This window comes from Bos indicus x Bos taurus, chromosome 4, assembly GCF_003369695.1.
Source record: "Bos indicus x Bos taurus breed Angus x Brahman F1 hybrid chromosome 4, Bos_hybrid_MaternalHap_v2.0, whole genome shotgun sequence".
NCBI lineage: Eukaryota > Metazoa > Chordata > Mammalia > Artiodactyla > Bovidae > Bos > Bos indicus x Bos taurus.
This window is the reverse complement of record NC_040079.1, coordinates 114,842,310-115,419,025: the sequence shown is the minus strand read 5'-3', so window position 1 is coordinate 115,419,025 and position 576,716 is coordinate 114,842,310. Positions and strand designations below refer to the sequence as shown.

At 45.1% G+C, this 576,716-nt stretch overlaps 1 protein-coding gene and 1 long non-coding RNA gene across 4 annotated transcripts; one reads left to right on the top strand and one right to left on the bottom strand.

The window, feature by feature from the left end:
* Window positions 1-266,631: 266,631 nt before the first annotated feature.
* COBL (cordon-bleu WH2 repeat protein) lies at window positions 266,632-565,707 on the top strand. 3 transcript variants are annotated; one of them, XM_027540262.1, is made up of 15 exons: window positions 266,782-266,922; window positions 372,649-372,852; window positions 382,327-382,537; window positions 385,163-385,391; window positions 386,948-386,992; window positions 392,196-392,293; window positions 430,594-430,776; window positions 483,644-483,782; window positions 486,783-486,962; window positions 527,653-527,962; window positions 541,826-541,923; window positions 543,128-544,962; window positions 545,974-546,093; window positions 546,755-547,015; window positions 559,295-560,566. In XM_027540262.1, the coding sequence occupies exons 1-15, from the start codon at window positions 266,882-266,884 to the stop codon at window positions 559,310-559,312; spliced, it is 3,972 nt and encodes a 1,323-aa protein (XP_027396063.1). In that variant the 5' UTR covers window positions 266,782-266,881; the 3' UTR covers window positions 559,313-560,566. The 3 variants fall into 3 exon arrangements, with proteins under 3 accessions (XP_027396064.1, XP_027396063.1, XP_027396065.1); XM_027540263.1 differs by lacking the exons at window positions 386,948-386,992; window positions 559,295-560,566 and adding an exon at window positions 564,863-565,707 and having other exon boundaries at window positions 266,632-266,922; XM_027540264.1 differs by lacking the exons at window positions 266,782-266,922; window positions 386,948-386,992; window positions 559,295-560,566 and adding exons at window positions 279,426-279,712; window positions 564,863-565,707.
* LOC113891771 lies at window positions 475,253-478,921 on the bottom strand. The gene is made up of 3 exons (XR_003510881.1): window positions 478,021-478,921; window positions 476,584-476,763; window positions 475,253-476,484 (listed from the first exon to the last, which is right to left on the bottom strand). It is a non-coding gene; the product is annotated as an uncharacterized LOC113891771 (long non-coding RNA).
* Window positions 565,708-576,716: the final 11,009 nt, after the last annotated feature.

Sequence of the window (576,716 nt, the reverse complement as noted above, 5' to 3'; positions counted from 1 at the left end):
GTGGAGAAACAAAATAGTAAAAGAAGCAAGGGGATGCCCCAAGAACTAGTCCCCACCTTTAGAAGTTTCTCTTCTTCAAGTGAGTAGATATCAGATAGCAGAGAACATACATACTGAGAAAAGAAAGACAGACAGACTGACCTGCACACATCTTATGTCGAGCACCATGCAGGCTCACCTCTTCATTTTCCCAGCCTGATTCTTAGGGATGAAGCAGAACAGACCTGACAATTAGGAGACAAAGGTTTTTAGATTTAAGTCTGCTTGAGATAGTATATCATTAGTATTCATTTATGTAGCAGATAATCAATCCTTCCATTTCTATTTTGATGCAAAGTATCTATTGAATTCATTAAGCTATCATCAACTAATGAGCAATCATTGTCATTAAACAGCTGCATCACAGAAATAATAGAGAGAAAAAATCCAAGATTTGTCGTATTTTCATTTTCACTGTAATTAACGCAGAGGCTCTTCTGAAGATGCCAGATCCCTGGCATTTCCAGTAACATTTCACGGAGGCTGACTCCTTCCTGCTTTCTTGCTCCCACAATTTCTCACACTCCCTCTTCTTTCACCTTTACCCTCTGGGGTGAAAAAGGGTCAACATCTCTTGACTCTCTTCACTTAGCAAAGGGTAAGCCTGCAAAGAGAATCAAATATAACAGACATTCGGCATAGGACTTAAGGCGCTAGGAAGGAAAGTGTTTTTGCAAAGTCAAAAGGAGGTGGAAAATCATCACGCCAGAAAGGTCAGCGCATCCTTAACCATGGCAGCCAAATGTTGGCTCACTAATTGGACCATTTACCTCTCAGAACCATGCCAAAAGTTGCTCATCCACTGTTCTCAGACCTTTAAACGGCTCAACTGGCAGGTGGCTTAAAATGGAAAGATGATGTTAATTAGTGCTAATTGATTTCACATCCTTTACATTTGCTCACCTACAGGATGCCCTCTGTCCTGACAGGGCAGGAGGGCTTTGTATATTTGGTTGGTAACAAGAAAGCCCTAAATTAATTAGGGAAAAAAGCCCATGATTTTAGAAGGAAAAGCAGTGTCCAAGGATTCCTTTTCTGCCATTCTGACTTCCTGAATTTCACAGTCTTCTGTTGGGACAGTTTCTTGATATGCCTTTGAGAGTTCACCACGGGAAGCCAAGGTCTGTTCCTGACAGAAGCGGGAAACCACAGAGCTCAGCTCCAGCCACCACAGTCTCTGATTATTACACAAAGCTGTCTGTTTCTTAGGAAATTAACGTGTATGCTATGCATGTCTTCCTGTTTATATACATTTCTCCCAGAACATAATATTTTAAAATCAATGGCTTAATATGTTACAAAACTCACACTCATCACAATCCTGATTTCTCCCTCTTATGTGATTGAAGACATAAGTACCCAATTTTTTTATCCTTCTAATTCTCACATTCATTAACAGCAGTTTTTCCCCTAGCAAGATTCTGCACAAGAGCAAATGAATTTTGTGTATTTGACAAATGTTTCTCTCTGGCATGACTAAACTCAAAGACAGCATCACAAGTGAACAGCACGGGGAAAGATATTCCAGAGAAAAGTAATGCAGTGATAGTTTCCATATCTAAAACATTTGAAGAAGCTAAAAACTCATTAGGGATCCAGCAACCTGTCCCCCAAAACCATCCAGGCCTAATTCCTTTCTCAGTGTCCCATTATGTTGCTTATGAGGTCTCAGACATGGGAGCTGGCTAAAGGTTCGTGAGGTTTGAAGCCTTCATCTTAACAACTTGGGGCTCAGATGCTGTGCAGAAGCATGTTAAGATAGCTTTGGGAGAACATTTTTTGGTAAATATCTGAAAAGAACTTTAGAAAATGTCTATCTCTGGATAAAGATTGTTTTACCTTTCTTCTACTATTTAATTTTTTTAAATATTATTTATAACCATAAGTAAAATCTATTTTCATTGTAAGGAGGAAAACCTGTAAGAAATATACAGAGCTCACAACAGCACAATAATGGAGAATAAGGAAATGAATGACTTGAAATGTTGACCACGTAGGACTCTGCCAGTCTAACAGCCCGCAGTGAGCAAAGGCCCTTCAGTCCTGGGCAAACAGCAATGACCACCATCCTTTGTTTCATCCTCTGTACTGAAAAGGGGAGCTCGTTCCCAGCATGGAACGAGCTCCCCTTTTTTTTTTCCTTTTTTTTTTTTGAGATTTGCAGCTTGGCAACCAATCTGCTCAATGAATTGTTCCTTTGCCTTTTTTTTTTTTTAAATTAATGTATAGTTGATTACATCATTACAATATTTACAATATTGTTAGTTTCAGGTATACAGGAAAGTGATTCAGATATATATATATATAAGTATAGATAACACACACATGTACATATATATATAAGCTTAAAATTCTTTTCCATTATAGGTTATTAAAAATATTTAGTATAGTTACCTGTGCTCTACAGTAGGTCCTTGTTGTTTATCTATTTTGTATATAGTAGTGTGTATGTGTTAATTTCAAAGTCTTAATTAATATCTCCTCCCTCCCTTTTCCTCTGGTAACCATGAATTTGTTTTCTGTGTCTGTGAGTCTCTTTCTATTTTGTGAATAAGATCCTTCGTGTCATTTTTCTTTTTTAGAGTCCACATATAAGCAATATCATTTCAACTGTGCTAAATGACACATTCAACTACCTGGACAGAGTTCCACTTGTTCAGTTGCTAAATCCTGTCTGACTCTGTGACCTCTTGTACTGTAGCACACCAGGCTTCCCTGTCCTTCACCATCTCCTGGAGCTTGCTCAAACTCATGTCCATTGAGTCAGTGATGCCATCCAACTATCTCATCCTCTGTCGTCCCCTTCTCCTCCTGTCTTCAATCTTTCCCAGCATCAGGGTCTTTTCCAATGACTCAGCTCTTTGCATCAGTTGGCCAAAGTACTGAAGCTTTAGCTCAGCATCAGTCCTTCCAATGAACATTCAAGGTTGATTTCCTTTAGGAGTCACTTGTTTGATCTCCTTGTTGTCCAAGGGACTCTCAAGAGTCTTTTCCAACACCACAATTCAAAAGCATCAATTCTTCAGCTGTCAGTGGTCCAACTCTCACATCCATACATGCATGTATGTGACTACTGGAGAAATCATAGCTTTCACTATATGGACATTTGTTGGCAAAGTGACGTCTCTGCTTTTTAGTACAACATTTACATTTGTCATAGCTTTTCTTCCAAGGAGCAAGGGTCTTTTAATTTGTGACTGAAGTCACACTCTTCAGTGATTTTAGAGCCCAAGAAAATGAAATCTGTCACAGTTTACACTTTTTCCCTATCTACTTGCCATGAAGTCATGGAACCAGATGCCATGATCTTAGTTTTTTACATGGAGTTTAAAGCCATCTTTTTCACTCCCCTCTTTCACCCTCATCAAGAGGCTCTTTAGTTCCTCTTTTCTTTCTGCCATTAGAGTGGTATCATCTACATATCTGAGGTTGTTCATATTTCTCCTGGCAATCTTGATTCCAGTTGTAATTCATCCAGTCCAATATTTCACATGATGTATTATGCACAGAACTTAAATAAGCAGGGTGACAATATACATACTCTTTTGACATACTTTTTTCCCAATTTTGAATCAGTCCAATGTTCTATGTCCAGTTCTAACTGTTACTTCTTGATCCACAAACAAGTTTCTCAGGAGACAGGTAAGGTGGTCTGGTATTCCCATCTCTTTCAGAATTTTCCAGTTGGTTGTGATCCACACAGTTAGAGGCTTTCTTATAGCCAATGAATAATAAGTAGATGTTTTTCTGGAATTGCCTTGCTTGCTTGTTCTATGATACAACAGATGTTAGCAATTTGATCTCTGGTTTCTCTGCCTTTTCTACAACCAACTTGTACCTCTGGAAGTTCACATACTGTTGAAGTCTTGCTTGAAGGATTTGAAGCATCATCCCCTTGCGAGCATGTGAAGTGAGCACAATTGTACAGTAGTTTGAATATTCTTTGTCATTGCCCTTCTTTGGGATTGGAATGAAAACTGACCATTTCCAGTCCTGTGGCCACTGCCGAGTTTTCCAGATTTGCTGGCATATTGAGTGCAGCACTTTAAGAGCATCATGTTTCAGGATTTGAAAGAGCTCAGCTGGAATTCCATCACCCCCACTAGCTACATGCCTGTGCTTCCTAAGGCCCACGTGACTTCATACTGCAGGCTATGTGGCTTCACCGCTTCTGTAAAATGTTCTGCCCACTGAAATGAACAGATGGGTAACGATCAAGACACTTCTAGGTAAAGAAGCAGAGTAAGCACAAGTCTAATTCTCACCGTTTCAGATAACCATTGAAATAATAGCATAAAAAAGAGAGAAAACACTTCTAGATGCTAGAAGTCAGGAAGGTGAGACAGGAGCCCATGGCAGCACTACTCACGATAGCCAAGACATGTGAACAGCCTAAATGTCATTGACAGAGGAGTGGACAAAGAAGATGTGGTGCACACACACAGTGGAATAGTATTAACACTCAGTCATGAAAAGAACAAAATAATGCCATTTGCAACAGCATGGATGAACCTAGATGTTATGATACCAAGTGAAGTAAGTCAGACTGACAAAGACAAATATATGATCACTCATATGTAAAATCTAATATTTTAAATGATATAAATGAACTTATTTATAAAACAGAAACAGTCTCACAGATTTTAGAAACAAACTTATGGTTACCAAAGGGGAAACCTTGGAGGGAGTGATAAATTAGGAGCTTGAGATTTACATACCTACACTGCTGCTGCTAAGGCACTTCAGCCGTGTCCAACTCTGTGTGACCCCGTAGACAGCAGCCTACCAGGCTCCCCCATTCCTGGGATTCTCCAGGCAAGAACCCTGGAGTTGGTTGCCATTTCCTTTTCCAATGCATGAAAGTGAAACGTGAAAATGAAGTCGCTCAGTCGTGTCCGACTCTTCGTGACCCCATGGACTGCAGCCTACCAGGCTCCTCCATCCATGGGATTTTCCAGGCAAGAGTACTGGAGTGGGGTGCCATTGCCTTCTCCACATACATACACTACTATATAAAAAACAGATAAACAAGGACTTACTGTATTTCATAAGGAACTCTCTATTCAGTATTTTGTAATAACCTTTATGAGAAAAGAACCTGAAAAAGAATGAATAAATGTATGTGTATGAATCATATGCTGTATACCTGGAACTAACACAATATTATAAATCAGCTATATTCCAATAAAAATTTTTAAAAATAAGTGTATAAATAAATTTTGATGCATAGTGCAGATGGGGCAGAGTCAAAGAAAGGAGAAAACAGCTCTCCAGGAAGAAAGAAAGAGAGGCCAGAGCTGGAAGGGAGGGTCTGGACAGCATACCTGGACCCAAGAACCAGGGCTGCAGGGGAATTGCCCACAAGACATTCTGACAGATGTATCTAGAAACAGCTATGTCCCTACCATACTGCTATGCCACACCAGAGCCACAAAGATGCCACACAGAAATGAAGATTCCAAACTGAAAATTATATATACCATAAATTTAAACTTTTTTCTATCAATAAAGAAGCTGGAAAAAACCTGAGTCCTTGTTTGAAGGGCATAGACTTTTTTCTTTAAAAGTATAATCTAGACTTATCCTTAAAAACAGCTATGAGAGACTTCCCTGGTGATCCAGTGGTTAAGACTCTGTGCTTCCAATGCAGGGGGCACAAGCTTGATCCCTGGTTGGATAAGTAAGATCCCACATGCCTTGTGGCATGGCTAAATAAAAAAATTAAAATTAGAACAAAAATAAAGAAAGAAATATTTTTAAAAATCTTTGAAATAAGGGCCAAAATGGAGAAATTGATACAGGGATCTCTGTAAAGTTTCTTTAAGAGAAACACAAGGAAATGTCACAAATTCTGAATCCTATAATCCACATCCTTCAAGGCCCTGTGCTGTATAGGAAACCATACAGAGAGTCATGGAGATAAAGCTATCTCAGGTCAGAAAAGGCCAGCAGAAACGAGACGACATGGTTGCTGAATTTCAAAACGAAACAAGGGCAAGGACTGTTCAATTCAATATTCAGAAGCTGAATAAGCAAGTATAACATGAGTGTACAAAATTATCCTAAACCTTGGGATAAGGATCTAAAAGTATTAATGCATACATAAACAGGAAAAACGAGGCAGAAAATCCATCCCCAATATAATAGGAACCTGTGGAGGATTCATGTTGATATTTGGCAAAACTAATACAATTTTGTAAAGTTTAAAAATAAAATAAAATTTAAAATAAAATCTAAAAAAAAAAAAAGAAATAAGAAAAGGTAAAAAAAGAAACAATAAAACAGTAATCAAGGAACTAAGTGCCACTCTCCTGACCCAAAGCCTTTAGGGACTTCCTTTCTTTTCTAAAGGAAATCCACAGCCCTGGCCCAGCCCACAGGCCACCCTTAGGAGATTTCTGGTTCCTCGGGGACCACCTCCCTCCCTCCCCCCATCTGTGGTGGCACTTCCCTCTTGGGGCTCACCCGGCCCTACCTCCCAGGGCTCAGCACAGCTGTGCCCTGACCCATGACCTCACTTCCTCCTGGCTCCCTCAGAGCCTTAGCCCTTGCTCACAGACATCTTGCTGCCAGGCTCGGCTCTGAGTCTCCGCATGGCACTGCTCTCAGAGAACTTACAGTGGATTAGTGTTATTGCTTATCTCCTGTCTCTTCTCAATCACCCAGGAGGGCAGGCAGGTCTTCTGTTTTATTCACCTGTGCACTTTTCCTAATCAGACACAGTTTTGCACCCAAATGGACCTCAGGCAACTTCTGGACATATTTTTGGTGAACACCACTTGGGGAGAGAAGGGATGTTACTGGCATCCACTTGGTGGGGGACAGAAAAGCTGCCAAACAGCCTAAAATCCACAGGACAGCTCCCACCCACAAAGAATTGTCCAGTCCTAAGTGTTCACAGTACTGAGTTTGACAAACCCTGGCCTAGGGTATCTCCAGCCCCTAGAATGTAACAGGTGCACAGTAAATATGGTTGAACTAATGGATGGATGGAATGTTGAATGGATGGGTAGGTGGATGGATGGACGGATGGACTGATATGTGGAAGAGTGAATTGAAGCTAATTTTGCTGAGCTGTATATGGTCTATCAAGATCAAAAAAGAGATCAGAAAAGGATAACAGATTATTAATTTAATGGAGGGAAAACAAGTATGTATCCATAGACATCCTGAAACTTTTAAATTATAAATTTTTTTTTTGCATTTATCTTTTTTTTTCTAATTTTATTTTATTTTTAAACTTTACATAATTGTATTAGTTTTGCCAAATATCAAAATGAATCCGCCACAGGTATACATGTGTTCCCCATCCTGAACCCTCCTCCCTCCTCCCTCCCCATACCATCCCTCTGGGTCATTAATTACAGGCATTGAGGTAGGGAAAAAGTTGCCAGTGGATAAACAGACAAATTTTAAAAATCAAAATGAGTCTCAGATTCCTTTATAACACAGTTGCCAAAAAACAATCCATAGATGTCTACAGATTTTGTGGGAAATGACCAGGAGTGATGTGCTTCACTCCTGGTGAAGTGGTGCCATGTGCGGCCATGTTGGTAGGGATAAAATGCACTAACATTCCAAAAGGGTAATTTTTCAAAGATGTGTTCTGGTTAAATGGTTAAGTTGAATAATTCAAGATTGGGAGGTGCTGACCCAGGAGACTGTCCCAGAGAAATGATAAAGTTAAGTGTAGGGCTGTGTGTCTGAGCATTGTGAACAGGTAATGAAACTTAAATGCAAATGTAAAAAGTAACCCTTGAATGATAAAAGTAGAGAAAATTGGGGGGGGGCGGGAATCTATATATGAGATAAAAACGAAAGTGAGATTGAAATCATTTAAATATTAAAAGCAACACACACATCAGAAGAAAATACAGTTAATATCAACAGATCTCAGGAAACAAAACAGCCTTCTAAATATCAACACAAACAGAAAAAGGAAAAAGGAAAAAAAATGACAGACCCAATTAGACAAAATTTTAGGACTGATGTGAAAGTATATTTTACAGGAACATTGGCAAATCATAAACTAGAAAATACAGTAGAAGCATATGTTTGTGTGTCTGTGTGTTTGGGAGTATATCATAGTATCCCTTAAACACTGGAAACAAAACCTCTTAAAAATGAATAAGAAAAATATGTGTATCTCTGAATAAAGCTGAACAGAGGAAATAAATGCACACATAAACTCAAACGGCCAATAAATATTCTTAAAATGTTCAACATCTACTAGTAATATACTAGGTCCCCATACTATTTTTCCTCCATGAGTAAAAACTTTTATAACAATTGCAATAATCATCATTCTCAGTAATGGGGAGTACAGTGCAATGGGCACTACCATATTCTTCCTATAAAAGTATAATTTAGGACAAACTGCCTGGAGGGCAATTAGGCAGCATGAGGAGAAAGCTTCAAAAAAGCAGCACACACTTTGATGAAGGAGTTTTATTTCAAGCAATTTGTCCTAAGAAATCAATCACAGATGTTTAAAAAGATGCATGAGCAATGCTGTTCTCCACAGCATAACTTATAACAGTGAAAAATTGGAAACAATCTAAATGGCTGCCAATAAGAAATTGGATTTTAAAATATGGAACATATAAACTATGATGAAATTCAAGAGAATGATTAGCAGCCATGTACAAGAATACCAAATGAAATGGGGAAATGACAGTAAGAGGACTAGACTCAAAATAATGTACAGTGTGACCTAAATTTGGTTAAAATGTGTGCAAATTTAATGCTAATTTTACATATAAAATATGTTCAAGGAAAAGGGCTGAAATCAAATATGACATTATGTTATTGGAGACTAAGTCAACTTTGCAAAAGAAGAGCAAAGTGGAAGGACTTGCCCTGCCAAATGTTAAGATACACTTGAAGTCTTGGTAAAATACATGTATGTACTAGCCCTCAAGAACAGTCTGCAGGACAATGAATCAGGTAGAGACATCAAAGATGGATTGATTTGAATATGAAAGTTTAACACTTGATAAAGATGCCACGAGAATTAAACAGAGTATGGGTGGTTTAAGAAAATTGATTCATTAAATGAAGAGAAATAAAGATGTTTACCTAACTAAAGTCATATATACAAGGGTATTCTGGCTATATTAAAGACTTCAAGGTAAAACTAAATTTTCAAAGTTAATAGGAAATATTGTAGGAGAATATTTTTCTGAATGAGAAGGGAGGAAGACATTAAGGAAAACCACAAACCATATTATCAAAAACCATGATGAATTTCATTATAAAGTTTAATTAATTCTCTTAGATTTCAGCAGCTTTATTGAGGAGCAATTGGTGGACAAATTACTATCCTTTTTAGGGCCACAGGACTGGAAAAGGTCAGCTTTCATTTCAATCTCAAAGAAAGGCAATGCCAAAGAGTGTTCAAACTGCCTCACAATTGCACTCATCTCACATGCTAGCAAAGTAGTATTCAAAATTCTCAAAGCTAGACTTCAGCAGTATGTAAACTGAGAAATTCCAGATTTTCAGGCTGGATTTAGAAAAGGCAGAGGAATCAGAGATCAAATTGCCAACATCCACTGGATCATAGAAAAAGCAAGATAATTCCAGAAAAACATCTGTTTCTGCTTCATTGACTACACTAAAGCCTTTGACTGTGTGGATCACACCAAACTGGAAAATTCTGAAAGAGATGGGAATACCAGAACACCTTATCTCCTGCTGAGAAGTTTGTGTGCAGGTCAAGAAGCAACAGTTAAAACCAGACAGAGAACAACAGACTGGTGCCAAATAGGAAAAGGAGTACATCAAGGCTGTATATTGTCACCCTGCTCATTTAACTTATATGCAGAGTACATCATGAGAAATGCTGGCCTGGATGAAGCACAAGTTGGAATCAAGATCACCAGAAGAAATATCAATAACCTCAGATACGCAGATGGCACCACCCTTATGGCAGAAAGTGAAGAAGAACTAAAGAACCTCTTGATGAAAGTGAAAGTGGAGAGTGAAAAAGTTGGCTTAAAGCTAAACATTTAAAAAACTAAGATCATGGCATCTGGTCCCATCATTTCATGGCAAATAGATGGGGAAACAGTGGCTGACTTTAATTGAGGGGGCTTCAAAATCACTGCAGATGGTGACTGCAGCTGTGAAATTAAAAGAGGCTTCCTCCTTGGAAGAAAAGTTATGACCAACCTAGATAGCATATTAAAAAGCAGAGATATTACTTTGCCAACAAAGGTTTGTCTAGCCAAAGCTATGGTTTTTCCAGTAGTCAAGTATGGATGTGAGAGTTGTCTCATAAAGAAAGCTGAGTGCCAAAGAATTGATGCTTTTGAACTGTGGTGTTGGAGAAGACTCTTGAGAGTCACTTGGACTGCAAGGAGATCTAACCAGTCCATCCTAAAGGAAATCAGTCCTGAATATTCATTGGAAGGACTGATGCTGAAGCTGAAACTCCAATACTTTGGCCACCTGATGCAAAGAGATGGTTGGATGGCATCACCGACTCAATGGACATGCGTTTGAGTGAACTCTGGGAGTTGGTGATGGACATGGAGGCGTGGCGTGCTGCAGTCCTTGGGATCACGAAGGGTAGGACATGACTGAGCGACTGAGCAACAAAGGTAGTGCTAGTGATAAAGAACCTGTCTGCCAGTCCAGGTAGACCTAAGAGACACGGGTTTGATCCAGGTCTGGAAGATCCCCTGGAGGAGGGCGTGGGTAACCCATTCTAGAATTCTTGCTTGGAGAGTCCAAGGCAGGCTGCATTCCATAGGGTCACACAGAGTCCGACACAACTGAAGCAACTTAGCATACATGCACCCTTTTTTAATGTGTGCAATCTATGAGTTTGAACACATGCAGTTGCTCATGATGTCATCACTACCATCAAGGGGAGAGACACACAACACCTCCCAGATTTCCCTGGTGTCCCTGTGTATTTGTTTTGTGATAATAACACTTGACATGAAATCCGCCTTCTAAACACATTTTGAAGTGCACAACAATGTATCGTTAACCACCAACACTGTAGTTAACACAGCAGATTTACTTGTCTAGATTACTTGAAACTTTGTTCCCATTCAACAAATTTCCTTAAAATGTCAAATTGGGAGAAGATATGCCCAAATGAAAGAAATTAATCTCTTGAATAAGCAATAAAATGTTGCAAATAATAAAACAATTACAAATAATAAAACAATTACTCTAATTTTTTAGCAAAAATTATGAAGATAATCACAATTGGCTTTGTAATCTTAAAAGTCTACAAAATGTGAAAAGACATTCAAAATTGAATATGTGGGTGTGAGTATGTGTGTGTGCACTCAATCCCATCCAACTGTTTGTGACCTCATGAATTATAGCCCCCCAGGCTCCTCTGTCCATGGCATTTCCAAGGCAAGAATACTGGAGTGGGTTGCCATTCCCTCCTCCAGGGGACCTTCCTGACCCAGGGATGGATCTCACATCTCTTGCATTAGCACCTTTGCATGACCTGGGAAACCCTCAAAACTGAATAGTAATGACATAAATACAAATTGCAGCAAAAAATAATGTATTGCTGCACACAAAGTAGATCTGGAAAACCTAGAAAAGGCCAACATGAATGGAGTTACATATATAGAAGAAAACCAATGTGCACTACTGGGAAAAGTTAGATTGCTAAAGACCTTCTAGAAAACAGTTCAGCAGCACTGAGTCAGGTCAAAAATGCTTATAATCTACAGAATGTTCACTGCTGCGCATAATTCCTAAAGATATGCTCACACATTGATGAGAAAATATGCAAAGAAAGTGGGAGGGGCTTTACAAAGCTGCCAGGTATAGTTTTATAATAATACAAATAGTGAGACTAATGGAGAAATACTGAGTTGCAATCCAAAGTATACAACTTTAGCAATAACAGACAAAAGAATTTAAGACAAAATGCATTTACAGACATAAAGTATCAATACACAATAAAAGCTTAATAGAATAGTTGGATTAATTGGCCATTTGATTTTAGGTGTGTGTTTATTTTCTCTGTTTAGCTTTCTTCTGAAATACTCATATTTTTCTTACTCATTTTTAAGAGATTTTGTTTCCACTGTTTATGGGATACTAAGATATACTCCCAAATACACACACACAAACATGTGCTGAGAAAGGACATGCTGAGGAGGTGAGAGGAGTAGCGTTCAGACAGTCACGTGTGTACAAGCTGTGGCAGGAAGTAGGGGAGAAGAAGGCTAGCCACACACAGGAGCAGCAGAAGAGCATCAGGAGGTGAGGTCAGGTGGGCACAGGGGTCAGGCTGCGACTGGCCCTGCTTTGGAGGAGTGACGATGAGGAGGCAAGAGTGACTTCAGGGATGCAAACTATTACATTCAGAATGGATAAACAGCAAGGTCCACAGGGAACCCTATTCAATACCTTGTGATAGGTTGTAATGGAAAAGAATATTTTAAAAATAATGTCTATAGAGGTATAAAGTAATCACTTTGCTGTACAGCAGAGGTTGGCACAACATTGTAAGTCAACTATACTTCAATAATTTTTTTTTTAAACAATAACCTCAAGATGCTTGACCTGAGAAAACAGAGTTATTTCTAAGTGGTGAAGAGGGGAACACTTTAGGGAAAAGGGTCTTAAGCTTGGTTGTGAACAGTTTGAGATCTGTATCCCTCATCCAAGTGGAGATGTGAGTTTGCTGTTGAATCTAGATTCTGATATAAACTTGAAATGCCATGTGTACATAGTACTTGGAGATGGTTCCTAACGCCACGAGGTTCTGTGAGATCTCTGGGGAGGTAAATAGAGAATTATCAGGAGAAGAGTCCAAGCAGCGAGCCCCAGGTACCCCAACATTCAGAGGTAAGGACACAGACAGAAACCAGCAAACCTGATCCTGTGAGAACAGACCACACGATCTTGGTTAAGAAGAAAACCAAGTGAACACAAGTACAAAGATATAATTAGGGTAATAAATTGAAAGACAGAAATATTATCTAATTCACTGTTCTGTGAATTTCATGGCATATAAAGTGCCACGTGAGTTTTTCTTCCTCTAATTCATTTACCTGCTCACGAAGAAATTGACTTTGTATTCTTTGTGTATGCTTTATTTGTCTCTACATGAGAAGCCACCTGTGTTAGCAAAAAGATAGAAAGTAAGTTTTTTTTAATTGCTTTATTATTCTTTATTTACTAATTTATTTATTATGATTTATTGATATATCTAGAAAAATAAAACTATTCACACCTTTGAATAATTGACTTCATCTCTCAAAACCAACTCATACTAGGGAGAATAGAGGTACAGTATCCATAAGGAAAACTGAGCACCAAAGAACTGATGCTTTCAAATTGTGGTGCTGGCGAAGACGCTCAAGAATCCATTGGACTGGCAAGATCAAACCAGTCAATTCTAAAGGAAATTAATGCTGAATATTCATTGGAAGGATTGATGCTGAAGCTTCAGTACTTTGGCCACCTGATGTGAAGAGTCGACCCACCAGAAAAGACCCTGATATTGGGAAAGATTGAAAGCAAAAGAAGAAGAGGGTGGCAGAGAATGAGATGGTTAGATAGCATCACTGACACAATGGATATGAATTTGCACAAGCTCCGGGAGATAGTAAAGGACAGGGAAGCTTGGTGTGTTGCAGGCCACAGGATCTCAAACAGTCAGACAGGACTGAGCGACTGAACAACAACAACCATTCTCACTTCAGCATTATATCTCCTAGTGTAAAATTGAAAAGAAAACATAAGTGAAAAAAATCAAAGGAATGGTACAATAAATTTTGAAATCCACTCATAAGAAATTAAAGAAAATTGATTGTAAAATCTATGCTGTACAGGAAAAGCCACATTAATAGAAAATGTAAAAAGCCTGAAAATGCAGAAAGAATGATCATGATGATTGTGTATGCATGGTCATTCATTCACGCTGGCTGACCCCTCTGTCCATGGGCTTTTCCAGGCAAGAATATTGGCGTGGGTTGCCATTTCTTCCTTCAGGGGATCTTCCCAACTCAGGGATCCAATGAATCTTTGTCTCCTGAGGCTCCTGCATTGTAAAAACCCTCCTTTACATAAAAAATAGGGACAAGAGGCACAGAAAGAAGTTTAATGTGTTTAGCTCACATGCTGAGAGTTTCTGTTACAGTGTTAGAGATGTCTGTAATTTATCAAGTTGTATCTCTACAGCTGAGATGCAATTCCATGACTTTCAAATTCAAAGTACATTATTAGTTTAAAAAATTCTGTTCTTAAGAGCTGTGTTCAGTGACGATGTAGCATAACAATTGAGCCTGGGCCATATCTCACAAGAAAGGCTGCATAATTAAGTCATTGAATACAACATGAAAATACTCTGTTCATAAATCAGTATAATGGTTGGACTGTGATGTTTCTATTCTACAGTCAGGAATACGCCCCAAAGAACATAATAGCTTATACATGGACAACACCTCCCAAGCAGTCATGTTCAGGCATAGCAATTAGGTACAGGAGAGGCTCTGTCTCCAAGGAGACAACTTCCACTGCTGTTGCGTCCAAGCCCAGTGGAACGTTTGAGCAAAACCTCTGATATTTATATTTCCAATAAAAATGGACTTAAATGCTAACATCTTTTTAGGTACATAAAATGTGGAATTCCTGATTTACTTAGATCTAAGTAATTTGAAATATCAAAGTTCCAAGAATGAGAGAAGAGAGTGAAACATAAAAATAAAGGGAGAAAAAGAACCAATTTCATACTTGGTATTCTCAAAAGCCTTGACAGCCTCTAAGGTCTTAATTGACAGCCTTTCTCCTTCTATAACTGAAAATGGCAATGCTAAGAAGTCTAAGTCAATTCAAGCGAAAATACAATGGAGTGCATGTAGAACTTGAAATCTATCTGAGGGAGACAACGCAATCATTCTTACTAAACCCACAGCTTATTTTCAAGTAAGCTCTGGCTTAGTGGATGGAGAGTTATTTTATGAAATAGGAGCTTGAATAAGAAACAGGAAAAAGTAGATAATGAACGCATGTCCTAGAATCCCCGCAGCAAATTCCCCTAGAATGTGTAATGACTCTGCCTTCTTCCCTTTCCATGTGAGTGTCTAGGAATGGAAGACTAAAGTATTAACAAGTGGAAAAAATAATCACAAAGTGATTCCAGGAAGACTTACATTAGATTCTTAAAATAAAGTAGATTTAAAGATTTCCCTCCAATGAGTACAAAAGTATTAGTCAAGTGTAGTGCATAGCATTTGAGGCTTAGTACAAAAGTATTTTAATATTAGGATTTGCTCCCTTGATCAAACTCTTACATCTGGTTAGAGTAACTGGGAGAAAAATGACTCTGGGAAACGTCATTAGAAAAGAAATCTTTGGAAGAATAACTAGTACAAACAAAACCACGAAGGGTAGAAAACCAGGATCACCAAACAACAGAAATCCAGGTATTTTCAGGAGTCTTGAGAGTAGGAATTTAATCATAATCATGATAATAAACAATAACAATAGTAACTGTAGCTCTGATCCATTGGGAGAATGCTATGTAACAGGCATCACCCTAAACAGCCTGCTTGAATTAAGTCACTAAATTCTCACAATGACCCTGTGAAATGGTTAGTATTATCTCATTTTGAGGTGACAAAATTGAGACATAATTAGAATCTTCTTACCAAAAATCCAACAGCCTCTAAGTGGCAGGAAACCTCACTCAAGCATGACTGCTGCCACCCACAATGACTCATTCAATGGCACGAACCGGGAGATTTGGTGGGCTGCCACCACGTTTTCCATTCCACCCCTACATTCAAGGCCCAAAGTTTGGGGTGCAGGGGGGACACTGAGACATGGAGTGTTGGGAGCAGGCCTCCATAAAGGTCATAAGGTTCAAGACCACTTTTATGCCTACCTTATGAGGTTGTACGAAACCTGATAGACAGAGGGTATTTCACCCAATTCATTCTGTTGGTTACCAAATGTGTTGTGAGTTGAAGGTAAAGAGTTGTTATGTTCTTTCCAGGCAAGGCTTTATTGGGGGCCCTGCTGTAGCAAGGAGGCAGTGTAAACAAACATCGGTTCCCTTGCTTGCTCACTCCCTGCGGGGGACTAGCTTGTTCCTTAAATGGGATGAGGGTGGGGGTGTGCCCAGGGGCAGGGTCAGAGAGGTGGCTTAGGTGGTTTGCCCATCCCCATGATGGCCTTGTGTGCAGGGGTCACACATACCCTTCTTTTGCTCCCAACACCCTATTTTTGCTCCTGGCTCTTCAGAAGTGGTAATAGAGGTTCTTTGCTCTTTGTGTGTCTTTTGTCCAGAATTTGCCCCACCGTCCATCCACACAGTTAATTTTAGCACCGTATAGTTTCTTTGTATTTTGCTGCAGGAGAGCTACAAGCATTGCAGGACTGCAGCAAAGGGTCACAGGGTCCACCCTGTCTCATTTCCCCCTGAGAGACTCAGCTGCTGCTGCTAAGTCGCTTCAGTCGCGTCCGACTCTGTGTGACCCCATAGACGGCAGCCCACCAGGCTCCCCCGTCCCTGGGATTCTCCAGGCAAGAACACTGGAATGGGTTGCCATTTCCTTCACCAATGCATAAAAGTGAAAAGTGAAAGTGAAGTCACTCAGTCGTTTCTGACTCTTAGTGACCCCATGGACTGCAGCCTGCCAGCTCCTCTGTCCATGGGATTTTCCGGGCAAGAGTACTGGAGTGGGGTGCCATTGCCTTCTCCCCTGAGAGACTCTACACCCTTTTTAAATTGCAGTATAGTTGATTTTCAATGTTGTGTGAGTTTCAGGTGTGCCTCAAAGTGATGTCTGTGTGTGTGTGTGTGTGTGTGTACGCTCATGTGCTCAGTCACTCAGGCGTGTTCATCTCTTTGCGATCCCATAGACTGTAGCCCACCGAGTTCCTCATCCATGGAATTTCCAGGCAAGAATACTGGAGTGGGTCACCATTTCCTCCTCCAGGGAATCTTCCCCACCCAGAGGTAGAACCCAAGTCTCTTGCATCCCCTACATTGGCAGGTAGATTCTTTACCACTAGTGCCACCTGGGAAGCCCTCTGGCAGATTTTCAGATTCTTTTCCATTAAAAATTATTACAAGATACTGACTATAGTTCCCTGTGCTATACAGTAGGTCCTTGTTTGTTATCTATTTTATATATAGTACTGCGTATCTGTTAATTCCAAACTTCTAATTTATCCCCCCTTTCCCCTTTGGTAACCATAAGTTTGTTTCCTATGTCTGTAAGTCTATTTCTGTTTGTAAATAAGTTCCCTTGTACCATTCTGAAAGGTTCCACATATAAGTGATGACACATGCTATTCGCCTTTCTGTGACCTACTTCACACTTCGTATGATTTTCTGTAGGTCCGTCCATGTTGCTGCAAATGGCGTTCTTTCGTTCCTTTTATGGTTGAGTAGTCCACTGAGTATATGTACCACATCTTCTTTATCCATTTATCTACCATAGACATTTAGGTTGCTTCTACGTTTTAGCTGTTGTAAACAGTGCTGTTATAAATATTTGGATGCATGTATCTTTTTCAAATTAGATTTTTCTTCTTTTCCAGATAAACACCCAGGACTGGGATTGTTGGATCATATTATTTTAAAAATGTTAAGAAACCTCCATCCTGTTCTACATAGTGGCTTCACCAACACAGATTCATTCTTCACTGCAGAAAGTTGATTTTATACTTTCTCTGTCTCTCTGTCACACACACAGACAGCCGATAAGTGGAGCACACCAGCCCCTAACTGCATCTGGCTAAATCTGGAGTGTGAGCGATGGCAGATAAATCAAAGGGTTGGGGGGAGCACACAGAGCTTTGTCTTTCAAGTGGGGGGCACTGTGCTACACAAAACATTCTCATTCCCTGTTCACAAAATCCAGGAAGAGGGGCATGATGAGCTCCCTTTTAGAGCTGAGGGCATCCCGTTTAGAGAGACTGAGAAGCTGCCCAGGATGACACAGCCAGTCAGTGCACCCAGCATGGTTTCCACCTGGTGTCCTTTTCTGCTAAAGCTCACGCCTTCACTGCCCCGATCAGGCAGTGTGTGTACCTGATCAGGGTTGTGGACGATTGCTGTTCCATGCTGTCGGTGTGGTGGCTGGACCATCTCCTACACAAGGGCTCCAATCCTAATTTATCATTTTAGTTTCCTTTCCACAAGGAGAAGCTGGCAATGCCATCCCTGAATGCCCACGCATAACCCAGATGGTCCTCCAAGAGCCCGCGGAAAAGCAGAGAGAAAGAAAACTGGAGCTAACTAGTTCCAGTGGACAAATGCATTTCCATTCTCCCAGAAAGAGCTAGTGCATCTCCATCCCTCCTGCTTCCTATCTGCTGTCTTGGCGCCCAACACCTACTCTCTCATTGTGCTCTTTGATTACTTCTGAGACTTTGGAGTCTTTGGAGGAATAAATTTACATTTATTCCTCAATTCTATCTGTGGTGCTGCTTTTAGACTACAGGGTGTTAACACAGACACAAGCTTGAAACCAAAACTGAAGCCAACCATTGTCATATATAAAGGTTTCTGCATCAAAGATCCCGGGGAGGTAAAGATGGATGTGCAATTAAGGATTTGAACTATGGGGCAAATCCAGCTGAGAGCCGAGAAGGTAGGGGTGGTGGAGGACTCCAGAGGAATTATCTTGGTGGATTTCACCATGGCCAACAATGAAAGCAAAGTAACCCCAGCCAGCCGTCTGCGCTTGAGAGTGATGCTGACCTCAAGCCATGAGAGGGAAGAAAAACTGGCAATAAAATGTTGAAAATTGTTAGAGGTAAATTTGAATGGAGCTTATAAGCCAAACTGCATTAGGTCTGAAGGGCATCTTTTTCTCTCTTCTCAATTTCACTCTCCTTCTGGCCTTCCAGTTGGGCTTTTTAAATTTAGCCATAATTATATCTTTACACTACATTTTCCTGTAATCTAATTTCTCCACTGCTGTTTAGAGCTCCTAACAAAAAGTCTCACTATGCAGTTTAAAGAGAAAATGGCATACCACCCCTCCCACATGCTGACAGAGATTCTAGATCAATGCACCCACTGGTAGGCTTAGCGTTGGGGAGCAGAGACCTTCCATGGAAACATAATGCTATGATTTTGGATGTGGAACCCAGGCAGTGTCCAGGTGAGGGGAGCTGTGCCCTGCGTTGCCTCCACTCCCTGTACCTCTTCAGTGGGTCTATTGCTGACTCGCCCATTTTCAAGGAACACTAGATCCAGCCAACTCAGAGTGTCCCATATGCCCTTCTGATTCCACCAGACACGACTGATGCTGTCGCTCAGTCTGATTCAGTGAGAGAGAAAAACCAACTGCTCCCACAGCGGGAGTCCTCGAAGTTGTTTCTCAGCATCTACCCCATCATTGCAACAAACATCTAGCCGCTCTCCTCTGCCCAGCCCCTTCATGCATTTGCTTGCTCCAGAGCATTTTCTCAGCCTGTTGCATACTTCATTGGAAGCTCTGACCATCATTCTCATCCTCACAGTTGGCCAGGTTATCAGCCCCTTTCAAAAAAGAGACTACCTAGAACAGCTCTGTTTAATAAACATACACTGAGAGTCACACATGTAATTTTCAATTCCTATTAGCCACATTAAAGAAAAAGAAAAAGGAGGAACTGGTGTTAATCCTATATTCTGTTTAATTCAGCATATTCAAAGCACCATTTCAATATGTGACATGAGCCACTTTTCACAGGCTTAGCATCAGGCGTGGTGGTGGCTTCTGCCGGGGCAGGGCAGCCTAGGAAGTGCCGTGCTCCCGGGTGGGAGGGGCTTTACATCTATCACCCGGTAAGTGTCACCGTCTCACCCACCACGGGGAAGCTGCAAGCCACGGAAGCCGTGCGACCTGACCACATCACCCAGCTTGTAAACCACAGAGCTGGATTTTGAATTCAGATTTGATCCCAAAGGGCATACATTTTCAATTTCAACATGTATCCCCCGAAATCCAAAAAAAACAGACTCACCAACCTGGTCCAGCAGCCAGTCATTTCAAAGACACGGCAGTCCTCTGGATCTTCTCTCCAAACCACAAAGTAGGCATCAGTTACTCCCTCCAATGTCTCCTTTCCACACACACACACATGCACAGAACTTAATCTCTGTAAGCCTACTTGAGCCACTTGAAGAAGCATCTCAGCTACAAGTTTGCCACTGCACTTTGACTCCCTCACCTGTCCTGCTGTTTCTCAGTATCCTTAATGCCTGTCACGTGGCTTGTTTTTCTACCACTCTTGTGAAATATTTTGGAGGTCTCTGGTCATCCTTTTATACCATATCAAATGTTTTTTGTTTTGTTTTGTTGTTTCCTCAGGACCATGCACTTTGGCACATCAAAAAAGCAGGGTAGGGGACTCCAGGCCAGCAGGACTCTAACAAGTAAGCTATCAGGACCAGGACACAGGGCTGCAGGCTCTTACACAGAGTAAGGCTGAACCAGGGTGAGTTTCACATACTGAATTCACAGGGAGCCCTGCTGTAAGAACCCGGGGAAAAAGCAGGCCACTTCCCTCCTCAGAAATTGTCTTTGTGTCCCTAGAGCTGCAAGACAAGTTTCAAACCACCTGCAGGCCTCTGCTGTCTGATCTGGCCCAGATGGGGAGACAGACACAGGGAATCTCTGCTCCATGTGCAAAAGCTCTGATGTTCCCTGATCTGCCTCAGGTTCCACAGCCAACTCAGGGCCCAGAGGCCAAACCCAAGGATAAGGTGTCTGCCTACTTGGAGGGTCTGAGTATGAAGGAGCTAACTTTTTTCAGTCATGGAGATAAACAGTATACATGTGTAGTATTAATATATATATATATATATATATATATATATATATCAAATAGTATGTTATATAATGTATATAGTATATGTGTGCATATAAACATGCATGGTACATTTCTTTTAAAAATTCTCAAAATTTCATAACTATTTCCATTTCCAAGATAAGCCAACCTTTTTGACATTAGCAAGAGCTTTAATAGATGATATTTCTAAAAAAGGTAAAAATGGGAAAATCTGATTTTGCTGCACTGCAATTTAATTCTTTCACAGACAACGGGTCTATTGATTTTCCTCTATGCAATGAACTGAACAATTCTAATATTCAGTTGATAGCGAAAGCACTGAAGAAATCTACTACAAAAGTGCCAGAAATTTGATCAATTTCAAACAAAAAGCAATATAAGAAAACTAGAAAAATCAGATAGGCTGTGAATTCCTTTCTCTCTGAACGACTGGCTAGGCAGAGGAGAGTCTTCTGGGAGAAGATTCAATTTATAAATTAAAATATAAATATTTTTATTGCTTTCTGCTATAATCTCTGATTATGACCAAAGATGGCAATATGTCCCATATCAAGAGATAAAGAATAAAAGAATTGGGGGAGGCAGTCTGAGAAAAAAACCTAGGAAAGCACAGAAGGGTGGGAGAGGGAAGAAAAGAGAGAGAGAGAGATGCTTTCAGTAAAAAAAGGCTGCATTCTTTCAGTCCTAATAAAATACTAGATGGTAACTTAGGAGATAAAGAATATGGTGATGCAATTAATAGAAAAATTTTAAACAATGAGTTGCAACTTTGTAGTTGAATGCAGCCCAATAGGATGCTAGCTTAAAAGAAAAGAAGAGAGAAAGTAAATTTATTTGTATCTTTAAGATGTTTTTTCAATTCTTTAATTCTTTCAATTAGTTGATTTGAATGACAGTTATGGATAACTATTGAGTTATAGATATCCAGCAAGAAAAACCTGATTTATTGGTTCTTTCAGAGAAAAGATAGTAATAATCTCCCCCTCCTTTCTTATAAGCTCTGCTGTCTTTGTGAAATATCTCTGGCTCCATCTTCAGAGAAGCAATGTGTATGCAACTTTGAAAGAGAGACTGACATGGGAAAGCCCAGACTAGTTTAACAAAGCAATTCCACATATGGCCTCCCTTTGCAACTTAGCCGAAATTCCTGGACTGCTGAGATGGCAGAGACAGACTTATTGCCTAAAGATGGTTTTTTGTGCTGAAATTATTCTTGCAAATTGATCATATATTTATTTCCAGGAGTAATGCCCAAGATATTTGGAAAGGAATTCTCCATCAGGAGATATTGATTGACCATGGGCATGCCTCTGGAGTTTACTTCAGTGTCTTATGAGGAAAAAACCAGCAAGGCAGATGTACTTGGTGGATGGGCAGTATAAAGTGCCAAAATGCCTTTGGATGGTTATTCATCAGCTTTGAAAGATAAGAGCTGAAATCTCAGGAGCCCACTCCAATTTGGAATTAGAAAGCTTCCTTCTAACATTCTAACCAGACATTTGGTACAAAGGATGTGCTGGTGGCCAGCTGAAGGGCCCGCTGGAGCACAGATTAATAAGGAGAACAGTGGGAGGGCCAGGAATCCGGAATGCCCCTCACAGGACCGATGTAGCTGACACCTTGACAGATCTCCGCCTTCAGCCAGCCTTCAAAATAGCCACAGGAATCCATAGGAATCAGAGATTTTGAGACAAGAGACACGGTGTTGTTCAAGGTCAAAGAGTAAGAGAGAATAGAAATCTCGATTTTCTTTTCCCCCCTGAGGCCTATGTCAAAGCAGATTAAAACTGTTAAGCTCACAATGACCAGGCTAGCAGGGTTTGAGCGGCACCTGGTCTAACAGCCCAGGGAACTTTTATAGGATATCTTTAAAAAGCCATCCCACGGCGCTTCACCAGACTCTCACAGGCAGTAATGAAAGTGCCTGAATGCCGTACTGTTTTCAATAACTGAAATTTAAATCCAAGAGAGTCAATATTATGTTATCTATGTTTATAAGTAAAAACTAATTAAAGCTGCTTAAGTTTTTAGCAATGGGCCTGGGAATGTAATCAAGTGGTTTCAGATTTAGCAGGCCATTCATTGAGTTCTTAATAAGGATCCAAATGAAGAATGAATCGAAGGCTTCTGGGTTTGAGCCCATTTGGCCCCACTGTTTACCCTCAGGCAGGAAGGAAGCCTCAGGTTCTGTCTTTTCTCTGCCTTCTCTCTCAGCCCCGGAAAAACATGAAGACATCATTCTTTTGAATCCATTGTTAGGGGCTCTCAGAGATAGTGCTTAGATTCAGCTTGTTTCTAATTCTCCAACTGGGTCATTATTTTGGGGGAATATGAATGGTGGCAAATGCCAATCATGGGACATGATGAATGGGAAGAATTAGTCACTTGATGTTCAGGTCACTTTTAGCTTCATTTTTTTTCTTCTTTAATGCTGCCTAGAAAATACTCCAGTTCTATTTTAAAGATACTTTGCATTCACAAAAGGCCATGGCACATGCTTGCTGCTGGCTGCTGTGAAGGAAAATTCAAATTCTGGCAAACTGCTGCTTTCATCTGGTCCTTGAACAAAGACACTCTTTTGAAATTCTGATTGCATCTTGGGCAAAATAAGACATGCCCCCAAATTTAGAAAATAAATTTAGCTTATCGCCTAACCTCTGTATGAACAGCTAGTATTCCCAGGGAAAGGCAGAGTCCCTGTGCCCTCACACATCCTGGAATTATGATAATACACAGATCAAGAGCAGCTTTTCCCCAGAGATGTTGTGCTCTCCACTGCAGGAAGCCAAGCTCACCAGATCTGGCCAACTGAGCACCAGCGGCCCCAGGCAAGTTGATACCATGCTGGGGAAAGGTGGGCGTGAATCTCAGACTGACACATCTCATCTTTGCTTACTGGATTCCCACCAACTAATCTAGCTTCTCCTGTAGGAAATTTGCACATAGATTCAGAACAAAATAATCATTCCTCCCTGCTTGTTCATTTTTACATCTGCTGTACAAACAAGTGCCATCAAGGACACATATTTCCTTGATCATGTCCTGTTGCCCTTGGCCCAGGAGAATGCCTGGCTGTCTCCACTCACTGGACTCCCTCTGCCTCTTGTTTGGAAGGACTCAGTGATGACTACTGATACTGCCCACAGGCCTTATGACTCTTGAGAGTTCCTTGGACTGCAAGGAGATCAAACCAGTCAATCCTAAAGGAAGTCAACCCTGAATATTCATGAGAAGGACTGACACTGAAAGGCCAATCCTTTGGCCACGTGATGCAAAGAGCCAACTCATTGGAAAAGACCCTGATCCTGGAAAAGATTGAAGTCAAAAGGAGAAGAGGGTGGCAGAGGATGAGAAGGTTAAATAGCATCACTGGCTCAATGGACGTGAGACAACTCCGGAGTTTGAGAAAACTCCAGGAGATAGTGAAGGACAGGGAAGCCTGGTGTGCTGCAGTCTACAGGGTTGCAAAGAGTTGGACAGGACTGGGTGACTGACCAACAGCACTCACACAATCTAATTCCATGTACAACATCCATCTGCCCCACAGAGTGGAAATATGTTAAGAAAAGGACAGTGAATATCCAGGCTGCTGTGTGATCCACAGAATGCAGCAGGGAGGAGGCGAGAAAGTAAAAAAAAAAAAAAAATGCTGATTAGATGTATAAAGAAGTAAGTCAAGTTGATTTTTATCCTATGATTACATTGCAACTTCCTTGAGGTTACAATGCTATGCTATCCTTATATAATTTTATTTTATTTTTTCCAAACAGTGCAGTATATTATAATATTGGGTAATCAGAAAGTGATTTTGACTGGCTATTTAATGAGAAGAATATTTCCCATTAGATTCTGCATTATTTTTGCTAAAAGGATTGTTCCAATACAGTAGTTTCTGGTGTTATAAATTCTATTTGGATGTAACCCTAATCACCCATGGTATTTGCAATGAGAAAATAATGTTAAGGCGTAGATTTAATCTCAGCGTCTGGGAAACAATGAGCAAACCTAGTGGCTAGCCCAACATTCCTGTCTCACGGTGGTTTTGTTTGTAATTGATATAGGTCCCCATCCAATCATCACAGCAGATGAGGAGAATACAGGCTAAGTGTTATTTGCAAGTTTGCTCCTGAAGGTCTGAAAATGTCAAGGTTCTAGTTCTGTTTGCCTCCAACATAAACAGATGCAAAAACCACATTCTTCAGTGTGATTGTCTGCAGCCCTATTCAACCTACAATAGAGGCATTTTTGGTTATTTTCTTACTTTTGAAGGGCATGAGACATAATACACATGCAGCTGTCATTTTGCATGTAGCTCAAATTAACACAGAGTGGCAATTTTTACTGCTGTACACTTAAAAATTGATAAGGCTTATAGGAAAAACTCCATATGACTTATTAATATATACCCTACAAATTAAAGATAATTAGGATAATTTTGAATGAATCTGGCTGATTTACTTTAATGAAGAATTTCTCAGCCATGGCACCATTCACAGTTCAAACCCAATAATTCTTAGTTATGGGGTCTGTCATCTCCATTGTGGGACAGGTAGCAGCATCTGGTCCATACCTACCTGATGCCAGGAGCACTACCCCTGACTTCACAATTGTCCTCAGACATTGTTAAGTGTCTCCTGGTGGGAGGGAGCAAAATTAACCTGGTTGAGAACCACCACTTTATTGCTGTATTGTAAAAGAATGCTAAACAAATAATGGTGGGGGTTTAGTCACTAAGTCATGTCTTGCCACCCCATGGACTGTAGGCTGCCAAGCTCTCCTGTCTGTGGGATTTCCAGGCAAGAATACTGGAGAGGGTTGTCATTTCCTCCTCCATGGGATCTTCCCTACCCAGGAATCGAGCCCGGGTTTCCTGCACTGCAGGTGAACTCCTGCATTGCAGGAGGTTTCTTTACCGGCTGAGCTACAAGGCAAGCCTCAAACCAATGATAACAGGGCTGAAATACACAGAACACTGGACTCAGCATCTTTGTAAGTGTGGGTGCCACTGGCCCACTCATGTCAGCCCGTTCTGATTAGTCAGTAAAGAAAGCCTCAGTGCCCTTGAGGCAGACACCGTCTAGAACAGCAACTGCACCTAAAAGTAGCCAGAGTTTTGCTGCTGCTGCTGCTAAGTAGCTTCAGTCGTGTCCGACTCTGTGCGACCCCAGAGACGGAAACCCACCAGGCTCCCCTGTCCCTGGGATTCTTCAGGCAAGAACACTGGAGTGGGCTGCCATTTCCTCCTCCAGTGCATGAAAGTGAAAAGTGAAAGTGAAGTTGCTCAGTCGTGTCCAACCCCCAGCGACCCCATGGACTGTAGCCCACCAGGCTCCTCTGTCCATGGGATTTTCCAGCCAGAGTTTTAAGAGCCCATAATTAAGACTTTTGCTAAATTGCCCTGGAATGCTCAATGGTCATCACACAGCAACTGAACATACTTCTGTATGCTGTTTACTTAATTTATTGTCTTTCATTCTCTCACAAAGCCTGCACAGGAAATAATGGCAGTCCTTGTTTTCAAATGGGCAAAAAGCCTTGGAGAAGTAAGGGATTTGTCCCCGGATGCACAGGGAGAGCGCGATGCTAGATGTTTAGGGTTCTGTACCATCTGGTTCCAAGTTTTGTGTTCCATCATTTTCATCGTGTGATACCTGCTAACTTGTAGTTGCCAAACTGGGATTACAGTCACTGACACATGTCTTGAACTTAAGTGGAGAAGATGCTGATGGAAGTTGAGGAGTGAGTGTCAGAGGCGGGACCTCATCCCCTAAGCAACTCCACCCACCACTCTGGGTACCTCCAAATGAAGAACCCACCACCCCCCTGGAGTCTGTGCCCTATGACTTCCCCCATATTTTATCTCAGGAAAGACAGCATCGGAAAAACACCGCCATTGAAGTCTAAACCCTGACTGCACCACTGGGAGGTGAAGAGACCTTGACCTTTATTTGGCCTCTTCTCCTAGGCGAATGCACCCGTTCCTCTCCTGGAAGACAGGGTACATTCTTGGCTCAGCTGTGCAGCCAGGTATTTTCCTGATGGAGAGAAGGATTTTCTCATCCTTTATGCCAAGTAGTTAATAACTGCTGTGTTTGGTCCCCACCCTAACTTTCTGCTCTTCCTTGTATCGTGATGTTTCCACTTTAATGTAAGGGCCCTTCCCCATGTGACCGGCAGGTACTATCAACAAGAGAAGACCAAGGAGAAATGGAGGACAGAGCCCCCTGTGGAGTCCAGAACCCCAGCCGCTCTGTCCCCTCAACGCTGCTCACCAGCCGGGAGTCCCCTTATTAACCTTCAGTCTCCTTTTCCATGAGCTCAAGATCAAAGTGAGAGTTGTCCCATTAGGACAGGCTGAGGCCTTGCACCTCAGTCCCCTGGGCAGCACCAGTTACTGAGCATCAGAGCCTTAGGAGGCCTCAGAGAATGTTCCCCGGAACAGTTACTTGCCAGGAAGTGAGGAGGTTGGGTTCCATCAAGTCAAACTGCTCTCGAGCTCCACAATTCTATCTACAGCTCATCAGGCTGTGCTAATTAGAGGAAGCAAGCCCAACGCAATCTGTCTGACTAATGGTGCTGTGAGAGACGGACAGAGAGATCAGGTCAGGAAACCGGCTTCCTGATGATCATTAGCATATGCAGCTGCAGCTGTATACCTGTTTTGGCTGCACACAGACCAGCTTGTGTTTCTCTCTGTTAGCTGAGCATTAAGGGTTGCATGCGTCCACGCTGGCATTTAAATTGTGTCGTGGATTCAGTTATGATATTTCCCTTTGATCTGAGCATCTTTTGCAAATCTTTCTCCTCATCCTATTGGTGTTCTTCAGAGACTATAGGTCCTTGCTACTCACAGTGAGTCCCTGGACCAGCAACACGGGCATTGCCCTAGAGCTGGTTAAGAAAGCAGACTCTCATACAAAGAGAAAAGACAACCCACGGAATGGGGGAAAATATTTGCAAATGATGCAGTCAATAAGGGCTACATTTCCAAAATATACTAACAGTTCATACAGCTTAATAACAAAAAATAAGCAATCCAATTCAAAAAATGGACAGAAGACCCAAATAGACATTTCTCCAAAGACAGCAAAAGAGACACTGATGTATAGAACAGTCTTTTGGACTCTGTGGGAAAGGGAGAGGGTGGGATGATTTGGGAGAATGGCGTTGAAACGTGTATAATATCATGTATGAAACGAGTCACCAGTCCAGGTTCGATGCACGATACTGGATGCTTGGGGCTGGTGCACTGGGACGACCCAGAGGGATGGTACGGGGAGGGAGGAGGGAGGAGGGTTCAGGATGGGGAACACATGTATACCTGTGGCGGATTCATGTTGATATATGGCAAAACCAATACAATATTGTAAAGTTAAAAAATAAATTAATTAATTAATTAAATTAAAAAAAAAAAAAACTACAGTGATGTACCACCTCACACAAAGAACAAATACTGGAGAGGGTGTGGAGGAAAGAGTTCTCCCCTACACTGCTGGCAGGAATGCAAGCTAGTACAGACATTATTGAGGACAGGATGAAGGTTCTCTAAAAGCTAAAAATAGAGCTACCATTTGGTCCAGCAATCCCACTTCAAAAAGACACATGTACCCCAACTTTCATAGCAGCATTATTTACAATAGCCAGGACATGGAAACAACTTAAATGTTCATTGACAGATGAGTAGGTAAGGAAGATGTGGAAGATATACAATGAAATATTACTCAGCAATAAAAGAGAATGAAATAATGCCATTTTCAGCAACATGGATAGACGAAGAGATTATCATACTAAGTGAAGAAAGTGAGAAAGAGAAGTATCATATGATATCACTTACGTGTGGAATCTAAAATATAAACTAAGACATAGAAAACAAACATGGTTGTAACGGGGAAGAGGGTGGAGGAGGGAAGGAGAGGGAGTTTCAAATTAGCAGATGCAAGCTAGTATATTTAGAATGGATATACAACAAGGTCCTACTGTATAACACAAAGAACTATATTCCATATCTTATAATAAATCATAATGAAAAGAATATAGAATTATGTGTGTGTGTGTGTGTGTGTGTGTGTGTGTGTTAGTCACTCAGTGGTGTCTGACCCTTTGTGACTCCATGGACTGTAGTCCACCAGGCTCCTCTGTCCAAGGAATTCTCCAGGCAGGAATGTTGGAGTTGTAGCCATTCCCTTCTCTGGGGGATCTTCCCTACCCAGGATTAAACCTGGGTCTCCTGCATTGCAGGCAGATTCTTTACCATCTGAGCCACCAGGGAAGCCCATATATATATATGTAAGTATATATTTATCCAAATCACTTCGTGGTAGAACAGAAATTAGCACACTGTAAACCAACAATATTTCAATAAAATAAAAAATTTTTAAAGAAATACAGACTCTCAGTCCCACCCCAGAATCACTGTGTCAGGATCTACATTTTAAGAACACCCCAGTCAATTCTTGGGCATCTCAGAGTTTGGTTTAGATCAGCACATTGTGGGAGCAGTTGCCATCCCTCTGTGAGACTCTGGTGGAAATCTTGATATAATTAAATCTTAATGCAATGTAACCCCAGTAGAAACAGTTGTTATGGGTGAATTGTGATCCTCAAAACTTCATATGATAAGGTCCTAACCCGTAGTACCTAAGAATGTCAACTTATTTAGATATACCTGGGGTAGGGTGGGCCCCTGAACTAATATGACCAGTGTCCTTAGAAGAGGGAAAAAATTGGACACAGTTACAAACACAGGGAGCTCCCCATGGGGTGATGAAGACAGAGATCAGGATGAAGCTTCTACAAGCCAAAGGATGCCACAGACTGCCAGCAGACCACCAGAAGCTGGGAGAGAGGCCCAGGGCAGCTTCTCAGAGGCCTCAGAAAGAACAAACCCTGATGACACCTTGATCTCGGGCTTCCAGCCTCTGAAACTGTGAGAGCATAGACCTCTGGCCTGAAGTCACCCACCTGGTCGTATTTTGTTACAGCAGCTCTAGGAAACTAATCCAACAGTAGAGAGCATTGAGTCAGAACACTGAGCAAGACACGGCTGCTCTGTGCCATGACTTCCACTCTTAAAAATGGGGACCTAGAAAGGGGTACACGCACCCTAATGTTCTCTGCAGAAGTGTTTACAAGAGCCAAAACATGGAAGCAACCTAAATGTCCATCAACAAAGGAATGGATAAAGAAGACGTGGTGCATATATGCAATGGAATATTATTCACCCATCAAAAAGAATGAAATTATGCCACTTGCAGCAACATGGATGGACATAGAGATCATCATACTGAGTGAAGTAGGACAGAGGAGCAGAAACGTCACATGACATTCCTTATATGCAAAATCCAAAGATTTTTATTTTATCACAAAGTAACGTATTTGCAAAATAGAAACAGACTCACAGACTTAGAGGACAAACTTATGGTTGCCGGCAGGGAGGATGTGGGGAAGGGATATTGGGATGGACATGCACACACTGCCACATTTAAAACGCATAACCAACAAGTTCCTACTGTATAGCATAGGGAATTCTGTTCATTGTTATTGGCAGCCTGGATGGAAGGGCAGTTTGGGGGAGAATGGATACATGTATATATATGACTGAGTCCCCGTGCTGTCCACTTGAAACTGTCACAACATTGTTAACAGGCTGTACTCCAATACAAAATAAAAAGTTAATAAAAATAGGGACGATGGGTTTCCTTGTCCTGGATTGCTGTGGGCTTGGAGGAAGCATGTATTTAAAGCTGGTCAGATGAACCTTGCACACAGAATGAGTGTGTATGATTCCTCTGCAAGCTGAATTTCTCTGGGGCAAAATCAGAAGAGATGACCACGGCTGCGTAAGAAGTCAGCTCTCTACCAAGATATTTCTAGGCTAGAATCAACAAGCATGAGTGTTAGTATGTGTCCACAACACAGAGTCTGAATGTTACCACACAGGAACAGTCCAGGCACCTGAGGATACCCTTATACTCCCAACCCCAGGTCACCTCAGGGGCGTTAGAGACATCATCAGACAACATTGCCCAATAGATTGTTCAAGTGCACACACAGCTTCTTTTTCCCCCGATTCCTTGAGGAATCGCTCTGGGACATGAGGACTCTCTGCCTTCAGCGCACACAACCATGTGATCCTTCCTGCACCCTGAGGAGCTGCCCAGGAGGCAAGACTTGCAGTACAAATCCAGGAGAGTCTTGGGCGAAACGGGTTACATGGGTCACAGTAATGGGTGAGTTGTGTCCCTGTAAATTCACGTGAACGAAGCCTCATCTCCCAGTCCCCAGGACTGTGAACTCATCTGAGGAAGGTTTGTGCAGATATAAGTAGTTAAGATGAGGTCATCATGGCCCCTAACTCATGTAACAGGTATCCTTATGGCAAGGGCAACTTGGGAGACAGTCATGCACAGGGAGACCTCCAGGTGATGATTGCGATGAAATTGCCCTGAGCCGAGGGATTACTAGAAGCAAGAAGAGGGGCCTGGACCAGATCCTTCTCTCATAGCCAGAGACGAAACCCACGCTGCTCCTGCCGTGATCTTGAACTTCTGGTCTCCAAACTGTGAGAGGATATATTTCATTGCTTAAGCCACCCAGTGGGTAGTACTTTCTTACAGCAGCTCTTGCAACCCAACCCAGTCACCCTAACTGAGATCCAGTCCAGAAGCCTGAGATGGGTAAAACTGACAAAAATCTCCTTAGGGGTGCTGCGCTCCATGAGAATCAGAGGGAAAATAAGAGCAGAGCTTTCCTGGTCTGTGTACTCTGAGACGTCTTTGCCCAGATGGGCTCCTTCTGTCATTTCTCTTCGCTCTTTCCTTCTCAGAGGTGTGCAAGCCACACTTGTCTTTTCTATGTGATCATCATTCTCACAAAGCCCACTGCTACTTCGTCAAGATTGGAGCCGGGGGCAGAATGATACCGGCAATAACAGTGGAGTATAAAGATGTAATCCCACAGCCCAGGACAAGCTGGCAGGACCAGATTGCATTCAAAGAGCAAGTTCTGTGTAGGGAAGAAACTCTGACTTTGTGTCTCCAGTATTTCTTGCTGGTTACTCTGTCACAGCGATTTCAACCCTCATTTATTATTTCTGAGGTTCAAAAAGTGCCAGCTGTTTGTCACTTTAGAAAATTGTTACACACTAGTATCATGCCAGAGACTTTACTTTCTTTCTTTTTATTGAAATATAGTTGATTTATAATGTTGTGTTAAAGTTGTACAGCAAAGTGATTCAATTATGTATATATAAAATGTTTTCCAGATTCTTTTCCATACAAGGTATTGAATATAGTTCCCCATGCTGTACAGTAGGTCCTTGTTGGTTATCTATTTTATATACAACTCCAGTACTCTTGCCTGGAAAATCCCATGGACAGAGGAGCCTGGTAGGCTGCACTCCACGGGATCACGAAGAGTTGGACATGACTGAGCGACTTCACTTTCACTTTTCACTTTTCACTTTCATGCATTGGAGAAGGAAATGGCAACCCACTCCAGTGTTCTTGCCTGGAGAATCCCAGGGATGGCGTAGCCTGGTGGGCTGCCGTCTATGGGGTCGCACAGAGTCGGACACGCCTGAAGTGACTTAGCAGCAGTGTGTATGTTAATCCCAAACTCCTAAGTTATCCCTCCCTGAGAGACTTCAATTATATGAAAAAAACTAGTTCTTAAGATAAATCTACAAGTCTACATTCACACTCATTTGATACTTGAGGAATTGAAGATCAGTAAGATAAGTGAGTCCAGAGACCCAGGGGAGGTCTTTGGAACCACTGGCCCACTGCTCTTTTTCCCTTCCCCGTGTGAGTTAAACCATCTCACTGATATCCCTATGCTCACCCCTAGCATCACTCTCTGATAACACAAGGCACCCAAGAAAATAGATCAAGTGCATGGAAATAAATGGAGAACAGGGAAATAATTAAGGGCCATCTCCCCCATCCCCATGGGACCCTGGGAATAAAGACTCTTCTGCAAGGCATGGAATGGAATGGGGACCCGGGGCTGCTCATCGTGTGAACTGTAAGCAGTTTTGGGTCAACAGTAGCAGTTACAGCCCCAAGGGCTTCAGGTGTGTAGTTTGAGCAAGTGACACTAAAAGCCTGGAGAGGGGAAGAACAGGTGTGCAGAGTCGCAGAGTCAGGGTAGTAAGGCCCCTGCTCAGGGGCTGCCCCTCCACCCAAGTGCTCCCCTGGGACACTGGGGACTTCTTTTCACTCTCCTGGGATGCTGGGGAGCCATGGGGTGGGGGGAAGGGGAAGTGCAGGGTTTAGGGGCACAGACTGGCATCCAGGCCCGGCTCCGTACCAGCTCCACTGATATGTCAACTCCTCTGTGCGTCAGTTTCCTTGTGTGTAAAATGAGGTAAGGCTGGTGCCCACATCATACCCTTCTTCTGAGAATTAAACTGTGTGCTTTGCCTGGAGCCAGGGCCTGCAGGACTGCTCAGGCAGTTAGCAGCCCCCGTATCTCTGGAGCCCCTGCCGAGAGACTGTGCCCTCCCGGGAGGGACTCTGTGGTGTCCTAACCCTGAGAAAGACCCTACTCAATGCTTCTCTGTGTGCCCTGAACTCAGCACCCGCCCCACAGCCTGAGATGTCTTTGATTCCATTCAAACTAAGCCTTTCTTTAACTAGAAACCCGACCTTTGCTTCACTTGACTGTACTGGTGATTGTTTTCCCAGAGATCGTGGAACCCAGACCCTGTAAATACCCTGGCCTCTGGCCTCCACTGCCTCCCCAGCCTGGCCTCCATCAGGCCTGATGCCTGGGCTGCTCTTGGATGACTGTTTTCCACCTGTTTCTTCAATGACCTTAAGATGTGTTCCATTACTGAAATGTATAGAGAAGAAATGACCATGCTTCTTTCATAAATTGCCAGCGGCTAGAGTTCAATTTCCTGCCAGCATTCTCTGTTGTATTTCTTTGCCGTTAGGAAATCCATTTCTGTCTTTCCCTAAGAGTTCACGGGTCAGGGCAGATGAGAGCACCATGCCGCAGGTCCTTGCAGGAGTCTTGTGTGGGGTCCAGCCATGTAATCTGATTCTAAAATCTGATTTTCAAGCAGTAATGAGCATTCAGTTCCTGAGAAAACCAGTGTAAGCTGTGGCCTTGTTCTGGAGTACACATTTAAATCCAAACAGAAATACGGATGCACGTTTGAATAACTGTGGGAAGAAAATGGGGCTTTGGTCCCATTCCTAAGTCTTTGGGTCCTGGAGGTGGATCAGGAATTCCTTTCTCACGATATAACTCAAGCAATTTTTTTTTTTTTTTTTTTCGCAAATCCCCTTCTGTGAAAGAATTTCAATGTCAGGGTAAAATTTTCCTACTGATACTCTTCAGATACATTTTTTTTGTGAACCATGTTTCCCTCAAACAGGAACATAAACTGTGAAGGCATAAAGTCTCCTCTTAAGTGAAATGGTAAAAGAGGTCATGAATCAAAATCGCTTCGAATGTCTGTAGTCTTTCATCACGGCACATTCAGAAAACATTTTTCTTCATAGAATATATTAGAGCTTGTCATCAGAGGGATTCTACTAATACCAGGTATTATTGGGTCTTCCAAGTCGACAATAACTTCAGCAGCGGTAAAATTTACACCGCTTGCTCAGCTCTCTCTGACCTCCAAAGAGGAAGGAGGTCTTTTTGTAAAAGAACAGTGGTGCATAAAAGTAGACGGCTTTTTTCTGGCCAGATCAGTTGGAACAGGCAGCCTGTGTCTGCATTAGTGGAAGCCTGTTCTCTATGCTGTTATTTCAGGCCTCCTGTCCCCACGGCAGGAGCTGCCTGCCCCTGTTCTGGGTCCCCCGCTCTGCACCATAATATTCCATTCTTGCTAGGAAAGCATTCTCTGTAAGTAAATACACTGCACTCATTTATGTAGTTTCAGTCCCTTACTATGACAAAAACAGGATTTCTCTCTTTTTTAACACCTTCTCTAGTCCTTGTATGCGTGCATGCTAAGCCACTTCAGTCCTGTCCAATTCTTTGTGACCCCATGGACTGTAGTCCACCAGGCTCCTCTGTCCATGGGATTCTCCAGGCAAGGATACTGAAGTGGGTTGCCATGCCCTCCTCCAGAGGATCTTCCTGACCTAGGGATCGAACCCGTATCCCTTACATCTCCTGCACTGTAGGTGGGTTCTTTAGGGACGAGCTACCAGGGAAACCCCTCTTTAGTCCATAAGCAAGCGTAAAGCCTTTCCCTTGACCCCTGGGCATTGTCACAGAGCCTTTTTTTCTTTTCTCTCCCGTCTTAATCCTCAGACTGGCAATTGCTTATATTTGTTCAAAGTTTTTGACCTATTTTTATTCTAATATTCAATATCTTATAACATCAATAGCACATAAGAGATACATTCTCTTCGACTAAGCTTGCCAATTTTTTTTTCAGCAAAGCATTTTTATTTTTTAAATTAATTAATTTTTATTGAAGTATAATTGATTTACAATGTTATTTAATTTCAGGTATACAGCAAAGTGATTCAGATACATCAGATCAGATCAGATCAGTTGCTCAGTTGTGTCCAACTCTTTGCGACCCCATGAATCGCAGCACGCCAGGCCTCCCTGTCCATCACCAACTCCCGGAGTTCACTGAGACTCACATCCATTGAGTCAGGGATGCCATCCAGCCATCTCATCCTCTGGCGTCCCCTTCTCTTCCTGCCCCCAATCCCTCCCAGCATCAGAGTCTTTTCCAATGAATCAACTCTTCACATGAGGTGGCCAAAGTACTGCAGTTTCAGCCTTAGCATCATTCCTTCCAAAGAAATCCCAGGGCTGATCTCCTTCAGAATGGACTGGCTGGATCTCCTTGCAGTCCAAGGGACTCTCAAGAGTCTTCTCCAACACCACAGTTCAAAAGCATCAATTCTTTGGCTCTCAGCCTTCTTCACAGTCCAACTCTCACATCCATACATGACCACAGGAAAAACCATATATATATATATATATATATATATATATATATATATGTACTTTTCCAGATTCTTTTCCCTTATAGGTTATTACAAAATACTGAGTCTAGTTCCCTGTGCTGTATAGTAGGTACTTGTTGGTTATCTATTTTACATATGGTAGTATGTGTGTGTTACTCCCAAACTCCCCATCTGTCTTTCTCCCGACCTTTCCCTTTTGGTAATCCTTACTTTGTTTCTGATGCCTGTGAGTAAGCTTACCAGCTTACAGGAAGGCAGCAATGCCTCTCAATAGGCCCAGAGCATAAAGACTCGGGGCTGAACTAGTGTGGGAAGGAGCAGAGGGGAGCATGTCCATGGGCGTTATTATTCCTACTTCAGGCTCAAACCCAAAGTCATTCATCACCAGGTGGAGGTGCTTGAACAGATATATATATTTTCCCTCTTTCTCAACTAAGCTTTGGCATCTATGAGATAATGTATGTGAAATGTGTAAAAGTATCTTTAACATATCACACAAATACAAAATATATTTCTATGCATCATGCAGATGGAAAGTTACACACAGTCTACACACCCAAGGGACATTTGTGTGTGTGTGTGGGTGGAGTGGGGGACGTCCATCTGTGTACACCAGACAGACCATCTTACATTCTGGATATCATCATCTCATGACTTAAGAGGAATGGCTGCAAATGAATGGAAATCTATACAACATCTAAGAGAAATGCTACATTTAGTCATGGTTCTGAATTTAACTTTTAAATAGTATTGATGTGGAATGTCCTGCTACCTTTGAAACTCATTGGTAGTCACTGCTTAGCATTCATAAGCTGAAATCTTATCATTTTATATGTTTTAGCTTCCTGGGAGGGAAAATTCTTGCCAAAATAAAAAAATGTGCATTTTCCGACCTAAATTTCAAACCTCATGTTATCAGGATGTGGACTCTGGGAGATACTGAAGCCTGGCATGCGGCAATCCATTGGATCACAGAGTCGGACACAACTTAGCAACTGAACATTAGGATATGAACTTAAATTTCTACACAGTTGTTTGCAACTCTAGAGATTGATACCGATCATTAAAGTTTTGAAAGTCAGGAACATCTGTCAAGTTGTAAATCAGCTTTCTAAGGAAGCACATTACCTGGACACAATAACTGGTAAATGTCTTACTACGCTTCTGTGCCTTTCTTCACCCAGATCTAGATAGCTGCCTCTGGGAAACATTTGAAATTCTCTATTCCTTCCTTTAAAAAAATCCAATGAAGGAGATACAAGTTCAATCAGAAACTCAATATTTAAAAATTATTCTTTTAACTTTTCTGCTTGCAAAATTTCACATGCAAAGTCCATGAAACTGTAAACATAGGTAAAACTTTGAACAGTATGGCATAAAATATCTATAAATATGACACTTCAGATCAGATCAGATCAGATCAGTCGCTCAGTCGTGTCCGACTCTTTGAGACCCCATGAATCGCAGCACGCCAGCGCTCCCTGTCCATCACCAACTCCCGGAGTTCACCCAGACTCACGTCCATCGAGTCAGTGATGCCATCCAGCCATCTCATCCTCTGTCATCCCCTTCTCCTCTTGCCCCCAATCCCTCCCAGCATCAGAGTCTTTTCCAATGAGTCAACTCTTCGCATGAGGTGGCCAAAGTACTGGAGTTTCAGCTTGAGCATCATTCCTTCCAAAGAAATCCCAGGGCTGATCTCCTTCAGAATGGACTGGTTGGATCTCCTTGCAGTCCAAGGGACTCTCAAGAGTCTTCTCCAACACCAACAGTTCAAAAGCATCAATTCTTCGGCTCTCAGCCTTCTTCACAGTCCAACTCTCACATCCATACATGACCACAGGAAAAACCATAGCCTTGACTAGACAAACCTTTGTTGGCAAAGTAATGTCTCTGCTTTTGAATATGCTATCTAGGTTGGTCATAACTTTCCTTCCAAGGAGTAAGCGTCTTTTAATTTCATGGCTGCAGTCACCATCTGTAGTGATTTTGGAGCCCAGAAAAATAAAGTTTGACACTGTTTCCACTGTTTCCCCATCTATTTCCCATGAAGTGATGAGACCGGATGCCATGATCTTCATTTTCTGAATGTTGAGCTTTAAGCCAACTTTTTCACTCTCCTCTTTCACTTTCATCAAGAGGCTTTTGAGTTCCTCTTCAGTTTCTGCCATAAGGGTCGTGTCACCTGTATATCTGAGGTTATTGATATTTCTCCTGGCAATCTTGATTCCAGCTTGTGTTTCTTCCAGCCCAGCGTTTCTCATGATGTACTCTGCATATAAGTTAAATAAACAGGGTGACAATATACAGCCTTGACGAACTCCTTTTCCTATTTCATTTAGGAGCTCGCAATGTCTGACTTTATTTAAAACAATTTTTTTTTTTTTAGTTCTCTTTATTTTTTTGTTTATCTGGCTCGATCACACAGCATGTGAGATTTTACTTCCCAGCCTGGGGATCAAACTCACACACCATGCATCGGAAGGCAGAGTCTTATTTACTGGACTGCCGGGGAGTCCCTCCAATGTCCAGTATTCAAGGGAAGGGACAGACCATCCTGGTAAAATTCTTCCTTCACCTGCAGGCAAATATTCACAAGTGTCGATGACACCGTCAGGTCAATGCTTAACTGCTCTTTAGAACTGAAATCTGGTAAAAGTAAGTCTCCCCCTGGAAGACAGGTCTAGGTTCCAATGTCTTCTCTATCACTTATTCCCGTATGAACTCGGGCAAGTATCTTAATTTCTGAGTCACAGTCTCCTCATCAATAAAAGAGCTAATAGGAAGAACAAATACTTGGTCACAAGGTGGCTGCAAGGATTAAACAAGATATTGCATGCAAAATACCTGAAAGTTAAGAAAAATCTCAATATGCAGTAGCTATGCCTAGCTGATTTTAGAAAAGGCAGAGGAACCAGAGATCAAACTGCCAACATCTGCTGGATCATGGAAAAAGCAAGAGTGTTCCAGAAGAGCATCTATTTCTGCTTTGTTGACTATGCCAAAGCCTTTGACTGTGTGGATCACAATAAACTGTGGAAAATTCTGAAAGAGATGGGATTACCAGACCACCTGATCTGCCTCTTGAGAAATTTGTATGCAGGTCAGGAAGCAACAGTTAGAACTGGACATGGAACAACAGACTGGTTCCAAATAGGGAAAGGAGTTCGTCAAGGCTGTATATTGTCACCCTGCTTATTTAACTTATATGCAGAGTACATCATGAGAAACACTGGGCTGGAAGAAACACAAGCTGGAATCAAGATTGCTGGGGGAAATATCAATAACCTCAGATATGCAGGTGACACCACCATTATGGCTGAATGTGAAAAGGAGCTAAAAAGCCTCTTGATGAAAGTGAAAGTGGAGAGTGAAAAAGTTGGCTTAAAGCTCAACATTCAGAAAATGAAGATCATGGCATCCGGTCTCATCACTTCATGAGAAATAGATGGGGAAACAGTGGAAACAGTGTCAGACTTTATTTTTCTGGGCTCCAAAATCACTACAGATGGTGACTGCAGCCATGAAATTAAAAGACGTTTACTCCTTGGAAGGAAAGTTATGACCAACCTAGATAGCATATTCAAAAGCAGAGACATTACTTTGCCAAAAAAGTTTTGTCTAGTCAAGGCTATGGTTTTTCCTGTGGTCATGTATGGATGTGAGAGTTGGACTGTGAAGAAGGCTGAGCGCCAAAGAATTGATGCTTTTGAATTGTGGTGTTGGAGAAGACTCTTGGCAGTCCCTTAGACTGCAAGGAGATCCAACCAGTCCATTCTGAAGGAGATCAGCCCTGGGATTTCTTTGGAAGGAATGATGCTCAAGCTGAAACTCCAGTACTTTGGCCACCTCATGCGAAGAGTTGACTCATTGGAAAAGACTCTGATGCTGGAAGGGGTCGGGGGCAAGAGGAGAAGGGGATGTCAGAGGATGAGATGGTTGGATGGCATTACTGACTCAATGGACGTGAGTCTGGGTGAACTCCGGGAGTTGGTGATGGACAGGGAGGCCTGGCGTGCTGCGATTCATGGAGTCGCAAAGAGTCGGACATGACTGAGCAACTGACCTGATCTGATCTGATCTGATGCCTAGACTCATCTTTGTCCCATGAGTCCCCTAGCAATGGACCTACCAAGTCCCAGGACTGTGGTCTGTAATGACATAAGTTTCACTTTTCCCAGCCACTTCCCCTTGGTCTCAGAAGTTTACACATCCATTCCAGCAGTAGCTACTCAGATCCTTTCCAAAAAGCCTCTTAGCCGCTGTGATCATCCCAGCTGTTCCAGATCAGAAACAGGTTTCTACTCTTGAGAAAGTCTGCTTCCCTGAGAAGCATGGGCACAAGCCCAAGAATAAAAGTTTACTTTTTAATACAGTATTTACTGCAAAACAAAGGCTTCTGCCAGATGCCCGATCAGAGCAAAGTAGCTGCCTACTCTGAGGCTTCAACTACTGGAGGAGAATGGAAGTGTGGACAAGGCCGTCATAAGCTCCTTGGAAGCATTCTGACTCCAGTCCCTTCATCTAACATATAGAAAGCGTATTAAACCCTAAGTGATAATAGAGTGAGATGAGTTGAGTTCCAGTTAACAAGCTGAGCTATTGTTGCATTTTATAGGCAGGTAAGCATTTGTTCATTTTTACTGTGTCTGTTGGGGCCATTTGCATTGCCATTAAGAACTTACACCTTGACCTCGATCTTAGCAACATCTTTCTGGATCTGTCTCCTCCAGCCAGAGAAACAAAAGCAAAAATAAACAAATGAGACTACATCAAACTGAAAGTCTTCTGCACAGCAAAGAAAACCATCAACAAAAAAGAAATACAATCTACCAAACGGGAGAAGACATTTTCAGATATTTATATATCTGATAAGGGGGTAATACCCAAAATATATTAAAGGCTTAGACAACTCACCAAGGAAAAACAAGCGTCTTGATTGAAAATCGGGAGAGGAGCTGAATAGGCACTTTTCCAAACAATACATGCAGGTGGCCAACAGCAAGATGAAAAAATCAACATCGCTAATCATCTGGGAAATGCAAGGAAAAACCACAATGAAATATCGCCTCATATCTTTTTAAATGGCTGTTATTGAAAAGGCAAAAAATGGCAAATGTTGGCAGGACTGTGGAGAAAAGGGAACACTTGCACACTGTTGGTAGGAACGTAAATCAGGCAGGAATTTTGAAAAACAGTATGGAATTTCCTCAAAAAATTAAAACTAGAACTTCCATATGATCCAGCAATTTAACTTCTGGGTATATGTCTGAAGAAAATGAAAACACTAATTCAGAAAGATGTATGCACCCCGATGTTCACTGCAGCATTGTTTACCTTAGTCAAGTCATGGAAACAACCAGTGTGCCCAACAATGGGTGAATGGAGAAAGATGTGATATATAGATAAGGACATATATCTGCATATATATATATATATATATGATGGAATACTGCTCAGCCTCAGAAAGAATGAAATCTTGCTATTTGAAAAAAAATGGATAGACTTTGAGTATGTTATGCTAAGTGAAATATGTCAGGTGGACAAAAAAAAACTGTATAATTTCACTTATGTGGGAATTTTTTTAAAAACTTCAAAATAAGTGAACAAACCAAACAAAACCAAGTGGCCAACTGAAGGGAAGGGGCAAGGGGTAAGGGTGAAATGAGTTAAGGTGATCAATTGAATGGTAATAGAGGGAAATTAAACTTTTGGTACTGAGAACACTAGAGTATATTCAGAAGTCAGAACATAATATTATAAACATAGTATGTTATATAATATATAATGTATATATATAATATAATGTATATATATATAATGCAATATAAGATAATGTATATATAATTTATTAAATATTATATATAATAATAATATATAACTTATCTAATGTTATAAGCCCATGTTCAGTTCAGTTCAGTTCAGTCGCTCAGTCGTGTCCGACTCTTTGCGACCCCATGAATCGCAGCACGCCAGGCCTCCCTGTCCATCACCAACTCCCGGACTTCACCCAGACTCATGTCCATAGAGTCAGTGATGCCATCCAGCCATCTCATCCTCTGTCATCCCCTTCTCCTCCTGCCCCCAATCCCTCCCAGCAGCAGAGTCCTTTCCAATGAGTCAACTCTTCGCATGAGGTGGCCAAAGTACTGGAGTTTCAGCTTCAGCATCATTCCTTCCAAAGAAATCCCAGGGCTGATCTCCTTCAGAATGGACTGGTTGGATCTCCTTGCAGTCCAATGTTATTTCAGTTAAAAACAAAAAGCATATTGCTTCCTTCATTGACAAAGTTTTGCCATAATTTTTTTAAAAGCCAGTTGCATTAAGCAGGTTTTTGGTGAAATAACTGATTTATATTTTGGTCCACATTTCTTTCACATTGCACACTTGTAACGAGCAGATCCTGGCAGGCAGCCCATTCTCAGAACATGTGTTGAGTGTTAATGTCTCAGACAGGACTGCGTCTCATTACATCACTTCTGAAATGCTCCTTGGTCACCCCCAAGGACCTACGACAGAACATTTTATACTCATCCTGTAAATATATAGGCACCTGTACACTAAAAGCCCACCCAATATTTCCCCAAACTGTGTGGACCTAAGAAGTATTAGGGGAGCTTTTGAACATATGGATTCCAGAGTTTTGTTACCTTTAATTTAGTAGGGTTTTCACAGGGTATGGGTGTTATCATTTTTAACAAGTATACCAGGTAATTCTCCAGTGGAGACCCATTGGATTCACTGTCCTTCAGGCTGTGCTGTCAAAAGTGCCCCATGGCTGATTCATGCTGAGGTTTGACAGAAAACAACAAAATTCTGTAAAGCAACTATCCTTCAATTAAAAAACAAATTAATTTTTTAAAAAGAAAGGAGAAAAGTGCACCTGCTGCTTCCTAAATGCAGCTGTCCTCCCACTCGTGAGCAAAGATCTAAGCAAATGGTGAGGAATAACAAGGTCATAGATCACCCCAGAGCCGGAACCAGCGTCAGCACGAACTCCTTTCTCTCCAGAATTCACTTTGAATGGGGAAATGAAACCACATTCTGTGGTGTTTTCCTGTCATTTGCAGCCAAGCATAATCCACGAGACTGCCCCCTGATTACAAGGGGCCACTCTGTTTCACTCTCTCTACACAGGCTTCTTCTTATGTTTAAATGTTTATTATTTGTTTATTTATTTATTTTGGGCTGCCTCAGCAGAGCGGGCTTTTTGTTGTGACATGCATGCTTCTCTCTAGTTGTGGTGCGTGGGCTAAGTTGCCCCACGGCATGTGGGATCTTAGTTCTAAGATCAGGGATTGAACCCACGCCCCCTGCATCGGAAAGCAGATTCTCAACCACTGGACCACGAGGGAAGTTCCTGCTGACTTATTAGACTTTATTTTGTTCCTGGTAAAAAATTTCCTTCATTTTATATCATTTTCCTGACGCTGGTCTGTTTTATGGGTAGCAATCGTGCCTTTCTGGTAAGAGTTTGAGTGACTTTGGAAGTGTTCACAGAGCACCAGCCATGTGGTGAGCACTGTGCTTAGTCGCTCAGTTGAGTCCAACTCTTTGCGACCCCATGGGCTGTAGCCCACCAGGTTCCTCTGTCTACGGGGATTCTCCAGGCAAGAATACTGAAGTGGGTTGCCATGCCCTCCTCCAGGAGATCTTCCCAACCCAGGAATCAAATCCAGGTCTCTCTGCATTGCAGGAAGATTCTTTACCATCTGAGCCACCAGCAAAGCCTGTGGTGAGCACTAGTTTATATCTTAAGAGGCCAGGATGGTGATCCATATCAACCCTCAACCTACCATGTGTCACATTCCTTCAGCTCTGCACACCAGGGTCTTGGGATTCCCTGAATTTGCCTTGCTGTCTCAGGGCCATTTCAGAGTCCCTGCTCCTGAGCTTTCTGCTCCCCAGCTTTCCCTTCCTAGTCACCATTCATACTTCAGATTTTAGTGTCACTGCATTCTACTCTCGCTACGTATCCCAGTACCTAATATCTAATACTCCCACTGCACCCTGAATTTCCCACTGATCCTATTTATCACATCATTGATTACTAGCTAGTTGACTCTTATACCCACCAGCCTGCACAGCTCTGCTTATGCTCAACATGGAAAAAAAAAAATAGGTTGTGTTTCTCTCGTTGACTGACTAGGTGAGTGCGGGCTAAGTCACTTCAGTCTTGTCTGACTCTGTGTGACCCTATAGACTGCAGCCTGCCTGGTCCTCTGTCCATGAAATTCTCCAGGCACGAATATTGGAATGGGTTGCCATGCCCTCCTCAGGGAATCTTCCTGACCCAGGGATCAAATCCATGTCTCTCACAAATCTGCATTGGCAGGCAGGTTCTTTACCAATAGTGCCACCAGTTGGTAGCTGACATGTGGTTAGTAATCAGTCAAGCACTACTGAATGAAAAGGAGGCTAAATAAGCAAAGGATTCAAGTGTCACAACCTCTGGCTGTGACTGAATAATGGCACTGTTTCCTGCCATTCTCCAGAGTTCTTCGTTCTTCAGAGATGGTACCCCCACCCCCCAGTGCTCTAACAGGAGCTTGGAACAGGTTCATCGCTCTGAAAAAATATCTCCTGAACCATGTAGGACAGCAACAGCATCAGTGGCAGGAGACCGTCTCTGAGGCAACAGGATCCATAAGGCATGAGTGGCTGTGAGCACCTAGAAAGCATCCAGAACACCTTCATTTTTATTTTCCTATCGTGTCTGGGAAATTACTTTTTTGACATACAGATTATCTGCGAACCCTGTGACCCTCACACTGATCCTCTGTTACAAATAGCAGCAGCAAAGTATACTCAAGTTTAAATGAAAACCCTATGAAATGAATGGGGGACAACTCCCCCATTCACAACTCAGGTGGAGCACTAGAGACGTGTACCAGCAGCAATGACACATTTGGGTCAGCAGTGGGGTAGGTTGAGGGTTAGATGACTTTGGAAGGTGTCTGTATCCCTCAGGCCCATATCCGTAAATATGGTGTGTGTGTTTATTTAGGATGAAGACTGCAGAGATGATTCTAAACCATATCTAAGAGTCTTTATGCTGTGTGGTTGTGCTGTGCTCAGTCACTCAGTCGTGTCCGACTCCTTGAGACCCCATGGGCTGCAGCCCAGCAGGCTTCTCTGCCCCATGGGATCCTTCTGAAAAGAGTACTAGAGCGGGTTGCCATTTCCTTCTCCAGGAGATCTTCCTAACCCAGAGGTCGAACCCGTGTTTCCTGCATTGCAGGCCAATTCTTTACCACTGAGCCACTGGGGAAGCTCTTAAGAGTCTTTACTTGTCCTCTATTCAACAACTTGTTACTCTTTCCGTGAAGTTTTAATATCTATCACCTTACATAATCAGAAGACAATTTTTTCTTGTGATGAGTCCTTTTAAGATCTATCATCTTAACCATTGTTAAATATGCATTGTAGTGCTATAAACTATAGTCACCATGCTGTACATTACTTCCCTAGGATTTGTTTATTTTATAACTGGAAGTTTGTGCATTTGTACCCCAATTCACCCATTACTCCCACTCACTACCCACTGCTTCTGGCAACCATCAATTTGTTTTCCCTACTTATGAGTCTGTCTCTGTTCTGTTTTGTCCACTCGTTTATTTACATTTCACATAGAAGCAAAATCATACAGTATTTGTTTTTCTGTATCTGATATTTCCCTTGGTATAATGTCCTCCAAGTCCATTCATTTCATCACAAATAGTAAGATTTAATTCTTTTTGATGACTGAGGAGCAGTCATCCTCTTTATTCATTCATCTACTGAAGGGCATTTAGGTTGTTTCCATACCTTTGTTGTTGTCAATACTGTTGCTAATGAACAGTGGGGTATATATATCTTATTAAATTAATGTTTTAATTTTCTTTGGGTAAACACCCAGAAGTAGGATTGCTGGATCCTATGATGCTTCTATTAAAAAGCAGAGACATTACTTCTCCGATAAAGTTCTGTCTAGTCAAAGCTATGGTTTTTCCAGTAGTCATGTATGGATGTGAGACTTGGACCATAAGGAAAGCTGAGCGCCAAAGAATTGATGCTTCTGAACTGTGTTGGAGAAGACTCTTGAGAGTCCCTTGGACTGCAAGGAGATCAAACCAGTCAATCCTAAAGGAAATCAGTCCTGACTATTCATTGGAAGGACTAATGCCAAAGCTGATGTTCCAATACTCTGGCCAACTGATACGAAGAGCTGACTCATTTGAAAAGACCCTGATGCTGGGAAAGATTGAGTGCAGGAGGAGAAGGGGATGACAGAGGACAAGATGGTTGGATGGCATCAATGACTCAGTGGACGTGAGTTTGAGCAAGCTCCGGCAGTTAGTGATGCACGGGGAAGCCTGGCATGCTGTAGTTCTTGGGGTCACAAAATGTCAGACATGACTGAGCAACTGAACTGAACTGATGATACATCTATTTTTAATTTTTTGAGGAACCACCATAGTGTTTTCCTTATTGACTGCACCAGTTTACATTCGCTGATAGTGCAGGACAGTTCCTTTTTCTCCGAATCATCGCCAACACTTATCTCTTGTCTTTTTGCTGATGGCCATTCTAACAAGTCTTCTTGTGGTTTCGATTTATATTATATACTTTTATCCTTATTTTATCCTGCACACCAGAAAAAATAAAATAATACCAGAGGCAAAGGAAACAATAATTAAGGACACGACAAAAATTTCCCCAGTTGTACAAGTACAGATACCTTGATCCAGTATTTGTCACATGATTTCCTCAGGGAATACATGCAGTCTATGATCGCTGCAGGCAATTTTTTCATTCTTTTTTCACTCAATTTTGCATATGCCTTCCAGAAGAGATCTGAAAACACTTTGGTTGAATAAACTTTAAAAATGCTGCTGCTACCAAAGAAAAGGTATTAAAATTAAAAATAAATGCTGCATATAATCCACATATCACAACTCATATCGAAAATGTTCGAAGACCTTATTACTGTGATTAAAGAGAAGCAAGCAGGAAAGCACATTGTATAAAATCCAGCCTCATTTCATAAAGAAGATATTTTCTCGTAATGATTTTCTGACAAAATTAACTAATGCCCAGGCCAATGCATTAAGAAATAATGACATTCTTACCATAATACTTTCTGACCAGGATATGACTTTCCATGGGGTTTTACCCATGGGGGAGATAATTCACTGGCTGGATGCTGTAGGCAGTTGTATTTTTCATTTTATAATAATTAAAATTATTTTTCTGACTTCCACACAAGAAAATCAATGACATTTCTTCTTAAATTTAATCTTTAAATGAAAAAAGGAAAAACCCTTTTATTTCCAGACCCAAGTGCATTATGCTTCAAAATTTCCTTGCGTGTTCTCAGCATCCCACTTGTGAGGAATAATAACTGGCTGTTTATCCATCTCCCCCTTATAAGGCTGCATAGGCTGGTGGAGGCAGAAGCCAGAACACAGGATGCAAGTGTGTGTCTCCAATAACACCCAGAGCAGAGCAATATATCAAAGTTAGTCCAAAGCAGGAGCAACTGGCAGTTCAATTTTGTATCAAAGTCCTTGAGGGAAGCTTGATGGAGTGATAATAAGTACCATCTGCTTTTTACCATGTGTGTAACCAATGCAGTGTACTGTCTTCATAATAACCATAAAATTATCTTAATATGTGGACATTGAGTCTCTGAGTGGTTGGAACCCACTAGTTGTACGATAATTGAGCCACGGCCGAACAATCTCAGCCTCTCGGCCACTCTGGGGATCTTTCTAGTTTGCAAATGTCACTTCTCTCATCCAGAGGTGAAGAGGCCAAACACAAACTCCAAACAGGAAGGGGAAGAGCAGGTTTGCAAAGAGAGACAGGACTAAGCAGAGGATGCTCACAGGACATAGCTGTTCAGAGGAAATAGCTAAGAAAGGCTCAGGCTGTCTGTCGCCAAGGATCCTGTGTTACCTGCTTCAGGCCATTCTAAACTTCAGGCCCCAGCCCAGGAAATCTTTTGGCCTCACTCAGAATCCACATTGGATGGCCAAAAATGTGCGATTTGTGCATCAGATCTTAAAACCAAAAACTTTTGAGTCCTCAGAGTCGTGTGCTACTGAGCATGCTTCCAGGGGACTCGAATCCTCCCAGGAGTGGGTTGAAGCGAAGCAGGAAAGAACCAGCAGTTACAAACACTAATGGGTAATTGAATTGGGTTCTACAGTCGCACAGCCCTTTATCTTCCTGGACGGGAAAGTCTTGTCTTTCCTGGAGTCTGGAGCAATTACTAGCCGAACGAGCACGATTCATTCTAGGAGGATGTAAGGCTTCACATAGAAAAGCTCGTTTTTCAAATTCTTTTATCAGACCCCCTGCTAGATTACTCTCCTCAAGCCTTAAAAGAAAAAAGATTGAAACACGAAATGCTTTGAGGTCAGAAGAGGCAGCGATGAATAGCGAGGTAAGAAAGATTCTTCCCAGCTCACGTGCCTCGGAACAAGAACTCTTTTACATGACTTCTTTTTACACTAAAAGTAATGCTTCCCTTTTCTCTTTTTTATGCAATGAAAGCAATAAATATTCATTACAGAAGAATTATAAAGCACTGAGATGCTCAAAGAATGACAGAAATCCACATTTGTACTACTCTGATAGGTAACAGTGGTACTTTATTATTTTTTTCCTTATGGTTTTTTATTTCTGAAGTGTGTGTGTGTGTGTGTTTGTATGTGTGTGTCTGTGTGTATATGTTCAAAAAATGATGAGGAAAAACAGGCTCCATCTCTGGTGATTGGGCTTGAGACAAAATACAGCAAGGGAGACGTTCTTGGCAACAGGAATATCTACTGACCTCTAGAAGTGATGGAGCCAATGCTAAGTTGTGTGGTGTTGGCTCTTACGTTGCAACATCCCCAAAGCAGCTCCATTTTCACCCTAACTTCAGCAAAATCTCTCTACACAATGCCTTCTCTTAGTCGCATTTTGCTGGAAGGGAAGAGAAAGAGACACTGTAATCACCTCTTTAGTTGAGTTCAAGTGGGTAGAATTCAATACTCACAGAAGCAAAGCTGCAGAGCAGAGGAGGAAAATTCCATTGTTGTTCATTCGCTAAGTTGTATCCGACTCTTTGTGACTCCATGTACTGCAGCTTGCCAGGCTGCCCTGTCCTTCACCATCTCCCAGAGTTTGCTCAAACTTAACAAACACGTCCACTGAATCAGTGATGCCATCCAACCATCTCATCCTCTGTCACCGCCTTCTCCTCCTGTCCTCAATCTTTCCCAGCATCAGGGTTTTTTTCAGTGAGTTGACTGTTCCCATCAGGTGGCCAAAGTATTCCTTCCAATGAATATTCAAGGTTTATTTCTTTTAGGATTCCAGGTTCGATCTCCTTGGAAAATTCCATAGAAAATTCAAACTGACTGGGAAAAATTCGAGCCTCCCAATGATCCTTAATGATTTGGGGAAAGAGCCTGGGCTCCTTACTTTAGGAGAGACACATCTCATTCTAGAAAACATTCACAAGAAGGTGGCTCCAGAAATGTTTAGGACACAAAGTCACAGGAATTTCTGAGGTCTCCAGAAGGCCAATATTAAGGATGGCACCCCATTCTATAAACATGATGAGCCAGGGACCAAAAATAACTCAAAGTACTTAGATGTTCATGCAGGCTTTCAGAGCAACACTCAGTGCGGTTTGAATCTGGGCTGTGACTTTGAGACAGTTAGTGTCCTCTCTGAACTTCATTTCCTTCTTTGTAAAATGGAGATAAATGCACACTCACACAAACCCACTCGGGTCATCAAGCACCAGCCTCGTGCTGGCACGTGTCTGGAGACTCACAGACATGGATGTCCATCCCTCCCTTGGTGCCCTGTGTTGGGCTCACTTTCAGGAGTGTCTCCTAATGACCATGCCCCACGTTGGAGTTCCCCAGTGTGAAGTCTCTAGCTTTATATCTCAGCTTCAGAGGCTCAGGACCTTGCAAGGTGACAGTATCACAGTTTAATATGTCTCTTAGCCACAATATCCCAGTGAAAGAAGACTTGAGCATCACCTCCAGACTCAGCAGCCTCCAGGTGGACTATCATTCTGTTCACGTTCAATTCCATACATTGGAGATATCTAGAAGCGCTAGGCCAAGCTTAGGGGAAAGAAACAGGAAGAGGAAGATCCAAGGTGTGCTTCAACGGAGAGATTTACAGGGATTGTGCTGAGGGGCCAAGAGGGATGACCATTGCCTTCAAAGACCATGACCTGGGATGAATTTTCCAATATTCGATATTCAGAGATGGCCCATTAGGACATGGTGTCTATGTTCTGTAAGAGTGTATCACTGATTCACACAGTGGCTTCAGAAGCCACTGGCTTAGGTGCAGGCCCATGAGAAGCACAGTTGAAATCCAGGGGCTCCCAAAACCAGATCCAGAGCTGAAGGAAGGCAGCTGACCTCAGCCATTCCCCGGCAATCCATGGACTTGACATTATTATAACCTATGATTTAAAGGAAGCTACACCATTACCTGACTGTAAAGATCAGTCATCACTGATCTTCAAATTCTATCTTACTTTTTTTTGCCTCCACATGACTCAGGACTGAGGGGGGAAATCTCTTATGTAGAAGAAAGAACAATCTTAGTTTGATTTCTATTATCTCAAGGGCTGGAACTAGGAATCCTGAGTACAAGACACAGAACATTGTTATGCTTATTGTGAAAAAGGAGCCAAGGACACAGAAGGACCCACAGGCTGAGTGATCTGAGAGGGATGTAAGCCCACCACGGGATGCCTGCAAGCAGAGCAATGTACCGCTGCAGCAGACACCTGGTCCAGGGCAGTGAGTGGCCTCAGGTGGCCCTGCTGGGCAAACAAGGTTTGCCTATTAGTCTCAGAATTCACATAATTCTGAGGAAGGGACCTCAAAGGGGAATACTTCAAAGAAACTAGCAAAGAAGGGTACCTCAGAATGCCCTGTGGCAGACAGCTGTGTGGGTCAGATCCAATGACGTTCCCCGCACCACACCCCTCAGGCTACAGTGTGTGTGGAGTCCTACCTACAGTGGGCATCCCTGGGAACCACATACAGAAAGGCGTCAGTGCTGGGCCAGGAGGACACTGACTGCCCAGATTACTCGGTCTAGGAAATGTGGGCTGGAAGGAGATTGAAATGTGTCAGTTCAGCCTTCCAGAATTTGTGTCCCACTGAGAAGAATTCATTGCAGTTTCCAATGTTATTCTCATATTTATTACCAGTTTACAACTCCTGGATAGCATGGAGCAACAGGGTGTCAGAATAAAGGGTTATGGAGGCCATTGAACAGAGCAGGTTTTCAGTTGTCAATGGAAAACATGAAAGAACAATGATAGATCTCTCTATAAAGAACGAGGTAGGATTACCTTGATTTGCTCTCTGCCTGGAGGGGCTATGCATTTGGATAACTCTTCAGCCTGTGTCCCCAACATTTTCTAAAACGCTCTCCAGGCTCATTCAAGAAATATAAGGCAAGTTTTCCCTTTTGTGCCCAGTTGAAATGCTGCTCTAATTTTTCTTAAGCATCAGAATACCAACAGATCTTAAGTTCAGCCCATGCCTCCCACACCATGGAGGTGGCAGCAGGACAGGTGATGTCCTTGAGCTGGGGTGATGCTCATTGGAATGCCACCCCCACTGGAAGAATTCAGATATGGCTGACACATCGGTGCTGGCTCTAGTTTGCCCACTTCCAAATGAATTTCCTCAGCTTCCCCTGAGCATTCTGACAGCCTCCAAATGCCAGACGCAGGTGTGGGAAGCTGCCAGAAGGAGGAACCCAGGCCAGTTGTCCCACAACCCTGCATCCGCGGGTCCCAGCTCTGAGAAGAGCAACAGCACCACCCGAGCCATTCGCCACCAAAGCAGACAGCTTCTAAAAACAAAAAGCCATTTGGAGCCTTGCATCATTTCTGCATAACTCCACTGGCTTATGAAATGTGGCACAGGCTCCATTGTTTTTCCTTTGTTCTCATCCAGCACAATGAGTGTATCATTCCATTAGCCTGCAGCTTAGGGCTGGTTTCACTCATTGTCCATTTAGGGCTAACAGTGTTTACCCAGGCTTTCACAGGGTCTCTGTGTGTGTGTGTGTGTGTGTGTGACAGGCAGCAGAAGCCAGCCTAGCAACTGTAGCTAACGGGCTCAGAGCAGAGCCGTTCCAGTGCAAACACTGCTCACAGCATCTCCAGGCATTTGGCTCAGAAAAATCAAAAGGTTCTCACAAAGGAAAATAAACTGCCAGCAATCAAGGATGCTGAGGAAAATAACCAGAAACATAAAGAAAAGGACTTGGGCTCTCAGCAGCCCTGAATGAGGAGGAGGAGGGAGGGGGACGGAGGTGACGGGACGCGTTTATCAGACCAGGACAGTGGGAGCTGACGTCTGGACAGAGGGACCTGGGGAGGCCGCCTCCAGACACTCGCAGTGATTCAGATGTTGGAGCCAGACCTGATGGCTGCAACCTCACGTGCCCCGCCACCCACACAGCCCACTGGACCCACCCTGTGCCCCTGTGTGCAGGGAACCTCACGTGCCCCGCCACCCACACAGCCCACTGGACCCACCCTGTGCCCCTGTGTGCAGGGCAGCCATCTGTTTTTTGTGCTCTGACCACTAGAGCCTTCAGCGGCACAGAGCTGGTAAGCTAACTCCTGGTTCTCCACAGCAAAACCCACTGGCAGTTGGGTTCCCAGAACATTCCCTCTTCCCTTACGTGATTTCAAGGAGTGAATGCATTTTGTTTCTGTTCCCATCCCTGATAGTCGAATGAAAGGACACCTTCCTGATTGATCGCTAGCAATTTCAGACACAGTCAAGCCTGGGCTTTGGGGCAGCAGCAGGGTTCTGTGTGTTGACAGCAGTCACCTGATGCCCCAGTCCCACGCTAACTAAACAGGAGTTCTCTAGGAAAACCTATCGTTACCTTTGTACAGAATTTCAGATACGTTGGATTCTCTGTTATCCTTAGCCTTTGGTCCTCTCCTACCCAATCCTGAGGAGACCATCCTCATCATAGAAGTCAAGGTCAGCCTACTTCCCCACTGCCGTGTCTAATGTGATGACAGTTTGGTTTGCAAACCCCTCATGGGAATATCGTTTCCTGATTGAGGGTGGCTGAAGGCATGTTGATGGCAGGGCATGTTCTCAAACTCCTTGAAAGCTGTGTGGGGTGGGAGGGTGCATCCCAGGGAAGAAAGAAACTCCTGTGGGCAGGGGGTCTGGGTCTCCAGAGAGCTGGTCCTCAGGGGTCCAGAGCCTCTCAGGCTTTACCCAAGCTTGGTCATCACAGCCTTGCAAAGGATGGTGTTTGTTGCTCTTTGTACTTACCGTCTTCCTGTTTCCTCAGTCGAACATCTCTGGGATTCAGTATCCTCATCATTAGGACTGGAGTAGTGACAGGCCTACATCATGGAGCCGTGATGATGATAGAATGATGTAATGCCTGAGCCCGAGACAGCCTTTTCCGGCAGACCCCTGGTGGCCCTGCTCTGCCTGCAGGGCTGATGCAGTTCCCTCCACTTGCCCCCAAGAGCAAGCGAGCCAGGAGCCCCGGCCCTACAGCAGCCCCGGGGCTGGGCAGGAGACGCCGGTCACCGGGCCCCTTTCTCCCTTCCCTCCCGACATCCGCCTCTTCCACATCAGGATAAGACAAGTTCTCATGATCCCTCTTCCCACTGCAGAGTTTCAAGCTGTGCTCGGCGCCCAACCTGAAGACAAATTTCTGCTGCAAGCTGACAGACATCAGCTCCTGGGAGCTCAGAGTTGGTCCTGTCTCCGTGCCAGTGGAAAAGCCTTCAGGATGTGAGGGAAGGAGATTTGCTTCTGCTCTGTGGTCCAGGCAGGAGGCAGGGCACTGTGGCAACACCATGGATGGGCAGCCTGACCCAGGAGCAGAGCAGACCCCTGCCCGGTGAGCAGTGCCCTGGGTGTACCACCCACCTGCCACTCAGGCTAAACAGGGCCACCAGAGGGGAGGTGCTATCAGCAGGTGTGAGGGGAGCAGGGCTGAAGCATTTGGAGAGTCTCATCAGGGCTTCTTTGCTGGAAGCAAGACCCAGACAGATCCTCGTGCTGAGGGAGGGCCAAAGTGCACCAGAGCGGGGACCAGCCAATTCTAGCTCCATGCTCACCGGAGCTGAGCCTGACTCCATGATCCTCTCTTCTGACTTCCCTCCTAGGGGAATGCTCCAACACTTTGGCCACCTGATGCGAAGAACTGACTCATCGGAAAAGACCCTGATGCTGGGAAAGACTGAAGGCAGGAGGAGAAGGGGACGACAGAGGATGAAATGGTTGGATGGCATCACCGACTCGATGGACATGAGTTTGAGTAAGTTCTGGAAGTTGGTGACTGATAGGGAAGCCTGGCATGCTGCAGTCCATGGGGTCGCAAAGAGTCAGACATGACTGAGCGACTGAACTGAACTGACCTGAGGGGGAATGCAGACAACCGCAGTGCCCCCTGGAGGTTGGGTTCAGGCAGGAAGGACACCCAGCACTTGGTAAACAATGTGCTGTGCTAAGTCGCATTAGTCATGCCAGACTGCTCTGTCCATGGGATTCTCCAACCAAGAATACTGGAGTGGGTTGCAATGCCATGCCCTCCTCCAGGGGTCTTCCAACCCAAATTACCCATGGCTTCATGCTCTTCAAGTGGCTGGAAGGCCTGCAGTTGAGGGGTGGTGAGGGGGGGGGCGGGTTATGCATGAGGGGAGGCTTATGTCCCAAACAGATGCAAAAGGTTTCAGAGCAACAAAATGAACACAGCCACCACAGCCACCTAGCTTCCTTCAACTCTGAGATGCTGAAATCTATCATCCAGTGTAGAATCTACAGAGCTTCGGCTGCTTTAGGCCCAGCCAGGGGCAGACCGAGCTGGGCAGGATTCGTCCTGGCTTTGCCAGTCTGGATGGCCTGAGACTGGGGTCCCCGTGCAGACAGCCGAGAGCAGTGCTTGGCCTTCACTAGTAGTCCAGAATCAGGGAGCGGGGAGCTCGACAGTGGGTGCAGCTCAGAGGCCATGATGGGCAGGGAAAACTGCAGGAAGAGTTGAGGAGAAATCTTGAGCAGATTTCAGACCCAGGCAGGTGCACTCAGCTTTTGGGGAATCTGGAAAATACAGAGGGAAGGGGGATGGAGCAGAGGTGTAGAGACCAAGACACCCGGCCAAGATGCTAGGATTAGGCACTTCCACATTTGTACAGAGAAGTCGGGTGGGGGGGGCACATGGGGGATGGGTTTCCAGAGCTGGGGGCCACAGGTCCTAACAGGAAAGGGGGGAACTCCTGTTATGAGCTGAATTTTGTCCACCCACATTCACATATTAGAGCCTTAACCCCCTGGCTGTATTTGGAGACAGGACTATGCCGGTGTAAAGATGAGCCATACAAAGCCAGGCAGGTCCTAATCCAATAGGACAGGTGTCCTTATTCAAAAGTGGACGTTTAGACACACACACACAGGGAGATGGTCATGTGAAGCCTGGTTGGATGCTATCATAAGCCAGGGAACTGTCAGAAGCTAAGAGAGTGCCTTGCAGCTGATCCTTCCCCATTGCCTGCCCACACTGTGGTCTCAGACTTCTGGCCTCCAGGACTGAGGCAGTGACTCTCTGCTCTGTAGCTGCCCAGCCTGTGGTTTTGTTACAGCAGCCGGACGGAACTCATGCACTTCTGAGCTTGCTCTATGACTGGGCCTGGATCAGGACAGGGGCATGCAAGGCCTGTGTGGACCCTGCAGGGGGCGCCTGACTCAAGAACAGAACAGCCTTCCCCGATGTCCCCAAGGGGGAGGGGAAGACTCTAAAAGAGCACGTGGGACCAGAAATATTGCCATGGCCACTTCTGGAAACCAGCTCTGCTGCAGTCTGCCTGCTGGGTTTGGTAGAGATGTATTTTAATGTGTTAACACATTAAGAAAAATTTTAAGTGGTGGGTGGATACTGGAATAGCCAGAGCAAAGGTTATAGAAAAAGTAATGTGCTCTGTTCAGCACAGAGCAAGTAAAAAATTTATTTATTAACTTTATTTAGCAAAGGAAAAAGTGCTGCCATTCCGTTTTCAGTCACTTTTACTCTGAACAATCAGCTCTCACTAGACTTAGCTCATTCTGCATCTCAGTCTTTTCTCTATAAGCCCATATTTAAATAAATTCCACCCAAGAATGATCCAGCACTCTAGGAGAATAAGTGCAGCGGGCTGTCCAATGATCTGACTGAACAAAAAAATTCTCTTCCACATGATACAGAGAATCAGGGATCCTATAAACTTGGGAATACAGAGCTTGCTGCTTTAATGGTGGCATTTTAACCGTTCTCAAATGTGGCCAACCAAGTCTGCTTATTATGACACTAAATTCTGTCCTTTGGTTCGCCAGGAGAGTAAAGATGTGTGTCTCCTCCTTGTAACGCAAGCTACGTGCTGAGCACCCAATAGCAATGCACACCTACCTGATCCCTGCAGCCCCAACTTTCCCAGGAAGCAACATCCTCAGGCAGAAAGCTTGAGGAAAGCCAGGGCAGAGCAGTTAGACCAGCCTTTCCATCAGCGTTACCTGCACATGGTGTAAAAGGCAGTGCAGCCCTGAAATGTGGAGTGAAGTGTGGCTCTCCCTTGCTGCCCTAAGCCCCATGGCCAGCCCCTCCCCAGGGGCAGCTGGAGTCATTAGGAGCCCATGGAGAAGCGTGTATGTATTTGCACTTTTACGTGATTGACATCAGTGAGCACAGGCTGCACTCACCCACCTGCTCACATTCAGTTCATTACTTGACGATGTTCCTTAGATACTTTTGGTTTTAGTCGCTGAAAAGCAGCCTGGTGCACCCGGTGTGAATGCCACAAGGACCAGGCAGCTAGTCCCTCTGCAGACGCTGTTTCCATTCTTTACAGGCTGCTCTTCCGTGTTGGGCGCAGCGGTTCTGGGGCATCATTATGGCTCTGGAAAGCCTACCCTGCCCCCCTCACCGGAGGGGTCCTCTGGGGCAGCCTGACTGCCTCAGTGGAGTCTGGGAGGCCCCGTTCTTCCTCTAAAGCTACAGCAGAGGATGGAGGAGGGGCGGGCTGGGGGAAACTCGACCATCACTGTTTGGTAGGCCCCTTTGATGCTCAGAACGATCAGAGACCCCAGGCTCCAGGGAAGGCCACTCACTCCCAAGTGAGTGGATGTCTCTGTCCACCTCTGCATCTCGCTCAGGCATGGGCAGCCACATCTGGCCCCTTGGGGCCTGTCCTCAAGGCTTCTGCAGGGTCTGGGGACCCCTGTGAACAAGCGCCTGATGGGGACCCCTGCATATCCTCTTCCTTCATGCGGTGCAAAGTCGGGACACAGACAGAAGCACAGGTTCCCTGAGGCGGTGTCTCCATTTCTCCTCCTGGGAAGGCTGTGTGGGGGACGAACGATCACAGCCTCCTGTGAGGGTTCCTGTACCCCTGGAGTCCGCACCGTGTCTGTGGGTCAGAGCAGGGCTCAGCGTTAGAATTAGGGTGAGGCTCAGGTCAGGGTCAGGGCTAGGATTAGGGTTAGGGTCAGTTCAGGGGCTCCCCTGGTGGCTCAGATGGTAAAGAATCTGCCTGCAATGTAGGAGACCCGGGTTCGATCTCTGGATCAGGAAAATCCCCTGTAAGAGGGAATGGCTACCCACTCCAGTATTTTTGCTCGGAGAATCCCATGGACAAGAGGAGCCTGTTGGGCTCCAGTCCACGGGGTCACAAAGAGCTGGACATGACTGAGTGACTTCCACCACACAGTTCAGGGGAAGGTCAGGGTGAGGGTCAGGACCAGGGCCGTGTTGGACTGAGGCCTGGGAATGTAGTGACTGCATGGTCGTTGTCCTCTGATACGAGCGCCCTGCCTTCCTTCTCTGACCCTGAAAGACTGCTGGGAGAACTGAGCAGGGAAAGCAGCCTGAAATGGGCCAGTGTGGCATCTTTCTAAAGCAGGCATTGTCAATGTTATCCTAGTCAGCCTCACTGACAGCTGGCCCAGAATAACAGGAAGTACCTGCAGAATTCTAATTCATTTTGTGGAACAGATCATGCTTTTAGATCCCAAGTTAAATGTGCAGTTACTTCTCAGCTGCTTCTCAGTTGGAGCTCTGAGGGCCATGCTGGGCGTCAAGAGTGTTGGTTTGTGGAGTAGGGGATCTAAAATATGCATTTTCTCTGTGCCCTGTCCTGCCCTATGTGGTTCATGTTGGTCCTACAGTCCCATAGCATCTGCTACTGGTGCCTCCCATAGGTGGGCCACCTGCTGGGCATGTGGGTTGGCATTTGGGATGGGACTCACCTTCTCCTCCTGTTTCCCAGGGCCCAGCACACATCCTGCGAAGACCATCTCCAGGCTCAGCAGACTTCCCTGCAAACGTGTGGCCCTAAAGAGTCTGGAGAAGGGCACGGCAACCCACTCCAGTATTCTTGCCTGGAGAATCCCATGGGCAGAGGAGCCTGGTGGGCTATCGTCCATGGGGTCACAGAGTCGGACATGACTTAGTGACTAAACCACCACCAAAGAGTCACGTAAGGATGGGAACTGTGGTTTCCTGTTTGGAGGACAGAGTTGATAGCCTTCACCCTCCATGGATCTCTGAGATTCTCGATGATGCTCAGCATACAAAGCCCTGTCCCAAGGCTGGCATGGCATGGTGAACAGTCTACCACCCTGGTTCCCTTCCCTCACCAGCATCCCAAGCAACTGTCCAGATGTTTCAAACTGGACCTTCTGCATCTTGGGGTCTCTGCTCAGACCCCCCCAACACTTCCCTGCCTAAAGAGAACTGTTAGGCAACTTGATGCAAGCCTGTATTCTCAACATTTAAAAAAAAAATGAGTTTGAAGTAACAAAATACACAAAAGTCAAAAGTTCAGCCCAGAGTGCTTCCCATCTCCAGCTCTGAGGCAGAAAGGCTCTGACATATTGTTGCATAGACACTGGGAAGCATGGGGTGGGCTGATGACATGTTGAAGGGCTGGTAAACATTTTTCTAAGCTGCCTGGCCATGCGGAAATTTTTTTTTTTTATATTTATGTGATAGAAAGCTTCAAGGTTCCTTGGGTTTTATGAAAACTCAGAGTTGTCTGGGAAGTTTCTATAAACTCCAGCTCATAAGGGCATCAGCTAACACCAACCTCCCAGAACTACAGCTGCCTGTGGGGTGGGCAAGATTGTTATCCCAGGAGAGCTGGCTAAGTTGGATTCATGTGCAGTTCCAATTTTCTCACACTGCCAGGGAGCTTGCTTTCTAAATCAGGACCTCACCACTTTCAGCAGGATAAGCTGGAACCACAGCAATGTAACATGGTGCCTTGGGGACTTGCACAGCTGTGAGCTGGGAGATGGAGGGTTGGAAGCAAGCCCCTGAGTGCCCATGACCTGACAGGAACTCCACATCCATCTCCATGAGAGGCGCATGTGCAGAGTGTCTCCATGGCACCATCACTGCCCACCACTTTGCCTGGCTCCCTGAGACTCGCCGGGTCACTGATCAGGGTCACCGATCAGGGTCTGAGCTGCACCGCCCTTCCTACACCCCTGTCACTCACACTGTCTCCTTGCTCCCCTTCCTCCCTCTCACCCGACTGATGCTCCCCTCAGCTGCAGCCATCTGCAGTCTCATAACTCAGAACTCTCAAGGACTCACCTTGTACAAGTGGCCTGTCATATTCCAGCAGCTATCCAATCATCCTATTTTGAGCAGGTCTTGTTTAGAAAAGTGCCACCCAATGGAAAGTGAATCACATATCTAACATTCCAAGAATCACATTAAAAGTGTGAAGAGAAACAGGTCATAAAATATTTTAATTTTATAATATTCCATAAAATTAAATATTATTTTAAACTATTTACTTTAAAATTAATAACATTTTTAGCCAAACATGTCCAAAGTGTTATCATTTCATATCATTTCATATCATATACATTTGTGTGTATATATGATCTTTGATAATCCCCAGGTGGTACTAGTGGTACCCCTGCAAATGCAGGAGACTTAACAGATGCATGTTTGATCCATGGATCCAGAAAATCCCCTGGAGGAGAAAATGGCAACCCACTCCAGTATTCTTGCCTGAAGAATCCCATGGACGGAGGAGCCTGGTGGGCTCCAGTCCATGGGGTCGCAAAGAGTCAGACACGACTAAAGCAACTTAGCAGCAGCAGCAACATATGCTCTTTATTTCATATTAAGTCTAAATCCAGACTTTAGACTTTACCCTATGACTCATTTCAACTTGTCCTGCTCACATCCCCAATGCTTGGGACCCCCCCAGGACCCAGTGGCCATCCTCCTGGACAGGGAAGTTCTAGAAGCCAGGGTGACAGGGAGAAGACAGGGACCCCTCTCCCAGGAGCTGCAGTCTTATGGGGTGGCGCACAGCAGAAATACAGCAGAAGTTAAGGACATGATTTAAATCACAGCTCCGAGACTGGCCAGTTGCCTCACTTTGGACCAGTTATTTAACCCCACTAGGTCTCACGTGACCTCACATGTTGACAGTGTGGAGCTTTTGTCTCTACTGACAATAAGAGTTGGGCAGAGACACTATTTGAGGCAAGTGGGAGAGGTTAGTGTCAGAGTATCATTGTTTCTGCTCAAAGGCTCTATTTTTCCTGTTCCAGTGCCTCCTTGGGCAGCATGACGCTCTCTCTCATGAAGCCTTGCATCATCCACGTCAGCACCATGGTCTTCAGCTGTGCCCACTCTCCATCTGGATCACCTGGGGAGCTTGAAACCACCGCTGACCGGCTGCTGCCCCCAGAGTTCTTGGCTCGGCATACCTAGTGTGAGGACCAGAATTGCATTTCTACCAACTTCTCATGTGACGCTGATGCTGCTGGCCCAGCGACCAGGCTTCTAGGACCAGCTATAGTTCCCCACTGCACACTGGAGTAGTTTGTTTTTTCTTTTCTTCTTCTTTTTTTTTTTTTTATTAAATGTCCATGTTCCCCCCACCCAGATAAACTAAATGCAAGTCTGTAGCACTGGAAAGCAAGGTATTGCCCTCACACGTATGCTCAAAGCATCTCAGGATATTCTAATGTGCGGCCAGCATTGAGAATACCCCAAAGCCAATCAGTGGCAGGAGACTCAGCTCCAGGGCCGCCAACTGCCCATAGGGGTTCTCGCACCTTCACAGGTCCATGGCTTTCATTGCTGCTCCTGGTGAGGTGGGAAAGTTTCCTGGAACCAGACATCTGTGTTCCTCATGCCTCTGCTTTTGGGCAGCTGAGAGATGATCCCTCCACTTCCTTCCTGCAGACACCCCTCCTCTTCATGGGCCTTTTCCCTCCATTGAGAGGTTCTGGGTCCACAGGGAAAGGAGAAGACAGATGAAGACCTGGGAGGGGCTCTCAGACACAGATTCCAGACCTTGAACCCTACAAAGGGAAGGGAAATAGGCTGGGAGGTCCCTGCAGCCACCAGGAAGGGATCAGGTTTAACCAGGGCTGCTGACTGCCTCCAAAGGGCGGGTTGAAATATCCAGGGTCATTCTGCATGCTCTGCTCTGACCTGTGGTCAGAGGAACAAGGTCACTGTGGTGGCAGGGCTCATCTACAAACTAGATTGGGCAAGTCAGGAAGACTTGAACTATGACCTTTGTGAACTTTTATCATCTTGCATGTCTTCTTTTTGTATCTCAAGTCCAATTACTTTTTTATTAGGTGTTCAAGTGAATTTGTATTTGTGAGTTAACACTGCTATGCCTTTTTCTTGTATATCTTTCAGGTCTGAAGTTCAGTAGGACACAGAAATAGTAATCATGATTAAAATAATAAGGTTGCCATTTACTGACAATACCCAGTACATTTTAGTAGCAAATTTCTGAGTAAACAGTCTCATGGAATGTTGTCAGAATTCTTCCAGAACTACTGGTAGTATGTCCAAGCAAAATAGTACTTTTACATTAGACCTATTGCAAGAATCACAATGAACATATAATGATGAAATTGATACAGCAGAATGTTCTCAAGTGAGACCAACACACCACAATGACCCAACACCTGGTTAAAAACATAAATGCAGGAGCCTTACCACAAGTCTACCAAGTCAGGTACCCTGGGATGAGAACCACCATCAAGCATTACATTTCTGTACTACAGAGGACTGAATACAGTCCCTGACACCTGACCCTACTCTCAACACTTCCAGAAACCCCTCAATGTGCTGATTCCCATCTCCTCCACGTGCTTCCCTGAGGCAATTTTACTGCAAATTATCATCCCTCACCCCACAGCTGCCACAACACATCAGAGGAGCCGTGCTGTCCATTTCCAACCACTTCCTTCCTCTGTTCTTTACTTTCTAGACTCTTCTCAGAGGTGACCTCAAAGAGGACTAGTCAAAGCACTAATCCAACTTCCCTCTCCTGAAAGACGAAATCAATTTATCTCAATTACACTAAGATTTTACATAATGCTGGACTAGGTTTGTAAAAGCATATAGGTGGAAAATATTTATAGACTGGGAGATTATTTTTAAATTCATAAAAGTTGATTTTTTATTAATAAAAAGTTGTCCTTCAGTCAACAAACAGGACAACACATGACTGTCCAAAACGTCCCGCCCTAGGCACCAGGCACCAGGCGTCGTGACCACAATCATTTCAGGGAAGAGCAGAGCAGCAAGAATCCTAATTGAGCTCTATCTTTTGGTTTCCAGAAACTTTATGTCCTTCGAAAAGTGTTCTTCCCAATCCAAGTGCCCATCACCATCTTCATCCCTAACACTGAAGCAGCCAGAGGCTCACTTTCCCTGACCCAGACTATTAAAACAGTGCCAAGAGAGTCATCCGCCCCCAGGCAGGAGTACCCCTTAGAGATACAGCCCAGATCGAGTCATCCATCCCCCAGGCAGGAGTACCCCTTAGAGATACAGCCCAGATCATGTCACTCATCCGTCATATCCCCCTTTGGCTTTCCATCTAACTTAAAGAGAAAAAAGTCCCTTCTTGGCTTTGAGATTGTATAGAATCTGCCTTTCGCAAGAACCCACAGGGTGATTCTGTCTCCAGAGAGCCCCTTGCTTCCTGTGTTCCAGCCACACTGGCCTGTAATTGTTTACCCCAACCAGCATCCACCTTGCTGGAAGGTCTGGACACGGGCCGTCCCTCTCCAGGACATCCTCGCATGGCTGCTCCCTGGCTGCTTTCTGGTCTCTGTTCAAACCCTATCAGAGAGCCTTTCATGACTCCCCACACCCTATAGCTGTCCCCACTCTGACTGCAGTGGAGATGGTTCTCCATCTTAACCCTTGCTAGCACCTGGCATATGTCCTCCCTGAAAGGAGGACATTTTATTGTTCTTTGTCTGGCCCTGAGCACCAGCAGTGGATCCTGGAACAAGAAATGTACTCTAGAACCACCTGGAGAAGGCAGGAGAGGAGAGAGAGCAGAATGTAGTTGGAGATAATTTGTGGTTGCCTTCTTCGACTGCCAAGAATTTGTCCTTCCTATGGTCAAGTTACTAAGCAATTTACTCAGCTTTGTGGGATATTCAATATCCTTCCAGTGATTTTTTTTAGTTTTTTTTTTTTTTTTAATTTTATTTTATTTTTAAACTTTACATAATTGTATTAGTTTTGCCAAATATCAAAATGAATCCACCACAGGTATACATGTGTTCCCCATCCTGAACCCTCCTCCCTCCTCGCTCCCCATACCATCCCTCTGGGACCCAAGCCCATGTACAGGACTTTGAGCCCATCTCAAAGCCAGCACTTGCCCCTGTGCCTACCAGAACCTGCCTTCTTGTTACCTGGGTCTTCTCGGCCTCTCTCTTCAGGTGATGGTTCAGACCTTTCCACAAATTGCCCATTTCACCTTGCCAATCTCCTTGACACTTCTGGATCTCAGCTCAATCCACAGCCTCATAATAATAAGCCCTCTCCTGACATCGTTCTGTTAGCACTTATGAATACATCCAGTGAAATAAAATAAAAATAGGGAGACAATTTCATAAGGATGACGTACCATAAAGTGCAGGCACTCATCACCTTCACTTAAAGAAAGAGGAAAAGAAAAAAAGAGGACGATCACCGAGACAGTTAGAATGGGATCAGTCAACTGGAATTTTCCACCTTGCAGCTTTGTTTATATTAGCATGATAAAAACACTTCCTTTTGTCATTTTTTTCTAAAATTTTGCAATTTATACAAATTCTTAGGTCTACAGTTTAAAGCATTTGTATAAAGTTCAGGACTATCTTGAAGAAAACTGGAATCTTTTATCATATTTCCTTTTAGGCCTTTCTAGATAGACACAGATAAGGGAAAATGCTCATGCTTTGATTTATTAGCACTTTACTGATTGGAATAATTAATGGAGGATCATCATTTTAATTTTTTACAACAATTTCTAAATGATCATACCAGACCCACAAAGGGCAGTATTTCCTTCTCAGAAAATAGTGTGTTTTGAGGAGCACACCTTCAGAGGTGTGCCTGTCATAGACTGCTGGCTTTAGGGATGAACACATTAACATCCTATTCCATCTCTCCACAGCCCACTGGCTTGATTCCATGCATTATGTGTCATGCCTGAAACTATGAAGAGATGGGGAGGGTCCCCAGTTCTTGGGATTCTTCAGGCAAGAATACTGGAATGGGTTGCCATGCCCTCCTCCAGGGCACCTTCTGAGCCCAGGGATCGAACCCAGGCCTCCTGAATCGCAAGCAGATTCTTTACCATCTGAGCCACCAGGGAAGCCCAAGAATACTAGAGTGGGTACCCTATCCCTTCTCCAGGGGAACTTCCCAACCCAGGAATCAAACCAGGGTCTCCTACATTGCAGGCGAATTCTTTACCACCTGAGCTACCAGAGAAGCTTCCCCCCCAACCCCAATTATCTTCCCCCAATCCTACCTTGCTAATGCTAAGTCGCTTCAGTCGTTCCCGACTCTGTGCGACCCCATAGATGGCAGCCCATGAGGCTCCACTGTCCCTGGGATTCTCCAGGCAAGAATAATGGAGTGGGTTGCCATTTCCTTCTCCAATGCATGAAAGAGAGAAGTGAAAGTGAAGTCGCTCAGTCTTGTCCGACTCTTAGCAACCCCATGGACTGCAGCCTACCAGGCTCCTCTGTCCGTGGATTTTCCAGGCAAGAGTACTGGAGCGGGGTACCATTGCCTTCTCCGACCTAGTCTTTAAGGGTAAAATAATTTACTCTTATTTATTAAGAGTGAATTTGACTGGAGATCCTATGATACTGATCCTTTTGACTGAGTTGGTTCTTTGCTCCACTGGTCATTATCAACCTCAAGGTATCACCTGAACAAGTGAAATTTCTGTCACCTGGATGGCCTGTCAGCTATGCAGCACTGCACCCACCTCCCAGCCAGGAGGCAGGTTCTCCCTCAGCCTCTGTCTCCCAAAGTGACTACTTAAAAAGTGGGGATGATTCAGGGAGGGTATGTGTCTGTCCTTGGTCCTAATGTCTTAACTCACTTAGGGCTGGCCATTTAAAAATCAGGGGAGGGAGGTGGGAGCGGGGTTCAGGATGGGGAACATGTGTATACCCGTGGCGGATTCATGTTGATGTGTGGCAAAACCAATACAATATTGTAAAGTAATCAACCTCCAGCATCTGGGACGACCCAGAGGGATGGTATGGGGAGGGAGGAGGGAGAAGGGTTCAGGATGGGGAACCTGTGGCGGATTCATGTTGATATATGGCAAAACCAATACAATACATTTGAATCAGTTCTAATGAGGTAGATGAAACTGGAGCCTATTATACAGAGTGAAGTAAGCCAGAAGGAAAAACATAAATACAGTATACTAACGCATATATATGGAATTTAGAAAGATGGTAACAATAACCCTGTATACGAGACAGCAAAAGAGACACTGATGTATAGAACAGTCTTATGGACTCTGTGGGAGAGGGAGAGGGTGGGAAGATTTGGGAGAATGGCATTGAAATATGTAAAATATCATGTAAGAAACAAGTTGCCGGTCCAGGTTCGATGCACGATACTGGATGCTTGGGGCTGGTGCACTGGGACGACCCAGAGGGATGGTATGGGGAGGGAGGAGGGAGGAGCGTTCAGGATGGGGAACACATGTATACCTGTGGCGGATTCATTTTGATATTTGGCAAAACTAATACAATTATGTAAAGTTTAAAAATAAAATAAAATTAGAAAAAAAAATACTAAAAAAAAAAAAAATCCTTTTATGGTCAGACTGTGGGACTTTTACCACCAACTTCTATACCTGGAGTGGGTTACGCTGGTGGCTCAGATGGCAAAGAATCCACCTGCAATGCAGAGACCCGAGTTCCATCCCTGAGTTGAGAAGACCCCCTGGAGAAGTGAATGGCTACACCAGTATTCTTGCCTGGAGAACCGCATGGACAGAGAAACCTGGTGGACTACAGTCCATGGGGTCACAAAGAGTTGGACATGACTGAGCCACTTTCATTTACTCTTTACCTGGAGCTGAGTAGGGCCCAAGATATCTTACGCCATAAATCCCCTAACACAAGTTAAATATGTTTTATCTTTCTCAAAGCAAAAGCAACATGTTCTACAATAATAAGAACTTTAGAAATATCTTCTACATAAATCTCCAAGGCAGAGGAGACTGTCTTCCCAAGCAGGGTTTTTGGTTCCCAGGAGAGAAACAGGAGGGAGCAGAGTTTCTAGTCCAGGGAAACCAATGCTGAAGCAAAACAGCATCCATTAGGGGTTGTTCAGGGAAAGAAACAATTCTCCTTTCAGATGCTCTCCTAGTTCCCTGGTTCTTGCTAACCTGGGATGCAGTCAGCTTGTGGAATGTAGCTGCTGCCTGGAGGCGTGTTTGGCAGCCAAAGGCAGCTCAGTCAAATTAAACAGGTCATTTAACAATCCGACGAACAGAATGGTGCTCGCAGCCAGCAAGGGAATTACTGCAAAGCAGGTCAGTCTAAACAGGCACCAGCCTCGCCTGTGTGGGTGGAGGGATCTGAAAATGGCCAACCTTTCCTAGGAAGGATGGGTGACAGTCCTCAACCCTGACACCTGGAATGCCACCCACCCACCACTCCCCCATCAGCTGGGCCAGGCCAGCACACACCCACAGCGGGTCACAAATGACTCACAAAAGTGGGTCATTGGGAAAAATCAAAGTCCTGATTTGGTTTCAGGACTAGCATCAAGAAATATGTTATGACATGTTTACAGCAGATATATGGCCTTCCTTCCCTGTAAGAATCAGAGCCCTCAGCCTTGTGGAGGCACAGATTGTGAGCATTTGAAGGATCAGGAGGCATCTCATCCTTGTCTCAGGACTGTCACTCCAGCTCCCGAGCTCAGACACTCCACATCCCACCTCCTCTCCATTGCCTCCCCTGCAGTCACTTTCTAACCATGTGCTTCCTCCTACTGACCTGAGAAAGCTCTCAGAATAAACTCTTTTCTCATGATGCGAATCTCTTCTGTTTTTCCTCATGAATTTTTTTATAATTAGTTTTTTAAAAGCTTGCCCAGGTGTTTAGCACTCACTAAGCTAGACCATTCAAAGACTCCTCTTTCGACATTATACTGTGGCTTCCCTCCAGTCTCTCAGAGGACTTCTTGGCTCTGTCATCTTCATTCTCTGTTTCCTTTTTAAATCAGAGGTTAATAGATAGTTTCTGTATCAGTCTGGGTCTCAACAGGAAATAGGATTATTTGAGGACAGCTTCTTTATCCTTGGAGAAGGCAACGGCAACCCACTCTAGTACTCTTGCCTGGAAAATCCCATGGACGGAGGAGCCTGGTAGGCTGCAATCCATGGGGTCGCTAAGAGTGGGACACGACTAAGTGACTTCTCTTTCACTTCACTTTCACTTTCTTTATTCAGGCAGGACCAGTTGTGAGAGTGTGGGTATGGAATAGGGGTCTACAGGGCAGATGTAGATTCCCATTGCCCCCAGCAGGGGGAGGAAGATGGAGAGAGGAGTTATCAGAACCCAGGAATCAAGAGAGAGGCTCTGAGAGGTGAGTGACCTTCCCTCCTGCAGAGCAGGGGTGTGGGATGCCCCCACAAGGCGGCAGGTCTGGGCCACTTCTTTCTGCCGATCCTGGATTGGAAGGGCTGTTCTCTGTCCTCCGTGGAGGTTGTCAGGAGAAAGTCCATCTGAGCCGCTCTTCCGCCTGAGCATCTTTCTCTCCCGTGTCCAGTGTCCCCTTAGAGTCTGGCCTTCGGTTCTATGAACTTTTTTAAAAAGGTCTTCCTAAACTCTAATTTGAAAAGACACATGCACCCCAATGATCACAGAAGCACAAATCACAGAAACCCAGCCACGGAAACAACCAGCGACAGAGGAATGGATAAAGACGATGTGCTACATAAATGCAATGGAATACTAGCCACCCATGAAGAGGAACGAAATAAAGCCAGTTACAGCAACACAGATGGGCCTAGAGATAATTACACTAAGTGAAGTGACTCAGAAAGAGGAAGACAAGTACCATGTTATATCACTCACATGTGAGATGTAAATTATGACACAAATGTCTCTATCCACAAAAAAAAAACTCACAGACATAGAAAACAGACTTGTGGCTGCCAAGAAGGAGGGGGTTGGGGAGGAAATGGACTGGGAGTTTGGGGTTGGTAGATGCAAACAATTATAGACAGGATGGATAAAGAGCAAGTTCCTACTGTACAGCACAGAAAACTATATCCAATCTCCTGGGATAAGCCATAATGGAAGAATATGAAAATGAATATATATGTATATATATGAGTATATTACACAATCACTTTGCTGTACAGTGGAAATTAGCACAGCATTGTAAATTAGCTATGTTTTTTAACAGTGTCTTCCTACAATGCTGGTGGCCTTGCTCCCCTGCGTTATGATCCCCAGTCCTACTTTGCGTCATCCCTTCCCACTTTCCTGCCGCTAGTGAAAAGTGAAAGTGTTAGTTGCTCAGTCGTGTCCGACTCTGTGTGACCCCATGGACAGTAGCACCAGGCTCCTCTGTCCATGGGCTTCTCCAGGCAAGAATCCTGGAGTGGGATCGCCACTGCCTTCTCCAGGGGATCTTCCCAACCCAGAAATCAAACCCAGGTCTCCTGCATTGCAGGCAGATTCTTTACCATCTGAGACCCCAGGGAAGCCGAAATACCCAATTTCTTTCATCATGGAACATTCTTACTGTTCTCCACTTCTCCTGAGGGGAAGGACCCCAGGAATTCAAGTCAAGCTCTGGGTGCCTCTCTTCCACAATTTTTTTTTTTTTTTGGACAAAAAATGTGCAAACCTGACCTAGCGATTGTCTACAGATACCTGAAATCAGCATCTATCTACAGCACACACTATAAGGAGGTAACTGGCGACCCAAAGTTACACTGTGACGAACCATTCCAAGGCTATGGGTGTTAGGTTTTCTCTTTAAATTAAAGCATCAATAAGAAGCCAGCCACCTCTGACCCCCCACCCCACCCCACCCACTATTGCTACAAGATCTCGGCTGTGCCCACTGGACTGCGGATGCACTGTAAGAGATGCAGAGGGTAGGAGAGACACATTTCCGTGTTTGGGGACTTCTGCCATCCCCAGGGCCACAGAGGCCCCCTTCACACCAGCAGGCATCTTCAAGCCCCAGAAAATAAGGTATAAATGAGTGGCCTCACCGAGGAGGCTTAAATACTGCCCTGCGCTGCATGAGGCCCCCGTCTATTCACAGATCTGCCTGTCAGGAGCCCATTAGCTCTAAAGAAAGCCAACCTTCTCCACACGCGTAACACCTCAGCCTTTTGTTGGGGGGGCGGGAGGCATGGCTCACCAGGCACCCTTCCCAGCATTTGGCCTTGGCTTCCCTCTCTCTTTATTTATACATTTCCCTTTGCTCTGCTTTCTGTACAAAGCACAACTTTTTCCCCTCTGGTTACAGACCCCCCCAATATTAAATAGATGGGCACCTGCCTCTTCTTTTTTCTTTATTACTGGTGTTTCATTCAAGGCTCATGTGAAGCCATTTGGCATTCTCCCCCAGGTTTTCCATGCACCTTACAAGGTGCCTTTTAAAAGCTTTGCAGAGTGCTGAGCACAGTAAATGAATCATTTCTCTGCTGTTTATGTTTGGGTAAATGAAAGCTTTTGACAAGAAGCAAGCCTTTCCAAGCCTGGCATTTATGGTCAATTTCTGTAGCTATTAAACAAGGTCAGAAACTTTTTGGAAAAGTCTACGCACCTGTGACTTTCTTTTTTGTTTTTTCCAACTGAAACAGTTCGTGATTGCCGAGGTTCTTTTCTGGTGTCATGAATAATACACCAAGGATAATGGATGCTCTCTGTTTTTTATTTATGAACCCTAGATTTTTGGCAGGAAAAGGAGAGGTCAGTTTTTCTATAGAAGGAATATCACCATCAGGCTCGCCTCCATCATATCCAGGAACACATGCAGCTCATCAGGAACATCAGATGCAGGGTCATAACCTCTGTGCCACATCTATGAAAGACCAAGTAGCACTGCAGTCAGGGAAAATCCCCAGAGACACACCAGAAAGAAGCTTTCTGAAAATTTTGGAGAAAAAGTAAAATAGTTATTTCCAGATTTCATCACCTTAACTTTCTAGAGCCAACTAGCCTTGTATCTTAATCCACTAGCGTGGCCATCACAACTGAAATCAGGCTTTAGAGATAAAAATGAAGCAAAACACAAGCTGTAATGCTGCTCAGCGCGTGAAAAGTTCTGATCCGCGCTTCAGTCCTTCTTTTCTGCTGTCCAACAATGACACAGAAATGCCCGGACAACCCACGAAGAACCAAAAACCCAGCCCAAGCTCATTGGTTCGGATGATCGTGATTCAGATTTCGAGCCAACGTAGACAAGCTACATGCATCTCTGGGCCTTAATTGTGGAGATGAGTGGACAATCCCTGGTTTCCCTTCAGTTGACCCAAGGATAATGAGCTGGTGAGACTGATTCCTCTCTTCTGGAAGTGTATATACAAACTGAGACGGGCAAGCTTCCTGGGCTTCAGCGCTGCTCTGCAAGTGGTGCCCTGGGATCAAAACGCCAGGCGCTACACCAGGCTCTGACCCGTGGCCACGTGCTGCTCGTCTCACCAGCACCAGCAAATGTTTACTCCAATACTCAAAATTCACTGTGATGGAAGTGGCCTTAAGCTGCTGGAATGATGGTGCTCATAAAAACCCACAGATAGCCTCACCCAGCTTCCCACTACAGATGGCCACTAGGTTAGTCAGAAGAATGCGAACTACAGGGAAGAACTCATCTTAATTCTTCCTATTTCACTCACAATAATAGCCAATAAAATTTAACATGCACAGCATCAAGCTCTTAGAGCAGACATGCTTGGTGGTGAAGCGGACAGACTTATACCATAGCACAAATACAGTACTTGCCAGGCTCCAGTTGCCTGCCCTCCTCAGGGGTCTTGGTGGCTCTTCTGATTAGGATTCCCCTGGAGTGATGATAACTGAGGCCAGGCCACCAAGATGGGCTACTTTGCAAGGTGAAAAGTCAAGAAAGTTATCCAAGAATCAAAGCAAGATAGCTGCATGTCCAATGTTGTCATGACACCTCAAAAAGCCTTAGGAAGAAATAATAGGAAAGCAAATCTGTGAGAGACGTTTAAAAAAAAAGAAAAAAAATCATGTTTTCTTTAACAGTCTGTCTCACATGCTCACTCCCGCATTCACTGATAAAACCACACCCTGTCCATCCCTCTACCCTTGACCCCAACCTGCTCTCGGAGTCCGTCTGCGTATTCAAAGCTGAAGCTTCCTTCTGGTGGATTTTTTCTCACCAAGCACTGACTCAGTAGAATCAGGCTCCCATTTCTTATTGCTTTGTTTCTTTTATCTTATTTAGAGAAGCAATGTTTAGTAACTCTGAAACCAAAGAAGGAAGCATTTCTGTACTGTACTTAGATGAGACGGCATCTCCCCATGGTCACAGATTTTCCCCTTCTCTTTTTCTCTTTGTTAGGTTTTGCAGTTGAGGTTCTATAAGCCTCCTAGGAAATTCTTCCAAGATCTAGTTAATGCAGTCCTCAGCAGAAAGAAGCATTGTTAAAATTCTGAAGAAAAAAATTGATTTTCTCTTAGATACAACATATCAAAGGCTACATAGCTACAAAATGCCAGAGCCTGGGCTTCAACTCACGGCTCCTGCCTCCAAGTTTAATGTTATTCCACCCTGGATCATATTGTCTCCTCAACATTGATATTTCAGCAAAAGATTATTGAGTGCCTACTATGTGCCAACTCTGAGATACATGCTGGAATTCAAAGACAAATAAGAGTTTCATCCCTGTCCCACAACCTCACAGACCCTAACACAAGGTGGTGAGGGAGCCAGAGCACCCTGGGAGTTAGGGACAAACGTACATGAGATAATATGCAAAGTACCCAAAATGGGAAGCAGCCCATAGATTTATCTTCCCTAAAACAGATACATAAATTGTTATAACCCTACAGTGAAATAACACAGAACAATAAAAGTAAATAAACAACACAAAATTCCATGTATTAATATAGTAGAAGTAACATCAAGAAGAAAAGAATCTATAGGACGATTCCACTTCTGCAGTGCAAAGTTAGGGAGAACAGGGCATGGTTGGGAGTCTGCACGGGTAGGTGATGAGCAGTAAGTAAAGTCAGGAACGGATGTACACAGATATTAGGATGGTGATCCCCTCCAACAAGGAGAAGGCTGCTGTGATGCAGAAGGGTAGGCCAGGGCATCTGCACTGCAGCCCCAGAGCAGCCGTTGCAGTTAGAAGGGCTCAGTAGACAGACAGAGCCGTGCAGGCCTGGCTCCGGCGGGCTCAGCACTCGCTCTGGGGCTCCTTCTAGCAGACCAGCATGGCCGTATGCCTCCATCTCCAGCCCAGCGTCTTATGTCTCCCACTGCAGTTTGCACTTGGTCTTCACAGTACCATTTCCTAATCTCATTTTTTAATTCCTCTTCTTTGTGAAAACTGTCTTAAGTCCATCCTGGAACAAAGTGGGGAGGAAGAACAAATAGATAGTTGACCAAATGGAAGTCATGAGGTCCCCCAGAAAAAGAGAGATTGGAACCTTGCAGGCTACTCTACTTATCATTAGCTAAGTCAGCCGCTGTACCTTGGAAGGTTCAGGAAGGATGGGTCAGAGAAAGTGAGTCACTGAGCAGGTAGCTCTCATGAAGGGTCCAAGGCGAGGAGGGGTGGTGGGGGCACTCCAGGCGATGGCGGGACAGCCATAGGCCTTCTGCAATGGGCTGCCCTGGGGGGTCCTGAAGGCAGCAGCAGAACCCAGCCCCTCAGGCCACTGCCCACAAAACATAGAGGCGAGAACCAGCCCGTGCACCCCATCAGAACTGGACTTCTAAACCCACTACCAACCTTCCTAGTCCCATTAGTAACTAAGAACTCATCACCTTCAGTTTCAAGGTTGGTCTCAGCTTGAACTTACACTCCTGGAATTCGCACGTGGTGAAGTCTCATGGCAGAGTGCTGGTGCAGGCACCCTACACCCGCTGGGTGGGCCGCACGGACTGGGGAAGGACTCCCTGGCATCCCCTTTACACCTTCCCCCTGTCAGTTGTCCAGGAACATTCACCTTCCACTTGATTCATTTGAGAATTCTCTCCATGATCTTCCAGGAGGCTGGCTCTCCACATCTTTAAGTAGAAAATTGCCAGGAAATTGTACATGCAGAACTCTGCCTCTTAAAAACTCCCCTTTGCTAAGCTAGGAACTCTTAGAGAGTTGCATTTCGTTTTACCCCCAAACCTCTAGATCAGTCCTGGGACATGGCAGTCCCCGACAAAGATGCACAGAGGAGACAGAGGGTGGACTAGAGCACTGTTAGGGAAATTAAATGAATAGTCTTGCTTAGGCTTCAGAGGCAAAGCAGAGCAGGCCTCAGACCTTGCGTCTAACCTGCCTGAATACTGCACTGACTGGAAGTGACTGTGAGTGATGGCCTGCTGTGAGTGTGAGACTTGTAGCACCATAGGTAAGATGGGGGAGCAATCTTGAGATTGTTGAGAGCATGGAGGGGGTCTGGCCAACCAAGCCTCAGGCTTAGCAGCATTCCAAGTTTTACACAACAGAACAAACAGCATTAACATGAAACCAGAGCTGCAATTTGCTCACAGACTGATAACCATATCAGTTTGCATCCTGGGATTACAAGCAGGAACCCCAAACTGCAGTCTTTGAAGTCTCACCCATGGAGGGGACACGCTGCCTGGGACCCTTTCCCAACTGCGACTCCAGATGTGCTGTGACACGGGACTTCCCAGCGCTGATTGAGTCTGGATGTTGGTCAAAGCCCAATTTGGTGATGTATCCTCTGCTCTTTCTATTTATCTTTCTTTTAATGTTAGTATATTGAAATTAAGCTAGATAATTCTCTCAAAAATATTGGTATTATTTATTTGTATAGAATGAGTGGCTTATTTTGTTAACAAATGCTTTGAACCTGAGAGGAAAGTGAAAACTCAGTAAAACAAGCACGGGCCCATGTACTGCAGCCGTGGCCGCACAAGGCACGCCCCCTGCAGCCACCCTCCTGGTGTTACGAATCAACCCGCTACCCCGGGTCCCTCTGTGCTGGAGCTTGAGATGAAATGTTTTCCAGATCTACTTTTCAACAACCGCCAGTGACTACTTGAAGAGGACAGTGGTTCACGCCTACGTGTGTTTAAAGAAGCAGAAAACATTGTGTGCATGTGTGTCTGGTGTGCAAGCGAAAAGCCTGCCCAGATGGAAGGGGCTGGAACTCATGCTTGAAGCTGCAATCCTTTCAAGTCAGCACACGTGGAGGTGGGGTCAAGTAAGGAGTGGAGCAGTGGGAGTTCTGAGTAGGAGGAAAGCAAAGTGAAACAGGGAACTCTGCTAGTTTGGCAGCTTATGGAAGGTCTGTCTTTAAAATCCTGAAACCAACTTCTGAGGAATGAGGCTGCAGAAGGTAGGGAGGCGTTTAGTGAGCTGAGGGCTCCCCACCCCTGCAGTTGGGCCTCCAAGGTTCTGAGGACAGCCTGGATTAAAAGGAGCAATTGTTTTAAATTGGACTATATAATTGATTTGCAAGCATTCTGTTAGTTTCAGCTGTACAGCCAAGTGATTCACTTATACATATATATTATATATTTTTATGTATAATATGTATGTATATATTATTATACATGTACCTATATTATGTATTTGGAGAAGGCAATGGCACCCCACTCCAGTACTCTTGCCTGGAAAATCCCATGGGTGGAGGAGCCTGGTGGGCTACAGTCCATGGGGTCTCGAAGAGTCACTCTTTCATGCTTTGGAGAAGGAAATGGCAACCCACTCCAGTGTCCTTGCCTGGAGAATCCCAGGGATGGGGGAGCCTGGTGGGCTGCCGTCTATGGGGTCGCACAGAGTTGGACACAGAAGGGACTTAGCAGGAGCAGCAGTGTATTATGTATTATTTTTCAGATTCTTTTTCCATATAGGTCATTACAGTGTATTGAGTAGAGTTCCCTGTGCTTTACAGTAAGCCCGCGTGTATAGGTTAATCTCAAACCTAAAAGGAGAAATCTTGATTGTAAATATCACCAAACATCAAATAAGATTCACCAAGTATTAAATATGGCACCAGTTACATTCAGGATAACCAGCCTGCGAGGGCTCATGCCTGGAGCCTGCTGCTGGCATCCGACCAGGTGGGTGCAGAGAGCTGGCTGGGTGCACACCTGGCTGCCCATTGATCTCTGACTTGGGTGAGTTGCCTGACTGTGTTGCTTGAGTTTTGTCAACAGTGAGATGGAGATACTGGTTCATTCTTCACGGGGTTTTACAAGGCGTGAGTCAATACTCACAAAATGCTTAAAGTTTGGGCATACCCAAAACGTGTGCAGCAGAGTTAGTCCTTTGCCAGCCACTCTCTGCACCTGGTTTCTCAGTCGCATCCAACTCTTTGCAACCTCAGGGACTGTAGCCCACAAGGCCTCTCTGCCCTTGGAAAGATTTTCCAGGCAAGAATACTGGAGTGGGTTGCCATTTCCTTCTCCAGGAGATCTTAGACTAAAGTCCTCAAACTCTGATCCCAACGTCCCACGTTGTAAAATGAAGTCAGTTCCAGCTCAGGGTCCTGCCCACGGTCCATTCCCACCTTCCAGCCCCACATACCTCCATCCACCCCACAGCCAGCTGGACACAACTGCTCCCTCATCCAAGCCAAACGCACCCACACAGGCAGCAGTCCCCACGCCGACAACTCCAAAGCTACCTTAGCTTATTTCCTTCCCATTTCTGTGGAATCTGAAAAGGAAATTCAGAAATGCAAATCACAACACAATAAAGTACCACCTCACACAAGCCAGAATGGCCATTATTAAAATGTCTACAAATAACAAATGCTAGAGAGGGTGTGGAGAAAAGGGAGCCCTCCTGCACTGTTAATGGGAATGTAAATCAGTGCAGCCGCTCTGGAGAACTGTATGAAGGTTCCTTTAAACACTAAAAACATAGTTGCCATCAGTTCAGTTCAGTTCTGTTGTTCAGTTGTGTCCGACTCTTTGTGACCCCATGGACTGCAGCACGCCAGGCCTCCCTGTCCATCACCAACTCCCAGAATTTAGTCAAACTCATGTCCATCAAGTCAGTGATACCATCCAACCATCTCATCCTCTGTTGTCCCCTTCTCTTCCTGCCCTCAATCTTTCCCAGCATCAGGGTCTTTTCCAATGAATCAGCTCTTCGCATCAGGTGGCCAAAGTATTGGAGTTTCAGCTTCAACTTAGTCCTTCCAATAAATATTCAGGACTGATTTCCTTTAGGATTGACTGGTTGGATCTCCTTGCAGTCCAAGGGACTCTTAAGAGTCTCCTCCAACACCATAGTTCAAAAGCATCAATTATTCAGCACTCAACTTTCTTTATAGTCCAGCTCTCACATCCATACATGACTACTGGAAAAACTTTGACTAGACAGACCTTTGTTGGCAAAGTAATGTCTCTGCTTTTTAATATGCTGTCTAGGTTGCTCATAACTTTTCTTCCAAGGAGCAAGCATCTTTTAATTTCATGGCTGCAGTCACCATCTGCAGTGATTTTGGAGCCCAGAAAAATAAAGTCTCTCACTGTTTCCATTGTTTCCCCATCTATTTGCCATGAAGTGATGCGACTGGGTGTCATGATCTTAGTTTTCTGAATGTTGAGCTTTAAGTCAACTTTTTCACTCTCCTCTTTCACTTTTAACAAGCAACCCTTTTGTTCTTTGCTTTCTGCTATAAGGGTGGTGTCATCTGCATATCTGGGGTTATTGATATTTCGGTAGAGTGGCCATATGATCCAGCAATCCTGCCCCTGGGCATGTATTCAGAAAAAAAAAAAAAAACATAATTCAAATAGATGCATGAACTCCAGTGTTCACAGCAGCGCTATTTACAGTAGCCAGAACATGGAAACAACCTAAACGTCCATCAACAGAGGAATGGAGAAAGAAGGTGGTGTTCCCAGATACAATGGAATATTACTCAGCCATCAAAAGGAATGAAATAATGCCATTTGCAGTAACATGGGTGGGCCCAGAGATCTACCATACTAAGTGACATAAGTCAGAAAGAGAAAGACAAATATCATATCATATTGCTTACATGTGGAATCTAAAATAACGCAAATGAATTTATCTACAAAGCAGAAGCAGTCTTACCGACACAGAGAACAGACTTGTGGCTGCCCAGGGGAAGGAGAGAGGTGGGAGGGACAGACTGGGAGTCTGGGTTCAGCAGATGCAAACTATTATATATAGGATGGATATACAAGGTCCCACTGTATAGCATAGGGAACTGCATTTAATATCCTGTGATAAAGCATAATGGAAAACAATATGGTAAAGAATTTATATATATATATACATATAATGAGGCACTTCACTGTACAGCAGAAATTAATGCAACAATGGAAATAAACTGTAGTTCAATAAAATAATTTTTAATTAAAAAATTTTAAAGAAGGAAACTCAGAAGCTTATCCCACCCAGAATTAAAAGGACAGATGTTACAAAGACTTTTCAATTCCACTGACTCATCCTCAACTCCCTTGCGTTGTAATGGGACAGTCATCATCATGCCTTGCTCAGGGATGGTCGTAGAGATCAGGTGAGGCAGGCGTGTCAGGGCTTGGTGGCTGGTGCACAGCCCACATTTGATAGAATGTGGTTCTGTCATCATCATGGTGCAGTGTGGTCATTGAACAGCTCTGCTATCTCTTGCAAACGCACCGTTTCCCAAGGACAAGGACTGTGTGTGTTCCTCATTCTGATATCTAACATCCTACCTAGTTTAATGTAGTAATTGGTGAAACGATGCAATCATGCAATTAAATTGAATAGTATATTTATATAATCTGCCCTGTCTGTCTTCAACTCCAACTGTACAGCTGAATCTCTTGAGTAGCTTCTATAAGTTCCTATGACAGCTCTTCTTCCCAAGCCAATTAAACCAGAACCTCTAGGGAAAGCTTGCAGGCGTCTGTATGATAGCTCCCAGAGAAGTCTGGAGTACCGCCAGAGCAGAGAAGCTCTGTTCTCTCCTTCACAGTTACCTACTATGTGCCAGGCTCCCCTGTGAACTACAGTGACTCGGGTATTGGCAAGGGGAGTCTTGCCTCACCATCTACAGAGAATGATGCATAAATAAATCATTAATAAATCAGGGGACCACTCACGCGAAAGGAGATAGGAAGTTCATTCAGAGGAGGAGATGTTTTTAAATGAGGGAGGGAATTAGGGAGAATGACCTTCAATGAACTGATTTACATTGCTTGCCTTCAGTGTTTACTCAGGACCTTCCCTATGAGACAGGATTCTGTGTATGAAATAAACATCTTCCTCCGTATGACTCAATGACCCCGCTAAAAGAGTCTCTTAGCAAACTTCTTTCAGAGTGTCATCTTTGCTTGGCAGAACAAAAGTCACATTTTTCTCCTTCTTCTAAAGGTGACTTCTTAAGACATTTCTTAGGCATTTCCCTACTTGCTTTAAACTCCAGAAGTTTTAGACAGGCTCCTGTGCATCGGTGAGTTTTGTGTCTACAATTATGGCAGAACTACTTTTTCCTCTTTTACTTCGAATTCTCATTTTAGAAAAGATGTAGACGAATTATTAAATGTAAGTGTCATCGGTCTATATTCCTTGCAGAACAAAGTGTCTATGATTTGCAATCCTCAGTTCAGCTGCATTAGAATGGGGGTGGGAAAGCATATTTATTCAGCACATGGCATGTGTCAAATTTGTTACATGCTTTACCAACCTTATCTAAACCATGTCTCACAGTAATTCTGCAACTTTGGCACTAACCACCATTTTACAAATGCAGGGGAAATGGGATTCAGTGTGGGTGGGGTCAGAGGACTGATAAGCAGCCCTTTAAGGACTTGAAAGTTTCTCTTAGTGTCAGGTTCATTATATTTTAATCCGTTCCTCTTCCTCTTCCAAACTTTACTGTTTGATTGTCACAGAACTCAGGTCTCCACTCCAGAGACTTTTCAAATGCAAATCCCAAGTCTCGGCATTTCCGCATCACGTACCTGCTCTTGTTAATTCAATAAATCAAATCTATTCGCCAAGGACCATCCAGGAGGATGAATCAGAAAGAGATGAATCAGAAATGCACTCTGCACTTAAGGGAATTTATAAACTATTAGAGGGAGTAAAACACATCATAATTAAAATAAATACATCAGTGCATCCCTATCCAAGACGAGGAGAAGCTGAGATGTTCTCTGTCCACCAATGACAGTGAAGGGTGGAGGGAAGATAACCAGGATCTGGAGCCAAGGAGAGAGGAAGAGAGCAGGGGCCCAGACAGACAGACAGAACTGTGAGGTGCACAGACTCCCTGGGGATCTCCTTAAAGACTGGCTATGGGCCCGGGGGCCTGCATTCTCATAAGCACAGAGGTGAGCCTCCACCACATTTTAAGCAGCAAGGGTCCAGTGAGGATCAACGTGTAAAGTGCACAGTGGCAAGGGTTGCCTAGAACAGGAGGACAGTCTAAAGGTCAGGGAGAAGGACTAGCAAACGAAGCAAGACAAGGGCGAAGTGGGGAGGGCAGGAGGGTGCCCTGTTCATGGCGAGTGAACTGTCATGCTACAGATTCACTGCTGTTCCTCTCTGCAGGCTGAGAAGTGGGCAAGTCAGCCAACTTAAAGTATTGTAAGGATGGAGTGGACAATCACTCAATGCTCTCAGTTAAAACAATCAACCAACGAAAACTGGAGAGGGAGCCATTCCTGGAAAGACGATTCAGGCCTCATCAGGAAACCCAAACGAGCACTACCTGTCAGTCAGGTGGTACTACCTGTCAGTCTGTCTGCCCTGCAGCCTGTCGGTCACCTGTCTCCATGGCTGTCGCCGTGCAGGTTTGTTCATGGTCCTCCACAGGGGTCTTTGGACGCGTCACTGCACTGAGGTTGATGTTATATAATGGCTAATAGAAATCTGTCTCGAGTGAAATAGTCAATACAAAAGTGTGTGTAAACACAAGTCGTTTGGAGTTTTCAGAATATAGAGCATTACACGGTTACTCACGTGGAAGAGAAAAATCAACCTTCCACCAGCACTCAAGTGCCATTATTTATTTAGCATTAGTGCAAATATGACTGATTTCTGGTGTTCTTCTATTGATGATTTGGGATTTTGAATTCCAATTTGGAATTTTTTTCCTCTTATTGTTTGGTTGTATGTGAGCATGTAGATTGGCTAATTTTCTAAAGGAATCTGACTTTTCAGTTTTGAATCATAATAGGAAAAATGACATCTTGGATAATTTAACAAAATAGACCCTTGCCTACACTTCACACACTTGTCTTCCCAAGTAGACGTTCAAAAGTTTTCCTCCAGGAGCTCTAATAGGAGAAGCCAAGGGCACTTATATCAGAAAAGAGAAACCCCAGCTGTCCCAGACCAGCAGTTCCTACCCAGTGAGTAACTGGGCTTGTGAAAGAAAGCAGCTACCAACACATTAGTAACTCTGGGGAAGCAAACTTGCTTATCAAGTCTTAGTCCTTCACGCTGTGTGTGTTCAGTCACTCAGCTTTGACTGATTCTCTGGGGACCCATGGACTGTAGCCCACAATGCTCCTCTGTCCATGCGATTTTCCAGGCAAGAATACTGGAGTAGGTTGCCTTTTCCTACTCCAAGTGATCTTCCTGGCGCAGAAATCGAACCTGTGTCTCCTGCATTGGCAGGCAAGTTCTTTACCACTGGTGCCACCCAGGGAAGCTCTAAGTAACAAAAGAACAAAGAAAACTTGCCTTGTTCCAGAGTCACAAGCTATCTGAACCCATGATAATAGAAGTTGCCTACAGAAAAGGTCCAAGAATTCATTGCAAAATCTATGTGGGGGACACTCTGCTGATGGATACTTTGGGGTCCTGGCAATTTGGTTAATGAGAATAACCTTCTTGCAGTCTCAAACCATTCACTCCTCTCAAGTATACAGTGTAACAGGGTGTGTGTATTGGAGGAGGACCCAAGTCGAGAGAACCTCAAGGACACCACTTGGATTTGAAAATCCACGTGGGCGTGGATGATCAGTGTGTGACCCTGAGCCTGGATGGCCAGGCGAGCAGCCTGAAATCCCACGTAATGGCTTCTGCCTCAGGCACAAAGGCAAGAACAGGGTGAAGAACAGGAGAGTGTGATATTTTTAGTCCCATTTCTCAGTTCGACCAGGGACTATCACTCTCCAGACTCAGCAGATGGCAGACCAGACAGTTCTGTCTGATGAGCTAATTAGTTTTCAGCACCTCATTATCACCTCACAATGGAATCTAGAATAAAAGCTTAAAGTGCAGAATGTTTAAGGGGCTTATTTGAATGCAGTAAAGTACCTTCTTTAAGTTAAATTCTTTCCTCAGAAAAGGGCTTTATCTGTGCAGGAGACATTTGAAGAGAATGACTATTGAGGGGAAAAATATTCATAAAGTAGCCTGTCTCTAACATTGAAATGTTGTCAGAAGTGTGATGTGCATTCCAGACAAAATACAGATGAGTTACATTTTGTAGTGAATAGAAACTAGGAACCAGAAGACCTAAATTCCAGTTTAATCTCTGCTGCTAATTAACAGAGTGGCTACAGGCAAGTCAATGTCTCTGAGCTCCAGTCTCTCATTGACCAAGTGAAATCTTTGGGGGAGGTGGATGAACTCTGTAGTCCCTTCCAGTCTGAAAATTGTCCTGTTTTACAAACAGTTACTTAAAGTCAGCTCTGCAGCCTTCTAAGGCACATTTATGAGATGTAATGTTTTGGATAAAATAATTTTTAAAATTGCTAAACATGAAGAAGCTTTTTCTATTTCTTAGAGCATCATTGCTTTGGCAGCTCCACCTGTCTCCAACAACAGCAGCTAACATACCATGATCGTGCTTGCATGCTAAGGTGCTACAGTCGTGTCTGACTCTGTGCGACCCCTATGGACTATAGCCCACCAGGCTCCTCTGTCCATGACATTCTCTAGGCAAAAATACTGGAGTGGGTTGCCGTGTCCTCCTCCAGTGGATCTTCCTGACGCAGAGATTGAACCAGTGTCTCTTCTGTCTCCTGAATCAGCAGATGGGCTCTTCACCAGCAGTGCCACCTGGGAAGCCCATGTGTGTGCCCAAATGCCCTGGGTGAGCTGGCAAGCCCTGAGTCTGACTGACAGAAGGCTGGGTGCTGGGGGAAGCGAGGGTTAGATAGTAGCCAAGCTTAAACCCCTTTGCTGGAAACCACATTAAAGAGAACTACTCTGCCTGGGATTCCCAGGACGCCCGGCACGCTTGCTGAGAATGAGAGAACCAAGGACAGGTGCTGAATCTTCTACCTTCACTGTCTGACTCCCTCCTGCTGCTGGATAATTGTTGAAAAGAGACATGTTGCAAAGAGACATGTTGCAGTGTTTAAAATGCACTGAGACATAGAATTTTCCCCTGCTGGAGTCAGTTCTTTTCTGATATGACACAGAAGCTATTAATGGCAAATGTCATTAATTAATCCAAATGGCAAATGTCTCACCATTCATACAGTCTGCAGTGCCCTGATTGGTAGCCTCTAGTCAAATGCACCACTTAAATGTGAATTGATTAATATTAGTTGGAATGTAAAATTCACTTCCTCAGTTGCACCAACCACATTTCAAGTATCCAATAGTCACATGTGATCAGTGGGTACCATAAAGAACAGTGCAGGTCTAGACCATCTCCATGATCATAAAAATTCTACTGGACCAAACTGGTGCAGGTCGACCATTCCTGATACCATGAAATTACTTTTCAGTTTCAGTTTAGAGAACAAAACCAACACTGAGACATTCTTTGTGGGTTACCAACACTGTCAGAATTCTATCGTATGTCATCAGGGGGTGGGAAGATGGGGCAAAACTCAGGCCTAGTTTAGCAATTTCTTATTGCTTTGGAGCAACACCAAGTATTCTCACCAAGTAAAGCTCTAAGATCAACTAAAATTGAGGAAGCATAGGTCAGAGTTAGACTTGATAAAGAAAAATATACAGTGAACAAATTGTACCCTTAAAATTTTTTCCTAACTTGAAGCATCAAGTTTATTCACGTGTTTCATATACTCACATCCTCTTAAAGCTGGTTTGTAAACTGTGGAGCAAGAACCCTCCTCACAATGAATTCTCTATTTTCCTGCAATTCACTTTTATGTCTTATTTTTAGTCTCTTAAAGTCCTTTTTTTTTCATGATTTAATTGAAAAAATTGGTCTTTGCTGAATTTTTTCAGTTTTCTCATTACAGAAATTTTCTTTTTTTTCCTTTTGACCACCCTTTCTAGAAAAGGTTAATTTACAAAGAAAAGAATGAGCTGATGTTTATATCTCTATGACCACCAATACTTTTTCTGCTTGATTTTCTCCCTTTGAAACATTCCCTTCCTGCTTTGTTAGTTGATATTCTTTTTATTTTTTATTTGAAGTATGTGGTGGTGGTTTAGTCACTATGTCATGTCCAACTCTTGCAACCCCATGGACTGTAGCCTGCCAGGCTCTTCTGTCCATGGGATTCTCCAGGCAAGAATATTGGAGTGGGTTTCCTTCTCCATACTTGAAGTATAGTTTTTGTAAATATTATATATTACAGGTGTATAATAGAGTGATTCACAATTTTAAAGGCTATACTGTATTTATAGTTGGAAAATATTGGCTGGATTCCCCACGTTGTGCAATCTTTACAGCTTATTTTATGTATCATGGTTTGTCCCTCTTAATCCCCTACCGTTATACTGCCCCCTCCCCTTCAGAGGCCTGTTTAAAGGAATACCATTCACTACAACAGCCCTCATTGTTGGCAGTCTCGCACTAACAGGAATACCCTTTCTCACAGGATTCTACTCTAAAGACCTAATCATCGAAGCCGCCAACAATCCCCACTGGTAACCACTAGTTTGGTCTCTATACATTTGTGCATCTGCTTCTTTTTTATATTCAGTAGTTTGTTTTATTTTTTTAACTCCACATATAAGTGATATTATACAGTATTTGTCTTTATCTGAGTTATTTCATTTAGAATAATAGCCTCCAAGTCCATCCAGGCTGTTGCAAATGGCGATGGTTCATTCTTTTTTATGCCTGAATAGTGTTCCATGTACATATTACCACATCTTCTTACCCATTCGTCTACTGGTGGACGCTTAGGGTATGTCCATACCTTGGCAAGTGTAAATGATGCTGCTATGAACACTGGGGTGCATGCACCGTTTGGGGTTAGTGTTTTGGGTTTTCTTCAGATATATACTCGTGGTGGGATTGCAGGGTCATATAGAGAAACCTGTGTGTTTTATGATGGCCATTCTAACAGCCATGAGAGTGTTTTAAATTACCATTTCTTTAGTGATCAACAATGTTGCATATCTTTTCATTTGCCTGTTGGCCATCTGTATGTCTTTAGAAAACTGTCTATTCACATTTTCTACCCATTTTTAATTGTGTTTTTCTTATGTTGAGTTGTTGAGGTGTTTATGTATGTTGGATAGAACACCCTTATCAGTCATATCACTTACGGATATTTTCCTCATCCAGTAGACGTCTCATCATTTGGCTGGTAATTTCCTTTGCTGTGCAAAAGCTTTTAAGTTTAATTAGGTCCCATTTATTTATTCATGCTTTTATTTCCTTTGCTTTAAGAGACAGATCCAAAAAATAGTGATACAATGTATGTAAAAGAATATTCTGCCTACATTTTCCTCTGGAGTTTTATAGCACCCGGTCTTACATTTAGGCCTTTAGTTATCTTAAGTTTATTTTTATATACAGCTTTAAAAAATGTAATTTCATTATTTTGCATGTAACTGTCCAACTTTCCCAGCACCACTTATTGAAGAGACTATCTTTTCTCCATTGTACATTCTTGCCTCCTTTGTCATAGATTAGGTGACATAGGCTTTCTGTCCTGTTCCACTGAGCTTTTTTTCTGTTTTTGTGCCAGTACCATACTGATTTGAAGGCTGTGGCTTTGTAGTATGGTCTGAAATGAGGGAGCATGATTACTCCAATGCGCTTTCTCAAGAGCATTTTGACTATTCAGTGTCTTTTGTGTCTCCATACAAACTTTAAGGTGTTTTATCTAGTTCTGTGAAAAAATGCTGTTGGTAATTTGATAGAGATTCCACTGAATTTGCAGATTGCCTTGGGTAGTATGATTATTTAAACAATATCAATTATTCCAATCCAAAAACATGGTACATCTTTCCATCTGTTTGTGTTGTCTTTAGTTTCTTTCATCAATATCTTATAGTTTTCCAAATACAGATCTTTTGCCTCCTTCAGTTCAGTTCAGTCGCTCAGTCATGTCCGACTCTCTGCAACCCCATGAACTGCAGCATGCCACGCCTCCCTGTCCATCACCAAATCCCGGACTTCACTCAAACTCATGTCCATCAAGTAGGTGATGCCATCCAGCCATCTCATCCTCTGTCGTCCCCTTCTCCTCCTGCCCCCAATCCCTCCCAGCATCAGAGTCTTTTCCAATGAGTCAGCTCTTTGCATGAGGTGGCCAAAGTACTGGAGTTTCAGCTTTAGCATCATTCCTTCCAAAGAACACCCAGGGCTGATCTCCTTTAGAATGGACTGGTTGGATCTCCTTGCAGTCCAAGCAACTCTCAAGAGTCTTCTCCAACACCACAGTTCAAAAGCATCAATTCTTCAGTGCTCAGCTTTCTTCACAAACTCTCACATCCATACATGACTACTGGAAAAACCATAGGCTTGACTAGACGGACCTTCGTTGGCAAAGTAGTGTCTCTGCTTTTGAATATGCTATGTAGGTTGGTCATAACTTTCCTTCCAAGGAGTAAGGGTCTTTTAATTTCATGGCTGCAGTCACCATCTGCAGTGATTTTGGAGCCTCCAAAAATAAAGTCTGACACTGTTTTCACTGTTTCCGCATCTATTTCCCATGAAGTGATGGGACCAGATGCCATGATCTTAGTTTTCTGAGTGTTGAGCTTTAAGCCAACTTTTTCACTCTCCTCTTTCACTTTCACTTGCCTCCTTAGGTAGGTTTATTCCTAGGTGTTTTAGTTGAGGTTTCTTATTGGAATATAATATAGTACATCTTTGTAACCTAGATTACATGTAGAAATTCTTTAAAATTTCTAGACTTTCTTTTCCAAAATAGGGAATTGAAAAATACTGGTTTATATCAGAAATTATTTCAATTCTCTGAATGGTTATCATCCTACTCAGAATAAATATTGGGTATATGTGGTTGTTGTCATCAGCTTCTAGTCCCTTCTTTCAGTAGCAACTCCCTGGTTTTCTCTGGCGATCCATGGCTCCTCTCCTCTGGGAGGCCAAGCAGAACATCCCATTCATCTGGCAAAGTGGTGCATTCAAAGATGGCCCCCCTGATGATCAAAACCCATTCGGGACACCAACAACTTCAGTCTAATCCTTCAACTTGACCTGGGGGAGACTCAGACCGAGTTCATGCTGTGTCCACAAGGATGAATAAAGCCTTATGGAGAACAGGCATATTAGAGAAAGAAAGACAGGCTATAGAAACTGAGAAAATGCAGGCTGGTGACATCTTCTGAGACCTGAATTCAGCCAGCCTAGCAACTGGTCTCTTTAGTCCAGTGTCCTTTCCAGTCCTGAGACCTAAAATATGTATACAATTTTAGTGGTGCTTACTTCCTACAGATTATACATTTCTTCATAGAGTGTAGTTCAATTGTGAAAATCTTTTGAAAAATAACTTAATTTGGTAATAATGCCAAGCATATTATTTCTGAAATCTGGCAAGGATTTTAACAGAGGAAAACTTTTCTCAAACTATCCAATTTTTAGCAGCACAAGCAAATGATTGTAAGAATTTGCTATAATTAATAGGCACATTGTTAAGTGAATTATGCAGTATTAAAATATCACCAAGGGGACAGAACTAGAGATAAATGTCCTCATCTGGACTAGATGGAGCTCTTCTGAGGAAGCACGTTATAAAGTTCTTTAATTTAAAAAATTACATTTCCAGGGTCTAATATTGTCAGAAAGACAAATAATCTGGCTCAGTAAGAAATATAGATTTAAGGATTGTACTAAGGGCCTAGCACAGAGATTGTACATCATTGTCAAGTGGAAAGTAATCAGGACAAGGAAGCCGCATACCTGGTTCTACCGGGTGAGAGTTGATAGAAAAAGGCATCCTTGAGCATCTATAAATCTGAGATGGCTGAGTCCAGCCTCCTGCTGATACACTGCAGGCCACACTCATTGTCTTAATATGCGTTTTGTAATTATTTAGAATGGGTGAAGCCAGAAAATCATGAAATGATATCTATTGGAAACTTAGTCTGTTACTCACAGTCCCCAAGAGGAAGGGGCATGCCATGCCACAAAGAGTGGGGGAGGGGGCCTGGGGAGGCACCAGGGTCGGTCAGGACACTGAGGGAGTGAGGACCCTGGAGACAACTCTGATTTCTCCAGAAAAGAATGAGGTGCGGCAGGGTGACCTGGCATAAGACTGTCTAATTCAGATCATTTAAGCAGGTTCTAAGCCATAGAGACTGTCCTTCCTTGTCTGGCACCTATTCCCCAGGTTATGGGGGTGGTGACCCAGAGTGTGAGAGCCCCAGAAGCAGGTGCTGGAGGTTGGGCTCTGGAGTGGTTGATCCAGTCCCTTCAGGGTAGGCAAAGCCCCAGAAGTCAAAGCAACAAAATACAGAAAAAAAAAAAAAAAAAGACGTGGTTAATACTTACAGGGTTACTGGCTCACCATAGGGTGACTGGCTATGTCACCAGAGGCCCTGCTACCAGGGAAGGAAGGAGGGCCAGTGCTGAGGCCAGTGACCAAACTCTTCCAAAAGCAGGGCCAGCTTGCTTATCTAAGGTGCCCTGTGAAGAAGCTTTGCTCCTCATGGCCATCACGTGTCCTGTTCCAGACATCTGTAATGCACTAAGGGTGATCTCTTTAAAAACATTCATGCTGTGTGGATTCTGAAGGTGCACCCAGGCACAGTCCCTCACTCTCTGCCAAAGCCCTCCCGAGAGGATCCTCACAGTGTCCTAAACTGTAGAGATGGCTAGAGCCCTTCCCTGCAAGAGTCTCCAGCCCTTTTGAAGCTTCAAAAGGGTTTGTGAAGATTTGCAGGGCAGGGAAGGAGGCTGCCTGCCTCACTGTCACAGGAAGACCAAGGGCTCAGCACCCAAGAGAAACCTGTGCAGGAGACCAGGTGTAGCCCCAGCCCCAGGCTTCCTGAGCATCGTAGGAACCACTCTCTCTTACCCTGCTGACCCAGGAGAAACTTAACCCAGCAACAGCTCTGTCGTGGGAGCTCTGCAGGGTGTTTCTGAAACCAATCCCACCTACATTCCTGCCTCTGGGAAAGGACTCTCTCCTGCTGTCAGTCACACTTGGAATCACGTGAGTCACACTCATGTCTCTGAATCAGAAAGCAAAAATGAACAACAACAAAAAAATGCAGCCTATTTGAAACTAGTGAAGGCCCTGTGCCTAGAGCCTGTGCCCCAGAACAAGAGAAGCCACCACAATGAGAAGTCCATGCATAGCAATGAAGCGTAGTCCCAACTCACCAGAGCAAGAGAAAGCCCGCACAAAGCAGTGAAGACCAAGTGCATCCAAAAAATAAAATAAATACATAAATTATATATATATAATTCAGTCTATGAGCTCTTAAGAACCTGTTTTTTGCCCCTTCAGCTAGGAAGAAAACATGAAAAATTAGCTTAGTTTCCCCTTGAACTCACCCCTACCCCAAAGACCCCAGTAGCCTGAGCAAAGATGCAGAAGGGAAGAGAAAGCCCAAGTCATACTGGGCTCATTAAACTGCAGGGAGCCAGACACCCAAGAGATCAGAGCAGGGCAAAAGGAGAGCCCTGCAGCAGGAGTCCCACTACCTACTCTCCTACCCCCAAGAGGCATCCTAAAAATTTCCAGGTCACTTCCTCAGGTGTTCTGACTCTGTTGGTGTGGAATGCAGTGTGGGTGTCAGAAGTTTTAAAGGCTCCCCTCAGAGTCTAATGTTTAAGCCAAGTTGAGAAGCCCATCTATAAGAAGATATTGCAAAACATTATTTCTGATTCTTTAAATGTAATAAAGGAACTGGAAAACAGAATCAACAGTGGTGAATCAAGAATCTGTAATCAGGAGGGCCAAAGGGGATACTCCTTCACAACAGAGCGAAGCATACTGAGAAGCACAATCGTTTTCACTTCTTTAGTAAATGCTTATCTAGCACTTACACATAAGGCACTGTTAGGAGCACTTTGCACACATTCACTTGATTACTCTTGAAATGAGCCTGTGAGGTTGGTCCTTTTATTATTTGCCTTTGAAAGACTAGTGAACTGCACTTGGTATTGGGCAAACATCTAAACAGTTCAACCTGATTCAAACAGCCAAACAATGTGAGGGCAAAGCTGATTCTTTTCAACCTAATTTTAATGTGGACACAGAGCCCCGGAGTCTTGGGATGAAGCAGATTCTCAAGCAGGAGGTCAGGGCTGGGGCCTGGGATTCTGCATTTCCCCCAAGCTCCCTGGTGATAATTCAGTGGCAGGAAGGAGAGACATAATTTGTAAATAATAACAGGGCTTCAGAGAAGAGAACAGAAGAGTGACAAGGAAAAGTAAAGAAATAATAATAGAAAAAAAATGTCCCTGAGCTGAAAAATGCATAAATTTTTAATTGAAAAGACTTATTTTCAATTAATTCGGGGATTGAGGAAAGTAAGACGCTTGGCAACCATGAGAAGCCCCCACCAGGGCCCAGAGTGACCGAAGGGCTTACAAGGTAAAAGGCAAGAGCCCAGCATGAATGCTGACAAGCCGCCAGCGCTGGACACACTTTCACAGGGCCGGTGGATCGCATCGGTGGGACTGAGATCCTTTGACAGATGCTGCAGCCTAGCACGGACTCAGGAAGAAGGGGGCTGCTCTTTTTCTGAGGAAGTTTCCAATTGAAGTGCCCATCCAGGGAATAATACTCTATTAAAACAATGCTCTCAAAGCAAAAGAAACCAGAAAGGCAGCGAGTTTTAAAAGATAATGTTTTGAACAGAAAGTCATAATGGCCTGGTTTAACATAGCAATCAATAAGCACTGGTTAAAAGAAGAAAGATGTGCTCCATGTTTCAGGAAGAAGGTAAAATGAAGGGATGAGTGAAGATGGGAAGGGGAATCAGGTTTTTATTTCATTTCATTTTATTCTTAGTTTATATAGTTGATTTGCAATAGTGTGTTAGTTTCTGCTAAACAGCAAAGTGATTTAGTTATATATCTACATATACACAATTTATTTTCACTATAAACTGTGGAAAATTCTGAAAGAGATGGGAATACCAGACCACCAGACCTGCCTCTTGAGAAATCTGTATGCAGGTCAGGAAGCAACAGTTAGAACTGGACATGGAACAACAGACTGGTTCCAAATCGGGAAAGGAGTATGTCAAGGCTATATATTGTCACCCTGCTCATTTAACTTCTATGCAGAGTACATCATGAGAAACGCTGGGCTGAATGAAGCACGGGCTGGATAAAGCACAAGCTGGAATCAAGATTGCTGGGAGAAATATCAAGAACCTCAGATATGCAGATGACACCACCCTTATGGTAGAAAGTGAAGAGGAACTAAAGAGCCTCTTGATGACAGTGAAAGAGAGTGAAAAAGTTGGCTTAAAGCTCAACATTCAGAAAACTAAGATCATGGCACCCAGTCCAACCACTTCATGGCAAATAGATGGAGAAACAGTGGAAATAGTGGCAGCCTTTATTTTTGGGGGCTCAAAAATCACTGCAGATGGTGACTGCAGCCATGAAATTAAAAGATTCTTACTCTTTGAAAGGAAAGTTATGACCAAGCAAGACAGCATATTAAAAACCAGAGATATTACTTTGTCAACAAAGGTCCGTCTAGTTAAGGCTATGGTTTTTCCAGTGGTCATGTATGGATGTGAGAGTTAGACTGTAAAGAAAACTGAGCACTGAAGAATTGATGCTTTTGAACTGTGGTGTTGGAGAAGACTCTTGAGAGTTGCTTGGACTGCAAGGAGATCCAACCAGTCCATCCTAAAGGAGATCAGTCCTGGGTGTTCATTGGAAGGACTAATGTTGAAGCTGAAACTCCAATACTTTGGCCACCTGATGTGAAGAGCTGACTCATTTGAAAAGACCCTGATGCTGGGAAAGATTGAGGGCAGAAGGAGAAGGGGACGACAGAGAATGAGATGGTTGATGGCATCACTGACTCGATGGACATGAGTTTGAGTGGACTCTAGGAGTTGGTGATGGACAGGAAGGCTTGGCATGCTGCGATTCATGGGGTCACAAGGAGTTGGACATGACTGAGCGACTGAACTGACTGATACATATACCCACTCTTTTTTAGATTCTTTTCCCATACAGGTCATTATAGAGTATTGAGTAGCGTTCCCTCTGCTATACAGTAGGTCCTTGTTAGTTATCTATTTTATATATAGTAGTGTGTATATGTGGAGAAGGAGATGGCAACCCACTCCAGTATTGCCTGAAGAATTCCATGGACGGAGGAGCCTGGTGGGCTACAGTCCATGGGGTCACAAAGAGTCAGACACGACTGACTTCACTTTCACTAGTGTGTATATGTCAATCCCAATCTCCCAATTTATCCCTTTCCCTACTTTTCCCCCTGGTAACTCTAAGTTTGTTTTCTACATCTGTGACTCTATTTCTGTTTTATAAGTAAGTTCAATTGCACTATTATTTTAGATTCCACATATAAACAGCAGGATTTTAATTAGCACCATGGGGAGAAAGAAGCAGTGTGGCTACTCAGTTACAGAGGGAAGTTCATGATGGGGCCCAGAAAGTGAGAGGTCCTGACTCTTTAGGAGTTTGATACTGACTCTTTCAGAGACTCGACACCTCCCCAAAATGCAGCATGACCTTCTACCCTCTGTTTCCATCATCTCAATAATGAAGACAAAGCTTTTGATAAAATTCAGCATCCATTTATTGTAAAAACTCCCCAGAAAGTGGGCCTAGAGGGAACCTATCTCAAAGTAATAAAGACCATATATGACAAACGCATAGCAAACATAATTTTCAATGGTGAAAAGCTAAAAGCATTTCCTCTATGATCAGGAGCAAGGCAAGGATGTCCACTCCACCACTTTTTATTCCACATAGTTTTAGAAGTCCTGAGCATAGCAATCAGAGAAGAAAAGGAGGTAAGAGGAATCCAAATTGGAAAAGAAGATGTAAAATTCTCACTGTTTGAAGATGCCATGATACTATATATAGAAAATCCTAAAGATGCCGCCAGAAAGCTACTGGAGCTCATCAAAATGAATTCAGTAACACTGAAGGATACAAAATTAATACACAGAAATCTGTTGCATTTCTATATACTAACAGCTCCTACTCTCTGGTTTAACTGAATATGAGAGTGGACAGAGGGAGCCAGCCAGTTGGAAAGGAGCAGCATGGAGGTATCACATCGTCACACACAGTCTAGTTCACAACACTGGGCCAGTGACACTAAACAAGAACTCCATGGCCCGCAGTAATGGTCTTTCTCACACGTTTGCTAATCAGAATATTAAAAAAGAAAATTTAGATGTTCTCCTGTAACTTCTCCACTCCAGCACAAGAAATGACTTTTACTTGCCTTTGTAAGTGTATCCATAGGTACATATAGTTTTTCCAAAATGCATATGCAATCCCTTTTGTTTTACTTTACGCTTTTTCAGATTCTGACCCAGTTATTAGAGTTTTAATGACTATATAGTATGCTATAATTTACTTATGTAAACCCAGGTTACTGAATATTTATACTATTTTCAAAATGGAGCTTTGCTAAGCTGAGAAATGCAGTGACAGAGGATAAAGTGCTCTCACTGGAGGATTTTGTTGGTCCTGAGCACAAAACCAGCAGAGAGCTGAGAAGCTGGTGTAAGAACACTGAACTGGAGGCAACAGGGGTCAGGCTGAGGCTCTGTGACAAGAGGCCGCATTCAAATGTGACCAGGTCCTGGGGCATTATCACAGAACAGCATGTGTGCGGGAAGGTGTCAGGAACTGGTGTGGGAAGGTGTCAGGAACTGGTGTGGGAAAGTTAGGGCAGGTCCCTGAGACAGTCAGGTGACCAACCTGGTTGGATGCCTCTGAAAACTGGTGGTCAGGACAGTGGGCAGCTAGGCTGCACCGGTCCTCCTGCCCTTCCAGGCTCCAGCAGCACCGCGTCTTCCTTTGCACCCTGGGTGGCAGACTGCACTCCAGAAACAGATCCGTGTGCAGACAGCCCGTGTCAGGAGAGGCACCCGTGTGCCCACCCTGCAGCAGGCACTGCACAGCGACGTGAGCATGACCAGCCCACCCCACAGCACGAAGGGCAGCCCTGGGGAGCTCTTTAACTCAGGATTTACTACAATAGAGGATAATTTGTTGAGAATTTCTATACTTAGAAGATTGGATAAGAAAACCAGACAGTTCAGGGTACATTAACTTCTCCCTAAGATAATTTTTTGACATCCACAAAGGCTAGGTCCCAAGCCTTTCAGAAATCCCCAAGTTTATGAACACATCAATGCTTGGACTGTCTTCCAGCTTTCTCTGGAAATCGGTTTCTATCATGTGTGCATGCTCAGTCACTCAGTCGTGTCTGAGTCTTTGCAACCCCATGGACTGTAGCCCACCAGGCTCCTGTTTCCATTAAGAGCCATTTATTTCCTGGGAATTTCCTCACTCTGCCTGCTAACCATCTTTCAACTCTCATTAAGTTTTATTTCTCACTTAATGAGCACAGGGCAGAGTCGGCTGGAAATCTTCTTCAACAGTTTCACTAATCAGTTGGCTGTCATTTGTGGGCTGGTGGCCAGAGTGAGGCTGGGTCCTGAGCACTCCCAGCCCCCCAAGGCTGGGGTCATAGGGAGTCCTGGCCCTTCCAGCAAATGCTTGTGTTGTAGCCTCGGTGAGATGAGGAATCCCCACCAACCATCCTGAACCCCAGAGAGCAGTCAAATGGGAAATTCTGAGTCTGTGGGTAAACAGAAGATCCCTGAGGGCTGCAGAACAGAAAAACAGAGCAGTGTCTCCAACTGGATCAAATCCAAGAGGCAGCTTCAATTCCATTCGGTACCAAACCTATTGACAAAGTTGTTCTTCTGCCCAAATAAGCACTCGTGTGTTTTAAATCTGCCAACCCAATATGAACTTTCTTTCCCTTTTTCACATTGCTTGGAGGGAGGAGGAGGATGGGTAAAATTTAGAAACATAGCCCCCTACCCATAACTGCTGAATCCTCTGCTAAAACACAGGGTTGACATCCAACCAGGCTATGTTTCCTGTGTGTATCTAACCACACTCATCAACCAGGACACTTCACCTGAAGGTGTTGGAGACATTGCAAGTGGTCTTGACACGAGACCAAAAAGTTCCAGAAGAGAGGAATGGTTGAGGGCAGGGTGCCCGCTCATCAGGACACAATGCTGTACTCGGAGTCAGCACCCATTTAGAGAGGCAGGGCTGACTCCAGGTAAGAGAACACCCAGTGTCTGCTCCCCCTAAACAGACCTCCTTCAGAAGGACTGCACATCACTATGCTTGGGATTTCCTGGGAGAGCTGAGCCCTGCAACTCCGCAACATGTCCCTCACCCCATGGCTCCTCGGGCCCTGCACTGGCCCCTAGGTTGGGTCTGTTGGTCCACTGAGTGCTTTACAGAGAAACGTTTGTCATGGACATGTTAGTAGAAGTGGCATGGGTAGTAACCCCATAACACCATTCTACCCAGTCTCTCTGCTTCTCAAGGCTTGGTGAGCCTCAGATAAGATGATAAAAGAGTGACTGTTTGTTAACTGTTGGCTTTGATATAGTTACTCTTCTTAATATTTTTCATATGTTCATTTATATCTTGAATGTTTATTATTCAATTAAAAACACAGTAGGAATATGATGAAGATTACCTAAACATAAAATCACTAAACTATATTCCTGGGAGCAATAATCTTAAAGGGCCCTAAGGAGGATTCTTAAAGAAGGAAAAGATACTGATTCCAGGCCTAGGCTACTATGGTCAATGGTCCCAATTTCAGGAGGACTAAGGGATGTTGTATCAATGTCAAAACAATGTTATCTTACTAAATATGTGTTTAATTAGCACCCATGATGCATATTCCATAGGCTTGTAAGCCATTTAACTCAGCATCTGTGAAAATCAAGAATTCAATTCCAAACACTGAAGCAGCTCTCCTGGGATTTAATGAGCTCCTGGGGGTGCTGGCTGGACAATGGTGACCAGCACAACACTGCACTGTGTGTGTCCTGTGCTGTAGAGCCAGAGGGGAAGGCAGAGAGACTTCTACTGATTGTGATTTTTCAGGGTCTTCCTTGGGTTTCTTTTCTCTGTCCTGTCTCTAACACTGTTTTTCCACCAAAGCCATCTCTCACACACTCTTTCATCTCCACATAGATGGTCCCCTATCTAATCTCTTGTACCTTGGCTTCATACTTTATATGAAAATACATCCTAAATAAATGCCCCCACTCCAGATTTATCTCTTGAGCTCCCAACTTTAACATGAAACAGTTCAGTGGACATCTCTCTTTGGATGCTGCAGAGGCTCTTCAATCTCATCAATTTCTCTTGAAAAGCTATGACCTTGTTTTTATGGGATCTACCTTATTGAATTGAACCCACTTTACTAAGGGTGTAAATCTGGATTTATTTTTCTTTCCTCCTTTTCTCTATCTCATACAATTACCAAGATCTTGTAAACTGCAGGTCTCTCAGAGCTCTGTACTGTTTTGTTTTACTTGAACCACCATAACTCAACCTTTCATCATTTCTCCTTTGTTTATTCCAACAGACTTTTAACTTTCCTGGTCTTTTACAGCCTGGATCTCTCCAAATTGCCAGAAGAATGAATTTAGTGTCTTGCAGACATGTTATTACATGTCTATTTAAAATCCTCCTCTGGAGCCCCCAAGCTTTCAGAATAAAATCTGACATCCTGTATCCAACATCTTAGTACCTCCAAGATCTTGTCCTGAGAGTCTCTGTAGCCTTACCATCATTGTAACCCTCCTCCTGTTACACTCTTTTCATCTTCAAGACTCAGTTCCTTTTGCCCAGCATCTGCACTGGCTTTTCCTCTAACAAGGTGGGGTTATATCTACTGATGAACAATTAAAAGCAATTGGTGAGCTCCACTCAGCAGAGAAGGATAGGAAACATGTATTCTTGAACCTAAATTATGCTTGCCTCTGACTGCCCGACAAGGGCTGCAGAGGGTAGCGGTCAATTCATCAGATATGGTCATTTTAAACATATCCTTAAAATACATGAAATATATCCTTACTTAGCTTTAAAATACATGAAACAAAACTGATAGAAAAGAAGGGAAAAATAAACAGTTCAACAGTAATTGGAGGCTCCAATACTCTGCTTTCAAATATACACAACAACTAGATAGAAGATCAACAAGGAAATAATAGGTTTGAACACCACCAACTAGCCCAGCAGATGGAACCGCAGCAGAATACATGTTCCTCTCAGATGTACATCATTCTCCTGGCTAGACCATATGCTAGGACATAAAACAAGCTTCAGTGAATATAAAGTGATGGAAAGCCTAAAATGTGTGTTCTCTGATGACAGTGGAATTATATTAGAAATCAATAATAAAAAATGTGGAAATCTTTAAAATATGTGAAAATCACTGGGTCAAAGAAGTCACAAGATAAAGTAGAAAATACTTAGAGGTAAGTGAAAAAAAATGCTAAAATTTATGGAGATCAACTAAAGATGTGCTTAAAGGGAAATTTTTGACTGTAAACATAATTCAAAAAAGAAGAAAGATCTCAATAATCTAACTACCCATCTTAATAAAATTGAAAAAAAAACTAAATCCAAAGCAAGCCCTATATTTAGGGTCTATTGATTTTTTTCAACAAGATGTGAATACAAATCGATGAGGAAAGAATGATCCTTTCAACAAATGATGTGAAAACTGGATTACACATGCAAAAACAATGAAGCTAGACCCTGATCTCACACTGTACACAAAAGTAATTCAAATGGATCAAAGACCTAACTATGAAAATTAAAACTACAAAAAGTCTAGAAGAAAACAAAGAAGTAAATCTTTACAAGCTTGGGTTAGAAAATTTCTTTTGTGGATATGACTTTAAAAGCATGAGCAATCTTCTTTTAAAGAATCATTGGACCTCTTCAAAATTTACAATGTTTGTGCTTCAAAGGACACTATGGAGAAAGTGAAGCACATAGAATGGAAGAAAGCATTGTGTTGGTCAAAAGGTTTGTTTGGATTTTTGTAAGATGTTATGAAAAAAACTCAAAGGAACTTTTTGACAAACTCAATATTTGAAAATCATATATTTGATAGCATCCTCTTTACAGAACATTATAGAAAGTTATAACTCAAGAACAAAAATACAAATGACCTAATTTTAAATGTTTCAATTGTTTGAATACATATATCTCTAAAGAAGATATGTATGTATGTGTGTGTTTGTATGTGTGTATGAAGACGTAAGTAGAAAAGCTCAAAGTCACTAGTGATTAAGGAAATGCAAATCACAATGACATACCACTTCACATCCACTAGAATGGCTAAAATAAAAAAGATAGATAATAACAATTGTTAGTGAGGATACAGAGGAAGTGAAATCATTATACATTGCTGATGGTGTTGTAATATGATGCACCACATTGGGGAACAGTTTGGCAGTTCCTCAAGATGTAAAACATAGAGCTTCCATATGACCCAGAAATTCCATTCCTTGGTATATGCCTGAAATAAGCATGTCAGTTCAGTTCAGTTGCTCTGCTGCTGCTGCTGCTGCTGCTAAGTCACTTCAGTCATGTCCAACTCTGTGTGACCCCATAGATGGCAGCCCACCAGGCTCTGCCATCCCTGGGATTCTCCAGGCAAGAGACTCTTTGTGACCCCATGAATTGCAGCATGCCAGGCCTCCCTGTCCATCACCAACTCCTGGAGTTCACTCAAACTCACGTCCATCGAGTCGGTGATGCCATCCAGCCATCTCATCCTCTGTTGTCCCCTTCTCCATGTATCCACACAAATATTTGTACACAAATATTTAAAGTAGCATTAGAAGGCAATGGAACCCCACTCCAGTACTCTTGCCTGGAAAATCCCACGGACTGAGTAGCCTGGTAGGCTGCAGTCCATGGGGTCATAAAGAGTCGGACATGACTGAGCGACTTCACTTTCACTTTTCACTTTCATGCATTGGAGAAGGAAATGGCAACCCACTCCAGTGTTCTTGCCTGGAGAATCCCAGGGACGGGGGAGCCTGGTGGGCTGCCGTCTATGGGGTCACACAGAGTCGGACACGACTGAAGCAACTTAGCAGCAGCAGCAGCAGCATTATTCATCAAAAAGTATAAACCATACAAATGTCTTTCAACTTATGAATGGGTAAACACATGTTATGTCTCTACAGTGGAATATTACTCAGCCATAAGGAAGAATGGAATATTAATTCATGCTACAACATGGATAAATCTAAAATCTTTGACTTAGACTAGATACAAAAGTTTACACACTGTATGATTCCAACATATGAAATGTCCAGAATAGGTAAACTTTACAGAGACATCAGTAAAGTAGTGTTTGCAAAGAGCTGAAAGAACAAATGGGTGCTGTGTTTCTTTTGAGAGGCTTCCCTGGTGGCTCAGTGGTAAAGAATCTGCCTGCCAATGAAAGAGAAGCAAGTTTGATCCCTGAGTAGGGAAGAATCCCTGGAAAACGGGGAACTTGCTCCGGTATGCTTGCCTGGGAATTCCCATGGACAGAGGAGCCTGGTGGGTTATAGTCCATGGAGTCGCAAAAGTCAGACACGACTTAGCAACTAATCAACAAGCAACAATTTCTTTTAAGTTAGATAGTAATGATGGTTTCACAGTCCTGTGGATATGCCCCAAACCACTGATCTTTGCACTTTAAAAGAACTGGCGGGTGGGGGGGTGGGGGGCAGGTAAATTTATCTCAATAAAACTGTTACCAAAAAAAAAAAAAAAGTAGAAATTGGCTGTAGAATAACAAGAACATTACCACAGGGCCACGTGAACCCGGGAGGCAGTGTATCGCCTCTCAGGAGACACATTGTTTATGATTTCAGGCTTATTTCAGGAATCTACCACATGCCATGTTTTGTTATTATTCATTTCCCCAGACTACATCTCTCTCTACCTCTTGTACTTCCAGTTAAATCTCACTGTATCCCGGTTACCTTGGAGCTCATGTCTGTGATCAGCCAGCCACCGTCTCTCTGCAGGACCATCCCAGCACACACAGGTTATACCTGCACATCAAAACTAGGGTTTGAACATGGGTCAGAGCCTTGGCCTTGGCCATCTCATTACACGAAGGCTTTGATTTAAAGTTTTAAGCGAAGCCACATCACTGTTACTGAGGTTTTAATCTTTGCAACAGTGAGGAGCTCTGTCTTTCATGTGTAGGAATGCCAGTAGGTGTAACACTCAGCCGCTTGAGTGACATGGGCATGTGTGGAGGAGAGAAACAGGAAGGCCAGGCCTATTATGTTGTGTCAGATTAGACTTGGCAGGTCTTTCTGGCCTGACAATGAGACCACTATATTATCTGAAAGGGCGTGTGTTTACTCAGCAATTCAGATGATGCAGAATGTACCTGAAGCTGACAATTAGTAAACAACACAGTCCTTTTTGCAAAGAAGCTAGTATCATGCCAGGATCTAAAAATAGAAATATAGTACGTGGCACAAATGCCCCAGATCCTAACTCAGAAGCATCTCTGCATCCCACTTTGCTTCCCTGGACCACTTGTTGCCTCAGCCTGGCCCTGCGTCTGTCCTCACCCAGACTGTGGAAATCTAATTGTTCCCCCGCCTGCATCTGAAACCCTGACACTACTCTTCTCACAATCTCTAGACACATCTGCCAAAAGGAACAATGTCATAATCCACAGTATTATGCACACACCATAGGCAAAGCCCTTGTTCTTAGCATCCCTGTTGAGCCCACTCTAGATGCTGTTTCTTACAGCTCTGCACCGGGCCGTTCATTCACTGACCACCACTAGGCACCGCAAGAAAGGCCTCTCATCTTCCCAGACAAGCTGTCCGCTTGACAGGCAGGGACGATGAATACACAGTCGGGTTCAGGCAGGTACAAGGAGTGGCCTGTCCCGCCCCGCGGTGCGCAGCCGAGCCTGGGCACTGGCAGCCCCCCGCAGCATCTCCTTTGCTCTCGGGGACTTGCACGCCCTCCGTGCTCCTTCTCTACCTGAGAAACTCCTTTCAAGGCCCAGGTCAAGCTTGAGCTCTCCTCTGACTCCTCCCTAGCCCCTCTGAGGCTGTGGCTGAACTTCCTCCTTCTTTGACCTGGCCCACAATCAGGACCATCACAGTCTTTCTGAGTTATGTGGGCTCAGAAACTCTGGGCCTAGGCCATTTCTTTTCCATCGAAGTATGAGGTATAGTGGAAATAGAGTAATATTTTTGGAGGAAATGAATGAAGAGATCATTCTAACTATTTATCACTGATAAGATTTTCCTCGAACTGTAGCATTACCTTGAAATTTATAATTTGGAGTATGACTTATTCAGATCAAGGAATTCATGGGTCTTAAAATTGGAATATACTATACAAGCCATGTGTAAATTTCTTTATAAACCTCTCACCCAGTCTGTTTGAGAATTTCCAAGGATGGGCTGTTCTTCACCCCACAGGGGATTCATTCCTTTTTTCTTTTTTAAAGTAACTGGCTTTTTTCAGTTCTTAGAATGCCCTGTGCCCCTTCCTACTTGGCAGGGAGACCTCGTCGCCTGAGACATCCTTCTCCCCATGATTCTTCTCAAAGACGACTTGCTCGGGGAAGCATTTCCTGAACTTATGAGCAGGTCAGGAGCCCCCATCACAAACTCTCAGAGCTCTGTGCTGCCCCTGCACAGATTCATCACAGCAGCAGACAAACAAGACTTCTGAACTTGGTTGGGGTTTCTATCTCACTTAGACTTTAAGCAGGTCCAGGAGATCTTCACCACCACTGTGTTCCCAGGTCTGAGCCCAGTGCTTTGCATTCTGTGTTCACTTAATATCATGTATGAAATGAATGACTAGGTAAAATCACCTTTTGAAAATGTATTCTTATATTGAGCTGGAAACCACTTCCTCTTCAATTCTTACTTTATGGACTTCATGTCTGTGTCCCCCCAGATCCATACATTAAAGCTTCAACCCCCAGTGTGATGATAGTAGGAGGAGGGGCTCTTGGGGGGTGATTAGGTTTAGATGAGGTCATGAGGAGTGCAGCCACAATGGCGTTAGTGCCCCTGGGAGATGAGAGACAGACTGGCGCGCTCTCTCTCTCAGCCATATGAAGACACAGCCAGAAGGCTATAGTCTGCAAGCCAGAAAGAAAGTCTCACCAGGAACTGAACTGACCTGCACCTTGACCTTGGACTTCCAGCTTCCAGAGGCATGAGAAATGTTTCTTAAGGCACCCAGATTACAGTATCTAGTTAACACAGCCTGAACAGACAAGAACACTTACCATTGGTGTGTGCGTGCATGCTCAGTCACTTCAGTCATGTCTGACTCTTTGTGACCCTCCATGGACTGTAGCCCACCAGGCCCCTCTGTCCATGGGATTCTCTAGGCAAGAATACTGGAGGGAGTTGCCATTTCTTTCTGCAGAGGATCTTCCCAATAAGGGATCAAAACTGTGTCTCTCGCCACTGCTATGTTGCAGGCGGATTCTTTACCTGCTGAGCCACCAGGAAAGCCATTACCATGAGTCCTGTTTGTCAAATTATCCTCTAGTGGTAAAACGCCAATACTGGGGAGCTGGCTCTGTTGGTTAAGTTTTCAGTGGGGCCAGAGCTGGGAGGGTGATGTGCCTCATTCTGATTGGAGATATGTCACATAATTGACGTGGGCTGAGTTCCCACTACATTTTACCTGCAGGAATCAATGCTACACCCAAGATCTGGTTAATTTAGGATGGCACTTCCACGCCAAGCAGCCCAGATGACCATCCCTCAAACCACAGGCTTCCCCAGGAGAACCAGAGCCTGCTCCAGTGTTCCTGGACAGGTAGGCTCATGGAGAGAGGTTTTGAGTGCTGTCTCTAATAAAATGCCCTGCATTTAAAGATTAGAGAAGTATTTCTCGCCAGGAAAAAGCAAGCTGGAGTCTCCTAGAATGTGTGCAGCCTCTTATTTTCCTCCCAGGGTGCTAAAAGCACTATGGTCAGGTCACAGGTCTTAAAAGATTCCTTATACTAGCACAGAAAAAACAGAAGCATATGCTCAATAGCACTAATTATCAGAGACATGCAAATCAAAACCACAGTGAGGTACCACCTCACACCTGTAAGAATGACCATCATCAAAGTCTAAAAAAACCAAATGCTGGGGAGGGTATGGCAAAGGAAAGAGGGAGCCCCCCTGCACTGGGGGTGGGAGCGTAGGCTGGTGCAGCCATTGTGGAGGATAGTATGGAAGTTCCTCAGGAAGCTAAAATAGGACTGCCACATGATCCAGGAACCCCACTCCTGGACACACATCGAGACAAAACCCTAATCCCAAAACATGTTCATAAGCAGCACTCTTCACAATAGGTAACACATTAAGTGTCCAGACAGAGGAATGGTTAGAGAAGAAATGGTATCTAAATACACAGAACAAACTAATGTCATTTGAAGCAACATGGATGCAACTGGGGATTATCGGACTAAGTGAAGTAAGTCAGAAAGAGGAAGACAAATGCCATATGGTACTACTTACGCACTCAGTCTACTTACGCGCTCAGTCAACTTACGCGCTCACTCAGTCTACTTACGTGCTCAGTCTACTTATGTGCTCAGCCACTCAGTCGTGTCTGACTCTCTGCATCCAGGCTCCTCTGTCCATGTAATTTTCCAGCTAAGAATGCTGAAGTGGGTTGCCATTTCCTACTCCAGGGAGTATGCTTGACCCAGGGATCAAACTTTCATCTCTTGCACCTCCTTCCTTGGCAGGCAGATTCTTTACCACTGCGCCACCTAGGAATCCCGTGGTACCCCTGACGGGTGGGATCTAAACTAGACACAAATGAACCTATCCCCAGACATGGGGTCTGCCAGTGACTTGCCCGGGGGTTTCCGGCCTCTAAAACTGTGAGAAATAAATGTTTCCTGTTTAAGCTGCCAGCCGTGGTACATTGTTACAGCAGCCGGAGGTGACTGAGACACACACAGGAGACCTTGAGGAAGTCCTGTGATCTTTCCCTACCATTTTCTCACCAAGGAGCTCCGTTCTCCTTGTCTCTCTCTGAGGAGCTCACACAGGGTGCAGCATTTTGGGGTTCCTTAACAAGAACCCCAAACCCTAGCTTTGTACACATTCTTCTGTTTTCCTCCATCTGCCAAGTGTGCATCACAGACACTTTTCTCAGACAGGCCAGCTTCTCCGTGATTATCTGTGTGACCCTGAGAGAATGTCTTGAAGTCTCTGACCTAGATGGTTCTCATCTGTAAAATGGAAATTATGATACCTGCTTTTCAGGATCCCTGTACATTGATGTTACATTGCTCAGTCTGACACACGTAGACCCCTACACCTTGGCTGGAAACAATATTTCTTGGTTCCTATTTCAAAACAGAAATTGACGGTCACCCCTGTCATGATGTCAGTTGAATACTCAGGACTCTCTCAAGATGATTTAAGTTTTTAAATTCTTAAAAGAATTAAAAGATGAAAACTTCCAGTTTTTAAGATACAAAAAATCCTAAGGACACACCTGGGAGCTCACGTCTCCAACAGTCTCCCCAGTAGGTTCCAAGGAACTGGTGGAAATCCAGGCCAGGCTGGTGGAGCCAGAGGTGAGAGCTAAGCATCTCCATGAGGATGGTTAGAAGGATCATTCACACTTGCAATTTGAGTCCTACATTCATCTTGTATGTGTTCTGAACGGACGCGGCTTTGTCATTAGGATCTTAGGCGATTTATGGTGTCTCCTCCAGGGGGACCCTGGGCAGTGGCCACCCTGAAGCTCACATCTGTCCTTGCTGAGCTGTAGGCAGGAGGATGATTCAGCCCCAGGAGCATTTGCGGGGAGGGGAGTGCTTGGTTGAACAGTGCGGCATCCTGTCGGATCTCAGAACCTGGGGTGGGCACTGCCTGACAGGCTGCAGGGTCACAGGGCGGGGCAGAAACCTGGGCTTAGGGTTCAAAGCAGCACGCCCACCAAGGGGAGTCTGGGCGTTTCTGGAGGTTATCCAAATACCCTTTCAAATGTGCATTTCTTGGAGTGTAAAAGTAATGGACTTCCCAAGTGGCGCTAGTGATGAAGAACGTGCCTGCCAATGCAGGAGACATAAAAGACTCAGGTTCGGTCCCTGGCTCGGGAAGATCTCCTGGAGGAGGGCATGACAACCCACTCCAATAATATACAACTTTTTAGTACATTTGGAGAAGACAGAAAAGTTTCTTTATGCAAAGACCATCTAAGACCCACCACTGGTAATAACCACTGTTAAATTGTGTGCTTCTTCCCAGTACATTTCTTCTCCTCCTCCCCCTTCCCCTCCCCCTCCTCCTGCTCTGCCCTCTCCATCTTCTCTGCTGCACCACTGTTTCAGCCAGGAAATCTCTGGTGGCAATTTTCCCTGCCCTGGGTACACTTGGCATGGCTGGTGATGTTTGGGGATGTCAGGGATGCTGCAGCTAAACATCCCACAGAACACACACACACGTATACATGTGCACACTCACACATGAGCACAGACACACACATATACAGACCAAGGGTTTATTTGGGCCAAACGTCAATGGTGCCAAGGCCGTTGGCACTCTCTCCTAGACTGTGCACTGACCTCGTCTGGCAGGACTGCTAAAGCAAGGCTGCCAGACCGCACCCCAGAATTTCTGGTTCCACAGGTCTGGGTGGAACATGAGGCTTGCAGCTCTCAAGGGATGCAGACGTTCTTGGCTCACACTGACGAGTGGGAAGAACTCTCCCCAGAGGGTAACTGTCCGGTCTTCCTCCCATTCCCTACTCACCCTCCCCGAAGACATGAGGGTGAACCTGCCCTGTGGAGAAGAGCAGCAAACAAGTGTCCACTTTCCTCTGCCATGTGGGGATAGAGGGTTAAAATCTGATGGCCTCTGGGTCTGGCCTCCATCTGTCCTAGGGCTTTGAGGCAATGAAAGCCCTCTGGCCAACATGGAGGTGATGGACACTCTGCAGGCATCACCTGTCCTGAGGGCACATGCCCCTCCACTTCTGCCAAACTGGGCAGGAGAAGGAGGAAGCCCGCCTGACCCAGAGCCCAACTCGGCTTCTGTCAGCCCAGGACTCCCACCGTGAGCCCCTGACTCACCTCTCCCAATGTCAGCAGACTTCCAGAGAGTTTCTGAACTCAGACAGGAACAGGGTAGAGCTCAGGTGTCCCTGTAGGCTTCAACCCAGGGATCATGGACTGTAAAGTGAAGAGTAGCCTTTCCTTACACAGAGCTGCGTGAGGGTGCAGATAAGGAGGTGCTGGCCTGCCTCTTCCGGGCCTGGAAGAACAACGTCCCATGGAGCTCCAGGAGCGTAGCCCTCCTGCAGGAGCTGCAGCAGCTGGTTGGGCCAGGTGTTCAGGTCCCTGGCTGTGCCTGTAAAAGACCTCTGGCTATTTTTTTTTTTTTACTTTTTATTTCATATTGGAGTATAGCCAATTAACAGTATTATGATAGTTTCAGATGAACAGCAAAGGGACTCAGTCATGCGTGCATGCTACGTTCCTTCAGTTGTTTCAGACTTTTACAACCCCATGGACTGTAGCCCACCAGGTTCCTCTGTCCATGGGATTCTCCAGTCAAGAACACTGCAGTGGGCTGCCAGGCCCTCCTCCAGGGGATATTCTTTACCCGGGATCAAACCCGCATCTCTTCTGTCTCTTGCATTGGCAAGTACGTTCATGCATTCATCCTCCCCCAAACTCCCTCGCACCCAGGCTGTGATATAACACAGACCATAGTCCCCAGGGCTGTACAGTATGCCCATTTTAAATATAGCAGTGTGTCCAGCAGTCATAAGTTCATTTTCCAAGTTTGTGAGTCTCTCTCTGTTTTGTAAGTAAATTCGTTTGTATCATTTCTTTTTAGATTCCACTTATACAGGATATCATATGATATTTCAGCTTCTCTGACTTACTTCACTCAGTATGACAGTCTCTAGATCCATCCATGTTGCTGTAGGAGGTCCCTGGCTATTTTTGAAAGGTGCAAACTTTTAAAACTGCAGACAAGCAATTTCTATCAAGCCTGAGCCTATGAAGGAAGAGAAAAATTAGATTAAAGCTTGATTCAAACAGACAATGGGCTTTTGAGCCCTTGGTGTGGGAACTATTTTCATTTTCTTGAATGTGTTTTTCAGTCAGGGCTGCAGGCTTGGACTTTAAATAGCTATGTTGGTTCATTGTCAGAGGTCTGCAGAGACCAAGCTCTGGCTTACAAACCACCACAGCCCAGATGCCAATTCCGCAGGTGAGCCCCAAATGTTTTCATCAGGTCTACAGAGAACACAGTATGCCTACCCACCCCCATCTTTGGGTTTGTCCACAGACATGCTGATCCACAAGGGCTCAGCAGGATGTGGTTAAACAAGCAAACAAATACATATTAATAATATGCCACAGGCCAGTCTTTTGGTTTTAAGGACTCAGTCATCAAGGAGTGATAAGTGTTGTAAAGGGGCAGATAATGACACAAAGACCAGATTATACAGAAGTGTGATCTTTTTTAATAAGATTAAATAATTACTGAAAGCTAGAGAAGCTCTGGGAAGGGAGTGTAATTTACACATTTCCAGGAATCCTGCTTCCCTGGGAAAACATGAGAGGCTAGACTGGGCTGAAACTTGATTTTGTCATTGGTTGTCAGGAAAGAAGCAGCCGTGGATGAAAAGGAAAGCTCTGATTAAATGGTAGAAAAAAAAGAAGGACCCCTCAGGAGAAGGGCTGTGAATTCAGGGCAGGCTCCAGGCCCCCGGGGAAAGAGGAGGCAAGACCCCTCAAATCCAACAGCCATGCTAAGGACCAGAGAAGGACAGAATCTGGCTGTCTGGGGGCCAGCCACAGGAATTCAGCACAGAAGAAGGATGATGTCCCAGAGTTTCCTCGAATTAACCCCACTATGGGACCCTAAGCAACGGGGTGAGTCCTAGTGGGCGTTTCTGTCTCAGGAAAAGTCAGAGCAGAGAGGACTGGATGGATTTGGATGGTGAATGGTTTTGGTAGGCCCAGAAATTAATAACTTCATATTTTTCATTTTGGGGTATCCATGATGTAAAATCTAGAAAGAAAACAAGCATATAACCCCAAAAGCCAAAGGAGAGTTTAAGGAAAGAAACCTGCTTTGGAAATCCTGCAGAAAGGATGGAACTGACATACAAATGAGCAGGAGAGAGAGAAGGTGACCCAGCCAGTGGTTTGGCTCATGTGACAGTTTTCATTCATAACAGAAAAGGACTGCCCTCCACAGAGGGGCCCGGAAGCTCAGTGGTCACTAGACCGGAAGCAGGTGTGGAGACAGGATGTCCTGGAGGAGACTCGGCTGTCAGGTGATATGACCTCATCTAGGCTATGTCCGCTCCCCACACTGAGCCCCCTAGAACTCGCCCAGTACTGGAAGGAAAGGAAGGAAATCAAGATTATGTTGGATCTGAAATTCGAGCCTTTATGTGGGTAAGATTAGAGTGAGGTGCCCGGAAAGCAGGAGGATCTGCCTGGGAGAGCATGGGGTGTATGGTGCAGGTGGTGAGGATTCGGACTGGCTGCAAAGACAAATGGTTTTCCTATGTCACCCCCGCAGGCTCTGCTCATCAAGTACCCAGGTGACTCTGAAGCCGGGACTCTGGCGTGTCCTCACCACTTTTCTCAGAATGTCTTTGACTGAATGCAGAATGAAAAGAGGCTGACAACACATTAGGAAAGTGCCAGAAGTTTGGAACTTCAGGGAGGAGGAAAAGCAGTGCTTTGCGCTCTGAGGGAATTTTTACTAACATCAGTCGGCATGGAGACCAAGATCAACCTGGATGGGAGTGGAGAGGACAGGTTTGCTGGAGGGAGCTTGGAAGATCATTCATGACCTGGCCAGGTTCTAGCTGGAAAGCAGGGCTGTTTAAGAGGGCTCCTTGAGATTTGTTCACTGAGAGCAATTCTGGACCATGACTTGGTCAAAGATAACCATGGTCCTGAGAGGCAGAAGTAAAATAGAGATGAAAATTACTGAATTTAAGTAGGTAAAGAACATGAGTTCCCGTAGACATTAATGGTGCAGGGTGAGAAGCCTGGGGTCCTTTGCAGACTCCTTAATAAATGTAGGCAAATGACTTTAGGGTGTTTGGCGGCAGGGAGGAGGAAGGGATATCAGACTCTCTGTGTGGGAAATTAGCACATAGCCAAGACGGCGTCAGTCATGCTCTCACTGCACGCCCTCTTGCCCTCGGGCCCTTGCCCCACATCCTATAAACAATGATTTTGCATGGTTATGTAACAGCTGAGATCACGTATACCAGTGTGCATGCGTGTCATGGTGTATTTACTTGGCCATGGACCACTTTTTTTCTATAAACCTGTATAAGCCCCACCTGAGAAACCCCTTTTGCTGCTGCTCCAGCCTGCAGAAAATAAACATGTCTGCAGTTCCTAAGGCTTTTGGAGTTTTCTTCTAGCTTCCCCACTTGTGCCTCGCCTACCCTGGGTTCAGAAATCAGTGTGAACAGCAAGACACTTTGAAATGGGAAAAAAGGGGTCTTTGCAGAGGCAGGAAGAACCCTGGAGTTTGTAAGGGGAAGCTAGGAGGACAACACATTTCCCACCAGGCTGTGTGTAGATGGGGTAGAGACACATGGTCAGGCATCTCCAAAGGACCCCTAGGGAAGTGGTGCTCTCAAAGCAATCCAGTTTCCATGAAGACAAGCAGCTGGGAGAAGTATATAAAAGCAGCAGGGAGAACCCTGCAGGGCCCTTCCAGGGACAGATGGCCCCACCCCCACCCCACCATCGTCCTCTGCCTGCCTCTGTTTGTAGCAAAACTTTAGCCTCCCAGACGGTCTCCAAATCCAAAGAATAAATTTGGTCAGAGAAGTGAGAAAATGTAGAAGCCAAGGGGAACAGTTAACCAAGATAATAATAATAATTTAGTCATTAAACAAATTCAAGGACTATTAGTTCTGTCTCAAGGACTATAGATAATATAATGAACCATGTCCTTTGAGCTTTTGCAGATACTGAAACTCCCACAAGGTGGGAGAAGTTAACTGTATGCTGCCCAAAAGCACATAGACCTCAAACAGATTGAAACCAGAAGGTTAATGAGCCTGACCTTACCACCAACCAGTCAGAAGAATGTCCATGAGCTGATCATGCACTGCAACCCCCCATTCATCCTGTCTTAAAAAACCTTTCCCTGAAAGCTAGCAGGGAGACTCCTTGCTTGGTACCTGCAATAAACACTGCGCTTTCCTTAACCACCACCCAGTGCCAGTAGATTGGCTTTACTGTATGCAGGTGAGTGGATCTGAGTTTGGTTCAGGAGCACGGGGACCAAGATGAAGAGAGAAAAACGTGGTTGTCATGCACAGTGGAAAGGTTAGCTGTGACGGTGTGAGTCACATGCGAGAAGCCTGGAAATGTCTGTAAAGAAAGGAGCAAAGAGGATTGAAGAGTAAAGGCAATTGCAGGTGTGGAATCCTCCACAGATCTAGGACTGCAGGGCTTCTGTATTACCCTCAGATTCTGAGCTCCACTGCAGACATAGAGGACTAGGACCCAACACAGGGTCTCGTAAACATGGTGCCCTGTCCACTGGTGTGGGAGGAAGGGCTCAGTGTCTACTTTAAGTTCACTCAAAGTTTCAATGATGGAGATCCTTTTGGCTGGTAGTCACAACATGTTACTTCTCAGACTGACAACTCATTTCTCCCAGAGCCTCTCCCTCTACAGGGAAACCAGAGTCACATCTTACGGCACAGTGGAACAGTTGACAAGTGAAGATTCATGTTAGGAAGGAGCTCAAACTTACTTTGATGGAAATCATATCAATCACAACTTTTCCCTGTCTTTTACCATATAAGATACAACCACCTTAAACACAGCTGCTGCTGCTGCTGCTGCTGCGTAGCTTCAGTCGTGTCCGACTCTGTGCGACCCCATAGACGGCAGCCCATCAGGCTCCACCATCCCTGGGATTCTCCAGGCAAGAACACTGGAGCGGGTTGCCATTTCCTTCTCCAATGCATGAAAGTGAAAAGTGAAAGTGAAGTCGCTCAGTCGTGTCCGACTCTTAGCGACCCCATGGACTGCAGCCCACCGGGCTCCTCCGTCCATGGGATTTTCCAGGCAAGAGTACTGGAGTGGGGTGCCATTGCCTTCTCCTTATACATAGCATATGAATCCAAATACGTTTACACGTTTTTCACAAGACAATCAGCCTTTCAGAATGGCTAAAAATGGCAGTACCTTTGTATCAATACTGACAGCCAGCCCATTAACTGGACCTCACAATTATGTCCCAATGCTTCATTCTTCAGATAACCCTACAAAGGCCCCATGAGGTAGGTCTGAATCTCCCCATCTCACAGGTAAAAATACTGTCTATTTTTAAATCTTAGTTTGACTGTATGACATGGCACATCTGTGCCATCTGCAGCGGAAGCTCGGAGCCCTAACCACTAGCCCACCAGGGAAGTCCCCAAAATACTATCTTATTATCCACAATCATATAGCTGATGAGTGTCTTCTGACTGGAAACTCTATTACCCCTGTGTTATTTTTCCTCTATATTTCTAAAATGCATTGCCAAAGGAATTCTTCCAAATGTAATTGGAAATAAGAAGAAAAAAGTCTTTCATTTGAAATATAGTCTAAGCCCCTGAATGTGTTATGAAAGACATTAACCCTAGGGGAAAAAAAATTGATATTTCCATCCATTGAATCACTGTCTGTCTGAAGGCTGAGTGCACCTTGCCTCCCCTGCCTTCATGCCAAGTGTGAGCACACAATTATGCTTGCAGAGAACAGGAGCCATTCTCCTCACCTCCCACCAGAAGACTTTCAAATTCACCAGGAAGCAATAACACTCTGCCAATCTGCTTATTTGCAAACAATGTCTTTTCAAACCATTGCAGATAGAAGTATCATCATTTCTTTCAAAGCCAAGCAATAAAGCCAGATGACATATCTGGGAAAGCCATTTCATTTAAAAGAGAATCAAAGACATTCAGTTAGCCCTCATGCAAGAGGCTCCTTTCTAGAATAAGGCTGTGTTTATTACCCTTCTGGGTTGATGTGGCGTGGGAATCACTGGAGCAGAATAAATGCTAAAGGAAACCCTCTTGATTTTCTTCTCTATTCGTCTGGCTGGATGACCAAGATCAGGGCCCAGCTCCAGCTCTGAAATTTGAAAAGCCCATTTCTCCCTCCTTCATTCTGATTTTTCCAAGATTCCACCCTAATTGTCCAATTTTATAATTATTTATAAGTGTGCTGGCCAGGTAAATTCACTCAGTATGTCAGTCAGTGTTACCTGAGCAGAAATCCCTCAGGGACAGAGATGCAGACCCTCAGAGACACCCCTGCACAGAGAGGGGAGCAAAGTCAAGGGAAAGAGCCAGCAGGGAAGCAGGGGTTGGGGGTGTTACTCTGAGACCTCTATTCAGCTTCCTGTTTCTGCCCTGAATGGTTTCATCTGGGGCTCCATCTCCATAGCACCTGGTGGAGCTCATATGTGCACCCACACGGTTGGCTCTTATTAATCATGAATTAAGGATGGACAATGAACAAACAAACAAAACATCAAAGGGAGAAAGTTTTGCCTCTACTGCATCCTTGTGTGGCAAGGAACAGCCTAGAAGGAGGACTGTCCTTTGCCTCTGTCCCCTGCTCTGCTGCCCTGCCTGTTCTGCTCTGCAGGGCTCAGTCCTAGCCGCCAAGCAATCATTGGGTCTAGCCAGTTGCTGGTGACCATCCTGTCCCTGTCTTTCGGCCATTGCTCTTCATTTCAGGAGAACGCATGCCTTCCTCAGTAAACGCGTTGGTCATAGCCACCTTCACCAGACTGTGGGCTGATCTGGGGATTGGACTGAACATTCACCTCTCAAGGCCATTTTTTTTGTTTTGTTTTGTTTTTTGAGGCATAGCAAGATCTTTGGACTAAATCCTGGTGGTCCCTCTTAAACCATGTAACTTATATTGGGACTTGAATCCATGTGCCAGGACTTGAACCTGGCCAAAATCCATGGTCTTCCTGAGATTACTGAGATTACACCTGGCCTCAGGACTTAATGAAACTTGGGTTCTTGATGCCTCATCACAGAAAGAATTCAATGAGAAACAAAGCAATACGCAAGAATTTATTTAGAGAGAAACATACTCCACGGACAGGGTGTGGGCCCTCTCAGAAGGAGAGAGCAGCACCAGGGTGTGGAGTTGTCAGTTTTATAGGGGCAGGTAACCTCATAGGCTAATTAGTAGGAGGGGTATTTCAACTATTTTGGGAAGGGGCTGAGATTTCCAGGAATGGGGCTACCACTCACTTTTTAGCCTTTGATGGTTGACCTCAGAACTGCCATGGCACCCACAGGTGTGTCATTTAGCTCGCTGATGTGTTACGATGAATGTATACTGAGGCTTAACATCTAGTGAATGTCAGCTTGTCCACCATCTTGGACCAATGTGGTTCTAACTGGAAGCACTGAAGCTGAAGCTCCAGGGCTTTCGCCACCTGGTGTGAAGAGCTGACTCATTGGAAAAGACCGTGATGCTGGGAAAGAATGAGTGGAGGAGGAGAAGGGGACGACAGAGGATGAGATGGTTGGATGGCTTCACCGACTCGATTGACATGAGTTTGAGCAAATTCCAGGACATGGTGAAGGATAGGGAGGCCTGGCTTGCTGTGGTTCATGAGATCACAAAGAGTCAGACATGACTGAGTGATTGAACAGCAAGTTGATTCTGTGTCCTTGGGCTGTGTCATTCTTCTCAAAGTCATGCCCTGCCCCTTTCCCTCCTGCTTCATCTCTGGCCCTTCAATAAACTAATCCTGATAAAATGGAAAGCCTTTCCCCAATACTTCTGAGAATTTGTATTTAAAATAGTACATTATAAGGTCCCAGGGGTTAGGAAGCTGCAGGTCTGTCTGTGGCTGTCTCATGGGCTGATGACAGTCACACCTGAGTCACAGGTGGAGGTGGTACTTTTCCTGTATGAGTCATTTCCTCCTCAATATGGCCAGGAGACCCCTGGGAACAGTGTCTCATCTCTTTTAAATACAAAATAGAAACTGAACTAGAACAACCAATAGGGACTTTCTGCTTGCCCACTCAGAAAGGATGCTGAGGCAGAATTGATAGGATCTTTGAAAGACTTACAGCTCAAAATGGGATTCATGGATGCCAGATCTGTCTTCCCCTCCCTTTCCCCTCCCTCTCATTCCCTCCCTACCTCTCTCTGATTTTCTCTGCAGTGCCATTCTACTTTTTAAAAAAAGCTTTTTCTACATGGTAGTCAAATAGTCCCTAGAAGCTTCTGCACCATCTTATTCCAGATTAGCCACCCCATCTCATCATTATTCAATATCAGTATCCATTTATTTAACAGTCACTGATAACCTTTGTCCCGAGTGCTTGGACGATGTCAGTTTGAAAAAAAAAAAAAAAGACAAGAAATAAGATCAAATTTCAGGGCCTGAAACACATTGGCCTTGCTTGTTTTATTTTTAATTTTTATATCCTTAGCTTTAATGAATCCTCTTAACAGTTCCAAGAATTAAAAATATTACCCCAAGAAGGACATAGAAGAAACTTAAAGCAAAGCCAATGAAGGACCTTGAGGCCAAACACGCTATGTGTTAGACTGGGATTCTGAAGACTGTTTCGTATGCTCCCTGCCCACTGGACCAGGACGCTGTAACTGGCCAGGCCCGGGTCTTACGCCCATCCTTGAGGTGTAAGAATAAAGGGAGTTGTTGCTAAGGCTCACAGCCCTACCAGGCACAAGGAATTTGGCAAAGGGAAGTAAAAAACAGAACATGCCCAGGACAGCACCTTGCTTCCAAACCCCTCTCCTTTCAGGCCCTGCACATCCTTCCTGTGGGATTGCTCTCAACTGCCCCAGGGCTTGGCCCCTGCCCTCACTGCCCCCAACACTGTGTAACTCCTGCTCCCATGCAGGTGACAAATGACACCTGTCTTCAGGACCGCTGGACCTCCCTCAGGCCTGGTCACCCTTCAGCAGCACTGCACCCCCATCACTGGACTTGGCTGTATGCCCAATTGCCCGTTTTACAAGAAGAAACTTGGGAAGCCCAGCCTCTGGCTTCCATCTCCAAAGTGTTCTATATCAAGGATGGACAGAAGACCCGGGCCTGGTCAACCACAGCGTGCTTAGCAAGGAGCTGGGCCTGTGGCCATGGAGCGTATGTGACACTCCAAAATCCAAAGTTAACACACACGGTGTTTCCCCGCAAGGTCGTTCATTGGTTTTGCTGAAGTTTTTTCTTTTTTGCTCTTGGTGTAACGTTTTTAATTCTTGGAGCTGTTAAGAAGATTCATCTTCATATGTCATTTCTATTAGTCATGTTCTGTGAACTCAGCAACACTTTGTCATAGATTACTAATCTCCTGAATATGTCTGGGTTCAGTTTTCAAGGCTATCCAGACTAAACCCAAGGCATGACTACTGTTCCACCCAAGAGTACCCACCACATGCCAGGGTCACCCACCCGTCCTCTGAGTCTCCCCTGCGCTCCTTGGCCACCAGAGATTCTGGGGCACTCCCTGACTAATTCTCTGTTCCTTCAGCCTTATGCTCCCTCCTTCCTCACCAGGCACTTTGAAAGCTGGGCATGCTGCTGCTGCTGCTGCTGCTAAGTCGCTTCAGTCGTGTCCGACTCTATGCGACCCCATAAATGGCAGCCCACCAGGCTCCTCTGTCTATGGGATTCTCCAGGCAAGAGTACTGGAGTGGGTTGCCATTTCCTTCTCCAATGCATGAAAGTGAAAAGTGAAAGTGAAGTCGCTCAGTCGTGTCCAACTCTTAGCGACCCCATGGACTGCGGCCTACCAGGCTCCTCTGTCCATGGGATTTTCCAGGCAAGAATACTGGAGTAGGCTGCCATTTCCTCCTCCAGAGGATCATCTCCGCCCAGGGATGGAACCCTTGTCTCTTAGGGCTCCTGCATTGGCGGGCGGGTTCTTTACCACTACTGCCACCTGGGAAGCCCTAGGAGAAAGCTGTATCCTGCCAATTCGCCACATCTGGTGGCTCTCAATCCCTGGAGCCTGCCCAAAGATGGGACTGGATATGAGAGGCCCCTTAGATTGCTGTCTGCCTGGTGGACTGAGTGCACAGCAGTGCCCCTCAATTTGTAATTTGTGGTTGCTGTTGCTGCTTCACAATAACTTTTATTTTATTAGGAAAGCAACATGCAGTCACAGGGACTTCAGAGACTGCAGCAAAACGTGAAGACAAATACAGCAGACCCTTGGGATGCCAGTGGCTGGCTTCGGCCTTCCTCCTGGACACTGTGACGCTTACCGAAGCTGTCTAGGTTTGCTTGGTATCAGGAAACCCAGAACCACGTGGCACCTCTGTGGCCACCTCTGACACCCCTGCCATTCCAGCGGGCATTCACCTGAGCACTCTCTCACTCTCTGTCATTTCAGCAGAAGTAGCCAAGCCCTCTACAAAGACAATTCCTTTTTGCAAAAGTTTCACTTTGTCATGAAAGCCTGATTTCAAAGGAAAGTCACGTGCCAGCCCCTGATGAGAAGACATTTACAGACACAACACCTGAGAGGGAAAAATATACCTGCCTGCAATCAAGCATGATCAAATCAAGCTTACCTGTTTTAGAAGTGGCGTCAAAGGTAAAGAGAAGCTGTTCTCATTCCTATACTAGGTCTCCATTTCCAGAAAAAGACTATCTCATGAGTCAAAGAGGGAGGCAAGTGGGAGGAGGGAAGGGCAGGCCAGGTCCAGGGACGCACCAATACCCACAGCTCCACTAAGTTCTGGCTCAAAGAAATAGCATAAGGAAGAATTTGGACTCAAATTTTCGTATTTAATTCCCTCCCTTTGCATCACAACATTAGTTCCATATCAAGTCTCGCAAGTGTGCTTGACCTCACGCAGGTTTCCATGGAGACAGTCCATCAGGAGAGAGATGAGGCAGCACAGACTTCAGCCTCTCTCAGTGCAGGATGGCCAGCCCCAGTTAGACACGGATGCAGACCAGTCCCGCCTCCCCAGCCGCCAGCTGTCCCATCCCTCGCCTCCACCTCCAGTCATCCACTTCCATGTTTGGGGGCATTTGTTTGGCAAATCTCATGTTCTCTAGACATTTTCAATCAGGCAGAGCAGTGTTGGGATTTCCACATGTGCTGGATGAATTGGACATCACTTGCCCGCTTTTAATTAATTTTACTTTCAGGGTCTACATCAGCTATTACAAGTTTGTGTGGCTGGAAATAATAGGCTTTAAGAGAAAGGGAGGGAGGAAACAGGAGACGGAGAAAGAGAGCAGTAGAGGAAGAGTTGTTAACAATTCCCAGTCTCTTAGAGACTAGAGATCTGCACTTGCAGGTAGGCAAGGCACTGAAACTCCTGTGCTGAATAAATCTGTTAACAGTCTACATCTCAAAATGCCCCTTTCCACTTGCATAACACTTACAAATGGAGGAACAATCACAGACCAAGTAAAACCAAGAGGTCACTGGCACATGAGGGTAATATGCACTCATCCTTACACAGAGGACAGCACCATCAGAATTTTGTGAAAACCGAGCTGAAAATATTACATTAAAAAAAAGAGAAAAATATCTGCTAGGTCTTTATAGCTCTATGTGGGTGCCAAAGAGGTTCTCTAATGAGTCCATGCTTCTGTAGTGCTATATCCAGGACGCCTCTGGAAAGCAGATGAATGTAAGTGGTCATCTCTTTTGTGAGTGTTGCAGCTAGGAAAATGATACAGTGAAACCTCAAAAATGGCTGCCTTGAAGTCAACACCCATGTAGTATATTATCGTCAACTGGGGTTCAGCAAACTCTTTTGTATAGACACCTCAGAGACTCACACATTACACACTTAGAATTAGCACCAGGGTCCTTGGGGAATTGGGCGAGCGTATAAAAATCATTTTCCTCCACTCAGTCTTAGAAATTCAAGGTCATCACAAGGACACAAAGGGTTTCACAATACTCCCTTCCCCTTCTCACACTCTCATTTATTCCCCTGACTTCTCCTCACTGGCAAAAGAGGGACAAGATTAGCTTACCACTGCCAATTCCAAAGCCAGTGGCACTTCCAGCATCTGGGAATGACACATCTCCACGGTAAGCCCGGCACTGCTGCCATCACCTGGGCCTCCCCACAGGGTTCCGGCTTGAACCTAGGGCTCCCCCTGGGGCCCCTCCCTGCCCACCCTGCAGAATTCTGAGACCAACACGCCGCCTGTGGCCTCAGTTCTGGTGCTTTCTGTCTTCGATGAATAGTCCTTGCTTTAGATCTTCTAGCGTCCTAGTCTCTCCTTCCACTCTGACGTCTCTTGCCCCGGGATCTCAACATTTGACTCGCCTCTCAACAACAAAGACGTGTCATCTCCACTCCTAGATGGCTCTATCATATAAGGACAAATACACAAACAAACAAAAAAAACTCACTTCGTCCCTCAATAAGTGGAACACAGTTTCCCCATTAACTGACCCCACAAGCACCCGTCAAAGTCCCCTCAGAATACATCAGTGGTAGGAAACCCATGTCAAGTGGAATTAGACCAAACCCTAGCCTGGTTAGGGAGGAAGACTTTCCCACAAGTTGGAATTTAATGTTATGTATTTTCTTTGCTTTTAGCTTTTAAGAAGCTTTCCACTGGGCTGCACTCAGAGGTCAACTTCAAAGCAGTGTTGACCCAGCCATTAATTTTGCAGTGAATGCATATTCCATGCCTACTGGCTGTAGACTCTAGGTGCCCAGCAGTGGAAAACACTTGGACCCACCTTATAGGCAAGCAGTAAGAACGTGAAATGGGTTCACACCTTAAGACCACCAAAACTAAACTCTGTGGTGGTCCATCTGGTGACAACTTATTGAACAAAGAAGTCTAGAGCCAAAGATAAAATAAAGTGTCCCTGTTATAATTAATTACAAATAACCTCTAAAGAGTGAAATCTTTAGAGATTTAGAAACCAATATCTCATCTTGGTTAAAAGTCCTAAGTTCAAAAGCTAACTTCTCCACTAATAGCTATGACTATCAACTTGTGTCCCAGAATGGACATTAACAACCCTTAATTCTCAAAGCTTCCATAAGCAGTCAGCCCTGACAACAGATCCTCAAGTTATGTAAAAGAAAACAGATCAGCATATTTTCCTTGTTGTGGTAGTAATTGATTTAGGCATACATGATGGGATGTGTGTGCTTAGTCGCTCAGTTGTGTCCAACTCTCTACAACCCCATGGACTTTAGACTGCCAGGCTTCTCTGTCCACGGAATTTTTCAGGCAAGAATACTGGAGTGGGTTGCCATGCCCTCCTACAGGGGATCTTCCTGACCCAGGGATTGAACCCATGTCTCCTGTGTCTCCTGCATTGGCAGACAGGTTCTTTACCACTACACAACCTGTGAAGCCCTTGGGCAAATACCATGAATGAAAATTAAAATAAAATTAGCGGGTGCGAGTTCAGTGAGAAATGGGGTATTTACTTGGCCTCAAAATATTTTTAACAAGTTATTTAAATAAAAAATAATAAATAGTGCTTTTTAGAGGAGAAATGGAATCAAAATTAGTATCACCAATATTGGGACAAACCAACTTTATGAACCCTGTGATATGACCCACCGAGGACACAACATCACTTACAAAATACTACCACTCAGGCATGCACTATCTAAACACCAAGTAAACACACTGAGGGGACATCCTGGAAATACCTGGCCTGTACCCAAAAGTGGCATAAAAGACAAAGGCTGAGGGTCCCTCCCAGGTGACAGGAGCCTAAAGAGACGTGGCAACTCACCGTGCATACGGGGCCAGAGGCTAAATTGCTGTAAAACACATTTGGAAACAACTGCAAAGCTGGAATATGGGCTATAGTTTTGATAAATAACATTGTGTCAATGTTAAAAATCCCTGAATTTAATAACTGTATTGTGGTCATGTTAGAAAGTGTCCTTGATCTTGAGAAACACTCTGAAGTATTAAAGGATAAACGATATGATGCATGCAACTTACACTCATGGTTTGAGAAAATTAGATAGATTAAATACTAGTTAAAATAGATAAAATAGTTAAAATTAGATAGATAAATAGAAACATAGACAAGAGATACATAGATAATACATAGATGACAGATAATAGACAGATACATAGATAGATAATAGATAGAAGATAGCTATCAGATAGCTAAATAATAGGTAGATAATAGATAAGTAGGTAAATAATAGATATATAGATAATAGATATGTAGATGATAAATAGATATATAATAGACACTTAGATGCACAGATAACAGATGATAGATAGACCATGTGAAATACAATGATGAATCTGTGTAAAAGGCACAGAGGTCTCCATTATTTTGCTACTGTCACTCACCTAGAAGTGAAATTATTCCAACATTTACAAGGGAAGGAACGACAGATTACACATCAAACATCACAGAGTTGGTTCTCATGAAACTGAATATTTTTTTTCTCTCTCTGAGTCTCAGTTTCTCTATGAGTACAAAGGGAAAATAACAACACACCTCTCCTGGACTGGTAAGGAGCTTTAGCAACAATGTGAAAACACCAATTACAGGGTTTCACACGTAATAACGTGCATTCAGAGGATGCAAGGTGACGGCAAAATGTTGAGTACTTATCCCCACAGCGTAGATAAAGGGAAACTGGAGGATTACCTGCAGCTCAACCTTTGTTACTAACAAAAGAGTACTGTGTACCCAGACATTTGCCAGTCCAGGTGAGAGAGGTGTTGTTTGCTTTCCCTTGGCAAAGATGTTTCCTATCTTGGCTCAGTTTTATTCTAGGTATAAATATGTGTTCATGACCAATGCTGACTTCAAAAAGTGTTCAATGTGTGAGCAGCCTCTAAATTAAAATAACAACACAAAACACAGATGTGCTTAGCTTGATGTTGAACCACAGCTGCGTAGAAGACCCAGCAGTGATCCAGAAGCCGATGTCCTCGCCGAGAACAGTAGCAATGTTTGGAGAAGACATTCTGTCTGGGAGGTTTTAGACAATTAAATAGAGAACAAAATATATTTCTGAAGTGTGAAGGCGATAGAGTGCAGCAAGAACCAGCATTACCCTGAGCCAATACGGGTAGGTTTTTGCTCCCAAGGAAAAGGCAGTGCTTAGGAAAAATTATGGACCATCTCCTCTGGGTTGCTATATTTGCCTCCAGCAGTGTCACCAAGAGACCCAGATTCCTGGGTAAGGAAGATCCCCTAGAGAAGAAAATGGCAACTGTTCCTGTATTCTTGCCTAGGAAATCCCTGCCTGGTGGGTTACAGTCCATAGGGTCACAAAGACTCGGACATGACTGAGTGACTAAGCATGTGTCACTAAGTTTTCCTGGAGGCAAGGACCCAATACAGAGAGAATAAAACTCCAGTGGACTTGAGAGATTTGTGTTATTGGCCCCAATTCATGCACCATTGCTGATATTGTTACCCTATAACATGGAAGAACTTGGCCATGTAGTCATTTAACTCTTCCAACCCAGAACTACTAAAGGATGACATCACCCCAAGGCCCTTCAAATACCTGGCCCTGAGAAACCAACTGAGAGCTGACGAAAAGCAAAAAGAGGATGGTTCTGGGCCATACAACCATAGGACAGACCAGAATTCTAGACCCAACACTGAGTCACTGCAGTTTTCGCAGTAATCAGAATGACACTATGAGACTGCACATTTCTCAGTAGTGGCCAGTGAGGGCTGGTGGGTAAAACAGACATAGAACAGGAAGTTATCCACTGGAAATGCGGCTTTGAATATTTTCACTTTTTATAAGCACAATATCAATTCATTTTCAGAGTCACAAAAAAATCTGCCAAAACAGGAAGGCAAAGAACATGCACAGCTGTCTTCTGGAAAGGATTAATTTGCATGGGTTTTGCAGGCTTCTAAGAGTTTGATTAAGCATCAGCTCACGTGTTACTCCCACAGGTAGAAATGATTACCTTTTATGAGAAAACTTGGGTTAGAGGATGAGGCTCAAAGGTGCTCAGCTGGCCGGTGGAAGCCAGTTTTCTGCATCCATTTCTTTCTCTGCTCCTCCATACAATTTGGTTTTCCTAAAAGGAGCTTTGACCAAGTAAAGCTGCAGCCTTGTTCCAAGATATTCTGCCCCCGTTGTTGCTTTTAGGTTAGACCAAACATACCCTGTTTGCTTTTTCCACACTCAGGGCAGGATGCTGTGCCCTGGGGCACCCCCAGTTTGTCTCTTTGGGAAGAGTTGGCTGTCTCTTTGGGAAGAGGTTGGCCACCTCTGTGTGAGGAACCTTGTCTTACCTCCCTCTCATGACAGCCTCGTAGAAACCTGATCACTCCTCTCTCTCTCTTAATTTAAATCCTCTGTGGCATCAAATATTTTTAAACTGACAATAATTGCCCTTTTCAGAACAAAGCAGCAGCCAGTTGATGGGCTGGGAGGACGGCAGTTCCCATTTGTCCATTCATCTTGACTAATTAGCCACAAGCAGGAGTAAACAGCCCCACGCAAAAGACTGACTGTAATGTGTTTCTCAAATTTGATTGAGCACAGAAGTGCGTCTTTGAAACATCCATCTTGTTGTCACAATGGTAATCATGACACAGGGATGCTTCATTACACGGAGGCAGAGCCAGGCAGTTACAGACACTGCCAATGACGGGCTCCACGGATGTTCTCTAAAAACCAAGAATCAACAGTCCACCTGCTGGAGCCACTTAGAGTCTGTTTCTAAATGTTCCTGCAGTCTTCTCAGGACAAGCAAAATGATTTCTGAAGCAGTTAGGTGACCTGGTTCCCAAACACACCTGCTAAATTCCAGATCCAATAGTAAATGAGACAGTTTCCAAGGTCTGCTAGAGGCGTTGCAGAGCAATGGACAATCAGCCCTGGGGACAAGTTGCTGACGGCTCTGTCCATGGAAACGCCCCACCAAGGATGGCGGGGGTCAGGCGTGTGGAGAAGAATCCTGAATGCATCTCAGAGACATTCCTGTGGAGCTCGGGGTCCACGCTTGGGCATGACGCCTCCTGGGTCAGCTCCGTGGGGCTGCAGGAACAAAGCTGCGCAGTGAGCAGCTCAGACCACAGACGCGTTGCCTCCTGATCTGGAGGCTAGAAGCTCAAGACGGAGGCGCGGCAGGGTTAGTCCCTCTGCAGCTGAAGGAGGGATCTGCTCCGGCCCTTCTCCTTGGCGTGTGGACTCTCTCCCATCCCCCGTCCTCAGGCCGCCTTCCCTCTGTGCCGCCTACGGCCAGGTTTGCCCTTCCTGCTGCTGCTGCTAAGTCGCTTCAGTCATGTCCGACTCTCTGCGACCCCATAGACGGCAGCCCACCAGGCTCCACCGTCCCTGGGATTCTCCAGGCAAGAACACTGGAGCGGGTTGCCATTTCCTTCTCCAATGTATGAAAGTGAAAAGTGAAAGTGAAGTCACTCAATCGTGTCCGACTCTTAGCGACCCCATGGACTGCAGCCCACCAGGCTCCTCCGTCCATGGGATTTTCCAGGCAAGAGTACTGGAGTGGGGTGCCATTGCCTTCTCCTTCCCCTTCCTAGGAGTCACCTTAGATGAAGCACCCCTATCAGTGACCTCGGTAACTTGAGTTACAAGTGTCAAGTACCTCAGTCACATCCTGAGGCCCCGGGCAGGGGGGACTTGGATCCAGGAGTTTGGGGGACACAACCCACCCCTTATCCTGTACGCCTGATGCATCTGCCTCTCTGGTGAGGCATGGGTGTCCAGTGAGTGGGCACACTTTTCAGGAGAGGAGCACCCCCCGCCACCAGTGTCCTAACGTCCAGCTGCAAATCCCCTCGGGGAAAAGGGCTGCTGTCTGCCCTTTGCCCAGTGCCAGGGAGACCCCAGAAGGCCCAGTGAGGGGGAACCCCAGGAAGCAGCGACAGGCCCCCCATCCCTGTCCCTCCACCCTGGCTTTTAAAACCAGTGCTGCCACCCCCACTGACATTCATAGCTGGAGCTGGAGCGGGGGACCCAGATGTGAACGAAGCCCTTTCCTGGTGGGCTGGACGACAATCTGCACCACTCTTTCTTCTGACAGCACAGCCCTTCTTAATGTCCACCTAGAGGCTGTGCTGTAACGGCCACCTGCAGAGTGGAGAACAGATGTGTTTCTGCGAGTACACCAACTGTTCAACCAATAAAAATAAAATAGGTGCTCTGCTGAAAGATCTAACTTGGAGAGAGCTTTTTTCTTTTTTTGTATTCACAAGTTGCCTTGTATGCCTGCAAGGATTCCAGTCTTTCCCCAACATCCACTGTGATTACATTGCCCTACAGGTCACCAGCAAACCTGGGAGTGTGTGGTTTACTGCCCGTGGCCAGGGACCATATTCACCAGCAACTGAGATTTAAGATGCACAGCTGGAGACGACATTAGGAGGGTGACTCCTCCTGGCCCCTCTGCAGCCTTCCTCTTAATGGCACTGGACATGGAGGACAGAGAAGTGGGTTCAAGCACATTCAAGCAGTATAAGAACTGTTTCTTTATAAGTGAATGTGGTCACTCACATAAAGTCAGAGAAAGTACTATAGATCCTCGAAATAGCACAGGATTTGAATAAAATTGTAGACAAACATTAATCCAAATCAAGCAAACAGGTACCCATAAGGAAGAAGGCAGGAGAAGGGGATGACAGAGGAAGAGATGGTTGAGATGGCATCACCGACTCGATGGACATACGTTTGAACAAGCTCCAGGAGATGGTGATGGACAGGGAAGCCTGGCACGCTGCAATCCATGGGGTCATGTTGGACACGACTGAGCAATAACAACAACAACCCATAAGGAAAGTGACATTTTGGAAATGCAGCTTATACTGGTTGGATTTCTTAAAACTGGGCTGAAACCTGGGGGAAGTGAGGACCATTAGTCCTATCTAGGCCTGGTACCTAATCTAAGCAGGAACCAGTCTCGGCCAGCATCGCTGGGCCCTGATGCCCTCCCCCATTGCACATACATGGCACTTATATGACAGGCAAGTGCCAGGATCGAAAACTACACTCAAGGAAATCAGAGATCAGTGAGGGAAACAGCATTCAATCAGACATATAATCAATATCACTGAGTCAGTATTGTTATAGGCCATGGAATACTGAGTCAATATTTTTATAGGCATGGGCCCCATGCTAGCTCTCTAACACTCTCTGGGTGTTAGAGAGCCAGGTCCTTCATTAACTCAACAGCTTCACACGGAGCCTAAGAATGTCCCCAGGCCGACTCAGTTCAGCACCAGGCACAAAGACGGGACCGGAGGAAAAGCCCAGCTTCTGCCTCAGAGGCCTTAGACCTTGTAGAGAAGCCAGATGATTAACCAAACAAAAGCAAGTATGAGTTGCAACTCAACTTAATTTCAGTGTCAGAAATCATGATACTTAAATGCCAAGACAAATCACCTAGCACAGAGGAAGCACTCAAATGTTGCTTGTTATTTTTAACAAACTAAACAGATTCCCCTGTGTGAGGAGGGAAGTTATAAACAACAGGAAGCTGGAACAATTTCAGGAGCAAAGCAGGTTAACTTGGGAAGACATGATGGATCACGTAGCCTTGAGTTAAGTACAAGACCCTTCATTCCCATCTCTGTGGACTACTCTTCATCCAGCCCAGACTAGTTTTTCTCTCCTAATTTCACTGTCTAGGAGAGCTCATTAAGAGATTTTCCTGATCAGACTAAATGTCTCTTTCCTTAATCCAACTCGTTATGCTTCCAACACCCCCGGTACTGGCCTAAACATTTGCATTTCATTGCTTCCATTAATGCAAATAGAATCTCATCAAAGTCTAAAGATTCCTAGGAGAGCTGAGATGGGATGTCTTTCTCTGAATACAGAAGGCAGCATCCCCTTGGATATTTCCTTTGTTTACAATGTTTCTTTCGGTCAGACGTGAGATCATCAGTTTGTGCAGAATGAGTGAATCCCTTTCCGATTCTCCAAGTGCCTGAAGAGCCCAGCTCCCTTAATTCAACTTTGGGCCCACCTGATGTGATGTTTATGATGAGATGAGGGAGGCATGGGTAGCAGCCTGCACAGAATTTCTAACTTTCAAATGTAACTGATACTCAAGTCAAAATGAAGATCTACGAAAGAGAAAAAAATTTTAAAAGAGTGAGAGATCACTGTCAAAAACATGGGATGCTCAAGAAACCACCACTACACCATAAAAGGGCTGGAAAAGTCCAGATTAGTGAGAGCAAATGTGGGTGTGAATCCTTGTCTCAGTTTTTACCAGCAGCCCAGAGACATTGATGGGGTCAGTAAGCATCTCTTTGCCTCTGTTCTCCATCTGAGAAAAAGAGATAAGACTCCTGATCTCAGATGCAGGAGAACTGAGTGATGGCAGAGCAGATGAATGTCTTGCACAGAAGTGGAGAATGGATAAAATATTAAGCAAAGAACCGGAGATGCCACAAGGATTACATTTCTTTAACACCATTTGCAGCAGCATGGATGGACCTAGAGACGATCACGGGCTTCCCTCACAGCTCAGCTGGTAAAGAATCCGCCTGCAAAGCAGGAGACCCCGTTCAATTCCTGGGTCAGGAAGATCCACTGCAGAAGGCATAGGCTACCCACTCCAGTTTCCCTTGTGGCTCAGCTGGTAAAGAATCTGCCTGCAATGCGGGAGACCTGGGTTCGATCCCTGGGTTGGGAAGATCCCCTGGAGAACGGAAAGGCTACCCACTCCAGTGTTCTGGCCTGGAGAGTTCCATGGACTGTATAGTCCATTGGATCACAAAGAATTGGACACGACTGAGCCACTTTCACTGATCACTGATCAGAGACAATCATACTATGTGCAGTAAGTCAGAAAAAGACAAATAGCATATGATATCACTTTTTTTGGAATCTAAAAATATGATATAAATGAACTTATTTACAGAACAGAAACAGACTCACAGGTTTAGAGAATGAATTTATGGTTACTGGTGGAAAGGTTGCGGGAGGGGTAGATTGGGAGTTTGGGACTGACATGCACACACTGCTATCTTTAAAATTGAAAGCCAATGGGCACCTACTGTATAGCATAGAGAAAACTCTGCTCAATATTATATAACAACCTAAATGGGAAAAGAATTTGAAGAAATAGATACATTTATGTATGAAACAAGCTCAATATTATTAATCAAATATACTCTAATATAAAATAAAATTTAAGAATAGTTTCTGTGAGAATATATGATATAATCTTCTGCTAATAAATTTAGAAACTTGAGTATAATGGACAATTTTTGTAGTAATATAAATTAATACAACTGACCCAAAAAAAAGTAAACAGACAAAATAAGTTAATTGTTAAAGAAATTGAGACGATATTCAATAGCCTATATACTTACTCAACAAAAACATACAAGGATCAGGAAAGAGTTGATTCGGTTCTTACACAAATTGAAATGAGAATTTTAAAAGGCTGAAAGACACCCAATTCATTATTCAGCTATTATGAGCTTAATACAAGAATTAAAAAAGATAGTGCAAGAGAACATAATTAGAGGTCAATCCCATTAAGAGCAAATAGGCGAAAACCATAAAATAATATTCACAAATTAGTTTCCACAATACAATTAATTATATTTAAAAACCATGATGACCAAGTAGGGTCTTTCTCAAAACCACAAAGATGCTTCAACATCCAAAATCAATTTTAATAATACTCCCTATTTTCAGATCAGAGAAGGAAAATCTATGGTTATTTCAAATGACGCAAAAACTGGTGAAGTTTAATATTTATTTAATTTAAAGTGCATTTAGCAAACTAGGTGGAAATAAAAGAGATGTCCTTAGTTTGGTGAGTGTGAAAGTCATTCAGTCATGTCTGACTCTTTGTGACCCCATGGACTATACAGTCCATGGAATTCTCCAGGCCAGAATACTAGAGCGGATAGCCTTTCCCTTTTCCAGGGGATCTTCCCAATCCAGGGAGCAAACCCAGGTCTCCCATATTGCAGGCGGATTTTTTACCAGCTGAGCCATAAGGGAAGCCCTTAAATGATAGCTAACAGAAATCCAGAGCAAGTACTAATGGGAAAATATTAGATGTGTTCTGTTTAGAGACTAAACAGAAAAACATGCAGATTCTCACCACGTCTATTCAACACTGTAATGGAGATCCTAGCCAATGCAATGACATTTCTTTTTTTAAGAGGAGTAAGAATTATAGATGAATAAATCTTGTCTTCATTTGCAAACAATATACCTTTATTTGTAAATAATATGGCATCTCCAAACACTCAACAAAGAATGTATAAAAACTGCTTAAAAATACAATAAAAATAAGAGATTAAATAAAATAAAAATAAATAAAAGATAAAATAAATATAATTAATTAATTTAAAAGATAAAAATAAAAGAGTCAGACATGACTGAGCAACTGAACTGAACTGAACTGAAAAATAAAATAGCAAAATACCTGGATATGATGGAGATTCTCTCCTTAATCAAACTCTTCACAGGGTTGTAGAACTTTCTCATCTAGGTCTATTTCCATTTTCCTCTCCTTATTGCCCAGTTTTAGCAAGAGTCCTGATAAGTCCATTTAACCAGGACCCCTCATCCTCCACATTTGATCATCCTTCATGTCATCAGAGTCCCAGTCCTCTACCAGATGTAAGACTGACATATGAGCATTAGTGGTAGCCCAGTACATCAAGCAAAAATTTAAACACAATAAGATTCTAAAATACAATTTCATTCCCAGTAGCCACAGACACAAACATAGATAGAGCTGCAGAGCAGACACAGAATAGAGGCAGTGCAGATGTGCAGAAAGACAGGTACAGATGTAGATGTGGATATAAGTGCAGATGTAGCTGCAGATGTACCTGCAGATCTAGACAGATATAACTAAGGGAAGCACCAAAAATAGAAGACGTCAATTCTTCCCCAATTTATCTATAAATTAACTACGATAGTGGCCAAAATTCAGCATGGTAATTTATAAAATTTGACTAGCTAAAATTAATTTATAGTAAGTAAAGAGACACAAGAGCTATAATGATTTAAAGAAAAAGCATTAAGGAACTAGGGCTTTCCTTATAAAACATCGTTATTTATCAAAGTAAAAAAGTGTGGTATAAATCAATATAAAAACACCACCACTACCAGAAGTACCATAGCTATAACTCAGGGTAAAGGTGACATTATAAGTAGATAGGATAAGGATAATTTAAGAAATTATCCTGGGAAACTGATTGTTCAAGTAGGAAATATATACAGTGACTCACAACATACAGAAAAAAAAATCCATAAAGTCCTACACACGACAGCAAAACCTAAGGGTCAAGAGAAAAAAAATGCCACTGTGACTTCAAGAAAAGAGCAATTTCTTTAATAAGATGCAAAAAGTACAGATCACAGAAAAAAACATTGGTAAATATAATTGTAATAAATTGTAAAACTTCTGTTCAGCAAAAGACAGAATGAACAGTTTTTAAAATGTCACAAGCAAGTTAAAACAGTATAAAAAACATATATGTATAAGAACCACTGTGAAAATGTGTAAATAAAAAATATATGTCACTATACAGGGAGGGAGGAGGGAGGGGGGTTCAGGATGGGGAACACGTGTATACCTGTGGCGAATTCATGTTGATGTATGGCAAAACCAATACAATATTGTAAAGTAATTAACCTCCAATTAAAATAAATAAATTTATGTTAAAAAAGACAAACAATTCAGTGGAAAATTAAACAAATGGTATTAGCAGTTAAACAACAAAAGAAGTCTAAATAGCCAATAAACATGAAAAGATGCAGATAATGCAAATAATTAATAATATAATGACATATCATTTTATATCTATGAATCTGGCAAAAATTCAAAAGCCTGATAGTGTGAAGAAAGGATGCTGGTGAGAAAGTAAATCAGCAAGATCATCTAGAACCAACTGGGAGTGAAGCAACAAAGCTGAATATACATGACTGTCACTTTATAAATCCAATTCCAGAATTCATTCCAAAATAACTTTACCTGTATGCTCAAAGCAATTTGAAGAATACTATTTTTTAATTGAAGTATAGTTAATTTCCAATCTCATATTAGTTTCAGGTATACAACATACTATTCATTATTTTTTATACAGTATTCTCCATTTAAAATTATTGCAAAATAACAGCTACATTTCTCTGTATTATACAATATATCTTTATTGTTTTTATTTTATTTTACATGTAATTATTTATTATTTATTTATTTATTTATTTATTATTTATTTACATGTAATTATTTTACATGTATTAGTTTGTACCTCTTACCCCCCTACTCCTCTCTTGCACCTTCCCTCTTCCCCTTCGCCACTAGTAAACACTAGATTTAGTTTCTTTCTGTATCTGTGACTGGAGAAGGGAATGGCAAACCACTGCAGGATTCTTGCCTTGAGAACCCCATGAACGGTATGAAAAGGCAAAAACACAGGACACTGAAAGAGGACCTCCCCGGGTCAGTAGGTGCCCAATGTGCTACTGGAGATCAGTGGGGAAATAACTCCAGAAAGAATGAAGGGATGGAGCCAAAGCAAAAACAACACCCAGTTGTAGAAGTGACGTGATGTAAATGAAGTCCGATGCTGGAAAGAGCAACATTGCATAGAAATCTGGACTGTTAGGGCCATGATCAAGGCAGATTGGAAATGGTCAAACAGGAGATGGCAAGAGTGAACATCAACATTTTAGGAATCAGTGAACTAAAATGGACTGGAATGGGTGAATGTAACTCAGGTGACCTTTATATCTACTAATGTGGGCAATAATCCCTTAGAAGAAATGGAGTAGCCATCAGAGTCAACAAAAGAGTCCGACTGCATGCAGTACTTGGATGCAGCCTCAAAAACGACACAATGATCTCTGTTCGTTTCCAAGGCAAACCATTCAATATCACAGTAATCCAAGTCTATGCCCTGACCAGTAATGCTGAAGAAGCTGAAGTTGAACAGTTCTATGAAGACCTACAAGACCTTCTAGAAGTAACACCAAAAAAAGATGTCCTTTTCATTATAGGGGACTGGAATGCAAAATTAGGAAGTCAAGAGATACCTGGAGTAACAGACAAATTTGGCGTGGAATACAGAACGAAGCAGGGCAAAAGCTAATAGAGTTTTGCCAAGAGAACGCACTGGTCATAGCAAACACCCTCTTCTAACAACACAAGAGAAGATTCTACACATGGACATCACCAAATGGTCAATACCAAAATCAGATTGATTATATTCTTTGTAGCCAGAGATGGAGAAGCTCTATATAGTAAGCAAAAACAAGACTGAGAGCCAACTGTGGCTCAGATCATGAACTCCTTATTGCCAAATTCAGACTTAAATTGAAGAAAATAGGGAAAATCACTAGACCATTCAGGTATGACCTAAATCCAGTTGCTTACGATTATTCAGTGGAAGTGACAAATAGATTCAAGGGATTAGATCTGATAGAAAGAGTGCCTGAAGAACTATGGATGGAGGTTTGTGATATTGTACAAGAGGCAGTGATCAAGACTATCCCCAAGAAAAAGAAATTCAGAAATGCACAATGGTTGTCTGAGGAGGCCTTTTTACAGATGACACCACACTTATGGCAGAAAACAAAGAACATCAAAAGAGCCTCTTGATGAAAGTGAAAGACTAGAGTGAAAAAGTTGGCTTAAAACTCAACATTCGGAAAACTAAGATCATGGCATCTGGTCCCATCACTTCATGGCAAATAGATGGGGAATGGAAATAGTGACAGACTTTATTTTGGGGGGCTACAAAATCACTGCAGATGGTGACTGCAGCCATGATATTAAAAGATACCTATTCCTTGGAAGAAAAGCTATGACTAACCTAGACAGCATATGAAAAAGCAGAGACATTACTTTGACAACAAAGGTCCATCTAGTCAAAGCTATGTTTTCTCCAGTAGTCATGTATGGATGTGAGAGTTGAACTATAAAGAAAGCTGAGCACCAAAGAATTGATGCTTTTGAATTGTGGTGTTGGAGAAGACTCTTGAGAGTCCCTTGGACTGCAAGGAGATCCAACCAGTCCATCCTAAAGGAAATTAGTCCTGAATACTCTTTGGAAAGACTGATGCTGAAGCTGAAGCTCCAATATTTTGGCCACCTGTTGCAAAGAACTGACTCATTTGAAAAAACCTTGATGCTGGGAAAGATTGAAGGCGGGAGGAGAATGGGATGACAGAGGATGAGATGGTTAGATGGAATCACCGACTCAATGGGCATGAGTTTGAGTAAACTCCATGAGCTGGTGAGGAACAGGGAGGCCTGGTGTGCTGAAGTCCATTGGGTCGCAAAGAGTCATACATGAATGAGCAACTGAACTGAACTATATCTGTAAGTCTGATTCTGACTTGTTTTATTCATTTATTTTCTAGATTTCACATACTAGCAATAACATAAAGTGTTTGTCTTTCTCTGTTTGACTTACTTCACTTAGCATGATACCCTCCAAATCCATCCATGATTATTGCAAATGGCAAGGTTTCATCTTTTTATGACTGAGTAATATTCCATTGTATATATACACCACAGTATCTCTATACACTCATCTGTGGATGGACACTTAGGTTGCCTTGGTATCTTGAGTATTGTAAATAATGCTACTATGAACATTGGAGTGCATATACCTTTTCAAATTAGCACTTTTATTTTCTTCAGATATATATTTATAAGTAGAATCTCTGGATCATATTTTTAATTTTTTGAGAAAGCTCCATATTATTTTCCACAGTGGCTGTACCAATTTACATTCCCACCACCAACAGGGCACAAGGGTTTCCTTTTCTCCACATCCTCACCTACATTTACTATTTGTAGATATTTTGATGATGCCCATTTTGACAGGCATAAGGTGATATCCAGCTTGTGGGTTGATTTGCATTCCTCTGATTATTAATGATGTTGAACATTTTTTCATGTGCCCATTGGCCATTTGTTTGCCTTCTTTGGAGAAATGTCTATTCATATCTGCCCATTTTTTAAATGAGTTGTTCTTTGATATTGAATTGTATGAGTTCTCCATATATTTTGGATATTAATCCCTTATTGTTCATATCACTTGAAAATATTTTCTCTCATTCAGTTGATTGTCTTTTCATTTTGCCAATGGTTTCCTTTGCTGTGCAAATGCTTTGAAGTTTAATTCAGCCCCATTTGTTTATTTTTGCTTTCATTTCTTTTACTGGAGAAGACACATCAAAGAAAATATATTTCCACAGTACATGTCAAAGAGTGTTTCTGCCTAAGTTCTCTCTTAGGAGCTTTATGTTTTCAGGTCTTACATTTAGGTCCTTTAATCTGCTTTGAGTTCATTTTTGTATATGGTATGAGAAAATGTTCCAATCTCACTGTTTTACATGGAGCTATCCAGTTTTCCCAGCACCACTTATTGAAGATACTGTGTTTTCCCCATTCTTCATTCTGGCCACCTTTGTCATAGACTAATTGACCATAGGCATATGGGTTTATTTCTGGGCCCTCTATTCTTTTCTATTGGTCGATGTCTGTTTTGGGGCCAGCACCATGCTGTTTTGATTACTGTAGCTTTATGGGGTAGTCTGAAGTCAGGGAGCGCGATACTTCTAGCTCTGTTCTCTTTCTCAAGAAAGACAAGTGTAAGGAGGCAACAATGATCAAGGGGAGAATCTCCAGTTTAAGAGGGGTGTGTGAAATACACCATGATTAATATTCATGGAAGCAAAATGAGCTATTAGTAGATTAAGTAGGGAAAATATACATATCGGCCATACCTGTGTACAGCAAGCGGAAGAAAAGCAAACAAGGTGATTGATGGATGAATAAGGAGCTGGATTATGATAAAGCCAGTGGGGTAAAATGCTAATTGAGGGAAACAGGTACCAGACATGTGAGTGTGCTGTACAATTATTTGATCTTTTTCATATGTGTGAACTTCTTTATAATAAAATTTTGAAAATAAAACAAGAAGAAAAATAAGAACTTATAGAATATCTCTACTTTCCTGGCAACAAAAATGAGGGCAGCAATAACAAAAATGCTTTCACAATGATGTTGAGGTGCTCAGAGAACTTCCTGGGTCTCGCCTGCCACAGCAGCTTGGTTCATGCATCACTGACTCAATGGACATGAGTCTGAGCAAGTCCTGGGATTTGATGATGGACAGGGAAGCCTGGCATGCTGCAGTCCATGGGGTTGCAAGGAGTTGGACACAACTGAGCAACTGAAATGAACTGAACTGATTACCTCTTTATATCCCTCACCTTTTTGTACTTTAGGTAAGTCAGAGGGCACCAACTGGAGCCCAAAATGTTCTGTCCCTGGAAGGCGCCAGGAATGAATGTAGGAGATAAATCAGTGAGACAGATGATGCCTGACTTTACCGCCTACCCCAGCAGCCAGGAGCCATGGAGTGGATCTTAGCATAGAGCTAAGCAAAATATTCAAGTCATACAGCTCTACATGAAACTAGCAGCTTGCACTAGTGGCACGTCTCAGGCATGACAGATTCTCTAATTAGGAGGGGGTGTCAAGGACAGGAGAGCTACCATCACCTTGTTTAGACCTCTCTCTCCAGGCAGGAATCATTTCTCTTCTTGTTGTTTTTTTTTTTTTTTTTTTCTTTTTTTTTTCAGTTTCCCTCCTGCTTCGCCTTGTCTCTTCGCCCTCTGCTCCCTCATTGCCCTTGAGCATCATCTCATCACTATCTCCCTCTTCCTCACCCCTCACAGTCTGCCTCTTAATCTGCTCTGCTATGCAGCATCTTCTTTTCATCTAGTTCATAAAATAATAATGAGGATGACAAACTGAGAAGAGAGAAGGTCTCTCAAGTCTTCATAATTCACCAAGAACACAAATACACCCGCAGGTCTGAAGTACGGATGGCAAGACCTTGAATGTTAGCTTGATAGAAAGATCCTATTAACCAAACCCCAGGGCAGGGAAGGAGCCTGGAAGGTAATTTTTAATTAGAGGAACTTTATCAACTCCTCTTCCAAGATGACACATCCTGAGCCAAAGGAATTAAATGATCATGATCATAATCATGGGAGGTAAAGCACAGTCCCATAAGAATCCTAGTTTCGTATCAGAAAAAGGGGTCAGGGCTGGTGTCATCATAGCCATCAGAAGCTGGCTGCCCTGGGACCCCAAATAAACAGTCACACCCCACTCCTGAAGGCAGCTCTGAGCCTGGTGGACATTGTGACATCCACTGGGAATGTTTTATGCTGTATGTGGGGATCCAGAGAAGACTCACTACAAGCCTCGGCCACAGGCTTCCCTAATGCAAACACTATGATTCCAGGTACACTTCTGTCATCTGCAAGAATTCCTGTTCCAGTTAATGTGAACGAACAGTCACTATTTGGAGAGTATAAGGATATACATTAAAGACTGAATGAGTTTGATACTCTTAATTAGTTTGATACTACTAAATATCAAATGGAGGAGGGTAACATGGAGGGCACTCTGGGAAGTGTTGAGGACGAGGACAGTGGGGCAGAGGGAAAGTGCTAGGGAGAGACAGGGCCACTCTTTTCATGTTGGTTCATTCATTTCCTTTTTTCCTGTTTTTTTCACATTTTTAAAAATTGAATTATAGTTGATTTTTCAGGTATATAGCAAAGTGATTCAGTTACACATATATATCACATCTATTTTTTTCAGATTTTTTTTCCCATACATTAATAGGTTATTGGGCTTCCCAGGTGACACTAATGGTAAAGAACCTGCCTGCCAATGCAGGAGACACAAGATGAGCAGTTTCAATTCCTGGGTTGGGAAGATCCCCTGGAGGAGAGAGCATGACAACCCACTCCAGTATTCTTGCCAGGACAATCCCAGGGACAGAGGCACCTGACTGGTTATAGTCCATAGTGTCACAAAGAGTCTGACATGACTGAAGCAACTTAGCAGGCATGCACACAATAGGTTATTATTATACACGACACTGAGTAGAGTTTCCTGTGCAATACAGTAGGTAATTTTTGTTCATCTGTTTTATAAATAGAAGTTTGTATCTGTTAATCCCAAACTCCTAATTTATCCCTCCCCTCCCCTTAGGGATACATGAACCATGGACTTCCAGATGTTCAAGCTGGTTTTAGAAAAGGTAGAGGAACCAGAGATCTAATAGCCAACATCCACTGGATCATCGAAAAAGCAAGAGAGTTCCAGTAAAACATATATTTCTGCTTTATTGACTATGCCAAAGGCTTTGACTGTGTGGATCACAATGAACTGTGGAAAATTCTGAAAGAGGTGGGAATACACACCACCTGACCTGCCTTTTGAGAAATGGACATGGAACAACAGATTGTTTCCAAATTGGAAAAGGAGTACGTCAAACCTGTATGTTGTCACCTTGCTTATTTAACTTGTATGCAGACTACATCATGAGAAACACTGGGATGGACGAAGCACAAGCTGGAATCAATATTGCTGGGAGAAATATCAATAACCTCAGATATGCAGATGACACCCCTTATGGCAGAAAGTGAAGAAGAACTGAATAGCCTCTTGATGAAAGTGAAAGAGGAGAGTGAGAAAGTTGGCTTAAAGCTCAACATTCAGAAAACTAAGATCACAGCATCTGGTCCCATCACTTCATGGGAAATAGATGGGGAAACAGTGACAGCCTTATTTTGGGGGGGCTCCAAAATCACCTCAGATGGTGACCGCAGCCATGAAATTAAAAGACACATACTCCTTGGAAGGAAAGTTATGACCAACCTAGACAGCATATTAAAAAGCAGGGACATTACTTTGCCAACAAAGGTCCATCTAGTCAAGGCTATGGTTTTTCCAGTAGTCATGTATAGATGTGAGAGCTGGATTATAAAGAAAGCTGAGCACCAAAGAATTGATGCTTTTGAATTGTGGTGTTGGAGAAGACTCTTGAGAGTCCCTTGGGCTTCAGGGAGATCCAACCAGTCCATCCTAAAGGAAATCAGTTCTGAATATTCATTGGAAGGACTGATGCTGAAGCTGAAACCAATATTTTGGCCACCTGATGCGAAGAGCTGACTCATTTGAAAAGACCCTGATGCTGGGAAAGATTGAGGGCAGGAGGAGAAGGGGACGACAGAGGATGAGATGGTTGGATGCCATCACCGACTCAATGGACATGAGTCTGAGTGAACTCCGGGAGTTGGTGATGAACAGGGAGGTCTGGCGTGCTGCAGTCCATGGGGTCGCAAAGAGTCGGACACAACTGAGCAACTGAACTGAACTGAACTGAACCCCCTTTTGGTAGCCATCTGTTTCTTGGAGACTCCGCCTCCCTCATTCCTGCTTTGTTGTTGTTCAGTCGCTCAGTCACGTCCGACTCTGCGACCCCATGGACTGCAGCGTGCCAGATTCCCTGTCCTTCACTGTCTCCTGGAGTTTGCTCAAACTCAAGTCTACTGAGTCAGTGATGCCATCCAAATGTCTCATCCTCTGTTGCCCCCTTCTCCTCCTGCCTTCAATCTTTCCCAGCATCAGGGTCTTTTCCAATGAGCCAACTCTTCATGTCAGATGGCCAAAGTATTGGAGCTTCAACATTAGCATTCCTGCTTATGCCCTCAATAATGTGGTGAGACCCATCTCTGCCAGCTTCCTGAGAAGACATGAAAAGTAACATTTTGAGCTGTATGTGCCTAGATGTATATTTAATCTACTATGGCTAGTTGAACACCTAGAACTGAAATTTCTAATTTGCAAGTCACTTCCCTTAGATTTCCTATGTTATTCCTCAGTGCTTACACTGCACATGTCAGCTAGCTTTCAAGCATTGCTGGAAAGTCTGGTTCCACGTCTATAAAGATCTCTGGTGAGCTGCCGGTGGGTTAGTAAGGGCACGGGAATGTGTGTGTCTGGGACTTGCCACAGTCACTTGTCTCCCGTGCTCTGAACTGTCATCACCCTATGACTCGGTGCAGGTCTGTCTTCACCCATTTTGCTGGGCGTTCAGCCTGAAGACCTGTGTCTTTCACTTTGGGAAGTACATTGAATTACTTCTTAAAAATGACTTCTTTCCATTTTCTCTCTGCTTTCTCTTTGGAGTGTTGGAGTTCTCATTTGGATGTTGGAGTTCCAGGACTTACCCTCCAATTGACATTACCTTTTTTGGTTTTCATTCTATTTTGCAAGATGAAAATCTACCTTCAACTATATCTTCCAGTTCTTCTATTTGTTTTCATTGCTCATACACTTTTGTATTTCCTGGAGATTTTTTGTTGTTGTTGCTCTCTAAATTGCTAGTAACTTCTTATCTCTGTGTCAGAAATATCATATTTTCTCCTAACTCTGAGTATTTTGTAGATTTTTTCATGTTTTTCTTTAATACAAATTTATTTATTTTAATTGGACGTTAATTACTTTACAATATTGTATTGGTTTTGCCATACATCAACATGAATCCGCCACAGGTATACACGTGTTCCCCATCCTGAACCCCCCTCCCACCTCCCTCCCCATACCATCCCTCTGGGTCAAGTTTCCAATGTCATACATATCTTATGTTTACTCCAAACATTTCATATGTTTTGTCTTTTGTTTGCTATTTGTCTTTTTTTTAATGTCTTTCAAGTTAGAGGTTTTATGCAACTACATAGATCTTGACTGCCTTATTAGCAAGAGCAAAAATCTCATCCAAAGCACTGTCTGTGTGGAGGGCATTTATCTCTCGAGTTCTCCAAAGAAGACCTGACTTGACCATTTGGCAGCGACTTCCCTGTGTCAGTGTCTGCAGGATTTTCTCACTGGTTGATCAGCTTTCCGGAAGAGGAAATCTTTAATCTTCTACAGAGAGACGGGAGTGGTAGTGAGCCGGCTCCTTGTAACCCAAGGCTTTGATGGTTTTCACAATCGCAGAATGTCACTTTGTTCCCCGCAGATTTTCACTTGTCTCCTTTTCCCTCAGTTTCCAGAGCAATCCCTCTGCCTTCAGTGGAGCTTTGGGATCCTGTCCAGAATCCTTCTGATTTATGCTCTTCAGAACACAAAAAAGTATTTGTCAGGATCCTTGAGGCGGCAGAAGGGTTCTGAGGGTGTAAGGGCCATTTATACAGCACTAAACATTGTCATTTTATCCTCCCATCTGCAAGCCTCTGTTTTTCCTCCAAGTCTCAACTCCTAGAATTGAAAAAATGAATTCACTCTGCTGGGCTCCCCCAACTGCCTAAGTCAGAGTCCAGAGTCTGTAGTCTTGCTAAGCTAGTTTCCTCTTTTTTCTTTACATGAATGCTTTAAACGGTTATTTCTGTCATCACCTTATCCATTCTCTTTGACCTTGTGGGCATATGCCTTTTACAAATCAATTTACCATAACAGTGGTGTAATTTTAGGAAGAAACTGGTAAAGCCATAGTTTCAGTCACTGTTCAGGAAGTACTTACTTGATCTGTGTTCTTAGTGAAGTTACTGAATTTCTCTGTGACTCAGTTTCCTTATTTTTAAAATAGAGATAGCAATGGTAACCAATTCTATACAGTGATTTTAAAGATTAGGTAGATGATACCTATAAAGTGCTTAAAAAGGGAATTACATAATACCAGTCCCTAAGGCAGAAATGTGGGTCAAACATTCTGAGCCAATCCAGGTAGTTAAAAGACTGTTCAAGGCACTTTCCTTACGATACAAAAGAGGAGGAAGTTTCCAAGATTCTTTATTTATGGAGGTTCAGAGGCATGTGCATGTAAATAGAGGAATAAATACAGAAAAAGATCTTACTTAATATGCACATTATCTGCAATCTAAAAAAATGTCACTCAGTCATGTACAACTCTGCAACACCATGGACTGTACCCCACCAGGTTCCTCTGTCCATGAAATTCTCCAAACAAAAATACTGGAGTAGGTAGCCATTCCCTTCTCTAGGGGATATTCCTGACCCAGGGACTGAACCCAGGTCTCCCACATTGCAGGCAGATTCTTTACCATCTGAGCCACCAGGGAAGCCCAACAACCTAAAGACAGACATGTACAAAGATTTCATTTTACTTTAAATGTCCATAGCAGTCCTCATGTTTCTGGTAACCAAGGGTTAGCAAGCAAAAATTCAGAGTGTCACACCCTAGACTTCTAACTGAGCACACATTTTATGTCACCACTGGTCTCTTCATTGGGAAGAGCATAACATAAAATTCCACAGCATGGCGCACAACCCAGGTTCAAATCCGCTCAGCCATTTAGTAGCTCTGTGAGTTCTGGTAAATGACTTCCCTCTCTGTGCCTCACATCACCACACATAAAACAGAGAGCTCTGCAGCCACCACCTCAGGGTCCTCGTGTGTTACATGAGACAGCCCGCAATGATGTCAGAACTGGGCACAGAGGAAGCTGTCAGTAACCATCAATCTGCAGGACCATTTCATTTTAATGACCAAAACTAGAATTCTAAAAGCACGTATAATTTTCACTCAAAACCTTGATTTTCTTAAATTTATCTGTTCTGGAAAGTTCACAGTGTGTCACGAGTAGAGGTCAGGACAATTTAGATGGCTTGGAAGGAAATGTGGCATTTTCACAGGATAGACTCATGTTCTCTTCTTCCACAGATGTGGCCAGCAGCGGTCAAGGTGATGATGGAGAAATGGGTAAACATGATAAACGTGAGTGAATTGTCCCATGGCACACACCTGGCTGAGGTAGATGTCAGTAGGACTGGGGCTTAGGAATCAGTTCTAAGTTTTTCTTTGTCATAAGACTAAGTTTAACAAGTCAGATAACTTACTTAAGTAGTGGACTCAGTCACTCAGTCACTCAGTGGACTCACCCCATGGACTGTGGCCCACCAGGCTCCTCTGTTCATGGGATTTTCTAAGCAAGAGTACTGGGGTGGGTTGCCGTTTCCTTCTCCAGGGGATCTTCCCAACCCAGGGATCAAAGCTGGGTCTCCCACATTGCAGGCAGACACATTATTGTCTGAGCCACCAGGGAAGCTAAGTACACAGACAAGCAGGTGCACAATTGCCTGAATAATAGGATTCCAAAGAGCCCTTGGACTCTGAGCCACCAAGAAGAGTCCATGATTCTAACTGTGAAAAATGAGACAGAGATTTAGGGACAATAGATGGAAGACACATGGCACAATATCTTAACTGTTCAAAACCAACCAATTACAAAAGCAGCTGTCAAGCTCTACGCCCAGAGGCATGGGGTCTATGAGCTGCTCGGAAGCATCCTGCCCCCGAAGGCAGTAGCAACATTCTTGTCAGTTCAGTCGTTCAGTTGTGTCCGACTCTTTGCAACCCCATGAATCGCAGCACGCCAGGCCTCCCTGTCCATCACCAACTCCCGGAGTTCACCCAAACCCATTCCCATTGAGTCGGTGATGCCACCCAACTATCTCATCCTCCCTTGTCCCCTTCTCCTCCTGCCCTCAATCTCTCTCAGCATCAGGGTCTTTTCTAATAAGTCAGCTCTTTGCATCAGGTGGCCAAAGTATTGGAGTTTCAGCTTCAACATCAGTCCTTCCAATGAACACCCAGGACTGATCTCCTTTAGGATGGACTGGTTGGATCTCCTTGCAGTCCAAGAATGAGGGCCATCACCCACTTGTCGAAATTGTCCTTCAGTTTTCTTCCACTAGTATACTAAAACTTTCTGTGGCTGTTCCTGCTTCTGAAATCCTGCCCTCATGGATGTACCTCCAGAGCTAAAATTAAGCCAAAACGCCTCCGAGCACCTGGCGTAGTCACGAAGTATCCCTGGTTCAAGGCGCAGCTTCCTCCTGCCGCCAGTCACCAGACTGTCGTTGCAGCCCGTCTCCACTCTCATTGAGCCTGGGTCGGGAACCCTGCCTTGCTGAATTATCTTTCACCTGATTGGCCACATTTCAAGCTAGTGCTTTTCATTTTAACATTTTTGCTTATTTATTATAAAAGTAACACACTGTCATTTTTAAAATATGCCAAGTATAGAGAAACACGAAGATTTTCAATGCCCTCCAGGATAGCTACAGTTAATATTATTTAACTTTCCAATAATTACTACCTATGTTTTTTTTTATATATAAAAAATAGTCATTCTGTGTGTGCTTTCTGTGTTTCTTCTCCTTCTACCATGCAGATTTTACGGACTATATGGATCCCATCTTCTGTAAACGCCAAAATGTATTTAACGGACCCCTCTGCATGGAAAGTTAGTATGTTTCAGATATTTCAACATACAAATAATACTGAAATATTTCAACATCCCTTTCATGGAAGCAAGATCTCCCGATATTTTACATCATGAAACACCAAAACACAGTCAACCTGCTTCACAGCAGGTGGCATGGAATTTGAGAGGAGTTAATAAAATAATTTAGAATCATTATTATTTCAAATGGTTAATGCTTTTAAAGGTGTTTGAAGGAGGATAAGCTGTACTCATTTACTTGGAAATGTCACTTAAGTGAACTGCTTCATTCATTAAAAAAGTCAACGAATATTAGGAATATTTTACTGCAGTTTTCCAATATAGATAAAATTGTTAGTAGGAACAGCTAACAAATAAGTTTTTCTCCCTTCTGTATTGGTTATTACTTTTAATCTCCAGAAAAAAAAAAAATGGAAACAAGAGAAGGTCAAAGTGAATACATATGGACAATTGGAGGCAAAAGTAGTTTATTCCAAACTCTCGCATTATTCATTATTCATATGTTGAAATTGAGATTAAAAGAGCAAATGACTTGCCCAAGGTCATAGGCAAAAGGACAGTAAGATTAGAGTTCAGATTTCATCCTCCTGAACATGATCATTCTCTATAATACTGGCTTTGTCAAAGCCATGTGCACTGCTGAGTCCCTAAAAAGTCCACCAGAATTAGTATTCATTTATCAAGCACAGACAAGTTTATTAGCTCCATTAAGGTGACGGAGGATACACCTTGCCAGAGTCTTAAAGGAAGGAAGTGATCTGAGAGGATCCTTATAGGGTTTGAGGATTGGTCTCAAATGGCTAAGATGAGTCAAAGGGAGCAACTAATAGGAAATGGACATGCTTCATGCTTTAGCATGTTTTTCACTTTGTTCCAAACTGTTATTTTTAACATTTTCAGACAAATATACAAGTTGAAAGAACAGTTCAGTTAATGCCTACACAGCCTTTATGTGAGAATACACTGATCATTATATGCTAAGATTGGTGAACACGGTGAGGGAACATCTTCATCCCACCTTGATAAATAAACTATTATACAATACATAAACTGTTGAATAGTCCTGAGAGAAGACCTTTTTGCCCAGATAAGCACGTTCTTGTCCCATAAGAATTGGTTTATCGGAAATTCTCAAAGCAATCGTTGAATTATTGACTGGCTTACAGCCTGATCTTTCCAGAATTTCCAATAATGTCATGGTACAAATAGTTAAGTCCTGTGGTCACACATGGTGGTCTTGGTGCTCAATCCTGAGAGTTAAATTATGTGAATGCACATAACTGTGCTCCCAATTCTTAGTCACTTGGCAAAGGAGCCTGTAGTAGAGACCCAGACTGGTGTCTGGTTATTTGGCCATCTTAAGGAAAGGAGTTACCTCCAACGGAGGAGTATGTCCTAGACAGACATGCAATAGACAAAGATGCAAGTGTCACAAGAAACTTGTACAGTTTCCTCCAGCCCAACAAGTCCTCCTGAATCCAAGACTTAGAAGAATACAAAGTATGAGAAGGTCCTTGCCTGGAGACAAGCTGCCCTTCAGGGATTGTTCCAATCTGAGGTCAGGATTGAGCTGGTTAAGATCAGACACAGTCAGTCATGTTCATCTAACCCCTTTCTTTCAATCCTCATTGATTGAAAAAAAAAAAAAAGTTTAAGAGTACACTGAATTCCAAACACTTAGCTAAGCATTGCGTGCATGCACACACAGTCGCTTAAGTCATGTCTGACTCTGTGACCACATGGACTGTAGCCCACCAGGCTCCTCTGTCCATGGACATTAGGACATGTCCAAGGCACATTAGGATATGCCTTAGATGCTGTGATGTAGTAAAGGAGACAGAAAGATCTGTATATCACTCCATTGTAAGGAGAGAAGCCTTTAGAAAAGACCTCACAAAGAAGTTGACATTGCTATGGGCTGCATGTTTGTGTCCCCTCAAAGTCCATGCGTGAAGCCTTAACCCTCACGGTGATGGGATCTGAAGGTGGGGCCTTTAGGAAGAGATTAGGGTGAGAGGAGGTCATAAAGGTCAGACCCTTGTAATAGGATCAGTGCCCTTAGAAGAAGAGGAAGGTCTCTCTCTCTCCGCTCCCCTTCTCCCTTCTGTCCCCCTCACCCTCCTGTCCCTCTCCTTCGTCATTAGTCTTCCCCTCTCTTTCTCTCTTTCCCCCCATGAGCACACAGTAAGGAAAGGCAATCTGAGTACACAGCAAGAAGGGTGTTCTCTACAAGCCAGGAAGCAGTCCCTCACTAGCCTCTGATTCTACTGGCACAGGATCTGGACTTGCCAGCCTTCAGACCTGTGAAAAAGAAATTTCTTCATTTAAGTCACCCAGTCTATGGTGACAGAGTGCAAGATGACTAAGATGACATTTAAACTGGGTCATAAAGGATGATGGATTTTGCCCAGTGAAGATGGAAGAGAAGGTCATTTCACAAAAAGCATATGTAAGTGATCTCCAGAAATGATGAATTCTTAGAAGACCAGGAAACATAAAATGTGATGAGGATCAGAGCAAGATGCAGTGGGAAAGGTAAGCGGGGGTCGTGTCTTTAAGGGACTTCTATGCCCTCCTAAGGAATTTACTTCTTAAGCAGATGTGAGGTAGTGCAGGTTTTTCCATCAGCAATAGATCTGGGTTTTATTTTGTTGTATTTGGCACGTTAGTGGAAGACTGATTAAAGCAGGGACAGAAAACTTGCCATTGGCCAGGGAACCCAGACACTTAACAAATGAAGGAATGGACTGAAGAGGACCTATGATGGATAAAAGGAACGAAGGGGACAGCTTCGTCCCCCAAGCCTCTGTCATTGGGTTGCATTTTGCTGGCACCACATGAACAGTATGTGAAAACGCCAGTTTCTGACTCAGAAGTCGGGGGAACTCTGGCCTTTAAAAAATGCCCTTCAGCATGGTAAGTGAGAAAATTAAGAATCAAAACAAATTTTTCTTATGCAACTTGCTTTGGTCCTCGGTGACCTAATGAATTGTTTGTCATTCCTTACACCATCACTCACTACATCACTGTTTAGGTCAACCTAACCTTGGATAATAGTGTTTCAATAGTCAGTTCTCGGCGTGACAATAAGCAATAGCCTTTTTATTCAGAGCAAGTCACCATTAGCAATCACCGAGGTTTAGATCTGGAAGTGCATTAGGCTCTTATGAACCTCAGATTTAAGACCGGCATCTTCCAGTAAGCCTGGGATCTGCTCAGACTCCTGCCAGTAGAGTGCAGAGTACTGGGAAACACTGGAAAATTTTGAAATGAGAGACTCAAAAGCAATTAAGAGAAGCTGATCCGGGCCACTGACTTAAAGGATCGTTCCTTGTTGACCTACACTCTTGCTTTGAGTCTCCTGGCTCTTGTAACTTTCCTTCTCAATATGCTGCATTCTCTTCCCATATTTTACTTGTGATTGGAGTTTAATGAGTCCTCAAAGCATGCTTAAGATTGATGTTATCTTGAAAATATGCTGGAAGTTCACAAAGACACGTTTGTGTATGTGTCTCTTCAGAGATCTCCTCGAGTGAGTTTAACATATACTGCTGATTAGAAAAGTGATAGGTGCTCAGTCGTGTCCAACACTTTGCGACCTGTGGTCTGTCCATGGAACTCTCCAGGCAAGAATACTGGAGTGGGTTGCATTCCCTTCTCCAGGGGATCTTCCTGACGTGGGGATGGAACCCAGGTCTCCTGCACTGTAGGCGAATTCTTTACCATCTGAGCTACTGATTAGAAATCTTGTCTAACCAATAGTGTTCACGGGAAATCTTACAGGAAACCCAGACACACTAGATATTCCCAGTGCTGATGGGCAGCTGCTACATATTATGTCAAGGACCCACAACATAACCCACTAAGATTCCTGAGACTGTATTTCCCAGAAAAAGCAAGCTCACATTTTAGTTGCAGAATTTCCACTTCTTATAAAAGTGACTGGCCACCCACGATGGGCTGAGTGCTATCAGAGTAACAGGGACATGCTGAACTGGAACTAGAATTAAAATAATGGGGTGAGGAGTTCAGCTCTATAAACTGTTTGCAATTTTAGCTTTTCTGGACTGGCCTTGAGATGTTCATTGCTGCACTCCACTACTTCTGGGCATTACAAGGTCAAGAGTTGTCTGGCTGGCTGTCTTCAGCACATTGCCTGAGACCTGGGACAGAGCAGGCTACTAAGCAGAGCTGCTATGTGGTTCTGGGGCTGGCATACAACTTTGAGTTGGACAGGCCTTGAAAGAGTTTGAACTCCTCTTGAAAGATTAACTAACGCTAACTCCAGCATTTGACTTAATGCATGCCAGTCTCGGCTTCCTCCCCTATAAAATGATAATGATTTTATCTTCTGAAGTCTTATTATTATAATCTTATATATAATCTTATTATTGTTACTTGCAATACATGTCAAGTACCTTGAAAATAATAAGAATGATTATTTACTCTAAATTCTGAGCCAGAGAACTTAGCTGAATGACCTGGAGAAACCAATTCATTGAAACTGAGATAGTTTCTGTTTTACAAAACGATTTGTTTTCTTTCTAACTCTCAATCAAGCACTCCAAAACAAGGCAATTAATTTCAATATATGTAAAAGGTCTCTTTGCAGAGTACACTGTGGTCATCCCCCCACCAAGATGACTCATATTTTTTTGGCATGTGCGAGGCCCAAAACAAAGTCAATGGATAAATATGTCTGGCAATGGGATGGCCAGTGCAGGTGCCACGATATAAGATGCCGTAAATACTCTGAATGACCAAGCTAGAATTGTTAGCACAGGTCCCTCTGAATACATGAGTTTATGACTTCTCCAAGTCAGAAACGGATGAAATGATATATCAAACTGCTGGGGTGATTTTATTGGACTTACTGTGCCCTCAGCTCCAGGAGAATGGTCAGCCATTGGGATAATACATGAGCCCACTTAAAACCCCGAATAGGAGGTTTCACCTCATAGGAAATAGATTCGCTCCACCCCTCTGCCTTTGCAAGTAGTATTCTGTTGGAAAAGTGCAAATAAGCTTTTAGAAATCAGGCCCTTGATGGCTGAAATTAAGTTGAGATATAGCTGTAAGATTCACATCCATTTCCTTCAATGCATCTTAAGAAACTGGTTTAGAAACTCATAGCTGCAGCCTCCTCTGGCATACAAAGCATTCCAATTTCCATCTTTTTCTCACCACTAGAGCTGTACATATCGTCTTTGTATCATCAAGGAGAAGGCAGAGCTGTGATGTAAGGGCAATTGCTTCTAACGCTAGCACCGTATGGGAGGTTAGACCTCCCCAGGGTACCATGGAGCAGAGGTTTTAAACTCCCAGGCATGCGCATGTCTCAGTGTGTGAAGCTCGTGGAACCTTTGCCCCCATTACCCAGATGGGCATGCTGTGTCTCTGGGACTTTAAATGGCTCATCCAAAGCCTCTAGAAGCAGTGAACCAAGGAACAACACCTGGAGCGAGATGAGTACTGCTGTTTGAAAGAAGAGAGCTTGAGCTCAATTTAATGATGAGATGAGAATAAAAGAGCCAAAACAGTGAGAGAGCCCTTGGCACCCACAGCTGAAGTCAGCATCCTGTCCCCACACATGGGGTTGGCTGCTTGAAGGAAACCACCCAGATGGATGTCAAGTCTAAGACTGGAGGCAGATCCCACAGCAAACCCAGCCTTTCCATATCCTGAGCCCCCAGGAGACTACATCCTCCCCCACACTCTCTCATTTCAGTGGAGAAACAGTGTGGAAAATAGTGCCCTCCTCTTAACAATACCCGTACTGAGCTGTGCAGTAGCCATTTTAGAAATGACTGTATTAATTGGGCTTAATTCATTCCTCTCTGAGTTCTCTGCAGATGGGAGTAAAGCGCTTCTCTCCGGGGTCACAGAGAGTCAGACATTTAGAGGTTTTGCCAAGGGAAAAAAGAAAAAAAAGAAAAACTAGAATATTTTCCCCTAATTACCAAAATTACTGTAATTCACAGAATAATCTGAAACAGCTGGTCATCTGTTCAGAAGACAATATCACATCATCACATAAAATCAATGTGAGCCAGGATCCCTGAATTGCCTATTCTTGCCTGCATTAACTCACAGTTGGACCAAATAATAGAAATAATAGATTATCTGCTACGTATGGGCCACAGCCTTTCTTTGTCATTTTGTGTATTTTACAGCTGGAAATTTTCACAACTTTTAGCCAGTAAAACAGAAAAGTCATTTGAAGACTTTCTATATGACAATAACCACTTCTTCTGCAATTGTGAGAAGACAGTTGATAATTTTTCTCGATTTCTTTAGATCAGGGTGATTTGAAAATCTTGAGTCAAGAGGTATTATGAAAATCCTAGATCTTGTCACTTCTGAGGCTCTGGGATATTCCTCATACCTTCATGAAGGCAAGAGAGGGATGCAACATAGGCAAGAAGTGAGAAAGAAAGTCTGTTGAACAGAGACCTTCGCTCTGGTGCCCTGCAATAGTCAGGTGGGGATTTTAAAATGGTCTCTGGACAGACATCTCTATTATAGTCAAAAGATTTGTTTGCAACACCAATAGAAAATATTAAGAAATAGACTAGAAACTTCTGCCAACATCACAGGTGCAGTAGCACAGGCTCAGAATAGGGAAGGCAGAGCAACAGGATTGCAGTCGTAAATATCCCACCAGAAAGATGAGAATCAAGCATGCTGATGTGAAGCCTCTGTCACACAAGTCTCAGGAGAGGGGGCAAGTGAGTGCAGAGCAGGGAAATGGAGGTGAAAGAAACTGAGGGTTTGAAATTCAAGGGAGATCAGAGTGAATGTATGTTCATTGTGGACACAAAGTGATGGAAGAGGATCACCCACTCCACTGAACACTGCCACCCTCAGGATGAAATCCAGAACCGCCTGAACTTGTACCTTCTTCCACGCAGTCATACCTCCTGGTCCTGGGCACGTGCACAGTAGAAAACTAAGAATCATGCCATTGTTTACCTGAAATCTTTCTCTTGTACGGGTGTCTGAAAGGCTATGATGATCACTGTGTATACTTGACCCCACTGTATAACAAGGAAATACACTTATAATGCAGACTCATTCATAGAAAAGTGTGCTCCCAACTCTTGGAAGATCAGTTCACTTGGGCCACTGCCTGGCTGCTGCAGAAGACAGACTTTACTTAGTTGCCTCGAATAGGGCAGAACCCAAATGTAATTGCAGAGAGAATTCACAAGACCCACTGCTCCTAAAAATCTAAACTTTTAGAATCATGAAAACAGCCTGAAGGGTTCCCAAAGAATCATATTTAGGATGCAGAAGATATTAAGAAGAGGTGGCAAGAATACACAGAGGAACTGTACAAAAAAGATCTTCATGACCCAGATAATCACAACGGTGTGATCACTAACCTAGAACCAGACATCCTGGAATGTGAAGTCAAGTGGGCCTTAGAAAGCATCACTATGAACAAAGTTAGTGGAGGTGATGGAATTCCAGTTGAGCTATTTCAAATCCTCAAAGATCATCAAAGATGATGCTGTGAAAGTGCTGCACTCAACATGCCAGCAAATTTGGACAACTCAGCAGTGGCCACAGGACTGGAAAATGTCAGTTTTCATTCCAATCCCAAAGAAAGGCAATGCCAAAGAATGCTCAAACTACCGCACAGTTGCACTCATCTCACACACTAGTAAAGTAATGCTCAAAATTCTCCAAGCCAGGTTTCAGCAATATATGAACCGTGAACTTCCAGATGTTCCATCTGGTTTTAGAAAAGGCAGAGGAACCAGAGATCAAATTGCCAACATCCGCTGGATCATGGGAAAAGCAAGAGAGTTCCAGAAAAACATCTATTTCTGCTTTATTGACTATGCCAAAGCCTTTGACTGTGTGGATCACAATGAACTGTGGAAAATTCTGAAAGAGATGGGAATACCAGACGACCTGACCTGTCTCTTAAGAAACCGGTATGCAGATCAGGAGGCAACAGTTAGAACTGGACATGGAACAACAGACTGGTTCCAAATAGGAAAAGGAGTACATCAAGGCCGTATATTGTCACCCTGCTTATTTAACTTATATGCAGAGTACATCATTAGAAACGCTGGGCTGAAAGAAGCACAAGCTGGAATCAAGATTGCTGGGAGAAATATCAATAACTTCAGATATCCAGATGACACCACCATTCTGGCAGAAAGTGAAGAGGAACTAAAAAGCCTCTTGATGAAGGTGAAAGTGGAGAGTGAAAATGTTGGCTTAAAGCTCAACATTCAGAAAACGAAGATCATGGCATCTGGTCCCATCACTTCATGGGAAATAGATAGGGAAACAGTTGAAACAGTGACAGACTTTATTTTTTGGGGCTCCAAAATCACTGCAGATGGTGACTGCAGCCATGAAATTAAAAAACACTTGCTCCTTGGAAGAAGAGTTATGACCAACCTAGATAGCATATTGAAAAGCAGAGACTATACTTTGCCAACAAAGGTCCGTCTAGTCAAGGCTATGGTTTTTCCAATGGTCATGTATGGATGTGAGAGTTGGACTGTGAAGAAGGCTGAGCACCAAAGAATTGATGCTTTTGAACTGTGGTGTTGGAGCAGACTCTTGAGAGTCCCTTGGACTGCAAGGAGATCCAACCGGTCCATTCTGAAGATCAGCCCTGGGATTTCGTTAGAAGGAATGATGCTAAGGCTGAAACTCCAGTACTTTGGCCACCTCATGTGAAGAGTTGACTCATTGGAAAAGACTCTGATGCTAGGAGGGATTGGGGGCAGGAGGAGAAGGGGATGACAGAGGATAAGATGGCTGGATAGCATCACTGACTCGATGGACGTGAGTCTGAGTTAACTCTTGGAGTTGGTGATGGACAGGGAGGCCTGGCGTGCTGTGATTCATGGGGTTGCAAAGAGTCGGACACGTCTGAGCAACTGAACTGAACCGACCTGAAGGCAGCCTTAGCAAGTAAAAACAAAAGATGGCTGGATAAAATATTTTTTAGTCCACAAATAAACTCTTATTTTTTCACCAATACTTTTTTATTGAAGTATTGCTGATTTACAATATTGTGTTAGCTTCAGGTATACAGCAAAGTGATTCAGCTATACATATACATATATATATCTATATTCTTTTTTCTATTCTTTTCCATTATAGACAATCATAAGCTATTAAATATAATTCCCTGTGCTATACAGTAAACCCTTATCTATTCCATATATGGTAGTGTGCATCTGTTAATCCCATATCCCCAATTTATCCCTCCCCAGCTTCCCCTCTGGTAATCATAAGTTTGTTTCTATGTCTGTATATCTGTTTCTGTTTTGTAAATAAGTTTATTTTTGTACTACATTTTAGATTTAACATATGTGTTGTGCTGTGCTTAGTCAGTCAGTCTTGTCAGACTCCTTGCAACCCATGGACTGTAGCCCGCCAGGTTCCTCTGTCCATGGGGTTCTCTAGGCAAGAATACTGGATTGGCTTGTCAAGACCCACTCCAGGGAATCTTCCCAACCCAGGGATCAAAACCAGGTCTCCTGCATTTCAGGCAGATTCTTTACCATCTGAGCCACCAGGGAAGCCCAAGAATACTGAAGTGGGTAGCCTATACCCTCTCCAGGGGAACTTCCTGACTCAGGAATCCACCCTGGGTCTCCTGCATCACAGACAGATTCTTTGCCAGCTGAGTTACCCAGGGAGTCCTCCCACAAATAAGTAATATTATAGAATATTTGTCATTTTCTATCGACTTCACTTAATACAGTAATCTGTAGGCTCATCCATGTTACTGCAAATGGCATTATTTTATCTTTTTATGGATCAGTAATGTTCTGCTGTATATACACACTGCATCGTTATCCATTCATCTCACTGCATCGTTATCCATTCATCTGTCGATGGACTTGAAGTTTACTTCCATGTCTTGGCTGTTGTGACTAGTGCCACTGTGAACATCAGGATGCATGCATCTTTTTTAATGTGTTCATCTTTTTTAGATTCATGCCCAGGAGTGGGCTTGCTGAATCTATTTTCAGTAGTTGAGGAGCCTCCATACTATTTTCCTGATAAATTTTTAATTTTGGTTGTTGTTGTTCAGTCACTCTTTGTGACCCCATGGACTGCAGCATGCCAGGTTTCCCTGTCCTTCACTATCTCCCTGAATTTGCTCAAACTCATGTCCAGTGAGTCAGTGATGCCATCCAACCATCTCATCCTCTGTCGTCCCTTTTTCCTCTTGCCTTCAATCTTTCCCAGCATCAGGGTCTTTTCTAATGAGTTGGCTCTTCGCTTCAGGTGGCCAAAGTATTGGAGCTCCAGCTTAAGCATCAGTCCTTCCAATGAATATTCGGAATTGATTTCCTTTAGGATTGACTGGTTTGATCTCCTTGCAGTTCAAGGGACTCTCAAGAGTCTTCTCCAACACCACCGTTCAAAAGTATCCATTTTTCAGTGCTCAGCCTTCTTTATGGTCCGACTCTCATATTCATACATGACTACTGAACCCACACACAAATAATTTGCCAGCATAAGTCTATACTAAATATTCATGGCTCTTAGTGTAAATACATTAATGGGCAGCATTACAGATGGTGACTGCAGCCATGAAATTAAAAGACGCTTACTCCTTGGAAGGAAAATTATGACCAACCTAGATAGCATATTCAAAAGCAGAGACATTACTTTGCCAACAAAGGTTCATCTAGTCAAGGCTATGGTTTTTCCTGTGGTCATGTATGGATGTGAGAGTTGGACTGTGAAGAAGGCTGAGCGCCGAAGAATTGATGCTTTTGGATTGTGGTGTTGGAGAAGACTCTTGAGAGTCCCTTGGACTGCAAGAAGATCCAACCAGTCCATTCTGAAGGATATCAGCCCTGGGATTTCTTTAGAAGGAATGATGCTAAAGCTGAAACTCCAGTACTTTGGCCACCTCATGCGAAGAGTTGACTCATTGGAAAAGACTCTGATGCTGGGAGGGATAGGGGGCAAGAGGAGAAGGGGACGACAGAGGATGAGATGGCTGGATGGCATCACTGACTCAGTGGACGTGAGTCTGAGTGAACTCCGGGAGTTTGGTGATGGACAGGGAGGCCTGGCGTGCTGCGATTCATGGGGTTGCAAAGAGTCGGACACGACTGAGCAACTGATCTGATCTGATCTGATCTGATTACACACTACACTTCATATTATAAACCTATTTCCTGGTGATGAGTTTGTACATGAAAAATATGCACGCCCCTCTCCCCAAGACCTGGCTCCCTTGGCGCTAACCTGGCCATGGCAGCTCTGCCATCTGTCTGTCAGCAACTACAACAGTGTATCTGCAAACACGAGCAGGCCCTAGAGAGCAGTCATGGTGATGCATCTTCAGATGTGACCTCCACCAACCTTTTCAAATTTCATATGCAATTGGAGGGCCCCAAATTTTCATGTTGATGGCTTCCAGCCTCAGCGGCCTGGTGCACTGGGATGAAGCTTGCTGAACCTGCAAATCACAAGCACATACCTATCTTTTGTCTCCGTCAGATGCAAGCCAAGGAACTCCATTTCAAACATCAAATTTCAAATTCTCTCTTAAGAAAAGAGAAAGCCTAGCAGAGAGAACAGATTCTGAAAGAGAGAGGATAGGCTAACCAATCACTGCAGCCTGAAAATCCTCTGTGGTTTGTTCTTGAACCACTGAGTACAACAGAAAGTTGAAAATTCTGTGTGAATGGGCTCCTTCTCAAGTGAAAATACACACATAGACAGACACACACAGTATTATCCTGGTAGTACCACAACATAGCAGCATTTGGTCCTCAACTCCATTTTTTTTTTAATTAATAAATTTTATTTTTTAGAAGAGTTTCAGGTTCACAGCAAAATTACACATTAAGTGCAGAAAGTTCTTACATTGGCCCAGTCTCTGCTCAGCCTCCCACACGACCAACATTCCCCACCAAAATAATGGTACATTTGTTACGAAGGGTGAACCTGTAACCAAAAGTGGGGTCCCAGCTAGCTGCTCAAAAGCCAATAAAGAGGCCAGGTTGGTGGAAAGGAAAGCTTGCTTTATCCTGGATGCCAGCAACCGGTGAGGTGGCGGAGAGGCAGATTCCTGCTCAAAGGCCAACTGCCTCCCCACTGACCATCAGGGAGCAAGGGCTCTTGTAGACAGAGGGAAGGGGGTACCTGCAGAAATAGCACCATCAGCTCTGACAGTCATCTTGAAATTGGTGGTCTGAGCAGCATCATCTTGAATGTTTCAAATGGTTAACCTTCAATTCGAGGATCAGTTTGCTCCCATTTCCTAAAGACCAGTTCTTGGAGTTGTGGCAGCTTATGTTAGGGCTACAGTTTTGTCATTATGTAGTTAACTTCTCCACATGGTGGGAGTTTCAGTATCTATAAGGCAGCTCACAGAAAATGGCCCCAAATATAGCCCTTGAGGAAGAACTAAAGGTCCCTTAATGACTAAACTATTATTATTTAGCCTTGTTGGACTGTTTTCCTTTGTTTCTGCATTTTCTCACTTCTGCGATTAAATTTATTCTTTAGCTAGTTTTTCCACAGACAAAAGGCAGGTTGAGGGCATAGAGAGGCGGGACTGTAGGACCCTGCTCCATTCCAAGCCTGCATTGATAAGTCTTTGCCACCCAGAGTTTATGGTCTGCCCCATCCCTTCACCTCTAACTCCTGGCAATCACTGATCTTTTTATTTCCTTTTTCAGCATGTCATATAGTTGGAAATAGAGAGTCTGTGCCTTTTCACATTGGCTTCTTTTGCTTCATGACTTGACAGCTTGTTTCTTTTGGATGCTCAATAATATTGCCTGGATGTACTACTGTTTATTTATCCATTCACTTACTAAAGGGCATCTTGGTGGCTTCCAAGTTTTGGCAGCTATGAATAAAGAGTATTATAAAAATCAACACACAGGCTCTTGGGTGGAGATAGTTTTCAATTCATTTGGGCAAATATAAAGGTGTATGATTGCTAGATTGTATAGTAAGAATGTATTTAGTATTGTAAGAATCTGTCAAATTTTATTGCAAAGTGGCTGTGCTATTTGGAATTCCTATCAGCAGTGAAGGAGGGTTCCTGCTCCCCTGTATTCTTGCCAGTATTTGGTGTTGTCAGTGTTTTAGATTTGGGCCATTCTAATTCTCAGTGATATTTCATCTTTTGCTAAAGTATAGTTGCTGTACCATATATATGTATACAGGTGTACAATATGGTGATTCAAAATTTTTAAAAGTTGTACTCAACTCACAATTATTATAAAATGATGGCTTTTTCCCCTGTGCCGTATAGTACACCCCTGTGACTTTTGTTATGCCTAGTGGCTTGTACCTCTTACTCCGCTACCTTACATTGCCCCTCCCCGCTTTCCTCTCCCCACTGGTAACCACGAATTTGTTCTATACATCTGTGTTTGCTTCTCTTTTTTTGTTATATTCATTAGTTTGTTGCATTTTTTTATATTCCTTTTTGCGCTCTGCCATTCAACACCCATTCATGATAAAAATTCTCAGTGAACCAGAAACTTGAGGACCTTCCTCAATTTGCTAAAAAACGTCTGCAAAAAATATACATCTAGCATCATACCGAATGGGGATAAACTCCTCCTGCAAAGATTAGGAACAAGTCAAAAATGAGTCCTCTTGCCACTGCTTTTGTACAAAATACTAAAAGTCCTAATTCATGGACTAAGACAAGAAAAGTAAATAAAGGGTACAGTATGTCCCCTATATACAAATGAGTTCCATTTCAAAACCACATTTGTAAGTCTAATTTGTTTGTAAATCTTACAAAGCTACTAGGTACCCAACTAACATAATCAGCTATATAGTACTGTACTGCAATAGGTTTATAACACTTTTCACACAAATAATACGTAAAAAACAAACACAAAAATTAAAATGTTTAAATCTTACAGTACCTTGAAAAGTCCAGTAGTACAGTACAGCAGCTGGCATACAGGGGCTGGCACTGAGTGAACAGGGGAGAGGAGTCACTGACTGGCGGAGGGAGAGGAGGTGGAAGATAGTAGAGCCGAAGCATCATCAGAAATAGGGGATGGAGGGCAAGCTGCAATGTCGCTCATGCCTGATGTTAATGGCGCAGGTTCTGGCTCCTTACTGGAACCAGATGCACATTTGCATCTTTGAACATTTTGCAGTTTGAAGGTTTGTATTAGAGGACTTACTATCTATATATTGGGAGGAAGAAATGAAACTGTCTTTGTTCACAGTATAAAATCTAAAACAATGGACAGAACTCTTGGAAATAGTGATTATACAAGGTTGTAGGATACAAGGTCAATATACAAAACTCAACTGTCATTTTTACATTCCAGCCATGAACACATGGGATTTGTAATTTTAAAAAAAAATTACCATTTACATTAGTAATAAAAAAGGGAAATATCTCTGTATAAGCTTAGTGAAATATGTACAAACTCTATACAATAAAAATTATAAAACTCTGAGTAAAGATATAAACAAGAACAAAATCAATAGAAAGTTATTCCATGTTCATTGATAGGAAGACTAGATATTTTAAAATGTCAGTTTTCCCAACTTGATCTATAGATTCCACATGATCCTTATTAAAATCCCAGAAAATTATTTTGTTGATATTAACAAACTGACTCTAACATTTACAGGGAGAGGCAAAAGACCCAAAAGTGAACTCAATATTGAAGGAAAAGAACAAAATTAGAGAACTGACAGTACCTGACTTTAAGATTTACCATAAAGTTACAGTAATTAAGATAATGTGGTGTTGGGGAAAGCAGAGCCAATCAGATCAACAGAACAGAAGAGAGACCACAGGAATAGAGCCCATAGATACAGTCAACTGATTTTCGGCAAAGGAACAAGAATAATCTCTTCAGCAAATGGTGCTGGAACAACTGGACATGCACACACAAAAGAATGAATCTAGACACAGAACTTACGCTCATCACAAAAATTAACTAAAAATGATTTAAAGACCTAAACGTATAACTAAAAATGGTGCAACTCCTAGAAGCTAGCACAGGAGAAAGCCTAGATGAACTTGGTTACATATGGCAATGACTTTTCAGATACAACACTGAAGTCATTAATGAAAGGAAATTTTGGTAAGCTGGACTTCATTGCAGTTAAAAACTTCTGCCCTGAGAAAGATGATGTGAAGATAATGAAAATGCAAGTCACAAACTGGGAGAAAAAATTTCCAAAAGTCAAATCTGATAAAGGACTGTTATCTAAGATATATAAAGATCTTTAAAATTCAGGGATTTACTGGTGGCTCAGTTGGTAAAGAATCCACCTGCACAGTGGGAGACCTGGCTTCAATCCCTGGGTTGGGAAGATTCCCTGGAGAAGGGAAAGGCTACCCACTCTGGTATTCTGGACTGGAGAATTCCAGGGACTATACAGTCCATGGGGTTGCAAAGAGTCAGACACTACTGAGTGTCTTTCATTTTCATTTTAAAATTCAACAATAAGAAAATGAAGAACTCTGTTTTTAAATGGGCAGAAGGAAGCTCATCAAAGAATATATAGGAATGGCAATTGAGCACATGAAAAAAATGTGCAACATCAGATGTCAATAGCAAATTGCAAGTAAATTTTAAAATGACCTATTTATATACATCGCATACTAATCCCTTAACAGTCATATGAGTTGCAGATGTTTTCTCCCACTCGGTAGGTTGCTTTTTGTTTGGCTGATGGTTTCCTTTGCTGTGCAAGGTTTTAAAGTTTAATTTGGTCCCATTTGCTTACTTTTGCTATTCTTTCCTTTAGGAGACGGATCCAGAAAAATATTGCTGTGATTTATGTCAAAGAGTGTCCTGCCTCTGTTTCTTCCAAGACTTTTATAGTATCTGATCTTACATTTAGATCTTAAATCCATTGTGAGCTTATTTTTGTGTGTGGTGTTAGAGAATGTCCTAATTTCATTCTCTTCCATGTAGCGGTCCAGTTTATAGAAGAGACTTATATTCTTATAGAAGAGACTATATATTCTTGCTCCCTTTGTCGTATAGTAATTGACTACAAGTGTGTAGGTTTATTTCTGAGCTGTCTATTCTGTTTCATCAATCTACATTTCTATTTTTATGCCATTATCATATTGTTTTGACTACTATAGCTTTGTAGTACAGTTTGAAGTCAGGAAGCATGATTCTTCCAGCTTTGTTCTTTCTCAAGGCTATTTTGCAATTCATGGTCTTTTATGTTTCCCCACAAATTTTACGATTATTTGTTCTAATTCTGTGAAAAACGCTCTTGGTATTTTGATAGGGATTGCATTGAATCTGTGGATTGTCTTGGATGGAATGGTCATTTAAACAATATTGAGTTTTACAATCCAGTCCAAGAACACTGTATATCTTTCCATCTGTTTGTGTTTTCTTCAATTTATTTAATCGATATCTTATAGTTTTCTGAGTACAAGTCATTTACCTCCTTAGGTAGGTTTATTCCTAGGTATTTTATTCTTTTTGATATGATGGCAAATGAGATTATTTCCTTAATTTCTCCTTTTGCTAGTTTGTTATTAGTGTATAGAAATGCAACAGATTTACAACTCAACATCAAAAAAACAAATGACTGGGTTTAAAAATGGGCAGAAGAACTGAATGGACATTTTTTCAAAGAGGAGATGCAGCTGGCCAAGAGACACATGAAAAGATAACCAGCATCACTAATCATCAGGGAAATGCAAATCAAACCCAAAATGAGACCACCTCACATCTATCAGACTGGTTGTCATCTAAAATAATACAAATAATACGTGTTGGAGTAAGGCAACATTTGTGCAGTGTTGATAGGAATGTAAGTTAATGCAGCCACTATGCAAGTCAATACGGAGGTTTCTTAAAGAACTAAAAATAGAACTACCACATGATCCATTTTGTTTCTTAAGGAACTAAAAATAGAACTTAAAGAACTAAAAATAGAACTACCACACGCAGGTCAAGAAGCAACAGTTAGAACTGGACATGGAACAACAGACTGGCTCCAAACTGGGAAAGGAGTACAACAGGCTGTATATAGTCACCCTGCTTATTTAACTTATATTCAGAGTACCTCATGCAAAATGCTGGGCTGGATGAAGCACAAGCTGGAATCAAGATTGCCAAGAGAAATATCAATATAACCTCAGATATGCAGATGATACCAGCCTGATGGCAGAAAGGGAAGAGGATCTAAAGAACTCTTGGTGAAAGTGAAAGTGGAGAGTTAAAAAGATGGCTTAAAGCTCAACATTCAAAAAACTAAGATCATGGCTACTCGTCCTGTCGCTTCATGGCAAATAGATGGGGAAAATAGAAATAGTGACAGATTATTTTCTTGGACTCCAAAATCACTGCAGATGGTGAATGCAGCTATAAAATTAAAATACATTTGTCCCTTGGAAGAAAAGCTATGACAAATCTAGAGAGCTATTAAAAAGCAGAGTATATTACCATATGTAAAATAGATAGCCAACAGGAATTTGCTGTATGGGTCAGGCAACTCAAACAGGGGCTCTAGAGGGATGTGATGGGGAGGGAAATGAGAGGGAGTTTCAAAAGGGAGGGGATATATGTATACCTATGGCTGATTCAGTCTGTCTGCCTTGTGATCACCTCTCTCAGTGCCTACCATCTTACTTGGGTTTTACTTACCTTGGACGTGGGGTCTCTCTTCAGGGCTGCTCCAGCAAAGTGCAGTTGCCACCTCTGACCTCTGGTGCAGGGTAGCTAATCTTGGCCGTGCTGTAGCTGCCGCACTCATGCGCCATCACAGCCACAAGGAAAAGGAGTACGTCAAGGCTGTATATTGTCACCCCGCTTATTTAACTTATATGCAGAGTACATCATGAGAAACGCTGGACTGGATGAAGCACAAGCTGGAATCAAGATTGCTGGGAGAAATATCAATAACCTCAGATATGCAGATGACACCACCCTTATGGCAGAAAGTGAAGAAGAACTAAAGAGCCTCTTGATGAAAGTGAAAGAGGAGAGTGAAAAAGTTGGCTTAAAGCTCAACATGCAGAAAACGAAGATCATGGCATCCGGTCCCATCACCTCATGGCAAATAGATGGGGAAACAGTGGAAACAGTGGCTGACTTTATTTTTCTGGGCTCCAAAATCACTGCAGATGGTGATTGCAGCAATGAAATTAAAAGACGCTTACTCCTTGGAAGGAAAGTTATGACCAACCTAGACAGAATATTAAAAAGCAGAGACATTACTTTGCCAACAAAGGTCTGTCTAGTTAAGGCTATGGTTTTTCCAGTGGTCATGTATGGATGTGAGAGTTGAACTATAAAGAAAGCTGAGCGCCGAAGAATTGATGCTTTTGAACTGTGGTGTTGGAGAAGACTCTTGAGAGTCCCTTGGACTGCAAGGACATCCAACCAGTCCATCCTAAAGGAGGCCAGTCCTGGGTGTTCATTGGAAGGACTGATGTTGAAGCTGAAACTCCAATACTTTGGCCACCTGATGCAAAGAGCTGACTCATTTGAAAAGACCCTGATACTGGGAAAGATTGAGGGCAGGAGGAGAAGGGGACGATGGAGGATGAGATGGTTGGATGGCATCACCGACTCAATGGACATGGGTTTGGGTAAGCTCCAGGAGTTGATGATGAACAGGGAGGCCTAGCATGCTGCGGTTCATGGTGTCACAAAGAGTCGGACATGACTGAGCAACTGAACTGAACTGAACTGATGGCTGATTCATGCTGAGGTTTGACAGAAAACAGCAAAATTCTGTAAAGCTATTATTGTTTGATAAAAAATAAATTAATTAAAAAAAAAAAAAAAAGCAGAGACATCACTTTGCCGTCAAAGGTCCGGACAGTCAAAGACATGGTTTTTCCAGTACTCATGTATGGATGTGAGAAAAATATATGACCAAGAAAAATATATGACCAACCTTGACAGCATATTAGAAAGCAGAGACATTTCTTAGCCGACAAAGGTCTGTCTGGTCAAAGCTATGGTTTTTTCAGTGGTCATGTATGTATGTGAGAGTTGGACTAAAAAGAAAGCTGAGCACCGAAGAATTGATGCTTTTGAACTGTGGTATTGGAGAAGACTCTTGAGAGGCCCTCGGACAGCAAGGAGATCAAATCAGCCAATCCTAAAGAAAATCAATCCTGAATATTCATTGGAAAGACTGATGCTAAAGTTGCAGCTCCAAAACTTTGGCTACCTGATATGAAGAGCCAGCTCGTTGGAAAAGACCCTGATGCTGGAAATAACTGAGGGCAGGAGAAGAACTGGGGGACAGAGGATGAGATGGTTGGATGATATCACTGACTCTGTGGACATGAGTCTGAACAAATTCCAGGAGATAGTGAAAGACAGGGAAGCCTGGCATGCTGCAATCCACAGGGTCGCAAAGAGTCAGACACGACTGAGCAACTTCACTTTCACTTTTCACTTTTATGCATTGGAGAAGGAAATGGCAACCCACTCCAGTGTTCTTGCCTGGGGAATCCCAGGGACAGAGGAGCCTGGTGGGCTGCCATCTATGGGGTCGCACAGAGTCAGACACGACTGAAGTGACTTAGCAGCAGCAGCAGTAGCAGTTTTCTTATAATGTCTTCTGTCTGATTTTAGTACTACGGTAATACTAGCATCAGAATGTGTTAGAAGTAGTCTTTCTGTTTGTTTTCTGGAAGATATCATATAAAATTGATATTATTTTCCCCTTAAATCTTTGGTGGAATTCACTAGTTAACTCATCTCTCTGGTGCTTTCTGTTTGGAAGGTTATTAGCCTGCCTTGCTGCAATGTCCATTCAAGTTTGCTTTCTTCATGCGTGACTTTTGGCAGCTTGTGTCTTTCAAGGAATTGGTTCATTTCATGTAGGTTATCAAATTTGTGAGCATACAATTGTTTACTATAATTTTATTATAATCTCATGATCTAATTTATTTTCCTTTTTCATTTTTGATATTAGTAATTTGTAGCATCTCTCTTTTAATTAATTTTTAGTATGGCTAGAGAGTTATTTATTTCATTGACTTTTTCAAAGAATCGGCTTGTGGTTTCATTGATTTTCTCTATGTGCTCTTACTTTCAAATTCACTGTTTTCTGTTCTGATTTTTATTATTTATTTTGTTCTCCTTATTTTTGCTTAATTTTCTCTTCTTTTACTAGTTTCTTACGGTGCAAGCTTAGATTATTGATTTTAGACTATTCTTCCCTTCTAATATATGCAGCCAAAACTGTAAATTTTCTTCTAAGCAGTGTTTTCACTGCATCCCACAAATGATATGCTCTATTTTCATTTTGTTTCAAACATTTTAAAATTTCCCTTGAGGTTTCTTTTTTGACACATTTAGAAATATGCTGTTTAATCTCTAAGCATTTGGGGAATTTTCAGGTATTTTTCTGTTATTGATTTTCTAGCTTAATTCCACTGTGGTCTGAGCACAGACATTGTATGATTTCTATCTTGCTAATTTGTTAAGGTATATTTTTGGCCCAGAGGACAATCTGTCTTGGTGATTGTTCCATGTAAGCTTGACAAAAATGTGTAATCTTCTTTTGTTGGTTGAAGTAGTCAATAGGTGTAAATTACAACCAATTGATTGATGGTGCTGTTGAGATCAATTATGCTTTTACTGATTTTCTGTCAGCTAGATCCGTCCGTTTCTTACAAAAAAGTGTGAAACATTCCAACTATAATAGTGGAGTCATCTCTTTCTCCTTGCAATTCTATTAGTTTTTGCCTCATATGTTTTGACAGTGCTATTAAATGTACACACATTAAGGATTATTATGTCTTCCTGGAGTAATGATCTCTTTATTATTATGTAATGTCCCTCTTTATCCCTGACAATTTTCCTTGCTCTGAAATCTGCTCTGATATTAATATTGCTTCACTCACTTTCTTTTGGTTAGGAGTGCTAGCGTGGTATATCTTTCTGCATACATTTACTTTCAAACTATATGTGTCTTAGTAATATATTGAATTTCTTATAGACAGCATATAGTTGGGAACTATACAAGAGACCTTTTCTCTGATAATTTACTATGAGGATGTGGTAGAGTCCTGGCGGGAACAGCCATACAGTTGTGGGAGCTCATGACTGGCCTCGCCCCTGGAGTTGTGAACCCTTGGGTCGCCTCCACTGGTCCTCCAGCAATTTATAACTTACAGCTCAGTTGCTCCTGTCCTGCTCCTGGTGTCTGCAGAGACGTTTAGCTTTGATAAGTTGTGATCCTTTGTCCCCCCGATAGGACAGAATTAAAGAACAAAGTGGGTAATTAAATAGTTAATCACTGAAGGGTTGTATGTAGAAAGTAAAGTATGCGAGACCCTGTAAGTTAACGGTCACTCAAGAGAGCAGGCTTGCTTGGCAGCAAAACCAAGCAACAGAAGCATGCGACGTGCCCCAAACAATAAGACCACGAAGGAATGAGACCCACATCCTGCCCAGCGAGCTCGGTAAGTTAATTAGTCCTCTGACATGCTCCTCTGCACACACCAAAAACAAACATATAGGGGGAAGGTGATATTATACTGAAACCTGAGGTGGTTGGCCATAGTCTGTATATGTTTCTGCCTTTAGCTTCCACAGTGCCATAACAGTCCTGGTCGGGCCACATAAGGGCAAAAACCCTCCTGCCCAACAGTAGGAGTGAATGCTGGAAGGCTTGAAGAATGAGGAAGAAGGTGGTCTTCTCCCCCTCCCTACTTTCCTTTACTTATGAAAACATAGTAGCCTCCCGAGTCCTTGGGGCAGCACCTCCTTGCCTACCCACTTGAATCTCTCACAAGCATCCTAGGCTAAACGACTTCCTTACCTGTCACTATGCCTCTCGCTGAATTCTTTCTGCACTGAGACAGAAGATCCCAAGCTCTTTGGAGTCCTGAAATACGTTCTGCGGTGTCACCTGCCTATCAGTTCCTCCAGTTGGGGGGCAGAGGTTTTCCCTGCAATTTCACTTCTCCAACAGATCTAAGAAGAGTTGCTAGTTTTTTTTCAATTTGCTCAGCTTTCTATTTGTGATTGAAATGGAGGGGTGTTGTTTAAGCTCCTTACATGCCAGACCACAAAGCAGAAGTCCTCTCCTCAATTCTTTTTAAGGTTAAAGACTATGTGAAAAATACTTCATATTAAAAAAAATTCTCTTAAAATATTGATTACTCTGTGACTCAGTGTGGCCTATCTAAAGTCTTTAAGAGAGAAAAATTGCTCTGTGCTTGAGCAGGGAAAACTGACTATTCCAACATCCTTTATAGCTTCGTTTAATAAAACATGAGCACTGCCTCATCTTTTCTGTCTCCATCTTTACATAAACTGCAGAAAATGCAGAGTTAGAGCCGTTGCATCACGTAGCTCTCTCTTGGCTTGGATTTCAGGCAGAGGCCTCTCTCCCAGGCTCTTCTTTCAAATGCACTCATTTCTTTTCCCCCCATAGTAATGATTTATTTCCTATAATTTGCCTCAAGTCTTTTGTGCAAATAGGTCTGGTATAAATAGCCATCATCTTTGAAAAAGCAAGTTCTCATTTTAAAATATTCTCTGGATAAGAAGAGTTCTTCAAGAAGATACTTAAATAAACCAGTGGTGATTCTGGAGCCATAAACAGAGAGTTTTCTCTGCCTGTAGGAACCATCAGAAGGTGAAGGTCTCATCCCAGAAATTAGAGTGAGTCTAGCTGAGGCTGGGCCACAGATGAGAATATACAGACAGGAGGGAAAACTTTGTAGAAGGACTAAGCAGAAAAGTTTTATTAACTGACCTTTAAAGAAGAACAAGTTCACTAAGAACACTTTTTACTAAAAGCCCCGGCGCTGGCACTACTGAATTCCATGATCTGATGCACTCCTCAGCAGGCACGCTGGAGCCTGAGTGCTAATGGACACGGAGAGCAGTGTGGATGTCAATTCTAATTCCTGGGAAAGCACTTTAGGAAGGGCCCCTTCATGAGTCAGGGCTTAAAATAAACACAGGGAGAGTCAGAGGAGCCCCATTCTTCTCGGGGCTCCAGAAGGACACAGGCAGATTCTAGGCACCTATGGGGATATCAGTCTGGCTCCAGCTCCTGAGGAGCCAGCAGACACGTGTCCACTGGCTGCCACCCCTGCCTGCCACTAGCCTCCTTACCCAACCTCAAGTCAGGACTCTACCCTAGACACGGCCTCTGGCTTGGCCAAGAGACACACTGTCTTTGGAGTTTTAAAGTATAACAGAGGAGGATAAAAGTCAAAACACACACAGTTACAGTCACCTTTACAGGCACATCCCTGGATTTTTTTTTTAATATTTTATTTTATTTTTTAACTTTACAATATTGTATTGGATTCATGTTGATATATGGCAAAACCAATACATCCCTGGGTTTTAATGAATCACAAAGTTAAAACATCATCTATCTAACTTTTTGTCTTCTTGAGCAGAAATGTTATTCTTGCTTCACTGTTCTGGGTGTTGAGACATTTTGTCTTCAAATATTTTTCTCCTCTGATGGGATGGTTCTAGAAGGGCAGCCCCCAGACCACAGCCTGCTAGAAAAGCAAATTCTCTGGCCCACTCCCAGACCCCACTGAACCAGGAACTCAGGGGCTGACATGAGATCAGAGTTGTAGCTGTCCTCCAGGAGGCTCAGAACATCTCCCCCTGGAAGTCCTGCTCCAGGTAAACCTGCTCTCACCCCTCCATCCCAGAGTGCTCCCCTTCTAGAATTTGGCTGCTCCCCAAAGGGGCAGTTCACCATGAAGACAGCCTCTGAGACTTCCCCGACATGGCAGCTCCTCCTCTTCCAGCTCAGGTACTTTGGGGTGAGCGTCTCCCCTCTCTGATGGTCAGGTCCTCTGCTGCATGGTGGTGAAATCAGGACTCCCATAGTGGGATTGAATGGAGAGTCATCAAATTAATAAAGTAAGTCCCAGGCATATGAACCAATTCTGTTCTAAGAGCATGTTCAAAAGTCTCATTTATTCATAAGTCCAACCAAGTTAGCCTAGGTACCCAACTAACACAGATGGTTATATAGTACTGTACTATGAAAGTGAAGGTCGCTCAGTCATGTCTGACTCTTTGGATCCCATGGACTATACAGCCCATGGGATTCTCCAGGCCAGAATACTGAAGTTGGTAGCCATTCCCTTCTCCAAGGAATCTTCCCAACCCTTTGGTCAAACCCAGGTATCCCACATTGCAGGTGGATTCTTTACCAACTGAGTCACCACAGAAACCCACTGCACTGCAATAGGTTTGTAATACCTTTCACACAAATAATACATAAAAAAAAACAAGCAAAAAATGAAAACATTTTTCATCTTACAGTATAGTGCCTTGAAAAGTACAGTAGGATAGTACAACAACCGGCATATACATCGAGTGAAAAGGAAAGAAGAATCACTGACTGGGGGAGGGGAAGCAGGTGAGAGATGGTAGCGGTGAAGGATTGTCAGCGATAGGAGATGGAGGGCAAGGTGCAGTTTCGCTCAGTCCTGACTTTGATGGCACAGGTTCTGTGCTTGGAATGAAGATACTGAATCACTGCACTCTATGCAGTAGTGTACAGTGAAGTGCACAGACGCACAACCACTTGTGGAGGAGGCACACACACGACAATGCACACCAGACACATGTGCTAACTTACGCGACTGGGCATGAGAACGCATGTTTGCATCTCTGAAAGTCCACACCTTGAAAGTCCGTGTGCACTGGACTTACTGTGTATGCAAAGCTCACTGAACACAGCAGAGGCTCAATAAATGGCCATTGTTTCCTTGCACCTAAAAGAACTATGCAGCTCCTGTTCTGTCCTATGGATGGTTCAACACCCATCACTAATTCGATTTACTTCCCTATGAAGATGTCATAATGTTCCAATGGGAATTTGTCTCTCCTTTTTGGAGCTGCAGAAAGATTTTTTTCCCTTCTACTAAATCTTGCTTTGATCTGTTGTCCCACCTGTGACTTTCCTCTTTCACTCCCCAGTGAAAGCACTGCAGAATCAGGAGCCCACCATCTCCAGCCCTGGAGGACCCCGGGGCCTTCCCCAGAGCACTCAGACCACAGCACAGAGGTGTTTCCTAACACCTGCTCATTTGCGATGTTTGCAGTACAATGCAAAGCTGAAGCAGACACCAGGTTTCTGCTTCAACCACCTTGTTTCTGATTGGTGATAGGAAGTCAGTGGGTTTCCACAGGACTCTTCAGGCACATATATTTTCCACTCTGTCCTAAGGAATGGGGACCGATGTCTGGAAGCATGAATCACTCAACTGAGTACACAGCACTGCTATGGGTCTGACGTGTTCCCAAAACATAGGTTAAAGTCCTACCACCAGGATTTCAAAACACAGCTGTGGATTCAGAGCCTTTGAAGAGGTGACTATGTTAAGTTAGACTGAGCTCTGTACAGTGGGTCCTAGTCCAATCTGACTGGTGATTCCATAAAAAGAGGAGCTGAGGACACAGACACATACGGAGGGAGGACCACGTGAGGACACGGGAAGAAGATGGCCATCTACAATCCCGAGAGAGAGTCCTCAGCGGGAACCAGCCCTGCCGACACCTTGATCTCAGACTTCCAGCCTCAGGACTTGGAGGAACATGCCTCTGCTGTTCAAGCCACCCACTCTGCGGTATTTTGTGATGGCAGCCCCAGGACACCAGTGAAGCTCTCTCCAGGGGCCCAGTGATATTGACCACACACAGCAGGACCCAGAGACCACAAGACAGGCCCAAGTCTCCCTGGGAGGAGGGAGGGTGGCTGTGAAAGGTGGGTCCTCCCAGTCTGATAGAAGGGAGGAAGCTCAGGGAAAAGACACCTCTGGGAGGGGCTGGCAGCTGCCAGAGGGATACCGCTGGAACCACAGAGGAGTTGGAGCAAGAAATGGCTCTGGAGGCTGCTCCCCATTGCCCCTATCTGGCTTCCCAACTGTTCTGCTCGTGGGGCCATTTGTCTTCTGGTTCCACTGCCCACCCCATCTCCAGATGTGCATGCATCTTCAACAGAAGCCCCACAGACTCCCAACACCAAGTCGTGCCCCAAGTGCTGCTGGAGGCCCAGTAGAGACCAGGTGTGTCAGCAAGGCTTTTATCCAAACTTCACATTCTTTTATTCTAGAGGAAAAAAGAATGCTTTCCCTAGCTCCATGAAAAACCCCATCCCCTCAGCCTCCCCCAGCTCATTCTGGGGGTCCCAGGCCATGCCCCCCACATGCTGAGCCCCACTGCAACCCGGCTGCCTGTGGGTAACCTGCAGAAACCCACTGTTCCCTGATTTACCTTCCAATAGAGCCCACTCAGCCCACACTCACCTGTGATGAGCTGCATGTTTATGTCCCCACAAATGCTTATGGTGAAGCCCTAACCCCAACTGGATGACACGTGCAGGGGAGGCCTTTGGGAGGTGATAAGGTTCAGACAAGGCCAAGATCATGAGGCAGGGCCATAATGGGATCTGAGCCCTTAGATGGAGACAAAGAGAACAGAGCTCTTTCTCATTGCCCCATGTGGACCCAGAGAAGCAGGAAGTCGGGGCCTCACCCGACCAGACTTTTCATCTTGGACATCCAGCCCCAGAACCACAAGGAGTGTCTGGTGTTTAAGCCCCTGTCTTTGGGGTTGTCCTCGAAGCCAGAGATGACAGGCACACTTCTCACCTAGGTCATCATGCCCCTCTGCCTGTCCTCTCCTATAGGTTTACTACCCACCCCTTTAAGGGCTTCCAGCATCTTCATCAGCCTGGTCTGGGTTCAGATCTGTGCACTGGCCCTGGAGAGGAGGATGGTCTATGCTCAGCGTCCCCAGTCCCCTGGGTCCTCAAAGCAAAGACTCCACCCCATGACCCTCAAGCTCTGATCAGGGAGGATCTTCGTTCCTTCTTGGCAGCCACCCTCATTGCCTGCTTTTGGACCAATCTTGACCCACCTGAAGTGGGGGGTGAAAAGTGCTGAGTGCCAACTGAGAACCCCCACTACATGCCTTTAAGAGTCTGTACATTTTTCTGCAGACTGGTGATAGAGTTACTTTGACTGTGAATGGGGAAATACATCAAACCAATGCTAAAGGGAGAAAATAAGATCTTCAATAATGCCACCAGTGAGACCCAGCATGGTCACTCTGGCTACCCTAAAGGAGGGAAGCTTATAAAAGGCTGAAAGGAACAATGAGGTCTTATCTCAGATCAAAGACTGCCTCGACCTTAGCAATATCTCAATCCGTAGTATTTCTGTTTTCAGAAAGGGAAGAAATTTCCCAGCAAGACCAGGCCATCTCCAGGCTCCCGGTCCACTTTCTTGTCCCTGGTCTTACAAAGATCACTACCCAGCAAGGCCTGTGGTCGTCTCCAGTGCAGTGGCCTTCCTTTCTAGATTAAGGACTGTTTTCATGTCAGACCTGTCCGCCACTTTCCTGACCATCTCCATTCTTGACAAGTGTCACCCAGCCTTAGACTGAGCCTCCATTAGCCTCACCAGGATTTAGGCACATCCGGCACATCCTTCTTGCCATGCCTCAATGTTTGCAGTCCCTGGTTTATGCCCTGTCTGATGAATCAGCCCTGATGCCCTGATTAAGGGACCACCTCCCCCTCCCTGCTCAGGAGACAATGTGCCTTTCTCAGCGGGCTCTCAGTGACGGTGAGATCACTCTGGGTGGATGAAGAGCTACTGGTATCTTGGACAAGATGTGTGGCCAAAACTGCCCAAAGCAGGTCTTTATCGCCCTGTCCCGTGGAATCCACAGGCATTCGTCTCTCGCTGGAATAAAAGAACGGTTTTGAAGAGCTCCGAGTCTGGGGAGGTAGAGACAGAAACTTCTCAGTGTAACATCTTTGGTTGTGAAATAGTAGTTCTCTGGCCAGAGGCTGTGCCAGAGGGACAGACCTACTGCCCAGGGCAGGCTGAAGTCAAGGCACAGCAAGATGACTGTCATGCTGCCCCTGAGAAATGCACCATTGTGGACTCTCCTTGGTGCCCAGGAGAGCCCATTCTGGGCAGGAGGGGCATCTAAGGTGGCGACTGAAGGCTGCACAGAGAGGCCCCAGTCCCAGACATCCTCCCTAGTTCAGGGCCCGAGGGCCATCCTGGCAGCTCTGAACTCCCGTGTGCCTGGGCGGGAGAGCCTTGGGGAGCTGGAGGGACAGGGGCACCCTTCACCAGCCTCAGCTCCAGGTCTGGCCTGTGTCATCAGGGGAACCCTGAGCCACTCTCCACGCATCAGAGAAAGGGTGTTTTTACAAAGTCACTCCAATGTTCACTGCTGTTTACAATAGACAGTATATGGAAACAACCTAAATTTCCACTGATAGAGAAATAGATAAAGATAAGGTACATACATACAGTGGAATATTATTCCCCATTAAAAAGAGCAAAACAATGCCATTAGAACCTACACAGAGGGACCTAGAGACGGTCATACCTAGTGAAGTAATTGAGACAGAGAGAGACAAGTAACATATGATATTACTTATATGTGGATTTGAAGTATGACACAAACGAACTTATACATGAAACAGAAACAGACTTACAGACACAGTGAACAGACTTGTGGTGGCCAAGGCAGAGGGGTTGTGGGGGAGGGATGGGGTGGCTCTAGGGGACTGTGTTTAGAGTGGACAAGCAACAAGTTCCCACTGTGCAGCACAGGAAGCTATTCAGTATCTTGTAATAACCTATACTAGAAAAGAATATGAAAAAGAATATATATATATAACTTTGCTGTACACCTGCAAAAAAGCACAACATTCTAAATGATCTTCCCAACCAAAGGATCGAACCCAGGTCACCCACGTTGCAGGCAGATTCTTTACCAGCCAAGTCACAAGGGAAGTCCTAAAAGAGCTATTCAGTTCAGTTCAGTTCAGTTCAGATGTTCAGTCGTGTCCAACTCTTTGCAACCCCATGAATCGCTGCACACCAGGCCTCCCTGTCCATCACCAACTCCCAGAGTTCACTCAAACTCACATCCATTGAGTCAGTGATGCCATCCAGCCATCTCATCTTCTGTCATCCCCTTTTCCTCCTGCCCTGCTGGGAGCCAGCATATTGCATATTGAGTGCATATTGCATATTGCATATTGAGTGCAGCACTTTCACAGCATCATCTTTCAGGATCTGGAATAGCTCAACTGGAAGTCTATCACTGCCAGGAGCCAGCATGAGGAACTCCACCCTTGGCAAAGGTCATGAGGAAGGAGGCTCGGCATACGCAAAGGCGTGATCGAGCCTCAGGAGTCCCCCTGGGAATTCTCGAGCATCTACCCCCAAAACCAGAGTCTGCCTACTTTCTGCTTTGTGCTCTCACCTACACCTCTGACTTTACGGGGGGCTGTCCCCCACTACCTCTCTCTGAAAAAAGAGTTAACTTACAGCTCCAGTTAATAAAGTTCCTGGGTATGATAGTGTTTCAACCTACAAACTCCTTTGGAAGTCCTCTAGCCTGCCTGAATAGGTTTTTCCAGCCACATGTGATTGCTCAGAGCCTCCCAACTGTGAGAGGCATGAGATGTTCTAAACTGTCTAAATACAGAGTCCTTTGAGCAGTTAAAAGATTAATTAGAAATTGTATTGGTGAAGGGTTTTTCACTTGTTGGGCCAATGTTTGCTGCCAAGTCTCCATATCCCTTGCCTGCTGTGTCCCTGGCAGTGTATTGATTAATATAATTGGTGTAAGTAGTAGCTTTAATGTTTGTAACCTTGGACCTTTGAGTTAATTCGTTTTTGTTGTAGCCCACCACACCTTTGCTCTGTAGGAATGCAACTTTAATGCTTTTGGAGGGTGGCGCCTGCCTAATCACTTTTAGAGAAAAATAAGTTTTCTGAAGAAAGGGTCTTAAAATGTTAACAGGCCTCCGGGCCAGAAGATGATGCAAATCATCTAAACTTTTGCATATGATAAGTTTGCAGGAAGAAAGCCTGGCTTACTGCATGACTCTACCCCTTCCCCCATTATCCTCTATGCATAACTTAAGGTATAAAAACTACTTTGAAAAATAAAGTGCAGGCCTTGTTCACCGAAACTTGGTCTCCCCATGTCGTTCTTTCTCTCACCTTCTGGCTGAATTATTCAGCCTCTGTTCTCCACTAAATTTTCTCATTGAGCTATCCTCATTCTATTACTCTTTATATCTTTGATGAACATTTAAATAAATAGGTCGCCGATGCCGTCTCTCCTTCGAATACCCTGGATCAGCCGGGACTGGACCCCGGCACTGCCCCCAATCCCTCCCAGCATCAGAGTCTTTTCCAATGAGTCAGCTCTTTGCATGAGGTGGCCAAAGTACTGGAGTTTCAGCTTTAGCATCATTCCTTCCAGAGAACACCCAGGACTGATCTCCTTCAGAATGGACTGGTTGGATTTCCTTGCAGTCCAAGGGATTCTCAAGAGTCTTCTCCAACACCACAGTTCAAAAGCATCAATTCTTCAGCCCTCAGCTTTCTTCACAGTCCAACTCTCACATCCATACATGACCACTGGAAAAACCATAGCCTTGACTAGACGGACCTTTGTTGGCAAAGTAATGTCTCTGCTTTTCAATATGCTATCTATGTTGGTCATAACTTTCCTTCCAAGGAGTAAGTGTCTTTTAATTTCATGGCTGTAGTCACCATCTGCAGTGATTTGGGAGCCCAAAAAAATAAAATCTGACACTGTTTCCACTGTTTCCCCATCTATTTGCCATGAAGTGATGGGACCGGATGCTATGAATGCCATTTCTGAATGCTGAGCTTTAAGCCAACTTTTTCACTCTCCTCTTTCACTTTCATCAAGAGGCTTTTGAGTTCCTCTTCATTTTCTGCCATAAGGGTGGTGTCATCTGCATATCTGAGGTTATTGATATTTCTCCCGGCAATCTTGATTTCAGTTTGTGCTTCTTCCAGCCCAGCGTTTCCATGATGTACTCTGCATATAAGTTAAATAAGCAGCATGACAGTATACAGCCTTGATGTACTCCCTTTCCTATTTGGAACCAGTCTGTTGTTCCATGTCCAGTTCTAACTGTTGCTTCGTGATCTGCATACAAATTTCTCAAGAGGCAGGTCAAGTGGTCTGGTATTCCCATCTCTTTAGGAATTTTCCAGTTTATTGTGATCCACACAGTCAAAGGCTTTAGCATAGTTAACAAAGCAGAAATAGATGTTTTTCTGGAACTCTCTTGCTTTTTCCATGATCCAGCGGATGTTGGCAATTTGATCTCTGGTTCCTCTGCCTTTTCTAAAACCAGCTTGAACATCTGGAAGTTCACGGTCACATATTGCTGAAGCCTGGCTTGGAGAATTTTGAGCATTACTTTAATTTCCATTTAAAAAAAAGATTTGATTGTCACATTCTTGAGCTTTCTCATTAAGAAAACAAGCATCACTAGTGTTCAAACTGAGCCCAAGTGAATGTCTAATTAGAGCACAATCACCAGGCCATGTACAGGGAGATTATATATTTATATTTATATTTATATTTATATACACAAACAAGCACATATAATGGGGAGATATATAGGTATATGCGTGTGTATACTTAAATATGAAGTGAAGTGAAGTGAAGTCGCTTAGTCGTGTCTGACTCTTTGCAACCCCATGGACTATAGCCTACCAGGCTCGTCCGTTCATGGGATTCTCCAGGCAAGAATACTGGAGTGAGTCGCCATTTCCTTCTCCAGGAGATCTTCCCAACCCAGGGATTGAACCCGGGTCTCCCGCATTGTAGGCAGACGCTTTACCCTCTGAGCCACCAGGGAAGTCTATACTTACACATAGACGCATAAATAACTTACATGTTACATATACTGTGTGTATACACACATACATAAAAATGGAATATACGCTTGCTTAAAAACAATGGGAAGAGAAACTCACAGTCTAAGAAGCCTCCTGGGAAGAGCCTCTACAACAGAAGGAAGGAGAGCTCAGGGCTGAACTCAGAGGCAACAGGCCCCAAGCCGAACACCTCCATAGGCATCCGTCCACCATGGAACCAATCGGCCTCTGCTGGGAGGTGCCCCAGACACTTTCAAGCAGAGGGTGATGGGTGGGTGCACACAGCTTGGATGGCCACAGCCACAGAGGGAGCTGTGCCCTGAGCCCAGCAGTGAGGCCTGGAGGGAGGCCTGGGAGCACAGCCTGGATCCAGCCCGTGAGTGTGGAGCACGCCCCAAAGGAAGAGGCTTTCTGGATGCAGAGTGTCTGCCCAGGATGGCCAAGTCAATGGGTCATGTGTCAATGTGCACACAACACCCTGCTGTGTGAAAGAGGGCCGTGAACACCCATACACACAGGTGTGCACACACTAGGCACTATGTGTTACAGAGACACACTCATGGGCACTCTGTGTGTGTCTATGTTAGTTGCTCAGCTGTATCCAAATCTTTTCAACCCATGGACTGTAGCCCGCCAGGCTCTTCTATCCATGGGATTCTCCAGGCAAGAATACTGGGGTGGGTTGTCATCCCTCCTCCAGGGGATCTTCCTAACCCAGGGATTGAACCCAGGTCTCCTGTACTGCAGGCAGATTCTTTACCATCTGAGCCACCAGAGAAGCCCCCAGGCATACACTGCATCTGCACGAAGGCAACAGAAGAGAGCCCAGGTCGCGTGCAGAGCATCCTTAAGGAGAGGGAACACACAGGCAAGTTCTGAGTGAGGCTCCTCTCAGTTTTGACTTCGGAATCATGCAATATTTTACAAACCCGGGAAACAAAACTAAATATAAAGGAAGCAATCTCTGAAAATTGGAAAACAAACCCAAACCAATGGACCCTAACTGTAACTCTGATTGGTGGCATAACTATATTGAAAAGAATTATTTCAAATGACTAGAAAACACATTATTTTTGCAGCCTTAGGTTAGAGCCTGGGATAAAAAAACTACAAAAATCACCTTAAACTACATTCACCAGCTCTAGTGTTAGTAAGAATGTTGGTATTTTATATGTTATACTCATAATTATTCATTAAGAGAAAACGATTGAGAAATTATATCAATATCATTAAAAACTGACATCCAATTGAAACAGATTCATGTATAAAATCAAAGAAGTCAAACAAAATCCTTGTGATGCTGGGTTTGAAATATCAGGAAGAATTCCTGAGTTATTTTTTTCCTTCTTTGCATATTTGCTGGCTCTGTCTATGAAAAACCTGGAAGCAATGGCAACCCAGAACCCATGAGCACCCCAGATGTCCAGATGGTCATCTAGAAATACATTTCCCACCCACAGGAAACCCACAAGCCTGAGAGAGAAGTGGGCAGTGCAGGAACTGTATGAAAAAAGCCTGAGGGATCTCATTGTACCAGGAAACAAAGATGTCATCAGATACGTCTTATTCTTATCAAAGAATGTGGCCTGGAGAGGCTCCACTAAAATAGAATTAAAATAAACAGTGGGAAGCTGCTGTATAGCACAGGGAGCTGAACTTGGTGCTCTGTGGTGACCTAGAGGGATGGGAGGGAGGTTCAAGAAGGAGGGGCTATGTGTATACATATAGCGAAGTCACTTTGCTGTGCAGCAGAAACTTATAGCTCTTTGTAAAGCAACTATAGCCTAAGTAAAAAAAAATAATAATAATTTTGAAAAAGGCAATTGGAACTATCAAACTATCAAAATGTGTGTGTGTGTGTGTGTGTGTGTGTGTATGTATGTTAGTCATTCAGTCGTGTCCCAATCTATGTGACCCCATGGACTATAGCCTGCCAGGCTCCTCTGTCCATGGAATTCTCCAAGCAAGAATACTGGGGTGGGTTGCCATTTCCTTCTCCAGGGGCTCTTCCCAACCCAGGAATCGAACTCGGGTTTCCTGCATTGCAGGCGGACTCGTTACCATTTAAGCCACCAGGGAGCTGCCAAAGGGGATAATAACTGCAATGAATTAGAACAATCAGTTAGGTAATTTTACACTCAAAACACACACACATGCACACATGCACACACCACGCTTGTTCCTGACCAGCATGACACCAATTCATTATTTAAAAACTAGTAAAGAGAGTCAAGTAAGTATCATCTCTATCCCAGACAAACTGTATTTCAGGGGAACCAGATAATTGTGGAGGAAAAGTCATTCTGTACAGAAGGATGGTACATGATCATCCAGGATGAAATTTAGTTTGAAAAGTCACCCTTGTGAAGCCCTTTAGTGACCTAAGGCCCTGGACCAGCGTCATCCAGGACTGCTCAACTCTGCTGAAGAGGACGGTGGGGCCCTTCTGCTGCCAGAGCGATGACCCTGAACCCACTGACCTTCCCAACATCACCAAAGGGGCAAGCAGAGCCTGCGCCTCCAGTGGGATGAGGACACCCCCCCACCAGAGTCAGCATCTACACAGCTATAACTCTGGGCCTTCACAGGAAACAAGGATCCAAGGGACATATTACCTGAGATGGGGCAACCTGGTCCGATCCTGACCCAAGCAAACCAGATGTGCAGAGACTGTTGTGAGACAACAAGAGCAAAGTGAATATGTTGTGAATATAAAATGACATTAAGAAATTGCTGAGAAGAAGTTTAGGAGGTATTGAGACTACACTGAAAGGAAGTTTCTGTTTTCTACAGTTTCCTAGTAAGGTATTGACTGGGGAAGCTGATGAGATGATATGTCTGGGATTTTCAACCCAGAGGGGTGTGATGGGGAGGAAGATGGGAGGGAGGTTCAAGAGGGAGAGCATACATGTATACCTATGGCTGATTCATGATGAGGTTTGGCAGAAAACAACAAAATTCTGTAAGGCAATTATCCTTCAATTAAAAAATAAATAAAAATTTAAAAATTTATAGAAAAAAGAATGAGGGTATCTGAAACAGAAATGGTAAGTGCTGATGCTGGGTATGATTAGCACGTGCCCACCAAAAATTTAATTAAAAAAAAAAATAGAAAGAACAACTTCAGAGGGAAATGTGTCTCTCACTAACATCGCCTTCTAGCTTAGAGCCTGGACTCCTGGCCGAGGCCTTCAGGGCAGAGGCTTAAGATAAAGGGCAAAATCACACAAGGGCACTTTTCTTACTCAAACCCTGGGAGGTGCCCATGCTAGTAAGAGGGGGCAGATCACGCTAACAATAGGACCTTCCTTCTCTTAGGACTTCCCTGGTAGCTCATGCAGTAAAGCGTCAGCCTACAATGCAGGAGACCAGGGTTCAATCCCTGGATCGGGAAGATCCCTTGGAGAAGGCAATGGCAACCCACTCCAGTATTCTTGCCTGGAAAATCCCATGGACTGAGGATCCTGGTAGGCTACAGTCCATGGGGTCACAAAGAGTCGGACAACACTGAGCGAATTCACTTTCACTTTCTCTTAGGACACTGAATAAAAACAACATCCTCAGCAGTAGGCTGGATAGAAGGATATCCTAAAATGTGCCAAAGGAGACCACAGAAAACTTGGGCAATAAGAAGTCCTTGGCAGATGGCAGAGGTGTGTGCGATGGCACAGAAATAGTGGGGACCACATGCTGTGGCCTAGAGCCTGTCTATGTCCCTGGTTTCTGAAGGAAGGTTTCTGAAGGGGTGATGTGGCATCTAGTATCTGACGGTGAACAAGAACTCATCACGACAGGAGTGAGGGGGGAGGATCTGAGAGCTGTTCCCCATAGACAGCAACTCGGGGTGCCTGGCTCATCTCTTTTGAGGCAGAAAGTGATAAAAGTCATGGTTGCATATAAACTAAAGAAGATTTTCCATGTCATTCCCCCAAAATGTGAATTTTACAAAGACAGTGCACAGTTGTAGAAGGTTTGTCAGGAGGGGAAGAGCAAAGAATTGCGCCTAAGAAAGATCATTCTGGCTGACGTGTGGGCGACCGGCAGCCTGGGGTGACGGCTGAGGACACGGGAGACCACGGAGGCCAAGCCGGGACCTAGGCGGCAGTGATGGTGGCCGGGTCACAGGAGGAAGATGCAGCTAAGCGGGCACATGAATGTTGGAGAGCTCTCGGCATCCCTCCCTTGAATCAGCTCTAAGATGACGGAAGGATTAAAGAGGAGGATGAACGTTGGGTGGGTAGCTGCTGCTTACAGTGTCGACAAATAAGAGGAGGCAATTTCATAAGAAACAAAAGGTGCCCCTCTAAGAATAAACTCTGCAACAGCCCTGCACTGCTTTCTCTGAGTGGCCTTGGTCTTCCTTCACCCTGATGTGCATGAACCTGTGCTGAAGATGATACTGGTGGTGTCAGGAAAACAGAGGTGGTCATCTTGCTCAAAACTATCAATGATGCAACTAAAGGCTGTTTATTCAAGGACATTTCATTTCACATTGATAAGTATCCTTATTAAAGAAATCTCTCCAGGAGGAATTTTGACATTGTATTCTTCAAAGCTCCAGCCCCGAATCATCTTTTCCCATCAAATCAGTTGTTTTTAAAATAAGAGTTCTGATAAATGCCACAGTTTTGATCTTTACCTAGAGCAGTGGTTCTCAATCAAGGGCTAATTTGCTTCCCCAGGGGCCAGCTGACAACGTTTAGAGACAGATCGAGTTGTCACAACTGGGGAGCAGGTTCCCCTGGAGCCTAGGAACCAGGGATAATGCTAAACATCCTACAATGTACACATTATCCTGCACAATACAGACTAGGTCAACCCATGGTGTCCGTGATGCTGAGGTCAAGAAACTGCTGTGGACTCCTTCAGAGCTTCAGACTTGTGTAAACTGAGGCAATGCCAGCTCTGCCTGAATGCACCATCCCCATCTCACACATAAAGAAACTAAGACTCAAAGAAACTGTTTCTTTCACCCAGGGCTTCATTGCTGGTGAGTTCTGGTGTTGAAGTCAGTTTTCTGCCTGCAATACAGGAGACCCAGGTTCAGTCCCTGGGTCAGGAATGTCCCCTGGAGGAGGAAATGGCTACCCACGCCAGTATTCTTGCCTGAAGAATCCCATGGACAGAGGATCCTGGCAGGCCACAGTCCATGGGATCCCAAAGAGTCGGACAGGACTGAGCAACTAACACTTCCATTTTTTAAGAAATGACCAATTCCACCCCATTCAGCCTCACAAGGTCCTCGAAAGGGGAGGAAGCTCTCTTACTGCCCCTCTATCACATCACCTATAACAAAATACCTTAATACAACTATTATTCTTTCATAACTGTTGTTGTTTTTATTCAGTCACCTTGTCGTATCTGACTCTTTCTGACCCCATGAACTGAAGCACACCAGGCTTCCTTGTCCCTCATCCTCTCCTGGAGTTTGCCCAAGTTCAAGTCCATAGAGCAGGTAATGCCATCCAAACAACCATCTCATCCTCTGTCATCCCCTTCTCCTCCCACCTTCAATCTTTCCCAGCATCACGGTCTCTTCAAGTGAGTTGGTTGTTTGCATCAGGTGGCCAAAGTATTGGAGTTTCAACTTCATCATCAGTCCTTCTAAAGAGTATTCAGGGTTGATTTCCTTTAGGATTGACTGGTTGGATCTCCTTGTAGTCCAAGGGACTCTCAAGAGTCTTCTCCAACACCACAGTTCAAAAGCTTCAATTCTTTGGTGCTCTGTCTTCTTTATTGTCCAGCTCTCACATCCATACACGACTACTGGAAAAACCATACCATTGACTATATGGACCTTTGTTGTCAAAGTGATATCTTAGTTTTTTAACACACTGTCTAGGCTTGTCATAGCTTTCCTGCCACGAAGCAATTGTCTTCTAATTTCATGGCTGTAGTCATGATCCACAGTGATTTTAGAACCCAAGAAGAGGAAATCAGTCACTGATTCCACCCTTTCCCCTTCCATTTACCATGAAGTGATGGGACTGGATGCAGGGATCTTAGCTTTTTTAATATTGAGCTTTATGCCAGCTTTTTCACTCTCCTCTTTCACCCTCATCAAGAGGATATTTAGTTCCTCTTGTATTCTGCCGTTAGAGTGTTGTGTGTGTTTAGTCGCTCAGTCATGTCTGATTCTATGCAACTCCATGGACTGTAGCTTGCCAGGCTCCTTTGTCCATGGGGATTATCCAGGTATGAATATTGGAGTGGGTTTCCATGCCCTCCTCCAGGGAATCTTCCCAATCCAGGGATCAAACCCAGGTCTCCTGCATTGAAGGTGGATTTTTACCATCTGAGCCACCAGTAAAGTCCATTAGAGTGGTATTATCTGCATATCTCCTTATTGCAAAATTCAGTCTTAAATTGAAGAAAGTAGGGAAAACCACTAGACCATTCAGGTAGGACCTAAATAAAATCCCTTGTGATTATACAGTGGAAGTGACCAAGAGATTGAAGGGATTAGATCTGATAGACAGAGCGCCTAAAGAACTGTGGACAGAGGTTTGTGACATTGTATAGGAGGCAGTGATCAAGACCATCCACAAGAAAAAGAAATGCAAAATGGCTATCTGAGGAGGTCTTACAAATATCTGAGAAAAGAAGAGAAGCTGAAGGCAAAGGAGAAAAGAAAAGATATACCCATTTGGATGCAGAGTTCCAAAGAATAGCAAGGAGAGATAAGAAAGCCTTCCTCAGTGATCAATGCAAAGAAATAGAGGAAAACAACAGAATGGGAAAGACTAGAGATCTCTTCAAGAAAATTAGAGATACCAAGGTAATATTTCATGCAAAGATGGGCTCAATAAAGGACAGAAATGGTATGGACCTAACAGAAGCAGAAGATATTAAGAAAAGGTGGCAAGACTACACAGAAGAACTATGCAAAAAAGATCTTCACAACCCAGATAACCATGATGGTGTGATCACTCACCTAGAGCGAGACATCCTGGAATGCAAAGTCAAGCGGGCATTAGGGAGCATCACTACAAACAAAGCTAGTGGAGGTGATGGAATTCCAGTTTAGCTATTTCAAATCCTGAAAGATGATGCTGTGAAAGTGCTGCACTCAATACACCAGCAAATTTGGAAAACTCAGCAGTGGCCACAGGACTGGAAAAGGTTAGTTTTCATTCCAATCCCAAAGAATTTCAATGCCAAAGAATGCTCAAACCACTGAAAAATTACACTCATCTCACAGACTAGCAAAGTAATGCTCAAAATTCTCCAAGCCAGGCTTCAGCAGTAGGTGAACCATGGAATTCCAGATGTTCAAATTGGATTTAGAAAAGGCAGAGGAACCAGGGATAAAATTGCCAACATCCGCTAGATCATCAAAAAAACAAGAGAGTTTCAGAAAAACATCTACTGCTTTATTGATTATGCCAAAGCCTTTGACTGTGTAGATCACAACAAACTGTGGAAAATTCTGAAAGAGATGGGAATACCAGACCACCTCACCTGCCTCCTGAGAAATCTATATGCAGGTCAAGAAGCAACAAGTAGAACCAGACATGAAACAGCAGACTGGTTCCAAATCAGGGAAGGTGTACATCAAGGCTATATATTGTCACCCTGCTTATTTAATTTACAGGAAGGGTACATCATGAGAAATGCTGAGCTGGATGAAGCACAAGCTAGAATCAAGATTGCTGGGAGAAATATTAATAACCTCAGATATGCAGATGACACCACCCTTATGGCAGAAAGCGAAGAAGAACTAAAGAGCCTCTTGATGAAAGTGAAAGAGGAGAGTGAAAAAGTTGGCTTAAAACTCAACATTCAGAAAACTAAGATCATGGCATCTGTTCCCATCACTTCATGGGAAATAGATGGGGAAACAGTGTAAACAGTGACAGACTTTATTTTTTGGGGTTCCAAAATCACTGCAGATGGTGACTGTAGCCATTAAATTAAAAGACACTTGTTCCTTGGAATAACAGCTATGACACACCTAGACAGCATATTAAAAAGCAGGGACATTACTTTGTTGACAAAAGTCCATCTATGGAAAACTATCGTTTTTCCATTAGTCATGTATGGATGTGAAAGTTGGGTTATAAAGAAAGCTGAACACTGAAGAATTGATGTTTTTCAACTGTAGTGTTGGAGAAGACCCTTGAGAGTCCCTTGGACAGCAAGGAGATCAAACCAGTCCATCCTAAAGGAGATCAATCCTGAGTGTTCATTGGAAGGACTGATGCTGAAGTTGAAATTCAAAATCTTTAGCCACCTGATGTGAAGAACTGACTCCTTAGAAAAGACCCTGATGCTGGGAAAGATTGGAGGCAGGAGGAGAAGGGGACAACAGAGGATGAGATAGTTGGATGGCATCACCAACTGAATGGGCTTGAGTTGAACAAGCTCCAGGAATTGGTGACAGACAAGGAAGCCTTGAATGTTGCAGTCCATGGGGTTGCAAAGAGTCAGACATGACTGAGCGACTGAACTGACTGATCCACATGTCTGAGGTTGTTGATATTTCTCCCAGCAATCGTGATTCTAGCTTGTAAATCATCCAACCCGGCATTTCACATGATGTGCTCTGTGTATAAATTAAATAAACAAGATGACAATAAATAGCCTTGTTGTAGTCCTTTCTCAATCCTAAACCAGTCAGTTGTTCCATACAGGGTTCTAACTGTTGCTTCTTGACCTGCATACAGGTTTCTCAGGAGACGGGTAAGATGCTCTGGTATTCCCATCACTTAAAAAAGAGTTTTCCACAGTTCGTTACGATCCCCACAGTCAAAAGCTTTAACATAGTCAATGGAACAGAGATAGATGTCTTTCTGGAATTCCCTTTCTTTCTCTATGACCCAGCCAATGTTGGCAATTTGATCTCTGCTTCCTCTGCCTTTTCTAAACCCAGTTTGAACATCTGGAAATTCTCAGTTCACGTAATGCTGAGGCCTCACTCAAAGGATTTTGAGCACAACTTTACTGGCATGGAAGATGAGTGCAGTTGTCCAATGGCCAGCACATTCTTTAGTACTGCCCTTGTTGGGAACTGGAATGAGGATTGACCTTTTCCAGTCCTGTGGCCACTGCTGGGTTTTCCAAATTTGCTGACATAATGAGTGTGGCACTTTGATAGCACAATCTTTTAGGATTTTAAATAGCTCTGCTGGAATTCCAACACCTCCACTAGCTTTATTGGCGGCAGTACTTCCTAAGGCCCACTTGACTTCACACTCCAGAACGTCTGGCTGAGTGAAAGACTACACCATCATGGTTATCTGGGTCACATAGCTATTTCGTTTTGGTTTTAAGTTCTTTCCCCCAGCTTTTCGAAGTAGAAAAACACCTTCATATCCAACATGTAGTGTCTCCCAGGAAAGCTGAGCTCAGGCAGCCATGAGGCCCCCCTCCTCCCTGGCCTGTCCGCATTGCTCAGCGGCTCTGTGAGAAGTGAAATGCTTCAGCTGTCAGCTCTCGATGTGATGTGCTAGGTCTCCAAGCCAGGATGGTACACTTTTCTGCAAACATCTTTCTATGATGAATTTATCTTCTTATTTTACCTAAGCACCCCCTACCACCTTGCTCCCAATCTTCTTTAGAATCCGGCATACCTTTTCAAAGTTAATATCATAAAGAAGGAAGCGGAGGCACACACGTGATTAGTGACAAATTCACTCCTCTGTATCAGCATTTCCCAAACTGTCCTTTCTGGGAAAATGCTTTTCTTGGAAAGGTTAGTAAGTATAGCAGGAAAAAGAGATTTTTCAGTCAAAAAGTTTGAGAAATGCCAGACATGAAACTCCCATGATGAAAATTCAAAAAGCACGTTAGCCAATGACAGTCTCTGAGAAGCCAAAGTAGAGAAGGATTTATGTAGCCTTTTGAACTTTGACACAGACCTTTGAGGTTCCTTTGATTCCAAAATCTTCTATTAGCAACCAGCAGTCCTTTTTGCATGGAATAGCAAAAGGGCTATTCAGATGGAGAAGATTAAGGCGTCCTTATGTCCACTGTACAGAAGAGAAAATTAAGGCTCAGAGAAGCCACTTGACCAACTCAATATTACCTAAGAAATGCTGCTTGAACCCAAGATTTCTGCATTGACCAACTCAATATTACCTAAGAAATGCTGCTTGAACCCAAGATTTCTGCATCCAAATTCTCCCTTTTCTCTACCACAGTACTGTCATGGTCCATGACTCACTTTTGATAATTTTTCACATGCGAGGATTTCCCACCGAACCACAGAGTACCACATCATGCCTGGTTCCTGGGCCCTCATCACTTCTACTCACAAAACTGGGGTCCCTGGGTTGCATTTCGGCCACCCCAGAAATAACAGGCTCAATTCTGGCTCATTCTCTTGGAGTCCTCCTAAGACACACGGGAGAACCAGGAAACACTAGTGTCACACCCAGACTCGTCACCAAACCGGTGCTGTTGGCCTGGACTTGGACTTGCTTCCCTGGTTGTGACAACTGAGCTTCTGTGCTCAGGTCTCAGAGACAGGCTCTAGTCTCGGGGCCTGGAGTGGACCCCATGCTGACGGCTGGTCCAAAACCCCAAGTGCTTACGCAGAAGGTGCTGTCTCGACCTTTCTAGGAATCCTACTGACACATCAGAGCTGAAACCCAGCCCAAGGACTTCACACCAGTCAGCAGCCTGCAGTTGCTCAGCGTAGATTTCTTCAGCCCTGCTCTCCGGTCACCTGGACCAGCCAACACTGACTCAAGGACTTCAAAGACCAACACTTGTCCGTGCAGTTCACTGCTACACCCCCCAGTTACTGCGGTCTCCTGTCCAACTGAAGATTCTTTCCACTTTTTCTGGGATAAGTTGTTCTCCAATTTCCTGCACAAACAAAAACTGCTGTTTCACCTGCAAAAACAAACCCAGTGCCTGCCAACAAAAAATCTGCTCATCTGTTCAGTGAACAAGGCACCCAGAACCAGTCTTTTGTTAAACAAGTGTTGAGTGCCTCCTCTGTCTCAGCACTGGGCGCTGGGCAGTGGGGTGGACAGACAGGATGAAGTGCCCACTCGTGAATTAATACAACACAAGCTGGAAAGGAAAACCACCCAGGGCAAGGGCAAGACAGTGGACAGGATAGATGGACTGTTTTAGGGAGCCAGTGTCTTGAATAGTGAAAAGACGTATCTGATGTGATGTTTTTGAAAGATCACTTTGTCTCATGAGGACTGAAGGGCTGAGTGAGGAAAGGAGGCAGGAGGACGGGGTTTAGAGGAAGGCAGGCAAAGAGAGATCATCAGATCCAAGAACCACACAGGTCCTAGCGCCAGGACTCCCTATAGGAAGGATGAATCGGCAGGTGATGTTTCCTGTCTGGACCCAGGAGAGTGCAGCCAGGAGGGGTGGGGGTCCAGGGTTCAGAGAGGACCTGCTAAGGGCAAGGGGCCACCAGACATCCAGGGGAAGGTGGTGCAGGGTGCACACAAACCCTTAAAAGATGACCTGAGGCAGATTCAAAATTTCCGTAGTTTACTTGAGCAAAAATTGATGCAAATTAGGCAGCATTCAATCTAGCAGATAGGAGGGAGATCTGAGTTGCCCTTGATATATTACAGGCAGAGGGCAGCAGGAACAAGGATGTATACTTGGCAAAAAAAAGGTTTGGTTATGGCGAGGCCACCTGTGAAGCTGGTGACCTCACCTGTGCTGAGGGGGTGGTTCCTGATCGGCTGGTTTAAGGCTTTGGGAGAACCAAGCTGCGAGTAAGTCTCAGATTAGTGACTCAGGGTTTAGCACGCAGGAACAAGGATGTATACTTGGCAAAAACAAGGTTTGGTTATGGCAAGGCCACCTGTGAAGCTGGTGACCTCACCTGTGCTGAGGGGGTGGTTCCTGATCGGCTGGTTTAAGGCTTTGGGAGAACCAAGCTGCGAGTAAGTCTCAGATTAGTGACTCAGGGTTTAGCACAAGAGACTCCACTGGGGGCCCATTGTCTCGTTTTTGACCTTCCCAGTTCAGGAATGAAGTCGAGGCTAGAGACAGACTGGAGGTTCATGGAGAAGGAATCCTGGAGACTGGCTGCCGCAACGCCGGGAGAGCCTGGGCGTGAAGAAGAGAGCTGACAGGCGATGTGTGAGTTTCTCAGCAATTGAAGGGCGATCGCTATGTAAGGAGCCAATCCAAGAGTCTGAGTCGGAGTGGCAGAGATGCAGGAGACGGCTCACCAGCCTCCACAGGAGGGAAATGAATGACGGTGAGCAAGATTATCAGGTTCTGAGGACAGTGACGGGGGAGAAGTAGCTTCAAGAGGAAGTGGCCTCCAGGACCACAACACTGAAAGAGTCTTCCCGGGAACTGCAGAAGCTGCAGGGAGGCAGAAGCGAATTCACGGCCCTCTGCATGGTGAGGGACAGAGAAGCCCGGCGTGCTGCAGCCCATGGGGTCGCAAAGAGTCAGACACGACTGAGCGACTGACTTGACTGACTGACTGCATGCCTTTGTGAAAGAGGGGTGTGTGTCGCTGCAGGGGCCAGAGTGGGGTTGTTAGCAGATTCAGATGCTCTCTTAGGCCAGGAATTTGGTACCCAGAGCACCAGGGCAGTTGTGATCATCCCACACAAGAGGGACCCATGTGGTCACTGTTAAGATACGCGGGGACTTGGGACCTGAGACTGTTTGTTGCTGTGCTTGCACATGGACAGATGTCTCCTTGGGTGACAAAATACAAAGAAACTGTAAGGGACTGAAAATAAATGTGTACATGCGTAGTTGGGGCAAATTATGGACAAGATATACGGAGACCAGAAACCCAAGTGCCACTTCTGAAGAGCCAGGAGCAAAAGCAGGGTACTGTGCCTGCCCCCTGCATTCAACATCATCAAGGGGGTGGGCAGACCACCTAAGCCACCCCTCCTCCCAGCCCTTATCCTGTCTCAGGAACCAGCTCATTCCCTGCCCCGCCCCTTAGTGAGTTAAACAAGCAAGAGAGCCTGTTTGTTCTTGCTCCCCCTGCTGCAGCAGGAGCCCAAATAAAGCCTTGCTTGAATTATTTCTATTGGTTAAGGAGGCCTAGACCCCTGATCAACATCACTGTGACCGGGAGGAAGGGGCCAGAGGCAGAGGGACAGACTCCTTGGTCTGTAGGTGAAAAGCCATCTTCCAGCTGATTTTATTTTCTTGTTGAGTGAGGATGGGGAGGGTGGCCTGGAGATGTGATACAGAAAAGCCTGAAGCCCTCCCCTCAGGGCTGCGTAACCCTGAGGAGTTCCTACCCCTCAGGAATGGGTAACCCGCCGAGGGAGACGGAGCAGGTGGCCAGGCCCACCAACCCGTTTGGAAGAGACAGAACAAGGCATGGGTCTCTCTGTGATCTCACAAGCATCTTTACCCTAAATGCAAGAAAATACACAAAAGCAACAGGGAAAGATCTTAAGGCCAAAGCATTGGAATCTGTGATAGTGAGAGTAAATGATCTCAAGGTCCATTTCTAATAGATGCCAGCAGAGCAAATAGAAAGGAAACAAGAACAGCAAATGTTTGACAAATCGAAAGAGAACCTAGACCCCTTTCTGTGTTAATAGCCACCATGCCTTCTGTGTTCCTTTCGCTTTTCCAAAGGCTTTGCAATAGAAGACCCTGCTCGGGCATTCTGTTACATTATGACAACAGCTATTCAAGGTGATCAGCGAGATAGCCTGGCATTTCAAATATTTAAAAATACGCATCTGTATCAGATGAAAGCGAGTCATTTCATTCTTTCCCAGCCTTGCAAGAAAAGAGGCTCCTACTTGAAAGAGTCATTCAATCAACAAGGAAACAATAACCTCAGATCTTCCAGCCTGTACCTGCCTCTCTTCCCGGAGCTGGGAGCTTGGAGAGCTTGGCCACATGGTCTAATCTATCAGTGAAAAAAGCAGGAGGGGAAGTTTCACGGCCTTTCTGCAGGCAGAAAATGCATAACACAACAGGGCTGGGATGATTCAACAGCCTGTAACTCGGCAACAAGGGGCAGAAACATCTGCGGAAGCAGGATTTTGAAACAAAAACAAATCAAGTGAAACAATCTTTAGTTGAAAACCAATCTTTCACTTGTCCCTTAAAACACATACTTCTGTTTTCTTCCTATCTAGGTGAAGTGTTCATATTTGTATTTATCAGATTGTTTTACTTCCTTATCAATCACAGTTGTCATCCACCTTCTAGAATTTCCTTGAAGTGATGAACCAACACCGTAAAGAAACAGTGATTGTGAGATGCTGGAAAGAACTAGATCCCCAATTTAAAAAGCAATTATTCTCATTGACAGCTTATCTGGCAGGAGGCCGGGAGACAGGCTCCTGGCTGCTTTTAGAGTCCCTGGTAATGACAAGGCTGAGGGGGAGAGGACGGTTCCCCGCCTGAGGCGGCAGCAGCCTGAGCTCTGGTCTGGCCAAGACCGCCGGTGAGACTTCAGACTGGCCGTGACTCACCAGCCCCTGGCACCTCACTGTGAAATGGACCTGCACCTTCAGAACCAGTGCAGTCAGAACTGAGAGAGAGGAATTTAGGATTGCTACATGACATCTCTAAATTTTAAGTACTACCAACTATTTCAATTCCTTTCCAGCTCACTAAAGGTTCAGTTCCAGCCAAATGGGACCCGTCTGCTGGCGGGGTCTCGTGGGGCATCCAGCTTGCAGACTCTGTGCTAGATCAGTCTAGCTTAAATACTGACACTTGTCGAGGGAGTGGTTTCATTCCATTAACAGAATCAGATGCTGCTGAAGGCGGTTATGGCTCCCTCATGTAGTGTGAGTTGGGACCAGACAAGTGGCTCCCCAGCAAAGCCATGTCACCTGCCACATGTCACCTGGATTTCACTCAGCATCGCCTTCCTAGGGGGGCTCTGCTCTGAGTGTTGGGTAGGAGAACCACACCGTCAATGAGCCTTGATGGTTCAGATGAATACGCTTCCTTTTCCTGCCCTTGACTTTAGCCCCATGGCTCATGTCATGCTGGTCCAGCTTAGTGATTGATTACAAGCTTCTGATCACATTGACTGCACCATAGCAATGGAAAGGGCACAGGACACCCGGGAGGCAAAGGTGCCCAAAGACAGATGGGACGCCTGCAGCCCCAGCCTACAAGAACAGTCCACCTCATGTTGCCAAGTGGGTGACAGGAGCCATGAGGCTCGCGTTTCAGTGCAGACTCAGAGCAGACCCACTCTCTCAGGTTCGGTTTTCTAAAACTTTTCCATTTTGTATTGTTTTTATTTTGATTGTATTTTGTATATCCAGGTAACACTGTTGTGATAGTTTCAGGCAGACAGCAAAGGGACTCAGCCATACATATATATGTATCCGTTCTCCCCTCAAACTCACCTCCCATCCAGGCTGCCACATACCATTGACCAGAGTTCCCTGTGCTATACGGTAGGAACCTGTTGGTTATCCATTTTAAATATAGCAGTGTGTACATGTCCACCCAAAATTCTCTATCTCTTCCCCACTCTTTCCCCCCAGGCAACGAAATGTTCATTCTCTAAGTCTGTGAGTCTGTTTCTGTTTTATAAATAAGTTCTTTTGTATCACGTCTTCTCAGATTCTTTTATAAGAGCCATCATAGATATTTCTCCTTCTCTGTCTGACTTACAGACAGTCTGAACTCAGCATGACAATTTCTGCTGCTGCTGCTGCTAAGTCGCTTCAGTCGTGTCCGACTCTGTGCAACCCCATAGACAGCAGCCCGCCAGGCTCCCCATCCCTGGGATTCTCCAGGCAAGAACACCAGAGTGGGCTGCCATTTCCTTCTCCACTGCATGAAAGTGAAAAGTGAAAGTGAAGTCATTCACATCCGACTCTTCGTGACCCCATGGACTGCAGCCTACCAGGCTCCTCCGTCCATGGGATTTTCCAGGCAAGAGTACTGGAGTGGGGTGCCATCGCCTTCTCCGACGACAATTTCTAGGTCCATCCATTTTGCTGAAATGGCATTATTTCATTCTTTTTTACGGCAGAGTAGTATTCCGTTGTGCACATGTGCCATCTCTTCCTTACCCGTCTCTCTGCTGATGGGCCTTTAGGTGCTGCCGCATCTTGGCTATTGTGAATACGGCTGCAGTGCACATGGCGTGCACATGTCCTTTCAGACCACGTCTTTCTCTGGGTGCGTGCCCAGGAGTACCCATGGTAGTTCTGATTTTCGTTTTTTAAGGAACCTCCTTACTCTTCTCCTTAGTTGCTGCACCAGTTTACATTCCCACCAACAATGCAGGAGGGTATTGTGTTCGGTTTTGCCAGTCGCCCCCTGGGCCTGGTCCACCCACATCTGAGAATCATTAATTCCCTCCTTCAGTCACTCATGGGCCCAGGCCAGCCCCACTCCCAGTTCTCAGAAATGCCTCATACTCCGTTTAGTGCTCTGCTGACACCATCTTGAAGTTTCGTAAGTTTACCTCTGAACTTGTTTTTCGTAGGTGAAATTCGCTGGGGGAATGGAATCAGCTCATGAGCAGAGACATGAGAAAGGAAAGGGCTTCTAGGTGCACTCTTCTCACTGCACCTTGCCCTTCCTTTTGAGCAGGACTCACATTTAGGTTCTGCACAGACTTGAAAATTAAGGACCAGGTCCTTCCTGCAGAAACTGCCTGAAACACAGACAGCCTTTGGGCAGTGCCTGCCATCAGCTATAAATTTATGTCCTCCTCCATGAAAGCATGCATCTTTCATTTTAAAGCCTGTTAAACCCAGGCTTCCTTATGGCTTTGCTCCACTCAGCTCAGGTCGGTGGGCAGTGGGTCTCCTCCTCCTCCTCTTCCAGAACCTTGTCCTCTTCCTGTCCCTGCCCTGGTCAGCAAGATGCAGAAGGACTGAAATAGGCGGTGGATGCACAGGGAGAGCTGTGTGCGGAGGAAGGGGCTTGGCCACTGGGCAGGATTCAGCCATACCTGAAGGTCTTTCTCTTTCAGAGCCCGGTTTCCGAGGCGGCTGACTCGGGACACCTGAAAACAGGCTTCTCACAGCGTGCTTCCCGGGCCAGATGCTTTCAGGTTGTGCCTGTGTTCAGTTTTAACACCAAATGCATTGGGTTTTCGATGAGAAGGTTTTCAGGATGTTTCAGGTTTTTGGAGGTAAGATGCTCTCTTCTTTTGAATACATGTGGGCATTTTTCTTATATACTATTTCAGTAAAATACACTAGAAAAAAGGGAAATAGTGGAACCCAAAAAATAAAACATGCCCTCTATGAACCTGCTTATTAAATGTGGATCTGTGTACATTTGGGTCTTTATTTAAATGGATTCTTTCTGGACTTTGCATCTCCAAAGCTGCCGTGTTATTTGCTTCTCTCTAATTCCCTCTTTGCTTTCTTTGGGTAATTCAACCCCAGCTTTGCAATACATATGCACAAACCATACCTGGAATGGGCTACAAAGCCTACGGCAGGTTTCCAGAAACCAGATAATAGATAATTGAAGGAATTAATGAATTAAACATTATTAGTAGGTATCACTTAGAATCATTTTTTTTTATTTTTTGCTTCTTATGTACATTAACTATTTTCACCCCCAGAGTTAAGTAGGTCCATCAGGGTGTCCATTAAGAGAATAAGTCTGAAAAAATAAAGCAGAAATCATTTTAATTCTCAATGTGTTTACCCACTCCAGAGAAGGAAAGAAAGGAAAATACTAATCCTTTTTGAGGTCATGTCCAAGTAACGGCCTCTGTGTGAAGATCCAGCCCCGTGAAGCCTCAGCCAGGGATACATACAAGTTGTGCCAGCATCCTTCCTGCAATCAGACTCTCAATCCGTGTGGTTTAGGAAAATATACTTTTACTGAACAAGCAATTAAGTATTTTCAAATGCAACAGTTCTTGAAAACATAACTGTCTGTGTCCAAATTTGGGGATGCCTCTCCTGGATTCCTGTGATCCAGCAGTGACACCCAGTGGCGAGAAGCAACTGAGTTTGAGGGAAGCCCCAGAAGCACTTGCGGGCTGCAGCAGTCTCTAATTACCCAGGATGAGAACCTAAGACTCCACAGGAGAAAAGGTGGCAAATGCAGGTGGGCAGCAGTTGGGAGGGGCATAGGGACACTCTGGCCTGAGGACACCAGCGAGGCTCAGTCCATCCCTCTGCCAACTTCCCCAGCGAGGTCCAGAGGATGCAGGCCCTGGCAATGATGCTTGTGAACTTGGTGTGGATGGGACCATAGCAGATTGCCGGTGCTGGACCAAGCCTCAGCGGTCACTGAAGCAAAGCGGTCACGTGACACACACACTGTATCAGTCAGTGACCCCGGAGCTGGCAGAGAAATGCAGGGCCAATCTTTTTCCTCTGTAACATCAAACACATAGCAATAAACTTGGAGGAAGATGAAGGGTTGGGAAAGAAGAGCACATCTTGATCTTTATAGGATTTTAAACTAATATTGAAATACTTAACACTTAGCACTGTGCTGCTTGTAAATACAAAAAACTTGGAGATAAAATCAAGTGCCCAGAATGGTTTGTTCCTACAGCTGAAGTGAGGGTGGAGGCACTTTGGGCAAACTCTAGGGGCGCTCTGGAAATTCCAAACATCTGCAGCTGTTTGAGAATAAGCAGCTTCCTCAGAAAGATGGAGCCCTGACTCAGAGTCAGGAGGATTGAGTCTCTGTTCTAACCCCGGACGTGTTTGCCCCTCCAACTCCCCACTCATAACTCCCCAAAGATGCCCTGCTTTTTAATCTGTAAAAGGCAAGGCATTGAAATGGAAAACCGTGAGACCTTCATAACATGATGACAATGTGATGCCTATTAATTATGTATGCATGCATGCCAAGTCGCTTCAGTTGTGTCCAACTCTTTGTGACCCCATGGACTGTAGCCGGCCAGGCTCCTCTGTCCATGGGATTCTCCAGGCAAGAACACTGGTGTAATTCTCATGCCCTTCCACGGGATCTCCCCAACCCATAAACTGAACCTGCGTCTCTTGTCTCCTGCGTTTGGCAGGCTTGTTTTTTACCACCAGCACCACCTGGGAAGTCCTATTAATTGTGTGAGTTTAGTCAAACCTGAAACCCAGTTTCCTAATATATATTGGGGTGGCCAAAGAGTTCATTTGCTTTTTTCTGTAAGATGGCCTCAGTCACTCTCAGTTGTCTTTAATTTCTTTTGAAAATAATGCTATTAGATTGCACTGTGACAGCTGTCGTATCAGCATGCATTTATTTATTTTTTGAGGGTTCTTTTTGAATATATACCATCTTTTAAAGTCTTTGTTGAATTTGTTACAATATTGCTTCTTTTTTATGTTTTGGCTTTTAGGCCAACATAAGGGAGGGGTCTTTGCTTTCCAACCAGGGATGGGACCAACACCCTCTGCCTTGGAAGGTGAAGTCTTATCCATTGGACAACCAGGGAAGTCCCTCAGCAGTTTTTTTTAATTATCAAAATTGGTGAATTTTTGTGTAGCTAAAATTTTTGTGAAGATGGAAGATAAAAGAAACATTTTTGGCATATTATGCTTTATTATTTCAAGAAAGGTAAAAATGCAACTGAAACGCAAAAAAAGCTTTGTGTATGGAGAAGGTGCTGTGACTGATCAAACATGTCAAAAATGGTTTGCAAAAAACCACTGGAGATTTGTGCTGGAGATTTCTCACTGGACAATACTCCATGGTGGGGTAGATCAGTTGAAGTTGATAAAGATCAAATCAAGACAATAATTGAGAGCAATCAACGTTATACCACATGGGAGATAGCCAACACACTCAAAATATCCAGATCAAGTGCTGAAAGTCATTTGCAAAGCTTGGTTATGTTCATTACTTTGATGTTTGATGTTTGATGTTTAGTTTCCACATACATCAAGTGGGAGAAACACTCCTGTGCCTGTTTCCGACTGTCATTTCTGATTAAATGTTCCATTTTTAAAACAAATTGTGACAGGCGATAAAGAGTGGATACTGTAAATAATGTGGAACACAAGAGGTCACAGGAAAAGTGAAATGAACCATCACCAACCACACCAAAGCCCAGTCTTCATCCAAAGAAGGTGATGTTGTATATATGGTGGAATTGGGAGGGAGTCCTCTGTTATGAGCACCTTCTGAAAAACCAAACAATAATTCCAACAAGCATTGCTCCCAATTAGACCAACTGAAAAGATCACTCCTTGAAAAGCATCTGAAATTAGCAGGAAACACATAATCTTTCCTCAGGACAATGCAAGACCACAGGTTTCTTTGATGACCAGGAAAAACTGCTACAGTTTGGCTAGGAAGTTCTGATTCATCCACCACATTCACCAGACATTGCATCTTTGGCTTTCCATTTATTACAGTCTTTGCGAAATTCTGTTAATGGAAAATATTTTGGTTCCCTGGAAGACTGTAAAAGGCACCTGAAACAGTTCTTTGCTCAAAATGACAAAAAGTTTTGGGAAGAGGGAATTATGAAGTTGCCTAAAAGGTGGCAGAAGGTAATGGAACAAGATGGTGAACTCATTGTTCAATAAAGTGCTTGGTGAAAATGAAAACTGTGTCTCATTTTTATTTAAAAACTGAAGGAAATGTTTGGCCAATTCACTATTTTAAATAATAGTAATAGGGTGATTCCACAACTGCAAGAACATTTAAAATGTCCAGAACTTGATACAGAATTATTTTTATTCTGACGTTTTACTACAAAACTTTTCAAACATACAAAAAAGTTGAAAGCATTTCCCAGTGAAGACCCCATAGATCACCATCTAGTTCTTTTTTTTAATTTTTATTTATGTACTTATTTTTGGCTGTTGCTGGGTCTTTGTTGCTGCTGAGGACTTGGTCTAGTTGCAGTGAGCAGGGGCAGTCTCTAGTATCGGTGAGAGGCTTCACATCGTGGTGGCTTCTCTTGCTGCAGAGCCTGGGCTCTAGGCTTGTGGGCTCAGTAGTTGTGGCACATGGGCCTTGTTGTCCCCCCGCCTGTGAAATCTTCCCAAACCAGGGATTAAACCCATGTCCCCTGCATTACCAGGCAGATTCTTAACCACTGGACCACCAGGGATGTCCCACCATCTAGAGTCTACAATTAACATTTCACTGTTTGCTTCCTTACTTCCCTTTCCATCCATCTCTCCCCTGAAAGAAAGTTAGTTGCTCAGTCATGTTTGACTCTTTGCGACCCCATGGACTGTAGCTGCTAGGATCCTCTGTCCATGGAGTTCTCCAGGCAAGAATACTGGAGTGGATAGCCATTTCCTTCTCCAGGGGACCTTTCTGACCCAAGAATCTAACCCAGGTCTCCTGCATTGCAGGCAGATTCTTTACTGTCTAAGCTACCAGGAAGCCTTCAATCCATCATATTGATTATTTTTGATGCATTTAAAAGACAGACTTCAGTTCCTTTCAAAATGTCAATAATTTGACATTAATGAAAGTGCAATATTCATCTGTGGTCCCATTTTATTCTTTGGAAGAAAAGTTCACACACAGTGAAGTGCACAAATCCTAAGTATGTCATTCAATGGCTTGTAGTAAATGCTCACCCCATGGCCCAAGCCCCAGTCATGATATAAAATGTTACCATCACCCTAGAAGATTCCCTCATGATGCAGTAAATCCTGAACCCATCTCCAAGATGCAACTGCTATTCTCATTTTCTTGTCCTGCTCCCATTCAAAACTGACCCAAAGGGACCCAGAAGCTGTGTCACACGACCAGAGATCTCATTTCCAGGTGATGTTCATATTCTGACCAACAGTTCTATCCCTCAGTCTGTGCATTCATCATTACTGCTTGCCTCTTGATTTCTAAGAAGCATTGCATCGATAAAATGACAAACATTTGGAACCATCCACCCAAGAATCATTTTGCACTGGCAGTGAGAATCCCAACCACCAGATGGCAGCAGCAGCCCGTGGTGTTGCTTTTCGCCCTTGGCTGTCATCCACCAGCTTTAGGATTATCATACAAAGCATATTTGTGTTAGGAACAGGAGGCCAACAATGATAACTAGAAGCTATATTGGGGGATGGCGTTTCTAAATGGGCAAATTAAGTGGAAGGCTTCCTCCGTGGTTCCATGGTAAGGAATTTGCCTCCCAGTGCAGGAGATGCAGGTTTGATTCCTGGGTCTGGAAGATCCCCTGGAGAAGGAAATGGCAACCCACTCCAGTGTTCTTGCCTGGGAAATCCCAGGGACAGAGGAGCCTGGCGGGCTACAGTCCATAGGGTTGCAAAGGGTTGGACATCACTTAGCAACTAAACAACCACAGCAACAAATTAAGTGGAACCAAGATATCCACAAAGAGGCTGATTAACACATGAGATGCTGCTGAGGCCAGGTCTCTGGTTACCCTTAGAATCTCCTTGGTCAGCTGCACATGCGATGTAGAGGGGCTGAACAAAGTTGCCAGGACACACATCCAAGCACTGATTATCCATCTCCACTAACAGAATCAGTTCCCAAAAGCTGGTGATACGTAACTGAGATGAAAGAAAAGATCTTCACCAAAGGTTCAAAACTAACTGCCAGCCCTGGGACAAGAGCTGGCCTGCAAAATATCTGTTCCTCCAGGATCCCGAATTCTAATTTGAAGTCACAAAGGGATGTGGAGAGTCAGGAATGGCAGGCTGCTGCTGCTAAGTCACGTCAGTCATGTCTGACTCTGTGCAACTCCACAGACGGCAGCCCACCAGGCTCCCATTCCTGGGATTCTCCAGGCAAGAATATGGAGTGGGTTGCCATTTCAAATGGCAGGACGCACCTCCAAAAAATACTGAAGAATAATTGAGAGCAGGGAGGTCCTAGGCACCAATGCAATACTCATTAATTTTTAATAAAGTTTTCAGTGTTTTGAAAATTAAGGAAAGGTCATGGCAATAGCCAACTGCATGACCACAGAGGGAAGAACTAGAGCAAAGAGAGTCTACAGAGTGGCCAAGGGTGTAAGACCTGACAATGCTTAGAGACAAATGACGCTGTGAGGCGCATCTTTTCCCCTTTGATCTGTTGCATCCTGTTTCCCTGAGGTGTTCATGGCAGAGTAACCCACACTCGGGAGGGTGTTAAGGAGGAGAATGTGTGTGACAGACAAGTGATGGGCAAAGATCTGAGCTCAGCGCCCTCCTCACAGAAGAGGAAACAGAGCTCCAGAGGCTGGAGGTTGGTGATCACCCCCCACACACAGAACATCCCTCCAGCCAGGTGTCTTGAGACCTCCTGTGGCTGAGGCCACATCTCCAGACTCCCCTCTTCTCTCACAGATAAGGCCAGGCTGAGCAGGAACAGGTCTCTAAACCACACAGGCCGTGGATGGAGCCCTGGACACTTCTTGTTTATTACTGTTGAAGTAGATTTTTTAACTTAACTTTCATTGGAGTATCATTGCTTTACAATGTGGTATTAGTTTCTGCCATATAGCAGACTAAATCAATAATATATATATATGAAAATATTAGTCACTCAGTCATGTCTGACTCTTTGCAACCCCGTGGACTGTAGCCCATCAGGCTCCTCTGTCCATGGGATTCTCCAGGCAAGAATATTGGAATGGGTGGCCATTCCCTTCCTCAGGGGATCTCAACTCAGGAATTGAACCTGAATCTCCTGCTTTGCAGTCAGATTCTTTCCCATCTGAGCCACCAGGGAAGCCATGCATGTACACCCCCTTGCTTTTGGACATCCTTCCCATCCAGGCCATCCACAGCATTAAATAAGGTTCCCCGGCGCTACGCAGTATGTTCTCCTTAATTGTCTATTTCGTGCACAGTGATAAAGAAGATGTACATATGTACAAAGGAATATTACTCAGCCATAAGGAAGAATGAAATGGAGTCATTTGTAGAGACGTGGATGGCCCCAGGCACTTTTTGACTTCAGCTCCCAACCTTGTCTGCTATTTTCCCACTAGATATCAGCACCTTAAACAAACCTTGCTCCACTTCCTCCTTTGCATCTCATATGTCTCGTGGGTAAACTATTTTGTAACTTTTATAATAAAACAACCTCCTTTGTTCTAGAGCCATTTGTTATAAATGTCCAAACTCCCTTCTTTCTTCCTTAAAATTTCTTGATGATTCTATCTACTCTCTGCTTTCTTCAGCCCTAGAAGGAGCTCCTTGTGAGCCTGGGCCCTTCAGCCCTGCCACAAGCCCGATTCACCACACCTTCCCGCCAGGCTCACCTCAGCTCCCCGCACCACCACTGACAGTCCACCATCTCCTTGCCCTTTGGCTCGCCCACCCTGCCCGAGCCTCTGCCCATCACTGCCTCAGCAGGCTGGCCCTGCAAACCTGCTTCCTCCTCCTGGGCCTTCAGCTAGATTACATTTGTCTCGCCCTTTGCATCTGGTGAGACAGCCTCATTTTTCCCTCCTTCCTCCAAAAATCAAAACTTTGAATTCAGACAGGTAAGATTCAAGTCCTAGATCCTTCAATTGTTTGACCTTCACAAGTTACTTAAATTCTCTATTTCTTCACCCAAAAATTGGGGAAGATAAGGGAACAAGTATAAAGTCTTCAATGAGAAAACAGGCAAAATATGTCATAAGAAGTTAATTCCTTGCCCATCCATTCTACCTCGACCTCTGTATCCTGAAGAAATCCTGGGATGGAGACACTTAGTATACAGACACGCGCGCGTGTGTGTGTGTGTGTGTGTGTGTGTGTGTGTATGACTCCATATAGAATCTGCAAGAAGCACAATAACCAGCTGCTGGCTGATGAGCAGGTTGGCCTAAAATGAAGAGAAGAAACAGTAAGTTGGCCTAAAGTGAACAGAAGAGAGTGGCGGGAACTGAGGAACTGGGGGAACAAGTTTCTCACCAGCAAATTCCTTTCAGATTTCTCATCGCTAACCCTTCCTCCTTTGCATCACCCCGCCACCCCCCCAGACAGTCTGCAATCCCATGTGCTGGTAGGCAATGGAATCCATAAGCATGGGAAGTGAAACAAGCTTTTTAGAAATAGAAGGCAGCTCAGATATTCATGCCAGGGCTAAAGAGGAAATATTTGTTGGTCTTGCTTGCAAAAATTAAGCAATGTTAAAAAAAATTTTTAATGAACATTTTTAATGAACACTATATTTTTGTATAAAAGGGATAAAGTTGACAATGTTATATTTAGAATTTCTAAGTTGTTTTCCTTCAACACACAGTTTTCACCTTGGTGTTTAAACTACTGAATTGCCTTGGTATCATGTTCTTGCTTGTAGTACATTCTTAGAATTAAGACAGCATTTTCAGTTCTTAGAAATTGGGAGCACAAGATTGTTCTTAAAAGCTAATTCTGGAGGAAGAAATGACTCATTCCAAGATTCATCTTCAAAGATCAAGACTTGCTCAATAGCACTTTTAATACAAGCAAAGCTGTGTTCATTTCCAGTAAACATCCATACTCTCCATTGAAAAAGAACTTGGCCATCTTTAAAATCCTTTCTGAGTTTTATTACACAACATAAGTAAAAGCACCCTTGGGCACTAATAAAAATAATTGTTAACAGTTTTATTGATGTATAATCCACGTCTTATAAACTTGCTCATTTAAAGTGTGTAGTTCAATGATCCTTCGTATACCCACAGAGTTGTGCGACCACCCCACAGTCCGATTTTAGAATGTTTCATTCACCCCAAAATGAGAGCCATTAGTAGTTACTCCCTGTTTCAGGTGAAATTGTGTTCCCCTCCAGGATCATACATGGAATCCCTAATTCCCAGAACTTCAGAATGTGATCTTATTGGAAATAGGTGATTGTGGCTGTGATTAAAGATAATGTCGTATATCTGAGCCCTGACCAGTGTTCTTACACAAGGGGAAACTGGACACACGAACACACACAGAACCACGTGAAGATGAAGGCAGGGATGGAGGTGACACCTCACGAGGCAAGGAACACCAAAGATCGCCAGCAAGGTGTCAGCACCTGGGTGAAGGGGATGAAACAGGGTCTCCCTCACAGCACCCAGAAGGAAGAAATTCTGCCAAAAACCGGGACTTAGACATTAGCCTCCAGAACTGTAAGACAATAAATTTCTGTTTTTTAAGCTGCTCAGTTTCTGGTACTGTGTTGTAGCAGCCCTAACAAACTAATACAGTCCTTATTCTGCCTGTATGGGCTTCTCGGATGGTTTGGTGGTAAAGAATCCACCTGCCGATGAAAGAGACATGGGTCCCATCCCTGGGTCTGGAACATCCCCTGCAGAAGGAAACGGCAACCCACTCCAGTATTCTTGTCTGGAGAACCCCTCGGACAGAGGAGCCTGGTGGGCTACAGTCCATGGGGTCACAAAGAGTCGGACACGACCGAGTGCACATGCATTCTGCCTGTACCCCAACCCCACAGCAACCCCTTATCTACTTCCTTCTGTAGATTTTCCTGTTCTGGACATTTTGTATAAATGGAACCACACAGGGTTGTCGTTTGGGACTGGCCTCTTTAGTTTTAAGTTTCATATTATTTAGTGAATTGTTTTCAATCATCATGAATGCTGTAGCAGTTCTGTATTTTTTATTGGCAAATTATATTCCATTGTACAGATACATCCAATTTTTTATCTACTTATCAGTTGACAGGCATTTAAGTTGTCTTCACATTTCTACTATTATGAATAAAACTGCTATACCATTCATGTACAAGTTTTTTTTGTGTAGACCTTTGTTTTCATTTTTCTCGAGTATGTATCTAAGAGTAGAATTTCTGGGTTGTATGCTAATGTTACCAATATTTTGAGGATCTACCTAACTACTTTCCAAGGCAGCTGTACCATTTTTCCTTCACAAAAGCAATGCCCAGCAAGGCTTCTGATTTTTTCACATCCTCGTCAGTACTCATTATTATCTGTCTTTTACTTTTGATTTGCATTTTCCAAATGACTAATGTTCATCTTTTCACGTGCTTACTGGCAACCTGAATGTCTATCTTCTTTGAAAAAATTTCTGTTCATATTCTCCCAGTTTTAATCTGGGTAATTGTAAGGGTTGTTTCTGGACACAGATACTTTATCATACATGTTTTTCAAATATTTTCTCCTAGTCTTTGTTGTTTTTTCACTTTCTTGATAATGTTTTCTGAAACACCAAAGTTTCTAATTTTGTTAAACTGTAATTTGTCAACTTGTCTGTATTTTCTTTTGTTGCTTGTGTCTTTCATGTTGTATCTAAGAAAACACTATCTAACCCGAAGTCATGAGGATTTGCTCCTCTGTTTCTTTTAGAAGTTTTATATTTCAAGGGGCTTTCCGTGTAAGACAAGAGTTCTTATATTTTACTCCACAAAACACCAAGAGTCCATTTTTGTATATGGTATAAGGAAAGAGTTGAAATTCATTCTTTTGCATATGGATACCCAGTTGTTGCAACATCATTTTTGAAACAATTGTTCTTTCTGCCATGAATTTCTCCGGTATCCTGCTAGAATTCAATTGACCGTAATGGCTGTAAACGGGTTATTTCTAGACTCTCAGTTCTATTCTGTGCCAGCACTACACAGTATCGATTACTATAGCTTGGTAGTAAGTTTTAAAATTGAGAAGTACAAGTCCTCTAACATTAGTATTCCTTTCAAGATTGTTTTGGGTGCTATGGGTCCCTTGCATTTTCATATGATTTTTAGAATTAGTCTGTTGCTTTCTGCAAAAAAGTCAGCTGGAATTTTGATACCAATCACTTTGAATCTATATATCAGTTTAAGGACCATTGTCATCTTAAAAATATGATGTCTTCTGATTCATGTTCTGTATTAAAGGTTTTGGTGTATACATTTTACATTTGTTTTACTAGATTTATATATAAGTATTTTTGATGCTGTGGGGCTTTCAATGCAAGACAAAAGTTCTTAATATTTGCTCCACAAATCACCTAAAGTTAATTTTTGTGTATGGTGTAGAGAAAGAGTTGAAATTCATTCTTTTGCATACAGATACCCAGTTTTCTCAACAACATATTCTGAAACAATTGGTCTTTCTCCCATGAATTTCTCATCATCCTGCTAGAATTCAATTGCCCATATTGTAACTGGGTTATTTCTAGACTCTCAGAGGCTATTGTAAATGGAATTGTTTTCTTAATTTCATTTTCAGATTGTTCATTGCTAGTAAGTGAGAATATAACAGATTTTCATATTGATTTGTATCCTGCTATCATGCTAACCTTGTTTATTAGTTCAAATTGTTTTGCATTGGATTCCCTAGGATTTTCTGTACACACCATCATGACATTTGATATGTGAAAATAAGGATAGTTTTATTTTTTTCCTTTCCCATGTGAATACTTTTTCTTTCTTTTTCCTGCCTTTGGCTGGTCTGGAACCTCCAGGATGAGGTTTTATAGAAGTAGTGAGAGCGGGCATTCTTGTCTTGTTTATGATCTCAGATGAAAAGCCTGTCGTCTTTCACCATTAAACATAATGTTAGCTGCAGAATGTTCATAGGCGCCTTTCACTGAGTTGAAGAAATTCCTTTCTCTTTCTAGTTTATTGAATGTTTTTTCATGGAAAGCTGATAGATTTTGTCAGATGCCTTTTCTTCATCTGTTGAGGTGATCTTGTGGGTTTCTTGTCCTCTATTCTGTTAGTATGGTGCAGAACATTGATTAAAAGTTCCATGCTAAATTCACATTGCATTGTGGGATAAATGCCATTTGGTCGTGGTGTATCTTCTTTTTATACTAAATTTGTGTATGAGCACTCAGTCATCTCTGACTCTTTTGTGACCCCCTGCCAGGCTCCTCTATCCATGGAGTTTTCCAGGCAAGAATACTAGAGTGGGTTGCCATTTCCTTCTCCAGGGAATTTCCCCAGGGAGGTTTTGCATATACTTTCATAAAGGATATTGATTTGTACTTTTTCAGTGAAATATTTTTCTTGTTTGGACCTCAGGGTAACATTGTCCCATATAATGAGCTCAAAATTGTTCCCTCCTCTTCTGTATTTTGAAAGAGTTTTAGAAGAATTGCTATTAATTATTCTTTAAATGTGTAATAGAATTCTGTGTCTGTGCTTTTCATTGTGAAAAGCTTTTAAATTACTAAGTCAATCTATTTATTTGTTATCCGTGTATTCAGATTTTCCGGAGAAGGCAATGGCACCCCACTCCAGTACTCTTGCCTGGAAAATCCCATGGACAGAGGCGCCTGTTAGGCTGCAATCCATGGGGTCGCTAAGAGTCGGACACGACTGAGCGACTTCACTTTCACTTTTCACTTTCATGCATTGAAGAAGGAAATGGCAACTCACTCCAGTGTTCTTGCCTGGAGAATCCCAGGGACAGGGGAGCCTGTGGGCTGCCGTCTATGGGGTCACACAGAGTCGGACACGACTGAAGTGACTTAGCATTCAGATTTTCTCTTTCTTCTTGTGTCAGTTTTGGTAGTTTGTGATATTCTAGGGATTGGCCCTTATGTCTACATTATCTAATGTGTTCAAATACTGACAAAATGATTTCAGTATTCTATGAGAAAATATTTACTGAATCTTATTATATACCAGGATGTTGCAGATCCAAGATTTTCAAAAACAGTGTGCTTGACTTTAAAAAGATCCCAAGATAAATATAAACATGTCAACCCAGGTGGATCAAGAAATCTATGTTACAGCTTGAAAAAATTAATTTTCCACCTAAGTAATTAACTCTGCCTAAATAATTGGAGAAAGAAGAGAGCATGAAATAAACTGGGTTCTGGAGAATGAGTAGGAGCCTGCCTGAAGATAAGCCAGGGCATTTCAGATGGAAGAAAATTCTCCCAGCCTGGGACCCTCCAGATGATTCCTCAATGTGTCTCAGCCCTCAAAACCGCAGCCCACATCAGTCTTACGACACTGTGATGCCTCTAATGGTGTCTAAACAACAGTGGGCAACACTTGGAACCAAGCTTCTCCTCTTCCTTTCTTTTATCTTCATAGGGAACCCCAACCTAATTTTTGTCCCCATTTCGCTTTCTGATCTGGAAAACCTAACAGTTGCACAACCTAAACAGGTGCACAAACAGAGGTCCGTGCACTGTGTGTCTCAAATGCCGACCTTAAATATTAGGTTACATAATCGTCAAATAAAATGCGTGTTCTAGCCTCTTACTTTTAGAGATTTGCCTTGGGAGAGACCTGGAAGACACTGGGGCTTGTCAGAGATTCTGTCACTCTGGGTCGGAACATGAGAGTCAGTGGGAGGGCCGGCTCCCAGGCCTGATGAAGCCCTGGGCTGGACCGTCCCCCCGCAGGCCCCACCTCTGGGGGATCCCCCACTGGGAGGGGCCTTGTGTGGACATCACTGAATACAAGTCCAAGCTCTGTCCACAGTTCCTGAAACTGACCTTTTTTTGGATAACTGAAGCCCCACGGGCACCACCCTCAGGAGGACATCAGAGCAAAGTCTTCTGCAGCCTTGGAAATGGACCCAGGGCTGTTTGGGAGGAGAAGTATTGGGTCCTAAACACCTAGAATGTGGCCTAGAAGGGGATTTGAATTCCAAACAGGCGGTCTTTCCTGGCTCAGAGCATCCTTTACCACCTAATGGTCAGGAACTGGGGCAGCAGGGACCCAGGATGGAGCCCTCTTCACCCTCAAGACTGTCTCTAATCAGAAACCAAGTCCGTGCATCCCACTCCCATGCCACCACTCAGCCATCTGACCAGCCTTCTCACCCACCGCTGACACCTCCAAACCATCCTCCAGCCTGTAGTCAGAGAGCAAGTGGACACAGCAAATGAAGCAGCATGTACATTCTACACTGTGTGCATGTTACCAAAGGTAATGTATTTAAAGAGCCAAAAAAAAAGTGTTGGAGTTTCCAGAGGGACAGGAAACAACTGAAAGATACGTGAGGAAAAGTATATTCCAAGAAGGGAGGAATTAAAGACAAAATGAAATTGTATTTTGTGTTTTTCTCTGTAACTCAAGACCACACACACTACAATGTCAGTTTCATTCCTTAATGACTTATCCATGCCTTTCGTGGCTTGTCTAGTATTCTTTGGATGGCAAATACAGATGTATGCCACAAGGTTCAAAAGAGACAGGTGAGTATAAGGAAAAAAAAAAAACAAATTTCCTACCCGCCTGCTCCCACAGCACAGTGACAAACCTTCACATCCTCCCAGAGGCCACATCCCCAGTTTAGAGTCTTATGGTCAAAGCCTTTCTGCACGTGGTGGTCATCATACTGCCCCCAGGATGCCCGTCACCATTCCTGGAAATGGGGTTGCCGGTCCACTGATCCTCCTTCTGAAAGGATCTTTGGTGATTCCGATGTCCAAAAGATGCTCTTCTGGTACCCTCATCTCCCGACCTCTAGACCTCCTCCCTTTGGGGTCCTGTCTTCCAGCCCATGTAGCACTTCTACCCCTGTGCTCTTGTTCCAGCTGCAGCCACAGCCCCTCCTTCAACCCCACTGTGTGTACCAAAGTCACCAGCCCTTCCTGCTCACTCCCCGTGTCCTCTTCTGCTGCCGTGGACGGGCCCCGTGTTCATTCTAACTCAGAAGGCACAGGGGCATATGAGGCTTGATTCTAATGCCAAGTTCCTTCTCACATAAGACTCCCTCAGAAAGGACAATCGGGGCTTTGTTTCTGGAGCCAGCTGTGTGTGTATGTGTGAGTATGAGTGTGTGCGTGTGTGTGTGAACGTCTCTGGTTGTCTTTGGTGATGCAAGCTGACAAATGAAGGCATCGATGCCACCATCCCCTTTCCCATTGCCAGTGCATCTGTATTCAACGTCCTGGTTTCTCCTTCTGGACGGTGTAGCCACTCTTTCAGAGGTAGGGCAGCCTTCCTGAACTCCAGCTGACGAATTAGCAGCAGGAGCAGCAACCAAAACAAATAAGTAGTTAAACAATAGCACACCTCCAGGTAACACACTGCCTGCATTTCAGGAGTCACAGCGATGTGCAACATCAGACCCGCTTGAAGGACATCTGAGCTACCACAAAGGACCACACAGCCACATCGCCCCTCTCACTCGGTCTAATCTGACCCCACACTATGGCAGCACAAGGACCCCGTTTCCTCACCCCCACTCCTTAGAGGGATCAAATTTCCCCAAGTCCTTATTTTGTACTGTTCACCTATATTACCTATTTCACTTTGTTCATTTGCCTAATTAACAGGCCTGTTTTTAATCTGCAGCACGGTCTGATCCCCTGCAATCCCAGAGTCACCTCACTCCATAACTCCCTTGATTCAAACCAGCCAAGCCTTCCCAGTGTACCTGGGATTGTGCTTATTGTTTCTGGGAGTTTGGATTTGATCTGAGCACCTTACCTGTTGTCTAAGGCTGGCACCACCCAAGCTCTGAGATCCCTGAGTTCATCTTTCACCTCCCTACCCTCACTCACTAAGCACCAGCCAGCTGACCCTTTTCCTGACCTCAAAAGCGCCAGCTACCTCCCATTTGGACATGGACTTCCGCAGCAGCAAACCGCAACCAGTTCCACTCTCCTCCGGCCTTCTCACCATTCGAGTTCACACTTTGGTCTCAGACTAAACTAGCAGACGCCCGCAGGCACATTCTATAGCAGCTCCTGTCTGGTTTCCTCTGAGCACCTAGCAGTGGTTACAGTTTTCTTTGCTGACTCACCTGCTAAGTTTTATTCTCCCCTCTACGAGTTCCATGAGACAAGCCATCTCAGCTATCTTGGGTCCCCAAGCATAAAATATTGTTGTTTAATTGTTATGTCATGTCTGACTCTTTGCGACCCCGTGGACTGTAGCCCACCAGGCTCCTCTGTCCATGGGATTTCCCAGGCAAGGATACTGGAGTGGGTTGCTATTTTCTTTTTTCAGGGTATCTTCCCAACCCAGGGATCAAACTCATGTCTCCTGCACTGGCAAGCAGATTCTTTACCACTGAACCACCAGGAAAGCCCAAGGATAAAATAGTTCGTGCATATAGAAATTGTTCAACAAACATTATGGAATGAATGAATGAATCCATGAATGAATATGGTAATTTGCAAAGGGAATGAATTGGGAATATCACTTTTCACATGAAGAACTACATAAAACTCTGAAGTTGCAGTTTGCTTTCCTATATCTTTCTTATCAAGGAGTCAAAGATTCCTCAAAGCTTCAAGGACTAATGTCCAGTATAAATTATGGTTCAAAGGGCCATACGATTTCCACTGTCACCGCATCCCAACAAGCAGCCTCTGGGCGTGTGGCCACCTTTGCAAGATTCATTTCTATTTTGTGCTAACACAGCTATTTTGGTAACTACAGCTATTGAAACACAGGTAGTAAAGACTGTGAACTTGAAGCCTGAACTTCACCCACTGACTAAGATAACCTGCAGGTGATACAGAAACCCTGACATAAGAAGGTGTGGTGGCCAGAGCTCTGACCCTGCCCTGATAAGCACCCTCCTCTGGAATTTCCTCCCACTGATTATGGGCAGGACTTGCCGCTGTCCTCTAATCACAGAGTTTAGTACACAGAGGTAACTCCTGGGATTATGCTGTGTGCCGAAGGTAAAGGAACTTGGCAGGCATAATTAAGGTCTGTAGTCAGACGGCAACAGAGATCATCTTGGGTGGCCTTGGAGTCAGAGACTGAGCAGCTGGACTCCCCGTTCCGGTGGACTTGAAGACTCAAACATCCAGGAATGCCACAGTGGCAAGGGAATGATTCTGTCACCCACCAGTGAGCTTGGAAGAGGGGCTCAGCCTCAGACAAGGCTGCAGCCCTGCCAGCTCACCAACCACAGCTTCTGAGATCCTGAACAGAGGACCAGCTAAGCCACCTTAGACTCCTGCCCATGGGAAACCACAGGGTGATAAACACATGTTGTTAAAGCTGCCTGCGGTCATTTGTCGCCAGCTGCAGAAAGCTAATACAATGGCAGTGAGCAACTTTATGCCATTATAGGGGGACTACTCCAATACTATGCCACCTGATGCAAAGAGCTGGCTCCTTGAAAAAGACGCTGATGCTGGGAAAGACTGAGGGCAGGAGGAGTAGGGGGGTGACAGACAATGAGATGGTTGGATGGCATCATGGATTCAATGGATATGAATTTGAACACACTCTGGGAGATAGTGAGGGACAGGGAAGCCTGACATGCTGCAGTCCATGGGGTTGCAAAGAGTCAGACACAATTGAGCGACTGAATGATAGTGAGGATGATATTTTAACACCACAAAATCCTCATGTGAAGAAAGAGCATCTTCTACAACTCAGTCTCTCCCTCAAGCAACCATCTCACCTGATGAAGGAAAATGAATACCTGGACTTTCTCCGTCACTTTCAAGTGAAAACTCAGGCACCCTAGAACTCCCGATTTTACCCCAGAGCAGTCTGTTGGTTTCAGAAATGGGCACGTGCTGCAGCCAGCACAGCAGGCAGGGATCGAAAGTGGTCAACGCACATTTTGGGGAAAAGAAACTAGAGACAGAATGAAAGTTTGAAAGACGGGACCTGGGGACTCAAGCCCTCTTGGGTCAAGCCCTGTTACCTGGACCCGCATCACTGTTACTTAGTGTCGCGGCAAGCAGGAAGTATCTGCTGTGCTACGATGAAGTCAGCCTGCTATGTCCCTGGTCACGTCTCCCATTTCATTGATTACTTTAAACACTCTTCGTTATTTTTTGGTACAAGGGCTCTCACTAGCTGGAGGTCATAGATGCGCACGTGCCTTGGGAAGACATCTCAGTGTGTGCACATCAGCGTTCTGAACTCGTGCTGACCCAAGATCCAAGGTCCACTCTGTGCTTTTCCTTAGCTTAGTGGCATGACAACCCCCACTGATCAGCCCGATGTACTTGGACTGCGGTTATGCTGTATTGCTCTATTTTGCTTTTATTCTTTCCCCATGGTGATTTTCTCATGGCTTCGCCAGACCAACAGGTGGCTGACTGTTAGCCCCTGCAGGCATGGACAGGGGAGTCTGTGCCCACGTTTCGTCCTGATGTCTGATCGCATGTGGACCTATGTGTGCCTTCTCCCCCGCTGGCATCACCGAGGCGTCCTCATCTCCGTGGGGTGTCCAGGCACCCCACCCCCCTGACAGCATCCCCGAATCTCCGCCCTGAGGCCCACCTGTGGGAAGAACGTGGCCCTGGCCTGCATCTCCAGTCCAGGCCTGCTCTGCCCTCACACCATCAGCCACCCCTGCTCCCAGCCCCGGGCCCTGCAGCGCCCCAGGTCCTCTGCCCATGCACCCTGCCCAGCCACGCACACTTCCTTTGGGAACGAGGGCCCTGTGAGTTGGAGGCAAAGCCCTCGTGACCCGCTAGTCTTCTTCAAGTCTCTTGTCTTCCTCAATCAAAAGAGTAATGTCGATCCCTTCACAAGTACAGAAGGAAATAAATAAACTAAGAAGTATTTGTAGTTTTACACTGGAACTTTCAGGACAAAGACTGTGATGTGCATATTCCCCAGCCCACCAACTCCAGGCTCATGGAGAACCTCCAGGCAGGTGCCCAGCATTGGGATGCTGCTCAGTCGACTGGGTTTTTTTCTTCAACGACACACAAAACGCAGCAGCTCAGCACAAAACACTGCCTCTCACTGATGTAATATCTGCCGTTAGATGTTAATCCAACCGTCCAGCCTGTTCACTGCGGTGACTCAGGCCCAGCACCTCAAGGAGCCAACTGCCATCAGCTCACAGACCCCAACTGTCACCATCTCCTCCAATCTCTGCACTAAGAGACAGCTCATGAGCAGCGTGAAACTGGCCTTACTGGGAGTATCGACACTATGAAATTAGCAAATGTCACCAATGATGTTGATTGTGTCCCCCAGAGTGCTGGTTGCTCAGCACTGACCAGCACTCATCTGATCATCCATCTCAACATGTGGCCTTTTGGATCACCAGGGCAGAGGATGATGAATCCAGAGGGAAACACACCAGCTCTTAAGGGACTGAACCTAGAAGAGACACATGATTCTAGTAAGAGCCCCCTGGCCAGAACTTGTCACATAGACCTTGCCTGACTGCCCAGGATCCAGGGGCCACACGGACCTTTGATGAGAAGCAGGAGTCGTCACCATCCTGTGGACAAGCAGAGCACAGAGAAAGATCACCTGCTCGTAACAGGAAATTCCATCCACAAGCCACGGGAGGAGAAGGGGACAGCAGAGGATGAGACGGTTGGATGGCATCACCGACTCAGTGGACATGAGTTTGAGCAAGTCTGGGAGACAGTGAAGGACAGGGAAGCCTGGCGTGCTGCAGTCCATGGGGTCACAAAGAGTTGGACATAACTGAATAATTGAAGAACAACAACACAACATGGGAAGGTCTGCATGAACTTCACTGGAAGCACAGAGGAGGGTGCAAATTGTCAGAAGACTGAGAAGCTACATCAGATATTTGCAATACAGAAAAAATAGGTCAAGGTTATTTGTGACAGCTGTTTTAAGCTTTTTAAAGAAATCCCATTTGTAGGAAGGATTCAACTAGTTATAGGAGACTGATTCCAGAGTGAATGAAGTGGGTGTTCAGAGCTTAATTAGCTGTTGGGAACATCTCAGTGCTGGATGAAGACAAACAGGGCACAGTAGCGGGCAGGGACGGAGCAGCTCTGATTTAGGCCACTGGCAACGGCGGCCTTACCACGCTAACCCCTCAGGCTAACCAAAAGCGGAAGTTTCATATGCATGAGTGGACGGGTATTCTATGACAAATAGTGTCTCTCCTGAGTAAATAATGTTATAATAGCTAAGACCATGGGTCAAGCTGGGGTGCCTCCTATGGTCAAGTTGCAAAGGGATTCAGTCTTGTTAACAGTAGGAACGTTCATCAACGAAGCAACAGATATAGAAGATGTGGTACGTATATACAACAGAATATTACTCAACCATAAAAATGAATGAAATAATGTCATTTGCAGCAACATGTGGAGAAGGCAATGGCACCCCACTCCAGTACCCTTGCCTGGAAAATCCCATGGATGCAGGAGCCTGGTAGGCTGCAGTCCATGGGGTTGCAGAGTCGGACACGACTGAGCGACTTCACTTTCACTTTTCACTTTGATGCACTGGAGAAGGAAATGGCAACCCACTCCGGTGTTCTTGCCTGGAGAATCCCAGGGACAGAGAACCTGGTGGGCTGTGTCTATGGGGTCGCACGGAGTCGGACACGACTGGCGCGACTTAGCAGCAGCAGCGGCTCAGATGGGCCTAAAGACTATCACACTAAGTGAAGTAAGTCACAATGAGAAAGACAAATCATCATGTGCATGTGAAACCTAAAATATGGCTCAGGCAAACTGACCTATGAAACAGAAACAGACTAGACCCAGAGAACAAATGCGCAGTTGCCAAAGCGGAGAGGGCAGGGGGAGAGCGAAGGGAGGATTAGAAGCTTGGGTTAGTAGATGCAAACTGTTACCTACAGGACAAATAAACAGCAAGGTCTTACTCTCTAGCACAGAGATCTACATTCAACATCCTGTGAGGAAACAATAATGGAAAAGAATATGAAAAAGAAAAATATATATATATGACTAAGTCACTTTGCTGTACAGCAGACATTAACACATCATTGCAAATCAACTAAACTTCAATAAAATAAAGAAAAAAGAGAGAAAGGACCCACATGTCTGGGAGGCCCCAGGATACAGTGGCTGCAGAATGGCCATTGTGGTGATAATTGGGGGAAGGGGATAAATTTTGGAGATTGGAAAACGGGAAGTCCAGAAAAGTGAAGGGTTAGCAGAGAACATAGGGTCATAGGAGAGATAAACAGGCCAAGAAAAATCAAGCGTTTCGGCTCGCAGCCCTGCCCTGCGGGGACGGGGGCAGCGCTAGAGGCGGAGCTGAATGTAGCTGAGGATGCCCCCACCCAGAGCAGCCACGGGAGGCTGCAGTGGGAAAGGCGGTGAGAAATAACTCGCTAGCGCTTAGGAATCCCACCCTCTTAATACCAAGATGGTAAAATGACTTCTACTCAGATACACAAACTACGAAAAATCCTCCTGACCAAACATGTGACTTCTGTTTGTGGAGTCAAGGAAGGACTGAGGTTAGGAGGAGCCATGTTATCAAACAGAGTTAGTTGTAATATTTACAACTTGCTTATTGCATCATGCAAAATAGACTGACAGCCTTTCATGGCTAATTGGTCCGTCGTCGACTACTTATCCATCACTTCACAGGTGATTAGCGTGGCCTCGGTGATCCCGGTGCTTCCTCTCGGGCTGCTTCTGCTCCCATCAGGGAAGCCAGCGTCCGCGCTGCCCTCCAGCGTTTCGTGCTCAGATGCTGGTGATCCCCCTCTCTGAGGGAAGACCTTTAACCCAAGGGGAGGAGCCGAGTAGGTCTGCCCTACAGGAAGCAGTCTTGGTCCCCCGTGGGACTGCCGTGGTCCCCGGGACTGCAGTTTGCCATAGTGACCACGAGGTGGCAGTGGCTTCTCGTGCTGCAGTCCGTGCGCGAAAGCAGACTCTGCCCTAACTCAGTTCCCGCGGGCTGGGCAGGCGCGCCCAGCGTCGCTCCTCTCACCCAGAGGGGTGGGCCCCGCGTTATCCGCCGACAAGGGACCAAAGCCCGGCTCTTCACCCTGTGGGACTCACATGCAATTCATCGCCCTCCTTCAGGAAAACCCTGTCTTTCCTTCCCTTTGTGTGTGTGTTTACTTTTATGGACATTTCTAAACAGACACAAAAATAGAGAAAATCCTAAATTGAACACTTGTTTGTCTCTCGTTTTTAACGCGATGGTGAACATTAAGGATCATGGCCCAAGTCCACTCGTTTTTAACCAAATAGAACACAATTGATTCTTTTTTAAGGACTTTTAAAGTCTGTATTGAATTTGTTACAGTATCATTGCTTCTGTTCTATATTTTGGTTTCCTGGCCACAAGGCATGCAGGATCATAGTTTTCTGATCAGGGATCAAACCTGCACCTCCTGCATTGGAAGGCGAAATGCCAACCATTCAACCACCAGGGAAGTCCCCTTAATTGCTTCTTAATACTTGAATACTAAAAACTAAAAGTAGAAATTTGTCTCAATGTATTTACATATGCACTCCAAGTTCCAAAAGGATCTGAGGCCAAGAAAATGTAAATGTAGTCCCCCATGTTCCACAGCCAGCTCATGACCTGGGATTACTGTCATCCTTGTAAACAGAAAGAAATGTCCACCCAGAAAACCATTTACAAACGGGTTGTAGTTGCTAAGCTCTGATCCTGAGCAGCAGGGCATCTTTATCTCTGTTGGTGTTGGGGTCTGGGGAGCAGTGGTGGAGGAGGAGTTAAGCGAGGAAGTCACTTCTGTGGACAAGAAAAGGGGGCGGGCGTAACCAGGCCCGGACAGAGGAAGAGGTGGGGACCCAGAGTCTTTGTGGAGAGGTTAGTCCAAGCGGACGAGCAGAAGAAAGAAAGTTTCCGCAGGTCAGGGAAGGGGACAGCAACACTTCTCCCAAGAATCCCGAGGAGGGAGACGTGGCCATGAGTCCGCTAAGGAGACAGACGTTGTTGTCACAGCCTGTCTCCCCTGCTCCCACACACAGTGGGAGAGGGAGGGCGGGTCCAGGCAGCCCCGGTCACGGTCCCACGCTCCCTCAGCGCTCCTCCCAAGTGGGCTGGGGATTTCCACCACCATCACCCTCGCCATCACAGCTTCTGCCCTGGGGCTGGCCCTAAGCCCTCTTGCCTGTCTTATTCCAACTCCTCATCCCTTGCTGTTGTTGAGTCACTAAGTCAAGTCCAACTCTGTGCGACCCCATGGACTGCAGCACGCCAGGCTTCCCTGTCCTTCACTCTCTCCCAGAGCTTGCTCAAACTCATGTCCATTGAGTAAGTGATGCCATCCAACCATCTCATCCTCGGTTGTCCCCTTCTCTTCTTTCCCTCAGTCTTTCCCAGCATCAGGGTCTTTTCCAATGAGTTGGCTTTTTGCATCAGGTGGCCAAAGTATTAAAGCTTCAGCATTAGTCTTCCCAATGAATATTCAGGATTGATTTCCTTTAGGATTAACTGGTTGGATCTCCTTGCAGTCCAAGGGATGCTCAAGAGTCTCCTCCAACACCACAGTTCAAAAGCATCAATTCTTGGGCGCTCAGCTTTCTTCACAGTCCAACTCTCACATCCATACATGACCACCGGCAAAACCATAGCCTTGACTGTAGGGACCTTTGTTGGCAAAGTGATATCTCTGCTTTTTAATATACTGGTGATGATGATGGAGGTGCTGGTGATAATCATGGAAGTGATGGTGGTGATGATGGAGATGATGGTGATGATGGTGGAGGTAATGATGATAATAGAGGTGATGGTGAAGATTATATTTATGGTGGTGGTGGAGATGATGGTGGTGGTAAGAGTCCTACTGAGAAGTTATCATGTATCAAGCACTGTTCTAAGTGCTTCAGATATCTAAGTCATTTAACCCTCACAATAACTAACTTTTTGACCTGGTCTCTGGCCACCAGTAAGTGTTCAGGAGGAGCTTCTGTGGACTCACTCATTGGTTAAGGCTCCCAGTCAGGATCAGAAGATGCAGAAAAGTGACTGGGTGTAGAAACTATGCAAGGTGTCTTGGGTGGAAGGTGTCACAATTCACGTTACCTTTACATCACAGCTGTTTAAACTTGACCCTGGCGGTGCCGAGTGTGGTGCCATGACTGCACCACCACAGTGGACTCTAGAGGTGGAGGTGCTCTCCAAGTGCCCAGGGGAGACGCTCCATCTGATGTTGTGTCCACGCCAGGTGTGCCGTTGGCAAGCAAGAGGCATCTCAGAAAGCCCATATCACCAACCCTGAAGACCAGGAGACTCCCTGGGGTTCGTGAGCGTGGATGAGGAGCAGTTTGGTGGGCTGAAAACTGTGCTGAACCCAGAGCTCACTCTCGTGTGAGCTCCTGTGCTGACATGGAAACAGGGCTTCCAGGGACAGAGCAGACGTGCTTGGGGTGTGGACACTCCCAACATCACATTCCTGTTGGGTCCGTTTGCTTCAATAACCGCGTTTCTTCTAGACCAGAAGAGTTGCTTATAGTTTAAATATAAGTGAAAATAACTCACATAGTCTTGAGTGAGGATTCCATAACTTGGCCCGAGCCTGGAAGAAACCTCATTCCTCCACCCCAAGCCCCCAAACGCATCGCAGCCCTCAGATGCAAGTGTAAGTAGAGTTGCAATCCCCTCTGATGTTCCAATACCACCAGGAAGGCATCCGTGTGTGAGTTGTGTGGTCCCCACACATGGAGGGCAGCATCCTTGCGCAAAGATGCAGGGAGCAGGTATGACAGTAGCTGAACAATCTGAAGGGTGCCCCCTTGCTGTAGGACCCCTCAGAGCACACAGGACCCACCTCATCCAGGGTACAAAGGCACACGTGGGGCCATCCTCCCACACAAGGCCTGTGGAAGCCCTTAGAGGAATGTTAGTGGGGGCCACGTGCAGTCTGTGATACGTGTCCTCTCAGACAGCGCACAGCGGAAGCCAGTGGGTTTCTGATGAGATCCCTGACCTTCAGAGTTTGCTGAGATCTGAGTTGCTGGTGCACTCTGTCTGCCTCTGATATGAGCAATGTCTGTTCCAAGATGTCGCTTAATTGACTGGTGCTGGACAGGACACCCAGGAAGGAAGCCAGACATAAGACCCTGCTCACTCAGCAGCGTCCACCAGTAACCACCAAGAACCAAAAGAGGGGGGTCCTCCTTCACTAGGAAGCCTCAGCTAAAGCTGGCAGCACAAAATCGGCCATCAGCCATTAGGACATTCAGGGCCTTTCCCGACCTGACAGTGACTCAGTCGTTTTTAAGAAGCTTACTTTTCAAGACAGTCATCATGGAAAAGAGGACCCTGAATCCAGACTCCAAGAGATTCTGACGTTTCCTCCTTGAAATCTGCACGTCTCCTTGGGATGTGGACCTTTGGAACGTTCACCAAATCATTTAAACACCTGCATGAGGCTGGGCACACCTGACAAGGACGCCAGGGAGTCAGCGTGGTTCTGGGTCCCTGGTCAAGGAATCATACAGCTGCTATTTTATCAAGGACTGGACATGGCTCAGCATCGTGCCCAGCAGCCAGGCACTCTGACCTGGAGCAGATTCCCTCCTCCCCAGTCTCCTCTCCCTTCTCTCTGTACCCTCCTCTTCGTATCGTTTTTAAAAGTTTTTGAAGTGTAGTTGATTTACAACATTGTGTTAGTTTCAGGTGTACAGCATAGTATTTCAGATGTGTGTGTGTGCGTACATATATGTACATTCAGATGTGTGTGTGTGCGTACATATATGTACATTCAGATGTGTGTGTGTGCGTACATATATATACCTTCAGATATGTATGTGTGTACATATACATACATTCAGATGTGTGTGTGTACATATATATACATTCAGATGTGTGTGTACATATATATATATTCAGATACATATGTGTGTGTACATATATATACATTCAGATATGCATGTGTGAGTACATATATATGCATTCAGATGTGTGTGTGTATCTGTGTGTGTGGTATACATATATATACATTCAGATATGTATGTGTGTGTGTACGTATATATACATTCAGATATGCATGTGTGTGTGTGCACATATATATACATTCAGATATGTGTGTGTGTGTGTACATATATACATTCTTTTCAAATTCTTTTCCCTGGTAGATTATTACAAGATAGTGAATGGAGTTCCCTGTGCTATACAGTAGGTCCTTGATGTTTATCTACTTTATATGTAGTACTGTATATATGTCAATCCAAACTTCCTAATTTATATCTTCCTCGTTTCCCCTTTGGTACGCATGAGTTTGTTTTCTATGCCTGAGTCTATTTCTTTTTTGTAAATACATTCATTTCTATGATGTGTTAGATTCCACATAGAAGTGATATTATATAATATTTGTCTCTGTCTGACTCATTTTACTCAGTATTATCATCTCTAGGTCCAGCCGTGTCGCTGCAAACGGCATTATTTCATTCTTTTTTATGGCTAGTAGTAGTTTATATATATGTGTGTGTGTGTGTGTATATATATATATGTAAAATGATGCTAAAGCTGAAACTCCAGTACTTTGGCCACCTCGTGCAAAGAGTTGACTCATTGGAAAAGACCCTGATGCTGGGAGGGATTGGGGGCAGGAAGAGAAGGGGACGACAGAGGATGAGATGGCTGGATGGCATCACTGACTCGATGGATGTTAGTCTGGGTGAACTCCGGGAGTTGGTGATGGACAGGGAGGCCTGGCGTGCTGCGATTCATGGGGTCGCAAAGAGTCGGACACGACTGAGCAACTGATCTGATCATACACACATACACAGATTTATGTATATCTGTGTGTGTGTGTGTTAGTCACTCAGTTGTGTCTGACTCTTTGCAACCCCATGGACTGTAGCCCACCAGGCTCCTCTGTCCATCTGATTTTTCAGGCAGAAATACGAGAGTGGGTTGCCAGAGCTTTCTCCAGAGGATCTTCCTGACTCTCTATTGTATACTTACTAGCCCGCACCTCTTGGCCCCACGCCCCTAACTTGCCCCCTCCCCTTCGGTGCTGTGACCTGTTACTCATCTGCTCCATGTGGCCTCTGAGCTGGCAGCGCTCCTGGAAGAAATGGCACCTCTGCTTTGAGGTTGCTTCCATGTCTTGGCAACTGTAAATGGTGCTACAGTGAACATTGGGTGCATGTATCTTTTCAAATTGCAGTTTTTATCTTTTCTAGGTATATGCTCAGTAGTAGGAGTGTAGGATCATACAACAACTCTATTTTTAGACTTTTAAGGAAACTGGAATATTCTCCATTGTGGTTACACCCTCCTTGTCTCCCTCTCTCTCTAAGTTCCCTGGGGAGACCAGACAGCTACAACAACTGGGATTGGACTCCTATGGGATAAATAACTTTTTAAAAGTTGAATAAACATGTATTTTTATGAGACAGAAATCCTCTCCAGCTGCCAAAGAAATGGAAGTCAAACAATCTTAAGATATTTTAACCTATCAAAAAATCCTACTGTTTAAATGGTAGCACCCAGCACTTTGTAAAATGTGGGGAAATGGATGCCTTAAATCAGCCTGAAGGATGGTAAATGCTTTCATCCTTTGAAAAACTCCAGTGATAAGAATTTTTCACTTTAAAATGTGATAATATGCTAAAATGTTACTTGTGTTGTCTGAAAAAGAAGCATTATTTTTAAAAATAAGTTAATTCTCATTATGAGAAGCTCTTTGACCTTTGTGATTTCATTTCCAGCAAAACTTTCTGAGAAAATAATTAGAAGTGGTCCTTTCCAGCTTTCTCATGGTATGATATACATTATAAAAATTATCCTTAATGTGTTAGGTTAAGATAATAACCTAATTGATAGCAATTGTTGCAAATAAGTTTAAAAGTATTTCTTAGTGATAAACAGTTGATGGCTTGCAGAACTATGGGCAAGCTTCAGCTTTTACACTGTAGCCGGATCATTTACTCAGTAAATATTGATGGAGTACTTCATCAGTCAGCTCTCAGCATGAGGGACACTGCGCTGACCTAAGCCAGCTCAGCCTCTGCCCTCGTGGAGCTTACGTTTTCTGAGGGAGAGAGAAACAGTAATCAGCATATTCGTGTGCTGGGGCTGGTGTAACAAAGTGTCACAGAGCAGCGGGCTTAAACAGCAGAATTCTGGACACCAGAAGTCAGGAATCCAGGCGCGGGCAGGGCTGGTTCTTCTGGAGCCTCTCTCCTCCAGAGGTCGCTGTCCTCTCCTGTGCCGTGTGCATGTGAAAAATTTCCCCTTCCTATAAGGACACTAGTTATATTGGATTAGACCTGATTTTAACCTCATCATCTCTAAAGAGCCTATTTTCATATACAGTCACATTCTGACCTCAACATATGAATTTGGTGGGGGGAGGGTGGACACAGCCCATAACAATGAGTAAATGCATTAATAATACATGGTGATAAATACAAAGCAAAAAGTAAAACTGGGGAAGGAGATTAAAGTGCAATTTGAACATGTTAAGCAAGGGAGGATCTCTTCAATAAGGCACTGGAAGAAAGAACAGGAGAACACCAGAGAACTGCAGAAGAGCTCTCCAGGCAGAAGGAACAGCCGATGGACCAACTGTTGCCAAGGCATGAGGTGAGGACACCCTTGCCCATTCCGGGAGGAGGAAGGACCCCAGAGCTGAGCGGAATTCCTGGAGAGACTGACAGTCTCGGGCTAGAGTCTGCCTGCTCTGGCCAGGGAGAGTTGATTAGTCAATGTTTCAGGAATTTTCTGTGCAATCTGACCTCACCTTGGTAGCTTGAAATTGTCTGCAATGGGAACATGAACAGCAGGGAAATCAGCAAGCCCTGCACATCTGGGCTCCCGTCTGCCCACCCAGAGAGCCAGCTGTGAAACATTTAAAACACAGCTGAATATAATGAGAGCCTGGTGAAAGAGGAGGTCAGAGAAAAGGCTGGAGGCAAGTGCCAAGGGCTAAAAAGCCATTTCAAGAATGCGGACTTTTTTTCTAAGTGAGATGCAGGGTCTCCGGAAGGATTTGAAGGGAAAGGGGACAGGACTGGGTCTTAGTTTTAGAAGAATGACTCTGCAACCACAGGGGAAACAAAGACTCTGGTGGGCACAGCTGGAAGCAGGCAGACCAGCAAGGAAGCTGTTGTCAAATGCGGGCTAGAGATGGGAGATGAGGAGCTCTTAGGTGAGCAGTGGAGAGAGGGGGGCCAGACTCCAGGAGGCATCTTTGGACCACCGGGGCATCAGTGGGGGATGCAGGCTACAGATAAAGAGAGGAGTCAGGGATGACTTATTTAGTCTGGAGCTACCAGCAGGAGGAAGTGGGAAGGAAGAGTCTTGCAAGAAGAGCAGGTTCCTGGAGTAACAGGAGATGTAAGATGGGCGTTTGGATAAATATACTTGCATTTCAAAAGAGTGAATATACTCTATGTCTGTCATAAGATGCTTTGCCTTTATATGCAGAATAAAACAATGGAACTTTTAATACGAACTGACATCAGGACACGCTTGTGTGGTCAAGTGTTGACAGCAATCCGTCACTAGAGGGCAGTATAAAGCAACGTGTTCCTATTTGAAGGGCATCTGAGAAAATGGTGACTGTTAGGCTAGAGTCAGCTGTCGTAATGCAGACTGGCTTCTCCCATCAGAGTCTGTGTCAGGTGGCGCAGACTCTCTCCATCACGGGGTCCTTGATGTCCAGCCACCGTAAAAAGGAGCATTTGAAAGCTGACAGGTTTAGAATGAGAGGAAGGTCATTCTTCAGTTACACGCACTGTGTGCTCACTGTATTTGCCTAAATGGTAAGCAAACTACCCCCTATTTCTACGTGACTCAGTACACACGTGTATAAAGGCTAAAGAGCTCATGGCAAGCGCAGTTCTCGTTCCCCTGACACAGGCTGGAGCTAGGTCCTGGCGTTCCCGAGGCCCTAACTCACCTCTGCAGCTCTTCCCGCCTGGTTACAGGTGTTTGCAAAGGACAGGAGAGATGCCATTTCTTCCAGGAGAGCTGTCAGCTCAGAGGCCACGTGGAGCAGATGAATAAGAGGTCACATCACCAAAGGGGAAGGGGGACAAGTTAGAGGTTAGGGGTGAGGGGCCAAGAGGTAGAAGCTAGTAAATATACAATAGATAAGCAACAGGCATTTACTGTACAGCACAGAGAACCATAGCCATTATCTTGCAGCAAATTATAAAGGAGTATAATCTACAAAAACACTGAATCGCTGTGCTGTACACCTGAAATTATCGCAATACTATAAATCAGCTATACTTCAATTTTTTAAAAAGGAAGTTAAACATGAGGGAGGAAAGGAAACAGTGAGGAGAGGAATTCTTATAGTTATAGTGTGGTTATTGAGAAACCTATATGCAGATCAGGAAGCTACAGTTAGAACTGGACATGGAACAACAGACTGGTTCCAAATAGGAAAAGGAGTATGTCAAGGCTGCATATTGTCAACCCTGCTTATTTAACTTATATGCAGAGTACATCATGAGAAACACTGGGCTGGAGGAAGCACAAGCTGGAATCAAGACTGCCAGGAGAAATATCAATAACCTCAGATATGCAGATGACACCACCCTTATGGCAGAAAGTGAAGAGGAACTAAAAAGCCTCTTGATGAAAGTTGAAGAGGAGAGTGAAAAAGTTGGCTTAAACCTCTGCATTCAGAAAACTAAGATCATAGCATCTGGTCCCATCACTTCATGGGAAATAGATGGGGAAACAGTGACAGCCTTATTTTGGGGGGGGCTTCAAAATCACCTCAGATGATGACCGCAGCCATGAAATTAAAAGACACATACTCCTTGGAAGGAAAGTTATGACCAACCTAGACAGCACATTAAAAAGCAGGGACATTACTTTGCCAACAAAGGTCCATCTAGTCAAGGCTATGGTTTTTCCAGGGGTCATGTATGGATGAGAGAGTTGGACTATAAAGAAAGCTGAGTGCTAAAGAATTGATGCTTTTGAACTGTGGTGTTGGAGAAGACTCTTGAGAGTCCCTTGGACTGCAAGGAGATTCAACCAGTCCATCCTAAAGGAGATCAGTCCTGGGTGTTCATTGCAAGGACTGATGTTGAAGCTGAAACTCCAACACTTTGGCCACCTGATGTGAATAGCTGACTCATTGGAAAAGACCCTGATGCTGGGAAGGATTGGGGTCAGGAGAAGGGGATGACTGAGGATGAGATGGCTGGATGGCATCACCAACTTGATGCACATGAGTTTGGGTAAACTCTGGGAGTTGGTGATGGACAGGGAGGCCTGGCGTGCTGTAATTCATGGGGTCGCAAAGAGTCGGACACGACTGAGCGACTGAACTGAACTGATTATATGTGAAGGGAACTGAAGTTTGAGACTGATTCAACCAAGTTCCAGGGTGAGGGCCAAAGTCCTGGGAAGAGAGAGACTCCCAAATGCAGGCTCTGCTGCTTTCCAGCTGCCAGCTGCAGCTACAGTTATCACAGCATCATCTCCCCTCCCTCCGCCGCTGCCTTGGGACCACCCTCAGGATGCAGGGCAAGGAGACCTGCTTCTCCCAGCCCTGGAGGCCAGACACTAGCACAGCGCCTTGGTGACCGGGGAGGGATGCTGTCTTGGGGAACAGGCAGAGCGACTCAGTGATGCCCTCCGTCCAACCGGGGATCTCTGCCTGGGGCCCAGCGCTTGTGCTCACAGTGGTGTTAATCATGTTCCTCATAGAAGACCCTAACAGCAAAAGATACACATTTTTATAGAGAGAAAATACACATCTTCATCTTTCCCAAATCCTTGAAAGTTCCCAGCAATACTATTAGACAAACACAATTTTTGTTTGCCTTTTTTTACAAAGAATCAAAGAGACTGTTGCTTCTGTTGTGCTCTGGAGGAAACGAAACCTTGTGTGCTTGAATAATTTTTTCTCACTGTAGAAAAAAGTACAGGTTGCTACAAGTGAAGTAAAACACTGTAAAAAGTAGAGAACGTGGTGTCTATGTGCAGGCATATACAGCAGAAAGGAAGGGACAGAAAAGCATCTTATTCATTGTTTTAGAGTTTACAGCTTGTGTATCAAATATTTTGTAGCAGAAAAATACATTCTCAAGTGAAATCTTGCCTTGAAGCCCAATGCATGAATTCGTGAAAGTTGATGCTGCTTGGACTAGGCTAGAGGGGCCTGAGCCCCTGTGTTCAGCTGACTGCTACCCATCCCCCATCCCACCTGGGTGTCACTAAAGCTCCAGCTTGCAAAGTTAGTTTTTTTTCCTTAGACACAGCTTATATATTTTGGCTAAAAAGCAAATTTGCTTAATGTTGATGTAAGTTCTTGAAAACCAACTCTAATCTTGAAAAATAAATGTATTATTTCATAGTCCAAATCATCAGAGCCTGGGAGTAAATAAGAAGTGTTTTATTTCCATAAATATGCAGGGATATCAGGAATTCTGCTTCATAGCCGTGGCTCAGCCAATATACTGCAAACTAGCACCTACAAGTCCACACTTCCACTGAGATTCCTCATTTCTGTTCTGAGTACCAATCACTAGAGTTATAAATGAACAACTCGATCTTCTTTCCCAAATCCTGCTCACTTCCCACCAGCATCACCTCTGCAACCCCTCACAACAAGCTCAGCAAACCCTCTCTGGGTGCCTCCCACCCACTTCCCCAGACTCTGTAGAGTGAAATAAAACCCTTTGTTTTATTCGTTAGATGAATGAGATGGATATTCTCTCTGGAAACAAAACAACAGTCCCTAGGAGATGAATGTGGGACTCTGCCCCACACCAGAGGCTCCCCCCTGAAGAAGCTATTTCTGATTTAGCCTGTGTTCCCAGTGCCCAGAAGGGTTTCTGGAACACAACAGGCACTCAATACACATATTGGTGATTAATGAACAGAATTAATAAACTCAAGCTGATATAAAGCAGTAAGTTGAAGGAGCAGCACTTGGAGATTAAGGCATTTATTAAAAACCGATAGCAGCAAAAAAGTACCTTGGTAGCTCTCTCTCACTCTTTCTCTCTTTTTATATTTCTCTACCCTTTTTCAATATTTTAATTTTATTGGAGTATAGTTGGTTTAGGGCTTCCCAGGTGGCTCAATGGTAAAGAATCGGCCTGCCAATGCAGGAGATAATGAATTTGATCCCTGCGTCAGGAAGATCCCCTGGAGAAGGAAATGGCAACCTGCTCCAGTAGTCCTGCCTGAGAAACCCCATGGACAGAGGAGCCTTGCGGGGTGCAATCCAGGGGGCTGCAAAGATTTGGACAGCTGAGCGACCAAACGGCCACAGCATAGCTGATTCTCAGGGATTCAGGTGTGTTATACAGCAAAGTGAGTCATCAAATACTTCTGTTTATGCTTCCTAGGTTCTCTCCTCACATAGATTATCACAGCAGAGATTGTTGGTTATCTATCTTCTATATAGTAGTGTGTATACGTTCCTCCCAAGCTCCTGATTTATCTCTTTCCCCTATGTTTTTAATGACTTTATGGTAGAACTGAGACTTATACAATTTGTTTTAATTTTTATAAATCTGGTACATTTGGAAACCTTGTAAACTAAAATTTATTTCAAATAAGAAATCCTGGATTTTTGCCAAAATTGGCAATACCAAAATGAACTCTGGTAAACTGAAACTGCTGTAGTTGAAGGATAAAGGCGGCTTTGTCAAACATCTCCACCTTAGCAAAACCTGCCTAACAGGTGAAGTGTGGAAACTTGGATGGCAACCACGTGCAACTTGCCAGTTTCAGGTTGTTACAGAAAACGGTTATTGAACCCAGTAAAGGTAGAACAAACTGTGGAAAATTCTGCAAAAGGTAGGAATACCAGACCACCTGACCTGCCTCTTGAGAAATCTGTATGCAGGTCAGGAAGCAACAGTTAGAACTGGACATGGAACAACAGACTGGCTCCAAATTGGGAAAGGAGTACGTCAAGGCTGTATATTGTCAACCTGCTTATTTAACTTATATGCAGAGTACATCATGAGAAACACTGGGCTGGATGAAGCACAAGCTGGAATCAAGATTGCCAGGAGAAATATCAATGACCTCAGATATGCAGATGACACTACCCTTATGGCAGAAAGTGAAGAGGAACTAAAAAGCCTCTTGATGAAGGTGAAAGAGGAGAGTGAAAAAGTTGGCTTAAAGCTCAACATTCAGAAAACAAAGATCATGGCATCTGGTCCCATTAGTTCATGGCAAACAGATGGGGAAACAGTGGAAACAGTGACTGAGTATTTTTTTGGCTCCAAAATCACTGCAGATGGTGACTGAAGCCATGAAATTGAAAGATGCTTTCTCCATGGAAGGAAAAGTATGACCAACCTAGACAGCATATTAAAAAAGCAAAGACATTACTTTGCCAACAAAGGTTTGTCTAGTCAATGCTATGGTTTTTCCATCAGTCATGTATGGATGTGAGAGTCAGACTATAAAGAAATCTGAGTGCCAAAGAATTGATGCTTTTGAACTGTGGTGTTGGAGAAGATTCTTGAGAGTCCCTTGGACTTCAAGGAGATCCAACCAGTCCATCCTGAAAGAAATCAATCCTGATGTTGAAGCTGAAACTCCAATACTTTGGCCACCTGATGTGAAGAACTGACTCACTGGAAAAGACCCTGATGCTGGGAAAGATTGAGGGCAGGAGGAGAAGGGGACGACAGAGGATGAGATGATTGGACGGCATCACCGACTCAATGGACATGAGTTTGAGTAAACTCTGAGAGTTGGTGATGGACAGGGAGGAATGGCATGCTGTGGTCCAAACACGACTGAGCGACTGAACTGAACTGAACTGAAAGGTAGAGCAGACTGCAAAGTAGGTTATCCCACATGCTGCTACTTGGGGGAGAAAACACATCACCCAAGGACAGTGTCATCCAGTAGGCTGTGAAATACTGTCTAATGTGAAATAGTATTGCCTCGCCATGTGCAAAAGCGACTTCTGAATTTTATCTTCATTTTTTAATCTTCTCTGGATTCAGAATCCAAGTATAAAAACTCGGGGAGCACACGTATCTGGTCCTCTCAGAAATAACAGTGACACTGTCGTATACATCAGGGAAGCAGGGTAACAAATGGGTCTCATCTCTTAGGACTGACGTGAGAGAAGCAGGAGCGCCCCTCAGTGGCTGCATGATGTGGGCACACCCAGGCTCATAGCAAGGCTTTGCACACTGGGTGCCACTGTCCACAGAAACAGTGGGGCTAAGGGCGCCACCTCTGGGCTTCCCTGGAAGTGCAAAGAGGACCGGCCTGGACTCAGGGAGCGTCCTGGTTGGGCTGAAGTTGTGTGGGCAGCTGTGTGTAACCTCACTAGATTCTTTCTTCGTCCTAAACTCATCTCAGTCTTGTTATCACTCTTCAGTTGAAAATGTGTGTGAACCCAGCACTGATGTGTTTATCAGGAAATGATTCCTTAAACGATGAGGTGTCTTTACTTCTGTAGGAAAAACGTGCAAGTATTAGTTGCTTAGTCATGTCAAACTCTTTGCGACCCCATGAACTGTAGCCCGCCAAGTTCCTCTGTCCATGGGAATCTCAGGCAAGAATACGGGAGTGTGTTGCCATGCCCTCCTCCAGGGGAATCTTCCTGACCCAGGGATCAAACCTGCGTCTCCTGCATGTCCTACATGGCAGGTGAGTTCTTTACCACTGAGCCACCAGGGAAGCCCCCTGTTGTAAAGTATCCATGGAAAACAAACCATAACCAGGAAAATGGAATCAGAGGCAGTTGCTGGTTCTGTGAGCAAAGTCCATGGAGTTGACATGGCCTGAGACCACCATTTCTTCTGCAATCTTGAGCCCTCTGGTCAGGACACTTGTCATCTCCACCTGCAGCTGGAGAAATCTGGCCATGTCTTGTCTGTGGCGTTCCTTGCTAGACCCTATGAAGCTGCTTGCATTAAGCCTTTCCACACAGGTGGGAGCAGGCCCCAGAGTCAGACACTTTCAGGTGTATCCAGTCCTGTGGGCAGTTTCTGCGGACCCTGGGCTCACCATGATGTGTCGGTTTTACTTGATGAACCATCAGGATCTAATCGTCATACTCTCAGGAGTGCCTCACAAGCAGCATCCTCTTTCCTGCCCACCATTTCTGTCTAGGCTGCCACTAACTGATGTGACCTTGAGCAAGCTGATTTACCTTTTTTGAACCAAAGCTGTGGAAGCCATAAAATTTTAGCATTTGAGGCAGGATTTGGGTGCCACATTTTCTGAGCTCACTTCCAAATTGTGGTCAGTGATCTCAAGAAGAAAGAAGCCAAAAGCAAGCGTTTGTGTACAGTGGAGCTGAGGTCTGCACAGAGACCCTTGGAACTGTGACTGATCCTCTTCTTGAGGCAATTCCCTGTGAGTGTTCTGCTCAGACTCACCTCTGCTCAGGTACATCACACATGCTTGTCCCATCCCACAGAGTTTCCTTAGAGCAGTTTGTCAATTTTCAGTTTGAAAAACTTTACTATTTCCCAGATGGCTCAGTGTTAAAGAATCTGCCTACCAATATAGGAAACACAGGAGACCAGGTTTGATCCCTGGGTTGGGGAAATCCTCTGCAGGAGGGCATGGCAACCCACTGCAGTGTTCTTGCCTGGAGAATCCCATGGACAAAGGAGCCTGGCGGGCTGCAGTCCACAGGGTCACAGAGAATCAGGCAGCACTGAGCACACACACCAGGCATGCACAGTACTCATTAGTACTGACGTCCATCTCATAGACGGGGGAGAGGAGTCTCAGAAGTCTGACGTGCCCCAGTTTTTGTCTCTGATCATCACCAGCTGCGTGTCAAATCAGAACTCAGACTTCCAAGGCAGTGCTTTTGCCTGGTAAACAGAGCATCTATCTTTAAGTCCTGTTTGCCTGACCACAGTTTACAGGTGATGCAGCCCAACGCATTCAGGCACCAGTCTGCCTTAAATCATATTAACGGTTTTTAGAGAAAACACAATTCAAACACCAAAAGATATCAAATGCAGCTTAGCCTACATTCTGCACACGTAACACAGAATGGGGGCCACCCTGTCCTCGGAAGAGATTTGCTTCTGGAACAAGGAATTACTGCCCAGGTCTCCAAGTATCGCAAGTTTCTGGAAGGGAAAGGATGCCAAGGCACTCCTGACACAGGGGCCCCACCCATTCTTCTTCATGGATTGAAACTCAACGCTTGCCTCGCCACCCACAGCCTGAGATCCTTTTCCTTGCTGAGAGGTGCTATCACAGCACGGGCTGAAACATGAGCACGCGGGCAGTGCACAGGCTGTATCGTGTGTCAGGAGAGCATCAGATCAGACTGAGACATGCAGTGCTGTGGGCTCTGGCTGAAGGCTGCCAGCCTGGAGCAGTTTCAGGGTCTGCGTTTGTGACCAGGGGGCCTCTGAGCTTGCAGTGCTGCCCAGCAGTTATAGCCAAACCATTCAAGATGTGCAACAGGACATGTTACCCTCTTTTTCTCTTTAACATCAATGTAAACCCACTGGTTAATTAATAACTACTTCCATCCAATCAAACCTATCCTTCTATTCTTTGGAAATGTGCCAAAATGCACATGTGTAAGAGGAATGGAATTTAATGACCATATCTTGGACCAGAGAAGCCGGAGATCATATGTCCTTTTATCTTCTCCAATTCCCTTCTACCAAAGGAAGAGACAACTTATAAGTGTGCCCATCACAAATACACATCTAAAGTAAAAACTGAATGTACAGATTCATAATGGAGAAGCCATTTAGTGAAATGACCACAAGAAACACATTCTCCTAAATCTATCTGTTTGAAAAGAATATGCAATCACAAGACCCCAGTGATAACAACCCCAACATACAACTTCTTATTCTGTTATGGGAAGTTATTGCCCGTGACAGGAATTAGTGGGGTTGAAGGGGGAAGTCTTCCCATGTCTGCAAGAAGTTGAGGATAGAAGCTGGGAAACAAGACAGAGGTTGATCACTGTCATCTTGCATGATTTTTTTTCTTTTTACTGTTTGTTTCCCAAATCAAAATATCTGCCTATTTCTACAGGTACTAATTTCCTGGGAAAATATCTTGTTCACATAGTAATTCACTTACAGGAATACAAAGAATACATATAGTTTAACCAAGTTTCATAATTATAACCTTATTTTTCAAATTATGCTGGCTGTCCAGAGTCTTTGTATCTGATTGACAAGCTATGTGAAGGAAGTCAAAATGTCTATCTCTGATATATTTAATGTAAAGCAAGAAACTTTGTGTCTTTTATTGCAAGTTTCTTAATTTACCAACATAATCATCAATATGAACAATACATGTAATTCCCAGACTGGGTCCATGAAAGGGACATTTTTATTAGACCATTTTACAGATGGGACCTTGTGCCACGTGAGTGCCTTGCTCCGGGGTCCAGGTGATGGGAGTCTTGGACTCACGTCCACCACCTGCATAGAGGTGCCCTCAGCTAAGTGCTGCCTTGCCCTGGAAGTTACATTCAGTTGTGCAATCATTCTAAGATTAATATCTTAAGAGGAGATTATTAATTTGTGGATTCTACAGTATTTACTGGGTATCTCCAGCTACAGACACCTTCTCTGACATGGAGCAGGCACGCCTTGTGAAAGATGGAATGAATGAACTTCTAAATAATTAAAGCAGAGATGGGGAAAGAATCATGCTTATTTCTTCAGTGTAATCACTCGAAAATGTCCATAAAAGATACTCATGTCCTTTCTTCCATGACTGAGAAATGAAGAAGTCTGAACCTTCTTTGATGCTTTCAAGTAGTTTTTAAATATAATTTTGTAAAAAAAAAAAAAAATATATATATATATATATATATATATATGTAGGCATAATATAGATATCCAGAGGCTCAATAACTTTTTAAAAACTTTTTATTTTGTATTGGGTGTAGCCAATTAACAGTGTTGTGACAGTTTCAGGTGAACAGCAAAAGAACTTGGCCATACATACACATGTATCCATTCTCCCCGCAACTCCCCTCCCATGCAGGCTGCCAAATAACACTGAACAGTCCCATGTGCTATACAGTAGGATCTTGTTGGCAGTACAGTAATTTTTAAAAGTTTAAAATCACCATAAATCTTCCTATCAGAAGAACTCTCAGCATCGCATCAACTCTGAGTCACATGTAGTAGGTAGGTAAGTGTGTATACAAAATCACACAAATAGGGTCATGCCCTTCCAAGTTATTAGAGAGGCAAGACAGATATAATACTATAATATAATATCATTAAAATAATTCAATGAAATAATTTTGCAAGCCAAAACCTTATTAAATGGCCAAGTAGTGAACATATTTCAATACTAACAGATTATTTCAAAACCTTATTAAATGGCCAAGTAGTGGTCATATTTCAATACTAACAGATTATTTCACCTTGAGTTCTAACAGCATGTGCAAATTCTCTAATGGAAATCTATTGCTACAGCCATAATAATATAATACAATCATTCCAACCTGCAGCGACTTGTCTGAAATTGGTTAAAAGTTATATGAGATACTAAAGATGTATCAAAATATAGACGTTAAAGTATAAAAGGAACAACCTAGCATTCTTTGCAAACATCCAAATAGCATGACTGACTAGTATTAATGAGTTTAAAATGCCAGCCTTTACCGTTTACAAAAGGTCTCCATCAGTCTCCAAGGATGCCTTGTTTCATAGCCAAGAAAGCTTTCTTTTAGAAGCAAAAGCAGCCTAAATCCTACACAAGCCCTCCAGCCTCCCTTTTCTAGCTTTTCCTTTGCTTTTATTGGGCATAGGAAAACCTTGTTTTTATTTTGATTAATTTCCCCTCTTTGCAGTGGGGTCGATACTTGGAGGGAATTTGGCACATTTTTTCCCTGCATTCTTTGAACTCAAGAGGTCAGGAAAGAAGAGGAGGTGGGAAGAGATTACAAAACCAGTGAGGGAGATGTAAATTGTGGGGGGCTCCTTATAAGCCTAATGACAATTAGGCACCTTTTTGTATTTCCATTCAAATAGACTGAAACTTGGGGAATGGGTTTTACTTATGAACAGATAAAAGAGAGCTGTGGGCTCTGGGCACCTCAGGCGCACAGCACAGGGACCCCTGCTTGAGCCCCGGTTGGAGCCCCACCCCTGCAGACTCTTCTCCTTTGAGGCTGCACTGATCCCCATCGCCTCCCTGGGAATGTCGCCCTGATGGTAACCAGCTTGCAGGGCTGGACCGTCAGTGCCTGTCAGGTGGCAGGTGCCTGAAAATGAGCGGCTTTTGTAGACAGGGCCCAGGGCCGGCACCGTCTGTGCCCTGCCCCACAGCTGCCGTCATCCACATTCTGCTGTTTTGTTTTCACAGAAAGCAGGAGAGAAGAGGACGCTCAGATGTAATCAGCCAAGCAGGCACAAGGTTCGCAGCATGAAGGCAGTGTTTCCATGGCCAGCAAGGGCAGGGCACGCCCCTCACTGGAGGGCAAGCCCAGGGCAGAGGCTCGGGCAGATGGCAGAGGCTTTTTTCCCTCCACCTGGTTTACTGGAGATGGATAGCACCTCCCTCTTGCCCTGCAGGTGGAGGGGTGATGTTTAGCATCACCGCATTTTATACCACCTGGTTTCAGGATGACAGCTGATAACTCCAACACCCAGCCTCGCTGTTCAGGGAAGGGCAGAAAAGACAGTCAGCTGCTAACTTGCATATTTTCTCAGACTCTGAGAAAACACTTATATTTTAAACAAATGGCCAATGATGCTTTGTTTTCCTGCTTCTGAATTGTTCCTCTCTACAGGTTTGCATATGTCAATGTAACACCTTCATTGACCTGACACCAGAACCAAATCACACAAGCTAGGAGGGCCTACAGTCTTAGGATATAATCTTAGGTCCAAGTCAGACCACATTTCTGCTTCTGCAGAAAGATCAGAACTGACCTTAATTTCAAAATTCTTTATAGGGGAAACTTCACTCCCTCCTTTTACAAACCTTACAGTTAGGAAATCAGTTGTTCACTTCAGTTCAGTCGCTCAGTCCTGTCTGACTCTTTGCAACCCCATGAATGGCAGCACACCAGGCCTCCCTGTCCATCACCAACTCCCAGAGTTTACTCAAACTCATGTCCATTGAGTCGGTGATGCCATGCAGCCATCTCATCCTCTGTCCTCCCCTTCTCCTCCTGCCTTCAATCTTTCCCAGCATGAGGGTCTTTTCCAGTGAGTCAGTTCTTTGCATCAGGTGGCCAAAGTATTGGAATTTCAGGTTCAATATCAGTCTTTCCAATGAACACCCAGGACTGATCTTTAGGATGGACTGGTTGGATCTCCTTGCAGTCCAAGGGACTCTCAAGAGTCTTCTCCAACACCACAGTTCAAAAGCATCAATTCTTTGACACTCAGCTTTCTTTATAGTCTAACTCTCACATCCAAACATGACTAATAGATAAACCATAGCTTTGACTAGATGAACCTTTGTTGGCAAGGTAATGTCTCTGCTTTTTAATATGCTATCTAGGTTAGTCATAACTTTCCTTCCAAGGAGCAAGCATCTTTTAATTTCATGACTGCAGTCACCATCTGCAGTGACTTTGGAGCCCCCCCAAAAAAAGTCAGCCACTGTTTCCACTGTTTCCCCATCTATTTGCCATGAACCGATAGGACAAGATGCCATGATCTTAGTTTTCTGAATGTTGAGTTTTAAGCCAACTTTTTCATTCTCCTCTTTCACTTTCATCAAGAGGCTCTTTAATTCTTCTTCACTTTCTGCCATAAGGGTGGTGTCATCTGCATATCTGAGGTTATTGATATTTCTCCTGGCAATCTTGATTCCAGCTTGTGCTTCATCCAGCCCAGCATTTCTCACGATGTACTCTGCATATAAGTTAAACAAGCAGGGTGACAATATACAGCCTTGACATACTTCTTTCCTGATTTGGAACCAGTCTGTTTTTCCATATCCTGTTCTAACTGTTGCTTCTTGACCTGTATACAGATTTCTCAGGAGGCAGGTCAGGTGGTCTGGTATTCCCATCTCTTGAAAAATTTTGCACATCTGTTGTGATCCACACAGTCAAAGGCTTTGGCATAGTCAATAAAGCAGAAGTATATGTTTTTCTGGAACTCTCTCGCTTTTTCAATGATCCAATCAGTTCAGTTCAGTCGCTCAGTCGTGTCCAACTCTTTGCGGCCCCATGAATCACAGCACGCCAGGCCTCCCTGTCCATCACCAACTCCCGGAGTTCACCCAGACTCACATTCGAGTCAGTGATGCCATCCAGCCATCTCATCCTCTGTCGTCCCCTTCTCTTCCTGCCCCCAATCCCTCCCAGCATCAGAGTCTTTTCCAGTGAGTCAACTCTTCGCATGAGGTGGCCAAAGTACTGGAGTTTCAGCTTTAGCATCATTCCCTCCAAAGAAATCCCAGGGCTGATCTCCTTCACAATGGACTGGTTGGATCTCCTTGCAGTCCAAGGGACTCTCAAGAGTCTTCTCCAACACCACAGTTCAAAAGCATCAATTCTTCGGTGATCAGCCTTCTTCACAGTCCAACTCTCTCATCCATACATGACCACAGGAAAAACCATAGCCTTGACTAGACAAACCTTTGTTGGCAAAGTAATGTCTCTGCTTTTGAATATGCTATCTAGGTTGGTCATAACTTTCCTTCCAAGTAGTAAGCGTCTTTTAATTTCATGGCTGCAATCACCATCTGCAGTGATTTTGGATTTTCGTTGGAGCCAGACTGAAGTGCCAGGTGGAGGCTCAACGTTTCCAGACCCAGCGTGGGAACCGCAATAGGTGAGGGCTAAGAGTCTGAGGGCAGGGGCTCTGCCCTTGTGGCACCCTGAGCAGGACACGCTCCTGAGTTTGCTTATGGAGCTTCTATAGCAAATGCACACTTGCATGCAGGGGGAGCAGGTTTCCCTGCTGTTCTTTTCCTGCATAGTCGGTTAAGTTTCCCTGAATAAATTAGAACCTTTGGAGATATTAACTATCATTTAATGTCTTATTTGGGGCATTGTAAATATCCAGGGATGTGCTGATAAATCTTTAAAATGGCACCAAAGAAAGCCCCAATTTGAAGGTGTTGTCAGTTTTTGCTGTGACTGCTCCCACCCTGGCCTTTCTCAAACTGCCATCACCCACCAAGAGGTTGCTGAAGACAGGGTTGGGGGGTGGGTTCCCGCACATCAGGCCAGCCACCCCATCTCACCTTCCTAAGTATTGCAGGAAAGCTGACCTTTGCTGCTTTGCTGCGTGGGGCATGGCTGAGTGCCTGCTCTGAGGCCTGCACACCACGCTTGGTGTTGCTGTGCCAGCTGTCCCTAGCTGCTCCCAGCTGTGGCTCTGGATGGCCACGAGGCAGCTCTGGATGCAAGGAGAGGGCGCTAGCCCTGCTGCTGTGACCCAGAGTGTGAGGCCACCTCTAGGTCTCCCTTTCCTTGCCCTGACGCCACCTCCCTGCTTTGCTGCTATGTCTGCACCCAGAGCTCCCCTCTACCCTTGGCAGGAAAAGCCCTCAGTGCCCACTCAGGCCATGCAGTCAGCCCTGGCCTCCAGGCAGGGTGCCTGGAATACCCAGAGTCCCTCCAGCTACTCCGCATCCCTTTTGAGGAAAAGAAGAATGTACATGAAACAAACTCATTAGGAAGCAGCTCAGCTTAGAGTGGGGCTTCCCAAACTAGAATACACTCAAGATGCTCCTGGGAATTGTGTTAAAATGCAACTCCTGCTCCAACGGTTCCAGAGAGTCTGCATTTACAACAACTTCGCAGAGAGTCAGGGGCTGCTACCCCAGGGAGTGAATGGGTTGCCAAGGTTCTTCAGTCATATCCAACTCTTTCAGACTTATGGACTGCAGCCTGCCAGGCTCCTCTGTCCATGGGATTCTCCAGTCAAGAACACTGGAGTGAGTTGCCATGCCTGCCTCCAGGGGATTTTCCCAACCCAGGGAAAATGTCTGGGTTGTGTCTCTTGTGCTGCATCATCAGGTGGTTCTTTACCACTAGCGCCAACTGGGAAGCTAGGATTTAGAGTCAAACATACTAACCTTCACCTCACTCATAGTAAAATCACTAAGGGTGAGTCATTTCTCGTTCTAAACTTTTGTTTCTGCCTTTGTGAAGTAAAAGTCATCAGAGGCAAATCCAGGTTTTCCAGGTCTGATAATGCAATTTTAATATAACACGGGGAGCTATGTGTTTAATACAACACAGGAACTAAAGGAAATCAACCCTGAATATTCATTGCAAGGACTGATGCTGAAGCTGAAGCTCCAATACTTTGGCCACCTGATGCAAAGAGCCAACTCATTAGAAAAAGACCCTGATGTTGGGAAAGATTGAAGGCAGGAGGAGAAGGGGATGACAGAGGATGAGATGGTTGGATGGCATCACTGACTCAATGGACATGAGCTTGAGCAGGCTCCGGGAGACGGTGAAGGACAGGGAGGCCTGGCGTGCTGCAGTCCATGAGGTCGCAGAGAGCCGGACAGAGTGACTAAACAACAACAGGGACCTATGGTCTGTATCTTGTAATAACCTACAGTGGGAAAGAATCTGAAAAAGAATGGGTTTATATATGTATAACTGAGTCACTTTGCTGTACACCCAAAGCACTGTAAATCAACTGTAAGTCAATAAAAAATTTAATTATATGAACTAACATGTAAGTAAATTACATTAAAAGTAAGGGTAATAAATACTAAAAAAGAAAAAAAATAGCATACCAGCACAGGGAACTGTAGGCAGTATCTTGGTATCTTGTCATAAATTATAATGGAAAAGAATCTGAGAAAGAATAGATACATATATAAATATATATAACACTTTGCCGTACACCTGAAACAATCATCTATACATCAAGAAAAAAAATTGTACACAAGTAAGTAAATTACATCAAAAGTAAGGGTAATAAATACTAAAAAAAAAAAAAAAAAGCATACCAACACAGGGAACTGTAGGCAGTATCTTGGTATCTTGTCATAAATTATAATGGAAAAGAATCTGAGAAAGAATAGATACATATATAAATATATATAACACTTTGCCGTACACCTGAAACAATCATCTATACATCAAGAAAAAAAATTGTACACAAGTAAGTAAATTACATCAAAAGTAAGGGTAATAAATACTAAAAAAGAAAAAACTAGCATACCGTATGATTAATACCAGTTTAGATACGGAACTGCATGTTTACTTTGAGTACAATATGGACTGAATTGTCTCCTCAAAATCCCGGTGGAAGCCTTAGTCCCCAGTGCGACTGTTTGGGAATGGGGCCTTCCCAAGGGTACCGTAGATTCAGTGAGTTCACGAGGGTGGGGCCTTGGCTCTAAGCCACTGGTGTCCTTTCAAGAAGACCAGGCTCCGGACCTCACTGTCTCCCCATGAGGGCTCACATTTGCTTCAGGCTCAGATTTAATCATTTCTTTTCGGATGGTAAGTTATTTAAACAGAATGTATTTCACCTGAGATCATTAACTGACACCAGTAACTCAAAAACACACTGATGTGGAGTCCTTGATTTTTACTGAGCTACGATCCCAATGCCAAGTACACAATCCAGTGGTCATAGAGTTGTCTAGTTATACGCAGAGGTGCCCAGCCATCCCCACTACCTAAATTCATAGCGTGGTTATCATCCCAGGGAAACCCTATGTCTGCAAGCATTTTCTCCCTGCTCCCCACCTCCTAACCCCCCTCAGAGTCACTCACCTTTATGTCTCTATGGGTCTACCTACTTAGGACATTTCGTAGAAATGCACTCATGAAATAATACAGCCTTTTGTGTCTGGCTTCTTTGACTTATTATGTTCCAGGTTCACCCATGTTGTAGCATATGACAGAATTTCATTCCTTTTTATGGTAAATTAAGATTCCTGTGCTTGGATAGACCACATTTTGTTGATAAACATGCAAGTGGTCTCACTCTTTGTCTATCATGAATAATACTTCTATGAACATTCACATAGAACCACATGTAACGTGGGTCCTAGGGTTCCCAGCCCTTCTCACAGTGGGACATATGAGTATAATTTACAGTTGGCCCTCCACACATGAGGGAGGGCACTCTGTATCCGAGCCTTTGCATCAAGCATTCAATCAACTGTGGATTGTGTGGTACTGTAGCGTTTACTATTGAAAAAAATCTCAAAGAGTTTACATCCATTGTGTGGACAAGTTTTCCTTTTTCGTGTATTTCTAAGAGTGGAATTGCTGACCATATGATGACTCTGGGTTCAACCCTAAGAGAAACTGCCAAATGTTTTTTACAAAGTGGTTGCATCATTTTCCAATCCCACCAGCAATGAATGAGGGTTCCAGTTCCTCCATATCCCCAGCAACATGTGTTAATATCTGTCTTTGATTCTAGCCATCCTAGTGGGTATGAAATGTTATCTCACTGAGGTTTTGATTTTCATTTCCCTAATGACATGATGTTGAAAAAATTTTCATGTGTTTTTTTCTTTTGCTATTTGTATATCTTCTTTAGAGAAGTGTGATTCAAGTTCTTTGCCTATTTTGAAAGTTAGGTTGTTTGCCTTTATATTTTTGAGCTGTGAGAATTATTTATATAATCTACATACAAATCTCTTATCATATATGTGATTTGAAAATGTTTTCTCCTTTGGGTTATTCTTTCACACTCTTCTTTTTAAATCTAAACATAGTTGATTTATAGAGTTGTGTTAGTCCCTGTTTACAGCAAAATGATTAGTTATACATATGTATACATATTCTTTTTCATTATGGCTTATTACAGAATATTGAATATAGTCCCATGTGCTCTACAATAGGACCTTGTTGAAAGTGAAAGTTGCTCGGTTGTGTCTGACTCTTTGCAACCCCATGGACTGTACCTTCCAGGCTCCTCTGTCCGTGGAATTCTCCAGGCAAGAATAATGGAGTGGGTAGCTATTCCCTTCTCCAGGGGATCTTCCCAACCCAGGGATTGAACCCAGGTCTCCTGCATTGCTGGTGGATTCTTTACCACCTGAGCCACCAAGGAAGCCCAAGAATACTGGAGTGGGTAGCTTATCCCTTCTCCAGGGGACCTTTCTGACCCAGGAATTGAACTGGTGTCTCCTGCCTTGCAGGGAGATTCTTTACCAACTGAGCCACCAGCGAAGCCCACGACCTTGTAGTTTATCTATTTTACATAAAGTAGTTTGCATTTGCTATTATCAAAATCCTAATTTATCTCCCTTCCCTTCCCTTCCCTCGCTGAGTTGGACACAGCTGAGCAACTTCACTTTTTTTCTTTCCTTCCCTCCCCCTTTGGTAACCATAAATTTGTTTCCTATGTTTCTTCTTTCACACCCTTGATGGTATCTTTTGAAGCACAGAATATTTTATTTTTTATGAAGTTCAATTTATTTTCCTCTTGTTGCTTGGGCCATATCTAAGAAATCAGTGACTAATAAAAGGTCTGTTTGTAGAGTGTTGTGTAGTGTTTGTGTTAAGTCACTCAGTCGTGTCCAATTCTTTGTGACTCTATGGACCATAGCAAGGCCAGGCTCCTCTGTCCATGGAATTCTCCAGGCAAAATACTGGAGTGGGTGGCCATGTCTTCCTCCAGGGGATCTTCCTGACCCAGGGATCAAACCCATGTCTCTTACATCTCCTACATTGGCAGGCGGGTTCTCTAACACTAGCACCACCTGGAAGCCCCTTGTAGAGTGTCAATCCTTCTTTTAAAAAATGACAGTCTATTTTTTCCAAAGTAATAATTTATGCGTGAGGCCAAGCACAAGAAGGATTGGGAAGTGGCTTCAACGTTTCTTCAGAGACTTGAGCCCTCTCCTTCTGTAGCCTGTTCTTTTAACAGGGAGCTCTTGAAAACAGCTCTTTGTAGCTAATCTATCAGAGAAGGCAATGGCAACCCACTGCAGTACTCTTGCCTGGAAAATCCCATGGACAGAGGAGCCTGGTAGGCTGCAGTCCATGGGGTCTCGAAGAGTCAGACATGACTGAGCGACTTGACTTCACTTTCACTTTCACGCATTGGAGAAGGAAATGGCAACCCACTCCAGTGTTCGTTCTTGCCTGGAGAATCCCAGGGGTGGGGAAGTCTGGTGGGCTGCCGTCTATGGGGTCACACAGAGTTGGACATGACTGAAGTAACTTAGCAGCAGCAGCAGCTAATCTATTGCTCCCTATTAGGCCTAATTCCACCTGAGTAGCCATCAGACCTTCACCCAAGGCACAGGATCCACAAGGAAATGTCAGGAAATAACAATTGAAGAAGACATGCAGGTCAGGGGTTCGGACTCACTGGAATTCTCAAGAGGTGGAAAGGGGCTGGGATTTATACTGCCTCCAAACTGGAGAGTTCGTTGGCAAAATAGGAGCCAGGATAGGAACCGACAGAGATGGGATGGACCCACGATTGGATTAGGCACGAAGTGGTTGTTTCTGGCCTGTTCCTCGTGAGGCCCTGGGAGAGGATCACATACACTGAGTCTCAGAATCGCAAATCTGGGAACTGCCCCATCCCAGGGTGTTCCCTTCAGACCAGCCTCCAGCACCTGCCAGAAGACACACATCTATCTTCTCTCTCTTCTAATGATAGCCAGAGAACAGGTATATACTGATTGAATTATTAACCATAGTCATTTGTTGTTGTTTAGTAACTAAGTCGTGTCAGACTCTTTGTGACCCGATGGACTCTAACACGTCAGGTTTCATCATCCTTCACCATCTTCTGGAGCTTGCTTAAACTCATGTCCATTGAGTCAGAGATGCCATCCAACCATCTCATCCTCTGTTGTCCCCTTCTCTTTCTGCCTTCAATCTTTCACAGCATCAATGTCTTTTCCAATGAGTTGGCTTTTCCATCAGTGGACAAAGTATTGGAAATTCAGCTTCGGCATCAGTCCTTGCAATGAATACTCAGGGTTGATTTTCTTTAGGATTGACTGGCTTGACCTCCTTGCTGTCCAAGGGACTTTTAAGAGTCTTCTCTAGCACCACAGTTTGAAAGCATCAATTCTTTGGCACTCAGCCTTCTCTATAGTTCAACTCGCACATTTGTACATGGCTACTGGAAAAACCATAACTTTGGCTATCTGGACCTTTGTTGGCAAAGTGATGCCTCTGCTTTTTAATACACTGTCTAGGTTTGTCATAGCTTTTCTTACAAGGAGCATGCATCTTTTAATTTCATGGCTGCAGTCACCATCCATATTTATAGATAACACTTAATGACAGTTACTAGGAGCAAAGCACTGTGTTCAATGCATCAACAGCACTAATTACACAATGTTTAAAGTGACCCAAAAGATGGGGACTATTGTTGTCCCCACTTTAGGGATGGAAAATCTAAGCATCTAGGGAGTTAACTAAATAGCCTCAGGTCACACAGACTAAGGATTTGAGCTCAGGAAACCTTATTAAAGACCCTATGTTCTCTGCCGTTATGTGAAGACAATTGCTCTAATCTATGTCCAGTGCCCAATTGCTCTGTGATCTGTTCAACACAGAGGCGGTTGCCGCCCTTCCTGTTTGTCAGCAAATGTGTGCAGAACACACTGCCAAGGGGCAAATGGAGAGAATGTGTAGGTCTGGCTTTCCTACCGCTTTGCCACAGAGCTTGTATTTTAGCCACCAGCTGTCATAATTTATCTCCTGGTGAGATCATACTAAAAGCTGTGTTCTCTCCTCACGCCTCATTAAGAGGAAGCATCTCTGAGTCTCTTGGTCAAGATGTTCAGCCCCTGAATTTAGGCAACATCACACCTATACCCAAACCCACACAAGGGTCATGCAAGTGGTTCTTCCTTGCATTGTTTTCTAGAAATGTGAGCCCCCTCAGGATATGCATCCTTGGAATTTTGATTAAAGAGGATTTTCTGACCTAGGCTGATGTCTGTTCTGACTTGATTTTTGCCTTTGAGAACTTGACAGGTTTTAACTCAACTGATAGTTCAGAACATGCTGCTGCCGCTGCTGCTGCTGCTGCTAAGTTGCTTCAGGCGTGTCCGACTCTGTGTGACCCCATAGACGGCAGCCCACCAGGCTCCCCCGTCCCTGGGATTCTCCAGGCAAGAACGCTGGAGTGGGTTGCCATTTCCTTCTCCAATGCATGAAAGTGAAAAGTGAAAGTGAAGTCGCTCAGTCGTGTCTGACTCTTCTCGACCCCATGGACTGCAGCCTACCAGGCTCCTCCATCTAGTTTACAAATAAGACTGTCAATGATACTTTGTTCAGTATCACTCATTCTGATGTCATTTCCAAAGCCAGAGCTGGAGTGAGCAGCATTTTATGTTCGTTTATACTTTCCTGTGTATTAAAAACTGTTATTTAACATAATTTGAGAGTGGAGGGATCCAGCCAAATAAATATAATAATATTTATAGATTCCTAATTTCGTTTTGAATATTATTGGTTTCTTGGGCTGACTCATAACCTCCTTCCCAAAGCGATAGTTTCATATTTTTCCTGTGTCTATGGGCTAGATTTATCAAGGGGAAGAAAGAGGAAGGAACAGGTTTTCTGTAATCTTGTATTCCCAACATTTACAATGCAGGACGGCTCCCCACCAGGATCTGCACTGGGTTTGCCTCCAGCGTAGGGCCAGTCTGGATACAAGGGTGGACAGGGGTGGCCTCGAGGGGTCACAGCTGATGAGGAGTTGAGGAAACTCCTAGGAGGGGCTCACCCTGAGAACGGAGGGGAGGAAGCACAGGATTAGCCAGAGGGGAGGTTCTGTCATCAATGGGGTTGGGGATGTCTCTGAACCTCCCCAGTGTCAGGATCCTGACTTGACTGGGTCAGACCTCAGGGTCGCTGTGACATTGGCAGGTCTAAGAGGCAGCAGCATCTGAACCACAGGGCTTTGAGGCAGGAGCTCAAGAGAGGACCTAACAGCAATGCAACCCAGGAGGGACCAGCACCCTACCAGCACCGAGGAGGGACAGAGCTGCAGAAGAGGCCCAGGGAGAGGGCACCATGTGTGCAGAAGTACCGATCCAAACAGTACAAGAGCACCCTTGGGAGAGTCCCAGAGCAACAGATGGCTTGGAGTCTTTTAGAGGTAATGGGCAGGAGCATTCTCACTTGCTACTAAGGCATTTTTTTTCCAGCTTCATTGAGATACAGTGGATATACAACATTGTGTAAGTTTAAGGTGTACAGTGCAATGACTTGATGTACACATATATAGCAAAATAATTACGGCTACGAGGTGAGTTAATATCACCTCCTATTGTCGCAATTTTTCATCTGTACAGTGAGAAATTTTAAGATCTAATCTCTCAGTAATTTTCAAATATACAATTCAGTAACGTTAACTATTAATCACCATGCTGTACTGTACATGTTCAGAGCCCATTCATCTAATAACTGGAAATTTGGACCCATTGCCCTTTGTTTATTTCTCCTATTAGTTCTGTTAGTATCTTTTACATATTTAGGTACTTCAGTGTTGGGTGCTGGTTAGACACTATTTATAAAAATTTTCACTTCTTTATCTTATTTTTGACTTTGCTGGGTCTTTGCTCTGCACAGGCTTTTCTCTAGCTGCAGCGAGGCAGGGCTCCTCTCCAGTTGTGGCACATGGGCGTCTCATGACCTGGCTTCTCTGTGGAGCGTGGCTCTAGGGCGTGCAGGCTTCAGTAGCTGCGGCACGGGGGCTCTGGAACACAGGCTCAGCGGCTGTGGCTCATGGGTCTAGTTGCTCCATGGCATGTGGGAATCTTCCTGGGCCAGGAACTGAATCCGTGTCTTCGACATTGGCAGGCAGATTCGTTACCACTGAGCCACCAGGGAAGCCCTGGACATTATTTTTGTTTTCAAGCTATTGTAGCTTAAGAAACCTGTTACCTATATACACTACTAGATGTAAAATAATTAAGCAACAAAAACCCACTGTATAGCACAGGGAACTCTGTTCAATATTCTATAATAACCTAACTATAAGGGGAAAGAATCTGAAAAGAAAACTATAAGGGGAAAGAATATATATCTGAATCGCTGTGTTGTACACCTGAAACTAACACAATATTGTAAATCAATTTAAATTAAAAAAAATAACTTTAGAAAAAGAAAGTAGAAAGAGAAAAAGATCATCTCACCCACAAATAAGTACTCAATAAAGTTTGCTATCATATTTTGTATCAAAAAAAGAAACCTTAGTTAAATACCAAATCTTCAGGTTCGTAATGATGAAGATGTTTGTAGAGGGTTCTGGCTTTATCTTGGAGAAGGCAATGGCACCCCACTCCAGTACTCTTGCCTGGAAAACCCCATGGACAGAGGAGCCTGGTAGACTGCAGTCCATGGGGTCGCTAAGAGTCGGACTGATCGACTTCACTTTCACTTTTCACTTTCATGCATTGGGGAAGGAAATGGCAACCCACTCCAGTGTTTTTGCCTGGAGAATCCCAGGAACAAGGGAGCCTGGTGGGCTGCCGTCTATGGGGTCACATAGGGTCGGACACGACTGAAGTGACTTAGCAGCAGTAGCAGCTGGCTTTGTCTAGAATGGCATTTCAGGAGAGAGCTCTCTGCTTCCTGTGCCTATTTTCACAACCAAAATTCACTATTTAATTGGCAATTTTTTCCATACACAAACAGATATGAGTAAAACTTTCATTATCCCCTAAGTAGCTGCCTATGCCTACTGAGTCAGAAACACCACAGCTGAATCAGGACACAGCCTCCTGGGGGCGTCCTCACCTGCCAGGGGATCCTCTTTCATGCCTCTCACGTGTACTCAGCAGAATCACACTTCTGGGCTTTTTTAAAATGAAAAAGCAGAATGGAGAGTAAGACCTGTGATACTCCATTGGTTACACCAATGGAACATAGGCCTATTGTGTTCCATTTCACAATCCCATTTTTTTTTTCCTTTTGCTTTAGTCCTTGAAAGAAAAGCAAAGATGGGGAGAGGATTCTCAGAGAGGCTTGGTGCCAACACAAATAGGCAGATCGAATTGTGCAAAAATAACTCCTTCCCACAATCTCAGGTAAAAAACTCACTCTACTTAAGGAGTCTCTCACATGCAGGTCACGCCTGGAGTGTTTATGCCTCTATAAACATTACTTTCATTTTTCTGATTAATCACTTGAACACCACATGCCTCTTTGGCAGTCAGTCAACTTTCTGCATCTTCAGGCCCCTACCTCTGTTGAATCATCCAAGAATCCCACGGAGTAAACAGGGGTGGGTGATGAGAGCTCTCTTAGCCTCAACTCCAGAGAAAGCTGGAGCCTACCCATGTTGTGACTGATTGCTGCCAGCTTGTTCAAGTCGGGGCTCTGCAGCCCATGGATACTGGGTGTCTGATCCAGGCTGATTCCTCTGCACTGCAAGGATTCTCTGAAGGATATGTGGTGACATGCTGGCCTTTAACCTGCAGGGCGTCTTTTCAGGCACATCCCAGACCCAGCACATGGGTGTACTGGGTGGAGTCCTAGATTCTGGAGCAAAGGGGCTCAACTCTTCCTCACCCACTCCAGCCACAGCCAGACAGTGGACTGAAGCCTCATGAAGAACAGCTGTTCAGCCGTGGTCACCTTCCTGGGGCCAAAGGCTCCAGCTTGTCCCACATTCACATAATTAGAGAAGGCGCCAGGTGATTCTGAGTGGAGTAAGAGGATCTCATTCAGAGGGGCTGACCTTGACCTTGCCTCCACCTAACCTTACTGTACTCATCCTTTCCCTAAAGAAGAGAAGACCACAAAGCCACGTGCAGTAGAGGCAGCCCAGCACACCTGGCCACAGCAAGCTGGGCAACTCACTTCCCTGTCACTTGGGTAGAGACGCACATGAGCAGCGTGGAGGCCTCCCGGTCTGACGGGCAGCACCTGGAGAGTGATGGGAGGCCCGGGGCCAGGAGGCAGAAAACCTAGACAGGCAGTGGGAGTAAGAACACGGTGACCCCCACCAGAGTATCAGACCCCTCCAGGGACCAGCAGCCTGTGGTCCAGTGGAAAATCAAAATACTGAGCCTTCTGTTCAAAATCCAGAGGAAAGGGTGGTTAAAGGTACTATCATAGAAAGCTTGGCCCTTTGCTGAGTCCTCTCTCTCCCAACTTGTCATGGTGTTATTCACTTGCTGTTTAACTGTCATTCTAAGAAAACCAAAAAATTTTAAATCATTAACTTGGATCTGACCACTCATCTCTACGTTGTGCAATGCCCGTTTTAAGCGGGAATACAAGAGAACTTAGCTCATACGAAGCCCAGTGGCACAAGCTGTATTCCGTAGCTGTACATGCTTATGTATTTTTCTCACACTAGACCAGTGGGAATGGTGAACAAAACTAACGCTGCTGCTTTTATTTTGCTTCCCGACACACACATACATTCTATTAATAAACAAGTGAGGCAAGACTGAATGGAGAAGAAATTGTGGTTGTCCTGTTTTTCTCTTTCCTTCTGTGTCAGAATTTTCAGCAGAAGTGGTTGGCTGAGACATAGCTAACCTAGCACGTGTAAATCAACAGATGCTCCAGAAAAGAGGGAAAACTTACATATTTGAAGGAGTGGTGGATCTTTTGCGCAGTCATTTCTGGAAGGGATTGAGAGTGTGTGTTCCACAGGAGTGTATGTGGTTGAGTCAAGAGAAGGATGAGAGATGAATTTGGTGTTTATTTAGTTGCTAAGTTGTGTCTGACTCTTTGGCAACTCCATGGACTGTACCTGCCAGGCTCCTCTGTCCATGAGATTTCCTAGGTAAGAACACTGGAGTGCATTGCTGTTTCCTTCTCCAGGTGATCTTCCCAACTCCAGGACTGAACCTGCGTCTCCTGCATTGCAGGAGGATTCTTTACCACTGAGCCACCAAGGAAGCCATATATATGCTGTATAGTTTTAAGAAACTGTAAGGAAAGTTCCCTAGGCAATGTCTTGAGCTCTAGAACCAGGAGGAATGCAAGCACATTTCCCAGCTGGAGAAATGGCCTCTTTATCTGTAATCTAGGCTTTAAGCAGCTAAGAACAGAGCCACCTGCTGTGGAGACTCTAAGCCACTGGTCTGGAACCATTACCAAAACACACACACACACAACAGGTATATTTAAATATTTGTCAACTCAGAGGACAGGCTTAGGGGATATATTGGTGTATGTCATGGTGTTTACTATATTTAGAAAAGAAAGCCAATACCTGGGAAAATCCTAAACTCCCGAAAGTGAGTGATCCAATGATGATGCCAGCCTCCAATAATCTCTCTGCCTCCTTTCCAATGATCTAAACAGACACAAGTCCCAAGTCAAGTTACCAACCAACATCGCTCTCCCTTGCTACTCTTCAGTGGCTCCCACTGTCTAAAACTGTCAAGAATATACATTATGTGCACTGTCCAAGGCTCATTATAAACCTGGCCTCCACTTTTCCTTTCTATTTTTTATTGGGATTGGATATGTTGGCCAGGGGATTCTGCTAACATGGTCGTTCAAGGCTGGAATCCTGGGAGCTAGAATTTGGGCAGAGAATCCATTCTGGTATTTCAATATTAAAGTTATTTAGATATTTTTAATGGACTTCCCTAGTAGCTCACTACCCGCAATATGGGAGACCTGGGTTCAATCCCTGGGTTGGGAAGATCCCCTGGAGGAGGGCATGGCAACCCACTCCAGTATTCTGGCCTGAAAAATCCCGATGGACAGAGGAACCTGGCAGTCTACAGTCCATGTGGTCGCAAAGAGTTGGACATGACTGAGCAACAAAGCACAGATATTTTAAAGCACTACGTGTTCCATATCAAACATATTGGTGGGGCATAGATGGCCTGTTTTCACCCAAAAGAGGATAAAAATGTTCTACTTTATCTTTCTCCTCATCAAAAGTCAAAGATAGCACTTTCCCCAACAACAGGAGGATCACATTCTCTCCAAGTGGATATTAGATATTTATCAGGATGAAAAATATTCTGAGTCATAAAATAAGTCTCAAAAAACATAAATATTTCAACCATACAAAGTGCGTTCTCTGAGTGAATAAAACTCCATTGGAAATCAACGACAAAATCAGTATCTGGGAAAATCCTGAATTTTGGAAATGAAATACCATAGATGGAAATGAGCCAAATCAGAAGTCAAAAGAGAAATGAGAAAATGTTTCAAATTGCATGAGAATAAAGATACACTGTGTAAATTCTGTGTATCATCAGGAGCAAGAGTGGTAACATCACTACAGACTGTACAGATACTGAGATAAACATTATGGCCAACTTCTCCCTAATAGAATTGACAACTTCAATACAAGCAGCAAATCTGATGAAAGACATGAGCTGCCAAAGCACATTCAGAAAGAAATAGCCTAAAACTCCCAATGTCTATGGAAGATATTCAATTTGTAGCTAAAAATTTGCCCAAAAAGAAAATTCCAGGCCTAGATGGTTTCACTGGTGAATTTCAGAAAACAATTAAGAAAGAAATATTATCAATTCTGTATAAACTCCTCTAGAAAACTGGAGGAGAGACTATTTCCCAAGTCATTCACTGAGGCGGCTGCTGCTGTTGCTGCTAAGTCGCTTCAGTCATGTCCGAATCTGTGCAACACCTGAGACGGCAGCCCACCAGGCTCCCCCGTCCCTGGGATTCTCCAGGCAAGAACACTGGAGTGGGTTGCCATTTCCTTCTCCAATGCACCAAAGTGAAAAGTGAAAGTGAAGTCGCTCAGTCATGTCTGACTCCTAGCGACCCCATGGACTGCAGCCCACCAGGCTCCTCCATCCATGGGATTTTCCAGGCAACAGTACTGGAGTGGGGTGCCATTGCCCTCCTGTCACTGAGGCTAGCGTATTACATTTTTTTTCACATATTATTTAATTCAATTTCCTAAAATTTTGCTATAACTTTTAAAGTCTATATTCATGAGGGATGATGGTTGTGGTTATATTTATTTTTTTAATTCTCCTGTAATATCTTTATTAAAAAAAATATAACTACAATGAATATAGACTTTAAAAGTCATAGCAAAATTGTAGCAAATTGAATTAAATAATATGTAAAAAAAATGTAATATGATAAACATAGCCACCAAAGATATTTATCTTAGGAATGAAAAGTTGGTTTAAGAAAAAAAATTAATCAGTGATTTCACTATACGAAGAAAATAAAAAACAAAAACCATATAAAAATAACCCAAATAATAATCCAGAAGTAAGTCAGAAGGAAAAACATCAATACAGTATACTAATGCATATATATGGAATTTAGAAAGATGGTAACAATAACCCGGTGTACGAGACAGCAAAAGAGACACTGATGTATAGAACAGTCTTATGGACTCTGTGGGAGAGGGAGAGGGTGGGCAGATTTGGGAGAATGGCATTGAAACATGTAAAATATCATGTAAGAAACGAGTTGCCAGTCCAGGTTCGATGCACGATACTGGATGCTTGGGGCTAGTGCAATGGGACGACCCAGAGGGATGGTATGGGGAGGGAGGAGGGAGGAGGGTTCAGGATGGGGAACACATGTATACCTGTGGTGGATTCATTTTGATATTTGGCAAAACTAATACAATTATGTAAAATTTAAAAATAAAATAAAATTTAAAAAAATAAATAAATAAAAAATAAAAAACATAAAACCTAAAATACAAAAATACAATACATATAAATATATAATTTATATATTTATATGTAGTATATATACAAATTTAAATATATATAAATATATGATATAATTATATATTAATTTATAATTAATATATATAATATATATGTTCTATAATTAATATAATTATATTTATATTAATATATATTATATTTTCTTATAACATAATACAATATAAAATATATTGCAATATACTATATTTTATGTATTACAATATATTATGTACATTACATAATATTAAATATATATTATATATACCATAATGTATATAATATATAGTATATGTAATATATAATATAATATATGTTGTATATTATATATATTATATATAATATATAATAACAATATATAATATATTATAATATTATATTATAATATATATTATAATATATTTCATATAATATATTATTATATTATATTACTATATAATATTATACATATAATATTACATAATATACAAAATATATAATAATATATAATCTATATTATATAATATATATAATATATGATATATTTTATATTATTATATATTATTATATATGTTATATCTTATATAATATTATATTATTATATATTATTATATTATATTTATATATATTATATATAATATAATAATATAGTAATATAAGATAATAATATATACTATACTATAATAATATATAAATATATATTATATATATAATATATATATAAATGATATGCTATGCTAAGTCCCTTCAGTCGTGTCCTACTCTGTGCGACCCCATTGATGGCAGCCCACCAGGCTCCCCCATCCCTGGGATTCTCCAGGCAAGAGTACTGGAGTGGGGTGCCATTGTGAAAGGTTGTTGTTGAATCACGCTAATACACCAGGATTCTTGGCCCCCAGAGGAGAAGAATTCAATCCGGGGCCAGAGATGAGGCTTGATCGCTCAGAGCTTTTGTGTAATAAAAATTTATTGAAGTATAAAGGAGATAGAGAAAGCTTCTGACATAGGCATCAGAAGGGGGCAGAAAGAGTACCCCCCTGCTAGTCTTTAGCTGGATGTTATATAGTCACTAGCAGTCTGTTAATGAAAGAAAGGAATGTCTTAAAATTCAGAATGGCACCAGGCCCCTCACCCATAAGATGCATTTTGGGATAATCTTGGCACCAAATGGTTTATCCTGGGCCATAAAATGATTAACTTGAATCTTGAAGAAGGGCAGACCACCATACAAATAGTTTCATTTACATAGATTGGGGGAACAATATCCATACTGGTTTGTCAAGTAGGTTCTGGGCCAAGAGGCGGAACCGACTTGGAGACAGAGTTTGGGGTAAAGGCATAGTACATTAGCATAGCTTAAGACAAACATTTCCATAGGAAAAAGGCATTGGTTATCTCTAGACTCGACAATAGCTAACTTCAGGCGAAGCTGGGTGTCATTATGGCAACACAATATTTTAAGAGAAACCTCCCTTTAAATTTGTATAGAGAAGGAAAAAATATTGCTAGTTTGTTTCCTCCTGCCGCTTAAGAGAGATAAAAATGTCTGACACTTGCAGGCTATTTCCTCTATTTGGAGACCCCTGGCCTTCCTGTCTGTTACCCTCTCAATTGCCTTCTCCGATACAATATGCTAATATATAATATATTATTATATTATAATATAATATATTTTATTTTATTTTATTATATACAATAATATATCGTATATATAATAATATAGAATATAATATAGAATAATATAATTATTTATAATTATATTATATAATATATATATAATTTATATTACGGAGAAGGCAATGGCACCCCACTCCAGTACTCTTGCATGGAAAATTCCATGGATGGCGGAGCCTGGTGGGATGCAGTCCATGGGGTTGCTAAGAGTCAGAAACGACTGAGTGACTTCACTTTCACTTTTCACTTTCATGCATTGGAGAAGGAAATGGCAACCCACTCCAGTATTCTTGCCTGGAGAATCCCAGGGATGGGGGAGCCTGTTGGGCTGCCATCTATGGGGTCGCATAGAGTTGGACATGACTGAAGCAACTTAGCAGCAGAAGCAGCAGCAATATATATTATATATATATATTATAGTATATAAAATATTAAAAACCATATATTAAAAAATTAAAAACAAAAAACATATAAAATAAAAAACATAAATTATATATATATAATATTTATATATTATATAAAATATAAAAACCATATAATAAAAAAATAAAAACTTAAAAAAACAAACCATATAATAATCCATATTAGAAAAACCATATAATAATCTCAATTAATTGAGATAAGCATATGGTCATATTCAAACATCCATTCATTTAAAAATAAACTAAAAAAAAAATACTCAGCAAGTCAGGAATAGAAGTAAATTTAACTTGATAAAGGGCATCTATGAAAAACCCACACGTAACATTACACTTAATGGTGAAAGAATGAATACTTTCCTATTAGAATCATAAGCAAGGCAAGAATACTTGCCCAAACCCCCTCCATCTGACATTGTACTGCAGATTATAACACTCTAATCAAGTGGTAAAAGGAAAAGAAAAACAAACCTACCCAGCTAGAAAAGGAAAAAAGAAACTGGCTTTATTTATGGACTTAATTATGTTAAAATGTCTGAAGGACTCTACAAGAAAAGTCATTAGTAAAGTGGTTTTTGCAAAGTTGTAGGATAAAAGAATTTATATAAAAATTAAATGTAATTGTATATTCTGGAAACAACCAATATAAATGTTGAAATTAGTAAAACAATATCATTTAAAATAACATAAAAGAAGAAGTATTTTGAGATAAATCTAACAAAAAAGGTACAATACTTGAACACTGAAATCCAAAAAAAAGTTAGAGAATTTAAGGAAGAACTAAATAAATGGAGATCCTTACTATGGCTAAGGGTCAGAAGACTACTTCTATGTTAAGATGTCAATTTTCCCAAATCGATATATAGATTCAATGGAATCCCAGTGAAAATTCTGATGACTTTCTTGTAGAATTTGACAAACTGATTCTAAAATCACATGTAAACATCCAAAGCCTGGTAGAGCCAAAGAAACTTTAAAAAATAAGAACGAGTTTGGAGAACTAACATTACCTGACTTCTAATTGTATCATAAAAGTATAATTATCAAGACATTTAATTGACATACGTCTAAAGCATTTGCATTAGTATAAAGCCAGACAAACAGATCAATGGAACAGAATAGAGAATGCAGAAATACACCCACATGTATATGGACAACTGATTTTCAACAACTGGGCAATTCAGTAGAGAAAGGATGGACTTTTCAACACATGTGCTGAAACAAGTGGGTACTATAGGCAAAAGGATTGGCTTTGACTCAACTGTGTAGAATGCTGCTGCTGCTAAGTTGCTTCAGTCGTGTCCGACTCTGTGTGACCCCATAGATGGCAGCCCACCAGGCTCCCCCATCCCTGGGATTCTCCAGGCAAGAACGCTGGAGTGGGTTGCCATTTCCTTTCCCAATGCATGAAAGTGAAAAGTGAAAGTGAAGTCGCTCAGTCATGTCCGACCCTCAGCGACCCCATGGACTGCAGCCTTCCAGGCTCCTCCATCCATGGGATTTTCCAGGCAAGAGTATTGGAGTGGGGTGCCATTGCCTTCTCTGACTGTATAGAATACATAAATGTTAATTCAAAAGACATCATAGGCCTGAAATCATAAACTTTTAAAAGAAAACAAAGAAAAAAATTTTTGTGACCTTGAGTTAGACAAAAATTTGGTAGATATGACACCAAATGCATAATCCACAAAAGAAAAACATCTAAATTAGACTTTTAAAAACTTCTGCTTGTTGAAAGACATTGGAGAATAAAAGCTACAGACTGGGACAGAATATTGGCAATGCACATATCTGATAAAAAGAACTTGTATGCATATACATTTATATGATCTCAAAACACATTAAAAAGCAAAATATACAACCCAACCAAAACATAAGTAAAGATTCAAATAGATATTTCATAAAAGAAATATATGGATTGATAATAAGCAATAAAAAGATGCTCAAAATCCCTCTTAGTCATTAAGACCACATTGCAAATTAAAAGGGGAAATGTGGAAAGGAGAATGATAAATTGAGAACTTGGGATTGACATATACACACATTAGATTAACAACAAGGATGTACTATATAACACAGGGAACTCTGCTCAATATTCTATAATAAGTTACATAGGAAATAAATATGAAAAAGAATGAATATATGTATACGTATAGCTGAATCAAATCACTATGCTCTACACCTGAAATTAAAACATTTTAAATCAACTATACTCCAGAAACAGACAAAAAAGCCACCATGAAATGGCATTAGACTCCTATCAGAACAGCAGAACTTAGAGAGACTGACCACACCAAGTGTTGGGGAGGATGTGAAGAAACGAGAATTCTTATCTCTTTGTGGTGACAATCTAAAATGATATTTATCAAGAAGGTAGTGTGAAAGTTACGACAAATTATCTACATACGGACCTCCCTTTGAGTTGTGAACTTGCAAAGATGCGAATGTATAAACCTATTACAGTTCAGCACCATATACCTGATTGTGCTAGTTGGGTACCTATGGGAACTTTGTGGAACTTATGAACAAGTTGTGCTCTTGCAAGAGAGCTTATTCATATGTAGGGGACTTACTGTACATATAAGTTAAACTTAGAGTTACTGTATGATCCAGCTTTTCTACTTCTAGGTATTTACCTGAGAGAAATGAAAGCATACGCCCACACAAAGGCTTACAGAACAATGTTTAAAACTGCCTTACGTGTAACAGCCCTAACCTGGAAACATCCCAGGTGTACCATACATACGTGGAAAAGCAGATTATACTACATAGTCACACATGCAATACTACTATTCAATAAGAAGGGATTTACTATTTATATATGCAACAACAGAGGGAAATCTCAAGATAATTACCCCGTGTGAAGGAAGTCAGACCAAAAAAAAAGCACATGATGAATGATTCCATTTATACAGAACTCTCCTGCTGCTGCGTCACTTCAGTCGTGTCCGACTCTGTGCAACCCCATAATGGCATACACCAGGCTTCCTGTCCCTGGGATTCTCCAGGCAAGAACACTGGAGTGGGTTGCCATTTCCTTCTCCATTGCATGAAAGTGAAAAGTGAAAGTGAAGTTGCTCAGTTGTGCCCGACTCTATTGACCCCATGGGCTGCAGCCCACCAGGCTCCTCCATCCATGGGATTTTCTAGGCAAAAGTACTGGAGTGGGGTGCCATTGCCTTCTCCGTACAGAACTCTAGAATATGCAAATTAATCTATACTAGTGGAAAGCAGAGTTGTAGCCTGTGCAGAGCAGGTGGGATGGAAGAGGTGAAGGGGGCTGGAGGGAACCTTAGGGGGTGAAGGGCTTGATCAGGATCTTCATCAGTGATGGCTTCATGAGTGTATACATGTATCAGGTATATACAAACATACACGCATATATACACATATATGTGCAATGCATGCAATTTACTGTACGTACCCGGTAACGCTGTTTAAGAAAACATTCTATGGACTGAACCAAGCACACCTACAACCCGAAAGTATCTCAAGTTGCCAATTTTTAATCTCTGAGACAACAGAATGCTGTAGACAGAAGTGTCCCCCTTCAGAGGTTTCTGTGACATACATACAATGAGTAAAATCACGTGGCTCCAGTACATGAGTACCCAGGAAGCCAGACAGCAAGCAAACACACCATCTACCCCTTTCTGTCTGGTTCTGAGACTTGCTTAAGCAATGACCCCCTAAAAAGAACTGATATCCAGCTAACTATAAAGGTAAGTTTCCGTGCATGCATGCTAAGTCACTTTAATCACGGCCAACTCTTTGTGACCCTGTGGACTATAGCCTGCCAGGCTCTTCTGTCCATGGATTCTCCAGGCGAGAATACTGGAGTGGGTTGCCAGGCCTTCCTCCAGGGGATTTTCCCTACCCAGCGATTGAACCAACACCTCTTGTATTGTCTCTTGCATTGCAGGTGGATTCTTTACCACTGAACCACCAGGGAAGCCCCATGTTTAAGCTCCTTATAAGAGAAAACCTGAAGTTACAATGGAAAGAAAAAGGAAATACTTAGCAAAGTCCAGAAAGCTCTCCTGTGCCCTTCAAGCTCCTGAGGGCTCAAAGGTTTCCCAGCTTTATCTCTGAATACTAGCACTAAAGCTAATACTCACTTTTGATGTTTCATGAATACTTTGCTTAATATGGTGGCTCAGACAGTAAAGAATCTGCCTGCAATGCAGAAGACTTGGGTTCGAGGTTTAGGAAGATCACTTGGAGGAGGGCATGGCAACCCATTCCAGTATTCTTGCCTGGAGAATCCCATAGACACAGAAGCCTGGCAGGATATAGTCCATTGGATCACAAAGAATCGGATACAACTGAGCCATAACACTTTCCCTATTTCACTTGCTTAGTATATTCGCAGGTTCTTCTTTTCTTGCCATTTTCTAGACTGAGAACATACAGGCCTGCAACTCCCTTCAAGTGATGTCTTAGTGGTCCTGAGCCTCAGCCTCTGGATTGATAAAGGAGGATGAGGTCATGGACTGCACACCAAGTGTGATGTGGGCAAGGAGGCCCAGGGAGGGTGTGAACTGCCTACTGGCATTTCCATGTCCTGACATGGTCACCATTTTCATATGAATTTAAGGAAGCATGAGAACTGAGTTCTGCACCTTTTCGCCCAGGGAAGACAGCGGCTTGGTGATCTGGCTTGGCTCACAGGCAGCCCGCCTCATCTCCTAGAGGGTCTTAGCTTGACTGCTTCAGGTTCCCGCCCCTCTGCTCCCATCTCCGTGCATGGCCAGGGCTCTTCCCCTTCTCAGGACCACGTGGGTCCATTCCCAGCATCTTTCTGGGCTGCCTGCTCCCACCTGCTGTCCCCTGATCTCCAGGGAGCATGCCCGCCTAGCTGTGTCTCTAGAAGGATGGCCACAAAGGCAGCATCAGTCCATGTGCCTCTCAAGGAAACATTGGCAGGTTTCTTTGTGGAGGTTTACCTGATGCAGCCTTTGCCTGCTCTCATGAGGATGCACTGCTGGTGATGCATGTGGCTGAGGGGCCCCTGCAGGTCTCCATTGGGTATGTCCTTACTATAGACACTTGGCCCTTTGGCATGCCCTGCACCCTGGCCCTCACCCCTGTGGGGTGTTAGCACACTCCCTTCGTCCCCTTGAAGTCTAGATGAGGGCAGCTGTGCTAGCGTGGGGCCCAGAGGGAAGGTCATCTCACACAAAGCTTCAGATTCCCTGCTCCCCTGTTCCCTCCGCAGGAGGCCCAGCAGGCTCCCCAGGAGATGGCAGTCAGGTCTGCAGACAGCAGAATGAGGGTTCTGAATTGCCAGGACAGAGGTATTCCCTCTGACCTCTCCAAGTTTCCACAGGGATGAAGGGAAAGTGCTTTAAGGAGGAGAGATGTGAAGTGCTTCAGTCATAAAGCCAGGGGGTGTGCCTGCTTCCCCGTGGGATGCCTCTCGCTGCCTCTAAGAACTCGGGCCCTGTTCTGCAGAAGGGCTATCCCAACCGGCTCTAGAAGCTGGAGCTAAGAAACTGTGTGGAGAGTGCCTAGCTCTGGGGAGCCCTTGTCTAACAATGACATCCACTCCAGCGGCTCTAAGAGTTGACCTTGGTGGCAATGTGGATGCTGAAAACATCATCCACTTGCAAATGCTGAGAGCAAAGAAGTTGCCCAAGGCTTCTTTGCTCTCAGCATTTGAGCTCTAATGACTCTGACAAGAGAGGGGGCCTGTGAGCCTGAGGTCCAGGGGCAATTCTGGGGCAGGGACATAGAAACAGTGACCGTGTTCTCTGCTCTGTGATTGTCCCAGCCAACTTGGCTGGGCCCAGCTAAGCAAGAGGACACTTGGGGGGAAAGCAAGAGTCCCAAACTTGGGAGACTCAATTAGCTTTTACCATGATCTCCTTCTGGAATTCGTTAAATCTACAACCCTGCTCTGGTACTCTGCCTTTTCTTTGCAGGAGCCCCAGGCTTTATACCTGGTTGAAGTGGCCATTGACTTTCTGAGTACACCGCCCTTTGTAGGAGCCAGCAAGCCTGTGTCTCCTGGATGTGGGCTCGAATGATATATTCACGAGCTCTTCTTTGGTATCTTCTCTGTCCATTCAATACAAATGCACTTCAAATGCTTATTACATGTTAGGGTCTGTGGAAAGTAAGCGGAGACAAAGAAAAGTATCTGTATGCTTCAGCCTGAAAGCCAAAGAAAGTCCTTTTCAAAAATTCTAACATTCATTTAGGTTGATTCCATGTCCTGTCTATTGTAAAGAGTGATGCAATGAACATTTGAGTACGTGTGTCATTTTGAATTTTGCAATAAGGTGTTCATGATCTGAGCTACAGTCAGCTCCCGGTCTTGTTTTTGCTGACTGTATAGAGCTTCTCCATCTTTGGCTGCAAAGAGTATAATCAATCTGATTTTGGTATTGAACATCTGGCTATGTCCATGCGTAAAGTCTTCTCTCGTGTTGTTGGAAGACGGTGTTTGCTATAACCAGTGCGTTCTCTTGGCAAAACTCTATTAGCTTTTGCCCTGTTTCATTCTGTACTCCAAGGCCAAATTTGCCAGGTGTACCTTGACTTCCTACTTTTGCACTCCAGTCCCCTATAATGAAAAGTATATATTTTGGGGGGTGTTAGTTCTATAAGGTCTTGTAGGTCTTCATAGAATCATTCAAATACAGCTTCTTCAGCATTACTGGTCAGGGCATAGACTTGGATTACTGTGATATTGAATATTAAAGTCAGGAAGCAACAGTTAGAACTGGACATGGAACAATAGACTAGTTCCAAATAGGGAAAGGAGTACATCAAGGCTGTATATTATTACCCTGCTTATTTAACTTATATGCAGAGTACATCATGAGAAGTGCTGGGCTAGATGAAGCACAAGCTGGAATCAAGACTGCTGGGAGAAATATCAATAACCTCAGATATGCAGATGACACCACCCTTATGGCAGAAAGTGAAGAGGAACTCAAAAGCCTCTTGATGAAAGTGAAAGAGGAGAGTGAAAAAGTTGGCTTAAAGCTCAACATTCAGAAAACTAAGATGATGGCATCTGGTCACATCACTTCATGGCAAATAGATGGGGAAAGAGTGACTGACTTTATTTTTTGGGGCTCCAAAATCACTGCAGATGGTGACTGCAGCCATGAAATTAAAAGATGCTTGCTCCTTGGAAGAAAAGTTATGACCAACCTAGACAGTATATTAAAAAACAGAGACATTACTTTGCCAAAAAAGGTTTGTCTAGTCAAAGCTATGGTTTTCCCAGTAGCCATGTATGGATATGAGAATTGGACTATAAAGAAAGCTGAGCACTGAAGAATTGATGCTTTTGAACTGTGATGTTGGAGAAGACTCCTGAGAGTCCCTTGGACTGCAAGGAGATCCAACCAGTCCATTCTGAAGGAGAGCAGCTCTGGGATTTCTTTGGAAGGATTGATGCTAAAGCTGAAACTCCAGTACTTTGGCCACCTCATGTGAAGAGCTGACTCGTTGGAAAAGACTCTGATGCTGGGAGGGATTGGGGGCAGGAGGAAAAGGGGACGACAGAGGATGGGATGGCTGATGGCATCACCGACTCGATGGACGTGAGTTTGAGTGGACTCCGGGAGTTGGTGATGGACAGGGAGGCCTTGCGTGCTGCAATTCATGGGGTCGCAAAGAGTCGGACACGACTGACCGACTGAACTGAACTGAATGAGAACTTACTCTAAGCACAGGGAACTCTACTCGGTGCTCTGTAGTGACGTAAATGGGAAGGAAATTCTAAAAAGAGGGGATATATGTATTTATATGGCTGATTAACTTTGTACAGCAGAAGCTAACACAACAGCATCTTGACTGGATCATTTCTTGACCTAGTCTTACACTGAAGCACATGTTCACAGCAGAGTTTAGATCTGGAGTTAAATGTAACCTTAGGAGTTCATGCTGCACTGTAGGACAAATCTGAGAGTTCCCTTTTACTTTCACCACAGAGAACAGAGGAAGTACACGTCTGTCTGGTCTCCCACAGAGATGGAAGATGCTACAGGCGAAGCTGGACTCCAAGGGCTGTGAAGGGGGCGGGGCTGACCCGAGGTGGGCGGGGCTGCCCCAGTAGGTGGGGCAGACCAGAGGGTGAGGCAGTGGGCAAGTCACTCAGCGTATCAGACCCCTGGGCCCACCAGTGGAGCCAAGAGTAGGTTCTGGAAGCTGCTTTCTGGAGGAAACAAGCCCACTTTGCATAAATCTGTGAAAAATGGAATTGCAAGGCCAAAGAATTAGCTGAGAAGTGGAATCAAGGTGACCGAGATGATGCAGCTGAAAAGCCAGGTCTCCAGAGCCAGGGATGGGCTGGAAGAGGGGGAACCGAAAGTGGAGACAGGGAGTGAACAGATGTGAGCAGGCAGCATGGCCACCCCGCCTCCATTCCTATGACACGCCAGATGCTTCAGTGCCGCCTCGTCTTCATCTACCTGTTCTACTTGTTCTGCGACTCCCCGGTGTGGGATGTCTGTCTAGCGCCTAATTGCTGATCAGAAGTGGAGTGGAGGTGGGGCAGGAACACTCATGAACTGTCTGTAATTAGAGAGTAACGGTGGCCTCTGCTCCAGGCGTGTGGTCTCTGAGCCCCGGGGAACCTGGTTAGCCTCCCTCTAGTGCTCAGTTGGCCCCACTGCGGGAGTCATTCGTGTCCTACCCTGCATCTCTGGCCTCCTCCGCCCGCCTGGCTGTGTGCCGCCTCAGCTCAAGAAACGGAGAGTGGTTGGAGAAAACTGCTCCAGGGAGAAGGCGCTCCTTTGAAACTTAGGGCCAGGCACCTCAGCGCAGCCCTGGCCTTGTACTGTGAGGCAGTGTCTCCCTCCCGGATCTGCTGCCCACTCTCGTCAGACTGTTTCAGCCTCTGTGAGCCATTTTGCATCACTTTGAATCTCCTGAGACTCCCAAACCCCTTCTCACCCCTCTCATCACTGGTGACCTTGCTCATCATTTCATGAGGAAACCTAGGAAATCAGAAAGCATTTTCTCATCTCCCGCAGTCTCTCAGCTGGCTGTCTGCATCTACCAGCCTGTTAAAGAGGAGACTGGGACTCTCAAGGCCCACCTCTCTCCTGCCCAGGGCACTCTCCACTCTTCCCCTCTGTCATCACATTTTCTTGTTGTCCCATATCATTCCGATCAACAGGCCGACAGGACCGTCTGTGGGCCATTAAATACCACACCCTTCCCGCTTCTGCCCTTTCACTCTGCTCTCCTTTGGCCTCACTCTCCATGAAAGAGTTGTCCACACTGGCTGTCCCAGACCACCCCCCCACCCTCCCCTGCAGCCCTGGGACTCCAGTACACCTGCTACTGCCCAGGCCACGTGACCTGCTTGGGCAAAGCGAACCCAGCACTTGGGTCTCCCCTCCCACACAACCCTCTCTAAAAATCCTTATGTTTATTATTTTTAAATTTTTATTTACTTTTAATTTTTATATTTTTGGCCATGCCACACAGCATACAGGATCTTAGCTCCCAGACCAGGGATTGGACCTCTGCACCCTGCAATGGAAGTGTGATGTTCCCAGCCACTGGACCTCCAGGGAATTCCCAAAATGCTTATGTCTAACATGATGAAACTGGAAAAGGAGATCTCAAGAACAATAATGGCAAATAAGTCACATTAAAAAATAAATGCAGGTTTTAAAAAACTGAGCAGAACTTTAAGGTTGTTTTACATTGGGAAATAACATTTTGAAATGTTTTCAAATAATTTGAAACTGAGGGATAAGTTTCAGAAACAGCACAGAGTTTCATGTAGTTAACATAAAATATAAAAAGGGCACCCTTATCAAAACCGGGAAACTGACCCTGGCACTATCTGTGAAATAGATTTTAGGGGAAATTCACCATCTTTCCACCGGTGTCCTTTTCCAATTGCAGGATACCATCCAGGGTCCCATGCTGCCTGTCTCACTGTAGCCTCCTCCAATGTGACAGCCCCTCTGTACTATTATAATTTTTCTAATAGAATGCTTTTCAATTCATGTTTGTCTAATGTTTTCTCATAACTAGATGAAGGCATTTTTGGCAATAATATCATACACTTATGGAATTTTTAAGCTGACTGATGATTTCGAGACAGATGACATGCTAAGCATTTTTTGAAACATTACTCAAGATCCTCAAAACCCTTTCATGAAGTAATGGTTTACTTGCCTTTTACAGATGAGAAAACCAGGGTGTTGAATCATTGTTGGAGGTCACACAGTTAGTGGGATGCAACTGGGACCTGAGCTCACACCTGGCTGGGCTGGGCAGCTCTGGGTGAAGGAGATGGCACAGCTCATGGGCTTTTCCACAGGGAGGGCGCTTGGGAAGTGTGTGAGCCTCCTCCACCCTGAGCGTCACCAAGAAAGGGTGCCACAGCCACTGGCAGAGCTCATCCCACCACGCGACCGCATCCGTCGTAAAGGCAGAGTCAGCCTCTCTGACATCGTTCAGACCACCCTCACTCACAGGACCTGACTCTCTCCACCCAGCCTTGTGTTCTGTTGACATCTGGTCTTATTATTTTTTTTTAATATAAATCTATTTATTTTAATTGGAGGTTAATTACTTTACAATATTGTATTGGTTTTGCCATACATCAACATGAATCCGCCGCAGGTGTACACATGTTCCCCATCTTGAACCCCCCTCCCACCTCCCTCCCGGTACCATCCCTCTGGGTCATCCCAGTGCACCAGCCCCAAGCATCCTGTATCCTGCATCAAACCTGGTCTGGCGATTCATTTCATATATGATATTATACATGTTTCAATGCCATTCTCCCAAATCATCCCACCCTCGCCCTCTCCCACAGAGTCCATAAGACTGTTCTATACATCTGTGTCTCTTTTGCTGTCTCCCATACAGGGTTATCGTTACCATGTTTCTAAATTCCATATATATGTGTTAGTATACTGTATTGCTGTTTTTCTTTCTGTCTTACTTCACTCTGTATAATAGGCTCCAGTTTCATCCACCTCATTAGAACTGATTCAAATGTATTCTTTTTAATGGCTGAGTAATACTCCATTGTGTATATGTACCCCAGCTTTCTTATCCATTCATCTGCTGATGGACATCTAGGTTGCTTCCATGTCCTGGCTATTATAAACAGTGCTGTGATGAACACTGGGGTACACGTGTCTCTTTCAATTCTGGTTTCCTCAGTGTGTATGCCCAGCAGTGGGATTGCTGGGTCCTAAGGCAGTTCTATTTCCAGTTTTTTAAATCTCCACACTGTTCTCCATAGTGGCTGTACTAGTTTGCATTCCCACCAACACTGTAGGAGGGTTCCCTTTTCTCCACACCCTCTCCAGCATTTATTGCTTGTAGACTTTTGGATAGCAGCCATTCTGACTGGTCTTATTTTAAGGTAGGAGTTAGAAATCGGAAAGATGACACTGAGTCAAACAATCTGAATTCTGAGTGGCTCAGTGGAGAGCGGCAGCAACTACAAAACCCCTTGTAAAGTGAAGAGTCTGTGAGTGGAAGCTGTCCATTCTGCCCTGTCCTTGGAAGTCACAGTGTGCCTGCCACCAGCAGCCAGCGACTGGGCTGGGGTTGTTAGTGGTGCAGAGGAGCGACTGAGCGGTTGGAGCCTCCGCCCTCGCCTGGCAGCTCTATCTTCTGTTACGTGCAGGACACATTAATGAGAACACACGGTTCTGTTGTTTCACATGGCGAATGATTGAACATTCCGTTAAATATTGACCTTTAGCACAATCGCGCTCGTATCTCACCTGTGAACTATGAGGCACCGAGAATAAGCAGTTCTTCCCAAGCAGGCATGTTGGGTAGCAAGGGGAAAAGCGCACCCCAGCATCACAGTGGAACGGGCCGGAGTGTACCCAGAGTGCTTATCAATGGGTCAGTGACGCCCGGAGCCCGGAACAGCTGCTCTTCAGTGGTTAGGCCTGGGCCCAGGATTGTTTAACGTCTTTATCAGTGACCTGAGTGAGACTGAATGAACGCGTGTTTTGTACCTATGCAGCTGATACTGAGCTGGCAGGGACAAACAGGGCCTCAGAAGTGAGGGTTGTAATCTAAACTGACCTTGGCAAATTGTGGCCATGTGCATTGATTAGACTCCATGGCTAGAGAAGAGTTTTAGAGAAAGAGAGAACTATAAACAAAGTGGAAAAAACAATCTGTCTTCAGCACTTTGTCAACTGTCTGGGGCTAAGGCCATGTTACTGAATCCAAGCTCTGCTCGCCGCATGACAGACCAGTAATTGGAAGATGAGGTGTGGAGGCAAGGAACAGTGACGTTATTTGGAAAGTCAGGTATCTAAGAAGATGGTGGACTAGTGTTCTTATCTGGGTCCGGAGGTCAAGTTTTTTTTTTTTTTTTTTTTAACAATATAGAGAGGTAGAGGAGGTGAGGTAGTAAAGTGAAAAGGTCATGAGTCTTACAAAGCATCTCCTAGCTTGGCCAGCATGGGGTCTGCGGCCATTCACAGGGGGGTAGGGACAGGAAGTCTCCCATGAACTGGACAAAGGCACTTTAGTTTAACACTCAGGCAGAAGGGCAGCTTCTCTGAGGCAGGCCATTATATATGCTTACAGCTATGGACAGGGCTTCCCAGGTGGCGCTTGTGGTAAAGAACCCACCCGCCAATGCAGGAGACCTAAGAGACATGGGTTTGATCCTGGCTCAGGAAGATGCCCTGGAGGAGGAAATGGCAACCCACTCCAGTATTCTCGCCTGGAGAATCCCATGGACAGAGGAGCCTGGTGGGCTACAGTCCATAGGGCCTCAAAGATTAGGACAGGACTGAAGTGACTTAGCATGCAAATACATGCAGGGACGGACAACATCCTTTTAGTGATTATAGTAACAAAAGCTAATGAAAAGCAAAGGTTAAAGTAAAAGAAACAGAGTCAGCATGGATTCAGATGCTGTTCTTCCCTGTTACAGCCGGAGTACAGCAAGACGGGAGCCCTGGGAGCTGGTGGTGTGTCCCCTGCAGGCACCATGGGATGCCTGCTTCCAGCTGTGCCCAGTGCTTGGACTTTGGGATGTGGTGGGGCTAAATGGAGAGGGATGGGCAAGGCGAGAATGATCTGACAGAGGACAAGGTTATTTCAGGAGAACAGACCGAGAGGTCCTGAGCAAGGGGGCAGGCTTTTGTAACACTGTTACTGAGCAGGACGCTGTGAGGGCTTCCTGGGTACCAGAGCCTTTCTGTGTCCCCAGTTTCTTGTTTGCAGGAAAAAGACCTCAGCCTCTATGACCTTCCCTGAGTTCCAAGGCAGGTTCGAGAAGCTGCTAGTCAGGGAAGGGAGGCAATGCAAAGACCAGGGAGGGGCAGCCAGAAAACAGTGGTGCCACCACCAGGGGTGTGAGGAGCAGGACCTCTGATCTCTTTTATAGACACTAGAGCCCCCAGATGGAAGAACTCAACTGCAGGAGAACCGTGAACACTCAGCCCCCAGACCTACTGGAGCCTGAGGACTGATTATGGTCAGCCCTGTGATGTCAGCCTGCAGCCTCACCATCAACAATCGTAGACGTGTGCACGAGCTGATCACTTACCCCTCCCTCATGTGGCCTTGAAAAATGCCTCCCTGATACCCATCAGGGAATGCAGGGCTTTGAAGCCGTGGCTTCCTGGACTCCTTCCTTGCTGGGCACCTACAGTAAATGCTGCACTTTCCTTCACCACAACCCAGTATCAGCAGACCAGCTTTACTGCACGCAGGCACAGGGTAATGCAATGGGGAAGAAATACCAGAAACTAGCAAAATAAATCAATGAACTCTTTAATGTCATGGAAAGTAGAAGCCGATATGATTTAAAGTGAATTATAAATACAGGGCAGGCAGAACTCAGAGTCAGTAGAGAAAGTTTAGATGGGAGTACAACTTGTAAGAGAAACAAAGTCTTGTCACGACTATGAGGCCATCTCTGCATTATATTCATTATGTATATATACATATATATATATATCTTTGACAGTCAAACAAAAGTAAATAAATATATACATGTTACATAAATAAGGTGTATGTGTAGGGAGCAGTCCTCTTTCTGCTTAAAAACATTATCTGGCTGTGCTGAGTCTTTGTTGCTGCATCTGGGCTTTCTCTAGGTGTGGCAAGCGGGGCTGCTCTTCCCTGTGGGGCATATCTTTCTCACTCTGGGGTCTGCTGTTCCTTGCAGGACATGGCCTTCTGTGGGGGCTGCTCTTCCTTGTGGGGCATGGCCTTCTGTGGGGGCCACTCTTCCTTGCAGGGCATGGCCTTCTGTGGGGGCTGCTCTTCCCTGCGGGGCATGGCCTTCTGTGGGGGCTGCTCTTCTCTGTGGGGCACGGCCTTCTCACTGTGGGGGCTGCTCTTCCCTTCAGGGCATGGCCTTCTGTGGGGGCTGCTCTTCCCTGCGGGGCATGGCCTTCTCACTGTGGTGGTTTCTCTTGTTGCAGAACCTTGTGCCTGGTTGCACACGCTTCAGGAGGTGTTTTGCACAGGCTTAGTTGCTCTCTGGCTTATGGGATATTCCCAGACCAGGGCTTGTACCTGTGTTCCCTGCATTGACAGGCAGATTCTTAACCACTCTGCCACCAGAGAAGTCCCAGTACTTTTTCATTGTGCTCTAATTGACAGAGCACAAAGTTCACTCTTTCAAAGTCCTTCTTAACTAGTGGTTAGACTAAAGCACTTCTTAGCCTGTGAATGAGATAGCAGAAAACCACCAAAAGTAATTAGCAAAGTGGATTTTATTAGCTTGGATACCAGAAAAGTTTTGACTAAGAATATGGTGGAGAATTTTCACGGTGTAACAACTGATTTCAAGATGGATTTAGAAAAGGCAGAGAAACCAGAGATCAAACTGTCAACAAGATTGCCAGGAGAAATATCAGTAACCTCAGATATGCAGATGACACCACCCTTATGGCAGAAAATGAAGAGGAACTAAAAAGCCTCTTGATGAAAGTGAAAGTGGAGAGTGAAAAAGTTGGCTTAAAGCTCAACATTCAGAAAACGAAGATTATGGCATCTGGTCCCATCACTTCATGGGAAATAGATGGGGAAACAGTGGAAACAGTGTCAGACTTTATTTTTTTGGGATGGTCAGCTGGCTCCCCTCCTCACACAATGACTGGCTTATGGCAGATACTGCAAAGTATCCTTTGAACTGGGGCTTCCCTGGTGGCTCAGATGGTGAAGAATCTGCCTGAAGTGCAGGAGACCTGGGTTTGATCCCTGGGTTGGGAAGATCTCCTGGAGAAAGGAATGGCTTCCCACTCTAGCATTCTTGCCTGGAGAATTGGGCTACAGCCCATGGGGTCACAAAGAGTTGGACAGGATTGAGTGACTAACACGCCACATCAACAGCATTCTGCGAGCTGCACAATGTTGGACCACATCTCTACGCAGGTGGGTTTGCAGGGATCCCCATGGTAAAGGAAGTTTGGATTGCAAACAGAGAACTGGCCCCCAAGCTGACCCAGGAGGCTGCCAGGCTGGCCCAAGTCTTCCCTAAAGCCTTGGGCGCTCAGCCCATCATTCCTGGGACAAGTCTGACCCTGCCCTCATGACATCTCTCACCAGTCCTCACCCTTCACCCCACTCCGGGTTAAGTAAATGTGCCTGCAGGGTTTCAGGGTCTGAGACGCCTGGTGGCCCTCCTGGAATCAGAGGTGTCCAGGTCTCCGGGTCTTTCTGGGCCTTTACTCTAGAGCAATTTGAACATCACACTGAAGGTGGGACACTGCCTCCTTCTATTCATCTTTCCCGGATGTTGTCTCCCTGAGAGACAGCTACCTGCTATGACCCCCTTCTCCACTGGGAACACTGGGCTATTCCTCCTTCTCCCCCCGCCCCAATTCCTCCTGCGGCCTTTCCAGGCCTTCCAGTGAGCTGCACTCCCGCCTGCCCCCTCAGCAGGATCCAGACAGGGATCTCTAGCCCCTCCCAGGCTGCCCTTTCTTACGTGGCTTCCTGAGTAAGAGTAAGGAGGGGGAACCAGAGATCCTGAGGAGGAGTCCTTGATCCCCACACCAAGAGGGGGAAGGCTTAGGAGAGATTCACTCATTCAGCGCACCCTGCATTTATCAGGCATCCCGTCTACCTGCCAGACTGTCCTAAATGCTGGGGGTCCATTGATACATGAAACAGACAAAGGCCCGACACTCACTGAGATCACATTCTAGGGAAGAAGAAAGATGGCCAGAAAAGAACAAAATGTGCCAAATATGGCTATATATTTATATTCCATTGATTTATAATGTTTACACCTGTAATTGTTTATATAAACAAAGTTCACAGACACATTCATATATAGAAGCAAAATTTTATCTATAATGAAAACATAAACAGCTATTTGTAAATACAAATATTTAAAATAAGCAAGCAACAAATCTATATTTAAAAATATATATTAAAAAGGTATGCTATCTACAAATAGATAAATTCTTAGAATAAAAATAACTCAGGGCATGCAGAGCAATACTAAGTCTGTATTTCGCACACAGTGCTCCTGGAGGGCTTGCCTGGGGAGGTGGCATCTGAGCAGGGACCACAGGGTGGAACTGGAAATGACACCGCAGAGCATCCCAGGCAGATGCCTGAGATGGACAGAATGGGAAGGCAGAGCTGCAGCATGGTGGGCTCTGAGGCTGTGCGCTCTGGGTGGGCGCCCAGGCCTGAGGACCTAAGGCCTTTCAAGTCCCAGCAAGGATTTCCCATTCTGTATCTAGACCGGTCTCTCCCCTTCCTTAAGGGGAAAGCTGGAGGGCAGCGGGAGGAAGGCTCAGGCAGGCCTCTGGATTCCTCATCCCAGTTTTAGACTCAAAGGAACGCCTCCTTTAACACCCAGCACAGCAGGCTCACTTACTCATATTTTATTCTAGTCCTTGGAACCCCACGGAAGAGTCATTTTTGTAAATCAGACTTTCGCACTAGCCCAGATCCCTTTTGTGGCTTTGGGTTAGAAGGAGTGTGGGGTGAAGCTCGGAAGATCTGGGGTCTCTGGCTGGCCTGCTCTGGGCCCCACGTGGGCTGCCTGTGCTGGCGTTTCTGCCCGCGGCCCCTCGAATCCATCACCGGCAGCGCGACCGCAGCACCTGTCTAACAACCCGAGCTCCCAGGAGCAAGGCTGGGCCGGCTCCAGGGCCCACAACTTCCAATACCTGACCCGGTGGAGCCCGAATTTGCCTTTCTCACAGGTTCCCAGGTGCGGCAGGTCAGGAAGGCACGTAGAGACCCACCGCACCAGTGCCGCTGCCCGGAAGGAGGTTCTGGGTTCCAGGGCGGCGAGGCTGACACCGCTCACTCTTAACGCTCCGACGTCCTCCCGTCGGTCCGCCCACCTCGTCCTGCCCGAAAGGCTGCCAGGTGCTGCCCCCTCCGCAGCTCCTCCCCGCCCCCGCGCGGCGCGCTCCCGGGACCCCCACGCGCCAGGAGACTAGTGCCCTCCCTCCCGGGAGCAGAGGCCCGGGGAAGCAGGCGGCGGCGAAGCGGGTATCTTCTCGGGCCCCGCTGGCGCCCGGCCCCCGCCCCGGAGGCGCGCCGCTGGCAGAGCCGGCCGCTCCGGAGGCGCGCGGCAGCGGGGGCGGTGCTCCCGGGGGCGCGGCGCACCTTGCTCCCGGCACCCCCGCCCCGCGTCGGCCCCTCCCCGCGGGCCCGCGCCCCCGCCTGCCTGGGTCTGTTCCAGCCCCTTCTGCCGTTCCGGCCGGGCGGCTGTCCTCCGCCGGCCCGCGACGGAGGACGATGGGTCAGCGCGGAAAAAGTGAATGAGGGCCGCGGCGGCGACTGCGAGCGCCTGACTCGCGGGGCCCGAGCGCCGCCCGCGCCCCGCCTCGCCCGCAGACTCCATGGACGTGTTGCGAGCCTCGGCGGCCAAGCCCCCGACCGGGTAAGCCGCCCCGGGCTCCCCTCGCCGCGGACGCCGGCGCCCGCGCGGCGTGCACTCGGGACGGGGCGCCCCTTTCGGGGCCGCGAGCCCGCGCCCGGCGGGGGAAGGGAGTTGTGTACTTTGTGCGCCCAGGTCGTTGCCCGGGGTAACAGTGTCAGCCCGCGGCCCCGGCGCTTTTCGCGTGTGTGCGTTTGTGTGGGCGCTCCTTTTGGGATTGTGCGCTCCCTTTTGGGGGTCCCCGCGGGCGGAGCCCCACGAACTTTCCCTGCCACCCGCGAGGGCTCCCCCTGCGGGAGGGGAGGAAGGCGGTGGAGACCCGGCCGGGCCCCCAGCCCTGTCGCTGACTTGCCCCTTGGGTGACTGTGTTCCAGTCTGTCATCCCGCCCCACCGTCCGCTCCTCCTCCCCCTAAAAGGAAGGGGAACAGGGTCCGAGCACCCAGAGGCGCCTAGGTGCCGCGGTCTCGGGAAGGCTGTGTACAGGGCATTGCCCTGGAGGTTTTCTGCTGCTCCCCTCCCTAGCTGACTTTTCGGGGCTCCTCGGTACAGGGCACTGGCAAGTGAACCGGGCCCGCCCCGGGGACCCCAGCATATCACTAAAGTGGGGGCTCCCATCCCTGCCTGCGCGGCCGATCCTCTTGCCCAAACCTTCGCGGGGTCTGTTTTACATCCCACAACTCGTGTGTGCGGATTACAGGTCAGGTTCGTATTCTATTCGCTGAAAGAGTAACTTCCGTAATACAAGAAAAATAACCCTGCTCTTTAACCACATCCAGAGCTGGAGTTTGAGCCGGGCAGGACCCCCGCCGGGCCCGGTGGCCTGCGCTCAGCGCTCAAGGGGTCGCGCGCTCGGCTTGCCGGGGCAGTGCGTCTCCGCGGGGCACACCCAGGACCTGTGAGCTGTCTCAAGGGCCTGGAGCGAATGTGTGATGAGTCCTGAGAATGGAATGAGTGCCTGGGGTGGGCCCTGCACCTGCTTACCAAAGGGGCCCACGTTCCACTCTAGCAACTGGTCTCCAGTGAGGCGGCTTTGGGGACAACTAATCTCTTTTCATTGCAGTGTGTCCCGTTGACTCATCCTGCCCGCGCGAACTCATAGGCTGCGGTGCTGCCCAAGTGCGCAAAAGGTTTTCAAAAACTGCCTTTTTCTTTCTTTTTTAACTCTGCCTTTAATGCCAGGAAAAAGTGAGCCAGGTTAGCAAATCAAATAATCCTGAAGCTGAGGAATGTTAAAAGGAACTTTGTTGTTTTTTGTTTTTTGGTTTGTTTTTTTGCTGTGCGCTTAGGGGCGGTTATGTAATTCCCTTTGAACAAACAAATCTCCCCCAAAGAAAAGAAATGTGGAAAGTCCTTTTTCATGGTAGTGGGCATCTCAAAATGACATCGAGAAATGTGAAACGGAATTGCTACTAATCTGTCTCCATTGGAGAGGTTATTTAATGAGTCTGTTTACGGAGACCGGAATCCTTTTGGCAAAACTATCTTATATTTGGAGAGGTCAGCAAACATTTAAGAGGTCAACAAACATTTAAGAGGTCAGCAAAATTGTATCCAAAAAGTACTTGTAAAATCCTTTAAAAGAATCTGATTGTAGAAGAAATGGGGATTCTAAACTTGGGACACTGTTTCCAGGGTGGTATTGTGTGAGCAGAAAGTCAGTCACCACCCCCCAACCCCGGCCGAGTCTGGTTGGTGGTGCTTTGCGGATTTCTGGCCTTCACGTCCAAGCCCCCCCGGCAGAGACTAGGGGCTTTTGCTGTGGATATGGTAACAAACCTGAGATTGTTATTCTTGATGCATTTGACTGTTTCGTCACACTCGCATGCAGAGCCTCCTATCGTATACAATTATTGTATCTTTTGTTTTAGTACGTTTTAGTGAACAGACGCCAACCAAATGCAGCATGCTTAAAATCAGAGGGCAGAAATGGTCTTGGGTTTTTTGTTTGTTTGTTTGTTTGTTTCTTTGAATGTTTTATATAATATGGGTGTATTGGTTGCCTATCAGAAAGGAAAGATACAGATGTGAAATTTCTGGCTTTGGTACATTATTGGTGGCGGTCAGCTTCTGTTGGTTCTTCACCAAAATTACCGTCTCCTCTGACCTGTTGCCTAAGAATAAGGCGATGCCTGCCACGTGCTCCATGCTCCAGGGAATGTTTTTCCTCTGATACTGCCATGATTGGTTATCTAATCCCACTTTCATTAAGCTATTACTTTTCCACACCATGGCAGATGACTGATGTGATGAATTTGTTGTCGTTCACTGAGACTGGCGCTTTGCCTTGTGTTATGTAGAAATGGGCTGGATGGGGGACAATGAATTAAGGACATGTCACCTTATAAAATAACGTGTATGACAGTCCTTGAGAATTACTGAAGGGCCAGAGACATTAGTGACTGTAAATTCACTGACTGTATGTCTGCCTAATTTATTAATACATAATTATTAGTTATTTTTGTTGAGAGCACAAGTATACATTTTATTTGGATTGGAATTTAGGTTTTTACTAGTAATTTCATTAAAACCATATCTTAGGGCTAACTTAATTTAAAACTGTTGGGGAAAAGTATTATTTTAGGAAAGAGGACATAGGCAAAAACTAACCAATCAGACCGTGTGACTTTTCAAGAATTTCAGACCTTAGTTGAGGTATACTAATTTATGGAATATTCTAGAATGCAAGTAAAGGTGAATTACCTTTGAGTAAGGTTTTAAAATATCTCCAAGTCCATTTAAGGCAAAGTTTTTTGGCTTACTTTTAGTTATCTGTTTGAGTGTTTGTGAGATCTACCCCAGTAGTTGAACCCACTCCAGTATTCTTATTTGAAAAATCTCATAAATAGGGGAGACTGGTGGGCTACAACCCATGGAGTCACAAAGACTCAGACGTGACTGAGCAACTGGGCATGCTTGCGTACACCCACATCCCAGTAGTTGGTTATGGACACAGGATTGAATTTCCCACTGGAGCTCATAGGAACAAGAGGCAGCATGTTGGTGAGTTTGGCAGGGTAGTAGTTAATTTTTTTCCCCTGTGGTGGAAATGCGTATTTCTGTAGGATAAAATAGTCTCCAGTGACATGAAATGTCTAAACAGCTGGTGCTTTTGCCCATTGGCTTCATTCAGGAGCGTGCTTGTGTAAATATCAGTGAAAGTTTGTGAGTCAGTTTCACCAGAATGTGTGCTCCCCGGAGACATAGCTGGTATTCCCTTCTCTGCATAAATTTGTCATTATTTAATCAAGTCATTAGAACATGAAATAATTTTAAAGATATTAATCGAAGTGGGTAACTTGAGCTTCTTGAGTCCTGTTGACACTGAACATACCGCTAAGTATGGGAGGCCTGCTACTCCTGACCGTGAACTTGGGTGGCCACCTTGGCTTTCTCTACCTTATCTCTTACGAGCATGCAAAGATAGTGAAATATTAGCAGGTGTGCTCTGTAAAAACATGTTTAGGTTTCTGGGCCTTTATTTATTTATTTTTTTAAGGTTTCTAGGCTTTTGGCTAACCTGTTAGAAAGTGTGTTTATATCCTTAAAAATGACAGTCTGACTGATTATTTGCTACATTAAAATTTTCCCATTCAATTTGAGCTGTTTTTTTAAGATGTTACTTCTGAGCCCTTCTTTAAGTCAGTAGTTCATTTAAGGACATCAAAACTCGTTCTTGTTTGATATAAAGTGGAGAGGAGATCTCAGAATTGTATTCTTTTGTAATAATAGTTTTTCTTAATATTTTTTAATACATTAGAGGAGTTGAATTCCCCTGTTACAATAGCAGGTAAGCTTAGAGCATTGTAATATTTCTCAGTGATTGTGTGATGGAGCTGAAGCTAATATGTGATTAAATTTGGTGTGAAGATGTTTGTACCAGGCACAGCAGCCTGTGGCTCCACCTCTTTCCCTCCCTGGCTGACTTTTCCTGGTGCCAGCGGATCAGATTATTATTAGGTAGGTCCAGGCGAGTGACACCCCCATGGGCATGCAGGTCTGGGTCTGGTGGCCTCTTTAATTTGGGACCTGGGACGTGAAGTGATAATTTGGGAACACCTAAAAGTGCTTCCATAATTATTAGGAAAGCAGTGATTGTGAGTTGTCTGCACACCGATGAGTAATTTATGTTTCTAGGCCTTTTGTGCTTTGCTATTAAGTTTAAATTTGTAATTGGTCATAAGTTTTAAAAGTGAGCAGAGATGTTTGACACCAAAGTAGTGTTTAGATTGAAATTGTGCAAATTTAAAACATAGGAACACTTGATTGTGATGTGGTGTATTTCCAGTACCCCTTTATTAGAGAATAAATAGAATTTAATTGTGGAGTCTGTGGATTGTATGTGTTGGATAATTTTATTTTATTTTATTTTATTTTGAGGATGAAACTCAAAAGCTTTTTAATTTTGTATATTTTAAGAAGAACTATAGTGTGAAAACTAAACTAGTTTCTAGATATTTTTCTAAAATTTTCACAGTTTATCTACTATATCACATTAAAAGCATATTTTTATTAGTATGCCATAGGAGGAAAAGGTTTCTGGTTTGATAATCATGAAGTTGTGTTTCTTTTTTTTTTTTAAGAATTCTCATCTATCCTTTATTAATTTTTAACACTTTGCCTTATCATTCTTTAGTTCTGTCTTTCAGAAAGACCACAGGATATATTAATAGTTGTAAATTTTTTTTCAGTTACTTTATACTGTAACAGAACATAGATTTGGTATTTCATGATTCACTGAAGGTTTTCATATATCTTCATCTTTGTAATTTTTTCTCCAGTTACACTAGTTAATATTGATTTGTATTATTGACATATTGATACTATACCTTTTTACGATTTTATAATTTTCATTTAAGCGAATTCCACCCCCTCCACCTTATACCTTTGTTTTCTCACTTTCACCTTGTCACTGGAGTCTTCATCTTCCAGGACCACTTGCTGGCTTTCAGCACCTGAATTGATGACAGTGTCATCAACTTTACCACTTTTCCTTCATGTTTCCACAATTCTTTATTTTTTACTCCTCTCTCCCAGACGTAGTATTCAGGGTTTTTCTTGCTTGTACTTTATATGGTTTCATTTGCTTTTATACAAAGCTAATGATGGTAATTGTTTTCAAGACCTGATGATGTTGGTTCTTTTTTTTAAAATTGAGATATAATTGTTTTGCAATATTGTTAGTTTATGCTGTAAAATGAAGTGAATCAGCTATTGCTGTTGTTCAGTCGCTAAGTCGTGTCTGACTCTTTGTGACCCCGTGGACTACAGCATTCCAGGTTTCCCTGTCCTTCACTGTCTCCTGGAATTTGCTCAGATTCATATCCATTGAGTCGGTGATGCTATCTAACCATCTCATCCTCTGCCGCTCTCTTCTATTGCCTTCGGTCTTTCCCAGCATGAGCGTCTTTTGCAGTGATTTGGCTCTTCACATCAGGTAGCCAAAGTATTGGAGCTTCAGCAGCAGTCCTACAAAGGAATATTAAGTGCTTATTTCCTTGAGGATTGACTGGCTTGATCTCCTTGGGGTCCAAGGGGTTCTCAAGAGTCGTCTCCAGCACCACAATTCAAAGGCATCAATTCTTCAGCACTCAGCCTTTCTTATGGTCCAACTTTCACAACTGTACATGACTACTGGAAAAACCATAGCTTTGATTATATAGACCTTTATCAGCAAAGTGATGTCTTTGCTTTTTAATACCCTGTCTAGGTTTGTCATATGTATACATATATTCCCTCCCTCTTAGACTTCCTTCCCTCCCCCTCCATCCCACCCCTCTAGGTCCTCAGAGAGCACTGAGCTGAGCTCCTTGTGCTATAGAGCAGGTTCCTGCTAGCTGTCTGTTTTACACATGGTGATATATACATGTCAGTCCCAATCTCCCCTTTCAGCCCATGCCCTGCTTCCTCTTCTGTGTCCACAAATCCATTCTCAACTCTGTCTCTCTATTCCTGCCCAGCAAGTGGGCTCCTCTGTACCATTTTTATAGATTCCACATCTGTGTGTTAATATCTGATGTTTATCTTTCTCTTTATGATTTACTTCACTCTGGTAAGTCTCTAGGTTCATCCATGTCTCTACAAATGACCCAATTTTGTTCCTTTTTGTGTGTGTGCATATTCAGTCACTCAGTTGTGTCTGACTCTTTGCAATGCCATGGACTGTAGCCCCCCAGGCTCCTCTGTTCATGGAATTTCCCAGGCAACAGTACTGGAGTGGGTTGCCATTTCCTACTCCAGGGGAATCTTCCTGACCCAGGGATTGAACCCATGTCTCCTGCATTGACAGGCAGATTCTTTACCACTGAGCCAGCATTCCATTGTGTATATGTGCCACGTCTTCTTTATCTGTTCCTCTGTCCTTGGACACTTAAGGACCTGATGGTGTTTATTCTGAACTAGATTTTGCTGTGCACTCTCTTGGGTCTCCAGAAGCTGCTGTGTTTCCTCCTGCCTGTCTCAGGGACAGTCCCCCTCTTCAGGGACAAGGATGCTCCCTTCCCTAGCTGGGCAGATGCATTGCAGCCTGTAGGGTTTATGCTCACTTCTCTTGGTCTCCTAATTAGCTGCTAAGCTGTTGCTTGCCAGGACCATGTCTTCTACAGGTTAAGGTCAATTAGAATAAATTTCACAGCCAAAAACATTTCTATTTTAAAAAAGAAAAAGCTTGTCAAGCAACAACTAAGACATATTTTACTGCACTCCATTTGATGAACCGTGTTCCCAGACCACAGATGCTTTTGGGGACTTTTGCAGCTCCAGTCCCCACCTCCACCAAACCAAGCGGAGGTCTCTTTTTAAGAGACACTGATCACTTTCAAAAGATCATTGAAGTCCTTATCCTTTTCCCCCAAAACTGACAAGGACTCCCAAAGGTGAGCCAGATAACCAGGAATCCTGCTTCATCACTCTTTCTTCTTCTTTCTCACCACATTACCCAGGATCCCAGACAAGGGATATTGACTTCCAGACCCTCTCCCCTCCTTCAGATAGGGGACAGCAGGCTGTTTTCCTCTGTGGACACACGTGGACACATGGATGTGCTTGAACCCTTGCTGGGCCAGGCAGGGATCTTTCCCTAATCCAGAATTCCCTGTGCTTGGCCATTAATCCAATTTGACTTTCTTCATCAAAGGCAGACAGGCAGGCTTAGTGGAAAGAATACAGGCTCAGGAATCGGGAAACTTGGGTCCAGGTGTCAGATGTGCAGCATTAAAGTGGCCTCTGAGTTGAGCCCACAGTCCCGTCCTGGAGTGGCTCCTGCCTCTTTCCCGGCTCAGCGGAACGCCGTGAGGATGAAGATGCTCTGTGTCTGTGTCCTGTCTGCAGCCACTGAAACGTGAGACTGAATCTTTGACTTTCTTCCGTTTTCATTCATTTAACTGTCAGCAGCCAGGTACGGTCAGTGGCGCCCTCGTGGGCATGCAGGTCCAGCATCTCCTTTCGCACTGTCCCCTTGTCCTTCCTGAACCGCAGGGCACCCTGCTCTCTCAGGCTTCCTCTCTCCCCAGGGCCTGCGACATTTCTTCTTTCTCAGGTAGCTCCTGCTTCCTCCCCTAGGTGTAGCTGGGGGCTCCATTGACAGCCATTGAGATCCCTCATCTCATCTCAGATAATGAGCCCTGACCTTCACCTCTCGTGGTTGTGCTGATTCCCCTGCTGGAAACCCTTGTGTGAGGTTAGGGTTTCCCATTACGTATCTCTGATCTGCAGACTTCTGAGCTCCTGGGAGGCAAGGGTGCTACCTTGTGATAAATTGTGTCATAACTTTATGGCACAGGATTTTTGTTGCTGCTTTTGTTCAGTAACTAAGTTGTGTCTGACTCTTTGTGACCCCATGGACTACAGCACACTAGGCTTCCTTGTCCTTCGTTATCTCCCAGAGTTTGCTCAAATTCATGTCCACTGAGTTGGTGATGCCATCCAACTAACTCATCCTCTACCTCCCTCTTCTCCTTTTGCCTTTCATCTTCCCCAGCATCAGGGTTTTTTTCCAGTGAGTTGACTCTTCACATCAACTGGCCAAAGTATTGGAGCTTCAGCTTCAGCCTCAGTCCTTCCAATGAATATTCAGAGTTGATTTCCTTTAGAATTGACTGGCTTGACCTCCATGCAGTCCAAGGGACTCTCAAGAGTCTTCTCCAGCACCATAATTCAAAAGCATCAGTTCTTCAGCACTCAGCGTTCTTTATGTTCCAACTCTTACATCTGTATGTGACTACTGGAAAAACCATGAAAGTGAAAGTGAAAGTCACTCAATCACGTCCGACTCTTTGCGACCCCATGGACTCGTCCATGAAATTCTCCAGGCCAGGATACTGGTGTGGGTAGCCTTTCCCTTCTCCAGAGGATCTTTGCAACCCAGGTATCAAACCCAGGTCTCCCACATTGCAAGTGGATTCTTTACCAGCTGAGCCACAAGGGAAGCCCAAGAACACTGGAGTGGATAGCCTATTCCTTCTCCAGGGGATCTCCCCGATGCAGGAATCAAACCAGGGTCTCCCACATTGTAGGTGGATTCTTTACCACCTGAGCTATCAGAGAAATCCATAGCTTTGACTAAATGGACCTTTATCAGCAAAGTGATGTCTTTGCTTTTTAACATGCTGTCTAGGTTTGTCACAGCTTTTCCTCTAAGGATCACGTGTGTTAATCTCATGGCTGCGGTCGCTGTCTGCAGTGAGTTTGGAGCACAGGTGCAGGACGCACAGCTGGAATGCAGAAAGTGAGGCTGCATCCCCCTGGAGGATGTTGGATGGACTCAAGATTCACGTGATCTCTGAAACCATAGGAACAGAAGTGTTCCCAGAAATTCTAGGTCCTTCTTTTTAAAGACTGACTTTTTAAAAACTTTCTGCTTCATCTTATTTTTGCCAGACTGCAGGACATCAGAAAGATCAGTCATCGCTAACCTGTATAGCCACCCTGCTCTGACTGGGCTTGTGGGCTGTGCCGTCCTGTTCTTTGCAGACTTCGGAGGTATTGGATGTCTGATTTTGAGAAACTAAAGTGACTGTATTAGACGATGCAAAGTGATGGCAGCTGAGAGATGAAGTCATCTTCTCTCTCTCTCTCCTGTGAAAATCCAGTTCTGCAAGCAGGTGTTGAGGTGTGCTGTGATCTGAATGTCTGTGTCTCTCCCAACTTAACATGTTCAAATCCTAACCTTCAAGCTGACAGTATTAGGAGGTGGGCTCCTGGAGGTGTTAGGACATGAGGGTGGGCCCGGGCCCTCCCTATTGGGATCAGTGCCCTTATGAAGGACACCCCGAGAGCTCCCTTTGACCCTTCTAACTCATGGAGATAGGGGGAGAAAGAAATCTGCGACCTGGAAGAGGTCTCCAGACCACACCAGCACCCAGCCTTGGCCTTAAGGCCTCCAGAACTGCGAGCAGTACATGCCTGTTGCGTATAAGCCACCTAGTCTGTGGTGTTTTGGAAAAGCAGCCTGAACAGGCTAAGACGAGGTGCTAAGTCCAAGGGCACCCGCTTCTTTACATCTGGTGGCTCTGCCGTGGCCCGTGTGTGGCCCCCGTCTGCTCCGGCCCTGCCGACTGTGGGAGGAGGCGGGGGACCTGCCCTTTATTTTGAGGGTCTGATCCTCAAGTTGCACATCCCTTTGCTCATGTCTATGACCCAGTCTTTTTTTAATCATTGTAAAATTTATATGACATGCCGTCTCTACAGCTCAGTAGCATTAAGTACAGTCCCATTCTTGTGCAGCAGTCACCATTCATTTCCAGAACTGTTTTCTTCCCAAGCTGAAACTCTGTATCCAGTCAGTCCCCACCCCTCTGCCCCCAGCTCCTAGCGCCTACCATCCTACTTCTGTCTGGGTGAATTTGACTTCAGGGACTTCAGAAAGGTAGAATCTTGAAGTGTTCGTCTTTCTGTAACTGGCTTATGTCGCTTAGCAGAATGTCCTGGTCATAGCAGGAGTGCAATTTCCTTCCTTTTTTAAGGCTGGATATGTGTTCACCGCCTTTGGTTTGTTCACTCATCTGTCCAGGGACACTTTTGCCTCCGCTGTTGGCTGCTGTGAGTGATGCTTCTCTGGAGGTCCCTGCTCTGACTGCTTTTCTGAGTTTGCCCTGGGGTGGGATAACTGGATTCTATGTTGAACTCTCTCGGGGTCACCACCCCGCTTTCCACAGCAGCGACTCTCTTCACCATTACAGCCAGCAGTGCCTGAGGGCTCCCGTTTCTGCATCCTCCCCACCGGCCTTGTCTTTATCACCCTCTCCTTTCCAGTCATGGAAGACGAGGGGACAGGACCAGGGAGCTGCCTGGGGTCCTTGCTTGAGCACATCTGACCCTCCGTGGGGACTGGAAGGAGCTGCGGTGAAAGTAATCAGACAGGCCAGGTGGCCCTGCCCCTCCTCCTCTGGGATTCCAGGGGCCCTGATTTCTTTAGACCAGGGACCCTGGAAGCCCCGTGGCCTCTGCTGGAAACGCATCCTCAGTTTGCTCTGAGCTCACTCGCAGCAGTGGCGCAGGGCTCCTCCGTGGCGCAGCTCTGGGCCTGTGACAGCCCGCCCTGGGCCACGGGCAGTGCTGGGCAGCAGTGACGCCTCCCCCAGACCTCCAGGAGAAACCCATGCACGCGCCTGGCTCTGACCCTGCCTCACCTTTGTCTGGAACAGATCAGGGGGCCAGCAGTTTACTTTTTATGATGTCTCTGTTCCTGCCATGCACGTCCTGTCCGCTTTGGTTTGTTAAGAATGGGCACCAGCCTGGAGAGGTGGGAGGGAGGAAGATTTCCAAACCCGGCCCGTGGTGTGGCCGCAGCAGGAGAATCTGGGCTCCTGCCTGGGTGGGGGGTTGGCCGGATTGGTGAGAAGAGCAGCAGAAAGGGTGAGGGATCCTTGCCAGGCTTTTGTCTCAGCATCTGTGCTCCACGCAGCCTTGGGTTCATGGAGTGGACCAGATGTATTGACCCTTCAGAAATGTGGAAATGGCTTGAAGCCTTAAATGCTTAGGTAGTAAACTGAGGTTAGGAGACTGGGGAAAATGGGCTGTGAGTGTGCATGTATGTGTGAGCACATGGGACATGACGTTTAAGCTCACTTCTAGCCCTGGGCAAAGCAGCAGACTCCCAAATCAGATCCTGGCAGTTTTCACAAACCTGATGGTTAGGGAGTTGAATTTAAAAATAGCTAGGGTGGGAGTGATACAGCAGAAGAGGAGGCTTGTGTTCCTGAGGCTAACTCTTGAGACTTAAATACAGTTGCGTTGAGTAGAGCCCTATTAATTAAGAGCAGAATCCACTAATGTTCAATAAACAAACCATTAGGTTGGAAAGAGACTGATTCGGTGTAGCCAGAATGTAGACATTTGCCACTGAGAGCAGCTCCCTGCCAAGACTCCCTATCCATCTGCCCATTTGGACGCCCGTCTGTCTTGCCGCCTGTAATTATCATGTGGAACTGGCTTGGAGTAGAACTGAGAACTGTCTCCCTCTGACGCTCCGTCTAAACCACTTCTTACTAAGACATCCCAGGGGCTTACGGTGTCTGGGCAGCATCACACAGAGGAAGAGTGAACTGCAGAGCTGTCAGCCACACCAGATCACCCCCCTGGATTTAAAACGTGGCCGTTGCCAGCGGGGAGGTGCTGGGGGAGGGAGGGGTTGGGAGTTTGGGATTAGTAAGTGCCAACTCTTAGATAGAGGATGTATAAACAACAAGATCTTACTGTGTAGCACAGGAAACTATACTCAATACCCGTGATAAACCATAAGGGAAAAGAATATGAAAAAGATATGTGTATAAACGTGTGTATTTATATGTATGTTAATATATACACTTTGCTGTGTAGCGGAAATTAACATTGGAGAAGGAAATGGCAACCCACTCCAGTATTCTTGCCTGGAGAATCCCAGGGACAGGGGAGCCTGGTGGGCTGCCATCTATGGGGTCGCACAGAGTCAGACACAACTGAAGCGACTTAGCAGCAGTAGCAGCAGCAGTAAATTAGCTATATTTCAATAAAAGCCAAAGAGTTTTAAAAAAGGGTTCCTGGGGATCCTGAAGCTGAGTGTCTCTAATGCCCCACTCATCACTCCCCATCCTCAGATCTCTTTGCTTGGTTAACATGCTGGGATCCACAGATGAAGAGTATGTCCTAAATGAGGTTAGGTGAAGGATTTTATCACCTTCGGAAAAGTAATGACAACTAGTTTGGAAATGCAGTTCGTTTAAACTGAAAAAGATTTCCGTGTAAAGTGTCTCCTTGTTACTCATCAGTTCTTCTTTTGACAGACCATCGTGTTTCACAGTTTTGGAATCCTGCCTTTGGGGCTGGACATTTTTCTCAGAGGAGGTGGCAGAAATGCTTTGCACGGGACCCTTCCTCATTTCAGCGCCTTAGTCATCTGTGACAGTGAGGTTTTCCAGCTGACAGGACAGGCGTTCCTAGCCCTGGCCCGGGAGGGCGGCCCCCACCGATCCTCCAAAGCTGGTGACAGTGATTCTGTCCACAGCCCGGGGGTGGGATTGTCACATGACCAAAGTCTCCAGGCCTGTGTCCTCCTCACCCCTCGGTCACTTGGCACACAGAGGTAGAGCTTCCAGAGCCCAGCCACCGTCTGGCCTCCTCAGGTGGTGTCCCAGGCTGTTTCTGAGCCGCCTGTGTCTCTCAAGGGCGTTTTCCTGAAGAAACGGCCCACGTGTCAGCACCACGTGGCTTCCTGCTTGTGCAGGGGTCTGTGGTGGTGCCCACCTGGCAGTAACCGTGTTGGTACGTCTCCGGACGTGCAGCCCTGAGTTGCCTGGGCGGGGTGTTGTTTGGGCAGAGGTAAGTGGGGTGGGAGTGAGAGGTAAGGGGTGGGAGTGGAGCTCTTGTTGAGCACAGACCAGGTATTTGTGAATTAACATGATGCCTCGAATGCAGCTTCTCCCCCTGGAAGGTGCTCTGCTAGACCCTGGCTTAGGAGTTCATAGCATGTCACAGCCCCCCTTGGCCTGGGGTGCTGACTCAGCTCACTGTGTCTTGTGTGCGTGCATTTAAGGAGACCCCAGTGCTCTGCTCTGCCCAACAGGCAGGCCGCCCTCAGGGTGGAAGGTATGCAGGCCCGGGCTCACAGGGCTGGGGTCGGGCTTTCTGGTGGGCGACCTTGGCTGGACTACAGGCTGAGCTGTGGGTTTTGCTGTGAGCCAGGCGGTCTTCCCTGTGCCCCTGCAGGTGGGTGGGCATCAGACTGGGATCTTCCTGGGTTAATGTCCCCTATCTCTGGCCTCTGAGCAGGAAGGAGCTGGGAGTCAAGACAGTCCAGGAGCTCTGAGGTGACTGGGAGTCAAGACGGCCCAGTCAAGACGGCCCAGGAGCTCTGAGGTGACCCTCAGAGCTGAGCCTGCCTGGGGCAGTGCTGATGCTGGCCTGTCCTTCAGCGGATGCCAAGGGGCCTTGCAGGTAGACGGGACCGCCATCCTCACACGATGGGGTTGATGGAGCACCCCCTCGGGGCACCTGAGTGTCCTGAAGGTCCCTCTGCACAGGCACTCTGAGCTCCCCAGGGTCTGTGCCCATCAGTCTGTTTTCTTTTTCTTTCTAAGCTGGTTTTTAGTCACGCTCACAAAAATAACTTATCCCGCTTCATGAAGCTTTACTTAACCTGTGTGGCATACTCTCCATTTGTCAGTTATAAGTGGTAAGTGACATGTGTGAAGTTGGAAGGAAATGCCTTTTCTGTCTGCTCTTGGTCTGTGGAAAACATTGGTTTTTAGATGAGGCATCTGAATGGCAACTCCAGGGGAAATCATGCATTTGGAATGTTTTCTTGATGCGACTTCTCACTTGGAGTTTAAAATGATTCGTATTCTTATGTCAGTGTTTAGACTTTAGCTGGCGAGGTTAATGGGATGTAATGGATGGCTTCTTTTTAAACCAGGGAGGTTTTAATAATACACTCGTGTGCTGGAGGAGTGCACGCTTCACTCTTAACTTTTTACTTCGGGAGAGAGGGTTTATTTTTTAATTGAAGTATAATTGATTTACCATGTTGGGTTAATTTCAAGAGTACAGCATGATGATTCAGTTACATATGCATATATATTTTTTCTTTTTCAGATTATTTTTCCTTATAGGTTATTATGAAATATGGAGTAGGGTGTCCCTGTGCTTTATAGTAGGTCTCTGTTGATTATCTGCTTCATACGTAGCAGTGTGTATACATCAGTCTCAACTCCTAATTAACCCCTTAAACCCCGCCCCCTTTGATAACCACGTTTTCTTCTATGTCTGTTGGTCTGTTTCTGTTTTCCAAGGAATTCCTTTTTATCTTTTTATTAGATTCCACATGTAAGTGATATCGTACCATATTTGTCTTTCTCTGACTGACTGACTTAGTGTGACAGTCTCTCGGGCCATTTGTTTCTGCAGATGGCATGGCTTCATTCTTTCTATGGCTGAGTAATATTCCATTGCAGGCTTCCCCAGTAGCTCAGCAGTGAAGAATCTGCCCACAGTGTAGAAGATATGGGTTCAGTCCCTCAGTTGGGAAGATCCCCTGGAGAAGGAAGTGGCAACCCACTCCAGCATGCTTGCCTGGGAAATCCCATGGACAGAGGAGCCTGGTGGGCTGCAGTCCATGGGGTTGCAAAGCATCGGACACAACCGAGTGTGCACACACAATACTCCATTGTATACACGTCCCACGTCTTCTTCACCCATCCCTCTGTGGGTGGACACTTGAGTTTAGGTTGCTCCTGTGTCTTTTCTGTTGTAAACAGTGCTGCTGTGAACATAGGGGTGCATGTATGTTTTCAAATTCGTTTTGCTGGATAAGTGCCCAGGAGGGAGCTTGCAGGGTCATATGGTAGCTCTATTTTAGTTTTCTGAAGAACCTCCATGCTCTTCTTCATAGAGCTGTTCTGCACCAGTTTGCATTCCCACCACCAGTGCAGGAGGGTCCCTTTCTCTCCACACCTTCTCCAGCATGTGGTGTAGGTACATCAGGTAGGGAGTGTTTTTATAGTGCCGAGTAGGCATTGCTATTGAAACAGATTTTCATTTATTTTCTATGTGCAGAAGTGACATATCACTTTCTCCCAGGTTTCACTTGTGTCCCTTCTCTTTTATCAGCCTGCGGTGGTGACTGCCCCTTGCTCCGTAGGAGGTCCCAGCGGTGGAGGGCTGGGGACTTTGTGAGAGGAGCAAGTCGTTTTTGCTGCTCTCCAGTCCCTGCTGTGCTGAGGGTATGGGTGTAAGGAGTGGCGGGCGGGACCACTTGGTCTCCAGATGCACCTCTTGGGTGCCACTTAGACCCCGGCACCCCTCCATCCTTGGTCCCCTCTTGACTGCGATGGAGATGGCGTAGCGGCCTGTGCTTGGATCGCAGTCTCCTGACTTGGACCAGTGGGGATTTTGGAAGAGGGCTTTGCTCCAAACCTGGGCTGTGTCCAACAGTATTGCATGATGTCCTTTACTCGTTAAAGAGACTATAAAGTAAATAATCTAGGTTCACCGTGGAGTCCAGTCCATGATGTTTCATGTGTGTTTGATCAGCTACTATGTAGAATCTTTGCTGAGAAATAACAGCACAAGGTGATTTCCTGAAAATGTGTGTTTGGCAATTAGATAAAATACTGAATGAAAGTGAAAGTGTGAAACTGTTAGTCGCTCAGTCGTGTCCAACTCTTTGCGATCCCATGGACTGTAGCCAGCCAGACTCCTCTGTCCATGGGATTCTCCCGGCAAGAATACTGGAGTGGGTTGCCATTTCTTCCTCCAGGGGATCTTCCCGACCCAGAAATGGAACCTGGGTCTCCTGCACTGCAGGCAGATTCTTTACCATCTGGGCTACCAGGGAAGCCCTAAATACTGAATAAATCTATAGATCCACTGTGAAAAGTATCGGGAAAGGAAGACTATTTGCTGACCCAAACAGAAGGACCCAAAGGGTTCACACATTCCCTGGTAGAATCAGATCCGTAGACAATCTAAATTTTGATGTATCTGTCTATGTTTTTCATAGGAAACATCTGAGAGATTAGTCAGCCCTCACCCCAAGCTAATTAGCTTGAGATAATAGGTGTTCAACAGTACTTGTTGCTTTGACAAGCTCCCTCTTGACTGTTTTTTTGCTGTAGGAAAGAAATAGTGATCAGGAGTGTGAACCTGCCTCTGTATCTGCTGCTTTTCTATCCCAAGGGGCAGGATGCCCCCACCACCTCTCACCACCCACCCAGCTCTCGCCGTGTACACAAAAGCAGATGTGCACCGTGGCCTCATTATTGGATTCGGATAATGGGCTTTTCAGCCCACGTTCAGCCGTGTGTCCTGTCCCCAGATTCTTTAAAAGGACAGACGTTTTTACATCTCTGCTCCCTGAAAGTGAATGTAGAGCCTAACCCTGAAATTATGGACCATTGTATTCAGTCTGTGACAGGGCTTGAGAAAGGCTCTCGTTTGTGAAGTCCAGGGTTTTATCCCAGCAGTGGAAACAGCAGCTCATTTCGAAGCGTGCAGCCCTCTGGGTGCTGTACTGTTGTCATAGTCTTGGGACCGCATTGCGATCACTGAGCCAGTGACCTGGCACATGCCAGAGAGTGAGTCACCACGGTGCCCGCAGCTGTCTGTGCCCGCGGTGACAGCCGCACTCCCGGTCCTGTGTCAGATCTCCTTTTAAAATAGTAGTAGAGACAGTGGTAGCAGTTCATGAGCAGGGAGTGAAAAGGAGCACAGCTAGGCTCCTGCCTTTGAAAGCACGGTTATCGCCAGGACTGGAGCTCTTCAGGATAAAAGAAACGGTCTTCTCGTTTGGTGTTAGCAATCGACTGTCAGAGTAAAAAGTCTCATCCAAGGTGCCAGCTGGAAGCCATGGCATCCTTGCTTTATTGTGAGACCCCCCTCCTCGTTTATCATGCTGGAGGTGAGGCCGGGTCTGGCCCCTTCTTAGCAGTGGGCCGCCCACAATGGTCCCCTAAGCACGTGGGTGGAGGGTGACTCAGCCTCTGTTCTCTAGATGCTCCCATCGGGGCGTGGGGTGGGGGCTCAAGGGGAGAGTGACGACAGCTCTGGGAGGATGCGGACAGTGGGGATCTTACCAGGCAATGTTTGCAGGGCTGCTGTATGTAACCCCATTTCATCCTTGCAACAGCCTGGACAGGGGGCTATTCTGTCTCCCAGTTTTACTGAGGAAAGTGGGCCACAAAGAGGTTAGGGAGGGTGGCCAGCTGGTGGCGTGCTTTATCTAGGGTCAGTTGAGTGACACGGTGAACTCAGGATCAGCTGGGTGATGTGGTTAACTTGGATTCAGCAAGGTGATGAGGCTAACCCACCTCTGAACCCAGGATCACAGGTGTGCTGCAGTGCACGCTTCATGTATTTGTGGGAAGGTTGCTGGGGGCCCTGAAGAAAGTTCTAGGTGTAAGGAGAATAGACGGGCAGGTTTTCCAGGAGGTGTGAGTGGTAGAGGCTCAGTCAGGCCCCTGAGAAGATGCAGATGCTACCGGAGGCAGGGAGCCTTGGCCGGGGTGGGCTGGAGCTGGACCTCCATGGGCTGTGCTGCTGGCTTTCCTTTTGTTTCCAGGCCTCCCAGGAGAAGGCAAGCACCTGCTTCCTCCATGAGGCAGTCGCCCTGCGGCATCCTGCATCACACAGGCGGTGGTAACAGGGTGCAGGATGCAGGCCCAGCCCCACTGGGCTCAGGCTGCTCTGTCTCACTCAGCATCGGGACCCACTGTTGGGACCCTGCCAGGATGCAGGCGTCTGTGCTCAGCAGCCACAGTTCTGAGACTGGCAGGCAAACCTTAACACTTGTGATGGTGAAGAAAGAAGCAAGGCCAGTGAGCCAGGTTGGGGCCAGAGGTAGACGGCCTGTGTTTGCAGCAGGCCCGAGGCCGTTATGTTCAGAGTGTGGTCCCTGGAGCTGCCTGCAGTGAGATGAGGGTGCAGCTGAGATGGCGTCCAGAAGCTCTCCTTGCAGTCTGATGTCGCTGAGACGTTACACAAGTGGCCTCGCCAGACCTGGCCGCAGACCAGCGGCTCTGCTGTATGGATCTGGTATGGGGTGCCTCCAGGCTTTCTGTGCTCTGTGTCATGTATCCCCCTCAGTCGATCTGTCCCTGGGTGCCATACTGTCACCATTTCAGAAATGGGGACACTGACTCCCACAGACATTAACCCAGCAGCTCAGGGTTATGGACCCCAGACCTCTGGCCACAAAGCAGTGGAGAGCCCCCTGCCCAGACAATTTCAACTGTGGCTGTGTTCTGGCATTCTTAGGACAGGGCTGCTGCCTCCTGCTGTCCCACCCCACCACCTCACCCCACCATCTGCCGGGCCCAGGCCCGCATGCTCGTCCTCCTTGGAACCCACCAGCTGGCTCTGAGAGCCTCCAGGGACGCTGATGGCCAGTCCCCCTGGAACGGGGGCCCATGGCGGTTGGGGGGTTATTCTTCCTGCAGCCAGTTGGGAACTCATGACATTATGAACAGAGACAGGAGAAGACAGGCAAAATCTGAAATTATATAATCCTCACTGATTTACCTCTTTCCTGTCTCACCTCAGAGTTGAGGCTAGGGGTTTGCCAAAGTTCTTCGGAATATAGGAATTTCTTAACTGGCAACTTGGTCTTTCCCAGGCAACCAGGCTTCTGGCTGAATGTGTAGGCTTTGAAGGAGCTCCCAGGTAGCTGAAGTGTCCAGTCCTTCATAAAGATTATCCATCCATTCATCCGTCCCACGGTGCATCCTCCCATCTGGTTGTTAAGTGAATCATGGAAAGAAACACATTGTTTCAAGCTCTCAAGGAGGTAAAGGTGTGTTTAGTCTGAAAGAACTGTATAGGTAGGGCCCAATTGTTCTCTGTTAGAAGATTTCCTCTTCAGAGGCCTTTCTGTGTATGTTTCAATATAATGCACACGGTTTAACCAAACTGCCTTGGAAAAAGCCAGATTGCAGGCAAGCAATCCTGCTATACTCAGCCTCTAGCTGTTGAGTCACGGGCAACATCGCAACATGGAAATGGCTGTGAAGCCTTTGCAAGCATCTGGTATGAAACAAGAAGGCTCTGAAATATTTGTGGGGTGATTCATCTAGTTGTTTTCCTGCAGAATTACTTGTCTGAAAAATAAATTGTTGATCAAAAAAGACATAAAATATTTAACTTGCGTAAAATGATTCTTTAGTACAAAGCCGAAAGCAAACTCAAGCTTCATTTTTAATTTTTTCATCAAAAGTCTTTTTAATCAAACATCTTCCAGCATCTTAGGACTAACTCTCATTGACTGAAGAGAAATGTACAACCTAAAAATTGTGAGTCAAGTTTTATTCGGGGATCTTACGGAGGAACACAGGCCAGGAGACAGCCTCTCAGGCAGCTCTGAGGAACTGCTCCAAAGAGGAGCCAGAATACATAGGATCTTCTGCTGGGAAAAAACATGTAGTCAGATATCAAAAGATTACTTATAATCACAAAAGTCCAAGATCTGAAGTTAATGATTTAGTTCTTTTCCATGTCTGGAAAGATGCAAGTGTCTGCACTCATTGAAACGATTCCTTAGATTCAGATTTGCATCTTTACTATTGAGGATGGTGTTTTTCTCCCCATTCTCCTCCTCTGTCTTAAGTTTGGGTTTTATTTCCCTCCCTATAATAGGTGTTTAAAAAATGAAATGGTTCATTTTTACTGACATAGGACCCTTTAAAAATGTATTCATTTAATCAACTATGATTTTCTAAGAGTAAGGATCCATTAAAATTCACCCACGGTCTGGCCTCTTGGGCATGGACACTTTGTCCCTGCCCTGGCAGATGCCACCATGGAGAAGGAAGGCCTGATCTGCAGACAAGTCATGGTGACACGTGGTGACAGGGACAGCGGACACACTGCAGCAGGAACACCCAGGAGAGAAGGAGCAGTTAGTCCTGCTTATAGGGTGGGGCGAAGATCAGGCAGGTTTATTTTTATGAAAGGCCTTCTCAGAAAATGGTTGTGCCCAAGCAGTTCTTAAATATAACACTCCTTCCAGACACAGTAGCAGTAGCCAAGCGCGGGGAGCTGTAAATATCACACCAAGATTAGCTCACGTAAATAGATACCCAGAGGTATATTCAATGGGGAGATTTCTGTTTCTAATGATCAAAAAGGAGGATACAAAGAAGTGGAGAAGTGCAGACATCTGGGAGGCTGTCGGGACTAGATACTTTTCAGCATCAACAAGAAAGTCGAGGACACCAGTTTGAACTGCAGATTCTCTGGGTGGCAGTCCTTGGCCACATCATCTCAGTGGCCCTGGAGGAAGCAAGTGGCCCGTGGCAGCTGCAGAGGAGTGTGACCTCAGGACCCCCGGGATGTGCAGGCGCCTTGCCCCCAGGATGTCATGTCTGCTGGGTGGGAGCCCCCAGCTGTGCTGCAGTGACAGAACAGGCCTGTGTCGGTGCAGCCCGCGAGGGTGGCCGCTCACCAGATGCTTCTCTGGTCTCATTTACTTGGGGAGTTTTTTTTTAAAGAAACCATTCTGATAGCTTTAATTGAATAAGTGATACAGGCGAAACTTAATTCTATAGAAATTGAGCACAGATCATGTGCAAGGACAATGTTAGGTCGGCAGGAAATATAAAAGTATGCATATATCCTGGACTAGTGAGGTCAGCTACAGAAAAATAGCAAACCGTAAATTGGACAAAGTTGGGCCTAAGGTTGGTCCTGATGGATGAAAAGTGTAGGGAAACTGCTCCCGGAGGAAGAGCTGTGTTTTATATCCTAGAACTCCATCCTGACCTCAGACCCTGAGCTCAGTGGGGAGTGCCCCGTGCCGAAGCCAGTGAGGCTGCTGGGCCTCAGTTATGAATTATCTCACTCACGCTGTTCTTCTCAGTATGTTGAAGACAAGAGTCTTTTTTCGGAATTGATTCTTTCCTCCTCTTTGTGATTGAGAAAATGTGCCGAATTTTGTAATTACTGGTTGAGTTATGTTTATGTGCAATCGACTGCATGTAATTAAAGCATTTGGGTTGATGGATTCTGATGCGTGTTTACATCCCGGAAGCCACCAACATAGTCAGGGTGCAGGCGTTTTCTCTCACTTTCAAAAGTTTCCTTGTGTCTCTTTGCCACACACCTCTGCCACGACCCATTCCTGCTCTGCTTTCTGTAGGTCAATTTGCGTTTTCTAGTATGTTCTCTAAGTGGCACCGAGAGAAGTGCCACTTCTCACATGTTCCTTTTTCTCTTATCCTTTGACTCAGTATAGTGGTTTTGATTTTCATTTACGTTGTGGTGGTCTTGTGATTTGTTCCTCTTTGTTGACGGGAGTATTCATTACATTTATTTACTTCAATGATCTGTGTGTCCATTCTCATGTTGATGGACATCTGGCTTGTTTCCAAGTTTTGGCCGCTACAGATAAAGCTGCTGTGAGCTTTCATTTATGGTCCTGGTGTGGACATGGGTCATTTTCCTCTTGAGTAACTACTGGGGTGCTTGGCTGGCTTGCATGGTAGGCACATGGTTACCATTTAAGAAGCTCACAGCGGTTTTCCAAGCTGCTGTACTGCTTTGCATTCCACCAGCAGTGGAGGAGAATTACACTTTCTGGGTCCATCTCCGTCTTCATTTTTTCTCCTTTCTTGTGTATGTGAAGTTGATTGAATTTTAAATGTAAATTTTTCATGGGGGACATCGAATGTGTTTGGTAACTACTTCTTCAGTAGTTCTCTTAACTCAGAGGGAAGAGGAATCAGGCCAGCCAGGAGCAGTGGCCTCAGCTGCCGGAGTCCCCGTGCATGCACCCAGGCCTGGAGGACCAGGCATTTCTGTGGGGTCCAGGTCCTCTTTACTGGGAGCCTTGCCGGGAGCACAGCTAGTTGGCCTGAGCCAACCACACGACACGTGGAAGTAGCTGGATAGTACTTTCCCAGCTTCTGATTCAGCATTTTTTTCCCACATGATCATCATTCTTTTTTAAATAGTACTCACCTTAAAAAACAGAAAAAGGTAATTTTGGAATAGATCACTTTTCAGGGGACTGCCCTATATTTAGTAATAAACAGCTGTCGATTTGAAGATTCAGCTAATTCCAGTCAGTGGATGACTTGAAATGGCAGAAACGAAGTATTTCTCCTTTTAAAAAAATACGACGACCGATTTTGAACACACACAGAGGTAGGGGACACTATGTGGGGGCTCCCGTGTGCCCGCTTGTGCTTGTTATCTTGTTTTATAGGTTTTAAGCTTTTTTATTATCTGGCTCGATGGTTTTATGGGGAAAGCCCCCTCGCTGTCCTTTCATCTGACTCATAGCCACTCATCTGCTCAGGGCCATCACCTCATCATCTTGCCTAACAAATCTAACAGTGATTCCCTAATGGCACTGAGTCTCCTGTCCTTGCTTCAGCTGCCCAGATTGTCTTCAGGTAACTTGGAACCGTTACAAAAGTCGTTCTTAGGCTGAATCTACTCGTCAGGACACCCCAACACATCAGACACGGGGTTCAGCTGCAGCTGTGTCCCTTCTTGCTCATCCCTTTGGCCCCTTTCCCACTGTGTCTTCTGCCTCTTCCGGTCCCTCCAGCTCCCTGTGTGTGTGTCAGGGTCCAGCTCGCAGCTGTCATCACAGGGTGTGTGCTGTGTGCCCCCCTGTGCAGGGCAGGGACCCCGATCTGGGCAGAGGCCAGCACAGGATGAGGCCGGGTGTTCACGGGACAGAGGGGTGCAGGGCGGCTGCACGGAAGCCGCCAGGCATCTCTGGGGAAGAGTGACGTAGTGTTTGCTGTTATCATTTTAATCATTGAGTCTGAGAGATGGGAGGAGGCTGAGGCTGCCAAGAAGTAGTGGGGATGGCTGGGCACCCAGGGCTATGACCCACTCATCTCAGAGTTTTAGAAAAGGCAACGCCCATCCTTCCCGGATTCGGGGTGCGCCAGCTGCGGACTGAGACAGGCTGGGGAGGCGGAGCACAGGTCCGTCTGTGCCGCGCAGTGGTTTCTCCAGCTGACGGCGTGCGCTGGGACCTTCAGGCCTCACAGGACCGCTGCCGCCAGGAAGGGCCCTGGCCATCCATCCCCCTGCTTCTCCTGTGGCTTCAGAACCCATGTTCCCCGTCGATTAACAACCAGGGAAGGTCACTGAGCCGTGCTGGTGGCCTTTGGTATCCTGGGTGACTCGGAGCAGGGGCCTGGCCGGTCCCACCACGGCTCCTCGATGCCACCTGCAGTCTTGTCAGGTTGGCTCAGGGGCAGCAGTCGGCCTGGCACAAGCACTGCCCTTCAGTCTGGCTTGCAAGTGTGGCCAGGCCCAGGTCTGACTGCTTACAGAATGGTCACGTCCATGCACTTTCTACAGAGGCTCCCGCCCTCTCCCTGGCCTGCCACGTGTGCTTCCTCTGTGTCTCTTCTGCCTCCCTGAGGCCTTGGTCTAGGGCCTGTGTCAGGAAGATTAACAAAAATGTGAACAGAAAACCAGGCCGGGGAACGCAGAGGGCGGGGGGGTGCCAGCGGTGAGAGCCAGTTTCCGTGCAGGGAGGGGGCGTCAGCTGCGTCCTTGTGTTTCTGACGAGCTGGGCAGAAAGGGAAGCGCTGATGTCCATGGCTCTCATTGTTGAAAGTAGGACAAGCTCTCTTCCATAGAGGCCGCATCATCTTTCCTGGCACTGACAGGTCATTAATTACTCCCAGGGTTAGTTCTGGTCATTGCTGCCCACCTACCTTCCATGGCTTGCTGGAAAGCTCACTTCCGTCTAACACATGATGTCAGCATACCTACTGTGTGCAGAGTGGCTGTCAGTGGCTGGCAGAGAGAGAAGCCAGCCATGGACCTGTGGGTACCACGTTGTGGGTATCATGTCCTGAGTACGCCCTGTGGAGCAGGGGAAGCCTGCATCTGTGCGCCTGGGAGGCCGAGGGTAGGAAACGGATGATCTGCCCTTCCACGTGAGGAGGCAGGATGGCAGGAATGATCCAGAGGTGTCCAAGAACACAGCCTATTTCTGGAAGGAGGAGAGAGCTGCATATCCAGGGAGGAAGGCTGCTGGCCCAGACCATCATGAGGGGCGCCTTCATGCTCCCCTTTGGAGCCTGTCCGTCTGAAGGGTGTGGAGGAGGGAAGGAAGTACATCAGCTGTCGCAGCAAACAGCCCTGGGGCTGTGGGGAGGGCAAGGCTGGAGCTGGGCTGCGGGTTGAGATAGGAGCTGCCTCGGAGGCCCAGGAAGAAGAGGAAGTGTTTGGAGCCCATGGACAAGCTGTGGGTCGGACGGAGAGAGAGGCGTTTAGATGCATGTTGGGTAGAGATGGGTGGACTGCTGAGCAGGTGCAGGGGCAGAACGAGGAGGAAGAAGCTGCTGTGACTTATCAACGGTGAAGATGAGAACAGTGGCATCGAAAGGCCCTTCGCCAGTGCTTCAGCAGGTGCTGAGGTTCCGTTGTCCAGAGTCCCATTGGGAGGGCCAGCTGGGTCCTATTAGCCTTGGTTAAACATGTGGCTCCAGGAGAGGCAGAGACTTGTTCAGAGTCACGCACCCTGACAAGGCAGATGCCAGCCTCAGGCTGGGCATCTGACTGGGAGCCCTGGGGGCGGGGGAGGTGGACAAAGCAACATCTGGAATCTGGAGCCGTGTTTTTGGAGCAAGATGCTAAACAGCAGGTCTCACTTGGGGTAGGGGTGTGAGTGAAGGGACCTTGGAGCCTTGAACTCTGCACCTGGTGGGGACGCCACCTTTAGTGCCCACCTGTGTCAGCTGATGGTGAGGAAGGACCCACGAAGGTGTCTCTTTGGGCTGGCCCCTGCACCTCATACCTGCTGCTTGGGTGGTCGGAGGATGCTGAGACCCAGGTGCACTGAGACCCCCCCCACGATCTAGGGTTGCCAGATCAAATACAGGATGCCCATCGTGTGAGTTTCAGATAAGCAAGTAATGTGTTTTACTGTAAGTATATCCCACATCGTCGCCTTTTCCCAGACTTATGGTTTTAACATTTCAGGCATTATTATTATTATTATTATTATTTTGTAGATATAGATAAGCTGATCCCCTCACTGTTCACACAGGTGCACAGCCTGGGAGAGAAACGAAGCAGAGAACATCTGCAGGATCAGTAGAGGCGCCCCCAGGCATGTCCGCTGCACCGGGGGGCCCATAGGTTGTCACATTCCCCATCTCCATGGGTAGTGGGGAGCAAGTGATTTTTCCTGAGTATGACTGCTCACCTGTAACAGGCACACTGTGTTTTTCCCTGTTATCCTCCCAGATCAGGGAACCAGGATGACACTCTGTGAAACCAAGCTGATTCCTTTTCTGCGGTCACTGCATGCCACTGTCTCCATGACCCTGAGAGTGAACCTGTGTGTGTGTGTGTGTGTGTGTGTGTGTGTGTATGTGTATGTGTGTGAGGTGAGGGCAGAGGTGGCAGCCACCCCTGATACTGGCCTGGAAGGTTCTGGGGAGGCAGGAAGAAGGCTGGAGGCCAGATGATGAAGGAGCAGGTCCTTGGGTGGCTGGGAGCTGCTGTGACTTCAGTGTTGAGGGGTGGGGATTACAGAACTGGCAGGGAGAGGAGGGCCAGTGGGTATTGATTGTCCCTGATGGTGACTGGTAGTAAAGAGGAAAATGGTGGGGCAGAAAGCCCTGCAAAATAAACAAAAGATATACTCAGTTATTATTTGGGACAGAAGAATATGTGAACATGAGAAACAGCAGTCATAGTCAGGAAAAATCACTTGCTCCCCAGTACTCGTGGAGATGGAATGTGATGACCTATAGGCTCCCAGGTGCAACAGACATGCCTGGGGCCGCCTCTATTGATCCTGCAGATGTTCTCTGCTTCATTTCTCTCCCAGGCTGTGCATCTGTGTGAACAGTGAGGGGATCAGCTTATTTATATCTACAAAAAAAAAAAAAAAATCATACCTGAAGTGTTGTTAAAACCATAAGTCAATCTGAGTCTTCTGTTCCGTGAACTTGATATAGCATTTCATTTATCTGGGTCTTCTTAAATTTCTTTGGTGAGTTTCTTGTCATTTTCAGTATATAGATCCATGTTGGCTCAAATGTTTAAGTATCTTACATTTTTGGAGCCTTTGTAAGTGGAATTTGAAATTTCAGTTTCCAGTTTTCATTACTGTGTAGAAAGAGAATTGATTTGTGTGTTGACCTTGTGACTTTGCTGAACTCATTTACTAATTGTATAAGGGTTTTGTTTTGATTTTTTGCAGATTTTCTGGGATTTACTATATATGCCTAGAAAATATGTGTGTTCTTATTCCTTTTGGTGCAATCCTTATGCCTTTCTCTCTCCTCTTATTCCACAGTGTAGACTTCTGGTTTGAGATTGAATAGGAGGACGGAGAGTCCACCACCTTGAGTTGCTTCTGATTTTAGGGAGAGTGCATTCAGCCTTTAGGGTCCTGTAGTCTGATAGGACTGCAGGCTTTTTGAAGAGGAAGCTGTCTTTACTCCTGCTGAGAGTTCTTGATGTTGAACAGAGCCAGTCACTTTTCTTTGTTGTAATCGATATGTTCATATGATTCTTCTGCAGATGGTTAACATGGTGAATTACCTTGTTTGATTATTAAAATATTGAACCAGCTTTGCATTCCTGAGATAAAACCAACTTTGTTGTGGTATATTATTCTTCTCGTATATCGCTGATTCTGTTTGCTAATATTTCTTGAGAGTTTTTGCATCTATGTTCATGAGCATTGATATTTAGTTCATGAGGTATTGATATTTAGTTTTCTTGTGATGCATTTATCTGGTTTGGCAATAATGTAATATTGGTCTCATATAATAATTTGAGATGTGTTTTCTCCTTTTCCATTTTCTGGAAAAGATTTGGTAGAATCGGTATATTTTTTTTTCCTTAAATGTTTAGTAGAATTTGCCAGTGAGACAATATGGGCCTGAAATTCCTTTTATAAGTTCTTAACTACAAATTCAATTATTAGATAAGTGTATTTGGATTATCTATTTTATCTTCAGTGAGGTTTTGGTAGCTTGTCGTTTTGGGAAACTTGTCCATTTATGTAAGTTGTTTAATTATGTGCATGAATCTGTGCAGAGCATCCCCTTCCTATTCTTTCAATGTTTCTGTAGTAATATCTTCCTTTTAATTCTTCATATTACTAATTGGTATCTTCTCTCTTTTATGTCATTCTTGTCTTACATTTATCAATTTTATTTGGTTTACAAATTTATTTATTTACAAACAGCTAACTTTTGTTGTTGTCTCTATTGGTTTTTTCTTTCTCTACTCTTTATTATTGTCTTCCTTCTACATAATTTAATTAATTTTTCTTTTTAAATTTAATTAAGTGAAACTCAGATTATTGAGATATTTCTTTTCTAAAGTAAGCATTTGATACTATACATCTCTTTCTGAGCTCTTTTCATCTATCCATCAATTTTAATTTATTTATTTATTCACTTATTTCTTTATTCACTTATGTTCAAGTCCTTGCAACTTCCTTTTTATCCCATGGTTTACTTAGAAGTATATTATTTGTAATACTAACAGTTTACAAGTGCTTAGAAATGTTACAGTTATTCTTTCTGTTACTGATTTCTAGTCAGATTCCAGTATGGTTAGAGAACTTCAGTTGTGTCTGACTCTTTGTGACCCCCTGGACTGTAGCCCACCAGGCTCCTCTGTCCTTGGGCTTCTCCAGGCAAGAATACTGGAGGGGGCTGCCATTCCCTTCTCCAGGGGATCTTCCTGATCCAGGGATGGAACCCAGGTCTCCTGCATTGCAAGGGAATTCTTTGTCATCTGAGCCACCAGGGAAGCCCAGAACATACTTTATATGCTTTCAATTCTTTGTGACTCTGGAGATATTTTATCCTGGTGATTGTTCTATGTACACTAGACAACAAATGTTTTCTGCTACAGTTGGATGGAGTTGTAGAAATGTCAGTTAGATCTGGTTGGCTGATGGTGTCATTCAGTTATTCAATATCCTATTGATTGTGTATTATTTATAATGATCACCAAGAGAGGGCTGTTATCTCAAAACTTAATTGTGGATTTGTCTATTTTTCTGATGATGAGTTTTTTTCAGTTTTTGTCTCATGTATTTCAAAGACTCTTTGTTTGGTGCATTGAAGTTTAGGATTATTATCTCTTCTTGATGAATTAATCTCTTTGGCATTATGTAATGTCCTTTTTTATCCCTGGTAATTGTCTTGAATTCATCTGACATTTTATGTTTGATGTTGACATAGCCATTCCAGCTTTATTTTGCTTAACATTTGCATGGTATATTTTCTCCATAATTTTACTTTACTATTTCATATATTAAAGTAGTTTCTTGAAGTAGTATATATTTGAACAATCCATCTTTTAGTTTAAGTGTTTAGACCATTCATACTAAATCATAATATCAAACCATTATATTTCATTAAACCATTTGTATAAATGAAAAAAATAATCTGTAGCTTTTATGGTTTTTTAAAATTTAGGACAATAATTTAGTCTTTTTTTCTCTCTTGCCTGTTTTGCTTTCCTATATCCCCCTTCTTGACTCCTTCTGAGTTTTTTTGAAAATTTTAGTGTCTCATTTTAATTTTAATTTTTCTGCTGTTTTGTTAAAGTTTACCTTTTGTGTAATTGTATGGGTTTTCTATGGATTAAAATATGTAAACATTTCATAGTTTCCCTAGAATTAGTAGTTTATCATTCCATGTGGAATGTAGGTATTCTCCATGGCTACGTGTTATACCTGTATTTTAAAGAATTCAAAAAGAGAGGAATGGCCTCTTGCATTTGCCGAGATGTTTATCATTTCTGCCACCCTTCATGGTCCAGGCTTCCTTCTCATATTGCTTTCATTTAATCTGAAGAACTTACTTTAGCAATTATTTTAGACCAGTTCTGCTAGCAGTGAATCTCTTTGCCGTCATTTGCCTTTTCTCTCTTCCTTCTAGCTAGTATAGTTCCTGTAGGCATTCAGATTATTCTCATATAAGCAATGTGGGTCTGTCTTATTGCTCTCTTAATTTTGTCCTTGTCCTTAGTTTTCAGTAGGTTGATAATAACATCCTTGTGGGTAAATTTCTTTCTATTTGTCCTGTATTGGGTTCACTTAACTTCTTGAATATGTAGGCTTCTGTCTTTTAACAAATTGGGAGAGTTTTCTGCCATTATTTCTTAATAAATTTTCCTCTGGAACACTTTCTTTTTCCTCTTCCTCCTGGAAGTCTGTTGACATGCATGTGAGACCTTTTGGTGCTGTCTAATCAATTCCTGAGTCTCTACATTTTTTTGTCAACCACTTCTCTTGATGTTATTCAGGTTGGAGAATTTATGCTGACATACTCAAAATCAGTAAATCTGCATTTTTTAGTTTCAGTTATTATATTTTCAAATCTAAAATTTCCTTTTGGTATTTTTTTAAAGCTTCTGTTTCTTTGCTGAGACTTACTGTGTTTCCATTGATTTCCATGTGTTTGCTCCTACTCCTTGGAATGTTTTTATAACATTTGCTTCATGTCTCAATCACAGTTCCAGTCCATGGGTCTTTTGTGACATCTGATGGTGTCTTTCCCCATGTGACTTGAGATGAGTAACTGGATAGACCTGTTGAATATTCTGTTATGGTATTCTGGGTTTTGTTTTTGTCTTATGAGAATGTTGATATTTTTGTTTTATCAGGCAGTTGACTCAACTGAGTTCAGCTTAAATTTCTGCCAAGCTTTCTGTAGCTACTGTTTCAGCACCAGTTCTGCTTACAAAGCCTTTTCCGTGCTTTCTGATCTTCCCCACGTTTGTTCTGCCCCAGCCAGACTGGGACCCAGCAGGTATTCTCTCTCCTAGTCCAGCTCTCAAAGCCTCTGGTTGCTGGTAAGGGTCAGATCCACACTGGCGCAGGTCAGAGATGCCACAGGACTTCAGACGACTCTTTGGAGTTTCCTGAGCTCTTTTTCTCTACAGTCTCCCCAGGGCTGTTGGCTTCTCTAAGCTTCCCGTTTTGGTCCTCAAGCCAGCAAACTGGGGCTGTATTTACCTGACTCCAAGGTGCACTTCCCAAGACTGCCCACTTCTGGGGCAAAGCAGCAGAAGAACAGAGATTAGAAAAAGCAGCAGGGCTCACTCCACCTCCTGGAAACCACTGCTTCCCTAATGGGAGAGGACAGGTTTCGTCCCTCAGAGCTCCAGGGTCCTCTGGGCCCCTGCGGCCCCCAACCTTGCTGCCACCAGCTCTGCTTGGGACTGGGCTCAGGAGGGCAGGGGTGAGCATAGCTCTGCTCCCCCTGAGAAAGGTGTGCACCCCATTCTCTCTGAGCACTAGGGTACCCTCCCCTGCTCTTGGAGCCGGCACTTGGGGTTTCTTCCTGGACTGCGATCTGTCCGTGCCTTTGCCCGCAGCAGAGTTCATGCTGCCTCGTGTCCGGGACTGGAAAAAACCGTAAACTTAGCAGCCTTTGGTGGTATTGTGAATTCCAGTCTTCATCCCCAGTTCACCTGTTACAGTTTACTACTCAGAGTTCTCAAATAACTGCTTCAAGCATGCTGACCAGGCTTTACAGCTACACCGAGTGGGAGAGATAGGGCATAGTATGTTTGTTCCCTTGGAGCCTTGTTCTTTTTAAGATTTATGTGCCTGGAATATCAGTCAGTGTAATATAATTCAGCCCTGAAAGGAAATGAACTACAAGGCCATGGAAAGACACAGAAGAAACTTAGATGCATTACTAAGTGGAAGAAGTTCATCTGTAAAGGCTATGCACTGTATGATTCTAAGTATGTGACATTCCTGAGAAGGCTGTGGGGAAGGTAAAAGGACCAGCGGCTTCCTGATTAGGGAGTCAGGGAGGAAAAGAGAGAGACACATAGGTAGAGCACAAAGGACATTTAGGGTGATGTCACTCCTCTGCATAATGCCACAGCAGTGGGTACATCACCATACACTTGTCTGCACCCATAAAGTCTGTGACAGCAGGAGTGAACCTTAGTGCAGGCTAGGGTTTCTCGGCGAGGATGATGTTAATGCATGCTCATCAGTTGTAACAAAGGTGCCGCCCTGTTGTGAGATGTTAATAACGGGAGAGACTGTACATGTGTGGGGTAGGGGGTGTTTGGAATATCTCTGTACCTTCTGCTGAATTTTGCTGCAAATTTAAAGCTGCTGTAAAAATAAAGCTTATTTTTAAAAGGCATGTGTTGGGACTTCCCCGGCAGTCCAGTGGTTAAGACTTCACCTTGCAATGCAGGAGGTACAGGTTTGATCCCCGGTCGGGGAACTAAAATCCCACATGCCTCACAGCCAAAAAACCAAAACATGACACAGAAGCAATACTGTAACAAGTCCAATAAAGTCGTCATCAAAAACACTTAAAAATTTTTTTGAAAGGCGTGTATCAAAGGATCTCATATGAAAATAATAATTGCAGGGCCTAGTAAATAGATTTGAAAATTTCAGGCAGTTTATTTGAAAACATAGAGGGAAAAAAATTATCAAAAAACGTGTAACGCACCCATGGGAATATCCGCAGCAATGTCACACATTTTATTTCCTTTCTTATAGTTAGGGCCTAGTTTCTTCCATGCAGTTTCTGGGTGGTCCCTGCTGAGAATGACCTGGGTTTAGTAGATAAGTTTTAAAACATTGAAAACTCATGATTTCTCTTGGAATGTAAAATGCCTTTGCCATACATTTGTTGTGTGACTTCTCAGCAAATCATTGGGGTTTTAAAAAGAGAAACCCTATGATCATTAGCCTCTGGGTGCTGGGCTGATTTGCAGGGCGGGCCTGCTGGTAACCTGAGAGTGATGACAGCTGTCTATTGCTCGCAGGCCCAGGCTTTGGGAGGGGAGTATCCCCGCGGGCGCCTGTGCGTGGGCGCAGGGCGGTGCAGGGCGGCGCAGGGAGGTGCAGGGCGGTGCATGAAGAGTCAGCATGCCACATGCAGCAGCCTGGCCGCTGTTGAAATCTCCTCTCTCCTCCACGCTGAAATCAACAAGGAGCACACATCCCATGTGGAGGGATCCCCCGCCCCCAGCTCCGCAGATTATAGCTGTCACTACTGTTTATTATTTTTCTTGTCTCTTTACTTTTGGAAGAGTAGCACACGGAAGAGGTGGATCCGTGCTTGCTGGCTGCAGTGGCTGGAATCACGGACCCATCTAAATATAGCGCTGTTGTCTCCTGTGGGGCCCCAGGAGGGGACGGGTGTCCATAAATGGGAGTGCCCTGCCTAGGGCTGGTTCTCAGATCGGCTAAGCTCCGGATCAAGTTCTCCCCGCTTGCTCGGTGTGCGTGTGCGTGGGAGTTTCTGTGAATGTGGAGCTTCTAAATTTATTTATCATCTGACATGGGTATTTACATGCTCGTGTTTGGGGTACTGGCACCAGGCCAGCCACTGTGGTTTGGGTCCTGAGGTAGGACTGTCCTTTAGGCGTCCCCAGGGGCTGCGGCTTACCTTATGTGTCCCATGTGAGTGCAGAGAGGAGGTCGGTAAATACCATGAAACTGATCTGCTCTGGGGTGTGGCCAGGACTGCAGAAGGCATGTTGGAGAAGGGAGATGGTCTGTCCGCCCATCCAGGAGCCTCTCGTGATGGCTTGCTACCTGTCTGCTCTGCGCTGGGAGTTTTTGCAGAACATGTCTGCATTGAGTACAAGGCCGCCTGGGACAGTGGCCTTGTTGTCATCTGCATTTGATCACACGGGGACTGCAGTGCAGCAAGAACGATGTGTTCTCTCTCTGTCCAGCAGTCCATCCACCCATCCACCTGTCCGTTGTCTGTCTGTTCATCTTTGTCTGTTATTAGTTATGTACACATAGGTCCCAGAGGGAAATTAGGATCACAGAAACTTTTTTTAAAATTAAGGATGACTGACCTATAGGGGGGAAAATGACTATACAGAAAATAAGAAAAGAGTTGTATTGTTTTATCCAAAGAGAAACATTTTAAAATACTCTTTACTCATTATACTTATAAAATTTTAAAAGTGACCATAACTGTTATTTGAGAAGAAAATAGCAAATTATTATACATAAAGTTTCTCAAAATCTTTGTATTTTTTCTATATTACACAACCTAAATAAATAAAAGATATACTTTAACTCCATTTTGAACTGACTTCTTGACTGGGTAGGTGGGGATGGGGAAAGGAAGGAGAAAGAAAGAGGGTCAGTCTGTGGAAGGGAGGACAAAGGACCAGAGGAGCCTAAAGAAACATGGAGAAGCAGAGACAGAAAGACCAGGGGCCACGAGACAGGGGAGGGGCTGACACCTAGAGAGGAGGGGCAGGTGCCAGCTTCAGTAGTGGCTGGAGAACCAGACAGCAATCATACCCAGTATCCTTAGGTGGTTCAGTAGTCCTTTCTTCATTTTTACCAATGTATACAGTTTTAAATTTTATTCATTCTTTTACTTTTGAGTGCCCTGGATCTTTGTTGCCCACGGGCTTTCCCCAGTTGAGGTGCGTGGAGGCTTCTCTTGTTATGGAACGCGGGCTGTAGGCGCTCGGGCATCAGTAGTTATGGCTCATGGGACTGTTTGCTCAGGGGCATGTGGGATATTCCCAGAAGCTGTGTCCCTTGCATTGGCAGGTGGACTCTTCACCACTAGACCAGCAGGGAAATCCTACCAATATGTTTTTAACTTTGTTATTTTAGAACCAGTCAAGTTTACAGGAAAGCTGCAGGCTTACTACAAAGAATCCCTGCAAACACCCATCCCAGTTCCCCGGTTATTAACATCTGTGTTTGCTGACATCCGCCCCTTCCCTCCCCATGTCCATGCACACATCTTCACAGATGCAGACGCTCCTCTCTGGGAGGACACGCTCTTGTCTCCCTGCCCTGCTCTCCATGTGGCTGACTCCCAGCTCTGATGCCAGGAGCCCAACTGCCAGAACGCTTCATGGATGTACTTATCGCTTTAATGCGTTGTATATACTCACCACACCTCTGCCCCACTCCAGCTGTCTCCTTGGCTACCTAAATCTTTTCAAGAAGATAAAAGCAAGGAAAAGAAGGGAAGTGCATGCATGTGTGCTAAGTCGCTTCAGTCATGTCCGACTCTTTGCAACCCTGTGGACTGTAGTCCACCAGGTTCCTCTGTCCATGAGATTCTCCAGGAAAGAATACTAGAACGAGTTACCATGCCCTCCTCCAGGGGATCTTCCTGACCCATGGACTGAACCTGTGTCTCCTGCATGCAGGCAGATTCTTTACCCACTGAGTCGCCTGCCAAAGAAGGGAAGAGCACCTTTTAAAGAGTCTTTTTTTCCACTGAAATGATGAGGACTAGACACGGGTTCACACATCGGACTGGAAGGTTCAAGAGATTTTATAAATTTACTTTGGGACTTTAGCATTTTAGTGGGTAAAGTATTTACATTGAAATAAATATTTTGTTTCCATAATTTAAAAAATAACAGCTTTATTGAAATATAAAAAACTTTTTTTATATTCCATACAGCTCACCCATTTATTTCTGTGAATTGTTGGCATACAAGGACCCCCAGCGATTTTAGGCAGAGGGGGGTCACTATGAGGTCAGTTACTGGCTCATTTGCTGCATCAGTGCCCTTCAGAGGAATATTCACTTCTGGCAGGGGTCTTATAGTGATGCTCTCCAGGGAACCGAGTCCAGACAAGTGTGCGTGAACCTGAATGCTGCCTGCCCGCTGACAGTGAGCTTGGCTGGCCAGCTGGATGCAGAGGCCTGGCTGCTGACTTCAGGTGCAGCCACACCCTTCAGGCTGTGGGCAAGGGTCATGGCCATGCCTGGCCTGAATGACCGGTTCAGAGCTTCGCAAGCGCAGATCTGGCAGTTTTTTACTTAGCCGGACTGTGGCTTGGACCAGAGCATCCACGGTTGTCATGGCAGCAGGGGAGCCTCACCCAGGGATCCCAGTCCTGATGGACCTGTGGCATGGCCCTGCTGCTGCCTTTGCAGAGGTTAGTGATGGGGACCTGCTGGAGACAGGATGGGAGCCCCTCACCATCTGGGGGGCTAAGTGCTTCTAGGTCTGTGACTCTGGGGCTGCGCCAGCCATTCACTCTGCCTAGTGCTGTCTGCTCCATTTTACTGCCCTTCTCTGGTCTGTCTCCCTCTTTACTCCTGAGTCTCTGATGGACTCCTCTGCTCTGTATGCAGAAGGCCACACTTTTTCTAGGACTCAGGACCCCTCTGTCCTGGCCCCAGGCAACCTAGGGGCTGGTCCACACTGTGTCCAGCTCCCCCTTCCCTCCAGCCTCATGGAAGGCAGGGGGTGAGACCTGAAGGGCAAGGGCAGGTGCCGTTTCCTACAGGGACTCACAGGCACTGCTGCCAGCAAGGCTCCAGCCTGCTGTCACAGCGACTCCAGTGAGTAAAGAGCATCTTGTCATGGGTTTGAATGTGCTGCTCACTGCTGTTAGCTATCCAGCCCAAATCTCAGGTTCTAATTCAGATGAATTCCTTAGAATTGCTGCTTTCTTGTCACCAAACCACGGCACTGTCCTGGAGTCTAAGCCGAGATCCTCCTTATGAGCTTCACCGGTCCTGCCACTGAACATTAATTTCTTCACAGGACACATCCTCTGTGTTTGTACCAGGGTTTTGTTTGTAGAAACAAAGGGCTTTTCCTTGGAAAAAGAAGGAAGCTTCCTGCTGTTGAAGAATAAATAAGATGATAAGGGCTTCTTTGTTAAAACAGGGAAACCCCCAGACCTGTGGGGAGGGAGGGCAGACTAGAGGAAGAAGAAAATACAATTGGGGAGGACGTGGGGCTCCAGAATGTCATCGGGGTCCGTTAACATTCCCATGGGAAAAAAAAGGAGATGATTGCTTTTATGTTTCACTGCGAGGTGAACAGCTGGAATCTCTAACCCCTGGATGACTGTTTTTGAATAACTTTATCCTGGGGAAGGTATATGGGGTACATGCCTGTGGGGTGGGGGCAGGGGATGGGATGAGGTTTGGGCACCACCCCCCACCCCACACACAGGGACTTGGATCCCAGCAGCTTGGGCTCCTGTAATTTTGCAAGTTTCCCATGTGACTCTCATGCTTGCCAATCAGTTTGCAGATGGTGAGGAACTGGCTTGTTTTCCTCTAATGTTTCAAAAGGCCCAGCTCGACTCCTGTTCTCTGGTGGAGCCTTGCTCCCTAGCTCAGCTCTGCGAAGTGGGGAGGCCATTGGGCATGGGGGCCACAGGGGCCAACACTTGGGGGACAGCCCAGGCAGATTGGGCGTGGCTCTGTTAGGTAGATCTGGAAGTGGGGGTTCCCCAACAATCTCACAGTTCTCTTTGTGCAAAGGGAGTCCTGCACCTAGACTCTGAGAACGTCTTTCAGCTTCATGCAGCATGACTGCAGAGGGCAATAAACAGCTGGTATGAACGCAGCCTTGTTCTTGCATCTCCAGAGTGCGCCGCCAGACCTTTCCTGCAGCCGGGAAGGTCACGGTCCTAGAGTGACCTGGCTCCCCAGCACCCAGCCCTCTGGACCCATTTGTGGGCTGGCATTGGCAGCACCCAGTTGCTGTTTTCAGTGAAAAAAAAAAAGTCTCTGCCATATCAGTAAACAAAGGATGTTGCAGCCATCAATCCATCACATTTCAACCACCTTCTCATCACTGAGGATACTCAGGATGAGAGAGCACAGGGCACTGGCCCCAGACAGCTGAGGTGCGTTGAAGCAATGATTTCAGTGAGCCTGGACTCTTGCATCTTCCCATACATAGACAGCACCAGATTCCTTAACTTGAGATGTCTTATTTTCTTTAATTAATAGTTATCCTTATTTTGGCTACATCACATGGCAAGTAGGATCTTAGTTCCCCAACTGAATTTGAACCCATACCCCCTGCGTTGGGAGTGTGGAGTCTTAACACTGGACCACCAGGGAAGTCCCAAAAGTAATCTTTTGATGTTCCAACTACTTGGTCTTTGTTGCAGAAACTCCCATATATCCTGGCTCCTCCCTCAGCTCTTCAGATCAATTTCTCAGAGATGCCTGAGAAGCTGTGTCCTGGGCTGAAGTTGTCAGTGTTGTTTAGCGAATAAAACATAACTGTCAGCTTTTAGGTTGTGCAGTTTTGTTCAATCGCCACCATCATACATCTGGAGGGAGCACCCACATAGCCTGCCCTCTCCTCCTCAGCCCTGCCCATGTCACTTCTCACTGCTGTGTCACTTGGGAATCAGAAGTTCGGTCATTAAAGAATTGAAGTACAGCCAGGTGATTTCCCTTCAACTTGTTAGTACCAATGTTTCCCCACTTCAGACAAAACCCATGCATATAAAAATGTAGACCTGAGAATCAAGTCCAATTATTTGCATCAGAGAAGAATTCTTTTCATTAAAATTATCTCGGATGTCTCTTAAAAACTGGGCTTTAGAGAGGCAGCAGTGACTCTGAGAGGGGAATATTGGAGAGTCTCGCAGAACTGTGGTCAGTGGGCTGACTTTTGGATGTGGGGACAGGAGGGGACCATTGCATCGTGTGGTGCCCTTTGCCTGGAGGATGGTGAGATGGGCGATGATGTGGCAGGAGGGGCATGTGTGGGAGGGGAGATGTTGAAACAAGGCCGGTGTCAGCTTGAGGCAGGTGTGTGTGCTGGGGAGTGTGGCAGCCCATGCAGATGCTCAGCAGGGATGCAGGCTGGGGTAACCGTGAAGGTGGCGGTGTGGGGTCAGGATGTGCTGTGACACCTGGAGGGGCAGCTGAGGGAGCAGAAGAGGGTCCGGACAGGAGGCCAGGGAAGACAGACTTCCACTCGCTACAGGTGAAGCTGCTGTCCCAGAGATGGGACTGTTGGACCTGCGAACCAGGGTGAGGCAGTAACACTTTAAATATAAACACCTAAAACAGCTTTTAGGAGGTGTTGGAATTCCAGAACCACTGAAGTGTTTGAGTATTTTTGGATTTGGATTTGATTATTTATTTTATTTTATTTATTTATTTATAGCTGTGCCATGTGGCTTACAAGATGCCAGGTCCCAGACCAGAGATTGAACCCAGGCCTTGGCAGTGAAAGCCCAGAATCCTAACCACAAGGCTGCCAGGGAACTTCCTGTATTTGGTTATTGAATTAGTTAGGCAAGTGAACTGTCTTCAAATAGGTAAAATTAGTTCATCCCTCTGCTGAAATGTCTAATTCATTTTAGGACCTTGATGTTAAATGCCAGATGAATCCACTTACTGTAAATATGCGGTGAACATAGCTGCCCATTTGCTCGGAAGGCAAGAGCTGCCCATCTGAGATAATTTCCCTTCTAAAAGCAGAATCAGGTGTTGGAACATAACAGCCTCATTACCACTACCTGCTCTTGAGAACAGTTTTCTCAGGACTGTCGCCACAGACATTGGCTTATTTTTTGGGAAAGAGATTTCAAATAGTGGTGCCTGCCATATTGCCCCAGACACTTTTGTGACAAGCTAGAATATGCATTAAAAATTTGCAACATATGTTAGCTTTATGTTTTGAGGTTGGTTTATAGTCGCCTATGATTTGATTTTTGTTCCCAGAAAAGACAGTGCTATTGTTTGTGGTGGTATTTGCTGTGAGTCCCATAGATGCATGCACAGACATAGAGGTGCAGAGAGAATCTTCCTGAATGGCAGACCACATTGCGAGATCTCTTCCTCTAACTGCAAGCCTTATCCACAGGCTTGCCCTGAGGAGACTCCCAGAGCATAGGTTTTGGGGTGAAAACGTCAGCAAAGTGCCTGTTGAGTAGATGCCTCAGGCCATGTACTTGTTTGAGCGTTCAGATGTCTGAGCGCATTTCATTGATATGTAGGATCTGGAATGGAACTCTGATAAGTTTCTTTCCTGAGTGTGTTAATTCTCCATAATCTGAATCCTCTTTTTCAAACTTCCAAATTTATCTGATTTTTTTTGGCATAGCCCATACTGGAGTGTTAAGTAGCAAAAATATTTATAATTTTTATAATCTAACATATCTTTTAGTTCTGGCTCCTCTGGAGTCTGAATCATAGAGTGGGTGAAGATGCTGTTTCATGGAGTCAGGCTGCCTGGGAATGGAGGTACCACATCTCAGCTGTGAGACCTGGGCAAGAGACGGAGAGCCCAGCAGAACTGCCTCAGCACCAGGATAGTGCAGAGCTGACCCTGGTGGGAGAAGCTGTGCACAGAACAGCACGGCATGTAGGGAACTGTGGGCAGTTCCATTGATCTGACCCAAGTGTGATTGGGATTCATCACTTGAGTGAGTGCGCTGGAAATATGAAATGTCTTAGAAAAATGCATTTACATGTATTTTGCAATTTTTAGATTGAAGGTCCCATCCAGAATGCATTGCCTGTGGTTTCCAGCTTCAGATTCTCTAAAAGCGGCTAAGAAATCAAAAAGAATTTTGATCAACTCTGAGTGCAGTTTACAAAACAGAAATAGACCCACAGACATCGAAAAAAATGTATGGTTACCAAAGAGGAAAGTGTTGGTGGTGGGAAGGATAAATGAAGAGTTTGGGATTAACATATACACACTACTATATATAAAATAAATAAACAACAAGGTTTTACTGTATAGTATAGGGAACTGTATTCAATGTCCTATGATAAATTATAATGGAAAAGAATATGAAAATGAATACATATTTTCATATATATATATACACACATATATATATAACTGAATCACTTTGCTGTACATACAAATCTGACACAACATTGCAGATCAATTTCAATTTAAAAAAATCTGATTGCAGAACCCTCCTGGGAACTGACAAGATTTTTTTTTTTTTATCTTAATTCTTTTCACGTGACTTTCCATCACCTAAGTAAACCATTCATTATTCATAACAGCTTACTTTGTTTTGCTTAGACATTTAACTTAGGTTACATGAAAATAATCATCTTCTTTCTCTTTACACCCATTAATTTCTTAACATTTTCTTTAAGCAATGTGATCTAAGCAGTTAAGTCCTGCTGGGATGAGCAGTTGGGGGATAACAGAAAGACCCTCGGGTAGAGTATCCCCAGGCTGGTGGAACCACAGGGAGCTGTTCACCAGAGGGCAGCCCGCCAGCTCCAAGGACAGCCCTATGTTTAGAGAGCGTGCTAAGGGAACAACTAAGAGGCGCCGGGAGTGAGACGAGGGGCAGGCGCAGGATCTGCAGGCCGTGTGCCCTCAAAGGGCATTTGGGTTTAACAGGGCAGGAGTTGGCACACCTTTCTGGAAAGGGCCAGAGAGCAGATGTTTTCAGGTGTTTGGGTTTCCAAGAGGCCCACTCAGCTCTGGCACTGTGTGGTGGAGGCCTTGCTGTGTAAACACACGGGTGTGGCTGAGATCCGAGATAGCCTTATTATCTGGCAAATAATAGGCAGTGATTCATAGATGATCCCACCCTAATGGCAGGAATTGAAGAGGAACTAAAGAGCTTCTTGATGAAGGTGAAAGAAGAGAGTGAAAAATCTGGTTTAAAACTCAGCATTCAAAAAACTAAGATTGTAGCATCCAGTTCTATCACTTCATGACAAAAATAGATAGGGGAAAATATAGAAACAGCAGATTTTATTTTCTTGGGCTCCAGAATCACTGCAGACAGTGACTGCAGCCATGAAATTAAAAGACACTTGCTCCTTAGAAGGAAAGCTTTGGCACACCTAGACAGCGCTTTGTTGACAAAGGTCTGTATGGTCAAAGCTATGGTTTTTCCAGTAGTCACATAAGGATGTGAGAGTTGGACCATAAAGAAGGCTGAGCGCTGATGGATTGATGCAATTGAACTGTGGTGTTGGAGAAGACTCTTGAGAGTCCCTTGGATTGCAAGGCGACCAACCAGTCCATCCTAAAAGAAATCAACCCCGAATATTCATTGGAAGGACTGATGCTGAAACTGAAGCTCCAGTACTTTGGCCACCTGATATGAAGAACTCATTGGAAAAGACCTGGATGCTGGGAAAGACTGAATGCAAAAGGAGAAGGGGGCGACAGAGGAGGAGATGGTTAGATGGCATCAGTGAACCGACTCAGTGAACATGGGTTTGGGCAAACTCCAGGAGCTGTTGGTAGACAGGGAAGCCTGGCATGCTGCAGTCCATGGGGTTGCAGAGTCAGACATGACTTAATGACTGAACAACAACAAAAATGGACACTGAAATTTTAATTTCAAGTAATTTCACATGCAATGAAATATTATTCCTATTTTGAGTTTTTTCCCTCAACCATTTAAAAACTGTAGAAAACAATCTCAGCTTGCTTACTATAGGAAAACACAGGGGACAGGAATTTGCCAGCCCCCAAGATGGGACGGCCCTGCTGTCTGCAGCCAGAGTTTGAACCGGAGGAAGTCGATTTAAGTCCAGTCTTCTTGCCTAGTGTCACTGCACCTGGTCCTGGGCATCTTCACTGTAGTCCATCCCTTTAAACAGAGTCTCAGATTTGTGTTTATGTATCTTTCTTTTCTCTATTTTTTCAGCATCCTATTTTCTCTAGAAATACTCTCCCAGTAAACTCTAATCTCACAACAGGATCCAACAACAGTTATTAACTTACCATCAGTACGTTATTTCTCCCCAGAAGATTTGGGTTTGCATTATCTCTATTTATCCAACAACAAACATTGTCTGTTAAGTGCAAGCAAGCCAGATGTTTCTGTCTGTTGCCAAAATGCGCCCTGCGTTCCCTGACCCTCTCTTCCTGGAGAGACTCCAGAGAATGGTGCTGGCACATAGTAGGTGCATCATAAATGTGTGAATGAATGAGCATATTGAGGAAATTCAGGACTCTGACCAAGAATGTGCATCTTTGGAGGAGATCTTGTTTTGAATTCTTTCTGGAACGGAACTATTGCCATTCACCACCTCAGGGCCAGGGCTGGCTCTGAGCTTTGCAACAGTGGGGCCGTATAAAGAAACCTTTCTAGAGGAAATGTTTTCTCTTCCTCTCTTCTTAAAAGGGTGCATTTTATTTTGCTCCAAGGGAGCCACATGTGTTCAGACGGGTGTCCAGGGTCAGCTACCGTCCACAGGTTATGCTTGGCAACAGTGTTTTAAGACAACACAGGTGCTCGCAAACCTAAACCCACTTCGGAGGGCGTATAAGTGGACTTCAGAGGGAAGTGTGCGTGTTGGAGATGTTTTGGTTTCTGTCTACTTTTCTGATTTGCTGACTTGATTCAATCCAGATGAGGGGAAAGAGAAGTCGCACTCCAAGGGGCTTCTGAGGAACTTCATCTGTCCAGTGTGGCTACAGCTGTCAACTAGCTTAGGGTTTTCTGTGGGGCTTTTTCCTGCCACATCTTCATTCAGGGGTGATTGAACATACCTTGTCTCTTGAGCCATGATTCTTTGATGAAGAGGGCTGGTAGAACTGTAAACAACCATTTCCTAACAGCATCTTAAAACAAACTAATAGACAGAGCCTGTGAAGAAACAGGGTTTCCCTGGTGGCTCAGACAGTAAAGAATGTTCCTACGATGCAGGAGACCTGGGTTCAGTCCCTGGCTTAGGAAGATCCCCTGGAGAAGGGAATGGTTACCCATTCCAGTATTCTTACCTGGAGAGTCCCATGGACAGAGGAGCCTGGTGGGCTACAGTCCATGGGGTCATGAAAAGTCAGACACAACTGAGCAACTAACACTTTCACTTTCATGAAGAAACTATAACATACTATCCTTGTCCTGATGCTGGCTTTCACAAAACCAAGGATTATTATGATGAGTCACAATTGCATTTGCTGCAGTTTAAGTGAAATCTTGTCTGTTCCCCTGGAGGAAGCCATGAAGCAGAGGAGCATGGAGATCTGGGGTAGGACTCACTCAGATCAGCCTTCCTGACCCTGAGCTTCCTCCCTGGCCTGAGCCAAGCATGCTGGGCAGGTCCTGACCCCGCCCCCCCCCCACCACCACGCCAGATCTGCATGGTGCTCCCCCTTCTGGCCTGAAACAGGACCCCACGTGTGGCTGTCCCCTTCATGTCATGAGCACATAACCAGCCCTGGCCCCCTCTGAGTACTGAGCATCTCTCTCCTCCTTCCCTGGAGTCACTGATGTAGGACATGCCTTGGCACCAACCACTTGCTGTGAGGATAAGACTTCCTTCCTCTTGCCCCCTGGGTTGCTTGGAGACCCAGGACCATCCTCCAGTGACCCTGAGCAGTTAGCCTGTCACAAGCCAAGTGCAGCTGGGAGCCTCTGGTGTCTGTGCCCCTCTCCCAACACCTGATTCTGGCACCCCCTCACTCTAGCTTCCCTGGGGCTTGCACTGCCTCCAGAGGAGGAAGCACCTAAACTCAAGCTCTGGTTTTGGGAGGACCTAGGGTACCCCGGGTACCCCCTGTTCTTATTTCTTCATCTGGAAAAAGGGATTATGACACACTTGCTTATAAAGCTGTTCAGTTCAGTTCAGTTCAGCTGCTCAGTCATGTCCCACTCTTTGTGATCCCATGAATCACAGCACACCAGGCCTCCCTGTCCATCACCAACTCCTGGAGTTCACCCAAACTCATGTGCAACAGGATCATACTTATCAATAATTACCTTAAATGTAAATGGCTTGAATGCCCCAACCAAAAGACAAAGATTGGCTGAATGGATACAAAAACAAGAGCCCTATATATATTGTCTACAAGAGATCCACTTCGAAACAAGGAACACATACGGACTGAAAGTGAAGGGCTGGAAAAAGATACTCCATGCAAATAGAGACCAAAAGAAAGCAGGAGTAGCAATACTCATATCAGATAAAATGCAGTTTAAAACAAAGGCTGTTAAAAGAGACAAAGAAGGACACTACATAATGATCAAGGGTTCAATCCAAGAAGAAGACATAACAATTATAAATATATATGAACCCAGCATAGGAGCACCGCAATATGTAAGACAAATGCTAACAAGTATGAAAGGGGAAATTAACAATAACACAATAACAGTGGGAGACTTTAATACCCCACTCACACCTATGGATAGATCAACTAAACAGAAAATTGACAAGGAAACACAATCCTTAAATGATACAATAGACCAGTTAGATCTAATTGATATCTATAGGACATTTCACCCCAAAACAATGAATTTCACCTTTTTCTCAAGTGCACATGGAACCTTCTCCAGGATAGATCACATCCTGGGTCATAAATCTAGCCTTGGTAAATTTAAAAAAATTGAAATCATTCTAAGCATCTTTTCTGACCACAATGCAGTAAGATTAGATGTCATTTACAGGAGAAAAACTATTAAAAATTCCAACATATTGAGGCTGAACAACACGCTACTGAATAACCAACAAATCACAGAATAAATCAAAAAAGAAATAAAAATATGCATAGAAATGAATGAAAATGAAAACACAACAACCCAAAACCTATGGGGCACTATAAAAGCAGTGCTAAGGGGAAGGTTCATAGCAATACACGCTTACCTCAAGAAACAAGAAAAAAGTCAAATAAATAACCTAACAGTATGAAAAAGCAAAATGATAGGATACTGAAAGAGGAACTCCCCAGGTCGGTAGGTGCCCAATATGCTACTGGAGATCAGTGGAGAAATAACTCCAGAAAGAATGAAGAAACAGAGCCAAAGCAAAACCAACACCCAGCTGTGGATGTGACTGGTGATAGAAGCAAGGTCTGATGCTGTAAAGAGCAATATTGCATAGGAACCTGGAATGTTAGGTCCATGAAGCAAGGCAAATTGGAAGTGGTCAAGCAGGAGATGGCAAGAGTGAACGTCAACATTCTAGGAATCAGCAAACTAAAATGAACTGGAATGGGTGAATTTAACTCGGATGACCATTATATCTACTACTGTGGGTAGGGACCCTTAGAAGAAATGGAGTAGCCATCATGGTCAACAAAAGAGTCTGAAATGCAGTACTTGGATATAATCTCAAAAACGACAGAATGATCTCTGTTCATTTCCAAGGCAAACCATTCAATATCACAGTAATCCAAGCCTATGCCCCAATTAGTAACACTGAAGAAGCTGAAGTTGGACAGTTCTATGAAGACCTAAAGACCTTTTAGAGCTAACCCCAAAAAAGATGTCCTTTTCATTATAGGGGACTGGAATGCAAAAGTAGGAAGTCAAGAAACACCTGGGGTAACAGGCAAATTTGGCCTTGGAATACGGAATGAAGCAGGACAAAGGCTAATAGAGTTTTCCCAAGAGAACACACTGGTCATGGCAAACAATTCTTCCAACAACATAAGAGAAAACTCTACACATGGACATCACCAGATGGTCAACACTGAAATCAGATTTATTATATTCTTTGCAGCCAAAGATGGAGAAGCTCTATACAGTCAGCAAAAACAAGACTGGGAGCTGATTGTGGCTCAAATCATGAACTCCTTATTGCCAAATTCAGACTTAAATTGAAGAAAGTAGGGAAAACCACTAGACCATTCAGGTATGACCTAAATCAAATCCCTTATGATTATACAGTGGAAGTGAGAAATATATTTGAGGGCCTACATCTGATAGATAGAGTGCCTGATGAACTATGGTTGGGGGTTCGTGACATTGTACAGGAGACAGGGATCAAGACCATCCTCATGTAAAAGAAATGCAAAAAAGCAAAATGGCTGTCTGAAGAGGCCTTATAAATAGCTGTGAAAAGAAGAGACGTGAAAAGCAAAGGAGAAAAGGAAAGATATAAGCATCTGAATGCAGAGTTCCAAAGAATAGCAAGGAGGGATAAGAAAGCCTTCCTCAGCAATCAATGCAAAGTAGAGGAAAACAATAGAATGGGAAAGACTAGAGATCTCTTCAAGAAAATTAGAGATACCAAGGGAACATTTCATGCAAAGATGGGCTCAATAAAGGACAGATATGGTATGGATCTAACAGAAGCAGAAGATATTAAGAAGAGATGGCAAGAATACACAGAAGAACTGTACAAAAAAGATCTTCATGACCCAGATAATCAGGATGGTGTGATCACTCACCTAGAGCCAGACATCCTGGAATGCGAAGTCAAGTGGGCCTTAGAAAGCATCACTATGAACAAAGTTAGTGGAGGTGATGGAATTCCAGTTGAGCTATTTCAAATCCTGGAAGATGATGCTGTTAAAGTGCTGCACTCAATATGCCAGCAAATTTGGAAAACTCAGCAGTGGCTACAGGACTGGAAAAGGTCAGTTTTCATTCCAATCCCAAAGAAAGGCAATGCTAAAGAATGCTCAAACTACCGCACAATTGTACTCATCTCACACGCTAGTAAAGTAATGCTCAAAATTCTTCAAGCCAGGCTTCAGCAATACGTGAACTGTGAACTTCCAGATGTTCAAGCTGGTTTTAGAAAAGGTAGAGGAACCAGAGATCAAATTGCCAACATCTGCTGGATCATCAAAATAGCAAGAGAGTTCCAGAAAAACATCTATTTCTGCTTTATTGACTATGCCAATGCCTTTGACTATGTGGATCACAATAAACTGGAAAATTCTGAAAGAGATGGGAATACCAGACCACCTGACCTGCCTCTTGAGAAACCTATATGCACGTCAGGAAGCAACAGTTAGAACTGGACATGGAACAACAGACTGGTTCCAAATAGGAAAAGGAGTACATCAAGGCTGTATATTGTCACCCTGCTTATTTAACATATATGCAGAGTACATCATGAGAAATGCTGGCCTGGAAGAAACACAAGCTGGAATCAAGATTGCCGGGAGAAATATCAATAACCTCAGGTATGCAGATGACACCACCCTTATGGCAGAAAGTGAAGAGGAACTCAAAAGCCTCTTGAATGAAAGTGGAAGAGGAGAGTGAAAAAGCTGGCTTAAAGCTCAACATTCAGAAAACTAAGATCATGGTATCTGATCCCATCTTTCATGGCAAATAGATGGGGAAACAGTGGAAACAGTGTCAGACTTTATTTTTCTGGGCTCCAAAATCATTGCAGGTGGTGATTGCAGCCATGGAATTAAAAGACATTTTTATTAAATTAAAAGACATTTACTCCTATGACCAACCTAGGCAGCATATTGAAAAGCAGAGACATAACTTTTCCAACAAAGGTCCGTCTAGTCAAGGCTACAGTTTTTCCAGTGGTCATGTATGGATGTGAGAGTTGGACTGTGAAGAAAGCTGAGCACTGAGGAATTGATGCTTTTGAAATGTGGTGTTTGAAAAGACTCTTGAGAGTCCCTTTGACTGCAAGGAGATCCAACCAGTCCATTCTAAAGGAGATCAGTCCTGGGTGTTCATTGGAAGGACTGATGCTAAAGCTGAAACTCCAATACTTTGGCCACCTGATGCGAAGAGTTAACTCATTGGAAAGGATTCTGATGCTGGGAGTGATTAGGGGCAGGAGGAGAAGGGGACGACAGATGATGAGATGGCTGGAAGGCATCACCGACTCATTGGACATGAGTTTGAGTAAACTCCAGGAGTTGGTGATGAACAGGGAAGCCTGGCATGCTATGATTCATGGGGTTTCAAAGATTCGGACATGACTGAGTGACTGAACTGAACTACCCCTAAACCAACTAGAAAAGGAAGAAATGAAGAACTCCAGGGTTAGTAGAAGGAAAGAAATCTTAAAAATTAGGGCAGAAATAAATGCAAAAGAAACCAAAGAAACCATAGCAAAAATCAACAAAGCCAAAAGATGGTTCTTTGAGAAGATAAATAAAATTGAAAACCATTAGCCAGACTCATCAAGAAACAAAGGGAGAAAAATCAAATCAACAAAATTAGAAGTGAAAATGAAGAAATCACAGCAGACAACACAGAAATACAAGGGATCATAAGAGACTACTAACAGCAACTATATGCAAATAAAATGGACAACTTGAAAGCAATGAACAAATTCTTAGAAAAGTACAACTTTCCAAAACTGAACCAGGAAGAAATAGAAAATCTTAATCCACCCATCACAAGCATGGAAATTGCAACTGTAATCAGAAATCTTCCAGCAAACAAAAGCCCAGGACCGGATGTCTTCACAGCCGAATTTTAACAAAAGTTTAGAGAAGAGATAACACCTATCCTACTCAAACTCTTCCAGAAAATTGCAGAGGATGGTAAACTTTGAAACTCATTCTATGAGGCCAACATCACCCTAATACCAAAACCAGACAAAGATGCCACAGAAAAAGAAAACTACAGGCCAATATCACTGATGAACATAGATGCAAAAATCCTTAACAAAATTCTAGCAAACAGAATCCAACAACACATTAAAAAGATCATACATCATGACCAAGTAGGCCTTATCCCAGGGATGAAAGGATTCTTTAATATCCACAAATCAATCAATGTAATACACCACATTAACAAATTGAAAAATAAAAGGCATATGATTATCTCAATAGATGCAGAGAAAGCCTTTGACAAAATTAAACATCCATTTATGATTAAAAAAAAACTCCAGAATGCAGGAATAGAAGGAACATACCTCAACATAATAAAAGCTATATATGACAAATCCACAGCAAACATTATCCTCAATGGTGAAAAATTTAAAGCATTTCCCCTAAAGTCAGGAACAAGGCAACAGTGCCCACTCTCACCATTACTATTCAACATAGTTTTTGAAGTTTTGGCCACAGCAATCAGAGCAGAAAAAGAAATAAAAGGAATCCAGATTGGGAAAGAAGAAGTAAAACTCTCACTGTTTGCAGATGACACGATCCTCTACATAGAAAACCCTAAAGACTCCACCAGAAAATTACTAGAGCTAATCAATGAGTATAGTAAAGTTGCAGGATATAAAATCAACACACAGAAATCCCTTGCATTCCTATACACTAACAATGAGAAAACAGAAAGAGAAATTAAGGAAACAATTCCACTCACCATTGCAATGAGAAGAATTATATACTTGGCAATATATCTACCTAAAGAAACAAAAGACCTGTATGTAGAAAACTATAAAAGACTAGTGAAAGAAATTGAAGAGGACACTAATAGATGGAGAAATATACCATGTTCATGGATCAGAAGAATCAATATAGTGAAAATGAGTATACTACCCAAAGCTATCTATAGATGCAATGCAATCCCTATCAAGCTACCAATGGTATTTTTCACAGAACTAGAATAATTTCACAATTTGTGTGGAAATACAAAAAAACCCTCGAATAGCCAAAGCAATCTTGAGAAAGAATAAAGGAACTGGAGGAATCAACCTGCCTGACATCAGGCTATACTACAAAGCCACAGTCATCAAGACAGTATGGTACTGGCACAAAGACAGAAATATAGATCAATGGAACAAGATAGAAAGCCCGGAGATAAATCCACGCACCTATGGACACCTTATCTTTGACAAAGAAGGCAAGAATATACAATGGAGAAAAGACAATCTCTTTAACAAGTGGTGCTGGGAAAACTGGTCAACCACTTGTAAAAGAATGAAACTAGAACACTTTCTAACACCATACACAAAAATAAACTCAAAATGGATTAAAGATCTAAATGTAATACCAGAAACTATAAAACTCCTAGAGGAGAACATAGGCAAAACAGTCTCTGACATAAATCACCGCAGGATCCTCTATGACCCACCTCCCAGAATATTGGAAATAAAAGCAAAATAAACAAATGGGACCTAATTAAAATTAAAAGCTTCTGCACAACACAGGAAACTATAAGCAAGGTGAAAAGACAGCCTTCAGAATGGGAGAAAATAATAGCAAATGAAGCAACTGACAAAAAATTAATCTCAAAAATATACAAGCAACTCCTGCAGCTCAATTCCAGAAAAATAAATGACCCAATCAAAAAGTGGGCCAAAGAACTAAACAGACATTTCTCCAAAGAAGACATACAGATGGCTAACAAACACATGAAAAGATGCTCAACATCACTCATTATTAGAGAAATGCAAATCAAAGCCACAATGAGGTACCATTTCACACCAGTCAGAATGGCTGCTATCCAAAAGTCTATAAGCAATAAATGCTGGAGAGGGTGTGGAGAAAAGGGAACCCTCTTACGCTGTTGGTGGGAATGCAAACTAGTACAGCCACTATGGAGAACAGTATGGAGATTCCTTAAAAAACTGGAAATAGAACTGCCATAGGACCCAGCAGTCCCACTGCTGGGCATACACACTGAGGAAACCAGAATTGAAAGAGACACGTGTACCCCAGTGTTCATCACAGGACTATTTATAATAGCCAGGACATGGAAGCAACCTAGATGTCCGTCAGCAGACGAATGGATAAGAAAGCTGTGGTACATATGCAGAATGGAGTATTACTCAGCCATTAAAAAGAATACATTTGAATCAGTTCTAATGAGGTGGATGAAACTGAAGCCTATTTTACAGAGTGAAGTAAGCCAGAAAGAAAAACGTTAATACAGTATACTAACGCACATATATGGAATTTAGAAAGATGGTAATGATAACCCTGTATGCGAGACTGCAAAAGAGACATAGATGTATAGAACAGTCTTTTGGACTCTGTGGGAGAGGGTGGGATGATTTGGGAGAATGGCATTGAAACAAGTATATTACCATATGTGAAATGAATCGGTAGTCCAGTTTTGATGCATAATACAGGGTGCTCAGAGCTGGTGCACTGGGATGACCCAGAGGGATGGTATGGGGAGGGAGGTAGGACGGGGGTTCAGGATGGGGGCCACATGTAAACCCTGGCGGATTCATATCGATTTATGTCAAAACCAATACAATATCATAAAGTAATTAGCCTCCAATTAAAATTAATAAATTCATTTAAAAAATATATAAACATATATGGCACCTCACACAGAGTGAACAGGGAGCTTGGGGCTGTTGTTATTAGCATTTATCATTATGTGACAGTGTGGTAGGAAAGGCTGATTAGAGGAGGGATGAAAGTTCCGTACCTCCTCTGTCATTGTTGGTAAATTTGGAGGACACCGCCTCGGCAGAGGTGCCGTGTCCTTCAGTGAATGGTTATCACACTGGAGGCCCTACGTGGGGCCTTCTCCTTTTGGACAGACTGCTGGGAATACTGGTACTGCTTTCTTCCATTCCTGGATCTATACTCCTTGATTGGAATAAAACCCCAGTATGCAGGTTATTTGCCCTCCTGGAGGGATGGGGAAGTTTCTCACTAAGGATGTGCCAGATTCCACTGGTGGAATTGAGCTGGCATCGTGTAGCTACCACGGATGCCACTCGGTCACATCTTAGAGGCGCGGTCTTCAGAGTGCAGCTGTATGTCCCAGTAGTGCCTGCCTCGTGAGCCATTGGGTTTGGGGAAGGAAATATTTAATTTTTATCTTATCCTTTCCAAAATTAGATTTCCGTGTAACTTCCCTAGTGTTCACAGTACACTAGTAATGTGCACCTGTTTAGAAGCAAATGCATATACAAAGGGGCCTCTCAGATGACGCTAGTGGTGAAGACCCTGCTTGCCAAAGCAGCAGATGTAAGAGATGGAGGTTGGATCCCTGGGTCAGGAAGATCCCCTGGAGGAAGGCATGGCAACCTACTCTAGTATTCTTGCCCTCTGGAGGGTTACAGTCCATGGGGTGTAACAGAATCAGACACGACTGAAGTGACTTATCATGCGAACACATAAAAAAAATGGACCCCTGCTCCCAGCCTGAATGGCTTCAGCCTTGTGGTTGTTTTGCTCCAGCCTTGTGTGTTCACATCAGGAGATCCTGGCCACACTTCAGGCCAGGTGGACCCCTGAACAGCTGCCAGGAGAAAGTCCTTTATGCAGCAATTTACAAAAGGGGGCTGGCAAAGCATGCCAGTGTTGACATCATTAAAGAAGTAGAAATAGCAATGGCTTCAACATTATTTTCTGAGGTTTTTCTTCAAACATTGAAGGTTCATGTGGAAAGAGAAATAGTGGCAGATGGAGTTTTTGGTTTTTTTTTTAAGCGAGACAATGCCTTGGCCACCTTTGGGGCTTGTTCTAAGCACCCATGGAAATCTCAACCATTATGCTATTTTATATGTTTCTTCAAAATTTCTAATCATGTCATTCAGCTTAGTTCTGTGATATACTGTGGGGTAAAAGAAAGAAGAAGAAGGGGACCTGATGTTGAGATGTTAATTAATGGGGAAGATAAAAAAGGAGGGCTCATTTTGTAAATTCGCCTTGTGATACTCATCCTGAGACGGCTAAGTTGTGGATCCAAATAAAAATGATATGTCTCTTGGTCTAAACGTCTGTAAAACTACAAGTTAGAAAATACATATGTGCTGATTCTGCTTTCCTAAAACCTCCTTATTTTATTTTCTCCCATGGGAAATAGGAACCGTCCTTATACATGCTGTACTCTTCCTGCAGAATTGCTTACAAGTAGCAGCTAAAAAGCCATGTCTTCCTTTGTCATTTAAAATAAGAATCCATGGATCTTTTTTTTAAAAGGAAAATGTAAAACACCCAGTTGCCAAGAGCAGTTTTGCCCAGAACACATAGTTAAGTTTCAGTCTGCATTTTACTGTGCGTTTGATTTCCATACAAAGAATGAAATAGTTTATCACTTTGTGATTCATTTGCCCACAACTGAGTTGTTCCTCACAAAATGAAAACATGCAAACAATGTGCACCACTAGTTACATACAAAGTCAGAATTTATTTTTGCACATGATGAGTATTTGTTAAACATTTTAAATGATCCCAAGGGAGCTTGTCAGGTTGTATATGACTGTGAAAGCGGCTCATGGAAGCCCGTGAAATGGGATTGTGAGTCAGTAAAACGCTGGGAAAGGGCCATGCTCTGGGCCACATCTGGCCTCGAGTTCTGTTTTTAGTTCAGAGCTGTGTCCTCACACAGAGAGGCTGCTCTGGGAAGCGCAGGTGGACATGATGGTCACACCCCTGTGAATCCACGTAGATTGTCAGCCCACGGGACTCTACCTCCTGGTCGGAATCAGAAGCGCCAGCCAGGGAGGGCGGTCATAGGCCACCTGACACGGCCGGCGTCAGCGAGCCCTGTGCTCCTCTGCCCTCCTGGCACCCCAGGGACCACCAGCATTCTGCACGTGCGTTTTGGGTCTTTGTCTGAAGTCTGTTCTGTTCCCAGGGCTGACAAGCAAGCTGCCCCACCTGTGGCCACGTGGAGCCCTGGGGCTCTGCAGTGGCCTGGTTGTCCTGTGCTGCCTGCGGCTCCTCCTGCCCAGTTCTTGGAGCCCTGCCTGCACTCTCCCCACTGGACCGGCCCAGGGGCTGGGGAACTGCCCTGCTCTCCAGGCTCCAGTTGCTCAGGTCTTCTCTATCTTTACAGGGCTGATTAATCTTTGACCCCTTGTTCCGTGTCTTTGAAGCGGGGGCAGGATTGCAAACACCACGGCCTGGGAAGTTGCAACAGGAGCCTGTTACTGTCAGATCCAGAAAAGGAAAGAGACTAAAGAGATAGTAAGATGCTCCTTCCAGGTACCTTACCGTAGATGAGCAGCGCCTGGGTTTCCTGAGCGGGCGCTGCAGGTGCTACCCGTGGTTGTAAGGATCAGCCACTGTCCCCGGGCTTTCCAGGTGACTGTAAGTTAGACCCGAATGCTGAGATGACCGGCCAGTGATGGAGACCCTTCTGTGGCTTCTGGTCCCAGAAGGAGACAAGAGAGGCCTCAGTCTTTCCAGCCCCACAACTAGAAAATAGCATCGCTCTCGCGCTCTCTCTCTCTCTCTCTCTCTCTCTCTCTCCCCCTCTCTCTGTGTCTCTCTCCATCTGGGAGAAGGAAATGGCTACCCACTCCAGTATTCTTGCCTGGAGAATCCCATGGACAGAGGAGCCTGGTGGGCTACAGTCCATGGGGTCACAGAGTCAGATAGAGCTTAGTGACTAAACAACAGTGATCTGTCATCTATCTATGTCTGTCTGGCATCTAAGTCTGTATATCTTTCTGTCCATCTGTTTATCACAGGGAACAGTGTAATGAACCCATCACGTCCCCTTCAACATGGCATATTTTATTTCATCCTGTCCCATGCATCCCATCTGGGGTTGTTTTGATGTTGCCAACTTAATGTACAGTAGATGTATTTGGTTCATTTTGGTTCAAGTTTTAGGAATTGCTTTTTTAGACCACATCTTCTTTAACAATTACATGAAAGAGCTGCCGCTACAGAGAGTATCCTCAGTCTTGGTCCAGCTGCAGAGTTCCTCCCTTGTGTGACCCCATCCATCGTGCTTTGTTTAAACAGCATCCTGGGGGTAAATGTGAGGTTGTTCCTGCCTTTGCTATGACGGGCAGATCCCATAGAACTGCCTTGTATGCACATACCCTCCTGCCCTGGCCTTTGATTCTGAGAATCTGAGATCCTAGGGAAGGTGTCATTTAGACCCAGAAAGCATCTTAGGGAGGTCAGGCTCAGATTGCGCTGGAGGGAACCCTAACTAGCCATGCGTACCTGGACAGATAGTTAAACTCAGTCTCATCTTTTATAAAAGTGAGAATAGTGTTCCTCCCTTGTGGGCTGCCATGAGGGTGAAACGCGGGGCTGGGTCCTTGTGTCCACATCTCAGGGCTGGGTCAGCGGCCCCTAGACATGGCTCGTCCCCGCCCTCTTTCCTGTCCTGGGTTTGGAGCAGGGATAGTGCTCACTGTGTCACCGTGTTTCCTGTGGGGAACCATTACAAAATATCTGGTAGTTGCCAAAAAGACGTTCAGTGACATTACTATTAAGTCACCAGCAGCAGCACAGTCCAGTCAAACGGGTCCGGCCAGTTCTCTCCTGGATCTGAAATCTGCAGGCCAGCCGGGAACCCAGACCTGCTACCACCCCTGGGGACGCCTTCGCCCTGGGGTTTCACCTGAGAGCACCGCCTGCCGCAAGAGTGGGAGCCTCCAGCTGCCGTATGGGAAGACTTGGAGCAGTTCACCTACCACCACCAGCCCCTCAGAAAAACCCCATTTTTCTTCTTGCCACTATGAACAGTTTTTCCCGACTCATATCTGGCATCAGTCACCTTCACCCTTAATCCTTAAACCTGCAATTAGTTGGCAAACATGTCCAAGTCTTGACTGTGTGACTCCTCTAGGATGCTCTTGGGGTGGCTGGCATGGATCTATCTCCCGGGGACAGGTCCCCCGTGCAGTGCAGACCTGCGGCAGAGAGGTATCGAAGCTGGGATCTGGGGATGGGGACGTGGAGAGCAACTCTGCCCACGCCTTCTGTGGCCAGATGGAAGCCTGACTTGATGCCTGTGGCCCAGCCTACAGGGCACCTGGCTCCTGGGGATGGGCTATGAGGCCTGGTTACCAAGTGGTGCTGGTAGGGGCAGGAGTGGATGGGTCTAAGGATGCTCTCAGATGCCTTCCGAGCCACCCCACAGCCCCCGCCCTGTGTGGATATGCCACGTGGTCCCTGCACAATCACAGGTCTCTCCAGCCTCCACGTGGCCTCAATTCTGGTACAGGCCCTCAACAGCTCAATCCTGGCTCTCCTTGAGCCTCTGGCCTGTCTCATCTGTTACCCGTGCGTGCTGCTGCCAAGAATAATATTCAAAGCAACCCCATCCGGTCTGTCATCCACTGTTCCCCCAATTGCAGCAGCCCGTGGGGTCAGGCTTGTGCTTGTCCCAGAGGCCTTAGGTAAAGGGGTCCCTCTCTCGTCCCCCAGCGAGGGCCAGCTTCTGTCCATCCGTGCCCCAGAGCAGGCACACAGCAGGGTTGGCTCTCCATCACTCGGTAGCGTCAGAATGCACATTTATGCTCCGTGTGTGATGGTGAGGAGGGGCCAGGCCCAGTGGGCACCCCAGCTGCCCCCGTTCCCCTGGTTCCTCCTCAGGCCTTCCCCCCAGTGCCCTCATCTCCCGCTCTTCTTGTCCACTTGCTGTCCCCTCTGCTCCGTGTGAAAGTCAGCATGACCAGTGGGCCCTCCTCCCTGTCAAGCAAGGGGGCGTGTATAAGTCACAGATTCCCTTACCGCATCAGCTCTTCTTCCTAAATATGCTGTCACACTGACGCTGCCTTGTTTGCTGCATGCTCAGTTGCTCCACCTCTTTGTGACCGCGTGGACTGTAGCCCACCCGGCTCCTTAGTCCATGTGATTCTCCAGGCATGGGCAGGTAGATTCTTTACCACCAGGGCCACCTGGGAACCCCCAGTTTCTTAGTTCAGACAAAGTCAGCACTGATGTATTGGGCTTTTGTAGCACTTTCCTAACTCTGGTCTCCCCTCCATGCTTGCATTTAATAGGTATTTATCATGGATTATTATTCACTAGAGTTCCCTGATGGCTCAGCAGGTAAAAATCTGCCTGTAATGCAGGAGAGGTGGGTTCGATCCCTGGGTCAGGAATATTCCCTGGAGAAGGAAATGGCAACCCATTCCAGTATCCTTGCCTGGGAAATCCATGGACAGAGGAGCCTGGTGGGCTACAGTCCATGGGGTTGCGAAGAGTCAGACACGACTGAGCATGAGTCTATACATATTATTCATCTGTGTTTTACACCTGGAATGCATGGTGGACAACCCCAGTGTGTTTCGTCCCAGCAGAGAAGAGCAAATACATAAACATGCATCCTTTCGGGAATGATAACTGGGGTGTCACAAAGGGTTGTCAATGGTGCTGTTTGGATGAGCTCTCTGGGAAGTGTCTTTAAGGAGGTAGCCGTGAAATTAAAAGATTCTTACTCCTTGGAAGGAAAGTTACGACCAACCTAGATAGCATATTCAAAAGCAGAGACATTACTTCACCAACAAAGATTCGTCTAGTCAAGGCTATGGTTTTTCCTGTGGTCATGTACAGATGTGAGAGTTGGACTGTGAAGAAGGCTGAGTGCCGAAGAATTGATGCTTTTGAACTGTGGTGTTGGAGAAGACTCTTGAGAGTCCCTTGGACTGCAAGGAGATCCAACCAGTCCATTCTGAAGGAAATCAGCCCTGGGATTTCTTTGGAAGGAATGATGCTAAAGCTGAAACTCCAGTACTTTGGCCACTTCATGCGAAGAGTTGACCCATTGGAAAAAACTCTGATGCTGGGAGGGATTGGTGTTAGGAGGAGAAGGGGATGGCAGAGGATGAGATGGCTGGATGGCATCACCGACTCGATGGACATGAGTTGGGGTGAACTCCGGGAGTTGGTGATGGACAGGGAGGCCTGGCGTGCTGCGATTCATGGGGTCACAAAGAGTCAGACACGACTGAGCGACTGAACTGAACTGAACTGAACTTGCTCTCAGACCTCAGTGGGGGAGGAGTAAGCCACGCCAGGGTGTCGGCAGCACATGCAAATGTCCTGAGGTGGGGCTGAGTTGTGTATATGCAGGAGCAGGAAGGCAGTGGGTGTGGCTGGTGGATCCAGGCTTCAGGGAGAAGGGCAGGAGGCTATGGGGGAGGGTTGCGTGGTGTGGAGTGGGTGTGGATCTTTTCTAGAGTTTGTGAGATGCCCTCAGAGGGTGCTGAGCAAAGGCAAGGCGTGCTCTAAATCCACCCTGCTCACTCCTGCAGGGAAGTCGCAGTTCAGTGTGAGTCCTATCTGGATGCTACCCTGCCTGGAGCCCTGCCTGGGCTTGCTGTCACCTGTGGGATGACGTCCAGTCTCCTGGAGGGGGTCCACGTGCCCAAGTACTCACTGTCAGTGCCCAGCCCTGTCTCCCTGCAGCCCCAGGTCTTCACCCGCCTGCGTTTGGTCATCTTCTCCTCCCAGTTTGTCTGGCCCTGGGCTGGACGCTTCTCTGTCCCGTTCTTTACACGTGCTTCCACCAGCACCTGCTGTACCGTCTCTGCAGCCACCACCCTCCTTAGGCAGAAGGCACTGATACTCTTTAAAAATTTCAGGTTGTATTTATTATATTTTCCCTTTGCTTGTTTATTTTTAAATTGATATCTTTAAATTAAGTTTATTTACAATGTTGTGTTAGTTTCAGGAATACAACAAAGTGATTCAGTTATACATGTATATAAATGTATCTTTTTCATACTCTTTTCCATTATAGGTTATTCTATTGAATATAGTTCCCTGTGCTATACTATAGACCCTGTTGTTTATCTGTTTTATATACAATAGTGTTCATTATTAATCTCAAACTCCTAATTTATCCTCCCCCCTAACTATCCCCTTTGGTAACCATAAATTTGTTTTCTATGTCTGTGAGTCTATTTCTGTTTTGTAAATAACTTCATTTGTATCATTTTTTTTAAATTCCACAAATGAATGATGCCATGTGATACTTGTCTTTCTCTGTCCGACTTGCTTTGCTTGATATGACAATCTCTAGGCCCATCCATGTTGCTGCAAATGGCATTCTTTCTTTCTTTTTTATGGCTAATATTCCATTGTATATATGTGCCACATCTCCTTTATCCACTCCTCTGTTGATAGACACCTAGGTTTCTTCCACTTCTTGGCTGTGGTAAATAGTACTGCTATGAGCATTGAGGTGCATGCATCTTTTCAAGTTAGAGTTTGTGTCTTTTCTGGATGTACATCCAGGAGTTGGCTTGCTGGGGCACATGGTAGCTGCGTTTTGTGTTTTCAGGAACCTGCATCTTGTGCTCCACCGTGGCAGCACTGATTTACATCTTGGGCTCCAAGGGTACTTTGTACGCTTACGGCACGAGCCTGATGTCTAGTAGCCGTCTGTCTGTGTTTCCCGTCAATGGGGGACTAGAACCAGAAAGGGGCCACGTCGCCTCATTTGGGACTGTCCAGATTCTATCCCAGAGACGGACCACGTGAGGGGAAGTAGCAACTGTTGTTTGCACAGATGAAGGACTAAATCCCATGCTCTCTTTTTTCCTTCCCGTTTTTCAAGCAAAATTTTAAATATTACACAGTTCTATAAATAAGATATACTAGAGCTGTTTCTTAGTTTCTTTTAGATGTTTAAAAATACTATATTGGCTTTATACTCCTTTAAATAGAACATGGTTTCAATTTATGTAAGATAAAAATAATATATTGCTTTATACTCCTTTAAATAGAACATGTTTTCCATTTATTTAGGATAACAAATTCTAAATATCTTTACTGAGTAAAAGCAGTGACTGAAAGTGTTGTTTCTAATTATAAAAATACATTTCAAGGAGAACTACCTTATTTCGAGGAAAAGTGATTTCAAAATTAGCAAATAAGTATATCATATTACAGGTAAATAAATAATGTATTTTTTTGTTATATCAAATACACAGTCCTAAAGGATTAGTTTTAATATTAAATTTCATAATCAGCATGTTCCTTATTGATTATTGATGCCTAATTGAAAAGCTTCTCTTACAGGAATTGAGAGGGGAAATCTGATCAAATCTGAGTGGATTCTTAATACTTTTGTTAGTATGTTTTTCTTTAGATCAGATTATTTTGCTAAACATCAAAATGGCTTCAGTGTCTTTGGTTTCATATTTTGTATAACTAATGCCAAATATTAGCAATATTTTTAGAAAATAAAATTGTAACTAAAAGCTGAGTTATCTATACATTTTATAGGTATATGTACATTATAGATTTATTTGTGATAATTGTAGAACAAATAACTGGTTTAAAGCATATTCAACCAAATTATTAAGTTTGTAAGCCTGCCTTTCTTGTAAGGAATAAACCTTTGCATATTCTAAATTTACCAAATTAATTCCCTATTTTATAAAACATCAGTGGTGCTTTAGATGTGCCATCTTCTATCCTCAATAAGACAGCCCAAGAGATGGGGGTTGACTTGTTTGGACTCTGAATATAATTGGACCTTGCTTGGTGTCATAGTGTGGGCTTTATTGAAGGAGGGAACAGCTGTTGAAAAACTGCCATGGTGTTTCTTCAGCCTGTCGTTGGGGCACAAGTCAATTTCAGCGCTGTATTCTCACCATGAGGTCCTGCAGAAAATGGTCCTAAAGGGCCACCTGCCTTGGGACAGGGAACTTTAACGCTGGCTATGCTTCTCATCTTTGCTATGCCCACAGGGAAGCTCAGAGCCTTAGGCAACTATTAAAAAGAGCTGAAAGGGATGTGGCATCCTTCTCCTGTTTAGATCCTGCTCTTGTGGGCTTCCTCATCTCCTCTTAAATCTCATGTGTGTTATGTACAGTATAGTGAATGAACTAGTAGAGTCAGTGAAGGAAACTTTATGTTTGCGATGGTCCTGTATGTGGGGTCCCAGGATAATGGAAAGCAATGATCCTTCACTTTAAACCATAACTTAGGGAAATTAGATGTCAGGCAGGAAATATTTATGAGTTAAGCAAGGCAGTGAAGTAATACAATTGCTCATTAGAACACCTGTTGTCTTTTTACCGTTTGGGGACCTTCCTCCAGTCCCATGGCATCCCTGAATTTTTGCTTCCCTGCTGGTCTGAGGGAGTAGTCATCCTTCCTGGATCTCCCTGAGCACAGAACACACTGGAAACCTGTGGGCTTGAGGGGCACCCAGAAGGGCTTCCTGGGTGATAGAAGTGAGTCTGATCCAGGGGACGCACTGTGAGTGGGCCAGCTCTCCGGGTCCCTTCGCCCCAGGATTCAAGCTTCTCCAGAAGCACACAGAAGCATGTTGGTGTGGCTGCTGCCTTTCCATGATGTTCTAAAATTGGCTCCTGCCTGAGAATCATTGTATGTTCTGAAAGGCCCACAGAGTGGGTTTTTCCGACACACAAAGCCTTGCTTGTGGCACTGAGAGCTCGCTTTCAAAGGTCCTGAGAAAGGCATGGCTGGAGGCGGGGCTCCTACAGGGAATTTGGTGGTCAGACCTTTTGTGCCTTAGCCTCAGCCCTGTGGTTCCCTTCAGTATGTACAGATCGAAAATGCTCATTTGTTCTGAGTCCTGGAAAGTCGTAGCCAGGGCAGTCTGAAGCGGGCGTCCGTTTGAATGGCGGGAGCCCTGGGCATGCTGCCCGGGAACACTGCTGCCTTTGTGCTCGGACCCGCCGGCTCACTGCCATGATGGGCAGCACGACATCCCGGGGTCTCAGCTACGCCACAGCCTTCCAGAGCTCATTTCTGAGATCCTTTTCCCTGCGGGTGTGTCGGAGCAGGGAGTAAAAATAGCCACCAGGCCTTGGGTGCAGGGATGGCTGTGTGCCAGCCTTGGGGCCCCAGCCACCAGCCGTCTTGATGTCGCGGTGTCTGTACAACATGGGCTTCCTGCTCAGCGGGAGCTCAGGGGGAGCAGAGCAGGGGCTGAGTAACTGAGTGAGGAAACCGCCCAGGCCGGTGTTGTTTTCCAGTTGGTGTAGGGACAGTCATGCCCACCTTCACATGGAGTGAATTCCACCCCATGCTGTGCGCTGAGTGCGTGGCACCAGGTGTACTGTGAGCCCCTCCATCCGCCCTGGGACCTGCGGGCCCTTTGTTCTCATAGCAGGAAGCAGGTCTCAGCAGGAGGGCTTTCCCTGGTCCGCCTACCTCCATCCCCAGAACACACTCGGAATTCTTGTTTGTTCTCTTCCATGGCAGAGCCCAGGTCCCACCAAACCTCTGACCAGGTCAGCTCCAGGCTCTCAGAAGTGAAGACCCCCTCCATGTGGGTCAGCTCAGCATGGGATGACAGGCAACTGATCTACCCTCAAATCATCGAGGCCCTGGATGCTGTTGCTCGTTACTGTTCCTATTGTCTGCCTGGCCAGTAATCGCTTCGTGAAGAGGAGATACAGGAAAGGCAGCAACGTGGCTATTTGCCTCTTTTCCAGGAGAATGAAGGATAAAAATCCACCCAGGTTGAATGTTTACTGTGTGCCCAGCAGCATCCCAGGCAATCTTACAAACATTTTCTCCCCTAACCCTGACAACAGCTGTATGAAGTAGCAAGGATTCTCTCTTTTCATTACATTGTGCCTCTTAAGCATTTATTTTTAGGCAAAGGAATCTGATGTGTTCTAAATAGCAGGGTCAGAAATAAAATAAAATAGATTGATTCAGGTTTCACATAGAGACAGTGATATGGTTTCTTACCGGTTTTAAGAAATATATGTGTAGGGACTTCCCTGGTGTTCCGGTGGCTAAGACTCCATGCTTCCAATGCAGGAGGCCTGTGTTCGGTCCCTCCTTAGTGAACTAGACCCCACATGTCTCAACTAAGAGTTCACATGCTGAAAACTAAAGACCCCACATGGCACAACTTAAACAAAAAAAGATCCTGTGCGCCGCAGTGAACATCAGAAATCCTCCATGCCACAACTCAGACCAGGCACAGACAAATAAATAAATAAGAAAGAAAGAAAATATATGTTTGTTTGGCTGACAGTTTGAACTATCCACACAGTACTTTTTAATTTAGTGATAGAAGGTGTTATAGAAATTGAAGTCAGTTATAGGTAGTAACTGGAGAAGGCTATGGCAACCCACTCCAGTATTCTTGCCAGGAAAATCCCATGGACCGAGGGGCCTGGTAGGCTGCAATCCATGGGGTCGCTAAGAGTCGGACATGACTGAACGACTTCACTTTCACTTTTCACGTCCATGCATTGGAGAAGGAAATGGCAACCCACTCCAGTGTTCTTGCCTGGAAAATCCCAGGGATGGGGGAGCCTGGTGGGCTGCTGTCTATGGGGTCACACAGAGTCAGACACGACTGAACCGACTTAGCAGCAGCAGCATAGGTAGTAACCTTTTAAATATGGTTAGAGCTTTTAAATATTACTCAAGAGCAGAGAAAAAGACATTTACCGAGGTCTGAGAATGATCAATAGAAAGCGTAAAACAAATTGAGGTCAACCTCTGAAGGGTCAGTTGGTCTTTCACCTTACACACTCCCCCACCAAGAGGTCAGATGGCGACTTTGATGTTTGTGAAAGGGACAAGGTCACAGAGGTGATTCTGTCTGCCTGACAGACTCTTGTGAATTCAGTAGGCCACTTTCTGGAGAATTCTAGGCAATCAGAGTTTCTAGAATCTAATCTAGAAGGATCATGGAGAGGATAATTTCCACTTTATTTCTCAAGTAAGGGAAAAGGGGGAATGTAAGGAGATCCAGCGTTGAAAGTGAAAGTGCTAGTCACTCATCTGTGTCTGACTCTTTGTGACCCCATGGACTGTAGCCCACCAGGCTCCTCTGTCCATGGGATTCTACAGGCAAGAACACTGGAGTGGGTTGCCATTCCCTTCTCCAGGGGATCTTCCCAACCCAGGAATTGAACCCACGTCTCCCACATTGCAGGCAGATTCTTTACCACTGAGCCACCAGGGAAGCCAGGGTTCCATGTGGTATATTAGGATTTTATTTGAAGCTTGGACAATTAGTTTTGATTTGGCTTAGTTCAAGTTCCACATTAGATATTGAAGATATTCTTTCTTTGTCTCCATTTAATACAGATTAACAGTGTATTTTCCCTTATGTACAAGTTTGTATTTAGTTCCCAGTTAGTACTTAATTCTGCAGTGGAAGGATTATAGTTTAATCACCAGAAATTGCCTGCCTCCCATTCTGCTCTTTTGTGCAAAAAAAGTTATTCACAGTTTCATGCCATCTACTAAAATTACTTTGTATCAGCCAAAAAGTAAATAAAAGGGGAAAAGTCATTATGAACTGACTTTTAACAATTTTGAGTAATCATTGGTAAAATGAAGGAAAAAAAAAAACAAAACTGAAAACCATTCGGGGGATGCTCCCTTTTGTGCAGGAAATAAGGGAAAAATGAAAATACATGTACATTCTTTTTCTTTGCAAGAAAATTAAAATAACAGAAAGGATGGAGGTATCAGGCATAAAGTGGGTAACATAAAAGTAGAGTAAGACTTTGTAAACATTCCCTTTTATGTGGTTTTAATTGTGAACCACAAAGTGTTTTCCATGTTCAGAAAACAAACTAGTATCAAAGATGAAAAAGGAGTTTATGAAGTTGAATAAAACAGAAACAAATGAGACTAGCTCCATAAAGTTGACAATATGACTACTCAGAATAAAGACTGCATTCTGATGATTTTTGAACAGAATTTTATGACTATGTCTTAAGTGAAATATATATTAAGAACAAAAGAAATAGCAAAGAACTCTGGAGTTGCACCTAGTTCTGTTCTAGTGGGTGACGATGCTGCCTCTGTAATTCTGAAATGATTTTGTGGCTGTTACAGGGCAGCACTGAAGAATCAAACATGCTGCTGTCCTTGGGTAGTGAGGTTGTGACTGCAGGAGGAGGGACTCCATGCGGTATCAATATTCTCTCAGTGTGCAGAGGGGATATGTATACATATAATCACCATTTTCACATATGTATATGTAAAAACAATGATATATTTTCCACCAGTTATAGTAATTATACTTTTCCACATAGATCCTTGGAAAAACAGCTTATTACAGATATTGAACAGGGTAATCTCATGCCAGAAAGCAAGAAAATGGTCAATGAGCTATATCAAAAAAGACCCCAGAGGTGGCCTGAAGGACCTTGTACTGACAAGAATAATCATAGTGATAGATTACAGAGTGTTCAATTTTTAAAATTCCTAAGTTCATAGTGTTATGCAAAGAAAGAAGAGATAAGGGAGAACTGTTAGCTAAATAAACTTAGAAGAAACCATGAATATAAAGCATCTCCATTTTGCTACCTTGAAATAGGTAAAGATCATGAGGGGATGCTAACATCACCGGTTGAAAGTTTGTTGGAGAATTGGGTGTGTACACGTGCTCCACATGGGCCTGAAAACCGCCTGCTATTTACAAAGGGAAAAGCATCCCTTTGCAGTGGAGCAATCTGGGAACCAGCTCCTTATCCTTAACCCAGTGCTCATAGCCCGAAAACTTCCAGTACCAGGACAACGTGACATTATGCTTCCTTTAATGCCATGGGAAATGACCGATACTCCTCTGTAGTATTCTTGCTAGAAAAGTTTTTAATCTGAATCTCATATTAAGAAACAGATGGACAAATTGAGAACCTTCTTCAAGCCAATGGCAGTGAAGTCATCCACAGAACTCAGTGTCATAATCCTGAAAGTCATGTAGAAATGCAAGGGACCCTGCATAGCCAAAACGGTCTTGAAAGAGAAGAACAAAGTTGGAGGATTCACGCTTTCCAATTTCAAAACCTAACTACAATGCCGAAATAATCAAGCCAATGTGGTACAGGCATAAGCGAGACTTGGAATGATGGGACAGAATTGAGAATCCTAAAAATAAATCCTTATATTTATGGTCAGTTGATTTTTGAAAAGGGTTGCCAAGTTCATTCAGTGAGGAAAGAATAGTCTTTCAGCAAATGGTATTGGAGTAATAGGATGTTCACATGCAAAAGAACAAAGTTGAACCCTTTACCTATATGGCACATAAAAATTAACTCTAAGTGGATCATACTCCCAAATGTAAGAGCTAAAACTATAAATCTCTTAGAAGAAAACATAGGAATAAATCTTTAATGGTCTTGGGTTAGGTAAAGCCATTTTATAAATGACACCAGAACACAAGAAAAAAAGATTTCATAAAGAAAACTAGAGATACCAAGGGAAAATATCATGCAAAGATGGGCACAATAAAGGACAGAAATGGTACGGACCTAACCGAAGCAGAAGATATTAAGAAGAGGTGGTAAGAATACACAGAAGAACTACACAAAAAAGATCTTCATGACCCAGATAACCACAATGATGTGATCACTCACCTAGAGCCAGACATCCTGGAATGCGAAGTCAAGTGGACCTTAGGAAGCATCACTACAAACAAAGCTAGTGGAGGTGATGGAATTCCAGTTGAGCTATTTCACATCCTAAAAGATGATGCTATGAAAGTGCTGCACTCAATATGCCAGCAAATTTGGAAAACTTAGCAGTGGCCACATTACTGGAAAAGGTCAATTTTCATTCCAATCCCAAAGAAAGGCAGTGCCAAAGAATGTTCAAACTACCGCACAATTGTACTCATCTCACATGCTAGTAAAGTAATGCTCAATATCCTCCTACCAGGCTTCAACTGTACGAGAACCGTGAACTTCCAGATGTTCAAGCTGGATTTAGCAAAGGCAGAGGAACCAGAGGTCAAATTGCCAACATCCGTTGGATCATCGAAAAAGCAAGAGAGTTCCAGAAAAATATCTAATTCTGCTTTATTGACTACTCCAAAGCTTTTGACTGTGAGGATCACAACAAACTGTGGAAAATTCTGAAAGAGATGGGAATACCAGACCACCTTACCTGCCACCTGAGGAATTTGTATACAGGTCAAGAAGCAACAGTTAGAACTGAACATGGAACAACAGACTGGTTCCAAATTGGGAAAGAAATACATCAACGCTGTATATTGCCACCCTGCTTATTTAACTCATATGCAGAGTACATCATGTGAAATGCCAGGCTGGATGAATCACAAGCTGAAATCAGGATTGCCTAGAGAAATATTAATAACCTTAGATATGCAGATACCACCACTCTTATGGTAGAAAGTGAAGAGGAGCTAAAGAGCCTCTTGATGAAAGTGAAAGAGGAGAGTGAAAAAGCTGGCTTAAAGCTCAGCATTCAGAAAACTAAGATCATGGCATCTGGTCCTATCAGTTCATGGTGAATAGATAGGTAAACAGTGGAAACAGTGACAGAGTTTATTTTGGGGGCTCCAAACTCACTGCAGATGGTGACTGCAGACATGAAATTAAAAGACACTTGCTTCTTGGAGGAAAAGTTATGACCAACCTAGACAGATTATTAAAAGCAGAGGTCCAAAAAAGGTCCATCTAATCAAAGCTATGGTTTTTCCAGTGGTCATGTATGGATGTGAGAGTTGGACTATAAAGAAAGCTGAGCACTGAAGAAGTGATGCTTTTGAACTGTGGTGTTGGAGAAGACTCTTGAGAGTCCCTTGGACTGCAAGGAGATCCATCCAGTCCATCCTAAAGGAAATCAGTCCTGAATATTTATTGGAAGGCCTGATGCTGAAGCTGAAACTCCAATATTTTGGCCACCTGATGTGAAGAGCTGACTCATTTGAAAAGACCCTGATGCTGGGAAAGATTGAGGGCAAGAAGAGAAGGGGACGACGGAGGATGAGATGGTTTGATGTCATCACCGACTCAATGGACATGGGTTTGAGTAAACTCCGGGAGCTGGTGATGGACAGGGAAGCCTGGAGTGCAGCACTCCATGGGGTTGCAAAGAGTCAGACATGACTGAGCAACTGAACTGAACTGAACTGAGAGCTATGGAGAAGACAAGAACCCTTAGGGAATTTGACTACAGAACTTCCATGGGACTGGGGAAACAGACTCTTGGAGGGCACAAACTAATCCTTGTGCACACCAAGAGCCAGGGGAAAGGAGCAGTGTCCCCACAAGAGACTGAGTCAGACTTGCCTGTGAGTGTCCAGGAGTCTCTGGTGGAGGAGGGGTGGGTCAACAGTTTGACCTCAGGCCAAACAACAGAGATGGAACACAGCCCCGCCCATCAACAGAAAGTTGCACTAAAGATTTACTGAGCATGACCCCGCCCATTGGAACAGGACCCAGTTTCCCCCTCAGTCAGTCTCTCCCATCAGGAAGCTTCCATAAGCCACTTATCCTTCTCCATCAGAGGGCAGACAGACTGAAAACCACAATCACAGAAAACTAGCCAATCTGATCACATGGACTACGGCCTTGTCTAACTCAATGAAACTATGAGTCATGCCATGCAGGGCCACCCAAGATGGATAGGTCATGGAGGAGAGCTCTGAAAAAACATGGTCCACTGGAGAAGGGAATGGCAAACCACTTCAGTATTCTTGCCTTGAGAACCCCATGAATAGTATGAAAAGGCAGAAAAATCTGACAGTGAAAGATGAACTCCCCAGGTCCGTAGGTACCCAATATGCTACTGGAGATCAGTGGAGAAATAACTCCAGAAAGAATGAAGAGATGGAACCAAAGTGAAAACAATACCCAGCTGTAGATGTGACTGGTGATGGAAGTAAAGTCTGATGCTATAAAGAGCAATATTGCATAGGAACGTGGAATGTTAGGTCCATTGAATCAAGATAAATTGGAAGTGGTCAAACAGGAGATGGTAAGAGTGAACATGGATATTTTAGGAATCAGTGAACTAAAGTGGACAGGAATGGACAAATTTAATTCAGATGACCATTATATCTGTGGGCAAGAATCCCTTAGAAGAAGTAGAGTAGCCATCAGAGTCAACAAGAGTCCAAAATGCAGTACTTGGGTGCAGTCTCAAAAATGACAGAATGATCTCTGTTTGTTTCCTATTGACCAGGATGGTTGTAATAAAAGAAAAAAAAAACCAGGCAGTAACAAGTGTTAAAGATGTGGAGAAACTGGAACCTTCAGACACTTCTGATCAGGATTGAAAAATCCTGATTTTTGAAAAATGGTGTCACATTTTTCAAAATGTTGAGCATGGACTGAACATATGACACAGCAAGTCCAGCCCTTGGTGGGAACATAGGAAAGCACACGTCCACACACACGCAGATGTTCATGGCAGCATTATTCATAGTAACCACAAAGTAGATACAGCTAGAATGTTCAGTATCAATTGTTGAATGGATAAATATGTTCTGTTCATGCAATGGAATATTATACAGCCCATAAAAGGAGTGAAGTACTAATACATTGGATGAACCTTGAAAACATTATGATTGGTGAAAGAAGCTAGTCACAAAAACACATACATTGTATTATTCACTTAAATAAAATAATCAGAATAGGTAAGTCCACAGACACAGAAAGCAAATCAGTAGTTGCCCAGGCCTGCAGAGGTCAGAGGGAAAGGGGAGTAAGTGCTAATGGGCTTGATGCTGCTTTGCAAGAGATGAAACTATAAAATTGACTGTGGTGATGGTTACACAACTCTGTAAATATACTAAAACCAGTGAATTCTGCAACATAAATCAGTAAATTACAGGGTATGTGAATTACATCTCAGTAAAACTATTTTTATAAAAGTCAATACCGGGGACAACAAAACGAAGCAAAAATAGGAGGGAGAGTATTCAAGATCTTAAAAAGATCGGATAATGAAATGCAGTGTGTGAACCTTGATTGTATCCTTGATTGAAAAATGCAGCTGTAAGAAGTAATTTTGTTATAATAGAGGACATTCAAGTTTGGGTTGGCTATTAAATGGTATTCTCTTAGGTGAGATAAAGATTTTCCAAGCTTACATAGGAAAATTTCCTTATTCTGGGGAGTTCCTTGCTGAATACTTTAGAGTGAAGTGTCGTTTATTTCAAATGATTCATGGGGAGAAGGGGTATGTGTGTGTACACACACGTGTACACGTGTACACACGTATAAGTGTGTGAGAGAAAGTGAATCTTGGGGTGTGGTTGGAGGGTATACAGATGTTCATTGCTTCATCTTTCACTGCTTTTGTAGGTTGAAGATTTGCAGTTCCCCATTGTTTCTGTTCAATCCAGTAGATATTGTGGAGTCTCTACTGGGTGCCTGGCTTGGGATCCTGGTCCGTAGTCAGGAAGATACAATGTAGTGATGGAGTGGGTACTTGATGAAATAGGGAGAGTTCAGCATAGCTTAGATATCTGGTCCCTGCATTCAAGGAGCTTGGGATAGAGATATCAAAATCTCAATAACTCCTATTAAAAATAAATTCTAAGTGAATCTAAATCGTTTTAAATCAGTGGTAGCTTTGCTTGCACCCTTGGTGCCATTTATTGAGAATGCTAACACTTGAGGAGTCTAGGCTGGCATGCTCCTAAGTAACTAGAAGCATCCAGAAATGAGTGAACAGATGTATGTTAACATTTGAGCCTCACCCCTGGAATATTAGGAGCTAAAAATCCACTGGGTCTACTTTGATCTTTGAGCTCCTGGGGTGCCATGTAGGACCCAGGAAAACAGGGTACCTGGCATGTCACAGGGGCTCTCCTGGGGGCTTTCCTTTGATATAGTTTATATCTCCTATTTTGCTGGCAGAGCCCACGCAGATCTTCTGCCACCCAGGTGACTTTTACCAGTCACTGCTCAAGATGCTCTTAATCATTTAGAATCGAAAAGCACACTGTCGTCTCTTGTCTGAATATGATTACCATTTTTAAGAGCAATGTAAAAATCATCTTATCACAGGTAGGACCATTAATTGTTCAGTTATTTTGAAGAGTCATTTCAATCAGGGGATCATGAAATATGATACATACCTTCCTTCATTATTTATTTTAACTAAGACACCTGGAGAGCTGTATTGTCCCATTCTTTGGGGGTCTCCCCTCCTTTGGGTATGGGCAGAACTGCTGAATCAGCTTGTGATGGTGCCCAGTGAAAGGGGGCTTCTCTGTGGGGGTTGAGGGGGGCTGCAGTGCAAACTGTCTACACTCACCAGGCCGTGCTTCCAGGACTGATTTCAGGAAGACCTTCATCTTTTCCCCATTTACACAAATGGGGAGTTGGTGATGGCGTGCTACAGTCCATGGGGCCATGAAGAGTCAGACATGACTGAGCTGTATGGCACAGCCAAGCAAGTCCACTCTTCAAGGTTCAAAATCTTCCCTGTGAACCATGTCGTGAATGCATATAGTACAGTTATCAGATTCCATTTCTTTAAAAGCCAGGACAGTATAAAGACAATTGCACATAAATCTAAGTAGGAAATCCCTTTAAACTTGGATCATTTCTCCTCTATCTTTTACAGTTTTCTGGCCCTCACCTCATTTGAGACTATAAAGATAATGGGGCTTACCCTGTCCTCCATCCACGGAATTCTCCTCTGTCCACAGAATTCCCCAAACAATAATACTGGAGTGGGTTGCCATTCCCTCATCCAGGGGATCTTCCTGGCCCAGGCATGGAACCTGTGTCTCCTGCATTGCTGGTGGATTTTTACCATCTGAGGCATCAGGGAAGCCTGTAAAGATGATACCCTTTGTTAAATCTGTCCACAGTATTTACACAATCAACAGTTTTAATTGTCAAACATAAATTTCAAAAATTTACTTAATACTTATTTGAATAATATAATTATTGTAACAGGGACAACTGGCAGCAATAAAACTGTAGGCAAAAACTGCTTTGGTGTGGTCATTGTAAAAACTCCCGGGGGAAGAAGTGTTCTGCGTGTGTCTCCCGGCCACCTGCTGGCTGGACACAGGTTGATGCTCTGGACACAGGGCTCTGCTGGGCCCTGGAGGCTGGTGAAGGGAGTGTCCAGTCTGTACTTTATTTTTTTCTATTTTACTTTATATTACTTTGTTACTTAACTATTTTCATTTTAAAAATGTAATTGTTTATTTGGCATTTTATTTTCTTACATGAGCTATAATTGGCATGTAACACTGTATTAGTTTTAGGTATACAGTGTAATGATTTGATATATGTGTACTTGGGAAATGACCACATAATGTCTAGTTAGTATCTGTCACCACATGTAGTTATCATGTTTTTCTTGTGATGAGAGTATTTAGGATCTGCTATCTTAGCAGCAGATCTGTATTTTACTTGATAAATGCGTCCCTCTCCTAGCTCCCGCTGGCAGGAAGAGGGCAGGGTGACAGTCTGGTGGCTGGGCAGCCTGGGCCCAGAGCCCTGTCATTGGCTTTCTGATGAGTGAAGCAACCCTGGGCAGTGACAAGGGGACAATAATTGAAGTTCTTACTGAGGAGAGAAGTCAGATCCCAAGAAGGGTGAATCAGAGCAAAGAGGGTGGTGAAGGAGTGTGCTTTGCTTTCAGCAGAACTTACCAGCTTTATTACTTTAGGAACACAGTTTAAAGGGAGTGGCATTGGAATCTTGTATAACTCATATGATCTTATCGTTGAAGAATTTAAGAAAAATTCATCTGAGTACCTCTCGCTCCACCCTCTGCGATTCTTTGTGTAAAGGTGCATTCACATCCTTGCCTAAGTTCAGACTATTTCTAAAATAAAGATAATAACCTTTATCAAATCTTTCTGCAGTATTTTACAAAGTTAGCATGGGAATATTAACTATTTTTGTTGTCTAACTTAAATTTCAGGAATTTACGTAACATTTACACCAATTCACATTCAGCTTCTGGGTGTCTGTCCCGTGGGAAGGGTGATGACGAAATTTCCAGGATGCCTTTAACTACAGATTTTCTTGTTGTTTTCATGTTACTCCCCCCACTGTCGAAGACTCTGTTTCCTGAGACACCGTGAAACCTGTCTTTTGCTTTGCAGGTTCCGCATTCCCTGCCAGACAGGTGTTTCTGCTGCAAGAGCCCCCAGGGAGTCTGTCTCGCCCCCTCCCTCACCACCTGTCAGAAGTAGTCCAAACATCATCCTTCATCTAGATCTAAGACATCCATTAGAGATAAGAGATAAATAGTTAGAAAGTTTCATCATTTCAATGTAGTGGATAGGTACAGAGGCAAACTTGGGTAAATACATACATCAGTTTCAGAAAAGGACACATTCAGAATGAGTCGGAATCAACTCAGCTTATTCTGGTATATCTTGCAAATCTTAGACCACTGAGGATATTATTGAAATCAACTTAGAAAACTGAACTACTTTCAAAGAGATAAAAGTTATAAAACTTCTCTTAATTAAATTTTTAGTGGTTAAATTTTTTATTTAAATTTTATTTAAAATTTCTCTTAGATAAAATTAAATTTATTTTATTTTTCTTAAATTTTTACTGTGGCCTTTGGCATGAATCATTTTCTCCTTAAAATCTAACCTACTTACTATGCAGCATTTTTGGATCTATGGCCATTATTCTGTTTGAGGCTTATTTTATTATGTAAAAATGTTTTGGCAATTTTAAATATTTTTCCATACAGCAGATTCCCACCACTTATCTATTTTACATGTGATATTGAACTCAAACTGGGGGTCTGTGACAACCTAGAGACCTGGGATGGGTTGAGAGATGGGAAGGAGGTTCAAGATGGAGGGGACACATGTATACCTCTGGCTGATTCATATTGATATAGGGCAGAAACCAACATAATATTATAAAGCAGTTATCCTTCAATTAAAAATAAAATGTTAAAAAAATTAAAGAAAATATAAATATTTTTCTAGTTCTAAATTTAAACTCATTTTTAGATATGTATAGAGACTGGCTAAGTTGAGGGGTATTAAAATGGATATAAACTTAAGTGAAGATATTCCCTGTTGGTAGTGTTACACACTTTCAGTATGTCCATTTCTAGATTCCACCCTCCATCTTGTGCCATCAGCCGAGTGTGAGCTGAGTGAGAAGCATGGACAGCAGTTTTGCAGCATCTCTGAGAGCGCCTTGGTGGATCAGGCCTCCTGGAGGGCCGTGGGGGCCTCAGTCTTGGGTCAGGGGCACCCCGCTCTTCTCACCCCATTATCCAGATGCATGTCAAGAAAGCAGAGTTTTCCCATAAATTAGAGATCCTGTTTCATATAACAAATCAAGAGTAATATTACATGATATATATGTTCTGAGAAATGTAACCATCTCATAAACAGAAGCTGTATTGTAAGAATGTATCCATTTTTCTTTACATTGAACTCTTACCTGTTTCCTTTAAGCTTACAATTCTATGTGCAAAGCCTTAAAAGAAATTTAAAAGAATCCTTTTGGTCTCATTTCAGGAGTAATTCAAGTGGACAGTCAATCTTAGGAAAATTTCAGTAGGGTCCATTACTGTAGCAGAACCAACATAGCCAGTTATTTCCCAGAGCAGTGCAGAACTTTTAGATCCAGTCTGCACGCATCAAGGAGGAAGACACACACAGTCCCTGAAATGCACTCATCCTGTAGAGGACAGAGGAGAACAAGCCTCGTCCATGGTGTGATTCACGGATGTTTCCTGAGACCACTGACCCCAAGCTGTCCAACTGTTCACTTCCATACACTTTGCTCAAAAAAGTGAAAAAAAAAAAAAAGTCTACTGTCTCTTCTATGCAGCCAACTCATTCTGTCTCAAAGTTTAGAATTAAAAAAGAAAAAAATTCCTATTTCCTTTCCGCATTGCAGCCCTCCCAGGAAAGGTACAGTCTTATCTGTCATTTATACTTTGCTAGAAAGAACCAGGGAGCTCTTGAACCAAAGGCAGCTTTTGATAGCTGAGAGGGCAGGGAGAACCTGACCTTCCCAGTCTGATTAAGAGGAAGACACACACCTTGGGGAAGGCAGAGGCCCTGGAAGAACAGGGATGTCAGAATTTACTGTGCTTTGCTTCTCGGGGCCACACAGGAGCCAAGGCCCAGATGTTCTGAAGACTCCCCTCCATCGCGGGCCTCTGTCTTTTAGGTCTGAGGCTTGTGAGTTTGCATTGCTGGGTAGAAAGAGGAGGATGCTTCTGCCTCAGGAGTAGGGCACAGTTACGCAAAACTCAGAAGATATTCAAAGGTTCAGCTGGTCAACAAGGCGCTGAGTCCAGGGGTGGGAAATGCCTGGTATTGGTAGAGATACTGGGCTGGGCTTGAGGGAGATGCATTAGCTGGGGGCTCCGTGGGCATATCCTCTGGGCTTGAGTAGAAGACTAGACCACTGAGCTCATGAAAGCACTCAGACAGCTTCCACCGCGTGAACTGAAGCTGATACTAAAGTCTGACTTTTACACACCATTTCCGTTTCATAAGTTGCCACTGTATCTTCATGTGGTGCAGTGCTTAAAGAATCCACCTGCCAATGCAGGAGACAGATGCAGGTTCAATCTCTGAGTTGGGAAGATACCCTTGAGGAGGGCATGGAAACCCACTCCAGTATTCTTGCCTGCAAAATCCCATGGACAGAGGAGCCTGGCTGGTCAAAGCCCATGGGGTCACAAAGAGTCGGACAGGAGCGAACATATGAGCATGTGTCTACAAGCAGCAGCCACTTATGAGATATAATTGCATACTGATAATGCCAGTTCCAGGGGTAAGAGAAAAGCATTTATCTCCTGCAGATAACTGGCCAAGAGCTTGTTCTGCCAGCTAAGTCTTCAGCCAATTTTACTTTGTCCCTGGTTTCTAGAAAAGTACTTATGTTCCTTTGCCAGGTTATTCACTGCTCCATATGAGGAGTTGGTGCTTGCAAAGGCTCTCAAGCTCCAGTAAGAACCTAACTTATCAAAGAAACTGTGTACCCAGGAGTTCAGTTCACCGAGATCCGACAAGTTCTATTTGAGACCGGTGTGTATGATCCCTTGTGCCCCCCAGCTCCCACTGACTCCATCCCTCTGGAGGCCTTCATCAACCTCGTCGAGGCCCCGTGGGGTGCAGGCGGCTTGCCCCTGGGGTGTTGGTTCTACTGCCCAGCACTGGGGTCCTAGCATTCCTCCCCTTCCTCCTGGGGGCTCGGCTGGGAGAAAAAAAGCCAGCCCATCCTCCCTAGGGAGAAAGTGCTCCCTCCACAGGGGAGAGACAAGTGGGCATCCTGTTGAGTTCTAGGGATGTCCAGCCACACTGGTGTGGCTTATCTCCTGGTCCTGAGGCTTCCCTGAACTTTGCCACCAGCAGCATCACCCGCAGTTTGTGGCCCCGGGGGTTTCCTAGGAGCACCTTCCTCTCGGGTCCTGGGTGTGACCACTCAGGATTGCATTTGGACTGTCTCTGGGGCTCTGGTTTGGGGGCCTTGGTCCTCCGCTTTGACTGGACTCTGCCCATTTGTGCAGAGGGGCAGGGCCCTGTGCCCTCCTTGTGCCTCGGAGGGTGGGGCACCAACACACGGTCCTTTCCCATCTGGCTCGGATGTACCCCAATGTCCAGACCTCCAGAGAGCTCCCTATTTCTGTCTTATTAAACACCAACATTCAGTTCATGCCCTCCATAGGTGGAAGCAATACAAGTGTCCTTTGGAGATGAATGGATGAATAAGATATAGCCCATGTCCTCAGTGGACCTATTACTCCATCTTAAAAAGGAAGGGAATTCTGACCTCAGCTGTGACGTGAGTGAACCTTGAGGATGTGATGTGAGTCAGTAACAAAAAGACAAAGACTCCACGAAATCTACTTACAGGAGAGCCCGGAGGAGTGTGAGTTACAGAGACAGGAAGGAGAGTGGAGGGGGAAGTGGGGTGTTTGTGTTTAGTGGGGACAGAGTTTTGGTTTGGGAAGATGAAAAAGTTCCAGAAGTTGGTTACACAATAACGTTAATAGACTTGACACGACTGATTGCACACTTAAAAATATTTAACGTGGTTAATGTTATGTGTGTATGTGTGCACTAAGTCACTTCAGTCATGCCCGACTCTTTGTGACCCTATGGCCTGTACCCTGCCAGGCTCCTCTGTCCATGGGATTCTCCAGGGAAGAACACTGGAGTGGGTTGCCACGCCCTCCTCCAGGGATGGGACTGAACGTGCGTGTCTCACGTGCCGGGCAGGTTCTTTACCAGTAGCACCCCCTGGGAAGCCTTATATTATGTGTCTTTTACCATAATTTAGAAAAACAACCTTTATCAAACCTTGATTATCATATCCTTATTAGTTAAGTCACTATCTGCTATCTCTGGGGGCTGTTATGTGCTGTGTGGAGCAGGATCCTTCCATGTGTTAATACCTCTGTGCGGTTGGTGACGGGAACCTCACACAGAGAGGGGTCAAACATCTCATCGAGACTGTGCTACCAGCTCCCCGTGGCCAGGAGTGCGAGCCTAGGTGTGAGGTTCCAGGCCCAGCTCTCCAGGCCCCCGGGATCTCGCTGAACCCCCAGACGGTGTTTCTTTCTTTCGTCTCTGTGTGGCTGGGACTTCCACTCTGCTTGCCCCTGTCTGTGCCACGTCTGAGATGAGCGAGTCTTTTCCTCCATTTACACGAGTGGTCAGTGTCCAGGCTGCACTCGGAGGGCTGCTCAGTGGGATGTGGCCCACCATGGAGGATAAATGGATAGTGAGCACAGAGGGGTAAAGGATGCCCTTTTTCACTGAAATGAAGAAAAATTCTTGTACAATGGATGGAGTAGTCTGTCCACAAGAAATGGCTCTTGGCTGTTTTTGAGGATATTGATGAAACGTTCCTGTTGGGAGGAAATGGGTTTTTGGACTATTAGGACCAGGGGCTTCCCAGGTGGCTCAGCAGTACAGAACCCGCCTGTCAATGCATGAGACATACGAGACCTGGGTTTGATCCCTGGGATGGGAAGATACCTTGGAGAGGAAATGGCAACCCACTGCAGTATTCTTACCTGGAGAATCCCCTGGATAGAGGAGCCTGGCAGGTTACGGTCTATGGGGTCACAAAGAGTTGGACATGACTGAGTGACTGAGCACATTGGAACCAGATATGCTTATTGTCCATGTGATACTAGTTCATGGACAGCAACTGCCCTGGAGGCCAAAAGAGCTTGCCTTCCTCTGATGGCCCCAGAGGAGACGCAGCCGGGTGGTCTGCTGTGCTCAGTTGGTATAATATTTGGGGGGAATTTCTTAGCTTGGCTGAATCGTCCTTTCCAAATACCTGCTCCGATTCCTGGTGGGAGGATTAACGAGGTGACTAAAGCAAGAGCCTTGAGTGTCTAAGGCGCAGAGTCAGTGTGGGAGGAGAGCCTGCGTCACAGCCCAGCCCTGCAGCCTCCGTGATCATAGGCACAGCGACCTCCCACGCCCTTTGCTTCAAGTTTCATGACAAGAAAACCTTGGGGATCCCAAAGCCACTTTCTCTGCCTGACAGCTATTTGTGGAATACACCCCAATTTGTCTTTTAATAACTCCCCAGTGTTGTCATCTACATCTCATGTCATTTCAAAATGCTTGTTAAAAATGTAAAGCAGACAAGTGTGGAAATAAGCCCCTTGGTTTGTTCCAAGATTTGGAAGAAGTCCACAGGTAAGGAGATCTGTTTTTAAGTGATTGGACCAGTATTGAAGTCAAGGTGTCATAGAACAGCAGCCATGGGAGATGGTCTTTTCCTTCTTAAACATTTGACTGCTTCATTGACCAGCACTTAGTGCATTTCATGAGGCTGCTTGAGGAGTTCTCTGATCCTGATCTGGAGCCTCGCCCCTGCACCAGGCTGGGTGGCTTATGTTGCGGTTCTGTTCTGCCCCTCCTGGAGCTGACAGCAGCAGCAGGACTGGGCTGCATGCTGGGGGCAGAGTTCATCCCTGGAGTTTCAGAGTGTGACCTCCATGGGAGGTGGAAGGCAGGGACTGGCAGGCACCTGGGGCACAGACAGAAATGTCGGCGGGGTGGGGGGTTGTTTGGCACATGTGTCCTGCTGCTAATGGGTGATGTTTATAATGGGTGCCCAGGACACTCTGTCTGGGCTCCCAAGCTACTGGGGACAGAGCGGGGTGGCTCTGTGGGAGCTGCTCCTCCCTGGAGAGATGCGCTGTGCTCATGGTCTTCCGGGTCCAAGCATATAGACGACAACTGTCTTCTTATCATTCCTTTTATGTGAATTGGAAAATTTAGATGCTTAACTTGCTTTTCCGCCTAAGACTAAGATGTTCAGTTCTTCATGTTTTCAGTTTTAAATTCATGGAGTGATAAAAAGAAGTGTGAAGTATTTTCTAAATGCTACTAGATATTCTTAGTCCTTTTTGCTTAAAAATAAACCATACATACATGCCACATGGTATAATGCATAATGTCTTATTTTGCATTGGCAGAGATCTTTGCCAGATTGAAAATTAAGTTTTTGAATAATATACTTATACTATGATCATTCCTCCCTTACAAAAGCATAATCTGCAGGCAGGATTTGTCCCTTACTACACTTGGTTTCCTTAATTTAATAATGTCCATAATAATAGTTTAAAAATACCAAAATTGTGCTTTATGGTTGGCATGTTTCTGAACTATGCTCTTTCATATTTCACCTCACTTAATCACATGGTTTGTCTTATCATTTCATAGTTAAGTGTCTACCTTTTCACCTCTAATAGAGCATAAGATTCTTAAGATCTGGGACCATAAATTATAGGATGATTTATGAATGACAACCCACTCCAGTGTTCTTGCCTGGAGAATCCCAGGGACAGGGGAGCCTGGTGGGCTGCGTCTATGGGGTCGCACAGAGTTGGACACGACTGAAGCGACTTAGCAGCAGCATGTCACAGATCACCTAGCAAATGCTTTGTATATGGCAAGCATCTAATACCCATTGATGGAATACCTGACATTTTATTTAGAATTTTATATCCTTTGTGGGGCTTCCCTGGTAAATAATCCGCCTGCAGTGTAGGAGACCCGTTTGATCCCTGGATCGGGAAGATCCCCTGGAGGAGGGCATGGCAACCCACTCCAGTGTTCTCGCCTGGAAATCCATGGACAGATGAGTCTGGCAGGCTATAGTCCATGGGATCGCAAAGAGTTGGACACAACTGAGCAACTGAGCAAACACACGCAGACTTCTTTTGGGTGGTTTGCAGTTCACGTGTGTAATGCTTCCGTGCTGGAAGAGGGTTACACCCTCTCTGTAACCCCTGGGAATTGAGGCCCAGGGAGGTGGAGTGACTCCCAATCCACTGAGCCAGTTGTTGGGGGAGTCGTTGGAGCGAAATCAGAGCTGCAGGCTCTAGAGCCCCACACTCCACCACTCTACTGCCTCTCGGGGCCAGTACCACAAAGGGGCAAAACCTTTCCAGCTCGGGGAGCAGCGTCCCGCTGACTCCTCTGTGCCCCACTGGCCTTGTGCTGACATCAGCTCCACCACACTTTGGGCATCTGCCCTGAGACCTGTCCACTGAGGCGGGCAGTCCACATAGCCGACTCCTCTGTGTCCCGCTGGCCTTGTGCTGACGTCAGCTCCACCATGCTTTGGCCATCTGCCCTGGGACCTGTCTACCCAGGCGGGCAATCCGAACAGCCGTCCACATTTGACCTGGGCAGCCCTGGTCCAGTGCTCTCCTGTTGGTCACTCCTGGTGCCTGGTGAGCTTGGGGGGTTTCCTGGGGCCTGGACACCTGCTTTGTGGCCATCACTAGGGCATGCTCTGTGCTGGGCACCCTACTGGATGGATCTGTCCACGCAAAGGTAGTAGTGTTGACTTCAGACAGGCCTCCTGGGGAGGAAGTGCCTCAGAACGCCCTGGGTGCAGCGCTGGGGCTCAGGCTCAGGGCGTGGTCCTCTCCCTGCTGTCTGGGATGTCGGCTGTGGGGGTTACCTTTGTGCATGTGGGCATGAAATCCAATCACCAGTATCTACAAAACGCAAACGCGTAGGTCCTGGCAGGGTTTCCAGCCATGTTCAAACCCCAAGTTGACATTTTTTGTTTGTTTCAGGAACCTTAAGATCATAAAATTAAATAGCAGCAAAAGGGGGTGATTTTGAGACATCATTGTGTCATTTTATGGTTTAGAGGGGTCATGGTCAGCCTGTGTTCACACAGCCACCCAGTTCACCACCCCTCTGGAACTTTCTGGCACCTTCTCTATAATGTCCAACATGCAGGGAGATTCCACCAGGACAGCCTGCAAAATCCCATGTGAGAGAATTAGGGCCTGCAGGACTACAGGACGTGACAGGGAAGCCTTGGGAGCCAGCAGATGAGGGCAGTGGGGCCTCAAAATACTTTATCTCTTTGGAATGTGTAGCATGAGGAGGTGTTGGTGCATGGTGGTGCCACTGCCAGAGTATTGAACCTGTTTCTTTCTTTGTCATAATCCTAGTTTGTCAGGTATCAAGGCTTCCGTCTCATGAAACTTCTAATTCTGAGGTTGTTTTTATGCAACATTATTTTTAAAATAGGAAATTGGGTTATTTCTCTGCATCCTTGAGCAGGAAACAATGACTTAAAATGCACATCACAGGTTATGGAAATACAACTGGGAAGCTGTGTGCATAGAGAGATCACGGTCCTTTTGTTGATTTGTGGAGAACCCTTGAACCCACAGGCATTTTGCGGTTGTGCTGGCAGACAGGTGCACTTCACAATGATGTCAATAGACACTTTGATTTCCAACAAGCAAGATAAAGATGAAAAAGTGAATGCTGAAATTTCAGTTTCCTCACAAATTTCCAATTCTGTGAGGCTTCCTTGCTGAAATGGATTGAATGAAAGATGCTGTCAGAATCTTTCCTTGACCTGTTATGCTGTCCACAGTGTGACTGGTACTCACATGACACCCTTTTGTCTGATCTGCATCGTGAAGATCTTATGCATCATGATCTGAAGTCTAGGCCAGGGGATGGCAAATTGTGGCCAACAGGCTGGATCCCATTTTGGTACAGCCTGCAGTCTAAGAATGTTTGTTAAATTTTCAGTGAGTTTTAAAAAAAAACAAAAGGAGAGTAATATTTTGTGACATATGAAAAATATATGAAATTCACAGCTCAGTGTCTATAAAGGAAACTTTATGGGAACACAAGTCATTTATTTCCATAGGGTTCTCATGCTCTGGTGTTAGGGGAGTAATTGCAGCAGAGACTAAATGGCCCGCAGAGCCCCAAATACTTACCTCCTGGCTGTTTATGGAGAATGCTTGCTCACCCCTGATCGTGTCCATCAGTTAAGGAGCAAAGTACAATTTGTGGCCTTTGCCCATTTTGTGCTGTGAAGAGAAGACCGCCTGGCCATGACCGGCTACCCACACAGGTCTGAATGCAGAGTCAGAGGCCCGCCATGTGCAGCGGCTACAGCTCTGTAAACAACCTCGATGGCAGAGATAACTGAATAACTATGGGGGCGGAATATGTGCTGATTGCTTCTTACCCTGATTTCTAATGTAATTTATTTAATCATAAGTTGATATAACTCAGTTTTTTAAGCTACATGTTCATCTAGTCTATTTATTTGGCTGTGCCAGGTCTCAGTCATGGCATGCGGGGTCTAGTTCTTGACCGTGGATCTAACCTGGGCCCCTGCATTGGGAGTGTGGCCTCTTAGCCACTGGGCCACCAGCAAAGTCCCAGTATGTAACTTAATTTTTAATAAAGAGCATGTGCCTACAAAATTAACAGTTGGAGGCAATCCCAGGAAGGGGTGCCCCCAGATGGAAGGAGGCCAGTTGGAGGTGTGGCTCCTTCTTCTACCAGGGGTCCTTCCTGGGTGAAGGATTTCCTGAGGTGGATCTTTAGGTATGAGGCAGAGAGGCCAGCAGATAAGAGGGGAGAGTTCTCAGTAGAGGAAAACGTGGTGGTGAGTGATAGTCCACAAATTCAAGGTCCTGGACTGGAGCGTGGTGGGTGGGGGGCTGAGGGGCTGCTGGATGCAACCCAAACTGGAGCCTTGAGTAGAAGCCTTGGTTGGTGTATATTTAAAGCCCAGATATTCTTTTCCTTTGCTTTAACTTAATGGATACACCATTTCAGTTTGCGGAGGGATACTGCATGGGTGTGACCCCAGAGGCATCCACAGCTTCTTCTCTTGCTCTGTCTCTGCAGCCCAGGGGCAGGACCTTTGGCATGTCATCCTGCCAGCCTCCAGCATTTGCCGGTATCCTGCTCTTATGAAAAGAAACCAAGCATTTTCCCCCAAAGATAAGAACACTCCAGGAAAGCTGAGTTGGAGGCTATGCCTTTGTCAGAGCTGGTGGGCAAAGGATGACCCTGGTGTAGGTGAATGCCATGGGCTTCAACAGGGAAGCTGAGAAATCCACCCTCTGTTGTTAAAGCAGCTTTCCCAGGAAGACACATGTGCTGAGGCCATCTTGGAAAAAACCCAGAAAAGGCAGGGTCTTTTCTGCCGAGGCCAGGCTTGGGAGGGGGATGAAGGGAAAGGGACCACAGGGAGGCCCAACTGTCCCTGCTCCTCAGGAAGGACTCTCAGCACCCGAAACTTACCAAACCTAAGCGATAGTCCCATGGCTTCTGTGTACATGCTGGGTGACCAGACCTCTTCCAGTGACATGAAACCAGGGCCGTGCAGGCCTTGGGGTGTCCAGGGAGGCTCTCAGAGCCAGCTGTGCAGACTCTGACCTCACCAGGAAGTCTGTCCCCCAGCCTGGGCAGGGAACAGGGCCTGGAGTCCGTCCTGGGCACTATCCACAGTCAGCTTGGTGGCCACTTGCGTGGGTGGGAGTTCTTCCCCCTGCCTCACTCCCCTGTGGTCCTGGAGAGGAATCCCACAGAAGGGCACAACCTGGCAACCTGAAGTGTGAACAAAGGCCCCTGTGACATCATCCACCCCTCCCAGGACTGGTGGCCAGGTCCCAACAGACCACCAACAGCTTTGAAACAGAAGATGACCCTCGGAGCTTCGAGGACTTAAATCCTCCTGGGGGACCTGATCGTTATCTAAAACACCATGTAAATATTGCATTATTCTGATACATCTTTTGTTTTCTTTGCTAACATGTTAATGTTTGTGAAATAATGGCAACTCTTAGACTATACCCCTTGAAAGTTACTTCTTTTTCTTAGGTGTCCCAGAATGGACAAAATACAGTGATAATTCTATATTTTTGGTGATACCATATTCAGATTTCAAAAGCTAGTAACTGAATTGAGCCAGTATAGGGCGGAGGAGCTTGGCGGGCTATAGTCCATGAGGTCACAAAGAGTCGGGCACAACTGAATGAGTGTACACACACACACACACACACACACACACACACATGGCATAACTTGTTACCGTAACCTTTTATATTTTATAAGTTAAAAAAAGATGGATAAAGGGAATTATTGATCTCAATGTGGTTTATGTGTATTGACATGAGCAAAGCCCAACAGTAAATTCAGCTGATGCATCTTAGCTGAGTTTATTTTTCAACATTATTGCTAGTTGCACTATTAAGTGGTTTTTGTAAATTTTCAGTGTAATTTTCTGTTCAATGTATGGGGAGAACACTGTAGGCAAATTGTTATGAGAATGTAGAGAAGAGTGCAGTTTTATTTGTTTAAAATCTGTTTCTTATTAATAGGTCAGAGTCAAGCTGAAAAAGCATGTTAAGTTTTAAGAGTCATGAACAAGTTCCCAGTTGCTTTGCTGAGAGCTGGGTAGATGTAGACCAGGCTGTGGGATTGGATGGTGGATGTTCAACCCAAGGGGAGGTTCCAGGCACCAACCTGGGGCTTTTGCTTCTTCATTTCTGTTTTTATTTGAAAGAAGCAACAGGAAAGGACTCATGGTTGTCAGAACTGGGGTGGGAGGACGGGCAGGGCTACTCACTGAACCAGCTAGGAGCAGCTAAGGGCAGGCCAGATGGGGAGCTGGGGAAAGCCGTGGTGCCAACCCCATGCACAGGATGGAGTGAAGTGGTCCCCAGCCCAGCACATCCCTGGTGAGCTCGGCCTTCAAGAGGGAGCCACTGCCTCCCTGAGTCTGGAAGCAAGTCCAGCTGGGGGTGGGGCACAGGGGCTGGCTGCCGTGCAGCTGGAGGAAGAGACAGGTGCGAGGTGGGCTTGTATCCTGAGCACACCGCGTGCCAGATGCCTTGCTCACTGCATTTTACGTGCTGCGCCCCTCACTGCGGGGAGACAGCTCTGGTCCTCTCTCCAGGGAGGAATCCGAGCTGCGGGGGGACAGCTGGTGTGGGGCCCACCTGGGACCCAGTGACCCCCACCCCAGCACCCACACTCCTTTGTGGGGTGCTCTCTGAATTGAGGCTCACACAGGGGCTTCAGCTTCGCATCTGCTGTGGGCTAATGCGACATAGCAGCATGTCAGCTGTCAGTCCTCAGCTGCTTTATTCAGAAGGGCACAGGTCTTGAAGTTCTTTCCCAGCCTGCTCACTGGGATGGCAGCCCCCCACCAGGCACCGCTGTTCCCCTCCCTAGAGGCGGCCCCCACCCCAGTGCGCCCCACCTGGCAGGAGGGTGAGTCCCGAGAGGTCGCTGTGGACGGCCTGGCATGTTGGAAGCTTGGGTTTCAGGAACTTCCCCTCTTTTGCTCTTGGAAGTAAAATCAAGCAGAGTAGGCTCTGCTTGCTTGAGGGAGGTCCTCGCCTGCTGGAGATGGCAGTTCCTGTTTGGGGACCTGTCTGAATTTCTGCTGCATTTTTCTCATGATGCTTAGGAAGTCAAAGCCTTCTTGTTCAGCCAGCCTGAAGTGCTCCGGCTGGGAGGGTCGGGCGGGGTGGGGTTGGGAGAGCCTGAGCGGGAGGGTGGCCAGCAGAGCTCAAAGCAGGGGTGCCGGCGTCCCTGGGCCAGATGGCCAGCCTACCCTCGTCCTTGCAGACCCCAAGGGCTGGACCGTCAGGGCCGCCCATGTTTGGCCGTGATCTCCTTTTGTGCTATGCTGTCCATTCTCTCTCTTAAAGAGGGGCTCCCAGCCGGGAGCCCTCCAACCAGACTCTGCCCCTGGGCCAGTGGTTTGGGAGCCTGGGAGCAGTCCTGGGTGGTGGGCAGAGGGACAGCTTTGCGAGGTGAAGCATCAAAGACTCCCTTTCAAGCCCTTGGCTTTGGGTTGAGGGGATATGATTGCTCCCTGGAAATCACAGACTTGCAATAAAAATTCTGACGTCCACTTCAGCTTTTTGATCTGCTGTTTGGGTGGGGGCTAAAGACAGGACCAAGACAGATACCCTCGGAGGTGGGAGGAGTGGGAAGGTGGTGGATAGTCCAGTGACATAAGAGAGGACGCTGCCTACCCCCCTTCCCTTTCCACAACTGGACGAGACTCTGGGGGCCCCGGCCAGTGCCAGGTGGACGGACCGTCCAGCCCTCGGTTTAACAAGCATGATGCTTCCCCACGGTCTCTGATTTGAACTCGGGGTGTCAGCGTGCTTGGGGAGCAGGCCGGGCTGGTCCCTCAGCTCTGTGCCCAGGGGCAGGTCTGAAGATGACAGTCACACAGACCAGGATGGGCCGATCCGGCAGAGCAAGTGAGGAGGCTCCCGCTCAGCTCCGGTTTCCCGGCCCAGGGATCAGCTGCGGGGCCCAGGCCCTATTTTGAGAAACAGTTCACAGGAAGGTTATCAAGTGTCACATTTTCAAAGGAGAATTAAAGGCACCCAGCACTCAGCTCCGAGCCCGGGAAAGCTCCCTCTTGGAGGAGAATGACCCTCAGCCTCTGTTTCTGCCTGTGTTTTCCTGTCTTCATTCTCTGCTATCCTAACTGAAGGTGTCTCTGAAAATAAAATAATGTCAGCCTAAAGAAAGTGCCATTTCCTTGCATTGTATGCAGTGAGAATTCTGTTTAAGAGGCAGACAGAAGATTACAAGGTGACTACATCTGAGGTAGCAGATGCGTGCTTTAAAGGTTTTTACAGCAAATCTGCAGCTTGTTGGCAGGAACCTCCTGTTGATAATGAAGTAGTGCAGACTCAGGTCCAGAAATCAGATGTTCTCTGGGAGCATTGAAACTGTGGTTCATGAGTTATTGGCGTCCAGTGAAGGGGTTCATTTTCCTGAGAAATTCTGAGGGCTTTGTCCCATCCCAGTCAATTACTGGCTGTGCTGGAAGCTGGCTCGTCAGATTTCACCGCTTTCTGTTATTTACAAAAGTAAGTAGAAATGGAGCAGGCTTATCAGCAAGTTGCAGGATGCATTTCAGTGAGTGGTGTCCCAGCTCACTTCTTGCTCTGCTGTTTTTATCTCGGGATTCCCACTCGGTTTCGCTCTTTGTTTTTTTCACACTTTACTGGGAGGAACTTAATACCGTCCTGCTCCTTTCTTCCCACTGAAGGGAAGAAACATACCGTGTGGCTTGTTGAAAGCCAATCACTGTCTGCCTGTCACGGCAAGCATGTTGGCATTCCTTGCCTCTTGCCAATTCTGTTAGTGAATCCGGAGGAAAACTATAGGTTTCGTTCATCACAGGTCTTTTGAGATAAAATCAGTGCTAATTTTACCAGCATGTGTTCTTGGAGGCTGGTATGAGATCAATGGTTTTCTGTCACTGCAGGTAATTTGTTGTTCCGCATAATCTGCTGAATGTTCTTAAGCCATAAAGAGTTTTTTCTTAGCTAATGTTTGTAAACGTTCATTCTGCATGTTCAGTAACTGAATTTGGTAGCTCTTGTGTAATAGACTATTTGAGGTTTCCATAGTGACGTGGGGTGTAATTTGCTCCTGGTCATCTCTGTAATTATCTGTTACGAATCTCCTGAATCAGTGAACTTGCTTACAAACCTCCCTGGTTGGTTTCACAGGGTATGGCTGCTAACAGCCAGACAGCCCAGGAAGACATTTAATAATCGTGTAGGAGAAAGTCCTAAGAGCTTCTGCTGGTTATTTTATTTGGGAAGGAAGAGGAGTCACTCCTCCAGACCTCGGTGTGGGGACGCGCTGAGCGGTGCCAGGCTGCTGCGGAGCTCTGCGGGGTCCAGACCTCAGTGTGGCTCCTCCCCAGTCCTGCCAGAACCACAGCTGAGGGGTGCTGGTGGATTCCAACTTCTGCCTCCTGCCTTGCGCTCCTCTGGAGACAGGGAGAGAGGAACTAGGTCTCTGCAATAGTCCTTTACCTTTTGCTTTTACTCCTCGCTCGTTCTCATTTTTGACCCATTTGCATTTTTTTACGAAGAAAGCGATGAGATGAGGATGTCCAGCCCGTTTGTGGGACGGGTTGGACCCATGAGTGTCATTGTTTCCATCACTCAGCGCACGTCAGGTCGCTGCCACCACCTCATCTAGACTGTGTTTCAGGCAGGTCCCATCACCCTTAGTCCTTGTCATCCACCAGAACAGTCTCATTTCTCAGATGTTAAGAAGTTCAGTTTCATACCCCCTCACCCCCGGCCTCCCCACTCTCTGTGGTACTGCTGCGGGGGTCTGCTGCCCTACCAGGCTCCCCTTGGGTGCGGGTACTGCTTCTGTAGCCCGTGTTGGGGGGCAGACAGGAAGGGAAGGAGCCGGCACTGGGCCCTCATGGGTGCTTTGCGCCCTCTGCTCGCTGCCAGGTGTGTGAGGCCTTGGGTGCAGGAGGCACCCAGATGCCCTGTCCCTCCATGGGGTTCATCTGTGCATGTCCAGGGGTGTGGTTCTTCAGCTCCTGCTCTGGGAGCCCACATCATTTTCAGTCCCAGCACTGGGGGGCGGTCCTCACAGACAGGCTCCTCCCAGGCCTCAGGCAGCCCTGCAGCATCCACCCTCCTCGGAACCGCGAGTCCAGTCCCTGGGCCTAGACCAGGTGGGTGTAGGTCGCCCTCTGTGGACCCTCTCTGTTGCCTCTGACCTGGCAGGTCCAGCCCGCCTCCCAATCTTTCAAGGCAGCAGACAGGCATCATGTTTGGTTCCTGAACTTCCCCAGATCCAGGGACCCCTGTCCCGCACTCTGAGCAGCCCCAGGCCTGTAGTCCCACAGCTCCACGTGCACTGGCCCCCAGCCCAGCCCGGGGGTGCCTCTCTGGTCTGGAGGCAGATAGCCAGGCACCATGTGGGAGGCACAGGGAGGTCCACTTGGGCTGTGGAGGCCCTTCGCTTCCTGTTGACCTCTAGTCTTCACTGTGATGTGCTGGGGGAGGCAAGTGGGGTTTCCTCTGCACCAGGGCCTGCAGGGGGACCAGAGGGTGGGGTCCTCATCTCTGTGTAGGACAGGATGGTCCTGTCCCGCTGTGCTGGGGTTGAGAAGAGCAAGTCACTGCATCATTGCAGGAGCCTGTTCTCCCTGTTTTCAGAGCAGGACGTGGAGGTGCAGGAGGCTGAGTGCACGGTGTACCGGTCACGTGGTGAACGGTGGTGTGGAGACGGGAGCCTGGGTGCGGTCACCTCTCCCTGTCACTCCTCCGGGGTCCTGTGTCTGCCTCATCCTTTGACCCCCACCCCTACCCTGGCCCAGGCCCACAGTCGAGTCCTGTGACTCTCCCGCAGGACGTCACTCCTGCACTCACTGATGAGGGACTCGTGGGTGGGACCGTCCGGATGGAGGAGCCTGGCCTGTCTGCAGGGCCCTAGGGTTTAGGTGACCCCAGCCTGGCTGACCTGGGAGTGGGGCAGAGGAGCCTGGGATGGTGGCATCATGGTGGAGAAGTCTGGGGTTCACTCAGCAGGCAGGGGGCACCACGGAGCAGTTTGCACCAGGGGATGGTTGGATGGAGTTGTCCTGAGGAAGAGTCACCTCAGCTGTGGAGACGGGACTCAGGAGGGGTGGGCAGGTGAAGGAGGAGATTGCTTAGCGTCTGTGGTAAGAGGAATGACTGTAGTCTGACTACGAGGGGACAGCGGCCCCAGGAAGGATGGGGCAGGAGACAGACGGAGAACGGCGCAGGTAGAACTCGGTGCAGCCTTTGGAAGAGGAAGAGGAGGAGGGGTAGAAGAATGAGGAGTGGGGAGGAGGAGGAGGAAAGGGAGAGGGGGGAGGAGATGACAGTGCAATGGAAAATAGTGAGGCGCTGGCTGAAATGGAGAGGTGCAGAGGCAGTGATGCATGGAGGAGCTCTCTGTCAGGCTCGTAACGGTCTAGAAACCAGCAGACTTGCACAGTCTCTGGAGATTGTGGGGGTAAGGTGGTGGTGGGGTGTGGATTTGGACTCTGGAGTGAGGAAGCTTGGAGGACACCAGGATCTTACTTGGGGGGCGTCCTAGGGGACAGCACACTCCTTGCTTCCTTGGGGCTATGCTGGACTGGCCATGCCTCCCCCATGGGAGATAGAGGTCAACCAGAACTCCAGGAGCTGCCTGCCAGGAAGCAGGAAACTCAGGTGACACTGCAACTCCAGCAGAGCAGACTGGGGTCTGATGGTGGGGAGGGTGTTGTTCTGGCAGCCGGATCCCTTCATCCCAGTCTGCCACACCCTCCCTGGGAACCTCTGGCTCTTGACTTGGATGCGAGCCTAGGGCACTGCAGCCTCGTGGCCATGTCTGCCTGCCACCTTATCTGTTTGGCAGCCTTGTCTGTCGTCCTGGGATGGTGATATTTGGCAGAAACTGAGTATGGCCTTCAAGCCTGAGAAGCCTCATTACTGCTGCGGGAACACAGCAACTCTCTGATCACCAAGCTTTTGAGGCAAAGAAAAAATAGACTCATCATCCCAAGAAGGTGCTGAATCGTGCCTGGGAGATGGCAAGAGTTGCTTTAGGCAAATTCAACGAGTGCCTGGTTGCACAAGGTTGGTTAGCTTTGGTGAAGGTCTGATTTGTCTCTGGAAGCGTAATTACACTTACACCTGAGGGACAGCCTGTGATGTCCACACCGACAGCGCCAAGGAAGCGGTGGGTGCGCTTTGTCAGAAAGGAGCAAGGAGCTGCTCCTCGCTGAAGACATAGATCTGCTCTTCCTCTCTGACAGTGCGTCCTTTGCAGGTTGTTGTTTTTTTTTTTTTTTTTCCCTGGATTAGGATTAGAAGGTCTGAGCTTTTGGCCAAGTGAGCCAAGGTAAATTGCGATTTTGTTCCTGGCAGGGGGCACAGTGGGAATATCTCAGCCAGTGGGTGCAACACTGCAGGCTTGTTCGGTAGGAAGCCCTGCATCGGGTGGCATCTTTATTAAGTCACAGGCTGGTCGGGTCAGAAACCTGTGCGTGTTCTCACAGTTCTGCTTCCCCGCCAAGCTCCCATCCAGGGAAATTCCAGGGACGGGCTCGCCTTGAGCAGCTAGGCCTGCGCCTTGTAAAGAGGCAAAGCAAGGCCTCCAGGTGAGGGCAGCACAGCTTGGGATGTGTGCAGACATTGCCAGGTGCTTTGGGAACCCGTAAGTTTTTGCCTCTGATCTGTTTCCCGTCATTTGATAAGAATGTTCAAACTGCATTGAGTTAGTGCAGCCTATTTTTTGGAAGGAGAGATCCTTTTTCTATAAACATTCAGAATGCAGTAACTCTTTATCTGATCCTTGGAGCAGGAGCTGCTCTGCTCAGCTTCATCCAGGAGCCTTTGCCGACAGCTAAGCGATCCACACCCATGGGCTCTTTCTTAACTTACTGGAAGTTGGGTAATAGCTGTGGGACTCGGCTCTCAAATGTTCCTCTTTGAATATGAACTTGATGTGTGCTGAGATAGCCACATTCCCATGCTCACGGCCCACGGGGTGAGTTTGCTGTGTGTTATGGATAGCTTTTGCTATTGTGTCTTGGAGAACCCCATCAAGAAAGCTAATCATTTCATGTTCAATTACTGAAAGCTCTTTCAACCCCAGGTCACAGAGGTCAAAGTCTATTGTGAGTAGGGTTTCTTGGTTGGTTTTGAATGTATCTGCTGCACAGATGAGCTTTCACTGGGCATCTGCAGGAGTTAGCTCCTCTGCCCTCATGGAGACAGGAGGCTTGTTTTTGTTTTTGTTTTTGCCTCAAAGAATGACAGTAAAAACCCATACAACCACTATGGACACTGAGTGTCCTGTAGGGAGCTTCATGAGTCATCTCCTTTAATCCTCATGGGAACCCCACAATAAACATGGAAAGCATTCTGCATTTGGCTCCTGGGGAAACTGAGGCTGACAAGTACAGTACTTTCCCAGACCGAGTTGTCTGCTGGGGGACGCACAGCTGGCGATATCATTACCAGATTTGAATTCACTTCTTTCTGACTCCAGAGAGAACCACTGAGGCTGGAGATGCTCTGCAGCTGTGAAAGGCTGTTCTGGGGCAGAATTCCAAAGGACGGTGTCTCCATGGCCCTGAAAAGCAGTGTTTTATGAGAAGCCCCCTTCCCTCTGTTTCCTGGGACATGGGTGTTCCTCTCTTATATCGTCTTTCTCCTTCAAGCTGCAGCTCGAAGGTGCCTCTTAATTTGAGAGTATCATGGGTATAGTTATAGGGATCCTCTGTGGAATGTTTCTCTTGTCCTGAATTTTGTTTTGAAAGGCAAAGATGATAGGAGATGAAGTAGGAAATGGCACCCCACCCCAATATTTTTGCCTGGAAAATTCCATGGGCAGAGAAAATTCCGTGGGCAGACTCCCCATGAATCCATGGGGCCTCAAAAAGTCGGACATGACTGAGCGACTGAACACACATGCACACACACACACACACACACACACACGCACGCGTGCACACACACACACATGCACACATGCATGCGTGCACGCGTGCACACACACACACATGCACACATGCACACACGCAGAGGGAAGCATCAGAGGGACTGTCCTCATTCCTCTTTTATTAAAAGGGATTCTTGTCCCAGAAGACACAGGGCCCTTATCATGGGAGGCTCACAGGGATCAGAGAGAAGGCATCACAGGGATTCCAGCCAGGGTCCCCGTCACTCACAGCAGTTTGCAGAAATCGTGTGCACATACATGAAGCTGTCTCAGTGCATCTTTGCCCTCATCAGATGCTCAAAGGAGTCCTGTCCTGATTCTGAAGATGCTGAGAGCCCAGCAGACTGACCCAGGGCCTCCTGCCATCAGCCTGGACAAGTCCCCTCACCTCCCCAGGACCCTGCGTCTCCCTCTGTTCCATGGGAATGTTGAGCATATTTGTGATTCATGTAAACTCAGCCCTGAAGAACGTCTTTGGGGCTCTGACTGTATTAGACAAGGCTTGTCCAGACCCCAAGTCACAGCAGACTGTGCCAGAAACCTTCACCAGAGGGGGCCTCCTGACTCATGCCCTCATTGCCGCTGCCCCGGCAGGGTGCCCACCCTCCAGCAGAGGGCGCAGAGCCTGGACAGTTCAGCACTGGCTACCGGATACCTGGGGTTCTTTGTTTCCAGGAGACAGCTAGGGACGGGGCAGAGGCGCATGGTGGCTCAGGAGGGCCTCCTAGCAGTGTGATCCCAAGAGAATCCCTTGCCTGTCAGCTCCTCAGTCTTCCCATCTGTACAGTGGGGAGGCTAACACTGCATGTGCCCTTGTTGTGAGAACTGAATGCATGCAAAGTGCTTGGGACCCAGTGGGCTTATACATTTTCAGAAACTCAGCTAAAAGTCCAGGAACTGCTGGGCTCAGAGCCTTGGGAGTGTTACTGGCGGGTGGGGGGCTCCCTAGCCTCTGGCACCATCCAGTCTACCCCTGGCAGTGCCCTGCTGCCCTCTGGGTTTCCAAACGGTCACCTTCTCCTAGATGCCCACACAGCTGGGCAGCAGTATGGCAGCTGAATCCTAGCAAAGGGAGCTGACTCACTTACACAGCACTTAGGCGCTGAGTTACTGTCCCTGCTGGGAACAAGAGAGTCTTGGTCCCTGACCTCAAAGAGTTAAAGTGCAGAGTTCTGGCTGGTCCTACATACTGTGGTCCAAACCCTGTGAGTGTAGACTGCGAGAAGCACCGTGAAATAAACTGGCCCAATGCTCTGCTGGAGAACATTCCATGGAGCCACAGCAGGGATTGGGGGAAAGGCCTTTCGTAGGAGCTCGCCTTCCAGGCTGAGTCAGGGAGTGTGGGACGGCGTCTGGGGGAGAGGGAACAGCATTTCCAGCAGGGAATAGCATGTGCGAAGCCCTTGATACAGGAGAGCTTGCCAGTTCCAGGTAGCAAAGGAGGGCATGTGGAAGAGCATGTGGGGTTTGACGGGGCCGAGGCTGGGGGAGCTGAGACAGGCGTGCTTGGGGCCACCCAGTAAGTGCAAAGAGAAGTGCTGGGGCCAGGTAAGCAGGGACATGGAACCTACTATGACTGTGATTACATGGTAGAGTGCTGACTGTAGCAAAGGAAGAAGGGGTGAGGTGGAAAGGACCATGGGAGTCAGATGGAGAGGGGTTTTGTCTAATTGGGATTCCATCCAGACCTCCCCGAACCTTCCAGAACAGCTCTCTCTGTGTCCCAGCAAGAAGGTGGGCCTTGTTAGCAGGGGTACATCTGTTCCTGCCCCTGGCGGGGGTGGGAGGAGGGACCCGATGTCTCTTTCTGCCCTGTCGCTCCAGGCATGGAGGCCCGCTGTGAAGACCATCATTTCCTACCCTGGTTGCCTCCCTTGTATTTTCTCCCCTCATTTCTAACAGTCCAAGTAGCCTATTTTCAGTGTTGTCTTTGGGGTCTGATGTCTGCGTTCCACTTTCTCCTGGAATTTCCTGGTCCCTGAAAGGGTAAAGAGAAGGATGCTGTTGGCCCTAGCAGAAGGCCCTCTTCTTACTGATGCCCAGAACTTGCCTGGGCTCCACACACTCAGGCACTTGATATGTTTAAACTTCCATTGGATTTCCTGAGAAAACTATAGAATATATTTTGCAGAAGGGAAACCCTACCCACTACTGAAGTACATTTGCAAAAGAGAACTGGGCAACTGCTTTGGTCATGCCCACCCTCTTCAAGGCTCTTTCCTGGGCATGATCCAGTCCCTTCTCTGAAATCTGAATCTTAAAGTGGGTTCCTGAGTGGGGTCAGATAAAGAAAGAAGCAGGACCAGGGCCACCCCAGGGACATAAGCAGACACCATGGAAATAACGTGGGATACAGAGGGGCCTGGCTTTGAAACAGGCTGCCTGCCCTGAGTCTTCACTCTGAATCACGGTTCTCACTCTCATTCTGTGGCTGCTGACACTTGGTTGAAACCGCCAACATTCCATTTAGGTGTGAAAACTTAAACCTGTGATTTCAGTTTCTTATTGTCCACATGAATCTTTTGACTTTGAGAGGGTGACCATCCTTTACATCAAAACCATCTTCATTATTGCTTTTATTTATTTAAAAATGTTATCGGAGTATGGTTGATTCAAAATGCTGTGTTAGTTTCAAGTGTGCAGCAAAGTGATCAGTTACACATATATGTATGAAAGTAAAAGTGAAGTCGTACAGTTGTGTCCGACTCTTTGTGACCCCATGGACTGTAACTCACCAGGCTCCTCTGTCCATGGGATTCTCCAGGCAAGAGTACTGGAGTGGGTTGCCGTTTCCTTCTCCAGGGGATCTTCCTGACCCAGGGTTTGAGCCCGGGTCTCCTGCACTGCTGGAAGACGCTATACCATCTGAGCCACCATACCCACTCTTTTGCAGATTCTTTTCCCATATAGGTCATTACAGAGTATTGAGTAGAGTTCCCTGTGCTATAGAGTAGATCCTTATTAGTTACCTATTTGTTTATATAGTAGTCTGTATCTGGTAATCCCAATCTCCAATTTACCTCTCCCCCTCATTCCCCCTGGTAACCAAAAGTTTGTTTTCTGTATCTGTGAATCTATTTCTGTTTTGAGATAAGTTCATTTGTATCCTTTTTTTAAAGTCCACACATAATCGATATCCTGTATTTGTCTTTTTCTGTCCAACTTATTGCTTTTATTTTTAATGCAAATAACCAGAAGCCATTAATTTGATGGATTGATTTCATAATGTATCCAAACATGAAACTAAAAAGCAGTTAAATGAAATAGTCCTCATTGCCTGTTTAACCATGCACACAGCTAATTAAGGGCTCCCCAGGTGGCAAATTTGGAGGCACTTGACTTGGTTTGACGTCCCTTTGGAGGTGCTTGACTTGGTTCCCTTTTGTCCTAAGGGAACCCAGTGGAACCTAAGGGAACCTAAGGACCCAGAGTCCTTATGGAGTGGGTCCTGGGCTACAGATACAGAACCTGAGTCTTGGCCATCACAACCGCACGCCCACCCCCACCCCACCCCACCCCCCACACACACACCTGTGCCTTCGTGTCCTCACCTTTACCTCCAACAGCGCAGCTCACAGACACCTGGGCACAAAAGGAAATACAGCATCCACCCCCAGACCCGACTGGAGGCTGCTGGGGGCAGGACGCCCCCACTTTAGGGTGGGGTGTGGAGGAGGGGAAGCGCCACAGCTGCCTTTGAGTGCGTCTTCTCAGGAATGTCTGCACACCTGTCTGCGTGCTTTTAGCGTGTTTCCATCAGACAACCCGGCACCCCCGTCCTCACCTCAGCCCGGCTGCTGACGCCTGGCATGCAGAGTCCTTGCCCACGTGGAGCTGTTCTAACAACAGCCGACTTCCCTTCAGTCCTGCTCACATGGATCTTCCTGCCCCTGATTCTTTCCAGCCCCTGTTCCTCTCTTGTTGTTTCTCTTGACAGTGGAATTTATCCTTTGGATCTGATGGTCAGCTGCCTTAAATTTGCACTTGTTCATGAACTTAGCCTCTCAGAGCTATGCATGCATGTGTGCACATGTGTATGTGTGTGGTGTGTTGTGTATGCAGGTATGCATGTGGGGTGTGTGCATGGGTGTGTGCACAGGTGTGCATGTGTGTGTGTGCATGTGTGAGTCACCTTGTGGGCAGAGTCTGATTTGTTCCTCATTGTTCATAGGAAATACTCAAAGTCCTCCTGCTCCATACTCCCCAGGTCCTCTGTACCCCAGCCTGTACTTATCCCCACACCTTACCACATGCCAGATTCCTGAAATGGCCCTACATCCCAAGCCCTCCCTACCTTGGCACCCTCAAAATTAACCTCCTTGCTGGGGACAGCCTCATGCCCACTTTTTCTTGCCACCTCTGTCTTATTTTCTTATCACCACTCACAAATCATTTCCAGAAACATGGTGAACTCTGTCTAAATTGAGAGACCTGTGTAATCCTTGTAGAACACATCTTACCTTCCTTGCCCTTGTGGTTCTACCATCCTTCTTTCTGTGTCTCGTGAGCTGATGTCCACCCTTGGGGACCACGAGCTTGTGGAGGGTGACTTCCAGCTGCAATTGTCAATCTTAGGATGGCCCTGGGATGTGATGGGGCCCCTAACTATTTGTCAGTGGATGACTGTCTTTCCAGACACATGTGGCATTGCTCATAGGAGAAGTTAAATCTAAGTGTGCAAAATGATGTTTGATGATGTCATAATTAAAACCCTGCTCTTCTGCCCCCTTCCTTTGATGCTTCCTTGAAACTGTGCTCCCCAGATCTCTGAATTCTTTACTGCAGTCAAGGCCCACTGGGAGGTGACTCAACGCAGCATCAGGTTTGGGAGGCTGGGTGGGGCCTTTGGAACACCCCCGGGCTCCTGGGCTGCTTCTGGTGGGGAGCGCCTGGCAGCCTCCAGCTGCTCCTTCCCTCGAGGTGAGCAGAGGCCTCCTCCAGCTGCTGGCAGGAGGAACCAGGTGCCACTGGAAGTGACCTGACCCAAGAACCAGGGCAGCTTGTGTCCAACTTTCTGCCTCTTCCAGCAGGAAGCAAACATCATGCTTGGAAAGGCTCTTGAGAGGGATGGGCGACTCCCTTCTGCCTGCAGCATCCACAGGTCTGTTTATCCCAAGCTGGCTTCACCAGTGGGCCAGGCCCAGGAGGAGCGGGTGTGCCTGGTTGCTCTTTGGAATCCCTTTCAGGCAATGCTGTTCGCCCTGCTTCCTGCCCAGGCTGCCGCCAGGGTGCACAGGCAGGTATCGTACAGGCTTGTCATTCAGCTGAGCTGGCATCAGCATCACCGTCCATGGATAGTGACACAGAGCAGAGCACCTTGGACTCTGCTCAGGGAGTGGAGAGGCATGTGGACTTTCTCTTCTGAGACTGCAGCCGTGCTGCCCGGCTCCTCCATCCTGGCTGGGCGCTGGCTGAGGCCTGTGGAGTTAGGTTTTAACTCAGCTGTCTGGACCGGGCCCTGGGATTTGCACTCAGAGTCCAGACAGTGTTAGACACACAGCCCACACCATCTAGGATCGTCTGGCTTTAGGGGGAGCATCTGTGCCTCCTGCTTCAAGTTGAAGGGCTCTGAGTGTAAGAACCAGCTGACTGCAATCCCGCTGGTGTGGGAACTCGCAGGCCTGCTCCTGACGTTTAGGCAATGACTGTGTGATGATTTTAAGATATAACCGCTTGGAACTCTGGTTGATAACATTTGAGATGCCAGAATTTTTTTTTTTTTTTTTTCATTTACTAAGTCCTTCCTGCCCGGGCACTCCCAGCTGCTTGTCTGGGAGGGAGCACTGGGAAGGTAAGTTGCTTGCTCAGTGACTCAGGCCCTGAAGAGCCCCCCAGGGGGCACCCAGGAGGGGCCAGGCCCTGAGTCCCGGCTTCAGCAGGGTCCTCAGACTGGGGCAAAAGCTCAGCCCTCTGACTGCCATCTGCTTCTAGACTCAGGCGGCCCTCACTGCCCAGCATCTGCACAGACTCTCCAGGGAGGAACCAGCTACTGGACCTGACCTGGGCTTCCCTGGACCAAGCGAGGGTCACTCAGGCTTGTGGGAAGAACAGGGGCCCCTGCTGGGTAGAGAAGGCTGGTGGTGCTGTGTTATGGGGAGATGCTGCTTACGATCGGAGGAGCCTGGGGCGTCCGTGCGCCTGGGCAGCTCCTGCTATTGAACTGGCCCATGGTCACTCCCTTGGACACACAAGCCCGAGGCGTTGTGCTGCTTCTGGGATGCAGGGGTTCAAAGAGGGAGGCTGCGGAGAGGTCTCATCGCTCTAACCCCTTCTCAGCCCCCTGCTCCCGGCAGGGCTCCCTCCCGTGGGTGGATCCAGCTTCTCCCCTTCCTTCCCTTCCTCTAAGGGGCCCGTGAGCCCCCACCGCGTCAGGTCCTACATTTTCTGCCTTGCCCTCCAGTGTGCTCAGCCAGAGAAGCTGCTCTTGGGCAGAGGGACACGAGAGGCAGAGACTGAGGGGTGCCCAAGAAAGAGAGTCTTGGCAGGAAGACTCACAAAGATGAGGAAGCAAACTTCATTTTGTTATGATGAGATGTGGTCTTGTTAGGAGGTAATGGTCATGATTACATTGTGGTACAGTCACACAACATGAAATTGACCACTGTTTGGCCGTGTGCGAGCATGCAGTTCAGGAATGTAAAGTGCTTTCACATTGTTGTCCAATCATCTCCAGAACTTTTTTTCATCTGGAACCATCTACCAAACTGGAACTCTGTTAAACAAAAACTGTGTAAACCCATTAGGTAAAACTGCCCGTCTCTCCCCATGGTAACCACCATTCTATTTTCTGTCTCTATGAACTTGACTGCCCTGTGTTCCTTCTATAAGTGGAATCATGCCATCTGTGTCCTTCTGACTGGCATATTATTCACTTGCATAATGTCCTCAAGATTCATTCACCTTTTAACATGTGTCAGAATTTTCTTCCTTTCAAAGGCTGGATAGTATTCCATAATGTGTATTTGCCACATTTTCATTTTCATTCATTTATTAATGAATTCACATTTCATTCATTTATTCATTCATCTGTTGACAGACTCGAGTTGTTTTCACCTTTTGGTTATTGTGAATAATGTTGCTCTGAACATGGGTATGCAAATAATCTCTTCAAGTCTTTATTTTCAGTTATTTTGGGGTATATACCCAGAACTGGGGTTGCTTGGTCATGTGCTAGTTCCAATTTTGATTTTTTGAGGAATCTCCAGACTGTTTTACACAGTGGCTTCACCAGTGTGCATTCCAGCCAACAGTGCACAGGGCTTTTAATTTCTCCACATCCTCACCATCACTTCTTTTCTGTTGTTTGTTTTTTGATGCTGGCCATCTTAACCCTGACTACTGCTTAGTTTAATTTTATATAATGGTGGTAGCTTGGGTCTATATTTTTCTGTGATTTGGTCTATTAGAACTGGAAGTCCTACCATCCAGCTTTCAGTTTACCAACCTGGAAACTGAGGTCCAGGAAGGGGGGACTCCCCTGAGATAGCCCAGACCCAGACGGATACTCAGAACGACCCAAGAGGTGCTCTTTTCCGCTGCCTCCTGGTGTGGCCTCAGAGCTGGGTCGCCCCTTTCCTCTGCCCGTTTGCGCTCCTGTTGTGCCATTGTCATCTTGAGCTGAACCCATCGAAAGTCTGTTTCTGGCCATCTCCAATGGCGAGTCCTCTGCTGGCCCATGTAGAGCTCCATGCTGGAGTCTGGCTGCCGAGCAGTGTCCCCCACCCCAGAGCCCGCTGCCTCCCTGACGGCCTCTCTGCCTGGCGTCCTCTCCCATCCCACCTGGCCTCCACTTCAGCCCCCGTGCTGTGAACCTGGGGCTGGCACTGCTGCCTCCAGCCTTGCTTTTCCATCTGATGTGTGCCCAGATGCTGCCCCTCTCACCTGACTCCTCGCCTGTTCTCCCAAGTCCTCAGGGTCCCTACTGGCTGCAGGATCATCTGGATCCTTGGCAGTGTTCTTACCAGGAACTTCTTCCTGCAGCTGCCAGGCCCCTCCTCCAGACAAAACAGACATGAAACCACCCTCTGCTCCCTTCTACTTTATCAGTGACCTTGCAAAAGTCATTTAGGCACTCCCCAAATATCTGTGGGATACCTGTGCATTTAGAACCCATCTGAGCATGGTTTCTTCAGCTGTAAAATGAGAACTGGAGATCATATCCTTTAGAATATGAGGATCAGATGAGGCAAAGTATATTTTTATTGTATTTATTTTCTGTTGCTATTGAAGCATAGTTGACTGATAATATCATGCTCCTTTCAGGTATACAGTATAGTGATTCATGCATGCATGCACTGAAGAAGGAAATGGCAACCCACTCCAGAATTCTTGCCTGGAGAATCCCAGGGACAGATGAGCCTGGTGGGCTGCTGGCTACGGAGTCGCACAGGCAAAGGGGGACACAGCAGGCCGGTGCCCCTCAAAACTGTGTGTCTCTACCCAGGAGGACTTGGTGAGGAGCTCTATCGCGATGATTCAAGGGCAAGGTTGCAGACCTAGAGTGTGTGCAGGGCATGTACTCCTTTAATCTGGCCTTCGGTGGTCTTTTGATGAGCTTCTCTGGTTTCCTTAATCTGGCCTCAGCTGGTCTTCTCTGGAGTGGAGAATGCCAGCATCTTCCATCTGTTGGGGAACTTGGTTTCATACAGAGCTCGACGATACTGTCCTGCGTCTCCCTGATGCAGAGCCGGGACCTGCCCCAGCTGCATGTTGTTCATCGGCTGCTGCTCTGTGTCTCCATATCCCCTCGCTCCCTCCCTTCTCTGATTAGCAGCAGGCTGAATCTGCCCTTTGGAAATCAGGAACGGTCATGGAGGCTGGGGTCTGTTCCCTACAAACGAGAAGCAGGGGACACAGAAAAGATTCTGTGCTCAGGCCCTGTGGGGTCCTGCCTGTTGTCAGTTCCTCAAATCCACCTGCACCCCAGGCATTGCTCTTGGTGTGAAACTTTTTCATGTTCACTGCTGAAAATCTGCAGATGTTATTTCTGTGAAATAAAAACAGACTCATAAAGTTATGAACAAATTAATATGTATCAACTGTATATTTTTCTATCGGATGCTTTCGCCAAGTAATACAAATTTGCAGGTAAAACCATATGCCATTTTCATGTTAAGACAAGGGCCTCTGTTCTCAAGAGATGTTGATTGTTAATGTAAACAAGCTCTGAGAGGCTCAGGTTTGATTGGTTCGCGGTGAGAGGTAAACACATTTTAAACTTCCCAGGTGCTTCTGCAGGCAGCTAGAGACCCCTGAGCTCAGCCGTGTGTGTCTGGAGGTCAGGAGCGCCTGGAGGATTCTCGGGAGACAGGGTTTTGAGCTGTGTCTTCAAAGGAACAAAACCACCAGTCAGATGGTGAGGCAGAGCCATCAGTGATGTCCGTGCTTCTAGGATCGGAGATCTGAGACCCATCACCAACCGAGTGGGGGAGAGCAGAGAGGGGTCGGGACTGAGGGTTCGTGTGTTACTGAATCCAAGCTCGCTCTGCTCGCTCCACGACAGGCTGATGAATCTGAGAGACGAGATGATGAGGCCAGGAAGAGACTTTATTTGGAAAGCCAGCTGACTGAGAAGGTGGTAGGCTAGCGCCTCAGAATAACCATCTTATTAGGGTCTGGATGCCAGGTTTTTTTATAGAGAGAGAAAGAAGCAATGAGGAACTAAAGTCAAAAGGCAGAATAGAGAGGGAAAGGCAGTGGGGAAGTCAAGTGAAAGGGTCCTCAGTCTTGCACAGCATCTCCAAGGGAATGGCCAGCCTTTGGAAGGAGTGTGTTAATCCCACCTATTAGCAGGTAGGCAGGGACAACCATCTCTCCAGGAGTTGAACAAAGGCACTTTAGTTTACAGTCAAGCAGAGGGGCAGGGTCCTCCAGGCAAGGCATTGAGTATGATTATAATAATAAAAGCAATGGAAAGCAAGTCAAAGAAGCAGTTTCCAACATGAAATCAGAATTGGCTTCCTCCCTGCCACACTTGGAGAGCCCTGATTTTCAAGCTGTGGTTTGGATGTCCTGACAGCTGAAGGGGACAAGTCTGTGATAGCCTGAAGTCTACGGGTCCAGATGGACACACTCAGCTGGGCTTTGTTCGAAGGTGTTCAGGGCCCAATCAGATCTTTGATTTTTGCTTTTTTTCGAAAAGAGTCAGAAATTCATTTTGTTCACCTGAAACGTTCTAGTGTTTTCAGTGTTGGCCAACTTGCATGTGTACACACGTGCACTCGCGCACATGCACACTACAGCGTGCAGGATCTGTAGAATCCAGCACAGAAGCCTCTCTGGGCAGCTTTGTCATCATGCAGTCAGGGGTGCTGTGTGCAGAGCAAGGCAGGAAAGATGAAGGTCCCCATGGTCACACTCAGCGCATGTTTGTGGAACGAAGGGTGGCGTGGCAGGAGAGTGGGGTGAAAAAGAGACTGCATTTGTGTAGACCTCGGTGATGAAGCCTTGGTTGGGTGGTGGCAAGAAGTGAAATTGGGGATGGGAGGGCTGACTCAGGGTAGTGGGGACATCATTTATCTGGGGAATCCTGGAGCAGTGGACATTGCTTCTGTCTTTTTTGCTCCCATCTCAGTGTTAGGTGAATGACCAAATGCCTCCTTTTCAACAGCATTCTTTGAAGGAGTTCAAGGCAGTTCTCTCTCTCTCTCTTTTTTTTTTAATTGAAATATAGTTGTGTTAGTTTCAGGTGTGAAAAGTGATTCAGTTATACATATATATATATATGTGTGTGTATATAATTTTTCCTTCCTGTTGTTGCTCAGTAGCTCAGTTGTGTCCAACTCTTTGTGACCCCATGGACTGCAGCATGCCAGGCTTCCCTGTCCCTTACCATCTCCCGGAGTTTGCTCAAACTCATGTCCATTGAGTTGATGATACCATCCAACCATCTCATCCTCTGTTTCTCCCTTCTCCTTCTGCCTCAATCTTTCCCAGCATCAGGGTCTTTTCCAGTGAGTTGGCTCTTTACATCAGGTGGCCAAAGTACTGGAGCTTCAACTTCAGCATCAGTCTTTCCAATGAATATTCAGGGTTGATTTCCTTTAGGATTAATTGGGTTGATCTCCTTGCTTATTACAACATATTGAGTAGAGTTCCCTGTGCTACACAGTATATCCTTGCTGTTTATCTGTTTTATATAGCCTATCTCCCTGCCTTCACTTTTTCATCTGTAAAACGCCCCAATATCTGGTCTTCCTGATAGTGGTTGAAGAATGCACTGGTTAAATTTTCAGGCTCTGAAGCCAAATTGTCTGTAATCTGAGAAAGATGTACCTGTACTTCATATCTATAAAACAGGAATGGTAGTCCCTCCCTGGAGTGTTATTGTGAATAATAAATGAATTAACTATACACAGTCCTTAGGCTAGAGCAATATATGTTTGCTACTTTATTTCTGTAAGTTTAAAGGGAAAAATATGCAATACATTAGAATAAAGCATAAAAATATGATGTAGGTCTAAGGTTTTTTCATAAGAAAAAAGAGAATTAATTTATACGTACTTGTCAGGTTAGAGGATGAGACCCAAGTGTCACTCCTAAGGTTTGTGTTAACCAGTGGCATGAATGGTGATGCTTTGAGGCCTCATCTGAACCCCACTTGCTGTTTTCCCCCATTTTAAGATTACCTCTTTCATTTTACAAGTAATATATAGAGAAGTGATACTATAGAAAACATTAGGAAATGCATAGGAGTGAAAATAGCAAAACAAATGTCATGGTACCCGTCACCTGTATGTCATTGTTGCTAAATCTTTGCTCTGTCTTTCTAGACTGTTTTATGGTCTATTGCTATGTTTATTTCTCTTATAAACAGTATTTCTCAAAACAGGATTCTGAAGTTTGTTTTCCTAAAATGTCTGTATTTAACATTTTACAACATCAACTTATATGTTTAAAGTATTTTGCTTAACTTCTCCAGTTTTACCAGCACCATTTATTGAAAAGACTGTATTTTCTTCATTGATTATTCTTGCCTTTTTTGTTGTAGATTAACTGACCGTAGTTGTAGATTAACTGACTGTAGGTGTGTGGGTTCATTTCTGGGCTTTCTGTCCTGTACCACTGATCTAGAATTCTGTTTTTGTGCCAGTACCATATTGTTTTGTTTATTTATTTTTTTAATTATATTTTATTTTTAAACTTTATAATATTGTATTAGTTTTGCCAAATATCGAAATGAATCTGCCATAGGTATACCTGTGTTCCCCATCCTGAACCCTCCTCCCTCCTCCCTCCCCTGTTTTGTTTATTGTAGCTTTGCAGTATAGCCTAAAGTCAGGAAGCCTGATTCCTCAAGCTCTTATTTATCTTTCTCAAAATTGCTTTGGCTATTCATGGTCTTTTGCATCCCCAAACAAATTTTAAAATTTATTGTTCTAGTTCTGTGGAAAATGCCACTAGCAATTTGATAAGAATTGCATTAAATATGTAGATTGCCTGCATTGAATCTGTAGATAGTATAGTCATTTGGACAGTATTCTTTTTAATTGGAGGATAATTGCTTTGTGAGCTTCCCCAGGGGCTCAGCAGTAAAGAATCTGCTTGCAACACAGGAGACATGGGTTCAAACCCTGGATGAGGAAGATCTCCTGAAGGAGGGTCTGGCAACCCACTTCAGTATTCTTGCTGGGAAAATCTCATGGACAGAGGAGCCTGGCAGGCTACAGTCCATGGGGTCACAAAGAGTCGGACGTAACTGAAGTGACTGAGGATACACATACACAATTGCTTTACAATGTTCTGTTGGTTTCTGCTGCACAACATGAATCAGCCACAACTAATAGATATAGATATAGATATAGATATATGCCCTCCCTCTTGAGCCTCCCTCCTGCCTCTGCCCCATCCCACCCTCTAGTTGTCACAGAACCCCAGGATGGGCTCCCTGTGTTATATAGCAGTGTTCGTTCTTCTTAATAACCTAAAATGAAAAAAGAACATACGTACGTATGACTGAAACACTTGGCTGTACCTGAAGCACATTATAAACCAGCTACAGCCCAATGTAAAATAAAATTAAAAGTAAAGTATATTTAAGCAATACCAGTATAACATTGTTTTTATACTGTCATTTATTGAAATTCCCTCTTTTTGACCTGCGGTTAGAATATCTTATATTTGTTTGCCTTTGTAAATTGTACTGAGCATCTTTGAACCTCCCACAATGCATTCTTGTGGGAATGTTTCTTTAGGATAAATATCTAGAAATGGAATTCTGATGTCTGGTGCTTTGAGACAGAATGCCCCGGCACATTGCTGTGCAGAAGTTAATCACTGAGGGCTCACATAGCCTCTTCATGGCTCCTCCATCTGGAGTCTGGAGGAGGGCAGATGGGAGAAGAGCGAGGTGGTTGGGACAAGGCCCTGGGTGTTCATGGGAAGGACTGATGTTGAAGCTGAAACTCCAATACTTTGGCCACCTGATGCAAAGAACTGACTCATTGGAAAAGACCCTGATGCTGGGAAAGATTGAGGGCAGAAGGAGAAGGGGACGACAGAGGATGAGGGTGTTAAAACATCATCAAAGCCCCTGCCTCAAAACTGCCACCTCTGTCCACAGTGCCCGTGCCTGTGGGTGTCAGTCTGGTGGATTTTCTGGATAATTTCGTTCATCTTAACGTAGTCCCATCACATTCTCAGTATCACGGACTCATAGATTCCAGATCTTCAGCTAATCATGGATCCAGAGCTGGGTCAGCGATTTCAGCTAGAGTGACATAGACCAGCTGGGAAGCCCCCTTAATTAGCTGGAATTTGTGACCCACTCAATGGTTCAGAAAGGACTGGTCCAAACAGATTCTTCCACACCAACCCATCCCAAGAGGGGAACACGCTTTAGGCTGTTTCTTTCCAGGAATATGTACTTTCAAAATGAATTCTCCATAGGGAACAGACTGGTATCTGCCAAGGGGGAGGAGGAAGGGGGAAGGATGGAGTGGGTGGTCAGCACTAGCAGATATGTAAGCTTTTATGTGTAGAATGGATAACTATTGTGTAACACGGAACTATATTCAACATCCTGTTGAATAATGGAAAAGAAGACGAAAACGAATGCATTCCATGTATGACTGAGCCTCGCTTTGCTGGTACAGCTGAAATTAACACAGCACTGTAAACCAACTCTACTTCAATTATAAAAACGTGCTCTCCACTCTGCTTAGTTGTCCATTTTCTCTTAGTGTTGAAGAGTGGCAATATATTGATTTTTTTATTGAAGTATATTTGATTTACAATGTTTCAGGTGCCCAGCAAAGTGATTAAGTTATACATACACACATGTTTTCTTTTTCAGATTATTTTGGCTTTAGGTTATTACAAGATATTGAACACAGTTCCCTGTGCTCTACAGTAGGTCCTTGTTGTAATATACTGATTTTTAAAAGTTCCTGTGACCCAGAAGGCCCTAAATAATTGCAAGAATGAACGATGAGGGGGAAGGGTCCTTAGAAACTGCTGGCTGTCAACAGCTTTGTTGACTTCAGGTCGGAAGCTGCCACCTAACTCATCCTTCCTCTTGCCGCCTTTCCAGGAGGAAGATGAAGGCTCGCGCTCCCCCGCCTCCTGGGAAGCCTGCCACCCCCAACTTGCACAGTGGACAGAGATCTCCTCGCAGAGCATCCCCCGGGCCCCCACAGAACCAGCTCAGCAGAAAGCATTCGCTGGACGACGGGGTGGTGGCCATGACCGTCGTGCTGCCCAGCGGGCTGGAGAAGAGAAGTGTGGTCAACGGGAGGTGAGGGTCCGGCCAGGGCCAGTGGGGGGAGGTGCCACAGTGCAGTGTGCAAGGCCTCGGGGTGTAAATCTGGGCCTAGGAACAACCTGCAGGGTCTCACCCTCCCGGCTGGGTGCCAGCGAGCTCAGCACACTCACCCTGATCCTGGGAGCTGCACAGCTCACTCCTGTTGGAGGTGGGCTCAGAAAGGAGGGAGGTCTCAGGCCTACAAGCCGACTCCAGGTAGGTGACTGCCACCTGGGGCAGGGCCAGCCCCGCAGGCCCTGACATAGCACAGCTGGGGACAACCCCTGAGGGACCATCCTCAGATCCACTTACAGACTGACTGTCAGAGGTGTGACTGCAACCACTTAGCAACGTTCCAGATGAAAACAGTACAAGCTTACATGAAGGGATACAGCCGGACGCATGGAGTTGACATTGACGGGAATCAATTTCCAAACCCTCGATTTCCACCTGAATCCTTACTGAGAGCTGATCTGCCTGTCAAGGTGCCTGTAGCCAAGGTCACACCCACCACCCAAGCTAAATTAGGGTTATGGTTAGGGTTAGGGTTGGAGAAGGCAATGGCACCCCACTCCAGCACTCTTGCCTGGAAAATCCCATAGATGCAGGAGCCTGGTGGGCCGCAATCCACGGGGTCGCTAAGAGTCGGACAAGACTCAGCAACTTCACTTTCACTTTTCACTTTCATGCATTGGAGAAGGAAATGGCAACCCACTCCAGTGTTCTTGCCTGGAGAATCCCAGGGACGGGGGTGCCTCATGGGCTGCCATCTATGGGATTGCACAGAGTTGGACACGACTGAAGCGACTTAGCAGCAGCAGCAGCAGTAGGATTAGGTTTAGGGTTAGACCTGATCTCCCTATCAAAGTGCCTGTAGCCAAGGTCACAGACTGACTTGTTTCCCATCCCTTCTCAGCTGTAAAAGATACAATGAAAGCATTTATAATGTTCCAGAGTATTGATACTAATAGAATTTTAATAGTTTTTAATGCTAATAGTTTTTAATGCTAATCTTCCTGGAGAAGGAAATGGCAACCCACTCCAGTGTTCTTGCCTGGAGAATCCCAGGGATGGGGGAGCCTTGTGGGCTGCTGTCTGTGGGGTCGCACAGAGTCGGACACAACTGAAGCGACTGAGCAATGCTAATAGAATTCTGATATGATGTTTGATATTTATCAAAATGGATCATAATCACATTGTTTAATCATTTTTGTACTACTGTTATTAGCTCAATCTGTAATTTAAAAATTTAACAAAGTCACAGGAAACAATTCTATCTAAATGTTTATACACTTTATTATGTAGAATATTATAGAGTGATCAATTATAAAGACATTCAAGCACAAAAATATTTTTGTATGATTCTGAAACAAGAGTGAATGGGACCTGCATTTCTAGGAGACCAAGGGAGGTAAGAAATTATGTAAAATATTTAAATCTTCAAAAATCGTTTTCTCGAGAATTTTAAAAATGGATAATGGATAACCACATCACTCTGGGTGTTTTTATTCTCATCGATACATTGAAAAGAGTGATATAACAGTTTTATGTTAAAATATTCTGATTCTACTTAAAATTGCATCCTTTGCAACTGCTTTAGTTTTATAAAGGAAATTTCAGGTAATGATTTACTGGAGCAAAGGGGTTCACAGGTTTTTAAAATTATTTTATGCACCGTGTACACAAAAATTTGAGGAACATTGCTCCTGGCCTTAATATTTTCCTAGGATACAATGTCTTTACCTCTAGGAGGTGATGCAAAACAGCTTTTCAAAGTGATACTATTGGGGAACACTAGGACATGCTCCTCTGCGGGGGCCTCCTTGTGGCTGCCTCCCAGCAGAGGGGCCCCGGAGCCAGAAGTTAAGACCCACATTGGATTCCTGTGGCCCAGCATCCATAGAAGGGAGGAGTTCCTGTGGGTAGGGTCATGCCAGAAATGCACAGGTTTCTGGAGTGTCTGTGTTTCTTCTTTTACAGAGTGACCTCTGTCCTAAGTGGACTTTTCTCACTGAAACTTGGGAAGCAGGCCATATTATCATAGGGTTAGGTGCATGTGAGCCAGGCTTCAGCAGTACATGAACCATGAACTTTCAGATGTTCAAGTTGATTTTAGAAAAGGCAGAGGAAACAGAGATCAAGTTGCCAAGATCCGTTAGATTATAGAAAAAGCAAGAGAGTTCCAGAAAAACATCTATTTCTGCTTTATTGACTATGCCAAAGCCTTTGACTGTGTGGATCACAATAAACTGTGGAAAATTCTGAAAGAGATGGGAATACCAGACCACCTGACCTGCCTCTTGAGAAATCTATATGCAGGTCAGGAAGCAACAGTTAGAACTGGACATGGAACAGCACACTGGTTCCAAATAAGGAAAGGAGTATGTCAAGGCTGTATATTGTCACCCTGCTTATTTAACTTCTATGCAGAGTACATCATGAGAAACGCTGGGCTGGAGGAAGCACAAGCTGGAATCAGGATTGCCAGGAGAAATATCAATAACCTCAGATATGCAGATAACACCACCCTTATGGCAGAAAGCAAAGAAGAGCTAAAGAGCCTCTTGATGAAAGTGAAAGAGGAGATTGAAAAAGCTGGTTTAAAGCTCAACATTCAGAAAACTAAGATCATGGTATCTGGTTCCATCACTTTATGGCAAATAGATGGGGAAACAGTAGAAACAGTGATAGACTTTCTTTTTTGGGGCTCCAAAATCACTGCAGGTGGTGACTGCAGCCATGAAATTAAAAGACACTTTCTCCTTGGAAGGAAAGTTATGACCAATCTAGGTACCATATTAAAAAGCAGAGACATTACTTTGCCAACAAAGATCCATCTAGTCAAGGCTATGGTTTTTCCAGTGGTCATGTATGGATGTGAGAGTTGAAGCATAGAAAGCTGAGTGCCAAAGAATTGATGCTTTTGAACTGTGGTGTTGGAGAAGACTCTTGTGAGTCTCTTGGGCTGCAAGGAGATACAACCAATCCATCCTAAAAGAAATCAGTCCTGAATATTCATTGGAAGGACTGATGTTGAAGATGAAACTTCAATACTTTGGCCACCTGATGCAAAAAACTGATTCATTTGAAAAGACCCTGATGCTGGAAAAGATTGAATGCGGGAGGAGAAGGGGATGACAGAGGATGAGATGGTTGGATGCCATCACCGACTCAATGGACATGAGTTTGAGTAAACTCTGGGAGTTGATGATGGTCAGGGAGGCCTGGTATGCTGCAGTCCAGGGGGTCCCAAAGAGTCGGACACAACTGAGCAACTGAACTGAACTTAATTTTATCAATGAATGTATTACGGTTTACTCACTATTATTATATTAATATTTGGGCTCAATTTCTAGTTATGTTTTAGCAAATCACTGTATTGAAGTATGATTAACCTATAAAAGCTGCCACATTGAATGTGTACGAGTTAATGAGTTTGTGAATAAGTGTACATGTGTGAAACCATGACTTCCATCAGTCTAGTTACATTTTTTTTTTTTTTTTAAAGAAAATGGACCCGCAGATCCTATCTTACATTACACACAGGTCTGGTTTTATAAATGCACAAGGAGAGACAGAATATCTGCTTGAAAACTAAAAACATTATTTTGAAAAATGTTTTCAAACTGAACATATTCCTCCAGTTTTATCTTTAGTTTTCATTTTCTTCCAAAGTAGAAGTTATCACGGTGCCATTTTGCAATGCAGCTATGAGAGCAGGTTCAGCCATAGAGATTAAGTATTAAAATAGATTCCTCTTTTCAGAGTAGTAGATACTTATCCCTTCCCCAGGTTTCTTGCAGCAGCCTGTGGGCTCCTTGAGCAGCTTGTAACTTGCGGACGCGGCAGCTTCTTGCTGCAGGAATTGGTTTTATGTTTCCTGCTCTTTAATAATATAAGAGTGGGCCAAAGTCACATCCTGACCCTCGCGGAAACCAGATCACCTAGCTATTTATCAGTGTGATTTCTCTCTTCATTTTATCAGAGAACATGCCCAGCTTTTTGCAGGATAAGTTATTTATAATTTACAGTTAGTACCTTAACCATACTATTTCCAAACATGGAAGATTTTCACAAGGAAAGCACATTAGTACATGAAGTCTGGTATATTCTGCATATGGCAGTGATTTTTCTTTGTCTTTTTTTAAAGTTTCCCTTGGATTTATTTTTTTTAATTTAAATTTATTTATTTTAATTAGAGGCTAATTTCTTTACAATATTGTATTGGTTTTGCCTTACATCAACATGAATCCACCATGGGTTGGATTTAAAAACAGAGGTCCCAGTCTGTTCTTAGGTGAGACATGGGAACGGGTGTTCTGGAACTTTCTTAAGGAAGATGCTCTGGTAGGTACTCTTTTAGGAAGGGTGCTGTCAGCACTGCTCAGGGTCCCTGCTAGGAGAATGCTGGTCCCATCACTCTAACCGGAGGACAAGTAGAGAGAAGGTCTTTGAAGGGACAGTGCCCTTAGGCAAAAAGGGTGCTTCATAAATGGTGTCAAGCGTTCACACGTCAGGGCTGCGTCATCCTGATGTGGTCAGTTAACTCCTGTCCAGTTGGCATGCATGCCCCAGGGGCCTGGGACAGGAGAAGGCAGCATTCTCCTCTCAGAGCACAGAAAACCTCTCTCAGTGCTCAGAGCTGCGATTCTGCTGCTGCGGGCTGTCAGACCCCTTTTGTAATAACCGAGTTTACAACTCGGCATTGTCCCAGGCCTGCAGGTCCCAGGCCTTGTCAACAGCACAAGACCCCCGTGGAATAGGTATGGTCCTCAGTGCCTCTTCTGGAGAGAGCTCACCTGCTCCCAGGTGAAGGGGAAGGGGATTGAGCCAGCGCTGGTCTTCCCTCCTTGACTTGCCCGTCAAGGCGCAGGCCATGCCCCCCACAGAGAAAGGAAGGGAGCTGCCTTCTCTTCAGCACCAGGACATGAAGGGATGAAGCTGGGAAGGGCAGTTTTGGCACAGGGGACTCTGCCAGAGGAACATTTTCTATATTATAGGCTAACAGTCAGGTTTGGTTTAGTTTGATTTACATTTTTACTTAAAGAATACGCTTTTTTAAAAAGACTTTATTTTTCAGAGCAGTTTTAAGTTCACAGCAAAATTGGGAGGAAGGCAGTGATATTTCTCACACACCCCTGTATATACCCGACTACCCCCGCCGTCACATCTCTCACCAGAATGGCGCATCTCTTCTATCTGATGAAGCAGCACACACACATCATTTCCCCTGAAGTCCACAGTTTACACCAGGGTTCACGCTCCATGCTGTACATTCTGTGGGTCTGGACAAATGTATCATGATGTGTCCACAATTACAGTATGATACGGAGTACCTTCATTGCCTTAAAAATCCTCCTGGAGAAAGTTCCTGGTATGTAAACCCTTATGTGACATTAACGGGAGGTGAATCTTATTGAATATATAATACATTTGATTATCCTGGTCCTAATTCACAATTTTTACTGACTACCTCCCAAATGTTTCTGCCTTATTAAGTCATTGCTTGTTTGAGCTAAATCTAAGAGAAGTTTTAAAAAAGCTCAATCTTTCTGTTGATGCAGAATGTCCTTAAGCGTTTCCAATTACTACTAAGTTTCTTTATGAGAATCTTTCCTACAAGAAAATACCCTGGGGGGCTAATCATAAACTCTCAACTCCATGCTTACCCTGTGAAAAGGTGGGGATATTCTTTACTGAACCCATGATTTAATCTTTCACAGAAGATGCTGTTACTGTTTTGGATTTGGTGCTAAACCAATCATCCTAGGAGATAGTCTCCTTTTGTAGGAGACTGAACAGACTGGGATCCAAACAGACTGAAAAAATGAAAATGACCGTTTATTCATTATTGAACTCTTAGCTTCATGAAACACTGGGAAGAGGACATCCCAGCAAACAGAAGGAAATAAATAGCATTTGCAAAAGGACTAGTTTGTGTAAGAAGGGGAAAGTTTAGTGTTGCTGGAACCTGGATTGAGAAGGGAAGATGTGTGGACCTGGACTCAAGGGCCAGCCAGGTTCCAGGAGTCTCCTGGCCTGGCCATCCTGTGGCTCCACGTGCCACTAAGAAGATTACATGTGCCACTGGGAGCACACAGTTCCACTCCAGTGCTGGGCAGGTCAAGAGAAAGCTGGTGCATCAGAGCATAAATGTAACTTACATGTAGGAAACAATAGTTTGTGCGTTAAAGGTAGCATGCAAACTTCACAAGTATTTTTTTAAAGTATAGCCAATTAACAGTGTGGTGATAGTTTCAGGTGGACAGTAAAGGGACTCAGTCATACATATACATGTATCCATTCTCCCCCAGATCACATGCCCTTTAAAAAACAAACACTGACAGGGAACTTTAAAGATTTCTGGGCTGTGTCCCAGGGCCCCAAGTGGGCTGGTTGAGCCAACTACTGAGTGAGAAACAGAAAGCAACCTGCCCCCATGTGACCTGGACTCAGGAACTTTAGATTCTCACGTCACATGACCTCCAAGAGAGAGGTTAGTGACATTGAGGTTGCAGTTACGAAAAACACAAGTTTTCATGATTGGAACCCAACCAGAATGCACCCCTAGTTGCTGGGTGCTGTGGTGCCCTCTTCCTTCCTAGAGTCTTTCTCCAGGAGCACCAGAGACCCTGAAAGTCCTGGCTAGCCGTTTGGAGCTTGGGGACTTTAAATGCCAGTTGACAGCCACTTTCACAGTGCACAACAGCCACCCCGTTTTCTGAGGACACTGTCCAGAAAAGTGTGGGGTAGAAAGTGGTAACTCAGATCACGCTTTACATGAGCCTGGGGAGGAATCACCTGAGTGGGAGGCCCTCCAGGAAACAAGAGAGGAACTGATGCTTTTGGACGCGTGTGCTCGTGTTCACCCCTGTACTGTGTATCCAGCTCCTTAAATGCGACCCAGATCAGTCTGCATTAGGCTGCCATGTCTGTCCGAGAGCCACAGAAAGAGGCCTGCAGGCCAGAGGGATCTCCCACGTCTGAGCGCCTCTCGCACCCCAAACCTCCCCACTTTCCTGCAAAAACCCTCTGGCCTGGCCTGAGTCCCAGCCCTCGGAAGCAACGCTGTGACCCTTGGCTGGTCCAGTTGAGTCAGTAATGGGCCCTGTGCTCCCAATTTCAGCACATGCCATGGACAGGGTGTGATGGTGCTGAATCTTATTATTATGGTCTTTCTTTTTTTTTTTTTTTTTTGCTTCCCCCTTCACCAAATTGAATGATAAATTTGAGGAAACAGATCTCCAGCACATAAAATTTTCTGCTTGGGAATCCCTCCCCTCCCCTCCCCCACAGGCGTTTTGTTGAGAATTGCTTCCACCCTAAAGTGTTCACAACACCCCTGCAGCTTCGTCATCAAGGATGACAGAAGAGCAAGAGCAGCTGGGTGGGTCCTGACCCACTGATCAGGACCAGGATCAGTAGAGGAGAGCCAGTCCACTGGTAGAGATGGGGGCACCCAACTCTGTATCCAGACAGAACCGAATACTACACCACTCTCCTGCTAGCACATGCCAGGATACATCCCAGATTCTGCTAGTACTAGAAGAGTTCATTCTGTGATGGAAAAGCCCCAGAGAGGCTCTGCACCCTTTCAGGACAAATTCGATCTTTCAAACATGTTACCAATTAGTGGATTTGAAGAACAGAAGGTTACATTAGTCACTTTGGTATTCTTTGTGGCTTATCATCTAAGATTAATTCAACCTTTTGTTTGAGAATTTGCCCATATTGGTTTATTTGGTGGCGTAGACCATGGATGTGGGCTTTCCTGGTGACTCGGATGGTAAAGAATCAGCCTGCAGTGCTGGAGACCTGGGTTCGATCCCTGGGTCAGGAAGATGCCCTGAAGAAGGGAATGGCTACCTAATCCAGTATTCTTGCCTGAAGAATTCCATGGACAGAGAAGCCTGGCAGGCTACAGGCCATGGGTTGCAAAGAGTCGGACTCGACTGAGCAACTAAGCACGGCATCACGGCCGACTGTGGGTGTAGCTTAGAGAGGTGGAGTGACAGTCGGCATCTTATGGGACCAGGGTGCCAACCCCGCCTCCACGTCCCTCATGGAAGCCAGGGGAGAGTAGTCCCCAGCCACCAGGATGACGAGAATGAGAGGGAGCAGTGCCATCTGCAGAGAATATGGCAACAATAATAGGTCATTATTATAGCATCCTTAGAACTCTCTTTTCTATGCTGACTTTTCAGTGGAAGTCTCTTTTTCATGGACTTCAGTGTCTTGAAGTCTTTGGTGATGTCGCTTCCTGTTTTGATGTATTAAGCTTATGAGAAAATGATGATTTTTTTTTTCCGAGGCTAAGGGAATCCCAGCTGACAGCATCATTAGCCAGCATGCCCACCTTCATGGCCCTTGTGAGGGTCTGTGCTGCCCTGGCCCCACCAAGTGCCCTTTCAGAGTCCTGGGAGCCAGGGGCGCTGAGTCTCCTAGGTGTGACTCCAGGGTCTCCTGGCTAGAACATAGGCTGTCACCTAACTACCTCCTGGATAGTAGCTGGGAGTAAGTGTTGTCATGGAGATGGCTGTTAGATGTTTCGTGTCAGCAAGAACATTATTGATATTTTTGGTGAGTGAATGGGAAATGGGGTGCCTTGAAGCTTTGCCTGTGGTGTCAGCGTTCAGCGCCATAGCCCTCATGGTGCGTGACGACCAGATGGTGGCCAGCCTGTGCCTTCACAGGTGTACGCGAGTCCCCAGTCTGCACACCCTGTGTGCCAGACACCTGGAAAGCTCCACTATGACCTGAAATAATTGCTATGCCAATTCCTGGTTAAGAAATAGATCAGAAGACAAGACCTACACTTTTGTCAGGGGATTATGCCCCACTGCTCAGGAAATGTGTAGGAAAAGAGAGGTCAGCTTGAAATATAAAAGCATTCTGCCAGCTTAATATGAATGATGGAAATGAAATTTTCCATTCTTTGGGACAATTCACTCTTTTTTAGCTCCCTTAGTAAATAATGATCTGTGGTAGGAGACATAAAAGTTTTTGACATTTCAATAACGTAATTTTCATTTTCTTTGTCTTTAAAAAGCATAGTTTCTAGCTATAAAGAAAGCCATTGTCGCCTTCAACTTAAAATTTTGCTGTTTAAGATACACTATATTTGCAAAGAATGAAAATTTTATATCTTGTGCCCAGAAGTTAATATTATCTGTGCTGATCTTACAGGATTGAGGTCAACATACTCATGAGCTTGCCTAGAAATGCAACTATTTTCCCAGCTGTTCTTATTTTGATGGTGTTTTCAGTACTGTGGTTTCTTAGTGTTGAGTGTATTAAGATATCTCTGTAGAGTCATGAATGAGGAAATAACCAGTGGCTGTTTTCTTTCTTCATAAGGATGACCAGTTTGCTCCTCTACCCGCTGGTGCATTAGTCCTGACCTCTCTCAACCAGCAGAAGGGAGAGTGCAAACATTCCCCCTGACCATGGTTTGTTTCTCTCTTCCAGCCATGCGATGATGGACCTACTGGTTGAACTTTGCCTTCAGAACCACCTGAATCCCTCCAACCATGCCCTGGAGATCCGGTCTTCAGAAACCCAACAGCCTTTGAATTTTAAGCCAAATACTTTAGTTGGGACCTTGAATGTGCACACCGTATTTCTGAAAGAAAAAGTTCCTGAAGCGAAAGTTAAGCCTGTTCCCCCTAAGGTGCCTGAGGTCAGTAGCACGGGAGTCCGTGTGTCATATAAGGATGTGTGCAGTTCCCTGGGAGCCAGGGTACTGCAGGTGTAGCGGAGGGGGCCACTGGGGTCTCTCCTGTCTAAATTACACATGCCATGGTTGAGGTTTCCACTTTCATGGTAGGCAAAGTTAGGCCCTAAACTGAGTTTTAGGAGACCTAAGTTCACAGCTTTGAATAATGCGCATCGTGTAACACTGCTCCTTTAGATGTCAAAAAAAGGACCCACTCTAGAGCAGAGTCATGCATCAACGCTTTCTGCAAAGATGGAAAGCTTTCTTTCCATCTTTTAATCAGGGGCTTTCTGCAAAGATAGAAATGGTCTATAACTCTGCTCCCTGTAAGCCAACAGCCCCCGATTACACATAGCTGCTGAGCATATGAAATGCAGCTAGTGTGATCGAAAAACTGAACTTTGCATTTCTTAAATTTAATTGAAATAACACAAATAGCCAATGACTACCCTACTGGACTAGTCCTAAAAGTTCCAGTAGAGTTCTGGAGGCCTTCCTGTCCATGGCAGAGATTGGAATATGTAGAAGATTCCAAGATCTTCTCTGAGAAAAGAAATAGAAGGGGATTCCCGTTTGAAAAATTGATGTTAGAAATACTTACTCCTTGTCCTTGGAGAATATTTTATGCATAGGTTTCAGGCTTTTGCATATTGATTAAAAATAACTTCATCTGCTTACGGTACTTTTTAATAAGGCTTTTATCCTTTATCTCCAATGAAAAGCAATGCTATTTCATTCTTTTAGATTATTAAACTATCTCCTAAATTTCCTTATTTTTAAACACGATACTTTGGCTAACAGGTCATGTCCTCTGCTGCTGCTGCTGCTGCTAAGTCACTTCAGTTGTGTCTGACTCTGTGCGACCCCATAGACGGCAGCCCACCAGGCTCTCCCGTCCCTGGGATTCTCCAGGCAAGAACGCTGGAGTGGGTTGCCATTTCCTTCTCCAATGCATGAAAGTGAAAAGTGAAAGTGAAGTCGCTTAGTCGTGTCCGACTCCTAGCGACCCCATGGACTGCAGCATACCAGGCTCCTCTGTCCTTGGGATTTTCCAGGCAAGAGCACTGGAGTGGGGTGCCATTGCCTTCTCCGATGTCCTCTAGGTTTAGATAATTAATAACTTTTAATTGGTGCCATATCTAGGTGGCTCAGTGGCAAAGAATCTACCTGCCAATGCAGGAGACAGGAGACTCAGACTCAATCCTTGGGTGGGGAAGATCCCCCAGAGAAGGAAATGGCAACCCGCTCCAGTATTCTTGCCTGGAAAATTCCACTGACAGAGGAGCCTGGTGGGCTACAGTCCATGGGGTTGCAGAGTTGGACACAATTGAGCAGGTACGCACACACACGCATCTTCTGAGTTTCCCCTAATTCTTCAATTAAAATCAATGTCCAAGGAAATTCCTTTTATATTCTGTGGCTTTTCTTACCTTCCTGAACCCTAGCTGCAAATTCCAGGGGCAGATGAGCCCAGGGTTATATAGGAGTTCAAGTTGAGAAGCATGGAAAAGATTCATGGTTCCATCTTTCCTTCTAAAATTCGTTAAACCCTGGCCTCAGATTGGAAGGGAGTGTGTGACCTATGTCATTCAGTCGGTACTCCTCAGGATCTTAGAACAATGTGGTGACCAGTAAAGACCAAACAGAAGCTGACTGCATGAACCTCAGCCTACTACAGCTTTCGATGGGCCACTCGATCTGTAGACGTTTACGATCAGCTTTAATCAAATTGATTTTTTTCTTTCTGATTATAATATCTATCAATATTATTATATGCCTATTATATTTACATGTCTCTATTTTTCTAGCTTAAATATATGTGTACAGTGCATATTTATGAAAATTGATTTATATATTAACATTATAATATATATGAATATATTTATGTGAGTATTTTAGCTTCTTAAATGAAAACTTGATATTGCAACCCCATAGACTGTAACACTCCAGGTTTCTCTGTCCATGGAATTCTCCAGGCAAGAATACTACAGTGGGTAGGTATTCCTTTCTCCAGAGGATCTTCCCAACCCAGGGGTCAAACCCAGGTCTCCAGCATTGTAGGCAGATTCTTTACCATTTGAGCCTATATATTTTTCTAGCTTAAATGTATGTGTGTACTCTCTACATACGAATATTAATTCATGTATCAACATGATACTAGATACGAATATATTTATCTGGGCATTTTAGCTTCTTTAACAAAAATTTGATGTTTTGTGATGTTTCTTTCCTTATCTTGGATTGTTCACCATAGATCCAAAGTATTTCCCTCTAGAGAATATATTAGTGCCTTGTGCTCAGGTCTGTTTAGAATCCTTGAAAGACAACGTATGTGTTAGATTCCAAATTGGGGTCCTCGCTGCTGACCATTTCCCCCTTTCACTCACAGTTTGTTCATTAGAAAAGAGATGGGAAGGTCAATTTATTGTTCTAGACATTTACCGTTCCCTATTCAATCTGCTGTTTCCCCCCACAACCAGTGACTTTTGGAAGAACTTGGTCCAAAGGACATATTGCCCTGCTCCATTGTAGTGTAAACAGAGCTGTGGGAAGATGTGCTTATGGAATTCTGCCTGCTGTGTTTTCCAGAAAACGGTGCGCCTAGTGGTGAATTACCTGCGCACGCAGAAGGCGGTGGTGCGTGTGAGCCCCGAGGTGCCCCTGCAGAGCATCCTCCCGGTCATCTGCGCCAAGTGTGAGGTCAGCCCAGAGCACGTGGTGCTCCTCAGGGACAATGTGGCTGGTGAGGAGCTGGAGCTTTCCAAGTCCCTGAACGAGCTGGGGATAAAGGAGTTGTATGCCTGGGACAACAAGAGAGGTGAGGCCACCTTGGGTCTTTGATGCGGTGCCACTGACTCTGCCTGTGTGCCCTCACGCAGAGCGATGGGGACGCACGTTTGCAGGCATCTCCAATTGTGTCCAAACCAGAGCGAGAGTGGGTGGGAAGTAAAATACACAGATTGTAATTATACCTCTTCCCCCAAGTAGTGCGTGCTCAGTCGCTTTGGTCGTGTCCAACTCTTTGCGACCCTATGGCCTGTGGCTCAGAAGGCTCCTCTGTCCATGGGATTCTCCAGGAGTGGCTTCTGGAGTAGCTTCTCCAGTATTCTTCCTTCTCCATTTCCTCCAGTAGTGAGCATACCCATTACCGCTTGTCTCCTGTGAGCTTCCATGAAATATGTAAAGGGGAAAAATGAGAACACTAGGGATTTTGCTCTGAAAGAACTTCTCAGAAACCACAGGAGGTGAACCACCTTCTCCTGGACTTCCTTTTCAGTTGTCATTAAGTACTCCCAGGTCTCAAACATAGCTCGTGGTCGAGACCAGTCGCAAATTCCTTCTCACTCACTCACTCAGTCACTTCAGGCGTGTCCAACTCTGCAACCCCATGGACTGTAGCCCTTCAGGCTCCTCTGTCCATGGAATTTTCCAGGCAAAAATATTGGAGTGGGTAGCCGTTCCCTTCTCTAGTGGATCCTCCCAACCCAGGGATCAAACCCAGATCTCCTATATTGTAAGCAGGTTCTTTACCATCTGAGCCACCAGGGAAGCCCATCTTGGGAGATGTAGAACGTAATACCTGGGAAAAGCATATAAAACCAATCTCTGCATTAAGGAGTGGGCCCAGTGAGACTGTGGTCTTCTGGGAACGTGTGTGAGGCAGCAAGAGGGGAAACTCCCCCAATTCCCAAGCTCCCTCTTCCGATACCCACGTGGGACAGGACACACTACTGTACCAGGAGAAATAGCTGCCCCGGCCCCAAATCTCCCTCTTCTCTGCCTTGGGCACCCTCCCAGGGACCCTCGCCCTATGACCCTGGCAGCCTTCCCAGAAAATAAAGGAGCATCACCTGGCTTTGGGGGTGTGCTGCTCCTGGGGCCAACATCTCGTTCGTCTACACCATAGTGTGTCCTGTGGGCTGTGAAATATTTGATTAGCATCCCTGCCATATGCTTCCCTCCCATCCTCCTGGCAGTCAGGTATCTGAGTAGAGAAGAGAATATTCCTCTCCATGAGGAGCCCTTTCCTTTGCTCCTCTGGGGTTTCACCACCTCCCAGCCAGCAGCTGCCTGGGGAAGGGTGAAGGCCGCAGGCAGGAGATGTGTCCCAGGCAAGGCCTGCTCTGCCCTGGAAATCCTAGTGGTGGCAACTGGAGAAAACAGAGGCTTTGCTGCCACCTGCTTCCAGGATGGTGTTTAACAGCCAGACAGTGGCAGGATTCTAGGGGATCAAGGTCAGTGATGTGGGCCTGCCTGAAAAGGCCTGCTTTGCATTTGGCCTTTTCCTTTGGGGCACGGATAGCTGCAGGCCTTGTCAAGTGCTGCTGTGGGTTGAGAAGCCTGCCTTCACTCTCTGTTGCCTGCCTTTTCCAGTTCTTCTGACCAAAACGAAATCGGAGCCTTCCCTGAGCTGTCGAGGTACCGTCAGCCCAGTGCTGCCCTGCCAGGCTGCACCTTGCATGGCTCTGGGCTAGGACAATGATGCATGGAGTGACTTGAGGGGAGGCAGGGTGGCACTCTGGGGGCGTCTGGCCAGACTGAACTGGGGCTGTGACTTGGTTTCTTGACTCCCTGGTTGGCTAAGAGAGCAATGTCCCCTGCGTGAGGATTTGCTGTGTGGTTCTGATTGGTGAGAAAAGAAGGATGTCATTGTAGAAAACGGGCACTTTATGAACACAGAATTTGTGTGCAGAGCAGAAGCGGTCCATGCACGAGAGGCACTGTACTCTTCTTACCTGTTCTTGCCTGCCTTCAGGGTCCATCCTGCCCACTGCAGAAACTGGGGCGGTGTGGATAGTGAAATCTGACCTTTTCTGTCGTAGACAAATATGGACGTGATTAGTCCAGATTTTCCATTCATTTCTTATAAATTGTATATACTTTATATATTATATTTATTATAAATAGATATGTATTATATTTAATAATACATATATACATATGCATGAACATATGTACATAGATATGTATGCACACACATATATTGAGATTTATATAAACCTTTTGGACTATACACACACATACTCTAAGAGGCTCATTAAAATTATGAGTGTTCATATTTTACAGAAATTTCTGTCCACGTTTGTTAAAGTGTTTAACAGTAGACTTCACTTCTGTAAAAAAAAAATATAATGCAAAAAGTCCCGCAGCTTTGGTCTGGAACCACAGTCCGAGTGTCAGTGACAGTGCTGTGGCCTCAGCCACACCTCGTATTCCTCATCCGTTACCTCCTCCATCATACCCTGCAGATTACTGCTACGAATAGAGGGACTCTCTCTTAAGAAACACCATAGGTGTCCCTCCAAAGAAGACATATGGATGGCCAATGGGCACGTGACAAGATGCTCCGCAGCAGTAATTATGAGAGAGATGCAAATCAAAACTGATCAGAATGGCCATAGGTTAAAAGTCTACAAATAATAAGTAAATAAATAATAAATGCTGGAGAAGATGTGGAGAGAAAGGAGCCCTCCTGCCCTCCTGCACTGTTGGAGGGAATGTATTGGATTGGCCAAAAAGTCGTTTGGGTTTTTTTCTATAACATCTTATGGAAAAATTGAAATGAACTTTTTGGCCAACCCAGTAAATTGGTGCAATCACTATGGAGAACAGTCTAGGTTCCTTGAAGAACTAAAAACATTGCCATATGATCCTACAGTCCCACTCCTGGAACTATATCTGGAAAAGACAAAACTCTTAATTCAAAAAGATGCTTGCATCCCAGGGTTTATAGGAGCACTATTTACAGTAGCCAAGACGTGGAAACAACCCCGAGGTTCATTAGCCTTTGAGTGGATAAAGAAGGTATGGTAACAATGGAATATTACTCAGCCATAACAAGAATGAAATAATGCCATTTGCAGCAACATGGGTGAACCTGGAGATTGTCTTACTCAGTGAAGTGAGGGAGATAAAGAAAAACATATGATGTTGCTTATATGTGAAACCTAAAACAATATGATAAAAATGAACTTATTTACAAAGCACAAATAGCCTCACAAACATAGAACATAAACTTGCAGTTACCAAAGAGGAAAGTGGGGGAGGGATAAATTAGGAGTTTAGGGTTAACATATACACACTGCTGTATATAAAATAACAGCAAGGACATACTGGATAGCACAGGGAAGTATACTCAATATTTATAATAACCTATAATGGAAAACAATCTGAAAAGAGTGTGTATATATACATGTTTCTCTCTGAAGTCGCTTAGTCGTGTCTGACTCTTTGCGACCCCATGGACTGTAGCCTACCAGGCTCCTCTGTCCATGGAATTTTCCAGGCAAGAGTACTGGAGTGGATTGCCATTTCCTTCTCCAGGGGATCTTCTCAACCCAGGGATCGAACCCAGGTCTCCCACATTGTAGACAGACTCTTTACCATCTGAGCCACCAGGGAAGTGCCTATAGATACATATGTATATGTATAACTGAATCACTTTGCTTTACACTTGAAACTAACACAATATTGTAAATCAACTATAGTCCAATTAAAAAAAAAAGCAGCACCATGAATAGATAGTTGTTTTGAACAGAAAGCTCATATATATGAAGGCTTTATCAGTTCTGAGTGATTTGATGTTGGTATACCATCTAGCTGCAAGCGTGGAAAAGCTGGATCAGAGCTATCATGACTGTTCTTTTTTGACCCTGTACCCAGCGTCCTGTGATGAGGATGGGCGCTTACAAACGTGTCGTTTTCATGCAGCACAGACCTGGTTCCCCTTGCTGACGGCTGTTCTGTTTCCACACCCGGAAGAGTGGATGTTTCAGATGAGCCAGTCCTCAGGGGTCCCTGCTGCATGCTCCATCCCTTTGCATCCCTCAGCTCACCTGTATCACCGTCTAAGTCATTCTGATGTTTCCAAACATTATGTGCTTTGAGGATGAAGTATGTCCTCCCCCTACTTATATTCATATTTAAGTCTTAGTCAATGAGAATACGTCAAAATAAAATAAATTCCACACTCAAATTGTTATACATTTAGAGCGATGGGTTCAGGCTTGTAAATGAGTATTTTCTCCAGGCCTGACTGGGTACCACGTGGAGCTTTAGCTGGTGGGAACACTGTCAGGGGAGCCAGGTGCTCCCGCTCTGTTCTCCATATCATCCTTCCCCCAGTGCCTGCCAGTCGCACACCCCACCGGAGGCCCCGTCGGTCCAGATGCACAGGTTAGACAGTCTGCCTGGGCCTCAGCTCAGAGCTGGACAGCTGGGGGCTGCAGTCTCTTGGGCCCCGAGGGGCAGCGCTGTGCTAAAGCAGCCAGAGCCTCCGTCCTGACGCTGGAGACCCGCCGCTGCCCTGTCCAGGGGGAGAAATGAGAGGCTCGATTTTGACCCGGTCTATGGTGGTGAGGTTGGCATAACAGCCCATGTGCCTGTGATGTGTTCTTGCTCCCTCAACTCTCAGGCAGTATCATATCCTGCACTTTGCACATCCGGTCCCAGAGCAGTCAGTTCTAGAAACAACCCAGATAGGTGGGCTTGGGAGGGAGGTGGGAGGGAAGTTCACGTGGGAGGGGACGTGGGTAAACCTTTGACTGATTCATGTTGATCTTTGATAGAAACTAGTTGGTTTCTGTCAATTCTGTAGAGCAATTTACAATTCTGTAAAGCAAGTATCCTTCAATTAAAAAAATAAAACACACACATTCTGGTGCATACTGTTGTTTGTTCACATACAGTTTTACTCTGTAGTACAGAATATTTTACTATAGGCTCTGTGCCTAACAAAGGGTTTGATGCAATTAACCATGAACCCCATGTGCACATGTGTATTGGGGAGATGCATGCTCACCGCTGAAGCCAGTCTCCTTGCTGGTTTGGTTGTCGTGTGGTGTGAGGCTGCTGATGGGCTGGGCTGGAGCCACCTGCATGCAGCTGAGAGGCCTGACCCTTGTGATTAAAATGGGAGCCTTTGCTACTGACGGATTGAAGGGACCCAGGGGCTTGGTTTTTGCTTCGTTGTGAAGATGGTATTGTGTTAATGCATGTTACAGGGGCACTGACTTCCAAGTCGGCCTTCTTTAGTTGGAATATGGAATTCTAGGTTAGCAGATGAGCAGTTCATTGATGTCTACCTGGTTCGGGTTGGTATTTTGGTGGCAGAGTTTGTGAAGTCCAGTCCCCATGCCGCCAATGGACTGGTGGCCTGTCCCTCGGCACTTGGCAGTGGTGTGGAGTAATTCATTTTTCCATTCTCCTGCATCATCTAAATGTCTTCTCCTCTGGCTGTATCTGTGTCTTGGAAGAGAAGAACAGATGAGTTGATGACAAGGGCTGGAGTGGCCTTCAAAGTGTCAACAGATCAGTGGATAATGGTCGTAGAGGCCGTGGTGGCACTGAGTGTGCCAGGCTCAGTCTGCAGATGAGTATACTGAGGCCAGAGCATGCCCACACCGCAGCACCCTTACCTGCAGATGAGTGTACTGAGGCCAGAGCACGCCCACACCACAGCGCCCTTACCTGCTGCTCCCGTAGCTGTCAAGTGCGGTCGCCACAACTTATGCACCCAGGGTGAGGGTGCTTTTTGAGTGCAGAGTGCTGGGCCCCACTCCAGAGTCTCCCATGTAGGTGTCTCCTGTGGCCCGAGGCCCCCAGGGACGCTGCTGCAGGTGGTCCCACCCCATCCTGGAGACCACAGCTCGTGCCTCCATCCTCAGCTCCCTGCCTGGGCTCTGGTGTCCTCGCCTAGAACCTGAGCATCCCCATTCTAGCTTGACAAATCCCAATGAAGAAAACTCCAGGAAAAGGAGAAGATGGAGCATTTAGAAGTCAAGAATAAAAGAACACAATAGAAGAAAAATGGGCCCCTAGAGCCTGAAATGAAAATGGAAAACATCCTGGTTGATGTACAGGAAGGAAAATCCAGGGATGTGGGTCATACGGGGGCCGATGTGGCTGTCTCAGATGTCCCCGGGTAAGCCAGCGTGGTCCCTCCAAGTTCTGGAAACCAGTGGGCCCTCCAAGCAGGGGAGCTGTTGATGTAGTTTATATAGCTTCATCCTTGACCACCACTCTCATAATTCGTAAAGCAGGTGTTTTGCACAGATGTCTCAGTCACGAGAGCTGTGCTGTCCAGTCTGATGGTCACAGCCAGGTGTGGTCGGCAGGCACGTGACTTGCGGCCAGTCCAAGTCAAGACACGCTGTGCCACGCGCACTGCATTTTGAAGGCTTCATACCAAAACCTCATTAATACTTTTATATGGATTATGTGACAGAATGATAATATTTTAGATCTATCGGGTTAACTAAAACATATAGAAATTAATTTCATCTGGTTCTTTTTTGATGCAACTACTAGAGAATCTAAAATTACCTATATCATCCCTTTATTTTTCTGTTGCACAGTACTGCCCTAGAACGTTGGGATTTCTTTTTTTTTTTTTTTAATACCAAAGATTGTAAAAACATTTAGTAATTTCTTAAACCCAGCTGGAGGTTTTTAGGTGGCTCAAAATGCTTTGAAAGAAATAGTTAATGGTTTTATTCTCTTATAAGAATGAAATAAAAGTCTAAGAGTAGAGTAAAACAAAGAAGCATTTGTTGAGATTTTTAAAGTGTTTAATCTCTTGTTTCATATGCAGAAAATAACTTAGTACTTCTATTTTTTTCAGAAACCTTTAGAAAATCTTCACTCAGCAACGATGAGACAGACAAAGAGAAGAAAAAATTTCTGGGATTTTTCAAAGTTAATAAAAGAAGCAATAATAAGGTAATTGATTACATACACATATGATTCTGTGTTCTGTACAGAGTTGTTTGAGTAGTTTGTCCTCTGCCTGTCTTGGAATTTTTCTTAATATATGTAAGCATATTAATCCCTTCAGGGAAAAGGGACCATATCGTGTCAGTGTGCCCTGAAATGCCTGCCCATACCCTACACTTGATTCCTAAGTGGTCTTGGGTGATGGTGTTCTATTTACCGACAGAACATGAAGCCATGAGCCTTCTCTGCTGGTACCTACGTAGTCCTGACAGGAGGCTGAAGCTAAGTAAACATCCTCTGGATGGATGGATGGCTGAATGTGTGGTACAGGTTACATTTACACAAAGATCCCTGGTGGCTCAGACGGTAAAGCGTCTGTCTACGATGTGGGAGACCTGGGTTCGATCCCTGGGTTGGGAAAATCCCTTGGAGAAGGAAATGTCAATCCACTGCAGTACTATTGCCTGGAAAATCCCATGGACAGAGGAGCCTGGTAGGCTGCAGTCCATGGTGTTGCAAAGAGTCGGACACGACTGAGCAACTTCACGTTCATGTTCCCCTTCTCCAGGGGATCTTCCCGACCCATGGATTGAAACTGGATCTCCCACATTGCAGGCTAATTCTTTACCATCTGAACCACCAGGGAAGTCATAATTCAGAGAACAAAAAATGAAGACACTTAAAAATCATCTTGGAAATTCTCAAGTCATATATGCCTTCTAGCTACAAAGAAAGGACGTGCTTGTAACCCTATTATGTTGGGTTTAAAAGGTTTATTTTGCTGTGTCAAGTATTTTTTCACTAGTAGATGGCATGAGAAAAAGAACTGTTGTGTGGAACATTAGCATTTAACCCACCAGCTGGGTTTGGAAGCGTCCACCATCTGCAGAGCATTAGAGGAGGCGTGAGGAGGGTGAACGCAGGTTGGTCCAGAGCCTTCTCTTCCTATCATGTGGACCTCTGTGTCTGTTCCTCCATGTATCTTGACCTTCCAGAGCCCGTGGGGCCAATATAACCATTACCCCAGGTCCCAGTGGGGATGCTGGGGCACAAAGAAATAAAGAAACTTGCTCAGAGTCCCAGGGTTAGATCCTGGGTCTGCTTTGGTTCACCGGTGAGAGCTTAGTGAGCAGGTTGGGTGGAAGCCTGTGGCCAGAGAGAACTCAGGCGTTTCTCCCAAATCCTGGCTCATTGATTTTAAAAAGCATTGGAGTGTATTGTTTTACATGTGTGCATGCCTGCTAGGTCATTTCAGTCATGTCCGACTCTTTGCAACCCTGTGGATCACAGCCCACCAGGCTCCTCTGTCCATGGGATTCTCCAGGCAAGAATACTGGAATGGGTTGCCATGCCCTCCTCCAGGGGATCTTCTGGACCCAGGGATCGAACCCAAGTCTCTTACATTTCCTGCATTGGCAGGCTGGGATTTTACAACGTTGTGTTAGTTTCTGCTGTGCAACAGAAGTGAAGCAGCTATATTTATACATATATCCCTCCCTCCCATGCACTCCTAAATGGGTAACTTAGCTGAGCACTGTAACTTAGCTTAGCTTTGTGGGTAATCACAGAGCACCGAGCTGAGCTCCCTGTGCTATATAGCAGCTTCCCGCTAGCTAGCTATCTTGCACGTTGTTTAGTTGCTAAGCCACGTCTGACTCTTGTGAGCCCCTGGACTGTAGCCCACCAGGCTTCTCTATCCTTGTGATTTTCCCATCAAGAATACTGGAGTGGGGTGCCGTCTCCTCTAGGGGATCTCCCCTGCCCAGGAATTGAACCTACATCTGTTTGGCAAAAAGTGGGACACGACTGAGTGCCTAAGCGCACCCACTTCTGCTTGGCGGTGGGTCTGCTGCTGAGCCACCAGAGAAGCCTGGGAGTGTGTGTGTGGCAGCGCTATGCTCTCTGTGTCCCAGCTCCTCCTTCCCACTCTGTGTCCACACATCCATTCTCCATTTCTGCATCTCGGTTCCTGCCCAGCAAATAGGTTCATCTGTACCCTTTTTCTAGGTTCCATATATATGTGTTAATGCACAATATAGCGATTCCCTGGTGGCTCAGACGGTAAAGCGTCTCCCTGCAATGCGGAAGACCCGGGTTCGATCCCTGGGTTGGGAAGATCCCCTGGAGAAGGAAATGGCAACCCACTCCAGTACTCTTGCCTAGAAAATTCCATGGATGGAGGAGCCTGGTGGGCTACAGTCCATGGGGTCACGAAGAATCGGACACGGCTGAGCAACTTATTTCAATATTTCTCTTTCTGAGCTACTTCACTTAGCTCTTTGCTCTTGATCCTCTGATGCTTTGATTGTGGTTTTGTGGTTCCCTGTCATTACTGACTATATGTGTTTACCCCACATGTCCTTTGAAAATCTCTGCTTCATGTGTGTCTCTACTTAAGATCTTTGAGCCCCCTACCCCACCCCTGTCCCCCTCCTCTTTCCGCCTCCCGTATCCTTTCCTTTTCTGCCAGAATTCCTTGAAATTACAAATTCAGTTTCCTGTGTGAACTTCCCTTCACTCTATAAAGGTTGGGTTTCTGATACCTGACATCTTTTTAAAAAAATTTTTTAAGCATAGTTGGTTTACAATGTTGTGCTAATGTCTGCTGTACAAGAAAGGGATTCAGCTACACACGTATATATTTTTTTCATATTCTTTTCCATCCTGGTTTATCACAGGATATTGAATATAGGGTGTCTGTGAATCTGTTTCTGTTTCATAGATAAGTTGATTTGTATCGTATTTTAGATTCCACAAAGTGATATCATATGGTATTTGTCTTTCTCCGTCTGGCATACTTCACGTGGTGTGATAACCTCTGCATCCATCCACATTGCTGCAGATTTTGTTCTTTTTGGTGGCTGAGCACATGGCTCCTGACGCTCTGAGGTCAGTTTGCTGGGACTGCAGGCAGGGCTGTCCTGCGTGGTCCTCACAATTCTCTCTGGAGATGAAACTGCCAGCAAAGACAATGAAAAGAAATCTAGAAATGCCTTTAAGCAGAATAAGAGCCTAAAACATCCAGACAGTCTTGCCCTGATGGATTGGCAGGATTCTCTGCAAAAGTGTCCCAGATAACAAGGAAGCCTGGTCTGTGGGTCCCAGGGGTTTTGTCTCTGTCGTACTCCGTGTTTCTTCAGTCTTGGACTAACTAGAACTGTTTTCCTTTCTCATGCACTTCATCTTTTTCATTTATTTTATTCTGTTTTGTGCTCAACTTCTCTTGTTCAGTTGTAACCTTCCTAGGTTATTTGTTGTTTTGGGCATTAGCTTCTTCCTTCCTTGTTTCTCTCTGCTTCTATTGTTTGAGCTGCTATGCTAAAAGTAGCTTCCTTTAATCTGCTATAAACCTGGTGAAAGAGGTAGTTATCAACCCCATTTTACAGGTAAGGATCCTGAGCTACACACTTACAGTGAATCCTGGTGTTAAAAGCTGCCCAAGTTCAGACTCACCTATTTTTCCAGAGCCTAGCTCTCATCGCCCACACGTTGCACATGTCTGACAAGCCTGAGTCTCAATTTTTCTACATTAAGAACAGGAAGGTTTTGAGTAAATCATTTTTAAATGGTTTCTAAAATCCTGTGATGGCAGATAGTCTACTAATGTCTGAGAACAGAATGGGAAAAATGGTGACATTTAAAGCTCAAGTGATTCTTCCCTTATCTGCTTAAAGGAAAACAATATGCATCTGTGTGTATAAACCTCTTATAGAGAATGTATTTAAAAGGATATCATTTTGGCTAAATTCAATAAGGGCAGATATCTGTCCTTGCTTTAAAACTTTGGTATTTTAATGTTTTTGATGTGATACTTTTTTGTATCATTTTTGCATTATTTATTCTCCTAACCCAGTGGTTCTGAAAGATACCGTAGAATCACCTTCAGTTCAGTTCAGAATCACCTTAAGATCTAGTGTAACAACTGGATTCTTGGGTCATGCCCCCAAAGATCCTCATTTGGGAGGGTAGGTGGGGCCCGGAAGCTGTATTTTCCAGTGCTCCCTGGTGATTCTCTGGCTGGAGGTCCCCGACCATCCAGATCAAGGGAAACTCTTTTACACAATGAATTTACGTGTAATTATTGTTCGCCTTTTATGGGTAGAGAGTGGGATATTTGGTGAGTTTCGTGTATACCCAATGAGCACTGCAGTGGTAAACTGAATTTAAAACATAGAAATTCTCAAAACCTACTTAATTGCCTCGAATATTCATTGAAAGGACTGCTCCTGAAGCTCCAGTCCTTTGGCCACCTGATGCAAAGAGCCGACTCAATGGAAAAGACCCTGATACTGGGAAAGATGAAAGGCAAAAGAAGGGGTCGCCAGAGGATGAGGTGGTTGGATGGCATCACGGACTCTCAATGGACATGAGTTTGAGCAAACTCCAAGAGATAGTGAAGGACAGGGAAGCCTGGCATGCTGTAGTCCATGGGATCTCAAAGAGTCGGACACAGCTTAGCAACTGAACAGCATCATCATCTCAGATCTGTTCATGTTGCATAATTTTCTAAGCAAAAGAGCTGTTTTGGGGGGAAAGACAAAAAAAAAAATCTATACTCAAGAGTCATGAATTTAAAAACTGTTGTTTTCAGATCTGTGAGCACTGATCAGGGGCTATTTTAGAACCTTCAGGTTCTTAGCTGAGGGTCATGGCCTTGGATTAGAGTTGATTATGCAGATGTTGCTGCCTCATGGAATGGCCAGGCTGGCGTGTTTGGCTTGAATAGCTGCTAAGAGTGGCTGTGGCGTGTGCTCCTGCTCGCACCTGGAGCTGACCTGGGGCCTGCTTATGTTCCAGGCGAGCAGCTCGGGCAGCCTGGGGTGGGCAGCTGGGAGGACGCCTCTGTGCCCACACTGGGGAAGGCTTCAGATGTGAGCACTCACACCCAGGGGGCTTCTGGCAGCTTCGCACTGCCATCCGGGCGGCAAAATTAGAAAGTGGCCTAGTTGGTTTTTGTTTCTTGGATTTTTTTAATCTAGAAAGATGCATAAAGCTTCACGTAGCTGCTTTTAGTTGCCCATTGGTACATTCGGAAAATGAGGAACGTGTTAGTCTCCACATGTGTTAGTTTCCATTTCTCCCGCCCCAAACAGCGTGGTGGGATGGATCCTCTGTTGAAATAACTGAGTCGCACCGTCTAGAACCACTTCCTCTCATTCTTAGGACCAGCTGATGGTTGATAGGAGCCAGCTGATGGATGATAGGAGCCACAGAGCCCTATTTCCTAAATTCTGCAAGTATACATTGAAGGAATTTTTAAAAAACCATTGGTGACCTCACATTTCAAAACTGGCATGTAGAAAGCTTCTTCATAATTTTAAATGCTTGAAAGAGAAAAAAATTCATAGCATACTATAAATATTGACATTTTAAATGTGTCTAATAAAGTTTGATACAATCACATAGATAAATTCTTCTATAACAAGAAAACATTTTGCATTATTATTCTTTTTCTTAATACTTCCCTGCCAGTCCCCATGTAAAATTATATTCTATCCAATATATATTTTATTCTTAAAAGTATTTTCTAAAGACTTGAAGTGAAATGTGATATAAAATGTCTGTTTAAATTAGATTTTTAAATTTTATGTGATCATAAAACTGTGAGTAGGAAAATATTCTATATTGAGTTATTACATTTGCAAATACATAAAAACAATATAAATATAATTGCTGATACATAATTGTTAAGCATGAAAAGTAAATCTTTCTTGAAAAGATATCTTTTAATAAGATGAAAGGTAATTTTTAAGTTTATATCTTATATCCATTAATGAGCATAACTTATAGATAAAAGCAGAATAGCTTCAGATTAATCCTGTGACTCTTTCCATTTTTATTGATTCAAATCCTGAGGAAAGATTTTACTAAATATAATACCAATAAATATTAGTATTTATTTATAATACTATATAATATATAAAAAACAGGCAAGAGTACTGGAGTGGGGTGCCATTGCCTTCTCTGATAAAATAAATAATAAATACTAAATAATTATTAGAGGATGGAAAACTTTCCTGTTATAACAGTCCTTCAATTCTTTGAAGTCCTTCTGGTTAATCCCATAGGGTGTGGATGCGTGCTGACTCACTTCAGTTTTGTCCAATTCTTCACAATCCTATGATCTAACTGGTGTCTCATATGTCTCCTGCATTAGCAGGCAGGGTCTTTACCACCAGCGACACCTGGGAAGCCCAATCCCATAGTGATCTATCATAAACTATTATTTCGATTGATCTTTTGTCTGTGCCTGACTAGGTTCTCTTTTGAATTAGTCAGTAACCAAGATTTAGAAGCCATTTGATCTGTCAGGGGATTTGTTACTCAGTGATACTAGAGTTATTGACTCATGGGAGATATAAGAAAAAAAATACTTTATCAAGATTTCTCAAATAATAATTACACTCATTTCTCAGAGGCACTTTCTTTTTTTAAAATATAATTTTTGAAGGTATCCCTCCTAAAGGAACATATATGTATAAATTAAATAGCATATATGGAAAATTTTAATTATAAAGTATTATATACATGTAAAGGAGTATTATAATTCAGTATGATATGGTTACTGAAATTGTATAAATTATTTTTAGAAAATTTAAGTAAGTCAAAATGACCAATTTGACATCATACTCTGGTTTTCATTCGTGTTATATTTTTTCAGAAGCCTGAGGTTAGAATTACATGTGTAGTAGCTACTGATTTTACTAACGTGTTGACCTGGGCTAAGGAATAGCAAAGGTTACTTTTTAAAACCTGAGACATGATTGACCTATAACATTATATTAGTTTTAGGTGCACAGCATAATGATTTGATACATGTATATGTTGGTTGGCCAAAGATTAGTTAATATTCATCTACCAAAAAAGAAAAGAATTGAGACTGTGGTCATAGATGCCACAAGCACTTTCTAAATCTATATCATCAGTAAGTTTTGAGGAAATTGATATTGTCAGTTGTTACTCACTTTTGCCAAAACAGCACTTTTTAGTCATTTAAAAACATCTCATCCCAAACTTTGTCTATTTTTGTCAGGATCTTAGCTATATAGATTTGGTCCATGTAATTTATTGAGACCATCTGCCACATTAACTAATTAGTGAAATGGGTCCTTATTGTCCAACTGAAAATCCAAGTCACATTTACTTTGGATTAAAAAAAAGTCATATTTTTAATTTAAGTAAATGTGTTAATCCTCGTGACAGTTATCTAAAGGCATCTGCATGTTCTCAATTTCTCACACATCTCTTTAAAACATAGGAGTTTGATATCCAGGGCTTGAAGCTGTTTCCCCTTTAAACCCTATATTTTAAGGCTGTGAAAATCAGCTCTCAACTTTCCTGACAACCAAATCTTACTGGTTTCCAGTAAGAAGAAGGATTTAACTCATGGTGGGAACACAGCCTGGGCTCGAACCCAGAGTGGCCGCCGCTCATCCATGAAAATGCCTGTAACCATTATTCTCATCTGACCCCAAATCAGCCTGAATGCAGTTATGTAATGACCTTTAAGAAGAGCTCTTCTTCGACTGTCTAATCTTGAGCAAGGCTTTCCCTGCCGCAACCACACCATCAATGCTGCTACTTTGCTATAAAACAGACTTAAATCCACTGCTGCTCTTTACTTGCTAAGCCATGTTCAACTTTCTGCAACCCCATAGTCTGTTGCATACCAGGCTCCCATGGACACATGGGATTTCCCAGGCAGAAATACTGGAGTGGGTTGCCATTTCCTTCTCCAGGGCATCTTCCAGGCCCAGATATCAAACCCACATCTGCATTGCAGGAGGTTCTCTACTACTAAGCCACATGGGAAACCTTTAAATTCACTGAGAATGGTTTAAAACATCCAGGGCTTCATTAGAATGTAAGACTTTCATCAGTCTCAGTTTTGGCCCCAGATTGTTGGAAAATGTCATCTAATGTTTCATGCACTCTGCAAACTACCTTGTTTCTGTAGGAGACCTATTGAACTATCCTGAAGGGCTGGACCACTCATACCTCTTTGGTCATTATTACATGCCAAGTATTACTTTTTCTACAGCAATGGATGGTATCAATAGCATAAATTTGTAGTAGACATTGTTAATTTGTATGCAATTTTTTTGTTCTGACTAATGCAGCACAAGAACACATGCATGACATAGGTAGGGAGGTAGATCAATGTGTTAGTTGCTCAGTTGTGTCTGACTCTTTGTGACCACCGCCCCCCCCCCCCCCCCCCCGCATAGACTATAGCCCACCCAGTCTCCTCTGTCCATGGAATTCTCCAGGCAAGAATGCTGGAGTGGGTAGCCATTTCCTCCTCCAGGGGATCTTCCAGACCCAGGGATCAAACTTGGGGCTCCCGCATTGCAGCAGATTCTTTACCATCTAAGCCACTAGGGAAGACCCGATAGATAGATACAGTGATAAATAGATTGATAGATAGGTAAACAGACCTAGGCAAAAAGTTCATTGGAAATATCCAAAGCATTTATGAGGAAAATCATAAAATCCTACAAATACACACAAGAGTGTATGCATGCTAAGTCGCTTCAGTCATGTCCGACTCTTTGCAGCCCCACGGACTATAGCCTGCCAGGCTCCTCTGTCCATGGGATTCTCCAGGCAAGAATACTGGAGTGAGTTGCCATGCCCTCCTCCAGAGGATCAGCCCAAGGATCGAACCCACATCTCCTGTGTTGACAGCAGGTTCTTTACCACTAGCACCACCCAGGAAGCCCACACACACAAAAGTAGAGTTGTGCAAATAGAAAGATGGGCCACATTCTTAGCTGTGAAGACTCAACATTATTGTGTTGCAGGTTGAGGTGGTTACACAGAGTAGTTTAAGGGAAGCAGGAAGAGTGTTTTATACATATATGGATGGTCTCTAGGATGGGTTTTTTTTTTTTTTTTTTTCATTTTTAAAATTACAGGTGACTTTTTACTAGAAATCAAAGTCAACAACTGAATTTCTGTAATGTGGCAGATTAATTATTGGCCTGGAAATAAGAGTTTACTGGGTTTGAAGCCCTAGGGCAAGACAGCACTTACTAAAATGATGCTGGTCAAAGAGGATGATACTCACAGCTGCCACCACCCGCCTGCCTGCCAGGCCTGCACTTACTTCTACAATCTCCGTTCATCCTCCCCACATCACTATAAAATAAGAGCAGCCTTCCTTATCCAGAGGCAAAAATTTCCAGCTTCCAGAAGCCTAGTGGCTGATCAAATCTGTTGATGTCTGTTTATGTTTATCAATATGTTGTGTGTTCATATTTGTATTTTTATGTCTGTGATATCTTGTCTGTGTTTGAGATTACGTTCTCAATCAAGCATGTTGGTGAAGCTCCCATTTTTAGAAATTTCCCCCAAGCTCTTGACTCCTAGCTGAGCACAGGCAGAACCCTCAGGGTGTGGAGCTGACCTTTCATTTCTTGGCAGCAGAGGGGCCTCTCTGCCTCTGTTTACCCATCTGTGTGATGGGCGTAACACCATCCAGCCTGCAGCATCCTTGTAAGGGTTAGCAAGTATAGAGCTCGACTAATACCTTTAAGGAAGCATTTTGAAATTGTGAGTAAACTGGATGGGAGCTTTATTAGAAAACTTCCAGATGTTATTGTTCATTTTTCCTTGAGAATATGCAACTGGTTTCTTATATCTGTAACCCGAAGAGCTGGAAGAGATTAGATCTGCATTTTAAAAAGTATCCTAACATATGTGAATGGCCAAAGTAATCAGGTCTTTCCTAGAAAGATTAATTTCATGTAAACTAATAGTTACTGTATTCCAAGATCTATCTTCATTTTCTTAATCAAGGATCCTTGAATCAGAGTGGGTATAACCAGCTCACAAATAATTTCAAGCAGTTTTCCTGGATTTGATGTTTTCAGGGAAACTGGCCTTCTCTGTGCCTCTGTGGAACCCCACAGATCTAGCCCCCGAGACACACGGTGGGGACGTGGCCGGTGTCCACTGCATGTGACTAGTGTCGAGGTAGGAATGGCCCCGGGGTCTCTGTCTGCATCCTCTGCTCTTTTCCTAAGGCACATATAGCGGGATGAACTCTGCATGTTGATGGAACAAGGCACTCGGCCTTACTTGTAGTTCAGTGCACAGAAATGCCACACATGCAGAAACGCTGCAGCGTCTGCTAAGGTGGCACATAATGCTCTGGTGTAGGAGGAGAGGGACCTGAGTTCCAATCCTGGTTTTGGTTTTAACTCTGTGACTTTGGGCAGATTGCAAAATGAACTTAGGTGATGGCCATGTATGAGCCCCTCAGTTCAGTTCAGTCGCTCAGTCATGTCTGACTCTTTGCAACCCTGTGGGCCTTCATTTAAATGCTGTAAATTTGATGAGTCTAAAATGATACAAATGAATTTACTTACAAAACAGAAAGAGACTCACAGACTTATAAAACGAACTTATGGTTGCTGCGGGGAGGGATAGTTAGGGAGTTTGGGAGGGACATGTACACACTGCTATATTTAAAATGGGTAACCAACAAGGACCTACTGTATAGAACAAGAAACTCTACTCAGTGTTATGTGGCAGCCTGCATGAGAGAGGAGTCTGGGGGAGAGTGGATACATGTATGTGTGGTAAGTCCCTTTACTGTTCACCTGAAACTGTCATGACACTGTTAATCAGGTGTAACCCAATATAAAATAAAAAGTTCAGAAGAAAAAATAATGTGTCAGCTTGAGCCATACCAGATACCATTAAGTTATAAAATCTTTTTGGGAATGACCTGGTGGCTCAGAGGTTAAACCGTCTGCCTGGAATGCAGGAGACCCAGGTTCATTCCCTGGGTCGGGAAGATCCCCTGGAGAAGGAAATGGCAACCCACTCCAGTACTCTTGCCTGGAGAATCCCATGGAGGGAGGAGCCTGGTAGGCTACAGTCCACGGGTCGAAAAGAGTGGGACACGACTGAGCGACTTCACTTTCACTTTCACTTTCTTTTAAAAAGCATTGCTTCAATTAAAAAAAAAAAAATTCCTCTGGGGCTGTTTCCCCTGTTTGGGCAGTTACAGAAATCCTCCACCATCCTCAGGGTCCCTTGGAGACCCTCACTGTGTTCCGAAGTGATTCTCCATCCAAAGCCTGAATGAGCTCTCGATCCAGGTTGAAATGTCACTGTTGGCCTGAATGGAGGTGGCTGCCATATTACAGTCCTGCCCTTAGGAGCCCAGAAGTTGAAAAGGTGCCCTTCAGTAATGTGAAACTTTCAGGAAAACTTATTAAAAACTTAGCTGTAAAGCAAATTCCGTAATGTAGTGCCGAGAATCCCATACTTTTCCAATATCCTGTATGTCTCCCCAGCTTGCCCAGGCCTGATAAAAATCCCATCCCAAGTTGTGTTAAGAGCTGGCTCCCCGAAGTGTGTGTGGAGTCAGATCTGCCACAGGAGGGCAGTATTTGTACAGTTTCAGTCCTGCTGAAACTCCCAGCTGAAAGTTGCTGTTTTATCGAGCATTCATAAAATCAAGAGGAGAAAAATACATCCTGAGTGATAAGCCTCGTTTGGGATGTAGCACTAATTTTTGTTGTAAATTCATTTTGAAGAGAGATTTAACAGTGTAGCGTGTTTCGAAAGTGTTCTGTGTTCAGAATTATAAAATAATCAGCATATGAAAAAGTTTTCAAAGCGGAGGGGAGTCCCATGGAAGACCAAGAGCCCAACTTGGCGCGTGTCACTTCGTGTACTCGCTTGAGCCCGTGGTGCCTACAGGCAGCTCTGAGAGACAGAGTTGTGCTTTTTCACTTTTCCTGCTCTAGCATCATTGACAGTTTGCTCTAGTACAACAATGGTCTCAATTTTTTAAAAGTGGTGTGATCATCCAGGAAGAGGGAAATTCCTGGCTTTCGCTTCTGGATTCTGACTTTGGCACACACAGTTCTGCGACCTTCAGGCTCACCTCCCCCGTGTGCACAGCGGGTTTGTCACCTCCACCTCAGGGCTCCTGAGAGGGTTAAGTGAGGCTGAACACACACCAGGCACAGGGAGGCATCCGTAGCTGACACTCGCCGGGCTGGGCGAGTGCTCCGCTCCTTGTTCCTTTTTCCCTCGGGAACTATAAGAAATGAGAGGGTCCTCTCCGGCTCAAAAGCCCATTTTCATTTGGGGGATTTTCATTATAAAAGGGACTTGGGAAGGTATTAGGGAATCAGAGAGTGAGAGTTTTATGGCTTTCAAGACAACATATGTTACCGCGTGGTTTCTCCAAAGGGTAGTGCCGTCAGCAACAAATCACAGTCATTGTAGCCACTTAGGCTTTCATTTCTAATCCAGTGTCTTGGATAGGAAGCTTCTCTCAAACAGTGGGAAGGACACAGATCCAAAAATGTAATTTAGAAAAATGATCCAAAGCTGCTTTGCATACCTATTTGCCCATTCAAAGTAGTTTTTAAAGTTTTTATGTTGTATGCTCTCCAGTGCAAATCTGGAAACTGTCAGAGGAAGGTTCTGTTTTTAAAGCCTCAAGGAATTTTTTTTCAAAGTACTGGATTCTTAGAATGGGGAAAATATCCTCCAACTGGAGCCTGAAAGGTTGATTGAAGGGCCTCAGGCCAGTACTTAGTTATCATAGTGGGAAGAAGAAACATGGATTTCTACCCTTTGGCTGAGGATTTAATGTCTGTAGGAATGAGAAGTAAAAAAAGTTCCTTTCAAAATTCTGATTTTCCTTATTTCCCTTAAAATATGTGTATCTGCTTTCCCCCTAATTTCTGCATTTCTTTTGTGAGCCTCTGCTGCTCCTGGGTGGACAAGCACAAAACTGCAGAACCACAGCTGTCTTCACAGGGGTTGGTGGAGTGGGAGGGATTCGAGTCACTTCGGAGACCAGACAGCAGAGAGAAGCAGACCCTGGTCCCTCCAAGCCCTTCCCTGTGTTGGGAAAGGCCGCTGCGTTGTCACGGTGGCTGAACCCCGAAGCTTGGGGCCCCTTTACTTCCTCTGTTCTCCTTACTCCGTCTGCAGTCCAGCTCGGATCCCCACCTGCTGCCTTCAGAGGACGTCCCAAACCCCACCACCTCACTCCTCCCGGGCGCCCCACTTCCAGATTCCTTTCTGGCCTCACTGTTTTGGATGTAGATGAAACTCCCTTTAGAACAGAGCCCCCTTCCTCCCTAGAGGGTAACAGCCCTTTTGAAGCTTTTATATATTAATAAAATGCAGTCAATGATTATATGTTCATAAACAGTGCACAATATGTATGTATTAGCAATGTTAGCAATGTATGTAATGATTTGCTTTCTAGAGTCTGAATCCTTTTAAAATTTTACTGAAATACAGTTAATTTACAATGTTATGTTAATTTCCGCTGTATAGCAGTGATTCAGTCATGTGTGTTAGTCACTTAGTCGTGTCTGACTGTGCGACCCCATGGACTGTAGCCCACCAGGTTTCTCTGTCCATGGGATTCTCCAGGCAAAAATACAGGAGTGGGTTGTCATGCCCTCCTCCAGGGAATCTTCCTGACCCAGGGATCAAACCCGGATCCCCTGCATTGAGAGCAGACTCTTTACCATCTGAGCCACAAGGGAAGCCTATGTGACTCAGTTATACCTACATATTAAGTATACTCTTTTCCATTATGGTTTATCCCAGGATATTGAATACAGCTCCCTGTGCTATACAGTAGGAGCTCGTTGCTCATCCATACTGTGTATAATAGCTTGCATCTGCTCATCCCAATCTCCCGATTCGTCCCTCCACCACCCTTTTTCCCTGGGCAACCACAAGTCTGTTTTCTGTGTCTGGGAATCTGTTTTGTAGATAAGTTCGTTTGTGTAACATTTTAAGTTCCACATATAACTGATATGGTATTTGTCTTTCTCTGTGTCACTTCAGTCAGGAGTAGTCTCTAGTTGCATCCATGCTGCTGCAAATGGCATGATTTTGTCAACCGAGTGTATGTTCCTCGGTTCTTTGTCTCATCACAACAAAGATTTGGAGTGATGGGCATTAAAGCCCCCTCGGCGTGTCTTGGATAGACCGTGTTATAGCTCTCAGGTCTCGAACGCACCATGTTATAGCTGTTACACAAATCAGTGTTACAGCTCTATTTTATTTAGAAGATAGCAGAAAAATCCATCTTCGAGGCGTGAGGGCACGTTGATCCAAAGACATGAGGAGAAGAGCGCCCCAGCACGCGGGGGAGAGAGAGAGAGCTAGCTTTGGCTCCTCTTTTTATATGTTTATCTCTCCCTGGGCCTGTCCTATGTAAATCGGGCCAGCCAGGAGTGTTGTTTGTTTTACCTGAGGTCCTCACTCCGGTCCTCGGACCTTCTTTTGTTCTATTTTCGAGGGCTTTTCCCTTCTTTGTCTTTTAGCCACTGCCATTTTGGACTCCTTTTCCCTATTCTGTCTACCTAACAATTTCATTCTCTTTTATGACTGAGTAGTATATGTTGTGTATATGTACCGTATCTTCCCAAAGGCTGAATCTTGACTCATAGAATAAGAATAGTGAATGTGAAGAAAATAAAAAAGACAAGGAAGGTCTGCCAGCTGCTTCACACAGCAGTCTCCCTCTGTCTCCCGTCCCTGCCCAAGCCCCTCTCTGGGCAGAATTCCCCCGGGGCACTGCCATGGGAGACCAGAGGGCCACCGGACACTTGGGGGACCGTGTGTTCAGGAGAGACATGGGGCATCATGGGGTCTTGTAAAAGTTCTGATTCAGGGGGCCAGGGACTAGGGCTGTGACTTGGCATTTCTAATGAGCTCCCAGATGAAGCTCTGTGCTGAGAACCAAGGCCCTGGACCCTGGTTCCTGGGTGGAGAGGTGGAGTCTGGCCTAGAGACACCCACACAGAGGACAGGGTCTGCACAGGGAGATTCAGTCTGTGAGATGGTCCATGGGGGCATGGGAGGACGTGCTGCCCGCAGAGGGCACGGCCAGGTGCTCCCGATTATCCGTGTGTGTGTGTGTGAGAGAAAGAGAGAGAGAGAGAGAGAGAGAGAGTGTGTGTGTGTGTGTGTGTGTGTGTCTACGCAGGTATGTTCAGGGCAGTTTGCAGCGACTCTAGGTTGGAAGCACACTGAACAAATGCCTTCCTGCTTCTGACCCTCAGTCTGGGATGAGAAGGACCAGAGCTTTCTTTTCATCTCATGGTCAGAGTGATGCCCATATTTACCTGGTGAAGAATGTTTGCTGCCCCAGAAGACACATTGTGAGTCTATAATTACATCATAAGTATAACTCTTGAAGGACAGTCTCCAGTAAAGCCTAACGCTTACTTGTGATGCTTCCTGCTGGGTGACCCAGTGAGCCTGGGACCTCCTTTTGGAGGAGATGCTGAGACCAGCTTTCAGGAGGCACCGATCAGGAATCTTGGCACCTAGCATCAGACTGAGATAATCTGATAAACTTGGACAGTAACTGCTGCTTGAACATAAAGAGAGGCAGAAAAGCCAAGAAAAGTTAAAAGGTAAGAAAGGAATGTTTTGCTTCCTTGGCTTGAGAAAAACATACAACATAGATATAGATAGGTATCTGTGAGTATCTATCTTGATCAGAGTATTTGGTTGAACTATAAGAATACATTTTTAGTGATGTTTCCTAAGTGATTTGTTTTTGATATTGTTTCTTTTAGCATGTTAGATTTCTATCTTATATTATCTGGATGATTTTCTAGCTTTATAACAAAAGTGAAGGCAAGTCATAAATGCAGTGGTTATGGAGTTTGTTTCTTTGAAAATTCAGTTATTTACAGAAAAAAAATATGATTTTCACCTTCCTTTGAATTTCCTTTCCATCTCTGTCTTGGGATGAGTTGAATGCTCTGTGTTGAGTAGAGGCTGGCAGATTGCGTGTTTGCATCTTCATCACAGATGACATAGGCCCGCCTCCATACACACCACCATAATGGGACCTGGAACAGTTTCTGAACAACTCATGGAATAAAATTTAAATACTACCAAGCAGGTATGATATCCCTCCATTCAGGTTCCATTAAGTCAGATGTTTACTGGTTCTCCTTCAGTACACACTGCACCTTAGGTATCTGGCTTCCAGGTATTAATTTATGGGGATGGGGGTTGAAATCTGTGCAAATGAAGCTGAGGGCACATATGAACCGTGCAGTCTTTTTGTCACCAAGGAGAGCTGTCTTTGTTTTTCTAAATGCATTTTATGACTCTAACAACATGTGGTGTCTAACCCTCTCTTTAGAGTCATCTCAGTTGATTCGGCTGTGCCAAAAATCACCTCTGCTGCTGCTTTTAGAGACTGACTTCTGATCTTCATAGCCATCATATCCTGGTTTTGTTGCAACATTAGAGTTACTTGCAGCAAAAAATGAGGAAAGGATTTTAAGCTCGCTGAAGGCAGGAGCCATTTATCATTATTATTATTACATTTTCATGACCCTGTTCCTAGCAGCTAGGCCAGTGCCCAGAACCCAGAGGAGGGACCTCACACATGCCTGCTGAGTGCATGTGTATCGAGTTCAGAACTACAGCTGCTGAAAGTCAATTTCTGGTTCATTGTGTTACTAGAAACAAACAATGTAAGCAGAGTTAGGTTACACACAAATATAGAAAAATAAAGTTATTGGTGCTGAAGTTGATATCCCAATTGCCCAGCACTCTGAAGTTTTAGGCTAAGATTTTGAATATTGAATCCCTCACTGGAAAGGGGAAAGGAGACAGAATTTCAGAATAAGAAATGATGTCCCACACTTCTGTGAACAGCTTTGGGAAATTTGTTGCTGCCCCTCTTCTCCTTGATCTACGCGTGTAGGTCGGGGATTCAGGGGACCTAGCAGCCATGCCCACGGCCGCCTTTCCAAATGCCTGACAGACACCAATGCAACCACCCAGCCCAGCCTGTTCTGTGACAAGGTCTTTGTCCAGGAGGAGGGGGGTTGTTCCTGGGGCAGAGGTGGGTGGGAGCAGAGCTGCATTTGAATGTTTCTGATGAGTCACAGTGATGTGGATTGTTTGGTTAAGCAGTGTCGGAATGAGGCTTTGCAACCTCCTGTGGAAGAGCACCCTTTCCAATGGAACTGTAAGTGATGTTACCGTATGGTACCAGTCCTCTGAGGTCCTCAGAGCCCCTTCTTTTCTTGGCCTTTGTCACTGCTACCAAGGGAGCAGTAGTAGCCCCTTGCAGGTCCCCGAGGTGAGGAGAGTGTTCCTCCACTCTCGGGCGCTTTGCTGAGACCAGCATCCTCCACCATCAGGAGGATGCCATCCTTCACCCAAGCTGCCGTCTGAGGAGCAAGGTAGAAATAGTGTTGAGGGGTTTCCTTTACTCTTGAGAAACAGAGACTAGAAGTTAGGGTGCATGATTAGAGATTAAAAGTTAGACTATATGTGTATCTATTTGGTGTCAGATAATTCTTGGAAATCATACTCTGGATGTTGCAAGTTCAGCAGGACCAATGAGTCTGGTGAGTTGAGAGAGGTTGAGTCTAGAGCCTTGTTCCAGAGCAGAATAAAACTGTAGAGCCATTTCCAAGCTGAATGTGGATGGCCAAGGGTCAAGAAAGTCTGAAAGGCTGGCTGTGGTCATTCCCATAGAGGGGTGTGGTCTGTTCCAGACTGGGGCATAGCACACTGGTCCTTATTTGTTCTGCACACAGTCACCTTCTCAGATGTTTGACCTAAGGCTACTATTTAAAACTGTAGGGGATCCAACAAACAAAAGTTCAGGACCAGCTAGCTTCACTGGGAAATTCTATCGAACATTCAGAGAATTATACCACTCTTTCTCAAATTGTTCCAAAAAGCACAAAAAGGAAGGAACACTTCTAAACTCATTGTATGAGGCTAACATTACCCTGACTCCAAACTCAGAAAGGGACACCACAAGAAAAGAAAATTATAGACCAATATCCCTGATTAATGTAGATGTAAAAAATTCTCAATAAAGCATTAGCAAACCAAATACCACAATCCATTAAAATGACCATACACAATGATCATGTGGGATTATTCCAGGGATGCAAGGATGGTTCGGCATCAGCAGATCAATTAATCTGATGTACCACAGTAACAATCTGAAGGATAAAAATCATACAGTCATCTTAACAGAGGCAAAGAAAGGCATTTGACAAAATTCAGCATCCATTTATGATAAAAACTCTCAACATAGTTGGTATAGTGGGAATGTACCTCAGTATAAAAAAGGTCATCTGTGACATGCCCACAGATAACATCAAACTCAAGGCTAAAACTGAGAACTTTCTTCTAAGATCAGGAACAAAACAAGGATGCTCCCCTCACCACTTTTAATAAAAATATTATTGAAAGTCTTGGATCAATTTGGCAAGAAAAAGAAATATTGCTATTGCTAAGTCACTTCAGTCGTGTCCGACTCTGCGACCCCATAGACGGCAGCCCACCAGCCTCCTCCGTCCCTGGGATTCTCCAGGCAAGAACACTGGAGTGGGTTGCCATTTCCTTCTCTAATGCATGAAAGTGAAAAGTGAAAGTGAAGTCGCTCAGTCATGTTCAACCCTCAGCGACCCCATGGATTGCAGCCTTCCAGTCTCCTCCATCCATGGGATTTTCCAGGCAAGAGTACTGGAGTGGGGTGCCATTGCCTTCTCCGAAAAAGAAATAAAAAGTACCCAAATATGAAAGGAAGAAGTAAAACTATCGCTATTTGCAAATGATGTGATACCAAATATAAAACACTGTAGAGACTCCATCAAAAAAAAAAAAAAAAACTGTTAGAACTAATAAATGAATTCAGTAAAATTGCAGGATTACAAACTCAATATATAGAAATCTGTTGCATTTCTATATACTAATAACAAACTATCAGGAAGAGAAGCTAAGAAAACCCATTTACAATTGCATATTGAAGAATAAAATATATAGACATATATTTAAACCAAGGGTGTGAAAAACCTGTACACTGAAAATTATCAGGCATTGCTGAGAGAAATGGAAGAAGAGAAAATGAATGGAAAGATGTCCCATGCTCATGGATTGGAACAATTAATATTTATATCCTTATTATCCAAAGCAATTGACAGATTTATTGCAATCTTTATCAAAATTCCAATGGCATTTTTCATAGAAATGGATAAAGCAATCCTAAAATTTGTAAGTAGCCACAAAAGACCTTGAATAGTCAAAGCAATCCTGAGAAAGAAAAATAAAGCTGAAAACTCTGTGATTTTAAACTGTACTACAAAGCTATGGTAATCAAAATATTATAGCATTGGCATAAAAACAGACAGATCAATGGAATAGAACAGAGCCTAGAAATAAACCCACACATATATGGTCAATTAATTTATGACAAAGCCATAAAAAATATATAGAAAGAACAGTGCCTTCAATAAATGGTGTTGGGAAAACTAGATAGACAAGCAAAAGAATGAAACTGGATCACTATATTACACTGTAAATAAAAATGAACTAAAAATGGATTAAAGACTTGAATGTAAGACCTGAAACCATGAAACTCCTAGAAGAGAAATAGGTGGTAAGCTCCTTGACGTCAGTTTTGGTGATTATTTTTTGGATTTGACACCAAAAGTGTAGGTGAAAAAAGCAAAAATGAATAAGTGGGATTATCTCAAACTATGGGTTTCTCTGGTGGCTCAGCAGTAAAAAGTCTACCTGCAATTCAGGAGACACAGGAAACACAGCTTTGATCCCTGGGTCAGAAAGATCCCGTAGAGCAGGGCATGGCAACTCACTCCAGTAGTCTTGCTGAGAAAGGCCCATGGACAGAGGAGCGTGGTACCCTGCGGTCCACGGGGTCACAAAGAGTTGGACACAACTAAAGTCACAGAGCACACATGCACAAATCAAACTACAAAGCTTCTGTGAGACAAAGGGAAACATCAACAAAATATAAATAAATCCAGCTGAATGAGAAAAATGTTGCAAATTATATATTCAATAATGGGTTAATATCTAAAATATATAAAGAACTCATACAACTAGATAGCAAAAAGACCCCTAACACTTCTATTAAAAATTAGGCACAGGATCTGAGTAGACATTTCTCCAAAGAAGACACAGAAATGGCCAACAGACGCAAGGAAAGATGCTCTACATCACTAATCCTCAGAGAAATGCAAACGGAACCACAGTGAGTATCATGTCCTACCTGATAGGATGGCTCTTTCCAAGAAAATAAAAGATAACAAGTGCTGGTGAGCATGTGGAGAAATGGGAGCCCTGTGCACTGTTGGTAGGAATGTAAATCGGTGCAGCCACTATGAAGAATAGTATGGAGGTTCTTCAGAAAATGAAAAGTGAAACTACCATATCACCCAGTAATTCCACTGCTGCTGCTGCTAAGTCGCTTCAGTCGTGTCCGACTCTGTGCGACCCCATAGACGGCAGCCCACCAGGCTCCCCCGTCCCTGGGATTCTCCAGGCAAGAACACTGGAGTGGGTTGCCATTTCCTTCTCTAATACGTGAAAGTGAAAAGTGAAAGTGAAGTCGCTCAGTTGTGTCTGACTCCTAGTGACCCCATGGACTGCAGCCCACCAGGCTCCCCCGTCCCTGGGATTTTCCAGGCGAGAGTAGTGGAGTGGGGTGCCATTGCCTTCTCCGAGTAATTCCACTTCTGGATATTTACCCAAAGAAAACAAAAATACTAACTTGAAAAGATATATATGCTTCCATGTGTATTGCTTATAATAGCCAAAATATGGAGATAACCTAAGTATCCATCGATGAATAAGTGGATATGATGTGGCACGTGTATTGAATGGAACATTATGCAGCAATAAAAAAGAATGAAATCTTGCCATTTGCAACAACACAAATGATGAACCTTGAGGGCGTTATGCTAAGTGACATGTCAGACAAAAAAGATAAACACCATATGATCTCCCTTATATGTGGAATCTAAATAAATAAACATACAAATGAGCTCATAGATGTAGAAATCGGATTGTGATTCCCAGAGGCATGGGGGAGGGGAGGGGACAGAATAGGTGAAGGGAGTCAAAAAGTATAAACTAACAGCTATAAAAGGTATAAAATAAACCTGTCCTGAAGACATCATGTACCGGCCTGGTAACTGTAGTTAATAAGGCTGTATTGTGTATTTTAAAGTTGCTAAGAGGGAAGCTCTTAAAAGTTCGTATCACAAGAAAACTGAGTGTGGCAACAGATGCTAACTAGACTTAATATGATCATCTCACTATGTCTACACATAGTAGATCAGTTAAAAAGTAAATAAAATCGTAGTGCATTTCCCCCTCAGTCTGCCCGAATTCGGGGCTTCTACTGCAGAGTGTCCATGGCACACAAACTCTTTTGACAACTGCCACCAAATGGTAAGGGTAGGCTGTGGAGCTATAACAGTAAGTCCCCTAGATTCTGAGACTCAGATCAGAAGTTCTTGATTCTGACCACAGCCCTTCCAGGACTGGAACTGTCCAGGGATGGAAGCACTAACCTTTCAAGGTAAGTGCTTGGTTAGAAGAATCCAAATGACCACCCTTATCTTTCTGTCCATCCATTAAAAGGAATGATTGTGAACAGAGGTTTCTACTGGCCAGTCTGCAGGTTGCTTGGACATCACGTCCACTCACATTTCATCAGTGAGAATGTAATGACAGAGTCTCAGATAGCAGCAGAGAGCCGGGGAAGTTGGTCTTGACGGGTGACTGTGTGACGGCACTCGAAATCAAAGAAGGGAGGCTGATGTTTGCTGGAAGCTGGTGGTCCCCAGTGTCACCCCTGAAATGGGACCAAGAGTCTGGCCTTCCTCCTGTCACTGCCTCATTGTCTGCTGCTTTTCTTGATGGGAGGAAGGGAATGGCTCTCAGCAAATGATCTGAGTTAAAATTAACGCACTGTTTGCAGCCATTTAACTCATTTCCTTTGTAAGAGAATATAAGTGTCTATTGGGCTTCCAGGTGGTGCTAATGGTAAAAAAACAAAAAAAAAATTCACCTGGCAATGCAGGAGGCATAAGAGATGCAGGCTCGATCCTGGAAGAGCCCATGGAGAAGGAAATGGCAACCCATTCCAGTATTCTTGCCTAGGAACTCCCATGGACAGAGAAGTCTGGCAGGCTGCAATCCATAGGGTCGCAAAGAGTTGGACACGACTGAAGCAACTTAGCTTGCATGCACACCTAAGCTTCTGTGTGAGACTTCAGGCAACTGAGCATGCTGTAAACCAAAAACAGAAGCAACAGGAGAACCTCAGCAATTTCAATTTAGTGACATTTTGTGTCCATTTTTAATTAATAGTATTTCAGTAATGAAATTACTGAAGTTAATTATATTTCAGTAATATGATGTAAGTATTAATACATGATGCTCAGAGGGATTAGGGGCAGGAGGAGAAGGGGACGACAGAGGATGAGATGGCCGGATGGCATCACCGACTCGATGGACATGAGTTCCGGGAGTTGGTGATAGACAGAGAGGCCTGGCGTGCTGTGATTCATGGGGTCGCAAAGAGTCGGACATGACTGAGGGACTTAACTGAACCGAACTGAATTAATACATGAATTTTTGATTAAATTTCTGATTTGAATTAGTAAGTGGGAATATTACTGAATATTAATTAAAATTCATTCAGTAATGAAATATTACAATGTAAGTTCGTGTGGAGGGATTATATTTACATTTGCTTTAGCATAATGATGTGGACAATCCTTCTTTTTTGTTATTATTTGAAAATGATTTGCTACATATCTTGTAACTATATATTTAATTATCAGTCATAATATTTGGCAGCAATAAAGCAAATTTAACAGTGCAATATTATCAAGGAACAGAGTGGCTGCATTTGAAACTCTAATTCGTGTTCATTTAGCATCAGTCATGTGCAAGTAAAAGGCACCCTCCAATATACGCTATGGGCTGCTCACCAGAGAGTGAAGAACTTAGTCCCCATGAGAGCCAGGACCCAGCCAAGAGGACAGAACTGGGCCCGGGGTCAACTCCACCGACCCTGGAGTTTAACTTTACAAAACAAAGTAATGGTAGCTCCCTGGCAGGCGGGTGGTGGTCCTCAGCTAGTTGTGCGCCTGAGGGTCTTGGTTCCTGAAAACAGGCCTGTGGTCTGGTTTGGCCCATCACTGAGGATCCCTGAGCCGAGCTGAGTTAGAGGATGCCTGTGCTGGAGCAGCCGGAGCATCTGCATCTCAGACCCAAGAAACAGAAATGCCACAGAGACCCTTACAGGCCAGCCAGCAAGGGCAAGAGGAGGTGCCGTTTCCAGGCACACTTGTACTGCTGATTGATTTGTGTGCGAGATTGCTTTTGATTTTGCAGTGATGTCTGCCTTTACCAGCTCTTCCTTAGCAACAGAAAGTGTAGATAAAAACACCCTGTGAAAACACTCATGGCAATGGATTCCCCTAAAAGAAGGGCCTGCTGCTGCTAAGTCACTTCAGTCGTGTCCAACTCTGTGCGACCCCATAGACGGCAGCCCACCAGGCTCTCCCGTCCCTGGGATTCTCCAGGCAAGAACACTGGAGTGGGTTGCCATTTCCTTCTCCAATTTATGAAAGTAAAAAGTGACAGTGAAGTCGCTCAGTCGTGTCCGACTCTTTGCGACCCCATGGACTGCAGCCTACCAGGCTCCTCTGTCCATGGGATTTTCCAGGCAAGAGTACTGGAGTGGGGTGCCATTGCCTTCTCCAAAGAAGGGGCTACCTGGGCCCTGAGAAAATATTAATTGCTAGTTTATTCCAAGTTACTTGTCTATAAACATGCAGACAGCCCCACAAACATGAACGTTGAGGTGACTGGTGTGCAGGCTTTCCCGGGCCCTGGGGGTGGGGAGAAGAGTGAGGCATGGCCCCGGCTCAGGGATGGGCACTGAATGTCACTGTCATGAAAGGGGTGGGATTCGGTGCTTAACAGCAAGCTACACATACAAGGATTTTTCCTGCAAGGCCAAGTGATTGTTCTTTATTTGACTTACAATTAACAAGATAACCTTGTTCTTCGCTTCCTATTTGGCGCTAGTGGTGAAGCGCCTACCTGCCAGTGCAGGAGAGGTAAGAGATGCAGTTTCGGTCCCTGGGTAGGGAAGATCCCCTGGAGGAGGGCACAGCAACCCTTGCCGGGAGAATCCCATGGATGGAGACCCTGGTGGGCTACTGTCCGTGGGGTCACAGATAGTTGGACATGACTAAAGTGGCTTAGCACTCAGGCACCTGTTCTTCACTTCTCACCTTAAATCAGGATTAAACAAGGACCCCTTGTCTGCTTGGGGTCCTTGTCACTCATGTCTGGGTGAAAGGTTGCCATTCCAACCCTAAGACCCTGTAAAGTTGTAGTGGAAAAAATAGAGCAGTTTCTCCAAAAAGTCAGAAGGAGACATGTAACCCTTTGAATTGTGGCATTTGCGTCTCTGTCCAGCCTTGAGCAGCCACAGGTGGTTCTCGTCTGGATGGTGATGACACCAACCAGAACTGTCTTCTGAAGGTGGCCGGGTGGTTCTCTCCCTCATGTCATCATCTGGGCGGAAAGGCTGCTGAGGGTGTCTGCTTCCTCTCGGAGGATGGACGTCTCTCCTGTCCTCTGTCATTCTCCAGGAAATGTGAACATTATGCTGAGGACAATCAAAACATAAAAAGAAGAATGTTACCATTTATAAAGAATTATAATGATCTGTGTCAACTCTGTGTATCAGGGGTATTTCCTGGAATTCCATCTCCAGGCTTCTGGGGTTGGTCACCGATGCAAGGAGACTTGCAGTGTGTGTGTCCTGTTTCTGGTTGACCAGAAGGCTGGTTTATCCAGCTGATGCATCACTGGGTATATGGGCTACCTGGTGATGCCCAAGCCAAGGTGTGACCCTTCTCCTGCATCTCAGCAGAGCTGGGTTCCCACTCTGTTCTTCCAAGCCTGTGCCTTCTGTGAAAGCAATAAGTACAGTGTTTCATGTGTGGTTGTGTTTGTGAGTGTGTGTTTATGCAGCTATGCACAGCATGCATGAACATGCACAGAAGTACCTCCCTAGAGACTGACAACTGCCAGCATCTTAAATAGAAAGAAATGTGACAAGGCCTAAAGATTATGATGGCTTTTGTATCTGTGTCCCCGACATTCTGGGGGAAATAGTGAAATAAATTTGTCAGTGACTCAGATCTGTGAACTAGCAAATTCACCAAACACCATAGAAACAAGAAAAACATGTTGATTCACTCATTTCATAAAATGGACCAGCCAGTTTAAAAATTGCTCATGAAGCAGGAGAGAAAATGTAGCCCTATTGTGGACAGGGGTTACATGTGGAGTGAGGTTCATATACAAACACAGGACTCCTGATGGAAGTGCCGTCTGGGGAGGAGCCGGCGACCTGGACTCAGCTGCCCGTGACCCTGAAGAGCAGGCGGTGCAGGGAGCTGCCTGGGACTGATGTTTGAGGGGAGGATAGTCCCCACCATGGTGTTCAGAACCCAGGCATGTGCGACCTTGCTGACAGCGACCTCATCATTAGAGAGGCGACAGGCCCTGGCCGCTCACCCTGACTCACAGAGGGTGGGGGAGGACCCCGGCCCTCAGGCTCAGGCGCAGCATGTGGGCTGTGGGGGCAGGTGGCGCCGGCTCGGTAAAGCAGGCTACAGCCTGCACTGCTCTGATAGTGGGCCTGGCACAAGGGGAGTGAGGCTTGTCTCAGAGACTTGGAAAAGAGCCCAGAAATAGGGGCTGAGGAGTCTGCATTAAAGTCAGAAATGAGGGCTTGAGTATTTTCATGAGAAGAGATTTTTATCATATATATATTATTATATTATATGTCCTATAATATATTATGTGTGTGCATGCTAAGTCACTTCAGTCATGTCCAACTCTTTGTGACCCCATGGACTGTAGCCCACCAGGCTCCTCTGTCCATGGGATTCTCCAGGCAAGAATACTAGAGTGGGTTGCCATGCCCTCCTCCAGAGAATCTTCCTAACCCAGGGATCAAACCCATGTCTCTTATATCTCCTATATTGGCAGGCAGGTTCTTTATATATTATATATGTTATATTCTATTATTTATGTATTATATATTATATGTAATGTTATATATTATTTGTATATCATATAATATAGTATAGTACATTGATATATTATAATAAGTATAATTATTATATATAGTAATATATAATATATAGTGAAAAGTGAAAGTGTTAGTCACTCAGTCATATCCAACTCTTTGCGACCCTATGGACTATAGCCTGACAGGCTCGTCTGTCCCTGGGATTCTCCAGGCAAGAATGCTGGAGTGGGTTGCCATTCCCTTCTCTAGGAGATCTTCCTGACCCAGGGATCGAACCTGGGTCTCCTGCATTGCAGACAGATTCTTTACTGTCTTGAGCCACCAGGGGATTCCCAAGGTGATAGTATATTTAAATTATATATATATTATGTCTGTGTGTGCGTATGTGTACATGTCTCCTCACACATGCACACACACCCAGATGCCCTGAAAAGCGGGTGGGGTGCTGTTGGGTAGAGGCCACTGCAGTGCCGGGTCCCTGAGGACAGGGCCTGTGGGCAGCCAGCCCAGAGCCACCTCTGCTGGTTCTCTCACTCACCCACAGGCCTCCACAGGCTGTTCCTGGGGGCTTACTTGGGGAGCAGAGCCCAGGCAGCTGTGGGTCAGAACCAGAGAGCCTGGTTCGAGATGGGCAGAGCTCCTGGGGAGGATGCTGTGCAGAGCAGGGGCATTGGGCGGGGGGCCTGAGAGGAGAGGCTGGGCAGAGCCTCCCAGGTGTCGGCATCATCTCTGTCTCAGAAGCCACTGTGTCTGGGAGAGAAGACAGTGGGGCAGTGGCAGTGGGGCTCCTGTGGGCAGGTCAGGCGGGTACCCCACCTTGGGAAGAGCACCCACACTTCTGCTTCAGGCTGGTGGAGTAGCCCCTTAGAATCCGGTTGGTGAAACAGATGCTGACAGGTGCCCACTGGGAGTCTGAGTTCTGAGAGAAGAAAAGGGGAAAGCAGTAACTCTCTTCCTTTCCTCTGGGGCCCCCATTGCTCCAGCTGTGCCCTGTCCACCTGCCCCACGTGACCTGGGTAGTGAGAGGCAGCCAAGCCTGCCAGCCTGTAAACCCCAAAGTAAGATGGTCCCAGGGACTGCCTCAGGCTGCTGTCCAGAGAGACAGACTTCCCTCCCCTTCTGAGTACCTCCTGCTGTCAGGCCTGCATGGACATCCCTGGCCTGGACAATGGCCTGCTTGGCTGGTTTACTAGACAGATACCCCTGCTAGCTCCCCATATGGCACCCAGAAAGAGAACTGCCCTGCATGTCTCCTGGAATGACAAACAGCAGCAGGTAGATCCACTTCCCAGTTTCCAGATGGGTTGTAGCAACCGTATTCTGTAACTGTTGTAGTATCTGCTTTTCCTCCTGGCTTGCTCACCTTGTGGTGAAAGGATTGGACAGAACCCGCCAAATCTCCTTTGACGTTTCCTCTCTGTTCCCTGCCTGGGATGAGGAAACCGGCATCTGATCCGAAGTCCCCTCTTCTAACCCTCTGGGCTGTTGCCACCTCCTGCAGCTCCCCTGCAGTCACCTTTCTCCTTCTCTTTTTTATTTCCAACGGGAATTAATGTCTTCAAGGGAGAGTGCAGAGTGGGTATGGGTCAGGAGAACTGCAGAATCTTGTCCCTAAAGGTCAGGTGCGCAGACAAGGGCAGGGTGCCCAGGCTGCAAGAGAAGGTCACAGGTGGCCTGATGGAACCTGTAGAGCTTTACAAGTGGACATCACAGGCAGCCTGACGGAACCTGCAGAGCTTTACAGGTGGACGTTACAGGTGATCCTGTAACATGTGTGGCCTGAGGCCCTGTCTCCACGGCTGGCACCCACTGGATCAGCTGTGTCTTCTGCAGGCAGTGGAGCCCCAGAGAGGGATCAGGGGTTGGTCACTGGTGCTTTGTTAATTAATAGTAAAGCTCCAGAATTTATGATTAATCTCCTTAAATCAGATGGAAGCTATTCGAGGTTCCCCTGGAAACGGCATTCACTTCCTGAGATGCTTTTCCGAGGGTAAGTCTGAGGGGCAGAAATCATGTATAGTTGTTCCCAGTGGAGGTTTGTCACGCGTGGGAACCCCCACCATCCTTGGACTGGAGACCAGGAAAAATGTCCCGGGCTTATGCTTTAAGGCTCTGTCCTGAGAGAAAAGGAAAAACGAGCCACCTCTGCCCTGGGCAGTGTGCTCTGATGGTTCTGGGGAGGACTGTCCAGCAGTGGCTCCTAATCTTGCCTTCCAAAGCAGACGCCTAAGGGCCAGCGAGCCTGTGAAAGGATGCCCGGGGTCATGATGAGCTACAAAAATGCAAACCCAAACCAGAGTGAGGCACCGCTTCACGTCAAGAAGATGGCTATAATTTTTTATAAAAGGAAAATAACAGATAGCGAGTGTTGGCAAGGATGTGGAGGAATTGGAACCCCCTTTTACTGATAGTGGAAAAGATTATAAAACAGTGTAGCTGGAGCACGAAGTATAGACACAGCACGTCTGCTCCGAGGGACCCACCAGAGTCGAGGACAGAGCTTCAAGCCAACACTGGGACACAGCTGTTCACAGTGGCTCAAGTCCCCAAAGTCAAAAACAAGCCTTATGTCTGTCCCCAGGTGAATGGGTTGAACAGAATATGCACTCTCTGTGCGAAGGAGGATTATCCAGCCATGATGAGAAAGTATGCTCTGACCCGGCTGAGACCAAAGGAAGCTTGAAATCTTCACGCTGAGTGAAAGAAGTCAGACCTGGAAACCACGTGTTGTTTGACTCCATTCATGTGAAGCAGCCAGGGAAGTCCACTGAGAGTCAGAAAGCAACCAGGTGGTCGCCACGGGCTGGGGAGATGGATGGTCAGTGGCTACTGAATGGACCAGGGTGTCCTTTTAGAGGGATGAACAGTTCTGGAATTGGATGGTGGTGTCTGGGCACCATCTGGAATGTTCTTCATGCTTCTGAACTGCACATTTTAAAGTGGTTAAAATGATAACTCTTATGTTATACATATTTTGACACTTAAAAAAAAATCAAATACCTACTCCCATCCCAGAGTGTATGCTGAAATTGATCTGGGGTGTGGCTGGCATCTCCCATCTTCAAAAGCTCCAGGGGTTGGGGTCCCAGTGTGCAGCCAAGTTTCAGAACCTGTTTCCCACCGGCCTGTATGGTTTCACACTGTCTGAATGTGATTCTGGAGGATCCGCTCTCTCTGCTTCAGTTTCTTGTGAAAGGGGGTTATGTGATTACCAATCTGGCGGAGCGGTCCCGTGATCAGATGGGTTGGTGTGTGGGAGCTGAATGACCCCACTCATCCCTGCTGTTTCTGCTCCAGTCTGGGGTGGGGTCCCTTCCTTCCCCCACAGCCCTGATTCTCCCCACTCTCAGCCAGCGTCTGCTCAGACTCACTTCTGGAAGAGAGACCACCCTTCTCTGTTTGCCCAGGAAAGTCTGCAAAATGCTGTTGCTGTGTTCTTTCTAACTGGACTTTTTCTTTAGACCCTTGCATAAGGGTCCCATCTTCAGTGGTGAATTTTGGGGTCAATCTTCTACAGAGTGAAGCCTGTGGTTAGCAAAGGATGAGGGATGTCTTTGCAAGTGAGAGAGGGGCGTTTGGACAGTGCCCTGAAGAACTGGTCTCCTCAGCCAACAGACGACTGAATCATACCCACACTTCCTGCTTCTTTAAAAAACGAAAACCCTACTAGTTTACTTGAAGATAAATTTGCTAGAAAAGACATTTTATCAACTTGACTTCCTCCATCTAACGACTCAGTTATCTGCAGTTACAGAGCAGCCTTCCTGATTTGATAGGAGTGTTAGAAATCGTCTGGTTGCTTACAGGGAGAATCTTTCTCATTTTATTGAATAGTTTTGTTTCTATATGGAGAAGAGGCGTCTTTTTCCATCAGCCCTGAGACCCAACCAATACCAACCAGCTGCCAGATCCAGCCTGCGGTATTCAAGAAACACACATGAGACACTTGACATGTGAGGCTTGGTGTCCTCTAGAGAAATCCATGGATCTCAATACCTTTATTCATTTATCTCCACTGTGACCATGTAGGCAATCTTACTCCTGGTGAGTTTTAGTAAACAGAACTCTCAGGTGAGCATTCAAAGTCTGCTTCCTTGTAAATTGTAGGAAACTTCACACATTTGAAAGGGAAACCTTTATTATTAAGGTTTTATGGTTCATATGAATTAGAATCATCACTCCTACCTGCCAAAATTGTGCTTGGGTTTGCATCCATTGAAATCTCACATAGACCCACAGCAAGCCATCGCACATGCACGCGCACACACACACACACACACCCTGTTGTGCGGGTCCGGGTATTTCCCTCAGGTCTCTGCCCGCCTCGTCCCCATGAGCCTAGCACTGAGTTACGCTCAGCTCTCTCCACTCAGCATCACACCACCTCACCCAGGGTTCCTCCTCCACACCCGCTGTGGAGCCTCCACATTGACCTGGGGTCCCAGCGTGCCCACCACCTTCCTGCGGCCAGGCACCTCTGACTTATACCGAGGCTGGTTTCCTTTTCATTCACAAGCTTTTCACAACTTTCTGGCTCTCTAAAATGGTCTTGGTGAAAGTGGTCAATTATGAGTAATCAGCGTATTCCAAGCATCCCCCGTGTTTGCTAAAAACTTTTCAGGCTCAGAGTTCCAGAGTATTCAGTGTCTTCCCTGAGTTTAGTTGGAAGGCAGACACTACCAGCTGAATGTTTTGGGCATGTTGTAAGGAAAAATCCAACCAACAGAAGAAAGATCTCTGAAATTGTTGTGAAGCTTGAAACTGTCAGAGAGCTTCCATGACACAGTATTTTGTTGGCCAAATAGCTTATACAACTTATCTTCTAAAGCAATGCCATTTTCCAGGCATTCCCAGGAAGAACATGGCCCTAGAGAATGGCTATTTCCCACTCACATTACACGGTAGAAACTAGATTCCTAAGTTCTGTGTCTCTGCCCATCACGAGGATTCATTCTCACGAAGCTGATGGGTTTCAGCCTCTTTGTTTGCCCTTTGCTCTGAACTGATGCCAGATTTCCAGGGCACAGGAAGACAGGGTACCCCCTGGCAGAGGGATTCAGCCAAGGGTGTGTCCTTCAGGAAGGCTGTGCTCTGAGGATAAGGAAAAACAAGCAGAGCATCCAGGGCAGCTCTGGCAGCCATGGGTGGGGAGCAGTGTTCCCTGCCTTCAGATCAGAGCAGCTCTGATAGACCCGGGCTGCCCTGTGAGTGTGGGCAGGAGAGTGAGGTCCGCCACCTATCAGGCTCTGTCATGTGGCCCTGCCGTATATCCCTGCCAAAACCTGTATCCGAAGAAAGGATGATGTGGTAACAGGTCTGACTAACTTCTCTCCCACTGAATTTTTTGATAAAGAGAGAACGAAACAAGGAAGGAAGGAGGGAAGGAAGAGAGAAAGGAAAAAGAGAAAAGCAAAGCTATTGAAATCCTTTCAAAAGGGGACAGCATGGTGAACGGAGAGGAGGGATGCAGGATGCTTGGAACTGACCAGTTGAATCCCATTCCCCAGGAGCTCAGGCATCCTGAGGAGTTCAATTCATTTCCTTGGGCCTCAGCTTTTCTCCCCATTAAAACTCTAAAACCATGCCATCCTAAGAATATCTGGTCTAATTTAGAAGCATGTGATGCTGATAAAATCGTTGATGGCTATTTCAGATTGTACTTACTATAACCAAAATATTTTCCTCAATATTTAGGCCAAAACCTCTGTCTGAATGCCTCACCAACCATGTCAAAAGGTCTCCTTTATCATATGCTTGATTCTCGCAAGATAGTCTTTTTTTGCCAGAATGAACAGTTTTGAGAAATGGGAACAAATAACTCTTCATCCTTACTTCTTTATGAAACCATTTTTTAAAGTTTTTATTGAATTTGTGGCAATATTGCTTCTGTTTTATAAAGTTTTGACTTTCTGGCTGCAAGGCATGTGAGATCTAAGCTCCTCTGGCAGGGATTGAACCCACACCCCCAGCACTGGAAAGTGAAGTCTTAACCACTGGACCACCAGGGAAGTCCCAGAAACAATTTAGACAGAAATTTTTCAAGTACAGCATTGCCCCATTTATCTCAGAAGCATATTCTAGTCAGAGTTCACAGCGCCCTTCCTGTTTCTAGGGACAGAGGCCCCCTTCAGCTGTGACATGGATGCCTGTAGAGTTGCCTGAGGCGGGTGACGTCAGCAGCTGCAGCAGAGGATACAGTGGGGCCCACACAGATAGGGTGATGCTCACCTTGGGCACTCTCAGTGTCCTGCCCAGTGGATTATGAGTAAATGAGTAAAGAGGAGAACCTGCTCTTTGCAGTCCCTGTGAACCCAAGAATCATTCCAGGGAGACCCAGCACTCCCAGAGCCTTCCCCAGCGCTATAGGGAGCTGTCACGGCAGTGCTGGCCCCGTGGAGACCACTCTGCCTGCACGGATGGTCCTGACAGGTTAGGGGCAGAACTAATTCTTAAGGCCAAACCTACAGTCACCCACCCGCGCCTAGGAGCTCACAGCTTCTCAGGATGGCTGCTTGGAAAACCCTCAGGGTTTGTGCCTCTCCCCAGAGAGAAGCCAAGGGAGTTTGTGTCAGTGAAACAAATGTCGCTGGTGTAGCAGCAGACCAAAGGGTGTTGCAGTCATCATGTCGTCACATTACAGCCACCCAGATGTAAGGGAACTCGGGATGGAAACAGGATCCCCACCATTAAACCAAAGGGTGTTGCAGTCATCACGTCGTCACACTACAGCCACCCAGATGTAAGGGAACTCGGGATGGAAACAGGATCCCCACCATTAAACCAGCAGACTCTGCAGCCACCCACAAGGCAGACCCTGAGAAGACTCAGGATGAGAAAACTCCACAGGAAGCTGGCTTCAGGTGGCTGAGGTAGATGTCCAAGTGATGATTTCAGTGAGCCAGACTTGCCTCTTCCCATATAAAGAGAAGCGTGATGTCTGGTTCTCCTTAATTAACGGCACTCTTTTGATGTTTCGAGTTGCAAAAATCCCTATATATTCTGGCTCCTCCCACCTTAGCTCTTCTGAGCTGTCCGTCAGAGCTCTCAGAAGGGCTGTGTCCCAGGCTTAAGTCCTCAGTTTTGTCTACTGAATAAAACATAATTCTCAACTTTTCAGCTATGCATTTTTTTTCAGTTGAGCCATCCTGAGAACCCATGAGCTCCCAGGGGCGGGGGGTGGGGAAGGGGTGACTGTAGGTTTGGCCTTAAGAATTAGCTCTGCCCCTAACCTACTGAGACCATCACTGCAGGAACAGTGGTCTCCACGGTTGTTGTTCTGGCTGCAATGACAGCAGAAGGAGATCAGGATTCACTAGAATTTAGAGTACATTTCAAACAAAAACAAATATACGTATTTAACTCAAAATTAGATATCTATGGCAAAATGAACAGATCCCAAAGCTGTTTCCCAATCCTCCACCTCCAGCTGTGCATGTGAGATGGGATCAAATTATCATCTTAATTTTTTTTAGTATTTGTTCATGTATGTGGCTCCACCGAGTCTTAGTTGAGGCGTGTGGGATCTTCGATCTTCAGTGAAGGCACATAGGGTCTTCAGTTGCAGCTTGTGTAATTTTAGCTGTGGCATGCAGACTCTTAGTTTCAGCACGCAGGATCTAGCTCCCTGACCAAGGCCCCCTGACCTGGAAGCTGGGATTCTGAGCCACTGGATCACCAGTGAAGTCCCATCTTATCATTTTATACTGAAGGTAATAAATCCGTAGGCTGTCAGTGGTGGTGTGAATTCATGGCATTAGTACTGTTTCCCATCTGACTAGCCCTCCAGTGACCGCAAAGGAGGTGTACACCCCACAGTCTGAAGTCCCACGAGTTCCGGGTCCTAAAGGTTGGTGTAAGGCAAATTCAGAGAAAAAGAAAGCAAGCTGGGCAGTCAGGCAAGAAAAGGGGAATTTATTAGAGGGAAAAGAGAGGGTGACTGGCCCTTAAGGAGAACCAGTGTCCTCCATTTCTGATGGGGTCTTTCTTATGCCCCGCCAATGAAAAATTCTCTGAAGGGATGGTTAAATTTCAGCCTGTAGTTGAGTCCTGTGGTCACGGAGCCAGAGGTCTGGACCTCCTGGTGGAGATTGTAGCTGGTGGTCTCGTAGCTTTGAGAAGGTAGGGCCAGTGAGAAAACAGAATGTCTTTTGGGCAGTTTGGTCAGTCTCGAGGATCACTGATTTTATTCTCTGTTTGCGAGGTCAACATAATGAGCCATCTTAACAATGAGACCTCTTATGGGCCCTGTCAGTAGGGTTTGCTTTATCCCCGTTTTCATTATCCATTGCTCTTTCTTAATGATTTATTGGGCTTCCATCACAGGAGAAAAAAACTAAGAAAATCTGATGTGACTATGAAAGCCAGAACCTGTGAATTTTTCTGCCAACCTTTGTAGGAAGGTATGACTCACTCCCCTATGAGAAACGGATTTGATTTTTTTTTTTTTTTAAATGATATTGAACAGTTTGGACAAGAGCAGGAAATGAGATCCCTCCTGCAGGCAAGCCGTGGTCTGTTCCCCGTGAAACTTGGCCACTGCACAGCAGGAGAAAACCCAACTGGAACAGGAGGCGTGGACCAGGCTGTCTAGACCCCAGGCTACATGGGCCACAGTGCGGTTTACCATCTTATTTTACACTGATATGAATTAGCCTCCCAAACGACATCCAGTACTTAGCAATGTTTCTATCCAAATTATTCTGTGGATTTTTTTTTCTTTATTGTGTGCGCAAATTCCAGGAGTGGGGAAAGAAGGAAACGAGTTAAACCACAAATATCCTCTGGGCAGCCAAGATGTTTTGGCCGCCCCTGGATTGAAAATTGAGAAGCGTTGCTGTGTTTCAGCGATGAGAGGGCTCGGTGGACCGAGAACTAGGGGACACTGACACTGAGGGTGTGAAGCATGGGCTGGGTTTGGGAGAGAGCTGTGTGTGCTCTGTAGAACAGAGTTGGCTAAAAGACCTGTGGTGTCAGAACTCAGCTCTGTTCCAGAGACGTGGACACTGTGAAGCCCGTCAGTGACGGGTGTCAGGACTGGAGACAGCCAGGATCGGTGGCCCTGGGCTCCAACTCTCTGCTGTCAAGGCCATCTCTCTGTGGCCCTGATGAGATCATTCTTACCAAAAATACTTATCAAAGGAGGGAAACCACATATATGGGACACATCTAACGTGACAGAAACACGCTGGGTGCTGACAGCAACTTTGAAGTGAGTGGAAGGTCCTTCGTTTTAAAGATGGAGCTGTTCCTGCTTGTGTGTGCAGGGTGGGCGCTGAGGCAGCCCCCCCACTTCAGGAAAGAGTTGACAGACTCAGAAGTCCCGGTGCTGTAAGGGCAGCAGGGTTACAGAGGAAGAGCCTGAAATAGATATAAAATAGATGCGCTGTGAAGTGCTTTTAACAGAGTGTCTGCACAGAGCCGGGAACATGCTTGGGGCACTGAAGGAACCAAAGTGAGTTGAAAGAGGCGCTGAGGCTTCTGCCAGGCAGGCATAGTTGTGGTGAGGACTGAGGCAAGAAGGACTGGCAGTGCCAGTGTAGACAGGGAAGAGGGAAGAAAAGCAATCAGGGTCAGGAATGCGAGGCACCCTGTCACAAAGTCCATGTTTAAGGGATGCCAATGGGTCTGGGCACGCTCCAGAGATGCAGGCAGTGGATAGGGTTCTCTGCTGTGCTTCACAGGCCTTAACAAACCTCTACAGCATGAGTTTGTATCCTCTCGAATGGGGTGGGGGGCATGCGAGCGAGCCAGCCGTTCAGTGTAATGCATGCCCAGCTCCAGACTTGGGTCAGCCTAGCCCTTGCTCTGGTTTGCTTCATTTACCATCCAGACCCAGCATTGTTGAGTGCACTTAAGTTCTTTTGTCTTTTTCTGTGTTCACAGTTGCAATGGAGGTACGTGTAAGGTAGATGGAAGTATTTAAGAGTTCATTTTGCATTGGCTCATTTGCTTAGTAGGAGATTTCCCTGGTGGCTCAGCGGTAAGGAATCTGCCTGCAGTACAGAAGATGTGGGCTCAATCCCTGGGTCAAGAAGATCCCCTGGAGAAGGAAATGGCAACGCACTCCAGTATTCTTGCCTGGGAAATCCCATGGAGGAACCTGGCAGTCTACAGTCAATGGGGTCACTAAAAAGTCAGACGTGACTTAGCGACTGCTTAGTACACATCTGACGTCTGCAAAACTCGAGGATTTGGGAGAAACAACTGACATTTTTTCTTTACATTTTTATGTGGGAGCCTGGGTTTAGTTTTCTGGGTGTAGGGCTCTTTCCTGTGGGTCCCTGACCTGCTATGGGGATTCTGCTTTTGATTATCAGTATGTTTGATAGCGTCTTGCAGGAAAGCATGAATTGGCATAAGAAGCAGGGATTCCACTTTCCTTTGATGTTAATATTTAAGTACAAGAAAATCTAAGTCTCAAAAATCTTCTCAGGAAACAATACTGATGTAATTGGCAGAACAGAATAGGCTGAGGGCACGTCTTACAGGGCTGCTATTGAGTGGTGAGTTTTCTTTCTATATTTATTTCAAATGTGGTGAGCTGATGGCTCACCCACAAGTTCCTGGTGTGAAATGTAAGGCAGATTTGCCCACCCACTCACTCCTGCTTGTGTGGACTCAAGGGCCCACCAGTTACCAGGAGCTGCTGGGAGCCTGGGACTCGGCTATGACTGCAAAAAGGGAATGGCCACTGTCCTCATGGGGCTCACACCGTAACGGGGGAGAAAAAAAACCATACAAATGCATAATGACCGTAACAGCACATACTGGATGCTCACTTTGTGCCTTGAACTCTCTTAAGCCTCTTTCACCTATTGTAACCCATTTCGTTCTCACCATTTCTCTGGGATGGAGGTACTATTATTGACCTCAATTTTGCAGGAGATAAACTGAGGCAGAGAGAAGTTACGAAACCTCTCCAAGGTCACCCAGCTTATCAGTGGCAAAGTCACGAGTCCCGGCAGTGTGTCCCCTCATCTTCGGCCTGACCACTCCACTGGCCCTCAGTGTGCACCGCATGGAGTGGAGACGTTGGTTCTGGGTCCCCCTCATCTGCAGCCTGACCACTCCACACACTGGCCCTCAGTGTGCACCGCGTGGAGTGGAGACGCTGGTTCTGGGTCCCCTTCATCTGCAGCCTGACCACTCCACACACTGGCCCTCAGTGTGCACCTCGTGGAGTGGAAACGCTGGTTCTGGGTCCCCTTCATCTGCAGCCTGACCACTCCACTGGCCCTCAGTGTGGACCACGTGGAGTGGAGACGCTGGTTCTGGGTCCCCCTCATCTGCAGCCTGACCACTCCACACACTGGCCCTCAGTGTGCACCGCGTGGAGTGGAGACGCTGGTTCTGGGTCCCCTTCATCTGCGGCCTGACCACTCCACACACTGGCCCTCAGTGTGCACCGCGTGGAGTGGAGACGCTGGTTCTGGGTCCCCTGCATCTGTGTACTGACCACTCCACGCACTGGCCCTCAGTGTGGACCGCGTGGAGTGGAAACGCTGGTTCTGGGGAGGGTCAGGGCAGGACAGAGGGCATAGAAGGGTAAGGGATGGGCATCCATTTCGGTTTTAATTTGGAATTAGACTGCTAGTTATCTAAATGCTCTTCCCTGCACTAACACTTGCATTATTCCACTAAATAGAACCTAGGAGGAAGAACTGAAAAAAATACATATATATGCCTTTAGTCTGCTCCCTGGATATAGACGTTGCTCCTTGGGAGCAATTAACTAGGGTGTTAGGTTGAATTTGTTTTCAGTTAATTAGGGATCTGTCATGAAGTACTGCATTTGATGGTCACATGAAATATCCAGGGCAGGCTGTTTATACTGCCCTGTCAATTATTTGAAACTTCCCCAAATTAGGAGAAACCTAAGCCCCTTCCAGGCAGGGGGTGAGATGCTGCTCCAGACGGCCAAGATGCGCTGCTTCTGCGTTCCAGGAGAAACACACCTGTTGATCTGTTCCTTCCCCTTCTCAACATCTAAGTACTCGGTCTGATGGCAGGTCACAAATTTAAGGAGGCAAATTCATCACTGTAGGTGGATCGAGAGTTTTCCATGATTCTCGCTGGTAAGAATTCCTCATACAGATTTAAACAGTCTTGCTGTTTCCTTCACGATTAGCAAAATAAACCTCATACCAGGAACCTGTTTTATAATGGGGTCTGTGGTCACTTTCCCTGGAGAGTGAAAATAGAAGGGTTTTGCTCTCAAACAAAAGTTTTGTGATTCAAACATTGTTTGTCTGTAAAAACGATGATGGAGAAGCTCTGGTGGGCGTTGGGTGTTCAGTTTTCATCTCTGAGCAGTCAAGCATCCAGAAGCATCTCAGAGTAATGCAGGTTTTCTATTTGTCTCTTCCTCCGACAGGGCTGCTTGACGACCCCGAACTCCCCGTGTGTGAATCCACGTTCTGTTATCCTGGGTCCATCCCTCTCTCTTGGCAACATCTCAGGGGTGTCGGTCAAGTCGGACCTGAAGAAGCGCCGGGCACCCCCTCCTCCAACCCTGCCCCGCGCAGGGCCACCTGTGCAAGACAAGACATCAGAAAAGGTAGGGAGAGGGCATCACGTGGACCAGCTAAATGAACCTGTGAGTTCTCTGGAAGGTCCCTGTGTGCAGTGTCATCCTTCAAGCTTGTGGCTCTAGCAACAAGATGGCTCAGGGTGAAAATGTAAGCTTTATTTAGAAGTCTAGGTGAGGTGCTACATTGCTTCAATTAGGGAAGATCAGAAACTATTTTTGTGCCTTCAGTTCTTAAAGGCTTAGACTTGTTGATTAACATTTATCATTAGCTTTGAAATTTAGAGCATGATTGCTTAATGAGAAAATTGCAAGCTCTGTAAGAAATCTGAAGTGTGTTTGAGATAGGAATGACACATAATATTAATGTAATATAGGTGCCCAAATAATCTACATTCACAGCAAAGCTGAGAAGGTGTTTGCATTAGAAATTGGTTTCTACATGACATAACATCTATTTAGGGAGGCCTTGTATCTGTGGAGCCTTCAGAGCAGAGTGACTTTGCACATGACTCTCTCGTGGTGACCGGCAGAGCCTGCATCCTCATAGCTGGCATCTTCCTCTGGGCTTCTTCCTTCATCTGCCTGATGATGTGCCTTGAAACACTATTTGAAATATCAGACCCTCCCTTTCCAGGGGCCAGGACATTATTTGACAAGTTTCCTGGCTTAAAGTGTGACATGGAAAAAGATTATTTGGATGGGGTGTGGGAAGAATGACACCCTGCTGTGGTCAGGATAGACAGTGTGCTCTGGGCTCTTCCAGAGTTGAGCTCCCTGGGCAGCAGCAGGTCTGCTCCACACAGACTCTGAGATACAGGCTGGTCAGCAGTGTAAAGAGAAGGGCGAGTGATTCCACATTGATCTGAGATGGTTCCCGGCACTGCCCCGTGAATGGGGATATTTACATGGAGCCCCTTTAAGCCCAGCTCTCCTCCAGCAGGAGCTGACTCTCTTCATGCTTTCCTCCTACTCAGTGGTGTCACTTGGCTGACCCATGCCTGTTCATCTCATCCTTGGCATCACACCCTGCGAGTCTTGAGGTCCAGGTTCTTTGGGGCTTATTCATAAACTGACTTTACTGTATCGTGGTTAGCAGTCATGTAAGTGGCTCTGTGGCAGTGTCGTGACTTCTCACTTCCTTTCCTTCCTGGCCTGGTTACCTGTCTATCTGTGTATCCATCTGTCTACTCATTGGTCACCTCTCTCAGTCCCTCCAGGGGTGTTCTTTATCCTTGATCTCAGGGACGCCCGGTGCCCATCTACTGGCTTTTCTAGCCACAGCCCTTGAAATTTGTCTGAAAAGCCTGTAACGCAGTGCATTTTAGATGAAGTGTTTTGATTTGTGATCAAACTGGGATCCACTGGAGGAGGGAATGGCAAACCATCCCAGTATATTTGCTGTGAGAACTTCATGAGTTGTATAAAAGGCCCAAAAGATGGGTCCCCCAGATGTCCAATATGCTACTGGGGAAGGTTGGAGGAGAATTACCAATAGCCCCAGAATGAATGGCTGGGCCAAAGCGGATACTATGCTCAGTTATGGATATGTCTGGTGATGAAAGTAAAATCTGATGCTGCAAAGAACATATTGCATAGGAACCTGGAATGTTAGGTCCACGAATTAAGGAAAATTGGATGTGGTCAAGCAGCAGATGGTAAGAATAATCATCGACATTCTAGGAATCAGTGAACTAAAATGAACGGGAATGGGCAAATTTAATTCATATGACTATTTTATATACTATTGTGGGCAAGAATCCCATAGAAGAAATAGAGTAGCCCTTATAATCAGCAAAAGAGTCTGAAATACAGTACTTGGGTGCAACGTCAAAAATGCCAGAATGATCTCGGTTCGTTTCCAAGGCAAGCCATGAAACATCACAGTAATCCAAGTCTATGCCCCTTGGATGGTGAAGAAGCTGAAGTTTATCAGTTCTATGAAGACCTAGAAGACCTCCTAGAACTAACACCTAAATCAGATGTTCCACTCATCATCAGGGATTGGAATCCAAAAGGAGGAAGTCAAGATATACCTGGAGTAACAGGCAAGTAACAGAACAAAATGAAGCAGGGCAAAGGTTAACTGAATTCTGCCAAGAGAATGCTCTAGTGATAGCAAATACACCTTTTCAACAACACAGGAGACTACTTTACACAATGGACATCACCAAATGGTCAATACCAAGATCAAATTGATTATATTTTATGTACCTGAAGATGGAAAAGCTGTATCAAGTCAGCAAAAACAAGATCCGGAGCCTACCCGGAGCACAGACCATCAGTTTCTCATAGCAAAATCCAGGCTTAAACTAAAGAAAACCGGGAAAAACAATAGGCCAGCCAGGTGTGACTTAAATCCCGTATGAATCCGCAGTAGCGGTAATGAATACGTTCAAGGGACGAGATCCAGTTAACAGTGTGCCTAAAGAACTATGGACAAAGGTCTGTAATATTGTACAGAAGGTGGCGAGCAAAACCATCCTGAAGAAAAAGAAAAGCAACAAAGTGGCTATCTGAGGAGGCTTTACAAATAGCAGAAGAACAAAGAGAAGTGGAAAGCAAGGAGAGAGGGAGAAGCATCTCCAGTTAAATGCAGAGTTGCAAAGGTCGCTAGGAGAGACAGGAAGGCCTTCTTTGACGAGCAGTGCTTAATAATAGAAGGAAACAGCAAACAGGGAAAGACTGGAGATCTCTTGAGGAGCATTGCGAACATCATGGAAGCGTTCTGCCCAAAGATGGGCACAATAAAGGATAAAAATGGTAGAGACCCAGTAGATACTGAAGAGATCAAGAAGAGATGGAAAGAATACATGGAAGAACTGTACAAAAAAGATCTTAATGAACCGGATTACTACAATAGTATAGTTAGTCCCCCAGAGCCAGACATTCTGGAGTGCTAAGTGGGCCTTAAGAAGCACTGCTGTTAATAAATCTAGTGGATGTGATGAAATCCTGAATTTAAGAATTCAGATTCTTAAAGGATGATGCCATCAAGGTTTTGCATTCATTATGTCAGTCAATCTGGAAGACCCAGCCATAGCCACAGGACTGGAAAAGGTCAATCCTCATCCCAGTACCCAAGAAGGGTAGTACCAAAGAATGTGCTACCTATCAGACAATTGCATTCATCTCCCATGCTAGTAGGGCTTCCCGTGCTAGTAAGGCCATGCTTAAAATCTCGCATGCTAGGCTTCAGCATTCTGTGAACCAGGAATTTCCAGGTCTCCAAGCTGGGTTTAGAGAAGGAAGAAGAGCTAGAGATCAAATTGAAAACATCTGCTGGATTATAGAGGAAGCAATTCCAGAAAAAAAACAGCAATGCCAACAAAGGCCCATCTAGTCCAGGCTGTGGTTTTTCCAGTGGTCATGTGTGGATGTGAGAGCTGGGCCGTAAAGGAAGCTGAGCGCTGGAGAATTGATGCTTTTGGACTGTGGTGCCGGAGAAGACTCTTGAGAGTCCCTTGGACTGCAAGGAGATCAAACCTGTCCACCCAAAAGGAAATCAATCCTGAACATTCATTGGAAGGACTTATGCTGAAGCTGAAGCTCCAATACTTTGGCCACCTAATGCAAAAAACTGACTTAGAAAAGACCCTGATGCTGGGAAAGATGGAGAGCAGAAGGAAAAGAGGGTGTTAGAGGATGAGATGGCTGGATGGAAACCCTTAGGTTTTCATATTTTTAAACACTTTTTTCTTATCAATAAGTTCATTTTTACAGTAGGACCTTATTGTTTATCTGTCCTATATATACTAGCTTATATTTGCTAATCCCAACTCCCAATCCTTCCCTTCCCCAGCCCCTCCGCCCTGGGAACCACACATCTGTTCTCCATGTCTGTGAATCCGATTCTGCTTCGTAGCTGTGTTCATTTGTGCTATATTTTAGATTCTACATAAAAGTGATGTCCTATGGTGTTCTTTCTCTGTCTGACTTACTTCTCTCAGTATGACACTCTCTAGGCCCATCATGTTGCTGCAGATGGCACTATTTCACTCTCTATGGATGATAGTATTCCACTGTGTATGTCTACCGCATCATCTTTATCCACTCATCATTATGGACATTTAGGTTGTTTCCATGCCTTGGCTATTGTAAACAGTGCTCCAAAACTTTGGGGTGTGTGTATTTTTTAATAGCGTTTTCTCTGGATCTGCACCCCAGATGGGGATGGCTAGATAATATGCAAACTCTACGTTTAGTTTCTTAAGGAACCTCCATGCCGTTCTCCATAGTGTCTGCACCAATTTAAATTCCTGCCAACAGTGTAAGAGGGCTCCCTTTTCTCCACACCCTTTCCAGTATTTATTGTTGGTAGACTTTTTGATGGTGGCTCTTCTGACTGGTGTGAGGTGATGCCTCATTGCAGTTTGGATTTGCATTTCTCTACTAATTAGCAATGTTGAGCATCTTTTCATGTACATCTCATCTTTGGAGAAATGTCTATTTATGTCTTCTGCCCATTTTTCAATTGGGTTATTTGTCTTTTTTGTTACTGAATTGTAGGAGCTGTTTGTATATTTTGGAAATTAACCCCTTGCTGGTTGCATCATTTGCAAATATTTTCTCCCAGTCCATAGATTGTTTTTTCATTTTGTTTATGGTTTCCTTAGCTATGCGGCCTCAACATTTTTTTAAAAATTTGTTCCATCCAGAGAAGGTGTTATGTTTTTCAGATTTTAATGTACTTATACAGAGTGGATAAAGTCGACCTGAGTGGGAAAATGTGTATGAAGTAGAGAATCAGGAATTCTGAATGAAAAATAAATAGTACTTGTATACCCTACAGGATGAATAGAGCTCCCTCTGAGGCAATAAAAGCTTTTTTTTTTTTTTTTTTTTTAACTGAAATCTGTTTTATTTGGCCCAGAATGAGTGGAGAAATTGGCTCACAGCAGCCATCTCCTTTTTTAAGTATGTGAGTGGCATATGGATTCAATTTAAGCATTTGCTATGAACAGGCTTTTTTTTTTTCTTTTTAAATGAAAAGATTTTGTTATTTACTAATTTCTGGGAAAGGAACCCAAAAATGTATTGTCATCTTTGGGGAAGAACGTCAATTCCTTCTTCCTGAACTTCCTTCCATATAAAGATAAGATGTTTATTTGGAAAGCCTTATTTATGTGCAACTGCTACTAACATGAATATCCTGAATCAGGAGGAAAGGATTATTTTCAAGGACATGACTAGTTTATAGGAAAATGGGAACCCTTAGGTTTTCATATTTTTAAATACTTTTTTCTTATCAAGTAGTAAAAGACACTTACTCCTTGGAAGAAAAGTTATGACCAACCTAGATAGCATATTCAAAAGCAGAGACATTACTTTGCCAACAAAGGTCCGTCTAGTCAAGGCTATGGTTTTTCCTGTGGTCAAGTATGGATGTGAGAGTTGGACTGTGAAGAAAGCTGAGCACCAAAGAATTGATGCTTTTAAACTGTGGTGTTGGAGAAGACTCTTGAGAGTCCCTTGGACTGCAAGGAGATCCAACCAGTCCATTCTAAAGGAGATCAGCCCTGGGATTTCTTTGGAAGGAATGATGCTAAAGCTGAAACTCCAGTACTTTGGCCACCTCATGCGAAGAGTTGACTCCTTGGAAAAGACTGTGATGCTGGGAGGGATTGGGGGCAGGAGGAGAAGGAGACGACAGAGGATGAGATGGCTGGATGGCATCACTGACTTGATGGACGTGAGTCTGAGTGAACTCCGGGAGTTGGTGATGGACAGGGAGGCCTGGCGTGCTGCGATTCATGGGGTCGCAAAGAGTCAGACACGACTGAGTGACTGAATTGAACTGAACTGAGTATTAAAAATTCAGTACAGTCACCCCTTCCTATCTGTGGGTTCCCCGTCCTCAGATTCAACCAATTGTGGATCAAAAAAAAAATCCAGAAACTTTCACAAAGCAAAGTTTCTATTTGCTGGCAACTGTGTGCGTAGCATTTACATTGTATTTTTATGTCATCTAAAGATCCCCTGAAGGAGGGCATGACAACCCACTCCAGTGTTCTTGCCTGGGAAATCCCATGGACGGTGAAGCCTGGTGGGCTACAGTCCATGGGTTGCAAAGAGTCAGACATGAATGAATGACTAACACTCATCTAGAGATGACATCTAGAGATGATTTAAGGTACACAGGGGGATGTGCACAAGTTATATGCATATACTTCAGACTTCAGCCCCTGAGCATTTTGGTGTCTGAGAGGGTCCTGGAGTCCATCCTCCATGGAGACTGGGGGGCAACTGTATTGACTTATTTGGATCTTAAAGGCAAAGTACTTTCAGCCATCTTCCAGGTCAACTGAAACTTTAAAAAATGTAATGTTTGTCATAGAATTTGTTATCCCATTATACATTCATGATTTGAGTCTTTGTTTTTTCTAAAAGTACTTTTCAAGAATGTTTTCCCAGAGGTGTTTGAGCCAGTGAGAGAAATGCATGGCGTCCTTGTCCAAGCCAGTCAGCAGAAAGATCAGGGAGATGGGTGAAGCCTCACAAATCAGTGAGATTTGTGAACTGCTCACTGCCTCAGATCTTCACCTCTCGTCTCAGTGCCTTGAGTGAAGTTTTCATTACTCGGGATGTTCAGACAGGAATGATATACCTTAGGGCACCCCATGCCAGGTCAGTATTTTTCAAGTTTGAGTGAGCCTCGGAATCACCCCAAAAGGGCTTGTGAAAACATGTTTACCTTGGCTCCACCTTGAGGGTTTCTGATTCAGTAGTTCTGGGGTGGAGCCTGAGAATTCAAGGTTCACCAGGTTCCCAGGTGAACCCCACTTTGAGAACCAATACTGCATAGACCTCTCCCTTCCCCACCTATCTGCCCAGAATTTAGACCAATCAGATGTGAGAGCAGTGTTTCTACTCAATAGAAGTATTTTTTTAAACAGATCTGGAGAGAGTCTTCCATTGAAAAATTACTATCATCCTGCACCATTAGCTGAGGCCTAAAGTAATTTATTGAATTGGGCAAAAAGTTTGTTCAGGTTTTTCCATAACATCTTGCAAAAAAGTCTGAATGAACTTTTTGGCCAAGCCAGTGTGAAGAGACATGAGCAGGTCCCACTTCTTCTCACTGGGATCCAGGAAGGTTCACGTGAATCAACAGAGGAACAGCTTGTTCCGGGTGGGATCTTTCTCTCTCTTCCATGTTTGGGGTCTAAACTATCCTCCCCGCACCTCACTCCAGGCTGGTGTGACCCCTTGCCCTGCCCCTTTTCCAGGGGCTGACATTCCTGCCTGCTAGTCTGTGTTTGAGACAGAGCAAGTCTTAGAGGCTGACCAAGGCGACTTGCCTTCCTATGCAGATATTTCTACCCTGAGGCTGCCCTGGGATCAGCATGGGCTCAGATCGTGGGTGGGGAACACAGGTACCTGGGTGGATATCCTTCCGCTCACTCGCTGGTCCCCGGTTTCCTCCTCTGCAAAATGAAAGAAAACTGAAAGTGAAGTCGTGTCCGACTCTTTGTGACCCATGGACTGTAGCCTACCAGGTTTCTCCGTCCATGGAATTTTCCAGGCAAGAATACTGGAGTGGGTTGCCATTTCCTTCTCCAGGAGATCTTCCCGACCCGGGGATTGAACCTGGGTCTCCCTCCTTGTGAGCAGACGCTTTACCCTCTGAGCCACCAGGGAAGTACTGCAAAATGGGAATGATCCGAACAGCTACCCCAGGCACGCAGAGAAGAGGTCAGAGCGAGGACCCTGGAGCTGCTTCCTGGATTCAGATCCCAGCAGCTCTGTCATTGCTGGGAACGTGACCTTGGCAGCTTACTCCACTTTTGAGCCTTGTTTTCTTAGGTGTGCAGACTGCTCTGCAGAATGGAGGTGAGAGCTGGACCCAGCACCCTGGGGAGTGGAGGAGCCAGAGGGTCTGGACAGCGCCCCCTCCCCAAAAGTTTGCCTTAACCAAGTGGCAGATTGTATTTAAAAATCAAACTTTATTGCTAGAGATACCAATTGTGAAAAGAGGCCAAGCCCCTGAGGCAGGCTTACTCTGTTAAAGGATGCCTCCTTATCTGGGTGGCATTTTCCCCTCTGGGCACAAACCTGATATACCCCATTTATTAGCTCACACCTTCGAGGGCTGCAGAGGGAACACTTGTCATCCCTTGGGAGCCCCTGCTTGAGAAGAAGAGACTAGTGCAGAGTTGTGCTTCTTACTCAGGTGACTCAATTCACCTATTAAAGCAAGAAACAACCCCATGAGCCACAGTGGTCCATATCTCATTTGTGTGACCCCTGGCGGTTTAATGAGAGCTTTATTTCACTTTTAACCTCTGTCCATTGATTAAAAGTAGTAACTTGTAGAAGTCTGCTAAAACAGTGCTGTGTCTAATTTTAGCGGTCATCATCTACAAACGTGGAATAAACAGCTAGCCATTAATTTATGCAGCCAATATCCAGTTATTATACACCTGCTTTTATGATAATTACAACTGTGAATCTTTTTATAAGTGGAAGTAATTCAAAAATATTTTGGTTATTCAAGCTTTCTTGCTTCCTATATTATTTGAATTATGGCATTCATTATGCTCAGCTCCATATAATCCAACATGACAGTGTGTTTGTACATTATCTCCAGTTTATTGCCTTGAGATGAAAATAACTTGTGATGTTAACTATTAAGCTGAGAGATGAGGGAGACTTGTGTTATGATTGGTTATTAGTATAACCCAAGATGGAACTTTCTATGAAATATATGCCTGTGTATTCAATAAATATTTTTGAACAGCTGCCTTGTGCACGGCCCTGCACTTGGAAACATGAATTGATATTCATTACTGTAATATCTCAGTCTAATGTACACTGAAGAACACAGTAGTTGGTGTAAAAAAAAAAAAAACGATATTTGCAAATGTTGGGAATTTAATGGAAATAGCTACATTTTCTGGATCTGGTAATTAGAATGTTATAGGAAATCATAAAATTCTGCTGGCTAGACTCCCAAAGACACATTTCATCAAGAGCTGGGGTATTCGCCTGGCTGCGGTCAAGGTGTTCTTCCATTGCAGTGGCTCTGCTCCGGCGGGTGTGGTCCTGACTCGCTCTGCCTCCCGGGCCAGAGCAGCGGGAAGGCCTGCGGCCGCCCTGATGACCCTGGTTCCAGGCAATCTACGGGCAGCAGGGGCATGGCCCTGGGAGGTCAGGCCACACAGCCAGCGGTCCCAGGTCCAGTCTCCTTTCCTGTTAGGACTGATGGTTTTTGCCTAGTGGAATGAGCATGCAGAAGATGCTGAGGCCCAAGTGATGCTTGCCTTGAAGTCATTGCTTGTCACCCTTCTGGCCTCCGCCTGTGAAGGCCCCTCTGTTTCCTATCACACAGCTCATGGCGGCGGTTCATTTGTTTCTGGAGAAGTGGATGATATTTGGTGACATTTTAGAAGTTATTTTTTGTAATAACTGAAGACCTTTGACTACAGCTGGCATGTCAGCAGCACCTCACACGTGCAGGGCTTGGCGGATGAGCTTCCTGCAGTGCTGGGGTGAAAAGAGAGGGAGGTGAATGGGGAGGGGCTCAGCAGAGAGGAGTGGTCCCTCAATTTGCCTTGTGCATCAGACGAGGCTCAGAAAGGGAGAGGCCCAGAAAGGGATGACAGGGACAAGGTCTCAGATCCACAGGCCCTCTCCTGCGTACACTTTCCATCCCACTTATCCATGAGTCCTGATCCAAATCCTGCCCTGCCCCAGCCCCCTTACTCCCAGTGCTCTGGTCCAGGCTCTCCTGAGTCCCAGGGAGGATTCCCGTTGCCATGGCCACCTCACTGGTCCCTGCATCTGCCCACCCTTCCCCGCTGGACTGCTCTCCACACCACTGCTAGGGCCACACTCGTCACAACAGGAGGAGGATCGTTTGTGACTTTTCTTAAGGCCTCTGATGGCTTCATCTCGGCCTGAGTCCCAGTGCTCCGGGTGGGTCACCGCCGGTGTCCCCAGCCCTCCGGCCTCCCCCTCCATCTCCAGCAGGCCCTCCCATTCTCGCTGCCCCCCCCCCCGTCCGGTGTCCCCACCAGGTGCATCTCTGGGGCCCTTGCCCCATGTCACTCTCTGTGTCCTTCCCCTGTTCCGTTTGTCTTGTAGCCACTAATGTGTCAGCCCTGGAAGGAGGTTTTATTTCTTTATTCACTGACCTGTCTCCAACGTCTCACACCAAGCCATTCCATCAGTAAATGTTTACATTAACTGTGTCATACATGCATCACTCATGTATCAGCTGCCTATCGATGGGCCCTCTCTAAGTGAAAAGCACTGATTTCAGAACGTATATGCAGTTGGCTAAAGGATTGCTTTGCTCCAGAAGCCCGTTGAGAAAGGGCAGCTCCTCCAGACCACGCCTGCAGTGCCGAGCTGGAAATGGCCTTGCACGGTCTGCTGTGGACCCGAGCAGGCGCAGGGACGGCGGGCGTGGGGGTGGGGCCGAGTAGCGAGCAGGTGGGTGGCTGGGGCCAGGGCACAAGCCTGCTGCAAGGGGACCTTGGGGAGTAGGGGGCCCTCTGAGACGGGAAGGCTCATCGCTGCCTCCAGTCCTCGGAAGGAGGGGCAGAACAGGGCACGTGACACGGAGCTCCGCCTCCTGGAGCCTCGTGAGGAGCAGCAGGGCTGGCAGAGGGGCGCGGTGCCCAGAGCTGGGGCGGGGGCTGGGGACGCCCCTCGTGCACCGGCGCTCTTCTGCTCAGTGGGTGCAGAGACACCACAGTGTGGAGATAAAGGGGGAGATGCAGACGGAGCCCAGCACAGCGGAGCTCTAGTTCCTTCTCTCCCTCAGCCCGTCCGTCCACCTCTCCCCTCTTCTTGTATTCAGTCTTTTCCTACAGCCCACATTTTTCTGTTATCTGTATATCCTCTTAGATTTCCTTCTGTCAGGTTGGTCTTCCAAAGCTTCTCACTCATGTTTCTTCAGAATAATGCCCATAATGTATGCATGTGTGTGACACCATTTTCACCATATATATGGAATTCTCCAGGCAAGAATACTGGAGTGAGAAGCCATTTCCTTCTCCAGGGGATCTTCCCAACCCAGGGATCGAACCCAGGTCTCCTGCATTGCAGGCAGATTCCATCTGAATCCCCAGGGAAGCCCTATGTAAAGTATGTGCGTGCATGCTAAGTTGCTTCAGTCATGTCTGACTTTGCAACCCCATGGACTGTAGCCTGCCAGGCTCCTCTGTCCATGGAGTTTTCCAGGCAAGAATACTGGAGTAGGTTGCCATGCCCTCCTCCAGGGGCATGGAGGCATTGAACCCAGTATCAGACCTGTGTCTCTTACATCTACCTGCATTGGCAGGCGGGTTCTTTACCACCGGCACTACCTGTACACTTCCCCACAAATGGTTCGATTTTACCATCAGTGCCATCCTGGCACGTTTGCTGAGGATGACGTCCCTTCTCCATGTGAGTGAGGGGACTCAGAGGCCACACAGCCCAGGACAGTGAAGTCAAATCAGCCCCGCTCTGCTTCCTGCAGCCCCACTGGCTGTCCCCCTTGCAGATCACCCCCTTAACCAGAGGAGAGCGCAGCCCTCCTTCACCTGCAAACACCTTTCCTCTGGGAGTTTGTAAGAGATAGACCAGACATGGGAGAAGAAGAGCGTGTCAGCAGGAAGTTGTCGGGGGGGTTTCTGTGTCTCTAGGGCTGGCCCTGGAGTTTGAACAGACTTGCCATCACAGGCCCAGGCCAGCAGCTGGAACTTTCTCTTGCATGTGGCAGGAGTCCCCTCATCCACCACTGAACAAGACCACACCCTTCAGCGTCCATCTGTCTGCAGAGCCTTGGGAGGGCTGTTTCCTTTCCATTTTGTAGTGCCTTTCCCTCCAGTGGAGGTCAGGAACAGGACAGAGAGCACATTTTGTGTCCAGCTCGAGGTCAGTCCCTAACAATGTGGCTTCCCAGAGGAGCTGAGTGAACCCAACTCCCTGCCCTGGCCTCCTAGACCCCAGGCAGTAAAGCCCCTCCTCTGTCCTCCAGGAAGGAAGGGAGGCCTCCATCCAGCATCTCGCCCTGGCAGACCTTGTAGCTCCTTCTGTGTATTGTCTCTGAGCTTTGGGGGAATGTTTCTTAGGAAAATTCAGAAGTCTTACTCAAACCAAGACACGCAAGCATCTTCTCCCCACAGCAGGGCCCCACTCCAGAGTTTGGATCCCAAGCAGGTGCAATGAGTGACTTCCTGCCCAAAGAAAACTCACTTTTCCCAACTGCATCCTCCCCATTAGCAGAGCACAAAGTCTCCTTGATTTGTTGGGGGCAGTGCATAGCCTTCTGCATGGCTTCTGTCCCTCTTCATTGGAGAAGGATCTGGTCCAAGACATTGTGATGCAGAATGCATCTTGCAGCGTTTGTGATTTCCCAGTTCGGGGTCTGTTAGGACTACCCTTGTTGTCAGCTCTTCTCAGAGAAATCCTCAGCAGAGGTCGGTGATGTGTTAGTATGTGAAGGGACCCCTGGTGACAGTCCAGAGAAGCCCACAGCACCTCATCCCTGCCCATGGTCTCAGCACACAGCACGGATCTACTGTGCACTTGGCCAGTCCTGGGACAGTAACGTATCCCTCATTCAGTCCCAGGCTTCACTCACAGACAGGCAGCAGACCCCCATAAGCACTTGAGTAGCAGAGAGAAGTGTGCGCTAAGGAGACTCAGGGGAGACCACACAAACTTGCCTCCAGGCTCAGTAAATGAGTCATCTGTCTAGGGGGAGCTCTCTGGCGACAAGTCCAGGGAGATGAGCTTTGTGTTTTGTTTAGGTTTGTTTGTTTTTTTAATCATATAGGTGTTGTTTCATTCTTTAATTTTTATTGGAGTTTAGTTGCTTTACAATGCATCAGTTTCTACCTTATAGCAAAGTGAATCAGCCATATGTATACATATATTCCTTCTTTTTTGGATTTCCTTCCCATTTAGGTCACCACAGAGCACTGAGTAGAGTTCCCTGTGCTATACAGTAGGATTACATTAGTTATCTATTTTATACATAGTAGTGTATATATGTCAATCACAATCTCCCCGTTACTCCCACCCTCCTTTTCCCCTTGGTGTCCATACTACATTCATTCTCTACATCTGTCTCTATTTCTGCTTTGCAGATAAGTTCATCTGTTATCATTTTTCTAGTTTCCACATGTAAGTGATATTATACAGTACTGTTTTTCTCTTACTTCACTGAGTATGGCAATCTCTAGGTCTATCCACATCTCTGCAAATTGCACAATATTCCATTGTATATGTGTATCACACCATATTTTTCCACTTCATCTACTGATGGACAAAATCTCTTTACAAAATTCAACACTCGTTTATAATAAAAACTCTCAGAAAGTGGGCAAAGAGGAAACCTACCTCAACATAATAAAAGCCATATATGACAAGTCCACAGCAAACATTATTCTCAATGGTGAAAAACTGAAAACATTTCCTCTAAGATCATGAACAAGACAAGGGTGCCTATTCTCTAAACTATTATTCAACATAGTTTTGGAAGTCCTAGCCATGGCAATCAGAAGAGAAAGAATAAAAGGAATACGAAGTGGAAAAGGACAGTTGAAACTATCACTGCTTGCAGATGACACAATAATATACATAGAAAACCCAAAAGATACTACCAGAAAATTACTAGAGCTAATCAGTGAATATGGAAAAGTTGTAGGATACAAAATTAATGCAAGAAATCTCTTGCATTCCTATACACTAACAACAAAAGATCAGAAAAAGAAATTAAGGAAAATATACCATTTGCTATTGCAATAGAGAGAGCAAAATATGAATAAACCTACATAAGGAGGCAAAGGACCTGTAAGATACTAATGAAAGAGATCAAAGATGACACAAGCAAATGGAGAGCTATACCATGTTTTGGGGTTGGAAGAATCACTGTTGTGAAAATGGCTATTCTACCCAAAGCAGTCTAAAGATTTAATGCATTCCTTGTCAAATTACCAAGGGTATTTTTCACGAATTGGAAGAAAAAATTTTATAATTTGAATGGAAACACAAAAAGCAATCTTGAGAAAGAAAAACAGAGCTGGAGAATGCAGGCACCCTGACTTCAGACTATACTACAAAGCTACAATAATCAAGACAGTATGGTACTGGCACAAAAAACAGAAATATAGATTGATGGAACAGGATAGAAAACTCAGAAATAAACCCATGCACCTAGATTCACCTAAAGTATGACAGAAGAGGCAAGAATATACAATGGAGGAAAGACAGTCTCTTCAATAAGTGGTGCTGGGAAAACTGGACAGCAACATGTAAAAGAATGAAATTAGAACACTTCCTGTCATACACAAAAATAAACTCAAAATGGATTAAAGACCTAAATGTAATGCTATAAAACTATAAAACTCTTAGAGGAAAAGAGAACATTCTTTAACACAAACCACAGCAAGATTTTTTTTGACCCAGCTCCAAGAGTAATGAAAATTAAAAAAAAAAAAAAAAACAAAACACAAGCAGGACATAATTAAACTTACAAGCTTTTGCACAGCAAAGGAAACCATAAAAAAAAGACAGTCTTCAGAATGGGAGATACTCTTTGCAAAGAATGTGATTGACAAAGGATGAATCTCCAAAATATACAAACAGCTCATGCAGCTCAATATAAAAATGAAGAAGAAACAACCAAATCGAAAAATGGGCAAAAGATCTAGATAGACATTTCTCCAAGGAAGAATTACAAATGGCCAACAGGAACATAAAAAGATTCCCAACATCACTAGTTTTTAGAGAAAGACAAATCGAAACTACAATGAGGTATCACCTGACACTGGTCAGAATGGCCATCAACAAAAAAATCCACTAACAATAAATGCTGAAGAGGGTGTGGAGAAAAGGACCCCCCCAGACTGTCGGCAGTGTAAACTGATACAGCCACTGTGGAGAACAGTATGGAAATTCCTTAAAAAGCTAAAACTAGAGTTGCCATATGATCCAGCAGTCCCACTCCTGGGCATATACCCAGAGAAAACCATAGTTCAAAGAGTGCTGTTCACTGCAGCACTGTTTATAATAACTCCAATGCAGAAACAACCTAAATGGTCCTGTTTGACTTAGTGACTCACATGAATGATGCAGCTGGAGGCTGATGTGGACGAAGCAGACGGACAGGAGGACAGAGAGACCAGGCGTGCTGGCAGGGCTTCAGCGGGTGGGGTTCGGGCTCCGTGCAGGATTCTAGTGGCCCTGAGATGTCGTTGCGATGGTCCCTGTGCTGTGGGCCCTGGACAAGAGTCACCCATCCCCAGGTCTTGTCAGCCCCTCCTCCTGTCCAGGGCTGGCCTGGGGCCCGCTGTGTCCAGGGCAGGAACCCCTAAGGAAGGTGAGTGGATGCTGGGGGTGAGGCACCACCACGTTTCCGGCAGCCTGAGCCACACCAGCAGGAGCGTGGCGATGGGGAGCGCTGGTACTGATGACGTCTGCCCCAGGCGGCCGTGTGTCTGAGCCATACCGTGAGAGAAACAGCTAACCATGCCCAGAGGAGAACACTCTCGGGATTAGGGAGTCTGGGAATGACCACCCCTTATTTCTAAAAACAGCGGAATTTAAAATATTAGAATATTGAGAAAGGGAAGGTCTCGCTGGAACATGACAGCGAGAAACAATCTGCCTTCAATGCGGGAGACCTGGGTTTGATCCCTGGGTTGGGAAGATCCTCTGGAGAAGGGAAAGGCTACCCACTCCAGTATTCTTGCCTGGAGAATTTCATGGACTGTATAATCCATGGGGTTGCTAAGAGTCGGACATGACTGAGTGACTTTCACTTCACTTCACTTCACCTCTTTAAAGTCCCCATCTCCAGGTGCAGTCACGTTCTGAGGTCCCAAGGGTTAGGGCTTCAACATGTGCATTTTGTGGAGGCAGAATTCAGTCCATAACAAAAGAATACTGAGTTTCTGTTTTCATGTAAACCAGTTTTCTTGGCCATAAGGAATTCAAGGACAAATGACATATAATATTTTAAAAGTTCTCAATATTTAATTGGTATAAAAATGTCCTGTATAATTGGTATAAAAATGTGTCCAGACATTTGAGTTTATGTGCTCAGGCCCCAGAAGATAGGATGGGAAGCAACATGTGAGCATGCTGCAAATGTTTGGTTTAGTGCACAGGGGAAGAATTTTTTGTCGGGCAGTCACAGGAGGAAGCGGTGAGTATGTGGGGGAAACACGGGGTGGCAGATTTAGCACTTGCTGATGTTGTCATGGAGATGCCGCTTCACGATCTTAAATGGTCTCACCCCCTCTTGTGGAGTCAGGGTCACATCTAATGGCTCACGGGGCCCCTGAAGCGTACGTGACTTGCTCAAGGTCACAGCAGTGAGAAAACTAAGGAGTAAGGCTGAAGCACTGTCTCTGGACAGCCTCGTGGACTCTGACGTGGCCTGAATTTTTACCTCAAATAGTGCCTGCCGACAGCTGTGTTACAGTGGCCAGTCTTCTTGGACCGCCCTCGCAGAACTCCGTCAGGGAGCTTGAGCTCTCACCGTTCCTGAGGCTCAGCACTGGACTCAGGGTGTCTGCACGGGTCCGTTCAGCTGAGGCCTCTCTTGGTTCGTTGACAGCCGTCCTCCTGCTGTGTCCCCACGTGTGTGTGTGTCCACCCTTCTTCTGTGGGATACCAGTCATTTGGGTTGGGAGCCACCCCGATGACCTCATTTTAACTTGATCACATCTTTAAAGGGGCTTCCCTCGTGGCTCAGCTGGTAAAGAATCTGCCTTCAATGCGGGAGACCTGGGTTTGATCCCTGGGTTGGGAAGATCCTCTGGAGAAGGGAAAGGCTACCCACTCCAGTATTCTTGCCTGGAGAATTTCATGGACTGTATAATCCATGGGGTTGCTAAGAGTCGGACACGACTGAGTGACTTTCACTTCACTTCACTTCACCTCTTTAAAGTCCCCATCTCCAGGTGCAGTCACGTTCTGAGGTCCCAAGGGTTAGGGCTTCAACATGTGCATTTTGTGGAGGCAGAATTCAGTCCATAACAAAAGAATACTGAGTTTCTGTTTTCATGTAAACCAGTTTTCTTGGCCATAAGGAATTCAAGGACAAATGACATATAATATTTTAAAAGTTCTCAATATTTAATTGGTATAAAAATGTCCTGCGCACCCCCCCACACAAATCCCAGAGAATGGCCCTCGTGGGACCTCGTGGGGATGGGGAGAGTGTGACACAGAATCAAATATAGTGACAGCAGCCTATCCCATGGGAAGCCCCCACAGGCACTGCTGATTTTGATCCAGACGGTCCCACCTGATCCTCATCTCTGGGAGATCATCAGATTGGTCCAGTCAGGGGCCAGAGGCTAGACTGGGTGAAGGTGTCACTTCTAACTTCCTTCCTTGCTGGGTGGTACGTGGATCATGGGTCAAGTCCTAGTGGGAAAAGATTGTGAGCCCAGCCAGGAGTGTTTAAATGTTATATCAGTTTCAATTGAGAGGTCATGTGTCCAGACCGACCTCATAGAGCATCCCCTCACCAGCACAAAGCCCTTCCATGGCTCATGGGCAGAGAAGGCGCCTCATCTGACAGCTAACCGGCCCCAAGGTTAGCGTGAAACAGTTATAATGACCAGGTCCCGTTCAGTGCTGCCTGCGTTTCAGCTACAGTGCTCAGCCTTGATGTACATCAGTTAACTGCGTCTTTGTAATATCTCTGCACTGCTCTTATCTTCGTTGTGCCAGTGACAACACTGAGATTCCCTGAGGGGAAAGGGGGTCACAGGGTCACCCAGGGTCTTCAGGTGTCTCCTGCAGGGAGCTGTCCTGCGTGGGTGCTGAGCAGGGTCAGAGGGAACCAGGCAGCCGTGGCGGGTGGTGGGGGGGATTGGGGGTTTGCTCCAGTGAGACATGCAGGCTCCAGTCCCCGCTGTGCAGGAGGAGGCGTAGAGGAGGGCAGCACGCATTCTGCTAGGTGGTCGCCTCTGATGCAGATTCTCAAGTGAGATGGAAGAGCTCGCTAATTCCCTCTTCATTGCCACGGAGATCATGTGTTTGCTGTTGGAGAACTGAAACCCAAAGATTAAAAGCTATCCTAAAAATCTTGAAGGAAGCTTCTGTTTCTGCTCCATGGCACACCACTCTTGCTGCGTGCTTCAGCAAAGGGGTTTCTGAGCGCTCGAGTTTCTGGGAGCCTTTCTCAGTGACCCAGTCTGCTTGCCCTGGAAGTGGTGCTTCAGGTAATGTATCTGGCAGAATCAGGATAGACCCAGTTCACCTCCATATGTGCCCTTTGTCAAGGAAGTTAAACCAAACTGGCAAGCGGCTGATGGACAAGGCTGGGCTCCTGTCCTGTGTAATCCTGTTTTCTGGGTAGAAACTGCTGGATAAACAGGGTTAATTTTACCAGACTCACCAGGACCAGTAAGATATATATATATAACCTGACCCATATATAAGTCTGAAACCCATATTAAACTCATAGTATAAGAGATGAAGTGCCAAGCCTTTACTGCAGACATGGCCAAACCCTGAATATAGATCAACCAGTAAAACTCAAATATGTAGATCTGATTTTCTGACATGCCTTGTCTGTTTTTAGCAGCCCTCACCCCCACTATAAAGTATCTGTTTATCTGCTATATGTTATAAGACTTCAAAAGTCTTGACAAGAGTGAAGAATAAAACAAGTAGGGGCTATGTAAAGTTCTTTTGGATCTAGGCAAACTGCCTTTCTGTGTATATTTTTAAAAAGAATGTTCACTTAGCCTTCAAATGTTTCGAATATGAAGTATCTCTGTCAGTTTAGTACATAAACAGAACTAACAAAACTAAAGAATGGGTTTGCGCTAATTCTCTTTGCAGTAAACACCCAAGAATAGGTTTTGTTTATATTCTAAAATATGGAGAAGCAAATACAAAATTTATCATGGTACAGAATGATCTTTTTAAAAACGCTGGAAGTGGAAACACTGAGAATGTCACCTCTGGTGTTGGGGTATTTCCTTCTCCCCTGGAGGTGGCGAAGATGGGGCCGCATTGTTATTTAGAGGAAGTCCAGCTCCTTTGCCTAAACAAACATCCCCAGGAAGCTGTGGGGGTCCCATGGCAGAGGCTGTGAAAACAGTCCTGCGGCCAAGGAACTTCCTTGAGTGGACATAATAGGGAATCGGCGATGAGAGCTTGCAGAGAAAGGAAACTGGGCTATTTTAGCTGTTTCGCTTCTACCTTTTGTTATGGGTCATTTCCTGCCTGACACTTCCAGCTAAAGAAACCAATCTTTGTTGGAAGATTAGATTCTTGTATATTTTTAGCTGTCATTCAGTTCAGTTCGGTCGCTCGGTCGTATCCGACTCTTTGCGACCCCATGAACCACAGCACGCCAGGCCTCCCTGTCCATCAGAGAGTGACATTACATGGAGGTGTCTTTGATAAAATCAAAATGATCAGTGAGCTGGCTATTCTACACATTGATGCTTCAGTGACAGAGGAAATGAACAGCTAGGCTTTGCATCACAGTCGTGTGGTTGAAATATTCACTGTTCAGATACGTTGTTCTTACCGCATTCTTTGTCCTTTCATCACTTCAGTTTTGCTTGTCGATCGTGTCAGCAGTCAGTCTGTTTCTCATTAGAAAGAGAACTTGGCAAAAATAGGATTTCATTATTTTTCTACCTTTAAATCTCACTTCTTTCTATCCAAGTATTTTCATGATTCTTCCCAGTCACTTTGGTAATCCATAGTCAGAGAAGTGGGTTTTAGAATACAAATCAATATTTTAAATCTAAAATATAAAAGACCTTATTTCCTTCCTTTGAAGCATCATTCAACCTTTGGAAATTTGGGACGGTACAGACCTTTCACCCAAGCCCCAGCTTGTCCTGAACTTCCATCCCCACCTCAGCCTCACCTTATCTGGGCTTACTGTGGTTAACTTACCTTCATGTTTAGAAACATTTGATTTACTGCCCAGCCAAGTTCACAGTTTTAGTGTCTGTGAAGCTTTTACTTCCGTGCATCAAAGGACATGATCAACAGAGTAAAGAGGCAACCTATGCAATGGAAGAAAATATTTGTAAATCATATATCTGAAAAAGTTAATGTCCAGAATATATAATGAACTCCTGTAACTCAACAAAAAAAATGAACAACCTGTTTAAAAATGGGTGAAGGACGTGATTTGAGATTTCTTTTAAGAAAGTATGCAAAGGGCCAGTTAGCACCCGAAAAGATATTTGACATCACTGAACGTTAGGGTAAAGCAGATCAAAACCAAAATGAGATACCACGTCACACCCGTCAGCATGACTCCTCTCAGAACAGACAACAATAACAATAACACCCAGCAAATAACAAGTGTGGTTGAGGATGGAACTTAACTGGAACTTTTGTGCCGTGTTGGTGGGAATATAAAATGGTGCAGCCACTGTGGAGAACCATATAACAGTTTTTCAAAACGTTAAAAGTAAAATATGATCTAGCAATTCCTTCTGAATGCATAAGCAAAAGACAGATCCATGTAATTGGCAGTAGCCAAGAGGCTGAAGCAAACTGTCGGTGTCCTCCAGTGGACGAAAGGAGAACGAAACGTGGTCTATACACACCACGGGATATTTTTAAATTAATTGTTATTGCAGTGTAGTTGCTTTCAGCGTTGTGTTAGTTTCTGCTGTACAGCAGTGTCTCAGCTGTGTGTATAGCCCCTCTTCTCCAGATCTCCTTCCCGTTCAGGTCACCACAGAGCGCTGAGCAGAGTCCGCTGTGCTGCACAGTCGGTTCTCCTCAGTTATCTGCTCTATACCTGTAGGTTCTGTATGCTAATCCCATTCTCCCAATTCATCCCACCACCCCTTCCCCCTTGATGTCCTTACATTTCTTCTCTACGTCTGTGTCGCTATTTCTGCCTTGCAGATGAGATCATCTGTATCATTTTTCCAGATGCCACATATATGCATTAACATACAACATCTCTAGGTCTATCCCTGTCTCTGCATGGGATATTAGCAACCTTAAAAAGCAAGTAAAATGACACATTCTATAGCATGGATGAACTTTACGCTTGAAACAAAAGGTCGCTGTGCCCATAAGAAAAAGATAAACACTGTCTGATTTCCCCTCTGTGAGCTACACAGAGCAGTTGGATCACAGGGACAGGAAGCAGCATGGGAGTTTTAGAAGCCCTGCTGGTAATTTTGCCAGAAACACCTTTGCCCCAGACAGTTTCACTATAAGACAGTTTTGCCATCAAAGACAAACAATAAAAATAAAATTCACAACAGTCTTCAAGAGCATCAGTGATAGTTTCTTTGGCTAATTTACACGCAGCAGTTTATTCCCTCAGGCCACCTCCATCAAATTAAGCAATATTAGAAGTTGGAGGTGAAAGAATCAAACACTTCCTCTACCCCTAAAAAGGAATGACTAGGTGATTCCTGATGAATACAAGTTTCTAACAGTTTTTGCAGTTGATAGTGGAGAACATCATGTAGCCAGAATTTTGCCGTTTGGCACAGAATCTGGCTCAGACGATTTCATGAAATATAAAATGAGGCTTGTGATGGAACATTTAAATGCAGCCCAGATGTGGGCTACCAGGTATGGACATTACACACATTGACAAGGAATAACAGCCTCCCTCGTCTGTTCTGCTTATTTCCAGGGAAATAAGGAGAGACTTAGAGCACATTTTAAATACTGTAAATAACTTAAGCCCAGTGTTAAATCCTGAATCCTTTGAGGCAAGGAGTAGCATTGCTTTCTCTAAGATATGCCTGACTCAACTATAACCATGAATCTACACACAGTTTAAATATATTCAAAGATTTATTATATTTTCATTTTCACAATAAATCTTTTTAAAATTTTGTTTTTCATGTTCATGTTGCATTATATCCTTGTTATTTTTAATTTAAAATTTTAATTTATTTTGCTGTTTTATCTTTCATGGCAAAAGTGTCTTACAGTCAATTGTTGTGCAGCAAAAGTGCTTAATGCAAAGATTCCCAGGGCAAAATGCCTAGAACCATCAGGGACTGGGGGAGGGGAGGGGGTAGTTGTTTAAGGGGTATAGAGGTTCCATTTTGCAAGATAAAAAGAGTTCTGGGGCTTCCCTGGTGGCTCAGTGGTAGAGAATCCACCTACCAATGCAAGAGACATGGGTTCGATCCCTGGTCTGGGAAGATCCCACATCCTGGGGAGCAACCAAGCCCGAGCACCGCAACTATTGAGCCTGTGCTCTAGAGCCCGGGAGCCAAACCTGAGCCCGGGAGCCACAACTGCTGAAGCCCGTGCGCCCTGGATCCGCGCCCCATGACGAGAGGCCACTGCAATGAGAAGCACACTCACTCCAACTAGAGAGCAGATTGCTCAGCAGCAAAGACCCTGCCCAGCCAAAATCAATAATGAAATGCCTAAACAAAATTATAAAGAAATGTAACTGTAATACTATAATACTGTTTTAAAAAGAGTTCTGGAAATTGTGCAACTATTAGAATGTGCTTACTACTCAAGTGCTGGACCATAAAGAACGCTGAGCATCAAAGAATTGACACTTTTGAACTGTGGTGTTGGAGAAGACTCTTGAGAGTCCCTTGGACTGCAAGGAGATCCAACCAGTCACTCCTAAAGGAAGTCAATCCTAAAGGAAATTAATCTGGAATATTCATTGGAAGGACTGATGCTAAAGTTGAAACTCCAAAACTTTGGCCACCTGATGCAAAGAACTGACTCAATAGAAAAGACCCTGATGCTGGCAAAGACTGGAGGCAAGAGGAAAAGGGGGAGACAGAGGTTGAGATCATTGGATGGCATCACTGACTCAGTGGACATGAGTTTGAGCAAAATTCAGGAGATGGTGAAGGACAGGGGAGATCTGTCCATGGGGTCACAAAGAGTCAGACATGACTGAATGACTGAACAACTGCAACAACTGAACTGTAGACTTACAACTGTTTAAGATGTGAAGTTTTCATTGTATATATTTTATTGTAAATAAAAATATTGATTTGCCACTTATTACTGAATGATAAGTGGTTTTACTGTTTTCTTTAAAAAGTCAAATCTCTTACCATAAATGTGAAAAATATACTTTCTCCAAATGCCTTACTTGTAGCATATTTTGGGGTAAAATATTTTTAATGACCCTACGAAGGTTCACTGAGGCCTGAAACATCTTTTTAAAATATTCAGCTGTTTATTGTTGGCTGCATTGAGTCTTGGTTACAGCACGCAGGATCTTAGTTGCAGCAGGATCTTTCACTGAGACGGGCTTCTTCTTCTCTGTCTCCTCTTTTCACCGTAGTCGGGGCATGCGGGCTCTCTGCTTGCGGTGCATGCTCTTAGTTCCCCTAGTTGTATGTGGGATCTTAGTTCCCTGACAAGGGACAAACCCACGTCCCCCACATCGGAAGGCAGATTCTTAACCACTGGACCACCAGGGGAGTCCCAATCTTAAACATTTTTAGTGGGTAGATTTGTTTGACATCGAAATAACTTGAGTTTTAATCCTTCATTTTTTGCCTTCAGGCACTTTCCTTCTCATACATGTCACACCATTTTGACCCTGTCTTTCCCTCTGAGCTGCTCCAGCTGGAGTTATAAAGGGCTCTTTGGTTTTCTCTTTCTTTTTTATACAACTGTTTTTATTTACAGAATTTACTTCCTCCCATATGTTAAAGTCACCAACACGGGACTCCAGCAGGAAGTCTGAAAGCATGTAGCATGCCTTTGCAAAGGCAGCGAGTAGTTAAACAGTGGCAAGTTGTACTTAGGTGAGCTCCAGCCATTTGCAGTTCATGTGGTCATTCTTGTCCACTTGCTGCCTGTACAACTTTGGACAAGTCACTTAGAAGGACTTGCCAATCACCCTTTCTGATTTCTATGTCCTCAGAAGTAAAATGGCTTCCCAGGTGGCTCAGGGGTAAAGAAATCTGCTGGCCAGTGCAGGAGACACAAGAGACACAGATTCTATCCCTGGGTCAAGAAGATCCCCTGGAGAAGGGAATGCCAACCCACTCGAGTATTCTTGCTTGGAAAATCCTATGGACAGAGGAGTCTGGCAGGCTCTAGTCCATGGGGTTGTAAAGAGTCAGACAGGACTGAACATGCACTCATACAGAAGTAAAATAAGCATGACTCCTGCGCTTGTCTGCATAACCAAAGCTGTTCTGAAATGCTGATATATTCATAGGACTTGTAAGAGTGCTTGCAAAATTAGCAAGATTTTTCAAATATTTAAAGTTCTATATGTCACGTACTGTTGTGAAAGCTGGACCATAAAGAAGGCAGAGCACCGAAGAATTGATGCCTTCAAATGGTGGTGCTAGAGAAGACTCCTGAGTCCTTTGGACAGTAAGGAGGTCAAACCAGTCAATCTTAAGGGAAATCAACCCTGAATACTGGTTGGAAGGACTGATGCTGAAGCTGAGATTCCAGTATTTTGGTCACCTGATGTGAACAGCTGACTCATTGAAAAATTTCCTGATGCTGGGAAAGACTGAGGGCAGAAGGAGAAGGGGGCTTCAGAGGATGAGATGGCTGGATGGCACCACCGATGCAATGGACGTGAACTTGGGCAAACTTTGGGAAATGGTAAGGGATAGAGAGACCTGGTGTCATGCAGTCCATGAGGTTGCAAACAGTCAGACACGACTGGGCGACTGAACAACAACAGCAATGGATGAATAGTCTTTTCAAGGAAACAGTCTTTGGAAAATGCCTAAATAAATAAAACTGACTGTTGCCATTTACCCCTGTTTATGTGGGGGCTGCAAGGGCTTCCAGCAAAGACTTCCGTTCAACAGACAGTTGACCTGTATTTGTGATACAGATCTTATTTTCTCCCTTAGAAACTTTTCTTAATTCCCCGTTTCCATATTAACATAGGTTTGAGGCACAGTTTCTAATTTTAGAAGTGAGAGGGCCTTGAGGATCAAGAACACAGCTTCGTCCTCTCCCTCTTACTTTATAAACCAGGGCCCGTGGTTAGCAGCCTTGCCCGCCCCACCAGCTGGTGAGTTTCAGTTTCTCCAAAAGAACTTGGTTCTCATGGTCCTCAGATTGATGCTTTACAGCTATTATTTACGAATCTAACATTTCCATTAGTATTCAGCTACTTCTTCATATAAACTATTAGAAATTGTGTTACTATCTATACCCATTATTATTAGGATCACAACAGATCCAAGACGACAGAGTTTGAATACTGTGATAATTTAAGAGAAGTAATAAAACCACCAGAGAAACTTACCTGATAGCCAGACTGAGAGAATCAGTCTTTGCCAAATAAAGTTCCTCTAACATTTTGGTTTCTCTGACTCAAGCCTGTGTCATCTGTTAGACTTTCTGATGTGATGTGATCACTGGTGACTTTAATTATAAAAGAGGAACTAAAACACTTTCTGGCAATGCTAGGAATGAAGAAACTAACTTTGTGTTTGGTATCTAAGTTGCAGATATATCTGCGATTTCACACGACTCCAGGAAGATTGGATAGCCTTGATTTGCAGATGGTGTGTTTCTTTCAGTGCTACTTCTCTGTGGCTGACTCCAGACTGCTCCCATGGCGTAGCGCACAGGTTTACGTGTTAGGCTGTATGCAGCATTCCAGGAGGAGGCAGGCTTTGCCTGGATGTGAATGTGAGGCTCTACCAACACTGACCTGTGCAACTTTGAAGTTATTTTACCTCCAAGGCCCCCAGATTGTACGACAGTAGAATGTACTTTTGGCCCTGGTGCCTCGGCATACCTAATGTGTTTCCCAGAGCTTCACGTCCTCCTGTGACTGCCTGTCCTTGGGTGCACGGGGTCCTGCAACTTGCTTCTGACCCACAGAGTGTGACACAGGTCATCAGCTATCACTTCCTTGATTAGGTCGCCTTATATGGCAAAGATGGTAGAACGTCTCTTCTTTGGTTACATTTTGTTGTATACCATAAGATTCCATCTTAGCAGAACCAGGAAAGGGATTCCTTCCTTTGCTTCAAAGAAGCGAACATGCATGACATGAACCACCTTTGAAGAGGAGACTGCCTGTGACAGGGAAACGCAGGTGGCGTCTCCAAGTTGAAGATGGCCCCCAGTCCAGAGTAAGTGCCAGGCTCCTTGGGCATGCAGCTGCAAGGGAGGGGGCTCTTCCAACAACTCCAGTGAGCCTGCAAGTGCTTGTTCCAGGCAGGAAGGCAGCCTGATGACACGTTGTGAGACCCAGGCCGGGAACCCTGCATAGCTGTGCTCACCCTGCTGACACAGAGACTGAGACCCCAGGCAGGGAACCCCACGTAGCTGTGCTCACACTGCTGACACAGAGACTGAGACCCCGGGCAGGGAACCCCACATAGCTATGCTCACACTGCTGACACAGAGACTGTGAGATAGCAAACGTGTGTGTTTGAACTACTACATCTAGGATAATGTCTTATGTTTTGTCCATGGGGTCCCAAAGAGTTGGACATGACTGGGCAACTGAACAACAGCAGTGTTTTATGCAGCTACAGAAAATTATATAGATTCAAGAAAGTTGTCCATGATCCCCAGTATTCCTGACCTGAAAAAGCAGCACCTAAGTTTAGGACAGCCATCAGCCTCTAGAAATTGAGGGGAAAATATCAGAAAAGAGAAAGCCAGAGAACCATAAATTCTATGAATAAATTCTGCCCAAATCTCTGGCTGATGGAATCATGCATGCAAGAGATGGGGGCCAAGCAGCCTAGCTAAGGATGAAAGAACTTGAATTGCCAGTTTTCAGAATTTTCATTGTGAGTCCATTCAGCTTGTTATCTCTTAAAATAAAACAATTAGCACTGTTTGTAAGAATATAAGAGAGTCCAGCACCTTGTAAGCAAAACACTCAAAATGTCCAGGAGACAAGCCAAAATTATTCAATATATAACAAACCACAGATATGCAGATGACGCCATCCTTATGGCAGAAAATGAACAGGAACTAAAGAGCTCTTGATGAAGTGAAAGAGGAGAGTGAAAAAGTAGACTTAAAACTTAAAATTCAAAAAACTAAGATCATGGCATCCAGTCCCATCACTTCATGGCAAATAGATGGGGAAACAATGAGTGGAAAGAGAGACAGACTCAATTTTCTTGGGCTCTAAGTCCATTCTGAAGGAGATCAGCCCTGAGATTTCTTTGGAAGGAATGATGCTAAAGCTGAAACTCCAGTACTTTGGCCACCTCATGCGAAGAGTTGACTCACTGTAAAAGACTCTGATGCTGGGAGGGATTGGGGGCAGGAGGAGAAGGGAACACCAGAGGATGAGATGGCTGAATGGCATCACTGACTCAATGGACGTGAATCTGAGTGAACTCCGGGAGTTGGTGATGGACAGGGAGGCCTGGCGTGCTGCGATTCATGGGGTCGCAAAGAGTCGGACATGACTGAGCAACTGAACTGAACTGAACTGAAGATCACTGCAGATGATGACTGCAGTGATGAAAATAAAAGACACTTGCTTCTTGTAAAAAAAGTTATGACAAACCTTGACAGCAAGCAGAGACATCACTTTGCTGACAAAGTTCCGTGTAGTCAAAGCTATGGTTTTTCCTGTAGTCATGTATGGATGTGAGAGTTGGACCATAAAGAAGGCTGAGCACCAAAGAATTGATGTTTTTGAACTGTGATGTTGGAGAATATTCTTGAGAGTCCCTTGGACTGCAAGGAGATCAAACCAGGAATCCTAAAAGTTAGTCCTGAATATTCTCATTGGAAGGGCTGACGCTGAAGCTGAACCTCCAGTATTTGGCCACCTGATGTGAAGAGCCGACTCATTAGAAAAGACCCTGCTGCTGAGAACTGTTGATTTACAATGTGGTGTTAGTTTCAGGTGTATAGCTAGTGATTCAGATAGACACGCACGCACACACACACACACACACACATATGTCTGAGTTCTAAAGTACAGCTTGGTAACTACAGTTAACTATACTGTATTTTACACACTTGAAAGTCACTGAGAGTAGAACTTAAATGTTCTAACAAAAAAAGAAAAAAATAGAAACTGCCTAAAGGGAAGAACATGTTCACAAACCATATTATGGGGATCATTTCACAATATATCAGTATATCCAATCATTATATTATACATCTTAACTTATACAATGTTATATTTGAATTGTATCTCAATAAATCTGTAAACAATAATGATCTAAGTCAAAGAAGCAACAAAGGTAATTTCGAACTGAATAAAAACAAAAGTACAGCATATTAAAATTTGCAAAATACAGCTACAGCAATGCTTATAGGGAACTTTATAACTTTGAACGTTTATATTAGAAAAAGGAAAAAAATTGAGGTGGGAGGGGGGTTCAGGATGGGGAACACGTGTCCACCCGTGGTGGATTCATGTTGATGTATGGCAAAACCAATACAATATTGTAAAGCAATTAGCCTCCAATTAAAAGAAATAAATAAAAAATAAAAAGCAAAGATTTAAGGTTCTATCTGAAATTGCTAGGAATAGTAGAACAAAACAAATTCAAAGAAAAAACAGAGACATGAAAAAGAATAGTGATTAAAGAAACCAAAGTAGAAAAATAATAGACAAAAATCAACAAAACCAAAGCTTTCTTGGAGATAATCAAAAGATAAGCTCATTTAGATTGATAAGAAAAAAGAAAGATAATGTAAATCACTTCTATCAAGAATAAAAGATGAATCACTCCTGTCACCATTAAAAAGAGAATACGAAAATGGTGTCACATTATACCAACAATGTGGAAAAATTAAATAGGCAAATTCATTAAAAAATACAACTTAGGAAAATTACGACATGCTAAAACAAAAAACCTTGAAAAGCACAGAGGATTGCGGTAAATAGTAATCGTTATAGGGTGCCTTCTTTGTCCAGCCTCTCTTCTCCCCCATCAAATAGATATGAACCTCATGCACACTTAACTCTGTAGCACGAGGAGGGCCGCCTGGAAACCCTCAGCGCCTGTACATGGCGTGGATGAAGACCGGGGCCTGGGGATTGTCCTTTAGCAAGGTGAGACGAGTGTATGCCGTGGTCCACTGCTCTCTTGGCTGTATTTCTTTCTTTCAAGGAGGAAGAGTCACTTAAATTAAACAACCTTGCTGACTATGTGCTCTGGGTCCCTGCAGAAGAGCTTCTAGGCAGGTGGTGGTGCCACGGAGGTGCCGGCAGCATGTAAATCCTCATGGTACCAAACTGAATGCCCTGCCATGCTCACCAGCTGCACAGAGGCAGTGTTAGTGTGGGGCTCTGGCTGACTATGGAGCTTCTGCTGACGGCTGAGACGGTAATCTGCCTGCGATGGAGGAGGCCCGGGTTTGATCCCTGGGTCAGGAAGATCCCTGGAGAAGGAAAGGGCAACACACTCCAATATTTCTGCCTGGAGAATTCCATGGACAGAAGAGCCTCATGGGCTACAGTCCATGGGGTTGTAAAGATTCAGACAGAACTGAGTGACTAATACTTTATTGGCTAACTATGATTTCTTGAATAGTTAAGATTTTCTCCTGTGAGCGGGATTTTTGTTTTGGAATTTTTTTTAAATTTTATTGAAATATAGTTGATTTAAAATGTGTTAGTTTCAGGCGTATAGCGAGTGATTCAGATATGTATCTTTTTATAGTCTTTTTCACATTCTTTTCCATTATAAGACATCAGGTATAGTTGCCTGTGCTCTACGGTAGCTCTTTGTTGTTAATCTATTTTATATATGATAGTGTCTATATTTTAATCTGAAACTCCTAATTTATTCCACCTTTACTTTCTTCTTTGGTAGCCATAAGTTTGTTTTCTATGTACAAGTCTATTTCTGTTTGGTAAACAAGTTCATTTGTATCATTTTCTTTTAGATTTTACTTGTGAGTGATATCATATGATATTTATCTTTCTCTGTCTACCTTACTTCACTTTGTATGCCAGGTGCAAATGCCATCATTTCATTCTGTTTATGGATGAGTAATATTCTACTGTGTATATATATACACCACATTTTCTTTATCCATTAATCTATTTTTAGACTTAGATTGCTTCCATGTCTTGGCTGTTGTAAATAGCAATGCTATGGGGTTTTTTATGTTGAATGCCTAGTTCAAAACACTTCTTCTGCCTACATTTGGAGCACATAGGAACAGTGGTTAGTCTATGTACCAACGAGAAGAGGACATCAGTGTGGAGATGGGGACCACCTCCCGTGGAGGGAAGCCGGCCCCGTGGCGGCTGCCACCGTGACAGGTCACAGCTGAGGCTGTGGCTGCTGGAGCGTGGCAGTGCTCACCCTGGCTCCAGCATGCAGTAAACCCAGACCCAGGCTTCACTTCTCGTCAGCAAGCTCCCTGCGGAGGGCCAGCTGGAGGTGTCCTAGGGTGGACGCAGCGGTTTGGACAACAGCTCCAGAGCTGTTTGAAGTGTGCCATACTTTGAATCCATCTGATTGGCAGGGGTGAGGGGACCAGACCGACTAACCCAGAAGATACGCACAGTTACCAGGAGGGCACAGAGGGGTGCGGGGCTCTCACCGTGGCACAGGGGGATTCGGGGCTGTCACTGTGGCAGAGAGATGTGAGTGTGTGGATCTAGGTCGTTTGGAAGTCAAAGCCCCTTGGTTATCTCCAGGGCTCCCTGGTGGCTCAGACAGGAAAGAATCTGCCACAGTGCAGGAGACCCAGGTTCTGTCACTGGGTCAGAAAGATCCCCTAGAGAACGGACTAGCTACCCACTCCAGTATTCTTGCCTGGAGAATTCCAAGGACAGAGGAGCCTGCTGAGTCTGTGGGGTCACAAAGGACATGACTGAGCAACGATATAAAATAAGCAATTTTAGGTTATATGAAGAGACCCACACTTAATTCCCTCAAGTTCAAGTTTGTTTCATATTTCTAGCAAACTATTATGATTAAATTCTGAGGCAGCAAATAACACATTTCTGGTATGGAAAAGAAAGGGTTTTAAATAGTATTGAAAAGTACTGATTTCTATATAAAGGGCTCATTCAACCATAGAAAATGTTTTTTTCCCCCCGAAATCTATTGTTTTGGTAGATAATAACCACAAAAGAAGCACACCGTCTGTTGTGATGCTCTTTGTATTTCGGTTTCGCTTTCTGTATTTGCCAAAGGACAGAGCATTAAGGAACCATGTTAGTCGTGTTAATCCCAGGCGGTGGTGACAGTCAAATCTTCCAGCCACTAAAAACTTCCCAACAAAGAATGTCTTGTAAGAGGAAACAGAGCTTTATTGAAGGGAGAAGAGACCAAAGTGAGAGCATGGTTTCTTCGTGAAAATTTTAGACGCAAAAGCAGTAGTAGTTCATAAAACCTGCCTTTCCATTATGTAGTTCCAATAGCCAATAGAAAGCCTGATTAAATCTTCATTACTTATGTTACCACAGTATACTTTGTATTTTATTTCTTTTACATATTCTGAGCATTGGTTTGCACTTCGTGAATTTGCTTCTAGCTTAAGAATACTGCTGGAATCCTGGTCCTAAAGTCAGCAAAACTAGTGATGAAGCAGAGACATTATGGTGTTGTGGTATCTTACTGTTACTGACTGCAGCCATGAAATTAAAAGACGCTTACTCCTGGGAAGGAAAGTTATGACCAACCTAGATAGCATATTCAAAAGCAGAGACATTATTTTGCCAGCAAAGGTCCGTCTAGTCAAGGCTATGGTTTTTCCAGTGGTCAGGATCCAGTGGATGTGAGAGTTGGACTGTGAAGAAGGCTGAGCACCGAAGAATTGATGCTTTTGAACTGTGGTGTTGGAGAAGACTCTTGAGAGTCCCTTGGACTGCAAGGAGATCCAACCAGTCCATTCTGAAGGAGATCAGCCCTGGGATTTCTTTGGAAGGAATGATGCTAAAGCTGAAACTCCAGTCTTTGGCCATCTCATGCGAAGAGTTGACTCATTGGAAAAGACTCTAATGCTGGGAGGGATTGGGGGCAGGAGGAAAAGGAGACGACAGAGGATGAGATGGCTGGATGGCATCACTGACTCGATAGACATGAGTCTGAGTGAACTCCGGGAGTTGGTGATGGACAGGGAGGCCTGGCGTGCTGCGATTCATGGGGTCGCAAAGAGTCGGACACGACTGAGCGACTGAACTGAACTGAACTGTGTGTTTTGGATAACAGACCTTTATCAGATGTATCAGATATTTTCTCTCAGTCAGTGGCTTGTCTTATCATTTTTTGACAGTATCTGTGGCAGAGCATATTTTTAATTTTAATAAAGTTCAGCTCATCAATTAACTTTTTCACGGATGGTACCTTTGGTGTTATATCTCGGAAGTTATCACCAAACCCAATGTCATTTCAATTTTCTCCAAGATTATCTTCCAGGAGTGTCTTAGCTTTGCATTTTATATTTTTGGTCTGTGATCCACTTTGAGTTATTCTTTGAAAAGGGTGTAGGATCTGTGTCTAGATTCACTTTTTTGCTTGTGGATGTCCAGTTATTCCAGCGCCATTTGCTGAAAGATTGTATTTTCTCCACTGTGTTTCCATTGCCCTTCTGTCAAAGATCAGTTGACTATATTTGTGGAATCTATATCAGAATATACTTTTAAACTTACCCTATGGCATCCCACCTTTCTCCCTACTACTTTTGCAAGCTTTACTTAAATTGTATCCAAGCCTATACAGTTGCTGTGTCTGCGTGTGTCTGGGCATGAATATTTGGGAAAATCTAAAATGGATGTCCACCTGAAAATCTCTGTGGGATGCTGACTGACCCACCCGACCCCATCCAGAATGGTCCCAGTGCATGCGAGCCATACACAGCCCCGACTGCACATCTTCCTGGGACGTGCTTGCTCTGTGTCCCTGTAGATAAGTGTGAAGAGAGTGGTATAAGTGTGAAGCATTCTGTAGGCAGGGTCTTCCTCCTGTGTTTCACCCTTAAGAAGTACACCTGCTTCTTGCTTCTTGGAAGAAAAGCTGTGACAAACCTAAACAGCATATTAAAAAGCAGAGACATTACTTTACTGACAAAGGTCTGTATAGTCAAAGCTGTGGTTTTTCCAGTAGTCATGTGTAGATATGAGAGTTAGACCATAAAGAATGCTGAGTGACAAAGAATTGATACTTTTGAACTGTGGTGTTGGAGAAGACTCTTGAGAGTCCCTTGTACTGCAAGGAGATCCAACCAGTCCATCCTAAAGGAAATCAGTCCTGAAAATTCACTGGAAGGACTGATGCTGATGCTGGAGCTCCAATACTGTGGCCGCCTGATGCAAAGAACTGACTCATTGGAAAAGACCCTAATTCCAGGAACGATTGAAGGCAGAAGGAGAAGGGGACAACAGAGGTTGGGATAGTTGGATGCATCACTGACCTGATGGACATGAGTTTGAACCAGCTCTAGGAGTTGGTGATGGACAGGGAAGTCTAGCATGGGGCAGTCCATAGAGTCACAAAGAGTCACAAAGAGTCACAAGGAGTCACAAAGACTGAACGACTGAACTTAACTGAGTTTCCTATCTGCCAAAATGTGGTGGGGGGGCTGTTGCCTGTCCTGCCTGGAGCCACACTCAGCTGCTGAGCGACACAGGTGGGCAAACTTTACCCATGCTTTTGATGAGGCCAGGGGGAAGACAGGCTCAGCAAGTGCAAGTGCCCTGGGGCACTCAAGAGGCAGACGTTTACGTTTTGTGGAATGGGACATTGCACTGGGGTCTTGAAGGGTGGATAGGAGTCTGCTAGATACAGGACAGGATGATGCAGGTAGTGGGAACCTTGTGGAGGCTGATGTGTGTGAGTCCTGTAGGAGGGGTAAGATGAGGTAAGAAGAATCGGGGCCCCACTGAACAGCTGCCTGTCTGCCAGAGATATCATTTGGGTTTGATTCTACTTATAATTTAAGTAGGGAGTGAGCTTCCCAGGTGGTTCAGTAGTTTAAAAATTTGCCTGCCAGTACAGGAGATGGGGGAGATACAGGTTTGATTCCTGGATCAGGAAGATCCCCTGGAGGAGGAACTAGCACTCCATCCACTCCAGTGTTCCTGCCTGGAGAATCCCGTGGATAGAGGAGCCTGGTGGGCTACAGTCCATGGGGTCGCAGAGAGTCGGACCTGACTTAGCAACTGAGCACTCAAGATCATGACACCAGAAAAAGCCAAGCTTCTGTCCAGGAGCACCCTGAGGGTCTCTGGCCAAAATGGCCTCCCTGTCCTGTTGAGTGGAATCAAAGCTGAGCAGCTCCCACCACCCTCCCCCTGCCCTCTTCTTGGAATATTCTTCAGTTCCTTGTCGTCATTCAGGCAAATGTCCACCTCCTCAGAGAGGTCTCTCAGCCCTCCAGTTTAATTGCCTGTGTGAGCTCTCTGTCCTCAGCCCGCAAATGTTTCTGTCTTTAAAAATGGGTCACTACTTAAAATTGCCCAGGCATTTCTTCTGTCTCCTGTCACCAGGATGTGAGCTTGTGAGTGGAGGGATGGAATCTGCCTTCTCTGAGGCTCTGTTCGCTCATGTGGGACTGTGCCTGGCACTTACTGGTATCTAGGGAAATTCTGAGTAAACACGTGAGTGACCGGTAGTGGGAGCATTGTGGAAACTACCTTGGGGAAGGGAAAGGCTGGAGGCAGACCGCGAGGTGAGAGAGCTTTAAAGTAAGCCAGACAGAGATGCTCTGGTCCTGAACAAGGGCAGCGGCCAAAGGGAAGGAGGGAGCAACGCAGGAGAAGACCCAAGGCCCACCCAGAGCCACGTGGTGGAGAAGGTGCGCCCCCTGGGACATCCCCAACCTCCAAAGATACAGGGAAGAGGACGCGCACGGACAGAGCCGAAACCTAGGTTCAGTCTTCAGAGCAAAAGTAAGACCCTGCTTTGGCCACGCCCCTTTGGAGTCTCCCAAAGCCCGCTTCATCTGTGCAGCAGCAGCATCTTCCTCTGCCTCCTGTGGCCATGTGCTCCCTTCCGCTCCTCTTCCTGCCCTGCCCACTCTCTTCCCTCTGCTGTGGCTCCTCCAGGGTTCCTCTGTCCTCTTTCCCCTTTGTGTGTTGTCTGCTCCTCCATTACCAACCGTTCCCCTCCATGCGGATAGTTCTCAACCTGCCAGATGTGACCTCACTCCCTGGGAGTTCCAGGAACAACTGCCATCCAGGATCCCCCGTGTGTTTCCTGAGGACATGGGTCCCAAATCACAACCCGTGCCAGAACCTATATCATTAAGATCTCTTTTTTACAGCTCTTCTGTGCATTCTTCCCATCTCTTCTTGATCTCTTCTGCTTCTAATAGGTCTTTATCGTTTCTGTCCTTTATGGTGCCCATCTTTCAGTGGAGTGTTGTTTTGATATTTCCCATTTTCTTGAAGAGCTCTCTAGTCTTCACCCTTTCTGTTGTTACCCTCTATTTCTTTGCATTCTTCAGTGAAGAAGGCCTTCCTATCTCTCCTGCTATTCTCTGGAACTCTGCATTTAGTTTAGTGTACCTTTCCCTTTCTCCCTTGCTTTTCCTTTCTCTTCTTTCCTCAGCTGTTTGTAAAGCCTCCTCAGAAAACCTCTGTGCCTTCTTGCATTTCTTTTTCTTTGGGATGGTTTTGTTTGCCTCCTTCTGCACAATATTCAGAGAAGGCAATGGCACCCCTCTCCAGTACTCTTGCCTGGAAAATCCCATGGACGGAGGAGCCTGGGAGGCTACAGTCCATGGGGTCGCGAAGAGTCAGACACGACTGAGCAACTTTCCTTTCATTTTTCACTTTCATGCATTGGAGAAGGAAATGGCAACCCACTCCAGTGTTCTTGCCTGGAGAGTCCCAGGGACGGCGGAGCCTGGTGGGCTGCCGTCTATGGGGTCGCACAGAGTCGGGCACGACCTGAGCGACTTAGCAGCAGCAGCAGCACAGTATTATGGACCTTCACCCACAGTTCTTCAGGCACTCTGTTTACTAGATCTAATCCTTTGAATCTATTTGTCACCTCCACTATATATTCATAGGGGATTTGATTTAATTCATACCTGACTGCCCTAGTGGTTTTCCCCACTTTCTTTAGTTTAAGCCTGAATTTTGCTATGAAAAGCTGATGACCTGAGCCACAGTAAGCTCCAGGTCTTGTTTTTGCTGACTGTATACAGTTTTTCCATCTTTGGCCACAAAGGATGCAATCAATCTGATTTTGGTATTGACTATCTGGTTATGTCCATGCGTAAAGTCGTCTCTTGTGTTGTGTGAAAAAGGGTGTTTGCTATGACCAGTGCATTCTCTTGCCAGAATACTATTAGCCTTTGCTCTTCTTCATTTTGTACTCCAAGGCCAAACTTATCTGTTACTCCAGGTATCTCTTGACTTCCTACTTTTGCATACACTGATACTATATGTAAAATAGATAACTGATGAGAACAGACTGCTTCCTGATGCACAGGAAACTCTACCCAATGCTCTTTGGTGACCTACATGGAAAGGAAATTCAAAAAATAGGGGATATATATATGTGAGTGTGTGTGTGTGTGTACATATATACATATGGCTGATTCGCTTTGCTGTACAGCAGAAAATAGCACAACATTGTAAAGCAACTATAATAAACAATTGTAAAGAATGAAATTATATCATTTACAGCAACATGGATGGACCTGGAAGTTATCCTACTGAGGGAAATAAACCGGACAAAGACAAATACCATATGGCACCTACATGTGCAGCATAAAGAAAATGATGCAGATGAATTTATTTACAAAACAGAAGTAGAGCCACAGACGTAGAAAATAGTCTCTGGGGTTGCCAAAGGGGAAAGAACAAACTAGGAGTCTGGGATTAAGACACACACACAACTATATATGAAACAGACGACTAACAAGGACCTACTGTCCAGCACAGAGAGCTATGCTCGGTGTCTATAATAGCCCATAAGGGAAAAGAATCTGAAAAAGTTGATCTGTGTAATTGAGTCTTGCTGCTGTACACCTGAAAGTCACATGCCACTGTAAATCAACTATATTTTAATAAAATAAAAATTTTTTAGAAAGAAAAGTAAGCCAGAAAAAAAAGGAAAAATAAAATTAAAACAAAAAGACTACAAATCTTCAGATAACTGTCTATGTACAGCTTTCTAGCTAATACCGTTTTAGCAGAAAAATTAACCCTTTGTAAATATCTGTTGGAGGGATATAACAATCTTTGGTACACATTGGGGAAATAGGAAGGAAAAATCAGACTTAAAGATTTTATGTTAAAATCTCCATTTAAGAACCAAAAGCACGTAATCAGTATGCTGTTTTAGGGCGTTTTGTGCTAAGTGAGGAAGAAAGAAAGTGCTGAAATAGCAACTTTTGTTTCTTCTCATAACTTTCCATGAAGCATGCCCAGTGTTTTTCTTTCTGGAATTACCAAAGATGGTGATGACAGAAACTGTTTTCCCTGGCAGCTTGCCTGCTCCCACCTGTGAAGAGGGCTTTAATTTTCAGGGATGGAATATAAACAACCAAAGGGAGTCATTTCGTTGACCCGAGGCACTCAAGTTTGGGTGGAGACTTTTTACCCTTTCTTAGGAGCCTAAGAATAAGACAGAATCCAAAAACACTGGGTAGGTACTAGAATTTCCATGGCCAAAAGTATGGTGACTTGGTCATCTAATAGTAGCAAATAACGGATAAATTCCCCACATCTTGGGCATAGGTCTATGCATGGTTTGTACAGTTCCTGGAAGGACTCTTTTTTTTCCCCCAACTTTAGGAATGAACCTATCAGTTCAATTAGCTTTTGCTCCATCCATCTGCCCAGATGACACCCAGAAATAGGGACAACGGGAGACACTGCTTTCATTAAAAAGATGCTTGCTCACATAGAATCAGTGCTAGTTTATGTGTGCACGTGTGCTAAGTCTCTTCACTCATGTCGAGCCCTTTGTGACCCTGTACACTGTAGCCCATCAGGCTCCTCTGTCCATGGGATTCTCCAGGCAAGAATACTGAACTGGGTTGCCATGCCTTGCTCCAGGGGATCTTCCAGTCCCAAGGATTGAACCCACATCTCTTACATCTCCTGCATTGGCAGGAAGGTTCTTTACCACTAGCACCACCTGGGAATTCCCACTTTATTTGTAGTGACCAAAGTTAAATCGTGGCATCACCGACTCAATGGACATGAGTTTGAGTGAACTCTGGGAGAGAGTGAAGGACAGGGAAGCCTGGTGTGCTGCAGTTCATAGGGTTGCAAAGAGTTGGATGTGACTTAGTGATTGGGTAAAACAACAACAGTATCGTCTGACAGCAAGATTACCTTTTGAACTTAAGACTATACAGGTACTCTAAGATTGAAACTCCCCACATATTATGTCATCGGTGACCATGGTGGATGTACTCTTTATGGTGGGACTTAGGAACCCCTGTAAGACCAGGATATGATGTCACCATCTCCTTGAATCCCCTCGCCAAATTCCCAGAAGGAGAGTCACAGGTTCGTACTAATACCTGAGCACTCTTTCCCCAGGGCTGTCTCACCTGGGGAAGGGTATAGAGAAGAGGTGTTTAGACAACCCCCCACTGAGGGCAGATCAAATCTGTTGAGTAGGCAGGGTCTGAGGGCTGTGTCCACAGGGGACATTGGAAGGGAAGCATCCTTGAGGAAATGCAAAGCTAGATAAATAGTAAACTGACAGAAACAAGCAAATCCCAAAGGAAACACGCCCTTGGGGTGTCGAAAACTGATGCACAAACTGAAAGTTGAGAATTGTGTTTTATTCAGCAGATAAAACTGAGGACTGAAGCCTGGGACACAGCCTCTCAGATAAGCTCAGAAGAGCTACAGGTGGTGGGGCTGGATATTTAGCAATTTTTGCAACAAAGACCAGGTAGTTGGAACATCAAAAGATTACTGTTACTTAAAGAAAAGCAGACATCTGAAGTTAAGGAATTTAGCACTTTTCTATGTCCGGGAAGATGCAAGTCTGGGCTCACTGAAATCATCCTTTGGTATGCACCTCAGTTATCTAGGGCCAGTATCCTATGCTTTCTCATCCTGAGTCTCAGAGTCCACCATTGCGGGTGGTGGTAGCTGCAGTGTCTGATGGTTTGATGGTGGGCATCCTGTCTCCAGGCAGAGTTCTCTTCAGGGCTCACCATTGGGGAGGTTATAATGTGATGTTTTGATGGCTGCAGCATCCTTTGTTTACTGATATGGTGCAATATTTTTTCACTAATGGGCTGGCCACAGCCAGCTCTGGGGACTTGCTAATTCCCCGAGTGATGCACCTTGACCCAAAGCCCCAGACTTTGAACTCTATTTCCTCCCTGGCTGCTACTTCCCCTTCCCTCCCTGAAGGCATGGCACCATGACCAGTGTGTCAGTCTGCCTGGGTTCTTGCATAATCTCTGCAGGTGCCCAGATGAACAAAACTGGGCCAGTGCAGCTGTGGGAGCTGTGGCTTCGCATCTCCTGGCAGGCAGGTTGGAGCTGCCCCAGGTGCCAACCTGGTCCTCACTTACCCTCTGGTCTGCTCCAGGACAGGTTTCACAGCAAAGGTTCCCTCTTCCCAGAGCTCGCTGTGCACTCCCATCCAGTTCCCTCAGCAGCTTCTGCCACAAGATTTTACTTTCGTTTTCATTGAAATCTACTTGACATATAACATTATGTGTATTTCAGGTGCGCCGTGTGCAGATTTGGTACATTAATATACTGTAATCTGTAGCGACAGTCAGCACCCGTGTTCCTTCACATGCCTATACTTTCTCTTTTTCTGGTGGGAAGAATCAAGATCTAGTGTTTCAACAAGTGATGATTATCATACAATATTATTGCCTATGATCGCTGTGCTAAGTACTAGATCTCTAGGCTTATTCATCTACTCTGTAAGTTTGTTTCCTAAAACTACCTCTCTCCTCTCTCCTCACACCCCAGCCTCTGGTCACCACCGTTTTACTGTTCTTATAAATTTGGGTGTTTTAGATTCCACATATTCTGAGTCATCTTACTTAGTGCAATGCCCTCAAGGCCCATCCACATTGTCACAAGCGGCGTCCAAATGGCCAACAGACAGAAGCGTGGAAAGACGCTCAGTATCATTCATCAGGGAAGTGCAAATCGGGACCACAGTCAGTATCACCGCACACCGGTCAGAATGACTGTTATCAAAAAGTCAGGATATAACAAATGTTGGCCACATGTGGAGAAGAGGGAACCCTCGTGCTCTGTTGGTGGGAATGAAAAATGGTTAGCCACTATGGAAAGCATTATAGAGGCTTCTCAAAAAATTAAAAATAGAACTGCCCTACAACCCAGAAATTCTACTTCTGGGTATATTCCCAAAGGAAATGAAATCAGGCAGGACATGGGGCGGGAAGCATTTGCAGATTTCAGGCAGAGCATGACCTGCTTTGCTGTCCTGTGGCAGGATCTCAGGTGGGTGTGAGGAGGCCAGGGAGGGGCTGTGACACTTATTCAGCTGAGAAATGACTGTGGGTTCAGGCAAGTAGTGACAGGGACACAGAGGAAGACTGGCCTCTGCTGGAGGGGTGTGGACTATTCCAGGAAGATATGCAGCGTCTGGCCCAGAACAGCTAGAAACAAGGCGTTGTTGTTCCCCTGAGATGGAGGAGGCAGGGGGAGGAGGATGCTAGCAGTAAAGAATGCCCCTGCCAATGCAGGAGATGAAAGAGATGCAGGTTCTATCCCTGGGTCAGGAAGATCCTCTGGAGTAGAAAATGGCAACCCATTCCAGTATTCTTGCCTGGAGAATCCCATGGACAGAAGAGTCTGGCAGGCTACAGTCCATGGGGTCCCAAAGAGGTGTAGTTGCCTAAAGCTACTTAGCATCCATGCACATGGGGGAGGAGCAGGTCTGGGGAGAGAATCAAGGGGTTGGTTTGGACATGCACCTGCCCGTGTCCAGGTGCTCTTGTCAGCAGGCATTTAGGTGTGTGACCTTGGAGCTTAGGGGAGTTCAGGCCAAGCTGTGAACCTGGGAGCCTGCACAAAGGTGGCATTGACAGCACTGCATATGGAAGAAACCACCTTGAAAGTTCTCAGGAATAAGGGAAGTGGCCAAGGATGGCCCCTGGGGTGGGCTCAGTTGCCAGAAGCCCGAGGGGGAACATGTCAGCAAAAGACCCCCCAGAAATGTGCCTCCAGCCTCACGCCTGTCAATGCTGCTGCATCTTACCCCTTGTAACCTGCCCTGTTGCACATCACCCCCGGACAGCCTGCCCACCCCGTCTCTGCTCCACGCTGCACTGGTTTAGATGCCCCACTCTCCCAGGGGGTGTTAGCGCCCTCTGCACAGTGGCGCTGTTCATCTTTATCCTGCCTGAGCTCTGCAGCCTCTGACTCTCCTGATCACTTTGTGCTCCATGACACCGCACCCTCTCAGGTTTTCCCAGCTCTCGGACAGCTTCCCAGAAACTTCCATCCTATACCAGCCTCATGAAAGTTAGGCCTTCTTAGGGTTTTGTCTTTTCCTTTCTTCCCTGACACTCTTCTTGAACAATCCCACCCATGCTTAGCTTCAGTGCCACTGCCATGCAAGTGTCTCAGTGGGACACCTGCAGCCTGTCCACAAGGAAGCCCCACAGACATGGCCAAAACCAACCCCCCTGTTTCGTTTGGTTTAGGGAAGCCCCCTGAACTATTTCTCCACACACGCACCCTGTGGTGAGGAGCAGTGCCATTGTCCATGAGACATCTGATCATTACCTACCTCCCTTCCAACAAAATCAGCCTCGAGGTCCCGTCCATCTTGCTCACCTCTTATTCTCAGTGCCAAGCGCAGTATTGGACACATAACATTACAAAGTCACCTGTCCTCAGGGGAAAACAGGTATTGGTTTCATCATACAGATGCTTTTGGTTACAGCATTCACTGCTGCTGCTGCTGCATCACTTCAGTCGTGTCCGACTCTGTGCGACTCCATAGACAGCAGCCCACCAAGCTCCCCCGTCCCTGGGATTCTCCAGGCAAGAACACTGGAATGGGTTGCCATTTCCTCCTCCAATGCATGAAAGTGAAAAGTGAAAATGAAGTCGCTCAGTCGTGTCTGACTCTTCGCGACCCCATGGACTGCAGCCTACCAGGCTCCTCTGCCCATGGGATTTTCCTGGCAAGAGTACTGGAGTGGGGTGCCACAGCATTCACTAAGTTAATGGATATTTAGTGCCCACCCAAAATATGCCAAGGACAGTTGCCAGCACTAAGGAGATAGCAGAAAATCCCGCAAAGGGTCCACCTTCAAAACAGGGTGTGGTGTCAGAGAGCACGGGCTGGACCCACGTGTGTCCCCTTTTGTAAGCAGACGAAGTGTCAGAGAGCGGTCAGCTCTGTGGCCTTCAGCAGGTGACCGAGGCCCTCTAAACTCACTTCCCTTTAATGGACAATGAGACAGATGTTCACTCCATCGGCTTGTTTTGATGATTACACAGGGCAGCGGGGATGCACAGGAACCCTGAGTGCAGCATCTTCCTCTCAGCACGTAAGCTGGGGTCATCAACGCTCTCTTTCATTGACTCACCACTCAAGGTGAGTCAGGTGGGATTGGTCTCAAATTCAGCTTCTGGTCCTCTGTGTCCTCACCTGTGAAATCAAAGAGCTGGAGTTCCCGCTCTAGAATTTTGTGTTCTGTGGTGTCCTTTGGTTTATTTCCTGTTTCTTTAGCAAACACATATACATCACTTCCTAACAGCATTTCTGGCAGCTGGGGACATTTCTGAGCACTCGCGTGATACGTATGTGATGCCTTATGGTGCCCCGTGAGGTGGGCGCTACTGTTGTTCCATTGAAGAGCAAAGAGCAAGTCACAGAGAAAGTAGTGTCTGAGTGAGCATGGGCAGCTGGCGTAGGTTCTGTGTGACTCACAGCTCCCAGGGTGGCCTCACTTTTCTGCAGGAGGTACTATCAGCACACGTAGCCCTCGAAACCTAACTAGGATACCTAACCACATTCTCTGAGGAGCCTGATTCCTTGTAGGAGCTGGAACCAAGACTGGGGTCCTTCCAGGTGTGATTCTGCAGGTGACCTCCAGGGCTCCCTGTCGTACTGCGCTGTCCGCCATTGGCTCGGGGGGCGATGAGAAGGGTCAGGAGGTGAAAGGTCTTAGTAGAAACTACCCATCAGTGAGGATGGCATTCTCTGTGCTTTTCATGATATTAACATATTTAATCCTCCCAGGCACTAAAGAAACAATAAATATTTTCATCCCTGTTTTACAAGTGGAGAAATTGAGGCACAGAGAAATTAAGCAGCTTACCTCACAGTGGAAGCAAAACTCTAATCCTGCTTTCTACCTCCAGGGTCCAAGCATGACCACCATGCTACGCTCTCCTCTTGCTGATATATTTTCCTATGCTGTTCTTGTTCAAATCCTTGTGATCATCCTCTTAAAAAGCACAAGTGTATTTAGAGGAAAATTATACAGAATAATCATCACATAGAAGCAGTCATTGAAATTTTAAATGAGAGCAACCTCATTATACCCTAATGTTGGCATCCTGGTGTCCCTGGAGAATGAGAATATGATCAAGAAATAAGTACCTTAGAATGCGGGTCCCCAGCCTCCGAGATCTAATGCCTAATGGTCTGAGGTGGGGCTAATGTAATAATAATAGGAATTAAGTGCACAATAAGCATAATGTGACTGAATCATCCTGAAACCTTCCCCACTCCCATCCATGGAAAACTTGTCTTCCGTAAAACTGCTCCCTGATACCAAAAAGGTTAGGAACTGCTGCCCTAGATGACTGAGGATTTATCCCTTGAAGTAAAAATCTGTTGTGTTCAGATCTTTTTTAAGCAGTTCCAAGGGAAATCTTTCTAGACGCATCACTAGTTTTTCAGAATTCTCGGATGTGACACTGACTCTTCCCAGGAAACTCTGGATTTATTATTTGTTGTTGTTCAGTAGCTAATTTGTGTCTAACTCTTTGCAATCCCATGGACTGCAGCATCCCAGGCTCCCCTGTTCTTCACTATCTCCTGGAGTTTGCTCAAACTCATGTCCATTGAGTCGGTCACGCCATCCATCCAACCATCTCATCCTCCATTGCCCCCTTCTCCTGCCCTCAATCTTTCCCAGCATTAGAGTCTTTTCCAATGAGTCAGCTCTTCCCATCAAATAGCCAAAGTATTGGAGCTTCAACTTCAGCATCAGTCCTTCCAATGAACATTCAGGGTTGATTTTCTTAAGGGTTGACTGGTTTGATCTCCTTACTGTCTAAGGGACTCTTCAAAAGCATCAATTCTTTGGTGCTCAGCCTTCTTTATGGTCCAACTCTCACATCTATGCATGACTACCAGAAAAACCACAGCTTTGACTAGACGGACCTTTGTTGGCAAAGTGATTATTGTTTAGACCAAGCTTGGCAGGAGCCTGGCAGGTGTGGCAGGGCAGGAGCCTCCTGTTACTGATCACAGACATGAGCTGGCAGCCAGTTTCTGCTTGGTTCTAAAAAGGTGAGGTTTCCAGCAGGCCAGATTTTCCCTGGATAAGATGCTTCAGAGGGGAAAGGAAACATCAGTCACAACATCAGGTTTTCAGATTCTAATGTGTGCTATTACTGGGTTTTGTTTGATGATAATATAGGAGCCTGCAGATTTATAAAATAGCTGTCATTTGTGTTGTGAGCTCATTTCATCACTTTGGGAGAAATGTAGAGCACATAACAAGATTAAGTCTAGATTGATTTAATAAAAACTATGAAAAAGTATACCAGGAAACTACATTAAAGTAATAAGAATTTTAAACATTTGAAATCAAGAATCCCTTTCTTAGTATGACCCTGGGTTAGAAAAAGGAGGTGGGGAGACTTGACAGGTTGAATTAAATAACTTTTATATTCCAAAAAATGTAAAAAAAAAAAGAAAACACAGAAAATTAAAATACCATAAGAAGCTAGGGAAGATATTCACAACATTTATGTCATTTAGAGGGTTGATACTAAGATAAGGATGACATCACAGTAGGGAGAAAACAGCTTACTGGATGTGAACGTTCTCTTTCTCACACACACAAGTAAAGAATAATCATTAAAAAAAATGCTAGCCCTAGCATTTAAAGAATGTAGATCTAAAAAGTAATTAGGGTACTTTTCATTGACTCTGATAAAAACGTGAATGGTTATCTTGGTTCTGTTGTTGAGTGGGGTGGGGAGAAAGTGGAGCGTTAGTGAGGGTGTAAGCTATAATACCACTCCAGTATTCTTGCCTGGAGAATCCCAGGGACGGGGGAGCCTGGTGGGCTGCCGTCTATGGGGTCACACAGAGTCGGACATGACTGAAGCGACTTAGAAGCAAACTATAATATAGCCTTTGTGAAGGTCCGTTGGGCAACGTGTCTCCTGTTTTGTCTTGAATTTCATTTTATTGTGCTTAGAACCCTTGATATGAGACTCACCCCCTTAAACCATGGCGTGTACCATGCGTCCCCCTCGATTCTGCGTGCAGGGTTGTGCAACAGACACCTGGAGCTCACCCACCGTGCTTGACTGAAATGCCTACTGGTTAGTGACTCCCTGCCTCCCTTCCCCAGCCTCTGGCAACCACCATTCTACCCTTTGATTCTGTAAATTTGCCTAGTGTATTAGACCTCTGTGTGAGTAGAATCGTGCAGTATTTGGCTTCCCAGGTCTGGCTTATTTCATGTAGCACAGTGTCTTCGGGGCTTATCTGTATTGTCACATGTTGAAGAATGTCCTCTGTCTTCATGACTGAGTGCTGTTTCATTGTACGAAGGGACTACAGTTTCTTTAGCTGTTCATGTTGATGGACATTTAGGTCGCTTCCACATCCTGGCTATTGTGAACAATGCTGCAGTGAACACTGGAGCATTCATATCACTTTGAGATTCCGATTTCAGTTCATTTGAAAATTGCATTGCCTGTGAGCCAGTGAGTTTATGGAGCTGTATTAGAAGAGAACAAAATGGAAACAGATTAAATATGTGAGGAGTCTCTTTGCAAATGTATTCGAAATAGTTGTTGGAAAAATCGAAATGCCAAACCTTGAGGATAGGTACACACACGTGTGGTTCCTGCAGGGGTGGACCCATCCCCTCCTCAGGACGTCGGAGAGATTTCCTACCCAGCAGTGGGCAGTATCACAGGTGAAAAAGCAGTTTTCCTTCTGAGAGTGTGTTCTCATTTTAGTAAATATTCATATATGTAGATACACAGAAAGCAGGCTAAGGAGAAACACATCAATTTAATAGAGGTTGTCTTTTAGGGGTAGAGGTGAGGATTTTCACTTAGCATGTTATATGCCCCTCTATTATTTGAAATATTTTTAGTGATTATATATAGTCTTCATTTGTCAGAGTAAAAACAATAGAGTATTCACATTTTGAATGAAAGAGAAATGAGAATACGAGGCCAGGGCTGTGTTATACTTGCAGGCTCTCATAAATTCCTTCTATAATATGCTCCATTTATATAAAAAATTCCTACTTCATTCTTTCTTATATTCAAATAAACATTTGATTCCTGAAGTGCAAAGGCAAGAAGCAAGAAATTGTGGCAATTCAGAGACTGATAAATCACACCCTTTACTATAGAGAACTCAAAGGCAAACAGGACTCAAGGGAGCAAGCATGGCAGCAGATGGCTAGAACCCAGGGAGGGGAGCTAAGGGCTGACCTCTGAGAGATGTTCTGCTCCTGCATCTGGGCAGGAAGAGGGGTTGACTAACTGTCACCTGAGGACGTTAGGGGTCTTCCTGAGAAGTGGCCTTAAGGAGTGAGGAAGATTTCAGCAGGGGCAGATATAAGTGCTGGGAAAGGAAGGACGTTCTAGGCAGAAAGAACAGCTTGAAAAAAGGCAAGGAAGGAAGGACCCAGCTGGGCACAGCCAAGCCCCCTGGAGCTGTGGATTCAACAGGAAAAAGATGCTCCTGGATTCCTTCTTTCACTTGCATGTGCCCAGTGCCCAGCGTGGAGCTTACTGGTTCCAAGCACACATGCTTGGAATGATGGATGGATGAGGTAACAGGAATAGATATTTCCACTCAAAACTCTCAGAGTCCTATCTTCCAGACCTGAGGAAAATGGTTTAAACCAAAATCAAATCTCAACTCTGCCCACTTGTGAGCTGTCTGACCTTGGGCAAGCAATCTTTTACAAGCTTTAGTGTCTTCTTTTATAAAACAGAGATAGTGAAATTACCTGCCCCTGGGGGCCTCTGAGGCAGTTTTATGATATGCATTGGCACCCTTAGTAAATGTTAATAAAGTCTCATTGCTGCCAGTGTTAAAGGTATTTTCTATGAGGCTGTATATTTTGGGTTTTAAACACCTAAACAAACTTTTTGGCCAATCTAGTACTTTTGTTTAAACACCTTGAAATAACAAAAGCTCCAGAAAAAAAAAAAAGAGAGAGAAGTTTGCCCATTAGATCTTGTCTTGGTTGGAGTCTCAGACCTTGCCAGACACTTTGCAAAGGCATTACCTTAATTGATCAGAAGTAGCCGTGTGCCCAGAAAACGCATGGTCTTCAGCCATTGTTGAGGGGCTGTGCTTCTATCCAGGAGAAGGGCAACTGGGGCCAAAGCTGGGCCATCTTGGCAAAGGCTCGAGGAGTTTGATGCTTCTCCAAATCTTGTAACGAGGAGTGAGCCAGAACTTTCTTTCAACGGGGAAAAATTGCTTTTCCAAGCTACTGAGCCAGAATCGCTTTCCTGATTCGTTTTTCTAATTATCTCCCACTTGATGCCGGCGCTCGGCAGAATCTGGAACACGTCGTCATTATACAGACGTCAGTGGGAGCTTAGCAGGCGCTGATCAACCAGCGTGAACTCACAGAGGATACTGTGTCCCAAGTCAGCCCCAAATTGCAGCTCTCGGCAGCATTTCCAGCCAGAAGAAGATCATGTCATGTTACAGAATTCTCTCTCCTTCACTCGATGGTGGGCATCAGTAGGAGGTCAGGAACTCTGTCATTCCCATGAATCCTTTGAAGTCACTGTCCTTGCAGTCACAGAACAAGGAACTAGCAATAGCTGGTGAATTAATGGAAAGAACAAGTGAACAACTGACATTAAACAAAATCTCTCATCATCTTTTAAGAAGAGATGGAGGAATGTGGACTAGAAAATCACACAGGCAGGCCCATCCATAGTGTTTGAGCAATCCTGATTAATGAATGGATGACTGTCAGTCCCGAAGGAAGAAATCCAGGAACCAGAGCCAACGCTCTCTGCCTTTCAGCATTGTCATCGCCTGCAGCTCGATGAAGATGGAGGCAGGATTATGATGGTGCTGGTGGTGAGAGCAGGTGACCACCTCAGACCAGGGCCTCCCCTGCTCAGGGTCTCCTGAGGATCCAGCTCACACACCCCACGGGCAACCAGACCCCAGGAAAACTAGGGACATTAACAATGTATAGACACTGATGCTGCTGCTGCTGCTAAGTCGCTTCAGTCGTGTCTCTGTGCGACCCCAGAGACAGCAGCCCACCGGGCTCCCCTGTCCCTGGGATTCTCCAGGCAAGAACACTGGAGTGGGTTGCCATTTCCTTCTCCAGTGCATGAAAGTGAAAAGTGAAAGTGAAGTTGCTCAGTCATGTCCGACTCCTAGCGACCCCATGGACTGCAGCCCACCAGGCTCCTCCGTCCGTGGGATTTTCCAGGCAAGAGTACTGGAGTGGGGTGCCATTGCCTTCTCCAATAGACACTGATAGAACAGTGGAAAACTTTGACAGCCATTTATTTGAAAGAGTCTTGGTGAATTTATCCTGAGTTTGGGAGGTAACCACATGATGAGTTTCTTAAATTTGGGAAATCACTTTTTGAATCTGCTTTTCCTCCAGTCTTATGTGTTCCTTACCTCAGAGGTTATAGTCAAGGAATGTATCTGAAACTCAGTAAAAGGAGAAGAAAAGGGCACGTGGGGAAGATAAAGGACTGCTAGGAAGTTTAATTTGTCATCACTGAAATCACAGTCTTCATATTCTACCAAAGACAGAGGGGGTGAATTGAATGGACTGTGGCTGATGGAATCCACACTTGCGTCTCTTAGAGTTCCTGCATTGGCAGGCAGGTTCTCTACCACTAGCACCACCTGGGAAGCTTCAGAGAGTGTCCTAAAGAGATGCACAGCTGGGGATTACCCCAGTGAGCCAAGCGGGTTTCTGACCAGAAAACTCCAGGAAAGCTCATGAATGTTCACAGACCCTATCCACAAAAACACACTTATTTAGGAGCAGTTGGCTAAGGGCTTCCCTCGTAGCTCAGTTGGCCTGTAAGGCAGGAGACCCAGGTTCGATCCCTGGGTCAGGAAGATCCCCTGGAGAAGGAAATGGCAACCCACTCCAGTATTCTTGCCTGGAGAATCCCCATGGACAGAGGAGCCTGCTGGGCTACAGTCCATGGGGTCACAAAGAGCATACAGGACTAAGTGACTAGCACACATGCACACACACACACACACACACACACACACATACCAGAAGAAAATGAATATAAAGAGTTTTTATTGAAGTATAGTTGATTAACAATGCTGTGTCAGTTTCAGGTATACAGCAAAGTGATTCAGTTATACATCTATCTATCTCTTTCAGATTCTCTTCTATTATAGATTGTTACAAGATATTGAGTTCCCTGTGCTAAACAGCAGGTCCTTGTTGATTATCTGGTTTGTGCATCAGATCAGATCAGTTGCTCAGTCATGTCCGACTCTTTGTGACCCCGTGAATCACAGCATGCCAGGCCTCCCTGTCCATCACCAACTCCCGGAGTTCACTCAGACTCACGTCCATTGAGTCAGTGATGCCATCTAGCCATCTCATCCTCTGTCGTCCCCTTCTCCTCTTGCCCCCAGTCCCTCCCAGCATCAGAGTCTTTTCCAATGAGTCAATTCTTCGCATGAGGTGGCCAAAGTACTGGAGTTGCAGCTTTAGTATCATTCCTTCCAAAGAAATCCCAGGGCTGATCTCCTTCAGAATGGACTGGTTGGATCTCCTTGCAGTCCAGGGGACTCTCAAGAGTCTTCTCCAACACCACAGTTCAAAAGCATCAATTCTTCGGTGCTCAGCCTTCTTCACAGTCAAACTCTCACATCCATACATGACCACAGGAAAAACCATAGCCTTGACTAGATGGACCTTTGTTGGCAAAGTAATGTCTCTGCTTTTGAATATGCTATCTAGGTTGGTCATAACTTTCCTCCCAAGGCATAGTAGTGTGTATATGTCAATCCCAACCTCCTAATTTATCGTTTCCCACCACTTTTCCCCTTTGGTAACCATAAGCTTGTTTTCTTTATCTGAGAGTCTGTTTCTATTTTGTAAATAAATTCATCTGTATCACATTTTAGATTCCACATGTAAGTGATATTACATGGTATCTATCTTTCTCTGTCTTACTTCACTTAATATGATAATCTCTAAGTCCATCCATGTTGATGCAAATGGCATCATTTCATTCTTTTATATAGCTCAGTAGAAAGACGTGTTTTTAAAGATACAAATTAACAGCCTCAGAGAGAAAAGAGAGTGTATCCAGGAAACAAGACATGAACGTATTTCAAAAAAATACAACAAAAAAGAGTGCTTGGAGGTTAAAAATATAGTAACCGAAAACTTAAAAGCCGAAAGAGTTGGATAATGAAATAAAGGAGGTTTCTAAGAGAGAGGGTAAAAATGTTTCTTTAATTAGTCAAGAATATTCAAATACAACACAAATGAACCTATTTACGAACAGAAACAGACTCAATTAGCTGAACAGCAGAAATTAGCACATTGTAAGTCAGCTTTGTTTCAATTAAAAAGGAAGAATACTCAAGAAAAGTTAGGAAATTGATTTAGAAATCACAGTGTTCGAGTAATTGGAATCCTTAAAGAAAAGAGAAAACAGAGAAAAAATCTCTGAGAAATGGCACAAGAACATTCTACAGAATCACAGGATGTACAGACCTCTAGAGTCCGTGGACGCCCCAGCAGAGCGTAAAGAGCAATTTCACCCCAGGCATGCCTTAGGATGACCTAAGGAGTGAGGGGACGCCCAAGCCTGCGTCAGGAAAGAAGATGGACAACCAGCCTGGGTGGGGTGTCCTCACCGCAGGGTTGCAGGCCAGGAGGGGATGGGGTGAGTGCTGAGCATCCTGAGAGATTTCTTACCATCAGAGACCCCACAGGCACCGTGCGGATGGCTCAGTGTAGCAGAACGCAGACATTCTCAGATTTTCAAGATCTCAAAAATTCACACCACATCCTTCTTGTCTCAGCTGATAGTCACCTTGCCCTGCTAAAATGAAGTGAAATTTTAAAAGGCATGGGATCCAGGGGACAAAGGATAAAATATCTGGATAAACAGATAGCCAGGAGAATCAGCAAAAAGAAAAAAGTTAGAAGACAAATCAGTTATCAAGTTTAGAGAAAACAAAAGTTCACCTAGAAAGAACATATAGTCAATATACACTTTATATGTCTTGGTTAGAGAAACTTGCTCTTGAAGAAAACATCTGTTTTCATAATTATATCTACTATAACTCTATATGGTTAACTAAATAGTGAATGTTAATTTGATTCTTGTGCTCTAAATTTTTTTAAAGATTTGGGAGGAAAAGTGTGTGTGTGTGTGTGTGTGGGCAGGGGGTGGGTGGGTCTGCATGTGCCTGTGTCTGAGAACTTCTGGGGTAGGAAGCCAAAATCTAACATGGGGAAAATCCAGAAATAGCAGAATAAGCTTATTATTTAGAAAAACAGGGTAAATGCTAAGTGAAAGAGAGTTTGAAATGGCTGCTACTAGAGTGGGCAGGTTTGACTAAGCTGTGTGGAACTGTCTGCCTTTTTATGGCCATGTTTTTCATAAAGAGTTTGAAAGTTATAGGAGGTGGTTATAATATATTGTGATAGAATGATAGAAAAAATATGACTTTTAAAAGAAAGCAGAAAAATGTTTGCTGTTAGCAGTTAATCTGAATGTCAATTAAAGGATTTTTCTTTCCTCCTTTTATAATTAAAAAAAAATTGAGATATGTATTACTGATGAAGTTGTAGATTTTTACAGACAGACATACTACACACACATACTTCACACACTCATACACACTCATGCTACACACACATACACACACTACACACATGCATACACATGCACACACTTGTTTAGTTACTCACTCATGTCTGACCCTTCTGCAGCCCTATGGACTGTGGCCCACCAGGCGCTTCTGTCCATAGAGTTCTCCAGGCAAGAGTATTAGAGTGGGTTGCCATTTCCTATTCCAGGGGATCTTCCCGACCCAGGGAACTCCTGCACTGCAGGCGGATTCTCTACCACTGAGCCACCTGGGGAGCACACACACACACACACACACACACACACACACACACATTCTACTCACATACTTGGAGCACCAGGTCTGGCCCAGAAGAGGAGGTTGCCTTCCCTGGGAAGCAGAGCCACGTGCCCTGTCCTCTGGGATCCTGCTTGGGTTAAAACACCTGGCTCCAAGAGCAGGACGGGAGGCCCAGCGGGTGGTGTCAGCTGCACCCCTCCCAGGATGAGCCCTCGAAGGACTGGGTGTCCCTGGATTTGGAGCCCGAGGCTTCTGTCCACCCCCCAGTGCAGGAACTCTGGCACATCCTCACGTGTGATGAAGTGTTCTTTATGCACACCTTCAGCAGTGACAGTGGCTGTACAAAAGCATGGAGAATCCCATGGACCGACAAGCCTGGTGGACTTCAGCCCATGGGGTCACAAAGAGTCAGACACGACTGAGCGACCGAGCACACACATATGAGAGCTGAGGATCCCCTTTTTCATATTGACACTGAGAGGAGATTTCCAAATCTTCCAATTTGCCTGCAGGCCCTGGGAAATATAGGGCAGAGCTTCTGCCCTTTGCCACCTAGCAGTCTTGGGGGCATCTCTGAACATCCCTGGACCCCCACAGGGCCACTCCTGGGCAACACAGGCAGTCCTCACACCCCTGCCTCCATTGCCCACACAGGAAATCCAGTGAGGGGACTGGCAACCTGCCAGCCCTCCTCGGGGTGCCCATCACTCTGGCCAGCTCCTCCACGTACACGGCCACCCTCACACTGACCCTTTGTCCTTCTTTGTGCTTTGCAGATGTCTCTGGGGTCGCAGATTGACTTACAGAAGAAGAAGAGGCGGGCACCAGCTCCCCCTCCACCACAGCCCCCACCACCCAGCCCGCTGGTGCCCCCCCGCACGGAGGACAGGGAGGAGGGCAGGAAGGGCAGGACGGGTGAGTGACCATGTCTGCACGCCTCTGGGTGCTTGGCCTGCATCTTAGCACTGCTCCTCACCCCTGCAGTGGCCTCTTCTGGGATGGCATTAACCCGAAGAATATTTAGGCTAAAGAAAGAAAGTCTGGAAATAAACAGTCGTGAGTCATGTAATACCCTGCAGGCGTTTTCTGGGGGTGGTGCAGGCATTTAGAAGGTGGGCCAGTGGGGAAAGGTGAGGGTGATTGAGGAGGCTCCGGAGGGGGCGCATGATGGGGAGCCTGTGTGTGTGGCTGGGAGTCGGTGTCTGCTTGTAGAAGGCGATGAGTCCAAGGATGGAGCCCACGGATGACGGTGTGAAAGACTTTCAACTCAGGGGATTTATAGATCAGGTGACAACAGCTCAGTTATTTTTTGAGCACACCAGTTCTACAGCTTTCATGTATGATAATCCTAGAGAAAAAGGGAACCCAAGTTAAAGTGGGTGCAATCATAGTATAGTTTAAAAGGGTGCAATTATAATATGTGTGAGCAGAAAGACCTATTAGGTCATAATATCCTACTCCCATCCCTAGGTCCATGAGCCAGGGCTAGCCAGTTTTATTCTAAAATCACTGTTATTTCATTTACGGAGGGACCAAGATAAGCTTCTGACAAGTGCCTCAGCCTCGTTTCAGGGGTGCCGTTCAGCCTCCTGGGCACCCTCGTGGTCTGCCTTTGACCTCATGGCTGCAGCCCCCAAAGGGAAAAGATGCCCAAGGATGCAGTGTCTCGCTGTTGGTCCCTAAAACTTCTATGAGAGCTTACTTGGCTGTTCGTCAGCATTTTCCCCTGGTTAGTACCTTGCTTTTAACGTCTTAGCATTTCACAGCGTGGGAATCGGCTTTTCTAAGGAGCCGTAGCCTGTATTTCAGGTCAGTGCATCCTCTTTCCCAAAGGAAAAGCTATCCAATTTAAAGGATCAATAGCTCCTTCAGCTAATCCTGTTTTCTTTTTCTCTTAACAATGAGACCCCTATTCTGCCTTCCAAGCCGCCTCCTCACTCTTTTCATAAATGGATGATGAACTCAGATTGAGAGTTCCCTGTTGAAATTCTTAGAGGCATCCATGCTAAGTGTAGTGTGGATGTGTTGAGTCCTGCAAACCTCCTGGTCAGACCAGCCCGTTTCAGCCCCAGGAAGGGCCTCCTGATGGAACCTTGAAAGACCGAGGCCCATCTCTGATGAGCTTAGAGATTCTGGCATGGGTTGGGCTGCTGGTACCCAAGGGGATCACAGGAGAAGGGAGATGGGATTTTAAAGTGAAAATTAGGGTGACAGTTCCCTCTACAAAGAGGTGTGGATGGTAGTAACTGGGCATGAGTCTCTCTCTGGTCCACAAACTTGTTTGTGAAGATTGAGGAGGAGGCCAGAAGTTCCTTTCTTCCAGATAATAACTTGGAATAATTTTTGAGGTCAGGGGTCTTGGCCATTTCAAGGCAGATTTCCGTCACCATCAGAAATCCCCATGAATTAAAAGTACAATACTGGCATCGCAAGCAGAACTTTTAGCCAAATTCTTGGCTTTAGGTTAAAAGATAATGCTTTAAAAGTAGTGCAAACCACAACAGAATATGCTGAGCTTTTTGTATCAGATCCCTAGAGAGCAAAATGTTTTAAATGTTTGGTACTTGTGCTAAAGGAGTATTGCAGCTGGCTGGATTTGGGTCTTGACCCAAATTTCTTGGTAAACAAGACCAAGCCTCCTAGTGGAGAGCCTCTTCGTCTACCTGCCTTGGGGTTGGTGCTGTTTTATCTGTCAGGTCCTTACCTGTGGGCCAGGCGAACCACACCCATGCAGACTGCCTTAGCTCATTTGCACTTTGAGAGAGGAAATGATATGTAGATATAGGAAAATTAACATTTTTCTGTGTCTACAGAACTATAACCAAGAGGAGGAACAAATGGATATATCCCTTGATGAAGAAATGAAGTCTCTTAGTATTTTTATTCATAGTCTGATAAAGAGCATGAAGTATAGACTCTATTAGTTACTAGAAAAGTCTAAACGTTAGAGCTTGAAGAAACTATTTTTAAGATGAGTATAATGAGCACAACTTATGACACTAGTAACTCATATCATGTGTCAAGTCACTGACTTTCAAAAATTTTATTAGCAGATCATTTTCATAGCAAATTGTAAATAAATCCCCAATGTGAATAGATGAAAGAGGGTTGCTCTGATGGTCTGAGAGATAGACAGGAGTGAGGGACCCCACTTCTCTCCCTTTGTCCAGCCAAGGACCCTTTTTGAGACAACGTTTGAAAGCTATTACCACAAACAAAGAGATTGATAGTGTAAATGAGCTTCAAGAGGGAAACAAAATTAGGGGATTATTGAATCTATAATAGATGATAAATATAAGCAACAAGAATAAGCCAAAAAAAAAAAAAAAAAAAACCACCTGTGAAGCGGAAAAAGACTATTGTGAAGAAAAGGAGTTCCTTTTAACTTGACAGAACTATTTAGGGAGTTTTAATAATAGTTATAGGTCCAGAATTTGAAAATACTGTGCCTTCCAAAAACAAATGGTAACTGGGCAGGTATTTTCAAAGAGACCCAAGGATGGAACACGTATATAAAATAATTGAATCATGTGAGAGGTTGGATTTGGTGCGGGGTGTGGCTCCATTTGGTGCCAGGAATGGCTGGATCCGGTGCCCGGTGTGACTGGGTCCGGTGTGGGTGTGGCTGGATCCGGTGTGGGGCGTGGCTGGGTCCGGTGTGGGTGTGGCTGGATCTGGTGTGGGTGTGGCTGGATCTGGTGCGGGGCGTGGCTGGGTCCGGTGTGGGTGTGGCTGGATCTGGTGCGGGGCGTGGCTGGGTCGGGTGCGGGGCGTGGCTGGGTCCGGTGCGGCTGTGTGTATGTTTGGGGCCGTGAGTTTGTCCTTGGTGTGGGTAAGTGCTGGTGACGTGCCTTCTGTGGGAGGCGGAGAGCGGTGGCTTCACCTTCTGAAGTGACTCCTGTTGATTCCATGTAGGTGTCGGACGGCAGGTGCCACAGAAGCCCCCCCGAGGCGCCGCTCGGGCCCCCCCCCAGCTAGTGCTGCCCCCGCCCCCACCCTACCCGCCTCCTGCCGCGGACGCGACCGAGCCTCCGCTTGGCGCTCCCGGGGAAGGCGCTGCTCCCGAGGCCTCCAGCCCAAGGCCAGCCCCCGAACGTACGTGCCTCTTGCTTCCCTCCGTGTCGACACCTCGTCTCTGCCGTCTCTGGTGTCGGGGCTGGGTTTCCAGACTTTCCGTTCTTGCCTGGGGATGTGTGTGTCTCTCCCCTCCGGCTTTCCTTGCTAAAGGCTCGACGCAGTGTGTCTGGTTAACAGTGAACGCACCTTGGATGCCCGGCAGGCACCCGTGTAACATTATTTAACCCATTAATCATTCAGAGCGCGGTTAGAGTTCAGCCAAAACTGTATCCTATGGGCCGAGGCAGCCAGCCGGGAGCAGAGAAATGTTCCTCGAGTTGGAACCGGCCTCAGAATGCTCGCCAGTGGCCAGGTCAGCGTAGCACAGCGATGATGCGGTCACATAGGTCGTGGTGGTGAGCCCGCTGCGGCCGGCTGTGAATGCCGGTGGGCAGGGGGCTGTGCTCCAGAGATGGACGGGGACTTACCCATTAGAGTCTGTGAACCCAGGGGCCAAACATTAGTCCTAAAGAAGGGGAGGCTGAGGCCCCAGGAGGGGACCAGCTTGATTTGAGTCTAGCAACAGCCAGAATCGAAGGCTGGTTTTGTTTCTGCTTCCTGTCACACCTCGTCTGAGATCATCCTTTCTTGTTTCCTGGGATTTCTTTTGAATTTTAACAAACACCATGTAGAGCATCCCTGCTTCCAGACAGGCCTAAGTTCTTTATATATACCTACACATACGTACAGGATTTCCTGGTGGCTCAGTGGTAAAGAATCCACCTGCCAATGCAGGAGACGCAGGTTTGATCCCTGGGTCAGGAAGATCCCCTGGAGAAGGAGATGGCAACCCACTCCAGTGTTCTTGCCTGGGAAATCCCATGGCCAGAGGAGCCTGTTGGGCTGCAGTCCATGGGGTTGCAAAGAGTCAGGTGTGACTTAGTGACTAAGCATCAGTAACACACACACACACACACAGAGGGCATCGTCCATATATTGAGCCTGTGTGTGTCCCTACTTCAGGGCTCCTGAGCTATACAGGATGCGTATTTATAAACCAGGTACCCTCCAGGGTTGCATTTTCCCAACAGCATAATGCTTCTGTGCATTCCACCCGGGGAGCAGCTGATGCCTATGTCCCACATGAGCTCTGCAGCCCTCAGCTTAGGAAGTTCATCCTTTTCCACCATCCAACCACTTGATCTTTTTCTATCTTCCTTGGAAATGACAGCTAGCTCCCTGCCAGCTTCTGGGTAGAGAAGATAATTGTTGAATTACTTACCAACTTTCTCTAGGCAAAATAATCCTGATTCATTTTATCTCTTTTCACAAAAGACTTCTTTTTCATCCTCAAAATACGTTTGATCATCTTGACATTGGACCTACTTCCAAATGCAAATGAAGTTTGTAGGGGATTCAAAAATGGAGGATTAGACAGATGAGTCAGAAAGATGACAACCGAGGCTTGGACAGCTCCAGGGCTGTTTCATCCCTGAAGAGGGTGGGTTTGAAGCTCCGCATGCCAGGGCCCAAGCTTTCAGTGGCTGCTCTTGTGGCTGCCATCCTTACCTCCATGGATTGTCCTCCCTGGGGAGCCAGTGGGAGGAAGGACTGGGTGGAGAGCGGGGCCCCTGGCAGCGAGGAGGGGCCACCGCCCGGGGGCGCACACTGGGTGGGAGAGCCAGGCGTACACCTGATTTCTGTCAGCCTTCAGACCTCAGTCTCCCCCAGCCTGCCTGGGTTTGAGGGTGGTGTTGGCATGTGTGGCATCTGCCAGGCACATGGGACAAGATTTAGCAGCTGCTTTTCTTTTGTTTTGGCCATGCCACATGGCAGGTGGGATCGTAGTTCTCCGCCCAGGGTTGAACCTGTGCCTGGGCATTTCCAGGACGGAGTTCTAACCACTGGATGACCAAGTCCCCAGCTTGTTAAAAGCTGCGTCATCCTGGAGAAGAGTTTGTTCCTGCGTCCCTCCAGTGCTGAGGAGCCACACTCCACCCACCCTTGGGAGCCTTTGAGACAAAGGTCTGTGCAGAGGTTGGACCCGCACCAGACAGAAGGGAAGGTCCCTTGTGTTCCCGTCTGGAGGCCCCATCCCCTTCTCAGTCCTGGATCAGTTGCACACCTTAGTCTCCCCACATGCGTGTCCAGGGGACTTCCCCTGCCCTCCCTCTTGCTCATCCTCTCAGACACGCTCACAGAGATGCCAGGAAGAGAGCATAGAGCCACAGGGGGTGCAGAGAGAAGGGCCCATTCATGCTAGGACCACCCAGAGTCCTGCGCCTTCTGCCCCGGCCCTGCCTCCTGCCCCACCACCACCAGCCGTGGGTGCCCTGGGAGTTAAGGCATCCACTTTGAAGCATTTACTTACCTAATTAGCAGGACTCTGCTGAGCATTGTTTACAGTGTGAAAAACTGGAATCGACCACTCAGCCAGGGAGAAAGCAATTCACCGGCTTTGATTCAGGTCTTTTAATAAGTGAAAGAAAAAGAATCCTTTGTTATCATTTGTTTGATTTTCTTACATCATGCTGAAATCTGGGTACTGCTCTTAGCCTGTCTCCAGGGCACCGTGGGTTGTTGGCACATAACGTACTGGGTGTGATTTTACCCCGTTGGCACACACACCTCACCTGTGCTCTCCTTAAACGTCCACTTATTTATAGTCGTGGGAGCTCAGTAGGGACGTTCAGATGCCAGCCACACACGCTGGCGTGTTTCCTCCTGAGTTCAATGTTAGACCTGTGTTCTCTCTGAGAAACAATGTGTCTGTGGTGCAAACAAGACCTGACCACCTGGAGGCCAAGTGAGATCTCGCTCTGTGCTGTCTGGGGAAAGCCAGTGAGGAGGAAGCTGAGCCTGAAGCAGCTTTGCCACTGGCCCCAGTCTCCCAGGTCCAGCAGCCGACATTAGGTGTCTTTAACCTTCAGTCTCTGCTGGCCACTCCCTGCACTTTGCTCCTGCTGTGCTGGAAGCTCCCTCCAGACCCCTTCTGCTGTGCACCTTCTTTGTGATCTGTACCCTGGTTGGTGTCTCCACCTAGGTTGTTACAAAGAAGTGAAGTATGTTTTCTTGAAAACCAGTCAGCACAACCAAAGATAGGATGGAGAGAGTTAAGTAGCGGCGAATCAGTAACAATGGCTTTTCAGGCAGATGTGAGAAGGTGGTAGAGAGTGTGCACGCGTGTGCGCTCAGTCGTGCCTGACTCTTTGAGACCCCATGTGCTGTAGCCTGCCAGGCTCTTCTCTCCATGGGATCCTCTAGGCAAGAATATTGGAGTGGGTTGCCATTTTCTTCTCCAGGGGAGCTTACCGACTCAGGGATCAAACCCCAGTCTCTTGTGCCTCCTGCACTGGCAGGCAAATTCCTCAGCACCAGCACCACCTGGGAAGTGAGAAGATATGAAATAGGTCCTCTGCACCACACCCTCAATTGTGATCTCACCTGCTCCAGAGCCTTCTGTGCAAGCCATCTCCCTGTCCCTGGTCTTGGTTGCTGTCCTCACGCCTTTACTGGTGTTCATGTCACTGCTCTCAAGCCTCCCGTCCATCCCTGGCCTTCTGCCAGCTGATGTGAGCAACAGCTGGGCCCCAGGCCCTGAGCCGGGACAGACCTTCCTTCCCATTGTGATGCTTAAACTTTTAGCAGCACTTGGCTCGTGGCTATTAAGATCATGCTGACCCAGAACAAAGGCGCACTAAAGGAGGTGTGTGCTAGCTGAGTGCCACGCTTACCTGGGGCTCCTGCGCTTTTCTTTGAAACTTCCCTGGTGGCCCAGAGGGTAAAGCGTCTGCCCACAATGCGGGAGACCCAGGTTCTATCCCTGGGTTGGGGAGACCCCCTGGGGAAGGAAATGGCAACCCACTCTGGTACTCTTGCCTGGAAAATCTCATGGACGGAGAAAGTTGGTAGGCTACAGTCCATGGGGTTGCAGAGAGTTGGACACAACTGAGCGACCTCACTTTCTTTCTTTGGGCTCTTTAGGAATCGAAATTGGTTTGTAGTCAGAAAGTCACTGTACCTAGTATGTGTGTCTGGTTCTAAGAGGCCTTCTGTAAGTGACTGGCCCTTCAACTGCTGGGGGCCCGCCTGAATGCCAGATTGATCAGAGTGCTCCCTGCACTCAGGCCCTTGCCAGAAGGGTGGGCCTCTGCTGGCCCTGCCCCATCCTGGGAGCCTGTCTTAAGCATGGCTGCCCCTCCCCGTCATCCTCCAACTGCTCGTCCTTTTCTCACCATGCTTGCTACCGAGGTCAGTGTGTGCTGCTCCACTAGCTGGAGCTGCTTGGAGGCTGTCGCAGTCTTAAAGGGCGTCCAGCCCCAGCCCTGAGGTCTGTCTGTGGATGCTGTCCACAGTGTCAGCAGGGCCTCACATGCAGGCAAGGTATGGAGACGTGGGGCTTGTAGCAGCCGTCAGCATCCCAGCCAGGGCCCCCGTTCCTCAGCAGTCTCCTGTCTGGCCCAGCTGTCAGGAAGCCCTCGATGCCCCCACCTCAAGTGTTCACCCCCTGTGTAGCCCCTCCTCTTGAACATGGACTCCCATCTAACGAGTAGAATGTGGCCGCAGTGGAGTCAGCTGTCGCCTCTGAGATTGGGTGCAGACAGTCTCTGGCTTCCATCTGGAGCCTCTCATGTGCTCACCCCAAGGGAAGCCGGCTGGCACATTGGGATCTGCTCTACAGGGCGACCCCATGGCAAGGGCAGAGGGAGCCTTCAGCTAACACCCAGTGGGGAACTGAGGCCCTTCACCCACTGACCTGAGAGCTGAGTCCTGCCCACAGCTGCCAAGCAACAGGCTCACACAGGCTCCCCAGTCGAGCCTGCAGGTGAGACCACAGTCCTGGTCCACACCTTGATTACAGCCTGTGAGACCCGGAGTCAGAGGCACATGGCAGAGCCATGCCCAGATTCCATACCCACACAGACTATGGGATAGATTCTTATGCTTTGAAGCCTCTACATTTTGAGGTCATTTGATCCATGGCAGTAGATAACTAATACAGGTTGCAAAACTCCTGTCTTCAGCCTGCTCAGGTAAAAATCTCTCACCTCGTGGAACAGGAGTCCCAGGAGGACACACTTCAGGGCTGAACCTGAGGCCCAGAGTTGCCATCAAGGACCTCCCTAGTCATCTCTGAGGTGGGCTTCCTTCTCAAGCTGGCCAGGGCACCATGGCCATTCCCTGCATCCCATCCAGATGCCACAATTCTCAGAAGAGGGGAAGAGACCATTTTCCTAGTAGTTTCATAGGAAAAGGAAGCCTTTCCAGAAATGGCCAGTTGCAGAGTTTCTCTCGTGTCTGGTAGACCAAGGTTGGGTCCAGGGCTGACCTAGTCCCTGGTGAGAATGGAATCCCAGAAGAGGAGTCAGATGCATCCTGACTGCCGGGATGGGAGTCAGCTTTCCCTGGGTGTGTGGAGCTGCTGGTCAGCACAGGCATTCTGCTCACTGGGAAGTGTGGAGAATGCATACTGCTTCCACAACCAACAGTGTTCACCACATGTGGGATGCAGCCTGTGATTTCCTTCTTGCATCTGGAGAACAGCAGGTGCAGAGGGAAGACTAGGTGCCAGGGGTGAAGACAGGTACATGAGTCCAAGAAGTGTGGCCACACACCTGGAAGGCAGAAGTCACCAGGGCACTGTCCCCTCCAGGGCCAGGCTCAGTGTGGGACTGGCCAGTTCAGGGCTGACACCCAGCTCCATTTCTCATTCCTACTTTTACAAACCAAAGGGATGACAAGAAATGCTCCTGGCGTCAGCATGCGTGCTCCTAGAGCCCAGAGACGAAAGGGTTCAGTTTCCTGATAGTCTTAGAAGCTAAGAAGAGAATAGAACAGAGTGAGCAGAGTCGTGTGTTCAACCCGTCAATCTTTGGAATCCTATATCTCATTTAAAGTCACTTTCTGCTGCAAGAAGCATCAGTAAGTCTTCCATGGTGAATTTAACTTAGGGTAAACAAAACGCAGCCTCTTCAAAGTAGGTCAGAGCAAATGTGAAGCTGCATGGACTTGGCCTCTGCATCACTTGGTGCAGGATTGTGGGTCCCCTGGCCTGGTCCGAGCTGTCACCCTCTCCCCGGCACCCTGGTCAGGCCAGCCTGTGGGGTCTGAGGGGTTGAATGCTGGTGCATACGTGGAGGAGAACGATCTCAGCCTTGTGGCACAAAGGTCATCGCAAGTAGGGTTTTGGTGATGTGTTTGAACTTCCCTTGCAACAGGAAATAGAAGTTCCTTGGCCTGTACACTTTAATCTTTTCGTTTCTTATTAATAAGCTTTCATATTAACCTTTGGATATCTAATCACGTGCATTGGTGCTTCATATGCATGTCTAAACCAGTATAGCTGTGCACATGGATTTCTGCCCATCACTAACCAGCTCACTCTCTGACTTCAGTTTTAGTTGAACCTTCATTGTGGATCATGCTGGTGGAGTTTATCCACTAGCTGCACTGAATTCTTTATTTAAGAAATCTGCAGTATTTGTTATGATTAAGTTATTAACAAGTTAGTAGACACTTGTTTCAATGACAAGACCCTGGGGATTTTAGAAATCAATGCATAGAGAGCTCAATTTGTTTTACATTTGATTTACAGATCCTCAGTTTGTTTTATATTTTTAAAATTTTACTGTCCAATGATTGTTTTTATACATTTTCCTACACCAGGCTGGAGGAAATCAGCCTTTCCTTGGGTATCCATTTCTAAGATAATTGGCAAAGGATTTTAAAGACATAGAGGGAAAAGGGAGCCATTGTCTCCTGTTCTAAATGATTTATAGGTTCAAGCACCACCATGACAACCATTGTGATGTTTCAAGCTAATCATTTTTCAATTTGTGAACAAGTATTCCATTTTAAAGAACTTTGGGAAATTCTGAATTAAGGGAATAAAATGAGAGAAATAAAGTATCTATTTTCAATAGAAGATTTGAGTTTGCTCAATGTAAAATTAATAATAATAACAAGAACTTGCATTGTTGGCTGTGTGACTCAGCAGATCTGAAAATCTAGAAGTGTTTTGGGTCCGGCTGTGTGGTTTTCTGGCAGAATAGCTGTCAGCAGATCCCCATGCTTCCAGATGAGAGCTTCTCTAGCTCAGAGAAGAGCTGGCCTGAGCTCAGAGTACACAGGACAGGACAGGAACTTCACTGACGGTCTCCCTATGCGGGGGCCAGTCATCTTCAAAGTGACCTAGCGTCTTGCTCTACAATTGGAAACAACATTAAACACTCAGCCTGTTTCCAGACAAAGCAGTTAATTCTACAGCTCATGACACAGTGGGCTTCCCAGGTACTCAGCAGTAAAGAATTTGCGTGCGGTACAGAGACAAAGGAGATGCAGCTTCAGTCCCTGGGTCAGGAAGATCCCCTGGAGGAGGTAACCGCAAACCCACCCCAGTGTTCTCGCCAGGAAAATCCCATGAACAGAGAAGCCTGGTGGGCTACCATCCACAGTGGTCGCAAAGAGTCAGACACAGCTGAGCGACTCAGCACACACACACACACACACACAGCTGACACAATTCTGGGAATCTTGTTTGTCATGGAAGCACCCTTGAAACCCTACGGGGTTGGGGGGTGCGGGGTGGGATTCAGAGCAAGCCCAGCAGAGCACTCTTGCCCATCTTGTGTGTACTGGCTGCTTCCTTCCTGTGGCAAAAGGACCCGTCACACCGCTGCTCCTGCTGCCATGGGAAAGGGCACAGCGTCCAGGGAGACAGGAACTGGGTGGTGAGCAAGTGACCTTCTCATCAAAGGAAGGAAGTCGGCAACTGTGGGAGCAGAGTCTGTCCCTGCTCACAATATATTTTAAAAATGGGTGGAAATTGTAACCTGTTATCATGGAACCTTGAAAAGCATTACATCTATCCAATATGAACTAGACTGAGTGCTACTTAGGAGCAAAGCAGTAAGAATCATGATAGAGTTATGCAGTGTTTAAAAAAAAGAAAACCCTGTGAAATTATTTCCTTTGGCTAATTGTCTTTGGGCACCTTATTTCTAAGCTATGTCGCTGTCTTAAACAATTGAAGAACTTAGTGACAACTCAGGGAAGCCCAGGTGTCCACTCAGCCTAGCTCATGCCATCTAGCTGGTGAGAGCAGATTGTTGAAATTTTAAAAGTTTTGCAAGCCAGTTGTTAAATAAGTGAAAGTGAAAGTCGCTCAATCGTGTCTGACTCTTTGCGACCCCATGGACTATACAGTGTGTGGAATTCTCCAGGCCAGAATACTAGAGTTGGGTAGCCTTTCCCTTCTTCAGGGGATCTTCCCAACCCAGGGGTTGAACCAGTGTCTCCTGTACTGCAGGCAGATTTTTTACCAGCTGAGCTACTAGGGAAGCCTGTTGTCAAATAAAGCAATTATTAAAAGTAAAATATGTAAGCTTGCAAATGAATACTATTAAAAACAAAGGTACATATTAAAAACTCAGCACTTTCTAATTATTTTACTAATGTTTTACTATTTCTGTGTTCTTGAGGTTATGTACGTTGAATCAATATGATTTAATAATATGATAGTGAAAATGCTATATGACAGCACACATCTTCCCAACACCACATTCAGTGACTGATAAGACCTGGAAATCAACCAAGGAAGGAGCATTTACACCATGGACATTGGCAGAGGTTCTGTGTCAGGACTGATTTATTGTCTGGTAATTGTCCAGGCATACAGTGTAACCCTGGGTAATGTTAATAGAGCAGATTAATTATAAAAGCATATCAAGCCAATGCATTGTGAAAAGTAGCCCCCCCCCCAAAAAAAAAAAACCTGAAGAATGATTCTTCCATTTTTCAAAAACCATTATTCAACTCAGCAAAGTCATTCACATGATGGATGAAGAAGCCAAGTTCTTCATGGTTTCATGTTCATCTTACTCCTTAACATAAAATGATTAATCCACACTGGTGTCAAAAGTACATGTGTTTGTCAAAGGTAATAATAAGCTGGCCATAGGTAAAATAATTTGGCAAAAAATAATAAAAGAGTACGGTGTGTATCAATTGGTCATATAAAATTTACAACAAAGACTGTTGCAGTCTTTATTATCACTTACAAATTCTTTATAGCAGTGCAACCTTATTGTTCTGTCTGTCCCTTTTCCTTTTTCCAGAAGAGAGCTGGTAACTAACCATTTATCAGCCTCCCACCACAAAGCAACAACAAATATAAATAGGAATGCTGAAAAGAAGTAAAATAATTTAGCTAAGAAAATGGATGGCAACATTATCTTTGATTGTCTAAGTCACTGCTCAAGCTGTGAGTTGACACAAACAATCAAACAGGTGTCTGTGTCTCTCAGAAGTTTAATTTGCTGCCTAAGTTCAGGTTCGGAGAAGGCAATGGCACCCCACTCCAGTACCCTTGCCTGGAAACTCCCATGGGCAGAGGAGCCTGGTGGGCTGCAGTCCATGGGGTCGCTAAGAGTCGGACACGAGTGAGCGACTTCCCTTTCACTTTTCACTTTGGTGCACTGGAGAAGGAAACGGCAACCCACTCCAGTGTTCTTGCCTGGAGAATCCCAGGGACGGGGGAGCCTGGCGGGCTGCCGTCTATGGGGTTGCACAGAGGCGGACACGACTGAAGCGACTTAGCAGCAGCAGCAGCAAGTTCAGTTTGGTTGTAAAAAACAACTTTTCAATGCCAAGAGTTATGAGAACTTCTTTCTGGGTTCACATAAATTTAAGTTCTTCCTGGAAGTAAGAAACAGACAGCTTGACTTTTTAAGAATGGTTCAACATTCTTATTTAATACCATTATTGTATTTGATTAGTTAAAAAGTGAGTAGGAATTATAAGCCTACCATTTTCTTACTGACAGTGGTCTTCTGAAATGTTGTCTTACAGATTTTTTGTGAGATGCTGGAGTTTAGGCACAGCCATTCTGTTTTAATCCCTAAGCCTTGAGGCCTTTAGGGCCTTAAAGATTCTCCATGCAATGGCCCTTCATCAGACGGTCAGTCTCTCACTGGGGAAAATAGCAAGACCCAGAAGTTTCATCCTTGAAAACAGTGGTCAGCAGGCACATGCCATTGATGACCTTTCTCCAGCCCAGTAAATCAATCAGTATTTTCTGAATTCATGCTTGAGCCCTGCTTAGCATCAGCATTATCAAGGTTTGATTGATTGATCTGCAGTTGAGGGCATTGCTTTGCAATGTTATCTATTTTTCCACTGGAGTTCTGAAAGCAACTGAGACTTCTTTCCAGGAGGTAAAAAAATTGGTTTTTGCCTACCAGCTGGTCACTGTCTCTGCCTGCAAGGACTTTCAGGTTTCTGATCAAATCCAAATCATTTTATTAGACCTCGAAGACAGCAGTGAGTGCTGCTGATGTAACTTTTCCAGGGGACAGAATCGGGTGTGTTAGATCAATAGGTCCTTTGAACAATTGACACAGAGAGAGACTGGAAGGAAGTGGATGATACTCATGAACTTACATACAAAACAGAAATAGACCCACAGACATAGAAAACAAATTTGGGGTTCCCAAAGGGGAAGGGGGGAGGTACAAATTAGGAGTTTAACATTAACATGTACACAGCACTATAAATAAAATACATAACCAACAGGGACCTCCTACATAGCATGGGGAGCTAACTGTACTCAGTATTTTATAATAACCTATAAGGGAAAAGAATCTGAAAAATAGATACATATATGTTATAACTGAGGGCTTCCCTGTGGCTCAGATGGTGAAGAATCTGCATGCAATACAGGAGACCCAGGTTCCATCCCTGGGTTGGAAGGATCCCCTAGAGAAGGGAATGGCTACCCACTCCAGTGTTCTTGCCTAGAGAATCGCATGGACAGAGGAGCCTGGTGGGCTACAGCCCCTGGGGTCACAAAGAGTCAGACACAACGTAGCAATTAGCACAAAACAAACAACATGTATAACTGAACCACTATGTGGTACACCTGAAACTAATTCAATATTGTAAATCAACTGTACTTCAATAAAGAAAGTACATTTCGAAAGCAAGAAAGAAAGTGGAGGAAACAGTGGTAACGTGGTGTGGCCGACACCCCACTCTCTATGCAGTGCTCAATCCCCAGGGCCTTGGTGGTACTGAGAAGGGCGATGTTTTTTTGGCAGTTTGTGTTCATGTTTCACCCTTTATTTTCCCCCACAGTTTATTGCTGTGCATCATTCCCTACCCATGCCAAGCACTTCTGATGGACGGCCCCTCCCTGGAGCTCCATGCCTCTGACTTTTCCCTGTGCCTCTGCTGTCCTGACTCTGATTCTCCTGTCGATCTTCCATCTGTCAGCATAAAGGGCTCATTTGTACACCTGCAACTCACTTTCCTTAGAATTGACATATAAGTGCAGAAACAACAGAGATTTGTTTGACTGAGGTTTATATTTCCTTGTAGGAGTAAAGAGTTTTATATGTAAATTCTAGGTTGATAATTTTCTGTCTGAAATTCTTCTTTCACAGATACACGGATATGTTTTTATTAAGAACCTTGATTTATTTGAATTCATTATTAATTCCTACTTTTCTTGTTTGATATTTGGATGCAAAATTTCTTCTCCACTTTCCTTTCAGCAAGATGGTGTCCATAAATCGACCAGTGAGGGCAATGTGGATAGAACTGAAATAGTCTGTCTTCCTGGTAAAAATAAGTGCCTAAGCTCATGAACTCTAATATAACCTGTAGGGATTCACAACTCATGACCTATGGTTATCCTTCTGGGATATGTAGGACCCAACTTTTTTATAGATTTTTTTTAGATTTTCTTATTACTGTGTCCCCTGCCATTTAGAGAGTTTATGAAAAGAAAACAGGAAGAAGATCTTGTGTCTCACTGCATCTGTTCATGAGGCATGCAGTCATTCAACCACTGATTCACTGACCATGGGTACTTGCTCGATGCCAGGAGGCTTTGGGGGCTGTTAGACTGAGTAGCAAATGACCTCCACCCATGGCCGCTTCTTACTATGGCTCCCCATGGGGAAAGAGGTAGCAATGGAGCCACTTGATAAATGCTGGTCTGGAGGTTCGTGCAAGTGGGAATCAGGCCCGGAGGCGTAGCTGCCATGTCCGTGTAGGAGTGTTGCCTGCTCTTCCTAGAGACTGAGGTCCTTCTCCCATCTTGAGAAAATCCAGGAGTCACCTTAGCAGTCCTAAGACAGAGCAGGTGAAAATACTCATGTGAAGACTTAGGGTTTAGGAGAAAAGGCTTGCTGTGGTAAATTTTTACTATTGTGCAAAGATACATTTGAATTGGAGAGGCTTGTCACATTTCCCTCCAAAAGGTTTTTTTAAACATTGTTCTCAAAGAAAAAAAATCAGAAAGTGTTTTTTACTTAAATGACTGTTGTCTGCTTGATCACGATGAGAATGGTGGCGATAATGTAAGAATTATTGCAGCTGACATTGGTAGAACCCATAAAGAAATATAAGCTAGAGCTTCTAGAAATATATAGCTAGAGCTATGTGTAACCAATCCAGTGCCACGTGATGGGAAAAACACAAAGTTACAGATGTTACTCACAAGGAAACAGAACAAGTTAGAAATGCTTTTATTTGCATTGAAATAAAGAACTTTTGTCTGATAAGCAGCAGTCATTTGACCTCAAATCATTAATTGGAAACGTCTAAACAAGAAAAGGAAGGAATGATGGCTAAAGCTGAAACTCCAGTACTTTGGCCACCTCATGGGAAGAGTTGACTCATTAGAAAAGACTCTGATGCTGGGAGGGATTGGGGGCAGGAGGAGAAGGGGACGCCAGAGGATGAGATGGCTGGATGGCATCACTGACTTGATGGACGTGAGTCTGAGTGAACTCCGGGAGTTGGTGATGGACAGGGAGGCCTGGCGTGCTGCGATTCATGGGGTCGCAAAGAGTCGGACACGACTGAGCGACTGAACTGAACTGAACTGAAACAAGAGAAGGTTTATGACCCAGACATTGAATATTGTAGAAGACTGTATATAATTACAGCCATAAGCATTTGTGTAAGAAGTAGCTATTATTGCTGAAGAAAGATAGCAGTCGGAAATCTTAAGGCCAAAAGTTAGGAGAAGAGCAGGGTAAAATTACATTAATGATATTGTTCACAGAATTCCTGGTTGGGAGGACAGAAAGTATATACAAAAATGTATCAAAGTCTATGAAAAACAGAACACAGATGTTGGGGGTGGGGAGGAACAAACAGAACAAAAAAGACCAAATTATATGACAAGTCAAATTCGACCAGAGCACTGCAGATGTCCTGGATCACCAAGTTGGCCAAAGACACAGATGACTGGCAATACCTCGGGGATCTCTATTGCCAAAGCGTCTCTCACACAGCTGGGTAAAACTCAGGGCAATCAGTGAACAACTTTAGAGATCCATGTGTGTCACAACACTGTGTTTACCGAGTGTCAGAAACTTCTAGGAACCAGACAGATTCATTTGGTTCAATATTTTTTCTCAGGGCAGTCACATTTCAGAGAGGTTTTCATTTCTGACTCAACCCAGAAGTCATCCCTCTTTGTGGGTCATCTCTTCTCCTTACAAGCCAACAGGAGATTTGTCTACTTCTTTTCTCCATGCTGTTACACATAGTATCAAGAGTTGAACTCACAGAAAAACAGACTATGTGTCTCACCAGAGACACATAAATCAAGCAGCCCTACTGACAAGACTTGGTTAGCTGTGCCCAGGGATGCCCTGAGGCACATTAGCCCTATATCAAGTGCCACAGCAAACAAACATTAACTTTATGGTATTTTTCAATTGCAGTGGGCTTAAAGGCTTCCATTTTCAATGCAGAGACAGTGTCAGCAGTGTGCAGTGGAACGGCCGTGACTTCTAAACTGCTGCACAGTTAGATGAAATGTTTTCCATCTTACTTCACTGGTACTTGTGACCTTCTCCTATGAAAGTTCAGAGACTATTTTCTGGTGAATAAATTGCTCTTAATACTAGAGATGAAACAATTTGGAGAATCTTACTACTGTTTCCTCATTGGTATTTTATTTTCTCACCCATTTTAATCAATTACACATTACATCTGTGTTTCCAAGGCTTATCAACTGCTAATTTTCACAGTTTCCATGTTAATTTGGATCCATCATATGATACTGTTTGCTCACAACTTTCATAACTCATGTTGTCTGATCCAAAATATGTCCATATGCAGACTGACATTTTCCATGGCAAAACAAACTTTTCTGTGATGGGGTAGGATTGCTTCTTCCAAATATTATGAGACAGGGTGAGAGCACCTCTGCACAAGTATTGAAGGCAGCTTCAACCAGCACAATCAATTGTCTAGAAATTAATCCACTCACAGAGTACTCACTTATTTCCCCCCTGAATTATGTGTACATGTGTGCATGCGTGCAGGTATATGTGTGAGCTTTAACTATTTCATCATTCACACCCAAGAAATGTAGAGCAGGAGAAAAACTCAAAATAGCTTTGCTCCTTATTCATTGCCATGATAAAGCAACAACAAGCAAACTTCAAATACTTGGGCGAAAATGAAGGTCCAAATCTGAGATGAAATGAGACTTGGAGTTCTCTACAGGCTGAGTCCCTGGGCTTTCCTTGTCATCAATAGCAACACAGAACTGGTGACCCTTCTGTCAAAAATTCTGCCCAGAAAATTTTGAGATTAAATTTATCCTCACTTTCTGTGTGTATTCCACCCTTAAATGCTTTATATAATCCTTCTTTTGCCTTCTTCTTAAGAAAATAATAAACTTTTTATTACTATGAAGAAGCTGTGTAAAAGTCAGAAAGTTGTATCTGCCTCCAGGAAAGAAAAAAAAAATGCCCTTCAGAAAAAATTTTTAAAAAACAGCAACAGAGAGATGAGAACAATTGAGATTATTTAGGCTGGCTACATTGATTCCAGGGTGTTAAATCTGCACTCCACTTTTGAGGGAGGAAAGTAACCCAACTGTAACCTAAGTCAGAATGCAATAGCCAAAGTGAATCATACTTCTTTCTTTGGCATTAGAGGAACTGAGATTGAGGAGAAAATAGATCCTTGTATGTTTCATATGAATCAGCTCAGTTCAGTCGCTCAGTCGTGTCCGACTCTTTGCAACCCCATGGACTGCAGCACACCAGGCTTCCCTGACCATCACCAACTCCCGGAGCTTGTTCAAACTCATGTCCATCGAGTTGGTGATGCCATCCAACCACTTCATCCTCTGTCGTCCCATTCTCCTGCCTTCAATCTTTCCCAGCATCAAGATCTTTTCCAAGGAGTCATTTCTTCACATCAGGTGGCCAAAGTATTAGAGTTTCAGCTTCAGCATCAGTCGTTCCAGTGAATATTCTGGACTGATAATGAGGAATATAAAGCCTTCCTAATAATAGCTCAGATCCTAAACCAGATGGCACATGGCCATGTCTGGCCCACAGATGTGTCCTCCTTGCCAGTATTAAGTCAGATGGGCCTCGAACTTCCATTTCCTCTGCAATGAGTAAGAATGCTTATGTCCTTAGGGCCCAGAGCTTACCAGCACTGGGCCCCACCCACTACCCCCCAAGGCCCAGCGCCTAGGAATCACATTGCTATGGCTATTCTTGGGCTATGGTTTTTCCAGCAGGAGAATGAAGGGGAAAATGATGAAGTCTTACCATCAGGCTCCTGATAATAAGTGGACGAAAGTGGGAAAATGGAGCATAAATCTCTAGGGCTGCAGTTTCAAAGGAAAAGAGACAAAGCCCAATTCTGGCTGAAAGTAAGGAGTATTCACACTTCTGGCTGGTTCCTCTCATGGAAGTTTCTCTGTAATCCCTGGAGCATTTGATGTATGACTTCTATCTCAGTCTTTTCTTCCCACCTCTTCCCTCAGTCCTCTCTTAAAGTGTGAAAGTCGCCAACCCCATGGATGCTGACCCCGTGGACTATACAGTCCACAGAATTCTCCAGGCCAGAATCCTGGAGTGGGTAGCCTATCCTTTCTCCAGCAGATCTTCCTGACCCAGGAATTGAACTGGGGTCTTTTGCATTGCAGGCAGATTTTTTACCAACTGAGCTACCAGGGAAGCCCCAGTCCTCTCTTAGGCTAGCCTCAAATCTGCACCCACAGAGCCAGGAAGAGGGTGCCTCAGGGGCAGGAGTGGGGGTGTCTGCTTTGTGCATGTCCCTCTCCACCCCATCCCATCACAGCTGTCGTACAGGTAAGACCAGGATGAGACCCTGCTGAGGGCAGTGGGTGCCAAGCCTGAATGTCCACTCCCTGGACAAATGCCCTGCATTAGAGCCCCTGGGGTTCCAGGACAGAAATATGTGAAGACTAAGTTCATTAAGTTCCATGAACATTAAATAATAGTGAGTGGTTTTAAACTGATATTTTTTTTCCCTCTTTAGTAGTAGATTGTAAGCCTCTTTTTACTATTGCAAGTTGAAGTATAGGAATCAAATGGATGGGAATTAGCAGTTTTTATTTTGTTTTTTTCTTTTAAGAGCATTAGCGATGTATAGATCGGAGAAGGAAATGGCAACCCACTCCAGTGTTCTTGCCTGGAGAATCCCAGGGACGGGGGAGCCTGGTGGGCTGCCATCTAGGGGGGTCACACAGAGTCAAACACGACTGAAGTGACTTAGCAGCAGCAGCAGTGATATATAGGGCTTCCCTGGTGGCTCAGATGGTAAAGAATCCGCCTGCAATATGGGAGACCTGGGTTCAGTCCCTGGGTTGGAAATATCTGCTGGAGGAGGGCACAGCAACCCACTCCAGTGTTCTTGCCTGGAGAACCCCATGGACAGAGGAGCCTGCCGGGCTACAGTCCAGGGGGTTGCAAAGAGTCGGACATGACTGAGCAACCAAGCACACAGCACACAGTGATGTATAATTGGAACACAGAGTTCCTACCTATGTGTAAATAAAGTATGTCCTTTGATAAGTGTTGATACACACACCCATCACTACACCAAGATAGTAAAAATATACCACCCCCCAAGAGTTTCCTTGTGTCACAATGTAATCATGTTTCGTGTGTTTGTGTATTCAGTTCAGTTCAGTCGCTCAGTGATGTCTGACTCTTTGCAACACCAGGGACTGCAGCACGCCAGGCCTCCCTGTCCATCACCAACTCCCGGAGCGTACTCAAACCCATGTCCAGTGAGTCAGGGTTGCCATCCAACCACCTCATCCTCTGTCGTCCCCTTCTCCCACTTTCAATCTTTCCCAGCATCAGGGTCTTTTCAAATGAGTCAGCTCTTTGCATCAGGTTTCCACAGTATTGGAGTTTCAGCATCAATCCTTCCAATGAATATTCTAGACTGATTTCCTTTAGGATGGACTGGCTGGATCTCCCTGCAGTCCAAGGGACTCTTGAGAGTCTTCTCCAACACCACAGTTCAAAAGCATCAATTCTTTGGCACTCAGCTCTCTTTATAGTCCAACTCTCACATCCATACATGACTACCAGAAAACCATAGCCTTGACTAGATGTACCTTTTTTCACAAAGTAATGTCTCTGTTTTTTAATATGCTGTCTAGGTTGGTCATAACTTTTCCTCCAAGGAGGAAGCATCTTTTAATTTCATGGCTGCAGTCACTATCTGCAGTGATTTTGGAGCCCAGAAAAATAAAGTCTGACACTGTTTCCACTGTTTCCCCATCTATTTCCCATGAAGTGATGGGACCAGACACCATGATCTTAGTTTTCTGAATGTTGAGTTTTAAGCCAACTTTTTCACTCTCTTCTTTCACTTTCATCAAGAGACTTTTTAGTTCCTCTTCACGTTCTGCCATAAGGGTGGTATCATCTGCATATCTAAGGCTATTGATATTTCTCCTGGCAATCATGATTCCAGCTTGTGCTTCATCCAGTCCAGCATTTCTCATGATGTACTCTGCATATGTTAAATAAGCGGGATGACAACCAAATGAAACCTTATACATGTAGCTAAATAGGTAACCTTAGGACAGTACTATCAATCTAATGGGGAAAGCTAACAAAATATACTTGTTAATACCCCAAGTTCTAAATCAATTGAGAAGTAAAGCTCCGTTGAAACTAGTTAGGAAAGCGTCACAAGTGATGACTTTAATGGGTTGTTCCAGTTGGGTTGATCTGAGGGGAGGGAAAATACGTTGCAACATTTTCAACCAGAGCAGTAGCATGGACACATGTTGATGAAATTCAGTCACACATGTGCATCTGTACACACGGACCGTGGGGCCATCGCTCCTCTGTCCAAGTTTTCAAGAGGAGAGCAAACGTTGTTCTCATCGGCATCGTTCTCTCCTGCTGAAGAGGCACACGTGGGTGCAGAAAGCTGAGATCGCTAAAAGTTCACTGAATGGAGGTCAGCTACATCCCCTCTGCTCTCCCCAGCTCCAGACCCACTGGTCCAGCCAGGAGCCTGGCTGACACCTGGGGAGGCGGGGCCAGGCACCTGGGCAGCAGCCACTCATCTGCAGGGGCAGCGCCCCCTCGCCTCCCCTCCCTGCCAGGCTAGAGAGCAGCTGCAGGGGTGGCTTACTGACAGGGCTGGAGGAGCCTGGATAACCAGTGTCTCACCCCAGTCCCTACTCCTTTCAGCCACCGGGGAGGGACCCTTGATTATCCCCTTGATGGACAGTCTTGAGAATGGAAACAAAAGTACAGGAAACAAACACCAGGGCTCTGAGTTTAGGCCAGTATTGTTACAGCCGATCACGCAAATAGCTGGCTTGAGTGGCTGCATTCATAGGATCCAGACCTCTGGGTTTACAAAGAAGCAAAAGAGGCCAGAGAAGTACAGTGACTTTTCTGAGGTCACACAGCAGGGAGTCTTGTGCTCAGATTGGCACAAGAGGATGGCACCCCATCCTCTGTGTCTGGAGTGACCAGGATCTAAAAAAGAAAGTGAGTGTGGTGTGGGCATGTGGCTCTGTCTATATATCAGTACATCTGTATATCAGTGAACTTGTATCTCTGTATCTCTCAGTCTGTCTGTCTGTCTGTCTGACATCTGTAGGTCCGAGGACAGACAATCTGCAGTGACAGTCACTACCCTGCAGGTCAGTCCACACTCATGCAACGTGTTTCTGAGCCTGTCCCCCTGGCACACTCCCCCCAGGGCTGTGAACCTGACCACTAGCCCCCCCCCCAGAAATAACTATCAGGCCCCCGCTTTAGTGTCTAGCTGAGCACACAGTTAAGGGGAACCTGCTCAACCTGTTGTGAAATCCGCAGTTATCCCATGTGGACAATACAGTGCAAGGGAGCAGCAGCCCCTGGTGCTCCTTCCCTCACATCCATGCCTGTCTGGCTGCAGAGCAGGCTGGCTTCTCTGGGGAGGGTGCCCATGCAGGGGGCTAAGCTTCACTGACCCCTGCCCCCAGGAGGGATGGGCTGAACAACCCCCTTGCACTGTGTGTGGATAAACTCCTTCCCCTTTACTGCCACCATCTGGGGTTAGTGATGTTGCTTATTTTACAATGCAAAACCCAGGCACAGAGAGATGACATGTGTCTGAGGCCAGAGGCAAGCGTGGGTTAACTTTAAGGCAAGACTTGGAGCCTGGTGGTCAGGTCTGCGAGTCCACAGAGGCCTGCCGGACCTGCTATTTGCTCTGAGGTGGTGGTCTCCTCTCTTTCTAGAACCACCCCTGCCCATCCCACACACATAAGGCCAACAGCTGCAAGCTCAGCTGCTTTTTAAAACCTCAGATGAGCACACAGGCCAGGCTGCACAAAGCTCAGAAGATGGGCAGGCAGAGCGTGGGCGGTTCGTGTAAGTGGCTGTCGAGCCCTGGAGATGCGAGAGATCCAGCGTTTCCTTCCCCAGGATGGGGGTCCAGCCCGTCAGTCAACTCAGGCTGCGTCACCAACCCCCACAACCCTCGGGGCCTAAATGCACACGAGATGTTTGTTTCTCATCATCCCAGAGGCTGGAAATCTGGGGTCAAGGTCACAGCAGGGCTGGCTTCCTGGGAAGCCTGCCCGCCAAGCGCTCATGTGGTGCTCCCTCTGTGTGCACCCACCCCGGGGTCTCCTCCTCTTCCTACAGGGATATCAGTCACACTGAATTGAGACCCATCCTTGTGGCCTCTGTTTAACTTAACCACTTATTTAAAGATGCTATTCCAATACAGTCACATGCTGAGGGACAGGTGGTTGTCAGGATGTCAACGTATGAATTTGGGGGTCACCGCTCAGCCCACAGCAGCTGGTGGTGTTTATTGCCCCAGTTTTCTGATGGGACGACAGGGGCTGTGGAGCCTGTGCCAGGCGTGCAGCGGTGGTGCAGGGAAGCACCCAGGCTCCAGCCCCAGGCTGGGTCCTGCCATGGCCCCGTCCCGCCGCTGTTATTAGTGACTGTCCCCAGAGCCGGCCATGGCCCAAGCTGCCCTCAGGCTGTCTGTGCCCATGTGTCCTGTCTCTGCCCTGACTTTGAATTCCATCCCCTGCAGTTGTCAGGTGTCTGCAGCCCTGGTCAGATTCTCGCACTTGACTCTGAGCATCTGTACAAAGGCACGGCCCGGCCCAGGGTTCTGGTGAGACCTTCCACCACGTAAGGGCCAGGCTGCAGTTTTCCCTGTGGTCCCAGCATCTCATGTCCTCGTCCTTTTCCTCCTGGTCCTTTGCTCACCTGGCTCTTTTAAGCATTTGTGAATGTGTTTGCCCACAGACACAACACATGCGCGCGCGCACACACACACACACACACACACACACACACAACCCATCTTGTCACCATGAAAAGCATCAGGGCTTTGCAGATAATAAATTCAGTATGTCAGTTTAGACTACCGTGTGTGTGTGGGCCTGCTGTGAAGACGTTCTGTATGCATTCCCTTACAAAAGTTGCTCCCAAAGATCAGCATTATTCATGTGGTTCTATATGATGGATTGGATCAATGTCAAAAGTTCCCATGTTGTCAATGGCTTCCGGGGAAACAGGGCTCCCTGGTTAACCAGGGAGGTAATGGGCTGGGCAGCAGGCTTTCCTAGCAAGAGGACCCGTCTCTGCTCTAAGGCCTGGCAGCCTCTGTGCTCTGTATGAATGGGTTTGATCAGCCTGTGTGGGGCTTCTTCAATTGTTTGAGTAAGCTGCTTAATCAGTCAGGAGTCTTTTTCTTTTTCAACTGTGCCTTTAAAAAAAAGATCCAACAACATTTAACATGATTGCAACAATTTTTAAGTGTCCAGGTCAGTGACATGAAGTATTTTTGTGTTGTTGTGAAACAGATCTCCAGAACTTCACCATCATGCGAGTCCAAAACTTCACACCAATTCAACATCAGCTCCCTCTACTCCTCCCCCAGCTCCTGGCACCACCTTTTTGCTTTCTATTATCTTTCTACTATTTCTGCTTTCTATCTCTGTGAATTTGACCACTAAGAATGCCATGGGCTTTCCAAGTCGTACTAGTGGTAAAGAAGCCACCTGTCAATGCAAAAGACGTAAGAAACAAGGATTCAATCCCTGGGTCGGGAAGATTCCCCTGGAGGAGGGCATAGCAACCCGCTCCAGATTTCTTGCCTGGAGAATCCCATGGACAGAGGAACCTGGCAGGCTGTGGTTCATAGGGTCACAAAGAGTTGAACATGACTGAAGCAACTCAGCACGCACGTGCAAGAATGCCGTAACAGCAGAATCACACACTGTTTGTCTGTGACTGATTTATTTTCATTTAGCAAAATGTCCTCAAGCTTCATCCAATTTGTATCATGAGACAGCATTCCTTACCTTTTAAAGGCTGGGTAGCACTCCATTATATGTATATCCCATGTTCATCATGACAGATGAATATCTGTCCATTCATCTGTCAGGAGGCATGGGGTTGCTTGGCTACTGTGAGTCCTGCCTCAGTGAACACTGGGGTGCACATGTCACTTTGAGACCCTGCTGTCAGTTCTTCTGGATGTCATCCAAGAGGAGCACTGTTGGTGACTCAGGATGCTTTTGCCTGTAGACAAAGCAACTCAAATTGGCTTAATTCACAAGGAAATGTATAGGTTCCTGCAAGACTAGAGGTTGAGCAGTCTTTTAACCTGCACTCAGTCGCATAACAGCTCTGAACTAATCATTGTGGCCCAGGGAGTACCGTGTACGCATTGGCTGCAGCTGGGAGGCACAGACCAATGGCCTGCAAGGAGGGTGGAATCCCCAGGTTTGATTGAACCATCAGGGGCCATCTCCGGGGAAACCTGGATGCTGAAGGAATCCAGCCTGAAGCTGGATTCTAGCGTGGGGTTAGGAGCACAAAATAGAACTCGTGACCTTGGGCCACTTATCCACTTCTCTGGGTTTGAGTTTTTCTATTTTGATAGCAAAGATGGTTTTGCGAATTACACACGTGAGTACCTGTAAAGCATTTAGAACAATGGCCAACTCTCTGCAAATTTTAACTATTATGAAAGTGACCAACGTTTCGATGCAAGAGATTGTGCCTTAAAATCTTGATTTTTGCTTTTTCAGAAAAATTACAGGTGGCAACACTGGTGTTCATCGTGAAAGAAACTGTGGGATGCAGCAGGAGCTGCCCGTTTTAGAGAAATATAGACTCCTCCCCACACTTCCTCCACATGTGGCCTCACTTCCAGCTCTCACAGACATCCCTTGGCCCTTGTAAACATGTCAGTTTGGGTCAGCCTGGAGAGATGAAACATCTTAAGCCCTGAGTTTTAAAAATCGGAAAAATGTAAAGATCCTGTTGTCACATAAGCCTTAAATTACATGTATAATTTTCGTCTTCATATGCTCACACAAATGATGCAGGGTTCTTTCTTTTTCCTCCTTTTCTTAGCTATTAAATTACTATACATACCATTTTTGAATAGACTTCATTTTTAAGGTTTTACTTTTTATTTTGAAATAATTTTAAAGGTTACTTTCCATTTACAGTTATTACAAAATATTGACTCTATTCCCTTGTTATACATCCTTGAACTCATTTTATACCCAATAGCTTGTACTTCTCACTCCCCCACCCCTATCTTACCCTTCTTCCCCACTGTGTAACTACTGATTTGTTCTCTGTACCTGTCAGTCTGCTTCTTTTATGCTGTCTTCACTAGTTTGTTGTATTTTTTAGATTCCACACATAAGTGATATCATTCAGTATTCATCTTTTTCTGCCTGACTTATTTCACTTAGCATAATACCCTCCACATCCATCCACGTTGCTGTAAATGCTAAGTTGTATTCTTTTTTATGATTGAGTAGTACTCCACTGTGCATGCGCACCACAGCTCCTTCATCCCTTCATCTGCTGATGGACGTTTAGGCTGTGTCCATGTTTTGGCCATTGTACATCGTGCTGCAGTGAACGTTGGGGTGCATGGATCTTTTCAAATGAGTTTTCGTTTTGAGTGTTTTTCCACCTTTGGTATATACACAAGAGTGAAATTGCTGGGTCATAGGGTAGCTCTATTTTTAGTTTTTTGAGAAATCTCCATACTGTTCTCCACAGTGGCTGCACCAACTTACATTTCCATCAACAGTGCCAGAGGTTCCCTTTCCCCCACATACTTGCCAATATTTCTTCTTTTTGGTGGTGGCCATTCTAACAGATGTGAAGTGATATCTCACTGTGGTTTTAATTTGCATTTCTCTGATGATTAGCAATGTTTAGCATCTTTTCATGTGCCCAGTGGTCTTCTACATTTCCTCTTTGGGCAAATATCAATTCAGTTTTTCTACTAATTGTTTAATTAGGTTGTCTGGTTTTTCTGATGTTGAGTTGTCTGACCTATTTATACGTGTTAGATGAAGTGAAAGTGAAAGTCACTCAGTCGTGTCCGACTCCTTGCGGACATGCAAAGATTGGACTATACAGTTCATGGCATTCTCTGGGTCAGAATACTGGAGTGGGTAGCCGTTCCCTTCTCCAGGGGATCTTCTCAACCCAGGGGTCAAACCCAGGTCTTCCACATTGCAGGCGGATTCTTTACCAGCTGAGCCACCAGGGAAGCCCAGGAACACTGGAGTGAGTAGCCTATCCCTTCTCTAGGGCATCTTCCCAACCCAGGTCTTATTGTAAAAAGCCTTTTCATTAAACGTAGAAACTTTTGCACAGCAAAGGAAACCATGGACACAATGAAAAGACAACCAACAGAATGGGAGGAGGTATTTGCAAATGATATGTCCAATACATGTTGGATATTAATCCCTTATTGCTCATTTCATTTGCAAATACCTCCTCCCGTTCTGTTGGTTGTCTTTTCATTGTGTCCATAGTTTCCTTTGCTGTGCAAAAGCTTCTACGTTTAATGAAAAGGCTTTTTACACTGTGCCCTTTTATAGCTCACAAGTGAAGTGTCCTGCCCTGTCAGGGGGCTCTGCAGGGTGGCATGTCCTCTCTGCCCATCTTAAAACAGCTGCTGAGTCTCTTGCAGCCTGGGCAGACAGGGGTGAGTGCAAACAACATTGGGGTACCTCTGCAGGTGCCCAGAGCTTTCCACTAGTGTCCCGTGCTTCCTGAGAGGTAAGCCTGGGCCTGGGTCCTTCAAGATGGCAGAGCTGGGTCATGATAGGTGTGCACAGGCCCCCGGTGCCAGCCAGGCTCAGAGCTGCCTCACAGGACACGATGAGCTGTGCCTGCAGCTGATGAAGAAACCCAGAAGGAAACAGTCTGCGGTGTCACTCTGGCATCACAGGAGCCCGTGTGGCTGCCTTCTCACTGGCCTAGTCTAGCGGAAGCGCTTGGAACAGTGGCTCATCAGCCACTCCAGAGAAATCACTGTGCTGACTGACAGCTTCTCTCCAAGTCTCAGCAGGCAGCCACGACCTGCACTCCAAGGCTCTGACTTAAGCCATTGTCCCTCAGTAACACTGTGACTCAGAATGCCAGAGCAGAGGCGCAAGGAGACTTCAGAGAGACAAGCATGCCTTCATGCCAGTGGCCTTGTGTCTATGTGCCCGCCACCTCTCGTGGGCACCAGAGAGACAAACTGGGCTGAGCTGCTGCAAACAGTGGCACTGGCTCCTCTCTTCCAGTTGCATCCACCCAGCAGAGCTGCTCACTGGGGAACCTAATTACACAGACTTAAATTAATGAAGAGGCTGTTGCTAAATGTGTGTCCTTTCAGAACAATTTCAAAGCGAGGGAAAGTAATGAGCCTTGGGACTATTGCACTCCTTACTGTTTAACCCTGGGCTTCAGGTGGTGCTAATGGTAAAGAATCCGCCGCCAATGCAGGAGACATGAGAGATGTGGATTCGATCCTGAAATGGCAACCCACGCCAGTATTCTTGCCTGGAGAATCCCCATGGACAGAGACTGGCAGGCTACAGTCCATAGGGTCTCACAGAATCGGATACGACTGAAGCAACTTAGCACACATTACTGTTAAACCCTGATGAAATATACATCCCCTAAGTATGTCAGCATGCCTGTCTTAGCCTAGCGGACAGCAGCAGTTCAGGATGAAAACCCACGTGCGGATCATTTAGTATGTGCCTGCCACGGGCAAAACAGAGTCGCCAGGTCTGGAAGGATAAAAAAGGTGGAAGAACTCATGCCTTACAGGGAAAAGAATTCACTCTCCATTTTTCACCAACCCTAGAGAGAACCAGCTCAGAAAATGTACCAAGAAGGATTCATTTGATACCTTAGGGGACTCTGTCCTTGGGAAACCAGTGAACAAATGAGGAAGGGAATGGACCACAGGGGATGTCATATTGTGGGACCAGAAATGCTAGAATCCCAGGAACCCCTTCACCTGTCAGCTGCTGGGGCTGGTGTCCTGCCCTCCGTTTAGGAACTGAGACCCCGAGGGCGGACTGTCCCCAAGGTCACGTCACTCAGAGAAGTGAGAGGACCCTGTAGAGGCCCCAAGCAGCCGGGGACACTGAGCCTGATGTGGGGGCGCCTGGGGACCATTTGACTGGATCAGTGACCCTTCCCCAGTCTTCCCACCTCATCACCTCTAGCATCTTTTTTGATCAGCAAATGATTTCCATGTCCCCTGCTTCCTGGGCCTCCCTCCTGGGAGCCCCCTGCTCAGGACCCCCTCGCTGCTCCCACATGTCTGGGCCTGGGGCTGCAGACACACCATCCTTGGAGAAGGCCTCCAGAGTCTTCAGACTTCACCTACTGAAACCCCCGTGTGATGGAGGCTGTTCTTAGACCTGCCAGCTTTGGAGAGACCACACCTGGAAATGATCTGCCTGGAGACTGAGATGAGTCAAAGTAACACAAGCTCATTGTAACTGCTACAACTGCTGAGCCCTGAGTGGGTGCCAGGCCCTGTCCTCAGACTTGACCTCCACTGTCACATGCCATCTCCTGCTGGCTCCTTGAGTGAGGGATGACGTTTCTGAGCCCCATGTACAGAGGAGAAAGTTAGGGCCTCTAGGCACCAATTTCCTCAAGGCCATGGTTGAATCCGCCACCTAATTATTTAAATTGGAACATAGATGCAGGAGAAACTTCCTGCAAGCATGAGGTGAGGACGTGAGTGTGTCAGTGGGGTGTGCATCTCATTTTCCTCATGTATTTAAGCAGTTTTGTTATATGTTCATCCTAAAAGCATCTTAAAATAAAGGCTAGGAATTCTAAGTATGAATGATTACTTTCTAATCATTGCTTGTGTTCTCAGACTTCCTATAACAAGGAAAAAGAAAATAAACTTTATTTTAAAATTCAAAAGAATCCTAATAGGAAAACTTAGGTAAAGTGCAACCGAGAGTGGGGTCTCTAAAACCACATGGGGTGCACGAGGTGGGTGTGGACACCCTCCTTCCAGGAGTAGAGGAAGAGGTGCTTTACTGTGCAGGAGGCGGAACCCAAGGCAGACTCTGGGGCAAAAGCAGAAAACTGAGGCTGAAGCCCAGCATCTCCTGGGAGGTTATTTTGGGTTCTGGCAGGTTCGGCTGAGATGAGTGCTTTATAGTCCATAAAGCAAAATTATTTTGGGGTCACCATAATTGTGAGTGGGCCTTCCCCAGTGGCTCAGGTAGTAAAGAGTCTGCTTGCAATGCAGGAGACCCGGGTTTGATCTTTGAGTTGGGAAGATCCTCTGGAGAAAGGAATGGTAACCCACTCTAATATTCTTGCCTGGGAAATCCCATGGACAGAGGAGCCTGGCAGGCTACAGTCCATGGGGTCACAAAAGAGTCAGACACGACTACGTGATTAACAGTAACACTGAATAATTGTGAATTAGACAGGAGGTCTGTGTGTGCAAGGTTTCATTTACTGTCTGTGTGGCTTGTTGGCTTTGGACAAGGCTGTAAACAATGCAGCAAGTTTCCCAGAAGGACAGGCTCTGACGATGACCTTACTCTTGTTATGAGCAGATGCCATTTCCAAGGCAGGCGGAGCTGGCAAGGAGGCTCAGAGGAAAACCATGGTGTCACTTGGAATTGTTTGTGTGCTCCCTGCTCTGAGCTGTGTCTGAGTGGCTTTGAGGCAGTGGCTCTGCTGTGTGTGTGTGTGTGCAGAAGAGCACACGCACAAGTCGTTATCAGTCGCTTAGCTTTTCCCACACACTTCAGATGGCGCATGAGCGTTTCATGAGTTGTAAACCTTCCATGCAGAATGTATTTTCAAACCAGCACCTATTAGAGTGTCTCTTCAATGTTTAAAAACATTAATGCAGCCACTATAGAGAACCGTATGGAGATTCATTATAAAACTAAAAATAAAGTTACCATATGACCCAACAATCCCACTTCTAGGCGTGTATCTGGAGAAAACTCTCATTTGAAAAGACACATGCACCCCCATTGTTCACCACCTCACTGTTTACAATAGCCAAGACATGGAAGCAACCCAAGTGTCCATAGATGGATGAATAACAAAGATATGATATATATACACAGTGGAATATTACTTGGCCATGAAAAAGGAAATAATGCCATTTGCAGCAACACAGATGGACCTAGAGATTGTCATACTAAGTGAAGTAAGTCAGACAGAGGAAGACAAATGCCATATGGCATCGGTTTTTTGTGGAATCTAGAACATGGTACAAATGAACTTATTTATAAAACAGAAATATTCTCACAGACATAGAAAACAAACATGGTTGCCAAAGGGGGAGGGATAAATTAGGAATTTGAGATTAACATACACATACTGCTATATATAAAATAGATAAACAACAAGGACCTCCTGTATAACATAAGCTATACTAAAGATTTTATAATAACCTATAAGAGAAAAGAATCTGAAATAGAATATACATGTGTGTGTGTGTGTGTGTGTGTGTGTGTATCTGAATCACTTTGCTGTAAACCTAAAGCTAAAAAGACCTTGTAAATCCACTGTACTCCAATAATAAGTAAATAGATCTAAAAATTTAAAAATTGATAAATAAAAATGTTTTATACATTAGTCCAGACCCAGATGACATTTTGAAGATGCCATCTTCACATCTGTGCTATTCAATCCTCAGGCAGTTTATACAAATAATGAGGCAAATATAACCACCTTGTTTGGCTAGGCTGTTGGGGTTTGGGGCCAAGGTGCACATGCAGGGAATGGAGCCCTGGAGACTCAGACTTTCCTTCCGTCATTGCAAGGCCCTCTGCTCCCCAGATGACTCTTGGAGGTGGCAGCTTCTAGCTTTGGGAGAATGTTTGGACACAGTGACCTGTGGGTCCCGTTGAAAGATTGTTTCTGAACCACAAAACACGCCGAGATTCTTGGCCTCCAGAGGAGAAGAATTCAATCCGGAGCCAGAGACGAGGCTTGATTGCTCAGAGCTTTTGTGTAATAGTTTTATGTAAGTATAAAGGAGATAGAGAAAGCTTCTGACATAGACATCAGAAGGGGGCAGAGATTATACCCGCCTGCTAGTCTTTAGCTGGATGTTATATAGTTACTAGCAGTCTGTTAACGAAAGAAAGGAATGTCTCAAAACTCAGAGAATGGCACCAGGCCCCTCACCTGCAAGATGCATTTTGAAATAATCTTGGCACCGGGCGAGTCATCCCGGGCCATAAAACAATTGACTTGAGTCTTGTATAAAGGCAGACTACCATACAAATAGTTCCGTCTACATGGATTAGGAGAACCATGTATGAGGATAACATACTGGTTTTCAAGTCAGTTCTGAGCCTTTAGGGGAACCGACTTGAAGACAGAGTTTGAGGTAAATGCACAGCACATTAACATAGCTTAAGACAAACATTTCTGTAAGAAAAATGCATCAGTTAACTCTAAATTTGAGAAAAGTTAAGTTCAGGAGGAACCATGTGTCATTATGGCAACACAGTGTTTTAAGAGAGACCTCTTTTTAAATTTGTGTAGAGAAGGGGAAAAATATATCACTAGTTTGTTTCCTCCTGCCACTTAAAAGAGAGATAAAAATGTCTGACACTTGCAGCCTATTTCCTCCATTGGAGACCCCTGGCCTCCCTGCCTGTTAGCCTCTCGCCGTTGCTGCTTTGCATCTGTGTCCTGGCATCTCCAGACCCACTTCCCTGGACTCTGCATGTGAGACGCCTCCTGCCTCAAAGCAGAACCTGGGAGTCCTTGCTGCTCCTCCCCCTCCCCCAATGTGAGTTCTTTCCTTCTCATCTCAGGCGTATTTTACAGCCATCTGGGATGTTTTGTGCCACTTCCTCACTCGCTGTTTCTGAGACTATTCTAATATGTGTGTGCACGCTCAATCGCTCAGTCATGTCTGACTCTATGCAACCCCATGGACTGTAGACCCCCAGGCTCCTCTGTCCATGGGATTTCCCAGGCAAGAATACTGAAGTGGGTTGCCATTTCCTTCTCCAGGGCATCTTCCTGACCCAGGGATCAAACTGATCTCATGTCTCCTGCATTGGCAGGCAGATTCTTTACCACTTCACCAATTGACTGGCTACATTCCAATATAATTTCCACAACTATTATGTTCATTCTGCTGTCTTGAGGAAAATGTCACTTTTAACTCTGTTGCGGACATCCTGTGGTGGTGACTTCCCATGAAATGGGACATGGGAAGAACATTGAGACAGAAAGTAGACTCTAATAGTTTAAAAAGGGAGGGAAACTCTGGTGTTTTGAGCACAAGCATTGAATGTGACTTTTCAAGAGTGGTCTGTTCAGTAACTCCAGGACCCTTGTTAGAGAAGTCACTGTCTTCAGAAAAAAGGAATGAAGGGGGTTTGGTCTCAGGAGGTGATGAATAGGTTTGAATTCAAATTGTCCTTCACTGAGGCTTAGTCGAGTAAGGCAGACAGCAAGCTGGCCATGTGCCCTGGTGAGGCGTTTGGGGAAGCACTTCCCCTAGTGTGGGCCTGGGCCAGCAGCTTCAGCATCACCTGGGAGCATGTAAGAAATGCCGTTTCAGCCCCAAGCCCGGACCACTGATTTAGAAGCTCCTTAGGGAGAGGGGTGACTGGGCTGCTGTTTTAACAAAGCACCCAGACGTTCTGGGTGCTTGTCTTGGGGCAGGACCCCTAGGCAGGGAGCCCAGTGTGGGGCTCAGACCCTCCATCCATGAATCGTGATATTCTTCCCATTTGTGAGTCACCAACCTAGTGGTGTGGCTCTGAGTTTACTGTATGCCCACCCCTTCTGCCCATCTCATTGTGGAGCCTTCTCTGTGCCTCCAGTCATGGAAAATTTCTTCTAGTTGTCTGAAGGTTGTTCTTACAGATAGTTGCTCTAGGTTCTTGCAGTTTTGGTGTGCGCATTGAGAGAGGTGAGCCTAAGGTCTTCATACTCCACACTGTTGGCCACCTCCCTGATACTGTTTATTTTAAACATTCAAAATAATAAGAAATGTATTGTTTATTTTATATTACATAAACATATGTGTGTATATCACATATATACATATGAATATATGTGTGTATATATATATACATACATGTATATATATATGCTATTTTAAAAATCCTTATTTCCTAAAGTGCTTAAGAGTAAACACCAGAGAACTTAGGGATACTTGTGATGAAAACTGAAGTACTGGGGAGAATCCATGCGAAATTCTAAAAAAGACTAACTTTGCTCCTGACCTTCCTGGGCATCAGGCAGAAAAGCCAGGCAGGTGGACACTCGACCAAATAGTAAGGCATTCATTTAATCAAAAGGAGGGAATACATGCTAAGTCACTTCAGTTGTGTTCAACTCTGTGTGACCCCATAGACGGGAGCCCACCAGGCTCCCCCGTCCCTGGGATTCTCCAGGCAAGAGCACTGGAGTGGGTTGCCATTGCCTTCTCCAAAAGGAGGGAAAGAAGATCTAAACTTTAGGACAAATTAAAAGGGATGCTTTTTTAAAAGACACTGAGTACTATGATAGTTTCTCCATCAGATGCAAAACGTTCTTCATTTGGTCATTTTCATGTCAACTTCACTGGCAATGGCTGAACAGTGCTTTACAGAAAACTAAGCCAAAGCAGGCCACATGCTTTGTTCTCTGGGGTTCTGATGACAAAGGAATAGAGCTTGGGAGAATCTAGCAGAGCAGCAGATGGTATTTTTCTTAGACTGCCTGTCAAGAAGGCAGGCGACTCACCTGTGCTTCCTACCAGGCCTGACTCATAGTCGACTCAGTTTGGCAACTTGGCCAGTCCCTGAACTTCACCTTTTCTGAGCTGCTGATCAAATGCGTTTCCCATCTTGAGTGTCCTAGACAACCTGGGACAGGGTTTCTGTTTTGATGACGCACACTGAAGCACCAGCTTCGTTCCTGATAGCAGGAACTACCATCCTCATCCCAGAGGTGAGGCCCCAGAATTACACATGCAAAAGAGGGCTGAGTCTTTTTATCAAAAATATTTTATAATATATTAAAATCTCTGAACAAATGCAACCAAGACTTGTTCCATAGAACATGTAAGAAAAAATTTTAAAACATTTAAATGTAGGTATTCTCAGCAAAAGTCATCTCAGATTTTCTTGGTGTAAGAACCTTGGTTTGACTTTTGCTTAATACATGGTTTTGTTTGATTTTGAATGGACTTATCCTGTTCATGGGCCTGGCAAAGTATGTGTCTGTAATAACACATACCCTCAGGGATATGTGAAATCATTTGTTGGCTGGGGCTTTTTTTATAATTTGCAAAATATGAATAATTATTTTCATACTGCAAAGGACACTAGATAAATCAGGAATTATGTAAATATTACCTATGTGGACATTGCAGAATATCTAAACCCACTATCCTTATGGTTTCAAATATCAAGGTTGAACTGTAATATCTGATTGTTGTTAGCCAACAGTCTAGTATCCCAGGCTATTCTTAAAGCCATGACATCACTGTGGAGGAGGAGTTCTTTTTAGCTATTTGCTACAACAGGCACATGAAAACAAAATGAAACTTTAGTCTCAGTATGGCTGAATTGAGTCTGAGAATCATCAGCCCAGGTCAGTGTTGTGGCTACTGCGAGGAACCAGCCACCCAGTCCAGATGGAGTCCTCCCCAAAGAGTGGCTTCCTTCTTGCCCTGTGGGACTCTGCTCAGCCCAATCCTCCAGAAAGCTGTCTGCTCTATCCTAAGGCACCAGTGATGGCCACGTGTACAAAAGATTAGCACAGGAAACTAGTCAAGAATTACTAAATAAAATTTTTTTCAATGTTTTGGAAAAGGACCACAAACTGATCAGAGGAACCAACTTCAAAAAAACGCAGAATGACTTTAGGCAATAGAGTAGAACTTTAAAATATGTATTTGTAGTTATTGCTTCAGAAAATTTTAATGGATTATTACATACGTAAAACAAGAGCGGGCTGTATTGAAAAACACATGAAAAAAGAGCATCTAAAAGTTCTTAGAAGTTAATACCCATCCTTAGGGACATACAGGCTTCCCACGTGGCCCTAGTGATAAAAGAATCTGCCTGCCAATGCAGGAGACAAAAGAGAGGCAGGTTTGATCCCTGGCTGGGAAAATCCCCTGAAGGAGGAAATGGCAACCCACTCCAGTGTTCTTGCCTGGAGAATCCCATGGACAGAGGAGACTGGTGGGCTTCAGTCCAGAGGGTCCCAAAGAGTCGGACACAACTGAAGGCATGCAGGCATAGAGTCATAGGCTTTTAGACACACTTTTTTTGGTGAAATCTTGAGTATTCGTGGATGAAGAGGAGAATCTTACTAGCTTCTAGAGATAAGGCTGTATACAGTCAGTAAGAATCCTGCTGGCACATGTGTTCTCATTTGTGAGACAAGATGCCAGGAAACAGTGGTGCTAAGAATGTGGTCTTGAGGGTTTTGATATGAACTTACTTCAGTTTAGCCATATTGATAGTGAAGGATTAAGTGAAGACAGTCTTCAGATACCAGAGGCCTTAGAAAGTAAACTAGATCCTAAACTGGATTATTCCAAAATTAGAATTACTAGAAGCTGTAATCTGAATACTGAAAAATAAATCCAGGAAAGGGAAACATGCTGTGCAGCTGTCACAGTTAATATACATAGTTTAAAATTAAAGTTCCTGTAATGGAAACACCATAATATGAACTGTGTGTGTGTGTGTATCTATGTATTCGTGCAAAATTCAGGGCAGTTTAGACATTTATTAGACAAGACTATTTAATTCCAAGAAATGTATTTTGAACTAGTTACAAACAAGTGGGTTTTTTTGAAATTTCTTTTGCTTACCTAACTGGGAATTTTAGGAAATACATCCTTATTGTGGTCACAGCAGGGTCCCCAAGCCCAAACGCTGTCCTAGGCCTGTGCTCCTGTCTGTCTGTGGACAAGCCCTCCCCATGTGCCGGTCCAGATGGCTGTAAGTAATCCAGGCCTCCTCCCCCTCCATGGGTTCCAGCCCAGTGAGGCCACTTGCCCAGTAGCTGTGGCAGGAGGGCCCTGAGAAAGGCCTTGATTGGTCCAGCTTGAGACACATGCCCATCTTGCACAATGCTTGATTGGCCAGGTTTGGGTTCATCTCACACACCAACCCAGCAGCCAGGAGTTGTGAGGGGCAGTTAGACCTTCCCAGCTGTTGCAAACAAGGTTAGCTCCAGGAAGGAGGAACTCATATGGCACAGTCAGGGAAGGGGCGGTGCGGAAAAGACAGAAGACACCGCTGGCGCCTCTGTAGGCTTTCAGAGAAGGGCAATCTGAGAGCAGCCCTCTCTTACTACGGGAAAACCAGGGACCTTCTCTGTGTCTCTAACTGGCACATTAGGATTCTAGGATTAGGTTATGGTTCAGGCTTTGGAGAAGTACAGATTGATTGAAGCCAAGAGTACATTACGTGACTCTTCAAAGAATTCAGGTCAATTTTAGATCCACAAATGATTTCAAGATCTTTATTATCCTGCCTTCTTGAAAAACATATGTATTCATGTACTGCTCTATGTTGAACTGGCTGCATTGTTATCTTCATCAATATAGTTGAGGATCCTAGGTCTGTGGGGCTTTTGGACTAAACTGTTAATACAAAATGTTTTTTATATAATAAGTATTTATTGAAGTATAGTTTATTTATAATGTGTTATTTTCCACTGTATAGCAAAGTGATTCAGTTATACATATATATAGATAGATAGATATACACATTCTTTTTTATATTCTTTTCCAAATATAAAATACTAAATGGTGCCCATCCAGGGAAAGAGACTGTCAATTCATAGAGGAATAAATAGGTAAACTTCACCTTGAGGAAACTGTAGTGAAAGAATAGATAACAGGAGAAGAAGGTAGCCAGAACTGAGGCCAGCCGTCTGCCGCGCCCCCTGCTGACATCTGCATGCGGGTGCTAACACAGCCACGTAAGCCATGTAAGACACAGCACACAGCCCAGCCACCCAGTACACACCGCCTCCCACTCTGCCTGTGTGTCTGACTCCGCTCATCCTCTAGTCTCACTGTCCTCCTCCGCCTGCCTCTCCTCTGCTTGTTTCAAGACTCAGGTGCTGGCCCCTTTCCATCTCCTCCAGGTAGAAGAATGCCCCCTGTCTGTCTTCCCATGGCAGGTTCCACGTGTTCCCCTCCCGTCCATAAACTGACTCACCTCTTCTGTGTGTGTTGGCGGATTTGACCTGGGAATATGCTGTCCTGGGAGACCATAAAGCTTTCCAAGGGAATCTGTACCCAGATGCTATGTGTCCACAGGCATTCTTTCCTAGAACTGAAGTACCTGAGAGCTCACAGCAGGCAGCACCTGGGCAGGGGTCCTCCCAGCTCCCCTCTGCTGGATGCTCTTCTCCCCTACCACAAAAGACATGCCAAGCTGCCATCCACCAGGAAGCTCACTTGCATATGGTTCCCTGAGGAGGGCGGACCTTACCCTGTTGCCTGACAGAAGCACCCACAGCCTTCCTGCTGGAGACCTGAGCAGGTGGATAGTCCTGTTGAATGTCAGGTGGTTTCCAAGTTTTCTTTCCAACCAAATGGATAAAGGGTCTGAGCAAACTGTCGATTAATATGTCATTGAACATAAATTTTGTGGCCGATCAAGTGATGTGTAATAGAGTCAAAGTTCTAAAAACTGAGCTGAGGGATGTCACTATAGCAAAACTTAATTCGCTTCAACTTACTCGTGTGAGTAAGTTTTTCAGTTTCTTAAGTCATTATTGACCTGGGGCATTTTTGCAGAAACTAATACCTGTGATCAACGATTTGTTAATAAGTGATATTGACACATCTCTAGTCAATAACATTTGGATAACAAAATATCTAATAATACATCTCTGATTTATAATGTGTTAATAGTGATAAGCGACTTCACTTTCACTTTTCACTTTCATGCATTGGAGAAGGAAATGTCAACCCACTCCAGCGTTCTTGCCTGGAGAATTCCAGGGACGGGGGAGCCTGGTGGGCTGCTGTCTATGGAGTCGCACCGAGTCAGACATGACTGAAGTGACTTAGCATAGCATAGTGATAAGAATGAAAAATGTGAACTGTATTAATAGCAAACCCTGCCTTGCTCTAGTACTAAGTATCCAGTCACTTTTAAGGAATTAGTTGAAAAAAGCCTAATCTGAGTCATTACAGATGCATTTCTAATGTCACTTTGCCTTTTTGTTTAAGAAATGTCAACATTTCTAAAATACTCATGTAATTTTTATTGGCTCGTTCCTGTTCATGATTACAATGCTCACTTCCCGGTAAAGGAAAAAAATCACTACCTTCTGTTGAGAGAGGAAATAAAAATTGCATTTTAATTTATATATATTTTTTATTTAATCAGTAGGAAAGCTCTCAAGCACAAAGTACGTTCATTGAGGATGAGGTGAGATTCTTGTGGTGTGGGAGAGGGGAGTAAATTCCAGAAAGAAGAGCTGTGCTCTAGAAGCTACCTCTTAAAGGGAGAACTGCTCATCCAATTTACATGCTGGGTTCTGGACATCAAGACACTATCATGTTCAGATGCCTTTTATTATGTTTTGTAAAATAATTAAACATTTAAATAATAATTACAATGAAGTCACATCTGTTGTAACTAGTTGAACTCATGATGGATATTTTCAAATGTCAGTTAAAGAGTAGGTGGGCATGCTGCTGCTGCTGCTGCTAAGTCATTTCAGTCATGTCCGACTCTGTGCGACCCCATAGACGGGAGCCCACCAGGCTTCCCCATCCCTGGGATTCTCCAGGCAAGAACACTGGAGTGGGTTGCCATTTCCTTCTCCAGTGTATCAAAGTGAAAAGTGAAAGGGAAGTCACTCACTCGTGTCCGCCTCTTAGCGACCTCATGGACTGCAACCTACCAGGCTCCTCTGTCCATGGGATTTTCCAGGCAACAGTACTGGAGTAGGGTGCCATTGCCTTCTCCGGTAGGTGGGAATACACGGTTCAAAATTAGTTTGGGGTGTATATGACAAAAATTACTGACACACACCAGGTCAGTTTGACCCCAGTAGTTCTACAGCACCCACCTGTAGCTACTTTATTTTGCCCTTTATTCCCAATGCATAGACCAAAGGGAACTAAATCAAGATGGGTTGAGACAGGAGATGGGAGCATGGCTTGTCGGCTTGTGAAAGGGAGCCATAGGTGTCGTGATGAGATGAGGAAGAGATTAGTCTTTTGTTGAGACATTTTCTTTAGGCAGATAAACCTGGTGAAACAGACTCTTGACCAATTTCCTTTCATAATGACCAGGAAATAAGCAACATCATAAGATACAAGATCTTTGATTTAAAAAAGTAATAAAAACGAATCCATAACAAAAATACCTGAAAGATATTTACATTTGGTGTTTGGAATTTTCTTGGGTGACTTTATGAAAGAAAAACCCAGTGGGACTCATGCCAAACTGAAATGATTGTGTTCAGCTCAAGGAATTAGTAGCCTTAAGTTGAGCTTCCCAGGTGGCGCAGTGGTAACGTGCCAGTGTGGGAGACACAGGAGACTCAGGTTTGATCCTTGAGTCAGAAGACCCCCTGGAAGGAGATGGCAACCCATTCCAGCATTCTTGCCTAGGAAATCCCATGGACAGAGCAGCCTGATGGGCTACAGTCCATGGGGTCACAAAGAGTTTGGATACAACTGAGTACGCATGCATGCAATCTTAGGTTAGCACTTTCTGCTTTACACCCAAGCTTGAGAATTTTCCAAAGCTTGCAGTTAGCTGTAATGGCATTTGAGCTATGGGATTATATAATTCAGGTGGAGGACAATGGAAGCATTAAATTTCCTGACTTGGGCTCTGTGGCTATTTATTTGGAAGATGATTTAATTATGAATTTGTATTTGGTATCTGCTAAAAATAGATTGTGCTTTTCCACATTTGCAAAAATTCTGCAGTAATAACTTTTTAGTTCAAAAAAAGGTTTATTTCTTTAGTTCAAAAAAAAAGCTCCCCCCAAAATGGTTCACAGGAGTCTTGAGCCTTTGCAAGAGCTGTTTCTCTTTCTGACTGGAAGACCCACCCTGTGCTCTGAGCATCTTCCCATCCTCACTCTCCCCCCTCTCACTGGTGCTTATGACACTTGCAGGCTGGAGATGCTCTCACCCCTGTTCCTTCCCCCTTGGGCGTTTAGGCAGCTGCCCTTCTGACCCTGTGTGACCATCCCCACCATACACTGCAGGCTCCCTGAGAGCAGGTCCCCTCGCCTGCCGCCCAGCGCGGGCTCTGTGTCCTGGAGCAGGCATATGGGTGGGCCCTCACCGACACCTGTCCGTCAGGTTCGAGGACAGAGAACCCTGGGCCCTGGGGAAGGTCGTCCTCCAGAATTAGAGGACTCACTTGGGAAGAGGGGTGCACAGGCACTCATACCCTTCACAGTGAGTTTCAGTGGTTTAACACATCCAACTGGGTAGAGACTGCTCACCTCTTGCTGACTAAGCATTTGCCATTGGCTGGATTGAGTCTGGGGATTCACAACAATTTTTACCTCAAAACTTCTGAGGGATATAAAACAAGCCCAGACAAGCATCCTCAATCTTATAACCAGATCAAAAGGGGCAGACGAAGTCCTCCCTTACCACAAATGCCTTTTGAGTTTCCAGGACACGTGAGTGCATGGAAGCCTGCTCACAGCAGGTGGTTCTAGTGTTACCCCAAGGTGGGGGGTGCTGCCCCAGTGTTTCCTCAAGTAGCAGGTCTCTTGAGGTCACTTTACTTGAGTGATGCCTGCTGGAGCAGTGGGGGCAGGACTGGGCTGAGCACTTATCCAGAACCTGCTCTGTGCTGAGACCTCCCTATGACCAGTCCAGCCCTCCACCTGTGCAAACACCCCCGGTGTTGGTCTCAGCACGTGGCACTGCCAGTGTTGGTGTACTTGTCTGTCCCCCGTAAACTGCGAGTCACCAGAAGCTGAGACCTGTGGACCTGTGTCCCCAAGTCCAATCAGGGGGCCCTTCCCAACCTGGCATGCACTCTGCTGTGGAGACATGCCAGGGCCACCAGGCAGTGGGCTGGCTTCACACCTGGTCCTCATCTCAGTCCATGCCTGTGGGAGGATCACCACATCCTCTCCTGGGAGAAACTGAGGCAGAGGGTCCAGGTATGTGCCCCCAGGCAACCAGTCAACCGCCCTCCTTGGGTTTGAATCCAGGTCTCTGTGGCCAGAAACCTGTATGCTCCATCACTGTGCTCTTTTTACATTGCAGAGAAAAAGTGTTAGTTTGATTGACCTACTTGTTCAGTGATGGTGACCAAGAGAAAGCAGGAAACCAGAGTCTGCTCAGCCGTCAGGGCCGCCATTGACGGCCAGGCAAGGGAGCAGCTTTGAGTGGGGTTGGCAGGAGTGACGAGTCAGGTAGAGTCGCCAGCTGTGTGGACAAAGCAGCTGGTGCACAGCATCTGAGTGTGATTGCGTCTCAGCAGACCCCTGGCAGAAAAGGCTTTGGTGGTATTAATCTGCAGGCAGTGTTTCTTCTCTGTATTTGCCCTCTAATTAAGAGCCTTGCAACAAAAGACAGGAAGAAAGCTAAGAGAAAGAGGTTCTTGTTCAGAAGCGTTCACTGCGTTCAGATACACTGCCTTGCGCATTCGCGTCTCTAAACAATCCCTCCCTCGTGTTTCTGATCTTTTTTTGTGAGCTCTTTTGTTAACTGGCAGTTTTTATTCTCATTCTTTTGTTTATTTGCGGGATCTCAGAGAAAGCAACACCTCAAGGAATTTTCTCCTTGGTGTTCTTTTGGTTTTCTTCATTCTCTGTCTCTTCTGCTGTCTGGTTAACATATTCACTGTCTTGAGTGTGATTATTGTGTCGCTTGTCTGTCATTGTCCAAGTCTGTGGAGTTTACACTCAGCATGTGTGTGGTCTTGATCCATTTTAGGCGTCCAACAACTTACTTACCGAAGGAATGATTTTCAAAAAAAACACACTGAAACCACAGCACAACACAATCGCTATTTCCTGGATGACCACGAGCAGCATGTAGATCATATGTCTTGAGGTTTAAAAGCTATTTCTATGTTCAGTGAAAACACACACCTCTGGTCTGCAGTTGGGCCAGAGTTCTAGACACCTGTCCTCCCACCTCAGTATTAGGGGGCTTCCGCTCCAAGTGTGGAGCTTTCAGTGAACAGTCTTAGACCACCTCAATGCTCAGTATCAGAAAAATGGATCCCTCACTTTCGTTACACAGACTGTCCCTCATGATGTCTGGACATACGTGCCTCCAGCATCTCAATTCAAGTTGGGTGGAATGTCAGGCCTCCACAGTGAGTTGCAGCTCTGTGCATTGATTCCTTCTGCTCCCCTACGTTGTGCATATTCAGAGCTCAGGAGCCAGTAACCTCAACCAAGGATGCTTTTGTCCTTGTTCTTTTAAATTTTACTTGAGGGTTCTCTTCTAAGAACATCTCTTATTTAAACCGTATCTTACTGTCTCATGTATAAAAATAAAGGGAGAGCCAGACACTGATGAAAAGTGTCATTAATACAGTAAGAAAAATTGCACATGTTCCTGAGGAATATTTGTTAGAAGTTCCTGAACAAGATTAGTTATTTTTGTACTTTGTTTCCATTTTGAAAATCTTAATTTAAAAGAAAAAATATTCATGTTCAAACAACTTCTGTTAAGCCAAGGATCAGACTAGAAACAATTGCATTCATCATGCTGTTAGTCTGAATTTTTTTAATGTTTACCCACAGTCAGGCTTCCCTGGTAGCTCAGATGGTAAAGAATCTGCCTGCAATGCAGGAGACCTGGGTTCAATCCCTGAATTGGGAAGATTCCCTAGAGAAGGAAATGGCAACCCACTCCAGTATTCTTGCCTGGAGAACCATGGACAGAGGAGCCTGAAGGGCTACAGTCCGTAGGGTCCCACAGAGTCAGACACGACTGAGCAACTAACACACACACACACTTACCTATAGTTATGTACAGGATGAAAATCTCAAAGGTTAATTGAAAATATGCTGATTTTTGAGGGAAAATGTTGCTCCCATCACAGATGCGGTTTCAGGTGAGTCAGGCCGGGGGAGCTCACTGGCGCGGCGGCTGACCTCCCCTTGTGTGTCTCGTCCAGTGAGCCTGTCCATGGGGCCCGGCGGTCCCTGCAGTGTGGACGGGGCCCCCCCAGTGCCATCGGAGGCTGAGGAGACCGTGTCTGTCAGCAGCTGCTTTGCCTCAGAGGACACCACAGAGGACTCAGGTGTGATGAGCTCCCCCTCGGACATCGTGTCCCTGGATTCCCAGCACGACAGCATGAAATCCAAAGACAGGTGGAGCACAGACCGGGAGGACTGCAGCGACCAGGACCTGGCTGGGACGCCAGAGCCGGGCCCCCCGAAGAGCCCCTTGTGGGAGAGGAGCAGCTCTGAGAACCGGCATCTGAGGTGAGGCATGGGCCGGCTGGGAAGGGGGGTCCCCTCCAGCCTCAAAGGATGGAGGCCTTTGTCCCAGTGAGCCAGCCAGGGCTCCATAGTGAGGAGCCTGACTGGGGATGTGTTGCACGTGGTTCTGTCTTCATGCTGTGTCTAGCTATTCAGGTATTTATAAATAATGCATAGTGTCAGCTTGTTCACATTTACCTTTCATACAAACAGCACCATAACCTGTTTCCGCAATATCACGTGTTTACGATTTGTCCCTGGTGACGTGTGTGTCATGAGTTCACTCCCTCATCCAGTTCTTTATGACACTTGAGCCGTTCTGGTTTTTCACCCCTGGAGTCAATGAGCAAGTTGTATGTATATGTCCATTTATGGATAGAGTTTTTTAGAAGAGGATGATTAGGCCTTCAGAGAAAATTCAGCTTTTTGGAATATTGGCAAATTGCTGTCCGAAATGATGACCTGCTGACCACGCCCTCCAGCTGTCTGTAGAGCCCTGCCCGTCAACCTTCACACCAGTATGCGGACGAGCGGGCGTCTGAAGCACTGCACTCCTCTCAATGCCAAGTGGCGTCTCATGGCTTTAAGATACACGACTGATTAGTAAGGATGAGCATCTTGTCATATGTATGTTACAAAGTCAGTTTCCTCTTCTATGAATTGTCCTTTCACAACCATTTTTTTACAAAACTTGGGGATGTTACTTTTTTCTTAATCATTAATGTCTCCTTAGTTATATATACACAAAAAGTCTCTAATACTGTGGCTTCAATTTAGCTTTGTTTTATTTTATTGTATAAAAATGCTTTTTGATTTGAATATTGTTGAATTTGTCCTCCTTCTCTGGAATGTTTATGATATTTGAATATTTGAGAGATCCTTCTCATACTGCAGAGGACTAACGATTATCAGAATTTCTTGTAAAAGCTTCAATGTTGCTTTCTCACCTTTGGGCTTCTTGTTCGCCTGGAGTTTATTTTCAGGTGTGATGTGAAGAATGAATCTATTTTCCCCACTGATTCCTAGTTCCATGTCAGTCCTCTATCAAGTTTCCATATACACATCGTTCTGTTCCTTGTACTCTTTCCATAGACTGGTTAATATGTCTCTGCATCAGTGCCCTGTTACAATTCCTTACTTCATTCTTAATTAGAAAGGCAGGTTAATCCTCAGCATCTCCTCCTCCTTTTTTGTTATTAAAGTATACCATGTTAGCTTCAGGTGTAGAGTGATTCATTTACGTATATACACACATATATTTTATATATGTATACACGCATATATATGGTATGTATATTAGTTCAGCTCAGTTCAGTCACTCAGTCGTGTCCGACTCTTTGCAACCCCAAGAACTGCAGCACGCCAGGCCTCCCTGTCCATCACCAACTCCCAGAGTCCACCCAAACCCATATCTATCCACTCAGTGATGCCATCCAACCATCTCATCCTCTGTCATCCCCTTCTCCTCCTGCCCTCAGTCTTCCCAGCATCAGGGTCTTTTCAAATGAGTCAGCTCTTCACATCAGGTGGCCAAAGAATTGGAGTTTCAGCTTCAACATCAGTCCTTCCAATGAACACTCAGGACTGGTCTCCTTTAGGATGGACTGGTTGGATCTCCTTGCAGTCCAAGGGACTCTCAAGAGTCTTCTCCAACACCACAGTTCAAAAGCATCAATTCTTTGGCACTCAGCTTTCTTTATAGTCCAACTCTCACATCCGTACATGACCACTGGAAAAACCATAGCCTTGACAAGATGGACCTTTGTTGACAAAGTAATGTCTCTGCTTTTTAATATGCTATCTAGGTTGGTCATAACTTTCCTTCCAAGGAGTAAGTGTCTTTTAGTTTCATGGCTACAGTCACCAACTGCAGTGATTTTGGAGCACAAAAAATGCATGTGAAAGTGAAAGTGTTAGTCACTTAGTGGTGTCTGACTCTTTGTGACCCCATGGACTGTAGCCCGCCAGCTCCTCTGTCCATAGGATTTTCCAGGCAAGAATACTGGAGTGGGTTGCCAATCCCTTTTCCAGGGGATCTTCCCAACCCAGGGATTGAACCCAGGTCTCCTGCATCCCAGGCAGATTCTTTACTGTGTGAGCCACCAGGGAAGCCTATATATGCATACACACACACACACACACACACACACACACATATTCTTTTTCAGATTCTTTTCCCTTATAGGTTACTACAAAATATTGAGTAGAATTCACTGTACTATACATACAGTAGGTCCTTGCCATTTATCTATTTTATACATTGCAGCGTGTATATGTTAATCCCAACATCCTAATTTATCCCCCCACCCCCTTTCCCCTTTCATAATCATAAGTTTGTTTTCTATGTCTGTAAGTCTCTTGCTGTTTTGGAAACAAGGTCATTTGTATTTTTTTTCTTCTTTTAGATTCCACATATAAGCAATAGCATATGATACCCGTCTTTCTCTGCCTGGCTTACTTCACTTAATATGAAAATCTCTTTTTTTACCTTTAAGATAATTTTAAGAACCAATCACACACGGTTTTGAAACATTAATAGAAGTAAAATAGGATTTTTTTTAAGTGCAAGTTGATCACCAAAATGAGTGAGTGCCCTTATATTTTTATGTTTTGTTTCAGCTTTGTCCAAATGAACACTCAAGTCTCTGTGTGGTTAATCTAACTGTAGTGTCAGTACTCTTTTATTTTGGTTTGCTTTTAGCTATCAGTTTATCACAAGCATTTCCCTGGGTGGTTGTATACACACTCTAACAGTAAAGCTCTCTAGTCTTAAGCACAGTTCCAAGACCATATTTTTTTAGACCAGAAATGAGAAGGTTGCAATTGGTCCCTTTTGCCTCTGGCCCATATTGGATACCTTGAGCTGAGATTGGCCTGTTTGCAGAGGAAAATTATTTCATTTCCTTCATCATCCACTTAAATGTAAAGGAGAATAGCTTTCTAGTAATCTTCAGAAGTGTCTGGTTGTTTTGCATGAGGCTGGTACACCTTGAGCTCTATATCTGACACTAATCAGATATGTTACTTCGATCCCCAGGGATGCTCATGCAAGAGTCCTGGTGGATTTCCTGGCATTAACCCAGAGGTAAAATCTTGCTGACTTCCCTTCAAATATGATCATGTTGTCTGCTGCCACAGCCAGAATAATCACAGGGTCTTTGGAACCTGATGTTTTATTCAAACAGGGAGCCGGTCATGTTTATCTGTTCTCTTCTCTGGGGCGCTGCTGAATTTGAGAGTAATGTGGAGGGGAAGGAGGGGGTTCTGGACCCTCACATGCCCACATGGAATCCCACCACCAGGGACTAGTTGCCTGGCCTTTGTGGGTCCACTTAACTTTGCTGAGCCTCGAATTTTGCTTATACCTGTGCAGATACCGCCTTCTACCTGTCACAGGTGTGGTGGCTGCTGGGCACCTGTGTGTATGTTCAGTGCCTGTTGAATGACCATTGAGGGGACCCATTGACTAAATCATCACTGTTAATTTAGGAGCCGGAGCACCAGGAATTTTCATGGCACACCAACCTGCCAGTTTTAGGCTTCAGAGTCAAATGAGAATGACAACGATCTCTGAGGCCTGCTGCCCTGTCTGTCCTGTTCCTTTGTTTGCTCAGAGCCGGGATCAACTCTCCGCCCATTATTTTTCATAGGCTGTCTGTAGTTTTTCTTTTTAAAAACAAGAGTTATCTCCATTGACAAACCAGATGTACTCAGAGACTTCAGCAGGGTGTATCACATTTTTCTGTCCAAATGCATAACTTTATTTACTGATGTCAAGATTACTTAAAATCTGTGGCAACTATGTTAAGCAAGAGTTACAGACGCAGAGGTCACAGGGTGCAGGGAAAAGCACAAGTTTTCTCTAAAGAGTGCAAGCCCATGGCTTCCTTCAGTTGTTACCTTGAGAGATTATAGAGCCGCTGTGACTGGCTTTTGAAGAGAAGCCAGAAATCTAGATTTTTTTCTGTGAGGTCTCCCAAATTTTAAATCTTGGAAACCACTTCAAACATTCAGGGCCAAAAAAAAAACCCACATCTGTGTGCTGAGCGGGCAGGTCCAGATGTGGGCTTCACTGAGTGCTCGACACCTCAGCACGTCATGCTCTGCTCACTCATCTAGCAACTGCGGAGTCCCTGTGATGATCTGGGTATCTCCTGGGATCTATCTCTTGAAAAATAATTCTTCAGAATAAATTTTAGAACTTCTATATTCTCCCCTTGGAAGACAAGAGTATAGAGTCTCTTACAAATTCTGCAGCAAAGCAACCTGTGTGAATCCTACCTCTGCTCAGCCTCTGATGTCTTATAGAATAAGTTCTGCTAGCACCGTTTGGGAGATGCTGTCCTATGTCATCCTTTATACTATCATGCAGCATTTACACATATGCACCCCAGATAGAGAGGCTAGAGAAGGCATGCACTGCTCCTGATAAGTGGTGCCTCCAGGCATGTGCTGTTTGGTCCTGTCCACAGACTAGGGCATTGGAAGCCTGGCCAGCAAAAAGGCACTGAAGGCTGAAGGTGGAGGGGAGTTTGGCCAGACTGTCACAGGGGCTGACCAGTCCGGGTCAGAGACCATGTCAGGAGATTGTGTGTGATTCACAATGGAGCAGATGATTTCAGGTGTCCAGACTACTTCAATGAGAAGAGAACCTATGCTCGGGGCTTGACAGCCCAGAATCGAGCTGAAATAGTTGGAGAGCAGAGCCCGCTGCTGTTCACAGAGGTGTAGTCTTGACCTTGCCCCCCTAGAAAGGGCCCTGTGTTGGAGCTCTGCCCAGGAGCACACATCTTCAACGACTGAGAGATGCAGTAATAACAAAGACCATGATTTCTCACACTTGTGCCCCCAGGAGAAGATGGACAGGGCAACAGGGACAGACGTGTATTTGCTCAACCTGCCAGCCCCCCCTTCCTGTGCTGGATGCCCCTGGACCACCTTTAGAGAGGGTGGCCCCTTGAAGGAGATGGCACTCTGATCTCAGTGCCTCCTGCCACTCCCTGAATCCATCTCCTGGCTCCACCCTGCATGATTCTAACACCTGGTTACTGCAGCTCATCCTAAGGTGCCATTTGTGTTTATGTTCTTCCTGCAATGATCTAGAGCCTGGCTGTGATAGTGAGGCCTCTCGATCCTTGGAGTGCCAGGCCTCAGAGGCTCAGGAAACAGAAGTTACCCTTTGCTGTGACAGGCACAGCTGGGCCTCTCCAGGTGGGATGTGGGTTCTGATGGTGGTGAAGCCATCCCCAACAGACTCAAGTGCCCCAGCTTATAGAATCTCTGGCATGGGACCTGTCCCCAAGGGGAAATAAGGAGTGTTTGTGGCTTTCAACTTTGCCAGGGTGCCCTTTAGTACTGTCACCCCTCTGACACAGGGATTCGTTAAGTATTGGAAGGAACAGTGGAATATCCTTTGTGACCTGCAAAGACCCCATTTTGTAAGGTCTATAAAGTTCCAGTTGCTGGGCTGTTTCTCCGTCCTCTGCTGTCTGCTTTCTGTAGATAGCCCAGTCACCCAGACTCTTTGGGCTAGGGGTCCCACTTTGCCAAATTGGAGGCAAAGACTGCTGCAGAGCTTCTGCTGCCTGTCCAAGGAGAGCCTATGGTGTTGGCCTCAACTGAAAGCATTTTTCTTAAGCTATTCAGTCCAGTGACAAAGTGCATGGCTCCTGCTCATGCACTTGAATTTGAAGTCTCTGCTCCTTGAAGTCATGGCTACCCCTTCCTCAAGGGTAGCACTGGCTGGCCTCCAATTAATGCTGTGGCAGCAAAGATTTTGAATTGGAAAGTCTTGAGAATAAACACCCGTCTTCTAAAGAGAGCAAACACGAAAGCTTGGGAATGACTGGAGTACGCTTTGTGTGCTGTGATCTGAAAATGGTATGTTTTGCATCAAGTCCAGTTATAAATTTCATTGCAAAATAAATCTACGCTCTCAGTTCAAATTTGACTCAGCAAGTGGGACATCAAATTCAGAGTCTCCCTCTAAATGTATAACAGATAGTAAATAACCTCCCTCAGGAAGAATTCAGGCCACGTGGTGATGGCCCATCATCCTGAGGGCACCTAGGAGTGACCTCTTCACAGTCCCGCCCTGAGTAGGAGGCGTGATGCCCACATATGCTCTCCTTCCCAACGCATCTTTCCTTCATGTATGATGCAGGCCAACTCTCCTCATACTTACAGAGCAACTCAACATGAAGACTAGAAAGTCCATGGTCAGACTACCTGGCATCATATCTGCTCATTGCTGGTGGTGGTGCCCTGAGTCAGTGACTTGACCTCTCGCTTCTTAGAAGAATAGCCATGACCAACCTAGACAGTGTATTAAAAAGCAGAGACATCACTTTGCCAACAAAGGTTCATCTAGTCAAAGCTTTGATTTTTCCAGTAGTCATGTATGAATGTGAGAGTTGGACCATAAAGAAGGCTGAGCACCAAAGAATTGGTACTTTTAAACTATGGTGCTGGAGAAGACTCTTGAGAGTCCCTTCAACAGCAAGGAGATCAAATCAGTCCATCCTAAAGGAAATCAACCCTGAATATTCATTGGAAGGACTGATGCTGAAGCTAAAGCTCCAATACTTTGGCCATCTGATGTGAAGACCCAACTCATTGGTAAAGATTGAGGGAAAGAAGAGAAGGGGCAACAGAGGATGAGATGGTTGGATGGCATCACTGGCTCAATGGAAATGGGTTTGAGCAAACTCAAGGAGATGGTGATGGACAGGGAAGCCCGGCGTGCTGCGGTTCATGGGGTTGCAAAGAGTTGGACGTGACACAGCGACTGAACAACAACACAGTCGATCTACCAAGTTATGTCAGTTTCAGGCGATGATTCAGCTATACATTTATATCTGTTCTTTCTCATATGCTTTCCCCTTATTTTTTCCATATTTTGTCCCTTGTAGCTTATTACAAAACATCAAGTGTAGTTCCCTGTGCTATACAGTAGGCTCTTGTTGGTTATCTATTTTATGTATAGTGGTGTCTATATGTCAATCCGAAGCTCCTAATTTATCCCTCCTCCTCGTTCCCCACTTGGTAACTACATGTTTGTTTTCTGTGTCTGTGGGTCTTTTTCTGTTTTGTATATGAGTTAATTTATATCACCCTGTTTTTTTTTAGATTCCACACAGAAGTGATATCATGTGATAATTATCTTTGTCTAGTTTATGTTACTTAATATGATAATCTCTAGGTCCGTCCATGTTGCTGCAAAAGGCATTATTTCATTCTTCCTTAGGTGTCTGTCTCTGTCTATCTATCTATCTACCAAATCTTCTTTATCCATTCCTCTGTTGATGGACATCTAGGTTGCCTCCATAGTGTGGCTATTGTAAATAGTGCTGCAATGAACATTGGAGTACGTGCGTCTTCTTGAATTATGATTTTCTCTGGGTATATGCCCAGAAGGGGGATTACTGGGTCATATATTAACTCTGTTTTTCTATTTTAAAGACCCTCCGTGTTGTTCTCGGTAGTGGCTGCAACCAATTTACATCCCCGCCAACAGTGTAGGAGGGTTCCCTTTTCTCCACGTGCTCGCCAGCATTTACTGTTTGTAACCTTTTTGATGGTGGCCCTTCTGGCCTGTGTGAGGCGATGCCTAGTTGTAGTTCGGGGACGTGACCTCTCACTTCAGTTTTATTGTCAGCACAGTGGAGATCTGCGGTACCACCCCCTTAGAACGGTGCCTGACATATTGCTAGCCTTCAGAAATTGATGGCTGGTTTTATCGTTATTGTCGTTGATGTTGTTTATTTTAAACTGCCTGAGGAAGGACAGAAACTTGATTTGTTGAAGAATCCTTATAACTGTGTCTACCTCTGACCATCTGCCTGGGTTAACTATTTATAACATCTTGGTCTGAAAAGAAGCCATGCACACACATGCACACATTTGTGTGTAGCTAGATGGGGAGGTGGAGGGGGCAATGGCAACCCGCTCCAGTGTTCTTGCCTGCAGAATCCCATGGACAGAGGAGCCTGGGGGCTGCAGTCTATGGGGTCACAAAGTGTCGGCCACATCTGAACGACTAAACAGCAACAAGATGTTGAGAGAGACAGAGGGCTGTCACCTCCTACCTGCTTACAGGGATACTGGTGGAACTAGCACTCTTTCTAAATTCTCATATCCTAAAGGCAGTCTTGCTGGAATCAGGCAGTTCATCTCTCGGCATATCAATATTGTGAAACTCACTCCTGGGGTCTGTTTTGGGAACATTCGTTCCACAGGAATGCTATAAGGAGTAAATGAGAGAGATTGGGTAAGTGGGTATCAGGCTCTGTTTTTCAACAGTAGACCACACTGAAATCATGTTCAGAGCCTCAAAAGACAGAAGCTATAGCTTCTCTGGGGGAAGGGTGTCTCCTTTAAATGTCCACTGACCGCCCACCCTCCACCTAGCAGTCCCTAAGCTCCTTCTCAGCCCCCACCTCTTTGTGAGTGGTGGGCATGAGGGCTGTGGAAGAGAGCAACTGTGCCAGTGTCTGAAGGGTGGATGGTTTCAAGACATTTATGGAACTGAGCCTGTGCAGGTCGTGGGTGGAGGGACTAGAAACTGGCTCTGGTCCTGGCTAGAGATATTTTATACTTTCTAGAACTCTGCAACTTCCTACCTCTAGGAAGGAACTTTGTGACTCTAGCAGCATTTAGAAACATTCTATATATTCTAGATCCTAAAACCTTGTAACTATAGGAACTTTGTAACTATAAGAGCATTTAGAAACATTTTATACACTCTGGACCCTGAAACTTCCTGAACTGTGAGAACTCTGTCACCGCAGAAACATTTAGATATATTGTATACCTTCTAGAACACTGCAGTTTTGTAACTAAAGGATCTTTGTGCCAGCAAGAGCATTTAGAAGCATTTAATACCTTTCAGAATGCTAAAACTTTGTAACTATATTTAAAAACATTTAAGATGGGGGCAGGGAAGGGACTATACTGTGGGTACAGTGGCTACCATACTAATTAAAAAATTAATGTTAAAATATTTAATGGAAAGTAATCTTGCTTATTATTTTTCACCTTTTTAATGTGATTACAAGAAGATTTCAAATTACACATGTAGCTCATATTACATTTCTACTGGACACCATTGTTCTAGAACTCTGAAGCTTTGTAAATAGAAGGCCATTTGTACATGGAATGCGGAAGTTAAGCATATATGACTGTCATCAACTGTATATTTTCCCAGGCTTCTTGCCTTTAGTTTATCAAGTGATTGTTTTGAATTCCCATGGGTTGTTTTGGTTGTCGTCAGCAATTGAATTGCTAGCTGAAAAGGACATCTTTTTCCTCTCAGACTTTTTTTTTTTTTTTTTTTCCTGTGACTGGATAAATTATTTACAGAAGCTTTCCTAGCCACATCAAAAAGAAAATGATTTAATGTGCTGGCGTGGGGAAGGTCTGCACACACTCCTTTTTCTCTCTAATATAAAAAGGAAAAGAATGAAAGGCGCCTGTTTGCCTGGGCACTGATTTCACGCGTGCTGTTGGCTCTCCTGCGGGAGGGGGTGCCGAGCCCATCACGGCCCCTGACCCACCAAGGCAGCGGCCTGCTGCCCCCAGCCCCACGCCCCCCTGAGGCTGCTCCGCTTCCTGGGAGTGCTTCCAGTGGAAGCCGGCAGCACCGCCCTCTGTCCCCGTGGCGGTGTTCTCTGTGGAGTCACCTTCCGTGGGAGGAAAGGCTGCTGGTGATGTTTATTCAACACACGCAGCTGGTATCATAACCACTTGTTTGCCCTCGCTTTCTTGGTCTCAAGCCAAAACAAACTGTCAATAAGAAACCTATATTAGAAACCGGGGTGTGTGCTGGGCATGAGGAATGACACCCGGGAGAAAAACACCTGTGCAGCTGACTTTCAGCTAAAAAGAGGCCGTGGTGTTTCTGGCCAACTGTGCCTCTTTGGGACACATGCTAGGGCTCTCCTGCTAAGCCCGCAGAAGCTGCCCTTGGTACTCCCAGGGCCCCGGTGCTCCTAGCTTGTTCTTACAGGAAGAGAGGAAGGTTTATAGTCAGTTAGTAGACGTGGACGGGGTGGGGGAGGAACGAAAAGCGCATTCTGCTAAATCTCTCCTCCCTGAAGCTGTTATGTTTGAAAGCAAAATAGATACATTACCACTGGTATCTTTGGGCCAGAAAATCCATTCATGCAGAAGCCCAGAATCCAGAGAGTGGTGGCCCCCCTCTGCCTTGCATCAGGAGCGGCACCAGCTGCAGAAGTGAAGTGGTCACAGGCCTCGCCTTGCCCCACCCCAGCAGCCTTGGGAGAAGCACCAGTCGAGGACCTGGGTTCCCTCCCTCCAGAGCACTCCCAAGGCCAGTGGCTTCTGTCGGTGTCCACTCTCTCCTCCTGGACAAACAATGCCCCAGGGAATCAGGTCCACACTAAGGTGTCAGGAGCAAGAGTGGGCCAGAGGTGGATGGGGATGTCAGCACAGTGTAGAGTTGAGCGTCTGGGGAAAACCTCTGATTGTACAAGAGGCAGATGGAAGAAAGGGGTGAGCAAGACCGCTGAGCTAAGTGGAGGTCAGAGGACTAGATGTAGGGACCCCAGACTTCACAAGAGGGCCTGGATGGGAGGTGAGATGGGCAGGCAGAGAGCAGGTCTGAAGTTCTGAGCCTGGGGCTTGGCCACTGATGGTTTGACAGGGCGGCTCAGGCCAGCGTGTGGGTGGGAGGAGCATGGCGAAGGGCTAGCTCAGGCCCTGCTGTAGTGCCTCCTTGAGGATTTATGGCTGTCACACAGTGCTTTAGGATCATCACTGGGACTGCTAGGCTCTCGACAGCAAAATAAAATTATAAACACAACATACTGTGTGTATTGGGCATGGTACAACAAACATGTAAACTGCTTTTCATAAAGGAATTAGTGCTCATTAGAGGGCTTCCTGGGTGGCGCTAGTGGTAAAGAGCCCACCTGCCCAGAGCAGGAGCTGCAGGAGACCTGGGTTCAGTCTCTGGGTGGGGAAGATCCCCTGGAGAAGGAAAGGGCAACCCACTCCAGTATTCTTGCCTGGAGAATCCCATGGACAGAGGAGCCTGGTGGGCTACAGTCCCTGGGGTTGTAAACAGTCGGACACGAGGAGGACCAAAGAATCATTTTAAATGTTGTCTTGTTTGAAAAAAATCACCTCATCACTCAAGCTGCCTTGTACCCAAAAGAGCATACTTCATAGGAGAAAGGATAAAATATTTGCCATAATCCATCCATTTCAACAAATCACACTGGCTGGTAGTGGTGTCTAGATTTCTGCATCATCCTTGTCTTCAGACACAGATTCCTTTTAGATCATCATGACCCTCCTGGATGGAGCTGAATGTCTTGATTTCTTCACATAACATGCGGGCTTCATCTGTGACCTGTGTTTCCACCCCCACATCATAATCCATATCAATGCAGTAGGGGAGGGAACTCCCTGCTGCCAGAAGCTGGAGACATCGCCCCATGAATACGATGAACATGGTGGTTCATATTTTCCTTCCACAGGATTATTAAGGCAAATTATCAGAAGAGAGGCTAATGAACCAAAGGTCCTACAAAGTTAAAACTATGTTTTTGCATCTTGATATACCTGTTTGCATTGCTTTCCAGTTTAAACCAGGAGCAACAAGTGTAAGAGTCTCAGATTCCTTGCATTTTCATCAGTTCAAGATGATTTTCATTCTCTAGTTTACCTTTTATAAAGTAATATCATCAGTGGACCTTTTCTCTTAAATTATTTTTAATTCATTTTCTTCTAAGAGTATATTATTTTATTTTTATTGAAGTATGGCTGATTTTGTTTAGTCACTAAGTCTTGCTTGACTCTTTGCGACCCTGTGGATTGCAGCATGCCAGGCTTCCCTGTCCTTCACTATCTTATGGAGTTTGCTCAGACTCATGTCCGTTGAATCAGAGATTCTATCCAACCATCTCCTCCTCTGTCACCTCCTCCTCCTGCTCTCAATCTTTCCCTGCCTCAGGGTCTTTTCCAATGAGTTGGCTCTTTAATCAAGTGGCCAAAGTATTGGAGCTTCAGCTTCAACATCAGTCCTTCCAGTGAATATTCAGGGTTAATTTCCTTTAGGATTGACTGGTTTGATCTCTATCATGATGTATTAGATGCAGATGTACAGTTAAGTAACTACACATATATATTTACTTATATATGTATAATATGCATATGATTGTATACATGTATAGAATTTAGTCACTCAGTCATGTCTGACTCTTTGCAACCTCATGGACTGTAGCCTGCCAGGCTCTTCTGTCCATGGGATTCTCCAGGCAAGAATACTGCAGTGAGTTGCTATTCCCTTCTCCAAGGGATCTTCCTGACCCAGGGATTGAATGATTGAACCTGGGTCTCCTGCAATGTGGGTAGATTCTTTACCATCTGAACCACCAGGAAAGCCCTCATACATACATACATACATGTATGTATGTATGTACATATACATTCTTTTTCAGATTCTTTTCCCTTATAGGTTATTATAAAATATTGAGTGTAATTCCATGTGCTATAGTTTTTAATTCTTATTGATATCATTCTATTCCCATAGAACAATGTGATTTTGCATACTTTGAAGGGAAGGCAAATACTCTGAAGGAAAAGTGTAGATATAATTTTGTCTGACTAGGCTTTAACCATTCTAGACAGGGAGCCAACCTTTGAAAAACACTATTTTCCATTTCAAATACTACTTTAGAGAGCCCTTACCATTCTTTTCTGCCATATACTTGATTGAATATATAACTTAAATTTATCTAAACCATCAAATTCTGTGGAAGAGAAAGATACAAGTTTAGTAAATGCATCCAATTAAGTCTTATGGCAAAGCAACAGGAAAGGCAAGTCTTGTGCCTCTGTGGTCGTCGTTAATTGGTCCATAGCCGCACGCATCTCAGCCAGGGCCCTTTGTCTGCCGTGTCAGAGGACATTAGCTGAGTTGGATCTGGAAGCCACTTCCTGGCTCCCAAAGGGACACAGTCACCAAGTAAGAAAGACTCATTTACCAGAACACAAGCTCTGCTATGTAAGTGAGGACGGTACAAAGCACATTTCATGCATCATTATCCCGGCCTGATTAGTAACAATGGAAACTGGCCCTTGAGTCTAACGATCAGCGGGAAAGACCTTCCGCTTTTGCAGAAGAGGAACAATCACCCTGTACATGTCTCTGTTCTTGGCACCATGAGACAAAAGAGACCAGAGCCTCTCCAAGGGCTGCTCTCAAATTGCTTTGGCAGCTGTTGTCTCATAGATGCTACTGTCCAGGGCTGGAGAGAAGCAAAGCCCAGCTCTCCTCAGCAGGTAGGGACATCTCCCTGGACACCCTGGTGGCAGGGCTGCGAGGCACCTGTGGACACAGCCGTGGCAGCCCTCCCAGGCTCAGGAGCCCCTGTGAGTAGGGACAGCTGCACTCTTAGCCTCTCAGCACATGGTCACTTCTCTGGGAAGTGGCGATCATGACCTTGATTGCCTTCTAACTGCTTGTGAGACTTCCCATGGGACGATCTGGGCAAAAGAACCCACGTGGGAAGGCTCACGGGGTGCAGGAGTTGCTTCCCTGCCCACCCTCCCCGACTCCAGTCACTGCCATGTGGGCGTGGGGAGGGGGCACGGCAGGAGGGGTGGTCACTGCTGCCCTGAAGTTCACTGTTGGAGTGGTCGTTGCTGTGCACCACACACACACACATATCCACACGCACACAGACACACACCACATCTGTCTCAGGCGTTCCAAGGACAGCAGTGCCTATGGAATGGCCTGACGTTAAGTTGTACCTGCCTCAGGTATTTCCAGAAAAGAGTCAGTTACATAAATAATGAGCTAAATGAATGCTCCCTTTTCTTCTTGGTTTTCCCTAGAAACAGAAAAGCTGCCCCAGCCTCACACGAGGATGAGGAAATATTCATGACTGGACAGTTCCAGAAAACCCTTGCAGAACTGGATGAAGACCTGGAAGGTAAGCACCGCCCCTCCTGCCTGGACGTCTCCGCCAGGGCCAGGCTCCCTGAGGGCTGTCAGGGTTGCTGACTGCACCGCGGTGACCACGTGCAGAAATGTGTGCAGAGATGTGGCTCCGAGAGAGGAAGGCCCAGGCTGGGGGCCAAGCACACAGGGAGCTCAGCTCCAGAAGGGGCCATGCACTGGGCGGCCAAACAGTGCCGAGGAAATGTCCGAGCAGGCGCCTACAGCCTGCTCTGAGTAATACTGATTCTGCACATTAAAAGTCTGCACACATGAACCAAAGAAGAAGTTCTCAGCCCTCGGATGATGTAGGGAGACACTGGGTGCCACTCTGGCAAACAGGCCTCTGGATTAAACCTCCCAGCCCATGAACTGCTAACATGTGGTCTGACTTTCAGTGAGGAACACAGCACACAGCATCTCCCCAGGGACCCCTGTTCCCGGGGGCGTCCCGGGGACTGCACTTCTGTGCACTTCTGTGTATCAGACAGAATAGTGTAAGGTCTGAGCAGATATAAACCAGCTCAGATACAAACCGGAAATCTTTCAAAGGCACACAGACTAGAAAGTAGATACAGGCCTTGCTTGACAACCAAATAAAACAAGGAGGAGGCAGATTCCAGAGCTGACCCAGCCTTTTGTCTGACTCACTTTTTCATTTTCTGTCCTCAAATGGGGTTGACAGAGCTAAGACACCTTTCTCAACCTTGGTCTGTCCCTCAGACCCTGCCTGCAGGCCCACTATGTCCTTTAGGGCTAATTATTGGGGGCTCAAGGCATTGTCACCTGCCTCTTAGGAAGCAGAACAAGAGCAACTTGACCCATAGATTCTGCGGTGCTCCTTGTGAACCAAATCAAGAGGAAAGTAAAAATCCCAAATCCACCTTCCCATCCTGCTCTGAGGTGGTGTTTACTGAGGGCTTGGACTTCAACATCAATTTGTAAGTAAAGATACTGGCAAAATGTGGTACCTCAGTGCCTGCCCCCAAGGCATCATGAATCTGCAGACACATCCTTGATTGGGTCCTGTGCACTGAGACTGGCTCTGGGCATGTGTAGACAACAACCCAAATGACACTAAATAACTTATACCAAAGGACCCTCAGGAGATGAAAATCAAGGTGGGATTTCACTGGTTAAGGGGTATCAGAATCATCCAAGTGGGCTCTGCCTGTGACCTGAGTTGTGCTTCTTTGCAGAAATGGAAGAAAGCTACGAAGCCGACACAGGCCCCCTCGCCAACTCCATACATGGCATGTCCACCCCCCATGGTGACCCTGAGGCAGTCCCGGTGACGTTCATAGGGGAGGTTCTGGACGATCCCGTGGACTCAGGCGTGTTTTCCAATAGAAACAACAACGCCGGCTCCTCCGACTTGGGGAGCACAGCCGACAGTAAGGCTCAGCCACCACCTCACCAGGCCGAGTGCCCCCAGCAGCACAGCCAGAGGCGGGCAGCAGGGCCCAGCTCACCAGCTCCTTCCCGGGAGCCTGAGAGAGAGGTCAGGTCAGCCTTGACCAACACCTGGAAGGAGGTGGATCCCAGGAAGATGGAGCCCACGGCGAGTTCTGCTTCAGCGCTTCACACTCACCACTGGAATGGGAAGGAGGAAGGCAGGGCACCTGTTTCTGCTCACAGCGGGGGGACCCCAGCCCCTGGAAGGGTGATCCCACAGCTGGGGAAGGAAAAGGCAAGCGATGGTAAAGGTGATATCTCAACACTACCGCCATGGCATCAACGAGGCCAACACCCAGCGGGGAGTTATGGCCTTAAATATGGCCTCACAACTTATAAAATTGTCCCTCCGAAGTCAGAGATGAAATGCTATGACCGGGGGGCATCTCTCTCCGTGGGTGCCATTAAGATCGATGAGCTGGGGAACCTGGTGAGCCCCCACGTGCATACCGGCAGGACTGTAGTCCCCTCATCGCCCACTCTGGAGGCAGAAACCCCACCCATTGGAAAAGTCAAAGAATTCTGGAGATCCAATTCTATAGAGAAGCACTCTGGCCGGCCCATGGAGAGGCCCAAGAGGACCCCCACCCCCACCACCCCCACGAATCTGCAACCTCAGGAAAGCAGACTGAGAGGCGAGCCCACCTCCCCAGACCCCCAGGGAACACTGCCCGGGCCCCAGTCCCCACACTCGGAAGATGGGAGAGCTGTGGGGGAGGGGAGAAGCTGGCCACCCCCAGCAGCCACTCGCCCCCTCCAAGTGCCAGCAGCTAACCCCGCGGAAGTCCCGTTTCTCAAACCTCAGAGGAGAACATCCAGTCAGTACATGGCCTCTGCCATTGCCAAGCGGATAGGGACCCCAAAAGTCCACAGTGATGCGGGGAGGAGACAGGATAACACCCAGAGGACGTATGAAGGCACAGCACCAGAGCCAGTGGTAGCACCTCCTGTGGTGAAGGACAGTACCACCCCCAGCCCAAACCCAGGGACGGGCATTCGTCGTGAGGGGGAGGAATCGACGGCAGGACCCCATCCTGGATGGCAAGTCAGCAGCCCTTACAGGAAGCTGTCTGCTCAAGACTACCGGTCTGGCATCCACAGAAATTCCCATGGCTCACTAGTCACAGCTGCACAACGGGACCAGGCTTCTGTGGGACAGAGCAGTGGTCTCAGTGGAGAGCAAAACATAAGGACACACAGGACCGACTCAGCATCCGACCCCAAGTACAAGTCTGACGGCCTGAGTCCCTCACGCCTTCACTCAGGAGATGATCAGACTTCAGGCAGCACCCTGGTGAATGGCTCCCGGTGGGTCCCCATCCACAGCGAGCCTCCTTGCTCTCCAAGAGTGTCAGATACAAATGGCCGGGCTGGACAGGAGCCCCCACAACGGGAGGAAAAGCCCAGTTTGTTAAGCACAGGTGCACTTGAAGCTGATGGTACACTGCCAGCCAGCATCTTCGGGCCAAAGAAGAAATTCAGGCCTGTGGTCCAGAGGCCGGCTCCGAAAGACACATCCCTGCACAGCGCCTTGATGGAGGCCATCCACTCAGCAGGAGGCAAGGACAGGCTCCGCAAGGTGAAGTTACTGGTTGGCTTCTGCCTCAGGGACGGCCTCTCCCCCACACCCACTCAGACACAGATCTTAGGTGACATCAGAGGAGGGGGACCAGGCTAGGGATGAGGGTGACTGCACGGCTTAATTTTACCTGGATTTCCATCTCCCTGCCTATGGAGTTATTTAAATAGAACCACCAAGGAGACAAAACTGATGACTTTGGTTTGCCCACACTGCCTTTAAGGCTCTTGACTGCCCTGGGGAAAGGTGTCAGCAATACATCCTTGTGTGGGCACGGGGGAGTGGAGGGATGGGGTGGGGTGCCGGCTTGGGGAGGGATCATCCATAACTGGTCCTTGAGCCTGGAGGGGAAGATGGAGAGTCAGGCTGAGGCCCTGCCCCCTATCACCCTGCATTTTCAGCAGTGGTGGGCTGAAGCCTTGGGGAAAATTTTATGACACCTGCCCCCCATGTAGGAATTTATCACCTTGCAAATGTTATTTAACAGCTACCCTGACACTGATGGTTAGAAACTGTTTCTTTCATTTTGCCACTGAGGAAAGAGGGAGATGACATTTGGGGAGGGTGATCACCCTGTGCCTCCCCAAATACATAGCTTTTGATTTCTGTATTTTGTTGCTGTTGTTTCATCGCTCAGTCATGTCTGACTCTTCGTGACCCCATGGACTCTCATCCAACAGGCTCCTCTGTCCATGAGATTTCCCAGGCAAGAATACTGGAGTGGGTATTCCCTTCTCCAGGGGATCTTCCCCACTCAGGGATCAAACCTGCATCTCCTGCATTGCCAGGCAGATTCTAGCTGAGCCACCAGGGAAGCCCCTTAATTTTTATATAGTGTGAGGTCAATCCAGAACTGCACCTTGATAATTCTACCTTCTAACAGACAGAGATGATAAAACTGACCCTGCAGGCCTGACCTGATAACTATAGGCTTTCTTGTGTACTGCCTTATAGTCATCATTTCCCTGTCACCCAAGTGACAGAAGTTGACGTCATTAATAAATATTCTAGATTCCAGAACCCGGCTCAAAGGGAGGGCCAAAGAAACCATCCTACACTGAGGCAGACGGCGAGCGCTCAGCCCTCCTGGCGGCCATACGTGGCCACAGCGGGACCTGCAGCCTGAGGAAGGTGAGAGGGGGCCCCAGACACACACCCACCCACCACAGTGACCCCCGGAAAACTGCACAAGCCAGGGCGACCCTCCAATTCCCTAAGCGATGCTAAGTCATCACTGGAGTGGCCAGCCGGGCTGCGGGAGAGGCCCTGAGGGCCAGCCTCTCCTGAAGGCGCTAGCGTTTCCTGTACACTTGTGCCTGCACCTCCCCACACTCCCAGGACACAGAGCGGGCTGCAGGGCTGGGTCACCCAGCAGCAGAGGCAGTGGCCACTCAGCTCCAGGATGGAGCTGCTACCTGCTGGGGCTGGTGTGACACAGTCGCAGGACTACCCAGACTTGAGCTTGGGGACAGAGGGTCATGCACCTTCCGCAGCCAGAATCCGGGGAAAAACCGGGTGGGCACCTTCCTCTCCGTGTTTGGAGGCGGGTCCTTCCCACCAGTTGGCTGTTGCTGTGTGTGTGCGGCCTCAGGGTCTGTCCAGGCAGGCCCAGGTGAGGTAGGAGGGCAGGGGTCTCAGGAGGGCAGCCCTGCTCCCTGCCAGCAGTCACTTACCTGACAGAGAGCCCCAGGATGGGGAGAAGACACGGCCCCTGGGTTTTTTCAGGGTCTGAAAAGCACTGCCTCTTGGAAAGGACATTTGGGACCCTGTCATTTCACCGTCTCGTTGCTAGGTCACGTCCTCTGCCTCTGAGGAGCTCCAGAGCCTCCGCGATGCCGCGCTGTCTGCACATGGGCCAGACCCCTCGCGGGTAGAAGACCTTGGGGTCCAGTCCCAGCCGCCCCCGCCCCCACCCACTCCGGTTACCCAGGCGCCCACCTCATCCTGGTCAGCGTCGAGGTCCAGCGAGGGCCCCCTCGGCAACCCGCTGGACGCCAGACAGGCCTTGATGGACGCCATCCGCTCCGGCACCGGAGCCGCAAGGCTGAGAAAGGTGAGGGTGTGAGACGGCGCGTGCGCGCTCTCTTGGGCTGTGGGAGGCCCAGGTCACCCCAATCCCCTCTGCTCCCCCTCCGTCCATCTGCGATGCATCCTGCGGGGCCCTGGTTGGGGTCCAGGCGACAGCATTCGTTTGGAAAATTACTGTTTCTGCAGTCCCTTGGGCGGAGCACACGTTTCTGGTTTTTCTGCAGTTTCTGCTCTATCCTGTTTTCTGTTTGGTCTGAACGTATCGCCTACCTGGTCCCTCAAAGCAGTGGATTTTGTGGGGTCCAATGTAGGGTTCCCAAATTTTAAGGACTTTGATTAGGTAGGTTTTGAGATCTGCTTTAACTCCAAAATGATTCTGTGGATGGACTGATATTCTTTCCCTGCCCATTTCTAGTGGGTGGGAAGTTAGGCTAATCATAGGGAAGTGGTGACAGGTATTACTTTAAAAGAGATCATTTCCAGATCCTAAGCTTAAGTCCTCACGTGTCCCTGAAGAGGTCAGTACTATGATTATTCTCATTTTACATAAAAAGTGAATGAGGCTCAGAAAACCTGAGTAACGTGGTCTTGGTCACATAGGGCTGGACCTGGTGGGCACAGAAGGCCCTCAGAATGAAGGAGAGCAGCTGGCCCACGAGACGGGTGAGCCACTTCCACGGAGGAGGGCAGGCGCTGCTGAAAAATTTCCCACAAGGAGCCTAGGGCAGCAAGGAGGGCATGAAAGGCTCCCATAGGCAGCACAGCGGAAGGCAGTCCTCACTAAGGCCGGGATGCTGTTGCAGCCTGGGCTGGTGTGGCCTTAGCACACTGACTGGGAGCCTCCCTGGGGCCACAGGCACAGCTCTCGGGTAGGCCCCAGAGTGTGTCCCTGGTGCTGGACAGGTGTCCCCAGCTGTGCTCTGTGGCCCTAACAGGGACCCAAGACATCAGGTAGGGAGAATGCTAAGGGCACTCCATTTACCGAAAGCTCAGCCCTGCCTCAGGATGCTGGGAGAAGAAACTGCACTTAATCTCTTGGCCTTGGATGCCAGACTGTCCTCTGGATGCCGGGGATGGGGGGAGTGGGGGGGCAGTTAAAATTGTTGAGGGCTTTCAGTTTGTTTTTACTTGTTTCCATTTCTCCATAATTTATATCTTGATGAGCTTAGTGCTTTATTACATGAAATGAGGGAAAGTGAAGACATCGGGGTGAATGACTAAGTAAGCGTCCTAACAGTTAGACCTTGCAGACGCTGATGAAGACAGCTCTGTAATTCAAACCTGAGACAATCTCTCTCCTCCATCCGTGTCTCAACATCAAAATGAAAGTAAGGGCCAGTCATGGGTCAGAATGGCCAACATCAAAAAGTCTACAAAAAACAAATGCTGGAGAGGGTGTGGAGAAAAAGGAACCCTCTTACACTGTTGGGGGGAATGTAAATTAGTGTAGCCACTGTGGAGAAGAGTATAGAGTTCCCTTTAAAAATATTTTTTAAAGTTTTTTTCAAAAAAATAGAAATACCATATGATTCAGCATTCCCACTCCTGAGTATATATCTGGAGAAGACAAAAATTCTAGTTCAGAAAGCTATATGCACCCAAATGTTCACAGCAGCACTATTTACAGTTACCAAGACATGGAAGCAACTTAAGTGTCCATCAACAGATGAATGGATAGCAAAGATGTGGTGCACATACACACTGGAATACTACTCAGCTATGAAAAAGAATGAAATGATGCCAATTGCACAGCATGGATGGACCTTCACTTATCATACTAAGTAATTCAGATAGAGAAAGACAAATATTGTATGGATATCACATATGCAAAATCTAAAAAAATAAAGGACACGAACTTATTTACAAAACATAAACAGATACACAGACATAGAAAACAAACTTATGGTTACAAAGGGAAAAGTAGAGGATGGGAGTTTGAGACTGACATATGCACACTGCTGCTTTTGCTGCTAAGTCGCTTCAGTCGTGTCCAACTCTGTGTGACACCAGAGACGGCAGCCCACCAGGCTCCCCCATCCCTGGGGTTCTCCAGGCAAGAACACTGGAGTGGGTTGCCATTTCCTTCTCCAGTGCATAAAAGTGAAACATGAAAGTGAAGTCGCTCAGTCATGTCCAACTCCTAGCGACCCCATTGGCTGCAGCCTACCAGGCTCCTCCGTCCATGGGATTTTCCAGGCAAGAGTACTACTGTATATAAAATAGGTAATCAACAAGGACTTATTGTATAGCACAGGGAACTATATTCATTATCTTAGCATATAGTATATATGTATATAGTATATATATATATATATACATATATAGTATATATGTATATAGTATATATATGTATATATACATATATATATATACACATATATAGTATATATATGTATATAGTATATATATATATATATACATATATAGTATATATGTATATAGTATATATATATAAGATATATATATATCTTAGCATATAGTATTCATTATCGTAGCATATAGTATATATGTATATAGTAGCATATAGTATATATGTATATAGTATATATATATATATATATATACATATATAGTATATATGTATATAGTATATATATGTATATATACATATATATATATATACATATATAGTATATATATGTATATAGTGTATATATATATATATATACATATATGGTATATATGTATATAGTATATATATATAAGATATATATATATCTTAGCATATAGTATTCATTATCGTAGCATATAGTCAAAAATAATCTGAAAAAGTAGCCATGGTGGGAGGCCTTGGTGACTCAGCAGTAAAGAATCCACCCACAGTGCAGCAGGTGTGGGTGTGATCCCTGGGTCAGGAAGATGCCCTGGAGGAGGAAATGGCTACACACTTCAGTATTCTTGCCTGGAGAATCCCATGGACAGAGGAGCCTGGTGAGCTACAGTCCATAGGGTCACAAAAGAGTTGGAAATGACTGAAGTGACTGAGAATGCACGCATTTATATCTATATCTATATCTCTATGTGTATATATACCTGAGTCACTTTGCTGTACACCTGAAGCTAACATAATATTGTTAATCAACTATAGTTCAAAGAAAGAAAGTGCCAGTGGTTCCCAGAGAATCCAAAGCAACACAGCCGGTTCTCAACCCTGATGGTTCAGCTGGTCCCTGGGAACAATTTAAGAGTTTCTGAAAACATTGTTTTCAAAGTGAAATCCACAAGACATCTTCATCCTGTGGTTGTAGATTTTTCAGAGGTTTGAGCCTACAAATCTGCAATTTTACCAAATCACTTTCCATTGAGGTTTGAGATCATTATCTGTGTCATTTGAGTTTTGATACAGTTTGAATACCGCTGAATATGAAGGCTGTACTTATTTCTCCTATACTCATATTCTCATTGACTGATTTTGGATGGTTTCAGATAGCTGTTCCTCTCCCCACATCTGGCAGGAGTCCTAAGGAATAGGGGCACTGAGAGAAATCTTGCCACCCATGCCACCTTGAACCTCAGGCTTTCTCTGTCTTAGAGTGTGCACAAGGGCCTTCCAGAAAGGAAGGGGAAAAAATCAAATTTGGGAATTGTCTGAAAAAGCAGAGGAAGCTATTTGTGCTAATGGGAAAGAAAGTAGGGGAAAATGCAAGGGCGGTGGGAGAAAGGGCTGGGACCAGGTGGGGCCTGCTGGGTGGCAGGTGGGGATGCAGGGAGAGTGTGTGTCCACGCAGCAAGCAGCACAGCCTGGGGGGCTAACAGAAAGAGCCACGGGAGGCCCAGGCCTGGCCGCTGCTCATCACCATCTCAGCTTCCTAGCAGCTGCTTGAGATGGCAGTCAGAAGCCCACATTTTATTTGTTTCTTGGATTAATCTAAGTGTTGGGACCTGCCTTCTCCATCCTGGAAGGGTTGAGGCAGTGAGTCTGGTGCATCTGAGATTTTGATGCCCAGAGCAGTTTAAGAGATGCCCCTAGGCTGACAGCCAGGCCCCAGATGAGAGGGTGAAGATGACCTGGGAGACCCTGACCATTTGCTCAGTGCCGCACACCTTACCTGGAGGCCGCAGAGCTGAGTGACGGGACTGTGTAGGTCACTGCTCTACGCAGTAAGCCAGGCCTCTCACTGGCAGTCTGCATCTCCCGTTCCTGTAAGCCCTGAAGGACATGTGACTTAGGAAGTCAGGACCATCCATCCACCCTGCAGCCTCGGCTCAGCCTCCATCAGGGACGCACAGGGCAGCTGAGACAGTCTGGCCTCACCTGGAACCAGTGGTTGTCCTCCCAGAGGCACACACCTGACCTCCTTTTCAAGCAGCTTCCCCCCACCATTGGTGTGGCGCAGCAGACCTGTGACACCAGGGGACACGCATGCAGCTCAGCTGACCAGGGCCAGCTGGGCCTTCCGAGGAGCCTGGCTTGGCAGCGCTTCTCTGCAGGCACGGGCTGTGGAGGTCTTTGTGACTTCGCATCAGATGCACTTTCGTACATGTTCTGACACTTGCTCCTCAAGTCATTTGAGCTTTGCCTCTTCAGCCTTCTTTCACCATTCAGGCTTTTAAAGTTGCATAACCTTGAGGAAAAGATGCAAAGCGCCGGGCTCCGGGACTCATGCCATGTGGCCTGTGCTGTCTGTGGGTTCTCAGTATGAGCAGATGCTCCTTTGTCCTGGGTGTTCAGTGACACTTCAGGATGCATGTAGCAAGGACAGCATCCTGGACTGAGGGTGCTCCCTACTCTGCTGGGTAATGTGAGGGGCTGCAGTGCCTGAGGCCACCTCCTCCAGTACAAGCAGGGTATCTGACCCTGCTGGGAGGGTGTTCGGGGACCAGACTCTTACTGCTAAACACAGGCACAGTGACTCACCCTCCTGGAACACATTTTGCGCTGGCAATGATGCTGCTTATGCTAAAAGGCAAGAGGGTAGCTTTGATGTAGGGGGAATCATTCCCTTAGAAGCGAGTTGGCCATTTTTCAGGGTGATTGGAAGTCCATTTGCCTCCCTCCATGGTATGTAGTGAACACCTCTGACTCTGTGTCTATGAGTGTCAGAGCCACGCCTGCTTTGTCTTTCCTCCAGCCCCAGGTGACAGCATCCTTGGCTTTGCTCAGTCTGCTGTCCCATCCGCAGTAGACATGGCTCTCCTATCTTGAGTGCAAGGCTCAGACCCTGGACTGTGCCCCCCGCCCACCTCCCAGTACACTTCTGCCTTCCACTCCATCCTGAATTCATATTCATGGTGAAACTGTGCCCATCCGGTCGGACAGTCTTTGTCAGTCTGCTTTGAATGCATCCTTTCAGAGGTTCTGGGATGGACAGCAAGTGCCCTTTTAATCTGTGTTTATATTTAAAACATTCACACATCCAGCTATTCATCCACAAGCATTTCCTGAGAACCCACCAGAGTCCAGGATCGCAGTAGCTGCTCTGGATAGAGACATGAATGAAGCATTGTCTGTGCTCTTGGGGGTTATCAACCAGGAGTAGAGAAAGAGGGGGTTTGTCCTTCGCCTTAGCCTTAGGGACATCTCCTAAAGTGAGGGACCTGGTGAAAGCCCCAAGGCCTTTTCTTTGTGTGTCCCAGCAGTCCTCTACGGAGGGCCAAGAGTGAGCACCTCCTCCGTTATGCTTCTGGGCGGGAACACTGCAGCTTCCAGCCCACAGATGGGAAGGCGGGGCACAGGTGTCCTGCGGCCTTTTCCCCAGCCTTAACCAGGTCAGGGCCGCTGCTGGCCCAGACCCCAGGGCAGTCCAGCCCGGGTGGCCAGCCTCTGGGAATGCCTTACTAGGTCCCATGACATCCCCACCCTGGCTGGGCCCTCCCAGGTGTGTGTTTCCCACCGCAGGAATTAACTGAGTCAGACCACACATGTGTCCTGGCGCTTGGTCTTGGCAGCAGACCCCGTGAGAAGTGATTAGACAGCTGACATGACGTCAGCGCCCCAGGGACTGGAGCCAGCACAGCAAAGCAGCAGCAGCAGCAAACGTCTATTCTCCTAAGCCAGAGCCCCTTCGCTTGTGGGGAGAGAACCCAAGTTCTGTGACCGGGAGCCAGCACGAGAGAACTGTCAGCCGCCCACACCCCGTCCCACACTGTGCTCAGCAAGCACACTGTAGACCTTGGATGTGTTCCGGTTAGGTTGGAATAGTTCAGCGGTACAGACAGGCCAGCTCTGTCTTTGCTGCCTGGTGACCATCCTGCCTGTCGCAGACTTTTCAGGTGACCTTTTTCCTACAGGTAGAACCCAGGGTTGTCTGTCATCACAGGCTACCTGCTGAGTGACCCCCGAGGATGCTGTTCCCTCTTCCTGAAAGGAAAAGGTTTCACCTCCTAGTTTTGCCAACTAATTCCCAGTCATCCTGCATGTTCCTGAATTAACCTCAAGCCCCCAGGAAGTCTTCCGCTGCCTCCTGGCTGGAGGAGGGGCCCGCCAGAGCATTACCTCATTTCCCCGCACAGTCACATCACGGTCTAATCTCAGTAACGATCTGTGTAACCTCTGCATGGTGCCTGCTCTCCTGCCACACTGTGAGCTCCAGTGGGTCCCAAGGCTTTGCACAGCCCCCAACACAGAGTGGTTGCTCAGTAACTATCTTTTGGGAGAATGGAGAGGGAGCGGGCATCTCCTGCCACCATATCACCTGACTCTCCATACCAGTGGCAGAGTGCAACTCAGGGTCCCTGTACTCAGAGCTCATTGATTGCATAATCATTATAAACTTGCCAAGAATCCACATCAAGCTAGAAGAAACCACCTTCTTCTCTGGAAAATAAGATGAGTTCTGGGCACCTTCAGGCTTCCACCAGGGCTCCTGTTCCCCTTCTGCACAGCTGCTTGACTGACTCCCTCGGGCACCCGCAAGTGCCCAGGAGCTGACCTGTCCAGGCGGGAAGACATCAGTCAGAGCAGAGAACCCTGCTGCTCCCTAACAACTTCTCCCCTCCCTCACTCTGAGCTTCAGATCTGTCACCACTGTTCATTTTACCTTTTCCCATATAAACATCATTTTCCTTCACAGGCATGGAAGCAAAACGATGCCTGGATATTTTTACAGCTTTCTGGCTTGGCCTTAAACTGCAAGCTTTGTCCTTCATTGTTTTTCTTCTTGTCCAGCCAAACTAAGAAGGACTCTTTTAGGAAGCGTGAAACCTTAGGGACACCAGGGAACCTTCTAGAGCTTTTCTCTCTGCAGCATTCCCTTGTCCCCTTGCCAGGGAGGGGAGGGAGGGTAGTCTCTCCTCCTGAATTGGGTCACACCCGTCCTAGGGCAGGTCCCCTGATCATGTGAGCTGATACTGAGCAGCAGACTACTCCCTTCCTTAGCAAGGTGGCTTACACTTGGGTGGACCCTAATGGCCGTCAGCATCATTTTGCTACCTGTGGCCAATTCTATTGCCAAGATCTCTCTCACTGAATTGTCCAAGCCAAAGCTTTTTAGTGCTGACCTGCAATTTCCTCTTTGACACTGAAGTTTAGGACTTTTCCTTCCCAAATATTTTTTTTTAGTTCACTGAGAACTGTGAAAATCTGGATTCGGCCATCAGGTTGCTATTAGTGGTGATGAGAGCTCCTTCCAGCCAGAGATTCAAATGCTCCCAGCCCCGGGCTCCTACGCTGGCAACACTGGGGTTGCCAGGCTGGTCTAAAGCAGGGTCACTGCCAGGAGCGCAGGGGATGTGCAGCGCCCCCTTGCTTTACTCACCTGCCCCTTAACTCCCCTCACTGGGCCATGCTCCCACCTACCCTTTTGTGTCCTGGGAGATTCATCTTCGCAACTTGGAACTGCCTTCTGAAAGGTGCTTCTCCCAGTGGGGCCAGGCTGTAAGTGGCCACGGTGCCTGGGATATCTCCTCGTGCTTAGTGCTGAGATGCTCAGTGAAGTGGCAGCGGGGTTGCTGACGGTGCTGTGAGGGACAGCACAAGCCTCATGGGGGGAGGGGGAGGGGTCCTGTAATGTAGACACCATCACCCCACTTACCAGAGAAGGAGAGGGCACCCCTCCCTGAGACGTGCCCAACCCAGATGCAAAACCAGTGTATCCCTACAGTGAATCACTTCCCAGTAGTAAAAAGAATGTACAAGCAACAACCCAGAGATAAATCACAAAACAGCTATGCTGAGCGAAAGAAGCCAGACAAGAAATAAAGTACATAGTAGGTTGTTCCATGTATATAAAGTTCTAGGAAACGCAAACTACTATGTAGAGGTGAGTATCAGTGGTTGTATAGGGATCGGGGAGAGGCGGGATTGCAAGGGGGCTGAGGACTTGCACACTGTTGGTGGGGATGTAAACGGATGCAGCCCCTATAGAAAAACGTTACGGAGAGTCCTTTAAAAGCTAAAAGTGGAACTACCATACACTCCAGCGGTTCTACTCCTGGACATAGACCTGAAGGAAATGAAAATGTTAATTTGAAAAGATTTGTGCACCCTAGTGCTGAAGCTCCAATACTTTGGCCACCTTATGCGAAGAGCCAACTCGTTGGAAAAGACCCTGATGCTGGGAGAGATTGAAGGCAGGAGGAGAAGAGGGCAGCAGAGGACAAAATGGTTAGATAGCATCACTGACTCAGTGGACATGAATCTGAGCAAACTCTGGGAGAGAGAGAAGGATAGGGAAGCCTGGAGTGCTGCAGTCCTTGGGGTCAAAGAGTCAGACGCAACTTAGCAACTGAACCACAGCAGCAATGTCATAGTAGCATTCGTTTCAACGGCCAAAATATGGGAGCAACCTAAGTGTCCATCAACAGATGATGGACAAAGAGAAATGTGGTATATTTACAATAGAATACTACTGAGCTGAAAGAGTGAAAGAAAAGAGTGAAACTGTTATTTGCAACGGCATGGATGGACTTAGAGTGAAGTACGGGGTGGGTAGCCTTTCCCTTCTCCAGCGAGTCTTCCCAACCCAGGGATCAAACCCAGGTCTCCCACATTGTGGGCAGATTCGTTACCAGCTGAGCCACAAGGGAAGCCGAAGAATACTGGAGCGGGTAGCCTATCCCTTCTCCAGTGGATCTTCCCGACCCAGCAATCAAGCCAGGGTCACCTGCATTGCAGGTAGGTTGTTTACCAACTGAGCTATCAGGGAAGCCTTGTAGTGAAATAAGTCAGCAGAGAAAGAAATACTCTGTGTTACCACTTGGATGTGAAATCTGAAAAATAAAACAAGTACACATAACGAAACAGAAACAAACTCACAGATACAGAGAACAAACTAGGGGCTGCCTGTGGGGAGAAGGAGGCGGAGGGGCAAGACACAGGTGGGAGGTTAAGAGCTAGAACTACTGTGTATACAACAAACTGTAAGGGCCTGTTATGCCGCACAGAGAGAATACAGCTGATATCTCATGATAACTTTAAATGGAGTATAATCTATGAAAATACTGAATCACTATTTTATACATCGGAAACTAATATGATATTATAAATTAACTATACTTCAACTTAAATTAAAAAATAAAAATAAAAAAATAAAAGTGAATTTTAAAAAATAACCCCAATCCATCATCTTAACTCTGGTGATGTTTATACACATATATATCAAAATGTATCAAAGTTTACACTTTAAATGCTTGCATTTTAACATTTCATATATCAATCAATTTGTTAAAACAATAATAGTAAATATGCATTTTAAAAATCCCTCCCAAGGACCCAGCACCACCTCCGCCTAGCTCTTTCCTCTCCTCCCCTTCACTGTAGCTTCTAGATGTCCTGACCATTCGTGCACCTGCACTTCCCCAGCATCCACTCCCTGACACTCCCACAACGGCCATCATCAAGGTCACAACGCTGCTGGCAGCCTCGGATGCAAGAATAGCGCCCTTTATCCTACAGGTTTTCAAAGGTCAGGAAACGGGATAAACACACTATTAACAGGACGCTGGCTGCGTTTTCCAGTAGCAGGCTCGATCCGTTTTTCTTCGCACCGACACACATACTGTTTTCTCTGTTGCTTGGATGTTCCGGCAAGCTCATTGTGCTGTTTCAGACTGACAAGTAAAACCTTTGTTTTGGAGTTAGAAGTGTCTCACCTCTGAAGTTGTCTAGAGCTTGATAGAAAAACCTATCAGAAACAAAACTAACATACTCTTTAAATAAGTTTCTTAGCCTTTTCCACCCTCGGTTCCCTGGATCTCATGGTGCTGTTTGCAGTAAACGTGTGCATCCTTGTCTGTACTCTCCCTGAGCAAGCGCCCTGCACGTTCCTCCCACCCCCCTGAACCATGCTGTGAGTCTTTTTTCTGCTGCTGCTTCCTTTCCCCAAAGCTGCACTCATTCCTGGAGTCAGTCCTGTGACCTCTCTCTGGCAGACCCTGCACCGTCCAGACGCCACTGGCCCCAATTCTGTCTCCATCCCAAGCTGGCCTGGGTGTCAGACTACTTGACACCAACAGTGTGTGTTCCTTGGGCTCCATCCAAGTCAGCGGGGCCTGTCTCCTCCCTCCATGCCTGCAAATCCAGGTCTCATGCCATCTCGTCTCTCAGATGGTGTCAGGGTGCCTGCAGCAAAGGGGCTGCTGACGGATCTGGGAGGCGGGAGCCAGAAACACCCATGCAGCCGTGCAGTCAACCCGCCAGTGGCCGGTTCTCTGCTCAGATGAGCCTTCTGGGGATTGCTGCTGCTGCTGCTAAGTCGTTTCAGTCGTGTCTCACTCTGTGAGACCCCATAGACAGCAGCCCACCAGGCTCCCGCATCCCTGGGATTCTCCAGGCAAGAACACTGGAGTGGGTTACCATTCCCTTCTCCAATGCATGAAAGTGAAAAGTGAAAGTGAAGTCACTCAGTTGTGTCCGACTCTTAGTGACCCCATGGACTTCAGCCCACCAGGCTCCTCCATCCTTGGGATTTTCCAGGCAAGAGTACTGGAGTGGGGTGCCATTTCCTTCTCCAGGGGATCTTCCTCACCCAGGGATTGAACCCAGGTCTTCCGCATTGTAGGCAGAGGCTTTAACCTCTGAGCCACCAGGGAAGCCCAGTTGAGCTGAAGCCTTATTGAGATGAGATTTGTGCAGGGCTGGAAATGGTGCCTAAAACACAGGAAGCGCACTGGAAGCATTCTAGGTGGTGGTGGTTGTTACCATCATAAGAGATCTACTTGAGTCCTCACATGTTCGCTTTGATAATTTAGTGCAAAGTGGGGCCAGCACTGATCCTTTTAGAATGTACTGAATCCAGCAGAACCACGGTGAGAAATCCAGATCTCCTTTCACACTGTTTCAGGTGAATCTGTCACTTTCTTTAAAAATGCTGTTCACCTTGGCCTTCAGAGGCATGGAAATAGGTCCTTCAAGATCCTGCCATCACATTTTATGCAGCTGGGCATCCCACGAGGGTGCAGACCCGGACCCAGAGTGGCAAGGTGAACGGGTGGGTTTGCAGTCACTCACTGGGATCCCCTGCACTCACTGATGCCTGCCTGCCTCCTATGATGAGGTGGGGGTTGGTGCCCTGATCCCTGCCTGGAGCCGCAGCTCCAGCGTGAGAGACACGGCACCTGGGGGACCATGGTGGGCCATGTCACCCACAGCCCGTGGCGGCGGGGGGGGGTGGCGACTGGATTGGCTCCCCAGGACTTGGAGTGAGAGCGCCTTTTCCTTCCAGGTGGTCTGAACATTCTTAAAGAAGGAGTTTTCCTCATTTTCCAGCAAAAAAGGGGACTCCAGTACTCTTGCCTGGAAAATCCCATGGACGGAGGAGCCTGGTAGGCTGCAGTCCATGGGGTCGGTCGCTAAGAGTCGGACACTAAGAGTCGGACACGACTGAGCGACTTCACTTTCACTTTTCACTGTCGCATTGGAGAAGGAAATGGCAACCCACTCCAGTGTTCTTGCCTGGAGAATCCCAGGGACGGGGGAGCCTGGTGGGCTGCCATCTGTGGGGTCCCACAGAGTTGGACACGACTGAAGGGACTTAGCAGCAGCAGCAACAGAGACACGCCCCAGGCAGAGAGACCAGCCGGGAAAAGGGAAAGACTACTGGGCGGGAGCTCCGGAAGGGCAGGGCTGGGGGCAGCGGATGATCCTAGGAGAAGCACAGGGACCTGCAGATCTGACCCTACAATTGCTCCAGTCGTTGTTTCCTGAAGGCAGGAGCCAGTCACTGAAATTACTCAGGCACGTCTGTGTTTCTGAGAGCTTTCTCCCTGGGGTTGTAAGTTGGACGGGTACTGTATAAACACTGGGGGCTGTTACGGGAGAGGACTATTTCCAGGAGGGACTGGTGCACAGCTCCTCAGCGCCCGGATGCTTGCCCTCTGCACTCCGCTACATCCCTGAGTAACAGTAGGTCTTTCTTCACCGCAGGTGCCCTTGCTTGTGTGAGTCAGTGACAAGATGCAGTTGTGGCAGAAAACCGCCCCCAAGGGACGCCCACAGCCACCACTGATGAGCGCCAGGCCCAGGGGGCTTCAGGATTGGCCAGCTCCCCTGTCTCCAGGCCAAAACCCACCTCTGACTTCCACTCCAGCGTTGTGGTTAAAACGGATGGGGGTGCTGCTCTGCCACGTGGCTTGTGCCAAGGAAATGTATTTGCCTCTGAATATTTAAAGTTGCCAATAAACTATTCTTGTTGGCAGGTTAATGGGACTGTAAACGCTGGGCCATCACGCTTAATTACATTGACGGACAGAGTGGAAAGAATCATGCCTTAGGCCAATATTGGATCTTTGAGACTTTTACCACATGTAGATGGTTAAAACCATTTAGTTGTTGAAAATCTTTCTGAATTCTAGGGAAAGTATGTAAATGAAATAACCTGAATGTCATCTGCTACTTGATGCAAGAAGAAAGAGTTGAGAGGCTTTTTCAAATGTGACTTCACTGAGTAATGAAAGTATTATATTCTTATTATTCCTCCAACATTTGGGGTAAAAACCTCATGAAGGGCTGCAGACCGTGATCTGACCAAGTAAGCTATTAAAAGTCGACCACAGTCACCCGGAGTAACAATCAGGCAGGTCTGAGTTCTCCCGAGGTGGTGGTGACGCGTTCAGAAGGACTTGGTTGTGGACGGCATGCCCACGCGGTGTGCTGTCCCCCTGCAGGCTGTGATGTGCCGCAGGCCTCTCCCACGGAGGGCTGAGCACGGAGCCCAGAGGCTCCCCTGGGAGCCTCAGAAATCCTTCCCAGGGCAGGAAGGAGGAGACTGGGCGTCTGAAGGTCACTCCCATCAGATCACGATTGTGCTGGTGCTTCACACTGTGGGCGTGGTCTCCATGGTTTGCGCAGCAGACGGGTGGCTTGCCCAGAATCACAGCACAGGGCACTCAGTCTCCGGTATTTATCACAGATTGTCGACTACAGCTATAGAGAAAGCTCTTTAAGAGATTAATAGAAATCAAGAGGAATTCCTGAAATAAAATTTCTGTCTTAATGAAGCAACAAATATGGCGAGATCGTTTGTATGTTTCACAGTGATTTCAGATCAGGCATCTGGTAGGAAGGAACTGCTGTGTGTCGTCTGATGAAGGCCTCTCACCTTCCCTGGGCAGCGAGGGCCTCAGGCCATCACTCTTACATCACACTGTCTCCACTGTTGGTCTTCTAGTGCCACAAATAAAAGAAAGTGAAATTGTAGCTCTTGTGTGGATTTCATGACTCCACTGGGTACCCTATCCCAGAGTAGAAAGGAGTTGTTGCTGTTGTTGTTCAGTCGCTCGGATGTGTCCGACTCTTTGCAACCCCAGAGACTGCAACGCGCCAGTCTTTCCTGTCCTTCACCATCACCCAGAGCTTGCTCAAACTCATGTGCATTGAGTTGGTGACATCCTCCAGAAAGGAGAGATTCATTTATTCAATGAGTCAGCCCTCTTCTAGACTCTGGGTTACAGCAGATGCAAAATAGACAAGAATTCCTGCCTTCATGGTGTTTGTATCAGAGTGAAGGAGGCAGACCATGAACGAAATAAGTGAACAATATATCGAGTTCACTTAGATGATGTTAAGTGATTAGGAGAAAAACATTGAAAGGGATGAAGCATACGTAGAGTGATGAAGAAAGGCCTCTTGCTGTGGTGACATCTGAGTAAAAACCCGGAGGAAGAGAGAGAGCAAAGCATGGGTGGACACCTCGCTGGCGGGAGAAAAGGCAGGTGCAGAGGCCCTAAGGCAGGGTTTGCTGCAGTGTTGGAGGAATGGGTGCAGAGGGGCACGATGTGGGGGTGGGGAAGTGGGGGATGTCATACAGTTTCCCCAGCTTCTTACTCCATGCCCCACTTCTCAGGGAAGCCGTGCTCCCTGGTAAACTGGGGGAGTAGCAGACATGAGGATGGCCAAAGCACACCCCAAGGACGGTAAAGGGGCCCCTGGGGTGCCCCCCAGTTCATACTGCCCACTTGATACTAAACTTATCCTTTGTTGCATCAGCTTACATTCAGTGCCCCATGAGGATGGCAGAAGTACACCCCAAGAATGGTAAAGGGGGTCCCTAGGTTGCACCCTCCAGTTCATGCTGCTCACCTGATGCTAAACTTATCCTTTGTTGCATCAGCTTACATTCGGTACCCATGCTGGGTTTGGGCTGTGGCACGGAGAATGGGACAGATGTCTGCGCTGTACTTTTGCCTTCTTGAAGACGTTCCCAATTGTGCTTGGTGGTTCTCACTGGGGGTGAGGGACCATTTTCCAGATGAAGAAACTGAGTCCAGGAAGATTAAGCCTGATGATAAAGAGGCCGCATCACATTATCTTCATTCCGCCCACAGGGCATCAGCCTGAGCGCAGGAGGCAGGTCTGAATGAGCTTCCCGGGCCCAGTTTACACCTGTGAGCCCAGCAAGTCACTAATCGTGTCTCGTCTTTCTCTGCCAAGGTCCCAGCTTAACCGGTGAACGTATCTCCGTCACTGTCAGCTCCAGAGCGCTCAGTGAGCGCTCAGTGAGAGAAAGCGCCTCAGGGGCAGTGAGACAGCCTAGGTGGCCTGTGTCCAGTCTGGCTTTCCCCATCTTTTCTCTGCCTTCTGCTGCAAGGAACTCAGAGGAAGGACCTGAGGGGCCACAATGGAAGCCCCCAGGGCTCCAGGAGGCTGAGAGGGTCTCAGAGGGGCCGACAGAAGGGCCTCCAGGGAAGCCTTCCCGCCCTCGGCTCTAGTCACAGCCTCGGGGGGCCCTGGAGTCGCCTGACTGCATCAGTGCTGAGAGTCCAGCTTTCCCCATCTTCCTGGATCCAGTTATTTCCTTGTTCCCGCTGCAGGCCCTCCGGGCAGAGAAGTGGCATTTCTGTTTCCAGGTGTTTTTGGAACAGCTTCCTACTTACTAAGAAGCCCATTCTTAAAGGGGATTCAGGGCAGGCTGGGTGATCTGACTCCTGCCCAGGCTCCAGGGGAACCCCAGGATGGACCGGGAGCCCAAGAGCATGGGCTCGATCTTGTGACCGAATCTGAGTGGACCCTGCATTTCTGGACCTGGTCTCCTGCTCGGGCCCTCCCTCTGCCCTGCTCAGCCTTTAGGCAGTGAGACAGATCACCCCAGGGAGAAAATTCCAGAAGGACCTGCTTAGTCAGTCTGATGGGCAAATGCCCAGCCAAGCGGAGGATAGGAGCTTTCCAAGGAGGCAGCTCAGAGCAGCTGGAAAGAAGGGGCGGCCAGTGTGGGAGGGAGAAATTACTCTCGGGGGCAGGTCTGCGGGCAGAGGGGGTGGGTGGCGCAGCCCAGGCCTGAGGGCAGAAGACAAGCTGGTGCCATCGGGGGAATCAGAGATTGGCTGAGAAGGGACGGGAGAGGAGGGTGATGTCACCCTCTTCACTTCTTTGGAAAACTGTGAGCGGTAAGCGGGACTCAGAAAATGACAGATGCAGTTAGTTCCCTGGTGAGCAATGGCATGACTTCATCAAAACACTTCCTGGCATCAGGGATTAGCCCATGAGGGCTCCCACAGACAATGAGACCCAGAAAAGCTCAGAGAATGCAGGGAGAGGACCCTGTCTCTAGGAGTGACCTCTGGGAGTTCCTGGGTTCCACCAGTTTACTCTGAGATGGGGTTTCCTACGTGGGGGAATGCTGTCTCCACAGCCCTGGAGACTGTGGCTCTGAGTCATCTGTCACCAGAATGGTCTCCCATGGGAGACTCTGTTGGTGAAGATGAGAAGAGGGAGGGCCCTGGTGCAGGGTGAGAAAGGAGCCCAAGTGCCCAGCTACAGTGAGACTGGGCACAGAGAAATCTTCAGACCCATGGGACAAATTTATTACATGCCCCCTCATCCAGAGGAGGAAACTGGAGCATAGAAGAAATGTCATTTGCCGAGATGACACGGCAGGTGAGGGTCTGAGCAAGAGCCAAGGGTGTGTCCTGGGGACCAGGGCACTCCCCTGCTGCTCTCGGGGTCCCCAGGAGCCCATGGGCAACAGGACCAGGTGTGGCCCCAAGAGGGCACAGCAGTGGACTCCCAGGTGGATTCCATCTGGAACATCTATCCAAGGACACAGATTTCCCAGACCATGGGCTCCTGGGGTGAACATGGCAGACGGTCCTGAGGTGGGAGGATTTATTTTGTCTTCTCCACTTCCTTGCTTTTATCACATTTTCATTCTTAAGCAAGTACTCATCTGATCATTTCAAAATTAGGCCTGGTTAGTTGCTGTCTGTGACCCTGAGGCTGCCTAGGGTGGGACACAGTTCTTGGCTGAGTCATATCCAAGTGCTCCTGATTTCCCTGGTCCCTGGTTCCCATGATCCTGTAGTTCTCCAGTTAGGACTCTGGACGCCAGTCTGGCTCCCAACCCTGGAGGCCACCCTCTGAGCATCTCCCAGCAACTTCCCCATAGCAGCTCAGCTGTCAGCCCACAGTGGGCTCCTGCCAGAGAAGGGCAACCTTTGTAGAAGGATTTATCCCGGCAGAACACTGCTGGGGTGTCGGTGCCAAATAGCGTTAGCGGTGGGAGCTGCACACCTGCCTACAGAGTGAACGACTCGTGTGCTTGCTGCCCTCACAGCTGCTCTCTCAGGATTAAGCAGCTCTGGCATCTGGCCTGGCCTTTTAGACATCGCTGTGCTCTCAGATCCAACCCACAGAACAGGTTCTGGTAAGAAGCATGTGACAGGGTGGTTAGGATGTGACTCTGGAATCAGAAAGACTCAGATGTGAATCTTGGCTCTGTCACACTACCCCAGGCCACATGATGGGGACAAGCAGTTTGATCTCTGAGTTTCCTCATCTACAGCATCAGCAAAAGTAGTTTTGAGAACTAATGGGGATATATGTGTACGCCAAGCTCGAAGCTTGACACACAGGAAGCCCTCAGCAAAAGCTAACTATTACAGTAGTGATGATTTTCCTTGCTAATATGACAGCTCATGTATTAGTGCTAACAGTTTTTTGATGGAGTCTTCAGGATTTTTCTATGTATAGTACCATGTCATCTGCAAACAGTGAATTTTACTTCTTTGCCAATTTAGATCCCTTTCACTTCTTTTTCTTCTCTGATTATTCTGCTAGGACTTTCAAAACTGTGTTGTTTAAAACTGGTGAGAGTGGGCATCCTTGTCTTGTTTCTGATCTTAGAGGAAATGCTTTCAGCTTTTCATTGTTGAGTATGATGTTGGCTGGCTATGGGTTTGTCATATATGACCTTTATTATGATGTATGTTCCCTCTATACTCACTTTGTTGAGAGTTTTTTTTTTAATCAAAAATGAATGTTGAATTTTGTCAAAAGTATTTTCTGCATCTATTAACACAATCATAATATTTTTATTCTTCCTTTGTTAACGTGATATGTCACATTGACTGATTGGCAGATTTTGAACTGTCCTTGCATCCACAGGATAAGACCCAATTGATTATGGTGTATATTGATTTTGTTAATGTCTTGTTGAGGGTTTTTGCATCTGTGTTCATCAGGGATGTTGGCCTATAATTTTTTTTTTTTTTTTTGCAGCATTCCTGTCCGATCCTCGCCAAGGTCTGAAGGGAGTGTGATCTGAAAAGACGAGCACCATGCATTCTAGTCTCTGGCTGTGTCATACATGGCTATGTGGCATCAAGCAAGTCGCCTGTTCTCTGTGATCTGCAGTCTCTCTGTAAAGGGAGGGACCTGGAGTAAGTGATTTATGGACAGCTGGAGTTCTGGAATGATGCTTCTCATGTAAAAATACCTCTGTTGCTTTTGTCAGCCAGTGTCCCAGAAAACAAGAAGTCTCACTCAAATGAATGATTTATGGAAATTTTAGTGCAAAGATTATTAACCAAGTAAAGGCACGGTTTAAGGAAAGTAATAAGCCCAGGGCCAGCAACGAGATGAATCCTTACCATTCCTCAGTTTCTGAGGACAAGGGAAGGAGCAGCTACCACAGGCTGGCAAGAGTTCTAGATGTCACTGAGGGTGATGGGCAGGAGATGTGACCTTGGAGAGAGAAACACAGCTCCTGCCAAACCATGCCTGGACTCTCTCTTCTGTGCTCCTGTCTATCGAGTGCATCCCACAGTCCAAATCCAACCAGGACTCTCAGGAAAGGGAACTTGTCGATGCAATCCATGCCTACTCAGCCTCCAGGAGTGGAGAATAAGGTGGGGGGCGCGGAGGGGAAAAAGTTCTGGAAAGGCAAACAGAATATTCACCCCAATTCCTAATGAGGAAAAGGCAAAGAAAACAGAACCTGAGTACATCATCAAAACAGTGGTGTTTTAAAGAAGATGTGGCTTTGAATTAATACCAATGAATATCTGAGTTCAGCTGGAATCTGTAGTTCTTCCAAGTGAAACAGGGTTTAATCTTTCTCTGTACCAGTTGGAAGTTTGCCATCTCCTTTTTCCTCTTACGTTATTATTGAAGAGGAAATGTGTCTTCATTTCTCTCATTTACCAAAAGTTAAAGTAACCATTCATTCATTTCCCTTCCTAAATAATGCAGGTGGCCAAGAAGTCCAGAGCTGCTCCAAGTTTATCTTGCAATTAATAAGCTTGTGAAGATAAAAAGATAGAGTCTCCTGTGTTAATCAATGTTTCAGCAAGCTACTTTATTCTCATCTCTTGAGGGCTTGAAATGAGCCAACTCCATGTAAAAAAGAACTGCTTAAGAAAGTAGACAATATTGATGGTTTTCAGATTTCTTACAAAGTATAGTGATTCACTGAGAATGTGAAATGTCCAGAGACCCAAGTGGGATAAGCTGGAAGGTGCCAGCAGCATGAGCTAGGCACCAACAATTTCCAATTAGTAATTGCATGGCCATGAGACAAATACATCAGCTTTAGAACTGCCAGGATATTTAGAGACTGAGGAGGGAAGAGAACATGTCTTGAGCAGGATCAGATGTGAATGAGCATGAATAGGCTGTGCCCTTCCTCCTCCTCAAGCTGAACAAGCACCCAAGGCCATTATATGCTGAGCACTGGGCTACATGCTGGAGAACCAGTAATGTCAGGGCCATGGTTCCTCCCAAGAGGGGCTCTACCTTGGGGGGAGATGGAAGACAAGGGGAAGGATATATTTCAATGAGTGCAAGCAGAGCTGTGGATGCTTGGAATGTCAGTTCCAAACCACAGCCAGAATGCCAAGAAAACTTCCTGGAGGAGGTGACATCTGCACTGAGAGCCAAAGAATTAGGAGTCATTCTAGACAGAGGAATTGTGCCGTCACACCAGAGCAAAGCAAAGCAACATATAGTTTCAGAAAACAAGGCTTCCAAATTGAATGCTTTGCCACTTTCTAAGCACAAGTGTGGACTTCATCCTAAAGACCAAGGGGAGTCACTGAAGGATCTTTAAGGAGGGAGTGGCAAGACTGATTTACAAGCATCACTCTGACTACAGAATGGTTGATGAAGCCAGGGAGGAGGAAGTGAACCCAGTTAGGAAGTGAACACTCGCAACCCAGGCCAGCAAGGAGAGAGGGCAGCAGCTAAGGAAGGTCTCCTGGCTACCCACAAGACCAAGCAGAGTTCCAGAAAGTGTCAGAAGCTGAAAATAGGCAAATGCTTGCCAAGACACCCCATACCTGACTCGGAAATTACTCATATCAGCACCACCGATGTGGTGAACAGCAGGTGATAAACTGAGGACTCACACGATTTCCCGTCATTCACAAGAAATCAACACAGCACAGTGATAGGTTGCATTGTGCCTTCTCTTAGTGCAGGGATTTTAACTGTAGTAATAAGAGAACTTTTTCTGCGTTCCCAGTGTACCAAAGGTAACTAGGAATGGGCACCAGGCAGTGTAACTCCTTGTGTTACCTTTACCACCCGCCCGTCACATGAGCCAGAAACCCAAGGGGCATCCATCCTCTCCCGCATCCCCAGAGCCAATGCTTTGCTCTGCTTCTTTAAAACCAAGAATACCTTTGTCCTGTCCATTTTTTTTCTCTTCCACTGCCAGCTCTCTAAACATCCATTTGCAATTGGCTATGTTTCTGAGTTTCTTCTTCTGTTTTCTTGTCTGTCTACCCATGCATGAATAACACAGTTTTCATTATCTTACTAATGACACAGTTTTCAGTCTTACTAATTATTATTATGCTTTAATACATGAAACGGTTAGCCCTCCAAAATTGCTCTTTACTTAATATCATTTATTTAGATCTTCATGCTAGATCATTTAGTCTTCCAAATCAAATTTAAAACCAACTTGCTTAACCTCAGAAAAAAATCTGGTATTTTATTGAGGTATCAATAAATTATAAATTAAATTTGAGAAAGTCAACACAATGCACATACAATGATATTTATTTGTCCAACTTTGTTTTAGTTTTCCTCATGTCGGTTTTGACTTTTTGGGTAGGTTTCAATTTAGTTCAGTCGCTTAGTCATGTCTGACTCTGTGAGACCCCATGGACTACAGCACACCAGGCCTCCCTGTCCATCACCAACTCCCAGAGCTTACTCAAACTCATGTCCATAGAGTTGGTGATGCCATCCAACCATCTCATCCTCTGTCATCCCCTTCTCCTCCTGCCTTCAATATTTCCCAACATCAAGGTCTTTTCAAATGAGTCAACCCTTCGCATGAGGTGGCCAAAGTATTGGAGTTTCAGCTTCAACGTCAGTCCTTCCAATGAACACACAGGACTGATCTCCTTTAGGATGGACTGGTTGGATCTCCTTGCAGTCCAAGGGACTCTCAAGAGTCTTCTCCAACACCACAGTTCAAAAGCATCAATTCTTCAGTGGTCAGCTTTCTTTATAGTCCAACTCTCACATCCATACGTGACTACCAGAAAAACCATAGCTTTGACTAGGCAAACCTTTGTCAGCAAAGTAATGTCTCTGTTTTTTAATATGCTGTCTAGGTTGGTCATAGCTTTTCTTCCAAGGAGCAAGCATTTTTTAATTTCATGGCCATGGTCAGCATTGAATAAGTTTATTCCTAGCTAGTGTATTACATTTCTGATGTTATAACTGCATATATTTTCTCTTTCATCATGTCTGCTAAAAGAGTAGTTTGTATATGTGAGGATTATTGATCCTATCATAGAAATCTTTCTATTTTGTGTAGTAGCATTTACCATCAATCATTTTGGTTTTGCAGACATACATGTCACTCATAAGTCCCCTTCCAATGTTGTGCTTCTAACTGAATTGCTTTAGTGCCTCCAGTTCAATGTTAAATAATAGTAGAGATAGTGGGCATCCTTGCCTTTCTTGGTGGAAATGCCTCTAAAGTTCCCCCATGAAATAATAAACTGCCTTTTTGAAAAGCTGAAGTATAGTGTTGTGCCAATCTCTGATGTATAACAAAGTGACTCGGTTATATAATATATACATCCTTTTTTATATTCTTTTCCATTATAGTTTGTCCCAGGAGATTGGATATAATTCCCTCTGCTATACAGTAGGATCTTGTTGTCTATCCACCATACATATAATAGTTTGTATCTACCAACCCCAAATTCCTAGTCCATCCTTCCTCCTCCAATCTCCCCCTTAGCAACCACATCTGTTCTCTGCATCTATAGAAAGAAACACTCTTTCTGTTTTGTAGATAGGTCATTCTGTGTCATATATTAGATTCCACATATAAGTGATATATGGCATTTGTCTTTCTCTTCCTGACTTACTTCACGTGGTATGATCATCTCTAGGCCCATCCGTGTTGCTGCAAATAGCATTATCTCATTCTTTCTGTGGCTGCGTAGTCTTGCATTGTATATAGGTAAGCACATCTTCACGCACCCATCTGTTGAGGGGCATTTAGGCCGCTCCCATGTCTTGGCTGCTGTGAATTTTGCTGCTGTGAACACAGGTGCGCGTGTCTCTCTGAGTCACAAGTCTGTCTGATGTCCGTCCGGGAGTGGGATGGCAGGATCACATGGTAGCTCTAGTTTTCATTTTCTGAGGAAACTCCGTACTGTTCTCCTTGGTGGCAGCACCAATTTACATTCCCTTCAACGGTGCAGGAGGGCTCCCTGTTCTCTACACCCTCTCCAGCATTTATTATCTGTAGACTTTTTAACTGTGGCCATTGAGACCAGCGTGAGGTGGTACCTTGTAGTTTTGATTTTCATTTCTCTAATTATTAGTGATGTTGAGCATCTTTTCACATGCCTACTTGCCATTTGTATGAAAGAAGCTGCCTTTTGATATGAGTTATTGTTCTGTCTTAAGTCACAAATGGGTATTGAATTGTGTTAAATGCCTTTTTGGCATCTATCACGATAATAGGATTTTTCTCTTTAACAATATTAATATACTGAGTTATATTAATAGGGTCCCTGGTATTGAATCACTTTTGCATTTCTGAAATATGTACCATTTGGTCACAGTGAATTCATATTTACATGAGCTATTGGATTCTATTTACTATTACTTTATTCGATATTTTTGCATTGAAATTCACATGTGAGATTAGGTTGTAATTTCTTTTTCATATTTATTTGTCCAGGTTTGGTGTCCATATCATCCTTGCTTCATGTCCTTCCTGCTTAACACTCTGGAATAATTTGGGTAGCACTGCAATTATCTGATTTTTAATGATTTTGCAGAATTTTCCTAAGAAACCTCTGGTCGTTGTACTTAAAGAAGAATTTTTTCTTCTTTAAGGAAAAATTTTCACTACTTTCTCTTTCTCTTCTATGGAAATTGGTCTGATTATCCTATATCAGCTTTGGTATTATATTTCCTAAAAGGTTACCCGTTTTATTTAAGTTGTCAAACTTACTTGCAGAAGATTCTGATTAAATGTGTGATTTCTATTTCCTCTCTTTTGATAACAATTTTCTTGTTGTCACCTTTTATTTTGTGTGCTTGTGCTTTTTCTCCTTCTTCGTTTATTTTATTAAGCTGGCTAGGACTTGTCAATTTTGTTGCTATTCTTTTCAAAGGGCAAGCTTTATATTTTTCTCATTAAATTCTGCTGTGGACCTTATTTCCAGATCTTTAATTTCTGCTTTACTGTCATTGATCGCTTCTTTATTTCCATTTACTTTGTTGTCCTTTCTAGTTTTTTCAATTAGCCAAGTATTCCTGCATTTTCTTTTTGATTTTCTTTGTAAAGAGTATTTGCTGCTATAAATTTTAGACACTGATGTGTTTCTATTATTGTGATTTTCTAGAAATTCTGAAACTTAGTTTATTATTTCTCCTTTGAGCCAAGAACTGTTCGATAGCCAATGGCTGCTTAGTGAAATGACCCCTGGCAGGAAGAAAACAAGTACATGAGTCTTGCAGTTGCCCTGGCTTACTGCCTTGATCTGGTTTCTAAATTGTGGGAGGACTTTTACAACTGTGTTGTTTATTTTTATGTTATTGTATTATGGTCATAAGTCCCATTCATATTACTTTATTTTGGGGAGCTACTGAAGATGTTTTTGCATGTCCTAAAATATGGTCAGTTTTTAAGTTCTACTCGTACTTGACAAACCCTGAGGTTTGATTTTATAGCCCTATGTGTCTCTCTAAGACTTAACCTCTGAGTTTGCTGCCTCGGCAGTTTATGTTCTTATTAACTGTTTGTCTGCTTGACCTGTCTTCAACTGAGAAAAACTTTCCTGTTATGAATGCATTGTGGTCTCTTTCTCCTCTGGTTTCTGCTTCATAAAAGTTACTGCTCTGATGTCGAGTGTATTCATAACTGTTCCACCTTCTTTACAGATTTTAATCATCGCATTAGTGATGTTAAATTGGTTGTGTTTTAGTTTGTTTGGGGAGCCTGGATTCTCCCTTTTCTCTCTCTCTTTTTGTAATGCTTTGATGAATGAGAGTATTTATTTATTTTCGGCTACACCATACGGTATGTGGAATCTTGATTCTCCAACCAAGGATTGAACCCATGCATTGGAAGCAGAGTCTCAACCACTGGATTACCAGGGAAGCGCTAATTCTGCCTTTTCTGATTGCCTCTTCATTTGGGGTCCCTTGCAGTAAATTCTGAGATAAGGGTTCAGGTGTAAGTGGTCTATTTGAGTGAAGAAAACTCATGGAGGTGGGAAGGGTGTCTGAGATGGGTGGACAGCCCATGAGTCATGGTTAGAGCCCTTTAGTGTCCTGCCTCCACAGCTTTATTCCCCTTGGCAACCCCAGTTGTCAGTGCCTCAGGGTTATCCCCTCCAAGTAAAGAGGGTGCTGGCAAATACATACACCAATTCCCATCATTGATCGATTGAGGACACATCCCAGAGGGTGTTAATCCTCCAGCACTCTGGTCTGCCACAAGAGGAGCAAAAACTCTGAATCCAAAGAAAGCCACCGTGCAAACAAATGACGCACCAGCAGCTGAAATTGTGGCTGGTGAGCAGTGATGTGGAAAGGCTGAGAGATGGGACGAGGACCCAGCGTGGCTACTCCCACCATCAAGACCCTAAGTCCTGCTTTCTTGCTATTTGTATTGACTTGGCATATCTTTGTCTGTAACCTTGATTTTGAACTTTCTGAATCTCTTTAATTCAACTTATGTCTAATAAATAGCAGAGAGTTGAATTTTGCTCTGTTAGTCCAGCCAATAATCTTTTGCTGTTATTGTGTGTTAAACCTAGGTATCTTTACTAATTTAACCAAAATTCCTAGCCCATTATATCACTTACATTATATTTCAATGTGTAAGCGTTTTACATGTAGTCAAAATGAAGCTATAGGAAATAGATCCCTAGCTCAGTCAGTAAAGAATCCACCTGCAATGCAGGAGACCTGGGTTCAATTCTTGGGTTGGGAAGATCCTCTGCAGAAGGAAATGACAACCCACTCCAATATTTTTGCCTGGGAAGTTCCATGGAGAGAAGAGCCTGGCAGGCTACAGTCCATGGGGTCACAAGAGTTGGACATGACTGAGCAATTAAACCACCACCACCATAGGAAATAGATTTACCCTCATGCTGCTGCTGCTGCTGCTGCTGCTGCTGCTGCTGCTAAGTCACTTCAGTTGTGTCCGACTCTGTGTGACCCCATAGACGACAGCCCACCAGGCTCCCCGTCCCTGGGATTCTCCAGACAAGAACACTGGAGTGTGTTGCCATTTCCTTCTCCAATGCTAGAAACAACCAAAAAACAGAACAGAACAGCAGGTAATCAGGTGAGCCATCACAGAAAGAAAACAAAGAGGTAAGCCCTGCACCAGATGGGCTTCTGGTTTTAGAAGGGTTTCCAGGGCAGGGTACATGGGTGGGGCCCAGGCAGAACCTGTATCTCCTTGAGCAGAGCAGATACAGCAGGAGTCAAGGAAAGCATGGCAGTGAGAGTTCACAGAAAGGGGCTTGGGGAGGGGGGCTGCAGAGGGGGAGTGCCAGATTCTGAAGAGCGTCCCCCTTGGATATTAACTGAGTGCTGATCAATGAATGTATGTAGTGAGTTACCAGAGGCAGAAGCACAAACCATCCCGAAAGACTGGAGGGAGCCATAGCTGACACTCACTCAAGGTTGGGAATGGGACCCATCCCATCGCAGACTAGACCTCCTGTCTCACGAGACACTGCACCGAGTACACAGAAGGGCCTTGGTTCATCATTCCTCTAGGAATGTCAAACAAATTCACTTGAAATGGATCACCAAGCCAAAGTAAGATTCTGATGGTAACATTTGTGTAGCAAACAGCTTAGATGCTGTTAAAAAACACAATTAACTGAGTAAATCTTAAAGATCCAACTGGCTTTATTCAATGATTCATGAGTTAGGCTGACACTTGGAGTTCTGAGGCCCTGTACAGAATGAAAGCTGCTGACAGGCAGAAGGCAGCATGACAAAGAAGTGACTAGCAGAGAGTAGATCCTCTGTGGCAAGATCACCTTCCCCTAGGGGACCTCAAGGGTCTAGCAGGCAGATAACCTCACCTGTGATGACCAAGTGATTCCAGACGGGGTGCTTTAAGATTCCACTCCTGGGAGAAGCTGAACCTGTAATTAAGTCAGTTATTAAGTCTTAGTTTGGTGATGTTTGCTTAGCACAAGTGACTCCATTTGGAACCTGTTATCTCTTTCTAAACAAACCCCCCCCCTTCTGATGAGACTTTCAGCTTAACTGAGAAATGTGATAAAAATTTTTTTAATTTATTTATTTTAATTGGAGGCTAATTACTTTACAAAATTGTAGTGGTTTTGCCATACATTGACATGAATCAGCAATGGGTGTACATATGTTCCCCATCCCGAACCCCCCTCCCACCTCCCTCCCCATCCCATCCCTCAGGGTCATCCCAGTGCACCAGCTCTGAGCACCCTGTCTTATGCATCGAACCTGGACTGATGATCTATTTCACATATTGTAATATACATATTTAAATGCTATTTTCTCAAATCATCCCACCCTCACCTTCTCCCATAGAGTCCAAAAGACTATTCTATACATCTGTGTCTCTTTTGCTGTCTCACAGATAGGGTCATCGTTACCATCTTTCTAAATTCCATATATATGCGTTAGTATACAGTATCACGGTTTTTTGTTCTGACATACTTCACTCTGTATAATAGGCTCCAGTTTTATCCATCTCATTAGAACTGATTCAAATGTATTCTTTTTAAGGGCTGAGTAATGTGGAAAATTCTTCAAGAGATGGGAATACCAGACCACCTGATCTGCCTCTTGAGAAATTTGTATGCAGGTCAGGAAGCAACAGTTAGAACTGGACATGGAACAACAGACTGGTTCCAAATAGGAAAAGGAGTTCGTCAAGAATGTATATTGTCACCCTGTTTATTTAACTTATATGCAGAGTACATCATGAGAAACGCTGGACTGGAAGAAACACAAGCTGGAATGAAGATTGCCGGGAGAAATATCAATAACCTCAGATATGCAGATGATACCACGCTTATGGCAGAAAGTGAAGAGGAACTCAAAAGCCTCTTGATGAAAGTGTAAGTGGAGAGTGAAAAAGTTGGCTTAAAGCTCAACATTCAGAAAACTAAGATCATGGCATCCGGTCCTACCACTTCATGGGAAATAGATGGGGAAACAGTGGAAACAGTGTCAGACTTTATTTTTCTGGGCTCCAAAATCTCTACAGATGGTGACTGCAGCCATGAAATTAAAAGACGCTTACTCCTTGGAAAGAAAGTTATGACCAACCTAGATAGCATATTCAAAAGCAGAGACATTACTTTGCCAACAAAGGTTCGTCTAGTCAAGGCTATGGTTTTTCCTGTGGTCATGTATGGATGTGAGAGTTTGACTGTGAAGAAGGCTGAGCACCGAAGAATTGATGCTTTTGAACTGTGGTGTTGGAGAAGACTCTTGAGAGTCCCTTGGACTGCAAGGAGATCCAACCAGTCCATTCTGAAGGAGATCAGCCCTGGGATTTCTTTGGAAGGAATGATGCTAAAGCTGAAACTCTAGTACTTTGGCCACCTCATGCGAAGAATTGACTCATTGGAAAAGACTCTGATGCTGGGAGGGATTGGGGGCAGGAGGAGAAGGGGACGACAGAGGATGAGCTGGCTGGATGGCATCACTGACTCAATGGACGTGAATCTGAGTGAACTCCGGGAGTTGGTGATGGACAGGGAGGCCTGGCGTGCTGCGATTCATGGGGTTGCAAAGAGTAGGACACGACTGAGCGACTGATCTGATCTGAATATTCCATTGTGTATATGTACCACAGCTTTCTTATCCATTTATCTGCTGATGGACATCTAGGTTGCTTCCCTGTCCTGGCTATTATAAACAGTGCTGCGATGAACATTGGGGTACATGTGTCTCTTTCAATTCTGGTTTCCTCGGTGTGTATGCCCAGCAGTGGGATTGCTGGGTCCTAAGGCAGTTCTATTACCAGTTTTTTAAGGAATCTCCACACTGTTCTCCATAGTGGCTGTACTAGTTTGCATTCCCACCAACAGTGTAAGAGGGTTCCCTTTTCTCCACACCCTCTCCAGCATTTATTGCTTGTAGACTTTTGGATCGCAGCCATTCTGACTGACATGAGATGGTACCTCATTGTGGTTTTGATTTGCATTTCTCTGATAATGAGTGATGTTGAGCATCTTTTCATGTGTTTGTTAGCCATATATATGTCTTCTTTGGAGAAATGTCTGTTTAGTTCTTTGGCCCATTTTATGATTGGGTCATTTATTTTTCTGGAATTGAGCTGCAGGAGTTGCTTGTATATTTTTGAGATTAGTTGTTTGTCAGTTGCTTCATTTGCTATTATTTTCTCCCATTCTGAAGGCTGTCTTTTCATCTTGCCTACAGTTTCCTTCGTTGTGCAAAAGCTTTTAAGTTTAATTAGGTCCCATTTGTTTATTTTTGCTTTTATTTCTATTACTCTGGGAGGTGGGTCATAGAGGATCCTGCTGTGATTTATGTCAGAGAGTGTTTTGCCTATGTTTTCCTCTAGGAATTTTATAGTTTCTGTCTTACATTTATGAGTTTATTTTTGTGTATGATATTAGAAAGTGTTCTAGTTTCATTCTTTTACAAGTGGTTGACCAGTTTTCCCAGCAGCACTTGTTAAAGAGATTGTCTTTTCTTCATTGTATATTCTTGCCTCTTTTGTCAAACATAATGTGTCCTAGGTGTGTGGATTTATCTCTGGGCTTTCTATTTTGTTCCACTGATCTATATTTCTGTCTTTGTGCCAGTACCATACTGTCTTGATGACTGTGGCTTTGTGCCTGAAGTCAAGCAGGCTGATTCCTCCAGTTCCATTCTTCTTTAGATTGCTTTGGCTATTCGAGGTTTTTTGTATTTCCATATGAATTGTGAAATTATTTGTTCCAGTTCTCTGAAAAATACCATTGGTAGCTTGATAGGGATTGCATTGACATCAGTGTCACCTCCAGATTTTCTTCTGAAGTTTTTACAGGTTTTGTTGATCCTTGTGTGGGGGTTATAGGTCATGATTGATTTCTTGCTGAGTCACTGTGGTTTTCATAGGTCTCAAATTCAGATTTACACTTTTTTAAAAAAAATTGGTCATTCTGTTCATTCATTTTCTGATGTTCCAGCCTTAGGGAGGTTATTTATTTGGTGGTTGATAGCTACAACACAGCATTTGAAGCTTTTGAGAGAATACAGTGCACCAGAGAGACTACTGTGATTATTATAAGTAAGATAATGTCCGCGGTGTAGTTTGGAGCCATGGCCCTAAGACAAAAGTGAGTCAAATCACATAGGTCAAAGAAAGGCCCACCAAAGGATGCTCTTTCTTCAGCCAAGTAGCTTGTTCAGTGGTCTTATGTAGCTGAGTCTCAACTTCCCCAGAAGTATCAATCCAAGTGCAGCAGGTGGTAACTGGCCACAGCACAGACACCTCCTTCTTCAGTTAAAAGATAACAGGGACTGTCCTTTGACCAGAACAATCTTGGCAGGGAATAAAGAATCTTTATTGGCAGATTCTGCAGTATCTTCAAGAGTTAAGGAGAGGTTCTTGATCCTA

Bases quoted from the DNA above. Each gene is read 5' to 3' on its own strand.
- COBL (XM_027540262.1), top strand. From the start codon at position 266,882: ATGGACGTGTTGCGAGCCTCGGCGGCCAAGCCCCCGACCGG. The intron at 385,392-386,947 runs GTGAGGCCACCT...TGCCTTTTCCAG, and splicing joins TGCCTGGGACAACAAGAGAG to TTCTTCTGACCAAAACGAAA. The intron at 546,094-546,754 runs GTGAGAGGGGGC...TCTCGTTGCTAG, and splicing joins GGACCTGCAGCCTGAGGAAG to GTCACGTCCTCTGCCTCTGA.